General features: G+C 45.2%; 2 protein-coding genes across 11 annotated transcripts in view; one reads left to right on the top strand and one right to left on the bottom strand.

The window, feature by feature from the left end:
* Window positions 1-6,510, top strand: part of Ebf3 (EBF transcription factor 3) — a 119,437-nt gene extending 112,927 nt beyond the window's left edge. For 2 of the 9 annotated variants that reach the window (XM_036197990.1, XM_036197974.1), the window contains exons 14-17: window positions 940-1,128; window positions 1,642-1,731; window positions 2,642-2,754; window positions 3,774-6,461. In XM_036197990.1, the coding sequence (XP_036053883.1) occupies window positions 940-1,128; window positions 1,642-1,731; window positions 2,642-2,754; window positions 3,774-3,791 (410 nt within the window). In that variant the 3' untranslated portion in view covers window positions 3,792-6,461. Of the gene's footprint in view, window positions 1-939; window positions 1,129-1,533; window positions 1,732-2,641; window positions 2,755-3,773 lie in introns of all 9 variants that reach the window. The other 7 variants (XM_036197957.1, XM_036197938.1, XM_036197965.1 and 4 more) reach the window with 5 other exon arrangements.
* Window positions 6,511-65,502: 58,992 nt separating this feature from the next.
* Window positions 65,503-314,400, bottom strand: Mgmt (O-6-methylguanine-DNA methyltransferase). Of its 2 annotated transcripts, none has more exons than XM_036204159.1 (5): window positions 314,262-314,400; window positions 256,506-256,642; window positions 110,718-110,878; window positions 71,808-71,947; window positions 65,503-65,805 (listed from the first exon to the last, which is right to left on the bottom strand). In XM_036204159.1, exons 2-5 carry the CDS (start codon window positions 256,628-256,630, stop codon window positions 65,596-65,598), a joined length of 636 nt encoding a protein of 211 aa, XP_036060052.1. In that variant the 5' UTR covers window positions 256,631-256,642; window positions 314,262-314,400; the 3' UTR covers window positions 65,503-65,595. The 2 variants fall into 2 exon arrangements, with proteins under 2 accessions (XP_036060052.1, XP_036060044.1); XM_036204151.1 differs by lacking the exon at window positions 314,262-314,400 and adding an exon at window positions 299,838-299,860.
* Between the last annotated feature and the right edge of the window lie 193,100 nt (window positions 314,401-507,500).

Genomic DNA, 507,500 nt, shown 5'->3' with positions numbered 1-507,500 from the left:
TACAGGGAAGACCTTGCCGCACATCTTCCAGCTGTACTGGGCAGAGAACACTCAGAGGGCCCAGTCCTAGTGACAGTAGCTCCATCGACTGCCACCCAGCTCCCTGGTATTGCTAGAAGTGTCCCTTAGCTTATTTGTAAGTGACTCTGTGTTCTTTGACAAGAATGGGCAGAGCCATAGGGCAGCTATAACATAGGAAGCCAGGAGGAGCCTTCTTGGATATCTCATGGGTGGTATTTGGGTTCCCATCCTGGTCTGGATCCATGGATAAAAACATCCATCCCCCCCCCCCCCATGGTGTACCTTATCCTACAGCACAATGACCAGGGCTGTTGAGGTCACAATCTGGTGTCCTTTGAGCTGGTTCTTTGAGCTCAGTTTAGTTCACATTCTCTATAAAAAAAACCAACTCAGGCAACCAACTCAGAGCCACCCCACCTTGCTCCCAGTTACCCACACCCCACAGCAGGCAAGGAGCTATGGCGCCCACCCCACCCTTGCTCAGAGAGTCAGCACCTGTGAAAACAAAGACCCTAAAAACTGTCTTTCCAGGGACGTTATGGCCACAAACAAGCTCTCTTGGTCAGCCATGGCATTTGAAGGTCTGTTGAGGCTGAAAGTTCAGAAAGAGTTGGGGTAGCAGGTCAGGAATCCAAGCTGTTGGTAATCGCTTCTAAAGCAGCATGTAGAAACAGCTGAAGGTTAGATCAAAGCACACTTTGGCTGGCCGTTGAAACCAACAGAGATGGAACAGGTCTCACCAGTGGTAGGGTTGGCATGATAAGATTATCCAAGCTGGCTAGAGTCACCAGGGCGAGAGGAAGCATAAAGTCAATTTAAAATGTTGAATATATGATATAGATTCTCGGGGAAACCCCCCCCAAGTGTCTGTCACTGATAATAATGTTATTTTTGGCCGGGGGGGGGGGATTTTAACAGTCGGCTACAGTCGCAATACAAGCAGCGTGTCCCCGCGAGGCTACGTCCCCAGCAGTACTCCCCAGCAGTCCAATTACAACACAGTCAGCACTAGCATGAATGGATATGGAAGTGGCGCCATGGCCAATCTAGGGGTCCCTGGCTCGCCTGGATTTCTTAATGGCTCCTCCGCTAACTCTCCCTACGGCAGTAAGTGTCTGTTTTTGTCACACGTCATCACGCAGATTCATATTCACTACAAAGTCGAGTGTGTGTATTGCTTGGATGTTCTGTGATGTGAGCTACTGGATAAAAGGAAGGGTGGCCCCAGAGGCTGGGCGTCCAAACGACAACTGCAAATTGACCGAATACAGCCCTCCCCAACGACGCCATCTGATTGATAAAAATCTGAACCACACGGGGCTGCTCAATTGGAAGAGAAAGCCCTCCCCCCAACTTCCCCCCAAAACGTTTGCCTGTTATCCAGAGTGGCCGAGCCGTAGCATGTCATGTCTTGTTTTGTGGCCCCTCCCCATGCGAGGCGAGGCCCTCGGAGCTCTCGCTGTGGTGCTGCGCCACAGCCCGCGTGTGCTGACCATGTTTGCTTTGTTGCAGTAGTGCCGTCCAGCCCCACCATGGCAGCCTCTTCGGTCACCCTCCCTTCAAACTGTAGCAGCACACACGGCATTTTCTCATTCTCACCTGCCAATGTCATCTCCGCAGTGAAACAGAAGAGCGCTTTTGCGCCCGTGGTCCGGCCCCAAGCCTCGCCTCCTCCTTCCTGCACCAGCGCCAACGGGAATGGACTGCAAGGTGAGGGTGGTATGGGTGGGTGCTCAGGCCCCGTGGCCCCTTCCCCAACCCCTTGCATGCCTGTGGCATTGCATGTGTTTCAGTGGTCTGCATCATCCCTCCTGTCCCATAGCCATCTAAAGGCCTGGTCCTCAAGCCCCAACAGGTACCAGATTCTGCCTCTAGGTTTTTTTGTCCAGTAACTCTTCCATGCCCCAAGGGGTGGAGCCTCACTTGAGGGGAAAAGCAGAGCCCCATGCAGCCTAATACCCAGGTCTGGCCCTTCTCCATGCAGGGCATGACCCTGCCCTTAGTGCCAGGCTTGCAGCCTCCTTATTAAAGGGGCAGCAGAAACAGTCTCAGAATGGATGATGGCGGGTCACTATGCCATCTAGAGAGCCCCTCCCAGACTCTGCCTGCTCCCCTTGCCACGAGGCAGAATTTTATGGACAGCCTTACCATCAGGACAATGAGTCTACATGGCTTTGCTCTCTCTTGGAAAGGGTTGAGCATTCTGACCCAGGACAATTTGTGCACTGTTACTGGGTGGCAAGACTGTCTGTGGTTGGGAGTGAGTGTTCTCTCCCAGTTCAGAGTGGGAAGGGCTGGCCTAAGGGCGTGAGAACTGCCACTTGGACACAGTTGTCCACAGCTGGGGCCGTGTGGAACAGGCACCAAGCACCTTTCCCAGCACTGAGGGCAGCTCAGCTCATGCTGCATGTGGCCTACAATGAGTGTGGTGGTGAAGCCGTATGGGTGCCCCTAGGCCTTTGGGCTCACACCTGACTCCCTGTGAAGTAAGTGGCCGTCATCTGGCCTCTTTCAGACACCACCTTGGGTATGTGCTCCACCGGGTGAAAGTCAAACCCATTCTCCTTTAAACACATGAACCCATTCAACCAGTATTTACCGAGTGCCTACTATGTGCCAGGCTCTCTGCTGGGTGCCGAGGACGCAACCGTGGAGAAGACAAACTGGCCCTTTTGTGAAGTCGGTGGTATATTCCACTTTGATGAACTAATGCTCAAAAAAGGAACTGGAAAGGTATCAATGATTTGCACTCACTGTCTTCACACCTGTCAGTGCTGACGGCATGCCCAGGCCCCGGGCGTCGCCAGCCGGCCTCAGAGCTGTCCTTGGGCACCAGGCCAGTGCTACTTAGTAGGCAGGCAGTGAGGGCAGGTGTCTGTGGCCACGCCCGGGCATCGAGGCCGACTAGGTGATACCACATAAGCAGTGTGTGTACACAGGGGCCTGCCAAACCATAAAGTTGTAACGGTGAGTCGGAGATAAATTAATGTCGTTGAAATTAATGGACTGAGAAATTGAAGCTCACATCACTACATGAACAAATGTATTAATATGTTATACATAAATTAATGAGAACAGTCATTCTGACAAAAATTAAACAACACCAGAGTTAAAAGATTTTAAATTACATTCGGGCCAGGAGTTCACTACAGAGCTGGCTGCTCTTGGCTTTTCAGTGCCAAGCTTCTCTGATTGTGTGAAGAGAAAACAGCACTCTGAGGTGGTTGGTGCCTCCATCACCCCCTGGCCAAGGCATTCCAGAGCAGTTGGGCCCTGTTGGGGCTTTGGTCTGAGAGCCTGACTCACCCTTACGCTACAGAGCTGCTAGTAGGAGGTCAGAGCCTGGCCCAAAGGCAGAGGGGGAAACTGAGGCAAGTCTCCATTTCACTTAGGAAAAGCAAGGCCTGCAAGCCATGGCCAGGATGGTTCCCGTCTTTCCAAAGAGTGAGCTTCCCTTTGCTTTGAACACAGTGTGGAGACATGTGCAAAGCAGAGCGCGTTCCCTCTCGCAGAGAAGGCCTTTACTGAGGGCTGTAGCACCAGAAAGGGTTGCAGGAACCATGCCACCAATGTGCCCTCACCCCAAGAAGTAGGCTTCCCAACACACCCCTGCCATGAGCAAAGCTGGCTCTACAGAGAGCTGAGCGAGTCTGGCTTCCCTGGGGATCCCTGCGCAGGAGGAGCAAGCTGGGCCCACAGGTGGGCGCGTGCGGGGTGGTCTGCGTTAACTGCTGTCTCCTTCTCTTTTGCAGCTATGTCTGGGCTGGTAGTCCCACCCATGTGAGGGACTCTGTTTACCTTCACAGCACCCAGCATCCAAGGACGGACTTCAGGGGACACGTGTAGTGTGTTAGGACGTGCTGATGGAAAAAAACGCTATCTTCAAAACTAAAAATCAGCGACAGTTGAATGCTACAAGAGACATTTAAAGATTTTATTTAAACTGTTAAGAATCAACACGCGAACAAGCCTACTTCTTCATGAACAATTCCATTTTATTGACTGAACTTTTCTCATATTTTCACATTTCTCAGTCCTGAAGATTAAGGAAAACAAAGCGACGCCTATTTTGTATAAAGTTTCTGATCCCGTCTTGGCTGTCTAGTGCGTGCTATCTGTGTGGGGAGAAGCTTCGTGAATATGCACCATTTTGATGCCCATGCAACACTGAGGAGGAAAGCCTCGAAACATTTTTCTGTACTCATATTTAGATTCACAATGGTTGTGTATCTCTATAATGTGAAATATTTTTTTGTGGTGAAGAAAAGGGGGCCAAGGAGGTATGAGCCATTAACTGGAACAGAGGAGGATATGACTAGGTGAATTTGGGGTGGCAGGGAGGGAGGGAGGGTTTATCATTGCTTAACTTCATCTTAATGAAATGAAACTTTGTAACTTATTGTAGTTAGAAATTGTAACTTTGATATCGAATCTCTTGCCTTCAACAAGCACACTGACAGAGAAAAAAATATGCTACTGTCTGTTGGTTCCAATATTCTCCCACCTAGAGCTTCCTGTTAAAGCAAGTGCGATCAGCAACATTTTTTCAACTTCTGCGCACTGTAAACCTATTGCATTCTTAGGCTACTGTGAGGTCTATGTTTCTTGTACCTGAAATTGTCCTTTTGACTTCTAGACCCTTCTTCCCCGATGTGTTTTGTATGTGGTTATAAAATTGTAGACTTTTGTGATTTTGCCAAAGTTGTAGCTAAATATTTATACACTTGTCTTGAATTTTTTTCAGATCCACTTAAAATATTTAGAAAAACGAGTTTTATTCCTTATGTGTCTTATAAGGGATAAAATGCTCTTTCATGCGACACTTCCTTTCCCATGAACACTTGCAGTTGTTAAGGGACTTTATTTTGTAACATATCAATTATAAATATTGTATTTATCTTTGAGATTTTGTACATTGCTTTCCCCACCTTCTTTCTTCATGTCTATCTTGGTGTTTGATCCTGCCCTGTGTTGTTACACAGGGAAAGAACAGACACCAAGCACTGTCTCTTTGATCTGTTTTGTTAAAATGAATCAATGTCCTTACATTTCATTTGTACCTAAGCCATTTGCTATTGTTTAGACTTTCCATCCCTTTTTTTTATGTTGAGGAAAAGTCAAATTCATTGTTTATTTTTATATTATTTTTAAGTTATCTGAACAAATACTTTTGAAGAGAAAAGTTTGTTGTATAGTCAAAAGAAAACGGTGTCAGCGGCCGTGACCAATCCTAGTAGATTCTGCATGTGGAACGGCTGTGAAGGGACCACACCGTCCGGGGCTGTGTCCTTATTTTATTTTTTATTTTTTATTTGTTTTTTTGTAGAATGTAAAAAAAAAAAAAGTCATTTTAGCTGCCACCTAGGACTTTGCCACATAGCTGAACTGTGTTTACTGGAAAAATTCAGAGGCCTAAAGTTTAAAATAAAATTTACTTCCAATGTTTTAATTACTAATGTTTGCCACATTAACTTCTCTGATGCCTTAAAAGTGAACTTCTTTGAAGAACTTCTGTGCTACTTTCTCACAGGCTTATACCACAATTGTTAACATTTGGAGACTGATGATGAACACACACACACACACACACACACACACACACACACACACATACACACCACGCCAAAAGCACAAACTTTCAGTCTGCCAGTCACTCCTTCCTGGATCTGTCTGCTGCTTTCTGACCACCCAAGGCCACCCTGGAGTTAGAGAGGTATCAGGGAGACACTGCCGGTCTCTTTTAATGTTAAACCATACCTTTTGGTGGTCAGATCCAACAGCACTGTCTGTACTTTTTTTAACTGGAAAGACCTCCTTCAGACACTGTGCCTGTCAGTGCCAAACCCACCCTGAGAGCAAGCGTCGGGAATCTTCTCCCTCTTCCCTTCATCCTCATTGTCCTTGCAGACAGCACATGCATTGTACCCAGCACCGGAAGTCAGATTTGAAACAGAAAGGAGGGAATTTTCAAAACCAGACACACACATACACAACGAAACAATGGACAGCTTCGAAAGTGTTCATTCAAGGGACTCAATAAGACAAACAGAATGTCCCCCAGCGGTCAGTGGGTCGCACTCTGACTATGTGACTCCTGACAGGGCTTAGCTATATGGAACAGCCTGAGAAGTCACTTTGGAACTAAATTGCCTCGATTTATTTTGTGTAAGTAAGGGTTTGACCTAAAAAGAACTCATGTGCACATTAGCAAGTCCCCCCCCCCCCCATGCCCGCACCCGGTTTGTGTTTTAAATCGACCAGTCAACGCCCTCATCGCTTCATTGTGTCCAAAACCGAGAGCTTCACTAAATGGTAGATTTTGCTGTCAGAGACCCTACAATAAGATTGTTTTATCTGTACATTTTTTCAGATATTTAACTGTATAAAAATGTTCATTTTACACAATATTTAATTAAAGTATTTCTTGTCTGTGAATTTCACTTTGGGTAATTCTATCTGTTTTGACTCTTAAAATGACTGACAAATGAATTGGGGATTTCATTTCCACATCCCAGTCTCCAGAGCTGGGGCTCACCAAGATCCAAACGATCTCAAAGAACCCTCCAGAGTTCTCAGCCCTCAATCGGCACAGTTCCTGAGGTGGCTGTGATGAACGCTTGATGCCCTCACACTCAGGCCCAAACTGTTTCTGTCATAACTGCCTGGGTCACAACAGCACCAGGGTGCCCTGTAAATGATCCTGAGGTGGGGGGAAGCTTGGTCATCAGCTTTCTGAATTGGATGGCTGGACGATACCTGCTCAGGCTCCCCCAGCAGTCACTTGTCTCTACTGTCTGCATCCCTCTGTCCCCTTTGGCAAGAACCAGGTCAGGAGAGCTTATCAAGGATGTGGGCAGACTCTGTGCCCACGGAAGCCCTGCTGGTGGCTTGACAGAAAGGGTTCCAGCACTGCTCCGTGTCTCGGGCACAAAGGGGTTTGGCACTGGCCACTGGAGGCTACACATAGGTGGATGCCAGGCCGGGACCCCAGCGAGCTCAGCAATCGGCACCTGCTCTAGCTTACTCAGCGCCCGCCCGCAAGCACAGCTCCCCTGCTCCGTTTTATTCCACTCCGCCCTTTCCATTTTCTCCTCAATGAAAGGCAGGCTTTACATGTTTTCGTTTGCAGTTCTGTCACACATTCACATAAGTGTGATCTAAATTAGTACTCACAAATGTCATCTTAATTACTTGTTCTGCTGAGCAAAACAGGAAACAATTATTCAAAACATAAAGAAACTTGTGAACACCTCTCCCTCCTCTCAGTGATGAGCCTTTGCTGGCTGGCCTTAAAGAGACAGTCAAGAAATAGTTTCCCATGGCACACAGCCCACTTAGGCCTTCCCAAGTCTACAGGGCTGGGGAAGGTGTCCAAAGCCCAACCTCATCCCTCTGAGGTGAGACCAGAAACTCTGCTCAGGTCTTTGGAGCTAGTGTGCCAGATGCTGTTGACCTGGGCAGAGAGAAGTTTAAACGCTTGGGTTTCAAACCAGAAGCAAGAACCAATTCTCTCAAAAAAAAAAAAAAAAAAAAAAAAAAAAAAAAAAACAAATGCAAAGTATTGTCAGGCCTCCCTTTAAGGTCTTTCAAGCTTTTAAAGATTATTCAAAGCACTTGAAATGGGCTTCAATCTAATGCCTCATTTCATTGCATTAAACAGCCTAGTTAATAAAGAATCAATATATTCAAAGGGCAAGGTTATCTTTTGTCTATAAGGGGTGGTGTCGTGCTGAACCTTTTATAGTTCAAATGCTGAAAAAGACCTCGTGAAATCCATACTCATCAAGTGGGTCAACGAGAGCAGTAAAGAGGCCCCTGAAAGGGAAGAAAGGCTGCTCTGCTTTAAAACAACTCCGGGCCTTATCTCCCCTGCTCGGAGCACCCAAAGAAGTCCTCAGAAAATGTCAATTTCTCATCAAGACAAGAGGCCACGATGATCATTTTCTCAGAGAATACATACAATTAGGAGAATTCAGAGAGGCATGGCGTTGATTCCTAGCTTATTCTGGCCCCCAAGCTTGGAGTGCCCTCCCCGCAGATTAAAAAGGTCTGTTGATAACTAACTGAAGTGTCGATATGCCGAAGAGCGAGTTTTGAATGTGAGTCCTTGTGCTTTGAGGCAGCCTGGGCCGATCCCAGGCCCCGATAACGACACAGCCGCCAGCAGACACCACGGGCTGGCCCTTACAATTAATGCCATGAATAAATCACACAAAAGAGTTGGGATGCTTTATACTGGGTGAGACAATCCCCTGTTTTACCCTTCAAGGATTCTTTTTATGTTGGAATAAGGTTGCTTTTAATGAAATTTAAACTCATCAGAGGAAATCAAAAACCTCCAATCAGATTACAAATTGATTTTTGTGGTCATTTGTCATGTCCCAGCATAGAGCTGCAGGTTTCACAGGGAGACAGTAGCTGATGTGGGTTGGGAGTAGGGTGGACGAGCTCCCAGCTCCAGTGGCTCTACACCCTACCCCTGCCCTGGAGACAAATGGGAGGTGAGGAGAGGAGAGCCTTAGTGGAGCAGAAGGTGGCTGTGAGCCCTGTGTGGATTTATACATGGTTCCACTAATCCACACAAACCAAACCCCCAACCAGAACTGGGACCAGGCCATTCTGAATAACCCGGGGGTAGGAGAGGCCATCTTTGGCAGGACTCAGTGGCCCCTCAGTCCAGTTTGACTTCAAAGCTCCACGGACAGCCTCTATTTTCCAACAGCCAGTGGCTGGTTTATAGCTCAGGGCCTGGCAGAACTTCTTTCAGGTCACTCAGTCTTCTAAAGCATTCTGTGTCAGACTGTGCTCCACGTCTGGTATGTGAAGATCTAGGTTCAGTCCCCAGTACCTCAAAACAAAGAGCTACAGCAAGGCCAGGTGACTTGCCTGGGAGCCAAGGCTAGATTCCAAATGCAATCCCATTGGCCTCCAAACTCTGCCTTCCCCACTGCCTTAGGTTTCCAACATCCTTAAGAATGAAAGATGGAAAGAGTTTGAATGGGAAGGAGGAGAGAATCCACTTCTAATGATCACAACCAATCCATCCATCATGGAGGTCTCTATTCCATCCAGGCCATTAGATCAGACTGTAAGAGGAGACTAGCTGGTCTGTTCAGCACACACCAGAGGGCTCAAGACGGTTTACTGTGAGGCCCAATAGGTGCCACACACCCTTACTCCCTAGGCTTGGGCTGAAGGCTCTTCTTCCCTGGAGCTTTGGGAGCATCTGCTGTGTATGGGGACCAGGGGGAAGAAAGTTGGTCACATGATGCAGGTATTGAGGGGTGATGCTGTTTGGGTCCACTGAGACCACACTAGAGGGACTGGGCAGCAAAAGTTTAGCCGGGAAGCCACAACTGGAAAGGGGCCAGTATAAATCGGCTTCTGTTAGTGCTACGAAGTGATGGGATGCAAAAGGAAAATGGGCGTCACTGTGTTGGTGGCAGAGGTTCACCAGAGCTGAAGGTGAGAAAGCACAAGAAACAAAGGCTGTGGTGTCTTGCTGACCCATCAGACCACTCTCCTTCACAAGGCTGAACCGATGGTGGATCCTGAACCGCGAGTCCTTACTGTAGCTCATTCAGCTATCACCAGGCAAGACCCAGACAAAACTGACCTCAAATCCTGAGTCTCCTCCTGTGAATAAGAAATCCTTTCCTGCTACCTGGCCATTATTAGGGTGCTGGCAGAGCACCCAAATGGCTGAAAACAAGATGTCATAGTTAAGGTTTCTATTTCTGTGAAGAGACACCATAACTGTGGAAACTCTTACAGAGGAAAATCATTTAATTGGTGTGGCTTACATTTTCAGAGGTTTAGTCTGTTATCCTTATGGTGCGACATGGTGGCATGCAGGCAGACATGGTGTTGGAGAAGTAGCTGAGTGTCCTACTTCTTGGCTTGTAGGCAACAGAAAGTGGTCTGTGACACTGGGCTTAGCTTGAGCATATATGAGACCTCAAAGCCTGCCTCCATAGTGAGGCACTTTCTCCAACAAGGCCACACCAACTCCAAAAAAGCCACACCCCCTAATAGTACCATTCCCTTTGGGGGTCATTTTCTTTAAAACATTAGGTTCTGATACAGTCACAGAACAGTATAGGTTCTGTTAAGTCATGAAGATCATGTTTTAAAGTATGTTTCATAAAATGATAAATACCAATGAGATAAAATGAAGTTGTATAAGCATATAGTGTTTGACTATAATGTATTCCAATCTGTAAATTTCTAAAGAGATAGAAGAGAGCATACACATATTAAAATGATGAGCTATTTTTTTTCATTTATTAAACCAGAAAAAAAATGTTTCTCTTAAAAACGGGTGTTCAACGCTCATGGTGGAGAAATGGATGTTCTTCTAGAATTCTCATTAGAACTCTTACAAATGCTCTGAAAATTAACAGGATTTTACATAGAGACCTAAGTGCTCATAGCCTTTTGACTCAATAATTCCATTTCTAGGAATCAATTTCAAGGAAATAATGAGAGGTTAGATAAGACCCTAAGTGCATGAACTTTTCCTGATGCCATATTTATTTAAAAAATGGGAAAGCACCCAAATGGCTGGAAACAGGATCAGTAATTAGTTCTGATATTGTCATGTAATAGAGTAGCATAGGTTCTATTAAGCTATGAAGATTGTGTTTTGAAGGATATTTCATAAAATGATAAACACCAGTGACACAGCATTAAGTTATGTAAGTATGTTACCTTGATGATATATAACATGATTATATAATGTGATGCCAATCTGTCAATTTCTGAGAGAAGACCAGAAGAATACATCCATGAACACTGAAAAATACTTGTCAGGATTCCATCAAAATTCCCTCTTGCTATACATGAGAGGCAGAAAGTTTATATATTATAACCCCATTTTTATTTACTTTTGGCCCTAAAAGAAAATAGAAAAATACCTGAAAAGTAATACTATCTATATTTTCCAAATTTTCTACAAGATAGACAGGTTGTGTCTCCAAGAACATCTCTCTCCGTCTAACAAGTGAAAAGTGTTCCTCTTCTTAGGTAGCCAAGGTGGACAGAGGCCTTTAGGGGGGCAAAAGAAATAAAGATCCCATTCCCTCCAGATGGCCCCTCAGTTTGTGCACCCTGGTTGCAATGCTTTAGAAAAAGTGAGACACTCAACCCCACAGTAACTTTCAGAACCTTCCAGCAAGATAAGGAAATCCTTAGAGAGGGCTGCTATGAAGCATGTGGGACATTTTCTGAAAGTACTGCCTTTTGGTGATTGATTGCTTAATTAATTTTATTTATGTTAGATTTATTTAATTCTATTTTATGTCTATTATATTTTGTTTATTACCACATGTGTGCCTGGTGCCTCTAGAGGGCATTGAGTGCCCTGGGACTAGAGTTACAGATAGTTGTAAGCCACGGGGAGGTGGTGGGAAATTGACTCAGGCCTTCTGCAATAGCAGACAGTGCTCTTAACTGCCCAGCCATCTCTCCAGCTCCTGCTTTGGTTTTGAATACTGTTAGGGAGATCTAAATAAATTCAAAGTGTTCTGTAATCATGGGTGGGTCTGTAGCATTACAACCATGGCAATCCTCACGTTGACTTGCAGACTCAGTGTGATCTCTCTGCAATCACAGACGGTTTCTTTGAAGGAGTGGACAAGCAGATCCGAAGGGTCGTCATAACAATGTCCCACCAGAGAACAATTAAGACTGTCTTAGTCAAGAAGAAAAAGTGGAGTCTCTCCCCACCTCACCCCAATTTCAAAACATCCTACAAAACAAAATCAGTCAAGACAGTGAGCTGCTGGCAGAGGACGCACATCGCCCAGTGGGATTGAACTGGGAGAAGATGTATAAAGTCCCAATAAGCATGGGAAAGACACTCAGCATCACTGGTTATCAGTGAAATGCTAGTCAAAGTAGGAGGAATCAGTACTTACAGCCAGCAGGATCTGCTACAGCCCTGCAGTCAGGCAACAGCAGTACTGGAGAGGGGCTGGGGGTGGGAGCCGGAGCTCTCTGTTGCTGGCAGGGCTATGAACAGAAAAGCCACATTAGAAAATACTCCAGTGGTTTCTCGAACAGTAACGTGCAGAACTCCCATTTGACCCAGTATTTCTAGTTCCGGTTCAGACCCAAGAGAAGTGAAAAGGACATGCTCACTGAAGGCTTGCACACAACAACAGTGTACACAGCAGCCAACAGACAGATTTATTTATACAATTGGATAGGATTCAGTCATGAAAAGAATGACATGCTAAACGATGCCATAACACAGACGAACCATAAGGACATGTTAAATGAAAGAATCCAGTAACCATACTTGCCAATATCTCTATTGCTATGATATGTCCAGAAGAGACAAATCTACATGGACAGAAAGCATGCTGGGAGTTATTTTGCCTGAGAATGCAAGGGAACAGAGAAATTTAGCAAAAAGCCTCCTGAGTTTCTTTTTGAATTGATGGAGATATTTCAAAGTTGACTATGTGTTTCATAGAATTCAGTCATATTCCTGAAATGGGTGAGTTTCCCCATGTGAATTATTTCAATAAAGCTGTTATAAAAATAATAAAAAGTTCCTGACCCTATGGCACAGGTCTGTCATCCCAACTAATTGGAAGGACAGAGCAGGAGAATTAGAGTTAACTCAAGGCCAGCTGGGTAACTTAACGAGACCCTGTATCCAGCTAAACAAAATGATAAAAAGAGAACTGAGGATGTAGCTTAGTGGTAGAGCATTTGTCTAACACGAATGAGGCCTAGGTTCAATTCCCTGTATCGCAGTGGGGGAGGGGGAGATCTTGTCGAGACATAAAAACAGGACCATTATTTTCATGAAGATACTCTGTCTCAGAACACATGTAATGGGTCTCATTGTGATATACATATATATGTATGAATATATACATATATAGTGTGTGTGTATGTGTGTTGTCCTGCTGGGCTCCCCTGTGCCCTCCACCCTCTGTCCTTATTGCTGGCCTTCTCCTCCCCTCTGTTTATGTCACATATATTTCACCACTCTCTTGCTATTCACTTCTGTCACATGCTTTTCCCCTCTTTTCCACTTTCAGGTCGCACTCACAGAATGCATATATGTATATTAATTCAAATATAAATTCTGCATATAGAAGCAACAGGAGGTACTTTTCTACTTATTTTGTTTAACACGGTGCTGTGGATATCTCTCTGTATAAATAAAATTCTGATTGGCCAGTGGCCAGACAGGAAGTATAGGCAGGACAAGAGAGAAGAGAATTCTGGGAAGTAGAAGGCGGAGAGAGAGACACTGCCAGCTGCTGCCATGAGAAGCAACATGTAAAGACACTGGTAAGCCACAAGCCATGTGGCAAAGTATAGACTAATGGAAATGGGTTAGTTTAAGATAGAAGAAGTAGATAACAAGAAGCCTGCCACAGCCATACAGTTTGTAAACAATATAAGTTTCTGTGTGTGTACTTGGTTGGGTCTGAGCAACTATGGGCCTGGCAGGTGAGAGAGATTTGTCCTGACTGTGGGCCAGGCAGGAAAACTCCAACTACAAATGGCACCCAACGTATTGGCAAGACTTTCCACCTAAAACCTGAGAAAAAAGATTCTAAGATGGAGCTAAAAACAGCTTCCTAGTTGTCTCTCTCAAGTTAGCGGCAGCCTGCCGGTTTGAGCTACTATGGTGGGTTCTTGGCCGGTGCGTCTGACCTGCAGTGTGGCAGGAATAAGGAGTCTACAAGTGGCACTTTACTCTGCTGCATGGTGGATTTAGCCTTTGCTAGTTTAAAAAAAAAAAAAAAGGTTTCTGGGCGATGCACTGCTTTGATAGAACTGCTTCTCATAGTTGATGGTACACATGGCTCCAGACCCAGAGCTGGCGGTAAACTGTACCTCCGCCATGTTGGGAAGCTGAGGTGGGTGGAGCCGGCAGCCACAGCGGCGTTTCAGTCTTACAAAGATGGATATTACACAGAGATTCTGGTTTATGTTGTCTTTGGAATTTTTAACTACAGAAAAAGATTTGATCGTAAAAGCTGTTGAGTTAAACAAATATGTAAATTTTAAAGGTATCTTGACTTCAAAATTTGGATATAAGGATATGTTGCTTTGGAAAAGAGTCTCTGCTTTTGTTTCCACAGAAAGCCAGAGGCTGTGGATTTGTTCCAGATTAAGATACATCAGGTTTGATCAGTCAAGACCACCTGAAAGGTCTCTGATGACACCATGGCCCAGATAATCCAACATCCAGAATGGTTTCAAGGCAAATGGCTCAGAGGTTTACCCTCATGGACTACTCCATAATCCTAAAATTTTCTTTGTGTCCCCATAAGATACAGCGCCCCCCCCCTCCAGCAGGAAGTAGTAAGAAAAACTACGCCAAATTTCCCAAAACTACCAAGCTGGCTTTGGAGATGGAATTGGCTCACTCCTTCTCTAAACCCAAGCACATTGTTAAAAGAAAAGGTTAAGAGATTCTTGTGTCCCAAATCAGAAGAGCCCTCTGGTGTGGGACAGAGAAAAACCAATATTTTATTTAAAACAGGTTGATTATAAATACAATCTCTTTCTAAAGATAAAAAGGGGATATGATATAGATATGATAGGATGAAAGGGTAGATTAATGAACTTACTTCTAAAGAGCAACAACTCATTTAAAATGTTTTACATTGGTATAGATTTTAGTCTATTGATACAAACTTAAAGTTAATTTTGTTATACTGTGGCATATTTCTACTCGTGTTTAAGGTATTAAGTTTGTATAGCTCATTTTAAATTGTAATGGATAATTAAAAATAGATTAATAATTAGTCATCTATGATAATCATACTCGTAGCCATGTTACTTAAGTCTTCTACATATACATAGAGATATTTCAGATAGATAGGTGATCTTCAAATACTTCAAAGACCTATAGAACATGGCATTTAAAATATTTTTAAAATTTAGACTTTCTGGACAGTGAGACATGTCTGCCCCTGGCAGCACCGATTTACTTCAGAGAGGAGGATGGGCATTGAAGACACTTCATATGGAATTTATCTTCACCTTGGCAAAAATAGCCATTTGGGCAAGAAACTGTTCTTGCCTGGACTGCTTGATCGACTGGACATGGAGGACCCATAGAAAGGTGACCACTAAACTTTGCTTGACAAAATGGTCCTTCAGGTTCCTGCTTCGCAGAGGAAACTGCCAGACATTCTACAGGACACTGAGAGAAGTGACCGAGAGACTTTAGCCCTGTGGGCTGAAGATAAATGCCCCAACTTTACAAAGGAACATTAGGTGACTGTCCAGGCTGCCAGCTGTCTCTGTCTACCCTGCAAGACTCCCAAAAGTTGCTTGCATCCTTCTCCCGGTTCTCAGATAATATTATATCCTTCTGAGGTCTTTGATGTGGTTGAAGACTAGATAGTTATAATTTCCTCAGTTATGATACAAGATAAGTTAGACATAAAACTTTAGACTCACAAATATACGATAGATGGAATATCTTCTTTAATATTGTAACAGTAATTCTTGCTTGATAATTGTTTTGTTATATGTAATTGTACTATGTAAAAGTTAAAACCTTTCTTTAAAAAAAAGAAAAGGGGAAGTGCTGTGGATATCACTCTGTATAAATAAAATTCTGATTGGCCAGTGGCCAGGCAGGAAGTATAGGCAGGACAAGAGAGAAGAGAATTCTGGGAAGTGGAAGGCGGAGAGAGAGACACTGCCAGCTGCTGCCATGAGAAGCAACATGTAAAGACACTGGTAAGCCACAAACCATGTGGCAAAGTATAAACTAATAGAAATGGTTAATTTAAGATAGAAGAAGTAGATAACAAGAAGCCTGCCACAGCCATACAGTTTGTAAACAATATAAGTTTCTGTGTGTTTACTTGGTTGGGTCTGAACAACTATGGGCCTGGCAGGTGAGATTTGTCCTGACTGTGGGCCAGGCAGGAAAACTCCAACTACAACATGGAAGTCTCTGGTTCCATTCATTTTCCTGCAAATGTCTTAATTTCATTCTCCACAGCTGAATAAAATCCCACTGTGTTTATGAACCCCAGTGTCTGTAGGGATTTGTCTATGAGTGGACCTGGAGCCTGGTTCCAGAGCCTTGGTGACTCTGAATGGTGGAGTACACATGATGTGCGTGGATCTCCATGGGGTGTTGACTTAGTCCCTCAGGTACCCAGGAGTGGGACTGAGGGTCATGTGGCAGATCTAGTTTTCACTCTGTGAGCTCTGATTTCCACATGGACTGCAGCGGCTTGACTCCCACCAACAGTGCTCTCCTCTCTCTCTAGATCATCGCCAGCATTTCCTGTCGTCGTGTTCCTGGATGACAGACATCCTGACTGGAGTGATTGGAACCTCACTGCTATTTCGAGTCTCATGTTCTTGATGGCTAATGGTGTCAACCATTTTTTCTCAATGCTGACCAGCTATTTGTATTTCTCCCATTGACAACTGTCTGTTCTACACATCAACTCAGCTACTGATCAGAGGAGTTTAATTTTAGAGTTGCTTATGGGTTCTAGATAGGAATCCTTTTTCAGATGCGCAGTTTGCAGACTTCCTCCATGCTGTAGTCTGTCTTCACTGTGCTGTCTCCTTCACCTTGAGGAAGCTTGTGAGCTTCATGCAATCCCCTTTGGCAGCTCTTAGGATTGTTTCCTGAGCTCCTGGAGTTCTTCTTAGAAAATCTTTGCCTGTGTCTATGAAGCGTTTCCTCTAGAAGCTTCTGAGATTCACGTCTTACATTTAAAGTTTTTGATCCATTTGAGTTGATTTTGTGAGAGATGTGGATCTAGTTCCATTCTTTCAACATGTGGGTAGGTAGTTTCTCAGCACCATTTGTGGAAGAAATGTGGGTTTTTCTCTCCTTCAATATATGATTATCACCTTTGTCAAAGACTAGGTAGCCACAGCTGCTTGGGTTTATTTCTGGGTCTTCTATTCAGTTCCATTGGCCTATCTGTCTGTCTTTGTGCCAGCAGCATGCTGTTTTTATCACTATGGTTACCTCAGTCAATGTTCTATTGCTGTGAAGAGACACTGTGGCAGTAGCAGCTAATATAAAGGAAAGCATTTAATTGGCGCTGGCTTACAGTTTAGAGGTTTAGTCCATTATCAGCATGACTGGAGGCATGGTGGCATGGTGCTAGAGAAGTAGCTGAGAGTTCTACATCTGAATCCATGGGCAGCAGAAAGAAAGAGACTCTGGGCTTGGCTTGGACTTCTGAAACCCCAAGGCCCACCCCCAGGGACACACTTCCTCCAACAAGGCCACACCTCCTGATAGTGCTACTCCCTGGTGACCAAATATTCAAATTTATGAGCCTATGAGGGCCATCCTCATTCAAACCACCACAATGGTTCTGTAGTATAATTTGACATCAAGGGTTTTATTGTGCTTTTAACATTGGTACTTCTGCTTGGGTTTGTTTTGGCTACTCAAGGTGTTTTGTGTTTCATTACAAATTATATATTTTTGTCTTATTCTGTTAAGAATGTCACTGAAGGGCTGGAGAGATGACTCAGTGGTTAAGAACACTAGCTGTTCTTCCAGAAGATCTGGGTTTAATCTCTAGCTCCCATATGGTGGCTCACAATTATTTGTAACTCCAGTTCCAGGGAATCCAATGCCCTCTTCTGGTCTCTGAGGGCACCAGGCACATACATCGTGCACAGACAAACATACAGACTAAATACCCATACAATAGTAAATAAAAAATAAAATAGAATGTCATTAATTTTTGAAGATTTACTTTTATTATTTTAATTATGTAGAGTTTATAAGGGCATGTGCATGTATGTACAGGTGCCTGCATGGGCCAGACGCATAGGATACCTGCTGGAGCTGGAGTTACAGGAAGTTGTGACTCACTTTTTAATTGTGTTCTTTAAGTCTGCAATGGTGCCATGCGATCTGTCACTGACTCATGAGCAAATTTCTATGGGATCACTCCTCTGTTTGTGTGAAATATATCCATTCCTTCATTTAAAATTTTGTTGTTGGGCTGGGGAAATGGCTCTGTTGGTAAAGTGCTTGTCTTGCAAGTAAGAGGACCTGAGTTTGACTCCCCTAGAACCCACATGAGAAAGCTGGGTACAGTGCCTGTAATCTGAGCATGGGAGAGGCAGAGAAAGGATCCCTAAGGCTTGCTAGTTGATCAGTGAGGTCCAGGGGCAGTGAGACATCCTGTCTCAAAACAAACAAGCCATGGCAAGCAACCCAGGAAGATTGTGACAACTACCTGTCACTTCTGATCTCTGCATGCACACACACACACACACACACACACACACACACACACACACTACACATATGAACAAATACAGATACAGATACACACATGTGGATGTATATATATACATATATATATATATATATATACATATATAATTTTTAAGTCATAATCTTATTGTCACACAAGGCTAAGTCTACTTTTGTGAAGTCCTTGGAATAGCCAAATTCATAGAGATAGAAAGTAGAATGGGATTGCCAGGGATAAGTAGGGCAGTGGAGATCAGTGTTTAATGGGGACAGAGTTTGGGGCAGACACAGAAGGTAAAGGGTTTTGGGAATGGTTGTACATGAATGTACCAAATGCCATCAGACTATGCACTTTACAAGGGGTAAAATGTCAACTTTTGTCATTTGTCAGATGTTTTAGCACAATAGTATCTATCTCCATTTATCTATCTTCTATTTCTTTCTTTCTATCTATCTATCTATCTATCTATCATCTATCTTTATTATCTATCTATCTATCTATCATCTATCTATCTATCTATCATCTATCTTTATTATCTATCTATCATCTATCTATCATCTATCTATCTATCTATCTATCTTCCATCCATCTCTCATCTATCTGTTTGTCTGCCTGTCTATACTTAGTGCCTACTTGTTGCCAGGCCCTGACTTGGGTACTGGAAACAGGCCCTGGAGAAAACCACCAGCCACCGACTGCTCTTGTTTCAGTGGACAACCACTTTCTAGTGATGCTGTGCTCCAGGCTCTTTGCTCATTCTGTTGGTGAGAACCACACTGTGCTGTTTTAATTTGCACTTTCTAATTGTTAGTGAAAGCATATCTTCACACATTTGCTGCTGTTTGCATTCTTCCTGTGAACTGCCCATTGGTCTCCTTGGCGTGCGTCTGTTCCTGAACACTTTTCAGGAGCTCTGTACTCTGTGGCTACCATTCCTCACGAGTCTACATGTCTACCGTGCTCCCCTGGCTGTCCTCCCTCCAGTCTGGCAATCCCCTTCCCTTCTTCCCCATTTTATGGCTTTGCATTCTCAGGGTGGGATGAGCATCTCCATCCTGTGGTTTAAGAACAGAATTATCTTACGTTTCATTTTAGCACTTTGATAGTTTTCATAGTTTTAACCTTTACTTCTTTCATCTCTTGGGCATTCATTTTATGTTTGATATGAGGAGAGATTAAATTTTATTTTTTCCAGACAGGAAACAAATTATCCCCAGAATGTGCATTGAATAGCCAGTTCATCGCTTCCACTGATTTAAAATATCCCATTATCAGTTTCTAAACTCTCCTCTTCTGTTTTAATTCTCTTCTTCTGACCTTTTGGGGTATTCTTGCTCATCACTGTCTTATTGCTAATTTCTTTACATTTAAAAAAAATCCGTTTTTATTCCTAGAGAGGCAGAACTTTCTTGGAACCCTTTAAAAATTTCTCAGCTCCCCATATGCATTTATTCTTTTATTGAATTCTACGATTAACTTGACGCTGGACAGAGCCTATCTCTGGGAACCAGTGACTTGGGAGTATTGAATTTTCCAAACTTGGCAACACAGGGGGCCTCTTCATTGCTTCCCAGGAATTTGAGGGCAGTTGTCATGTGTGCTAATGGGATGAGTACTCAGAGCTGACTGAGCATGAGTGGAGTTAATAAAGTGAAAGGTAAGTGGTGGCAGGGCTGGGGGGTGGGGTATGTGTGCAGCAGGCACAGACTGCTGAGCCATGGTGTAATGGCCATGGGCTGGAGAGCAGGTTGATGTGCCCAAGCTCATATCCTGAATCACACCTTTCTGGCCACCTCACACTCTGGCCTTGACCCTCATGACGTAGGGAAGAATCACTGTTTTTCAACGGATCTATGAATTTTCAAAGAAATCATTGCCTTTTTTGTGCAGCTGACTTGGAACCTGGGTTTTGCAGATCCTAACCTTAATATTTACTGAACAGAAAGGGCACTGACTCACAGAGGAAGGGGTCATCTGGGTGACAAGGATCACCAGAGGCCACCTACCTCCCAGCTCATGTGAAAAGAAGGAGAGCTCACAGTGACAACAGAATGCACAAGAGACCGACAAAGTCCAGAGATGGCTTTTGAAAAAGGTGATGAGAATACATGAATCCCTAGGTGGGGGGCACAGGGGACAGGGGACAGGAAACTCTACTATGGCCTCTGGAGTTTTATCAGGATATTGAGAGGATAGAGGAAGGTGTCATACATAAGGCTAATTAATTAATTAATAATTTAGAGATAGAGCCCCACTATCTCTATCAAACTATGTGGTAGTTGGAATGTAATTGTCCTCCATAAGCTCATGGAGAGTGGCAATATTAGGAGGTGTGACTTTGTTGGAGCATGTGCATGTGTGACCTTTATGAAGAAAGCGTGTCACTGTGGGGGTGGGCTTTGGGGTCTCCTTTGCTCAAGCTACTCTCAATGTGGAACACAGTTCATTTCCTGTTGCCTATGGATCAAGATATAGAACTCTCAGCTCCTTCTCCAGCACCATGTCTGCCTGCACACCACCATATTCCACCATGATGATAACGGACTAAACTTCTGAAACTGCAAGCCACCCCATTAAATGTTTCTCTTTATAAGAGTTGCTGTGGTCATGGTGTCTCTTTACAGCAATAGAAACCCTAACTAAGACAATCTAGCCCAGGCTGGTCTGGTCACTATGTAGCCCAAGCTAGTTTTGAACTCATAATCTCTTTGCCTCTGCTCAATTAGTGCTTAAACTTGCTTACAAGTGTGAGCCACCAAGCCTTACTAAATATAAATTTTTATAAACAATCAATATTAAAAGGCAGTCAGGTTTATTTAAACATGAACACATCTGCATAACTCATTTGACATAACATGTTTCTCATGTGAAGGGGGAAAAGAATGGATTTGTAACAGCTTTAGGATGTTTTACATTCTGAAAGTGTTTGTACACCCATCCCTTAAAATCAAGTGCATCTGAAAATAAGGATTTCAGAACACAGTTTAGATTTCACATATTCTCTTGTCAAATTTTCCCTTACCAAAAAAAAAAAAAGAAAAAAAGAAAAAGAAAAAAAAAACCCCTAAAAACCAAAAACCAAAACCAAACCAGAACAAAACAAAAAAAACAACTTTGATGGAAGAAGAGAAAAAAGGGAAGGGAGATGACATGTAAATAATAAAAATATTCAACATACAAAGAGGGCTAATGAAAATAAGCAGTGGCCTCATCCATTTCACATTCTAAATGATGGTTTTTATAGAAAACATGTTCCTGTGGGCTGGGAATGTATTCAGTTATAGCATGCTTGCTTGCCTGATACACACAGACCTCTGGGCCAGAGCCCTGAGGCTACATAAACTAGGTGTGGTGGTGCATGTCTATACTCCCAGGATTTGAGAGGTAGAGGGAAGTTCAAGGTCATCTTCTGCTACTTACTAAGTTCAAGGCCAGCCTGGGATACATGAGACTCATCTCAAAAGACAAATAAAGCATTATCATGCTCTGGAATGTGTAGAGGCTACAGGTTGATACTGGGGGCATCTTGCTTAATCCCCCACCCCACACACACACCTTATTTTATAGGACAGGGTCTCTCACTGAACTGGGGGCTTGCTGATTTGGCTAGTCTTGCTGGGAGGCCCCAGGATCCTTCTGACTTTGAACCGTACCCCTTGCTGCTGGGATTATGAACACAAATTGCTGTAGTTGTTTTGTTTTTATGTGGCTGCTGGGGATCTGAACTCAGGTATTCATGCTTGTTTGGCTAGAACTTTACCCAGTCACTCATCATCTCATGCCCCTAAAACTGTTTTTAAACCGCAAGGCATCATGCCTATGTGGTGGCAGAGCAAAGCTAACATCTATATGGCTGTCCTTTGGGGAGTAGCTGGCAGCTGCTGGAATAGGCAGGGTTCAGGCTGAAAAGTATCATCACTGACAATCTGGGCCATGGGGCAGAGCCAAGTTCCCACAGCTTGGTTTGCAGAGGGCAGCTTAGTGCCCTTGCTTCATGCTGTGAGGTCACCTCTGGTTTTCTATGACTAGGAGTTATGGGACATTTTTTAGGTTACTAATGCTACAGGAAAAACAGGGCCTGGAAGAAACCTTAGCATCAAGCTGCCCTTGGCTGGCAACGTGATCCAACCTCTCTCAGTTTCTTTTGGCATGTGAGCATCAGGGACAAGGTGGGTGCTAAGTATGTATTGAAGAGCCAGCTTTAAGATGAACCATGGGAGTATGTACCCTGACTATAGGAAGAAGGGACAGAAATATGGTCAGGACAAACCTGTTTTCTCAGCTCCCTTGGCCCCTTTCTCTAAGGCCCTCCAGGTGACCAACTTCCAATCTGTCCTTTCTGAGGAGCTGGGCCAGGTGCACTATGGACTGCAAAAGTTGGGTACTCAGTTCTGAGACCCCAATCAGAGGCCAGCCCAGCTATTTGGAGCAGAGACTTATGGAATGGCAGTCCTGAGACTTCTTACCTTCCAGACTGGACAATACTCTGCCTGCAGAGGGCTACTCAGAGATCAGAAGGAAAGCCATGCACACTGTAAAGTACTGTTCTCAGCAGAGTTGCAGAGAGGTCTGGGTTGCCTTTCTGAAGTCATCACAGCTTTAGACTATCTTCTCCCAAGGTCTCATACATGCAGAAAAACTAAGAATGAGACAGAGAAGCAAAGACATTAACTGGCATGTTGGAATTGGTTTCAGAGTCTTCTTTCTAGTCCAGAAGTTCCACAGGTGGCTAACACACCTCCTTGACAAAAATAAGTTTCCAACCCCCCTGTAAACATGAGAAGACCGTTCAGAGTCTTAAAGAGCAGTGGTTTGTCACATCTAACTTGTCTTGTTTTGTGACTGGGTCTAAGGTAGCCTTGTTGGTCCTGAAGTCAGTTGAGGTTGATGATGAGCTTCAAGTCCAGATACACTGGAGTAGCTGGGGTCAGGTCTGTGAGTCTCTGCCTTTCCATGGTATGCAGCATTGGGAATCTAACGCAAGGCCTCTAGTATAATAGGCCAGTTATCAACCCACTGAACTCTATCTCCTAGTACAAGACAGCTTATTTCAAAACAAGGCACCCATCTGTACCATGCTAGCATGGACCAACTCTCCATGATTCTTTTACTTCTGTACATACTTAGTTGATCCCCAGAACAGCTCATTGGGCCCAGACAGGCCTCTGGTTTGATTGTAGCTTTGCACCAGGTTTTGAAGCTCACCATCAAACTGGCTGACCTATCAGGTACCTTGGTCCTCAGTTGTAAACTATACAAGGTGTTCCTCATGTGAGCAAGAGGCCCACAGAGTGCAGTCTGAGGTGGGTGTTCATCAAAATGTGGAATCACTTTCCCTGGCTTCCAAAGATAGAACAGATGATTGGCTTTCCCTGGAATTCAAATGATAGGGGCATCTCAAATGAGGCTCAGGTGATGTCCTTTTAAAGAACAAACTGAAGGAATCCACTGATGGATCTCCCACCCTCGCTGCTACTGGCAGGTAACCAAGGTTGATTGGTTAGGTAATAGATAAAGCTTGTAGCCACAGAGGACTCAAAAAAATTAATCGCATTTCACAAAATCATCCCACAAGCTGCCAAGGCAAGGCGATCCTTTATGGTTGGTTTTCTTCTGTATTTAGTCACGGAAGCGGCGGTGTGATGCTTGGATGGGGAGCCAGGGAAAGGAAGCGTGTTCTCTGTGTGGCATTTGCTGTTTTCCTCCACCAGAGCTAAGTGGTCTGTGTGCTGGGAGGGATAAGAAGGCATTCATTTTTAGCCCTAATGGATTTACACAAGACCATTGTCTTCAGTCTCCTAAAACCTACGCCTTAATTATCTCCGTGCCTGGGGGACTCAGTGGTGCAGCTGCAAACAGCACACCACATAACTTTGTTTTATGAAAATACTTTTCTTTCTAAGGATAGCATTGCTTTGACTTGTGAAGTGGGCAGTGCCAGGGTTTCCTGCTCCCCACCTGCCTTTGGAGGGGGCTGCATGGGAGGTTCAGTCCGGCCACCGTGAGTGAGTTTGACTTTGGGGTCTCCTGTCCAGCGGCACTGGGGATGCTGGGGAATCAGTGTCAGCAGAAGTCGATTGGCTCCCTGTGATGGAGAAGCTGATCCTAAATGGCTGCTCTTTCTCCAAGAACTTTCTAATCAGAATGGATCTCGCTGTCGGGGGTGGAGGCATCAGAAGTGAGCTACAGCCAAGGCGATTTCCTGGACATGCTGTCCAGGGGAGCTCGGGGCTCTCAGATTGCTTTTTTGGGGGGAGGTCTAACAAGAATCAATATTTAAGATTATGCAATGTCCATTCCAGCCTGCAGCAGCTGCCAACCTGAGGACGAGGGCTGGATAATTTACAATGCAAGGAATCCATTCTTTTTGAGAGGGGGAAGGGAGAAATCAAGATTTAAGCTTCTTATCCCAGGCTGAACTTTTCTCCTCCATTCTTAATGGCACTGGGCGTAAATAAACCATCCATTTTGCTTTGTAGAATGGGCTGGTATTTGCACAAACCTGGTGGAATCGACAGCTCAGGTTCAGAACCAAGACCACAGGTCTAGGCTGTAACCAATTTGTAAACAACACTAATTTACATTTCTCCACTGTCATTTAGCCTCCTCAGAACCCACCTTTCCATTCTCCTGCCCCCATGACCAGCAGAGAAAGGCTTTTTTATTGTCAGCTACTAATGGTTCTTCTGTCCCATATTTTTAATGTGAAGATTAAATATTTATAAATGCCTTGTCAATAGCATCCCATAACCAGGCCCTCTTGAAGCCACAAACCACGGACCCACGCTCACTCTCACGAAGTCAGGGGTCGCAGGTCAAGCGAGCAACGAGCAGCGGCCATGGAGCACATCTGCTGTCACCAAGTCTGGACAATTATTTATGGGGCAGGGCTCTTCCTTAAAAAGCCCACAGCGTGGCAGGGGAAGTTTCCTTTGTCTCAGTCAAGCTCCTCTGGCCAAGTAGTTACTGGAATCACAGACTCCCATCCATGTTGCAGGCAGCTAAGCCTGGACACCATCCACTTTGAAAAGAATCCAGGAAGCATGTAGAAGTGAAAGATATTGGAATGACACTATGTCCCAGGGAACAGGGTGGGGCACGTAGGCCCTATGCCCCATGCCACACACAGGAGTTGGTTGGAAACTGATAGCAGCATGTGTGAACCCTCTGTGCATTTGGACTTAGGTGAGCCTAGGAGTGAGTCGAAAGATAGCAGCCCAGGAAGGAGGGGAGGCCAAGTCCAGCAGGAAGCTGCTTGTGAACAAGGACAGGTACAGTGAATCCAAGGGGTTGAGTCAAAGTGATGACAGATCATGGGCATGGTCGCCCCCAAGAACCAGCTGCAGGTGTGCCCATTTGCTTTTCCATAGAGCTGTTCCCGGTACTTGAGGGTGAACATCTCTCTATGTGGTTAGAAATTCTGGGGCAGTGAGGAACTCTGGGCAGAACATTCAGAGCCTGGAGGGGAAACACAGAGGAGTCAGATATGACCCAGCAAGCCACACAATCTCTTGTGGGGACTCAAGTTTCTCCCTCTGCAAAGAGAGGGGCAGAAAGATTTTCTTATTTGCTTTATGTGGCAACTGATATGACATGAGAGCGCAGTGATCAGAGAGGTATAAACAAACTGGGTGGGATACAGGTCGGGACTAGGTCCGTGACAAAGAGGATCAATGTGGCCCGTGTGCTCCCAGCACTAATGACACGCGGAATCAGAAGAAAGGACACCTGCACCTACACTGTTAGCATGGTGAGGTCATTTTAGAAGCTTGTGCATTTGTCCAGCAACTGGCTTTGAAGAAAAACCCAGGGAGGGGAAAGTAGCTGGCTTACCTCTCTGCTTAGAATGTTCTTCCTCACTCAGACAACAAGCAGAGGGCAAAAGAAAGTGTATCTCCTTGCCTGCAGTTATACTGATTAGGAGATGTGGCTTGTGCACAGGCTCCAGGGCTACACTGGTGACCTCAGCCCACTTCAGCCCGGGAGAAGCCAGGGTTACAGAGCAGAAGATACCAGGTGTAGCCTGACACAGGAACCTAGCAATGGTTCCTGTGTCATAGCAGGTTATGTCTACTATGCTCTCCTCTGGGGTCATCACTGAGTTCTCATTGGGTAAATGATGTCTGTGTAGGAGTTTGGCTCATGAAAGCACTGGCCAGGTATAGAGAGCCTTACCTGCCTGTTTTCAGACATGGAGGGATTATGGAGAGCCTTGGAACTCCTGGGGTCACAAGCTGCCTCCCTTCCTCAAAGCATGATGAAAAACACCCACACAGAGAGTGGCATAAACCAGCCCCTTGAGTGAAGACCCTTAGCATGGTTCATACAGCCCTTGCATCCCATCAGACCACAGAGACCCCCACAAAGGAAGGCAATGAATAGGAGCCCCTGGAATAGGAGGCTGGAGGGAGAGACGACATTTTTCTGAGATAGGGATGGCAGACAGCTAAAATGCTCCTGGTGCTGGTGATTCATTGATAAAGTGATATTGATCGTTATTGAGACAGAACTGGTAGGCTCTCCACGAGGAAGCACAAAACCAGCACACAGCCTGGGAGCAAGTGTCCCGAGTGGGCTGGGCTCCGGGGAGGAGATGCCGCGGCATGGCCGAGATGATGATGAACATGTATTGATTTCTTTAGTGCCTCTCCTCAGCCCCTGAGCACTCCATGCACTTATTGGAAAGTGCCTGAAACCAAACTGAAGACAGGCCCAATGGGGAGCATCAATCCAACGCCGAGGGCATCGGAGGGCTTCCAGCCAACGGGGGGGAGCAGGTGCTCAGCTGCCCGGCTCCACACACTTAAGGAAGGCACTCTGCTTCACTCCGCTCGATAGCTGCGGCCGCCTCGCCAGTAAAACCAAAATTAAGAGGCCAGTGTGGACATATGGATGGCGCTAGGCTCAGCTTATGGGAAAGGAGGGCAATGAAGGAGGCGGTCTGCAGGCTGTGCGCACTAGTGTAAGCTTGTCTCCTCTTTCAGACCACACGTGGTCTGGTGTGGAAGCCCTGAGCCCAAGGTTGACTGGGGACTTGAGGCAGGCTTAGTGGCACCTACACAGGCTGAGCTCGGTATCCCCATGGCTGGGCTGCTCTGTGGTCCTGTTGTCCAATAGCCACAGGATGGGTTTTGAGGCACCTGAAGGCTGCCTGTGTGGCTTGAAGGAGGAACACCATGGGATGCCCAGGTGCACAGAATCCAGACCCACTTTCTAAAGCCTTTTTACCTGGCAATAAGTTCAAAGGTATAGGAAAGGTGTGAAGGTAAGAACATCACAGTATCAAGGGTGAGGGAGATAGTTCAGTGGATAAAGTGCTTGCCACACAAGCGTAAGGACCTAAAACGGAGTTCTAGAACCCTCAGGAAGGCTTGGTGTGAGGGTACACATCTGCAATTCAAGCACTGGGTGAGAGGAGACAAGTGGATCTTAGTGACTCCCTAGCCAGAAAACCTTGCACATACACACACACACACACACACACACACACACACACACACACCCCAACATCACAAACAAGCATAACATGTAAACAAACACACACACACATCACACAATGTACCATACACAAACATGCATGTACCACTCATATCCACACACAAACAAGCACACATGCACCACATACACACATACAAACAACATTACTAATGGCCCATATCCATCATATGAATTTGTGGTCTCTGGTCATATCATCACAGATACACTTTTCTAACCAATACATTTTTTCTGGACTGCTTGGGAAACCAAACATAGCTATGGTTCACATGTTCTCCAGAGTGTGTTTCTCAGGAGGAAGGACCTTCCTTACCCAAACCTGCCACAGGCCCCAGCTCCAGCAAGTGTGATGTGGGAACAGTGTCTCTACACCACTCCCATTCCAGTTCTGTCAATAGTCCAATGCATTCTTACATTCCCCATGCCCAGCAGGGAGATGCTCTTACAGCCAGAATGTAGTGTGTCCTCCCAGTAGGCTCAGGTATTCAGCCCTGGTCCAGCCTGCCTAGCTGGTGGGGCTGTTGACAGGAATTGGATCATGGGGCCCTGACCTAACAAATGGTTGGCTGATGTGGGTCCCTAATTTGACAGGATCATCGGTAGGTGGCAGCCATTAGAATGGGGGGGGGCTGGCTGAAGAAAGTAGATCACCAGTGGCTTGTCTATCTTGTCTTAGCCTCCCCATCTCGCTCCCCTTCCAGGCCACCATGGGAAAGCAGCTTCCCCTATCTCTCTTCATCACAAACCTACAGTGCCAGAGTCAAACGATCATGGACTGGAACCATGAGCCACCAGACACCTTCTTTCCTTCAGATCACATCCCTCAGGCGTTCCGTCACACCGAACAAGACACTGATTAATAAGGCTCACATGTCTCTTCAGTCTTCCTTTTTCTGGAACATTCTTCTAGACTTTGTCTTTTCTAACTCTGAGAACTCTGAAGAAAATTCCAGCTTACACATTGTGGCTGCCAGGCTAGAAGAGCCTAAGAGCCTTGACCTCCAGCTGCAGCCACACGGTGTTCATGGGATGGCCATGTCTTACTGACTGAGGGGTTGCTTAGACCCGTGGTTGCTTGTCTGCCTCCCATCAGGCTTAGAGGACAGTTGGAGGCCATCTCTCTCCTATAGGAAATGGTACTTAGCTGCTTGCTCAATGGCTCACAGATCCAGAATGTATACAACACCCCCAAGATAAGCAAGTGTTTGTGGGGCAATAGTTACCAAATCTTTGATTAATTCTCACCCAGTTGGCAACCTCAGGATTGTAGAGGGAGCCAATAATCAACTGAATAAAGACTGATATTAAAGTAATGTTTGGCTGGGGACATAGCTCAGTTGATAAGAGTTCTTGCCCAGCATGCATGATGCTCTAGGTTCGATCCCCAGTACAGCATGAACTGGGTATGGTACTGGATGGAGTTAAGATGATCAAAAGGTCATCTTCGGCTACATAACAAGCCCAAAGCCAGCCCAGGTTACAGGAGGTCCTGTCAAAACAAACAAACAAACAAATACCTAACAACAACAATAAAAACAAACAAGAAAAAAGAAAAGGGAAAGAGAGCCAGGGGGATAAAAACCCAGACCCACCATGTTTTTTATGTATAGTTCCCGGAACTAACTGCCTGATAGACTCACATTTGAGTACTGCTCAGAGCCTGAAGAGGTTCGGAGCAGGTGGACGAGGGAGCTGGGGCTGGAAAGAAAACAGGACGGAAGGAAGGAAGGAAGGAAGGAAGGAAGGAAGGAAGGAAGGAAGGAAGGAAGGAAGGAAGGAGGGGCCTTTGTGAGTCATGATCTGGAGTTAAGGTGGTAAAGGCCAGCTGGATGCTAAAACTCAGGTCCCATGCTAGTTAAAAGCCCATCTTCCAAGCAGGAAAATTCACCAGGGACTGTGGCAACTAAGGGGGATCCAGGCAAGGGCCAGGCAGCTCAGAGACAATACAGGTCTACAAGGGCCTGAGAAAGGCCACCTTCCCGGCCGATTCCATGAGCCCCATTCAGACTTCTGTGTGCCATACACAGCACCTCCAGGCCTCTGTGGTCAGAAAGACTTTCAACACCCTTGTTTACTCAGTGGTGTGAACCCCAAGGGAGCCACATATTGAATGAGAAGGACACTTACTGCTGCAAAATCCCACCCACCCTGTACAGGGGACTTGCTACACCCTCCCAAAGAACCTTCAGGAGACTGGGGTGGAGAGCTGAGGGGTTCCCTGTCCATAGCAGCTGACAGCTAGATGGGAGATCAGGTGAACCTAGCCCTCTGGTAAAATGGGCTGGGTGGGAAGCACCCAGCCAACCATGTACATAGCACTCCACCACTGTTGCTGAATTGTGTGTACAGTATAGCACTGACATTTAAAGGGCTGGGTGACCTGTGTGGTAACAAACAACTGAGTAGAAACTGGGGTCTGGAGGAAGGATGCTGGGGCATAAAAATCCCCCAAACCTGCAGGGATAGTTTCAGAGTCAGATGTCAGGTTCAGGCGGAAGAGGGGCTGAGGAGATCTGAAGTCAACATAGAAGGGCTGGGAGATGTCAGGAATAAACAAAGAAGGGATGTCATTATGAAGTGCTGGAAGAACCTCCAGTAAGCCAGCACAGCAGTGAACACAGAAAGTCCAGAGTGCACCCAAGGCTGCTGGAGAGATGGCTCAGTGAGTAAGAGCATTTGCTGCTGATGCAGAATTCAGTCCCCAGCACTCAACCACCTGTAATTCCAGCTGTAGGGATCTAACACCTCTGGCTTTAACAGGCACCTGCACACATGGGACATGCATTCACACAGATGCAAACATAAATAAAAATAAAAACAAATCTTTAAATAAAAAAGGAAGCAAAAGGACCCAAGGAATGTGTGGAGTGGGTGGAGATAGTTTTATTCTGTAAGAGCCAAATGGCTTCATGTGGCTGACAGCAATGGGAGCACAGCTAGAAGGCAACAGAGAGATGGTGTAGGAATAGAGACGAAGCGAACAAAATAAATAACTAGTCTTGGTGTGAGTCAAACTTTGAGGGAATGGGAGAGTTGGAGAGAGTTAGCTGATGATCTGCAGGCTTTTTTCAGTCTGTTTCAGTATTTCTAAAAGAAGATGCTGTCCCAATATGAAAATGGATTCAAAAGAATGACTAGGAGACCCCATACTAGCACCTTGGAAGGACAGAAGGGAGTGTTTTATCTACCCTCACACAAGAGGAAAAAGGCCTCTAGGGATGGGAGGGGCCTCATATCACAAAGGCCTGGCATACCCAAAGCAGAGAGTGGGCTGTCTGGCAAAGAAGTGTATTTTGTACTTTTAGGGCTACAGAAGAATCTGGTACGATCCATAAGAGACCCATGGAAAATGAAAGATAAAAGTTTTGGAGTTGGGGATTTAGCTCAGTGGTAGAGCGCTTGCCTAGCAAGCTCAACGCCCTGGTTTTGGTTCTCAGCTCCTGAAAAAAAAAAAAAAAAAAAAAAAAAAAAAGTTTTAGTAAGATAGTAATTAGTCTTGACTTAAAAAGTGCTGACAGCATTCAAAACCGAAAAGCACTTCGCAGGCAGGGTCACAGAAAGCCACCTGAAACACGAACAACTTCAGATGGGAGAGAAATGTCCCTCTAAGAGAACTGGACAGAATGGAGCCCTTAGTAGGCATCTCCCACCTCTAGGGTATGTGCTACTACAGCCCTTCCCAAACTCAGAATTCTAAGACTGGTGAGGTCCTTGTGTCTCTCTCGGCAGTCCTTTTTGATGGGCATGACTGTTGTGGTCATCCAGCCCTGTTTATGGGGTGACTTGTTTTGTTAATTCATAGACCCCTGGGTCAAGAAATGCCACAGGAGAGGAGCTGCATCTCTATGTCCAGAGGGACCTGCTGATGAGCATGGGATCCTGACCTGGAGCTTGACAGCCTAATTGGACATCTCCTAGGAGGAGAGAATTAATATAGTATATTAGTGACTTGTGGCCAGATTGTGGGATGTGACTGGTTGCTCTGTTGCTATAAGTTGTCCTTAAGGAAGGCATACCTTTTGCAAGGAAACTTTGCCAGGTCGTCTATGGGGTTCTCAGCTGGGTTAAGGCTGGTCTGGCTTTGTGACTCCGTCTTGGTCCAAATAATGTGGAAGAGGATGCTGTGTGTTTGAAGCCTGCCCCAACTGGCCTTGGGACTTTTGTCTTTTTAAACTTCTTGGCATGCCATCCTGAGGTCTTTATGTAAGAAAGTGTGTCCAACCTATAGGAGGTCAAGAGGCTACACAGTTGTTAACTCAGGTGCCTGGTTATCTCATCTTATCTACCTTTATAGGAGGTGTCCTAGTTAAGATTACTTTGCTATGATGGGACACCATGACTAAAAAGCAAGTTAGGGAGTGTGGTGGTGTGAATGAAAATTAAAACCCCCATAGGCTCATAAGGACTGGCACTATGAGGAGGTGTGGCTTTGTTGGAGTAGGTGTGGCCTTATTGGAGGAAGTGTGACAGACGTGGTGGGATTTGAGGTTTCAGAAGCTCAATCTAGGTCCAGTGGCTCACTCTTTCTTCCTGCTGCCTAAGGAGCCATGTCTCGAGCACCATGTCTGCCTGCACTCTATCATGCTTCCCATCATGATGATAATGGCCTAAACTTCTGAACTGTAAGCCAGCCCCCAATTAAATGTTTTCCTTTACAAGTTTAGGTGGTCATAGTGTCTCTTCACAGCAATAGAAAGCCTTGCTAAGACAGGGAGGAAAGGGCTTATCTGCCTTATACTTCCATATCACTTTTCATTATCAAAGAAGGTCAGGACAGAAACTCAAGCAAGGCAGGAACCTGGAGGCAGGAGTTGATCAGAGGCTATGAAAGGGTGCTGCTTATTGGTTTGCTCAGTCTGCTTTCTTATAGAACCCAGGACCACCAGCCCAGGGATGGCACCACCCACAATGGGCTGAGCCCTTCCACATCAATCACTAATTAAGCATATGCTCTATAGGCCTGTCTACAGACTGATCTTATGAAGGGTTTTGTTGTTGTTTTGTTTTGTTTTCCCAATTGAGGCTCCCTTCTTTCAGATAACTCTAGCTTGTGTCAAGTTGATATAAGACTAGCTGAGAGAGAGCTTCACACACAAGGGAGGTAACCTGGACAGTCTAGTCTGCCAACCTCCGAGAGAGAGAGAGAGAGAGAGAGAGAGAGAGAGAGAGAGAGAGAGAGAGAGAGAGTTCCCTAAGTGAAGCCAACTGGAACCAGCAAAGGAGATTTGCCGTTGCTCACAGGAAACCGAGGAGGCCTAAGCAAACCATTGTTGATATAAGCCATGTGTTCTGGGATGACCTGCCCTGCAATAATAGGAGCTGAAGAATTTAGTGTTTTATCCAGACAAAACCAGATGAACAGGAAACATGGGATACCGGCATCAGAGATGGAAAAGGAAAATGCTTATAGATCTAGTGACTTACTGGACACCACAAGCCTCATTGTGCCCAAATTCAGTAACGTTAGTGAACATCAATAAATCCTTGAAATACAAGACTCTGTAGCTGGTACAAAATAAATAGAAAACATAAACAACCCTGCATTAGTTTTAAAATTGCATCTGTAGGCAAAAGCCATCCCCAAAGACGGCTCTAGGCTCAGGGGACTTTGCGGTAAATTCCATCACATATCTAAGGAGTGAATGAAACCAATTTCACATGCTCTTTCAGACAAGACAGGAGGCAGTGACACTTCCTGATGCATTTGAAGAGTCCTGAATGAAGCCTAGCATAGAAATTTGAGAAGGAAAAGGGAAAGGAAGCTGTGCCAGTGCCCAAGTCCTTTACCACCCCAGCAAGCCAAACCAAGCGATGTGCAAGCACACTGCACCATGACCAAGTGAATCTACTCAGAGACTTGGGGCTCTCTCAGTGCCTACAGGTAGATTGGGGTTCAAATGATCAGAGTAGTGAGAACCCTGGACAACGACCTCCCAAACTGAAGACAAACATTCAATAAAATCCAACTGATTCATTTTGTAACCTCCTAGCAAGCAAGAAGTGGAAGAGCATTTTCAATGAGATAATGCAGCATCTACAGCATGAAAAAGTCATGACTGACCTAATGCAAGAGCCTGTAAGTCTTAAGGTGAGGAACATGGTAAGAATGCCCATTCTTCCCAGTCATAATCAGTGTCGACTGTAGATTAAAGCCAGTGAGATAAGTCAAGAAAAAAATGTAAAGCATAATGGTCTCTAGTCCAGCTGCTAATACTGTTTCACTGTGAAACCCCTTGAGCTGGACCCATACAGTTCACACTGCTCTCAGTAATGCAGTCCTCCAGGATCCTACTACAATGGCCCAGCTTAAGTTTTACTTAATGTTAAACCATTTTTTTTCAGGTCCAAACTTCTACATTTCTTCAAAAACAATATGGTCAAATTCTTCACACAAACAGTTCACTATCTGGTAGCAACTTTTGTATTAGTTATTTTTTCTGTTGCTTTGATGAAATACCATAACCAAAACAACTCATGAAAGAAAGAGTTTATTTTGGCTTACATTCCAGAGGGAGAAGAGTTCATTATGGCAGAGAAGACATGGCGACACACTGCAGGCATGGTGGGGTGATTTCCAGGAACAGTGAGAGAATGTCATGAAAAATGAGTGAAGAGTGAGAGAGGGGGAGACACCTGACATTGACTGCTGGCCTCCAGGCATGCACATACCCACATATACACATGCATATACAGAAACACACACACACACACACACACACACACACACACACACACACACACACACACAGAGTGGGCTTTTAACATGGCAGAGTTTCACAGTGCCCTTCTAAGAGAGAGAAGCCCCAGTGCAGAGAACCATTTGCTGTGGTTTTCTTTCTTTCTTTCTTTCTTTCTTTCTTTCTTTCTTTCTTTCTTTCTTTCTTTCTTTCTTTTCTTTCTTTCTTTCTTTCTTTGTTTCTTTTTTCTTTCATTCTTTCTTTCTCTCTCTCTCTCTTTATTTCATTCCTTCTCTCTTTCTTTCTTAAATTTATTTTCTTGAGTGTTTTTTAAAAAAAACTCTTTGTTGCTTCTTTGTGGATTTCTCATCATGCATTCTGATCCCACTCATCTCCCATCCTCTGCTTCTTCCCCTGCCCTTGCAATGTCTACTCCAAAACAAAATTTAAAAGTAAAACCAAAAAGCAAAACAAACAAACAAACCAAATAATAATAATAATAATAAAACCCCACCAATCTCAGCATGGAAGCTGTAGTGTGGGCCAGTGAGTCACATACATCTTTACTTGTAAGTTCATTGCAATGAGTCATTGGTCTGGTTCAAGGCTGCTGACTTCTGCTGCACCCTCAATACCAGGCCATCACTGGAGCTCCTTTTGGATATTCTATTGTTGCCTTGTGTTCTGGAGATCATGTAGCCTTGGATCTACAGGTCCAGCCCCTTCACATGCTCCAGCAGTTCATAGACGAGGTGGGTGTTGGGGTGGGCTACTTTGTAGTCCTTGTTCTGGGCCTGGGTGGTAGCTGGGCTGGTCAGCCTGCCAGCTTTCTCTCTATTTAGTTCATCTGGATGGTGGATGAAACAGCACTCTAAATGTTAAAACCTGCATGCTGTTTAAAATAATATTTTCTATAATATCAGGAGATTATTATTGCCATTGATGCAACACTATCAGGGCACCCTGGACCGCAGCAGCATCAGGGATTAATTGGAGGAAGTTGCACTGCATAGGGAAACAATCCAAGGACACCTCTGTACTTAGCAGTAAGAGCACAGCGATTCAGCCTGGCGCCAGGTTGTGCCACTACCATAAACCCCAAGAACCTTCCTTGAGGTTGCATAAAAAAAACATATGGTGCCCATTTTAAAGTCACAATGACACAGAGTAGGGAAGACACAAAACCATATATTAGAAGCCGGAAACCTGGAGCTCAGAAGCTGGCACTAGAGGTTCCAGTGTGGGCAGAGACTCCACTGTGCTGCTCTCTTGGGTGCTTCCTCCACCCTGCAGCACCCATTGCGATGGGCAACACACTCATTAGGTGACAGAGGAACATAATAACTGGCCAATGGACACTGCCAGACAGGAAGTGCACAACCTTGATGGTCGAGGACAGAAACCATCCTCAATCTCGTAAATCTAGAGTGGCCACGGGGCATGGTGTTGTAACAATGGTGGGATACACAGCCCGGTATTCCTTCATTTTTTCTTGCCTGGTAATTTATTTTTCAGGTAATTGAAAGACATACTTATAAGTTTATTCTCTCCCTTAGAATCACTACCTACCCCTCCCAAGACTTCTTAAAATGAGTCAGGAGTGTCCCCCCGCCCCGAGACCCTTCTGCTCCTTTCTTTCTGACTTTGCGGTTAGAGCACAGAGCCTCCAGCCATGCCACTAAACAAATGCTGGGAAGACATAGCCTCGGCCTCAGAGTGAGATGTCAAGTGACATTGTGGGCTAAGGAAGCAGTTCAATTATCCCCAGTCACTCCCAGATACCATCTCCACTCAGAGATTCCTCCAGAAGGCAATGGGCAGCTTGGCCATTCACCAGCTGAGGGACAGTCCCGAGGGACCAAAGCCCAAGACAGAGACACTCAGCTCAACCCATCAGATAAACCCAGTTTGGGGAAGCACCTTATTTCAAGTGTTGTACTTATTGAGACCTTATCCAGGTGTCCTATAGCTTATTTCTTTTGGAGTTGCTAAACTTAAAAATCTCTTCTTATGGAGATTTTCCAACATGTAAACAGAATGATGGGGCAAACACAGTATACCTACAAGTCAGCTTCAAAATGTCAGCATTTTGCCATCGTGTGTGTGTGTGTGTGTGTGTGTGTGTGTGTGTGTGTGTGTGTGAGAGAGAGAGAGAGAGAGAGAGAGAGAGAGAGAGAGAGAGAGAGGAGGAGAGAAGGGGGTGCATGTGAACACTCAGGTGCACATGCCTAGGTGTGCAAGAGGAGGTCAGATGACACTTTCTGAAGTTCATCAGGTGCCATTCATCTTGGCTTTTGTGACAAGAGTCTCACTGGTCTAGAGCTTGACAAGTAAGCTTAGGCTGGCTGACCAGCAAGCCATGGGATCTAGTCCTCCCTCCTGGTGCTGAAACTTTTTTTTCAAACATGGTTTCTGCAGGTTGAACTCAGGTCTCCAGGCTTGCAAAGCAAGGGCTTTATCAACCGTGCCACCTTTCCAGCCCAGTTTGCTCTCCAAGCTCTAGTCTGTGCCTCTTGCCCCACCACTGGTTACCACCTCCTTTGAGGTAGGATTCATATGCTTTGAAGTGCATCAATATTAACTGAACATGTTTGACAAATACTAGGTACAGTCCCTCAGCCTGTGTGCCTGCCAAGAACAGATCTCTCCATACCCCCAGGAAGATGCCTCGTGTTCCTTCCCAGTGTAGTGCTCCTGGGCACCTGGGCAACCATCCTTTGGCATTTGTCTTTCCTCATGTAAATAAGGTGAGTGGAAAGAACTTCCACTGCATTTGGCTGCCTGCACTCAGCCTTGCACCCGAGAGAGAGGCCCACGGCGCATCTGTAGCTAGCTCATTTCTCTTTGTGGCGGTGTAGCATGTTATTGTATGAATACACCACAGGCTGTGTGTCCAATTTCCTACTGGGTGCCAGGTGAGCTTTTCCCAGTCTTTGGTTGTTATGGATACAGCTGTTGACATCATCCAGCTTTGCCATCTCCCAGGGTTGTTGGACTCCCCCCATTCTCTATATTCATATAGAAAATTCAAACTAATTTTGTTTTCTACCAGTTTCTATAATAAGCCTGCTGGGATGGTGGTTGGAATTGCTTTGAAATTTCCCATCAATTTGTGGATAGCTGACATTTTGACAATATTGATTTTTGAAGCCATGAATATGGTATATCTCTCCGTTAATATGGGGTCTCATGCAACCTAGAATGGCCTCAGACTGGCCATGAGCTTCTGATCTCCCATGTCTTTACCTCCCAAGTGTTTGGATGCTGGGAGTTCCCCATCACACCTGGTTATATGAGTGCTGAGGATCAAATCCACAGCTTTGTGTCTACTGAGCAAGCAACCTACCACGTGAGATCCATCCCCAGCACCTAGGAAATGTTTGCTCCTTCTCAGTTTGGAGACTATATGTCCCTCATCACAACTCTTCCTAAGCACACTGCTTCTTCTGACTTTTTAAAAATGTCTATGCTCACTTCTTTCCACTTGTCTGCTAGTAGCATGTAAACATGCATTGATTGGGGCTGGGGAGACAGCTCAGTAGCTAAGAGAACTTGCTGCTGATACAGACACACCAGTTTTATTTCCAGCACCCACATGGTAGCTCACAACCATCTATCACTCTAATTCCAGAAAATCTGATAATCCTCTTCTGTCCTCTGCAGGCACTGTATACATATACATATACATATACATATACATATACATATACATATACATGTATACATATGATGCAGAGTCATACATGTAGGCAACCATACACATAAAAATAAAGACACATGAATATTTAAAAATCCATTGGGCTTTTTTGGGGGGAGGGCATACATTGGCTTTGATATGACCTTGCATAATTCATGCTGTCAGATCTACAGTTTTTTTCTTGCTGACTCACTGGCATTTTCTAGATGAACAATGGCTTCATCAGCACATAGGGACACGTTTGCTTTTTTCCTTTCCTATCTTTGACTGTTGCTTTGCTTCACTGCCCAGGCCAGCATGTTATGTTCCCCACTCAGAGAGAGAGAGAGAGAAGGCATACTGGCTGCCTTATCTGCTAACATTCCCATGCTTCAGCACTGGGGGCAGCCTTGGTGCTGGCAGGGAAGGACAGTCCCTCTTCTGTCCTTTTATCTGACAGAGAAAGTTCTTTCTTCTTGTTGTTGCTGAGGTTCATTAGGGCAACTGGCTACTGGATTTTACCAAGTGCCTTTGCTAAACTCTACTGAGACAATCATCCGGATTTTATCCTTTATTGTTTTAAATATATGGCACATTTTAATGATTTCGAAACACAAAACCAACCTTGCATTCCTGGGAAAAATCCACTTGGCAATGGGCTGTTTTGACTTTCTTTACTAGTATTTTGTTAGGTATTTTTGTGTCTATATTCATTGATGGATATCCTTTTTCTCCTCTTTTCTGTGGGTTTTGGGCATCAGGGTGGTGCTTCCAATCTGTTTTATTACATTGTAACTTTACACAATTTAAACTGGGATGAGGAGGAGTAAGAGAACAGCTTAGTGGCACAAAGTGGTGATAGGCTTGTGTCACTGGGAAGAGAGGGATCAGCAAGGTCAAAAGGGAAGTGGGGAGCAGAGGCTCAGAGCTGCCAAAGTGCTGCCAGAAGTTCTGGGGTGTGTATCACCCCAACTATGTTGCCTGACCTTTGGCCAAATTTCACTCAAAAATGTGCTTGCTATGTTTCAGGTAGTAATAGTTTTCCAATAACGAGAGTCAGTGGAAAAACAGATTAAATTAAGAAAACTGTCAAACTGAGGCATACCAAATGCTATATGTAAAGTGGATCTTAAAGGAAGGGAGAAACGGTCACCACACTTGAGTTGCCACCGCAGACAGTTGTCAGGGACCTGCTTGCATGTGAGGTACTTGCTACTGGCTATAGACTGGACAGTGACTGCATAGATGTGACACTTGCTGCTTAGAAGCTGGAGACCAGTGGAGTGTGGACTATCATTAGTGACCCCAAGACTAGACTGCCGACTGTTACAAGATCAGAGGGTAACACGGAGGGACCAGGGGTGATGGAGTCCAGACACAGAGCAGGGTTGGTGTAGGGATATGGTGGCACCTGCGTGAAATGGGGAGGGACCTTATGAGCTGGAGGAGGGCTAAGGGATCTTGCCCAACACCTCAACAAAGTCTACCTGCCCTTTTGACACCGAAGCAAGTGGGCCTTAGAGCTACTGAATACAGAGGTCATAACAACCTTCTCATCAGTTACCAAGGAAACCACACTTAAGTATAAACAGCAGAACAAAATGGATTAGGGTCTCAGTTGGTTAACTTCCTCACACCTGCTTAGGGCCATTCTGTGCCGACGACACTGGCAGATTTCACACACTCATTTAGTTTTTGGGAACAAATCCCACAAAGCCAATTTCGTCAAGGACTCTGGATCTGTAGTTTGAATTAAGGTTACTTAATCCTTAGGAACAGGCCATGCTTAAGATGGGAGGTAGGGACTATCCAAATGGGATGAAGGACTTTGCGGGCAGACAGATCTTGTCTAATGCTGAGTGTTCAGTTTCCAGAATTGGGATCCCATCTTTAGACTTGCAAGGTAACAGACTCTAGGAAACTTCCAGAACATGCAGCTTTCACTCTCCACCCTCATTCCTTTCTGCTTCCCTGCTCTATTCTCTGTGCTTGTAAGGGACTCTGTTCACGGTTAAGTCTTGAGAACATAGCTGAGAGCTGGACCCTGGATGCCTTTGAGCAATATACTGGCATCCAAGACAGTTACGCCGTGTTTTACAGATTTAAGGACCCTTTGAAAAGACCCACTTCAATCCCCAAGATGAGACCGACAACCCGCTAGACTAGCAATGCACAAGCCTGATTCAAGCTTTCTGTTCATACTCTCTACAGTCCTAGTGAGCTCAAAAACTCAGCCTCAGTCTCTCCGAGGTTAGGGTGGAAGTCACAGTCTCCCATCAGAGGCCCTGAGAAGTGTGGGGGTTCAGTAAGGAGATGTGTAGCAGGACTGAGGTGGTGTGGTCCACTAAGGGAGTGGTGTGCTGGGGGCTCAGAGGCAGTGTTTGTTATTTGGGGATTTTTTTTTTTCAGTTTTGAAACAGAAAAAAATAGATCAGAATTTTATTTTATTTTATTTTGTTTTATTTTTCAAGACAGGGTTTCTCTCTGTAGCTTTGGAGCCTGTCCTGAAACTCTCTCTATAGACCAGGCTGGCCTCAAACTCACAGAGATCCACCTCTCTCTGCCTCCCAAGTGCTGGGGTTAAAGGCATGTGCCATCACCACCCTGCTGGAATTTCATTTTAAAACACTGCTAACCAGCAGTTTCAATACCAGCTGGTTAAAGGGAAGGAAACTTTTCCCCTTGCAGACTGACTTAGAGTTGCCACTTACTCATGGAGGGAGGCAGCTCATGCCTTCAGAATGCAAGTCTGAGAGTTTGCAGATTTTAGTGTTCTTCCTAACTGTAGTTTCTGATGAATTTATCTTCAAGTGTTGGGTTTTCTTTCCTCGACCGTCACTTGACTTGTCACGAGGGCCGTTTCCTGGGCTCATCAGGCCATCAGCAGCATCGCAGTATGAAGTGCAGCATAAATATTTAGTACTGGAGGTTGGTGGCTTTGAGGTTTGCACCCTGCTCTAAATGTATCTGCTGATTTCCCATCTGCTAATATTTCCCAATCTGCTAAATACCTGCCACCAGCAAAAGAGGATGCCTTTGTCATTGAGACCCTGCTTGACCTCCACAGCCTCTCCACTTGAACTTGGAGCCAGCATCACTATGTTCCCGGCACACATGGTCCAGTCAGACTGACCTACTGACGACAGACAGGTAACCATGACAACTGAGAACTTGGTTGACCCACAGACTTGCCTTCCCCTAAAACCCATTCTTAGCATCCTGCCTCCCCAGAGTTAGAAATGCTGGGCACGACATTTGTCTTGGGGCCGAAGGACAACACTAAATAATAGCATCTTTTTGTCTGTTTCCCAAACATTCGCAAATGACATAGCCTAGGATGCTGTAGGACCTGAGAGCACACAGGTTTCTCTGCAGTTGGGAGACATGCTCAGCAGCAGCGAAAGAAGCCACCAGAAGGCTGGTCCCAGCTTAAACCGTGGTGTCCCTGCAAGGTGCCTGCTGAATACCCATCCTCTCAGCGACAGACTCTTGGGCACTGGGCTCGGGGTGGCCATTACAGATCTAAGGCCACCTTTTCTAGTGTCCCTAGGACGGTGTATGCACATCTACAGTGGGAACCGGAAGATACAGAAAGCAACATGTTGGTTGTTACTGGCCTTGAATGTGACTCTCTCCATGGATTCTCCCTCTAAAATTTGGAGTGGAAATGGAACCACATGTGGGAAAGGCATTTGTAGTTATCACACACCTACCATGATGAGCTGCTGACCGTTTACTTCGTCTCCAATGTGTGTGTGTGTGGTTCATAGGCATGTAGAAGGGTGTTCACATATGCAGGCGAACACAGGTGCTCCTATGTGTGGAGGCCCAGGCTCATGTAGAGTGTCTTCCTCAACTGTTCCCCACTTGATTTGCTGCGGCAAAGTCTCTCCGGAGCTCCCTGATTCAGCTTGCTATAGGGATTCTGCTGTACCCATCTCCTAACACAGGCTACCACACCCACCCGGATTCTGTGCAGAGTGGGAACTCAAACTCCAGGCCTCATGTTCACATGGCAAGGGTTTTACCAACCAGGCCATTTTCTCTAGCCCCTGAGTCTTCACTTTCAAGCTCAGAAGCGTTCTGGGCTCCAAGCAGCTTCCTTGTCAGGGCACATGCTCTGATGATGCCTGCCGCCTCCCGTGGGAATGGTGCTCTCCAAAGCCAGAGCACAGCTGGAACAGCCCATCAACAGACCCCAGGACAAAGACTGAAACGGCTCCAAAGAGCAAGTGTTACATGTCCCAGTAAGGATCCAGGCTGTCCCATGAGGCGCCAACCACATAGACACTTGATTGATAGTGGCAAATAATTATTCACAGTGTTGCCGCGAGCTCGCCTTCCTAGAAAGCCAGAGATGAATAAAATATACGAGAGTTCATCAAAATATACTGCAAGGACAACATATACAAACAGTACATTAAGCATTATGGAAGACAATAAAGAGAGCTGGAAAGGCAGATCTGAGTTAGCAGCTGGGCTCAGAGTCCACATGTATCCCAGCAAACAGGAAGCAGCCAGCAGACTTCTCCATGGCCCTGTGGTCCTGGGAATATTCCATTAGTTGGGAAAATGTGAATGGGTTCATTTGAACTACCCCCTCCTTTCTAAAGAACACGGTTCTGGTCCCCAGCTCAGCAATAGAGTGTGCCTGCCACCAGGCTGGGGCTCCTCTTCTTGCAGAGTGCAATGTCGACAGAAATGCTGGAGTGACATTTCTCTCTCTCAATTACTTGTAGGCTTCTCACCACCCATATAAAATACATATCGTGCTCCGGTGAGATCCATTGTACCAGGGTCAGCGGGAACTCACTGTCCTTTTGCTGCAGAACAAGACAATACTGACATCTGTTAGATTTGCTGTAAATAATCCAAGCAGTTCAGGTACAGAATGAGGGGCAGGGGAGGGAAGGAGAGACCAGGCTGGGAAGGAAGGGTGGAGGAAGGGTGACACACGGCGGAGGAGGGAGCCAGGGAGAAACCTGGTAGAATTTATCCACTATCCATCACCAGCCCAGCTCTGAGACTGCCTGGGGAAGACTTCACTGAGTGAAGAACACCGTTTAAGGGGATGCTACACATTTTGCAAATACACACAAGACTACAACGGCCTCGATGCCCGGTGGTACACATGGCCTTCATCCCTGGTACAGAGACCTGAGAAGAGCCAGGCCAGAGGGAGTCGGGTGGCATTTCCCATGCCCCTCTCTGATGGAGTCACACAGAATTCAGGAGCATGGTCAGGAATTCTAATTGGGGTGGCAGAAGTCTATGATTCCGATTAGGTGCAATGGAGTCATTTACTTGACAGCTCCAATCAATAAGTTAAAATGGGGTGGGGGTGGGCCGTCACCCCACACAAAGATTCCAGGAGCAGAGAGGCCAGTGGGCGGCTGAGGTGTTACCCGGCCGCTGGCCTTTTAAGTCAGTATGTGAGAAAATCAAAAGCATGTTTGACAACCAGTCAGGGGGAAGCTCTTCTCCAAAGGAGAGATTTTTCATGGAAAAGAAAATTTGGCGACAGACAAGGGACTGTGCCTGGGATGACAAATGAGAGCCAGACATTCTTCTGGAGGTTCTCAGAAGTCCCTCTGGCCGCTTCCTTCTTTATCTGTGTAGGAGAGAGTCTGCATGTGCTGGTGTGCATGTGTGCGTGCGTGCATGTGTGCGCGCGCGCGCGCGGCGTGTGTGTGTGTGTGTGTGTGTGTGTGTGTGTGTGCATGTGTGTGTGTGTGTGTGTGTGTGTGTGTGTGTGTACACACCAAAGGGGCAAACATGCCTATATGGGTGTGATTACGTATGCTTGTGCAGGAGAGAGGTATGTTGGGACACATGCACATGTATGGAGGAAAAAAGACAGCGTGTGTGTGTGTGTGTGTGTGTGTGTGTGTGTGTGTGTGTGTGTATGAACATTAGTGTGCATTCAGATGTTGGAAGGGCCAGCTGAGCATATCTGCACACATGTGTATGTGTTCCAACGCATTTCCCCCAGCTGACCGTTCGGAGCACTGTCTGAGGACAGACGTCAGGTGCTAGACCTACATGTGGCTTCAGCCTCACCAGGTGCCTAGTCACACATCATCTCCACTCAGGACATTCTGCTCCTAAAGACAAAGATCTCTCCAGCCTGTGCCTTTTTATCCCTTCTCTGTCATAGCCAGAAAAGTGAGCATGTGATTTCAATTTGAAATTAAAAGTCAGTTCTGAATAACAGAATCTCGCTCTCATTTCCTAATGCCCTGCTTTTTACTACTTAGCATTCAACTGTGAAAAGTCTTTTAAAACTCGGAACAGCAGTAAAACTTGAATGAATTTTTGACCCATTATTGCATAGCGGGTGCGCCTTCCAAGTTGGAGAGACTGCCAAGTTCTCGCCACCTAATATTTCCACTTTAATTGTGCCACTTGAGAAATTTACGTGCCTCAAAATATGGCATGAATCTTAGGCTTATTGCAGTATCATTAGCAGCGGCGTTTAAGCAACATCTGTGTGCTATAGAACTAATTGAGGCAGCCGAAGTGGCAGCTGTAAATCCACAGGAAGATGGCAGTTTGTACCCGGCACTGCTGAGCTAGCGCCTAACTGTCAGCCTGTTCCCGCAATCTGCTGTCGAGCACCGCAGTACAGGCACACAGTGTCCAAAAAAATACAGCGAGGAGGCTAATGACCCTATTAACCACTTTGCTGCACTCATTTGGCTGTTTTTCCAGTTTCCTTGTTGAATTTCATTATAAATTTCACCATTTCTGTAAAAAAAAAAAAAAAAAAAAGTCCAGCGTGATGTGCGTCTGACTTTCCGTGACTTACCTGAGAAATGCTCATCTGGCCAGAGCAACCATTGATGTGTGTGTGTGTGTGTGTGTGTATGTGTGTGTGTGTGATTTAATAATTCTGTACACTGCACCCATTCTCCTTCGCATGGCTTAACAATTTGATCACACACATTCCCATTCAAACAAAACCACCAAAAATTTAAACTACTTATAATGCTGATATTTAAAAGCCATGTTTTTTTTCCTTCCCATGAATACAACATGTTCAATAATCAATACAAGATGGCAGCTGTAGTTTATTATTGATTGGGAGTTGAAGAAGAGGTACAGAGTGGTCAGATTATCTAAGGGCCTGGGGCACCTCTCCATTGACTGGCTGGGTCATTCATGACAGCTGAGTGAGTCCAGTTACATCCTGGTTTGTTCTGTAAAGGCTTTGGCTCTTTCTCTCCCTTCAATAGTGAGAGAAATGGGATTGAGCTGAGCTGGTAGTGAGGATTGACCCCAGGCTCCTCTCTCTGATGGAGATGCGAGGGCCTTGGAGCCCTTGGGTCTATTTGGAGTAATTCCTGCGGAGAGCAACTGGAAAAAATATCTCCAACATCTGTGGAACTCAGCCCCACTTTGCTTTAAACTCTGCTCCTGATAGCTTTTGTCTTGACAGTGGATGGATGCTCCTCCCTTGGTGCCTGGTCTGTGCACAAGGATGGAATGGATATCTTTAGACGCACTTGAGAGTGTTGGAAATACACAAAAGAAGTCCTCCTTCAATATGTGATGACTGGTGTGTTTGCCAACAACCTGACTTCATTAGAAAATTGGCACGTCCACCCGGCTGCCATGTGACACGCTGTTAACTGTGGACATTTGTCGTCTTAATGCTCAAGTACTCAGGGACTCAACTGATAAGGGAGAAACTACTTGGAATCCACTGAACCCCACGCCTAGGGTGGCACACCACCTCATGGTATTGAAAATCAATAGCCACGTGACCACTTGAAGGTCAGAGGGCTCCAGAATTAACTTTCTGGCACTAAATTACAATCCCTTGTTTCTTGGTTTATTTTCTGACAATAACACATTTTAAGGGGATCTGGTTAAAAACCACTTTCGAAACACACAAGAAATAAACACAGAATTGCTGGTGAACAGTTGCCAGGGTCTCCCGCCAGCTCAGACATCACTAGGCTGAGAGGATGCTGAGAGTCCTTCAGTTTGCAGCTAAGCTTTATTTTCTTAACCATTTTTCTGTTGTGGTGTTTTCATCTATCTATCTATCTATCTATCTATCTATCTATCTCCTATCTATCATCTATCTATCTATCTATCTATCTATCTATCTATCTATCTATCTAACCTATCTATCTATCTACCTACCTATGTTGTTTGGGAACTGTTAGTGTCTCCTATATCAAAACAATGCTGTTTAATAACAATTTGGACACTGTCACCATCCTGGGATGTTGTAGCCTGAGCATGGAGCACAGACAAGGAGATCAGGCTTCTGGCATTAGTATTTCACTTCTGCAAGCAGACCTCCATGTCTTTCTTTGGATATAACTCAGAATAAAATCTTGTGAGCATTTCTTCACATGTACACTCAGTCAGAGATACCCGACTCACATCTACTAATGCTAGCATACTAAAAGAAATGGAACTGGGGACTGGAGAGAAGTCTCAGTGTGGAAAAGCATTTGCCACACAAGCCTGACGACCTGAGATCAATGCCCAGAATTCACCTAACAAAGTCAGTCATGGTGGTGCACCTCTGTAATCATAGCATTCCTATGGCAAGGGGAGAAACAGGAGAATCACCTGGCGGTTCAAAGGCCAGTTAGCCTGACATACACAGTGTGCCAGAAACAAGAGAGCCTCTGCCTTGACAAGGTAGAAGGCGAGAACAGTCTGCAGAAAGTTGTCCTGTGACTTCCATATAAATGTCATGGCCCATGTGTGCCCCCACACAGACACACACACTTAGCCACACTTACAATAATAATAACAATGATAAATTTAAAACACAACAAACACATGGAACTGGGAAATCAAAGCTACTTAACCCATGTGAAAACAACAGGGGTCATTAATAACATATTTGTAGTTTAAAAAAAAAAAAAAAAAGAAGCTATTTCCCAAAGAGGAGACGCCAAAGCCCTGTTTTCCATTCATGTGAGCGGCGATGCTTGGCTTCACAGGGAAGCCAGGTCTGCGTTGCTTACGCAGCTGGGCCGCCGTGATCTTGGAGGGTGCTGCTGAGGAAAGCCTGTCCTCACAGAGGCGTATCTGGGAGAGCAAGGACAATGCTGACAGCTTTTCAAAAATCATGGATACCCTTTGATCTGATGCCCAAACTGGACAACTGGGGCTTTACTTCAGGTCAGCTGCAGGATGATCTCAGCCATACCAGGAAAGTGCTCTGCACTATAGAGCTCCACGGCTCCATCCTGCACTCAAAAGGTCTTTACCCACATATGATTTTATATGTCATGACTGTTCATGGGACTTGCTGGCTCAAAGATCTTCCAAATGTGGACACCTTTCACTATGGAACAGACATTTAACACACACACACACACACACACACACACACACACACACACACACACACGTCTTAGTACACATGTCCCTATCAGGAAGCTGTAAGGTTCACAGAGAAGGACATACATTTTCCAAAAACAACCCTAATTTTTGTTCAAAAATGTAAACTTTTACCACTGGTAACAAATCCTCCTTGAAGGGACCAATTCCTTTCATATTTAAGCAAATGCCTACTGAGTACGAATCTTAATAACCATGCCCAGCTGTTCATCTAACATTGAGACTGTGTAAGACCTTGGCCATATGGAAGGGTGCCAAGACCATCCTCAGGCAGCAGTCACCCAACTTAGCCCATCCACCCACTGACTCTTTAGAAAAATTCTGCCTTTGGCCTCAGGCCCTCAGGTCCTTGAGTAAGTTTCACATACCTTTGCTCTGTGTACGACATTTGGGAGTCATGCAGGAGTCTTGTACAGACCTGGTCCTGGGACAGCAGCAGCCTGAGAGTCACAGAGCACAGAAGCAAAACACCAGAGGAGGTTTTGGGATGCTGCAGATACCTAGGGGCTTCTCGGTGCGACCCAGGAGGCTGGGGATCTGGTAGTTTCCTGAATTTGGAGGGCCACAATTTAAAAACAGAAACCAAAACCAAAACCAAAGGTGTGGTTATGCACGCCTGTAATTCTGTAAGTTGGGAGGCTGAGGCCAGGCTGTTAGAAGTTTGAGGCCAGCCTGGCCTGTGCAGCAGAGTTCCAGACCAGCTCTGGTTCTGTTGTAAGGCCCTGCTTCAAAACAAAAAGCAAGGCAAGCAGATAACAGTAGCAAGTCCAATTCTTTTTAGACCCGAATTTTACATTTGGCTTCTGTGACCCTTGTTCCCACAGGGCTGGGTCTGAGGGCTCTGCCACTGCAGTCCTTGGCCATGTTTCTCAAAGGGGAAGGTGTCTGCTAATAGTGGTGCTGCAGGTGAACTTGGGGGTTCTGCACCATTTCCCCTGGACTTAGAGGTAGTCCTGCTGACTGGCTGCAGTAGTTTACAGGGATGAAATAAGTTGGAAAGATCCTTATCCAACCATTATCCTGCTCTGTAAGGTACATCTTATCAGGGGCTAGAGAAATGGCTCAGTATTTAAGAGTAAGTCTTGGTTTTCTAGAGAGCCCAGGTTCAGTTCCTAGCCCCCGTATTAGGCAACTCACAGCTGCCTGTCATTCCAGTTCCTGGGGCTTTGACGCCCTCTTCTGGTTTCACAGGCACCTGCACACACATGGTGCACATACACAAGTAGGTATACACACACACACACACACACACACACACACACACACACATACACAATATAAATAAAAAAACTTTAAATGTACATATTGACATCGTAGTTTAGAGAGATTAATGGTTTCCTCTTACATTCTGAGGAAGTTGATACCCTGAAGAGCATCAGAGAAACACCATACCTACGTGTGACTCATGTGCCTTTGGATCTAAGGGTGAGCAAAGCCTGAGTGAGACTCAGCCTCTTTCCTAAAGAATTTACCACCCAAGGTGAAGATCTTAAGAAGAAATCACTGCTGGCCAGAACCAGTGCCAGCTGTCTCACGTCCTATACTCTCCAGGGAACAAGGTTCACACTAGCCCATTTCAGAGATGAGAACACTGAGGATAGATCACACTTACAGAGCTGTCAAACAGTGTGTAAAGCCCAGCCCAGAGTCAGCCACTCCTGCCATGGTTCCAGCAGCCTGAAGTCCAGTCCCCTATGCATGGAGCCTAGGTACTCCAACCTCCAGGTCCTGGGGACACAAGGAGTGGGCTTTTCCCCATTTCCTATCACCAGCCCAGTGGTTCAGCCACCCTTACCCCAAGATACAGCCAGGCTCGCAGCTCTGCTGTGACTCCATACCAGTGTCAGTACCGGGAGGACCAAGCAATTACATTCCACCTCTGAATTTCTCCTATTTTCAAAGTGTTCTACACTAATTAGTGCTGTTAGCTCTAAGGATTAGTAGCCTCTCTAACAAGACACACGACATTAAGTGACTTACCTAATTATGTAAAACACAGGGATAGGAGAAGAGAAGGCAGGCTTCCCTCGGGCAGGGCTCGGGCCTTCACTGCCCACTGCCGTTCCCACCCGGCTTCTGTTCTTCCGACTTTCTGGAGATGGAGACAGATGGCGTGGTGTGCCTAGCTCTGGATAGGGGTGAGTGTGTCCACCTCAGGGTCCTCCCCAGTTTATCCTCCCTGCAAGGGTCAAAGGTGTGGGGCCAATATTATGTGGCTCAAAGAACTGCCCAGAAACCGAGCATGCTCCAGAGCAGTGAGCTGGAGGAGGGTACAGGTGGTACAGGCTCAAAGGGTCCCCTCAGGTGTAAGTGTTGGTTGGTCCTATATCTTTTGTCCAAGGGGTGCAGGGCTGAAGACAGCCATGTGTCGTTCTCTGATTGGTCACCATCTGAGACAAAAAAACAAAAAAACAAAAAACAAAAAAACACATGTCCTGCACTCAAGGCTCAGTTCTGCCTGGCTCACCATTACCTGTTGGTTCCCTGGTGGCCTCTTGCAGGGCTTACACCAATTTTGTTCTCCTCTGCTCCCTCTAACATTTATTTATTTATTTGTGGAGGTGTGTGTGTGTGTGTGTGTGTGTGTGTGTGTGTGTGTGTGTGTAGGTGTGTGAGTGGAGGTCATAGGGCAACCTGTGGTGGGAGTGAGTTCTTTCATTTCACCAGAGTTCTGGGGATCAAGCTCAGGTTGCCAGGCTTGGTGGCACACACCTCTACTTGCTAGCTATCTCTCCAGCTCCCGCTCTTTCTAAAGGCATCGGCTCCTGTTCCTCATAGCTCAATCTGTCTTATTCTGCTCCCACAGGCACAGCTCAGGTCCCACCTCCTCCAGAAAGCCTCTCTTGATTTTCCAGTTGACCTCCACAACCCCACCCCACCGCCGGCAAGCCTGTGCCTACCTGGAAACTCAAGATGCTGAATTAATTTTTATTGCTCCTGGGGGGTGCCTTTAATCTGGGATGTGGCTTCTGTACACTGTGACCTCGTCCTCATGGGGTTGCTCCTATCATCTGACAAACATGTAGAGGGGGAAGGCCTGACAAAGTGGGGGGACTGCAATCCCCAATCGGGAGTCCTCCAGCACATTAGTCAGAGTGCTGGGGTTTTTATGATTCTAAACATTCCTGTTGCAGAAACTTAGTTTATACAGCTAAGAAGGATGAAGAAAGTAAAATTCACAGTATTCTTACGCCAAGATAATCCTTATAGCAGGGTTCTTCATATATGGATCTTTTTAAAAGAAATTTTAAGGTTTTACAAGAAATTGAATGATACATACATAGTACATATATACACATATTATCCTTAAATAAATATTTATATACATAAATCTTAAGGTATATCTATATATATCTATCTATATGTAGATATATATATCTTTTAAAATATACTACATATATACATCTTTAAAATTAATCATGGATTATGTTTTCAAAGTGAATATACTTATTTTCTTTCTTTTTGCATATGATGCACGTGTCTGTGTGTGTGTGTGTGAGAATAGGCACGCAAGTGTCGTGGAGCACATGTGGAACCCAGAGATCAGGTGTTGATAATTTTCCTGGACTTTGAGGCAGTGTTGTTGTTCACCACTGACTGACAGGCTAGTTGGCCTGGGATTTTCTCTAGGGATTATCTGTTTCCTCTTTCACCATAGAAGCTCTGGGACTGCAGACAGGTGTTACCCCATCAGGCTACATGTGAGTCCTGGGATTTGAACTCAGGCCCTCAAGCTTGCATGGCAAGTGCTTTATCCACTGAGCCATCTCCCCAGCTTATTTTCTTTCATATAAACACAGCCATAAGTGAGTCAAAAGACACTGGGAAATAATGTGATGTGCGCGCACGCGCGCACACACACACACACACACACACACACACACACACACTTCCAATGCAAAGCCAATTCTGACTTTCCTTACTAACATATCTTTGTATAAATTCTTTTCCATGCTTCTACGTTTGTGTGTAAAGTGTAATTAAACCTTTGTTTTGCAGAACAGCACTGGCTATGTGGTGGCCTTTATCCCACACACTTTTATCCCTCAACAGCTATGCCTGGCTGTGACCTACAGGCATGTGGATCCACTTTTCCTTAGTTGCACATCCATGTCAGGAGGAACGTGGCCAGGGCACATCCACAGCACACTTACTGTTTCCTGAGAGCTGCTGCCACATGTGATGGGACCACAGATAGTCTTGCAATGGCAGTGTCACAGGCTCATGCAAGTATCTCTGTATTAAGTTTGTGTATTGTGTGTCTGTGGTATATGTACGTGTGCAGTGTGTGCATGTGCAGAGGGGCTTGTGGCCCTTGTGTACTCGAGCGTCAGCCAAGGCAGGACATTGGGCTTTTTCCTGTAGCATTCTCTACCTTGCTCTGAGACAGGATCTCTCTCTCACTGAACTGGAAGCTTGCTGTTTGGGTGAGGCTGGCTGGCCAGTGAGCCCTCAGGATCTGCCTGTCTCTGCCTCCTAGTGCAGGGGTGACAGCCATGCATGACACGTATGCTGCTGGGGTCCAAACTCAAGTCTTCATTCTTACACAGCAGGTGCCCTTACTGCCTCACCTCTCCAGCCCCAGGAAGGGCCTTACAAATACTGTTACTACCTCCACTGATGCTGCAAATAAGAAAATTAGGCATGATTTATATTTAAACCCTCACTGTAACAAAATATCGCCTGCTGTTTAACCCAATATGATGACAGGAGTGTCTCTCTCCCAGGGTCACTCCAGGTATCCACTGTCCATCCAGCTCCCCTGCTCCTTCCAGAGGCTTCTGAGGACTGCATGGCACCTTTGCTGGTGACTGCCTTGTTCTTCACTGACATTTTAGATACTCAACCTCTCAAAAAACCTTAAATGGTTTAGTGTATGTGTGTGCATGTGCATGCATGCATGTCACCACACACACACACACACACACACACACACACACCATGGTATGCTTGTGGAGGTTAGAGGGAAACTCTCAGGAGTCTGTTTTCTCCTTAAACCCCGCATCATCCGAGGATGGGACACAGGTTGTCAGGCCTTTATGCAGGTACCTCTACCCACCAAGATGCTTCACTGGCCTTTTTCATTAAATGCAGAGCTCTTTGCATGTTAAAATTCACTCGGTTAGAAAGGTGGCCCACATTTCCTTCCTAGTACATTCCCTGCCCTCTGTTTCCATCCATGTCATGAGTCAACTGATTGAGACTTTGCCCTAGAGTTCTGGAGCTTCCTCTTACCTCCCCCAGATACCTCGTGTACACACAGGGCACAGGCATGTTTTCACCTGACATCACACCAGGTAAAGCATGTTCAGATGTCTATTATTTTCTGAATAGCTTGCCCAGCTGTCCTGACTCTTGGCAACCAGAAACTGAATGAACTGCTGTATCTGTCACACCCTGAGGTCCCCTATACTGCCAGACGCTTCTGGGACGACTCCTCCATTGGTTATTTCCCTCCTTTGGATCAGCCCCACATGGCTTCCTTTGTGGTGACTTTAGGATTGGCTTAGTATCATTAATATTAAATTTTTACCTAGTTGGTTTGAGCAAAGATGTGTTCCTTATGTAAACTGCAGGGCCAGGCCAGGAGTAGTGTAGCCTTTTAGAATCCCTCTGTTTGAAAAAGCGTGGCTCACTCTCAGAGTCTTGCTAAAACCTCCTGTGTGCCCTGGTATGGACACATACTTCACATGGTCACTGTGAGCTGTAATACCAGCTACAGGTGTGTTGGACCCAGTTGTGGCCTGACATCCCAGTCCTGGGTAATGCCACAGGTCCATGGGCCTCTGTTATTGACTGCTTTCAAGCCAGAGAAGGAGAAATGGATTCCTTTTTATCCTGTGGTCAGCATCCATCCAGCAGCTCCTCTCTAGGGCTCCTCTGGTCAGCAGGTTGCTGGGAAGGGAAAGGCAGGAGCATCTTGACATTTGTCCTTCTGGAAGGGCTGAATAGATCACTTAGTGTTCCACAGACAGAGGACATTTGAACCTGGGCTTGTCCAACTCACATCTTCCCCACTGTCCCTCAGAGGCAGCAGTAGCAAGAGTGTCCAGGGGCTGCTGCATCAAGTCTCACAAACATGTTTCAAACAGCAGAAGTAAGTACACTCTTCCATCTCTGGAGTTCAGATGTTGACAGGGCCATGCTCCCCAAGTGCTTTCTGGTCTCAGGAGCTCCTGTGCTCCACGTGGGGCTGGCTTGAGGTTGCACTGCTCTCTTCCTCCCTCTGTCCTCCTTCTCCTCTGTGTCTGTGTCTCCTCTCTGTGTGTCACAGCAACACTTGTCACTGGGTCTCGGGTCTACTAGGGCGATACAGGCTAGTTTTACTTGGTACTTGTGTTTACAAAGCAGAGCTTATACATGGGCTGCCTCTTTAAAGGCCCCTTTCAATCTATTATAGAGGCAAGGCAGGGAGATTCTGGAGCCCACTCAGGATGCCACATCTAGCAACATGGATAAGTTAGCTTCTGATGTGACCGCTCACCACCGGGCATTGTTCTCTTCTTTTTCCCCACAGCAGGCCAAAGGACCTCAACAAGTGAAATCTCTGAAGACATAACTCTTGTGTCCCTCTGACCACCAAGACTTAGAGGCCACAGTGGTCCCTGTGGTCTGGACGTTCAAAGCTTGCACAGTGGGTATAGCTGGAGTTCTGGGATTCCATCCTGGCGAGTAAGGTCAGAAAAACAGGACCCAGAGCCAGAATCGTGTAGACTTCGAGTCCTGATAACCTCAAGCCCAGCACAGACGCTTCCATCTTTGGCTGATGAAAATCTGCTCATCTACATCTGAGACCAATTTACTGGAAAGAACAGAATGCCTGTCACACTGCTTCCTTGCACAGAAGTGGAATGTTTGCATGGAAAAGTACAGACAGCTACGTACCTCTTGGTGTTGTAGTATTTGGATATGTCATTCTGCATCTTGAGGAAGCAGTACCTTTAGATAAATGAGTGTTCTCAGCTAGTCCCCGGCCTGGAAACATGAGAATGCAGCCTCCCTCCTGCAGTGAGCAGCCTTGCCCACATGACTTCCTTAATGACACGCTCAAGTTCAATGCCGAGGCGGCTGCCAGACATGTGTCTCATGCCTTTTGTTTTCAGTTACTGAGCTCCGTATGTTTGTATGCTCAGGAACTTGGCTATGCCTGGACTTTGGTTTTAGAATCCAAATCTGGAACCAGACAATCACACACACTCACACCCCCACAAACCTTGAACTCTGTGCACACAGCTCACATGCCTACTCTGGAGGGTGGCTGGGGCTGTGCCCCTCTGTGGGTCATCCTCCAGGGAAGAGCTACACTTCCTACCTGCCTGGTTATTCAGGTCCATTGGCACAGGTGGAATGCCAGCATTTGGTGTGAAGTCTCATGGGAAAGGACACTGGAGTTTTCCCTTCAGGAGAGAGGGTGTGCCTTAACGATGGCTGCAACACTTAGTTTCTCAATGTTATTGATAGATCCAACCTTGTTTTGTGCTAGATACAACTCGATTTCCTCATACAATGATGCAGTTTATTTCAAAAGGATGAGAAGCCTTTGAGCTGGTCACTTCATTATCTTTAAGTTGTAGAACACAGGCTGTTTGCACACCCCATCTCCCCTGCTGGCCACCATTGCCCTTGGGCCATGGGCACTGCACTGGCATCTGCCAGGAATGGGGTGTGTGTGTTCACTTCTAGACCACCTCCTGTAAGCCTAGGTCATGAAGCCCCCTGCTAGGATGGTGGTAGCTAGAAGAGGTTTGCATCCATTTTCTGAGAATAGCACAGAATTCCGAAGTGAAGTACCACCAAAGGCAGGTGTGTTACATCTTCCACAGGCAAAACTTCCCCTTTAAGAGTGCAGGGGCCGGGGAAGAGAAGCTACCCCTGAGCTGCCCAGCCTCATTGTCTCTCCATGTGTTCAGATACACTGAAATGAATGGATCTGCAGCTGTGTTGCAAGTCTAGGGGTTTCATCCACATCTATGAGGCTGCTGGTAACCTGCGACCTTGCCCTATTCACTAGTCAGGTAGATATCCTACTCTCCCTTAAGGTATCAGCACAAGGCAGGGATCCCCCTCCTAAATGCTCTCAGGCCAGCAACTCCCATGAGAAGGCATCTGTGAAACTCAGAGGCATCGGTTGGCCTGTGGCTTTGTGTGCTTCTCTGGCTTGGCTGGTGGCCTCCAGAGCTTTCAGGTGGGTGCTGGGGGACCAAGGCTCTTAGGGCAACACAGTACTCCAGTTGGCCACATTCAGTGTTAGACCTACCCTGTCCTTGTTGTTCACTGGAATATCTCTTCACTGCCCCTTCCAGAAATATGTGGAGAGACCATGAAATTGGGGAGCACTGTCTGAATTCCCTAGGGCACATTCTGGAATCCATAAGCCAGGCTCTCAACAGAAACCATGGCAATTTCAGGAGAAAGAAAAAACAAGGCAGACCCACAAGAGTTGGTGGTGGCTAGTCTCATCGACCCTGGGTAGCTTTGACAGTGGAAGAGCATTGATGTAGGGGTCAAAGTCTCTTGTCCAGGATGGCTTGCAGCGTGGATCTTAGCCAGCTGCCAGGAAGAGTCTGTTGCAACAAAGAAGAGACATGGTTAAATAACAGGGAAGCTATGCACACACATCACACATCCCAGGATAGAAACCCATTCAGAAACTTCGTCAAGAAGGCAGGTTTCCTTCAAGGAGCTTCTGTACCCCCCCCACCCCCCCCGTGGGTCTGTTGTCATGCACACACATGTCAGGTCAATTCAAGCACATATATTCTGAGAAGACCAGAGGCATCTTCCTGAGATACTCAAGTGAGTTTCATTCTGTTTCTGTGATGAAACACTGATCCAAAGCAACTTAGGGGAGGGAAGGGGGTAATTTAGCTTACAGGTCACGGTCCATCATTGACAAAAGTCAAGGCAGGAACTCAAACAGGAACTTGAAGCAGAAATCATGGAAGAGCTGCTTTCTGGCTCACTGACCCCCAGACCTATGCTCAGCTAGCTTCCTAATACAATTCAGTACCCTCTGCCTAGGGATGGTGCTGCCCATAGTGGGCTGGACCCTATTCCATCAATTAACAATCAAGACGATCCCCAAAAAGACAAATGCTCACAGGCCAGTCTAATCTGGGTAATTTCTCAGTTGAGACTCTTGTCTCAGGTGACTCCAGGTGGTGTCAAATTGACAGTAAAAGCTAACTAGGATAGGAACTCCCCAAGGAGAACTTGCTGTCCTAGGTAGATGATTTGTCTGCAGTCTGGACTTTGGCTTAAAGCGTCCTTTTCAACAATGTCTTGATACAACTGTAACCCCCTGAGAGAGCATGTCCTTAAAGCTCACATCTCAGAAGCTAGCTGTCCAGGCCTAGCCTGCCATCCACCTCCAGAGCGTTAGATGTTGCATTACTTACAGGCAATCTCTTCAAAGACACACTCATCTTCAGATGAAAATGAACAGACATCCTTTCTGCCAAGGAAGAGCTCATTTGTGGAGGAGCACAGAATGTTTTGTCTGCCTGTCTTCCTCCATCAGATCCCTCCTATCCAGATGCCATCAGCTGCTTAAAGCTGGAGCCCTCAATTGGGATGCTTTATGGTTCTTGTTACTCTAGGAAGAGAGCAGTGGTTGTGGGAAATGCATGGACATCACTCCTCCCTCTCACCAGCATTTTCTCTTCATGTGTTGGGTGACAGGGGGTCAGGGAGCAAGAAGGGTTACTGGGGATGCACCCGAATCCTCATGTGTCTGTGTAGTACTGGGCATGAATCCCAGGGCCTTCTGATGGTTTGGAAAGTGCTTGACCACTCTCTGATATCCCCAGTCTTCCTACTTGTTCATTTTGAAATAGTTAGGTTTTCCAGGCTGGCCATGAACTTACTTTGTAACTCAGGTAAGCCTTGAACTTGTGATTCCTCTGCTTCAGTCTCCAAGGACACAGAATTACCAGCTTTTATTACTGCAAATGGCTTCACCAATTTTCTTTCTCTTAAAAAAAAAAGTACTTGTTTATTGTACATGCACGATGTGTGTGAATGTGGGTGGTACCCATGTGCAGGTGAGGATAGCTTTTGGAAGTCAGATCTTTCCAATCTCAGACCATCAGGCTTGAGAAGCAGGTGTTTTACTCTCTGAGACCTTTTGCTGACCCTTATCCAGTGTTCTTTGCAAAAATGAAGATTCTCCCTTCTTTCCCTTCCCCTAAATCACACACACAGAATGACACACTATGTGCACAGTCATACTTATAGGCATGGTCGGTTAGGTATGAAGAAGGCAAAATTGCCCGTGTAGATGGCCATTAGCAACAGACAGAACCACTGGAATCCTCAAAGCCTTATTTGATGTACATGATCAGAAGTCCACTTGACACTATCCTGCACTATCTTTTCCCACTTACCACTATGTAGGATGGGCCTCTTCCTGTGAGAGTGGAAAGAGCCAGTTAGCCACACAGCATCCCTCCTATTATTCCAGGTAGACTCATACCTGCTATCACTGATTGATAACTAGGTTGATTCCATTTCCTTATCTGATAAAGAGAATTTCCATGGTGTCTGGCTGGGTTTTTTTTTTTTTTTTTTAATGACTGTATTTATGACTGCCTTTATCCCTTGTATCCTTGGTATCTCTGATCATTTGGGGATCTTTTGCTAGCTCTGGCAATACCTGAGGCATGCTCTGTCATGCCAGCCACACAGACAGGGACACCAAGGACCTTGGTGGGCTACTGGGGTTGAGAACCCTTCCCATCCTTATCACCTAACTATTCTTAGGGAGTCAGAAAGATGGCCCCATCCTCTTAGGAGGATGGGACGGACAGCTTGAGCTTTTGTCCAGAGCCATTACATCAAGGTAAGGTTGCAAGGAGAATGCTCAGCTTACACAGGGCATCATTAAGAGGTGTTGAAAACAACCAGGCTATATGTGGGGTAACCAGCTTCAACTCCAACCTCCTAGATCCCTTCCATGGTCTTCAGAACCATCAACAGCCAACAATGCCCATGGTTCCTCTTTACACCTGTTAGATCATCTAGATTTAATCCTAGACAAATTTTCAGTGCCTCTGTCTTCTCAAGCTGAAAAGCATCCAGGGTCCTGGTCCTTTGGGGGAAGCTCTGGGACATAGATAACAGGTTCTGCTGGGTTTTTGAGTTGGACATGGAGATGCTGGCCAGACCTGACATAATGGAGTTGGGAAGGTTTGGGATTGGCTGCACCTGCTGGGATGCATCTGGTTCTGTTGGTCACAATCCTGCCTAAGATCCAGTCACAAGGGTTGGAGTCCAAGAGCAGAGTTGGATTGAGTGCACTGACCTGTGTACAGAGCTAGCCTGAGGTCTATGTCCATGCCCAGGGCTGTCCTAAAGGCAGAGGGGCTGCCCCTCCCCCAGGTGCAAGGTGCACACAGGAGCCCCAGGAATACAAAGTTCCATGGCAACTGCTGTTGTGTGCCAGCTGCTGCTGCCCTTTTAGGTCAGACCTGAAGTGCAGCATTCCCACAGACCTGGTTCATCTGGTCCTTGCTGCCTTCCCAGGGTGGGGACCTTGAGGAAATACTGTATAGTTCTTTCCAAAAAGGGTTATTCAGGTGAAATGCAGACATGGTCCCCTGCAGACAAGGCCATAGGGTGTGATGGTCTGATGGGAGTCAGAGGTAGTGCTTCCAGCTGTGGCCATGTGGTCAGGCAGTCTAGAGCCAAGACAAGAATATGGGCTATCTGAGGGTGTTGAGAGTCTCTGTCCACTGTCAGCATGGAATTGCTTCCTGGCTCACACTTGGGCACAGATGGAGGACAGGACTAGCACAAATGGAAAGTCCAGGCATGTGGGACTACAACCTCACCACAGTTTCTGTGGACTTGGGGAAGGTATGTCTGTCCCTGGCTCCAGAGAAAAAGGAAGCCTGCTGGGGATCCATTGGAGTGGCATTGGTAAGATCTGTCTAACTATGGCACAGGCCCCCAAAGGACTGTCCCACCTTCTGGAGTGACATTCTATACATGCCATGTAGAGCCCGTAGGGCTGCTCTGGTCCAGGACCCCACAGGGCTGCTCTGGTCCAGGACCCCACAGCCAGGTAAGACAACTTTAAGATGAAGTCAGTGGTATTTACTCCCAGCCCATAGCCTTTCTCTAAGAATTGACTACAGAATGTTCCAGGGATGGTGTGAAAGGATGGATCTCTTCCATTCACTTCCACCCACTCCCATGATCTGAGGCTCCTTGAAGGAGCCTTGGTGTGTTGGGTGGAATCCACAGTCCAGCTACTTCCCAGGATCCTACCTGAGGGGAAGGACTCTAGTCAAAGCTCCATCCCTGCCATCCAAGGTCACCATATAAAAATCTGTGGCACAGAGTAGCTGCCTATAGCTAGAGTTTTCCTGCCTGGCCCACAGTCAGGACAAATCTCTCTTACCCACCAGTCCCACAGTCACTCAGACCCAACCAAGTAAGCATACAGAGACTTATATTGTTTACAAACTGTATGGCCATGGCAGGCTTCTTGTTATCTAGTTCTTTTATCTTAAATTAACCCATTTCTATTAATCTATATTTTGCCACGTGGCTCGTGGCTTACCAGTACATCTTTCTTGTCATGGCAGTGGCTGGCGGTGTCTCTCTACCCAGCCTTCCACTTCCCAGAATTCTCCTCCTCCTTGTCCCGCCTACCCTATCCTTCCTGCCTGGCTACTGACCAATCAGCACTTTATTTATTTTAACTAATCAGAGCAACACATTTGACATACAGCCCATCCCACAGCAGCTGCCTGTATTCCAGAAAGTCTTTTCCTTACCGGCCCAACACGGTGGAACAGGAAAGGTTACTTCAGTGAGAATCTTCATGTCCTGGCAACTGGGAAGGGGCCATCTTAGGGACAAACTGTTTAGACCAGGCAAGTGGGTGTTAAGTGAGGGGCAGGCTGCTCAGCCTCATGTACTAGCATGGGCTGACCTTGAACTACAGGACGGAGGGGCTTCAGAGCCACCTTTGCTGACAGGATTCCCAGGAGCCTTGCTAGCCTGGTGGGATGGTCTGGATGCAGAAATGTTCCTTGTCTCTTAGAAACTGGGTGTGAAGGCCTTGACAATGGTCCCATCCCCTATGGGGACCTTCACTCTGCCAGGCTAGTCCCCAGCTCCCTATAGGGGCCTAAGAATGGGAGATTCTAAGGCCAAGTTCCACGAGGAGGGCCTCCTGACAGACTCCACTGTGAGTCACTCCACATGCCTCCCATCTCCTCCACAGCCTCTGAAAATCTCACACATGCACCGTAACCATGACAATCAAACATGAAAGCAGTACTTCCACGGTGTCACACAGCACTGAGCATTTGGACACTGGCATCCTCTCCAGCTGGGTTCCTCCTCATTTAAGTCAACAAAGTGACCTGGAGGCACATATACCTCACTTGGGCTGCAGTTTCCTGTGTGCACAAGGAGATAGACACTATTCCTAACCTCGTCTGAGTCTCTTGGAGTGTCACACACATCCTGCAGGGCCAGCTTTGACACTCCACGGGACTGGCTGGGAGCTGCCGTCACTCAGCATCTCCTGGTGCATCATTCCTTTCCTGGGCCACTAACTTTGAGATCACAGCAATGAAAATGTGGAGGCTCTGTTCTGTGTCCTCAGTGAAAAGAGGTACCCTGTGGGGCCCACCACCACCCTAGTCCACAAGATGTGCCTCCCACACATGGCATGGGGCTTCACTAACCCAGAAGTTGGCAGCCTGAAAATGAGTGTATAATAGGAGAGTTCGCTTTCTTCTTTTAAAGGCTCCCACCAGCGCCAGCACCATACTGTACAGGATCGATCTTAATTACCGTCCATGTGGAATTTTTTTCTTGTGGCTCTCTTCAGTGAAAAAAACATTAATGAGAAACTTTAAAGGCTTGTTAACAGTGTCCTCTCATCAATCAGGGGCGCTGTCAGCCTGGGCCCTGCTGTCAATTTGCACCTCATGGCCCAGCATCTACTTCCTACTTTCTCATCCACTCTGGCCCCCAATCCCACCACAGACCCTTGTTGGAGAGGCCCCGTGTGATGGAGGCCAGGCACTCTCCATCTGTCAGCAGCTGGAGCCATGGGGTCCTGGGATGCAGAGGCCCCCGGATGCCTGCCCTTGGCCACCTGGAGCCATGTCAGAACCCACAGTTTGTCTGGGCTCTTGCCTTGGCTTTTTGGCAGTTCCTCTTTGTTACAGACAGACAGACAGACAATGGCACAGAAATGAAGTCTTTTACAGAATCTCATTTAATTTTATCGAACTGTTTAAGTGAAATTGCCAGGATCTTAATTCTTCAATTTTTTTCCTTTTATTTTTTTGGCTGCTGTTTTGGAACATCTCCCTATGCAGTCCTCCCTAGCCTGAAACTTGCTAGGTAGACCAGGCTAGCCTCCAATCCTCCTGCTTCTGCCTCACAAGGGTTTTTTTTTTCTTTAATTTATGCAAGACATAGGTTTTCCTATGCAGCCCAGACTGGCCTTCAAATCACCATCCTCCTGCCTCCGCCTCTCCAATAGCTGCAACTACATCCTGCGCGGCCTTCTGTGCTCTGCTAAGTTTAGATTCTTCACTGCAAACTTTAATTCAGTGTTCACGAAAAGGAAGGACAGACACAGATAGCCTGGGAGACGAAAGAAATTTAGCTTCCCACCCAAGGGCCCCCACCTGCCCTCTGTGATGTATTTGTGAGACACAAACAAACAGGACACACAGGGACCCAGATGTCTCCCAATGGGAAGAAGCTGCCCAGGGTTTAGCTTCTTAAATGGACTTCCAGGAAAATCTTCAGAGTAAAATAAAGTCCTTGGCTCCCACAATCAGCCAACGTGTCTGTCACTCCAGAGTCCTACCATACAGTGTCTGAACTCAAGGGAGCACTGGGGTCTCTGGAATGCTCTGGAGGGAAAGGAAGGATCCACACAGACTCAGCTGCCATCCCCTGATCACTCTGATAGCATGAAGATCCATAGGGACATTTTGTTCTTGGGGCCTAGATCCAGTGTCACAGAGGAGTATGCGCAGCGTTTTACCTAGTTGCCAAAGACCCTGAGAAGCTAGTCCAGAGATGGTCCACAACCCTCCACTGCCACTACCACCACCTGCTTTGGGGTTTTGTCCTGCATGTGCTCGTCTAGGAGGGCTGTCCTGCAATGTTGAGGTCTCAGTATGACTGTATCAATGTTAGGTACACTAGGCCCCTTATAAAAAGGAGACTTGGGGCACCAAGGCTATAGTAGGGAGTGGGACCTATGGAAGAGAGAGATATATTGGAAGTCATCAAGGAGTATGGATCTCCTGTCCCCTAAGATCATTCCAGAAATTCATCCAGTCACCTCTCAAGCAAGTCTATCTCCCCCAAAGTACCCACTGTCCTCACCTGTTGCTTTTATAACCTCTAAGAGTGACCCTTTTATCCTCTAATGCCTTATAGGAACTTGGCTTCCAGACCCAGGACTGCCCTTGCCCCAGGTTGGAATTTCCCTACTTTGGGCAGGAAATCAGCCAGTCTTACATGCTTGTTTCTCCATCACTTGATAGGGCCACAGGACACGGGTTAAGTGGGTGGTGTGTATGTCCTTCATAAGGAAGAAAAACACCTCTTCACTGGGGGAAAAACCCCCACTTCCAAGTTTCAGGTGGCATCTATTGATCCTGCGGTCCGTGAGGTCTGAGTCTTTGGCCACCACAGTTTATGGCGGGGGCAAGATGACAGGGTGGCTGGCAGGAGCCTCGGTAACAGCAGCTGAAATGCTGCACAGGCCTCCGTGTCAGCATTCAAAGCACAGGAGCGCAGGGCATGGAGGGAGATTCGATAGGTGACGGGGACCCGGGGCCAAGGCCAAAGAACACAGCGTTCTTGTTTCAACATTTCTTTTTATTTGGAAAATATTTTTGTAATTCTTTATGCCTTTCCTCTTCCTCTTATTTTCACAAGCTGCGGCTGCAACCCTGAGCCAGAGCGGCTCCAGGCGACCGTGCTGGCGTTTCATGTCAGCCTCTGCAGAGTTTATCCTTGGAGCAGTACACGGTCACTGCAGTGAGCCCTGCTGTTGTCAATGGCTACCTCGGGGCATCTATGAACCTGTTATGACAGCACCGAGGAAACCCTCGGAGAGGAGAGCAGACACAGCTTTCGTACAGCTCCAAGGGCAGGCCCAAACACGCCTGCTCATCATTCCAGGCTACCTGGAGCTGCCAGGTTGCCCTTGTGGCTTTGATGGGGTTGGTGTCCTGGCTGCATGCGGCTGTCCCATGCTGGGGGTTCGGCCCTGGATGTCTGTACAGCCCCAGGCTTCTCTTAGAGCCTGTATCTGTTTGGAAATGTAGAGATCACAAGGAAAGCTCACATTATATAGGCCACCCAGGCACAGGCGGCCTACGTACAAGGCACTGGCCTGGTGGCCCACACGGCAGTGTGGAGAACCTGCTCAGAAGCAGTTGAGTTCAACCCTGATGCCCACCTTCCAACTCCTCTTTAAGCAGAGAGGAGGCTAGGGTCTCCCTAGCACACTGCAGCCACAGTGCCCTCTGTTGGAACACACACATACAAGGCACAGGAGGCTGCAGGGCCCAGAGCGGCTCTTTGAGAAGAATTATGCTCGCTTCAGGAAGAAGACAAAGGCACCATGCAGTGACTTCCTGGGGCTGGAGAGACATCAGTGTGGCAGTACCCTGATGCAAGGTATCCCAGCCCCTCCCATGTGCCTTGCTGGCCATGGCAGACAAAGATGATCCTTTTAGGAAATAAGCAGAAAGGACCCTGGTGAAGCCAGGTGGGAGGACACCAGTGTGCACGCCCAGCCTTCTCCTGAAGATGCACTGGTTATGGGACTCACCACAAGAACAGGACCTACTTTGCTTTGTGATGATGAGTGATGAGCAAGCTCGGAAAGTGTGGCATTCATAATGCCTTTTCACAAAAATACCAGAGTTAGTGTGGCTGATGTGGGGGACATGATCAATTAGAAACCAGGGAGAAAGGCCTGAGGTTTGTCCTCATGGGTGCTAAGGTAGCATGTAGTACCGAGCTCACCAAACCAAGTACCTTGAGAGGCTGTGTTTTCATACTGGACGACATGAGTGGTTTCTGCCCTCGGAGAAGTTGCCATAACACCTAACTTTCTGCTGCATGGTTGGTGGTTCATTCCTCCAATTACAAGCCATTTTAAAGTTTCCTTTCACCTTTTAGGAGTAGTCAGTTTTAACATTGGAAGGATAATGTAACTGTAAAGCATCAGAAGGTGCCATATGGCAGATTTGGAGAGAGTCCCCAGTGCTGGGGGCAGCGTGAGCTAACCACTATGACTGTGTATGATCTTGAATGTACAAGATCAACACGGGGTACTGGGACGTTTCCAGGTTCCTGGTCCTTAAGGCTCCTAGGAGGGACCATGTTCCATCCACTACCCAGAGCATTCAAAGTCAAGGAAAGCAAAAACAGCTAGAATTTGGAGGTGAATTGAATGCCTAGACGGGCACCAGCCCAGCTAAATTCATGTCCCATGTGCTATTCAGCATTCCAAATCATTTCTGGAAGATGGCACCCCCCCCCCCCCACCCCCTGCATCTAATCATTGTAGACAACAGTGCCACAGTGGATGCAATATACTTTTCCTGGCAGGTATAGAAACAACACACACTCTTGACAAGGTATTTACTTCCTAGCCCATCCTTCCTCCAGCCAATGAGGGTGGAGCGTTAGGAACTGAATGGGGGCTGCCATCTCCACAGGATAAATGGCTTGAAGGATGAGTTGGGGGTCCTGCTAGGGTGGGGTCAGCTGTGCAGTGTGGATAGTCTGGGGTGGCTGGCTGTTGCCTGCAGGTGTCAGCTGCCTCTCCCTTCATGCCAAGGGGCCCAAAGGCTCACAAGGCCTTTCTCACTCTCACCCCCATTTTAATAGGCATTAAAAATAGAACAATAACCATGTCAGAGAAGGGAACTGACGACATACACAAAGGTGGGTCGTCTGAACTCATTCTGCTGTAAAATGCAGAAACAAGAAAGGGCAGCCACACAGAGTCCCCCAGGACACATCTAGCTCTTTTAATATAGTGGTACCGCCACACATCCGCTCCCGACACCGTGTTACATCTATGTGTCACTCAAACGGTTACTCAATTCCGGCCAGATGGCTTGGAGCTGGTGGAGCCACGGGATGGCTTGAGCCAGGTATCAGTCAGACCCAAGCCTTTGCAGAGTGGCTGTCGAGTTGGGATGCCCTCATGAGCCAGAAGCCACTCCTTCACAGTCTGCCCTCCTCCAGAGTAATTGCCAATGGTGCCGTCACTGCAAATCACCCTGTGGCAGGGGATGAGGATGGGGACCTGAAAAACAGGAATGTCACTATCAGTCTGGCTTTAGGTTGAGGGTTCTGTGCTACTGACAAAGTCCTATTGTGACTGTCCGGCACCACCAGGTAGATCGCCAGTTAGCAGGCAACTGGCATGGTAGTCATGCTGGTTCCTTCGGTACCCTTACTTTGCACCCTACAGAGGCCTTGAGGGTATCCTTGGGGGGATGGAGGAGGAACACCTGCTCTGAGGTATGTGTGGGGTATGGGAGTCTTCATATCAAGGTTTAGGAGTATTGGTAGAATTATTAAGGCAACTCCACATAGTTAAAGGGAGGTTTATTTTGTGGGGTAACTTACAAGTGAAGGGGTAGGTTACAGGGTCTGGGAAAGGTGAAGTGCAGTCCAGCGGTGTTCTCTGGAGAACTCTGCTCAGTTTACCTCCAGCATCCAGCATCCAGGATCCAGGAACCAAGAGAGCCAGCCCATTTGGATGGCGGGTCTTCAGGGTTCTCTCTGGGCTCTGCCTTATAGGCGTGACAGTTACCGAAACCTCAATGGGGGTAATACTTCCAGGTCAAAGCTGGAACAGCTACCCACTACATAGGAGGACGACACCAGATTGCATCTGAGGAGTGATTTATCATGAGCACCTACTCAAATTAAAACTGCATTTCTAAGTTCTACAAAACTGGCTCTGCCATCTATGTCTTCCCCTGGATACACTGCCATTGGCAGCACATCCAGTGGCAGGTATGATCAGTGAGTCACTGTATCCCACCAAGGCCTGTAGACTAGGAAGTCCTTATCAGAGTTGCTGCGGCCTCCCAACTCGGATGGTCTGAGGTACCCAGGCTACTCTCCAGTCCTTAATGGTGTGAGTAAAACTAAGCATTGATGGTCTTCTACACTAAAATGATAGGTTTGCTCTAAGGAGGCCCCTTCTTAGTGGAAACAAGGTTATAAGGAGGAGATGACTGTCGGGGGTGCCGAGGATAATGGTGTCCAGACATGTGTATGCTTTGGCTGTGGTGTGTTCTGTGTGTTCTGAGCCATTTGTCCAGTCACCTGTTATTGCAAAATGTCACACCAATCAAAGAATTGGGGAACGCTTCCAGTGAGTTATCAAACACAGGTGTTTCTTCCTATTGACTCTGACAAGCTAAAAAATAGGGGCCTGTAATCTCATGAGCCCACTACTAATAACTGGCTCATCATTTCCCATGCCTGGTACCATGCAAACCTGTAGACATCTTCACTGGGTTCCAAACGATCTGGATGCCAGGTGCTCATGGGGGCTTGGCTCTAGGGCAATGCTCATATCAAAGGGGCTCTGATTCTCAACTTTTGTTCTCAAGGCTATAACTTTGTCCTGGCTGCATTCTTTGATCTCTAGTCACTAGGACAGGGGAACGCCCATCTCAGCAGAGGGAGTATGTTTACTTCAGCAGTGGTCCACAGGGGACTGACAAATGTCTGCCTAGGTCACTAATGAGGTGGCTGGGCTATGTGGACTGAGGCTTCATGGTCCATCATCTGTGCAGGCTGGACAGCTATTGAGGCTCGTCCTCTGCTTTGTGAATACAGACACTTCTGGCCTCATCTGCCTCTATTTTGTAGAGGAGGAAGGGATGAGAACAGCCAGTGTGTCTGCAGAGAGGGAAGGGCTGAGAACAGCCAGTGTATCTGCAGAAGGTTTGCCTGTACTATGGATTCCATCTGAGGTCAATGTGTGGTCAGAGATGGCAGGGCTGGTGATGGGATCAATAGAAAGATGTCAAGGCTGTGCCATCTCACCCAATCTTGCTTTCTTTCCAATAAAGAAATATATTGGTGTCCCCATACTTTTATACCTCACTTTCAGAGCACAGGTAGAAAAAGATGGACATCACCTGTGAAATGCACAGTGGCTGGAGTCAAATGTGGACCCCCCCACCCCCACCCTGACCAACTTCTCTCCCTGGGCAACCATGTAAACAGTATGACTCCACTCAGCCTGCCTAGGATGGCTACACACCTGCCCTGTCAAGGGGCATGCCTTATGTGCCAGCTGCAGAGAATGCTGTGGATTCAATGGCTATTCTTGCATTGGAATCCTAACAAGTAGTTCCCAAGAGAGCTTTAACCAGAGGGATAAAGGAGGGTTCACACAGCCACCATGGCCCCAGCAGTCCACAGAGCTTACTATGACCAGGGCCTAGGGAACACATGTAGTGACACACTTACAGTGGTTGCTGTTGGGAGATGGCCACTGTTTCTGAACACAGCCTGAATTCTGGGCATCTGCTTCAGTTAGCTCTGGAGGTTCAGGGCTCTTTCTGGAAGGTTCTGAGCTGCCCTGACACAGGAAAATGTATACAGCAGTTGTGCAAGTCTGAGGTTATCTCAGGTACATGCACAGGCTTTGCTCTGGGTGTTCTGTTGGGGTGAGACCCAGCCATTCCTGCAGGGCTCCAGTGGGAGGACTACTGACATGCTGCTGGGTACCACCCATATTTCATCCCTCTTCTTCCTTCCTTTCCCTGTGGCCCATCAATCTCTATCCCTGGCACACCCTTTCCTTTTCTATCTACCATGGTAAGCGAATGGGATACAGTGGCCAGCTTCTGGCCAGCTGACAGTCTAGAGGAAGCTGCCCAGAATAGGCATCTGAAATACTGAGCTCTGTATCTCAGAACCTGTGTACTCCAGTGCTGTTTCCTTATTACATAGAGTCACCATATGGACAGCCCTGTGGTCACCACCATGCCCTCAGCCACATGCTTCACCTGCAGAGTTGTGTGTGCTTCTTGATGGGGTGTACACACATGGGTCATTCTCGCCCTCACCTCTGATATGGTGCTTTTCATGCCTAATGCGAGGCTTCCTTAAGGGCCCCAGAAGCCCTCTAACACCCCAGGTCAAGGGTGCCAAACTCATGTTAAGTTCACCTGGCTAATAAGAGGCAAAGCAGAGGTTCTAGCCAGCAGGAGTCTGGATCTACCTGTCATCCTGATGGCTCTGTGCACAGTGCCTTTCTTGAGGAGTGACTGACAGGGTGGTGGGACTCTGGACATGTGGACCACTGCCGTTTTACAACAAAGCTTAGGAAATGGGGGACACACTTTCCAACACCTCACAGACCTTATCCTGCATTGACTCCCATGGCTACCATGATGACATGTACAGATGTAGTCTATGAGTAGTTCTAAGGACTACTGGCATGACAATCAGGGAGGAGAGAGCTGACCATGCACACAGGAGCAGCATGGGGTGAGAAGTGGAATTCCAGGTGTATGTGGATGAGAGCATCTGACCTTGACCTTGAAAGGAGCCATGGAAGATGTTGAGAATGGAACATTACTGTGACTGATCTATATATATAAAAAAATCAAACATGATAGTGACAGAGTCAGAAGACTGTGAGATGATGCCAAGCCTTAGCTTTGGTGATGCAGGCATGCCACTCAATCTGGCCTTGCTGACATTTAGATGCATATTCCACTATTTTACTTGATATCAGATCTGTCCTCTCAGCTTCGACTAGTTTTCTTCCCTCTCAAGGGATTATGGGATTACAAAAGTGAGTGCCATGCACACCTCTCTCTGCTTCTTTCTATGGATCCACGCAGAGTTGAGGGGCTGTTGGCACAGAGTGCACTGTGGACTGGTGACTTACTCACACAGGTCACCTTTAGAAAAGGACCCTGCTTCATGTCAAGCCAGCAGTAGGTATTTACTGGGGCTCCAGTAAGATTTACTGGGGCTCCATGGCCATATCAGAAGGACCCGTATCATCGCTGTCCTCTTCTTGACGGCCCCTGCTGCATGCAATGTGACTACTATCGATACTCAAAGAGCCCATGGTATTACAGCTTCATTGAAATCTTCATGCTGTGAAATCTAATTTGTCCAATACCCGGATCCATCACTCACACAAGCCCTTTCTCAACTGCTATAAAACTTCCAAACCCATAGATCTGTCTCCAACAAAAATAACATGAAGGGGCCTTGCAATCGATAATGGAATCCCTCTGATTCTGGAACTGGCTGAGTATTTTTTCCAACTTTGCCTTTGTTCTTCTGGGCAGAGGCCACAAGGGAGAAAGCTTGTTTTCACTCGCAGCCTCATCAATACCTAAATCCTGGTGAACAAGTGACACCGAGAAGTTGTAATCAATAGCTCCCGGTGCGTTTTTTTCTTCTGGTCAAATGGTTCAGCTCCACCGACAACCCTGACACTCAGAACATGATGCTAAATCTTTATCAACAGCCATCTGGGTGAATGGCAGAACAGGACTCGGGGGTCATCGGTGCTCATGGCAATCTGCGAATAAACTAACTCCTCAGGAATGTGTTTGTTTAGAAAAAAGGTGGGAAACTCCCTGAGCTTGTATTGATCGCCTCTGAACTACATTTAGCAAATTGTGTCTGAGGATGTGGCAGAAGGGAGGTGTGTGTGTGTGTGTGTGTGTGTGTGTGTGTGTGTGTGTGTGTGTCTGTGAAGACTCTTCAGGGCCGGGCATCTCTTATTCACGGTAATGTGGCACCTTGCTGAGGCTGCCCAGTTTCTTGGCAAGGCCAGGGAGTCCCACTTGGGGAACTTGGAAAAAGTTGAGTCCCAGGATAGAGGAGGCTCCCACTCTGCAAAACCTATCTTCTATTCTTGAGGTGGATAACCCAACAATGGCCAGTTGTGAGACCAGATGGCATGAGGCCCAGGTTACTGCCAGCTACCAAAGGGATGATACAAAATGAAGTCTCCAGTGGCTGGACTGCCTTCTACATCCTTTCTGCTCCTCCTCTCCAATTCACAAATGGCACTGCTTAGCTGTTCTTCATGAGCTTATTCCAGATTGGCATCTTTGGGGTAAAGGGAACACACACAGCTGGCCCCACCTTGGGCCCTGTTGTCAGTGGTGCTGAGGGACATCTACCAACATGGCAGCAGGCAGAGCCTGTCACTGTCCAGGCCTCTTCTCCCTCAAGTCTCAGCATCCCCTTCTCATAACAGTTTCCAGTGGTGCTTAATGGGGACTCATCCAAAAAGTGAGTATGGCAGAGGCAGGAGGATCTCTGTGAGTTTGAGGCCAGCTTGATCTACATGGTGAGTTCCAGGACTGCCAAGGCTGCACAGAGAAACCCCTTCTCAAACAACCACTACCACCCATCAAAGGCGGCTCAGACCCTCAGATTCATCACTGTCCCTTCCAGACAGGGAACACTTCTGATCAGGTGGCATTTTTCTGTCATGTTGGAGACCTGCACACTTTATCAACATGCCAGCATATCTATACCGGCACAGGGGAAGCTGCTCGGGACATTCAGGGAGCCTGGCAGGAGTGTGGGTTTCCCCTGAAGATTGTGTGGGTAGCATGCCCACAGGCATACAGGGCCTTGGTCTGGCCCTTGGGTGTTCTGGGGGAGCCAAAAACACCTACTGCAATGTGGGACTATGTCTCTAAAAGCATGACCTTCTTGTGGGCTGGGAACCTGGTGCTCAATAAACTCTGACAGATTTGCAGGAAGGACATAAATAAATGTTGATGAGTTCTGGGGGAAGGACCATTCCTTGGGGAGCTGACACCTAAGGACAGTAGACATCTATGATGCAAGGTGTCATATCTTCTAGGCTCATCATACCCCAGAGACCCAGGGAGATGGGGTTGTACTAGTTCACCAAAACCTCAGGAGGCTGGTGACACGTGGGCAGGCCTCTTGTCTTCTGATGTACAGTTGTCTTTCCAGTGTATGGAAAGAGTGTTGCCACTCAATGGGCACCCAGGATGGGGACTATCCAGCGGGGAGTGAATGAATAAACACGCTGCCTTCTTGTCTGCTTGTCCCTCCCCAGGCTTCTTCCTCTCTGGTAGGGGCTGCTATGACAAAGGGCTCATATGGGTGGGACACAAGGGTCCCTCTCTCAGGAGCTGCCCCCCACCCAGCCACATAGTTGGCCTCTGAAATAAATTTTATTCAAACGACACTTGGCTCCCATAGTGGTTCGAGACCCAGCAAGGGCGGGTATCCAGCCTGCTGCCCATCTGCGGAACTTACTGGATTGCTTCTCATCGCTCCTCCTACTGCTCTAGCCGCTTTGGGGTTGCCTGCCAGGGCTGCTAATTGCTGGTAAGAAACCATTTCTCCGAATTTCACAACCTTCAGCAGCTTCCATAACACCTGTCTGGTGAATGAATCTGGAAGAAAGAAAACAGAATGACGTGATTTGGACAAACGGCTCCGGCAGCTCAGATATAAATAGCTGCCAGTCCCCCAGCAGAAAATGCAACGACACAAATAGAGGTGTTATACTCAATTAATACACAGGCTTCCACACGGCACCCTGTCACCGTGGCGCAGGCAAGGAGAACCGAGAGTGAATCAGGCACAAAGCAGGTGGGCCTCGGAAGGCTTCCCACATCTTTAATTTCCGTCCGCCTTCCTCACGTTCCGTGTGGAGCTGTGTGTGATGCTCTTTCCGTGAACAGGCAGGCAAGCATTTGCACACAGTTCAATTAGCAAGCACAGGAACCCCTGCTGGCCCACCTACATGGAAGCCCTTTGAACTGCTGGTTCATTTCCAACTTCAGGTGAGATGCAGGAAGAAGATGTCTCCAGGGAGGGGAGGGGACCCTTCTCTAGCTGTCCACACCCAGCAGTGAGCAGGACTAATCCCAGTGCCTTTTTGAATGCCAGATGCCTCCACCAATATGCCCAGGTTGGGGGGGGGGGGTGCCCCTGGTTGCAGTGCTGCGAAAATAAAGCATCTTTCCCTATGTTCTCTGACCAGCCACATCAAGCAGCATGCATTTTGAGTGCTGCAGCAGAAACGACTAGGGTGAGGCATGGCCAGCTCCTCTCCCTTGATGCCTCTGGGTTTTGGAATCACTCCCTGCAAGGGGCCTTGAGAAGGGTGGGCGCCCAGGCACAAGGTGGTGTCTGGTGTGAATCGATTCCTATTGTCTTCCAGAGGGGACACACAGGCTAGGGAGGGAGCATGGAGGCCAAGCCACATCCTCCATCCCTGGGGCTCCAACACTTGGGAGCAGGAGTTCCTGAGGGGAACAACAGAGAGGAGGGATCCATGGGCAGGAATGACATCAGGGAGTGTCCTCCTCAGTGCTGGCCACATTTGGTGCCAAGCTGGCAGAGTGTGCTTTGGTCCTTAAAGGAAACACACCCTTACATACACATTAAATAATAAAAATCACTTCTTAACGGAAAGGAATGATAATCACTTCACTGGAAAAAAAAAAAAAAACCTGTTTAGTCTTTATTATAACATTAAGCAAATTAAACATCAGCATAATCCAGGTGATACTAGAAAAGGGTCATCAAAGAAATTAACTTTGTTGTTCATTAATTTACATGGATTAGTAGAGGGCACAGACACAGCAAATGTGCTCTAGTTTTTTTATGATATAATTTCAAACTGTACAGCATTTGTGGCAGGAGGGTGACTTTGGGGTTAATCAGACTGATTTGTCCTTTTAATTGCTTTCTATTCAAAGAAAATTCATTAGATAATGTTCTCTTCAAAATTCATGAATCAATTTAACTGAAGAAACCGCATTAACGGCTCTGGGTTCATTAACACATGCAGTTTGAGTGGCTGGGTGCTGGGAGGGTTTCCTTAGGCAAACAAGCTCTGTTTACCATCTTGTCCTCTGAAAGGGGCTTGAAATCACCTTGCTAATCATACTTATTGTTACTGTTGTCTGAGAAAAGGAAAGGAAGAAGGCAGAGGAGGAGAAGGCAGGCAGGCGGAGGGTATTCAGAGAAAGGTCTCAAGGAGCTGCCCTTGGAGGGAGCAAAGGACACATCCAAAGCAGGAGCTGCCCTGCCTTCCTCGCGGGTACAGACCTAGTGGCCTGTGCCTGTGCTGTGGCCCAGGGACAGGACTGTGGCTCATGTTTTCCGGAACAGCCTAGCACTTTAATCAACCTGCTGGGATTAAACCAAGGGAGAGCCGAACTGGAGCTGGTATGGCTGTGACAAACAGTGGCACCTACAGGCTCTGACCAAGGACTGTCAGGTCACCGAGCATCTTTCTCCCTAAGCAGAAAAGTGTCTGGAGAGGCAAGTTTATGCATTCAGATACCAGGATAGTTTGTCAAACATGTTCAGTTTTTTAAATACTTGTTTTTATTTTATATGTATGTTTACCTGCATGTATGTACATGCACCACATGAGTGGCTGGCACCTATGGAAGCCAGAAAGGGCCACTGGATCCCCTGGAACTGAAGTTGCCAACTATTGTGAGTGCTGGGAATTGAACCTGGGTCCCCTGAAAAGCAGCAAGTACTATTAACCATTGAGCCACCTTGACAGCCCCAGGGTCAGTTTGTTCAGTCTATCATAGGAAACTTTGTTTTTATCATTTTTCCCAGACTGGCCTTGAACTTGGTATGTGGCCTTGAATTCCCAATCCTTGTGTTTCTATCTTCTAAGTACAAAATTACAGGCATGCCCATCACCATATCCCATTTTACGTACTGGGGATTGAACCCAGGACTTTGTGCATCCTAGCCAGTCATTCTACCAATGCAGTTGCATCCTCAAGCCTGGTAACCAGTTCTTAACTAGTTTACAACTCACATAGGGCAACACAGCCCAGTGGTTCTCAACCTTCCTAATGCTGTGACCCTTTAATACAGTTCCTTGTGTTGTGGTGACTCCCCAACCACAAAATTATTTTCATTGCTACTTCATAACTCAAGTTTTGCTACTGTTATGAATTATGATGCAAATATCTGATATGCAATCCCCGTGAAAGGGTCATTTGACCCCAAATGAGTCATGACCCACAGATTGAGAACCGCTACACTAGGCAGTATGGCTCAAAGAAAGCAGCGTTTTATAGTCAAGCACGTCATTTTTCAAATGTACCTGAAACCCCTACTTCACTCTGTAAGGAGCAAATGCATTAATTAGTGGAAGCCGCTCTCACAGACACAGGCCTTTAGCCAGACCTGGGCACACTCAAGATTTGCTCTGCACTTATGTGCAAGGAGGGGGCTGGCACTTTTGCATTAAGGACCATCTTTCAAATGTAGGGGAATCTGCACACATGAGTTCAATGTAAATGTGGAAACCACAACTTCAGTGGATGTGCCACATAAATCCTGGTGGCTGGCCATGTCATGTCCAGAGGGACTCACTGAAATCCATCCTTCCCCCATGTGGCTCTCCACAGGGAGTGAACCAGCAACCCCAGTGCTGTGGGGAGTGGGCTCTGCATGCGACAGTGTGGTGTTCTTCAAGCCTGCCCCTCTCTCTTGTCTCTTCTGAACGTTTCCTCCGTCCAGCATGCTCCTCTGCCCCAGGACTTTGTCCTGCTGATGCAGCTGGAGTCAAGGCTCTGCTGGAGACCGCCCTGGATTTCAGATTCCTTCTCTGAAGGACATGCCTCTGGACTTGGGATCATCAAAAGTGGGAAGGATGCTGCTTCTCCAAGTGGTGCTGCTGTGTGGTAGCCACGGGAGTTTTAGACTTAAGCTAAGGGAGTGGGAAGCCTGGCCTGAAAAGGAAAGGTCATCTCCTCTCCTGGACTCAGATGGTGAAACTCCACTACTTCTGACAAGGGAGACCCCACATTGGGGATGTGGTGGCAGAGGCAGCAGTTTGTCTCTGCCCACCTCACTTCTTGAATCCCTCTATTCTACCAATCATTGAAGGTGTTGCCTTGACATCTCAGGTCTCTATGATGTGCCACTTGAGTATGGAACGGTCACAGGACTGGCCTGCAAGATGTGCCCAGACCGTACCCCAGAGCATCTTCCTCTGGGGGACCTGGCTTATGTGTCCAAGAGCATGGGTGGGTGGGGTCTTCAACCATACAGCCCCGACTCTCATAGGAGATGCCATCTTTCAGCACTGAGCCTTGAGTTCATCCTATGCTATAAGGAGGGCAGAGACACAGGTGGCATAAACAGGGTCCTGCCCAGGGACTGTTCCCTTGGCAGCAACAGGTAGCTCAGTAGGGTCTTTACTGAACTGGCCTAGGCCACAGCCATTTGTACTCACAGTGGCCCAGCTTCAGAAGCAGCCAGAGTGAGTTTTTGAGGAAGGAAGCTGAGATACGGAGACAAAAGGAAGAAATGGGCTCAGGCTCCAGATCAGATGGTGGCGGCACACTGCACCTGGTCCCTCTTACCAAAAACCTTCCTGGAACCTGGCAGAATGGAGACTGTAGCTTAGGAGGGCTGTGATGTCATCAGAAGACAGCCAATGGAGGGAAACATCAGCAAGACAATGAGCAATTATAGTTTCTCTCAGGCGAGGCTTGCCATAGTTCCTGCCCTGGGGAGAAAGCAGCCCCTTAACTGCCGGAAGAGGAGGGGAATAACCAAGTCCCAGTCCTTCCACTGTCCCCCCAAATGCTGCCCTGGTGCTGGGGTGTGGCGGTCCCAGGAACTTGTGTCCCTTTCTGGTGGCAACAGGTGGGAGGGTAGGTAAAAGCTCTTGCTTTTTCCTTCTCTTTGTCTTTCTGCTGCTCAGCCTGGATCTGAGCTCAGGCACCAGGAGTATTCCGCAGAACTTGAAGGAAGGCCAGGCTCTGTTTCTAGTGCACTGAAAAGGGATCCCTGAGAACCGGGAAGCACCGGTGAGACTGTGGAGGAAAAGTTTTTTAAAATTTGATTTTATTTACTTATCTGGCATGTGCCATGGCTCAGAGTCTCTTCATATTCAGAATGATCAGGCTATAATCCAGAGTTACTAAGTACATGCTCGTGGTTAGAAACATATCTGATGCTTAGGGAAAGATAAGCCACATGAGGTTGATGTAGAATCTGGACTCACTTGACAAAATCTGAAAAGGACATGTTATAGAGATGCTGCAGGGAGGGGAAATGTTCTTGAAACAAATGGGAGACACAGGTCTCAGCAAAGAAATAGAGGCTCACAAGAATGACCAAGAAGAAAGTGTAGCTCCCAACAGTCAATAACCTAACTTACAAATTGCTCTTCATGGGACATGTATGACAGTAGCATATGTGAGGGAAAGGTAAAGGATCTGCAGACAAGCCAAGAGCATCCCTACCTAAGCACTGAGAAATTCTACCTAGAGCAAACAAAACTCCCCAAGAAGAACTGTGAAGACTCATGGGACACAGTTAAATGATCTAATATTCTTGTTGGATTACCAGTAGCAGCAGAGAAAGTGTGGAACTGAAAAGAATTTTAAAGAACAGCTTTCAAGGAGCAGAGTAAACTGTAAGTAGGACCTACTCTGGGAAGCTCAGTTCAAGTCTATCCCACCCAGGCTGCTGGACTCTAAAACCAGAGAACCGGAGGAGAAAGAACTCATTCTGCAATGGCAACAATTTGAATGGCCAGGGGTTCTAGCAGAGACACTAGGTGGGAGCAGCATTTTCACACTGCCAACTCAGAATTCTGAGTTTAAAATGTCCCCAGGAATGAAGCTAACACAGTAAGGTTTCAGGTACAAGAGGAGAGCTGAGATAACCTACTGCCAAGAGTCCTCATCTTCAGAGAAAGGAGGAGACACCAGAGGGAACCCAGGGCCATCACAAGGCCAGCGGCATGGCCAGATATGGTGAACAAGCCTTTGATGCCAGCTACTGAGAAGGCTGAAAGATCCTGGGCTATCCAGTAGGATCATGTCTCAGAAAAGAAAGAAAGGGCTGGATAAAGCACTTTCCTAGCAATTAGGTGACCCAGAGTTCCTTGCCCCACACCATCAATTAATCAGCAATGTGCAGGGTAGGAGAGATAGGGAGCACAGAGCTAGCAGACTACTGATTCTTAAGGAGGTTTTTGTTTGTTTGTTTGTTGTTTTTCGCAATGCATTTGACAGCTGCAAGTGCCAATGGCCACAGAGTGAGCTTTCGACATACCCAGGAGTAAGACACAAGATGTATTAGGACACCGGGGGAGAGGGACCCGCATCTGTGATGAGAGGGCAGTCCATCTGATCTGGAACCACACCCTGCTTCTCTTCATTCCTCAGATATGAGGGTCACTGTGGGGAGACTTCATGTTTCTACACCCCACTCAAGGTTGATTTTTTAACTTGACTGGAAATCAGGATTTCAATTTCTGCGGTAGTCAGGAGAACCATCTACAAGAAGGAGCAGTAGTAAGAGAGCAGATAAACAAAATGGAAACCTTTAGTGTTGATAAAACAGCCCCAGATGAGGGGGACAGAAAAGGGTACAAAAAGTAGGGAACACATGGCCCAAATGCAAGCCTATCAGTAACTGCATCCAGTAGAAATGATGTAAGCACACCAATAAGAAGGCTGGCATGGCTCGGAGATAGCTCAGGGGTTAAGAACACTTGCTGTCCCTTTCAGAGGACTAGAATTTGGTTCCCAGCACCCAGGTCAGATGACTCACAACAATCTGTAACTCTAGCTCCATGGGATATGGACCCTCTTCTGGCCACTGTGGGTACCTGCACATATGTGCACATGAACATAAATAAAAATAAATCTTAAGGGAATGACAGACACTCTTGGCATGAATAAAAACAGGAATACCCACTGTCTAACAGAAACTTACTTCAAATGAGAGCCACAGGAAGGATAAAAGAAAACAAATGGCAGGACAGTTAATATGGAATTAAGAAGCCTTAGAGGCAAAAAATATTTCCAGGGGGGAAGTTTAAAAAAGCAATGTGCCCACCCCAAGTGTCTATGAGCCTAATAGTAAAGTTCCAAGATGCATGAACCCTAAAACTGGCAAAATTGAGAGGAGAACTAGAGAAACTCACAATTACCTTTGAGTACTCAAACACTCTCTCAGTCAACCATAAAGCCAGATGTCAGAAAATCAGCAAGAACAAACATCTCAGAAACAGATCCATAATCTTAGTTACTTTTCTACTGTTTTGATAAAACACCATGAACAAAAACAACTTGGGGGTGGGGAGGAAGAGTTTATTTGGCTTACACTTCCCTATCACTGTCCATGATTGAAGGAAGTCAGGATAGGAACTCAAACAGGGCAGGAGCCTGGAACTAGGAGCTGATGTAGAGGCCATGGTGGAGTACTGCTTACTGGCTTGCTCAGTTTGCTTTCTTATAGAACCTAGGACCATCAACCCAGGGGTGGTGGCTTAACCCACAATGGGCTAGGTCCTCCCATAATAATCACTAATTAAGAAAATGCCCTACAGACTTGCCTACAGCCCTCCAACTTTATGCCTTTCTTTTTTATGACCCACTAAATCCAGTTAGTGTTGCCCATATGTGCATGAGTGTGATCTTATGGAGGCATTTCCTTGATTGAGGCTCTTCCCTCTCCAATGACTACAGCTTGTATGAAGTTAACATAAAACTAGCCAGCATACCCACCAACAGAACATTAGACATTTTTGAGGCTACTGTTGGTAGCACCAGAACACATATCCTTTCCAAGTGCCCATGAAACCACTGATCCAGAGAGAGGGTTTGCTATATCCTGCCTGCATCATATAACAAGCTGTAATACATGTAGAATAAATAAAACCAGACAAATTACCTCTCTGACCTTCACACCTTTAGAAATGAATCAAAAGGTAGCAGGAAAGTTTCTAAACATCCAGACAGTAAAAAACCCACTTCTACAACAGACAAAAACAGTGAGAAAAATGTAAAAATACATTCGATAGGATGAAAATGATATAAAAACCATTGATGTTCATAGGATGCAGGTAAAGCAATACCCAGAGGTCAACTCATAGTATTCAACACTCGTGTTAGAAGAGAAAGGTCGCATGTTAACATGAATGAAAACAACCAAAACAGCCTGCAAGGGGGATAATAAAGGTAGAAGCTGGACTCAATGGGATTGGAAAAAGGAAGATTGGGAAAATCCAAGAAAATGGTTGCTTGAAATAATTGATAAAACTGAGAAATGTCTACCAAGATGGATGGAGGCCAGGGAAAGAACAAGGTAGACCTCAGGGGATGACAAGGCAGTTTTGGAAATGACTTCAGATAAAGACATTCAGCTTCAGTGAATGGTGACAATTTAGTAAAACCCACAAACTACTGAAGTTTTGTATATGTCATTCTATTCCATTGTAGGATATTATCCATTGTTCATATCACATATAAAAATCAGTAAAAATCAATCTTCAATTTAGCTTAAATGTGTAGGCTTAGCCTTAAAGGTATTATAGTTTCTTTTAAAAAGTGCACTTCCCAAGAGATTGTTGTGTCCCTATTTATACTCTTAGATTAATTGAAATTTATTCCTTTGGAGTTTTCTTACATCTTAAGATAAATGTGTTTCAGAATGATTTTTAAAAGTTTTTTTTTTTTTTTTTTAAATATTTGAGTCCTTTCTCCTAAATAGAGTAAAACAAAATCAGTACCACCAACACCCAACCCCTACTGTGCAGAACACCCACCTCTGTGGTACCCATCTTGCTTTGCCTTGTTGGCCATATATGTGCCCATTACAACAGCCACTTTCTGGTTGGTGTTGTGTGACACATGATTCCTGAAGTCTACCCTCATTCTAGGTGCTGTGGTCAGAGCTGAGAATACAAAAGCACTCGGGGAAAGTCCTGCTCAGCACACAGCACATGTTAAACAATCACATACATAACCTGAGATGGGTAGACACACAGGACACAACTGCCATGGGAGAAGAATAAACCCAAGAGTGTATCCACCCAGTTGAGGGCCCTGAGGTACCTGAAAAAGTGATGAAGAGATAACAAGACCAAACTGGGCCTGTTGGTCTGTAATCCCAGTGACTCATGAAGGCCAGGGAAGGACGATCCAAAGTTGAAGACCTACCTGAACTACAGAGGGAGTACAGGCCGCCTGGGCACCCAGGTGAGACCCTGCCTTCAAGTCAAAGTGAAAGGAGAGGCGGGTCTTATGGTAGTTGAGCGCTTACCTAACTTGGGTTCAAGCCCCAGTACTGGGCTCCTGATGACCCCCAAAACAAAACAAAGTGAAATACACACACGCTGAAGTGGAACTACAAACCAGAATAACCCTACAATCAAGGAGAGGTAGTGTTTGTAATTTTAAACCTTCTGAAGATGAAATCCGTAGGACCAAATTGAGTTCAATTTGGATTCCTACCTTATGATGAAAGAAGAAACATCAGCACAGCTCCCCAAGAAAATAGAAGAGATTTTCCTAGGTACAAAATGAGAGCATCATGGCCTCAAGAGCAGAGCCAGAAAAAGACATCAACCAGAAATAGTATCGATCCCCGAGTCTTGGAGGTGGTGGGGTTAATACAGTTATCTGGTTTCAGACTGAACACTCAAGGCTCAGGGAACAGCTCAGAAAAGGAGGAAAGAATTTATTTATTTTTTCTTTTTTCTTTCTTCCTTCCTTCCTTCCTTCCTTCCTTCCTTCCTTCCTTCCTTCCTTCCTTTCTTTCTTTCTTTCTTTCTTTCTTTCTTTCTTTATTCCCAGAGCTGAGGACAGAACCCAGGGTCTTGCACTTGCTAGGCAAGCACTCTACCACTGAACTAAATCTCCAACCCCAGAAGAAAGAATATAAGAGCTGGAGGATGGGGGAGAGTGCTGTGGGGTGCTGCTTTTGGGACATGCCATGCCACTGTACTCATGAGCTCACAGCAGCCATAGCTACCTGCACATGATCAAATCAGACCAATCTCAGAACAAATGGGGTAGATGAGCTCCAAGCTCCACCCTACATCGAGGAGCTACTGTCAATGGGTAAGGCCTGGGGAGGGAGACTCATTCTCTTAAAGATGTGGCCACTGATAGAATACCCATGCTTTGGTGGATGGCCCCACACTCATGCACATACGGGCAGCACTAACTGGGTTTAGTGGGTCATAAAAAAGAAAGGCATAAAGTTAGAGGGGAGAGTACACTTGGAGTAATACAAGGGAAATATGATCATATTTCATTTTATATGTGTAGGAGTTTCTTAAAAATAAAGAGAAAAATTTAAAGTACTGGTTATTAACCGAACTATTTCTGTTAAGAACATGGATACAAAATGCTCAATAAAGTATTGGCAAGTCAAAATCTAGCATCCTACAGACAGAATAAGACATCAGAATTAAGCAGGGTTATCCCAGGAAAGCAAGGCTGATCCCTCTTCTGAAAATGAATCCATGCATGGAGCTGTGTAAATGGACCAATGTTGGGGTGAGTATAGGTGTATAGATCAAGGAAAGAGACCTTCACATGCAGCCACTGATGAAGGGGCAAAGGCTCAGTCTTCAACAATGGACTCTGGACCTCTGAGAGATGCTCACGTGGTCCACCTGTCCCTACATCATCTGTGGCTTTGGATCTGTCCTGTCTCATTGGGCGATAGCTCCATTTCCACATCTGTCTTTACATCTATCTATCTGGGCACAGACCAGACTTTTTAACCAAAAGGAACTCAAAATAACCATGGCTACACACCTAAATCTAGAAGGCACACTTGGAGAAAGTTCAGAAGATAACTGAGGAGGAGGCACAGGTGACTACAGGCTTTGAAGAGTTTCAAGTTCACGATCCAGGCAAGAAAAAGTGGGCTAAGCTGGACTTCATTAGCATGAAGACTGTCCACATTGGAAAAGCACACTAGGCTCAAAAAAACAAAAAAACAACAAAAAATAAATCTGCAGGCTGAGAGGAAATATCACAAGACTCACATCGGACAAAGGCTTTGTACATAAAACATGCAAAGAAGACTTAAAATTGAGCCATAAGGAGAAAACAACCCCAATATAAAAAGGGCAAGTCTGAACAGACACTTTAGCAAAGCACATGTATGAATGATGAATAAGAAGACAGAAAGATATTTATAGCTTGTCTTTAGAGCTGCCTGTTAAACAATGACATACGACTTCACTCTCATGAGGCTGGCTAAAATCACCCTCCCCACTGATCGTCCTCTGCTTGATGACGGAGCGGAGTAAGAGGCATGTTCCCACATGGTGGTAGAAACACAGACATGGTACAGTTGCTTTGGAAGACAGTTGGGAACTTCTTTTCTTTTTTCATTTCATTTTTTTCTTTTAATTTGTTTTTTGAGATAGGATCTTACTACACAGGTCACTGGCCTTAAACTGATCTGTCTGCCTCAGTCTCCAGGGTGCTGAGGTTACAGGTGTGCACCCCGTACCTGGCCAGTATGGTGATCTTTAAAATAGAGTTAAACAGAACATTACCATGTGAGCCAGCGACCGTACTACTAACTATTTGTCCCATTGGTTTGAAAACTAATGTCCTCATAAAAACTTGCCTGTAAACATTTATAGTGGCTTTGTTCATATTGCTACAAACTGTAAGCAATCAGATTACCCCTAAACACACACACAAAGTGGTAATACTTATGTACAGTGCAACGCTATTCAAGGAGATAATGGGCTGCAAAAAGACACAGAGGGGGCTTCAATGTGGAACTCAGAACAGATGAGGCCCGTGTGAAAGGATCTGTCAACCTACTGTGTGTGGTCCTAACCAAATGACAACACAGAGAAGCCCAAAATACAAAGAAACAAAATGAACAGTCGAGTCAGGGCACAGGGAGTGGAGGAGAGGGTGAATGGATGGGGCACCAAGGAACATCCAGGATGGGGACATTATTATATATGGTACTGTCATGATGGAAACTGATAATACACAAATGTTAGTCAGACCCTGTAGAGACTTCAAGCAATGGCCCCAAGCAATGTGTGTAAATTAATAAGGACACAGCAGTGAGGAGATTGGGGTCCCAAGTAAGGGCTGACTGTGAAAGGGGAGTCTAGTCACGTGAAAGCATGAAGTATCCTCACTGTACTGTGCAGGAGGGCCTTGGGACAGAGTACTGAGTTCCTCAAATGTAACTCGGGAAATGAGTGGAGACTGTAAGTCCCCACAGACCAAGATTTTCAAAACAAAGGTGGCACACCTGACTCATGGAATATAACTCTCAACACTCACAGATTTCAACTCTCTACAAATTGATCTAAAGATTTCCCACCATCCTAACAAAACCCCAAGAGGCTTTATTATAGATTCAGAGAAGTAACTTCTCAAACTTATACAGAAAGGCAAAGGGTCTGAAAAGGCCCAAATATTTCACAAAGACAATAAAAGTTGGAGAAGTTGTTCTGACAGACTTCAAGACATACTGCACTCTTTCAGTAATTGCAATATTGAATTTTGATTGTTGGCTCAAGTGCATTTAGAATCACTTAGGAGACACAACCCTGCATGTATCTGTGAAAGTCCTTCCAGAGAGTTTCAGCTGAGGAGGAAAGACCCACCCTGAGTGTGAGTGGCATTATCCCATGGGTTGGGGTCTCAGAGTGAACAAAAAGGAGAATGTAGCTGGAAGTTTTCCTGTGTCCTGCCTGGCCTATGGTCAGGACCAATCTTTCCCACTCGCGTCCCCCAAGTAAAAACACAGAGGCTTATATTAATTAAAACTGCTTGGCCATTAGCTCAGGCTTACTACTGACTAGCTTTTACACTTAAACCCAGCCCATTTCTGTTAATCTATATGTTGCCATGTGTTCTGTGGCTTTACCTGGGTGTCATTACATGCTGCTCCCTGGATGGCAGGCTGGTGTCTCCTGACTCAGCCTTCCTCTTTCCTTCTCTGCTTATCCTGCCTATACCTCCTGCCTGGCTACTGGCCAATCAGAATTTTATTAAACCAGTGTACAAAAGCACTATTCCACAGCAGGAGAAAGCCCAGCTGAGCACCAGCATTAATTTCTTTCTGCTTCCTGACTGCAGATGCAATGTGACCAGCTGTCACACTTCTGCTGCTACAGCTAGAGATGCACACACTTCCATACCAGCCCCATCACAACGAACTGCATCCTCAGCCTGTGGACCTGAATAAATCCTTCCTGTCTTAACGAGCTTTTGATACAACAATCAGAAAAAGATGTTCCTGTGCTAAACCTTTCTTAGGCCTTTGGAACGAGTTTGTAGGAGGAATATGGAAAAAAAATTGGAACTTTGGGTTGGAAAAGCCTGTAAATGCTGTAGGTAGAACTTAATGGGCCATTCAGACCTGGAGCTGGGGAGACTAGAAGGCTGAAGGACAGTGGAAGCCTGGCTCATGAAGGTTCAGAGGGAGCTCAGCTGAGAACTGGGCTAGGGAGCATCTGTGTTATGCTCCAGCAAGGAATCTAAGTGCATTCTGTTCATGTCCTAAAATTTGGAGTGAGGCTGAATTAAAAAGCAATTAAGTTGTTCGGTAAATGAAATTACAAGACAGTGTAATATCTAGGCTGTAGCATGGTTACTGCTTGCTGCTCTTAGATTTATAGTGAGGGAAAGAAGAAAACTGTAGTTTGCTCAAGAAAGAGGCTCAGTGAGGGTAAAGTCGTGGATAACGTTAAAGTTAAAGAGATCACTCCATGACAAAGAAACCCCACACACTGGGATGAGATGGTAACAAAGGTTCTAGGAGGGCAAGACTGTCCCACAGAGCACCAGCTTGTAACAATGCAGTGGCATGTAAAAGAAGAGGAACTTTCTCCAGCAATGATACCACAGGGGTCCTGTCTCAAAAAATAAAACAAAACAAACAACAAACAGCAACAACAACAGCCCCCCAACCCAAGGAAGTGCGTTCTCAATGCTTAGCTTCTAAGGCCACAAGACTATGGGTATCCTGATGGTCAGAATGAAAGCATTTTGCATGATGAGATTCCACAGGTCCATGGGAGTCAGGGGTGGAATGTTTATGTTTTAAAGCGGTGTGTTTCGGTCTAGCGTTGACTTGAGACAGACTTGAAACGACTGACTTCAGTGTCACCTTGTCTAGAGTTAGACTCACCTACCAGACACTTATGGTGATATTTTATGTGTAGTGAAATGTGATTTTATTTGTATGTTAATAAATAAAGTTGCCTGAGGGTCAGAGCTAATAGCAAGTCATAGCAGAAGCTGAGCAGTGGTGGCACACACCTTTAATCCTAGCATTCCAGAGGCAGAAATCCATCTGTTCAAGGATACAGCCAAGCATGGTGACTCATGCCTTTAATCCCAGAAATCGAGCCTTTAATCCCAGGGAGTGATGGTAGAAAGCAGAAAGGTATATAAGGCGTGAAGACCAGAAACTAGAAGCATTTGGCTGGTTAAGCTTTTAGGCTTTCGAGCAGCAGTTCAGCTGAGATTCATTTGGATAAGGACTCAGAGGCTTCCAGTCTGAGGAAACAGGATCAGCTGAGGAACTGGAGAGGTGAAGAACAAGCTGTGGCTTGTTCTGCATCTCTGATCTTCCAGCATCCACCCCATTACCTGGCTCCAGGTTTCAGGACTCTTTAAGATTCATGTTACAGACACTGTGAGGGCACTTCTGGAGACCTACACCTGAGGAGGGAGGAGCTGCCTCAACGTGGGCAGCAGCATCTACCAGGCTAAGATTCTGGACCGAATGAAAAAGGAACCAGAAGAAAGTCAGCTAACGACCAACATCCACCTCTCTACTGTTTCCTCACCAGGGACACAGTGAGGACCCAACACCTCACTTTGTCCTATTCCACAGCCGCAGCTGCAATTACAGCCATGCCTTACCTGCTCTGATGGGCTTCACCTGTGAGTCTGAACCAGGACCAACTTTTCCTCCCTTAAGTGTCTTCTGTCACCGCAACTAGGAAAGTCACTAATATCAAGTGCACAAAGGAACACATACCCTGATCGACAGAGTGGGACAGAGACTTCTAAAACAGACTCACACACAGAAAAATAGGTGGTGTGTGTGTGTGTGTGTGTGTGTATGTATAAGACCTGTGCATGTGTGGGTGTGTATAACATGTTTGTGTGTGTATGAGTATAGATGTACACGAGCCAAGGCATGTGTGCAGAGGTCAGAAAACAACATTGGGTGTCAGTTGTCACCTTTTACCTTGTTTGAGACACGGTCACTTTGTTGCTCACCACTGTGTACAATAGGCTGGCTGACCTTCCAGGGATTCTGCTTCCGCCTCTTCTCTCACCACAGAATCAACGGGATGGCAGATACCTAACCACTGTATCCATCTTTGATGTGGGTTCTGGAGATTGGAAGTCAGGTCTGTTTGTGTGACAAGCACTTTAGACACCAAGCCATCTCCTGACCACATTAAAAATATTGTTTGGGATGAAGATCTCCATTTCGATGGAGAAACAATGGCATTTTCAAGAAGCGGTGGGAAATTTGGTTATTCACTGACACAGAGTTCAAGTCTCTAAATCTCACACATTGTTAAAAATTAACTTAAAATACATCACAAATCTAAGTGCAAAACATCAAACCAGGACAGTTTAGAATAAAATACAAGATGAATCTTTGTGGCTCAAAGCAGCTTTGAGTCATGGTACCAAAAACACAATCCATTAGAAAACTGGACTTTATTTATGATTTTTTTTTTTTTAAAGGAAAAAAAATGTTCTGTGGAAGTTGGTGTCAAAAAGACTAGTTACAAACTGGGAGAAAATACTTGGAAGTGATATATCTAACAAAGGAGTCGTATCCAGAATATATGAAGAACGCTCTGAACCAACAGTAAGATAACAAATCACCCAATTAAAAGTAGGAAAACATTTAACATTTTTCAGAAAGATATACGCATTGGTCAAAAAACACACAAAAGATACTCAACCCAACTAGCCATTAGGGAATTGTAAGTGTAAAACACCAAGAGACACTGTGACATGTCTACTAGAATGGTCACAATATAACACAGATAGGAGCTGGAGAGATAGCTTAGTGGGTAAGAGCACTGACTGCTTTTCCAGAGGATCTGGGTTCGACTCCCAGTACCCACATGTGACTCACAGTGGTCTGTAATTCCAGTTTCAGGGGCTCTGATGCCTTCTGCTGACCTCTGTGGGTAGTCCGTGCACATAGTACACATACATATAGGCAAACACCCATGCACATAAAAGTAAATTCATTTTTAAAAGTCCAGATACTTTTGGCTGTGAAGATGGTCCAGTGAGTAAAGTATCTGCCTTGTAAGCATGAGGACCTGAAGATAGCTAGGTATTCTGGAACTCTTAGAACCTCAAGTGTTGGGGAGGTAGAAACAGGTAGACCCCTGGGCTACATAGCCAGATGGTTGGCTTCTCAGGACAGTAAGACACCCCTGTCTCAATAAAAAATGGTGACAGCACCTGAGAAATGACAACCAAGGTTGTCCTCTGGCCTGTGCTCCCCACCCTCTTGCTTCCCTTACACATACACATATACATACATGCACACATCTGTGCACAGATACACACACAAAACCAAATAGGTGAATTGAGATACATTCACAACATGGAGTACTACTCCACTAGATAGTTAAAATGTATGTTGCAGACATGTGCAAAGCATCAAGCTAAGTCAAAGGGGGTAAGCTCAAAAGGTTAAACACTGTCGGGCTCCGAGGTTGTGAGTTTGTAAAGACACAAAACCCTACAGAAGGAAAACGAGAGTGCTAGCCAAGAGCGAGGGAGTGCCAGTGCCAGTCCCCACTGAATGGGATTCAGTGGTGGCCACAAAACCTGGCATGCATTAAAATCCACACAACTGCCTACCTCAAACGCCAACATCGCCATGTTAATGGGAAAAAAAAAACCAAAACCAACCAACCAAACAAAACTTTAAGAAAAGATGAGGGGAAACCAATTTTCCACTCACTTTTCCTCCAATAAAGGGAGCTTTATCTCAAGTTCAAGATGTGAGGGAACAGTTCTTCCCACTCTAAATGGAATCTAGGTCACATCTTCTGCACAATCTTTTCCTCTGTAAGTCCCACCTTCATGACCTCCCACAGCACTATCCTGAGCTGTCTGTCAAATGCAGCTCACTGAGGGCAAGGTGTTGGTCTCACAGGAGTCATCTCAAATGTCAGCTCTGGGAAGCAAAACAGGAATGGACTGGATGGGTGAGAGGGTGGGTGGGAGGCAGAGGACACTCAGTGGATAGCACTGTCTTCTGAAAGAACAGCTCTGGCCTGGGCCTCATCACTGGCTTATCTTTCAGCATGGCCAGGAAGAAACAGATGAGCCTCTTGCACACACTAAAGGTTATACATGAGGATGCACACAGCTAAGGGGGTGACCCATCAGGACCCGCTGCTGCTTCAGACACCTATTGCTGCCACCCACCAAGATCATTCATCAACACCACAGAGACCCACTTCTTGGCCCAATGTCGTCTCCTGTTGCCTCCTGGCAAAGTGGGGTTTAAACAAAGGTACACAGTTATGTAAAGGCTACCTAGGTCTCTCCAAACCATAGTGTCTTATCGTAAGGAATGGTCCATGGCTACTTCAGGTCATTCCATCCACATTTCCATCTGCCTCCTCATCACACATCCTTCACCTTGGCACTGGGTGAGGACAGCAACTCCATCAGATCCTCTGGTCCCTTCCCTATCATGCTGTGGGGGGGGGGCGCCGGGGGAGTCCCTCTCTGGCCTTGGCCTATGCTCTGTGTCTACCACTGCTGGGACTAGAAGCCTGCAATCCTAAGTTTTCTGGGCTGGACACACCTGGTGAATGTTACTCTCAAGTTTGAAAAAAGTAGACTCTGTCTGACGTGTGCCAGCATCTTCTCTGGGACAGGAACTCAGCTTAGAACTTCATACTTGCTTTCTATAGCTGAACACATTGGACTGATGGGAAAATACAGTGTGAAATGATAATCCCCTTTGAGGACTGTGACCAAAATCAGGGCTGAGTTGGGGGAGACCTGTGGGCCAACACCGACCCTGCCCCGATGACAGTAGTTACAACATTTCACCTAGGGGACGAGGTTCTGAGCTGGCTGGATTTGGGGCAGAGGTCATCCAGTGCAGAGAGGACACAAAACAACATGAGTTACAGTGGTACACATCTCCACATGGCTCCAGCTGTAAACCGGCAAGACTGACTTCGGCTGTGACTTCAAAGAATAGTGTTTACAGGAGGGGGAGGGGATTTTGATATTTAAGAATAGCAGTTCTCTCTGAGGTGTGGGGAACTTGAGGGGGAAGTTGTGGGGTCCAAATTGTCTTCACAGCCGTCCTCTCCCAGTGTGTAGGGTCATTTGGATGCTCAACCTGCCAGCATCACAGGTAAGAGGCAGGAGCTAGTCTGAGAAACTGGTTGTTTCCTGCCATCCAGTCAGAACACAAAGATACTTTGAGGAGATCTGCAAAGGTGGAGAACAACACAGCCTTTCTTAGATGGATATCTACTGTGGAGGGAATGTAGCGTTATTTTAAAATACATTAAATGATTGTAAGTTTCTTCCAATATGCTAAATGTACATATATTTTAAAAAGCCCCCAGCACTCCTGAATACTCTTAAACAGGGCAGTGGGCTCTAGAAGAATCCATGGTTTCAAGGGTTAAGTTGGGCCCTTAAGTGCAGGCCAAGCTATGCAGGGCTTAGCACTCATGAAGAGAAATGCTCTCTGGCCTGTTCCGTCTGGTGCTGGTGCCCCAGACACAAGCTCTGAGCTCATCTCATAGACCATTACACCATTAGCCCTTGGAAATCAACCTCTGCCTCAAGGAGGAGCCAGGAAGCACCAGGGGGTCTCACCTGTAAGTTGCATTCCCAGGAGGTGAGGCAGGACAGCCTTGAAGCTCTGCTGGGTGTATGTGTACTTACCTTCCAGCCCCCTGAACATACTTAACAAAAGAATTATGCCTAAGACTTTAAGCACAAACTTCAGGAAGCCTACAGAGAAATGATTAAGCTGTGACTGTCCGGGTGTGAATGTGAATAATTATACGTTAACCCCCTCTACCACTCAAATAATTGTCATTCAGCTCAACAGCCGAAGGACTGACTTCGGAACAGGGGTTAATGGCGTCAGAACAATAGCAGAAATACGGAGAAATACACTGTGTAAAACAGTCTAAGAGGGCAGAGGACAAGGGGGAGATGGTATTAGAGAGGGCTGACTTGGGGTCGGTACCATATTACTGAGGTTAATCATAAAAAAGAAGATCAAACCAAATCTAAGGTTTCTTGCTGAAATGCCATTTGATGTCCTGACCCCACACAAACCTCTCTGGAGGTTCTTCGTGGGAGCACATGGCTTCTTTCCCTTCCTCAGAACCCCACAGGCTCTGCAGATGGACAATGCTTTCTTTGAACTCTGAACTGGCCACTCCAGAGGAGGAACTAACATGCCTTGAGCAGTCACTGGTCCACACACAGAAGCAATGTCCTTGTCACACCCTCACCAGAGCATCATTCCACAGAACATCTGATTCAGAACACATTACCAACATTTCCCACCTCCAAGATTCTCAGTGTACCCATAGACAATGACAGCAAGAAATGGCCACCATCAAATCAACCTTTGCTTTGGGGGGTTTCAGTGTGTTCCAAAGATGAGCACTGGGTAGCTAGTCAGACCCATGCTATTTGCCAGTAAATACCTAAAGGTTCCTGAACACACCAGTGATGCTGAGTGAGGCTGAGGCAGGAGGACCTTGAATTTGATGTCAATCTAGGCTAGACTAATAGCTTGTTTCAAAAACCAATAAGAAAAACACTAAAATAAAAATCATGATCCCCACCCCTACAAAACAAATCTGTATGCAGCTCCTCCCCTTCAGTCTCATGCATTCATCTGCAACCTCCAGAAGCTTCTCTGACCTTGACTCCTGCTTCCCTGGGGAGGAGAAATTGCACCTCAAGCCTCAGAAGAAGGTTCTCCCACACTGGGACAGTGTCTGACCTGCCCTCCTGGCCCCAAACCCAGACACCTCCCAGTCCATGTCACCCAACTTAATTTCCAGGACACTGACAACCCCAGAGAGGGAGGATGAGTGTCTGGAATGGCCCTGAGGTATGCTGAATAATTTTTCATTGATAATCATGCCGCCGTCGCCATGAGCTAACTTTTGAAGACCAACCCAATGGAAAGGAGCAGGGCCCTTAATTTCTTAATGAATTATTCTTCACCGTAGGATGGGGATTACGCCACGGAGCAGGCATCTCATTACTGACAGAGCTGTCAGAAGGACAGGCGAAAGGAAAACTGGCAGCTCTAATTTCTCTGCAGAGAAATGAGGGGCTCTTTGGGGATTAATCTCAGTACCAACATTGAGCCTCTGCCTCGGGGCAGCTGAGGAATTCAAAAGAAGTTGTGACTGAATTCTGAGCGATGGAAGTGAGCTCAAATGGGGCAGCAGACTTTGGTTTCTCACCTATTCAAATGAGGCAGAGGCTGTGCAGGTGAGGTGGGGGGAGCACACAGAGCAGGTAGCAAGCAGGGTGGCAAGGAGGGGGCTACACCTGTTCTGAAGAAAGCCCCCCACACAGAGGAGCCTGGCGTGCGTGCACACACCCCCCCTCACACGGTGACTGGGTTTGGGTCCCTTCACCTCCTTGCAGGGATGGGGTGTAAAGGCCATGTGTGTGTAGGAGGTGACACTCTGGTTCCTTAGCTTTTCCACTAGGCATCATATCCCTTCCCCAAGGTAGCCTTTATCAGGGAGGAGGAAGATTCAGAGGCTGGACTTCTTGCTGTGCCTGAGGACGGCATCTTCCATTCTGTGGGGTCCTGTGGTTGTTGGGAGTAACTCATTGCTACTGCTAGAGAAATGGCCCCTCCCCCGAAGAGGCAAGGGGGCTTTATGAATGTATTTCTCAAATCATGTATCAATAAACATTCACAAAGCAGCCCCTGGATATCGACATCTGGTATGTTTCTGCTCTTACAGAGCCGAGGAAGTGTCGGGCTTGGAGTTCCCATAGCTCAATGTGCCAAGACCAGGGAAGTAAGAGTACAGGGGTGTTGGGCGGGGTAAGACCAGGGATAGTGCTTTTGAGCAGGTGGTCTTGGAGTAGGGTTCTGTTGGAAGTGCTACTGGGAGAGTTAAGGAACCAGGGAGTCAGGTGAGGGGTGTAGGTGAGATCTGAGGGAGTGGAGGTTCTGGCATTTACTCTGGCTATCACCTAAACAGAGGCAATAAGAGACTAAGGTGGGAGGGGCTGACATTCTTATGCTCAGGTGAGGGAGCAGGTTGGATTCACCCATGGTGACCACTGGCACTAGGGAAGTGTGCTATGGGAGCCCAGAACTGCGGGGTCCATTGTTTTGTCCCATCTCCCCCGGCAGAACCACAACAAGATCAGCTACTGGCCCCACTCATCTTAAGGCCTTCCCAGGACCACCTCTGGATGCTCCACTTGAGCTAGCTTCCGCAGCAGGCTCCCTTTCAGCCTCTTCCATCCCATTCTTATGGGTCTCCCCATCTTCTCCATGGCACTCACCTCATAGTCTATCTCTGTCTTTTCTATCAGGTGACTGCGGGGACTCCAAACTATTACAGCATGGATCTACAGTGTGTCCCCAAATGCCCCTGTTTTGAAGTCTTAGTGCCCAGTCTATGGCACTACAGGCAGGTGATTGTAGCTTTAACATGTGGGGTCTTTAGCAGATAGAAGTTCAGTCATTGGAGAATTTCCCTGGAGATGATAATGAGGCACAACCACTTCTCTCTCCTCTCTCTGCTATCTGGACCCTCCCTCCATGTTCTCTGTTATTATAGGCCAACTGACCATGGAATAATAACTCTGCCTTTGAGCTAAATGCATCTTTCCTCCTCCATCATCTCCAGTATGTGTTCTAGTCAGGAAGCTGACTACACAGCAGCTCCGTGCCAGGCCTGGCCCAATCCCCTCCCTCCAATGTCAAAAGTTCAAGGTAGCCCACTAACCAAGCCCGAGCCTGGGAGCAGGTGAGTGAGGCAAATACACTTCTGTCCACACACTGGTTCTGTGCAGAGAAGTGGGTTTCAACATAAGACATGGGGGTGGGAGAATGACCCCCAAAACATAGTAAGCCAAGTGAATTCCTGGGAATGTCCAAGAAGTCCTATGTCCTTGGTCTTTGCAATGTAGGTTGGGGTGGTTACAGTATCTCCTTACCATTATGGGAAAAGCAAAGCTAGATGGATGAGTCAAATATAGGTGTGCGGGGCAGGCCAACTTGGACATCTGTACCAAGTAACATAAGGCCAGCTCCATGAACCCACAGGCAATAGAGAGAAGCAGGCAGACAGCCAAATGTGATCCTTTCAAAAGGTCCAAGGTTGTGCTGGAGCAAGAAGCATAGTATACACACACACACACACACACACACACACACACACACACACACACACACACACAACACAGGTAGGAGAGATAAATCGGGAAACACTGGGCAAATGGCCCTTTGAAAGCCAGGAATATGTGAACTCAACAATCAGATTAAGGGATCTCCATGTTCCACAAGGACAGGCGAGGAAAATACACAGCCACCAGTAAATGGCCTTACTCGCTTAACTCAACAGCTACTGCCACTGAACCAGCACCAGTACAGGGTGGGCACCTGAGGATGTGGACTCTCTGGGTCCTCCGACAGAAGCAGTCCCTGGAGGGAATGCCGGGGAGCAGTATTAGGTGAGATAGTGACATGGTCATATACCCCTTGCCCAGCCCCCCAGAAAACAGAACAGGCTACAGAGAGCAAAGGCCTGGCCTGGTTTCCTCTTCCTTACCTGAGATTAGCCCAGACTCCTGAGTAGATGTAGAAGGCCCACTGCTAATATTGACTGCCCCAGGTACAGATCCAATATATGCTCAGCATCTCCACTGTGCACCCCAGGCACTTCACACAGTTCCCCAGAACCCTAACCTTGACCTCACCAACTCCTTAAATTTCAGCCCACACACTGGCAGCACAGATGTCCTGTTGCAGAGCAGGAGGCCACACCACACTCAGACTCCTCTTGCCTTTTCTGCAAGTCCCCTGGGTACCACTTGTTTCTTGGCTAGTGTCCTGACACCTCTGGTACCTTCTGCTCCTTTTTCACAGTCCACAGTGCCCATAGCATATACCTGGTAATCAGTATATATCTGATAATCCTATGCCACTGACTCATAGGCTAGTACACCTGGGATGCGTTCTCCAAATGCTCTGCCCTCTAGTTCTCTCAATGGCTTGATGGTAACTGTCCCATGTGAGTCATCTCCAGAAGTCATTATACTTTCTTGGAACACTTGTATTCACTTGCCCTCTGCCTGGAACTCTTCCCTCCTGGATTTTAGTGTGGCCAGGGGAACCACACCCTCACTTTCTTCTGCTTTTAGTCTCCAGGCCATCTCTGTCAGGGCTCTGGCCCTAAAATCTAGCTGGCCGCTCTACTGGACACCTACTTGCTTTCTTGAGGGTCTTTTGTACTGTTGTTAGTGTGACCTGTTCATGTGTTGACTGCCAGCACGCTTGGCCAACTCTTCTATGTGCCTGTGACAGCAAGGTTGGTAGCAGAGGTTTTCAAGACATAGCTCTTCTAACAAGTGACTTTGACCAACATGGCCATGCCACATGGGCTTTGGTTAATGTCAACATCCTTTTCTGCCACCTATATCTTCAACAATGCAGCTGGAAGGGACAGTGGTGTGCCATGCTGAGAGCTGAAAACAGCTGCATCTTTACTTGGGTATTGAAAGGTCATGTTCATATTGGGTGTTAACTGCTTAGATGCAAGATTGTAAAACATCAGGAGCGGGGGTGGGGATCTAGCTCAATGGTAGAGCGCTTGCCTAGCAAGCGCAAGGCCTGGGGTTCGATCCTCAGCTAAAAACAACAACAACAACAACAACAACAACAACAACATCAGAAGTGAACTGCCATCTGCCATCCGAGGCTCCCCCATTGTGCTGTAAGCCTGTATTTAAGACCTCCCCACTCCTTCAATAAATGACATTCGACATTCAAAAAAAAAAAGAAGAGGGGTCAAGAACAGGGAAACCCAGAGACAGCTGACCGGTGCTAGTTGGAGCTCACTAGACTGAGAGCTCAGGAACCTACATGGGACCAAACTAGGCCCACTGAATGTGGGTGACAGCTATGTGACTCGATCTGTTTGTGGGGTCCCTGGCAGCAGGACCAGGACTTATCCCAGATGCATGAACTGGCTTTTTGTAGCCCATTCCCTGTGGTGGGATACCTTGCTCAGCCTTGATACAATGGAGAGGGGCTAGGCTTTCCTTCAACTTGGTATGCCAGACTTTGTTGACAACCTTTGGAGGCCTTACCCACTCTGAGGAGTGGATGGGGGTAGAGTGGGAGGGAGGTGAGGAGGCGGGAGAAAGGGAGGGAGGGGGGAACTGGGGTTGGGATATAAAATGTAAAAAAATTTTAATAAATAAACATATTTAATAAAAAAAGAAAGGTCATGTTCATCGTCTTTCCCCCATTTGATATCTAGAAAGAGAAGTCCATAGCATTCACTTCAAACACATAGAAGAACCGAGTCATCCAATGAGTATGTGTACACCTACCACACTCAACTGCACAATAGTACTTGTACTGTTATACCTCACTTTGGTCATGGTCTACCTATCTACCCATCTTGAAATTTACCACGTTTCAAAATCAACAGAAGACATCAGTTACTCTCTAGTTAGCTCATATGCCATTAATTAAGAGTTCAATGTCAATTTAGCTCTTTTTCTCCTTTGAGGTAGCATTTGTATACAAGGAAACACACATCTTCAGTGTATTCCTGATGAGTTTTGACAAATACATGAACCTGGGTAGTCCATGTTGTTAAGAGTTATGCTGGGACATCCCTCAGGCCTCCTTCATAGACAGTTGCTGTCTGCACACCCCAGAGGCAGTTACACATTTTTCTTCTGACCCTGATCAGCTTGTGCTAATTGGAAAACTTCATTCCAATGAGTAAAACCAGACATGCTTTCTATGCCTGGCTCCTGGGCAGCACACAACTAAGACACACTTGTGTGGACTGCAGCTGCAGTTCATACTTCCCTATCCCTGAGCCTACAAACAAGGATTCAATCTCTGAGTTTATCTCCATTAATCCAGATTCTCCCACAAATGGATACCAGGCTATCCACTTGTTGGTAATTACAAGTAATGCTACTGTGAACAGCTTTCATACATTTGCTAAGAGCAAGAACACGGGGTAATAAGGCATGAGAGCATACCTTTTCCTACAGATGTTCCCCCACTTAGACCCACCAACATGCATGGCAGGAGGGTTCCGCATCCTCACAGACATCTGGTATTGTGTGCTTTCATCTCAGCCATCTGGGCCTAGGCAGACATCTTTCATAATGGCTTTAATTTGGATTTCACCAAACACACTCAACAATTTCATGTGCCTCCAGGCCAATTTGGACATACTGCTTTGTGAAGACAATGTCCTCTGCTTATATCTTGATAGGGGATATCCCTGAATCTTCACACATCCCCCCTACAAAACTCTTCGATAGATGTTTTGTAAAAATTTATCTCCCTCTGTGTCCCGCTCATTCATCTTCTTAATAGTGTTTTACGTGCAACAATACTGACAATTTCTTTTATGACTTTATCTTCTGGAGATATATGAAACACCTGCCTAGCCAAATCATAGAACTATTCATGCTTTTTCTTACAGCCATATGATCTCAACTTTATGTTTAAATATATCCTAAAGTTTATATTAATTTTTGTATTTAGTGTGAGGCAGGAATTAAGCTAGGTACACTTTTGAAGAAGGTCATCCAGTTACTTAATCACTGTTGAGATGCCTGTTTTCCACCTTGAAGATAAAATAACTGAAAGAATTATATTTTAATTGTGTGTGTGCACGCGTGTACACACACACACACACACACACACACACACACACACACACACACACACACACACACACACACACACACACACACACGCTTTATGAGTGCTGTTTCTGTGGAGGCCAGAAGATGGTATCAGAGTTCCTGGACTGGGGTTAACAGGTGTTGGTTTTGAGCCTGACATGATGAGTTCTGGGAACCAAACTCGGATCCTCTGCCATGGCAGTATGTACTCTTAACTGCTGAGCCGTCTCTCTAGCCCTCATGGGTTGCTGTTCTGACTTTGGATTCCTATCACAGTGTCTTGAGCACCATAATTTAAAGGACGTTTAAAAATCAGGTAATCACTTTTCATCTGTCTGTCTGTCTATTCATTCTTTTATAATTTCATACACACATATGATATTCTTTGAAGTTCCAGGGGAAGAGGAATCATAATCCTCATTTTTCCAAGATTTCTTTAGATAGTCTAGGCTCTTTACAAGTACTATTAGTGTCAGCTGAGGATTTCAAAGCCTGGTGGAGCTGAGCAATAAGAACAGTGTATGGAGAACTGACCCCGTTGCAGCACTGGCAGTTTCGGGGATAAGGTACATCCATTTATCTTCTTAGTCTTGTTTATATAGTTCAGTGGAGAAGTGTTCCATATATTTAATTAATGCCAACTACTTTACACAGGACACTATTATAATTATTTTAAAGTTGTTATTAACACCCACCTTACAATATACAACTTATTCTTGTATATAGCACCTTGTTGAATTACCTTATTTAATATTTTCAAAATTCTTTGAAATAGTCGATGTAAGTATCATATTATGTAAAAATAAAGACAGCTACATTTAATTCTTTCTGATATATACTTCTTCTCTTTCAGTTTTACATAGTATTATTTCTTTTACATTTTTAGTGTATGTGTGCATGTTCATGCATGTGTAACTGTGTGAACACATATGTATATGTACACACAGAGAGGCCAGAGGTCAACTTTAGGTATCCTTCTCAGTCACTCTCCACCTTAGTTTCTGAGACAGAATCCCTCACTGAACTTGCGGTTCACTGATTGGACAGGTTGGCTAGCCAGAAAGCCCCAGGGGTCTTCTTGTCTCTACCTCTCCAGTTTTGGGATAAATTATGCACACTGTAGTACCTGGCTCTTTATAGCTGAGGGAGGGCAGACAGTCATGTCCTCATGCTTATGTGTCGAAGAATTTACCAACTGCTATCTTCTCAGCCTTTCTTTCTTTTAAAGTATCTATGTCTTACAGAAAATATTTAGTAGAGTCTGTTTTTTTTTTTAAGACAAGTCTGTTCATCTATGCCATTTTACTTGAATCTTAAGAACATTTACATTTAATGTAATTATTGACATGGTTGAATTAGAGTCTTCCAACTCATTATTTCCCCCATCTACTCTTTTCTTCCATTCCTTGGGGTTTTTTTGGGTTTGTTTTTAAAATAAGCATCTCATATCAAGCTATACATCTTGGTTTTCAGTGGCAGTCTAGTACTGTTAATATGCATCATGATTTATCACAGCCTATCCTTAAATAATGTCCCACTTGCTCACAAGAACATAAGAAACATATCACAATGCGGTTCCAGTCCCCAGTCTTATCTTCTGTGCTACTCTTGCTACGTATTTTACTTCTACATATATTATAAAACCCCAAATAGGGAGTAATACAAAATAAATTTTACTGTGAGTAGTTGATTATTTTAAAAATAAGAATGCTGAGAAAATATTCACTACCCTTGCCTATATATTTTCTGGGTCTAGTTATGTTCAGTGTTCTGGGAATGCTCAACATTCAGCTTCCCAGTTTCTCTGCTTCTGACTTCCAAACACACTCATGACAGTATTCTGCATTAGGCTCAAGGGGCCACCAGACTCCTGGAATTCCTTCTCTGCACAACTCCTTCTTCTCCAGCACTCTGTCCACAGATGGCAGTCAGCTGGGACACTAGACACATGACTATAATAGATGCAGCAGCCACAGCAGCAGTTTTAAAGGCAAAACCTGAGAAAAAGCCACATGTCCACTGACAGAGGACAGGGTAAAAATAATGGACATTTGTAACATGGGATTCTCCACAGTAGCTTAAGAGATGGATGGTCTTTGCAGGACTCCAAATAGCTGTTCTCATAAACACATTAATTGAAAGAAGCAACTCAGGAAGACACTGATATTCTACTCCTTTCAATGATAAGCAAGGTGTTGGAAATGGGTGGGGGAGACAGGGCTGGGGCAGACCTCCATAATGCTGGTGGGTGCATGCGGTTTGCCCTTTGGTGTTTACACTTCCATACCCATCTGAACACTCTTTGGTTTGAAGTAATGTTTCACGGTAAAATAACGGAAGCATCCATCTCCTACCCACATGCTCTAGAACTGCTCCAGCAAAGCTCCCGCCCCCGATACTCTGGTCTCCTGACAAATGACCCAGCAGGCGCCCATCACGTGATCTCTTTCCTCCTTGTTCAGAACAAGAGTGGGCGCACGGAAGAGACACTGATAACAAAGCTGGTGCCTACACCCTGCGGGCCATGGGGGCAGGAGACCTTCTGTGTGCTCATCCTCTGGGGACATTACCTAGTGTTCTAGGAGAGGGCTGTACCTTGTGCTGTTCACTGTCAGGTTTACAGCTCCTGCCATGAGTCAGACACGGGGCTGTGTGCTTAGATAGGCAGGAGACCATTCTGAGTGGACTCCAGGCACACTGGCAGTGGGCAGACTCCTGGGTCACAGAGCAACGGGCAGCTCTATGGCTGAGTGAGGTAATGCTCAGTTGAGAATTATGTGTCCCTCGTCACCGCTTCCCCCAACTCACTCTGTCTAGTCTACACTGAAGAATGCCTGCATACTGAGGAACCACCCATGGGGAGGACGTGACAGAGCCAAAGTCAGGAGTAGAGGAAGTATACAGGGAAGAGCTAACCCTCAGGTTGGATGAGTTGAGGCCTCTGGAGAGTCGAGGGAGAATGACCAGAAAGTGGAGAAAGATATGAGTGGATGCTGAGCTGGAGGACCCAGCCCCAGCCACAGCCATTTCACATCACCTTCTGAGGCCTGCCTAACGGGGCCAGTTCTGTCATCTAGAGGCCTCATCCTGGAGTCCAGCAGTCCCTTCCAACAACCACTTCAATTTTTTATTATATTTTAAAATTGTGTATGTATCTGTGCACATGTATGTAGGCATGCATGGCATGTGTGTGGAAGCCAGATGCCAACCTGAAGGAGGTGCTTCTCTCCTTCCACCATGCGGTCCCAGGCATCTAACTCAAGTCACCAAGAGTGGCAGCACAAACATGTGCCTGCTGAATCATCTCCCAGACACTTGAAGAGTCATTTACTATGACCTACGACTTTACAGTGTACGGGGAGATGAAATTCTGGGTGGCAGGCATTCTTTTTCCAGTCAAAGTCATAACTGTTGCCAGCATCATTTACAAGAGAGACTACAAACCCCAGGGCTCTCTGGACAGCTGCGGGGTTGTGGCAGCCACCTCCCCTATAGCCAACAACACACAGCAAACACAGAGGAGACTCAGGGAAGCTCCCTGGATGCACAGAATGGCCTCTCAGCAGAGAGACTGAGTCTTCTCTGAGCGCCAGACCATGTAGACCTTGGTGCTGAGCATCACTCTTCACCGCGTGGATACTGGAAAAGATACATCTAGGTCATTAGCAGGTGGTTCTTGTGCTGGGTCATGGCAGCTTTCTACAACACAACTATTGTCCCCACTCAGGATGTCAGTGACTTGGGAGGTGCTAGGGACTGAAGGAGGTACTGCTAAAATGAACCAACTCAAGCCCCTCCCCTAGGACCTCAGTGCACAGCCCATTTGGAGAGGGCCTTTTGTGAAGGGATGAAGTTCGGAGGGTTCTTACACTGGGCTCTAATCTGATCTGGCTGGTAACCTTAGGAAGTCAGAGAGATAATACTAGAGGTGAGAAAAGATCACAGAAAGATGGCTGCAAGATAGCTTGCCACTCAAAAGCTGGGGCCTTGGAAGAAACCAACCCCGCTGATATCTTGATCTTGGGCTTTCAGCCTCCAAACTCTGAGAAAATTGGTATATCAATCCACCCAGTCTGTAGCATTTTATTATGGCAGTCCAGAGGATGGAGAGGTTGCCTGGGGTCATCAAGAGGTCAAGGACAATGAAGGTACTGTCACCACACTCACACCATACAGCCACATCAATGGGTGCAACTCTCAAGGGCTTTGCTGACAAGGTCCTAGTCAGAGGTGCTGTGCTCAGATATCTTGGCAGGTACCTGCTAGCAGAGGTAAAATAAAGGTGGTGGTGGTAATGCTGTTCCCTGGCTTTTCCTCAAGGGCCAGGTTGCATCTATTTCAAGACAAGACAGGAAGTAACAGTGGAGGACTGCAGCTGCTCAGAGGTAGTGGCTCTGACAGATGTGTGAGCTTGTCTGCGGCAGACCAACAAATGCCTACTTACCCCACATAGGCCACCAACAACAGGCCAAAGAAAGGACTTCACTCTAGTCAAGTTTAGTGAACTAATGAGGTGATGTTGTGAACAGGAGCATGGACTACTTACGAGTGACTGCATTACTGAGGAAACCGTCTCTGTCAGCCATCACTAACTGTTTATGTGTCCTCTGGCCAGGGCGGGCTTTATGAACGCTTCCTTGCTAGCAACCATTAACTGCCTATAGATCCTTAAGGGAGGAGGAGTGGGGCTTGGGGAGCTCTTCCCTGCTGCATGATGGAACACAAATGGATCCGGTCTTGCACAGGTTTTCGATTGAATATTCAAAATGGCGATGGCCATGTCATGCCTTGAGGGCAACGTTCCCTTCACTGCTGCGCTGCACTTGGCAGTGCCTCTTTTTGCATTCACGAAGCTCTAGCTTCAACATCATGAAGCAGAACTCTAGTACAAGAGGGGAACTGCACAACCCTGAGAGTCCCTCCCTTGCCTCGTGAACCACCAATCAGTCAAAGTCAAAAGCTCCTGCCAACAGGGTGCTGCTAGAGCCGAACAGGAGGCTACTCTGGCCTTGTACTTTTGTGCTTTGTAGAAGCCGCAAGTGTTGGCCTTGAGGCTGATGCGTCATCCCAGAGGCCAACCTTAAGTCAAGTGTTACTGTGTGGGGTCATGTGTGGTCAGGTGGGTCAGCCAGCTAACACAGAGTCTGTGCCTGTGAGTCTCTCTCTCGATGCACGGGGTTTCCAGGGAAGCCTCCTGAGGAGCAGGGCAAGGCTATTCTGCTGCCTTTTCATGGTCAGCCCCAGGCTACAGCTGGGAGCAGCATCCATCTGCCTTGACCCTAGCAAGGCTGGCTTCTTAAAACAAATGGGACCATTAATAATATTTAAATGAGTCAGCTTTAACACAAACAAATGACACCCCCACATGATATGCTGAAAACAAAGATCTGTTTTCTAGAGAGAGAAACAGGTATCATGGCCTCTTGCTGTCCTCAGGTGGAGAGTTGGTCCCTGGCCAGGTGTTCAGCATGAGCCACCGTGGCTGGCCATGCAGGGATCTATGACGAAGGCTGTAGTGTACATCAAAAGGTGTTAATGGTTTCAATATTTATCTGCTGCAGGGAAACACTCTAAAAAGAAGACTGGAAAAATATTCTGCTAATGGCTGTGTCTTTGCCATTAAAATGAAAAGCTTAATGCATCTTATAATCAGAGGACAATTTGCAAATCATTAAGAGAAATGTAAAATTCCATTAAAATACAAATCAAGAGACTCTCCCCGGACTAATAATCTTTTTGATATTATTTTGCATTTCACCATTTCTGTTCCGATACCCGGGCCCACAAATGATCAGCTCTTGAGCACACTATTTACCACCGCCTACTTCTTTAACGAGAGACGGAGGGAAGAGGGATCTGCTATTCAGAGCAGGTACTAATGAAGAATTCCATATATTCTGAAATTTAATTAAAACCCCAAAGATTTCAAATTAGATGCAATTTGAAATGCCTGGGGCAGAAATACATGCACTTGCGTGGCGAGGGTATCACACTGAAAGCTGATACCGTAATTGGTCTTGATGTATTTTTGTGTTGCTGGGCTGAAGCACAGAACTCATAACCATATAAAAATTCTCTGTAGATTACCTGCTCATTGAAAATGCCATCACTCAGGTAGGCCTCTACTAAATTACCATGCTACTAAAATGCACAAAGTGATTCGGAGAGTACAGTGGCACAGCTGGTCGACGCCGCCAATGAGTTATGCATGCGTCAACGCTGCCTTTTTTCTTAGTAAAATATGCTCAGTTGAATATTAAAATATAATTGGCATTCAACCTAAGTAGCTTAAACCATTTTGTTATCTTCTTTTAAACCGATTTGGCTCCTCCACGGTTATTTTCAAGAATGCGACTCACAAAGCTAATGATAGCATCGTATTCGGCTAGATTTGTGCTGTTCTACATTTGTCGTAAATGGGTCTGGTTTCCACAGTCTGCCAGGGCTGGCCTTTAATATTCGCCGCTCTTGAACATCAAAGGCCCAATTCTTGGGGAAGGAAAGGGGGGATATGCCATTTATGTTCGTTCTTGCATATTTTATTCTGAGAAGAGGAAAGAGATGCGAATTTCTATGGAAAGTGTGTCTTGGCTGCAATAAGCCTGTCTGTCACCCTGGCTCAGTGGCTAGGTCTTCCCAAAGCCATTTACTTAAGGAAGGGCTCAAGAGGAATATCACACTGCTTGGACGGGTGGGAAGGGGCAGAGGAGCCCAGCCCAGGAAGGGGTGTTATTTACTTTTTTTATTTAATGGCAGACAAGGTGCACACGTGAAATCACACCCAAGTTTATGAATGAGTTCCCTTCATACAATACGAATTTGTGCCCTAATTAAAAGTAGTAGTCAAGAAAAGAAAAAGTAGTTGCCATAGTAACAGACGGGATATGTTCACACTGGCTGAGGGGCAGGGCTCACCTGTGACTTCCCAAGCACTGTCAATGCTTGCCTGAACACGCTGGTGGAAAGCAAACCTCCAGGTGATCTGAGCTAATAGCAGAAAGTATTGATGAACATTTGAAAATGCTCTTTCCTGGTTGTGTCCTTCAACTTTCTTCAGAAGTCACTTTCTATATGGCATAAAAACATGGCCCAGGGCAGGACACACCTGGTGAGCTCATAGGTTCCACAGTCCTGGGTGTCTCCTCAGCTTCACAAAGCCATCAGCTATTCTGGTGGCTACTTACCCTGGGAAAGGAGGGATATCTTCTTACTCTAAGGATCTGACTTTTCCTTCTGCCATAAGACATCAGGCCTTTAGATAAGAGACTCATAAATCTCATACTTTAAGGGGTCCATCTAAAACTCAGGAAAACATTTAAATTAAGGAATACTTTTTACACATCTGTCTCCTACCATTAATTTTTTGGCATTTCTCTTAACTGTATACCAATATTTAATATATTGATAATGTATAGTCCAATCTTATATTTAAAATATTGATATATGTAGTTCAACTCTGTGCATGCTTTATTAAAATATCATTTACCTATATAGTTAATACATCCCACTATGACTCCAAAAATTTTAAATGACTAAGATTATCTGTAATATATAAACACATAATATTCTAGGACCACAAAATATAAAGATGTGAACAGCACTGGGAGCAGCATTTGTTTATCTACTTCTAACAGTAGTAATAAAACTTAAAAAAAAACAAAAACAAAAACTTTTTAAGTGAAAAGTCCATCTTGCTTTAAAAAGTATTGATTTGATAGATAATTTGTATTTTCAGAGCTCATCTCAAATGTAAAACTTCTACAGATGTAGTGAGGTGATACCTATCTTCTCATGCAGAAAACCAAACACAGGTTGCCTCTGGAGAAGAGCCACACCTGAGATCCAACACCAGGATTCGGCAGACAGCTCCTCTCTGGGCTGACAATATCAAAGGGGATTTCTAGTTCATAGACACTTTCAGGGAATTTATTAAGGCAAATCTAGAGGTAAGCTGTAGTAAATGTTTTCCCACAAAAGCAGCACTCACAATATGATTGTGCTAGGGGTCCTCTGGATCATCAGTTTGAACTTGGCTCACTTCTGCAGGTTCTTCCAGGCCACCTGCTAGACTTGGTTGGGTTGTGTGGTGGAGCCCTGCAGCCTGGAGCAGAGACCTTTACAAGTTCAACTCTTCATTCACGGAGACCTTTGCGGATCTTGGGGATCAAAGCCTGGACTGCCTATGAGGCTCCAGACCCAGCTCTCTGGTGCTAGGTTTTCTAGTGCCTTAGCAACTGCTGACTGGTCATGGGCCCTTGTCCATAGACACTCCCCTGTCCCTCAATTTCTTGGGGGTATGGCAGATTGTGATTCTGTCCTGAGATGGCATTTCAGTGTATTCCAGCCCTCAGTGATCCTGGCACTGGGTCTACCTTACATGGTACTAATGGAAATCCAGGTTCTGAAGCAACCCTCCTTCTTTCTAACTGCTTCCAGGCACCCCCATGATAGTTCTGGTTGGCTGTGCTTACTCTCAACTCTGATCTCCTGGACACGATCTTAAGATGACCAGGAAATCTTCTAAAACACTGCAATGACTTGGAAGTCATTGGTAACATGCAGCACCTCAGCTAACTGATCTCAAGACAAAAACAAACACCAGCACTCTTGGTCTGCTATGTGCATGCTCCTAGGTTAGGCAGACTATGTACACACTGCCTTCACCTGTCAATAAACGGCTGCACATCACCCCATAGTGAGGCACTGTTACAGGTTCCAAAAAATATAAGAGACTATCAACTCAACACAGGGTGAAACATGTCACAGAAAGCACTCAAAAGACTTGGAAACTATTTCCTTTTTGAGGGGGAGGCACTACTGGGGACTGAACTCTTGGCTTTGCAAGACAAGCACTGTAGTATGGTCAAGCACTGTACCACTGAGCCATCTCTCTGCCCCAGAACTAGTTCAATAGTTTCTTTCAGAGAACTAACTCTCAGGGAGGGTATGTGTTTGTCTATGAGGGTTTTGATGTCTCCAGGGGAGGGGCAGCCAATGCCTACAAAACTTTGTAGACATGTAGGGAGCTGGAGAAGCCTGTAAGCTACAGGACCAACCCTACATGGACACAGCCAGAGCAGGTCAGGAGACCAAGAGGCTCTCCAGGATGCCTCCCCTGAAATACTGCCTTCCAGAGATCCACCTGGGAGCTCCAAATTGAGACTCCCCTCCCCTCCATCAGCACTGGAACACATGGGGCTGGATGTGACTTGGATACTCAAATGCTCAACTGTGCTGGGCAGTTAGTCAGTTAGCCAGGGAGGGAAGAAGGCTCATGGGGAGATTGCTACTGGAGAGGCAACAGTCCCAGGATCAGACCCCATCAAGAACCTCTAGAGCAGTGGTTCTCAACCTTCCTAATTTGCGACCCTTTAAATACAGTTCCTCATGTTGTGGTGACCCCACACCATAAAATTACTTTGTTGCTACTTCATAACTGTAATTTGCTACTGTTATGAGTCATAATGTAAATATCTGATATGCAGGACATCTGATACACAAACCCCTGTGGTGAAAGGGTCATTTGACCCCCCAGAGGGGTTGCCACCCACAGATTGAGAGCCGCTGCTCTAGAGCAAGTGATATAACTCCACATAACTCTGAAGGCAACAGCAGTAGTGTGAATGTGGCCTTCCATCCTACAGGGATGTGATCTGTGGGACAGGGGGTATGCCCTGTCAGCTTGGTGGTGCACAGATGTCCCTTTGCATTCCTTTTGGCTGCCTCCAGGGCTCACTCTGCACCCATGCTGACCTTTCCTATCTGCTGGTTCCTGTCCTACCATTCTGTCTTTCATCCTTCCACAGTTCAGGCTGCAGAGTAGAGAGACATGCTGTGCTCCATCTCATTTTAACTCTGCAAAGGAGGCGTGATTCTCCTGGGGGATCCTACCCTACTCCCCTGGGAGCACCCTTACTTGCTGAGGTCCAGGATATGGCATCACAGGCCCCAGACCACTGTTCCTTCCTATATCAATGCCCAGATAAACCAAATGTTACTAATCCTTGCAAAGTCTACAAGTAGCAGAAATTAGGTTGTAGTTTAAATCTACCAAATGCAGTTCATAGAGTTCAACTTAATGCAGGTTATATCCTTTCAGAGATAAGGTGTGAACTGTACACTTACCTCCTAGAGCAGTTTCAACCTGTGGGTCACAACCCTTTCACAGGGGTCGCCTAAGGCCACTGGAAACACAGATATCTACATTATAATTCATAACAGTAACAACATTACAGTTATGAAGTAGCAATGAAAATAATTTTATGGTTGGGGGTCACCACAACATGAGCATTAGGGAGGTTGAGAACCACTGTAATAGAGAAACCCTGGAAAAGAGATGTGGTCTTGCCCCTGAAGGGCTGCAGTTCCATGGGCCAAAAGATACATAGTGGGGGCCCAAGGATGAACTCAAATATCACAAACCCCTTTGGAAAAACTTGTGTGTATAACTGTACATGTGTGCTTATGAGTGCAGGTTGAATACATGCCATGGCATATGTGTGGAGATCAAAGACAACTTTGGGTACCACCAGTCCTTGCTTCCACCTTGTTTAATACAGGGCCTCCCTTACCCTTCCTTCACCACTGGATAGGCCAGACCAGCTGGCCCAGGAGCTTCTAGAGATTCTCCTGTCTCATTAGAGGTCACAGGAGCACTGGGATGACAGATGTGCACCATTTTGTCTGTCTTTTATGTGGGCACTTGGGATTTGATCCTGGTTACTCAGGCTTGGACAGAAAGCATGGAACCCATGGAGCCATCTCTCCAGCCCATAAGCCCCCTCTTCTAAAAACAGGTTGAAATGGACAGACCAGGACTAAATCTTGAAGAATAGGAAAACAACAAAACAAAACAAAACCAATCCACAACAAACACTGTCCCTTACCCTGCAAGAAAAGAAGATATGCAAAAGCATGTCAAACAAATCCAGAAATAAAAAGGCACAGAAAATGGAGTGGGTAAAGGAAACATTAATTCCATAGCAATTCCATTCTTCCTGCTATGTACAGATTGGTCTAGGGTCCCCAGGTTTCAGAGGACACTAGGATACCCCAAGATGCTCTCTGTGAGACTTTCTTTCTGCTATTTCCCTAACTTTACAAGATGAAATCTGGACAAAGGAGGGTCATTTATACATGTGGAGTGGACCCAATTAATTCCATGCAAGTCAGGGTACTCTAACCAACCCTACCCCCTCCTTCTCCAAACTGTAAAATCTGCACACCTGGTCCTTGCCCAGGAGCAAATGACTACACTAAATTAAAAAAACCTGGCCTGCACATACTGGGGCGTGGGAAACCCTGGCCCCCACAGCAGCCGCTAACTATCAGAGGCAGGCCTGGTCCAAGCGACCTCGGGAGCAGACAGCCTAGGGTCTTAGAATTTCTGATACACTAGGAGGAAAAAGTGTGTGGAAGAAGCCTAACTTTATCTAATACTGCCAGAGTGGATCTTGTCTATCTGGAAGCAAATTCACCTATATTATAGAGCTGGGGGTGGCCCATGGCTTCACCCTATTCTGATGGTTCTATCTATCTTCTTGGTTCCAAACACCTATAAGAACCTGCTGGCACAGGGCACTGCCTCTGTGTGGGCCCAGTGTGGGCTGATGAAGTACTGGGGACATGTCTGGGGACTCGGAGTCTGGTATGTCAGTCAGGAGCCCACTGACATGCACAGGAGCAGCAGAAAGGTTGGAAGGGTTCTTCTGGATCTGTTGCTGCAGTGGAGTACCTGGTTCCTCTAGTGCCACGCTTGATGGGCACCCTCCACTGACCACAAGATGAAACATACTATACCTTCTCTAGGTCATTTGCCTGATCTGATCTCTGGACTTTGGTGGCACCAGACCAGCAGACCCTACTGTCTAGCTTGCCAAAAGTGAGTCATTTCCTTACAATTTTGGCCTCTAGTTTTCTTTAAGCCATAAAACCAATCTCAGGCAAAGGTTAGGATTTTACAGGCCCATTCCTCATCTACTACCTCATGGGATTATAGAGATAGCTCTGCCTTTATAAGATAATTTTCTATCCTGAGATCCTGAACCATATGGATGCCCTTGGTAAGCTTAAGAAAAGGCTGGCTTGCTGGCTCTCTCTTTCTCTTGCTCCTGTTCAGGCAGTAACCCCAAAGGGACACAGTGGTTGGAAGTGTCTGACTCCACCCTCACTTCCTTGGACTCCACAGCAACACATGTCCCCTGTGCTTTGTTGGATGCGTTCAGCAGTCACACACAGTTACTTCAGCCACAGCTCTCAGTGTCACATGCAAAGTATGAGCAGGTACACTGACAGATTCTCTTCCCCAGTAAGTGAATGAGGAAGGTGTGGTCACTGGATACACAATATCCTGCAAATATCTACCCACCTCTCCCAGAAACCCCTTAACAAATCCTGGCACCTCTGCTGGGCACAACCTTCTGAAGACAGTTCTGGATAACACCGGGGTGAGCAAGGTGCCCATTCTTTCCAGCTGTCCTGTTAGTTTATCTGCATGAAGTAGATTCTCCTGTTTTGTCCCCTCACTTGTCTGACCTCGACAGCGAACCTAGTCAGGCATCAGCCTGAACTTAGAGGGCTCCTGGCCTTGTTTATTTGTTTGTTTGTTTCTCCAAATTCAACTCCATTTTCAAGTGTGAACTGAAAAGTAGGCACAATTCAAACACCTTTAAATACTTAGTAAACACCATTCTGAACCTTAAGACTGCTTTAAATTCACCATAGTTAAAAAAAGTCACAGATGCATGCATATATCTGAATGTGAATATATACGTATTAAATTATTTCTTATAAAAGTCAGTATGCAGACTAAATTTCTGCTTTAGGCCCAGAATGATCTTAGCTGTAGTAATTAATTTCTGTGCTCAACAGACCCAAACAAGCTTTAGAAGAAATGTGACATTGTCTTAGGTTACTGGGAGTCTTTAAGTGCCCTTTATCAACTATATTTAAGCAATGCATTTTAAACTAATCATTTAGAATGTCTACATGGTAAGTCGGAGAAATTAAAACTTATCTGGGAAGATGCAGTGGTAGAGTGGACTCTGAAGTCACTTCACAGAAGTGGCTAACTGTCCAGATACAAGGCTCATTTTCCATGCTGCTGGCAGGCAGAGAGTTGAAGTTAACAATAAGCTTATTGAAGAATCTACTGCCATTCAGATGTGTTCCTATTTAAACCTTTCAGCCAAGCCAGAGTCAAGAGTTGATCTGCATGCATCATTTTTACTGCTTTTGCCAAGAATTATGTGACCATGTGCCAAGACTAACACAACCATTCGGAGTAGGCGGGGTCGTGAGCTCTTAGCCTTCGGCCTTGGGCTTGGCCACATGCCGCCTGTGTTTAGACGATGTGAAAATTCCAAGCCTGTGCAGTCAGTAAACGAGCTGTGATGTCAGCCATAGTTAATAAGTCAGGCTCCCCAAAGGCAGCGCAGTTACCAACCTTGCTGGAACACAGGGTGATGGAGAGCAGGCAAGGGGAGCCCCTCCGTGGCTGCAGGTTCATGGAAATAGGTGTCCAGCCAGGCTGTGCACTGCATCAGGGGCTCTGGCATTCCTTCTGGCCCACTGGGCAACTCAGGACTAGCTGGGGTCTCTGTGGGGCTGCAAAAGGGATAAGAAGCTCAGTGACCACATGCGTGAAAAGCATACCTACTGGAGGGAAACCGTTGGCCACTCTCCAGTGTGTGTCTGCCAGATACACAGAGTCCTTCAGATAACAGAAAGGGCCACTGAGGGATGTTGGGTGGGAAGGCACTGCAGTCCCCATATTTGCTTTTCCATCTTCAGGCTTATGAAGCACAGGGAGGGTCCAGAATGTGGATTGCAAGCTTCTGCAGTCACAGTGCCTGGGGATGGGAACCAGCAAACTGACACACAGGATCATCTCATGCACCCATTTAGGGTTTGTAGGTCAGCATGATCAGGTAGCCATCACCCAAACTACTCTCCCTAAACACCAGGTACCATCCACATCCCACCTCTCACCTGAATCCCTACAACAGAGGGGGCAACCCTTCTCAGATGGCTTTGGGCTATACCTTTGGAAGCTCCTTAGAGTATACTGACCATGTTCCCTAACACCAGTGACAAGTGACATCACCTTCTGAGCTTAGTACTTCCAGGCTACCAGGGTGACTCCTTTCTGCCTGGGGTGACTAGTTGGAGGCGCTTAGCAATAAATCCTCCTGCTCATTCTTTGCAGTCCCTGTCCTTCGGCTTGATGCCCTGGTGTCAGAAACTGAAATGTTTCATTGCCGTTTTGGATGGGTTCTTGCAGGTCCCACGTGGGCCCTCTCCCGTTCCTTGATTTGGCCCTGCATGGAGCCTGCTGCTCATGCTCAGCTGGGGTCTGCCTGCTAGGCTGTACTCCACAGGCTAAGAACACATGCTGTGAGCAAAGGCCACTTCTATGCTCTGGGCTCTGAGCCTGGAACTTTATGAGCAGACTCAGTTTTTGTTTCAATTTTCTGGGATCCACACCCACAAGGCATAGACACTGGATCTTATTTCTCTGGTGATTTTTCTCCTTTGCTTCATTCCCAGGCTTTAGGCAGCAGCATGCTTCTGTATGACTTTCTGGGCCTGGGGGGGTGTAGTTTCTCTGGGCCTCCTGAGGCAGCCCAGTGTCAGAATTCTCATGGGAAAGTGGAAGGACCTGGATGGTGTAGAGGGGAAGACTCCTTGGATTGTTAATCTTACCAGTCCTCTTTGGTTCCTATGTCCTGTGAGGGTTGGCACAATCATTCAGTTCACAGGTCTGTGTCCACACATGGCCATCTTGGTGAGGAAGGGAGGCCTCCAGTCAGCTATGGAAATGGGGTCCCACAAAGGTGTGACAGGTGGGCTGCCCATGTGGATAACAAGATGGGTTCCACAGACAGGAATCACCAGAGCTACCAGAGGTGGGGTTGGGGACAACAGTTTTAGATAAAGACCAAGGCAAAAAGCAGCAGGACCAGACCTAAGAGGCAGGGTAGGAAGGTCTCAAGTCACAGGAAGATGAGCTGGTTCCCAGAGTAAGCAGTGTCTGAGGCTCCTATGGCAGGGTACCTCATAAGCATGACTCAGGGAACTTTTATTAAGAAAAGTTTTGGTTGAGGAAATGCAAGGTGCTGGTGTGCAGCTCCCTCCTTGTTTGTGTATTGCAGATCTGAACTCTTACAGGGCAGCTACAGGCTCTTGGCAGTGCCTTGCAATCAGGCCCATGCAGGGGCATAACTGCCTAGGACAGCTTCTTGGTGGGGGCTTTGTGTCACCAACTAAGTCCTTATATATTTTTTTAAACAGTGCACTTCTAGGATGGGATGCACAACAGGGTTTTTTTGTACCATTTTCAAAGAGGACAGGAAGTCATTCAGAAAAGGCCTTAGAAGCATATGAATGCTCCCGGCTCTCAGGAAGGAACCGGAGGATGGATGAGGAAAGAAGCTACAATGCATGATGATACTGGGGCAGAAGTGGATGGCTGAGGGGAGATGTCAGGCCTGGGAGGACTGGGGAGATGGTTCAGTGGGAAAGAGCTTGCTATACTCATATGGCACTCTCAGTGTCAACATGAAAAAGCTGGGGCCCACAGCAAGTGCTCAGACTCTCAGTGCTGAGGAGGGAAGCCAGCCTAGCCTGCTTGGTGAGTTCCAAGCCCGTAAGAGACCCCATCTAAAGAAGATGGACAGCACCTGAGGAATGACATCAGGGATTGTGCCCCGAATCCCCTACATATACACACTCAAGCCCTGAGCTGGCCAATCCTGTGGATTTCACAACTGGCCTTTCTGAAGCTGCTAAGCAAGGCCTCATCCAGTCCTGTGTCTGAAGAAACAGGTGTGGTGTCAGTGCAAGCCGCTGCTGCCCGTATACCCCAGGTTGGCCCCAGGGATGATAGCTCGTTCCACATGCAGACTACAGGCTTCTCTTGGGAGTCTCCTGGGGAGATGGAACTGTCTCATTGCCCTGACTGCTTTCCCTATTAGCAATGTCTGATCTTGGGAGGGAAAACTTCTGCCCGTGCCTGGCTTAGATATTACTCAATTTTAGAGACACACGCTCAGTCACTCTGTTTCTACTCTGTTGCTCGCTAACCAAGTGAATGGAGTCTCAAGGATGTCTGAAAGGAGAGATGGAGAAATATATAACGTACTTTGCCCTCCTGGTCCCTGGGGATGGTGGGAGAATGGAGGGAACAGGTGTGGTATCTGCTGGTGGCAGCAGGTCCCTCCAGAGCATGGCAGCCAACAAGCGGCCTGCTGTCTTCAGGCTTCACTCTACCTGCTCAGACTGGCGGTGAATAGAAATGACATCCATGTGCACACCCCTCAACCAAGGACACAGAAGGGACATGACTGCCGTTAGGTCCTACACCAAACTGCCACTTCACAGAACAGGAGTGGTGGGTGGGGTAGGTAAACAGATAAAGCAGGTAGTAAAGACGAGCTGACACCTCCACATCAAGGCCAGGTTAGTGTGGGTGCTGATGAGCACTGTACACAGGGGTCCCCAGGGGCATCCATGTTCACTGAGTGAGGGAACATTTTTAAGCATGAGTCCAGGGCTTCTGTATTTCCCAGTGACCGCCCAGAGGCCTCTGCCGCTCATGTTGGCCTTCCCTCCGCCTTGCAGAGGGCGAGCCGTGTTTCCTAGCATTTCCCACTCTTAAAAAGGATATGTGAAGAATTTTTATAGTAGTAAAATTCATCTTAAATTGATTTTTTATGCTTGTGCTAAAGATCTCACCTCTGATTCACTCTGAGGTTCTTTTTTTAACTCTTTCTCCATCGGCACTAGATAACTAGCCATGGGTGAAATGTAATTAAACAGCTTTGATTCCGAAGCAAGGATTTATGGGGCTACATTTAAAATGAATGGCTTTAAACACACACATAAAACCAGATTTTTAAAGCCATGACACAAATTTCCATTTCTACAATAAAACGAAATTTATTCTCTTGCCCTGCCCTCTCCCGCCAGCCTTCCCGGCTGTCCGTCCAGGGAAGAGCTATGGCATGACAGCAGCGCTAATGCCTGCTCTTATGATGGAGGAGTTTCTCCAGACCTCCTCACTGAAAAATCCTGAGACTCTAATAATTAGGGGCCCTGTGCCCCCCATCTTTTAAATGCCATATCCAAGTTTCCTCAGTACCAGCCCAGAAAAAGATGCAAACCCCTGAGAATCACTCAGTACAGCGCTTGGTATCCCTTGGGGACACTTGCTCCAACCCCAATGGTCGACGCAGATCCACCTCTTTAGGCCAGCATGTCACCTGCCTCCATGGAGAAACAGGGAGGTGAAGATTGTGACACAAACCCCACATTTGCTCTTTAACTTGGCATTAGAAGATGGCTGGGGACTGAGCAAAGAGATCCTGCTTCCTCAGGCTTTCATCATGGGAGGATGGAGTACGAGGCATTTTAACATACTGGGTTGGGGTCCAATAAGGCCTGTTCTGAGGATTTCTTCAGGAAACCAGCAATTATTGGTAGTTCCAGGTCAAGAGTGTGTTGCCTCCTGGGCTTCCAGAGCACAGGACAGTCCATGTGTAGTTGTGTTGCTGCTGGTGTCTGTGTGAGGGCCTCAGCTCACTTCCCTCCCTTCACTTTGAGAAAGGACCACACAAGGTGTGTGGCAGTTCTGATCATTTCTTCACAGGTCAAAGACAGTGGCTCCAAAGCCCAGTCCAGACTTCTGCCACATGGGCAGAGTTATTCTCTCTTGGGTGAAACTTCCATATCAAGACACAGACACCCTCAGGAACAGAACGGAAGACAGGCAAGACTAGTTTGGCCAAGACTAATGGAGATGGCCCCTGTGCAGCATGGGGTGTGCATCTTGTCCTCTTAATCCTGCCAAGTTAGTTAGCCACTTAATGGAGACCAGGGATGGCAAGGTTCTGTACAGCTGGGGGTGCAGCGCCATAGCCTTCCATAGGGGCCTTGCCTGGAGTCTTGTTCTTTACCCAACAGTGACATGTGTATGCCATGCTAAAAGGGAAACATAAAGGACGCCTGTCACCACCTCCTCCCATCTTTCCCAGAGTACAGATTCACCCAATAGTTTAAAACATGGCTCAGCCCATGGAGACCTGGGCATACAGAATTTGGGATGCTTCAGGAAGCCCCTTGAGGAGAGAATTACTAAAGGCTCATTTCTAAATGACTTCTAACTCCCTGAGACAGTAAAATGAATGTGTTTACCTTAAACATCAGTTGGTATAAGAAAATAAGCTACAACTTCTTTAGAGTCGTTCCCATTGTGGGAACCATGTACCGACAGTCACCCAAGGTGAGTGCTGCTATGGGAAAACCCGAATGTAGACTGACAAGACCATGTATTCACACCATCTCTCCTGTGATCTAGTATCTACCCCCCAGAGGGCGACTTTGCATCCTATGCTTTTGGAATGTTAACTATGACACTAGAGGGTCAAACAAGAGGAATTCTACAGACCAGATTTCTTCTAGACTCCGGCAAGGAGCCGATTTGGCTGTGTCCTTCAGCAAGGTGTAGAGGAAGCAGTGTGGCAACGTGTAGAGTTGCTGGCAGGGCTCTTCAAAGGAGGAGGAACCTAGAGCTGAGGCGATGTGCTGCATAATGGACAGCCTTAGGTGAGGAACATTGCCAAGGCCAAACACACCTTGTCTCCTCTGGCTTCCAGTGTGTGGTAGAGGGCAGGGGAGCCTCTGGGACTCTGGGATGGAACCCCCGACTTCACAGGCTCACTGAGGCACAACGGTAGCAGAGGTGACTTTCTAAACAGTGTGGAGACTCTTGCTCTGTCGTGCTGGCACGTGCACAATTATGTCTAATTTAGAAGATCTCTAGCCGAGTGGCTTATGTTTGACGGATGTGTCCTGCATCTAATTATGCCTTCTCACCATAACCCAGGCATTTTTCTTCCAGGGGTAGGATTGAAGACAAGAAACAAACTATGCTACCTGCTATCAATAAAGACTGCTTTTTAGAAAAAGGCAGACTGAATAAAGCCTTTAAACTTTTCATTCCAATTCAGGGAAGGTCTGATTCCATTCACGGCTTACCGGGGAGAGCGTCCACACAGGTGGCCCCTTCCTCGGGCACCTGTAGCCAACTGTGCAGATAGAGGGGACGTGAAGGTGAGGCACGCAGTGGCTCTCACTTACGCCTTTCAAACAACCCCATGTTTGGAGGGGGTTACCAAGGACTCTCCCTTCTCACGCCAGCTCATGAATGAACAATGAGTGGTGCTCCACGGCACTGCCTGGTGGTGGGAGCTGTCCAGGCAACATTCACATGCAGACTTGACAGTTCACCTTTTCCAGAGTGATTTTAAGAGATTCAGAGCAGAAGGAGGTCGACTGAAGGAGCTGATGTTAATGATAAGGAAGAGCAGCTTCAACAAGGAACCTGAGTCAAAGGTGAAGAACCATAAAGGCACACCAGCTCACTACTACACTGAGGTCATGCTGCTCACCAACAGCTCACTAACAGAGCTGTGGTAATGACCTCACTACACACATGAGCTTTTCTTAGTGACTCACAGGCTGGCTATGTCACAGACTATCCACCCACCCAAAGGACAGTATTTTCTACAATGGAAAATAAGGATAATAACAATCAAGTGTCACGATTACTTTTTGCCAACTTAACACATAGCTGGGAAGAGGGGAATCTCAACTGAGGAATTGCCTCTATCAGATTGGCTCGTAGGCAAGTCTGTAGGGCATTTTCTTGACTACTGATGTAGAAGGGCCCAGTCCACTATAGGAGGTGCCACCCCAGGGTAGGTGGTCCTGGGCTATATAAGGGAACAGGCTGAGCAAATCAGGGTAAGAAAGCCAGTCAGCAGCATTTGTCCATGGTCTCTGCTTTGGTTCCTGTCTCCAGGTTCCTGCTTGACTTCCTGCCCTGACTTCCCTCAGTGATAGTCTGTGATATAGAAGTGTAAGCCAAATAAGTCCTATCCTCCCCCAAGTTGATTTTGTCAGTGTTTACCGCAACAACAGAAAGTAAAATAGTATAAATAAGTATGAAACAGTGATCTATTTAAGCATGTATAAATGCTGGTTAGTATTTTAAAACAAGAATGTGCACCACTCATAACAAGAGAGCTTATGGATGAACTTTAAGAGCCTTGTTATAGTATCTGCTACGGTTTGACTCTGAAATGTCATCTAAAGGCCCATGCGCTAAGGCTTGATCACTAGCCTGTGGCACTATGGAAGGTAGCAGAATCTTTAGATGGGACCTAGTTGGAAGGAATTAAGTCACTGAGGTATGTGTCCTTGAAAGTGGTATCAGAGTCATGGTCCCTTCCCCTCTTTCTCTGTTTCCCAACTGAGTTCGGTGAACAGCCCTACCAACCATGCATTTCTAACATGAGGTTCTGTTTCATAGAGGTCTGAAACAATAGGGTCTATGTGACCACAGACTGAAAAACATGGCCCAAAAAACCATTCTTTTTTAAAGAAATTCTGAATCCCAGGTGCTTTATCATAGCATCAGGAAGCTGACTGACAAAGTGCCTATTTTCAAAGATGCATTCTCTTCCACTGGAGAGAATTATCATGCCAGATTAGGCAAGAGGGAACAAAAGTAGTCGTTCCTAGAAGGATAGGAACTAGACAGCCTGCAGGGAAGGCAGTGACACCCTACCTTCATGGTAGAGGGCTCTGATGTCCACTCAGCACTGTCTCATTAAGCTGTTCCTGTGTAGTTCATAGCCCTTTGGTCCCTGATATGAGTTCTATTTTTATAATACCATCACAAGCCATCAAATGGTATCTGTCCCAGGGTCAACATTATGAGGGGAACAGAAATTTAGCAACTTTCCATTTTGATGGCTTTAGATGGTCATAAGGATGTTGCTAAAGCTGGGTATCAATTTTCCACATGCACAGTAATCCTTCAAAATTTAGGCTCACTAAGACAAGTGAGGCAGAAGGATCCTGATTTCAAGGTCAACCTGAGTTATAAAGTGAAACTTTATCTCAAACAAACAACCCAAATTTGGAGCTCAAATAAATTCCAGATCCTAAATAAAACCACAAAAGAATTTACTATAGCATTTAAATACATCCACAAAAAAAATGGAGAAAAGTTTATGTAAATTTTAAACTCTTCCCCTAAGGATTACATATTTTTCTTAAAAGGATAATTGTGTGTTAAAAACACATCAGCAATTAAAACCATATTGTAAAGACAATTTAAATAGTATACATGGGCTATTAGAATATCTTAAAAAAGGCCATATATACTTTTACACCTTTAATGTAAGTCATTAAAAGAAAATTTCTATTTTATCAACACTTTAACATATCATTAAAAGTCTCCACTATTTGACAGATGAAGATAAAAACACCCCAAAACTACAGATGAATGATCAGGTCCCTAATGATTCCAAAACAATTATAGGATGCAGAGCAATCTAGTTAAATTTTATTCAAAAGCTGACTACACTTGTGTTTTCTTTTATTTTTCTATCAAGAAACCCATGAGGCTTAAGCACAATTCATTATGTATGAGACCCCACTTGCAGTGCTCGACTGTTGATTAATAGCAAAGTTTGCTGTATGTGCGCCTGCAACATTAGACGCATACAATATGCTAACTTATTCTTTCGCTGAAACTAATTATTTACAAAAATGACTACTTGAGACTACAATTTATTAAATGCATGCATCCAGTCTCAATTTGGCCCCCAAAGACAGCCTGGAATGAAGATCTTTTACTTGATGTGACAACTTCTGGAAACACTGTTATTAATATTGTAAATGTGGCAAATAAAGAGTTCAAATAGCCTTACGTCTATGTTGCCTTTGCTTCTTACCACTGAGTAGCAAACAGAGAGGCTACATTAGTTCTAGACACAGAAGGTACTTGCCTCTCTCCCAGTTTAATTTAGCATATTAAAATAAAATGCTTACACATCCGTAAAAATGCAAGAGTCACCCTCTGGCTCATCATATTGCTGGGACTTCCAAAAGGGCATTTCCCAGTGGATTTTTGGGCTTGGGTAACAACTACTTTTCCCAGCCATTGAAAATCAAACATCAGTGTGTGGACTGAATACAACCAGGGCTTACTACTACCTTCTCTTTGCAGGGATCTCAAATGAGGCATCTGGTCAACCACTTGTGTCTTCCCTGATGACTAGCTTCATGGTGGCACATATGGCTGCAACCAGAGCCACATGTTAGTAACAGCCTCTGTCTTCTGGTTTCTTGGTTGGACTAACCTGTACAAATGTGTGTTTTCATTTTCTGGTGCCTCCAAAGACCCTACCCTGGCCTTACTTTACCTGGCTCAAGGGTGCACACAGCCCCCCAGAGTTAAGGAATCACACTTCCTTTCTCTTCATATTGAATGAAATAAGGGCAATTAATATTTGCTCATGAGGCAGGATGCAAGTGCAAAAGATTGTTATGTGGTGTGAACTAACTGGCCAGTGCTTTTAAGGGTTTGCAAGAACACCTAGGGAGAAGATGCTGTGAGTTTCAAGCAAGGACTTGCTGGGGAACATACGATGTTAGGGAATGGGGAATGAAACCCCAGTCAGGGGACCTTTGCTTTCCACAGGGGCAAGTTTCAAGAGATAAGATTAGGCAGCAGGAATTGGGGAACCTCAAGACAAGCCTGTCCAGAGGGATAAAGGCTGGCTGGTTTAGTGTCATGTGATCCTATATTCTGGTTCTCCAGGTTATTAACAGGCAAGATGACTGACTTGGGGGGGTGGTCTTAGTGGCGAGGCTCTCCATGTCATATGATTGTCACACAGAGTAGCCTTAGAAAGGTAGGGTCCTTCAAAGATTAGGGCTCATTAAATCTAGGGAAGCAACCCAAGGCAAGCCCCCTTGTCCAGATTCATTGCTTATTATCAAGACTTAGCATGTGTCAGGCATGTGATTAAAAGCCATTTGGTGACTTGTCCACAAACACAATATTTCTTTCCACAAGAGGTCTTGCTGTGTAGAATTAAAAAAATCCTTCCTCAAAGGAAGAGACTCTTCAAGACTCAGAAAGCTCATGAAACTTACAAAGCTCAAGAAGATCCTTGAGGCTCCCTCCTGAGTTTATAGGCAGTCAACAATTACTGGGAGGGAGGAGACTCTTTAGTGGAGGTGCCTATAAGTTGGGCAGGGAGCTCCAGGGATGGAACTTTTTTGGTTGTCACCCATGTTGGAGCTGGGATTTTGGTGACACAGTTACCTAAGAGTCATCCAAGCTTTCTCCATGGAACTATAAATAAACTCACTGGTTACCAAGCTAGACTGAGTTGGAAATGTTTCTCTATCTTTGGTGGCCTATCTGAGGAGCACAGATGCTTGTTGACATCTACCTAGGAAAAGTCATACAACAAGCTTATTCCCAGCATGCCACAGACTAACCACATTCCCAAATCTTGACCCTCCAGAAGTGAGGCGCAGACTGATCAGGGCTATAACCTTGCTCTACGTGGTATGATGAGCCGGCAAGACAGAGACAGGGCTTTATAAAGAAGCCAAACCATGGCCTTTCCACCAAGACAGTTCTTGGAGAGCAGACCCAGCCTTGTTGCCCCATCTTGCATATTCTTGGCACACAATATCTGCCTGATGGACTAATGGATTATGCAGGTGCAAAGTTGTTAAGGAGACCCATCACACCACATGCACACCCAAAGCACCTGCTTTCAGATTCCATTTCTTCAGTGAATCACTTGCTGAGAACCATCTTGTAGTGAAAATAAGCAGAGATTTTTCTAGACAGCAGAAGTGACATCTTCCTGCCTTCCCAGACATGGTTGCTAGGTCTCCTAAAGCCCCGGGGATGGGCCTCACATCCAATTTCACTTATTTAGATGGACTGTACAGCTGGAGTTGGAAGTGGTGCCGGTTTGAAGTCCTAAGATGAAGGGGCTTTCCTTTGCGTCTGCTCATCCCCCACTGACTGCAAAATGAGGAAAGCAGAAAAACAAACCAGCCCAAAAAACAGCAGCTAAGAGCAAAGCCTCGAGCCACGTCCTCCCATAAGAGCAGAGAAAGTGTTGGATTTCATCGGGTCCAAAGGTCTCTGATGAAGGCCACATGGTCACACCCTCAGTTTTTCATCAGGAATCTTAGCCTTGCAAGAGGAACCCAGTGAGCTGTTACTGAGGGAGACAGGAGTGGCCCTACTGAGGAGAACCCTCCGACTACTCATGGCATTCACCAAACCTCGTCTACAAGGCATCAGCTTCTCTAGGCCAGAGGAGAATGTGAGGACCACGAAGAGGAGGCCCACTTCTGGTACACAGCAGCACATCATCCCCCTCCTGCTGGGATTGTGGGTGTGGGGGGGAAAGGGAGATCCCCAGAGGCAAAGCATCTGAAGTGGGTGTCAGGACCCACTCCAGCTCCAAAAGGAAGGAGGGTCAGGAAGCCAGGCCCCTCTCTAGCTTCTCTTCCAAGTTTCCTATGTGTCACCTTTGTGAGGGAACAGGCTTGCTTCTTCCCCAAAGTCCACACAACAAGGAAAAATGCACTTGATATTAACAGGGCTAATGCACATCACCCCAGTTCAGTTCATGGACCCCATCTCCATGGAGTTTACAGACTCTCTGCCACCATGCTAGTCAGACCAAAAAAAAAAAAAAAAAGTTCATTTTAATAGCAGAGTATCTGACTTAAATTTTAAAACAATAACTAAATATGCTGAAGATGAGGCCTCTTTTTATTTTCCAAAAGGAATGGATTAGATGAGGATTGACCTCTGAAGGGTTTAGCCCCATTAACTTGTGTACTGGGCTCATTAATAAATAATCCCGCCACTAAATTACCTGACTTGTAAATTGGTTTGTACAGTTCTAAATAAATAATAGATAGTTCCCCACTTCACAGAAAAGCCCAGCTTGCGACCTGGAACAGCACACTTTTCTAGGGGACAATGTTCTGTTGCTTACTTCTGAGAAGGCCCTGGTTTCTCCAGGGAACTCCTGCAGCTGGGACATGTTAACTGGACATGTTAGCTGGTCCCGTTAGCTGGTCAGTGGAGTACAAAATACTGTATTTAATATAAGACAAGTATATTGAGTGTGCATTAGTGGCCAAACAATCTTAAGCAACTATTAAATGGACAGTTAATGTAATTGTATTTTAAAACACTGAGGTCATATTTAATTTTGAATTGAAACTCTTAAAATGCACTTTCTGGCAAGAATATGGAGTAATAAAACAACATTAACCACAGGGAAAAAAAAAACCCTAAAACTCACATTATTAAAATAAATCTTTCTTCCAGAGCACTAATATTTGCAAGAAGTGGATTACAAGAAGCAGAAAACATTTGTGCCTTTTCAAGACGTATTGTCACTGGCAGGAGAAGCCAGGGTTTCAACCCAGGATGAGATCACCGTGCGAACAGGGCTCAGCTGCATGCCCACCCTCCCTTTCTTCTTGGCGCTGGCCATCCTCCCAGGGCCTGTCTTCCTTCCAGGGACTCGAGCTTAGTTCAGCTACACCCTTGGCCCTTCTAATCGAAACTCCGCCGAGGGAACAGCCCGGTTTATGTTCCAAAGCAGGAAGCAAGAGAGAAAAAGGCCTGGGAGACAGCTGCAGAGCACACTCTGTTGCAGAGTAGCTGGACCAGGCGCTTTAACAACTACCAGCTCCTGCCCCATGCTGCTTGCAAAGTCCTATTTTATATGCCGTCTCCTCCTTGTCAAAAGTGCCTGTGGCCCTTTGGGATGCTGTCACACCTCAGGCAGCATGGTCGGGTCTGTGGACCATGAGCCTGGGCTAGTTCCAGGGCCTCCCAGGAGAGGGGGTCACCGGGCTTTCTAGCCAAAACAACCAGACACTTATTTATAGCTGTTCTGACAGCAAGCTGAGGAAAGACCCCTTCATGTAAGCCCCAGAGCCTAGAGTAGCACTTCTGAGCTCTTGGACTGACATTGGGACTCTGCCCCTGGTACCAGGGATGAACAGACAAGGAGGGACCATTCTGCTGAGGACAGTCTCCAAAGGAACTATGTACAGATGTTCCTGCCTCCCCCACCTTGGTTCCCTGTGCCAGCATGTGTATCCTCTTACAGATGCCTGTTCTTGTGGTCAATCCAGCTTCCATCCTTCATTCCCCCATCCATCCCTCCCTCCTACCTCTCTCAGATAGGGTCTCATATATTCTGGGCAGGTCTTGAGAACTATGTAGATGGGTATACCCTTGAACATCTGAACCCCCTGCCTCAACCTCCTGAGTGCTGGATGTACTGGGATGCAAGCACTGCCACACCCAGTTTTATGTGGTGCTTGGGACTGGAACCCAAACCTTTGTGGATCTAGGCAAGCACTCTACAGAGCTACATTCCCAGCCTTAGAAAAAGGGAATTCGTATGTGAAAAGATCTTCCAACTACAAATCAATGGCACAGAAACACCACTTTATGTTTATATAGGTTGGATGTTCAAGAATTTAATTTGACTTAAACAGCAAACTACAAACCCCTTGTAAGAACCCCAGTGCCTGGATCCATGGAAATACAGACCCTACCCAGAGAGCACGATCACATTTCTATCTATTCCCATCATGGAGTTGCAGTTTGTTAATGCTGGCTTAGGGGTGTGGGTACAAGTGTAAGCATGTATGACAATCTTCTGGGAAACCCCTTCACAGATGTGGATCCTCTGGGGTGTACATAGTTTTTAGTTTTGTGCACAGACCTTAGGAAGCTCACTCCCTGTCCTACTAAGCTTTGTCACAGAGCGGTGTTCACCCTGGAGTATCTACTGGAAGCATCACTTCCTCAGTGGGGGATGTAGATGGGGAGTGGCCAGAGGAGCCAGACTCTGTAGCTCACTTCAAAGCCGCCTTTGCACGTGCAAGGGCCAAACCTGCCCCAGGTGTCTCCACCTGCACTGAAGTCACTGCATGGTTTCCTTCAGAAAATGCTGAGAGGTTGGCTCTCCTTCATTTCCCCCAGCCCTATGGCTAGCCTCCGAGCCCCAAACTCTTTTGGGCCAGAGGAGCAGCTGCCATGGGATTCCTATCACCTCTTAACTCTGGTTCCCATTTGTCTTTACACAGGATTCTCAAGGCTTCCCTGGCCAACAAGCCTCTATGGGCTAAACTTGGCCACCTACTGTCTTTGTAAGCAAAAGTTTTGTAAGCATGCAGCCATGCTTATTTGCCTCTAAATACAGCTCCAGAACTGAGTAGTTCCCAGGTTGGTCCTCTATGATCTGGTCCTGCACAGGAGGCTGCTGGGACCCTTGATACAAACTCATACAGAACCTCTTGTCTGCTTGGAAGCTGACACTTAGGCTATGCTTACCAAGCAGCTGCCATTCATATTCCTGAGCCCATTACCCTGTGTGGGTCCTCACACCTGTACTGCATCAGGTATGTCTTCTCCTTTAGGCCCTAACTCAACGTTTGTGCTAAGTCTGTCCAGATGCCTTGGCCTGTGCACTAAGATAACATTGAAAAGCCAAGTCACTTTGTGTGGTGGCTAGTTGAGCTATCCTTGTCCTAGGTCCTGTGCACCCTGCTCTTTCCCATCTAGTTCCACAATACGGGAGCTAGTACCTGAATTTTGGCTTTGCTGGTCAGGAAACCAATGCTCAGTGGGACCAGACCCTGTCCAAGGCACCAGCTATGAAAAGCTGAGTGGAAGCGAAAGCCAAAGCGTTGCTCTCAACACCTGACAATCTTCCATCCACACACAGAAACTCAGGGCACTGAAGCCACAGCAGTTCTGCATGCACAGTTCTCATAGGACCCTATCTTGCTCTACAGTATTCCTTCACCAGGCCACTTTCTCTGGACTTCCTCCTCCTAACTCCCCTGCATACCTCTGAAGCTGGCTTCTGGTATCTCACCTGGTTATCTGCAAGCCCCTCTGCTGTCTCCTTATTTGAGACTCACAGCCCAAGGACACTGTCCTTGCCAAGGAGGTGGATGGGCCCCACTTACTGCACCAAGGTCTTGCACCCAAGAGCACCACCACTCTCCTCTCTCCAAACATCCCATTTGCTCTGCAGCTCACTTCTGTCGGCTTTACCCTGACTATGGGCTAAGGCTCTAGGAGGACTCTCCAGCTTTGGGCATTACTTACCCTGAGAACCTGCACAGGAGAGACAGGTGCACCATCCTCAGATGCTGTGCTCCACTCTGAAGGCCACCTGTAGGCTGGCCACAACCTCCAACTCAGATGCAATATGAAATCCTACTGCTTCTGCAACACAGCACATCCCTAGACTCCCTACTGCTGCCAGTAATGATCCTAAAATCCTCCCGATACTCTTGCTGGATCTGTACTACACATTTCCCTCCTTCAGTGTTCACTATTTTCATCGTAACCATGCTTGGAAGCCACACGAACCTTACAACCCCCCTGTCCACACTTCAGTCATACCCAGAGCACCTCTACAAACCACATACACATTCGTGGTTCCAGTGGCGGGGGTGTGTGTGTGTGTCAATGTTTCCTGTCCTGCTTACTATCTCTGTAACTCCTCATGTGCACAGAGCAAGAGTCCATACTATCTGACACCAATGTCCTCTGTGTGGGCTTGGCTCTAACATACTTGAACCACAGTTTCTGCCAAGTATGAAGCAGCCTCTGGCCTGGTCCCCTGCAAGGTCTATACCCCGATCATTGCCAAGCACACAGCACATCCTACCTAGTGCCCCCAAGCTTTGCACCCTGATCTTTGCCAAGAACACAGTACCTACCCTCTGGATGCCACCCTTCCAGCTCCCTACTTTGACTTCTGCCAAGCCCACTGCACTCTCTGGCTGGTACCCTGCCAGACTTCACACCCTGACCTCTACCACACACACAGTAGCCCCTGGCTCACTTCCCCAGTCTTCTGCACAGAGACCACACCAAGGAACCTGCAAACATAGCTGAATCTCCCCTGGAATAGGTAGGCACTCCTTGAAGAACAGGCTCACACGCTCTCCCTGCCTTCCTGAGGATACTGCAAGTACAGCCTATCTTCAGCCAGCTCTGTGCTCCTTATAGCAAATGGCACCAGTGCCTCTTGTGATGTACTCAGAGCCTTTGGTGAATTGTCAATGAAATGAAAACTTCAAGGGGATGAGAGACGAGGGTGAAGAGAAGGAGTGGGTATAGTTAAAGGGAAGATTTGAGTGATTCTAAGCATTTGGATGCATTCTGTGGTCAGATTGTGCTCCTGGTGGAGTCTTCTTATTTTTACCTGACTTCCTGCATTCTCAGAGGGCTGCATCACTGAACTGAACTTCTAAACTCAGACTGACTGAGCACAGGCTGTAGCATGGCAAGGACATTTCTCATTTGTGATTAAGTGTTTACTACTCACCTCTCTGTTTAGTCTGAGTCACTTTCAAGCGACATAAGGGTCGTTTCAGTCCCACCCAGCGTCCAAGAGTCAACAGATATTCATGGACCCAAGACCTGACTGGATAAGTCATAAAGACTTAGTAATATCTCCCCATCCCATGCTATAGGGCCAAATTAATTTAAAATATTGCAAGGTTTCAGATGGCTCTTGGCCTGTCATCTCTCCTCTCCTGGGCATTGTTTTGTTGGTTTGGCACAGAAATCACCAGAAGGTCAAAGTATCAAGATCACACTTGCCAAGTCCTACTAACTGCCTGGAGTATGACTGTGAACTGAGCCAAAAACCTCCTCAACTCCTCCAACAGACGTGGCCCTCTGCCGACAAGCACAAAGTCTCCAAGAGAGCAGCAATATCAGCGAGAAGAGACAAAAATCTGTCGATGTGAGTGTGTATGTGTCTGTGTGTCATCCAAGGGACTTCGGCACAAGTAGGAGGATGGGTTTGATCCCAAGTAGCCCGTCAAAGCTAGGTACAGTACTTCACATCTGTAACTGGAGAGGCAGAGAAAGGAGGACTCCTGGGCCTTGATGGTCAGTCAGTCTAGGCAAATCAGTACATTCCAGGCCCTGTCTCAAAATAGGTAGAGAGTAACAAAAGTGATGTTGACCCATGGTCTCCCTATGCATGCACACACATGTGAATGGACAAACACACACACACACACACACACACACACACACACACACACACACACACACACACACACACACACACACACTCACAAAGAATAACTCACAGGCTTCCATCCCCCTGGTCTCCAGGCCCCGTTTCCCACTTTAAGATTAAGATTGGATGTCTTCCTGCTAATTATGTGTATGACTAAACAAACTTCAACTCTTTTTTTTTTTCCCCAAAAATCAAACCAGAAATGAGGGTGGAGTTGGATCTGGAGTTTTTTAAAATGTAGTTGCCCTGCTTGTTATTTTCATTAAATATTTTACTGGGAAAAAATGAAATTAAAAAAAAAATACAAATTAGAAACAAGTGACTTGACCATTAACAAAAGGTCAAACAGAAATAGTTCTTGAGATGATTAAAAACAAAGAGAGCCTGGGTGATAGCTTGCTCCATCAGTGAAGTGCTTGTAAAGACTTCTGTCCAATCTCTATTATCCACAGTAGGAAAAAAAGCTTGCATAATGACCCCATTTGTAATTCCAGTGATGAATGAGTGGAGACAGGTGGTTCCCTGGGTCTCACTGTCCAGCCAGCCTAGACTTACTTGGTGAACTCCAGGCCAATGAGGTACCCTGTTTTTAAAACCAAGGTGACTGTCATCTGAAGAGCAACACTTGAGGTTATCCTCTGGCCTCCACATGCACCCAGGTGCATGGGTATCCAGACACACATAGGCACCTGCACACACACACACACACACACACATGTGCTCACACTCATACATACAATGAATCAAAACACTCAAGGCCAAGGGGCTGAGCACCAGGGTGTCACTGAGGTGACAGCTCACCTCCTTATCTTACTGCTGAGGCCACTGAGGCCGGTGAGGCCAAGGTCAAGTGCCGTGGGATGTCTTTCTGTATACTGTGAATATGTGTTGCCCTGATTGGTTGATAAATAAAGCTGCAATGGCCTATGGCAGGGAAGGATAGGGTTAGGTGGTACATTCAAACTGAAGAGGAGACGAAGAAGGGTGGAGTTGGGGGAGAGGCCAGCTCACCCACCCAAAAAGCAATAATATGCCTAAAGACCAGTAATGCCACAGCTACGTGGCAACATAGGATAAATAGAAATGGGTTGAGTTAAGTTGTAAGAGCTAGTTAGCAAGAAGCCTGACCCATAGGTCATACAGTTTGTAATTAATATAAGTTTCTGTGTGTTTACTTGGCACCAAGTGGCTGTGGGATGCAGGTTGGAGAGATTCGTCCCAACCTCAGGGCTGGGCAGGACTGGAGAAACTTCAGACTAAAGTCAAGAGCTGCATCTTCACAGTTTCACAAAGTAATCTTCAGCCTTGTCGATACTGGCACATGCTGGCATGAACGTGGTAGGTAACTGGCCAGTGCTTACTCACCCTTTCTTTATTGTGCTCTTCAGACACATTGCTCTTGTCTCCTGAAATATTACTTGTTCATGAGGGCTCACTGATAACAGGCATAGAGAAAATACTCTGACAATGGAGTAGCAGTCCTAGCCTGAAAAAAACCCTCACCCAAATGATGGCATCAAGCTCTCCTTGCTTTCCATCTTCCTGATGGTCAGTCTTGACACTACCCTGATAAACCCTTGATTTGGCTGACGCAATTTGTCAACAAAGGCATAGTCTGATCTTTTTTCTTTGCTATTTAAGACTAGTTTCCATTCACAATCCAGGCTGTGTCTCCCAGTGTCTACTTCCATTTCCTCAGATGTTAAGCCGGAAGAGCTACCAATTTTCTTAGGAGAGATTTAAATACATTTCTGATGCCAGAGGAGTCATTCTCTTTATAATTGACATTAACATGTAGCATCAAGTAGATGGAGGATGGTTACTAAGCACATCTGCCACCATGCACTGTCTTACACTTAAGAATAATCAAGGGCAAGGAGGAAGTAAGGGTTTATGGGTCAGCCCTCCAAGCTGGGGAGGGTGAAATATGACTGCATAAATAAGAGCAGAAGTAGAATCATTTCTTATCCAACTGTGTGCAGGCAGGGACAGCCACACACACCAGCAGAGCTGTGCTCATTTCAACAGCCAGGCATGGGTTCTTGAGAGGCCACTCATGGCAGGTGTTAAGGTCTTATTGACATGTGATCTTTGAAAGAGTTCAAAGCACAGGTGGGAATTTGAAAGGTATTATTTTAAGAACTCACTTAGTGAATTCTTGGTATGTAGTATTTGGTGGTGGGCATAACAGGTCAATGGGAAGCAGGCTGAGCAGAAAGGGTCCTTAGGGAGGAGCCAGCATGTGCTGGAGCCTGTCCCCTCCAGGCACACATGTTGAAGAGGCAGAGGGAGGGGGTCCCATGGAGAAGATAAGTGAAGAGAGATTGAGGGGGACAAGTTACACTTTGGAGGTGTGCCAAAGACTGACTCTCTGTACAGCTGCGCTGGCTGGGCACAGGCAGGGCTGGGCGGAACCAGTCGGGACACTCATGCCAGAGGAGACTCAGCAGATTGCACAAGAGTTTGTAGCTAATTGTCAAGCTTGAACATCCTAACTCAGGTCATCATGGACTCCTGTTAAGACTGAGAGCTCCTCTTAGTCATCATTGTTCAAAATCTAGTACATTCTGAAAGTTAGCAAACTGAATCATTATGTATTATATATCACTGATATTATTATATATAACTAATTCCATTCATCAAAGACACTGGCTAGCTCTCACAGAATGTTCTGGAAACCTTGATATGATGGTCGTTCTTCTAGGCTTACTAGGATAGGTATGCTACAGCTTTTCTCATATATCATTCCACCAGCCATGCAATGCATTTTTATATCCAGTAATGTAGTTCCGTCATCAAGCACCTACCTGCGAGTGGGATTCCAAGATGACTTGTACTATGAGTTTTACTTTCTACAAATCCAGACAAACCCACTATGATCTCTTAGCATCTGCAGAGGAGTAAAATTTTAGGGCTGTCCACCTGGGGCACCAGAGAAGTTCTCTATAGAAAGCTTGATATCAAAGAAATATTTTTAATTCTGGGGGCTATTTTGCCCATGGAAACCCTGGACATGGTGGTGTCTAGTTTCAATCCCAAGATTCCCTTGAGACTTCCCTCCTTCCCTTGCACCTGTTTATCTGGGTCACCTCTTTGGATTCAGACACTCAGATGGTTAAGCTGGTTCCATGCCTTGGTGACTGTGAACAGTACAGTCAATGTGGCGGGCAAGCATCTATGCGGAGTACTGACTTAGAGTCCCTCGGGTGCATACCAAGGAGTGGGGTGGCAGGTCACATAGCAGTTCTAGCTTTAACCTTGTGATTTCCAGAGTGACTACGGTAGTTTGCATTCCACCAACAGTGTGTCAGGTTCCCCTGTTAGATCCTCACCAGCACTCCCTGTCATCTCTTTTCCTGACTTTGGTAAAATGGAATCCAAAGGTAGGATTTGATTTGTATTTCCTTGGTGACTAATGATGTCAAACATTACAAACAAACAAACAAAAAACAAAAACACTGATTTTTTTTTTTTTTTTTTTTTTTTTTTTTAGAATCATCTCTTTAGTTCATTGGTCCACCTCTTGCTTGGCAGTTTAGGTTTTGCAAGTGTGTTTAATTTTCACATCCTTCATATATTCTAGCTATTAAGCCCTGGTTGGAAGCACATCTTGCAAAGCTTCCGCCCATTCTGTAGGCTGCCTGTGCATTCTACTGACACGTTTCCTTTGCTGGGTAGATGCTTCTTAGCTTCATATAACCCTACTTGTCAATTTTGGGGGCTACTTTCTGAGCTATTGGGGATCTGATGGGAATGTTCTTGTCTGCACCTATACCAGAAAATGTCATATGGAGGTGGAAGGGGGAGGGGCAGGGAAAGGGCAGAGAGAAGCGAGGATGGAAAGGAGGATGAACTAAGTAAGTGGGAGCATGCTGTAAGGGAAACATGTTACTTTGTATGCTAACTACATGATGAGGAATAAATACTGAGCTCTGAAGACAGAAGAGACCCTCTTAAGGATGCCCAAACCAAGAGAGCAAAGTTCATCTGTAGCAGGAATCTTAACAGGTCTTATTAATAAGAACAAACCCGAGGCCAGTTATTGGGGTGAATGCTGGAAGATAAGAGACACAGAACAAGCCACAGCTTCCTCACCTCACCAGTTCCTCAGCTGGTCTTGTTTCCTCAGACTGGATGCCTCTGCATCCTTATCTAAATGACTCTTAGCTCAACTGTGTTGCTCCAATGCCTAAACGCTCAACCAGCCAAATGCTTCTAGTTTCTGGTCTTCACGCTTTATATAATCTTTCTCTTTCTGCCCCCACTTCCTGGGATTAAAGGTGTGTGTCACCATGCTGGCTGTATCCTTGAACACACAGAGATTCACCTGGCTCTGCCTCCCAAGTGCTGGGATTAAAGGCGTGTACCACCACCGCCCAACTTCTGCTATGGCTTACTCTTCCCATTTTCTAGCCACCATTTGTGGCTCTGTATCTAGTGGCTGTCTGTTCTCTGACCCCAGGTAAGTTTATTAGGGTGCACAATATTGTGGGGAACACAATACCGCCACATTCATCTTTCCCATGCAAGCCTCCCGCATACTCCCCCACAGCCCAAGACCCCCATGTGCTAGGGTGGCCTTGCTTCTTTACTGATCCCAGATGGAAGTGGAGCTGATGGGTATTTCAGAGGATTCATCATTGACTGGCTAGGGTAAATAGAGGCTCCCCAGAACCTTTACTTCCTCACCAAGCTTGATTTATGCACCAAGCTTGATTTATGCGCCAACCCAACAATAAAAATGTGGCAAGGGGTGGAAACCGTAAGAACACTTTTGCTTTCCACACTAGGTGAAGTGGTCTAGATAGCTGTCACTAACACCAAGGGGTTTATTAATAGGCAAAAATTAATTGTATGTAGGCTGAATTAATGAGATGGAAAAACATGCATATTTCAGCTAATACAGAGGGGACCGGCCTCTGCCTAGCACTGGTAATGAAGTGCCTGGGCCACGGGATATGGCACTGAGCAGCTACCGGCAAGCTGGGGTCCTTTTGTGATCACGGGGGCTGGAGGTACCGTTAAAAAAAATACACTGTGAAATGTAAACATCAGGCAACTGTTTTGAGCACAAAGTTGACCCCCGACGCATCTTCTGCAGACTGCCATCTACGGATTTATAAATAAATGATTAGATGTAAAACCTCAGGAGGATTTTCCTTTTCCACAGCAATTACAGGAGCAGGTTATTACCATTCAAGTGGGCTCCAGTGAAAGTTCTTGACTGGCAGGAATCACTCACCACTGTCCCTGCTGCCGTAAGTCACCATGACAGGAAATCCAATGCTCACATGTACCGTGAACACTCTAACAAGCCAAGTCAATATGCACCGAATGGACACATCCTTGAGTTAAAATATATTACTGTCAATAACCAGCTGAATTAAGAAAGCACAAGTTTCCAATGTGATCACTGTCAGGAGGACTCTCTGTGCTCAGTGTTAAGGGTGGCCTGGCACAGGCAAGTCTGACAGTCACTTAGGTGTTTACTTTTCACTGCTCTGGGCCAATTTTTTAAGTCATTTAAGCACCAATCATTTAAGCATATTTAAGTAACAAGACTAATCATACAGTAACCAAAGGAACGGTAGCAAGTTCAGAGCATATTTTTCTAGTCTAAGAGTTTATTTTGCTCCTGAACTGCAACAAGGAACCATCCCCTACCTTTGAAGTTTGTTTTCGTTACAAGAACCACCCCTGCCTACAGCAACTGTGAGGCACACACATGGGGACCTTTCCCAACGGATGCAGCACAAAGCCCAGACTGCTTCCCACTCTTCACTACGTCTTTCTAAATTAAAGTAAGATTTACATTATTTTATGGATATGACTGTTTTGTCTGCATATTTGTATGCTCACCATGTGTGTGTCTGGTGCACAAGGGAATCAGAAGAGGGTATCAGTTCCCCTAGAACTGGAGTTATGCATGACTGAGCTAGCATGTGGGTACTGGCAACTGATCCTGGATCCTCTTCAAGAGGAGCCAAGTGCTTTTAACTGCAGAGCCATTTGTCCATCACCCCACCCCTCCTTTTAAGAATGGATTTGGCATGCAGAAAGGAGGAATTTTCACAATCATTGCATTCAGAAGTTATTTAAGAGACCTAAGAAAATATGGTAAGAAAAAACAGATCCTCAGCTCTGCCATTCTGTTGCCCTAAATGAGAAGTTCTCCCAGCTTCACAGCATGCCGGCAAAACCAGGGAGCTGACATTGGAAAATCACAGGTAAATAAAGGACATAGTAAAATTTTTATTTGCTGAACAATTTTGCCCCCTTTTAACGAGATTTTCTTATACTCTAGGTTCATCTAGACGTAACCTGAGTGGGATACAGAACTGTTCAATTTAATAGCCACCTTCTCTCACTGGTTTTTCAAGGCTCCTGTCTATCTACCCCAGTCACCGTGAACCATCCGCCTCTTCTCCATCATCACACACCTGTTAGCTTGCATATTTGACAAAAAGGAAGTCACAACTGCTAGAACTGGTTCCCCTCTCTCAGGATAATGCAGGTGAAGGTGGTGGAGCATGTGCCAATGGTTCAATGCTTTCTATTGTGCCCTTAAAAGTATTATGTCAAAAAAAAAATTAAAAAGCATTATGTCTTTGTTTCTAGGCTAAAACAAGACCAAAGATGTAGGGTCATATGGAGTCAGGAAAGTTCATGTCATAAGAAAGAGCCACTTGCTCTCTGGGGTGGCTCTGTAGTGTCACAACGAGGTAACGGTTTGTATGTCCCTGTTAACCACCATGTTTAATCCTCTTTGTTATGGTGACTGTTCAAATGATTTTGCTTATTTTTTTTTATTGCAAAGTTTATTTTCTTACTGTTGAGTTCCAAGCATTTATTGGCTTGGAAACAAGTCTTTAGAACCTCAAGTTTAGATGGACATGGGTTTTTAAGGCATTTCTCTCAGTCTCCGGGGTCTATACTCACCCTCTGTGTAGGGTCTACTGCAGGGAAAAGAAGAGAGGGTTTTTTTGTTTTTGTTTTTGTTTTGTTTGTTTGTTTGTTTGCTTTAGTAATGGAGTTTAAAGATTCTTGCAGACTTTCATTCTGGCAATTCATTTCAGGATGGCTAACATTCCTCTGGGCTGAATGGTTACCTCTGCCATCTGGCAGCAGCCTTGTCTGATAACTTGGGATTTCTTCAGGATGCTCTGTCTCCATGGGGCTAGGGGCCTGACATACTTCTGTAGTCTTCCAGTGAAAACAGATTTCAGGAAGCATTCTCTTCTTGTCATAATGGCATTTAAAAGACAATTCTTATTACCAGTTCACAGGAGTATGTACAACACTATGGTCTTGTACATCTGTCAAGAAAATGTTAATATGTTGCTGTGGTGCATGAATATGGGGCACAGCAGGCCCCATACTGATAAACATTTGGTCTTCGTGATGATCACCTCCAGTGTGGAGACGGCGGGGAGTGCTCAAGTGAGGCTCTCACAACTGCATGTGGGGACCCTAGACATAAAGCAGGCAAAGCAGAGCCTAGGGTAGGAATTTGGTGCCAAGAACTGCCATCAGCATCCCAGTGACCCACACTTCCCTGCCAGTCACCTGGCATCAGTGGGGACCCCATAGATCATGGCCAGTGGAAGTATCAGTCAATAAACACAGGAAGAGCAGTGTGTGTGAGATCCCCATTGGATTGGTTCAGAGAGTTTGAAGGGGAAGAAGACAGGACATTTCAGACTCCAGGACAGAATGTCTGCAGTTCGAAGTGGGCCAAGTGCAGAGGCACTGTAGGAGAGATGCCTGCTTGGATTGCTGGAGTCCTGTGGCAAAAGGCCATAAAACACCTTAGGGAGTTGGGGATTCCCTACAAGATGGTAGGGGGTAAAAACTAAAAAATGAACAGAGGAAAGCTCAACAATTAATGCAGCTTCCAGGTCAGGTAAGAGGTCACACTGCCCTTCACAGGCAGATGTATTCATTTCTAGCAGTCACCACATCTGTGCACCCAGAAACAACCCCCAGCTTCACCTAGGGAGGATGCTTCTTGTTACATCCAAGCTGGAGGGCAGCATTCAGGTGTCTGTTGGGAAAAGCATAGGATAGTGTGAGGCCACCGAGTCACTGTTATAATTGACCACTAACTGTGCCTGAAGGGCCCAGAAAGATGCCTCATTGGCCTCCTCCCCATGCCTGTCACTGGTGTTGGGACAAAACCTTTCCACACAGCTACCCAAGACAGGCTCTTTAGCTCTGGCCGGCAGAGGAAACTATGGGAACAAGTCCCTTCTTAGGACCCTGATCTTGTTCCTGCTTGCTGTTGACAGGGTGTCTGCATGTGCAAGGGACAGGAAATACTGACACACTGCAGGAGCTGTCCCTCTGCTCATGCTGCAGCCTTGGCTGGGGGAAATCTAACACAACTGGCCCATTGCTGGTTCCCACATAACACTTGCAAGGTACCATGCTGACTAAGTCTGGCTGAAGTGCAGCAGGATTTAGCTGGTTTTTCTTGGTTCCTCTCAGCTTGCACACACAATCAACCAACCTTAACGGAGCTCTACTGAGTATGTACATGTCATATACTTAAAGATGCTCATCTGTGTACTGCAGCAGCATGGAACTGCTGTCACAGATCAATAGGACATAAGAGTGGGTGGCAGGGTCTGCAGCTCAATGTCATCTTCTCCCAAGACACACAGTAGCCCAAAGGTCCTGCGTTCCGGCCTTTTGAATCACACACATAAACTGTGGGGTCATAATGATATAATGGCCATTGTCATTTTGGGAAAAATAGATTTTTTTTGACATTTTTGTTCCTATGAAGTATGCAGGGGTACACTGTGATGACTGTGCTGCCTGGTATGAATGTCTCACTCTAATATGCGAGGCACTGGGTCTGAGTGAAAAAATGTCCACCACAGGCTCATTTTCTGAGCACTTGGTGTCCAGCAGGTGGTGCTGTGTGGGGAGGTTATGGAACCTTTAGGAGGTGGGGCCTTGCTGGAGGAAGTGCATCATTAGGGGGTGGGCTTTGAAGGTCATTAGTCCTCTTCCACTTCCTGCTCTCTTTCTGCTTCCTATGTGAAGGTAAAAAGGAAATACAAAGGAAAGGATGATGCTCTTATGTAATGGAGAAGAAAGTTTATTATAGGTATGTGGGAGCGCATAGCCAGAGTCAGGGACATCTGGGAGAGTCTAGAGTGGATGTGGCCCCGACTGAGCTGGGCCACGTGGGGAGAGGGAGAGAGGGAGGGAGAAGAGAGCAAGGGAGACCAGGTGCAGCAGCCAAGAGGGTACAAAAAGGGCAGGCAACCAAAATGTCTGGATTATATAGGGAAGAGCCTCTGGGAGGGGCTAGCAAGTTCTGGGTAGAGGGCAGGGTATGCCAGCCATACCCAGTAACAGGTAGGGACTGAGGGATGCAGGGGGAACCTGGCTGCCAAGTTCAACTTTGATGTTAAATAGGTAACTCAGCCTTGTCCTGGGTTTGAGACGTAACACTACGTATGTACGTATGAAAATGTGATAAGCCTGCTTCCTACTTCCACCACTTAAAATGCCTTTCTGCTGCCACGCCAATCTCTACCATCATGAATTCTATATGGGAACCATAAGCCAAAACAGACCTCTTTCTTCCTTAAGTTGCTTTTGGTCACAGCATTTTATCACAGCTACAGAAAAGTAGATAAATGAAGGTTTGATTCTTATGCCTAACCATTTCCTGTCAATACTATGGGAGAACGTTACATGGTTGTGCATCCTCAGGGCACCAGTACTGGAAAGGCTAACAAAATCTTTCATTCTGGGATGAAAGCAGTGTGGATGTATTTGCTAAGCACAATAGCCACCAGCAACAAAACATATCATAGTACATGCAAGCTCTCAAATCCCAGGATATTGTGTGGCTTCATTCGGGTGGACAGTACTTAGAAGGTTATGCCTTAGAAATGTTTTAGTCATCTTTATAATTAGATCAAATTCTACCAAAACCGCCCACAGTTTTCAAACTGTACCCACAAGGCCTTTAAAGTCACATACAATGTCTACAACATTTAGGTTGGAAAGGTGTCTGTTGTCATAGCAGCGTTTGAGATGCCATGATATGACACTCTGCCCTCTGACCCACTCCAAGCCCTGAAAGGTCTCCTGGGTAAAGGGTCTGCTCCAGGTTTTGGTTGATGTTGGCTTTTCTTTTTCTTTTTTTCTTTAATACTGGAGATTAACCCTGGGGCATTGTGCATACAAGAAAATGAGTCTATTGTCAACCTCAGGCTCCAGTTCGTTCGTGTTCTCTCTCTCTCTCTCTCCTCTCTCTCATCTTCCAGGCTGGTCTGGAATTTACAGACCCTACATCTTCCTGGGTACCTGGAATTATAGGTTTACACCAGCAGGCCTGGATCTGTCCTAGTTTAACCACATTAAAATTGTTGTGCTTTACAATTCCCAAAGCAAACTGGAGTTTTTTGAAGTTTGGGAAATAGATATACCAAAGGGTAAAATTTAACTAGTAAGTTTGCTACCCCTCCACCAAAAAAAATTGAATCACTTTTTTTTTTTTTTTAAGTTTTTCGAGACAGGGTTTCTCTGTGTAGTTTTGCACCTTTCCTGGAACCCGCTTTGTAGACCAGATTGACCTTAAACTCACAGAGATCTGCCTGCCTCTTCCTCTGCCTCCTGAGTGCTGGGATTAAAGGTGTGTGTCACCTCCACCTGGCAAGGGAATCACTTTTTTTAAAAGGAATAATTTAGAACTAACAACTAACATTTCCTTTGTACTAAGAAAGTTATATTTCATTTTAACAATTATCAAGTGTGGCTCTGGGTCCAATGCATTAAGCTTTATATGTATATACTACACAAAGCATGGCAGATCTATTGTTTTAGCCCACAGGTGGCATTAAAGCAATAGTCAGTGGATTCCCTCTAGGCCCTGAATAGTTGACTACATTGTTACAAATATTTTTGGTTTTAGGAGACAGACTTTGGTTTATCTCCTAGTGTTTCCATTGACAAGTGGATATCTTGGAAAGTTGCTTATTTGGTATGTGAAATGTCTTTTAACTAGAGGCAACATGTGACTTATCATGAGGCATGATCAGCTGAACAAGACAGGCCAAGGGTTGACTCCATGCTGGCTCCCATCAATCACATGGTGGGGCACGTGTTCCTGCTTACAGAAAGAGCTGATTAGGCAGCACTGCCTTCTAGAAGCATCCTCTGACGACAGTCCTCCCAGCCCGTCACATCTACAGGAATTAAAAGCCAGCAAAGGGAAGGCCGAAGCAGTGGCTTCATTTTGAACTTTGCAATAAGGCAGGTCTCTAAACAGAACCCAAAGTCCTTTTCTTCTTCTTGCTGTGTGGACCTGCTGTTATGTTCTTCCCTTGCACCTCCTTTGAGTTTCATACCCAGCTCCCCTGAAAGGAGTGTTTCAGGGCCATAATGAAGGGGGGCACTAGGCACCTTCAAGGTTAAGGCAGGCTTGGTACTCACACCTGTCAAGGTAACTAGCTGCTTTATGACCTCACAGTCTGATGCTGAAATTCCAATAATGACCCGCAGACACCAATAGATTCTAAATTTCACACGGGTGCTCTCAGGAGCACCAGGGTCCCATTCAGAGGAATGGAGAGGAGAGCTGGTCTCAAAGCCCTACAGCTGGCTACTCCCTGCAGTCCAGAAGTATAGTCAAATGGGGATCTGTGGGTTCCCAGCTTGAGGACCAGGCAGGTGGAGCACGTGATGATGCAGGCCAAATCTACTCAACCCAGAAGAGAAGGAGAGCACTGAGAAGCACCAGATATGGAGCTGGAGTGTGGAGCAACAGCCTAGCAAGCTTAGAGTCCATCCTCAACATGAGGAGAAAAACATGGCAAGCATCAGAAAACAAAGTGTGACTCCAAGGACAGGGCACAGAGAAAATGCCACTAAGCTGAAACAAAAGTGTGTCCACTGAGTTTGTTTAAACACATGTTTCCTGGAAGGCGACCCCACTTGCCTGTGGCATGAAGGTCTGCCTTCTACAGTATGCTCTTCTCCTGACAAGGGCTGCAGAATCAGCCATCTGTCTCCCCTTGGGTTGTCATCACTGACAAGGGTTTTCAGGCCCCAACTTAGCTACTTGGGAAATGGTGACCACTTCAGATTTACCCAAATGGGAACCTCTGATTTTTCCAATAAACCACTTCTCTGGGTTAGCTTTCTTGGTCACCTTGGCACAGCCTAGAGTCATCAGAGAGGAGAATCCTCGGTTGGGGACTTGCCTGTTTCTGATTGGTCTGTGGGCATGTCTGTGGAGGGCTGTCTTGATAACTGATTTAAAAAAGGTCCACTCTAGGTGAGTGATCCTAAGCTAGCCAAGGGGCTGGAGAGATGGATCAGCAGTTAAGAGCGCTTGCTGCTCTTCCAGAGGACCCAGGTTCTGTTCACAGCACCCACATCAAGTGTCTCACAACCACCTGTAACTCCAGTTCCAGGAGATCTGACACCTCCTGGCCTCTGAGGACATCTACACATAGGTGCATCACATAAACTCATGCAGGCATACACATACATACATATCATACATATACACATACATACATACACACAGAGAAAGAAAGGAAGGGAGGGAGGGAGGGAGGGAGGGAGGGAGGGAGGAAGGAAGGAAGGAAGGAAGAAAGAAAGAAAAAGAAAGAAAGAAAGAAAGAAAGAAAGAAAGAAAGAAAGAAAAAGAAAGAAACCTAAACATAAGCAATCCAGAAAGAGGACCAGTAAGCAGTCTTCTTCCATGGTTTCTGCTTCAAGTGCCTACCTGAGTTCTTGTCCTGACTGCTCTTGGTGATGGACTGACCTGGAAGTGTAAGACGCATCATACCCTTCTTCCCCTAAGTCACTTCTGGTTAGTGTGTTTTCCCCAGTGCTGCATCCTGCATGAAATGCATCCGCCCCACTTAAATACCGAAGGAGAGATCATTCCGCTTCCACAATCTTAATTTAGCGCATCTGTTTGCATATTTACCAAGAAACTCCCAATGAGATAGAAGATTTCATTTCCTCATGTGCTCTTTCCTTCAGAATGGTCTTTCACAATGATGTCTTTATTTAAAAGAATCAATTCATCAATTTAAAAGTGATTATAATTATCAAATGGTTCTTTTTAAATTTTATTAAACAGACGAACTCCAGCTGCAGCCTCAGCCTGATGTGCAGAGCCTGATGCCACCATATGCCTCTCACGTTATCATCTTGTGGATGTGAGCCCCTTCCACATGGACCTTCACACACAGCAGCGCTGAAGGAGAGAGGCCAGCTGCCCTTGCTTGTTCTTCCATGTGAGAGAACCCTCACCCCACCTCCACCTATCACCTCCCCCCCAGACCATCATTTCTCATTGAAGTTTGAGGATAGGTGCTTGTGGCAAGTGCCACTCACTCCAGACTCAGCCAGCTCCTCAGGAAGCCATGTTATATTTCTGGGGCTGGCATAGGACAGCTCATTACCAAGGAGGAAGGGCAAGAGGTGCGGGCAGCCTAAGAGAGAAAAGCCAGTGAGGACTAAAGCTTGACCACATGGCCCTCTCCCTGGTTCCTACCCTGGGGCCGGCACTAGGATGGCTTTCCAGCAGGTCAGAACACCCTGAGGAGTCAGTGGCAAACCGTCTGTAAGAGGCCAGACTGGTGAAGCCAGGGAGCAGACTCGTGCTACTGAATGGACCTGAAGAACTAAGCTGACAGCGAACAGCTGAGCAGTGGTAGGCATCCGGGGACCGCTCTAGACCATGTAGCTAAGAAGCTACTGGTCACTGTGCAACTTTGAAATTAGTCACTGTGGAACACATACTCAAAGGATTAGTAACCTTAGACTTGCCATGAAAAGCATTTGAGTGGTTACCAGACTGGGTGATTTTGGTCCCAAAGCAATACGCCTTTACGTCTTGATTCTTGAACTTGTTTAATCAAAAACATAACATACATGTTAGAGACATTTCTTTCCACAAACTTTCACTTAGATTACAATAGGAATCTTGTTCAGTAAAGAAAACTACTTAACTACATTCAATGCCGCACAAAGCCTGGTTGTATGTGCGAATACTGGCATTCAAAACATTCCCCCTGCCCAAACTTCTGCATCCCACTGATTCAGGCCAAGAGAACTTAAAAACCTGGTTTGTCATGGAGATGGCTTTAGGGTTGCATTGCCCACTGCCACCCCCTAACCCAGCAGGAAGCCCAGGACAGAGGGTGGATGGCAGCCTCAGTGCAGGTGCTCAACACCCATTGGGCTGCACTGCCTGAGTGTGAAAATCGTCACAGCACACCATGCCAACACTGCACTAAAGGACAGAGAACTGCAAAGTTTAGGATAAACACCAGATGGAGTTAGCTCTGAGCATGTACAATTTCTAAATACAATGTAGTTCACTGTACACTTCTATAATTTAACTTTCAGAAATACGAGTGTCTGACAACAAACTTCACAAAATTCTTGTTAATTACGAAAAACAATGGGCTATTTTGAGTCCCTCTGCGGGGCACTGGTTTGCTACTGCTCAACACCTTGAGTCACAAAGATGTTAGAGGTACAGGAGGATGGAAAGCTACCAGTGGCAGAGCTCTTGACTATTGGCAGTATTCAGTCATTCACAGTTAGCTACATCAAGGTACAATAAAATCCACTCTCCTCAGATGTACACCTTGGTGAGTACAGACCTGTGTACAATTCATTGGACTACCCCTAAAGTGATGAAGACATCGACCCCATGACTTCCAATGATTTTGCCCACTGCATATATGTTACTGTACATATGTGACTAACTGTTCATAATATATCCTCATATCCTCATTCACCTTTCTATGTCTGTAGGATCTGTACTGATTGCCCTTTCCAATAGCAGTTTGGGTGGTTTATGTATATTTGTTTCAACAGTCTAGTGGAGTTGTTAACAAGAATGAAAAATATATATGGGCAGGATGTTTTGCCAAAATGTTGCCATTCTAAACTACTTGGATTGACAAAGCTGAGGATGAGAAACACGTCTGTGTTAAAGACATAAAAATGACTAAAGCACACGCCATTTACAATAGGTAACCATTTAAGTCTGCCATGTACGTAATCACAAATCCAATGAAATGTACAGAAGAAAACTATGAATTCTAGAGAGAAGTCGGCACCTCAAAGGAGAAAGCCACACAACACGTTCAGAGATGTGATGACCTCAGTACTTCTCAAACCAATAACACTAGCCATCAAATCTTTTAAAGAAAAAAATTACCTCACAGCTGGAGAGATGGCTCAGAGATCAAGAGCACTTGCAGCTCTGGCAGAGGATCTGAGTTTGGTTTCCAGACCACATATTGGATGATCATAACCACCAGTAACTCTGGCTCCAAGGGATCTGTGATGCCCTCTTCTGGCCTCCACAGGTACTGCACTCACATACTGTGCCGCCCTCCCCTACCACCATACAAATATAAATAAATCTAAAAGAATTATTATAGCATGTGATAAACCGATTTTGAAATGTTTATGTTATTGGGAAACACCTGGCAGAGAGCAATGAAAGCATTTCCAGAAGAGTAACCTTTCTCTGCTTCATATGGAAATCTGTTGTAGAGTGATCTAAGACCCTGGGGTTTGGTAGAAGCAGAAAACAGGCAAATCAGATGGACTAAAACAACCCATAGACAGATCCATGACAGAGTGGTCACTGCATAGATGAAGAGAGAAAAAAAAAAAGAACATCTTAATAAACAAGCATGCCCATTTTTCTGTGGCCTGGACCCAGACACACTGTAGTTTTACCCCTGAGAGTGAAAAGTCTCATCTCTAACTCAGCAGACCACAGAAGTCTGCAGGCCACCCACCTCCAGAAGCTGAGGATGGTTTTACACTCCTAAAGTCTGGTGTTGAAAGTGGAAATGGACATGGAAGATCAGATTTGAGGTCCACAAAGCTGACAACATTTAGAGAGAGTTTGCCAACACATGTCCAAGGGAATGATTCGTATCTTCCTTGCTGTTAGGGGGAAACCTCGCCTCAACAACCAGAAATGCACTAATCACAAACAAAATCCAACCACCCCAACACTAACAACTCCTGTCCTGTGACACAAAGAAACAAAGGCAAGCCAGTGAGTATGAGAAATTTCCAACCCTCACCACCAGCAAAGGGCTCATGTCCTATGTAAATCTTCAAGTAAAGCTACTTCCTTAGGAACAAGGACAGATGATCTGTGCTAGAACGAATACAATACCACATGTTTAGTGTCTTAGTCACCCCAGAAGTGCAAACCAAAGCTCCGGTGACAAGAAGAGCACAAACCCACACAGGACTAAGTTAAAAAGCTTATGACACCCAAAGCTAGCACCACTGTGGAGCCATGAGGACCTTTAGGTACTGATGCTGGCAGGAGCTTTAGTGATGCCGTCAATGAAAGTGGTAGTGCTCCTGGGAGGTGGAGAAACCTAAGAGGAAGGACTGGTAGGAGGCAGTAGGCCCCTGGGGCATGCCTTTGGAGGGACATTTTGTCCCTGGCTCTCCTGTGTACTGTTTTACTCCCTGACTGTCAAAAAGTGAACAACTCTGCTCCTTCACAACCTCCGGGCCATGCTACGTTGCCCCAGCACAGCCAACACCATGCAACCGTGGGCTGAATCCTCTGCAAGGAGCCAATGTACACCTTTCTTGCCGAGTTGACTTTGCTCCGGGATTCTTGCTCCAGCAATGGAGAGCTGACTGTGCAGTCAGTTTCTGTGTGTATTCTATGGTGAAAGGTCTGTCTAGATGTTCCACCCATTTTAGAAGCTGACTTCTCTGGAGTTGGGGACAGAGCTTGGTTGGTAGAGTATGTGCCTTGCACATAGCTCTGGGTTCCATCCATAGCTTCATAAAAAGAAAAGCAAATAAATAAAATGTGTCCCCTCTCCTCCTTGCTCTAGACCCCATTTTTTTCTATCCCCACTGTTACACTTATCTTGGCTAATTGCATTTCCCTGCTCCAGTCCTGGTAAAAACCATTCATCCAAGTTATTCAAGATCCTTGCAGTTGGGGCAAATTTTAGAAATAAGCACCTATGCTCAGACACAGATACAAGAGGTCTGAGCGCGCGCGCGCGCACGCGCGCGCGCACACACACACACACACACACACACACACACACACACACTTTAGAAATGTCATTCTGACAGCACCAACTGCAACCCCAGGGCTTTCCCTGCCACCCCTTGCTCCACCAAGATCTCTTCCTGCACCAGTGCCCTAAGCATCAACACAGTTGTCATTTCTTAGCCTATACATATGCCTAAAGCAACCTCATAACATGGTGAAAAACAAACGTGACAAACACCTGCCTTTCCTCCCCTTTAATGATATGTAGCTCAGTATCTAAAAGTCACTTGGCTCATCGGGGAAGGGCACTCTATGTCAGGCCAGATGATCCAAGTTTGATCCCTGGAACTAACACGGTGGCAGGAGAAAAGGAACTCCCTCATGTTGACCTCTGACCTTCACAGGCATGCCATGGCATGCACATGAATGTGAGTATGCATGTAAGTACACACACACACACACACACACACATACACACACACACACACAATGTAAAACAAAAGTTTAAAGGATTTATTTTTCTGTACAGGCATATCAAAATGTATGTATGATTACATGCATGTCAGTGCCCATGAAAGTCAGAAGAGGGCACTGGATCTCCTGGAGCTGGAGTTACAGGAAGCTGTGGACTGCCTGTGTGGGTGCTGGAAACGTTACTCAGATTCTCTGCAAGAGAGACAAACATCCTTAACCACAGGCCATCTTTTCAGCCTCTCAAATGGAAGTCCAAGTCTCTTGTACTCCTTTTCTCCTTTCCACAGTCATGATTGTCACTTGGAATACACTTAACAGGCCAGGTACGGTGGCACACACCTGTAATCCTAGTATTTGGGAGGCGGAGGCAGGAAAATCACTGTGAGCTTCAGTTCAGCTTGGGTTACAATCAGTTTCAGGCCAGCCAGGATTTGAGAGTAAGACCCTATTTCAAATAATCCAACCAACCCTAATATCCAACTCCCCTTGCATTCCTGAGCACAAACACGACTCTGTTGATGTATGCCATATTATTAATGAGTTAGTACAATCTAATTACTTATATTTTACTGTAAGATTCTGCACTGGTATTCACAGTATTAACATGTAGACAAACATTTATTTTTAGTGTGTAGCATCTTTATCAGGCTTAAGTTGCAATGTTACACATTACACATAGTTCCCAAAACTATTAGTTTCTCTTGTTGTGTGTATTTAAACAATTCCTGCAGCATTAGAACTTTTTGTCCAACAGGTTTAATAAAATTCCCTTATGAAAACAACTGGGCCCAGACCATTTTGTAAGGTAGTTCCTTGAAAATGTTCTCTATTTTTCCCACGTAAATTGGTTTATTCAAGTTTGTTGTCTCTACTGGGGTTAATTTTAGTAAAACTGATTCTTTCCTAATTATGCACTTCAAATGTGTTTCAATATTTATTTGCAAATTAGTCTCTTGTGCTTTTCAAACCTTCTTCTGTATCCTATTTATTTCCTTGTTATTATTCTTGTTTTATATATTTGTGTTTTTTTTCTCTCTCCTGGAATAAAGTGGCTAATAATTTGCCTCTTTTTCAAGAAAACTGGATTTTGGTTTATTTATTTAATAAATGATTTTTCTGTCTTCAGCTGACCTCCTGCTCCTGTCACTATGGCCTCCTAGCCAGCTGACATCTCTTCCCCACCGTGATGGAAGATCAAGCCCCCTGAACCGTGAGCCAGAACAGGCCCTGTCTCCTTTTTGAATTGCTTTTTCTTGGGTGTTTGGGCCCAGCAGTGAGAAGAGTAACATACTACTCAAACGGTTCAGGTAATATCTGACTGCAAAGAGTGTAACTAGTGTGTGACTCGAGGATCAAAAAGAAAGGCTAAAAAGGAGTGCAAGGAAGGAGACCACAGTCAACACTGAACAGAGTGCAAGGAAGGAGACCAGCCAGTCAACTCTGAGACCAAGGAGCAGAGCCTGGTAAAAGCAAAGGCAAGGGGAAGCCATGTATGTTAGTTCTCAGAGACCTACAGTCCTGGAATGTGCTGTGGCTTCCTTAGGAAGTGAGCCCATCCCCCAAGGCCATGTCCGGAAGGCTTAGTTCCTGGTAGGTGGTGCTATTGAGGATCTGTTAACTTCAGGGATTGTGGTGATATTTTATCTGCATCCCTCAGTAAAGTTTATCTGAGGATCAGAGGAAAAAGTCAAACAACTATATTAAACATAGAAGTCAGGCAATGGTAGCTCACGCCTTTAATCCTATCACTTGGGAGGCAGGGATCTGTCTGGATCTCTGTGAGTTCAAGGCCAGACAGTGAACAGAGCCAGGCATGGCGGTACATACCTTAAATGCCAACACTAATTAACCATAAAGGTCTGGAGGTCTGTATAGACAGATAGGAACTGACAGAGCTGGGCAGAAAGAGGAAGTGATGTAGCTGGGCAGAGAGAGGAAGTGAAATGCAGAACAGAAAAGCATATAGGCATGGGTATACAGAAAGTAGGTCTCTTTGGCGGAGGATCTCTAAGTGGTAAGAACGTGGCTGGCTTCTTTCTGTTTTTCCAGTCTCTTAGCTTTTCACCCCAATATCTTGCTTTGGTTTTTTTTATTATTATTATTAATAATAAGACCGTTTAGCACTTTGTCCTACAGGGGATGGCTTGGTTTCCTAATGAATTCATACTGAATGGGCCATGATGGAGGAAGGAGGTCATGTGTCATGTTTCGGAAGGGTATATGTATCCTGGTCTCCGGCTCTCTGCTTCCTGACCACTATGAGGAGAGCAGTTTTTTCTATGACACTCTTCCTCTAGGATGCCTTTGCTGCCTTACCACATGTCCAAAACACTGGGGCCAGCAGCCAAGGACTGAGACCTCTGAAATCATAAATTTTTCCCCCTTCAGGTTTTCATTGCAGTTTCTTTGTCACAGGGAAGAACAGTTGACACAGAACAGAAAGCAAACAGAAATTTCACATCAAATGACTGTTCACTCTAGCAGTCACTCTTGGCTGTTGTGATAAAACATCATTGACCAAGGGAGACGTGTGGGTAGTTAAGTTTTGTCTTATGGTTCCAGAGCAAGAAACCATAATGATGGTAGAAACATGGCAGCAGGTGGCCAGAGCAGGAGGCTGATAGATTGTTTTCCACAAACACAAAGCAAAGAAAGTGAACTACAAGTGGGGTGAGGCCTCTCTCAAAGTGCCCCCCCCCCACTTCCTTCAAGGCTCTACCTCCTAAAGGTTCCATAACCTCCCTGAAATAGCAGCACCAACTCAGGGAACAACTGTTCAAATGCATAAACCTATGGCGGTAACTCTTCATTCAAACCACCACATTCACTGTTAGAAGTCAGGAAAGGAAAGCCTGCAGCTGTCCTTCACTGTACTGGCAATGACAAAGAACATGGTCTCAAATGCTGCCAGTAATGATGTCACAAGGGTCAGGAAGGTACAGCAAGGGCAGAAATCTAGTATCCCATCTTGATTGTGTCCAAATATCTCTCTCTGTCTCTCTGTCTCTGTCTCTCTCTGTCTCTCTCTCTCTCACACACACACACAAACACACACACACATCCCACTATTCAATTTAAAAGGATTTCTTTAAGTAGAACTTCAGTTCTGATTTTGTAAAACTTTGGCTTCAGGGGACATGGCCTTGCGGGATGGGCTCACTTCCTATGGCTCAGCAGTTTAGAGCACTGGCTGGAGGACTGGGGTTCAATCCCAAGCACCCACATGACAGTTCACAACTTTCTGCAACACCAGTTCCAGGGAATCTGGCACCCTCACATAGACATGCATGTACGTAAAACACCAAATACACATAAGATAAAGATAAGTAAATCTTAAAAAACAAAAATAAAAACAAACAAAACTTCTGCTGCATGGGCTCACCGATTGACACTACAACCATTTGACAATTTCCTTGAAGTTTACTACTATCTCACTAAAGCTTTCATGGCCGCCCCTAACGGGGTACTTTATGTTCAAACTGCTTGTCAAAATTTCATAGTTATTCACAGTTAAGTAAACAATGTTGATGGTCCTGGAGCTCACACATAGGATGTGCAACTCCCAGGCATTTCCTCAAGGACAGACGCTATCCTCAATGCTCTGGGGAGAGCATGACTCAGCTGACCACCCCGCCATGCTATACATGTGGGGCGAGACCTGTGCATTTGTAAGGAAGCAGGCAGAGATGACTTCCTGAAATGGGCAGGAGATCTTTACAGCTAAGGTGTCATGTCATTGTTGCAACAAGAAATCCAAAGCATAGTAATGAGACATGGGATATGGATGCCACAGACAGAACCTCAGGTCACAGCGGCATCACATATACAGATGAGGATCTGTGAGGCTGAAGAGCAGGAGTCCACAGGGGATGTTATGGTCATCCCCTCAGAGTGTGGGGAGGGAAAAGCAGTCAGCTGGAGGAGAGGGTCCCCACAGGCCTAAGGATGCTGGTCAGTAGAAGTGCAACAACAGTGCGTCAACTTCGAAAACAAATGATCACACACATATGGAACTATTCCCACTCAACCAAACTTACTTCCTTTAAAGGTAATTTCTTCCAGGGCATGTCAATTCCCTGTGGCCCTCCACAGAGTGGGGAGGTTCCCTTCCCTGATGGCAAGCCAGCTCCACTTCCCAAAGCTCTCCACTGGGCATTTGAATATGCAAAAACATACATCTGTTAGCAAGAAGAATGTGGAATTTCCAAGCAAGAGTTTAAGCACTGGGTTAAAAATCTTAATTAGAATCAAATAAACTTTTAATGGCATCAGCAAGACAGTAGCGCCTATCAATCATACTAGGGGTCACCTGTTGGCATTCAGCAAATGTTCTGGGGCTGAATGTATGCAACAGGTAAAGCAGATTTGTGTCTGTGATGGTGGTGAGGTGTGGTGATATTTTGTTGGTGCTCTAACAAATAAAGCTTGCCTGGAGATCAGAGTGTGTCGCTGGCTTCTAGTTAACCATAGACGCCAGACAGTGGTGACACACACCTTTAATTCCAGCATGTGGGATCTCATGTCTTTGATTCTAGTACTTGGGAGGCACATGCCTTTAATCCCAGCACTAGGGAGGTGGAGACAGAAAGTGATATGGCTGGGCAGAGAGAGGAATATAAAGCGGGAGGAGACAGGACCCCCCCCCCCCCACCCCCGCCCTTTTCAGGCAGAGGAGTTGGCGAGTTGGCGAGGTAAGAAGTCTCTCTAGTGTCTAGTGGCTGGCTCCTTTACTTCTCTGATCTTTCAGCATTTACCCTGATATCTGACTGGGGGGGGGGTTATTATTAAGACCAATCAGAATTCATGCTACAGTGGGCAGGGAAAGCTGATCGCCCTGCCTGGATGATGGAGCCATGCTTCTCTAGGGCAGAATCTCCCTCCCACACCTTCTGAGCTCAGTCACCTGCAGTTACTCTCTTGCAATGGGAGACCCAGGCGCCAGTCCTCCATTAAATTTTTAAAGTAGGGTTTCATAGAAGGGAGAAAACTCCATGATCAGACCTTCAAAAACGAAACAAAACACAGACCCAAAGCAGAAAGGAAACTGTAATAGGGCCAGAGAGATCACTTTTTGGTGTTGAAAGACCCCGAGAGATTTGATGATCTTTAGGACACAAGGAAGAAAAATCTTACCAATTTCAACACTACATTAAATATACTTTACAAGAATTCTCTGAGCCAAAGAAAACAGTGCAGAGAGATGCCAATTAGGGAAGGGTCATTACAGCTTTTCATTCCTGGGAGGTTCTGAATCCAGAGAGTGGGAACCTCCTCCATTCTCAGTCACCATGACAACCAGCACTTCAAGAAATCAGGCCAAACCGAAGGTCAGCAGGAAGACTTTGCATACAAGGTGTCCTCACAGGATGGGAGAGGTCAAGTCCTCTGTGAGCTTTTGGTCTCTCTGTCTCTCCTTCTTGCCTTATTGATTGGGGGACTTGGTTTTTATTAGCATATTTCATGTTGATCTTGCCTTTCTCCTGCTCACCCCTAAAAGATCATTTAGCACTGTTAGGGCAGGGTTGTTTCCATCTGTGGGGGCCCCATAGGTTCTCATTAGATATTTAAGTGAATTACACAAGCTGGTAGCTCCCTGGCATATTTTACAAAACGTTACCCCGGCTACACGTTCCTCAAATTCGAATGGGATCTAATTGATAAGTGTATTCATTACTTCTTCTATTGCTGTGATAAAACACCATGACCAGGGCAACTTATTGAAGGGTTTGTTTACACTGGAGGGTCAGTGTTCACTATAGCAGAGCAGAGGTAGCAAGCAGCAGGAAGCAAGCTTGGAGGCTGGAGCAGGGGTCTCACATCTGGAACTGCAAGCATGAAGCAGAAGGAGAACTAGAGATGGCATCTTTAAACACTCAAAGCCCATTTCTGGTGACAGACTTCCTCCAACAAGGCCACAACTCCTCCACAAACAGCTCCACCGACTGGGGACCAAATGCTCACAGGCCCAAGACTATGGGGGACCTTTCATTCAAACTACCATTGTACGTAAGAAAGTCCTGGTAGCTTGCAGCACTCAGAGCCAGCAGGACACACAAATTCTGGGGCTGGCAGCATGCCCCCCATGGCAGGTGGGCTGGCATACATGCAGGACAAGGTGTCTGTCCCTAGATAAGATTTGATTTGTAGTTCAAAGAAGCCTCTGTAGGTATGCAGACCTCAGAAAATGGCAGCAAGCCCCTCATCTAATTCACAAAGCTCATCCAATGACTTCCTCTGGCAGTGGGTGGTTCTGAAAATGACATCTCACCATGCCTGCTTTTTTAGGATGTAAGTTCTTTTTGGTGGCTGGGGAGCTATGTTCCAGAGTGTTTCCAGGGAATAGGAGGGCTAACTCTTGACTGTGATCTAAGAGTTATGAAAAGACACCCTCCTAGAGAATGACACCGGCCACTGTGCTTTGAACCCTTACTGTGGAGTCCTTTCCTGGCCTGCAGAAAGCAGGGCCAAAGGCTTTAGAGGAAGCTGGCAGCCTGGACAACTGTGCTTAGGGCCAACCTGTGCACTTCCACTGGGACAGACAGGGGCACATGATGGGCTCTGACAGTGGACCCTGCTGCCTGTGTGCTGGTGGTACAAGGAAACACGCAGCATCCCCCAGATCACATCTTGTGTGGGATTGTAGGGCCATGGAGCCCTCGAGGCCCTCACCCTGGCTGCCACTGTCCAACAAAGGCTGACTGTCATACTCAAGAGGCTCACACAGCTTCTGCCTACCTTGCCTCTCCAGGGGCCTCCCCACCCACATGGTTCCAGAGCCTTCTATGCAGCCAGGTGAACCCCATCTTTTCACCTCAGTTGGGACTCTGCTTCTCCACCTGAAGTTCAGGATGGCAGTCAGAAGGATAATCAAAGCGACTGATGTGAAGGAATTTATATCCGTTTATCACACTAGCAAGTGGTCACAGCCCCAAACAGAATCTATACTCTCCGGTTCCTCTCCAGAACCAGGAAGCTTCCAAAGTGTATGGAGTGACCAGTGGTCACCTGGCTGCCCCTCAGGGCTCCAGGTTCCTACTTGGTGTGTTCTGCTGGCTACACCCTGCCTCTTTCATCCCCTCCCCATCCACCTCCTTCCTTGAGATATAGATCGCCTCCTCTCAAAAGCAGGCACTGAATGATGGAAGGATGACCAAACTACTATTTCCCACCTGTCAGTCCAGCCACCAGAAACCAGGAAGTGCCTATTTGGCTTTTGGGAAAGAGCCAGGACAGAGGGACGTCACCCTTTCTGCAGAACAGGTGAGCATTCCAGCCCATGCCACAGCTAACATACCCAGTTATTGGCTTCTCCTCAGCTGTGTCCTCTCTACAGTTCCTGCTCCTAAATCGCCCTCAAAATTTTTCACACTGTGCATCTCAGCTCTTCATCTCAAGCACTCTAGAATATGGGCCTGAGTAATGCTGGAGAGACTTCCAAACACCATGACTGGCCACCATATTGCCTGGCATTTCTTACTACGTTTTCTTCTTTCCTTCTTCAGACAGGCCTCATGTTCCCTGTCCCATTTGTACCTCGGCCTCCTGAGGGCTGGGATTACAGGTGTGGGCCCCCACACTCAACACACAATGAACTTTTACAAGCAGTCTAGGGTTTGTGAGTTGTGTCAGAATTCAGGGCCATCACTAGGGTCAACTCAGCCATCTGTGTGTGTCACTGGCCTTGTTTCCTGTCCTTCTCAGGTGGGCCATGTACTCCAGCCTACTTCTTCAGGCCCTGGCCTCTCTGTGACTTGTAGAGGATATGCCTTGACAGTGACTGTCCATACACTCTAACTATGGGTCTTAGTTGGGATGGTTTTAGGGTGGGCGTCTGACTCAAACAAACCCTTTAACGATCCAGTCTTTTCAAATCAAGAAGGGCCTGGCCACACTCAGGAGACAAAACTAGAAAGCACCAACTTGTGAAGATGAAGGCCAAAGTTTCATGACATAGTTCTCAAGATATTTAGGGATTAGCTCCTCAGTACAGATTATTTTAACATTGACCCCTAAGAGATCAGATTGGGGGGATAGACAGAACAGTGCCTGCTACTTCTTCAGGTGAGGCAGCGATCTAGTCCGATGATGAGAAGCAGAATATCACTAGGCTGCGGCATAGCCAATGGCTGACGACAGGTGTGAGCCAGTGGTGCCTGGCAGCCGTACTAGCTCTTGGGAGGAGGGCTGACAAACCTACCCCCACTGCTGACAGCTCCTTCTGCCCAGTGCGGTGCTCCATGAAGATTCAGAAGTCATCAGGGCACGCAATATCCCTCAGATGCCCTACACTGAAGGGGGTTGCTCTTGGAAGCCAGTCCGCTAATATCCCATAGACTAAGATTTCCTGAGGACAGGCTCCTGTCTCTCTCCTTGGGACAGAGGCAACTGTAGTCATCCATGGACACAGGCAGGGTCTCTCAGAGGGGACATGTCCTGCTCTTGTTGCCTTCTGAAGATAAGGACCAGCTAGGCAGCCTCTGTTGTGCTGTGGGAACAAGCAAGATTCCCACAGCATCTTCTCTCAAGTCAGCAAGCACTTCCCAAGGATGGCAGAGTCCCGGGGACTGTGCTGACCTTGCCGTTAGCGCCCTGTCCTCTAGTTCCTAGAGCTCCTCCATCTCTCATGAGGCTCAGACCTTCCTAGGCCCGAGACCCTCAGCCAAGCTCAGGAGCAGGGACTTCCTATACCACCAGGCCCATAGTCTGGCTCCGGGAAAGAGATGTGGTTATCCTGTGTGTCTCTCCTGTGGTTATCTATCTTGACTTATGGCCCACACAGGAATGGCCACTGGCCATTTCTAGAAACCCGCAGCTTGCTTTCACACATGACTCTCACTGGCATGAAGAGGATGGCATTGGAGCTGTGTCACTGCCCACCTCCAGGGAACACCTTGCAGGTTTCTGGTGCCCTCACTCACAGAGGCTATCCGATTGATTCAGTCTGGGGTTGGTGTGGCTTAGACATTGGAGTCTATATCTTTTTTTTTTTTTAATTTTATTTTGATCACAGATCTCAAACTGTGGAATTCGCACACAGCAGGGTAATTTCTTTCATTTGATGGGTGAATTTTGTCTTTAATCAAGCTATGCTCTAAATGAGAAACATCTGGGGAAAATAATCAAAAGGCGCTGGGGATGAAAGTTCTTCTTGATTTAAATGGCCTATATGAATCCTATATGTGATGATTTCCCCCCCATATCAGTCCTGATGCCATGTGGCCCATGATATCGTTAAGCCTGCAGAAAATGTAGGCAGAAAGCTCTGTCAGGCTGAGCACAGGGATGGCCACCAATGGTCTGCAGATGGCTAATTTGTTTACCATAGTTAAAACCACTTATATTTTACTTTGCCATAGAACAATTTTATAAAAGCATTGGGGGGAAAATCCTAGGTTTTTGTAGAGCCAAATGACCTTTAAAAAAAAAATCCACTCACACTAGTTCTTTCTTTAACTTATTGGCCACCAGGGATCACCATGATGCTAATTAATGTGGAGAAGCAAAGAACCTGTGATGTAGGTTTCTGAGGCACAAGCACCCAGGTTCAGGGTAGGTGCTGGTGGCATGCCTGCCCTTTGGCAGGACCCTCTCAGGCTGAGATGCACATGGTCCCGGATCCAAGGGGCATATGTATAGCTGTGTTGAGCCCAGATTCAGGGAGAGGCTGAGGAATCTCTGCCAGCAAAGCCATCCAAGCAGTGCTGAGAGAAAAGAACATGGTGCCAGGTAGGGAGGAGCACCATGGAGTCATGCAGGAAGAGACAGGGTGCATATACTGGTTCAGGGATCCTTGAGTCCCAGCCATCTTCAGAATAGGCCTTGGTACTGTCCCCTTCACAATGGAGGACACACATTACTACAGGCCATAGTCAACTGCAATGTCAGAGGGGGTCCCAGGCCATGACACAGTAGAGGACATGGCCGGCAGGGTCACCTAGGAGGGCACAAGTTCTCCAGACACTTACACAAAACCACTTCTGCTCTCTTGCCAGGTACACAAAGGTTGACATTCCTTTCTAGGTGTTACCAAAGGGGTCCGTCCCTCCAAACACAGAACTTTGGGATCTGGATCTTTCTCAGGATGCTATGTCTGGAGGGCTAGGTTTTATAGAAGAAACCCAAACCCCAGGACGGCTGCAAGAAAGCTGGTTCTTGCACTGTACCGAATCCCCAAAGGCCAGTGGAAAACGCTGACTGCTCCACTTACAGCATTCCTCATCTAGTAACTCCAGCCCAGGGCTCCCTCCCTCTAAAGGGAGTGACGGGCTCAATAGTCAATGGTAGGGTTTCCTTTGTTTGCCGTACGCAGCCAGCCACATCATACCCACACTGTTTTAGGCAGCTAGCTGTAGAATCTTTGCTAGGTTCCATGAAGCACACCATGGGCCAACAGGAGGTTTTGCTCCTAGACTTGCCTGCTGGCCTGCTTCTGTTAGCCAGGTTAAGATATGGGAAAGCTGGCAATGTGTCCAAAGACACCAGAGCTACAGGGACATCTGATTTGCATTAAGGGTCGGTATGAACTCATTCAAGTCACACGAGCACTTTAAGGTTAAGATACACATCCAGGGATCAACTACCTTGGTGAGCCCAGTCTACTGACAGTCTTCAAATCCCTCTTGTAGAATTACCTGTTGGTTTCTGTAGTGATAAACAACCACAACTAAAAGCAAGCTGGGTAGGAAGGGATTTATTTTAGCTTACATGTTACAGTCTATCACCAAGGGAAACCAAGGCAGGGGCTTGAGGCAGAAACCACAGAGGAATGCTGCTTACTGACTTGCTTTCTCTGGCTTTCTCAGCCACCTTTCTTTTAAAGCCCAGGCTAGCCATCTCCCACCCCTATATCAATTAGCAATTAAAAAAACGCCCCCACAAAGATATCCACAGGCCAATCTGATCTGGGCAAACCTCAGTTGACTTTAGGTTTGTGTCAAGTTGACAGCAGAAGCTGAATACACCACCTCAGAAGATGCCACTCTGGACACCAGCCCACCACACGCCTATGCTTTTGGGTTTTTGTTTGTTTGTTTTTGTTTTTGTTTTTTTTTACAAATTAATAATTATCTAATATTATGGGAATTGTTTCTTCCCGCAACCTTCAATGTCTGCAATGTCAGTCTGCATGAGACACAGATTCCAGATGGCAAAGAGAAGGAGATTAAGGTGAAGGGGGAGAAAACAAACCAAGACAGGCCGAAGGTGGGAAGATAAATAGCTTAAATATCATAATTGCTATAATAACGTTGACAAAATTCCTAATAGAATAGCTGCTCCATTTAAAGATGAAGAGGACATGTCATTTAACATTTTTATTGGGTAACTTTCACTTTTTGCTATGTTGTATTGACACATCTATTATCACATACTCATATTTCTCACATGCAAATACAGCTTCTTAACACAACTTTAGCCTAATAACATTCCTTTATTTACACTGTCCAGATTTATGACCCTGGTGCTGTAATCATGGCTTCTGAGTCAGAGTCTTTCAGCCAGAGGAGATGCAACTCAGACTATACTTGCCAGTTGTGTCTCTGACGAGTGACCAATTACATTTCATAGGTCCCACAAAGAATTATCAATCGATATCCGCTGCTCCCACAACAGGCTCGACCTCCCATCACTGCAGACAATAGCTGCCTGACTTTCTTCCAACTTCTGTTTTATAAGCAACAGAGTTCCCGGTCCCCATCCCCGGCTTTAAAAACTTTCAGCATCATTTCCGTTTTATTTTATTTTATTTTTTTTAAAGTTTGCATCTCCTTGTTGCCAGGAAGAGAGACAGCAACCCAGAATGGACATCAATCACAAAAAGTGGCCCAGCTGAAGCCATCCACTCGACACAGTTAAGGGGGCAGGAAGCTTGTTCCCGGTCCCCTGAGATGACCTGGCTGCAAAAACTCAAACAGATAACAGCCGAGTTCAGTCACTTGAAGTAATCCTTTAGTGACAGAAGGACTGGAATGACAAAGCAGGGGGCTGTGATTTACACTTCTGGACATTAATAAAACTGGATCCCGAGTGTTCTATTGAAGGGCAGACACAGGAAGGGGTTTTGAGGAATCCTGCAGCCACCAAGAAAGGCAGAGGAGCGCTGGAAGCGAAACTGGAGAACATGACTACTTGACTCCAGCTTCCATTGTGTTCAGACATCCTCTGCCCAGACCACGATGCTTTTAGCCATCTTAGTGGGGCCTGCACTGTGCTGTCCACGCTTCTCTTCATTAATTCAAGAGGCCAAAAGTCTTGAAGAAGGACCTAGCTTCATGAACAGTGTCCAGAGACTCTCTTAAGTGGCATCTGAACCCAACATCGGGTTGGACCATTACTGAACTGTCGTTCTAGTCCAAAGGAATTTAAAAATAAAAGAGGTCAAATCTTTCAAAATATAGAAGGGCAGCTTTCCTCTTTGAATGAAGCAAAAAGAGGGGTGGGGTGCAGGGGAAGCAAGAGAAACTTAGCTGCAAAGTCAGAATCGTGTCTTTAAGACATCAAAGTGAGACCGAACTACTGAAGAGAAAATTCATTTAATTCTTCCTTGCATATTTGTTATTAAGCCTCTAACAGTCACTGCTTCTACAGACATACATCATACACATTTTATGAATCTGGTTCTGAGCGCAACTTAAGCAAGAAAGGAAATTACTTTCAACATAAAAATTTGAAATGCAAAGTCTGAAAATTGAATTATGGGTTCATTTAAAATGGTGTCTCGGAGGAATTAAGCTGTAAAAATTACCTGCAGTAATTTGGAAACATTTAGACGCTTTAAATGAATTGTTTTTTATGCATGGTTTTACACAGGCAAGATTGTGCTACCTTACACACTATATTCATTTGTGTGAGAATATTGAGGTCAAAATCTCTACAGACTGGAGTTCGCGGTGCAAGATGAAATATTTTCCCTTGACAGCAAAAGGTGGAAAGTGTAATAAATAAAATATTATGGAGATGTGTTTCTAATATTGTATTGTCACAATCAATTTCCCATTACCTATCTAGATTTTGATATATACTATATTATTTCTTCCAGAAATTCACTTTATGAAGCAACTGACTCCAGTTTACATATAAACTGCTCTGTGAGCTGAAGGCTTGAAGGAAATGAAAAGCCTATGGCTATATTTATGGAATGAAAAGGGCATTTAAATTACAATTAAGTTAGTATGTAAACAGCGCAGCGCATTTATGTTCCTTCACAGGCTCACAGGCTTTATGTAAAAGAACATTTTTGTCATTTTCAGTAAAACACTGCAGAGGGAAATTGAATCAAATGGGCTGCTAGCAAGCTGATGAAATGAACCGTTCTGTCAAATCAAAAACCATAAGACATGATTGTCATCTGTTGGTAAGGGTAGGAGAAAATCACCTGAAGACACTTGTGTTTCTGCCGCTGCTATTCAAATCGAACAGACACAGATTAGACTCTATAAAGGGAGATGAACTGTGTTCTCTTCTTGGATTTGCAAAGATTATTGTTTGAAATAGGCTATTATTTTCTATTAAGAAAAAAACAAGAAAACAAAAACCCACCCCTGGCTGATGTCTGCAGACTGCTGACAGGATTCCCGTTTTCAGATTTCAGCAGGAACTGGCCCCTGGTTACGTCCAGTCCAACATTTGGAATTCGACTTTGGCACACTAGCCAGCACCACAGGGGGACTGGAGCTGACCCCCTGGGCTCATTTCCTAGTGACACATGCTGTCACAGTGTGTCAAGCTCCTGGCAATGTCACCTGGGGAGCCTCATGGCACAGCTTTTAATTTTATACATTTAACGCATTTCTTGATCTCCTGTGGCAAGCTACGGACTTGAGTGAGGGTATGCACAGAGGGGGCTCCGATGGCTGGGGGACTTGCAGCCCTTAGCCCTTCCCTAGCTGCCTGTAGTATGAGCCAGTGACGGTGACCAAAGCTAATGAGAACAACCACCACTTCGCGACACCTCCACAGAGCAGGTGAAGTGCCTATTAGAGCCATCACTAGCAGAAAACCCCAGTAAATGAGACTTGGCGTGTTGGCGACTGGAGCTGTGGAGCCTGGCAGAGACACCAGCTTCCAGAGGGAGGCACGTAAATTGACACGTGCCCAGAAGGAATCGCCAGGAGGAAAATAAAAAGGAAACATTCATTTCCTCTTCTCAGGTCTAATCCTAGCCTCCTAGGTGCTTAGCCACAAGACAGGGCCGGAGGGGAAGGTGGCAGCCATGTCCACAGCTTACCCACACTCTGCTGAGCCGTCTTGCACTGATGACTGTCCAGCAGCTGTCTGGCATCACACACCTAAACAAAAGGAAAGCCAGGCTCTCACCTCCCAACTCCCCTGAGTCAGTGGGTAAGCTACAAGACACTTAGCTTTCTTTTCTGTTCTCCTTGCTCCCCAGAAAATAACACTCGTGGGCCATGGGCTTCTGGGATCAATATAAATCCTCGGTTTGCATTTCCAATGATGCTGTAGGACCAGCAAAGCTGCTACAAGAAAATCTGGATGCAAACTTCTGGGTAAGGTAAGCTCTGATGTTTCACATCTTCCAATGCTAACATCCCAAGATCTTTAGGGAAGGATAATTATAAGTGTATTCATTTCAAAGCTTTAGAAGGTACCCATTTGGGACACAAAAGTCCTTTATTTGGCTTTGGTTACTTAAAATTATTTAAGGCTGAGTACTACACAAGCTCTTCAAAACACAGAGGTTAGTATGCAGCTCTCAGTGGGGGTTCTGAATGCTTACTCTTCCTTCATGCCCTAGTTCTGAACTCTGCTACCGCCTGAGTTCCTGCAGCCACACACCCACATTTCTGTCAAGGCAGACACTGGGTTATCTCTAGAGAGCTTTGGCATGGGCCCTCACCTCTTCTGTTCTGCTGTGTGGATGGAAAAAAGCTCTTTTTGGGATGAGTTCTGTAGCAGGCTTTCTTTTGGGCCACCAACCAGGTCCCAAATAAAGACACAGAGACTTAGTATTAATTAAGAATGCTTGGCTTTTTAAAAAATGTTTGTCCCACTAACTCTCAAAACTTATTTTAACCTGTTTCTCTTCATCTACTTTTGCCCTGGGGCTTTTAACCTTTCTTTCATTCTGTATGTCTTACTTCCCTGCTTGTTCCTTGTCTGTCTGTCTGGCAGCTGCCTGGCCGGCTCTGGGTATCTCCATCTCTTTCTCCCTTGTTCTCTTTTCTCATCTCTTTTGTCTCTGTCTGTCTGTCTGTCTGTCTCTCTCTCACCTAGATTCCTCCTCCTACTTATTCTCTCTGCCCATCTGCCCTGCCTAATTCCTCTACTGGCTAGCTATTGGCTGTCCAGCTCTTTATTAGACCAATCTGGTGCCTTAGGCAGGCAAGGTGAAACAAAAGGAACGCATCTTTACATAATCGAACATGCAGCATGAACAAATGCAACACACCTTTACACAGTTCAAGTAATAGTCCACAACATAAACAAATGTAACGAACACATCTCCACATAGCTAAAGTGATAATATTCCACAACAGAGTTCAGCATACGCATGCTGAAAGCCTTGAAAACGTTCACCCCCACATTTCAGAGACTGAGCTGGTGCATATTCAATCCACACTATGAGTGAGTGCTGAGCAGGTGCTAAGGCTACAGAGGCAGGAAGCAAACAGCTCAGATCACAAGGCAAACACTGAGGTGCAAGTGAGCCCAGCATCACTCAGAGCCTTCAACACCAGAGCCGGCTCACTAGCTTCCAGGTGGACACAAGATTCCTGCTCTATGAGTCACAGTGCCTGTATCCCTCCTGGCCCAAAAGGAACTGCCCTGTCCCTTGGAAAGAGGCCTAGGAAGGTGGAGTCTCAGGGGCTGTCCACCTTTCTCAGTGAGTGTGCCCTGCCCTAGCTCAAACAGGCTCTCTGCCTTTGAACCCTTCCCCCTAGATCTGCCAGCCCCCAGGGAGTCACAGGCACATCAAGACCAGGACACACAAACCACTGCAACTCAGAGTTACATTTCTTTTCATGTTTTAAACATCTGACTTCTCCACACTGCTTACTCCGGCTTTTCTTCCTGACCCAAACTCTCTATTCTTGGGTCGGAGCCAACATTCCCAGCTTCCTCCACCAGCACAGAGCCTTACCCGTACAGTGGTGGGTGCTAAACCTTGTAGCCAGCAAAGCGCACCCCAAGGGCGAGCCAATGATGAAGGGGATGCAAAGTGCATCAGATGATAATATGGCAGGGGGCATGTTTCAGAAGGTTTTCATTTAGCTACAAATCTCCTTTTGTTGTCCCCAAGTCATCAGGAACAACTGAACCTAAGAGACCTCTGAATGTTCGGCCAGCTCAGCTTTCCATGGAAATCATAGGATATGCCGTAAGATACGTAGTGTTCTTGTATTCATCCCACATCCTTTGACCTTGGTCAGCTGAGACACATGTCACCATGGGACTCTGTCACTATGCAAATGTCACACAAACTTAGATGACAACAATGACATTACATGGTATGATCCTCGGGACAGGCTACGTACAGTACATGAAGTTCTGTTGGCAGAAGTGATGTCATGTAGCTTACAACTTTATTTTTAGGATCTCGGATCTCTGGTTCTTAGGATGCCTACAGGATAGTTAGAGAATCATGCAGGTAGTATTGGCTGTCATGGTGGCTGAGGGCTGTCATGGTGGCTGAGGGCTGCCCTGGGCATTAGTGAGCAGGACACAGCTCCTAGAAGGTACAACTCTTGTGCCATGGGCACTTTCAGATGAATCCCTGAGGCAAGGTACTTCCATTCATCAAGGCACCACCTAGGTAGGTAAGGTAAAGGATGCCCACACCCCACAGACACACACATTGAGTGTCAATTAACAAAATCACCTACAATCTTGCCAGCCTGAGATATTCACTCACAGTATTTTAGCAGATTTCTTTCAGTCTACTCTTTTTTGATATTTAGATGTGATCCTTATAGTAAGGATCATCTTGGTTACAAAGATTCCTGGGAATTCTGCTTTCAAGAAACTGAAGAATAGTGTCATTTGTAGAGAGTCCTAGATTTACTCAAGGACTTGTTTGTAGGCAAGCAGACTGTCAGTTTTTATTCTTCCCTGTGCCCTCCTGGGTGGTAGGTGACTGAACCATGTTGCAGCCCCTTAAGAGCTGCAGGCATTGGCCAGCTCTGGATTGCAGAGGACAACCTGGTGTCACTGCCCCCAGCTCTGTTCCTGTCTCATCTTCGATTCAAGGTCCTCTTCTTCAAAAGTGGCCCTGCCACGATGGAGAGCAGAGTGCCTGAGAGGAAATGAGCCTTCATTTGTCTTGCAAATTAAACTCTATTAACCCCACAGGCTGCTCCTTGAACATGCTTCTAATATTAGCGTGGCTGCATACATTATGCAGATGCCATGTTTGGAGCACTATGCTGGATACAAAATATTTTACAATCCTCAAACCTGAAGAATTACAATGGTTCAGTAGCAGGAAGTTTGGAGAGTTTGTTACTCTGAGGAAGCACAATTATGGAAGTTGCAATCGTCAGCTAAAGAGAACATCAAGGAAAACAACCATAATATATAGCTTCGTTTGTTGAATGTCGGCATGTACCAAAGTCTTGTAAGCTATGATCTCAGAGAAATCGTGTCATCTGATTTTAAGGCAGACTCCTGAAGGTGTCATACGATCATCTATTTTATCATGCACTTATCTGCTGTTCAGTGACAGATGGGTTGGAATTGTTTTGCACAGCTTATAAAAATGTAGCTTTCTCATTCAAATGTCAGAGTAACCCATCAACTTCTTTTTCTTTCACACACACACATACACACATGCACACACACTTGTAAATGTGGGTATGGGTATGACACATCCTAAGAACACGTGTGGGGTGTGTGTGTGTGTGTGTGTGTGTGTGTGTGTGTGTGTGTGTGTGAATTAGGTATGCCATACCATGGCATGAATGTGGAGTTTAGAGCATAATTGTGGGTGTTGGTCCTTGCCTTCCACTTCATTTGATACACAGTCTCTTTGTTGTTTTTCTGCTGAGTAGCCAGGCTAGATGGCCTGAGAGCTCCTGGGTCACCTTGTCTCTGCTCCCATCTCACTAAATGAGCGATGGGTTTACAGACGCTCCTTCGATGTGTTCAGCTTTTAGTTGGGCTCTGTAGATCTGAACTCAGGCCCTAACACTTGTGTGGCATGTGCCTTTATCCACTGAGTCACCTCCCAAACCCCAGACTGCCAATTTCTTCACACAATTCTCTGTGAATTTTCTTTTCTTTTAATAGGAATGCTCTATATCCATTTCACAATTTCAGGAGAATTGACAGCATAACCATACTGTCCCCTCCAGTCTAAGAATGGAATGATCTCTCCAATAACTTATACATCGTTTTATTTATATCATTTAAGGTTTTGTTTGTTTGTTTTCAGCATGAACATTCTGTAAATATCATTGGATATAAATTATTTCACATTTATTTTCTTTTTTTCTACCTCAGCTTGAATATCCCTTATCCAAAATGCCTGGAACCTGTAGTATTTAGATCTAGATTATTCTGTTTGAGGTTTGGAATATTTACTTACATTTTACTAGCTAGAATCTCTAATTTGAATATCCCAAACCTGAAATGACCTAAACTCATGAGTTTAAATACTGTGGGTGTCAATACTCAGATACATTGAAGCATTTAGGATTTCTAGATTAAGAATGTTCAACCAGGGCTGGAAAAATGGTTCAGCCATTAAAAGCACTGGCTGCTTTTGCAGAGGACCACGTTCCCAGCATCTACATGGTGGCTCACGACCATCTGTAAATCCAGTCCCAGAGGATCCCATCTTCTCAACTCTGTGGGTACCATGTGTGTATGGTGCACCTAGGTGCCAGCAACCTTGTATCATAATGAGGAACAGATTCCTTCTTCTGAGATCGCTCATTCATCCTCACTTTTCCTACTGAACTGTGAGCTAATTCCTTTTTAAACGTTCGACAGTCCCTACTCTCGGGCTCCTAAGAGCAATTCCCCTGTGCCATTCTTTGTTCCCCCTTTGATATACTTCTGGCTTCTAGGTACTGCCCCTGAGGACCTCTGTGTTTGTGTTCATGGGACAGACTGTTGTATATATTTAATGCCTTTTCCTGGTTACATATCAGGATCAAGCTGGCATCATGAGCAAAGACAGAAAATGCCTCTTTATGTGTGTCTTCTATAAGAGCTTTACCAAATTAGTCTGATTTCTTCTATAAAGCTCTCATGTATTTCCCCAACAAAGGCAATTAGGCTGAATTTTTCAGTATGGAAAGGTTGTTTTTATGAATCTATCATTATGGAACCAACCTTGCTCCCCCTTTAGGATATCAGGTAGCTTAGGCTGGCCTTGAATTAGGAAGCTGGTCCTCCTGTCTCCACTTCCAAGTGCTGGGATTACAGGTAAATGATGCATGCAGTGCCTGGTTTACTCAGTACAGGGACTGGATCTAGGGCTTCCTGACACAGAAAGGAATGCCTTCCTTTCTACCAACAGAGCCACAACCTTGGCCAACAAGTCTCGTCTACTGCTCAGCTAGTGCTCAGGGTCCCATTCTGAGAGCTTCTCTCTTCTTGCTGTGTGTTACAGCTCTAAGGGGAAAGGTATCCTGCTGCTCAGGAGCCTCGGAATACCACAAAGTCACACCATACAACAATCCTCACACAAGAGGGGGCTGCCTCTGCTCAGGCAAGCAGCAACAGAGAACAGAGCAGGAGGCAGGCTTTATATAGGTTTTTTAATTTATTGTCTTTTTTTTTTTTTTTTTTTTTTTTGAGCAGGGATGAATTTTCCAGGCAGGCTGGGGACTGGATGGGCCTTATGACCTAATTTTGGGGTGAGCTCAGGGATTGGTGGGATTTTGTAGCCTGATCTTAGGTTTTGTTTTTTTCTGTAGGGCAGGGCCTGACCTATCTCCTACCCTGAGGGCCTGGAAACTGACATTATGGATGATAGAGAAGTCTGTGGGGGTGGGGCCTAATGGCTTGTGCCTGAGGAGCATACACCAAGAAAATTTTGTGATTTTCAGATTTTGCTCACTTTTCTGTATAGTCCAATGTCATACTCAGTCATCATTAATAGTGTTAGTTTTGCCGATTCTCTTTTATTTGTCAATTTTGGTAGAAACACATATTTCAAAACAATTAGTTTTTTTTTAAACTTACATTTTTGTTATTTATCTGCTTCCTGTTTGACTGATCTCTATTATTCCTATCATGTTGGGTATGATTTGATTTTACTTTATCATTTTTTTAAAGATTTATTTTTATGTTTAGGTGTATGTGGATATACGCATGTATGGGACTCCAGAAGAGGGCAGTGGATTACACAGAGTTATTAGCTGTTAGTGTGGGTGCTGGGAACTGAACTCAGGTCCTTTGCAAGAGCAGCAATCACGCTTAACCACTGAGCCATCTCTCCAGCTACATTTATTTTTAAAGAAGCTTTTATCATTGTTTAAAACCTTTCTGTCTTTATCATGAAAACTTAATGCTACAAATTTCATTCAGAACACAGCTCTAGCTGTAGCTCAAGGTCTGATAGTTTGTAGTTTCACATTTATGGGATCCCAAATCTTTTCTAATTTCTTTCTGAGTTTGGACTAGATTGTTTAGAATTCTCAGCTACTCTGGTCCCTGCTTCCTGTTACTGATTCCTAACTGAATTCTACTATAGTTAGAAAACACTTGATATAAATACTTTAGAATCTCTTCAGATACTGCCCCATCTTGGAACTGATAATACTTATGCTTGAAATGAAAGAATGCAGACTCAGCTTTTGACACAGTATTATTCAAATGTCTGCTACAGCAGCATATTGGGTAACCCTGTTGAAACAGTCTGTTTCTTAGCTGTGTCATTTTTTAATCATCTGGAAGAATGATTAAAGGTATTCAATCCCACCTATCACTGTGGACTCACGGACGTCTCCTTTCTGCTGCGGTCGGTCTCTCACATTCGGAGACTCTCGTTAGGTACATACCATGTAAGATTCTGGTCTTTCTGCCATGCCTAAAGCCTCTCCGTCACTCTCTGCTCTTAGCCTGCTCCATCAGATACTGACATTGCCAAATCGGGGCATCTTCTGGTCACATGGCCTGTTCTTTAGTTCCTCATATAGAAGCACAGCGCTTTCTGCCTTAAGTCGGATCTCAGTTTGGCAGCCCGCACACATGGCATTATGTTTCCTAGTACTTACTCCTTAAGTAATTCCTGGCGAGGTTGGCCTGAAGAGAATCTTTTTAACTTGTATTTCACCTTCCTTTCCTTCCTAAGACCTTCTCCTTGTTCTCTTTCCAACCCCTTCCTCTCTCCTGTCCTCTCCTTTCCTGCCCCGTCCCCTCTCCTTCCCCTCCCCTCCCCCTCCCCTCCCTTCCCCTTCCCCTCTCCCCCTCCCCTCCCTTTCCCCTCCCCTCCCTTCCCCTCCCTTCCCCCCTCTCCCTCCCCTCTCCTCCCCTTCCCCCATCCCCTCTCCTCCCCTCCCCTCTCCTCCCCTCTCCTCCCCTCCCCTCCCTTCCCCCTCCTCTCCCCTCCCCTCCCCCCTCCCCTTCCTTCCCCTCCCTTCCCCCTCCTCTCCCCTCCCCTCCCCCCTCCCCTTCCTTCCCCTCCCCTCTCCCCTCCCCTCCCCCCTCCCCTTCCTTCCCCTCCCCTCTCCCCTCCCCTCCCCTTCCTTCCCCTCCCCTCTCCCCCTCTTCTCCCCTCCCCTCCCCCTTTCCTCTCCTCCCCTCCCCTCCCCTCCCCCCTCCCCTCCCCTCTCCTCCCCTCCCCTTTCCCCTCTCCTCCCCTCCCCTCCCCTCTCGTCCCCTCTCCTCTCCTCCCTCCTTTACTTCCTGGTTTTGTATTCAGACTATTCTCATAGTTTCATATAATCTCAGCTGCTGGGTAATGTTTTACCCTCTTTAAAATGTTTAAAGTCATCCCCTTAGAGAATTCCTGTCGGTAAATTCTTTACATGCCTGAAATAAACCTAAGGTTCCACATAATGCCAGATTCGACTGGCTAATTGTGTCCAGGGTAATTTTTATCTCCTTTAGTGAGTAGATCGGGCTCTCCCTGGACACTTGACCCCCATGCCAGGTGATGCTGACCTCGTAGAGGTCACAGTCCTGGTACTGGGGCCCATACTCATTTCTTTTACTTTTGGTGGAGTCACTGCGAGTCCGGATAACGCACTTCAGAAACAGGAGTAACGGCTGGGGTCCAGCTCAGTGTTAGAGCACTTTCCTAGTGTGTACAGGTTCAGTCTCCAGCAGCGGAAAACAAAATAAAACAAAACAAAGGGAGAAATCATCTTCCAAACTGAAATGGGTATTTGAAAGACTGCACTGTCCAACTGGTGTTTCAGTCTTAGGTCTATCTGGGCCTTCTGTTTACTGAAGTTATATTTTTCTATAAATCATGTGAATTTAGTCTGTTCTCCAAATTTTACCTCTTTGTTTTCCTGCTGCTGTGGCGGGAAAGGCAGGAGAACCATAACAGGACTGTCAGTTTATGCAGTCTCTCTGGCTTACAGATGGCCACTCCCTTGTGCACACTGGCCCTGGGGCCCTCCTTTTCTCTTTTAAGGACAGTGTCAGACAGACAGAAGACCCACTCTGACAACTTTACTGAATTAAATATCTTGTAAAAGGCAGAGTCACACTCTGAGATACTCAACACTAAGTGCCCAATTTATGAATCTTGGGTGATATAATTAACTTACACAAAACATAATTTAAATCCTACCCTATAGACAGACCTCTGGCCTCATTTCATCCCATTCCTGCCCTTCTAAAATACTAATGGCTACCTATAGCATGAATCTTAAAAGGTCTTATTAATAGAAACAAACCTGGAGCCAGGTATTGGGGTGAATGATGAAAGATCAGAGAAGCAGAACAAGCCACAGCTACCTCACCTTGCCAATTCCTCAGTTGGTCCTGTTTCCTCAGACTGGATGTCTCTCAGCTGAACTGTGCTGCTTAAAAGCCTAAAAGCTTAACCAGCTTTAGTTCCTGGTCCTCACGCCTTAAATACCTTTCTGTTTTCTGCCATCACATCCTGGGATTAAAGGTGTGAGTCACCATGCCTGGCTGTTTCCAGTGTGGCCTTGAACTCAGAGAAATCCAGACATCTCTGCCTTTGGAATGCTAAGATTAAAGGTGTGTGCTACCACTGCCTAACTTCTATGTTTAATATTATGGCTGTTCTGTTCTCTGATCCCCAGATAAGTTTATTGGGGTGCACAATATATCAACTACATTTCCCCCTTTTTTTTTTCTAAAATTAAAAAGCTTATAACTAATACAAGAAAAACTATATCCAATAAGTATATACAATATATACAGTCAAGAATTTCATTAACAATGTCCAGTCCATTAACATTTGACAGATTCAGACAAAAACTCCATTATATATATTAACAAACTGAGTCTTGCATGACCATTCAAGGCCCTCCATAAGAGGTGTGAATCCCACTCATGCATGCCTCATGGAGTTTTTCAGATAAGCCTGCCACAGCCTGCCACACCACAATTATTAGTGACACAGGTCGTCTGCCTACACAGGCCACTGAGAATGTAAAACCTGTGGGGATGATGCCACTTTCATATACGAGGTTGAAATGGACTCCTTCAGCACCTGAAATGAGTGTGCATGTCAACTGAAATCGGCTGAGACTGGAAGCATGCCTTCCAATGATCACTTAATGAGTTTAAAATCTAAACAATAACGTGCAAGTAATTAATTGCAGGATGTTTTCTCAATTGTACAGCTTCTGATTTACTCAACAGATTATCTTTCTAATTTGTCTTATTCACATAAGTTTCCTGTTTTCTCATAAAAGCAAATGTGAAACCGGCCTCATTAAAGGAAGATACTCTAATTTCAAAAGGGACTCCTACAAAGCAATCTTTAGAACTCACAGTGACTCAGGAGGGAAGTGCTCAAAGTTCATTTGTACGTATGTGCATATGTGAGCACATGAGTGTGTGTATGTGTGTATGCACACCCTCCCATCTATGTGCATATGCATGGAGGTCAGAGATGGATGTTGGGTGTCTACCTCAGTTGCTTTCCACCTCATTTTTTGAGATAGTGTCTCCCACTGAAATGACGCTTGCTGATTAGGCTAGTCTGGCCATTGAGCCCCAGGATCCTCTGGTCTTGATCTCCTCCCAGCGCTGGGGTTGTAAGTACATGCTACTGCCGTGTTTGAATATGGGTTCCTGGAGGGGTGAACTCAGGTCCTCATGATTGTAAGGTGTGGAGGCTTGAACGGGACGGGCTTCTATAGAATCATATCTTTGTAGGTTTGATTCCCAGTTGGTGGATTGTTTAGGAAGGAGGAGTTGAGTCGCTGGGGTGGGGTGGGGTGGGGTGGGGTGGGGTGTGTGTGGGTGTGTGGGGGAGGTGTTGGCTTGAAGGTTTCCAAAGTCCACACCCAATCTCTCTCACTCTGCCTGCTGCTCATGGATGAGATGGAAGCTCTCAGCTCCTGCACCAGTGGACACACCTGCCTGCCTGCTGCCATGTGTCCTGTCATAATGGCCACGGACTCACCCTCTGAAATTGTAAGCAGGCCCCCAATTAAATGCTTTCTTTTAGAAGTTGCTGTCTTCGTCAATGTATCTCTTCTATTGCTGTGAAGAGATACTGTGGCTACGGCAACTCTTATAAAAGAAGACATTTAATTGGGACTTGCTCGTATTTTCAAAGGTTTAGTACACTATCAACATGGCAGCAAGCAGGCAGACATGGTGCTGGGGAGGTAGCTAAGAGTTCTACATCTGGAACTGTAAGCAACAGGAAGAGAGATAGAGCACTGGGGCTGGTTGGGATTTTCAAACCCACAGCCCACCCCAAGTGACACACTTCCTCCAACAAGGACATATCTACTCCAACAAGGCCGCACTTCCTAATACCACACTCCCCGAGCATTCAATATATGAGCCTATGGGGCCATTCCTGTTCCAAACACCATAGAGGCCTGGGTCATGCTGTCTCCTCCCAGCACCAGAACGGTAACCAAGACTTTACCAAATGAGCCATCCCCCCAGGCCAGAATCTTTAAAGCTCAGCAATAACCCAAGAACGTCAACAATCACAACATCTGTTCAAAGCTCCCCATAATGCCCCAGCCAGGGAGCCAAGACAAAAAAAAAAAAAAAAAAAAGTGGAGAAAGGAACAAACACTAGCTCCCTGGCCTGCTGCAGGAGTGGAGGCTCAAGATGCCACACAGGTACCTATCATTTGCATCTGGGATGGAGCACACCATGTGAGCGGCCCTCAGTGATGGACCAGGAAAGTACAGTCAACACCTAGTGTCTGAGGCCCAGGCTCCACGCTGGAGACACCGACTGCAGCCTTTCTGAAGACAGTCCTGAGATGGCATGTATACCAAAGGGGTAGATCCAAGAGCCGCTCTAGACTCATATAAGGTGCCAAAGTGCCAGGCCAAAGTACAACAGTCACCCAGGGGTTCTGACCCAGAGACCTGTACTCACAATGCAAACTGTGGTACTGATAAACACCTTATATTATAGATGAATAAAAACACTGCAAAACATAACCTAGGGAGAAGGAAAAGAAAAAGAGGGGAGGAAACAGGTGATGGCAGCAGCCAAAAGACAATCAGGCTCTACCTTTTCTCTAGTGCATTGGCCAAGAAGAGAGAGCCTTGAGACTCAAAATATTCCAGGGTTGGGGTAATGAGACCACAAGTCTGCTCTGGATGCAGACTTTGAGCTACACACAGCAGGATTCCCTTGGGCCTTTTTTAAGAGAGTGGCTCATTCTTTTCTCTGAGAGACAGTAGCCTGGTCTCTGTGCTCCATCCCGCCTTGCGTGTGTAAGTTACCAATGCCAGGCACATTTGGTGGTAAAGCCATCACCAAGAGATACTAATGACTATGAGGGGCTTTTCTGCTACCAAAAGGTATAATTAACTTCCAGGAATTTCAGGATCAAGCAAGTGTCTCTTTATAACTTCATGCAATGGCTGTAAATCGTTGCATAAATTAAATTGGATCTTAATTTTATTTTTAAAAAGCACCCAAGTCTACTCCTGTTTCCAAAGACAAAGTATCAGCCATAGGATTCTACTCATCCTCGGAAAAAACAATATACTTTTACTTACATCGCCACCTAATTTCATGGTGAATAAAAGCATTTTGCTTTATTTACATGAAATCTTGTTGAGGAAGTATCTTGAGATATGAGCTGTAAAGTCGTTATTTTCAAAAGATGTGTTTAAGTGATATTTTACACTTACCTGACTTACTGTGCTGAACCTCTGTGTTTCTCCATTACACATTCCACTCCCTTGGCATCGAGGATGCAAGGACTCAAGCCTCACAAATAGGTTCACCTTGACTTGACCTTTAATATCATGTTACCCAGCCTTTCTCAGAACAATGACAAGAGAAGATGGAACACACCCTGCAGTGGGGCTGGGTACACTGATCTCTCTGCCAAGCCCCAAGATGAACACAACCTCTCCCCGAGGTCACCAGAAAATTGCCTGCTCTCTTGACAGAGCGGTTGACAGGGCGTGTCTTATTCCTAGAGCCAGGAGAGGGCCTGGTGCTCCCTGAACACAAGTAAGAGTTGCATCAAATAAGGAACTCATTTCCTGACCTTCTATTGCATGCTTCTATTCATACTGAAGTGGGTTCTATTTTGAAATACACTTTCTGCTTCTGGGTCTCAGTTTCTTCTTTTGGAACATAGATAACTATTCCCCACTGGGCAGAGTTACTGTTCTAAGCACCAAGAGAAAGTATTAGAAAGTACTTTATCCTACCCAGTGACCCAGGCAGTTTCTTATAGGATAGTGTAGCAACCAAATTTGGTATTATTAAGAGTAAAATTAAAGCCTCAGTATGATGGGGGCAAACCTATAATCCCAGTACTCAGGAAGCAGAGGCAGAAGGGTTGCTGTGAGTCTGAGGCTAGCCTGCACTCCATAGTGAGTTTGTGAGGAGCCAAAGCTGCAGTGTAAGGCTTTGTCTCAAGGAATCCCAAGGTCTTAGACAACAGCATAAAGATGATGGTACAACCCTAGCCACTAGTCAGGGGAAGCATCTGACTGTAAGCTACCATTTAGACAATGTGTAAAGAGTGAGAGCTTTCGGAACACTCAAGTCCTGAATGTCTTCATCCCCTCAAGGCTCAAGGGATCTATGTGGAAGGTGAGGCAGAAAAACTGTAAGAGCCAGAAGTGGCGAGTGGCAGCAAGAAAACCCTATCTTCCAGATAAAACAGGTCTGGTCACACACATGAAGTCACAGAGACTGTGACAGCACATGCAAGACCTGCAGGGATTTAAACCAGACAAAACCCAGCACAAGAAGGGGCCTAGACACACAGTCCCATCCCTAATCAAGGAGCTCTTTGCAAGTGATACTTGCTGGGAAAGGGAAAATCACTTTTCTTCACTCTCTCGTTACTGGGTAACTAGATCAACTATACTCTAGGGTGGGTCCCATGCCCAGGTGCAGCTGGCCAATACAAAATGCACTCCATGTTGTTGTTCTGTGGGTGTGTGTGTGGGGGGGACTTTTTGTTTCATTAGGTTTTCTTATGTTTGTCTTATAATTTGTTTGTTTCTTTGTATGTTTGTGTTTAGTTGAGAGAGAGGGAAAAAACACACAGGAAGTTGTGTGGGTAGGGAGAATCTGGGAGGAGTTGGGAGAGGAGAGAGAATATAATATATATATATATATATATATATATATATATATATATATATATATATAAACTTTAAAAAAGCAATTCATTTCTGCTGCATAAAAGGTCCAACCACATCACAATGTGTGCTTCAAGAATCCACTTACAGGATTAGAGTTTTGTGTACTGTGACAATAAATGAAAGACCAGGACTAATAAAGTATCAGTAAATTATGTTCATGCCAGGAAAGTAAATGATTTTCATTTTCTTTGTATTTTCATTTCCCACTGCAAACAGGAGTACCTTATATAATCTTACAATTTATAAAAGCTGATGCAAATGTGTTGGTTAGCATGGTCAGGCCAACCCGACACAACCTAGAATTACCTACCAACAACTTAATGAGGGATTGCCTGAGGCAGGTTGGCCTGAGGGTGTGTCCATGGGGGGTTTTCTTCAGTGTTAACTGATGTAGGAAGACCCAGCCTATTGTGGGCAGCACTATTCCCCAGGCAGAGGCTCTAGAACCATGAAAGCAGGACCACAGTTAGCTGAGATCAAGCAAGTAGCAAGAGTGTAGATGTTTCATAACTAGCTGCTTGATTCCTGTCTTGATTTCCCCTCAGTGAAATTATCAGTCAAATAAACTCTTTTTCCTCTAAAGTTGTTTTTGGTCTGGGTATTTTTTGTTTTTAACCACAGCAACAGAGATGAAACTAGAATAGGAAGTAAAGAGTCATTCATAACACATTTTAAACAGCCTCAAATGCTTAAAACCTACAGACTATGTAAGTCAGGCCTTCTCCTCACCTCCAGACTCATCTTTGTACACCACATTCTATACTGCAGCTCATGCAACAGCAAAACCCTCCTCCCATCCCTACTCAAGTAGAACCACGTCACTCTTAGGTCTTGTTGTCACAGGAGTTATAAATTCCCATGCAAAGTGAGATCTTAGTCATTCAAAGCTACAAACAAAATCAATGTTTCCCACTCACCCATGAGAGCCACAAACAAAAGTCAGAAAAATGTCTGGGAATGCTCCTCCATGTCACCTTGAACTCCTGTGATACCAAGGGGGTCTGGGAACCCAAAGCCCTTTTCTTTTACTAAGAACAAAACATGCAGACCTAGATTTGTGGACAACAAAGTACCTTTTCAAAAGCATTACAAAACCAAGCAGTGATGCATGAGGTGAGGGATTTTCTCTAAATGTACATGGTCAGAAGCCACCTGGCCACTTTCCCTAGAATGAGCCTGTTCGGACAACTAAATGACAAAGTGGCTTCCCTCCTCAAAACCCTTTGTGGCAATGGTTATTTAGTGGCCCTTGCTTGTGCACCATTTAAAACATTATTTTATTGATCACCACACCTTGGGCTAGTATATAGTTCTGCCAACAGAACTCTTTCTTGTTTCCTATCATTTCCACTGGCCTTACCCATCCAGGGGCTACCCTCCTCTCAGGCACTAACAATGTAAAGACGACTGGGTCTCGGGATGAACTTTAAACAAGGCAGTAAGTTCATCTTCAAGGGCCTGGAAGCTTTGTAGGAATGGGAATGGTTGGGTTCTTTCTGAAAGCAGAACAGAAAGCAAGCAAAGACTAGCAGACACTTTGTTGCCAAGGAAGGGTTAACATCTTCCTGCATGCCCAGCCATGATCTACACCAAAGAGCTCCTCACGGCATGAGATGGGAAGACATTTCACTTGATGTTCTCAAATCCAACTTTTAAATTGCCCTTCAGAGGAATCTCCAGGCAGACAAGCCGACCTTCTGCAGAGAGATCAAAGAGAGGTGCAATCATAGTGGCCGGGCCCTTTCATCTGGACGGACAACACCAGCACCAGGTACCTGTTGCTCCTGAGGGGGTAAGATGTTGAGAGAATCTCAGATTAACTAGGCAAGTTGGGTACCTGGTGCACGCTGAAAGTGGGTGTGGCCAGTAGACAGGACACACTTGCCAACACCTTGTCACCGCTCTCAGCAATCTTACGAGATGTCCTTTTCTTCTTCCAGGGTGTGTATGGGGGGTGAGGTGGGAGATGAGCCAGGGTCTCGCTCTGTGGCCCAGGCTGGCCTCAAACTCACACTCATTGTGCCACCACGCCTGGGTGTGACAGCCTTTTAAAGCCACTGTTCTAGTGTAGATGTAGGCACAAGTGGACATGGACAGTTTTGTGACATGCTACTTAACATCTCTGTGGAAAGAACCAATCATTTGAAGGCTCTGCTCTAACTAACCACACTTTCCCTTCTAAGCCTTCTGGATCACAAAACAGGATCAGGCAGAATTACCTCAGACAAGCCCAAGAAAACCACCTCCATCCGGCTCATCATACCTTCCTTTTCAAGCCTCAAAGTCAGGCAGGCCCCTACCTGAGAGCACCAGCACCTTGCCTCTGAGCCATGGGCACACAGCCCCTCAGACTGAGTTGAGATTAGCAGTGGGCTATGGTGGAAACACCAACTGACTTAACTGTCTCTACAGATGGAGAGAGAAGGTAACCACTCAACCATTGGTAACCACCCAGCACTGGCTGCATCCTCCTATGAAATTAGGACCCCACACTTTGCAAGAGAAGGACTTAAAGAAAAACAGTCTCGTGTGTAAGGTTTCACCCTGGACAGCTCACAACATACTGTCATGGAACAACACTTATGATGCTGCCCTGGTCTACACAGCCCATGTATGTGCATTTTAGTAGACAGGACACTAAGCTTTCTAGCAAAGAAACACACGTCTCTGTTCAGATCTACAGTGAGAAAGTTGTTTCCAGGATCTGAAACCAAGGAGTTTCCAGGGCAGATTTCATGGATGAGGAACTGGTCCATATTACTCTGAACTCTGAATAGGATCTTCAAAATAGAAACCCATTGATGGGGAGACCTAACGCTTGAAGGCCAGAAGGGTAAGGTGGAGTGTGGGCCAGCACTTCTGTCCTGCCTCTTACCCGGGGAACTGTGCTTAGGGAGCAAGAGGAACTTGAGGAGAGGCAGGCTCACTAGGTACCTACAGGAGAGCAGCTTGCAAAAATGTGCACCCTGGGGCGCCCAGAAAGGGTGTGTGTGTGTGTGCATGGACGGATCAGAGAGGAAATAGGTCCTGAGAAGTGTCTCTAGATTCTGATGATTTCCATGAATGCCTCTGCTCCTTCCTGAGAAAGCTGAGTCCACCTCCTAAAGATGACAAACTCCTGGTTCCATCATGTTTTTGTATCTTCTGAAAAACTAGAAAATTGGAAGAGAGGCAGGGCATCACCTTAAATCTGACCTTGCTCTTTTGTAGTGCTAGAACTTGAACCCAGGGCCTCGTGTGTGCTACACATGCACTCTGCCACTGGGCTGTGTCTGCAGCCACTAAATCTGATGTTGAACAGAATTTCTTACACTCTTTAAGAGCCCGGAGCATGCCCCTTTCAAACAATCTAGATTCCTAAGGGCCAGAGTCTGTGTTTTTCTCTGGAATTCACACTTCCAGGTGGACAGCAGCCTACCACCTTGGACTTGTCATGAATGCAAACAGCAAATAACATGAAAGACCACACATAAAACCTAGTTTTGTTCTGAAGTGTTTTTCTCAGCAGATGACTCTTAAAAAGGTAGCCTGCTGGGCCAATGTCATGGGCAGAGTGCCCCCAGGAATAGGACCAGTCTGACGGAAAGCTATGACAGCCACAGCCTGCCTGTGGACACCCCGGCTTAACTAAGTGCCCAGAGCACTAGGAACTAGATGCTAAAAACTGAGAGAACCCTGACCCCCTAGACTGTACCCATTGTTTTCTATTGTCTTTTAAAACACAAGGTAAATATATAAGACTTTTGAAAAAGAAGTTACATTTGACTTTTCACAGAAACAATCTTCATGAAGTTACAATTTCTGAAGAACAGATCTGTTTGGAAAGGAAAAACAAACCACCTTTCCAAAAGCATCTTATGGGTCAATGGTGTGGCTCAGTAAGTGAAGGTTTTTGCTGCCAAGCCTGATGACTGGAGCTCCATCCCTGGGACCCACATGGGTGGAAGAAGAGATCCAACTCCCATGTGTTGTTGTCTTCTGACTTCCACACACATGTCATACATATACACATACACAGCAATTAATCAATTGATTTTTTTTTCAAGGCACCTTACATAGAAAATACCCTAAATTATCCCAAACTGTTTTTTGTTTGTTTGTTTGTTTGTTTTTGTTTTTTTAAGGTGTCATTTTATCTGTATAGGTAACAGGATTCTTCATTGATAGGATGCCAATAAACTTGTTACCAGGTAGGGTTGAGATGAAAGTGAGTCTGAAGTGGACTCCTTGTCACATCAACTGCCCCCGCTAACTCTGAAGTTGACAGGAAGTCTGTGCAAATGCAGGAGACACAGGCAGCTAAATAACCACCTCAAAGCACCTGCTCAGAACAGAGCCCTTGGTCCACTGTCACGTTGGAGAATCTCTCTGTATTTTCTCCTGGCTGTGGGAATAAAATAAACCCTTAAATGACAGTCAAGCGTCTGTGAAATACGCACCCGTGATAACTCGGTGGAAACATAGCAGGTGTCTGTACCCCAGAAAACCATGCAGCGTTGCAGAAATGCTAACAGGTGGGCACGAAGGTGCTGCTTTTATGCAGCAGCGAGGAAGGAAGCTTTGTAAAGACCCTGGGTGCACAGGGTTCTCCTAAGACGCAGTGCCAGGTGTCAAGGGCTGAGTGGTGGATGAAGACATTAAATAAACAAACAAACAAACAAACAAATAATAAAAAAGTCCCATACCAGAACACAAAGGGTCTCCCAGATCATACAACAGAGGGGTGAGACACTGAATTCTTGGTGCTGGGGGAGAGGCAGGAATCAAGGGTAAGTTCTGTTTTATTTGGCACATTTCTGGGTATGTTGTGATTGCTTCCCGAGGTCCTGGTCTCTAAGAATCTTGCCTTGGTAAAATAAAACCTTTCACTGTCTTCACTTTATGGAGCCACACGCTGGACAGATCTACTTGACAGGAACAGTCACCAGAGTCTGTAAGCACAGCTTGGCACCCAACATGCCCCATCGAGGGTATCACTTGATTTCCCACTCTCAGGTGAACCTCTAATCATTCAAGCGAGATGAGGGTGGACCTCCGGCTGTACTTCCTGCCTCTACAGCAGGGTCAAGTTTGGGCAAGCCGCTGTAGAGCCCACAAAAGTTACTCTGACATCCACCACAGCTGAGGATATAAGGAGCTGCGATCATGGTCACCATCTTTCACAGAGCAGACAGCATTCCTGTATCTTCTGGGAGGAGGGGCTGAAGGAGCCTGATCCCATTCCTGGGACAGCACTCTTCTGCTTCCCAGGAGGGAAGGCACACCCTGCGATCTGCTACAGGAGTGAGGTGGTCAGTTCAAAGGGCAACTCTGATGCCCGTTTACTGGGCTAACAATTCTATTTTGAGAAGCAAGGTTTTTATTCATATTGTAAACAATGTATAACATTAAATGCAGTTCCACAGCCAGGCAGTGGTGGTGCATGCCTTTAATCCCAGTACCAGGCAGATCTCTGTGAATTCGAGGCCAGCCTGGTCCTCAGATCGAGATCCATGACAGGCACCAAAACTACACCGAGAAACTCTGTCTCGAAAAGAAAAGAAAACAAAACAAAAATGCAGTTCCTCATAAACGTCTTTGAAGTCCTGAACCAGGTATCCATGAAGCACAGACCGGGCTCCTGGGGCCAACAAGCCATAGGTAAGTTAAATCAGGTGGGACAAGCACCCCAGAGTACCCAGCCCAACACTGCTGTGCCCCAGAACTGAGAATCCCAGATAAAATGCTTTCCAGATCAGGAGAATGGACATGAAGGCCAGTGCTCTGCAGCCTTCAGGGATCATCAGATGCAACTGGTGGATCCAGGCAGTAGTTGGGCCAGTGCAGCCAGAACTAGGGTGTTTCCAGCTTGGCTTTTCACATAGGGCAAAGCAGGGTCAGGCAGAACGTAAGAGGGTATCCTAGAGGGGGCGCTATGGTGCTCTCTAAGAGTCCATATTCAACAGGAGGCAGGAAGGCACAGAAGGAGCCAAGGTACCCAAGGCAGAAGCCAGAGGGAGGATATCACACCTCTTCAAAAGCAACATGTATTCATCTCAACCTCTCATGTGCAACCAGAAGCCCAGGGAAGTCCTGCCATACTGTCTTCTTCAAGGATGCAACACATATGAGGATTGTGCCCATTTTTGCTAAGTGCAAATTTAAAAAAATGCCCTTATCATCCACAATGGGGTGGAGAAGTAATGCCGGGCAGGCATTAGAAACACAGAATATGCTGGTCCCAAGGCTGCCCACTAACAGCTCCTTGCCCTTCTAACTAAATTACCAGGAAAAGCTAGGGAGGTATTCTTTATGCTCAGAAGAGCCAAGAAGGGCGACTGTCCAGATAGGGCAGGGTGAGCAGGTTATCCGGCTCCTACCAATAATAGTTGCCATGCTTGCTCAGGGCATTCAGCACACTGTCTCCCTCTACCACAGGGTACCTGCCACATCCTGGTACCAGTATAAGTTTAAGGCATGCCTGGGAGCTGGGGGGAAAAGGGATTCTGGTTCTGGAAAAGAGAAGTCAGGACAGAAAGCTGGGCAGTGGTCTGAACTGAATGTGAACCTCACAAATCCAGAGGGATTTGGAGAAAGGATTAGGAATGACTTTTCCCAGGAAATCATCCTGCAGGTCCAGTACAAAACAGTTGCCCTGATTAATGCCAGAAGAAAGATAGAGAGAAAAACACATATGTTCACTTAGGTACACATGCACATGTGTGTGCTCCGTCACATGGAAGGATTTTCTGAAGAGCACTCCTGTGCGATTACCTTCTACTTGTTAACTACTAGAACTTGGGTGTTTTCTCAAGAGCAGAACTGTGCGCACATGTGGCATAATGACAGATTTTCTCTTTTTACTTGGGGAACATGGAAACAATCTCTCTCTCTCTCTCTCTCTCTCTCTCTCTCTCTCTCTCTCTCTCTCTGTGTGTGTGTGTGTGTGTGTGTGTGTGTGTGTGTGTGTGTAACGTATTTTGTGTGTGTTATGTGTTTGGTGCATGCATGCATACACACAAAGACCACAGCAGGACATCTGGAATCATCCTCTACATCTGCCTTATTTCTCTGAGACTAGGTCTCTCACTGAACTGGAAATTCACCATGTAGGCCGGGTTGCCTTGTCAGTGAGCTCCTGGGATCTGCTTGCTTCTATATTTTCCCCCCAACCCAGTGCTGGGGTTGTAGATACACATAGCCATGTTTGGCTTCTTTATGTGAATGCTGGGGATTTGAACTCAAGTTCTCATGCTCGCAGAGCAAGAGCTCGTTCCACTGAGGCAGCTGTGACAATGGTTTTTGAATGTTAAAATTCAGTGATGCACTTCTGGTATAAACCCACCTGAAAAGCACATGTTGTTCTTTAAGGTAGAGTTGACAGCCTGGAGCTTGCCCAGACCTTCATTTCTTCTGTGTCTTTGCCTGACTATGGCACAGCTGGTTTCAGAAACAAAGCTGCTAGGTAGAGTCATCTTATTGGCATTTCTTTACCTTAACCATCTGATAAAATTGAACGCACTGGCCTGGATTTTTCTTAGGAGATTTTTACCTCTCAGCATCTTTAAAGTGCGTCGGCAATTCTTGAAAAGGAATTCCCTCTCGTTTATCTAGATTATAGAATTTGTCAGTGAGGATGTTAAATATCCTTACTGTCTCTCAACAGTCCAGGAACCTATTGACGTCCTCTTCCTTTTCTATTATTTACTTGGTCCTCCAGCAGAGCATAAGGTGGGAAGCTCTGGGTTTTAGTACTGATTGTTTGCAGCAGCTGACCACACCAAAATCAGATTTAAGACTCACATTTTGGACTTCAAACCCGAGATAATCGTGTGACCAGAGCAGGGCTCCAAAAGCTCCCAGAGCAGCATCAGATCTCTGCTTAAACAGTAAGGCAGGGTGAAGATGTGCAGGTGACTGCCACCCCGACTCAACAGTCAGGGCAGCAGCTGACAATCGGTGTCCTGCCCTGACACTTCTCTCCCAGAGTAAAACTAAAGATTGACCGACCTAGGAAACTTTCCTCATCTTCTGCCGGAGGACCAAACAGGGAAATTAACTGAATCTACATCATAAACCACCATGCCTAATCAAAGGCTGTAAAACAAGCCACTCTCTTTCAGGGATAATGGATAAGTATAAGAACACATAAAAATAATCAACTTGACACTGTGGTTTCCCTTCTTCCTTAACAGATTACAAATTCCAGATAGACATCTTTCCTCCCGTGCACTGTGGTTTGTGAGATTCACAGGAAATCAATATTTTCTAATTCGACTTAGGTATGAGGGTCTGATTTTTTTAGTGTAATAGTTTTTGAAAATCAGACTGGACAGTAGATATTGGGAAAATGTGGGGACTGTAGCCAACAGCCAGAGGGCATTCATGGATAAGAGCTGGTCTGACCCCTCTCTCACCTGTACTCTTCCCTGATCCCCACCACCCCTTCGACCCACCGGGCCACTTCAGCCACTGGCTGGTCCCTTTTCCTCCAGCCACCCCGTCCCTGATCCACAGGACATCTATCTAAGTCCATTAAAACTTCTGGTGGCCCTTCTAATAGACTTAGAAGGTGGAGTGGGTAAATGAGAGTTTCCTCAATTTTATCCTAAATCATTCAGAAACAATTTGGAATAAAAGTAAACATTTTGGAGCCTGTAACACAGAGGTGAACTCATGACAGTGAGTTCTTTATGTGAATGCTGGGGATTTGAACTCAAGTTCTCATGCTCGCAGAGAAGCATGAAAGGACAGTGAAGGGCAAATGGAAACATGGAACATCGTTCTAAGTGTCCTCTCTCCGTGTGCAGTCATTGGAGGCAAAGGAGAACATCAGAAATGCTACACATCTCACTTCCCAATGTGGCAACAATCACTCCCAACTGGATTATCTGAACTGAATATAATCAAGAGCCCATGTCCCTCAGCTACACATCAAGTGCTCCAGAGGCACCTGTGCCCGGCCAATGCAGTTCATTACCACTGGGTCTCCTCATGGCGGTGATGTTCTAGGCCAAGGCCTCACCATAAAGGCAGAACTAAAGGCACAGAGGTGCTAAAGTGGATCAGCAAGATGTCACTCAGGTCAAGAGGGCACCAGGAAACTGGGGTGAAGGGAATGGAGACTGAAAGGGAGAAATGGAAGGCAACACACAAAACAGTAAACTACTGTCTCTACATGGGCACGTTAAGCAATAGCATTTCAAACGAAGGCAGGCACCAACATTCCAGGTAACTGTACCTCATTACAACACTTGAAAAATAAATAAAAGCAAAAGAATGGGACCAACAAGATGGCTCAGCAGGGAAAAGCACTTGTGGCCAAGGCATGATCTGAGTTCGACCCCTTAAATCCATGTGGCCGAAGGAGAGAACTGACTCCTACTGTCTTCTGAATACACACACACACACACACACACACACACACACACAAGTAAAACAACAGCAACAACAGAAAATGGACAATCCAAAGACTGTTGTGGAATATTATTTTAAGATGTGTTACACATCTTAAATATTTGTTTAATGATACAAAAATGTTTTGAATTCTTCTATGTTGCATTTGTTTAACTCTGTGCAGCTGTGTTACTTTGTCTGCCTAAAACATCTGACTGGTCTAATAAAGAGCTGAATGGACAATAGCAAGACAGGAGAGGGATAGGCCACAGGCAGAGAGAATAAAAAAGGAGATAAGAAGAAGGGAGAGCAAGAAAAAGAGGAGAGAGGATGCTAAGGCCTAGCCACCCAGCCAGCTTTGAAGTGAGAAGTAAAGATAGATATGGAGAAGAAAGGCGAAAGTCCAGAGGCAAAGGGTAGATGGGATAATTTAAATTAACAAAAACTGACTAGAAATAAGTCAAGCCAGGCACTCATAAGAAAGAATAAGTCTCTGTGTATTTATTTGGGAGCTAGGTGGCAGACCCCCAAAGAGTAAAAGAAAGAAACCAACTACAAAAGACAATCACAGGAAGTAACATGAGAAGAAGATAATGCAGGCTAAGTGAAGGCCTGGGTGGGAAGGACACTTCATACCCATGAGGAGCTGAGCTGTGATGAGAACACAGGGCTGGGGAGACGCTCGGCTGGTAAGAATGCTTGCAATGAAGCATGAGAACCTGAACAGAAACATCTGTACACACATAAGAAAACCCAGCCATGGCCATGATGCCAAGAACCCCAATGTAAGGGGCAGAGAAGAGCAGATCCTGGGAGGTCACTGGTCTGCCAGAGTAGTCCACATGGCAAGCATGAGGCTTAGTCAGAGACTCTACAAGAAACAAAATCTAAGGGGGAGCATGATAGAGGAAGGCATTAAGTGCATGCATTTGCACACATGTATGCACAATCAGACCTTGCCCATATGCCAACACATAAAAAGACACAGCAACCCTAATGATTATGATATGAATGACAAATCCTCAAAATATATAAGGCAAAGATTGATATAAAGCTAAAAGAGAAAGGCAAAGGGCTAGATATATACCAAAGTAGTTAGAGGAATTTCTGCTCTTTGCAGATGATCAGGTTCAGTCCCAACACTCATAAGGAGGCCCACAATAGTCTGTAACTCCAGTTACAAGGAATCAGACTCATTCTTCAAACCTCCTCAGGCACCAGCACACAAATGTAGTACACATCACACACACACACACACACACACACACACACACACACACACACAGAGAGAGAGAGAGAGAGAGAGAGAGAGATAGAGAGAGACAAAATACTCAAGACACATTTAATATACACATCTATTAAAAAACAGATTCTTAAACAGAAGAAGATAAACCCATCACTTACATAAGAGGGTGACTGACCAACACGGAAAGAGAAGGCAGGTCAGAGAAAACATGGAAAACCCAGGCAGCATATTCCAGCAACCTGACCCCAGGGGACTGTGGAAGGGAGCAGTCAGCGGGCACTCCACAAACATGTGTGGAGCACCTGCCAATGTGGACCACATTCCCAAGTCAGGCAATTCCACAGGTGAAGGCAGGAATCATGATGATGGAAAGTAGCATGCATAAAATACATCCAAGTGATGAATAACATCAAACGGTACTTGTGCAGTGTATCTCTGGCCACACTGAGAGGGTTCATTTATAGTTTTAAAGATTTATATCACTAGGTAAGTTCAAGACAATGACCAAAGCTTCAACAGTAGAAAGTTAGGATGAATAAATTAAAGAGGAAAAAAATGATAAATATGAATGAATAAAATAGAAAGCTGAAAAGAGCAGAAAACATCCACAGAAGCAAAGCCCTGTCACTGGAACTGATAGGATGGATGGCCAAACCTCAAACAGGAAGGATCTGGAAGGACATAGGGAGAGAAGCACTAAACCAGGAATAAAAAGGAAACAAATTTACCAAAACTCAGCTATGATGAAATAGACAATCTGAATGGTACTGTGTCAACCTTTAAGTTGAACAAATAACAAAACTGTTACAAAGAAAACAACAGATGCCATCAAATATTTAGGTCAAAAAAATAAAAGCAACAGTAGACAAGAGGTTTAAAAAGGCAGAGAGAGAGAGACAGAGAGAGACAGACAGACAGACAGACAGAGAGACAGAAAGACAAAGTATGCTCAAGGCATTCTTGAGGTATAAATCCTGAATAAAGACCATAAAAGACATCACAGGAAAACTGTACACCAATATTCCTCTGAACAAAAGTAATTTTAAAATATTATAGTGGGCACAGCATCATTACTTATGCATTGATTACTTCTCTGCATATGAAATCACAGAGAGGTATCCAAATGTGTTTGTTTTTAAACATTTACCACAGGCATGAAAGATTTGCTTAAACATTGGAAAATAGCAAATGTAGTTTCCCATGACAGATTGAAAGACAAAAACACATAAACATTTCAACAAAAGCCAAAAAGGGTGGAGATGTAGTTCATTTGATTGGCCGATTGCTTAGCATGCAACCGGCCCTGAGTCTGACCAATCCCCAAACTGGCGAGAAAGAGAAACTGGGGGGGGGGGGGGTGCGGAAGAGAGGGAGGAAGAGGAAGCAGAATGAAAGAGAAAAAGGGAAGCATACTGGCTAATTTTATGTCAACTTGACACAAGCTAGAGTCATTTTGGAAGAGGGAACCTCAACTAGGAAACAATGCTTACTAGACTGGCCTATAGATAAGCCTGTGGTGCACTTTCTTAATTAGTGACTGATGGAGAAGAGCACAGTCCACTGTTGATGGTTCCACACTTGAGCTGGTGGTCCTGGGTGCTGTAAGAAAGTAGGCTGAGCATGTCACATGGAGTAAGCCAGTAAGCAGCTCTCCTCCATGGCCTCAGCTTCAGCTCCTGCCTTGAGTTCTCATCCTGACTTCCCTTCATGATAGACTGTTACCTGGAACTATAAGATGTTAAAAATAAACCCTTTCCACCCCCAAGATGCTTTTATTCATGGTGTTCTATCAAGGCAACAGAAACCTTAACTTAAGCAGGGAGGAAGAGGAAGAAAAGAGAGAAAAGATGAAATATTTAAAAACATCTACAACCATCTATAAGAGCTCAGGTCACTAGAATACAGAGCAACTTCTTTAATCTGAGCAAGGGAATTTACAGAGCCTGTATTTATATTTAATGGCAAAATATTGGGTGTCTTGCCAACCACCACCACCACCACCACCACCACCACCACCACCACCACCAGACAAAGAGCAGAAGAGACTGTCAGCTTCTCCATCACTATTCATAGTGTGGAGATACTAGAAAATGAAATATGACAAGGAAAAGAAACACAGGGAAAAGGACTGAGGGCAGAGATGGCAGAGATGGCTCTGTCCTCTTTTCAGAAAGGTTGATCTCAAAAGATGAGACATCTAAGAACTCTTGAACTGCTGAACTAACATGCATGCACAGCAAACTTGCAGTGTACAAAATGTATTTACAAAAAGCTGTATTTCTACTCACTGGTAAAGAAATACTTAGAACTAACAAACATCATTTATAAAGAATCAAAAACACATTTATAAAGATATATAAATCTAAGAACATAGCTAAAGGATTTATTAACCCAGCCTGCGAAACATTGAGGCTAGGTGGCAAGGTCATCCATTGAGTCATCTTGCTGGCCCCCAATCATAAAATGACTCATGTCGAATGGCAAGGCAGGGTGCTGGAAGGACCAGGGTCTGAACTGTGGATGGGCTGAGCGAAGGGTCAGAAGAGCAGATATGGGTGGGGTGGGGTGTGCACAAGAGAAACTGGAGGATGTAGACCTCACTGCTAAGAGGCAGAAGAGAAAGCTGGGTGTCAGAAGACACACAGGGACTATCACACCGCAAACAAGGCTCCAGATAGCTGAGGTACAGAGACTCATCACTGTGTGATCAAATGAGGAGACTCCTCAAGATGTTGACTGCAGTCCTAGACATGTTCTAGGTTTCAAAATGCCTTGTGTAGAGGGAGAAGGTGACTGCATGGGATTTGTGAGATGATCTCTGAAGAGGATGCAGTACTAAATAGAGACACAGCGGTTGGGGACCATGGCTACTGGGGTGCACAATAGCCATGACCTAAGCAGGCCTGGCCCTCCCAGTTCCAGCACCCAGTTTCTGGGCCTCAGCATCCTATTCACTCCTGCCTCACAGGGAGCATCTCACCTTACCTTCCATAAAAGAACTCCATCCTGAGATAGCTCCTTGCAGCCAAGTTCCTCACACATGCCCAGAGCATGGAGTCCAACAGGCACTCAGGTGGCAAGTCACATGTCCCTTCCACACTCAACAGCAGGGTCCCTGTCTCTTTCTAGGCTGAAGGCCACCCTGCATGCTGTGTCTTCCACCAATAGGTGGTTATCCCTACAATTGGACCTCCTCCTCCTTCTTTTTTCTGTCCCTATTACTTTTCCAGTGGTCCCTCCCCTCAGACAAAGGATTCTACCTTCAAAGCCCAAGTCATGCTGCTGTTCTGGAACTGAAGCCCCAAAGCTATCTCTGGCCTTAGGACAGCATGCCCTGTGACATTCTCATGGCTGCCTACAAGTAAATACATACGGGCTGCTTATAGGGTGTTGGGGGTAGAGAATAGAGAACATCTTTCCAGTAAAAGTGTTCCCAGGAGGCTGAGTATGCTGATGTAAAGCCAAACAAAATTTCCTAAGGAAAAGAAGCAGATGCTAGGGAGTTACTGACATCGGAGACTTCTGCTAATCACCCCTCATGTGATGTCAGCCATTCACAGAAAGTTCAGGAATCTGGATAAAATCACCATCCCAGTCCCAACCAAGAACCGTGTGAAGGAAAAGGAGAAAACTGTACACCCCTCACACACAAGGCCCTGTGTGTCTGTGTGTGTGTGTATGTATGTGTCTGTGTGTGTGTGTGTGTGTGTGTGTATATGTGTGTGTGTGACAGACCTCATGGTGTGTGTGTGTGTGTGTGTGTGTGTGTGTGTGTGTGTGTGAGAGAGAGAGAGAGAGAGAGAGAGAGAGAGAGAGAGAGCTCCTACCAGCTGATACTTTCTCCTTTAACAATGAAATCAGACCAAACCTAATTTCTAGGAATTCAAAACAACTGGAAAATGACTTTCCCTTGAAATCACAGCTGTCCATGTAGGCTTTCCAGTCTAGAGTAGAAAATGTTGCTTGGGTCAAAAAACAAGAAATGTGACCATTTTCTTCTCCCTGATCTCAATCAGTACCACCCCCCTCTCCCCATCTTACCCCCCCCCACACACCCCTAAAAGCTCTCTCTCTCATACACACACATTCTAAAAGCTCACAAATTCCTTCTAAACTGAAAGCAATTAAAAAGAATCACAAGTGAGGTTTAAGAGAGAGATGGGGGAGAAAAAAAGCAGCAGCTGAAGGTGGGGCATACTCTTATGGGCATACTCTGCAGGAGAATATGCAGAGCATCCAAGGGGTGCTCCTAACCACATGGTTAAGCCATGGGAGCCTCCAGCATGGCCTGAAATGAACAACACCAGCCTGGTGTCAATTTAAATGCATCAAACACCAGAAAAATGCCCCCACCAAGGCTTCAAACTTGTATAGCACATTTCCACTCAACCCAACGAGATTGCCTGTCACAGCTGACATGGCTCGTCAAAAGTTATCCTTCACTGCTCATGGGCAACACGGAGGGTCAAAAGACCAAGTACAATGGTCTCGCCCATCCCCATTTTTTCTCCTCCCAAGCAGCAGATATTGAACTCTAAAATGACAAGACAGAGCAGGTTGAAAAGGCTGCCAAAGGCACGGAAGCTGTCCAAGGCTGCTGAGCTTTGAGGGAAAAACTAGCCACACGTACATGTCAGGGCTGGGATCAGACTCTTGACAACTGCACACAAAGAAGCCGAGGCCGGCATGGGGACACTGCAGGGACCGTGGTTCTGGCAGCACAGCCAACATGCATGCTTGGAAAATGCACATGATCACTATAGACACCAGGGCCACGTGTCTACACTGCACCTGCAAGCACAGGAGTGTGGTGAGGCTGGGCTCCTCACCTGGAAACTATTCCTCAAAAGGCAGCTCTGAGACAGCCTGACAAAAGAAGGGAATGCAGAGACCCGCTGAGACAGGAATGGACCTGGAGTATGCCCTGCCAGTGAAGTAAGACTGCACCACCCCACTTGGATGAAGTTCCCCGACAGGCAGAGGGGCAGAAGGCTGGAGAAGGCAGAGTCAGTATTTAACATAGACAGTCTTGGTTTGAGATGGAGCACACCCAAGTGATGACTCCATGACAAAATGAACTGAATGTGGCTAACGCTAGGGAACTTCCCACTTACCATGGCTAAGAATGAATTCTTTCAAAATAGCAACGTGTTCATTCACTGCGAATCAGCAGAGCAGGAGTGCTGATCCTGCCTACAGCTGTTTCCTCCTGCACGAAAGGCAGGTCTCTAGGAAGAGAGAACTATCAGGCAGCTCTGCACTAAAGAATCTCCCAATGCCTTTAATACTGCTCCTCATGTTGTGGTGACCTCCAACCATAACGTTATTTTCAGGGCTAATTCATAACTGTAATTTTGCTACTGTTATAAATCGTAGTGTAAATATCTGATATACAACTCCTGTGAAAGGGTTGTAACTCCTCCCAAATGGATCATAATCCACAGGTTGAGAACCACTGTTTTAAAAACTTGAGGATGGGCAACCTCCCAGGACAGGGCCCACCCATGACCAAGTCCACCCAATCCAAGGATAAACATGGGATACCAAAAACACCCAGCAGAGGGAAGGGCCCAGCACATCTCTCCGGAGCTTCTGCATTATTTTAGTCACCTGAGCAAATACCAGATACTTTCAAAGACTTCCTAACAGACCCCAGGAACCACAGCTTCCACATTTGACCTAATATTAATATTAAGGCTCTATTTCCATTTGTACCCTCTAGAACAGATCCTCAGACCTGGCTGGCCACATTCATCCCAATATTCTAAAACAGTGGGTAGTACGGTTAAGCAAAATGTAGTATTTTAGCCAGGCGGCAGTGGCGCATGCCTTTAATCCCAGCACAGGAGGCAGAGGCAGGCGGATCTCTGTGAGTTTGAGGCCAGCCTGGGCTACAGAGTGAGTTCCCAGACTCTGTCCCTCTCCAGCTGAGTTTGAAGCATGGCTGCCATGGGAACAGCAGGCCCAGCCCCCTCACATCCTTTTGGAATGCTTCTAAAGGTCCCTCCAGTAGCAAAGCTCTCTGTAGGGCAGGCAAAGGCTTTAACTGCAGCCCAGACACCACAGTCTAGTTATGCTGTGTGCTCCTGGTTAAAAAAAAAAAAAAACAACTTAACAGTCACTTGAATGTAGCCAGGGAATTTGCACTCCTTGGCTTCTGTGAGTCAGTGCATCAATTTATACTGTGAACCATGAAGTCTACATACTTCCTGCAGACCTACTCTGTGCCAGTACACTGTTGTGGGCCCTCAATGCAGCAGTAAGCCAGCCAGGCAGAGAGCCTTTCTTTATGGAGACTGGAGTCTAACGAACAGGAGCAAACGAATCAAGGTATTGTGTGCTATTCTGAGGCTTTACAAGCTGTTTCCTAAGGGCCACACCGTCCGCATAAGGCTTGAGGCTTGTGGGTCAGACTGTCTTGTCACAACTCTCCCATTCTGATGTTGGAACAAAGCACGGCCGCATGTGATCAAGTGTTCATGGCTGCGTTCCAACAGAACCATGTTCACAAAGCAGTGGCTAGACTTGAGAGCCGCTGACAGTCAGCCCGGCGGCCCCCTCCCCATCCCCTCCCGCCCCCCCTGCCTGCTCGGCAGTGAGAAGCAGAGTAGGGAAATGAAGGGGAATGCTGTCAGGGATGCTGGACCAGCCAGGAGGATGGCCCAGTCCGTGGAAAGCAAAGCATGGGGTGGGACATGCTTGAAAAGGAGACCAGCATGGTAGGAGTAGAGAGGCCATGGAAAAGGGAGGAGGAGGGGTCACAGAGAAGCGAAGGATAGCACAGGGGGCCAGCAGCCTTCTGTAAGGTCTCTAGCTTTGATGCAGCGTTGGTGACCAATTACGGACCATGAAGAGATATCACAATGAGATCACACTGTCTTAAATAACCAGCATGTCCTAATGTCAAATACGTTTAAATTTCCCATATCTTCAAATAATCCTACCTTACACATAGACTAGAGATTATTTTGCTAGATAAGAACCTACTATCAGAAAGCCCACTGGCTAGCTAGCTGTGCATCAAGAAAAATACTTCTGAAGCACATCCCAGTATCTGCCTGTGGCTTTCGATGCCTTTTCTCTGCTTTTCAAACCCCAATCTAAAGTCCCCCAGTACCCAAGCTGTTGTCCTGTCCAGGCTGTCATCAAGTTACCAATCTTCCTCTGGAAGCCTCAGGCAGACCCCACCTGCACCGCTGGCATGCTGTCCTCGGTGGGCAGTCCCCAGGCACAGAGGTGCACATTTTGCTCTCCTGATGCCCCTGCCTCACTCAGTATGTACTTCTTTCCCAAGCTCAGATCTGACCCTGGTGCTGAACAGAAACACTAGTCAAATGCTTTGACCCTTCTGCACCCTGGTGTTCGAGTTACTGTCATTGGCATAACATGACAGGTAAACGGCGCTGATGGTGGTGCTGGTGGTGCTGGTGGTGCTGGTTACCTCATGGAAAGGTCACGGCAGAACCCACTGTTAGTTTTTAGAGCTTTATTAGGAGGGAAAAGTGAGGAAGGGAAAGAGAAGAGAGCCAGGCCTGGTGGGAGAGGGAGAGATGGCAGGAGCAGAGCAGAGAGCAGGGAGAGAGCAGGGAGAGAGAGAGAGAGAGGGTGAGGGTCCGTGTCAGCTTTTTAAGACACAGATTGTGTGACCATGTGGCAGTACATAGTCGCCAGCGCCCCCTGATGACATAAGACACAAGACTCTGAGCTGTGCATTTACAGGATCCTAACATAAGGTTTGCTGAGAGCAGAGCAGTGTTGTTCTGGTTCTTCTGGGCTAGGTGTGGCAACACATACACCATCATCCAGTTAACCTGTACAGAAAATGGCCTGGCAACAAGAAACATGGTGTCCTGAGACCGTGTGTCTTACTTGCTCCTGAGACTCCCCTCTTGTTGGGGCTGTCACTGTGTTCCCAGTATAACCCTGCCCTGTCACCTGCTCAGTACCCTTCTATAACACCTACCCGAGAAGGCCTAGGCACTAAGTGTACAGAAGACACAGCTTCTTATAGCCACCAGCAGCCAAGTGTGGACCTCATAGGGACACTATGTTCATTCTGCATGCTTTATTTCACTTACATCAACTTCCGTGATTCACTGGACACAGATAGCATGTGAAGCCAAAGAAGTCTCACTTCATACCCAGTGTGGTGATATTGTGAACAAGTAAAATTTGCCTGAAGATCAGGGGACAGAACAAGCCACTAGACTAAACACTGAGGCCAGGCAGTGATGGCACACACCTTTAACTCCAGCACTTGGGATCACACATCTTTAATCCCAGCTCTAGGAAGGTTGATACAGGAAGTGATATGGCTGGGTAGAGAAAGGAATATAAGGCATGAGGAGACAGGAGCTTGGGCTCTATATAAGGCTGAGGAGTTGGTGAGGTAAGAGGCTGTGGTTGTGGTTTGCTCTGCTTCTCTGATCTTTCAGCTTTTACCCTGATACCTGGCTCCAGGTTTTTATTATAAGAGCAATTAGGATTCGTGCGACAACCCAGCATGGCTGAAGAGGGTGAGTGGCTGGATAGGACAGAGCCCAAGTGAATCTCATTCCTCCCAGCTTCAAAAAGTTCCCACATTCCCCATTTAAAAATGACCAAACCTGCTGAGACAAGTGCTTCACTGAAGAATGTATTTAAGGAATACCACAAAGAATGGGCAAGGAGGTGAAGGAACAGACTCTTAGGTAGAAACGCTAAATTGGAATGCATCAACTTACATGCGAAGAGATTAAGCCTTGTTTTTAGTACAAATAAAACATTTACAGCATAAGATAAAAAGGCATGCCTTGTGTACCAGCTTTCCAATGGGACGCACTCCATCCAAGCCATCCTTACAAGTTTGGAGCAGTGTTCTTTGCTTTACTGGAGACGTCTTATTATTTATACATTTACACTGGGTGAGAATGAAAAGGCTGTAGTACATCTCATAATGAGAAATCTGCCCCACCGATGCTAACTCGGGATTTCTCCCTGTCTACCTTCCATTACGACCCAACTCCATGTATGACTAACTTCAGCAGGCCCCTCTGTGTAGAGACTATTCCACACTCTGCTCCGGGCTAAACATTCTTCTGTGTATATACTAGTAAATTCAACAGCCTCTTTAACATCTGAGAACGAATTACTGACAAGTCATTTTTTCGTCCCGTATTGCGAGTCAACGTGGCAACCCTGTTTTTTTTCTATTATAAACATGTACTGTACCCTGGCTCCAAGTCGTTCTAGATGCTGATACAAGATTCATAATGGCTGTCAGAATCTGCAATTTTCCTTTTTGTTTTATGAGGTCAGGCAATATTACATGCACTCATATATTCCATTTTCCCAGCTGAAAACCTTCTCATTTGAGCCCGACAGGTTGAGGGAGCCATGATTTTGCAACCTCGTGTGTGAAACACGGCACAAGGGGGCAGGTGGCTAACCCCACATTCTCCTCTTGCTCTTGTCCACTGGCAACAGTAAATTAAACTGTCAAAAATGGAATTGTCCTGTCATCAACAAAGCTATAGCTTCACCAGTACTGCAACATCAGATATATTTCTAATTCTGCATTTCCCTGCACCTGTAATTTCATCAGAAATTCGCACTGGACCATGGTGAGAAGCTGTCCAAGGGACATTGGCATTGTGAATTCCTTTAGAGGTTCAACATGACATTTCAAAGGCAGAAATTAATGAACAATTCCAGCAATTTGTAATATATATAAAAAGGGTGTTCAGTGCAAGGTCTTGGCCTTCAGCAGGACCTTTTAAAAGGGTAGACGTGCTAACGTGGGTATAACATGCTGTGTGGCACATTGGGGAGGAAATTACATGCCCTGCTCTGGAAACAAAGCAAAGCACAGACACCCTGGTGGCAGCAGGTAACCCGCCAGCAAGTTACTTAATGGTCATAGTTTGGGCACTGGCCTGGAAGGCTGTGAAAGCTGCTCAGGGTCAGGAACAGAACATGAAAAGACCTTTTAAGATCACATTCATGTGCAGAATAACTGGCTCCTACGTAAAAATGCTATGGGACAGTTCACAGTGATCTTGGCTGTTATTCAAAGCTGTTCTTTTGTGCTGTGTGTAGGAATACATATGTGTGAACAAGCATATGGAGACATTAGGGGTCTCCCCCTGCTGTTCTCCACCTTATTTTTGAGTTGTGAGACACCTGATGTGGGTGCTGGGAACCAAATTTAAGTCCTTGGAAAGAGCAACAAGCACTCTCAACTGCTGAGCCATCTCTCCAGCTCCCCCACCTTAGTTTCTAAGACAAGGCCTCTCACCAACTTGGAGCACACTGATTCAGCTAGACTGAAGAGCTGGAGAGCTTCTGGGATCCTTGAGTCTCTGCCTCCTCAATGCTGGGATTAGAGGTCTGTATTACTGTGTCCCACTTTTTACATTGGTGCCAAGGTCCTGTGCTTGGCCAGAAAGCACTTTACACACACACACACACACACACACACACACACACACACACACACACACGCCTGCATGCATGTATGTGTGCTCTTGCACACACTATCCACAGGGGATCTTATCTCTCCCAGGTAATTCTTCTTCATTGGTCCTTAAAGAGCACAAGTACCCTCTTCCTCTTCAGGATTAAGTTGGGTTCAGGTTCCTGAACTTAAAATTACTCCTTTATTGTTTATTTATTTTTATTTTTTATTTTTTTAAAGTCAGACTCCTCTCTATGTGCTACAGCCCCTTCCCCAGAAGCAGCCTCATGGCCTTCTGAAACCCAATAATGGCCTGTACCCTCTGAGTGGTCCCACAAACTTACAAGTGAAAAGGGATACTTCTGACCCTCTCCAAACAAGACAAAGTCACAAGTACCACTGTTATTAATGAAACACTACATTCAAATACTGTTACATGTCACTCCTAACAAAACCCTGCTGCTTATCAATCATTCTGCTCAAGACAGAAAGTTAAATTGAGATGAGGAATCATTTCACAGCTTAATACAGTCAAAGCGACTCAATATTCCTTTATTAATTCTCATTTAATATCACTTTAAATTGCTGCCATTATTATCCCACCGTAGACGAAAGATTCTGTGTAATTAGTCTGTATTAAGCCCTTTTTATTTATAAGGAGCCAAATAAACAAACCCACTTTAATTACCTGGGCTCCACAATATTGATCTGAGCATCAAAATTTAATATGACTTTATTTCAAATTTCCATATGACTAGTATTTAAATTTGTTCCAGCAATAACAATTTTGCAGGCACAAATGACTTTTCATTCAAAGTATGTAAATTACTGCCAGCGCCGGGCGGCGCGGAGCACTTGGTGCCCACAGCATGTTTACGGAGACCTCAGGGGCCTCACTGCTGTGTGAGCTGCTCCCTGGTACGGCAAGAAAAGCCACCAATTACCAAAAGAGACAAAAGTCAACGAAGACAGGGAGTCTTCTCCCTCCCAAACCATGTTCTCTCCCACTTCAGTACATGGTGTTAACGACATACAAATTTTGAGGTCATTAAGTATAAACAGGAATGGAAAGGCAGACAGGAGGAAGGCGGGGTGTGCTCACGTCAGCATTTCAAGTACCCTCTTAATCCCACAGTGCAAGTTCCAGCATTATTGTCTCAATTTAACTTGCATTAGTACCTAGCACCTTGATTACACTGTTGGGTGGTAATCTTCGCCGGCACATGCCGTCATTACTTATGTCAGCCTCTTGAGTTGTTATGAATACTACGTTGTTTTACGAGAGAGAGGAAATTAGTGCCAGTCCCCTAGAGTTTTGGGTGCTTAACACACAAGCACTGCTCGGCCTTCGCAAATCCCACAACAAATCCTTGTTTAGTGCCACGCGGAGATAAGGACTTTGCAGCAACGCTGGAGCATAAATAACTCATGTCCCTCTTTATTTGTAAATGTCAGAAAGAAAAAAATCGCCGGTCTTTAATGTTGCTTTTCACACAAACACAGCAGAATGTGTGCGGCTAGTCCTGTGTGTGTGTGTGTGTGTGTGTGTGTGTGTGTGTGTGTGTGTGTGTATATGTGGTGCATGTATGCGTGTGTGTATACCCACCCACCCACTCACAGACATACACACCAGTTGAGTGAGACGTTTGGGGTGAGGCCTCAGAACCACCCTCCCACACAAAACAAAGAACTGTCCACAACACGTGTTCGAGGATTGCTGTAAAATGCTGTTTTGGATGTATTTTTAATAAAAATGAACTTATCAAATCCAGGGGAAACATGTGGCCGTAACGCCAGCCTTTCCCCGGGAGGACAATAAAAGTGGGGAAATGTGGCTGCACATGGAGTGCATTCTCCAGGTTTTTTAAATATGATCCACTGTGTTGTTGAAAAGAATTATTCTCTGGTATTGTAGGGAGTCCTCGCATTGTCTGTTTATTCTGTTTACACAGCAAATGAAACCCTACACTATGAATAGGTGAACTCTCTGGGGAGAAGACGGAATTCAGAAAGATGTACAGATGGGGACAGGGGCCCATGAAAACGGAATATAAATTAACGTGCCCTCCACAGCCACATCTGGAATGGAACAAGCCAAATAAATAATTTTGACATTAAAAGAAATTAAAAATCAAGCACCGCAAATAGTAGAATAAGTTTTTTTTTTAAAGAAATAATATCATTAAGTTTACAATATGTTTGAAATGGCATTTAAAATAATCAGTCAACACAGCCCCCACTTGGAACTGGATGTGTCTCGTCTTTCCTTCCTTCCAAAGACTAAACATAAGCTACTTAAAATATGGCTCACCCAGAAGTCGTCATCTTGCCTTTTACAGCTTTTCTTTTCTAGTTTAGAAACAAAACATGCTCTAGATTTGCATGTTGAACCTGCTCATGTTTAATTTAGCCAAACATCACAAGAGTCTTGGGAGCCAGAGAAGAATTAACCATAGGTCTGAGATATAGTGGAGAGGCTGGGCCCAAATTTAAGGGTAGCACACCCAAATGGTGATTAGGCCCTATCTTCTCTCTCCATCCCATTGCCATCTTTGTTTATACAGCGTGGGGCAGACTAAACAACAACAAAAAAAGGCAGTCTCTGCCAGCCTCACTGGAGACAGCTGAGGTACCCTCAGGAAAACACTAGAAGGCCTGGTGGTCACAGCCTAAGCACAGGGTGGATGACTTGGGGTACATTCAGGGCCTGCTAAGAAGAGTACCCCCTATTCCCAGCAGGTTCATTTGGGTCCCCAGAGCAGACAGAACCCTGGGGGGCCATCCCTTTCAGGAACCACACAGAGAAAGTAGATGCCCCAATATGTCTGCAAATGAAGCCAGTTTTGAAAAATGGCTTCTGACAGCCCTATAAAACTTGCATGAAGTGACCGAGTGGGCGCTCCAGAGCTCCCAGACTGACCACCAGCCACACATCTGAGAAAGCACACATTAGCCATTGCTGATCCTTCCTGTAAGTGGAATACTTGGCAGCCCAGGCAGATCAGCTGCCACCAAGCCTTCACTGTCCACTGCATATGCAAAGATTTTTTTTTTTTTTCAGAAGGTAAAATATTTTTCTGAGTGTAACAACAGGCATGACTTATTTCAGAATTAAGTGCTAGGCTCTCTGGTGCTTGGGGAAATGTAAACTACAATTTTTACTTCAAATCCACAATCCACTTCACTAGCTTGTGCTCTCCAAAGGCCCCAAGCAGCCCCTTAAGATGATGAGCATCGTAGAGAGCGCTTTGGTAAATCACGCAAGCAAGGAGCAGGGAGGAGACAAAGCCATTTCTCTCCCCATTTCATAAAATCAGTAAATTGATTTATAAACTGCTTTGGGTAGCAAATAAATACCAAGGTACAAATGCACAGCACCAACTTCTAAAACCCAGACCTCCTGCGCTTCCAGTCGGATGAGATGGAAGGCGCTGGGTACCCCACTCCACCTCCAGCCCTCCACAGCACACATTAACAAAGATAAGGGAGCATCGGAGCAAGGCACAGTTATCACAGGCAATCAGGTAGCAAGAGCAGAACCTTTCAAACTGCAGAATCATCTCAGTTTCAAATTACATAAAATAATTGGTGATTTCAATACAGCACTTAAATAAAGGAAAGTTTGCTGCCTTGCAGTGTTAGTGCTGGTATTTTTTTGTGCCCAACAAGCTACCCATACAAGAGGCGGTGTGCCTAATATTCTTGCCAACAAAGGCATTTGAAATTAGCAATTGCTTTTAGAAACTTTAATTACAATTTTAAAATGCTATTTCTGCTCTATAATAGATTCCAATTGTTTCAGTATTATCTGGCTTGCAAATAAAATCTACAGTAGATGACAATATTCCCAGGATTAATCACTCTTGAAATTCTAATATGCTCTTGAAATACCAAATAAAAAAGACAGCAATGTTGTTGATGTACTGAAAGCTTCTTGCTTTTTGCAGTTGGCTATTATTATGCATATCCAGGTAGAAAGTTAATTAACCCAAAGCTTAAGCTAATTATGATAGCAGAATGCTATCAACCCAACGCGTTCAGTCAGACAGCTGTCCGGAATTTCATTTGCTAATCATTTGTCTTTTGGCTGAGCATATGGAACATTTTCATGCTATCAGAGGAACAACAAACAGCTGAAAATCATTAACTAAAAACAATGTGCATAAAATCAGAAGCAGTTTTTTATAAAGCTTTGTGTCAGACAAAAAGCCAGATCCTTGCCCTATAAAAATTAATGATTATTTTGGTTCTTGTCACTTAAAAAATTTCAGCTGATAGCGCAATGAATATGTGACAAGAATTTGAGTTTGATCCATTTCCTGCTTATGTGAGCCTGCAAAAAAAAAAAAAAAAATCCTAAAGTTGTAATGGGCATTTTAAGAACTAGGTTTGGGGAAGAATATAACATATTATTGGTTCAATGCCCACTGACTTAAAAATCACCACAAAAGGACCTCTTTGTGTACTTCCTGCCAAACCTCGGTTTCCACACACTCGATCTAGAAGATGATTCTGAGTTACAAGGTAAAAATGTGTGAAATACACTTGTGCACATTCCCTGAGCAATGTGTGACATTTCTGAGACCATCCAGAAATCCGTGTAGACACCAGAAAGACACATAAATCATAGTAAAAAGTTCACCTCAGCTTTGAGTGAGAGGATGCCTGGCCACTCTTCTCTGGCTGCCTCCCAGCACACTATCCTTTCTTTGCATCCCCGCTGCGATGGCCTGGATGTTGGATGACAAGAGGAAATGCCAAAACCAACAGAGTGCATTGTCCTTGGCTCCATGTGGTCACCTCAGCATCAGCATCCTCCACCATTTTGATAGTGGTGCAGCAGACTGCAGGCTGAACTTTCCAAGTACACCTTCTCTGAATCCACTCAGAACAGACAAATGCACATATAACCTTCACCCAACCTGTCACTCCCCCGAAACCTAGTCTACTTGGTCAAGCCTATCATGGTCTCAGGGCTGTCAGTCTTATCACACTTGAAGATAGGAAGGGACATGTTCTTCTGATCCTACCGGGCAAGGGTGTTCTTGGCATTTTCCTCTGGTCGCTGTCATAATACTCTTTTTTTTTTTTTTCCTTCATTTTTTAAAAAAGCAATAAAGATGAAGATTCAAAATGTGCCTGAGTCACTAACCGAAACCCTGGGTCACTGGATAGAGAGGTAGAATAGTTTTAGAACAGAGAAGAAACTTTCTTCCTTCAGGGGAAGGCTAAGGTTTAACTTTTCGCATGAGGTGACATGTGCAACTGTCGCCAGTCAAAGGCTCAGCAGAGTCTGATTAATTGTCGGCCCGTGGGGACGTCTGCTGGTCACGGACCACTGAGCTGCAGGGAATTTCCATGTCTGTAATATACCACTGTGACAAAAATCGACTCGATTTTCCTGCGGTGACCGTGGAGCAGCAAGCGTGTGGATCTCTCGTTACTGTGAGGCTTGGGAGGACTTGGGGGCCAACTGGCTCTTCTTAAGCTACAACAGCTCCTCCGGCTCCTCCATGACATCTTCAAAGACTTCTGTTTATTGTGAACCCTACTAAAAGGAAATAGAAGGGAGCCCCCACCAGGAATCTAACACTAGGATCCACCACTGAGTGAGCCCCTCTAGACAAACCCAAAAGGAAAGGAAGATCCTGAGTGCCCAAGGTCCCCACATAAAGGGCAAGAGCCTGACAGGGGCTGGCGGTTCCTCCATCTTTTCCCATGACACCCACCTTCTAAGTGCAATTCTGAGCCATCCAAGCTAATGCCTGGTCCTACAAACACCCCAGCCTCCAAGTCATTAGGAAATCTTGATTAAACAGAGGCATTCAGAAACCCAAGCAAAAGTCCCAGGTGCACCAGCACCACCCACCATCCTGTCACTCAGACCACACCCACAGGTCTAGAATCTGTTTGCCAGTTACTCTTTGCAAACTGGAAAGGACCCCTGCCTGCTGCTCCACTGGGAAGACAGGGCCAAACCTATTACTTCAGTCATAAAGGTTTAATCATCCACAGTTCAAATGTTGATGCCTCTTCCCAACGCGTTGAATTTTTTACATCTAAGTTTTTGAGTTACAAAAATGCTTTCAGATGAAAAATGCTGCTGACTAGGAAAGCATGTGGGGGCTACTTAAATCTGGGTCTTGGAGCCTTTCCTTTCCCTTCCCAAAGGCTACATGCTCAACACTGATATTGATATTAATATTAATTTGTCATTAATACTAATGTTTCACTAACCAACTAGAGTATTTTGAAATACCCAATTTCTCTGGATAGCTAAACCTGCGGTTTGCTATGGAAAATGTTTTCTAATTACGGCTTCCCGGGAAGCCGTGAGACAATGCGGCTAGGGTCCCTATTAAGTCAGGAGTTGTATGGAAAATGGACCCCATCTGAGGTGGCCACCGAGGCAGGTCACAGCCAGTTCCTGCACTCAGGATGTTGTAAGGCAGCTGGTAGCCATGCAGGCCATTTCGAGGGCAGCCTGTCTGGGCAGCGAGGGGCAGTGCACATGCCTACTTAATCTGATTAATTTAATTTGGAAATGAATAGTCCAAAGAAAGGAATGAGGGTTGTTCTTGCTGGATCACAGAGCAAAAAGAGAAGTGGAAGGACTACCTACACAGCCCCTTCTTTGAAGAGCTGTCTCCACAATGGGCATATGCTACCCAGCTGAACTGCCCAGGGCGTACTTCTCCAGTGTGTTCACGGCTAGTGGCAATGCATCACTGTCGAGCACACTTCCTAGTACTCACATCTTGTGAGAAATGTGGGAAGCATGCTGGACTGGCTGCCTCCTGGACTGCTACCTCCAGCACCTTCTATCTGCCTTCCTTGATTCATCATCACAAGTGGCTGGAACCTAAACAACTGAGTAACTGTGCAGAACATTTCACCACAAACCCCAGCAAGGGGTTCGTTCTCCAGGACCAAAGCTCTACACAAGATGGGAGCCATGGGTGTGTGGGTAGAGAGGTGCAGGATCAGGGATGCTTCCACAGTGCTCCTGAGAGGAGGCCTCAGAAACACTGTTGAGTCACAGGCTATTCCACTTCAGTATGGACAGAGGCCGGAGGCTAGGATGCTTTGTCAGCCTGTAACACTGTCTAAGTGGACGGAAAATGGCTTCTCCCAGCCTTAAGAAGAGAAGAGACATCAGATCAGCAGCAGACCCTTGGAAGAATAGGCACCGAGAAAGAGCGAGGCAGGGTGACCGCACGGATGGGAGAACAGTCAATGTGGCGCCTTCTCCCAGGCATCTGTCCAGTTGCTCACGAGTCTGTGGCAAGGAAGGGAAGGTAAGATGAGAAGTGGAGCCACTTTCGTGAGAGGCACAATACAGACATGGCCTCTTCAAGGAGGACACAGACTCACTCTTGCATGAACCTTCGGCTGTAGCCCAGTGGCAGCACGCACGCAGCATGTAAGCGTGCAAACATCTGTGTGGGTTACTGCACGGTTATCTGTGGGGTGGGGAGGGCAATTGGGCCCACTGCTTTGGAAGAACAAATCAGACAGTGGTCAGAAATACTTTAATAGCCACACCTTGGGTAAGGATGTGACTAGGAGACAGGACTGTGTGGAGTGAACAGTTGACTCTAGGGAAAATGAGTGAGAAAAGTAAGAAAATAACTGTGTCACGCAGACAGCATGATCTCGTGCCTGAAGACGATGTCAGGACCTCGTATTCACATCTGCATAGGAAGGCTGTGAAGTGAATTAAGAAGCATGCCAGCTACGTAGAAAGAGAAAAGACAAGGGGTGGAGGGTGGAGGAGAGTAAAGCTCAGAAACAAGGGCCCCCATGGAAACAAGGGCAAGGAGACACTTGGAGTTATAATACACAAGACAAACACGCCAACCCCATTACAGCAGTGGTTCTCAACCTGTGGGTTGCCACCCCTCTGGGGGTCACATATAGGAAGGATATCCTGCATATCAGATATTTACATTATGGTTCATAACAGTAATAAAATTACAGTTCTGAAGTAGCAAACAAAAATAATTCTGTGGTTGGGGGTGAACCACAACTGTATTAAGGGTTATAGCATTAGGAAGGTTGAGAGTCACTGCATTAGAGGATGACCCTAAAATGACTATGAGGACAGTATGGAAATGGCCAGGTTACCCAGCGGGCCACTGACACAGCACCCCTCTGCTTTCCTGTGGGCCCTTCTAGGCTGTTCTCTTTGTTCACCCCAGACAGCAGTGTCTACCTTTAGCTACTAAGCCAGCAGCAGTAATGTGGGAGCACAACCCCATCAAACAAAAGCAGGCCTGACGTGATGCCAGGTTGCACCAGCCCTGTGGTGAGTTCTACTCTTGTCTACTGTGTGAGGTAGGCACCACTTGCCTGCCCACCCCCCCCCCCACTCCCCCCAGCCCCCGCAAATTGAAGCTATCTTGAAAAAAGAACAAGGAACCTGACCACAGTTTCACTGTGAGGAAGGGGACTGGCCAGGACTCAGTCTCAAACAGCGTAGACTAAGTCTATCAAAAACACACTGACTCCACGACTCATTAAAGAATCTTTAGCCAATTTCCAACCAGAGTGTCCTAGCCCTGTTCTCATGTGTGAACAGGGCCTTTGCCTTCCTTACAGGCTGTACCTACTGTATACGGGACATATGTTTGGTACTTAGCACCTATTTGCACACAAATATGCAGAGTGAACAAGTGCTGAGCCCTTGGCCAAGCTGAACTCTACTTGGCCTCTGACTAAACGATCCACTGAACAGCACACATCTACTTCATCCCCACTAGAGACGTTCATATACTACTCTTCAAATATGAAACCATCAGCCTCTTTTCAGTCTGCATTCATGAGCCTGCAAAGCAGTATGAGTAACCATTCTTGTGCACAGGACCAGGCAGGTAGGGGTTTCTAGCAGTTCTTCCTTTTCCTTTCCCACAATTCTCTAAGAACGTAAAAACCACCCACTGCACCCTGGCTAAACAGAGCTGGGTAGGTGGCTGGATGTAGCCCCAGGCTACTGTTTGCTCTCCTTATCTTAAAGGTAGAGAACAAGGCCATTAGTAATGAAGGTATCATGTCACCCTGGGTCTTAGATAACCCAAGACAAGGGTGGAGGGACAGGCACAGAGCCACTATGCACTTCACATGGGTGATTTCTTATTAAATGATGTTCCCAGAGATCATCCTAAGTTAAAAGTGACGGTGCTTCTGCCTTTTTTAAAGCTGACCTGAAAAGTAGCAATAAAAACAAACTAAACCTTAGCTTCTTCCACACACCAAAATGTGAGCGAACGGCGCCCAGCACATTTACTCAATTCTGACTCCGCTGTCTCGGGAAGTCCCCGAAGGTGTCTGGCTTTCCAGTGGCAGCTCTGCAATTTCACGCGAGGGTGAGATCCAGATGAACTCTCCACCAGAACGTGGCCACGACAATGGTGCAATTTGTAAGGCAGGTTCCTGAGCAGCTCTGGAGTACAGGCTTGTGGGATTCCCTGGGAACTGAATCCCAACACGGTATGCTGGACGGGCCTCTCCCTGATGGAGTTCAAGCACTATCAGTGATTCAACACCTCCCTGCACACTTATCTCAAGGGCCAAAGGAGAGAACAATTCAATAAACACTAAGGGAAAGCCATTGGAAAAGCATCCTGGGGCTCCCAATCACAGCCCTCCTCTCTTTCTCCAACTGAAGCACCTGCCTAGCAACATAGACCCTGTGGTAGCATCTCTGTACCTTGGTAAGTGACAGTTCCTTCATGGTTATTTCAGCACCACTATGAATCAGTCTGTGGGAGCTAAGAGTTGAGGAAGGAACCTCACAATTTCCACACCAAGCAGAGTCAGGTCCTGAAATATGTGGCAGCCTGTTCTCATATCACACCCAGAGCGAGGCATCTTTAGGGAAACTATTTTCATCTCGAGTCCTTTGCAGCAGGGTCCAGCCTGCTGCTTCTGTGGTGTCCTGGTTGAGGTGAGAACATTTTCTATGCCCAGGACTCTTCACCAGTAATGCATTTTTCTACATGCAGCAGAACTACTTCCAGAAGCTTCCAGAGCCTCTCCTCATTCTGCACAGAAGGCACTCTGATGGGACATTCAGGCTTGAGCAGAGATGGGAAACTTCCACATACAAGTCCTCTTTCCAAGCCCGTCTTGGTTACCTTAGACTTTTTCCCCACATGCACAAATTTCAAAAATCATGACACTGATGTAAAAATTAAAAACCTAAATATTTATCTAATGACGACAATAGCCAGATTTCTTGCCAGAATCTAACTCCCAGCACAGGTCCCAGAAGTGTCCCGGGGACTAGACCTCCATTGTACACATTTTTCTCAGTGTTCTGATCTTATGAAGCCCCACAAAGATGGCCCATTAAGCTCTGCTTGCAACACCCTAGGCTTTTCTAGGACAGAGTCCTAAATTCATTCTGCTTTGCCCTGCAAACCAGTTCTAAAAGCTTACTGGGAATGGCATGGCCAGGTTTCTCATCCCAACAGTCCCACTCCTGGTACCAGATTCCTGCACTACTTTTATCATTGATGGTACCCAGTGCATAATGAGCAGCACCTTACAGGACAAAAGGCTTATTTTAGCTCACAGTATAAGAAAGGATACAGTCCATCATGTTGGGAAAATTATAGCATGGCCGGAGTGTTGTAGATGTAACCGTCTTGTTAAAGAAGAAACACAGAGCCAGTTGCAGAGTTAAAAACCAAGAGGTCAGAGCAATAGCTGAGAGCCTTACCCTTCACTGCTTCTGCTGTCTTTCCTCTCCGCAAGAGAGCTACTTCTGTGTGTCCTGTCTTTTTTATAGACTTTCTGTTCTGTTTTCTCATTGGTTGTAAACCCAGCCACATGACCTCCTCATCACTGCCTGTCTGTACAGAACTCCAGGCCTTCTATGGTTGGTATTGAGATTAAAGGCGTGTGTCTGCCATGATGGCTGTGTCCTTGAACACACAGAGATCTACCCAGCTCTGCCTCCCAAGTGCTGAGATTTAAAACCACCACCCAGCTTCTGCTCTGGCTTGCTCTGACCCCAAGGCAACTTTATTAACATACAAATAAAATCACATTTTAATACAAATAAAGTATCACTATAGAGTGTGAGACAGCTGGTCACACTGTATGCAGGAGCAAGAAGGAGAAGAAATGGAACTGAGCTTTAAACCCTCCAGGCATGCTTCCATCAAGACTTGATCTCCTAAAGGTTCCACAACCTTCCTGAAAAGCACCACAAGATAGGGACCAATTTGAGCCTACAGAGGTCGGTTCATATTCAAAACACAACAGAGTTTTATTCATATCCACACCATAGCAATATCCTGGTGTGAAAAATTAAAAAAAAATGAAAATAACCAGGTGTTAATTTCTCAAGCGTCGGCCTCACTGTAGTGGTCTGGGAAAGTAAAAAAGGACGTGAGCTATCGAGTGCATCTAGAAGCCCTTCCAGCTCACAGCTGGATTCTTACTTATTAATCTGAAGCAGCTATGACTTCTGGTCCAGGTGGCTTTCTTGAAGCAATGGTATCTGTATTGGTTAGTTTTTCTCATCAACTTGACATAGCCTAGAGCTACTTGGAGAGAAGGCACCTCAATTGAAGACTTTACCTCCATCATACTGGCTTGTTGCCATGCCCATGAGGAATTATCTTGATTGATGACTGATGTGACAGGGCACAGCCCAACCCACCAAGAGATGTCCTCTTCCTTGGGCAGTTGGTCCTGGGATGTATATGGAAGCCAGTAAGACATGAGTAAGAGTGAGACAGACAGAAAGAGTGAGCAAGCCAATATGCTCCCTTCCTCTATGGTCTCTGCTCTTAGTGCCTGCCTTGATTTCCTGACCTCTTTTCCCTCAGTGATGGACTGTTTCCTGTAAGTGTAAGGTTAAATAAACCAGTTCTTCCTCAAGTTGCTTCATCATGGCAACATAAAAACAAACTAGAATGACATCCATCTCTCCATATCTCTCTCTCTCTCTCTCTCTCTCTCTCTCTCTCTCTCTCTCTCTCTCTCTCTCATCTTTGTATAATTTCCCCAGAAAAAGACTCCAAAGAATTAAATTCTAAAGATGGTCTTTGCATTGCTGGAGCCCAAGGCAAGTGAGGTTCCCTGATATCCCACCAACAACAGACTGACTGTTCCAATGTTCACAGGCAGGATGAAGGCTTTAAGTGAACTGATGTGACAACATCAGAGATTTACTGGCATGGAAACTTGAACCTGTGGAGTGATGGCTCTAAATTGTGTGGTGTGTGTGTGTGTGTGTGTGTGTGTGTGTGTGTGTGTGTAAAATTCTTTTGAGAACTTTAAGGAAGCCTTAGGCCCTGTCCTAAGAAGAATGCTGGGATGCACATACCTGAACACTTAGTCACCACTTCCTACCTGATCCTGGGTAATTCTGGGTCCTCTGAAGATCACAAAGACTACAGCTTGAGATGCTGGTTCAGTTTGTTGGTGGCACTGTCAAGTGGATACGCTGGAACTGGGCCACATATCACCTGTGGCAGGTACAAGTGCCAGCATGCACACAGCTGCATCACCTGCGTAAATTTCCTTTGGGAAATTCTCTAATCCTAGAACACTCTGGAATCCTAGTGCGAAAGAGAAATTTGTAGGGCTCACACAGTATGAAGATGGCCCACACTTAGGAGATGGAAGCCAGGTACATCAGACTCCCTGACTACAGTGACTAAGCATGACCATAACAGAGGCTTCCGGATGTTCCCTGTGTTTGCTAGCCTTTCTGCCTCAGTGGTCTGTAGTTAGAGTTTTCCTGCCTGGCCCAGTCAGGACAAATCTCTCTCACCCACCAGGCCCATAGACGCTCAGAACCAACCAAGTAAACACACAGAAACTTACATTGTTTACAAACTGTTTGGCTGTGGCAGGCTTCTTGTTATCTACTTCTTCTGTCTTAAATTAACCCATTTCTGTTAGTCTATACTTTGTCACATGGCTTGTGGCTTACCAGTGTCTTTACATGTTGCTTCTCATGGCGGCGGCTGGCGGTGTCTCTCTCCAGCCTTCTACTTCCCAAAATCCTCTTCTCTTTTGTCCCGCCTATACTTCCTGCTTGGCCACTGGCCAATCAGAACTTTATTTACACAGAGTGATATCCACAGCACTTCCCCTTTTCTTTTTTTTTTAAGGAAGGTTTTAACTTTTACATAGTACAATTACATATAACAAAACAATTATCAAGCAAGAATTACAGTTACAATATTAAAGAAGATATCCTATCTATCTTATATTTGTGAGTCTAAGGTTGTATATCTAACTTATCTTGTATCATAACTGAGGAAATTATAACCATCTAGTCTTCAACCACATCAAAGACCTCAGAAGGATATAATATTACCTGAGAACCGGGAGAAGGATGTAAACATTTTTCAGGAGTCTTGCAAGAGTAGACAGAGACAGCTGGCAGCCTGGACAGTCACCTAATGTTCCTTTGTAAAGTTGGGGCATCTGTCTTCAGCCCACAGGGCTAGAGTCTCTTGGTCACTTCTCTCAGTGTCCTGTAGAATGTCTGGCAGTTTCCTCTGTGAAGCAGGAACCTGAAGGACCATTTTATCAAGCAAAGTTCAGTGGTCACCTTTCTATGGGTCCTGCACGTACAGTGATCAAGCAGTCCAGGCAAGAACAGTTTCCTGCCAAAATGGCTATTTTTGATAAAGTGAAGGTAAGATATGAAGTGTCTTCAATGCCCATCCTCGTCTCTGAAGTAAATCGGTGTTGCCAGGAGCAGACATGTCTCACTGTCCAGAAAGTCTAAATTTTAAAAATATTTTAAATGCCATATTCTGAAGGTCTTGGACTCTCTCCAGCCTTCTACTTCCCAGAATCCTCTTCTCTCTTGTCCCGCCTATACTTCCTGCCTGGCCACTGGCCAATCAGAACTTTATTTACACAGAGCGATATCCACAGCAGTGGTCCTATATTAGAACTTGAAATGAGACACACTCCTGTGTGATGTTCAGCGTAAACAACACTTGGCCATAGGGTATTAGTCAAGGTCCAAGAATATCAGAATTCATATACATCAGCCTTGAGGATACCTTGGGGATGAGGAGGGAAACACACACTGCTTCTTCCCTTCTACCTCTTGTACCAAAGACCCGGGGGCCTTTTACAGTTTCCCAGGGTTAGATGCGACTGTGGAGGTAATACATGCTCCAACACCATGGTACGTTTTCCACCACATCACAACACCAGTCGATGCTGTGGTCCTGTTCAATGGAGCAGATGGGGAGAAGTGGTGATGGAGGATGACATCCTTCAGGGACAGACCCTGGCTTGGGAGCCTTTCTATCCCCAGCAAATGCTCCACAGGTTCTCAGGTCAACAATCTTATCACTCTTCTAAGGAGTGTTGTTATTGTATGAGAGGCTGGGGACAGAAACAGCTCTATACTTTCTCTGGCGCACTAGCAGGAAAGACAGACATGTCCTGAGGACATTTAAGTGGTACTGGTACTATCTTGGGCCCATGTTGAGCAGCTGTAAGAGAATGCCTGAGACTGGGCAGAGCATGGACAATAGAAGTTTATTTGGCTCACAGTTACGGAGGCTGGGTGCATCCATGAGCATGGTGCCCGCATCTGGAAAGGGCCTTCATCATCATCCCATGGAGAATGTGGAAAGGCAAGTGGATGTGAGAGCACTGTTCAAGAGCAGGAGAAGCCCACTCTCACAGTCACCAGCACACTCCTAGATAGTAGAATCGAGTCCCAAGGAACCACATGAAGACCTGCCTCCTATTGCTTCATCATGGAGAATTACGCTTACAATGCACGATCTTCAGGGGCCATGATAACCAGAGCAAAACCATGTCAGAGCATTAAGAATCAACTTTCTAAGGCAATGCCCTCTGTGCCTTTTAAAAGAGTAACTCCAGAGTTCAAAGAATCCAAGAAGAACAGTTGAGTGTCTCTAAGCATGTCTTAGCAATCCAATTTAAAAGAAATCCAGTAGACTTTCAAGAAACCCTTGCTTGGGTTCTTTGAGCCATCAGAACACAGACTGCCTCCTGGTTCAGAACTGAGAATGTCCACTCAGTGTTGATAGCTCACCTTTAGAAAGCAGAATGGAGCCAGTACTCCTGCAATTTTCTGAAGCTTGAGAGTGGTGGAATGTGATACACCAGGACTGGTTTTAAAAAAAAAATAGCCAAGGATTCAAAGCAGTTTAACAACCAGGGTCTAAAGAGAGCAGATGGCAGACATCCCCCTCAGATCTGTCAGCAGCCCTGGAGTCCACTTCTAAGGTCTTTGACAGACACCAGCCCATTGCTAAAGGTAGGAGGAGAAATGTTGAACAAAAGAAAGAGGTATGGAGGACATGTCCCAAACGGCCACTCAAAACTCACATTTTTCAGATGTCACTCACAGTCTCTGCAAGCATCTGACTGATTCCTCTCCATTGTAGCATTCCTAAAGGCACTGCCTTTAGTGCCTTGAGTTTTGAAGACCACAGTGAGACCAGAAGGGTCTATGGCACACCGTGGTCCATGCTCAGGGGCATCAGCTCCCTCCCCATCACCCATGGACTATTTGTACAAATGCCAATCAGTGCTGCAGACCATGTCTTAGTAATGCCATAAGAATAGGCAAGCTTATGGGTTCTCACACAGCTACAAGGAGTACCAGAGTCAAGGTCCTCTGATCAAGAAGGCTTCTGCAGAGACACATGTGCATGAGCACTGACATTTGTACAGACTCACAGATACTTCAGGGAAGGACCCTCAGAGACAAAGTTGTATCAGTCTTCCCATGCTTCCAAGCTGCCCAAAATTACCTTTGCATACTCTGCTTGTACAAGGTCTGTGGGGCAGCAAACCGTCCAACCTTGGGCACTGCCAGGAACAAACTGAGTAGAATATGAACGGGATGGCCCGTAAAGTACCACCAGAGCCTTACCCAGCCTTTCTTCTGCTGGGAGAACCACGTACCCCGACCCCAGAGGCTTTACTGGCTGCACAGCTGCCCAGCCCCTCTGGTATCCACAAAGGCTTGCTCACCTGAGACACTGACTAATTTGCTGTTCATTCAGGTTTTCAACCACTGTATTGTTTTCAGAAATTTTGGGGCAGTGGCCATTCTTGTGGGAGCAAGGGCCCTTTACGTTGGCAAGGGTAATTGAGCCCCTTTCTTCACTCGGCTGGGGGAGGAGCAGGTAGCACTTCCATTTGCTAACCTGCACATAGCACCGACATATTCCTCATAAGGGGGTCCCTTTTGGTAATAAAATCCGGATTGTGATTGCCAGCACAAGATTCACGGCGTTTTGAGTGCCTGTAAACTGGTGATTGTGAATCCCTTAAATGCTGTGTACCCTATCCTGCTGTATCCTAAATGCTGAGACCAGAATTTTTATAGAGAGTTCCCAGCCTCTCTCAGTTTTTCATTAGACTGTGAATGGTAAATGACACACTTTTCAAAGTTTACGTTCTCCTTCCTGGCTAGATCCACAAAAATAAGATTCATACTTTCTTGCCCCGGACAGCAATTCCATGGCTAAAAAAAACTATTCATTGAAAAATAGAGACTCTTATTTTGCTCTGATGGAGATTCACAAACGATACAGGCAAATTTGCTCACAATGTGTCCAGCCTCCTTCTTAGAATTTAAATAGTGCTGAGTGGGCCATCTAATGAATGAAAACTCCACACCGAAGAGCTCCAACCTTGAACAACACAGGCTTTAGGCTCTTTTCCAGGAAAGAGCCAGAGAAACTCATCTCAATTTACGAAACATGCTCAAAGTGTCTATAAAGTGAACTCTCTTTTCACTTTAAACATATTGTATATATCAAAGAGGTGCTGCCAAGCAAGAAATGGCTGGCAGGCAGGTGTGGGACCTCTGGGGGGAGGGAGTGTAACAGATGCACAATGCTAGCCTGACTGACCATTTTGGCCACCACCTGAGGATGACACCTGAATCATGGGATCATGGCATTTTAAAAGATGGCTAAGACTAACATCCAGGGATGGACCAAGGAGTCTCAGACTGAGCTAAATGGAAACTGGAACTCTAAAGAATGGATAATCCACCTGAGAGGCGCAAAAAAAAAAAAAAAAAAGATTCAGAGAAGCAGGGGTCGGGAGACAAGGGAGGTGACCCAGAGACTATGACAGGAGGTGACAGGGAGTCAGGCCTGGAGTGAGAGTGGAAGGGCCAGAGTGGCTGTTAAGGCATCAAATGCACAGCATCTTGCCCCTCAGATATGCTCCTTGCTAAGAACACCTAATTACACAGGGGATTCAGGGGCACCTAGATCTGTTCCATTAGGTCACTAGTAAAATTCTCAAGACATTTCACTCCTGCCATAAATGAAGGGAGGCTCCTGGTGAGCCTTCTATCCATCCAGGAGATGTCTTAGTTTCTCTTCCTGTCGTGAGGATAAGATACTCCGGCAAAAGCAACTTAAGGGAGAAAGGGCTCCCTTTAGATCACAGTCTGTCCCAGCAAGGATGTCGAAGAGGCAGGAGCTGTCACATCCCATCCACAGTCAAGAGGCTTTGAGTGAATGAGCACATGCTGCTGTTCAGCTTTTGCTGTGTGTGCACCTGCCCTCTCCATTTAAAAACTGTCCAGTACCCTAGCCAAGCATCACCCACAGTGGACGAGTCTTTCCACCTCAATTAATCCAATCAAGATAATCTCCCACAGGTCCAACCCCCTGGTGATCATCACACTAACCATCACAAGTGAGTCTACAGAAAGTTCAAAAATATAAACTCAACATCCCATCTTACACCATGCAAGCTGTAATGTGAGCAGGGACCAAGTGTCACCTGGGTTTACCGATGGAGCTCGAGAGGCACAGGTGGATGGCACTGGTGAGGTTTTAGGGCACGCCACTGTCTGGTAATGAAATAAACATGGCAGTGGCACTGTGCCCTGACCCTAGGCAGGAGGAGCCAAAAAACACAGCTGTAGACTCACCTGGCATCTGCACAGCTACATTGAGACTGCTGGGTTCCATTCTTCAAAGAGTTAACACCACTGACTCCCTCCACAGATACCACATCTGTAGCCAAATACACTGCCTAATGCTCCAAAGGATTTATCCATTAAGAATTGCAGAGGTGGTAATAGTGGTAACAATTTAGGCCTCTTCCAGCCTTCAGAAGACTCAGGCAAGACCATTAGATCTAGGGTGGGGCAGCACCCAGGTGCCTGGAAGAAAGACTAACTAGAGAAATAGACAGGCCAGTTTCCCTCCATGACAACCAGGCAAGCATAGGTACGCATCCCAGCAAGTCTCCCTGCTCACTGAACTCTGCCAATATGTAGGTATGTATGTGACACTCTTAATACAGTAACTTCCAAGGTGATGGCTCTTCTTGCCAAAACTGCCTGGGTAGAACTGCACAATGCTGAGTGCTTCCTGGATACCCTGTAGCACAGATGTGTTGCTGGGCATCTTTCCCAGAAGAAGTGAGGGTCAAAGGTGCTGATCCATGATCAAAGATGCTTCTCAGGATAGGCAGAACTGCAGCCCATCCGTGCTCCCAAGGATCACATACTTCATAGGCATCTTTATGAATCCAGCTACATTGATCCACATGGCTCCCAGCCTTGGGAATTATCATGAGTTAGTGTAGGATGAATAGGGTAGAGAAAGAGCCACCAAACTGCTTAAAGAGCCATGTAAATGCAGATGGTGGCTGTCCTAGGGCTTCTATTGCTGAGATGAAACACCACGACAAAAAGCAAGTTGGGGAGTTTACTTGGCTTACATTGTAGTCCATCACTGAAGGAAGTCAGGACAGGAACTCACACAGAACTTAGAGGCAGGAGCTGATGGAGAAGCCCTGGAGGGGTGCTGCTTACTGGCTTGCTCCTCATGGCTTTCTCATAGAACCCAGGACCACCAGCCTCGGGACTGCACCACCCACAATGGGCTGTCCCTCCCCCATCAGTCACTAATTAAGAAAATACCTACAGCTATATCTTACAAAGGTGTTTTCTCAACTGAGGTTCCCTCCTCTCAGATAACTCTAGCTTGTGTCAAGTTGACATAAAACTACCCAGGACAGTGACCTAAGACTCATTTATGAAACATCTTTAAATAATGTAAGACACGGTATACTATATCATTTATTATTGTGTGACAAACCACTACATCACAAATCACACTCAACGGCTTAAGGCATCACAATTTTACCATCTCATTACTCTGGGGTAAGTGTGATCTTTTGCTTCCAGGCTAAAGTTGGTGCCAGTCATGGATACAGTTCTTGGTGTTTAAGATTTAGTTTCTTTTCCTGGCTCTCTGCTTGCTGACGGATGTCTTTCCTTATAGCTATAGGACTGAGGCCCTAGTATTTTGCTAGCCATGTGACCAGTATGGGTGATGCTGCCTCACCAGAAGCAGAATAATGAATGTGTCCTAGACTAGACATTAGTCAAGTTCTAACTAGTGAATCTTCAAGCTGTATCCAAAGGGTCCACCTATTCCCATGTACCATAACTGGCCTTCTGTATTTGAGCTAAAGTTTATGAAAACGCAAATGTATCCAGCAGTCAGCTAAATAAAGTTCATGTGTAAAGCATCTGACTGACAATCACCAGCCAGGCTTAAAAGAAGAATCTAACAGCTCCACAGAGAGAAAGGCTGAATAACCCAGAGTCGGCACTCGTGATAAACAAAAGCAGCTATCACCCAGGGATCCTGCACCTCACACAGGTGAGGAGGGCAACACAGAGGCCAAAATGACACACATGGTGCCTTCAGAGGTACATGAGGGACCTTAGTGGATCAGTCTCACAGACTGCAAGCTATGAGAAACCAAACACAAAACAATTGGAACAAAGTATGAGGGAGGGTGGGGGCAATTCTTAGTGAGCACAAGTGCTAAAACTTCTTCCCTTGGGAAAGATGTAAACAACACTTAACTGTTCTTCCTAACGAGGTATGATGTCACCAACATTCACTCTGGGGAACCAATACATTTATTAGGCTAACTTACAGAGTGATGGGTGAGGATCATGCGTGGCTTTTAAACAGCCACACTGGAAGGTCTGCACTCAGCAGGGATGATGGCTCCACCAAAGTGGAGATAGAGCCCCCTGCCCCTAGTCCTTCCCCACCTATCTATTCTAGACCTTCCCCTAGACCACAAAGCAATGAGCAATTGGAACAGAATTATATACAACTGATTGGGAGGAGTGACTGGATACTCAGGAAAGGTCCCATGACCCTCCCCACTCCTTTCATCTATAAGGGAATGTCAACAATCAACATGCCCAGCTATGGCAATCTTTTGTGAGTGGGACGAGTTGAAGATGATGGCAGTGTGGCTTGGAGAATAGTCCCTTAATACAGCATGTGTGGTGCATGAATATTTTATTGAAAATTTATGAAGAATGGGTCAGAAATGAAATTTTAAAAAAATCCTAGCCATAGTTTTTTTTTTGTTTTGTTTTGTTTTTAATGGTGAAAACCATGAACCCACAAATTTCAGACATCAGTGAAACTAAAGCCCAATAAACATAAAGAAAACTGTACTCAAATATGAAAATCATTGGGTCACAGCAAGGAGATCTTAAAAACAAGGTGAGGGGTGTTAAATGCAGGAAGGAAAGGGAAGATGACAACAGATCTCTCTAGAGAAACAATGAAAGCCATAGGACAGTGGACCAGACACCGCTGAGAAATACACGAGAGAAGTAAAACTTCCTATACTCAGGAAGTCCATCTTTTCATCATTAGGATTAAAATGATTTAGCCAACACAGAAGACCAAAGAATGCATCCCCAGCAGACCTATACAAGAACGCGGAGCCTTCTGAGCACAAGAGCACGGACAGCCACAACAACGAGAGGAGGGAAAGATCCGAGACTCTTGCTCACTGCTGGTAGGAAAGGAAGGAGGTGAAACCTCTCAGAAACCAGTTTGCGATTGGTCAGAGGGCTAAACACCCACCAGTCACATGACTAGCACCTAGATGTCAACCCTACAGACAAAAGAATGCATGTTCTTACAATGACTTTTTCATAAATGTTTATAGCATCATTGTTTGTAACTACCAAAAATTGAAGGAAAGACCCTCTTCTATACAGCCGGAGAGCTAGCTGTGGCATGTCACACGGAACAGACTGCACATGCAGGAAGACAGTAGACAAGCAAAAAAGACTGTATCATGAATTCTACTTATGAAACTGTAGCATTTTACTCATATACAATGGATAATTTTACATGTATTTATGCCCATTAAAATTATAGAAAATAGAAACTAACATATATGAACAGCAGATAAAACAATTGCCTAGCAACAAGTAGGATGGCCTGGAAGGAGTGAAAGAAGAGACACAAGGAAAGGAAGAAGCCCTGGGGGTGATGGGGTGCTGTCTGGACTGTGTCTTCGCAATGCTGTTTGGGGGGGGCGGTGTATTCCCTCTTAAGGCTTCTGTAGCTATGGATCCCACTGATGCCCTGTTTGATGTTCCAGCATGGCCACTTCCTATTCTACACAATGAAGAATCACTTTGCATTTACTGGGAATGGTTAAAATTAAAAAAGACAACCACTAGAAACTGTGGTGAGGTTGTGAAGAATGGGAGCCTGGCTCCCTATAGACAGGAATGCAAAACAGCACAGCTGCTTTGGAATGCTGGATTCGGTGTGGAATTATCTCATGCCCCCATCATTCTCCTACACACATACCCAAGAGGAAGGAAAACACACACACACACACACACACACACACACACACACACACACACACACACGAATGTTCACAGCAGCTTCATTCACAACAGCCAGAAGGATAAAACACTTGCATGGCTATCAAATCACATAAGCAAGATGGCCTGGCCATATGAAAGAATGTTGCCATAAAAAGAAATGAACTACTGACATGCTATGACATGGCTGGAGCTTGAAAGTATCATGCTTAGCAAGGGGAGGTGGTGGTCACAAATACCCATATATTACATGACTCCATGTACACGAAATGTCCAGAACAGAACTCTACAGTGGCAGAAAGGGACCAGTGTCCAGATGGTTCTAAGAGTGAGGACAGGAGATAATAGCTCAGTCGGCCCCAGGGTCATTGTTTTGTAAAAAGCTAAAATAGTCTAGTATTACACCACAGCAAAAGATACAAACTATATTAAAACTTACCCTTAAATGGGAGAATTTTAGACTATGTGAAACACATCTCAATAAATCTGTAAAATTAAAAGGGGGACGTTCTATATCAGAAGTCAAAGAATGAAATAAGAGGCTCTATGATGATGTTTGAAACAAGAGTGTCCTCCATTCTTATGTGTTGGAAATTAAAACTCACCACCAGTGAATGAGGACCCCACTGAGAGCAGGCCAAGCAGCCACCATCTGCACATTACACCAAGCCAACAGGCCAAGGCCTTAAGATTTCAGAGCCATAGCAGAATTAACCAAAGGGCACAGTTCCTTAGGGATGCCCTACAGGAGGTCCCAGAACTATGCTTTCCAGGCCCAAGAAATGTCTCTGTGGTGGTGCCTACTTTGCCAGGTGATGGCCAGGGCCCCTTGGGTGTACTGGATGACCCTTTCTCTTTGAGGCCAGCCACATTGCCACTATAGACTTATCATCTTCCTCTTTATTGGTGGTTTCCTGGCTCCATGAATACATCATTTCTGAAGATACCCTGGAGGATGCCCTCTTGGTGTAATATCTTGGTGTAACCCAGCCCATCTCCTTGGGAGCCCATAACCTGCTCTAACTTACTCAAATGCATATTCTGGGGCCTATCTTCTTCAACCTAGTACCTCCACAAGCAGACAGACAATAGTGATCAACATACTGGGCTTGCAGGTCAAAGACACAGCCATGGTTACAGTTGCATTTCATTGAAGGCTGAAACTGTCCTCACCTTTAAAAGCAGGCAATTCTGAGGACGAGGGCAGTATGGACACATTGTACAGGACAAGCCTGCTACAGAGTCAGGGTCCTTTACCCTGGCTATGGGCATGGTGACAGTAGGGGATAATTCTAGAGGAGCTGGACAGATAGTTTGGCAGACAAGAGTGTGTACTGCTCCTGCAAGGAGCCCAAGTTTGGTTTGTTTTCGACACTCAGGTGTGCTAAGACGCCCTCTTCTGGCCACTGAAGTCACCTGCACACAGATGTACATATCCACACATAGACACACACACATACATACACATAATTAAAAATAAAATAAGTATTAAAAAATTAAGCTAGGCATGTTGGTGCACATCTTTGATCCCAGCACTCAGGAGGCAGACACAGGTGGGTCTCTGTGAGTTTGAGGCTAACCTGGACTATAGCCAGAGTTCCAGGCCAGCAGGGCTACACAGTAAGACCCTGTCTTAAATAAAATAAAATAAAATAAAGCTTTGGCAAAGGAAGAGTGGGGTCCAAATAGCTACCCTGGAAGACACAGGACCCAATCCCTATGAATCTACACTCTTCAACCTTCTCAGGAAGGCAAACCTGCTTCTCTACCTTTCTCCTTAAATCTAGAAGGCAACACATAATCTAAATCCCACACAGGCCCAAATTTAAGAAAAAGCAAATGACAATGGCGGAAAAGTACCTGCCTGACAAAAATGTCTGATAGGTAAATAATTAGCTGCATGTGCCCCTCTATCAATGTCCAGCGGAACCAAAAGACTTCCTTGGAACACATGGAATCAGGTTCTCAGATGGTAATGGGCCCTTCCTTCATCTTTATTTGTATGTTGGTTTTTAGAATAATTGTTTATTGTAAGCTGGTTAAATGTTTAGCAATTTGAGCTTTTGTCTGATGCCAATTTAACTCACTACTCCAAGTTAAATCAAGTACACCCAAGGCGGTTCACACCGCTGCTGAGACACAGCTTATTACGCTTTCTTTATTTGCAGAGGCCACGAAGACCTCTCATCTCCCTGTTGTTATGGAGAGAAGCGAGACAGCCTATCAGAAAGATGTAAGATTTTCCCCTCACGGTTGTTCATCTTTTGTGCTGGCAATCCGTCTTTTAGGAAAGATGGAATAAAGCCGATATTTAGGTATATCAGGTGATTCACCGCGAGCATCTCTCAAAACCATGATCAATATTCCCATGTTTTTAGCACTGTTTTCAGTCATAAATATCTTTCCTCTAAAAAAGAAATCACTCTCCAGGGCGACAGGGCCTGCAGTCAATATGCAGGCAGCAGATAGGCGGCCATCACTGTGGTCAAGCCTGGTGCTGGGAGGAACCAGGAGCCCAAGACTGCGGCAAAATCCACAAGCTCCAGAGGGGACAGGATGGGGCTACTGGGAACAGGAAGAAGTTTTCTGTACTGGAGCAAATGTCACCAGCACCAGGGTTCTCTTACCTCTTGTTTTTTCTCCTCTTAACTCCAGCAAACAAAAGAATCAGGGCAGACCACACGTATGAATTCATTCTCCTCCAAATGGCAGACCCTAAGCACAGACTAGACTGCAGGTCTATGGACATGGAGAAAGCAGATACGAAGAGCTCACAGTTACCGCTTTTAAAGCCAATGGCAGCAAATTCTATACATGAAGAACTGAAACACAATGTTTAAACGCCTGTCAGGCCCTATCCTAAACACAGTCTGGAAATGTCCAGCGTGGTGTGACTGGACTTGACACTAAGAGGTCACTTGGAACAATCACTGGCAACAGTGGAGTTCATCAGCACATTCAAGCCAGTTCACACTAGCCACATGAGTTCTGTGGCAAGAGGGGAGGGCACCGTTAGGCAAGAGACCAGGAAGGGACCTGGGCTTTGGAGATTCCATGGCCCAGTGAGATGTGTGAAGGCAGTTACTCCGAATAAAACCTATTATAATGTAAAACACTAACTCCCAACCCTCCTGCTCAGAAAGGAATGGATCCAGATGAGAAATGAGGACTCCCCTCAACATGGTAGGGTCCACCTGACCCCAAGGTAGCTCTACCAAGAGAAGTGTGTGGAGGCTGGGGGTGGGGAGAGGATGCCACATCGCTGGCCTGATAGCTGCATGAGTGGATAGGTAGAGTGCCTTCCAGTGGGGACCAGCTAAGGAGTATGAGCCCTCAGCAGTAAAAACTGACTCCCTGGTCTTCACATTTTCTATGTATCAAAAATGGACAGAAAAGATTGGTGATAAATTGATAAGTTACACTTTACCAGGAGTCCCTCCTAGAAATGGCCTGACTTCCTGGAGGATCTGGGTCACCCTCAGAGCACCCACACTGTTATCCCTCAGATGAGGCATTATTACAGAGACTAGCTGGACAGGGAATCATTCCCTTCCTCCACAGAGCAGGACACTTGCAGACTGAACTCAGAGCTTTGGAAGACAAGAAGGGAATTTGGAGGACAGTCTTGGGACTCTGGGAAGCACCTGGACACAGGCAAACAGCCAACACAGCAGTCCTGAGCACTTATATCCAAGTTCAGATCACTGAGACAGCATCAGACTTAGAAACCACTGGAGTAAAGAGCCCCCCCACCCCTCACACCACTGCTAAACTACAGAGGTAAGAAGCAAACCAACTCACTGTAACACCATGGCACAGTTAGAGCTGTCTACACAGGGTTTGCGGTGTGCCTTCTACGCATGTCTTCAGTTTTAAACCCATGAGGCACCAGCACCATCACCAAAAACCCCATGAATGCAGCTGTTGCCCTTTTTAAAATCACATGTATGCTCATGCTTGTGTGTATGTATATGCATGTCAATATGTGTATGCATGTGTATGAGGAAGCCAGGGGGATAACCTTGGGTATCATCCTTAGGAACACTACTCACTTATTTTGAGACAGGGTCTCTTATTGGCCTGGAGTTCACCAATTAGACTAGACTGGCTAGCCAATGAGCCACAGGGATCTCCTTGTCTGTCTCCCCAGCACTGGCATTACAAGCATATACCACCATACCTAGCATTTTTATGTGGGTTCTGGGGATCAAACTCAGGTCCTCAAGTTTGTGAGGCAGGCACTTTACTAACTGAGCTAACTCTGAGCCAGTTTCTTTTATCATTTATTTTTTTACAGGGTCTTCCTTACTATATAGCCCTGGCTGGCCTAGAACACACTACATAGACCAGGTTGGCCCTGAACTCAGAGATCTGCCTGCACCTGCCTCCATAGTGCTGGGTTTAAAGGTGGGTACTATGGTGGTTTGAATAAGAACGGCCCCCAAAGGCTCATATATCTAAATGCTTAGTCATCAGAGACTGGCACTGTTTGAGAAGGATTAGGAGGTGTGGTCTTGTTGGAGGAAGTGTGTCACTCAGGGGTGGGCTCTGAAGTTTCAAAGCCCATGCCAGGCCTAGGCTCTCTCTCGGCCTATGGATCAGGATATGAAACTCTGAGCTACTGCTCCAGTGCCATCCATGCCTGTGTGCTCTCTACCATGATGATAATGGCCTGACCCTCTGGAGCTGTAAGCCCCCAGTTAAACGCTCTCTTTTGTAAGGGTGGCCTTGGCCATGGCGTCTCTTCACAGCAATAGGACAGTGACTGAGACAGGAGCCATCACACCCGGCCCTGTTTCCCTTCCTAATTTTATAAAACGGAGCCATGAGTGCCGCCTGGTGTCACCTATGTGCACAGCACTGTGACAACCCCAAACCTGGCTTGACTCCTGCATCCTGTCTGACCTTATCTCAGTGGTAGCATCAGAATAAGGATGCCCTCATCAGGACCACTACCACCATTCCTGGGAATGTCACTGTGCTGGCAGAGGGATCCACGGCTCTCCCTGAACAGTCTCTGGAACAAGGCCTAAGGGGCAGTGCTTCCCAGAAGGCTTAGATACTAAAAACACACAAACGGATGTGACTGAAGGAGGAGGTGCACTGGAATTTGGCTTGCGCTACCTGTCATAGAGGTTAATATTTGAAACACTGACAACATGATGGCAGCCTCTGTCACTCAGAGAACATGGGATGGAACCAGAGCCCCCACGCGGTGGCTCTGCTCCTACTTGGCATTACAAAAATGAAGAAGCCACAAGTAAGCACAAAGCCCAAGGAAAACACCCAGCTAGCAGAGGCCATCTACAGGCGGCAGGCTGACAGTCTCAGCTGATACTGTGCTGATCTTAAAGATGCTGGCCCAGAGGTCAGCTGCAGAACATCTGGCCACTTTCCCTAACCCCAAGTCTCTACACCCACAGTCGACACACTCAGAGGCTCTAGTGCAGGCAGAACAGAATGGATATAGGATCATGTGACTAAGAAGGCAGAGGTCCTGGGCGGAGGCCACACTTAAGAGGGAAGTCTACAGTTTTGAAATTCCACTGTGGGTACATAAGGAGGATCAGGCAGAATGGCCATTTATTTTTTTCCTTCCATTTTGGTCAATGCTCCTCTTGATTTAATTCAATGTAGAAAACTGGAAAGATTTTTAACTCCCCCTCTTCTCTTTAGAGCAGGAAGCCCACTGTCAGCATCCCTCAACCAATGGACAAAGTACACTGGCTTGTTAGCCTTGGCCCCCATTCATAAGCTCCTGGCACAAGGATGGCAGGACATAAACACTCCTACAGGAGACAAGGTTGTGAGTTGGCCTGGCTAGCCCAGTTAGGAACAGGAAAAATAAGAGGCCAGATACATGCCTAAGCTGCAGGGTTGCTAGTGCTGGGTTAGAACCCTCAGCCAGCGGCTCTGCACCCACCAGGGATCGGAATCCCACAGCGGCTCCTTCCCCTGTCAACTGTCTGTTGGGAGTGGGTTTGACGAAAGAACTCAGAGCCAAGAGGAAAGGGTAGCTTGGAAACAGGCAGCGGGACTGTGACAGGTCATGGTTTCTACGGCCAGACGACTTGGAAGAAGCGGCTACAGTATCCATATCTACAAGGAAGTTGTAAAGAAGCGGTTCTCAGCCTTCCTAATGCTGCGACCCTTCAATACAGTGCCTCAGGTTGTGATGAACCCCAACCATAAAATTATTTTCGTTGCTCCTTATAATTGTAATTTTGCTACTGTTATGCATCACAAAGTAAATAACTGTGTTTTCCAATGGTCTTCGGTGACCCCTGTGAAAGGATCGTTCAACCCTCAAAGGAGTTGTGACCCACAGGTTGAGAACTGCTATTCCAGGGTGAGGCTGATTGAAGCCCTAGGCTGAGACCCTACGGGAGGAGGGCCCATGTGACGTTCTCAGGTTCACATGGACAAAGACCAAGGTTGGGCCTATAGGATGTACAGGGAGGCGGGGCCATGTTTGAAGCAGTATCTGTCTGCAGAGAATCCTTGCGTGTCATACTTACCTCACAAAGTGTTGTGACTACATTTATAGAGGCTTGCCAGGCTTGCCAGTGCATGGCTGTATTCCCACTCTTGGGAGGATGAGGCAGGAGAATTGCCATGAGTTCAAGGCTAGCTTGTACTATACAGTGTATGCCAGGTCAGCAAGGGCTACACAGAAAGGCCCTGCCTCAATCAATCAATCAATCATCAATCAATCAATATCAATCAGTCAATTAATCAAAGATTAAATTTAATCAAAAAATATGATTAAGTCATATAGGCACCAAAATACTACCTAGTATCCTGTGCAAAAGCTTTATAATTTTTCCCAGAAAATGGTTCAATATGGGGTGTATGTGAAGGACTAAAGGCTGGCTTTATAATTAAAAAATGAATAAACGGTCAGCAAAGAGTAGAACAGGCTACTTGCCTCAGGCAACACCCAAGCCACAGGCCCAAATAAAGAAATGTGTATTTAACTCTAACTCCTTTAAAATGATCTTTCAAAGTAGAATTTTTTTTTCCCCCTGAAAAAGTCAAGAAGCCACAGGTGGAGCTCAAACTGCTTAAAAGGATTCACCATGTGACATTTCTCCAGAGATGAGAGTCACCAGTGAGTATGAAATCTTCTGCAGCAGCCAGGACCACAGAGACAGGCCAGGACCCGTTGAGGGCCGCCTGCAGGTACAGCACCCTCCATGGCATCTTCGGGGCTGCCTGCAGGTACAGACCCCTCCATGACATCTTCGGGGCTGCCTGTAGGTACAGCCCCCTCCATGGCATCTTTGGGGCTGCCTGCAGGTACAGCACCCTCTATGGCATCTACAGCACCATCCATGAAAGACACGCACTCTCTAAGACAGGCAGCACCTTCTATGAAGGCCAGCCTCACAAGGCCAGTCCCCGAACTTGAGGGATCATTTGATTTTGAGTCTAGGACATTTCTTTCCTCTACCTGTCACTGCAAACCAAAGTGTCATACCTAGTTAGGGTTTTCCATCACCTTCAGAATGACTTTCTGACGTACAAACCCAATGGTTGAAGCTAAAACACATTTAAGTATCAGAAGAGAAATGGTGACAATCTAATACCTTAGAAGGATCAGTACATCAAACTGAATGACACAGATGTTCTCGCTCTTTCCTGGAAAGATTCACATTAGCTATCACAGGAGAAAAACCCTGGTCCAGGGTTCTAAATGACAGAAAAAGGCAGCAGGCAGCATTTGCTTCTTATCTTTGTAGATGTGGGCTATCAGAAAGTTGAACAATTTCCAAAGTATTGACATTTGATTTAGCATCTGGATAGAAATAAAGATGGGTTATAACCAAATACCTGGCTTCAAATAAACCAAAAGGCAAGAACTAAAACCAAAGAAGCAGAAGAAGCTAAGTATGGTGATTGATATCATCATCTACAAGGTCTCATGGCTAAGAGTCCACCATGTGAGTGTGTTGTGGTAGTTACAAATCCCAGGAAAAGATGCAGACCCAAGTGTAGCAATCAGCAAGTGTGCCACTGTTTAAAACTTAATACTTACAAATGTATTGTGCTTATGTCAAAATTAGGACAAGCTGGGAGATGGCTGAATTAGAGCTTTCCACACAATCTGTACAACTTTTAAATAAACCTAAAACTATATTTTAATAAAGATAGTTTTTATCTTTCAATAAACCTAAAACCAATTCAAATGTTTCAAAATATCTGGCTACATAAACCAAGAGTGAGAAAAAGATTCCACAGAAAAATTCAAAATAGAAATAACAATCTTTCTTTAATATGTAAAAAAGCTCTTATTAATCAATAATAAGACAAAATAACCCAATTTGAAAATAGCTAAGGGTTTTGCCAAAGAAATCCCAGCGAATAATAAACAAGGTAATATGTCTGACTTTAATTAAAATACCAGAAAATGAAAGTAATGAGAAGACAAGTTACAACCATTTAAATTTAAAATTCTGCTTCTCAGGATTTATTCTATACACATTGCCAAGTATAGAGATGTCTACAGAAGGATGTGTGTAATTAACTTCGCTCAAAATAGCTCCAAACAACAATCAAAATAGCACCAGTAAAAATAGCAACAACAACAACAACTCCCCCCACCCCCCAAACAAACAAGAAAACATCCAAGAAGACTACATGTTAATGGGGACTTGTCAGGATCAATGTTGTAGTTTTTGCACACACAAGCACAGGACAACATTTCCAGGCAGGCACAGCAAATGCAGCTCTTTGAGTCATGTTAAAACAACTGTCAGAGGACAGGTTCTAAACTGTCATAATTAACTTCGACTTACATTTTAACACATTTTCTTATGTGAACAAGATTTAATATAAATATCTCCATGAACTAAAAAGAGCTCCAACTTGATCTGTACCAATTCATTTCCACTCATTAGCACCCACAGTGAGATCTGCACACTTCTCTCCTAGACTCCATTCAACATGTGAGAAACTGGCCACATGCAGCAAGCATGCTAGTGAGTCCTGCCCTGTGAATGGTGGCTAGTTACCTGACCAGAATGGCTAGTGATTCCGTGGAAGGTGACTTTGCAAGGACTTTCCAATAGTGTCAATTAGACTGGGATTTCTAGCAATCAATGAACAAAATTAACTTGGCTGAAATACACCTTGTCTGGAAAACCCTGTTAGTTCGAAATTTGAAGGAAAAGTGTTGGGGCACACAGATTAAGACACAGAATAACAGGGTTTTCAGGGCAAGTTTTGCTGAAATTAAATGTCCACCTTATAATCAACTACAGAGCACATAATTTGGCTGCAGATCCCCATGAAAAATTTAACTGGAAATTAAATCAATGCCCTTTATTTAAAACTCCTATATCTGCACCATTTTTTTTAAAAGCAATCTTTGGATTGTAAGCATGGTTTGGATGTGTTTATCAATCCCAGATGTACCAACTGTAGGAAGATTATAGCTTAATTAAAACCCTGGCAGGGTCAGTAATGTTCATATGCAAGACATTTCTATGGAGTGTCACTTGGGTACAATCAATTAGAATGCACCACAAATTGTTAAATGCAAAAACCCAAACCAAGAGGCCTGTTGTCGCACAGAGGGTTCTCGCATGCATTAAGAGGTTAATTTATATTTTGTTCTGATGCATGCATATAAAAGTGATATTTATATCAGGTATTCATAGCTTCCTTAGATGATTGATATCAATTTCTCTTCATAATATGACCAGCAAATAAAACACACGGTGGTTCTAATATAAAGAAATAACATGTGACAGGGCTCCCTAAAACATTTCTATTTTGGACCTCACAAGCTAAATTGCTTTTGCTGGCCCCTTCCACCTCTCAGCATGGTTGACAGACAAATTGATCGAAACATTGGAAAATAATATGCTTGCGAAATTTCTCTGGGTGAGTTTCCAGTCTTTTGAATTTTTCATACAAGAACAAAATGAAAGATTGCCTCCTTGATTTTCCCTCCATTATGCGGCCCATCTTATACTACAGGAACATACAATACTTCAAACAGCAGCCAGACGTTGTAAACAAAACGTGTAACATTTTTCATAAAACACCCCAGCCCTGGGAAGTTAAGAGAGTGGGGAGCAGGCTTCTCTGCCCTGCAGATTATGTGCTTCAATTACAATGAATTCATACATTTGAAGTTGCCTTAGGGCCTCTCATTAGACTTAGGGGTGTTTATTACAGGAAGTACTGTGTGCATCGTTTAAGAGGAAAGGAGGCTGGGTGATGTGATTAGAAATGTTGACAGTGGAGGTGTGTAAAGAATCTGTCATTCACTCCCACTCTCCAACTTCCGTGTTCAGATCCGTCATCTTTCATGACTTCTCTGCAGCCCCCTTTGAACTTACAGACGGGGGCGGGTAGAAACTTTCTGCTGCACACCGTGGCTGCTAATGGCTGGCCCTGACTTCTAGTTGCTACGCTGAGCTATACTGAGACCAACCACCGCACTAGCAGAAAATACTTTGAAAGATTAAAATTCTCCCCTCCTCCCCAATCCTAATGGTGCTCGGCCACACAGAACCAAGAACTCGGAGAAATCACAGAAGCCCTCTTGAGTTACCCACATGCAGTGTGCCCACCTAAAACTCCTGTCTCCCCTGGGCTCCTTCCTCAGCTACCCTGGCCCTCAGGCTCTTACAGGATTTTCAAATTAATGTCTATAGTACCACAGGATAGGCAGATTCCTCGTACATTTAAATCTACACCTCCTGAAAAGTCTTAATAACTAAATTTTTTTCCTCGATACTTTGCAGGTCAAGAATCGATGAATAGTCGATTTTTTTCAGTCAAAATTAAACAAATCATAAAAAATGGCATAACTTTCAGCTGCAGATTAGATTTTGTGGGAAATATCTGCCAGATATGAAAAACAGAAGTCATTAGGTTATACTATAATAATTTTCATGGCAGTATTTCTATTCTGTTTCATCAGCTTTACCAGTCCTGGGGAGTTCACTCCAGTATTTCATAGTCATGTATTGAACACAAGACTTTTTGGCCCCCTGGCAGATCCCGATAGGATGTACCCTGTGGTTACTGACTGATGTGGGTAGATGGACTCTCCAGTCACCTCAAACCTGAGCCCCTCATTGAAGTACCACCAAACTGTACCTGTGGGCCCCAACAGCAGCAGGCAGATAGTCTGTAAATCACCACACCACCAAAAACAACAGAAATCCATGTTTCTTTGGGTTCTTTCAAACAAGTCTAATTTGTGGTAGGAGAGACATCTCAGTGGATGGAGTGCTTGCCGTCAAGCATGAGGAGCTGAGTTCAGATCCCTAGAACCCATGGACAGGCTGGGCAGGCTCGGCAGCACCTTGTAACCCAACACTTGGTTGGCAAAGATGGAATCTACAGGGCAAGCTGGCTAGCTAGACTAGCTGGAACTGGTAAGCTCTGGGTTTAGGAAGAGACTCTGCCTCAAGAAATATAGTGAAGGGCAATTGAGGAAAATACTCAGTGTCAACTTTGGGCCTCCAACAGGCACCCAATACACACATGGGCACCCAATATGCACACTGGCATGCATACACAAAGCCTAACCTAATCATCCTGAGAAACATAACACCCTTCAGTGCCACTCACTGGGTGGCATCATTGAGTCTTGGACTAGCTGGGCTGTAATTATGAATGAGTGACAAAGGGATCAATGGGGTTCTTCAAATGAGGCACTTGTGTGCCTCCCCCCACCCCCGCAGCGGAAAGGCACTTGGTGGCGCTGGGGGGGGGGGAGGTGTGGCTGTAGGGTTAAAAGTAAGTTGGTGAAGAGAACAGAGGTGTCAGCACAAGCTGAAGAGGCAGTGCATAGCTACAGAGTAGACGGCATCCAGAGGCAAAATTACCAGGGAAGCAAACCTTTGTGGGAATGCTTTGTTGCCTTTGAAGGCAAACACCACAACCTTCAACCCCTTCAGTGGTAACAGTCCCGTCAGGAATGAGACACCTATGTCTCTTAGGACCAGATGACCAAGGGTACTAGCCTGTCTGTGGAGGCAATGTCCCACCAGGACCTCTCAGACACAGTCCAAAACTATGTCTCCATCTTCAGTTTCTCCTAACTCCATCCCTCTGCTGTTGTATGAAGTGAAGGTCTGTTTCATTCATGTGTCTATGACCCAGTGATGTCATGGGAACTGGATCGGACACAGTGCTTCTCTCATGGTTGGAAGGGTGGCAATAGAGCCCACTGTGGCTCTTCTGGTCGGGTAAAAAGCAAAGGAAGATGGGGATTATCATAGGGCAGCAATGGCAGGGCCCGACCCAGGGCACTGGGAAGAGGGGGCACGATGCACACAGTTTGAAAAATCAGTGACTAGGGAAAGTCAAGTTTCTTTAAGAAAGACGGTGAATCCTGGGGGCTGGTGTGTTTGGGGTGCACCAGCAGCCAACCACAAGCTAATCTCAAAGAAAATGATGACAACCAGCTTCACTGTCAATACCTCAGCATCAGGGGAGGCTTGAGGCATGTACGCGTCAGCTGATCTCACACACACACCCAGGTTTGATCATGTAGGGGATGTGCAAGGGCCAACTTCAGCAGAGGAGGAAGCCACAACTCCAAGCTACACAACAGATAGAACTTGGCAGAAATTGCCAGTGGATGACAGAGTGGACCCTCACCTCTCCCAGCTCAATGTCAGGTCCATCTCTTGCCTCTTGAGGTCAAATGCTAGATGACACCACCAAAGCCTTCAAGTAATGGGACATAAAAGCTAAATGTGAAAAGTGCCCTGTGAGGCACTACTCATATTTTATGATGGAAGGAAGAAGCAGACCATTTTGAAAGCCAAGGTCCCAGGGTAGGTACTTATTCTGGTCCACAGCATGGGGAGGGTTGGAGGAAATGCTACAGGCTTAAGAGAGTTGGCAAACTGACACTGTAGCCAAGAGGTTGAAAGGAGAACCCATGTATACTGATGCAGGAAGCCAGACCCTTCCAGGCTTGGGTCTGGAAGCTATAGGATGGGCAGTCCTCTCTGTACTACCTCCCAGAACATTCAGAATCATGAAAAACTTTAAAAGAGACATGCTTTCCTCTTTTTTTTTCCCCAGTCTACAAACTGGTCACTGTGTTGGTTGCTATTTGTTGGCCATGTCTCTGAGGGCATTTCTCTTTGGATTAACTGAGTTAGGAAGATCCACTCTAACTGCGGGTAATGCCATCCAGCACACTTGGGCCCTAAGCTAAACAGAAAGGAGAACATGAGCACCAGCACTCAATTCTCTGCTTCCTAGCTGTGGATGGAGTGTGAGTGGCAGCCTCCAGAGCCTGCCACCATGCCTTCCCCACCATGATGGATGCACCCTCAAACTGTGAGCCAAAGAAAGCCCTCCCTCCCTTCCTTCAGCTGCTTCTGTTGTGCATTTTACTTCAATGATGAGAAAAGTAGCTAATACCAACCACCGATTTCTAGACAGTTCCCCACATATCCCCCAAATCTTAGTTTATTTCTTGGAATATCTTATCATCAACTTTTGGACCAAGATCAATTTTTTTTTTTTCTACTTGGAAAAAGAGCACCATGAAGGCTAGTCAGTTCCCTCTGGAAATATCTGATTCTTGCCACTCAAATCCCAGGACATTTGTCCCTGCACAGGTCTCCCTGAATGAGGCCTCCTAACAAGGAAGAGTGCCAAGAAAAGAGAGGCCCCATGACACCACCATAGTCCTGAGGAATACACCTGCTCCCATCACAGGGACATGTAGATAGCATTTTATACTTCAGGACTAACATCATAATCATAGTTCATTTTTAAAAAAATGTACCATGCCAGGAGAGGATACACAAAGCCCAGAGTCCCAGTGCCAAGTGCCACCCTTTGGGAGATGACCACAGGGCTTCACAATCTAATGTCACAGCTTTAGGTGGTGTCTCTCTTATGAACAGCCAGCGCTGCTCTGCCGGCTCCCTGCTTCCATGATTCAGAACGACTGGTTTGCATTTAAAGCATAAGCACATTTCTCTCAATTGTTTATTTCATTTTAATGTGCCTTAAAGTCCAGTATTGTCTAATGTCTTATATAAAAACCACAGTGTGGAACAGTAGCGTGCTTAAGTTAGGGGTGACAAATCCAAGAACAGCTCTACAATTTGGCTTCCATATCTCTGAATTGGTATTTCAATGACAGATGTTTGTTGCGGCAAAAACCTCTGTCAGAACAAAATTAGGTGATCTATCATTTTAAGATATGGTCTTCATATACGGTTTACTCGAAGATATCACTTGCCTCAAGCCAATTTTGACCAAGAACATTTTGTGATATGGAAGTGATTTGTATATCATCATTTTTGTGATAAATGTGCCTCTTGAACACAAAATAACCCACCATTCCACAGTATTACAGGGAAAACTCCTAGACCAGTAAATCTGTACCGGCTTTATTGCCACTAAGATACTGAGTCTGGACTCCGCCAGGCTTTTTCCTTGAATAAGGTTGCCACTCGCTGCCTCATGACTGCAGACAGGGTTTTTAATCCCCAAGAAGTACCCCATTCCTACTGCTGAGTCTTCCTGGGGAGACAGTGTTGTTGTTTTTTGGTGTTGTTTTGGTGGGGTGGGGTGGGGGGAGCTTCTGAAGTCACAAGTACCCAGTACTTGTTGGTTACTCTCTGACAGATACATGTTTCAGCCAGCAAGGCCTCTGGCTAGCCAGAGATATCTGAAATCTTGAGTGTGTGATGGAGATATGGTAGGGGGTAACTAGAAACAGTCACTTCCTTTGGAGAAAGACAACATGTCACAACCTGGAGGTGGCTAGCCATGTCTATGGGCAGGCTGAAGAGCAGCAGACCCAACGGGTCCTAGGGAACTGTTATGAAGAGACATACTGGATTCTGGTACTAAAGAAGGGCAGAGCAAGAGAAAGGGGCCCTGTTCCAGAGTCTCACAACTGCCATACACACCCCCACACCCACAATGCTACCCATACCAACTTTAAGGATGTGTATAACACAAGCTCATCCTCTCAATGAAGCAAGCATGCATCAGCCCCTCTCAACACCAAGCCTTTCCACAAGCAGACCTGGACAAAGCCAACACCCCTCATCTCCTTGGAGAGCCCAAGGGGCCTTGGAAATCCAGTTAAAGAACAAAGGAGTTCACTGGAGGGACAGAACATGCTATGACTGTGGCCGCAGCACTTTCCCTGCTGTGAAGCCCACCACACTGTTCCTGGCTCTAATTAGTCACTCGTTAGACAGGGCCTGAGGAACTGTGCTGAGTGTCTACATGCTAAACAGACTGCGGAAGACCCAGAGATAATATGCCGGACCACATGGGCATTTCCTGCCTTGTGCCTTCAACACTCACTGCTGGGTACAGACTATAAAAGAGGCACAGTACGGTCATCTCATCCTTTCACAGTGCCAACCTGAGCCTGACGCAGTAAATGGTAGAGCACATTATCTGCATGCAAGTATGTGGTGCCTCCTGGATTCACATCGCCATGTGAAGAACTGGGATTTGCAGTAAAGAAAGGACCACAGCTGGTCAGCTGCTCTGACCACTGCCCAAAGAGTCACAGATGGTTGCAGGTGAGCATGGGTAAAACACTCAACAAGAACTGACAGGTTGGTACCCAAGGCTCCTCTCAACATTTGCCATGGGTGTTGCCTTCCTGGTGAGAGAGATTCTTGTCCTCATGGAGGTTGGCAAAGGCCCACAAAACAGTTGCAGGTTTTCAAAGCGCTATCTGTGAAGCCCAGGGAGGCATAGGCCCACCAACTAGCAATGTCAATTCTGCCATCTTGTAGTGACCAGGCAAAGTCTCTGAGCTAGTCTGGATTCAAAAGAGAGACAAATCAACTCCATCTCTTGATGAGCTGCACAAAGAGCTAGCAGATGGCCCCAAACTGCCATCCTGAGAAAAGCCTATGCACAAGGCTGACCCTGGCTGGTGTCTGGGCACATGGACTTGGACAGAGCTCTGTCCATTCACTGACAAAGCTTGGCTCTCTGCAACTGAGCTGTTTGTATGAGCCATGTGGTTTATATAGACAGCTGCTTCTCTCAGAGGTGTCAAAACCACAGTTCTATGCCAGGCGGAGTGTCTCAATGCAACCAATCAATAAAAAACCTGGGTGGTGTGTTGGTAAGGAGTGTTCTGGTAGGCAACCTTTTCTACACATTTCTATAATGTGCTATTAGAGAGACCTGGTACCTAATGGAGACAATTCTAGAAGTTTCTGCTACTGTCTCAAATTTCTTCCTGTGTGCCTTATTCCTTTGCTAGTTTGGTTTTGTGTCCTTTTTTGTAAAAAAGAAAAAAATCACGGCCACAGGGGGAACCATATATAAATCCCATGAATCATTGACTGAGAGGTGGGTCTTGAAATATTCAAAAAAAAAATGTGATAATAATCACATGTCAAAAGTGATTTCTTTGTACCTAACTGGACAGGCTCTATAGCTATCTATGCCACACCTATCTGCCTGAGATAATGACAGGGCAGCTCCACACCGGGTCTGTCCAGAGAGACAGAGAAGAGGGAACAGAGAAGGAAGTGATAGGAAGCAGCCAACAGGAAGGAGGAGCCATGTGCATGGGCATGTAAGGCCAAGAGGAGAAAAAGGGTCTATGCTGCGAAGCAAGGCAGCTCCCACCAGCCCACTAAGGCCTTGTGAGAAAGTCAACTGGGTTGTAGCTTAGTCACCTTTTCACTGTGGTGACCAAACACTTAACACAGACTACTCATAGGGAGGGAAACTTATTTTAGCTCACAGTTTCAGACTCTGCAGTCCATGGCCGGCTGACTCCATAGCTTCTGGGCCCACAGTGAGGCACAGTATGGCGGCAGGGAGCATGTGGTGGAGGGCTGCTCACATCATGGTGGAAAGAGGGCACCATGACAGGACAAGGTACGGTCTATCTTTCTAGAGCACTATATGACTGACTTCCTTGAACTAGCCCCACCTTCCACAGCTCTATCACCTCCCAGGAGTTATTTGTGAAGTGGATGTTGAGCCTTCCAGATCCAGTCACTTCCCCAAAAGCTACACTTCTGCAAACTGCTTACAAAGGGGACTGACCATAACTTCAGCACATGAGGCTTTCAAGCAGGGGATGGGGGCCACTGATATTCAAACCATCGAAGAACAGGAGGAGTTAAAGAGATGAGACTTGACCCTGAAGGGTGTCTGTGATGTAAGTTGGGGCAAAAGTGTGCCCACTTGTCAGGAGCCAAAGCACAAGCTAGGGTCACTGTAACCCTGCCACACCTAGCCTGAGATCCAGCAGAAAGGCACCAGACACTGGGAGTGACATCCTAACACTGCACCACAAAATGAGCCACTTCAAGTGACACTCAGTCAAGTTTAAGGAAGGACCTCATATTTGACCCCAAATTCCGGGGATGCAATGCCAAGAGCTCCTTTCCACACGCCATTTTCAGTTCTCTTGTGGTGGTGGGAGAATGTACACAGGCTGAGTTAGAATTTATACACCATGTCACGTGTGGCACCTGGCATAGGTGCAAGCCTGCACACTGTATAATTAGCAATGTGTCTACCTCATCCAAAGGAACAAGAAATTATGGATGGGCCCAACCACTTCTAAATTTCAATATATTATATTCATTTTCGATATTTTTTTCTCCCAGGCACGAGACACGAACAGAAGCCTACAGTCGAATATTCATCACTCAGCAAGATATATTACAACCCTCGTCAAAGAGGCTGAGGGGTCCACACACCAGCATCACATTTTTCTAACACCCAATGCATATTATTCAAAATGATGTTTTCATAGCCTTGTAGATCAGTTCAGAGGGTAGACTGTGTCTTTCACTGTTTTTTTTTTTTTTTTTTTACTGTCTTTTACCTGTCAGTAGCTCAAGATATCCATAATTCTCCAGCTTCCACGTGAGGCAGTCACATGATGGGTCTCCATCGTTCTGTTGCTGACTCCTGTTCTCTGCTGGTCCTGGTTTTGGACAGGGCCCATGGACATCTACACTTGATGCCGAGGTTTCCACTGCACCTGCTTCACATTCCTTGGACCCGCCAAGCTCCCAGGCTGTCCAGAGCTCATCTCTGGGAAGCAGCAGAGTTACAGGTTGTCTTGCACTGGGCTTTCTTTCTTTATGGAAGCACTTTGTGGAGGGAAAGATGAAGCGACCCTTAGGATGAGTGAAGGCCTGTTCAAAGATCTGTCCTCTACCATCACCATGTGGGTGAGACCTGAGGGCAATGGCAGGTGGGGATGGCGAAGGCCCAGACACTGTGATACAGGAGGACTAGTTCAGCTGTGGGTCTGGAACAGAACAATGTGTGGCTACTGCAGTAGGGCCCTAGCTCAGGAGGAAGTAGCTCTCCACAACACTGGGAGACAGAGTCCATTAGATGGCATGTCCTCATCTACATCTACCCTTATTTCTCTCAGCCCTCAGCCCTCCTGCTCACAGCCTGGCTTACTGCTTCTGCCTGAAATAGTTTCCAATGCAGAAAGCAGTAGCCACGGCAGGAGTGGACAAAGGATTCAGATTCTGCCTTCTCTGGACATACTCCAGGCAGATACAGAGTGGGAAAGTTCTCAGGGACTGGGGACTGGGGACTTGGGCCATTAGAGTAGTCTACTTCTAACAGTATAAGGACACTTCGTCCTGTCTAAGACTGGATCACAGCCCCTACAAAAACAAGAAGGAATGTGGGACACAGATTCAATCATGGTCTGGGTATTTTAATGTTACGTATACTTAATTGTACTGCAGTACTCCAAGTTACCAATCCATGAATGACAAATTGCCTTCCCTGGCACCATGTGACACCCAACCTTACTTCTGAGCAAGTTAAGTGAGGCCTGAAAGGAAAGATGGATTTGGAAGGATCATACAACATCAAGGATAGTGATCATTTCCTAAAACTAACGTTCATGGCAAATATAAATGTTCTATAAAATGTACAGTTACATTAGTAAAGAAGATCTTCTAAATATATGAACAAAATAAAATCCTACAGGAAATAGTGGTGGTGCTGAGACCACAATACAGTTGGAAAGCCACATTCTCCAGAGCATCCATGCAGGCTGTGTGTGTGTGAATGCAGAGGAGGAAGGCAGCTCGGGCAAGCGCCCTGAACACCACCACCCTGGCTTCCTCTGGCCACATGTCACAAGCAGCTGCAGAAGAGATCCCGGGGGGAGTTGCCCTCCATCAAACCCATCTCAACCTAAGGGCCCCATGCTCTCATCCATCCCGCCTCTCTAAACACTCAAGATGTCTGTTAATCATTTTCACTTGTACAAGTTCTAGAAAGTGGCAGTGACAGTATGGGCCTAACTCAGCCTCCGTGGTCCCCAAGCTAGTGTGGTCACTTAGCCAGAATTGCTGCTGCGATGAAGCATGTTTACAGAATAGACCCAGTTGTATCTGAACTGGGACAAACAAATTCCTCAGGGGGAAAAAGAATTTCAGAAAAAGTAACATTCAGTCTGGCTAACATACACGATGCTTTCAGGATTCAGCATTTTACTTATGACAGAAATGCCTGTTGAGTTTAATGCAGGTATTCCAGAAGTTCTCTAGGCCACATAACCTGTGACAAGCCTCACCAAGCTTCACCCACATGAAGGTATGCACAACAGTCGGGACTGTGGCATCCCGGCATAGTCAGTGGGTCAGCGACTGTCAGAAGCTGGGATAAAGCCAAAGTCAGGTGGGATACAGGAGCAAGCAGGCCTACAACGGCAACCCCAAAGAATCCCACTGCGCAGTTGTGTTTTTAAATGCTATGTCCAAGAGACTCACAGGTGCTTAAAGCCTAAGCTGCGGTTTCAGAGGAAAGTGGTGCCACAGCATTCTGGAGGATTTTGGTCATGAATGGTATATAATTTTTTATAGCAAGTCTTGCTCCAGTCATAAAGTACTTTATTCATCCACACCACTGCCTGTCGGGATGCAGCCCACTTCTGCCACAGCCCCATGGTCCTCTGCAGTCCAGGGCCTGTTATCTGCCAGCTAAGTGGCTCCTAAAAGATGCAGTCTCTTCCTGCATTCTGTTGGAGGGTCCGTATTACACAGCTCATTACAAGTGTTCCTAACTCTTAGACAATGACTCCGTGGAGCCCGCAACGTGGCTAATGAAGTATAAGGCTGTAATAACAAGTCATTTACAAGTCCTGGCACGGTATTTCTAATGGAGGAAGTTTTTAATCATAAGCAAATGTAATCATTTATGTTAAGCAACCCATAGACCTGGCCAATGTAGCACAAACAGCCATTAAGCAAAAATTATGACGGTAAGGAAGAGAATGGTAACATTGCAGACGAAGCAGTTTGTGCTGTCTGTGGACTCCAAGGAACTCTTGTCTGATCAGAACCCATCCCAGGCATAATTCTAGGCTTGAGGGTGGACTCCATGTCTTCAAAGACAATTATAACCTTGGCCATGGGGTGACAGGGAAGATACTACTTAACTTTCAATTTGATAAACCTGTCAGAATGGCAAATCTGTAATGCCCAAAGAGCTGAGACACAGGTAAGGCAGTGTCTGGGCTGACAGAGACAGGCATGCAGGGGTTCATGCTCCTCCCCTAGGTCTCAGATGGCTACACTGGCACCACAGGGGGACTTGCCAGCCATTGGCCATGCATTCTTTTACCAATCTGCACCCTGTCCACCTTTGGTACTGTCTTCACTGACAGAGGCAATACAAGGGTCTCCTATCAGGCAGGGCACAAGTTAGGTACAGTCTTCTCCTCCATACTAATCTGTCACACAGTAAGGACATCATCTGCCATCAGATGCACTCGATGGAGAATGACTGGATGACCCTCAGAAGTCAAAAATTCCAAAGTGCCAACTGGAGGCAGGTGTGTATAGAACAGTCCCAGCAAACCAATGCCAGCTCCCACCACTACCTTCATAGAACCTGCTAGATAGGACTAGGTGAGAAGAGGAATGTGATCTTTGCAGAAACTGGTTTTAGAGGAAAAACATCTGTAAAGATCTGTTCCCAAGAACTGATACTGGGAGTTCTCCATCCACCTCGGATGCAGATGCTTTCCAGCAGCAGCAACAAAGACAAAGGAAGCCCAGGAATAGCTTCAACTCCAGCAGCACCAGGCTTTAATGGCTGAATGAAAATAATCTGTCAACAGGCCACAATAAAAGATGTTCGGCTGATGAATGTGTCAGCGCTTAACTGCTTAATAATTTATATATTTGTGTTGAACTTTAACACTGAATTGACAGGACACATAAAATACGCAGGTAATTTAACTCGAAACCTCTGACTAGGCTCTATGTACATAGTAGGTACTCTGAGGCTCTCATGAAAATAAAAAGAACCGTGGGGGATCAATAAGCAGGCTGTTTTGCAAAACAGGGTCACACAGGACAGTCAGTGAAGCCATTACTGGAGCACTACAGAGGCTAAAGGAATCCCATCAATATTTGCATATAGGGATGCCCACTGAGAGACCCACCACCACCAGGAGTATCTCTGCACCTGACAGCCGCTGCACCCTGAATGCTGCCACAGTAACTTACCTGTAGAACTAACCTGTGAAGCACACACATCCTAAGATTTCCTACCTCAGAAGCATCCTTCAGACTCATAAAACAAACGATCCCCTGGACTGTCTCAATGTGCATCTAATCAAATCTCATTTTTTACATGAAAGCCTGCACACACAGCCTGAAACCTTACCTTACAAGGTTCATGGATACTGGTCAAGAACACCCCACGCTCTCCCATCGAGATGATTAATGCAGGCACCTTTTTCACAGAATGTCAGATTCTGCCTTTTTAACAACTGACCTTTCACAGGATACTACTGAACCCATAATTCCACTTTTGTTCAGTTTCTTATTAGTGGAGTTAAAATTAATACTTATGGGAATGACGGCCGAGGTGACGTACAGTAAATCTTGAACAGATCAACCTTCCTTGCAGACTGTCCAGTGATCAAGCCTGCATTAGTGTACAGAAGAGCATACCTGTGAGTGAAAAGGCTGTTCTTCCCAAAGACAAATTAGGGCTGGGTGCAGACCACTTTGGAGAACAAAGATGTACAAGCTGAGAAAGACCTTAAAAGTTTGTAGGGTTTTTTTTTTTTCCTTCTTTTTGAGAACTTAATAAAATTCCTAATTCCAATCATAAATTTGAAAAAATTTACCCTTTCCTCATCTTTCTAGAACAGTCCTGATGACTAGAATGATATATGACACAACACACTCTGTGGCCCGCATTCATCTCCGAGGAGTGACAATTTAATAACCCATCAAGGCAACATGAGATGCCAAAACCACTTACCTTACAGTGGGATCACACAGCAAGGAAAAGAGATCAGCTGCTAAGACTCAAGAAATCGCCCTAAAAATACCAGGAAAAAGCAGTTGGGCAGGCAGAGAGCTGGGGCAGAGTGCTCTAATTATCACTGGGAATCGCAAATTACTTAAGGACTCAATTTTTTTTTCTCACCATACCAGCCCTTTTCATGTGCAGACATACCTAATTTCTATGAATCCCTCAAGGGCCCAAACTAGTTTTAGCTTCCAAGATCTTGTGGGATCAAGGGGTAAGGTAAGAAGGCTACTGTGCATTCAATTACCCATCCTTATTAAATATTTCAAAGAAGCCATCCTGAATAAATACTGGATACACAGTACACAGGCCAATCTATGGTCTGAGTTGACAAAACACATCCTGTTATTTTAATCACACAGATTATCCATGAAGTCTTTCCCCTAAGAAGATACAGGATTTAGGTGACAGGATAATAAAGAATAAACAAAGATGGCAACACACAGTCCATCCTAAGATGCCCAGTGTTCCTAGTGTGCCTCATCCTAGTAATATCTAATCATAATATCTAACAGTGATAAATGTAAGGATTCTCAGAGCTCTGGGGTAGCATCTGACTATCATGCAAATACCTTCAAAGACCCAGCACAGCTCACCTGAATCTCATATTCCAAATTGGACTGGTTGCCATTATCATGACTCCAGTGAGATGCAACTCGGTACCCTACAGCAATGGGAAGGAAGGCCTAGCATCAAGCTGCAAACCAACCCAGAGCACCCGAGATGGAAATGGAAAACGAAAAATTAGAGAAAGTTGAAAGAAAAGGAAAAACGCAGAACTGATCCGACACACTTTGAGCAAAGCTCTAAGCTGACTACACTTTCACAAAACAATAGAAAGTAGGAGCCTGAGAGCAGACGCCGAAGAGCGAGCGGCACCCGTGCCTCTCTTGGGCATGGCGCAGGGTAGCAATAACAAAAGTCACAGAAGATTGTCACAGTCGCCACCAAAGAGCTGAAATGGGATTTCCAATCTCCGGATGGAAGCATTGAGGAGAGAGAAAACGGGAAATTAGCTGACTCTGGTGAAACGGCACCTCAGCGCCAGGTGATGGGCCGCACATCAGGAAGGTGAGCAAGCAGGCGCCCTAGAGGCTGGGGCCATAGCGCATATCTAGTAATCGACACAGACGACCTGAAGAAAGGCCATAAAACATTGATATTCCTCACTTCTGTGGGGAGAGCGACAACTCAGGAAGAAAACACACACACAAATCTCCCCATTTGCATTCCATAATGTTCCCTGTGAGCTTCGGGCTCAGGGTCTATCAGATTCACTCAAATAGGCAGTATTTCAATAAGGATTTCCCAGAAAAGCCCACCTTCAACTTCATCACAGCCTATTAACCAAGGTGTTATCATTTATATTTGGCCATTTATCAAAAATGGATAAGCTTTCAATTTTAAACGGACTCTGAAGCCCAATTCCTGGAAATGCCCCTCCCACACCCATGCATCCTCCAGGCCTGTGCTAGCTCCTGATGCTCCTGCTTGCTGGAATATGCCTGGATGCTTGCCAGAAGGAGAGAGGTGAATGTCAAGACAGAGCCTCCGTCTCACCTAATGTGAGTTCATATTCTTGCACTGATATTTTAGAATATTCATCTTTGTAAATATGTAAGTCCATTCTGTTCCACAAGGCTGAGACAAACTCAGGGTCCCCCTTTCCTATTCTAATAATTCACTACTGAAAATGTCTAGAAAGGGAATTCTCAAACTCTATGTCCCATCAAAGCAATGGGGAGAAGTTATGATACTTTTCCACTTCATCTTAAAAGAAAAAGAAAAACAAAACAAAACAAAACAAGCCAAAACCCAAAAACCTTTGCAATGATCTTCAAACCTGGTAGACGCTAGCTGCCATCATCATGACGGGAGTGAAATGCCACCAGGTGCTCCACAGCCAGGGGAAGCCAGAACTATGTGAACATTCAGAGACTTCTGCATAATCATAATCACAACACCAATTAGCCAATTAACAACCACTAACTTCATGAGTTACAGCTGCATCTAGTAGGCAAGGTTGTAGGAGAGCACTGGCAGCAAACTAATTTCTAGTGTGTGAGAAACACACACACACACACACACCTTTAAGTACCATGTTCAAGACACCAAAGATTTCAAAGTGCAACCTCAAGTCCCTGGCTGAGACTGACATGGAGATGCCAGATGGGCCACGCCCCTAAGGAAAGATGGGAAGACACCCAAGGAAAAAGCCCACCAATTTTCTCAAGCAGACCTTGTGACAAAACACCCCTGGGGCCAGCCATGATCCAGGACATTCATCCTCCTTGGCATTCCACATTTGTTCCCAGGGGCAGGCTTCCAGAAGGGAAAGAAAGCAATATATTTGTATATATTGGGTATTTGGAAAATGAAGAGGTATGGGGTGTCTTTCTACCTCAGGGACCACAGGGTGGAAAAAAAAAAAAAAACCATCTGGATGGAGGCAGTAGAGACTACCAAACACCATGCTTTAGGAAACACCAGGAAGTCACAGTCACACCCACATTCAGCAGACTGTAACCGTCCTGACCTCTCTCCATGGCAGTGCAGCCTCTAGACCTCTCTGCAGCCAGTCCATTGCACTTGGGAAAGCCATTCCCCTGGACCACAGAGGCATCAGAACAGTCCATGAGGAAGAGGAAGGGTCTTGCCAACATTAGCTCCTACTCTCAAAGAAGTTTGTATGCTTGGAAGACAGATGTTTCTTAAACTTCATTATCTTACTTAAAACTCCATTTTAATTATGTTCAAATAACCCATGTCCTGAAGCCCCAAAGGACCTACCCTGTTCAGACAACAGAGCTGGCCAGGATGACTGAACACCTTCATCCCCAGCACATCTCCATGGCAGCTAGGAAAAAAAATCCTAAACCCCACAGTCACAGTTACTATGTGCTTCAACCATGGGCTAGGGCCACCTTAGCAAGGATAGGGGCTCTGCTAAAGTACGTGTCTGTGTCCACCCTCATCTCCTTTTACAGTGACACCCCATGGACCCTACACCAACTTAACACATTATGAAATCCAGGGGGTTAGGACTTCAAGGCAAGTGCTCACACTGGGACCAGAGTGGATGCTAGGACAGTGTAACTCCACTTTGCCTCAAGTGATAGGTGGAGGTAGAGGGTAAACCAGTCCAAAGAGTCCTTTCACATCATCATGGTCAGGGCCAGAGTCACATGGGCTCTGAACTAAGCAAAACAGAGCCCCAAGGAAGCCACCATTTTCACAGGTGACTGTCATTCTCTAGGCAACAGGCACCAAGGCTGGGGGCAGGGGGGTGTGGTTACCATGCTGAGAAGTCCCAACTACCACAGGCTCCCTTCATCCCAGGTGTATGTGGCCTGATCTGTCTAGAGACTCTCCACTGGGATGCCGACCTTGGCAGCTCCTGCTGAACTCACTGGTTCCACATGCACAATTGTGCCATTTCTCAGGAAGAACACTTTCCATCAGCTCCCAACCCTGCCATGAATGAATCTTGGCTCTCTGGAGCACTGCTGGGCTAGGCTACACAGCCAAAAGGATGCAGATCCCAGTGGTCTCCTTCACCAACTCCTGCCCCATCACAAGCAAAGGCAAGCTGATGGTAAAAACAATCCATCTCTCTCCATTCAGCATAACCTAATATCACTAAAATTAATAAATTTAACTCCCGATACTATGCCACTCTCCAAAGAAAGAGTCTTTGACCCAAAATATCAGATGCTATTAAACTGAGGGATGATCTTAAATCTGTTTGCATGTGTCTACTGAACCCCATCAAAGAAATTAAACGACATGGGGCGGGAGAGCTGCCGCGCTTGGTTAGGAAGAGGCATCGTGGAGGATCCAGGCTCTGTGTCATTAACTTTCCCATTCCCCTCATTAACAAGTAAAATGTTTTTACTGCTTGAAAAGTTTTAATAAATAGAAAAAAGCAGGGTAGCTGACATAGTTTTGAATGTAATATACAAGGGCTTTTAATATTTTTACATACATTAATAGAAAAGCCAGAAACAAGGCTAAAAGGTTACGTATGTGTGTAAAAAACATGAAATATCTACAGGATGGACCTCGGTGCCTTCAACTTCTATTCTCCAGATTCCGGTGTCTACAGAGTGGTCTTTAGGAGATGTCCAAAGAAAGGGCCTTACAACCCCTCACTCACCATGTCCTGATGTCCAGATGTCCTCGGAATGCAGGGTCTATGCAGTCCAGCATCATGCTGGCCATCCTGAGCATGCCGCACACTCAAATAAATGGTTCAACTGACATGGGTACAGACAGTGAGATAACTTGGCTAGTTCCTCATGGCTGAGTCCACAGGTTCAAACTTTCACAGAGAACCACCCACAACAAAAGGCAGTGTGGAGGGCCATGGGCGCTATATATAACGGCAGCCCCGTCACATCACAGCAGACTGGAAACTCCCCAAGCCTGCTCTCTCCACAGCTGCTCTCCTATGTTCAGACAAGCGCCACTGACTCCTGAGTTAGTACAGTCCATAGCTCTTAGAGTCAAAAACAGACTATGCAGGTCCATAGCTGAGGGCCCAGGACTACTCCTCAGGCTGGGGATGTCGCTCAGTTGATAGAGTGCTTGCTTCATAGGATGTCTGTGGCTCTGTGTTTGAATCCCAGATGTGCTTACACCACACAGAGTGGTGCACATCTGCACCTTAGCACTCGGGGGAGGTGGAGGCAGGAAGAAAAGTCCTCAGCTACAGAGCTCAAGGGCAGCCTGCCTCAAAAACAAAACAAATTAGAATCCCCAGTATGTGTCTGGCACTCCTAATGACTATTTGATTTAAAAAAAAGAAAAATTAAAGGGAAAAAAAAAAAAGAAAAGAAAAAGTCTCATTTCAATTCCATGGTAAGTAGTGGACAGCTGTAGATGGAGGGGAAGGACCAGGATGGAGTAGAAAGATGGGTCTGCTCTGATTGGCAGGAGCCCAGCCTCAGCATCTGGAGGTGCTGGGTGCTTCCTTCTCAAGTTCTTTCCATTCATGGGCCTGAGGCTGTGACATCACACCAGAGACTCCACTGTGACCTCTGCTGTACTTGAGTGTGCATGGGGAAGCCTCCTCAAAGGTCTGGGACAAGGCCCTTCCCCACGGGACAGCGCTGCTCTCGGCCCAGCCATTGCCACAGAGCCTGGCTCCAGCTGCTGAAGGCCAGCACACTCAGCATCACTGCTTGGGCAAAAGGTGTCACATCTCAAAATATTATTTCCAATAAAAGTTTTGTTTACCTAGGGAAGATTTAAACACACCAAAAAACTTTGAAGGAAACAAGTGGCCTAGTTCTTTTTAATAAAATCCATGCTTGGATACACAATAACTCTTCCTAGCAGAGCCAACAAACTGGATGAAGTATGGACCAGAAACTCCGTATTTTTGCAGATGAATTTAGAAAGGAGAAGCCAGCATTTGGGGGAGGTTACCTTTGGGGTATGTGATAATTCAGAAGGATAAACAACTTCTTTTTCTCTAGCATAAGTGTGCACTTTTAGTAGAGGGAATGAACAGGCAGTACAGAGACTTCTAGAATCCAGTATTATACATATATACACACCATCATGCATACAGTACATGCAGTGGTTTTCTAGCTGAGAAACGAATAATCAGCACACCTCAAATCTCTAGCTTCCTGTTGTAATGGGCTGTCTTAAAAGCTTCTCTCCTCATGATGACACCCTTCGAATGTCTTTATATTCTGTTTTTAGCTTGTTTAAATACCCAGGCAAGGCACTGTGGCTAGAATGATCACATTCTACTTGGAAAACTCCCCACTGGGAGTTCCTGTATCAATGTGCACACAATGAGGAGGACACTGTGGCACCATGTCTGCTTCCAGAGAAGGAAGGAGTGTGTCCCCTCCTGACGGTGTGACCTCCGCCCTGTCACTGTCCAGCCCACTGACCAATGTAGGTCATCCTGAAGGAGGTGGCTGTGGGAAGACAAGGTCACCCTACTCCAAGGTCTGAGGCTGAAAATATGCCCGGGTCCCTAAGTGAAGGGAGCTGCCAAGTGACAGCATTTCCTACAGCCTTGACCTGTGCTGCACACAAAAGGGAGGAAAACCTGTGGGGTTGGGGAAGTACAAGGCAAGCAACATAGAGATGACAGTGAATCCACCAGCAGCCATCTGTCTATGCAAGAAAACTGGAACCCCTCGGGATCACAGGGAGTATGCTTATAACCCTAGCCCTCGAGAGGCTGAGGCAAGAGGAACCAGAGATCCAAGACACCCTGGGCTGCATAGAAAGACATCATCTTCAAAATGGACGGAGGGAGGGAGGGAGAGGGAGGGAGGGAGGGAGGGAGAGAGGGAGGAAGGGAGGAAGGAAGGAAGGAAGGAAGGAAGGAAGGAAGGAAGGAAGGAAGGAAGGGACGGACTATGACTTTACACTCAAAACAAGTCAGCACCCTTGAAGATTAAGATCGCCTTAGGGAGAACCAGTGCCTGTCCACAGCTGCTCTGAACCTGCTGGTGAACTCTGGCAGTGTAATATGGAAGCCACGATCCTTCCTCCCAACACCTCTGTGTGTACACACAGGTTGGTAGGGAGAAGACAGGGTCTCAGGACTGTTTAGGGAGAGGTGGATGAGGTTCCTGGAGACACTCAGCCAGACCAGAAGAGCTGGTAAGAGACAAGGCAGTTAGCAGCTGGGGGCCACAGAGAAGACCGAGAAAAATGTAGAATGGAAGTGGGTGCTTCTCTCAGTAGCCTTGGGGCCGCGACTCTGACTTTACTTCCATTTGGGGTAGTTGGCCAAGGCAGGAGGAAACCAAAGTTCTTCAGAGAAGGAAGGCAAGGCTTCTTAGTCAGCTCTTCCTAGAACACTGCCTTCCTGATTCCCCTGCCCAGTGTCTGCCTACTGGACACTGGTGTGTATAGAACTCCGTTCCTGCTGGGACACTCTACAGCTCTCCACAGGTGAGACACACCAGGTCTGGTTTGGATGGGACCAAAATGATTCTCAGAGATACCTTAGCCAAAGCCAGTGCTGCAGCAATAACTAGGCATGGCATGCTAGGTTTCTGGGAGGCCAGTGCCAGGGAAATCTTTTTCACAACTTAAGAAAACCTGAGTTACCTTCCAGACACCACGAAGAGGGTGTAGATGTTCCAAAGCTATCTCACAGAGACACCCATCTGCTGCCTCCATTGGCCTCCAGATACCCCCTCTCCCTGTTCTCTGCCCCTGAGTGTTTTCTTTCATTCCTGTCTGGGGCTTCTACCAGTCCCATGTTAAAATGACTCTCCATTTGAGGAGTTTTTCTGTAAGACTCTATGTCCTAGGAACGTCAGAAGCTACACCCATACATTCTCACCAACATGACTGACTAAACACAAGCTGAACAAGAACCGCAACAACAGGCCATGCTAACATGGACGGGGAAAGCCCACGAGGCCCCAACCCTACACAAAGAACTACAGACAACAGAGGAATTCTCTGGTTGGGAACAAGTCTTCTCCAGGGAAGAGCACACCAACTGATTAACCAATACCAAATGGTCAGCCCTGAGAACATACATACAAGCAAGACTACACAAACCGAGCAGTTTATATCTAGGAACATGTATGTACATACATACACATATATACATGTTACAACAATTAATGAAAAAAGAGGCCAGGAATTAGGAAGAGAGTCGGGGAGCAGGTGAGGGGCTTGGAAAGAGAAGAGGGAAGGGGAAAATGTTGAAATTATATTCTAATTTCAATAACAAAAGGGAAAAAAGGACCCCTCCACATGACGTCGGCTTCTCTGGGGTCCCCTGCTTGCTTCTGCCTCAGTCTTTAGGGAAAGTACCACTCCACAGCTGCCTAGCCAGAGCCCACCTCTGAATACCTTCCCTCTGCCATGCCACCCTCATCCCGTCCATCAGAGGTTGTGGTACTACGTCTCAACTTAGTGGGCAGTACCCATTTCTACTGCCAGAGTCTTGGGCTTAGGCCCACATGGTCCCCACTTGGACAAGCTCAACAATCTGCTCTCACAACACCCATAGTGCAGTCCCCTGCACCTATCCCCTGAGCAGGGCTGGGCTCCCTGCAGGCCAGTGCTGTGTGCTTCTTGCTGTGGCATCCCCAGAACTCCACTGGGGCCTGTCATACAGCTTGTGACACATGTGATCCCATGTTCTGAGAACCAGGGGCAAGTCGGGAAGTCCTGAGGGAATCCTAAATTTATTCAATGTTTTTATGTCAAAAAGATCTACTTTTATGACTTGATAGGTGCCTGGATATAATAATTCTAGACAAACCCACCATAAGACAATGCTTCAATTTAATTCAAAATTTTAAACCCATTTAACCTTCAGCTCAATTAAAATTCTGAGCTAATGGCGTGTAGGAGCTATCCTGCACATCAGAAACACGCAGCCCATCTAATTACCGTTATGGTCTTAAAGGAAATAATTTAGCAAACAAAGTATGCTTTGAGTGTAGCGTGTCAACAATATTAACATCCTCCAAACCAAACTGAAGCTCACTCGCTAGTTACAGACCACTGAAACAGCAGAAAACGCTGAAGACACATTAAAAGAGGAAGAGAGGATTCTTGAGCTGGAGTTCAGTCTGATCTAAGAAAGGGATGGGTGTCTTAGACAGCACACAGCTGTGTTCACAAGAAGAGTCAGGAGGGCCCCCTTGGCTGGTGTCCATAGAGCACAGACATGCTGGCCATGTCCCCTGCTCCCCTAGCTTGAGGCATTACCACCTGACAAGCTTCAGGCATGCTGTGGCTTACAATGACATACAGGGAAGGTGAGTGAGCCTGTTTCTTCCCTTCTGGGCCTGAATTCCCCACCCCTCCACTGAAGAACATTTTCCTTTCCAAGTCACTGGCACTCAGGTGGCCAGAACAGCGCTTGGCTCAGGACTACCCCAGGGGCCAACATCTGGGAGGAGGGCTCAGGCAGAACCTTACTTGGGGACAAATCTGTGAGTGGTGGTGTGACAAGAGATTCGGGTAAGTAGGAGGTATAGCTTCCTTAGAACTCCTCCAAGTCTGCCACCTGCCTCTCCCCACACTCCCACTTCCTCTCATTGAGAGTGACTACAGGATTCAAGGCTGCAGCAGACAACAGATGGGCTCTGCTGGATAGGGCAGACCCCAAGCAGCAGTCTGTGCTACTGAGTCCTAGCTCCTGGGTAGATGGGGACCCTCCTTCCTTCACCCTAAAAACTGTAGAAGAAGAAAATGGCCCCTGGTGTTACAGTTACCATGTTAAGGTGTGCTTAGAGACTTGTTTGAACTCATTTACAGTACAATTCAAACATGCCTGTGTGATGGTTAATCTTCCTCATCAACTTGACTGGGTTTAGAATCACCTAGGAGACACACCATTGGGTGTATCCTTGGGGATGTTTCCAAAGAGGTTAAACGTAGGAGGAAAGAACTACTCTGAGCTGAGGGTCAAGAATAAATAGACAAAAGAGAAAAGGGATGAAGCCATCTGACTGCCAATATTCCCTGCACTCTGCCTCTCAGTTTACCCAGACGTGAGCAAGCAGCCTCTCATAGCTGCTGCCACAGTTGACAGGCACTCCTGCCATCAAATCCTGCCCACCACGATAGACTGTGCCCTCAGATAATAAGCTAAAATCACCCCTTTTTCCCTTATATGGCCTCCTGTCAGCTTTCTAGTCACACAATGGTAAGAAAAGTACAGCACACACCTGCTAGCCAATTTCTCAAAGCCACAGCTCATGAGAAGTAGGAGACAGAACAGGATGAGGCAAAAAGGAGATCAAATGCAGCAGTGGGGTGAGCAATGAGGTGAGGGCAGAAAACTACAGGGTATCGGCATGTGATCATCAACTAGAAAGGGCTGCACCCTTCAGCCAGCACTGCTGTAGAATATTATTTCAAGATTTGTTTATGGTGTGGAACATTTGTTTCATGATACAAAGATGCGTTGCATTCCTTTATGTTGCGTTTGTTTAACTCTGTGAAGCTGTGCTACTGTGCCTGTCTAAAATACCTGATTGGTTTAATAAAGACCTGAACAGCCAATAACAATGCAGGAGAAAGGAAAGGTGGGGACTAGCGGGCAGGGAGAATAAACAGAAGGAGAAAAAGAGGGATGAGAAGGAGCAAGAGAAAAAGGAGGAGGACACCAATGGCCAGCCACACAGCTAGACATGGAGTAAGAAGTAAAGAAAAGGTATACAGAAATAGAGAAAGATAAAAGCCCAGAGGCAAAAGGCAGATGGGATAATTTAAGTTAAGAAAAGCTAGCTAGAAATAAGCCAAGCTAAGGCCAGGCATTCATAAGAAAGAATAAGACTGTATGTGATTTATTTGGGAGCTGAGTGGTGGGCCTCCCAAAAAGTAAAGAGTAAAATCAACCAACTACATAGCACAATCACACTATCAGCTCTACATCTGTCTACACCATAGGCAGCAAGGGCCAGGGGCCAACTCCAAAGTGCCCCAGCTAATCAGCGCAGGGCACTGACACAGCTAATTCCACCAGGAATGGCTACAATATGGACACAAACTCTGATAGGATTCCAGGTTTGAGCTACAACCCTCCAAAATCTGCACACGGCCCTGGAGCCTTCTCCTGGGGTGAAAGTTACTGCTGAATGGAATCCTGGGAGTTCCAGTTCTTGGTCAGGAAATAATATCTGGTAACCTGTGGGTTTACTCAAGTGCTACTGCCACAACCTGTGACATACATACGAGTACTCCACAGCTGGTGGCATGGACCTTTCCTCCACTGATGGCACATGGCAGAGTCTAATTCCTAACCATGTCTAGACTATACCGAGCCTATGCAGGGCTCACTGTGGTAGGTGATGGGGACAGGTGTCTCTTCCTGCCAACCTTCCCCTTCACACAGGCACAAACACCACTGTTAAAAGACACTTCTCAAAGATGCTTACTTAAGGATTCTTATCTCAACATGCCTTAGAGGCCGAACATTTACCCACCCCTGCTTGAAGCTTACCAATTTATCTCTGTTACCCTAAACTGCGTACATTGCTCCAAAAGTTGGAAACTCAAAAACTGTCCTGGGCTGGCAGACAGTTCATATGTTAGATACACACATTTTCTTAGCTGTCACTCAGCCATCCTTTTTTCTCTTCAAGATGAGCCCACAGAATGAAGTAACTGGCTTGCTTCTGACTCACCAACACAGGCACGCACATCTGCCAGCCTTGCATATTTGCCAGCCCTGCCTTCCAAAAGCAACCAAGTCCAGAGAGCAAAGCTTTAAGGCTCTGTCTTGTTGCCAGCCTGCGTCCAGAGCATAAAGACTTTTGTGCCCTAGGAAAACCTGTCTCTACCTTCTATCTGGCATCAGGCAAGCGCTGAGTAGGAAGGGAGCAAAGTCCAGAGGCAAGCTGAGGAGGTATCAACACCATTTTCTAGATCAGAGGCAGCACAACTTCACAAGTGGTACACTCTGCACTTCTGTGACCACACAGCTCTATCTGGGAACTATGGGTCAACAACAAAGGGCCTGGCATCCACAGGACTGGCACCTGCTGTCTCGTGTGCACCACTCACAAGGCACATGGCAAGCTGGCCTGTGAGGCTGGGCCTGAGGGACTAGGTAGACACTAGATGATCTCCCCACAGAATTCATCTGGCTCAGACTTCCCCTAACAGTTTCCTAACTAGAGCTGGCCAGGAAAACACCACATCAGATCTGTAAACATCACAAAGGAATCCCTGCCAGGAAAGTTGGTTAAGTTATGCAAAGTAGAAAATGGACTCTAAGCAGTTTGCATATTCAAGATACAAAAGATTTTATATGAGTTTGGTTAGTCTACATACGGTTTCTGGTATTACATTCCTATACTTGTATTACAAGGTTTACATTGAGAGAAAAAAATGAAGGGGGGTGGTGTGTGCAAATCTTTGACATGTTCAAGATGAGCCACACTTGGTTTCCCCAGTGCCTGAGAGCCAAAGCCTACCTGTTGTTGTCTGTGTACTCAAAGTACAGTCATTGTTTCAAGTAATCAACCAATGTGAACAACATTATGGAATGCTAAGCATGGCTCAAGATCATATGAGGAAAATAAATAGGTCACATAACCCTCTTGATATATCCTAGGCACTGCAGGGCACACTGAGGAGGTCAGGGCTCCACAGCCACAGAAAGATAGCAAGGAGGGCATCAGTCAGGCTCTTGCAAAGACCAAGCTATGCTGCAGGGGACAATGACTGACAGCTGGGAGATATGGGCAAGGAGGTCATCAAATAAAGTTGCTACAAAAAGCCACTTCTAAACCAATGTGCTTCATCCAAATAACAAAAGAAAAAATGGAGGTGGTAGGTACGACCCAGAACAAACCAAAAATCACATCACAGTGTGGCGCCTTGAACAAATTACAAGGCCTGGTTGTGTGGGGAGGTTAGGCTTATACAGAAACAAGTGGAATCCTTTTGCAGACAGGCATCAGTAGTCAGCCTGTGAGTCTCATGGGAGGCTGACAGCAAGGGCCCTGCTCAAGACCCTTTCAGCTGCTGGTCAGCAGGAAAGGAAGCCACGGAAGTACCCTGGGGGTAAGTGAGGGCTGCACACAGCTGTCATTGTAAAGCAAACTCCAAGGATGAAACAGCACACCAGCTGACATTCAAGGAAGACCCAAGACTATCCGAGACCTTGCTTTTTTCACAAAATGGAGGTGTACTTCCATGCTTAGGAATGTTGTCAGAAGCACCCCAATTCTAAAATCCCAGAGATGTCAGTATACTTAAGTGAAATTGATGCAGGCCAGCATGTCAAGATTGACTTAGCATTCTAAACTCAACTCACCCCACCACATGTATAGACCATGAAAGAGAAAATGGCACGGCTATGTAAGTACCCAGAGAAAAACCACTGGTGGACTCTCACGGGTTGCAGTCTGAGAAACAACGCCAGTATGAAGGCTGGCAGAGAAAGAAACATTGAGGCACCCTGTTACTGGGGACAAGAGAATGCAGTCTACTGGGATGGTGAGGTACTTAATGCATGTCTTACTGGTGAATTGCTGATAGCAGAAACACAAGGCATGAGTATCACACAGGGAGAAGCATACTGTCTCTATGCAGAGAGTGAATCCACACAGAAATCCTAAAGAACCCCAAATAACACTCAGAGCAAGCATAGTTGTCAACCCCCATTCCCCGGAGGGAGCTGGCTCCAGGACCCCAGGCACATCAACACCAGAGATGCTTGAATCCTTCACAGAAAATGGCAGGATCAGAGCAGAGCCTATTCACATCCACCCACATGCTACACATTCAGATACTACTTATATTACCTAATAAATGCAACATGAACAGCTGTTTAAATGTTCTGCATAAAGAATAATGACAGAAAAGTAATTTGTGCGGGTTCATAACATTGAAGTTTTCCAAGAACTTCTGATGCACAGTCAACTGAATGTATGGACACAGAACTCAGAGAGAGGGATGGCCAACCGGAAGTCCCCACCCCATATTCATAAGGATGTATCTCCAAACCCAGGCTATCTGGAATGGTGGGTAGAATCAACAAAATAAGACTGCTCCTGTGTACCTATACTAATTTACACACCTAACATAGTAAAAGATAGAGGGTACAAAATCAGATGATCACATCAACCAACTGTGCTGTGGGTCATGTCACCGTGGCCTCTCTGCTCTTGTGATGATGGAGGGAGAGAATTCTTAAAGGAAGCACTTCACAGATTGTCTTGGACACATCTGGATCTCCAGATTCTTGTGTCATTATAAAGTAAAAAGGCTGCCTGAGCACAGCATGGTAATAATAGCAGGTTAATCTAATAACTGATACAGTCACTAAGTGACTAGAAGGTGAGCAGCATATAAAGAGTGGATACACTGGGCAGAAGGGGACACATCCCAAGCTGATGGGTCAACATGTCATCATACTAGACAGAATGGCATGGACTTATAAGTCATGATGCTTTCTTTCTGGAACTTTCCAGTAAACATTTCTGGACTCTGGATTCTAGCTGACCATGGGTAACAAACAGTAAAAATAAAATCATAGTAAAGGGTTGGGGAGGCTCCTGTGCACGAATTCACAAGTTTGTACAACATAAGATACACACCCACACACACACACACACACACACACACACACACACACAATCAATGGCTACAACCAGCAGCAAATAATTTAAAAGTTAACAAAAGTTTTAAGCTGATTTAGAATATCTATCAAGAACAAAGTACCTAAAAATCAATTCTATCAAAGACATGTGAGGTCTCCATGCTGGAAACTACAAAACCCTGCTGAGAAAAATGAAAGAGAACCCAAATAGATGCAGAGATAAATCACACCACAAATCGACAGAGTCAATACCAAGAAGCTGTCAGGCAGCCAGAATGGAAACGGACACCTCTCAATCAGTTGCCAACAAAAAGCTGTGCAAAAACAGATACTTCAAAATGGCAAGGTAATGTGCAAAGTGAAGAGACTTGTGGCTAGCTGGTTGTGGCTAGCTGGGAGGTGAATGGAGGCCTTGGAGGGGGGACAGGATAGGATAAAAAATGTGCTCTGTGTGTGTGTGTGTGTATATATATATATACTTTTCAATAAATAAAATTATAATTTTAAAGAATAAAATAAATATCTAGAAGCCCACTAGAAACGGAGTTGAGTTGGTGGAGTGTGTGTCAAGCAAGCACAACACCCCAGATTGGACACCCAGCTCCTCATAAACCAAGTGGGGTGGCGGCACTCTGCTCTAGTCACAGAATTTAGAGGTGGATAAAGGACGATCAGAAGTTCAAGGTCAGCCCTGAGTCCCATGTCAATCAGGGCTACATGAGATCCTTTCTCAACAACAAGACAGAAGTGGGGGCCACCCAAAGGCCAAAGACAGCAGCTAGAGACATGGCCTGACTGTCTCAGGGGGGCCACAAACTCAGTCACTAAGTCAGCATGGGGCTGACCGAGAACAACGGAACTGGGACAGCCCTAGAAAGGCAATGCCCGAGGTACACAGAAGGGGAAGCTGTGCTTTCCCCCAACAAAGGATGGAATGAGACAACTATATGAAAGTAAGCAAGTGCTTGAGAAAGTCAACTAACTGTACATTCATCATGGTCGCTTAAACAAAACAGATATTCGAGTGCAAGAAGGATGATGCTTCTGAGAGACAGCACAGCAGAAGATTCTGGTGAAATTAACAGCACATGCTTCAGGTTTTGATGGTGGGTACACTGTGTTTTGTGGGGTGTTTGGGGGGGCTTTTACTTTTGTTGTTTTGTTGTTTTCTGAGGCAGGGCCTTACTATGTAGATCTGGCTGTCCTTGAACTCAACCGACCCAGCTTCCTCTGCCTCCTGAGTGTTGGAGTTAAAGGTCTGTACCACTACAACCAGCTACATATTTATTAAAGACAAAAAAAAAAAACAAAAACAAAAACAAAAAAAAAACTAAATGTAAAGGGAAAAACTAATCATCTGACTTTCTCAAAATAACAAACTTCTCATCTAAAGAAATTTAGAAAATCAAAATATAGGCAACTTAGGGAAGTATCTTATTAAGGGCTTCTATGGCTGTGAAGAGATACCATGACCATGGCAACTCTTATAAAGGAAAACATTTAATTGGGTGACAGTTCAGTCCATTATCATCATGGTGCAACATGGCGGCATGTAGGCAGACACGGTGCTAGAGAGGTAGCTGAGAGGTCTACAATTTAAGCAACATGAACAGGAAGTGAACTAAGTGTCACACTGAGCTTGAGCATAGGAGACCTCCAAGCCCACCTCCACAGTCACACACTTACTACAACAAAGCCACACCTACTTCAACAAGGCCACACCTCCTAATAGTGCACTCCCTATCAACTTATGAGGCCAGTTACATCCCAACTCCCACAGGGAGGAAATCAGAGTTTACACCAGGCATTCCTGTAACATCAGCACTCCGAAGGCAGATGCAGAAGGGTGGCTCTGAGTTCAAAACCAGTCTGGGCTAGAGACCAAGACACAGTCTCAAAGGAAAAAGCAAAGGAATAGTTCCCATGCTTGGTGAAGGGCTTGTACTCAAACCCAGAAAGCAGTAACACAAAGAACAAAGAAAGAAAAGGAGGAAAAGAAAATCTGAGTTAAAATACGTCAAAGGTGGTAAAGTACAAATTTTAAAAATTCAAACCACAGTGAGATGATACTTCAACCCACCTGAAGAGCCAAAACTTTAAAATCACAGAATCAACTGGCGGGCAAACTCTTACAGACTTTAATGTGTATATGCCGTGGAATCCAGCAACTCCTTACCTGGGCATTTACTCAAGAAAAATGAAGACAAGGGTCTTTGCAAGGCTTGAGCATGAATCCATAATGAACTTTCCAGAGTGTTCTAGATACTGTTTGTGATGATCTCTATATGCCTGTATGCTTTTGTCAAAACTTACTGAAATCTTTTAACTTCAGCTTTTTATAAACTGGCAAAGTAGAAATGGCTGAGAGGTTTGAAATGTCTCATCAGATTAACTATACACATGTACCAGTCACTGGTTTGGTTGTTTACCACAATACCAGATAAAAACGGCTTTGGGAATAATAGGTTTGTTTTGAACCATCAAGGCAGAAAAAGTATGGCACAAGGGTCTGAGGCAGCTGGTCATGTTGCATCCTCAGTCAGGAAGCAGGGATAGACAAACACTGGTGCTCAGCTCACTTTCTCCTTCTTATTGGGTCCAGGACCCCAGCCCATAGAATCATGCCACCTACATTCAGGATGGACCTTCTTAAGTAACCCAGTCTAGACAATCCCTCACAGGGCCAGATTGGTTTCCATGGAGACTCTAAATCCCACCAAATTGACAATCAGGGTTAACTACTACATCGTCAAAATCCAACTTCCCATTGCTACACACAGGATCCCTAGCATCAGGGTTATCCCACAGATAACGTCTCTAATTCCTGAACCAACAGAGAAGAGGAGGCACCAGCCACTCCTCTGGAAGGGAGGCACAATCTTTCCACTTCTCCCCTTGGGTGGTGGACAGGTCTGCAGCCTCAGTACAGGGCCTCAGTGGGGAACCAAGAGAATGATTAGGAGGAGATGGAACACCAGAACCCCAACATGGGCTGCTTGGCCTCCACTATCAACACACACACAAGTTCCTCTCCCTGAGGGAAGCCAGCTGCAGCTCCACTACGGGGTAGTTGTTTTCACAGTCAAATCCAATCCTAACTTCATTCAGCCTCTTTGTTAAGCTCACACAATCCATAAGACATACTTAAACAAATACACCATTTTCAAGATTAAAAAAATTAATTATGTATATTTGTGGGGGGAGGGCGAGGGGGCTATCTATATGAGTGCAAATGCCCTTCGAAGTCAGAGGCACTGGATCCCCTGGAGCTGGAATTACAGGCAGCTGTAAGCCACCTGACACAGGGGACCGGAACTTGAGTCCTGTGCAAGAGCAGTACAGGATCTTAACCATGGAGCCAGATCTCCAGCCCCTAAATATGTCTCATAATGCCTGCTTTTTATATTTTCTTCCCCAAATTTACAGTAAGGAGTGCTTTACTGTTTCTCCAAAAGCAAAAGAAGCCAACACATAATTTCTATGATTTATTGAGCTACTGAACATGCTAAGAGACAAAGTGCCATTTTCCCTACAAATTATTTGGTGTCTGCGATTTTCTGAGCCAGATGGTTCTCACAGAAACTGAGAGGAGCCTGTTCCCGCAGTTCAAAGGTTTGCTTATTTTTCAGTCTTGAAGTCTTAAAGACGATATTGATTGCAGCACACAGCTCTACAGGAGGAGCTGGCTGGGGAGGGCCATGCTGGAATTTATTACCAAACAATGCTCATTATGGCCGTCTCTGACAGGGGTCCATTAAAATCAATTTTTATGTTTCTTATGTATTTTCTTTATCTAATGTTCTTGGCATTGTGTTTATTAGCCAGTTAAGACAAACACCCAGCACAGGAGTTTGTGCTTTTTCTTCTCCTTTTTTTTTCTTTTTCTTTTTTCCCTACTTCTCTTGGAAATAACAAGAATTGCCATTTTAATGCTACCAGTCACAGCCAGCAAGCCGAAGAAGTTAGGAAGTTCGGTGCTACATTTTAGAATTCAGACATGTGCGGGAGTGCTTCCAATTTGTTTCTCTTTTGTTTTTACAATTAGAAAACTATGGCAAGGACCATGCAAAGAGGAATACATGACCTTCGAGGACCTTGTGATCTGAAGTTACCCAGTAGAAAGACTCTTTTCACAACTTAGCAGTGATCACTCCTGGCCTGGTGCCACCTCCAGGAAGCAGCAGAGTGGCCCGACAGGGCACAAATGTAGACCAGCAGTGGAAGACGCACCTGAGAGGTCTTGCCAGGCTTGATTTAAAACCTCTGAGGTAAGTCACACGATGGAGAAAGCTGTCCACTCCTGTATCTCGTGTGTTCAACAATCAAAGTGCTCAATGTGGGTGGGGAAGGTGGTTCAGTCAGTAATGCTTGTTTTATGGTCATGAAGACCTCAAGAATCCCTGTGAAAAGTGGCACTCACCTGTAATCCCTGTGCTGGGAAAGTAAAGACAGGCAAATCCCCAGAGCTCCAGGCCATTGAGAGACTGTCTCAAAAAACAAGGTGTAAAGCACCCAAGGCTACCCTCTAGCTTCCATATGCACACAAAGACACGTGTACCCATAGGGACACGGGGACACACACACACACACACACACACACACACACACACACACACACACACACACAATGCTCAATACTCAGAGATTTCAACCCCTCTGCAAAAGAACTCATGAAACAAATGTCTGGAAGCTCCCATCAAAGGCTCGTCTCCAGGGCTTATGAGCTATTCCAGATGACTGGGTAATGTATGAGTTGCCAAAGACACCACAACTCAAAGACTGTTTTCAGAGATGCTAATGTCTGTGGTTGGTGGCACCAGGCTCTGCATTCCCCCATGCTCCTATTGGCTCCTGCCTTCAGCACACACCACTCATGCAGTGCCCACACTTACTGCTCACACTTACTCAGGGCGTGGGGTCTTTTCGCGGAGGAATCGTATCCCATGCAGGCCTTGCTCACAGCCAGACAGCTCGATCTTCCCCAAAGGGCTGTCCAACATTGTGTATTTCATTTTGCAGGTCTCAGCCATTCTGCCAAGCTCCTAGAGAGAAGCAATTTTTAAGTCAAGTAAGAAAGTGTGTTTGGAAGTGGTTGGTCATTTATAAAGCACAATGGAAGCATTGGTTACTTAACACAGAGGATATATTCCAAAGTGTCCCCTCCTGTTGGGATTTAATCATAAGCTACTTTTACAATACAGCCTCTTTCCACAACAGCCTGGGTCACCCAACCAGTGTCCACTTCTTTTGTCCTCTAAAATTACAATGCCTCTATTTTTCCCTGCTGTCCGTAACTAAAGCAGACTTGGAGGAGGCTGAACTAGTATATATTTTTTACCTACCTGAAACTCTGCAGGCTTTGAATAAGAGGACTGCCAGAAAAACTGTTCCATATTTTGAATAAGGAACATTTAAAAGTGAAGCATGGGGCTGGGGTATAGCATGAGGGGGCAGAGCACTTGTCTTGCCTGTGCCGAGTCTAGTTTCATCTTTCTGACAGATTTTTTTTTTAAAGACACGGGAACATGTATGAAATGCATTATGGAAAATGATGGGATGGGGTTTGGCCCAGGGGGGACACAGGCACCTGTGTCAGCCGGTGGATGGGCAATGAATGACCGATGCTGTGGAGAGCTGGTACACCTGACTTCAATGGAAACTGCAGATGCCAAAGAGCTAAGAGCCAAGATGTAAGAGGGTATGTCTGTGCTCCCCTTCAAGTTCCTCTTCCTTCCAAATTCCTTGTCTGACTCTCAGAAGGAGAGGACTCTCATCCCCTTCCTATCCACCAATGATTCCCAGAAACCCTCCTGTCCCCACCCCCACACACTTCTGACAAACCTGCTGCCCTGGCCCCAGGCTGAGAGTGAGACAGCTTGCTGCCTCTGCCTTCTCTGGCCTAGAACTACCTCCAACCACCATGCCCAGTCATCACCCTCCCCAAAGGATCTCCTTTGTGTGATTATTATAGAATGTATTATGACCCATCCATCTCCTAGAATGCCCTCCCAGGTCACACCCTCATGCACCTGGGCTTCCCAACCCCTGGATCCCCGGTATTTCTAGCTCCTTAGTCCCATTTCATCTGGTCACCTCTTGCAGCAAGTGACACAGCCCTCACCTGGGATCATATAGAACACGCAGAACAAGTCCAGCACTCACATCCGGCTGACACCCCCTGTCCTGTGTGCACGCGTGCATGCGTGCATGTGTGTGTGCATGTGTGCATGCGTGCGTGAGCCCGTGCACTTGACAGGCATTGTCAGAACATGGTCACACCCTCCTTTGTTTACCTATAGTCTACACCGCTTTTCTTCTGCTGACAAGTTGTGACATAAACAGGGTGACCTCCAAAGCTCACCACACTTGTCTTCTGACCCCAAGAGAAGAGGTATGCTGACCTCTCCAAGGCCCACATACCACACTGCAGGTTATCCCCACATGCAGTACCCCTTTGCATCCCCTCCTGCCTGTCCATCACTAGGTCTCTGTGGTGCAACATGCTGCCTGGGGTCTTCTGTGCCATCCATGTGCTTCTAGTACTTTCCATTGCTTCCCTTTTCTCTCCCCTTCAGCCTGGCATGAGCCAGCGCTTCCAAAATAATGCAAGGTATTCCCAAATAAGACTCAGGCTTTAGCATCATGCCCCAAAGCTTCCCTTCGCAGCACCCCACTTTCTAAATACAAGGACAAGAATTTGAAAGGGCTCTCCTCCAGGGCCTCAGGGTATGTATGAGCCTCCTGGGAGATCTCAGCCTCAGGCCACTTGTCACAGTTTTCAGAGGCCAGATCTTTAACTGCAGGGTAAATTCCAAACTCTCAGGGCACTGACTCCAAGCTCAAGTTGATGGCTTAGGAAACAAGCTATCCTGGACACAAGAACTCAGGCTTGCCTCCTTGAAGGCTTCTAGCTGGACACATGGGAATACACCTGGTATACTCAATATCACAGTCAAATCTAAATATACAGGGTCCAAATTTCTGAATGTAAGACTGGAGATACCTAGAGTTATACACTCTTTAGAATTAGGCCCAAGGAGCCATGGTGGCTCCCATAGCCCATTTTTTTATGCGTGTTTATGCCTGAGTATGTGCACGTGAGTACAGTGCCCGTGGAAGCCAAAAAAAGAGCGACAGATCCCCTCAACCTGGAGCAATGGGTGCTTGTGAGCCACCAATGTTGATGTCAGAATCGGAACTTGAGTCCTCTGGAAAAGCAGCAAGTGCTTCCCACCACTGAGGCATTTCCTCAGCCCCCCAAGAGCCCGCTTCTTTGAGTGTTTGCTGACAGCAGTGGCAAATGACAGGAAATGTGTGCATACTCCACCCCGCAGTTCTCCGAGGATGGCACTCCAAGGCACAGCAGCTTGGTTGGTCACCTACATGGGAGATCCCTGTGGCCAGTCCAGGACCCAGCTAGACTTATCAGAGCTCTCCACTTGGCTGCAGAACCCAGAGTGTGGCTCCTGTACCCGCGTTCCTGCATCATCACTGTGGCATCCACCAAAAGCCACAAGAGGGGCTGACATTAATTGGTGGCAGAAAAAAGATCGATTTTCCATGGCTGTTTGGAGACCTCTGAAAAATGAAGTGAATTTCTTTTCATCTCCCTTTAACATGAAGGGCGTTTAAATAACAATGTTCTGAATTAAGCAGCTGGCGCCAGAGGCCAGTTCCCACCAAGGTACTGAAAGCCAGAGACCTTACAGCTCTCAGATCCCTTCCTTCTCTGTTGACTTCACCAGGCCTTCCAGAACTGTCTTCGCGGCTGACCTGCACCCTTCCCACTAAAGGTGCCCATGTGATTCTCAGGGCAGGCCCCAGGCCTGCCAAGCAGCCAGCGGTATAGGAAGCAGGCGCCCTGCTAGAGCGAGAGGAAAAACAGGTACAGGATCAGACCTCAGGGCCTGCCAAAGTCAGTGGGGAACACAGGGGCCCTGGGAGCCCCGCCCCCCAGCCAGCCATGTGCTAGGAAGAAAGCACCAGGAGCAGCATTGGTCCCCAGCTCCCACATCCACCTCAGCAACAGGTATGGGGAAACCCCAGAAGAGAGCGAACCATGCACTCAAGTCACCCAATCCTAAAACCGGCTCTAGGAGGCTGGGAGAGAATGGGATTGGCTGACCAACTGCAAAAAGTCTGGAAGGAACACCACAAGGGGACAGAAGTAAGGTCAGGGCTGATGCCCACCAGACCAGGAGCCTCCCAGGCCGAGTTGTGAATTGTCCCATTGAACAGAAGACAATTCCTCTGTGGCTCTGCTGCTCTGACTGACAGTGAGGCCTGGAGAGACTTACTCTCCAACAGAACAGGCTGAAGTGTCATCCAGACATCCAGCCACCAACTACAGCCTGACCTTCAGGCCACTGAAGGAAAGCGATGAGTCTTCAGGTCTGTGACCAAGCTTCTGTTCAGCCAGTCACACATGCATAACCGGAGCTGAGTTCTGCCCTGGGATGACAACACTGGCCATTTGTCTCAGTGAGGGTCACTATTGCTGTGATAAAACACCATGGCCAAAGCGACTTGGGGAGGAAAGGGTTTATTTTGCTCACAGTTCCATATAACAGTTCACCATCCAAAGCAGTGAGGGTAGGAACTCATGCAGAATAGGAACCTGGAGGCAGGAGATGATGCAGAGGCCATGGAGGGGTGCTGCTTATAGCCTTGCTCAGCCTGCTTTCTTATAGAACCCAGGACCACCAGCCCAGGGATGGTACCACCCACAGTGGGCTCGGGTCTCCCCCATTAATCACTAATTAAGAAAATGCCCTACAGGCCTGCCTACAGCCCAATCTTATGGAGAAATTTTCTTAGTTGAGGCTCCCTCGCTCCTCTCTGATGTGTTGGGTCGACATAAAACTAGCCAGTACACCATCCTACTTTCGTTTCTCTAACAAAAAACAATTTTGGGGGGAATGGGGTTTATGTGGATTACAATACAGGTTAAAGCCCATCATGTCATAGAAATCAAGGCAAGAACTAAGGCAGTTACTCATTAAATCAAGAGCAGAAAGAGGAGGAAAGCATGTATGCCTGCTGTTCAGCTCACTTCCTCATTCTCATAAAGTCCAGGGCCCCAAACTAGGGGATGGTGCCACCTGCAGTGGGTTAGGTCTTCCCACATCCATTAACAATCAATACAATCCTCCACAGACATACCTCCAGGCCAATCTTATCTAGACAATCCCTCATTGTGACTTTCTTCCCAGGTGACTGTAGGTTGTGGAAAGTTGACAAAATGAACCATCACATCAGTTTTCAGAGGAAGAGATGGGCTATATTCCTAGTTATCCCCTGGCTGTATCCTGCTCCAGTCTCAAGCTTGTTCAGGGTTTGGGACTATAAGGTATATCACAACAACCCCTTTTGGTAACTGACATTCTGCAAGGGAAGAACATGCCAACATTCAGAGCCTTGGAAGATGGGGATTGGGACAGACTAAACTCGATATTCCAGAAGCAGCCCAGGCCTAAGTTTGCTAAAAAAAAAAAAAAAAAAAAACAACATCACCTAAACAATAGGCTGCCTGCACAGCACAGCACAGACACTAAAGTGCTTGCACAACACAGGACAGCTAAGAGATTTGTTCCCTGATCTGCAAACCAAGGTCTCTAGATTCAAACTGGTACCGTTTGTATTTAGAAATCACACTTAGAAGTCCCGTTTACCATCCCAAATGTCACACAGATACCTCCGTGAAAGTGAATATGAGCAAATCAGTGAAGAGCCTGCTGCTTCCTCTCACAGAGGAATCCAGAAAGATTAGGCAGCAGAGAGAAAACCAACTTCTCCCTCCTCCTCCCCACTTCTCTCTCCTCCCTCCCTCCTCCCTCCCCTCCCACCTCTCTCTCTCTCTAGTAGATAAAGCTAAATGCAGCAAGTGTGTATGTGAACAGAGTTAGTAGACTGTTCCAGAATTCCCCCAGAACTTCAAGCACTTTTGAGAACCCTTTTCAGATGCCAACTGCTACTATTTACCCACTGGAGCTGCTCATATAAACCACCTCTACTTTTTACTGGAAACTGGTATGGGCGAGCAGAACCCAGCCCAGCAGGGTGTCCTGCTGGGAGCACTCCAGTACCCAGTGCCTGGTTCCTTCTGTGGCTGACCAAGAGGCTCTGCACCTGCTCACATTCCTGCAGGACCAGGAGCTTCCGCGCTGAGTGGTCCCATGAACTCAGTGTTACAGTGGGGCTGCAGAGTCATAATCACAAGCTAAGTGCCCTCTACTCTCTACCTAATTACTCACGTAGAAGAGGCATTTCTATACTAAAATACAAAGAAAGTGAAAAATTCAATTTTTCTTTTTAAGACAGGGTCTCTCTGTAGCCATGACTGTCCTGGAACTCACCATGTATACCAGGCTGCCCTTGAACTTAGAGATCCACCTGCCTCAGCCTCCCAAGGCATGTGCCATACACATAGCTGAAAAAAAAAATCACATTATTTAGTGGTAAAATAGGACTTACTGTGGGCAACCTCAGACCCAAATCCTGTATGCTTTAAGTCAACTCTCTCTGCTCAGACCACCACTTTCAAAAAAAAAAAAAAAAAAAAAAAAAAAAAAAAAAGAAAACAATGGGGAAAATTCTGTTCTCAAGCCCTTTGTAATTCACTGAAATCAGAAGCTGAAATCCACAGTGAAACAGTCACTATCATTAAACAAAAGATGTGCTACTCTGCCAGATGACTGCTCAAACAACGTATGCAAAGGAGAAGATAGATTATAAAGACCAATGAAATCCAGACCTCCACAAGAAACTCAGAATGCAGAGGAGAACACTATCTATAGGCTGCTGAATGACAGGCTGACGACAGCACCCTCCTTCCCCAGGCTCCCCAGCCAGTGCGACAGGGGCCTCAGGCCAGGGCAGTGAGGCACATCCAACCAGGGGCCATCCACAGCAACCCCAGCTGTCCTGTAGGGAGAGCAGCCTAGCCTACATCAGCCAGGTGCCCCTCTTTCCAGAAAGGCTGTGGGACCAAGTTCCTCTAAAGACACTGGACCTCAAGGAAGACCAGAACCCTGAAATCTCTGGTTTGATGCTGGGAGCTGTACAGGCTTCCCTACAGCAGTCATGGAAGGATGACTGACGCCAACCATCTTTTTTGGCTTTTAAAAAACTCCTGCTGATCCGTCTTTTCTACACTCCACACTCACAGGAATGCTAGGTGCAGCAGAGTGCCGCACCTGTACTTTGTTTCTCACCTAGCAGGTCCCGAGAGACACCTGGGCATGGGGAGATGGACATCTCCACTACCTCCAAAATACTGGTGGGTCTCTGAAGGGTGCCCAAGTCTAAACAGCCTGTGCATGGTAAGGAGTCCTGCCACGGACACTCCACCCTAACCCCAGCACCCCAGGGCTCAGACACTCCTGGTCCCAAGATGCCATCTGGAGTCCTTCTCAGCAAGGCCTGCTCAGCTCTCCCTCTCATGATTGTCTCCAGCCAGCAAGACTGTTTTAAAACTGTTTTAAAATGTCGCTTTTCCTGGGGTAAAAGGAAATCATCAGGAGGAAGATCTCCGCACCCTGACAACTCAGGATAGAATCAGATTCCACAGGAGAGGGCATCCAAACCCTGGGAGACCTGAGAAGCCTCATCTCCTCAGAAACCTGGCCGGGACACACCTGGATATCTGCAAAAGAACTCAGGAACAGCTGGCGCAAAGCCCAAGACACCCAAATCCCAAAGCATTCCTGCATCTTGTTTTAACACACTGAATTTCCGGTCTGATCAAGAATGACTCATTTATAGTTTGCTGTGGGGGAAAAAAATGAGAAAATACCTAGGTTTCTTTCATTTTAAATTGGCCCTCCTGGAGCTTGCTGTGCTAGCTAGCCCCCAAGATCACATGAAGCCTCTTGTGGGAAGGACAGGAAGCTCCCTGGCTGCTTGGTCTGCTGGGATGGTGTGCACCCAGGGTCACCTCTATGTGGCCACACATCTTATGCTGCCAACAGCACATTCCTCGTGGGCTGGAAAACTCCTAGCACCTCAGATCCCACTAACGACAGAGCTCCGTGTGACAGGCTGTCAGGAGGAAAAAGGGTGGCAGGCTGGTGCTCAACATGAAATGTCATCAGCTCTTATAGTTGCCATGACTTGGGAAACTTCAGCTTCAATGTGTCATAGCACAAAGTTCCCATCCTGTGGAGCTTTGCCAGCCAGCAAGTTAATGACTGCTTCGGAAATGCGAGGTAGGGGTGGCGGGGGGGGGGGGGGGGGGGGGGGCAGAGTGAGGTCTGAAGGAGATATGACCTTTCCCAATTAGGAGGGTGCCAAAGCTGGGGAGTCTTATACCACACAGGGAGAGAAGAAGTCTCTGCCTCATCACTGGGAAATTCTGATTGAGCTGTGGCATAGGGAACACATTCTCTACCCTCTGGTTGATGACAAGGCTGGTTAAAATCAACCATGTCCAGGAGAGAGACCTTGTGGGTGCAGTCACATATGACATGCCTACCGGCTTCCACCAGGGCAGATGGGGTTCTACGAAGAACACAGGGCTCCAAGTCATATGACTCACCATAGAGTCAGCTAGAACTGGGGACCCACTAGAATGCACATCCCCGGTGACATGGGCTCCTGGGAACAGCGACACTGGTTAGTCTGTGCTTCCACAGCAGATATCCACCACAGACTTCAATGGTCAATCCCCAGCAATATGCCAAGGTAGCCGATGCCTACTGTGGATAGGAGCATAGCTTTGGGGAGCATTGCAGACACTTTTAACTGTCTGACATAGGGGATGCTAGAAGTCACATGGCAACCTTCCTCTTCCTCTCTCTTCTGTAGCTTCTGCAAGATGCCCACTCCCTAGCATTCCTAGGGTGTGTTCTGCAAAACTGGTAAGTACTTGAAGGCCGTGCAAGGCTGACCAAACTCTGATCTGCTGTCAGGAGGCACACCTCAAGGGACTTGCCCTCTCCCACTGTCTTTAGGTGACTGACTCTTGTACCACTTGACCACGCCTTCCCTAGAGCTCTAGGCAAGGACCTCTCCCACAACCCAGGAATATCCAGGGTACATGGTCCTGTGGGTACAAAACCCAAGGACCTCATTTCAGCACCCAGTGCCTGCCTGTGTCTGTGCAGCCCAAGCTGCACTAGCCAGCTCCTCTCTCTCCCAACCCATCAAAGCCAACTACCACTCAGGTCCTAGAGCCCAATGGTACACTTCTCTTATCTACAGAACCCAGTTCTCACATATGGCTGCCTGTAAGGCCTCTCCCATCTGTGCCTCTCTCCCACTGCTGATGTGTGAATTCCAGGCCAACCCTCAATGAAGTCACTAAACTTTCTCAAGTTTCCTCCATTCCTGGTAGAAAGATCTGTTAACCTGATGCAGAGCCACTGGTTGCCACCCGCACCCCTAGTACATGAGCCAGGAGAATTAGTAGAATTAAGTCCTCTTTGCCCTTAATCACTAAGTTCTCAGTGGTTCTGTAGCAGAGGATTCTGGGACTAGAACCTGGAATAATTTATGACTTGGGATCCTAAATGGAAGTGCCTGATTTCTAGACATCTTCAACAATTATGACCACACTAGGCCTTGACAGACCCAGCTCACTCTTTGAGGGACAGCTACCACCCTGCCCTAAGGCCACCTTGCTTCGGAAATGCACTCACTGCCAAGTGATTAACCCAAGGCTCCAGTCACACAGCAAGGGATTTTATGTTCTAAATTAGTTACATTATACCCAGAGCCTATCAATGGCTTGATAACTTGAACATATAATTCCATACCTTTTGCTCTTTAAACAATAATTCAGTCTAATCCTGCTGCTGAAGCCAAGATTTCCACACTGAAAGTGCACTTTCTGTTTGATTAAACACTAATAAATGCAAGAATAAAACCCCAGTCTTTTATCTTACAGTAAATTCTTCAAAGACCATACATTCTAACAATTCATTTCTTCTCTGGAGAAAGAGACAGGTCCTTCCTCTCTCAGATAGTTTCACAGTCTCAAGTCTTAATTACAACCGTTAAATATAATTTATCACAGTTCAGGGTTTACAGAAAAATGACATCATAGCATAGGTTCCTGAGTTCCTGAAGTGACCTGTCAGTCAATAGGCCTCTGGTGGGATACTCTAGACAATCCTTGGTGGATAGAAAGAATCATCATGATTCTTCTCACTGCTGAGACACTTGTGTACAGAGTGTCAACACTCACCAAAGTGTATGATACAACCATGCAAACAGATCTATATACACAGAGAAGCATAAAAAAACATTAGCATTTTCCCATATGTGTTTTATATTTTAAAATTTACAATTATTTTCAGGTTTCATATATAAAACAGAATGTATTTGGGGAAAGTGCTGTCAGAGAAAGGAGGTATGCTGTGGGAGGTTCTCTTTGCTGTGAATGTATTGCTGTGATGATAAATAAAATGCTGATTGGCCAGTAACCAGGCAGGAAATATAGGCAGGACAAGCAGAGAATAGAATTCTGGGAACAGGAAGGCTGGGGAAGAGATGCCAGCCTGCAGTCCAGGGAACGATATGTAAAGGCAACAAGTAAAGCCATGGAACATGTGGCAACATATAGATTAACAGAAATGGGCTGAGTTTAAATGTAAGAGCTAGTCAATGGTAGGTCTGAGCTAATGACCAAGCAGTTTACTTAATATAAGTTCCTGAGTGATTATTTTATAAGTGGTTGCAAGGTCTGTGGTGCTAGGCAGGACTGGAGAACTACAAAGATACATGTCACAGGACAAAAAAAAAAAAAAAGGTTGAGTTTCCATCATCATAGAGTATAGAGCCAGAATGTGGACACTGGATGCATGACCATTTGTACCTTACATGTTCCTAAAACAGACAGGGCACTCAGTGTGGCCTGCCACAAACCCACCCACACCCATCAAGAGGGTCCTCCTATTGGGATCCCCTCAGTTAAGATCACAAAGAAGTTAGATATTTCCTAAAACAACAAGAAGTAAGTGTTCTGGAACCACACATCAGCTACAACAATCTCTGAACGGGGTCCTATTCTCTCCACACGTGACAAAGATATAATCTGTCCTATCTGGAGCCTAGAAAAAAAGGAAAATATCATTCAAACAGACCTGAGCTATGTAGAAAATCCATTTACCTAGAGAAACAGTGGACATCTGGACACAGACAGAAACAGCACTACCCAGGCCTCAGAAGATTTTGAGCACAGAGTGGTCTCTCAGGTGACCTTCAGCATACATAGTACATTTACTCTTGTGACAAGGACACTGTGTTGACCAAAGAGGCAAGAATGACAAGGCAACCAGAAGCTTCCTCATGGGCTAACCAATCATTGGAAAGTGGTATATTACATATGGACTCATCAAAGGTCAGTTTGAGCCATGAGAAGTAGGTAAACTGAGGTAGAGCAGCTTCAAGAGCAGCCAAATGGACACATGTAAGCACTCACTGTAAGGTGCCATATTAGGGAGAAGCAACAAGACAGAGTGGACAGCACAGAGAAGACACAGACAAACACATTCACAACTTGCTCTGGAGAGACTGACTAAGGCCAGGCAACTGACTCTTCAGGATGTTCGGCACACACAGGATTGTAATGACATATCATACATACACACACACACACACACACACACACACACACACACACACACACACACCATTTCTGGACAAAAGCTAGAGCAGACATCTTACCAATAGAGTTATGTCAACAGGTGCAGAAAAGTCATGCTAAATCTGAAGTCTGTCTCTTGGTATCTAACAGCCTTGAATGGCAGAATATAGTCCAGACACCGCCCAGCTGAGCTCCTAGACAAGTCACCCCTATCCTCACCAGCTAACACTGCCTGTGAGCTCACAGCTTGGAGGGCTCCTCCCTTCTGTAGCCACACAATGGTGTTCCCTTCCTGATGCTCACACCTGAAGCACGTATATCCTCAGATATGAGCACTTATTTAACAGACACTTCTCTTCTCCAAAATACCATCGGCCAGTCCCCACTTGGGGAAGCCCTTCTGTATTTCTTTTTCTTTTTTTTTTCCAAGACAGGGTTTCTCTGTGTAGCTTTGCACCTTTCCTGGAACTCACTTGGTAGCCCAGGCTGGCCTCGAACTCACAAAGATCCGCCTGGCTCTGCCTCCTGAGTGCTGGGATTAAAGGCGTGCACCACCACCGCCCAGCACCTTTCTGTATTTCTAATGCCAACATTCAACAACTGGTGTTCAATTTGGGTGTTTTCAACTCTCAAAGGTTTCTGTGCATCTGTGGTGGCTTGTTTCATTTTTGCTGAGTGCCTACAGTGTTAGGGACTCCCTCAGACGAACAGTAAGCTGCGTGAGTTTCCGAAAGAAAGATGATAACCAACCACCCAGAAGGCCCCATCTCACTGTATTTCAAATGATGAAATGTTACTTATGGAAGGGTGCTGCTATAGACTGGAGATTTAAATTAAAATTGACCTAATGGAAGTTAAATGTTGTATTAGTTTAAAGGTCTACAATCTCAACCATGCCCAGAATCTGTGGCCTGCTGTTGCTACAAGGATGTGCATATTCTACCTAGGGGATGGGCACTATCACACAGGCACTGCTTTTCCCCTTAGTGAACCAGCTTCATGACTCACCTAGCAAGGTATGAGCCAGGACCCAGGTCCAAGAGATCCGGACACTTGACCTAGAGGAAGAAGCACTGCTTTGCAGCCAGCTCCCTCTTCCTTATGACAGCACAAATGGAATCCACAACATGGTACCTCACCTATTCTGAGCTATAAGAGTATCACAACCATGGATGCTTCTCCTGACAGGAGCCTTGGCACCCAGGGAAGGAACAGCTTTGGACCACACACCTGCCCTGCACATGTGTTCCCAAAGAAGACCTCAGAGACAGTTCTGTCAGTGGGTCTGCTACTGGATGACAGACAGCATAGCTTCCTGAATCCCTTCTGCTCCTCTGTTCTGTACTGTCCCTTCTGTCCCCCAGCTGCTATAGGAAGCCAAGGGACATAGACGAGTCAATGCTAGTCCTTCTGTAGGCTTTGGTAGACTGCTAGGCACAAGTCAGAGCACATAGCTGACCAGCTCCAGGAGACGGTATGCATCTAGCCATCTCTGGACGGGAAAGGCTGTCGGTGTCCTTAAGAACATCCCAGGGAATGATGCTCATAATCTACAGAAATCCTTCTCCCAGTTCTAGAAGGAGTCAGTCAAGGTACCCACAAACTTGGGGTCCAGTGAGAGCCCATCTTCCCATTCTTGCTCTCTTCTCAGTGTACCCTCACATGTGAGAAGGAGATCTCCTCTCTAGGAACTCTTACATCTGTGCACTAACCCTACTCCTGACAGCAGCAGTTGTGACCAAAGGCCCCACCTCAGTTCTGTTACCTTAGAGGTTCACCTTCCACATATGAACCCTGGGGAATTCCAACATTCGCACTGCAGTGTGCTATCAGCTTAGAGGAGGAGGGATTTTTAGTGCTTTAAATGAAAAAGTTAATTTTAATATAGAAAAATCACTATTTGAAGTTATTTGATTGGAGATATTTGCTATTTATGTGGGAAAGGCATATGTAAAATCCACATCCATACGCAGAATCTATGTAGGAATAAAAACAGACCAACCTGTAACTGATTTATCAGCAAATGACATAATGACTAAAGTGTTATGCAAATATTTTTCCTTGGAAATAAGGATTATTACAGAATTATCTGTAAGCTACACCCCATCTTGGTTCAGATAATTGGATAATATAATTATCTCTCCCTCACACTAACCTATCCTCACCAACATGAGGGAAAGCCCAACAGTATATTTCAAAAAATAACAAAAAATGTACAACTCAGAAGCAGTATTGCAACACGTAACAGTATTTTCATCTCCATTACAGTAGAAATCAATTCTTCAGCCAAGGCTGAGCAATGGAAAACCTCCCAGACTTGCAGTGTTAGTGTCAAAGACAACTTGATGCGAAGAATCTGGACTTCGGCGATAAAGAGGCTTTGCATCTGATTGCTCCTTCAAACTACTACACTGGATTTCTCCACAAGGACAGGAATGTTCAGGGAGACCTGGAACACCAGCTGCAGCAGGACACAAAGGCACAGAATGAGTTTGCACCAAGAGGGCAGAACATGCTCTCCAACTTACTTTGGGAGAGGGCAACAGACGTCCACGTGATATTCACCAGGCCATTACTTTCGCTCATTTGGGGATATCTTTACAAAGTGGAGCTGTTTCCACTCCCACTGTCTTCCCACAATGAACCCATGGCCAGGATACCTTAGAGAAATAGCTAATGAGGGTTCTGCTCTCAGTGCCCTGTAGGGACCCCTGATCTCACAGGATCCGGTGCCTCCAGGAGACACCTGCCCTCCCAGACCTCCAATGTCCCCCAGAGGACCATTGCCCTCATAGACCCCCAGTGCCCTACAGGGAATCCCTTCCCCCACAGACCTCCACTGTACTCTGTTGGAGGAGGGAACTATAACCCCACAGAGCATCTACAGTGATGAAGTTGAGGTTCAGCCATCTACGTCGTCCAAGAGACTTCCATACCTTGACTGGTGCTGAGTATCAAGTCCACTAGATAGACACATCTTCCATTGCAAAATAGGAAATACAAGTTTGTATTGTGACAAAATGAAGATATGCACATGCATCCATCATGTTAACCATTTTGTAGATACACTAATTCACAAATATTAAACAAACTCAACACATATGGTCATCACCTCTGTTCATGTCCCAAACTTGTTCATCACTTCCAGGATATGCCAGATCTCATTGACAACAGGCAGCCCCTGGCCCTGGCCCTAGGAACCACCATCCTGACTCTCCCTTTGCATGCTCTGGGGGCCTCATGTAAGAGCACTCTTATAGTAAGTACCTGCCCTTTAGTGTCTGGCTTTTTCACTGAGCAGGGTATCTTCTAGTCTTACCCATGTTGTCATGTCTGGCTCTAATCTTTAAGGCTGAAGACCATCCCATCACATAAATATGGCATACTTGTGTTAGCCATCATCAAGGGGCAAATGCTTTTGCCTCTGACTGATGTGGGTCAAACTGTTTGAAACGGACATTTGTGAAGACAGTTTTTTCAATTGTCAGTCATACTCACAAAATCCCAATGTCCCACCCATTCTCACCCACCAAAAACCTAGAGCTTTCCCTAAGAACTGACCCCTTGCCTGTGTTTTTCATCAGCCACAGAGTTTCTCCAAGGGCACTTGCAGGCCCTCCCTGTAAGGGCTTTGCCATGACACAATCCTGCCATGCTGCAAAACATCGGCTCAGTGGATGGACTTCCTCCAGCCACCCATAGACCCAAAGCTGCACACCTCCTCCTCCTGCTGGCATAGACAAAGGAAGAAGGACCAGAATGGGATATCTTTCCACATTGTGCACACTCCCCCATACCAGGTCCATTGCTCTCTCCTGGCTTTGTTGCAAAGAGAGTGGGAGAGAGAAGTCAGGGAAGAGAAATATGGTACTTTGACATCACTCTGTAGGATTTCAGATGAAGACTGGGTCCACCCTAACCAGCTTGGAACTAAGAGCTAGCTACCATGATGGCACACTGCTTTCTCCTTTGATTAAATGAAAACTTCAACAGAAGCAATACAGGAGGGCAAGATAACATTAATGTGCCAGGCAAACAAAAAGAGAGAGGGCCAGTGGAGCACGGGGGAGCACGAGCCACGCTGCGCTGTGCACACCAGTGCAGGCAGATGCAATTTTGAGCATGGTCTCCGGGGGCAGACACTGCCGTCAGTGTCATGTGAGCAGCAGCGGCACACGATAGGAACGCAATAAAAATTAAACCATCGAGAGAGGGAACTTTATCCCATAGCTTAAAGCAATATCTATTCCAGACACTTTTGCGTAGCAGTAATAAACATCTCATACAGGAAAGTGAAAATTTCAACCCAACAGGAAAAAAAAAAAAAAAAAAACCAACAAAACAAGACATAAGCCTTGGAAAGCCAAATGCCAGACAAGGACTCCTGGCTTGGCAGTGACCTTGCACAACTGCCAAGGGCCTAACCCCTCAGACCTGCTCTTTGCAAATAATGGCCCAAATGGTCTCGTTTTACTGATTATTTCCTTCAAGGAAGTAAGAAGTATCCAAATCTAGCTTCATGACAGAAGCCCACTGAGAAGCTGGCACCTCTCATCCTGACACACAAGGCTTTCCCCTCAGAGAGCCCCAAACCTGATCCTTTCCTCCTCCTAAGCAGTGTTTTGCCTAACTTCTTTTTCTAGTGTCCTGTTCCTCCTCCCGCTGCCAGCCCCTATTCACTCCCCACTCGGAAGCCTACACTTCCCACATGTTCTAGGAGACTTTCTGTTGCTGTGATAAACGCCCTGGCCAAATACCACGTAGAGTGTGCAAAGCTTCTCCGGCTTACACTTCCAGGTCAAAGTCCGCCACTGAGGAAAGTCAGGGCACGAACTGAAATGGACACGGCACAGGAAGGGTGCTTCCAGGCTTTTTCTCTGGCTTGCTCAGCTAGCTTTCTCACGAAGCCCAGGTCCACCTGCATAGGGACAGCACCCGCCACGGCAGGCTGAGGCCTTCCATATCCATCACCAATCAAGACAACTCTTCAAGTGTAGCTCCCTGCTCAGGTGATTCTGAGTGAGGAGAAATTGTTATTTGAAGACAACCACCATGAGGCTGGCGGCGGATGCTCTGTGACTTCTGAAGGCTGAAGACATGTGGCAGCTAGAGTCATTCGGAAGAGCTTTCTGTATTAGTTATTTTTCTTGTTGCTGTGACAGAATACTTGGCATAGGTGATTTAAGAAGGGTGGTGGGTTTACTTGGGCTCACAGTTTGAAGACGGGACAGTCAATCATGATGGGGAAGTATGATGGCAGGAACGTGAACACATCAGGTCTCCACAGTCAGGATGGTCACCTCTCTTTCTTCAGTCTGGGTCTCTAGCCCGTAAGGAAGATGCCACCGACAGGGAGGGCTAAGTCCTCCCATCTCACTCGATCCAATCTGGAAACTCTCTTCCACGCATACCCCGCAGTGTGTCTCAGAGATGACTCCAGATGCTAACAACTTGACCATCAATGCTAACCTCACACCTTCTTCATTGCCGATCTAGGACCCAACCCCTGTGACATTTTGCTATAAGAATGCTATTGCCACCTATGGCTCTGGGGCAGACAGGATCAGAAGGAAAACTAGACAGCCCACCTAAGAGAAGGCAGTTTTAGTGAGAAAAGCTGAAGGTTGACTCCTGGAATACATACAGCCCACACAACTTCCAGAAGGCATTCCAACCCTGCAAAGGACTTAATATCCCACCCTGAATCTAGTGACCTAGTAAATGTTTCATCTCAATTCAAACCCTAAAACACGGTAAGAATATAAAGAAGAGCTTTAGACCTGTTTCCTGGTTCCTCAAGTTTAACAGATAAAATGTATTGAAAGCAGATCCATATTTATTTGGGGGACTGAAAGGTTTCTCCATCTCGTAGGGAACTAATACAATCAAAACACTAGCAAACACAGCCGTGCGTAAAGAAATACAGTGTGAGGCTGGACAATAAAAAGTTGCACAGAAACCATTTGTCATTTTGGCCCACTCACCAGAGGCTCTGCAAGCCTGCTTCCAACAGCTCAGGTCATAAATCCCCATCCTGGACCCACTCACAGGACTTTCCCCCCTGGTGGCAGAGCTAAGACTTTCTAGTTACTGGGAAAAAAAAAAAAAAAAAAAAACTAGAAAGTTTCATGCGTGTGCCTGCATCCTCAGCTCAACAGGATCCCCCACTTCAGACAACCAAATGAATTTCCTCCATCAGGCTCTTTCCCCCACCCCCCCCCCCACCCCAACCCCCAGGATCCTAGCCTCAGGGTCAGTAATTGACTTCCAGATAGCCCGGGATAACTATATTCCGTGCAGCCCAGAACCTGACTAGAAATTCTATGACCCAGCCATAAAACAAGACCCAATGTTTCCAGTCACCTTCTTCCATAGGCATGATCCTGACTTAGACACTGATAGAGAGGGAAAGTTTAAATCAACGCTAAAAGGACATAAAACAAAAACCAAGTATCATACCCTCTGCCTGCAAGAAATTAAACCACGTAGTAATGGATGAGAACAAATATTGCCTATCTGACAACCCATAGTCATAGCTCTACACTAACCAGGACCCATCTCACCATGTCCTCACTGGTCTTCCCCACCTGTCCTCACTGGCTCTTCCCTCCATGTCCTCACTGGCTCTTCCCCATCCCACTCCCATACCCTTACTGGCTCCTCCCCCATGCCCTCATTGGCTCCTCCCCCCATGTCCTCCTGGCTCTTCCCCACCCTACTCCCATACCCTCACTGGCTCCTCCCCCATACCCTCATTGGCTCCTCACTGGCTCCTCCCCCCATGTCCTCACTGGCTCTTTTCTCCATGTCCTCACTGACTCTTCCCCACCCTACCCCCATACCCTCACTGGTTCCTCCCCCCATGTCCTCACTAACCCCCATGTCCTCACTGGCTCTTTCCATCTTTTCCTCTGTCTTGCCTAATCTTCCCAGGCTCTGTCTTGCCTAATCTTCACAGGAATGCTTTCACCTAGTTGTCCACTGTAAACCACAGAATACTACAATACTTAGAATCCATATTTTAGGGTTGGGGATTTAGCTCAGTGGTAGAGCACTCACCTAGCAAGCGCAAGGCCCTGGGTTTGATCCTCAGCTCAAAAAAAAAGTCTTTAGAATCCATATTTTAGAGAAAATATAGATGCTTAGAGATCCCAAACAGCAGAGCCACAGACACACAGCCACTGAATAGCAGAGAGTTGAATGGAATCCTATTAAGGACCTAGTGGGAAGATGTCCATGATCATATGCTGAAATGACTTGGTACCTAGCATCTTAACTACTCCCATATTGCTCAATAAAGGCCCAAAGAAATATGTTTCATGAAGATCACCCAGAAAAAAAAAACCAAACTAGATATCCACATCCAAAGACCAAGACATTTCAAGGAAGGGGAGTTTCAGAGATGATCTGAGTTTAAGAGAGGGTATAGAAAAGTAAAAGAACAAACTATAAAAGCACAAAGCAAACCAGGGACCACACAGTTCTACAAGGGTAGGACTCTGGGGAACAAAGCAAGAGGAACTGGTAGGGCTAGCTAGGACCTGGTAGCAAGTCTCAGGCAGTCAGAAGGGCCAATCAGGAGGATAAAGGGCCATATGGATGCTCAATGATCAGCAGGAGCTCCGAGACCCAAGAGATGATTATTTCACTTGCCCTAAGTGGCTGAAAAGGGAATGAAAGGCAGAATTTTCAGAAAACCCATAGAATTGTAAAACTCTTTGGCTGGGAAGCAAGGGGCATAGAAGAAGAAGGACTCAAAGATGGTACAAGAAGACTCCTATCCCAGAGGGCAAGGTGCAATTGACAAGGCGAAGCAGGCAAGGAGACAGAGGTAAGAATAGGGTAGGGAGACAGCGGGGCTTTGAACACTTACAGAACGAATGGTCTCAATCGTGGCTTGTTAACATCTGGGATGAGATCATTTTCTGTCCAGGCTGAGGGGTGAGGGAAGTTGTCTTATGCATAGTTGGGTGTTTACTGGCATCCTGGCCTCTACCCACTGAATGTCAAAAGCAATCCTTCAAACTACATATCTAAAAACATCCCCAGTGAGACCGAATCCACCCCAGCTGGGAACCATTAGTCTCATGAAGAGACTCTGCAAACTGGGACATCAGGAAGAATAAGGAGGGAAGATTTTACTAAGGCTTCTTCTGGGTGTTTCATGAAGCCCGGTGGGGTTGGGTGTGCAGAGACACACTGAAGGAAAAAGCTAGTCTGGGACCACATACAGTCACTGCAAGCTTTCTGGTGTGCTTACAAAAATGAATGGTTATCCAGCTACAATGTCCAGTATCATGAAGGAACCAGAAACACATGGAAATAAGACACCATGAGTAGGAACAAGCAAGCCCAAAGAGCCAGACCCACGGACTTGAGCGGTTGGCTCTACCAGCTATGGACAAAGGGGAACACTGAACAAGTTTGAAAGAAACAGGGCTGGGGGGTGAGCTCACTGGTAGAGTGCCAGCTTAGCATGCAGGGTGTCCAGATCAGGCACCGTTAGATTGACATCCAAGGCTCCCTGCGGGCAGGTGCAATGGCAGGTACCTCATCAAGGAAGCACCTTAGAAAGCATGATTCTGATCAGATGACAGTGTGGCTGGTATGGTGGCTCCAGAGTCCTCAATAGGGGGTATCAGTAATCTAGAGGACTCCAAAGACTGTGTGAGCTACTGACATGTAAATGTCAGGAATCAGAATATTTGGCATATGGGAGACAGTACCTATCTACAATGTCATCCTGAATTCCTTGTTCTTTCTAATGCCAGTAACACATTCTACTCTCAAGCCAATCAGAATCCAAAGCATAACTCCACTTATCACAACACAGAGAGACACATTCACAAGGTTTTCCAAGAAAAAAGCCATGTGGGTTAGCTACAGTTCTGGTACTACGATAAAACACTGTAACTAGGGTAACATAAGAAAAAGGGTATTCTGGCTTCTGGTTCCAGGGGACTAAGGGTTCATCATGGTGGGGAGACACAGCAGCAAGTGGCAGGCATGACAACTGGAACAGGAAGCTGATCATTTACATGTCACATGTTCAGGTACATTTGGAAAGCAGAGTGCAAACTGGAGGTGGCTCGAGACTTTTAATCTCAAAGCCTGACCCTAGTGATATACTTCCTGCGCCCCTTAAAGCCCCCTAAACGATGCAACCAACTGGGGACCAAGCATTCAAATCTCCAAGCTCACGGGGAATATTCTCATTCCAACCACACCAGGCTTTACCTCAATGAAACGATGAACTTCATTTGCTTTGGAAATTGACATAAAGTGGTCTAACCACCATTCTGACAAAACTTTGTACCAATACAATGATGTATGCCCATTAAGAAGCCGCCTACAAGGGGAGCTGCCAGGTACATGTGGCCAATGCCCCTGTGACATCCTGCACAGCACTGCCCAAGCATTCCTACTCTAAACATGTACCACTCTACCACTGCTCTTTCCTTCCTTTGGGTTTCTCACTGAGCAGTACATGTAGTTAGTATCCATGAGTTTCATTTTCAGGGGTGTAAAGGGACAGTCATAGAATGCACACTATAAAAATGGGTAATGCAACTTGGAATGAATGAACTATTAAATAAAAAAGGGGACTCAAAGCTGGGGGGTTTAGGGACATGAGGGCAAATCTGAGAAGAGTTAAGGAGAGGAACTGGGGACATAAGTGATCAGAATACACTGTATTAAGTTAACAGAGTTAATAAAAATATTCTTCAGGCTGGACATGGTGTCACATACCTTAATCCCAGCATTTGGAAGGCAGAGGTAGGTGAATCTCTATGAGTTTGAGACCATCCCAGTCTACATAGCAAGTTCCAAGCCAGCCAGCCCAACATAGTGAGACCTTGTCTCAAAAGCAAAAATAAAATATTTTAAATAACAATAAAAAATTAAAAAGGGATAATGGGCTACACCACTGAAAGCCATCTGTCTACAATAAGCAATTCCCTAGCTCACATCCCAAGAAAGAGAAACAAAACATTTCTTTAAAACTTTACAAACTATAATAGTTAACCTTTGATGTCTAAATAACTTAGTTACAAAAAAAAAAAAGAAGAAGAAGGAAAAATAAAGGTCCATGACATTCAGACCAGGAGTGCTAACCAAAGAGAATAAAACTCCCAAGCCCCAGGATCTGTCAGAATTCCACAACGCTTCCACTCATGTATTAGGAGGGCTGAAGCCAGAGCTTCTAAATGAAAGGCAGTGCCATCAGCCACAACACAATAAAAGGTATTAAAATCTTCAAAACCCTCAAAATGTATCATTGCTGCCAATTATAAGAATCACTTCAACTTAATTTCAAAAACACCCCCCCCCCACAGAAAGCCCCTTTTTATATTTCAAAGAATATTACATTAAGGTACTAACTCACCTTCCAGCCATAATATCACTCTCTCTTATTGCTACACTGCATTTCATAGACACTTCTCATCCACAAGGCACACTAATTCAGGTTAATTTTATTGTATTTTGGTGCTATCTCGCATTTGTGTGCAATTACCTTTATCATTTTATTGCCCGGACAGAAAGCAATCAGAACAATTATTTGAAAATGGAGGTTTATAAATTCTAAATCACAGCTGCTGGCATCTTTGATAAAGCAGCAGCTTCATCTCAGGAAGTGGCAGGGATATCAGATAAATCACACATCAGTCAAGTGCAGCTGACCCCCTAGTGCATTGCAGAATATCACAAGTGCTTCCAGAGAGACTTTCCTGCCTCATCCATCATTCTTCATAATACTAAAATAGCTACACACCTGAAAAACAGAAGCCAGAGGATAATAAAATAAAGAAGAAAAAACAAGTAGTGTGGGCGAAACCATTAACTGCTTTCCCTTCTAGACTGTGAAACAGGGATTGCAAGCTGGACTCTGCACATAGACATGATTCCACAGTAACGCTAAATATCTGTATTCATAGTCTTCAACTCTGTTCTAAACACAAATGGAATGTGGAAGAGAGTCATAAAAAGCAAAAGAGAGTCTCTGAACTGCGTGCATTTTCTACCCTGTGTGGAGTGGGTTCTTCAACTCGGCTGTGGCTCTCACATCCACTGGACAACACACCAGACCTCTGCATCCTGACATCTGGGTCTCTAGTTACTGTTTTCCCCTAAAGTTATTGCTAGAAAAAATAATGAAAACTCCATTTGGGAGACAAGAGTAAAGGGAAATCTTAGGATTCATAGTGCTCCCCTGTATGGTCCATCACAAGTTCAAGGCCAGTCTGGGGTACATGGTAAGTTCCAGGGCAGACAGGGCTACGCAGCAGAACTGTCTCAAAACATGCAAACAAAATAAAATAAAAGGAGAAATGGTTGAATCCCTATGTGTGTTTCCCCCAAGGTTAAGTATGCAACAGGAGGTGTGGTAGTTTAGGGAGGTGGGATGGCCCCTCTTGGTCACCCATCTTCCCCTGGGACCTCAACAGCAGATTTCCTTCAGGAAGGAGGCACAACAGACAAGGCTGCTGGCACACACTAGCCACAACTTGAATTAATTCACTTTTATAAGGCAAGATGAAATAACTCTGCAACCAACTGTTTCCTTTTTTGTCTCTTCTGTACCATAGGCAGGCAACCTCTGGGTCATCTGGGGTTGAGGACATGTCATCTACCCATGCTGGCTCTGAGTTCAGGCTTTCTGTGCACTATCTTATTGCATCCTTCAAAACTTACCTGATCCAGATCAGAGCCTCTGCAGGAAAAAAGCAGAGTGGCCAAGGGACTTATCCAGGTTCAAGCACAGAATGGCAGTGAGTGCCCAAGGTCAAATCAACACATTCAAGAGCCTGGACTTTGGCCACGACTCTACTCCAGGCTGAGTAGAAGAGACTGGGGTCCTTTACAGTAACAAATGCCAATTCAAAGCCACTGGGGTTCTGGATTAACTTCCAGAGCAGGGCCTTCATATACTGTCTTTGAATCACTAACTGAACTCCATCTCATCACATGGACTAAAAGGTAAGCAAGAGTTTAGAATCAGATCACAGTCAAAGTGGGGCAGAGAGATGCCCAACTGGTATTGCTGCTACTGGTCTTCCAAGCAAGTAGGCCTAAGCAGAAAAGTGAATACTTCCTTCTAGGTCTACCATGACAATGGTGCTGGGAAGTTCCAAGTTACTCTCCAGTTGAACCATTGTGGGATGAGAAAGAGGCTAAGCATCTGAATCTTCAGAACTGGAGTGAGTATGGACTTCACATCAGCACACCATCACTTGTCAACCTGAGTGTCAAGGCAAAGAGTCCTGACTACCCGGAAGTTAAACAGAAACACGAGAAACGAAGGGTGGAGAGAGAAAGAGCCAGTGAGTGTTCATGAACAAATAAAGTCAAGGGGCAGATAAAGAGGAACAACTACTGTGGAAACTAAGCAGAACCCACTGACCCAATGAAGTAGTTATAGATTTATGACGCTGCCAAGTTCTAGGAGGATACCCCCACAAGGCACTCAAAACCTCAGCAAACAGACCTGCCAGTTCCCAAAGGGGGAAAATATATGTTCCCACTTTGAAAGGGATTAGTTACAGCCATTTTTTTTTCGGAGACACTGGCTAACCTCTGGTCTAGAGAAGGCAAAGATGCTGTATTCTACTGGAGGCAACATGTACCTGAGACAATTCGGGGACAAGGGTTGAGAAGGGGCAGCAACACTGGGCCATGAGTGCATGAAACACTCCCTAAACCTCATGGATGCTTCAAGTGCAGGCATGATAAAGCACCCAGCCAGCCTCTACTGAGAGAAGAACAAGAAAGACTCTGTTGGCAAAGGATCCAGCCTTAAGAGTTAACATGGAGTCTCTTTCTGTACCATCACAGTTCAGCCACCAGGAAGTAACTGACCCAAAGTCATTGAGTAAAAGTAAGTGTTTTTTGTTTAATCTCTAAAACTATGTTTAACCCAGATACTCTACAAGCCTACTGGGTCTCAAGTGATGTGAAAACTGTCAATGAATCTGGAACTGAGCTAATCAGAGCCATCAAACTTTTGGGTAACACACAGTCTGACACATCCTACAGCTAACACTTTGAGCATTAATGAGTTGGTCCCTACAACAACGCACCCAGGGAAGAGACAGGATCCAGCAGAGGGGACACCAACACAGAGCAGTTGAGTAAATTGCCTAAGATCATGTTTCTAAGGTTGGAAAAGCCAGAACTCCAACATGGGGTGGTCGGGTCTCCTCACCACCTGGCCCTAGTCACCCGACAACACCCTTAGACAGCTCCCATGGCCAGAATGGCTTACCAGACTTTCTACCGCTCTGAGTAGGAAGGCAGGCAACTCCAAGGTAGGAAAATGAAAGTTATTTTGAGCAAACATGTCACTGGCAATCCCCCCATATCTTGCAGAGTCTCGCAACCCCAACCCTGAGACAAGAGAGAGGCAAAATGTTTGCGGCAAAGAATAACAAAGTTCAGACCCCTAGACCCCATATAATAAAACAAGATGCAGTGGTGCGCATGTTAACCCCAGAGCTCCTATGATAAGACGGGAGGCAGAAACCGGAGAACTGCCTGGATGTTTACCAGCCAGCTAGACCAATACCATAGAGTAGCCATGGAAAAGAGAGAGATCCTGCCTGGAGCGAGATGGGAGAAAAGAGGTGACACCAAAAATCATCCTCTGACCTCCAGACATGCACCATGGCAGGAGTGACCCCATACACACACACACACACACACACACACACACACACACACACACACACACACTTCAAATCATGTTCACAAAATTCTTTAAATGCTAAAACCTGAATCCTTATCCTTTCTCCAGCCCCAAGGGTTGTAATATTGGCCCATTCTTAAAAGGTTTGTGCCAAAAAAGAGGGCAAGAAAAATGAAGCTATGCTTCAGAAAGAATGAATTAGGGAATACCTAACCTATTAATATACAATAAGTGAATTTTCAGGACAATTAACTCCAAATTATTTTTCAACTGTTTCCAGAAGCGAGATCCAGCCATTTCACAAGTGTTCCCACTGACGTGCAATATCCATCCGTCGGATGATGAGTGGTAGAAACTGGGTGTCAGCCCTCTGCCACCAGCAAACTCAGCCCAGTTAAACCTTCTGGGAGCTCGGGTCTGCAGGGTAAGCATCACCCGATACACACTGACCCGACCACACACTTTAAAATGTCTCACCATGAAGGCCATGTGGCATGGACCCCACACACAGAGTTTCTGGCAACTGAAGAACAGCCAGGTCTTTGAAGGGGTTTAGTTCAGCTGATGCATTTTCAATATTTCTACTCAGGACAAAGGAAATGAACAATCTGTGACTCCTGAGGAGGTGAAAAGCACAAATTCTACAGGCTCAGGGATTCAAGGAAAAGAAAAACTTAAAAAAAAAAAAAAAAAAAAAGCCCCAACTTAGAGAATGCAATGGAAAGTAATGATTAATTTTTCAAGTAAAATAAGAAAGGACTTTTGTGTGGCTGTGTGGATATGGGAAAGGGAAGTTCATCAGCAGGTACATCCACTTAGAAACACACCATCTATTCAACAACAGAAGGATTCTGTTGTCTGGTCAGTCTGGTCCAAACATCAACAGAAGCATCTTCAAGACTGAAGTCTTTCCACCCAATGAGCCCAGGAAGTGATCAACTTCCAAAGCATTTTGATCTTCCAGTCTATCTGCAGCTAGTGACCAGAATACAATGATTTATTCATCATTTAAAAGAAGCTGCTTCTATCTATGTAGGCATACTGAAGAGCATCAGGGCCAGGTTTCTCGCTTGGAGAAGGAACAGACAGGAAGGGTATTAGAACTGGAGGTACTGAGATGAAATGTTATCAGGAGTGCAGAGGGCAGACACAGAAACAAAGACTGACCTGTGTACATGCACAGGCCCTTCAGTATGCCTAACCCTGTCCACTGAGGAGGGCTACTAGGGACATGAGCACATCGGCCGTGGCCAGCACATCTCCACCCAGGTCTTCATTTCCAAATGTCATTCTCCATGAAAAGGAACCAAGGACAGGAGTGGAGGAAGTGAGATAAACCTAGAGTGTGTAGTGATACCCGAAAGAAGAAAATTCTAGAAAAAGGATGGGTAGGTCCCATAGACACAGGGTCCAATCTCAAGAATCTCTCCAGGGAAAAAGTGGGCATCATTTGAGTAACAATGCTAGGACTGATGGCATTGGACCAGCTGCCATAAAGAAATGCCCATGACTCAAACTAGGTAAATAATTTGTTAAATAAGTAGAAAAGAGAGTGTGGCTCTTCTTAAGAACATCTTCAACAAGTACATGAAGAAGGAGAGGAAGAAATATAAGCAATTCTGATAGCAGTAACTGCTACAAGAAGGCGCCATCATGGCCACGATTAGTGGGTGAGCTCCTAGCAGGGATCTAGGACCGTCTCAAAATGTTCCTCGCGAGCGCAAGCGAGACACTAATTAAACACCAAGGGAAAATAGCAACTTAATAACTGACGGGGCGGGGGAGTAGTTAGAGGGCTGCAGAACGACTCTGTGGGTAAAGTGCTTGCAGCATGAGCACAAAGACCCGAGTCTGGATAACCAACACCCCTGTAAAAGCCAGGTGTGGGGGCATGCGACCCAAAGGCCAGTGCCAGGGAAGAGAGACAGGTCATGCTGGTGAATCGGTCTAGGTAAAACAACAAATAAAGTCCAGGTTCAGTGAGAGACTCCACCACAGGAGATAAGGTAGAAAGGGAGAGGAACAGAGGAAGACCCCAGATATAAACTGCTGACCTCATGCACAGGAGCAGGCAGATGGATCAGCAAGCACATATACACACATATGCATATACAATGCGCACACACACACACACACACACACACACATTCTGGTTTGGAGTTTTTGTTGTTTTGTTTTGTTTTATTTTTGAGACAGGGTCTCATTCTGTATCCCTGGCTGGTCTGGAACTCACTGAGTAAACCAAACCGGCTTGGGACTCATAGAAACCAACCTCTCTCCCTACCACCACCTGATCTAACACACATTTTATTTTGTTAAGCAAAGAAGCATGCTAGGTTTCTCTTACTCAAGGTACCAAGGTGACCAGTAGATGGACACATGGACCCTGTGAGGAGAATTTTGAGGGCACTGTACCCAAGATGCACGACTCATCTAGTCAGGGCACACTGGTTAATCTCAGTGACAGTTGAGGCAAAAAAGCAACCCACTAGAGCTCTTCAACAAGGTCCAAGTTGTGGGAAAAGCAGAACCTGCACAAGCCAGGCATCTCAGCTCATTCAGTGGTCTAAGGCATGGATCTCAGATGCAGATGGTTCTTCACTAACAAGAATTCACTCTCAGTGCTAGAGGTCCAAGTCCAAGATCACACTTGGAGAGTGGATGTCTGTCAAAAACTTATATCCTGGCTTGTGGCTGGCACACAGTCCCAGAGTCCTCACAGAGTACAGGGAATAACCAGTTCTCTTGAGTCCATTATTAGCACTGTTCCCTCCATGGCACTCCATCTGTTTCTAATCATAGCATCCTTCTAATGGCCCCACCTTCTGATGCTGTGACACTGGGTAAGTATTTTAATACAGAAGGTTTTCTTTATTTTTTTTGGGGGGGGGGGACAAACCATCACAGGGAAAGAAACAGAAGAGGAGCTCCCCTGGTGGCAACTTCTCGGGTCACCTAAGCTGCTGACACTGAGCAAGACAGGCTGGAGATCTAAAGTAGAGACTTTCTATACCACATGTGCAACCTTCTAGAAAGCTCCAAATTATCTTGAGACACAAGGAAAAAAAGGAAAGGAAAGAAGGAAAGGAAAGGAAAGGAAAGGAAAGGAAAGGAAAGGAAAAAGGAAAGGAAAAAGGAAGGGAAAGGAAAGGAGAAAAAAGAAGAAAGAAAAAGTAAATGAAAACAGATAAAGAGAAAAAATTCACTGTCATCCATACATGCAGCATCCATTCTGACCCCAAAGACCTGGCTCTGTAGGAGCCAAAAGGAGGACAGGAGGCAGACAAAGAAAATGCAGGGCTCCTCTGCTCCACTCACTGTCTGATGCAGGACGGAGATGGGGATCAACTGTCGGGGGACTGTTAACACCCTGGGATTCAGGGCCCCCACCATGCATATTGCTTCTGAAACAGCTCATGTAGAGTTGGGGGTGTGAGCTGTGGCTGGGAAAGAAAAAGGTTAAACAGATCATAAATTAAGATTAGTGTCAGCTGGCCAGCAGCTTTAGATCTCATTATAAATTACATCAAGAAACTCGGCTCCCCATTACCTTCAGAAACCAATCCCATTATCTGCTCCATAGCACCCACCCCAAAAGGCTTCTCATGCAAAAAAAAAAAAAAGAATACAGCAAGACCCCTTTTATAGTTTAACAATTAAGGGGAAAAGGTGAAGCTTACATGTATTTAAAACAAACAAACAAACCCTCAACATTGCCTATACCTTCTCTCTGGATTTTCCCCAAAACCCCCAGGCCAGGTCTGGCTTGTCACTCCAGTTTCATCAAATACTGTCCATCTACACAAGCGGAGGGGCCAGAACTTGAGGATATTCTGTCCCAGCTGTGCCCACCCTGAGCAGGTTCTGGGTCGGCCGGGGCATGTAGAGCAGATGGGAATCCTGGGCAGACGGCAGCTAGTATTTTATTTAGACATTTTTATAAGGAAGCCAGAGGTTGCAAGCACCGTGAGGATAGCTATACAAATTCTGATTTTACTAAAATGTTATGTCCCTTGAGTCGAGGTATTAATCTTGTTATGAAAGTAATCCTCTTCTTGCTGGCCATTCATTAAACTTTCATAAATTTTAAAATGTACTTATTTTTATTGGATCCTATGGAAAAGGCAAATAGAAAGAACAGGGCATGGAGGCAGGAGGCCAGTCAGCTTTGGAGGAGCAGCCTGCAAGATGGGCTTATAACCAAAGTTCCCAGTGTTGGGATTTCCTTAAATGCTCCTGCATAGTTTCCAGGGTGTAATAGTGTTTAATCTCCAAAACAGACTCTACTCTGTTTTCTTTGTTTCAGAGTGGATATAAATGAAAAAGAAGGCTCCAGAGAGCAAACATGGAAGCCGCCCACTGCTGTGTTCTCTGCGGACAACTGTGTGCACGGGAGGGCTTCACTGCCCGCTCCCAGCCCACGCGGGACCAAAGCCTAAGGCCGTATCAATCTCGTCATCTGAGAGTCATCATCCTCAGCCCACCGGACACTGTGCAGGACACAGAGCTCAGGCCAATGGGTGCTCCGGGAACGGCCTGCTGCTGACCTGATACGGGGCTCTATCTGCAGGAACTTACATGGCATGAAGCACTGATGTCATTTCAGATGTGTAAAGGAAGAAGGTGGTGGGAAGATATAAGCCCACCACAGGCCACATTCCAGAACCATTTGACAGGGAAAGCAGGCCTGTGTCACTTCCTCAAACTGCCCTGTGACACCGTGTGAGGCCAATTATAGAAGTGGGTACAGAACTTTGGAGTGGGGCCGGTCAAGAGAGATGAGAGTTCCGCTTCTCTACAAGCAGAATATGAAAGTTTGGGAGCCCATCTATCAAGCCCGTACGTCAAGGCCAGCAGACGAAACATGCAGGCTGTCTCTTACCACTTAAGCCTGTAAAAGCTTCCGCTCCATGGGAGGGGAGAAGCACTGAGCTTTAGTAAGCACTCTATTTAACAAATAAAACCAAACACCTCATTACCAAGTGACTATTTATAGTTTCTAAAATAACTTAACCTAGTTTTACAAAGCAGATATTTTAAAGTCTCAGAGAAAAGTCTCTGTCAATGGCAGCATCGGGTAGCACACTGATTCTGCCTAGACTCACGAGGATCCCGGGATCTGGACTCACAAGAATCTTCCTCCTACCACATAGAAACCAGTCTCCTTTACAAACAATAACTTACAAAGAAAAGCATAATCATAACATTAAATTATTTTTGACCAAAAAAAAAAAAAAAATCAAAACCCAGTTCAAGGGACACCACAAACCAAACAGCCAAGTATGGATTGGGTCAGTGACATCTTCATTATTTCACGCGTTGGTAACACGAACTGTCATTAACAGGCTTTTTTTATTCTTCTCCCCTTCAGCCTGTATTGTGGCACTAGTGTCCTGTTGGGGAAAAATTCACCTCCCGGTGGGCTGTCCTGGGGTACATACAGTTCCTAGTGAGGTAGCCTAGCCAAGGGGAACGCAGGAATCCTGTGACTACATGGAAAGCCTCCTGGTGCTCAGGGCAGTCCTGACTAAAACAAATAATAACTACAAGTCAGCACAGGACCTCAGTTTCTGTGAACATGAATAGAATGGAGATCATGAAATACCATAAATCTAATACAGCCCAAATACAGGGGGTTGGGGGGTGGATTACACTACCCAACACAGATGCTATTACCCACATGTGGCTTCTCAAATTTAAATTCATGACAATGTAATAAAACTGGAAATCTGACTTCCAGCTTGCACAAGTCACACAGCAAGACCCAAAGGTCACAGCGATACCTGACTACTGTATGCACAGCACAGTCCATTGCTATTATGATCTCTAGAAAGCCCTAACCAACCATGTCATTATACCTAGGAAGGAAATTGAGATCTAGGTCATGAGCCCAGAACCCACTTCCTACCATGGAAAAAGTGGCTGGTCACCAGGCACGTGGTGCAACTCAGCCCTTGGTAAGTGCAAACTCCACACAGCTAGAGCCCCATGTGACCTTCCCTGAGTCAGAACCTCACACCTACACCCCATTCACCACACCTGACTAACACAGGTCTCCAGTTAAGACATGATGGAAAAAAAGTAAAAGACTGCAACATTCCTGGAGTTCTGAATGGCATGGCTGGTGTTGAACAAGATGTAGACCATGGTTAGGAATTTCCAGTCATGCAGGCTGGAGAGAATGCTCTTTCAACAGATGCAAGTTCTGTTCCCAGCACTGACTTCAGGTGGCTCCCAATGGTAGCTCCCACTTCAGAGGATCCAACACCTTCTTCTGGCCTTTGCAGACACTGCATGCATTCATGCATACACATACACACACACACACACGCACACAGATGCACACTTAAAAAACAAGACACCTTGAGTTTGGTCTCCAAAACCCCCATGGTGGAAGAAGCAAAACAACCCCCTTAAGTTCTCCCCTGACACCCACACTTTGTGCTACTGCATATGGAGCACCTTCTGCCCACCTATAAATAATAAATAAATAGATGAACATACAATATTACAAAAATAAATTCTCAACTTGAGATGTCAGAGATCTTCCTCATCTACTGTTATAAAAGCATCCTGTATTATATCCTGACAATGTTCCCTTCAAAGCCCAGGTTCTGTCAATGTCAGCAGGAGAGTGCTTTGAAGGGGACAAAGTCAGGGAGTCTCGTGAATGCTATCAGGATCCTTATGAAAGAGGCTTTGTGCGTCCATCCTTCTGTGGCTTACCCTTCCATGTTCTGCCACGTGAGGACACAGCTCTCCCCTCTCCAGAGGATGCAACCTACACCAGACAACTGAGTGTCAGTGCCAGAGCCAAGACTCCCCTCCAGTGTGGGAGATAAACTGCTATTTATTCTTCATGGATTGCATGCTCTTCAGTATTCCATTACAGCAGCACAAGACGGACCGCACACCATACCGGACGCCACTGGGCTCAAGTGTTAATCATCATTTTTAATTTTGTGTGTGTCTGTGTGTGTGTGTGTCTGTGCGTATGTGTGTTGGTATCCACAGAAGACAGAAGAGGACATTGCATCCCCTGGAGCTGGAGCTACAGGTAGTTATGAACCATTGGCTGTGGATGCTGGGAACTGAATTCCAGTCCTCTACAAGAACAGCAAGCACTTTTGACTGCTGAGTCATCTCTCCAGCCCTGTCACAAGTTAATTCTTTGTGAAGCTGCCACCCAGACACCTAACAATATGTCTTAGTTTCAGTTCTTCTGCTGTGAAGAGACACCATGACCAAGGCAACTCCTATCAAAGAAAACATTTAATTGGAGGTTTGTTCACAGTTTCAGAGAGTTAGTCCATTTTCATCATGACAGGAAACAGGCATGACACTAGAGCAGTAGCTGTACATCCTGATCCCCAGGCATCAAGCAGAGAGAGAAAGACAGACAGACAGACAGACAGACAGAGACACACAGAGAGAGACAGAGACACAGAGAGAATATTGGGCCTGGAATAGGCTTTAGGAACCTCTAAATTCCTACCCCCAATGACACACCTCCTCCAACCAAGCCACACCTAATCCTTCCAAACAGTCCACCAACTGGAACCAAGCATTCAAACAGATGAGCCTGTCAGGCCATTCTTATTCAAACCACCACACAGAGGGAGAGTGTCAAGTCGTTGCCACCTAAAACACACAGTTAGTTATGTGACACAGGTGACCTCAACATGTTGGGTTGAGGTGTTATGCTGTTTTGGATGAGTAAGGTACCCCCATAGCCTTCACCATCAGTACACTCTGTCCCCAGTTGGTGGCACTATTTGGGAGGCTTAAAAGGTGTCCCCTTGCTGGAGGTGTCACTGGGGGAGACTGAGAGTTTCAAGACCAGTGCCACTTCAAGTTCACTCTCTGCTTCCTGCTTGTGGTTTCATATACGAGTTCCCAGCTTGCTCCTCGAGCTGCCATGCGGGCCTGCCGCCAGATGGCTCACAGTGGTGGTAATGAACTCTTCTATATCTGGAACCATAAACAAAAATCAACCCTTTCTATGTAAATTGCCTTGGACATGCTATTTCATCACACCAAAAGAGAAACTAATATAGAATTTGGTACTGGAGAGTGAGCTAGTACCGTGAAGAACCTAACTGTGCTGACTTTAGGAAGAATGTGTAAAAGACTTTAGAACCTGAGACCAGAAAAGAGGTGGGACTCTCTAAGAAGAGTTTAATGGGGCATCCCAGCAGGAGGTTGGAAGACCTTGGAGCTGACAGCAACAATGAGGTGGACTGTGAAGGCTCAGCTCAAAGTGCTTCTTTGGCCTAGAGACCAGTCTCATGATAGTTTAGCAAAGAATATGGCTATTTTCTTCCCCTTTCCTTAGGACCTGCCTGAAGCTAAATCTGGCCAAAAAGATTTCAAGACAGCCTAATATTGACTCTGTCACTTGGCCACTAGTTGTCTTATGTTGCTGTGAAGAAACACCATGACCACAGAAATTCTTACAAAGGATAACATGAAATTAGGGTGACTTACATTTTCAGAGGCTTATTTAGTCCATTATCATCATAGTTGGACACGGCAGCATACAGGCAGACATGGTGCTGGGGAGTTCTACATCTTGGTGTAGGAGGAGCTGAGTTCTACATAGTGATCCATAGGCAACAGGAAGTGACTTGTGTACCACACTGAGTGTAGCTTAAGCAAAGGAACCCAACCCCACAATGACACACTTCTTCCAACAAGACCCTACTTACTCCAACAAAGTCAGACCTCCTAATAGTGCCACTCCCTTTGGGGGCCATTTTCTTTCAAACCACTACATTCTACCACCTAGGCCCCAAAGGCTTACACCCTATCATAATGCAAAAATGCATTCAGTCAAATTTCAAAAGTCCCCATTGTCTATAACAGTCTCAAACTTATTTAAAAGTCTAAAGTTCAAAGGCTCTTCAGAGAGTCATGCAACCTCTTAACTGTAACACCCTATAAAATCAAAATCAAAAAACAGATCACATACTCCAACATATAATGGCACAGGACTATTCCAAAAGATAGGAAAGGGAAGTGGTGTCACACACCTTTAATTCCAGCACTTGGGAGGCAGAGCCAGGCAGATCTCTGTGAGTTTGAGGCCAGCTTGGGCTACCAAGTGAGTTCCAGGAAAGGTGCAAAGCTACACTGAGAAACCCTGTCTCGGAAAACAACAACAACAAAAACAAAAAAATAGGAAAGGGAACATAGTAAGGAAATATTGGACCAAAGCAAGAACAAAAACCAGCTGGGCAAACTCCAAACTCTGCATCTCCATGTCTGATGTCAAAACACTTATCAGATCTTCCAACTCCTTTCAGCTTTGTTGACTGAAACACACTTCTTTCTCTTGGGCTGGTTCCACTCCCTGTGAGCAGCTCTCCTCAGCAGGTATCCCACGGCTCCAGCATCTCCAACATCTTGGGGTCTCCAAAGCAATCCAGGCTTCACCTTCACAGCTTCACACAATGGACTCTCTAGGGTTCCATGCAGAGACACCCCTGACACATGCCTGGTCTCCCTGGCTTTCCTTAGTCATGGAGGAAGATTGTATAACCACTATCTTCTGTCCTTGACTCTAAAGCCAGAACCACATGGGTGAAGCTGCCAAGTTCTGCTACATGCTGGGCCTGGGACATGGTCCCCTAGTTCAATTACATCTTCACCAGCTTTCTGTTTTCAATGCCTAAGCTTGGCTATCCTGAAATTGGATCTATATACCGGCTTGCTGCAAACTCAGATATCCACCAGCCTCTGACTTCTGAGTGCTGGGATTTAAGACAAACACCACCACATCTGGCTCTAAGTGTTTCTTTAGTTCCTTTTCACGAGTTGAAAACTTAGCTAGGTGGCATCTTCTTGCCCTGAGGTCACCACTCCCTTTATTCCATTTCTTAATCTGTTCATCTCCTTGAACACAGGACTTAGCTTTATTCCATTTCCTGGTCTCTTTCTTCTCCTTAAATTATATATTTTGTATTTTTCCTTTCCTGGCTTGCTCCTTTTCATTATAAACCTTCATTAGAGTTAACAATAATAACCACAAGACAGAGTCAATACTAAGCTGCTTTAAGATTTCCTCTGCCAACAGAATTAATCCAAACCTCTTCATTTTAGCCTCAGGCAGACTTTTCAGAAAAGAGCAAAAAGCAGCCACATTCATCACCAAAAATATCATAAGAACAGTCTCTAGGCCACATACTAACATTCTTCTCCTCTGAAACCTCTTCAGCTGCCAGGCACTCCCAGTTCAAATCACACTCAGAACCACTGCCTTCCATGCTTCTACTAGTGTGGGCCATTAAGCAGCACTTAAAGCGTCCAACTGCTTTTCTAATTCACAGTCCCAAAGTCTACATTCCTCTAAACAAAAGCATAATCAGGCTTATCACAGCAACACCCCAGTCCATGGCACCAACTTTTGTCTTAGTTAGGGTTTCTATTGCCATGAAGAGACATCATGACCACAGCAATCCTTATAAAGGGAAACATTAAATTGAGGTGGCTTACAGTGTCAGAGGTTTAGTCCATTATCATCATGGACATGGCAGCAAGCAGGCACAAATGGTGCTAGAGAAGGAGCTGAGAGGTCTACATCTGGATCCACAGGCAACAGGAAGTGAACTGTGTACCACACTGAGTATAGCTTAAGCAAAGGAGACCTCAAAGCCCACCCCCATAGTGACACACTTCCTCCAACAAGCCCATGCCTACTCCGACAAAGCTATACCTAACAGTGCCACTCTCTTTGGGGGCATTTTCTTTCAAACCACCATACTAGTAATCACTCTTATGCAGTTCTACAATGAAAAAGAGCAAGTGAGGGCAGAAAGAAATACAGAATGTACAGTTTAGAAAAAAAAAAAAGGACACTGACAAGCCTAAAGCTACAGGCAAGGTATGTGTTGGAAGAGAGGCTGCAATTGTTAGTAGATGAGCACCATTAGGAGAGACCTGATTTTTACTAGAACAAAGGGAAGGGTGTCCTCAGGGTAAGATCCTATCCATTAAATTCCCAGCTTGTGAAAGGAAAAGGCCTAAGAATCTTTCTGCTCCTACAAAGAAAGCAACAGCAAACAAAAGCTACTGCAAATGTCCCAAGCTGCCAGCTGAACTTGGCAGTGCTGTCCATGTGGTTCTGCCTTTAGAATCGTGAAGGATGCACGAGGAAAGGGGGTCATGGAATCTTCCTCCACAGTTTCAGAGAGCATCTGAGGCCAGATGTGTGGCAGGGGAATCTGTGCCTGAAGGCCCTGAGGGGGCAAGAGATTTGATAGGCCATTGCATGAAGCTGTACAAATGAAGCCTGGGTTGCAACAGAGGCCCCAAGATATTGGAGCTGCTAGAACTGTGACTGATGGGACCCCAGATCCCAGGTGACGGCATCCACCTGCACATATATCTGTGGACACAGGCCTGAACCTACTAGGAATTGATTTTAATATTACTTTTCACAATCTTCCAGATTTGGTACATATTTAACTTATGGTAGCTTTAGGCAAAAGTGTATCAACCCATTTCTTTTAGAGAAAACTGGATTAAGGAGTTCTAATATACTAGATATTGAACACATGACAATTTAAAATTTATGCTGACCTCTCTAGCAAGTAGAAACAATTTAGGGAGGAAGAAGGAGATGGAGCAAAACTGAGGGACTAGGAGCACAGTGTGGCCTTGACAACTGATGGCTGTAGTTACATCATCCATGCACAGACTGTGGGCCTCCCCTCATTGCATCAGAGAGGCAGCCCAGGTCCCCTGGCCAGTGAAAGGACATGGTTGAGTGCTGCTGCCACAGTGGCTTCAGGCACCCAAATGCCCTTTGGGGACGTGAAGAAAGCATCCCTGAACAAAGTCCTCAGGAGTCAAGCTGATGAGACTCAATCCAGATGAGTCTGGTCAAGTCTCAGACCAACAGGTACGAGGCTGTCATGTGTGAGAGGTACAATAATATAACAGATAGGTTGGAGCCCACGCTGGAATGTAGGGTTTCAGAGAGTTAAAGGAACCAACATAAAACAGGAAATAACTGTTTATGAAGTATGTAAATAAACAAAAGTTAATGATGGGAAAAAGAAAGAGCGGAGAACAACAGGAAATCAAAACTGCTCACAGTAAAGAATCGGATTTCCACTCCATACCACAGTTTCAAATTAATTCCAAATGGTGAATGGACTTGAATATGAAGAGGAAAATTGATATTTCTACAAGAGAATATAGAGCAGCATTTTTATGGGGGAAAGGGATGGGCATTTCGAAATAAAAAAAAAAAAAAAACAACTTGCACATTCTGTGTCTTAAGTCCAAAGCCAATTATATGTAACTATATTAAAACTAGGAAATCTTGCCCACTAGAAGTCACCATCAAGAAAATGATGAAATAACTATGAACTATTGGAATCCAGAATATCTAAAACACTCCTACAAATAAATAAGAAAAAGACAAGTAATTAGAATACAGACAAAGGAGGTGTGAATAGGGACGGGAACATAACTGCCTCAGGAGAGTGCCTACCTTCATTCGTAGGGTAAATCAGAGTGCATACCGAGCATTCATGGAGCTGCAGATACTATCCCTAGCGCCCACTAAATCCAGGTGTGGTAGCCTATATATGCAATCCCAGCACTTGGAATGGGAAGGCAGGAGGAGAAGAAGGTCAGGTTCATCCTTGGCTCCATGGCCAACCTGGGTGTGAACAGGCATTTCACAGAGACAGAGTGGTGAGTGGCAATATGGAAAGATATTCAGCCTCGATGATGGGAGAAAGGCAAGCAAGTCACACTGAGGTACCACTTTCCACACAGATCCCACTGAGATCTTACTTGCCACACAGTAGGCCAGCAACTACCCAGCGGGGGTAGGGTCTCGTCTGCTTTAGCTGTTTTCACAAAGCTATAAACTGTCTTGTATCACAGAGCCCACTGACAGGCCAACAATTCTGCCTAAGCAACACAAAAGAGAAACTGCTCAACTTGTGTGCTGGAGACACATTCCAGGGTCATCAGAACTGTGGAGCCCAGAAAACCCTGACATGGGTCCAAACGCCTGCTAACAGGGAAACATCAAACCACATGACAGTCCCAGAGGGCGGTGTCACGGTGGGCAGTGCACAGAACACTGGCCCAATGCAGCTCTGGATGGAGTTCAGAAAGCGAGAGAGAAAAGTGAGTCTCTGGTTCTCACAAGCAGCACAGCGCCCTCTTCATCGCTGAGACACAAAAGTGCATATAGGAAAACTATATAAACATGAGTTTCAGGGCAGTGACATCATCAGGGTGGGACCAGGCAGGACAGGAAGTCCTGCCACTCTCTCTCACTCTCTACACACACACACACACACACACACACACACACACACACACAAACACGCATTCACACACACACACACACACAAACACGCATTCACACAGACATACACACACAAACACACACACACACATACACACATGCATACACACACATCACACACATACATACACACACCACACATACACATACATACACATATGCATACACATACATACAGACACACATATATAACACACACACACATAAATACACACACACACACACATATATATATACACACACACATAAAATCACTATATAAAGTTTATAATATAAACTTTACATGTAATCCAAAACCTTATCGAGACCACTTTCCCCCTTTTACTTCCATAGCAACCAGATATATGATGTCATAAGCATTTATGTCTAATGACAGTCATGCTCAGAAGGCTGATCACCCAGGTGTGGTAACACAAACCTGGAATCCCAGCTGTGGGGGATGAGGGCAGGAAGATCATAAGTTCAAAGCCTGCCTGAGCTACACAGTGACATGGTAAGAAGCTGAGAGAAGAGAAGGGGAAGGAGAGGAAGGAAGCAGAAGAGCTTCACCACAAGGAAGCATTCTACAGCTCACAAGGCAATACTACTTATATTCTTTAAAAAAAAAATTTATCTGTTTACAAACGTATGTATTTGTGTGTGTGCATGGGCATGTGCATAGCAGGGGTACATCTGTGCCATGGAGTGACTGCAGAGGTCACAGTAATAGAAATTTCCAAGTAAATACATTTCATACTTTCAAAAGATAACTACTAGTTGGGCATGTTGTCCCAGCACTCCAGGGGCAGAGGCAGGAGGATCTCTATGAGTTTGAGGCCAGCCTGGTCTACAGAGTGAGTTTTAGGAAAGCCAGAGCTACATAGTGAGACTCTATTTCCAAAAAAGGGGGGCGGGGACTGAAAACTCCACATACATGAAAGACATAACAAAGGAACAGTCAAGTAATTTCTGTCAATGCATTCAACAACTTCCATGAAAGGGTCAAATGTCTTGCAAAACACAAAATGCCAAAAAATTCTCACGAAGAATAATTGGCATGAGCAGGTGTACATTAGGGAGAAAAAGAAGGTCCAAGGTTTGCAGTAAATCCTTAGAGAAGTCTCCACACTTAAACAACTTCCTGGGTAAATTCTAGAAAACACTTAAAGGTAAAACAATGCCAACAGTATGCACAACGACACAAAAGTGCCAGGCACCTCATCTGGGCCCTAATCACAAAGCAGACAGACATGGAGAAAGTTACAGTGCCATGGCCTTTTGTGGGCTGACACACAGAGCAGAAAGAATGCAACTCTTCAGACCCAGGTGGAGTTCAGCCAGAAATCCAAAACCGCCACAGTGTGGTGTGTAGCGATCACATCACCATCAGTGCATAAAGGAGCAGAGCAACTTCCAACTGACAGAGATGCCAAGCCAGGCAGGTTCCCTTTACTGTGGCAAACTCCTGAGACACCAGCTAACCAGGAGGAAAGGCTTGGCTCTCCTCACAGTTGCTTTACTTAACTCATAGGGAGGCTGTGTGGTAGTGAGTGGGTACACCAGTAAAGCGGGACCATTCACTTTATCACTAAGACTTGAAAGAGGAGGGCCAGAGTCCCAGAAGCCCCTTCAGGGCACAATCGCAATGTCTGACCAAGGCTCCTTCCCCTGGGCTCCATCTCGTCAAAGTTGTGCAATCTACTAATAGAGACTTTCTAGGGACTTGAACTTCCATCTATGGACTTCTAGGGGAGTTCATTTCAAACTGCAGCCAAGCACCTACAGACACCTAATGCTAAAGTCACAGTTCATGGTAACAGATGGAAGTTGGGAAGGCACAGGAGTTTGTCACCAGATTGCCACCCTCCAAAAGTCTGCCACTTGGCCAGCTCTGCTAGGATGGCCCCATGTATCTGAAAGTATAAACTGTTACTCCCTTTTCCATCCTCTCCAGTGAGCAAGGGCAGCTTCAGGAGGCCTGAACCAAAGCTCCACATCTAGGCAGACTGAACGCAGAAGCGGACCTGAGCACCCTGCTGCCTTCCAGGCACTCAGATATTCAGAAGGTCTGAAAACAAAGGCAGATCCGTAACACTCCTGGTGCTAATTGCTTTTTATGGAAAATAAAACTGCCTTCCACTGAAAAATGCTCTTTATGCAAAAATCGAACGGGTTATGGTTGTTCACATGAATTAATAAATACTTTTCAATTTCTCAATGTTATCTCTAAAACAGCAATAGAGTCAGCCATCTGTACCTTCGGGACTTAGCCCACAGAAACTGGAATTTGGGGGAGAATATTACATGTACCAAACGTATATAATTTTTAACTTATTACATTTCTTTCTTTATTTTGATAGTTATGTTGCAATGGATGTTTTTAAAAATTTAGAGGGAAAAAGTGGGGAAGAGAGAGGGACCAAAGCATACAGTGTACATACATATATGGAAGTATGAGAAAACAAAATTTACTAATAAAGACAGAGAAATTTCTAAATGATTTAATCTGTTGGAGAATGTGCTGGGCTCTGTGAGAACACTGTGCTTCTTTATAAAAAGGATCCCTGGATGCTGGGGTTCCAAGGAGAACCTGGAACAATCGTGTCAAGGAAACTGAGCAGCCACTGTGTACTGCTCGCAAAAGCTCTGGGGAGCCCTAACAAATTTTAAGAGCACATACAAGTTCTGAGACCAAATTGAGGGTCCCCTGTCATCTCCAGTACTCTGTAACCTAGGACTTTTTAGAGACTTAATACCCTGACTGAGCTCTGAGGGATATCTTCCACTGGAGAGGGACATGAGGGAGGGTGGGGGTGAGAGATCACCCGCTGTCTCAGGAAGATACTCATCATCCCACTTCTTAAAATGCTTTCCAAAACCTCCACCACCATGTGCACAAATTTTCCCACAAAAATTTGATTAAATCTCTCTGGGAGACATCTTCATACGGCACCACTAGAGAACACCAGCATGCCCAGCTGAAGCTGGGGGTAAAAAGAGCCCTGTGGCAGGGCGCATCAGTAGAGGAACACAGTTCCATATGAAAATGCTTAAAATACATTAGATTTTTGGTCAAGATGAAAGACAAAAGGGAGAAAAAAAAGCAATCTATTCTAATTGGGTTCCCATGGTAACTGTACAATTGGGTTTTTCAATATAACATCCCAAAGGCCCAATGCACACTTGTAAAATATACTTCCAACAGCCGGGATTGTTTTTACATTGCAGCACTCCCAGGAAGATCAATTACTATACATCCCCGCCCTAACTATTAGTGGCGGGAGACTTCAGCAGTACTTGCCATATTAACATAAGTCACATACTGAACACTACCTATCAAGATGATTATGTGGAAGCAATCACACACTTCAGGATCACCAAACACACTCTGAGTAATAAGCCAATAGGAGTGCTGTCCTAGAATCGTGATTATGAAATGCCAGAAATGAAGTCCAAGTATATACCAGGCTGCTATACCATCCCCCTTATTGATTCCCAGAATAAGCAGAATCAGTCATTAATAATTACATTAGAAGGTGACCCTTGGGGTTAATCATATTCTTGCTGGCTCCATGGAAGTAAACAGCAAACAGATGCTAATATAAATAAATAAATAAATAAATAAATAAATAAATAAATAAATAAATAAATAAATAAATGGAAGATAACCAAGAAGAATTCAGATCCATATCTTAATATTTACAACACATTCCCAACCCCAATGTAGGGCCCTAAGGACATGGTGTCCATCTATACTACGGGTTAGAGAGCTGGGAGTACTCAGAATGAAAAAGCTTATCATCTGCATTTCCTGTATAACAGTCCTAAAAGTCTGTAGAGGTTTAGAACCCACACACAGTGGGAGGGACAGGCAGGTTTAATGGCCTCCAACTTCTATGGGTCCCCTGTAATAGGTTGTATAGATGCAGAAGGGGGCCAGCAGGATGTCTGTCAGCAGGAAACACATACTGAGGTCCCCACCTCATTGAAGACCTACCGATGTTCTCAGGGACAGCCCAGCCTGAAGGTGGCCACTGTGCCGCCCCTGAGAACCCCAGATAATGTTCAAAATGTAATAACCATTTGTTGTGATACTCTGGGACCTATGGAGTCAACACTGGTCACTCTGCATAGCCTTCTCTTATGGAGGATCCCTCAGCCATCAATTTATCTTTGCTGTAACCTCTGCTTCCCAGGGAGTCCTGAGAGACCCAACAAGACTAGCCCTTTCTCTGCAACCCTGCCGGCCTCCTTTGTCATGCTTACTGCACCCATTTCTGCAGTCACTGGGGCTCCTGGTGACCAGCGCCGGCTTCTGTTTTCTCTTCCTCTGGTACTCATTTACATCCACAGGAAGCCGGGAGCTCAACTAAGAACAAGGATTGTGGGTATTATCTGGTAAGAATTAGACAAGCCAAATGTGATTATGCACATCTTTAATCCCAGGACTTAGTAGACAAAGGCAGGTAGATCTCTGTGATTATGAGGCCAGCAGGTCTACCTAGAGAGTTCCGGGATAGCCAGGACAGCCATAGTAAGACTGCCTCAAAGAAAAGGAGAGGAGAGGGGAAAGGATAGAAAGGATAGGGATTGGAGGAGTGGAGGAGGGGGCTGGGGAGAGCTTACACTGGAGATGGCTCAGCAGTTAAGAGTGGCTAGTTGTTCTTCTAGAGGAACCGAGTCAAGTTCCCAGCATGAGTGCTGGGCAGTACACACATGCCTGTAACTCCACCTCCAGGGAATCTGAACCCCTCTTCTGTGGACACTAGGGAACACACACACACACACACACACACACACACACACACACACACTTTGTTATCTTTTTTTGCTCTTTTGGAGGACCCACCGCCCAGCTTCCAAGTAAATCACTCATGGAGGCTTGTTCTTAATTATAAATTAAGCCTTAGCTTAACTATAAACAAGCCTTAGCTTGGCTTGTTTCTTGCCAGCTTTCTTTAACTTAAATTATCCTGTCTACCTCTTGCCTCTGTGTTTTTCCAGCTCTCTTATTTCTGCAAATCTTACTCTTACTCTGTGGCTTGCTGTGTAGCTGGGTGGCTTGCCCCTAGAGTCCTCCTCCTTCTCTGGCTCCTAGATCTCTCTTCTCCTAGATTTCTCCTTCTATTTATACTCTCTGCCTGCCAACCCTGCCTATCCTTTCTCCTGCCTTGTTATTAGCTGTCCAGTTCTTTATTAGACCATCACATGTTTTAGATAAGCACAGTAACACAGCTTCACAGAGTTAAACACATGTAGCATAAACAAAAGTAATACACCTTAAAATAATATTCTACAACACACACACACACACACACACACACACACACACACACACACACACACAAAGAGTAGACACTGGGGGGGGGGGGTTGCTACAGGATTAACTTACCTAATAAACCACTTGGCCAGTTTGTAGAGAAAGAGTGGAAGCCTTGTTTCTCTGAGCTTCATGTAAGGAATGGGGCATGTGCAAGAAAAGCCAGCAACGTAGGAGGTGGGTGTCTATGTAACTGCACTATAGAGGGTCACAGGCCTCCTGGTTCAGGCTTCTGGGGCTTTTCCCTCAGCTTACTAGCCCACTCCTCTTCTTAATAAACTCTGTTTCCCTGACCTCAGGACAACCCTCCCTCTTTCTCCGAACCCCCCACTTACCCCATGTCTCTCCATGGCTGACACGCAGGCTTCCGGCCCCTAACTCAAGCAGGCACAGCTTTCCCTCTCCTCTTCTCCAGCCCCTCCTCACAACAGCTGCCAAGACTGGCCTGTCCTGTTGTTTCTCTTACATAATCTAATAGTCCTTGAACTTCCTTCCAAATCTGTTTATAAATTCTTTTATTAATGAGACTGAGAGCCCACAAGAAAGAACCCTAAATTTCCCAGTAACAGAGCTATCTTCATTCCCAAACCTGAACTTTATGCACAAACACCATGTTGGGTCAGCTCTGGTTGTCAGAACACAATGTCACACAGGGTGGCTTAAATGACAGGCATTTATGTAACTTTGTACAGACCAGACAAAAGCTCCAAAGCTTGGCTACCTAGGCTCCTACAGAGGACTCTTTCTTGGCATTATCTGGGCTCCTGCACAGAGCTCTTTCCTGGCGTACTGATAGGGGATCTACTGCCTACCTTACAGGGCATGGAGTCTGAGGGACTGGGATCCTGGGCATGGAGTCTGTCAGTCCTGTGACCTCACTTTACCTTAACAATCTTTTGAAGGCCTCTTCTCAAACACAGTCTCATCGCACAAGACTGCAACCTCTGACCCTGAGATGCAGTGCTGAAAAGCACAGAACCTGTGTCCAGCAAAACACAGCCTTTGTCAAGTCAACCACAGCCCAGGCCTCAGAAAGCTCCTGATCCAGCATCCTAACACCTCAGGATGAACGCAGTACCACAAAAGTGAAAGCCAGATGCAATGGAAGGTCAGGAAGGAACCCAGGACTGAAGTGGCTTCTAGCTTGAGACTGGGGAGGTTTGAGGGCAGGGCCAACAGCAGAGTATATCTGGGTTTGGGTTTGAGGGCAAAGGCAGTCACCAATGTACAGAGAGAAAGGGAGACCCCAGACCACCCACACATGCAACTCTGGAGCAAGGGTGAACAAGCACAGTCTGAATAAAGTGCCCACTGGGCATGTGTAGGGCCAGGTAGGTCCAAATGAGCCAGGCCCAAATGCACTTTGCCTTGGATCTGAGCGGGAGGGTCAGCTAGAGTCTATCTGAAGCAACAGAGAAGAGTGATAGGAAGCAAAAAGAGGTCAACAATCAAGTCTCTATGCCAGGGGCCTTGCTAAATAACATACTGTACTGGGCAGCCACACGCCATGCCTATATGGCATTTATGAAGTCTGGAATTTCCAGAAACTTCTAGGTGATTGCAAGGATAGAAGACACCAGATGGGAATGGAAACAAGAGAGGGTGAGGCTAGAGCACAAAACAATGTTCTCACTGCCCACTCCCTGTTCCACCCCATATAACACCCAGGCTCACACAGCTCCACACAGTCCCCTGACTCACCCAGTCCTACATCCACAGAATCCTGGATTCACAGGCCTTTAAGATGCACACAACCCCCAAGGCCCATTGAGCACTGGGGCTCACAGGACTCCAAGGCCCACAGCACACCAGTCTGCAAGGGCCCACAGCTTACATATATCTTAGCAACACTTACTTCCTCAGGCAGACTCGTTCTGAGCCAGGCAGAGGTGATCTGAGGGTGCTGACACCCATAGGCTCCCAGATGTGACCCTTCCTAAGTCACCCGAGACAGCTTGAGACAAAGACAGCACCTTAGGTTGCAAATCACTGTGGTGGCTAGTGTTAACAGAATCTGGGATCACACGGGTCCTCCACACATTAAAATGGAAAAATAAAGAAACAAACACATGAGTGATGGAGCTGCAGAGACGGCTCTGTTGATGAAGTGCTTGCTGTGCAAGCAGGAGGACCAAGTTTGAGTCCCAGAACCCAAGTCAAAGGTAGGCTTGGCATGTAGGTGTAATCCAAGGACTGGGGAAGTGGAGACGCACAGATCTCTGGGGCTAATAGCTGGCCAGCCCAGCCTATCCAGTAGGGCTCTAGGCCAGTCAAAGATCCTGTCTCAAAAAACACAAGGTAATGATGCCTGAGGAGCAATGAATGTGATTGACCTCTGGCCTCCATATATACACGTGTACACATGTACGTACACACACACACACACACACACACACACACACACACACACACAGATCAGTATACCCTAGCCACACTTAACCCCTGTAGGCAGCCTCATGCCGAGCCAGGTAGAGGTCTTTAAGCCCTATGCTTTTGAAGACAGAAAGAAAACAAACTACTGATCCAGACCCAAGGCCAAGGGCACTCCAGCTAGTGGCAGAGTCACAGCAATCATGTCTAGGAGAGCTATGGAGTGAAAGGTGCAGAATGCACCGCCACCCCAGTGTGTCTGGAATGTATCTAGTTAGGACCAAAAGCCCCACTTACCTATGTCTGGTCTCAGCCAGCAGGGAGGGTAATCTTGAACTTTAAGATTTACCCATGTTTACCCCTGCTCATCTTTCTAAGAAAACTTTCTGGCTATCCCTCAGAAGTAGTATTCTGGAAGCAGCCTCCCCTAGTCTCCTGACTCTGACCCAAGGGGACTCGGTTCCCACCCGTGACTACCAGTCAGTTCTCAGAGCCATGCCTCAGCCCAGAGACGGATGGGCTGGAGGAGGGGAGGTGCAGGGAGCCTGTTAATCAGCAGACAGGCCACAGGACACCCTGCATCCATCTGACTCGACAGCTTAATCTGATGCTAACACAATGGTGACAGAAACAAATTTTTTTCTGCACAATAAAGAATAGTACACCTGGGTCTTTCTTGGGATAGCTGGCTAAATTCAGTAACTTTTGGAAATATATCATTTCTTTTCTTTGCCCATTATTCTAGAAACTTCCCCTTGAGTGCTAAGAGCCTTACTAACAAGAACAGCGGCATGCCCGGAACAGAGCTCCTACCACCACTGTGCTAAGGACGTGACATGCTTTCTCATCTGATTCCCTGTCATCTGACACAGGCACAGGAGTCATGGCTGGTATTATCTTAACTAGATGACAACCTAGAAACACTGAGACTCTCAATCTCTGTTTCTGAGACCTTCCATGAGCTCTGCATTCACCATATAAAGGGACCAGGCCTGCAAAACCTGTCTGCTCCAGCTCCTCTGCACCACTCTGAGCCCACCACATATCCATTTGACACACCTACCCTACAACCACCCAAGACCCCACCAGCTACAGTTTATGCCCCAGGGACCTTTCCCCAGATCTCCCTGTGGCTACCCACCTCTCCTGCTTAAATCTCTACTCCGAAGCCTTTTGTTCAGAAGGGCTGTTTCAAACGGTAACGGTTTAGATGTGAAGTGACCTCCCCCCCACCCCCAATACTCTAGTGTTGAAGGCTTGGTCCTCAGCTGGTGGTTCTTTTCTTTTTCGAGACAGGGTTTCTCTGTGTAGCTTGGGCCTTTCCTGGAGCTCACTTGGTAGCCCAGGCTGGCCTCGAACTCACAGAGATCCACCTGCCTCTGCCTCCCGAGTGCTGGGATTAAAGGCGTGCGCCAAAACCGCCTGGCCCAGCTGGTGGTTCTAGTCACTGGGACATAACTGGACCCTATGGGCTCTGACCTAATCAATAGAATCATCTCTATGGGTTTATAATATGATTAGTACTCGAAGGAAGAGCCTTATTGGAAGTAGGTCACTGGGGCCATGTGCTGGAAAGACACTGTGACCTTGACTCTGTCCTGTCTCTCTTCTTCTCCTTCTCTCATTTCTGTCTCTGCCTCCTGATGGCCACGATTCTCTACTGGCCCCAGAAACAATGGAGTCACTCACCATGGTCTGAGGTCTCTGAAAATGAGAGCCACAGCAAACTATCCCCTTAAGTTGTGTGACGAAAATCGAACGTACACAAATCCATTCCATTCTCTTCTGTCCTCCAGATGCCCTCACCAGCACCCAGAACACACATACATCTCACCTACCTGAAGCACAAATCCAATGAATATTATCGATAAAAACCAGGAGTCAGGTGTCGGGGTAAAAACCTGAGAAATCAGAGAAGCAGGGGAGCAGCCACAGTTGCTTCTTCCCTCTTCCGCTCCTCAGTTCAAAAAAGCTGAGATCCTCTCTCCTTATCACTTCCTGCTGCCTCTCTGTACAGACTTCCAGACCTCTATGGTTAACTAGTGGCTAGCTCGGCTCTCTGACTCCAAGCAAGCTTTCTTTGTCAGAACACAAACAAAATATCACACGACATCTACCCAGTCACATCCACTCAGATTTTCAAGAGCACAGCCCTCGAAGACAAGGTTGGCATAAACCTGCTTAGTCTTCTTCCAAAAATTCATGGACTAGAACAATTCCACTGTGCAGCATGGGAGGTCAGGGTACAGTGGGAGGGCTCTGGACTGTGGGGGACAGTGGAGCCAGTAATGCCTTTCTCTCAGGAATAGATGAGTTATCACAGGACTCAGCCTCCCGCCTGCCATTCTGTGCTTCAACATGAGCAGAAGCAATACAAGGCCCTTACCAGATGGGACCCTGATCTCCAACATCCCAAATCCAACATTGTGTGAGCCCCAAAGCTCTTTCTTTATACACAGAACCACCCAGTCTCGGGTATTCTGTTACAGCACCAGAAAACAGGCCTCTGACCCGACTGGCCCTCAATGAGTATCTTCTTACACTAGGAACCACCAGAGGAGCCCCACAGCCATCCACCACCCAGTGAGAACTTTCCATGGTCTTTATGTAAGCAAGCCAAGCACACACGTTCTATTTTTAATTTGCATTTTGATGTGACTGTACACCTAAAACTTGACAGTGTGATTTTAAGGATGCCATGGCTACCTACAGGAAGTACAGGTTGCCCCCCACAGAGCTCAGGCTGGGGGTGGAGGTGCCTGTTAATGAGCCGCCTTCCTCCCCGCTGACATCTCTGCCTGAATGAGCAGTTAAAATAAGGCAATCTCCCCGCCTCAGAGCCCAAATGCCAGGCAAGGCAGACAGCATGCTTCTTTAAAATCCACATTAAATAAAAACACACACCAAACACTTCCTCCTTCCAGAGTAAGAAGAATGACCCTGGGCTAGATGGTTCTTGCCTACAATCCCACCCCTTAGAAGGTGGAGGCAGGAGGATCAGGAATTCAAGGTGAGTTCCAGGCTAACCTGGGCTACATGAGATCCTGTCTCAAAAATCAAAACAAAAGAACAACAACAAAAAAGAAAGAAAGAAAGAAAGAAAGAAAGAAAGAAAGAAAGAAAGAAAGAAAGAAAACGAAGAAAAATTACCCTGCGTGTAGTTGTCTTTCCTATCTAGTCTCTCCTCTCACACACATGTACCTCCAGTCAGCTAACAAGGCTGTTCCCATGACCTTCACAAGCACCACCTCCTCAATGCCAGACCCCACGTGACCTCCACAGGCACCTCCCCTTCACTACCAGACCCCACATAATCTGTATTGGCACCTCCCCCTCATGGCCAGATCCTAGTGCTGAACTTCTTTTTCTTACCAACTGGATGACAAGCAGGCAAGTGAACTTCCAGGGATCCCGAGCAATGGCCTGTTATCCCCACAGCCCTCAGCTTGGAACAGCCCCTCCCTGCATAGCCTCGCCTACTGTACTAGCTAGCCATCCTTATTAGCTAACCCTATACTCTTCTCAAACTGGACTCCCTGCTGACAGGTCCCCAAATGCACCCCAGAGTCATGTTCCAAGGCTCTACCTGGAATATCCAATGCTTGTCCTCCACATCACACACACAGGAAATCTCACAAGCTGCTCCAGACATGCTATGAGGAGGATTGTGCAAGGGTGCCTGTCCAGAAAAGATGCATGGACAGTCCACCGATAGGTCTTGGATGTTCCCCTCCCCCACAGCCCCAGAGCATTTGCCCTCAACTCACCAAGGAGTATGAGGCAGAGACTGACTACAAAGAGCAAAGCACCTTCCAGCAGGGTCTTATCATGACATCTGCATTGCACTCAGCCCCAGCTAACATTCTGCACATTCCTTGTGGGGTCCTGAGAACCATCATGTAGGAACAGACTCATATAAATGCTTTTCTTCACTGCCCAGGGCAATGCTGGCCAGAAAGCCTTCACTGAATATAAAAGCATGTGCTTGTAGATGCCCTGTTCTGCCCCACAAAGGCCTTCTCAGCCTAACCATTGCAAAGAAAGCATGACTGGAGGATGAAAAGCCTGCTCTTGGTTAGCAAACAGATCTGAGCTATACAGCTCTACTCTGTGCCCTCATGTACCTCTGAAACTCTGCTTCCTCACATGTGAAAAGAAAAAAGAAAGTCACTCCTTGCTCATCCTTCTTCAACTGATCCTGAGGACTTGATGAAATGATCTAGGATAGAGCATGGCCAACCTTCAGCTGGAAAGCCATGCAATAGCTTTGAACACAGCTCAATATAACATCATGTCACAATGTCAAAAGGTTGGGTAAAGCAACATAGACAGTATGCCTTTCACACTCCATGATGACATGAACCACATATGAGTGAAGAACCACTCAAAGAAGACACAGTTCCTTCCCCCCAACTTCCCCAAAAAAATTTCTGCAGAGCTCTGATACATTTGATACATCTGATATATTTACTTTTCTGTTATGACCAAATGCCTGACAAGATTCAAGTTAAAAGGGGCAAAGTTTACCCAGGTTTACAGTTCTAGGGAATACAGTGTTTTGTGGTGGGGAAGGCTTGGTGGTAGGGGCAGGAGGTGGCTACATCCACAGCCAAGAGGCAGAGTCAAGAAGGCTAGCGCTCAATTGACTTTCTCCTTTTTACTCAGTGGGGGCTGCAGCCCATGGGATGATGTCACCCACATTTAAGGTAGGTCTTCCCATCTCAACCCAATCTAAAAATTCCATGCCCAGAGGTTTGTTTCCACAGTGATTCTAAATTCCACAAAGTTGACAAACCAAGATTAAGTATTACATACCAAATGTGGTGGCACACACAGTTAATCCCAGTATTCAGGAGGCAGAGACAGGAGGATCTCTATGAGCTGAAAGCTAACCTGATCTATATTAGGAATTCTAGGCCACCCAGCATTGACTTAAAAAAAATTAACTATCACAAAGAGGTTTTGAGACAAGATATCATGTAGCCCAGGCTCCCCTTGAAGCCACTATGTAGCCAAGGATGGAGCTGAACTCCTGTTCTTCTTGCCTCCATCTCCTAAGCACTGGGGTTTCAGGTACACATAACAAGCCCTGCTTCAGATCACTGAATTTTGACAAAAATTTACCCAGCGGACCTGGGTTACCCCTTGGTATTATGGTACGAGCAGTCACATGAGGGAAAAGGCTGGACAAGCTAGTGTCACCCCTGACTCCCGAGCAGGGCCATCATGTGGGATCACGTGTCTGGATTTGGAGGATATCCTTTCAACTTAACAGACTAGAGATATGAAGCCTAGGGCTACCTGGCACTGGCAGTACATGGGAAGCAAAGGAGCCTGCTCTTGGCACCAATTATGAGTATATTCCCTCCTGGCACAGCTGAAGTTGGCCTCCTGAGCAAATGGATCAGGAGGCCAAGCTCTTTGAAAACTCTTCAATAACAAGAAACAGAACAGGCAGCCGAGCAAATCATCATCACAAATGAAACCTTAGAAACCTGGCACTTCCAAATGGGGGAGCCACACCCAACACCCAGGCAAGCTGGTCTCTCAGACACAACAGAGAGAGGCTTCTGGTCCTACTCCACCAAGCACAGCCTTGTGACTGTCAACTGATGTTATCCCAAAGCAATTCTGATCGCTACTCCCGGCTCCCCGGGGCCTGGCCTCTAGAATCCCTCAAGACACCACCTTTATCGTACCCCACAGCTGCCAACAGACCAAGCCTCAGAAGAAGTCACCTTCCTCAAAGTCATGTATGGTGATATTTTATTTGTACTGAAATGTGATTTTATTTGTATATTAATAAAGTTGCCTTGGGGTCAGAGCAAGCCATAGCAGAAGCTGGGTGGTGGTGGTGCACGCCTTTAATCCCAGCACTTGGGAGGCAGAGCTAGGCAGGATCTCTGTGTGTTCAAGGATACAGATAGCATGGCAACACACGCCTTTAATTTCAATACCAACCATAGAAAACCTAGAGGTTTGTACAGACAGGCAGTGATGAGGAGGTCATGTGGCTGGGTTTACAACCAAAGAGAAGGCAGAACAGAAAGTCTATATAAAAGACAGGACACAGGAAGTAGGTATCTTGCGGAGAGGAAAGACAGAGCAGCAGTGAAGGGTAAGGTTTTCAGCTCTCAGCTATTGCTCTGACCTTTTGGCTTTTAACTCTGCAATTGGCTCTGTGTTTCTTATTTAACAAGATGGTTACATCTACAGTCATGGCTGCCATCTTGTCTCCAGGGATGTTGCAGGTGACCACTGTGCTATTAACCTAGATGGGGACTTGGGGAGGTGAGTCTGTGATACAGGCTCTAGTTGGAGTCAAGGAAAAAAAGATGCTCTCTGAAGGAACCAAGCAAGCGTGCTGACTGGGCTACAGAGAAACTGGGATGTAGACTGGACTGAAGGGCAGTGTGCATGCTGACTGACCTGGAAGAAAATAAGGCTGTTAACTAAGGCTGTGGTTCCAAGAGAAGGCTTCCATCCATACTGTGCTTATTTATAAAGCAAACACTCATTTATTACTGCATGTGCTTCCTACCCAGGTAGACAGAATAAGTCAATCACATCCAGCAAAGAGGAAGGCACCTGGGGTGGGGTGCTTACTAGTTGCCCATTTCACCCAGCTAGGAGTTGACTCCGTCAACATCCCACCATGGCTCTCTCCACACACAGCTCTAGCGCTTGCTATATAAAATCCCTTTCACCCCAAAAAACCACATTTGGGTTTATATTTAAAAGCTGGCCCTCACCTGAGAGAAAATGCTTCTACTCAAGAGAAGAAAAGCAATACAACCTATTCTGAAAGGCACTGAGAAAGGAGGCCAGTCATGCCTGCCCATGCTTCACACTTGACATAAAGATAATGCCCGAGTTCTGGGAACATCTGCATTTGCTGTCAGAACCACAAAAGTCATAATGTAATGATAACATGTTGGATTTGCAAACTGAAGAGTCACATGTCTCTGAAGAGTTGAAAACATACACAGATCCATAAAGCCTGGGCAACTTATGCCAAGCACAGGCAGATCCAGCTGGAAGAAGGCTTTGGAGCTGGTCTGAGCTGGAACATCTCTCTCCTGTCTTACTCTAAAGATGAACTCAAGGGCTCAAACAGACAGCAACCAGAGGCCCCTCAGAGCCCCCAAGGTGGAAGATTCCTAGGCTTCAATCCTATATTCCTGCCTTGGGGCCCTACAAACCAACTTGGGCACCAGAGCTCTCAGAAATTCTGATGCCAGCAAAGATCAGACTACCTTTGGGGCAACCTGTGGATACCCACTCATGGAGAGCGACCGGTTGCCACATCGGGTCTTACTGGAGCCCATGTGGGGCAGACCTGACCAATCATACTAACAGCAGACCAACCTAAAGGTGGCATTTCTGGCTTCTCACTTTTTCTCTGGGTTGCAATTCAACTAAGTTTACAAATGAGAAATAGCTGTCTGTTCTTCGTCCCATAGCTACATCTAACCAGCATCTCCATGTCTAAAGTCTCAGGTCCTACTTTGTCCTGAGAGCCGTTCTCTCTCCTCACCCACCAATGCACTGAAATCCCATGGTGGGATCACCCAATCTGTCAATAGGCTAAGAGTGCTCTGAACTACTATCCATATGACTCAATATGTCAGTAAAAACTGCCACCAGCGCTGTGCTTGCAGAAAAATGTCCATAAATGCATTATTGCAACTGGCAGATCGATGTCTATAATAAAAACAAATAGATTTAACAAGTGCCTGCTTTTATGAGCCATGCCATTGGTGGACCATGCATTTAGTGTACCCTCTGACTTCTGGGAGTGGGCCCCAGAGCTGGGCTGGATACAGGGCTGACTTCACAAGTGTTATGGGTAGGAAATTATTCTAACAAGAAAATTTTAGTAGCAGAGTGGACACACCAGGCATTGGCCACTCTTTCATTGTTCCTTTTGTGGTTATCCATGACAACAAATAAAAGCTTTAAGACATTCCTATAGAATCTTTTAATCGGTCTTACTCATATGGTGCAGGCCAAAGTAAGTTTACTCCAGCTGGGAGTGCAGAAAATAAGTTTTAACCAGCAACAAGAGTGTCCCGAGTATGTCTATGGCCTCTGGGGATGGCCTGTCTACTGGCTCCTTCTCTGGGGCAGACTCTGGAGCAAGGTACAGGAGGCAGGCCTAACCCAGGGATGCCTGGTATCTTGGTAGACCCAGCCTGTGACCCTTCTACACAGAAACCACATCTGCCAAGGCACAATTCCTTCAAGGTCACAGAAGGTCACCAAAGGATTTAGTCCCCTTCTTAAGGCAAATCATTGAACAGCTACAGGAAGGGATAAGTCACTCATTACACTCCACACATTCATTATGTGGCTTTCCCCAAACCACACAGCCCTCCTCAATGAGCCCTTTATTACTGCTAATTTTTAAGTCAAAAAGCTTGACTATTGCCACAAGCCAACAGTTAAATAACAAGGACACACACCACAACATATTCAGGCCGCGATGCTGCATCTCCAACTTTTATCTATCTAGGCCTTGTACAGGCCTCCACAGCAAACAGAACAAGAAAATCCATCCTGTCAACCATGGCAAGGCCAGTCTCCAGCAAAGAACTGCTCCCTCCTAGACAAACCCTGTCGCTTTCATTTCAGACCCCAGAACTGGTGTGGGCCAGTTTGTTTATCAGTGTGTGTGGACAGGCTGAAAGAGGCCACACTCCGCTCAGTGGAATGGTCTATAGGTCTCTGATTTGAATCTTCAGGCTTTATTTAAATAACAGTCTGCAGTCAGACACCAATGCCTTCAGTAAGAACTTGGGCAAAGCCATCTGCTCACCCAAACAGGGCCAGGCATAGCTGTGGTGGCAACCGAGCCAGGGTCATCCAGAGTCTGAGATATTCTTGGTGACAGAGACCCAACCAGAAGCCAAAGATCTGGGGGAAAGTAGATGGGAGGGGGGGGGCTTTACACCAGGGTGGGGCATTGGAAAAGTCACCACGACATGAGAAGAGACAGGACTGTCTCCCAGCTTCATGGTGCACTCAACTTTTTGTGCTTTCCCACAAAACAAAGCATTAAGGACACATTAGGCACCTTGCATGCTTTGGATTTTCATCTTCCCCAGGGCTAATGGTCTGTGATCCTTCTGGCTAAGAGAAGCCACAGAAACAAGCAGCCCCATCTAACCTGTGCCCAATGGGCCACATGTGGCTGAGGACAGCTATGAATGTGGCCCAACCAAAAAAAAAAAAAAATACAAACTTATCAAAACTTTATGAAAATTTTTTTGTGATTATCTTTTTGTAATTCAATTGCATGATTTTCAAGTGTGAACTTTACAGACACCAATGCCATGCATGTCAAAAGTCTAGCTGGGAGGTGGTGATGCACACCTTTAATCCCAGCACTTGGGAGGCAGAGGCAGGTGGATCTCTGTGAGTTCGTAGGCCAGCCTGGGCTACCAAGTGAGTTTCAGGAAAGGTGCAAAGCTACACAGAGAAACCCTGTCTCAAAACAAACAAACAAACAAAAAGTCTGGATGGCATGTGAGTCTGTGTCGTGGTGCACTGTGCTGTTGGGTGGGGCTATTCGGGGTCAGATAAGTGATGCCCTTTTTTGTATAGTATTTTCAGCTTACTCAGGGGAGGGGCAGCCATATCCCAAGTAGAGGAGCAAGTGACTAGTCCTGTGAGAGGGAGAAAAATGAACTGAGACACCAGTGACACTCCCGTTGCTTCCTATCAAAACCAGATTGAACATCTAAGAAAGGTATTGACAAGGTGTTGGTCTTGACGGTCTGACCACTGGATCCTAAAAGTTGGTGCTCTGTAAATGAAGAACAATCACAGCAACTTAAGTGGGTTGTTTGGTTGGTTGACTGGTCGTGTTTTTAAAGACAGAGTTTCACCCTGGCTCAAAGTAGCCTGAAACAACTATGTGGTCCAAACTGGCCTTTAATTCCTAGCAATAATCTTCCTGACTCAGTCTCTCAATACTGGGATGAGAAGCTTCTCAAGTACTAAGATTCGAAGCTTGAGCCACCAAACTCAGCTGGCATCTATTAACAATCACTGTGAAGGGTACAGTATTAAGGAAGGAAGGGAGCAGTTCAGGTGTCTCTCCTGCCTGTGTCCCTGCATGAGGCCAGAGGGGACCCTAACTGACTGGACTAGTTAGTATACTTGTTAACTCAACACAAGCTCAGGTCATCTAGGAAGAGGGAACTTCAACACAGAAAACGCTTCAATCAGACTGGCCTGTGGGCGTATCTCTGTTAACTGATGACTGGGGTGGAACTGCCCAGACAACCTGGGCGGCCTTGCAGGTGGTCCCTGAGCGAGAGACCCAGGCCTCAGCAGAACTGCAGCCATAGCAAGACTTGAGCAGGATGCCCACCCCCACCCTCCACCCCCTGTGCCCCCACTGCCCCGACTTTAGCCCTAGTTATAGAGGGAACCATGAATGCCTCCCCCAACAGGGAAAGGCCAATGAGAAACAGACAAACAACTTCCACTAAGACTAAAATGTTGCAACTCCCTGGACCCAAAACAGCCAATCAGCTCAATCCATATACCCCTAGGGCTTGAGCCAATCTCAAGTCTGTAACTCTGCAGTTTTAGAATCCCTCCAAACCCCACTTGTCTAGCCACTATAAAAGCCTTCACCCCATGCTGCTTGAGGTCTCTCTCCTGCTCTGCTCCTGAGCCAGGTAGACAGAGGCCTGAGTTAATTGGCAATAAAGACTCTTCGTTTTTGCATCAGGTTTGGTCTCTTGGTGGTCTTTTGGGGGTCCAGGCTTTGGGCACAACAGGGGTATATAAAAAAAGCAAGCTGAGCAAATCATGAAAAGCAAGCCAGTGAACAACATCCCTCTGTGGTCTTTGCTTCAGTTCCTGCCTCCAGATTCCTGCCCTGCCTTCCCTTCATGGTGGACTGGCATCAGGACCTATAAACCAAATAAGCCCTTCTCTCATCAAGCTGCTTTAATCATAGTGTTTTAGCACAGCAAGAGAAAACTAAGACAATGGCAAGCCTGTGAAGGCAGGCCCAGTGAGGGGAGGGAGTAGAGACAGGCCAAGCAAGATGAGGCCTACTCATCTAGAACAGAACCCAGAGATTGGTGCCTTTCACTCTCCACAGAAAGGTTGTAGTCCAAGACATAGCTGCCTAACTAGTACATCCGGGGCTCTGCTTCTTAAACTTTCCATAACAACAGAGACCTCTTCAGAGCCATGCCACATATTAGTGAAACCCATACTCTTATGGATTTTTTCCCTCAGTGTTAAAGAATACTCCCAAAAAGAAGTACCTTTAGCATAGCAGAGTTCTTGCAGCCTGGTTCCCACAGATCTCAGAAGGTGAGGCACCATTTCACTGCCAAGTTCTAGGTGGAGACCCAGAGAGAGCCCCAGAAGGGATGAAATCTCAGGTAGGCCAGTAGTGCTGGACCATTCTGCCCAGCCATTCTCAGGCTCTGGCAGATACTCAGATAATATGTCCAAGCTTACAGGACACTGACCACAAGCCAGGCTTCCTACACCCCCACAGCTACCTAGGACTCTGCATCACAAGTATTGCAGACATCAAGAGATATATGAAGTTATTAATAAAGTCATCTGGGACTGCCTGTCAGGGAAGAGAGATGAAGAGCAGGTCTAACATGGACTGTGCAGGTTGTATTATACGCTTTCACAAGCTGCTTCCTGTGTCTGAGGACACACGGACTCACACACACACACACACACACACACACACACACTCAAACCTTGCTTCTCAGAACAATCAGTTTCAAGATAAGGAACCCAGGAGTAAAACTGCTGAGACCTCACAAGACAAAGACCTAGACCCACTGGGTGAGACATGCATGACCTGGAGTCACTGTACTGTCACTGACTCGGGAAGTGCCTGGCTAACTCCATCTGCTTACTTCAAGTGTTTAAGGATGACCTTTTGACCAGATGGATGTGCCTAACACCAGCCATGATGTTGCAGGACCCTGAGACTTGGTTATTTTCTCCTATTCTCAAGAAGGAATGAACTATGAGAAACATGGGCCTGCTCCAAGTGGATCTGAGCAGGCACTTTTTGAAGCTTCCTGAAAGAGAGGTGAAGTGGATGGATCCTCATGCCCTGGTCAGCAGTGAAGGGAAAGAGGACCAGCAGAGGCTTGAAGTGTTGGGTATCTATCTGGAGGTATGGCAGGAGAAAGACAGTTACCAAGCAGATTAGCCTACTGCACCCCAAGTCCAGGGAAAGTGAGGCAAACTCATCAAAGCCTGTACAGGAGGGGCAGAGGTCCTGGAGAAAGGAAAGGGCCCATAAGACAACTCAGAGCAGCGGCGGTCACCCTGGGCTCCAGACTTCCGCTCTCTCTAGGGAGGGCCCCACACTGTGCCCCGAAACTCACCAGCTTACAAACTGTGCAGCCACTCAACAACTTGCAACGGTGCAGAGGGGCCTGCACGCCTGAACGCCAGGCTCAAGCACAGAGAAGCAGGTTTCCCCCAGCATGCAGGAGCTGGGGGCGGGGCCTGGCACTTGGGGAGGAGCCTGGAGCGCGCGGGGAGGAGTCACGTTACAGACAGCGCTGAGTTGTGGGCGTGTAGTCGGAGAGAGTAAAGTCAGCCTCGCACGCGGGGGGCGTGGTCGGGAGCTGCCGGAAGCCGGGCAGGGGAGCACAGGGGCGGGCTCTCTGCAGCCAGAGCATGCCCAGTTTGTGACGCCGGGCGGCCGCTCCGTGCATCTTCTCTAGAGCATCCAGGCCTGAAACCGGTTCCTAGTCCACCCTAAAATTTGTGCCACATCAGCCTTCTGGTTACCGGAGCCGGACTGCACCTTCTCACCTCGGCCTCACCACCCCATGCCGCAGTTTAGCTACTGCGATACAGTCACAAGTTGTCTACCCGAGGAGCGGTGGAAGCAGTAGGAATATCCTCCAACCCCTCCGGTCAGTGCCCAACTGGAGCTGCACCTGTAGATTGGGCCAGGGCTGTCTTTCAGGTCTTCTTGGCACTTGCAACAGGAATGGCTCAATCGCTGTTCAGCTAGTGCGGGTATCCAGCTCTGATGTGAGGTGACAGAAGTTGAATTTTGCCCACTAGGAAAACTTTGCTGGAATTCTCCCTCTGTCCTCCAGAATGTGGCCTAATTTGGAAATACGCCGAGGTAGCACATGAAGATGAGGTCACAAGTTAGGAGGACCCTAATCTGATAGACCTGCTGTCCTTAAGAGCAGAAAAAGGGGTTCCAGATACACCTGTGGCTACCAGATGCTGGACAGGAGGTGAGGACTACCAGCCTCCTGGACTATAAACAAATTTCCATTGTTTCAGGCCACCCAATTTGTGGTATTTAATTGGAGCCCCATGGTCTCTGACTTGATGGACAACATCCTTAGGGAATGGCATCACCCTGAAGCTTCAGAGAGTCATACATGTTAGTGATTTCAGGGTCCCATCCCGGATGCACATTTACTAAGAACCATACATGCTATGGTTCTTGTGGGGTTTTGATGATACCTTCCCCTTCCCATTGTATAGCTCCCCTGCTTGATTTTGGCCCAAATACTAGTACCTGGAGGAGCCAACATATTAACACCTTTAGGAAATGTTGCTCAGAGAAACTCATCAAGGTTTGTTATGTGATGAGTGCCAGTGACTCACAGAGGCCATCATTAACCCTTTGAAGCCATCCCTCCTCACCTCCAATGTCACCTCCTCTGGACATGCTAAGAATAACTGCTGACAGAAGATAGAACTAGACTCCTAGGCGAATGAGATGATCAAATCAATCCTCGAGGTCCTTCTGTGGTGCCTACTCTCATCAACTTGATTGGATTTGTAATTACCTAGGAGACACACATCAGGGCGAGTCTGGAAGGGATTTCCAGTAGGTGAACTGAGGACACTCCCTGGATATGGGTAGTGTTATCTCTCCAAGAGCTGAGAGGTCCCAGACTGGATGAAAAGGGAGCAAAGGCAAGCACCTATGGAGCATCAGCATTCAACTCTCTGTGCCCCGATCACCTGCTTCTGCTGCATGCCTTCCCCTCCAGGATGGACAGACAGCATTTCTCAGAAATGAGAGAGCTCCTCCCCAGCCCTTGGCTTGCTTTCATTCAGGTATTTGGTTAGAGTGATGAACAGAGCACACTTCCTCAGCACTGTGCTCACACAGACACAGACATTTATGCCCAGGGAAAAGAGACATGAAACAGTTTATCCTGGGTCCTGCTCTTCCCTATTGGTTCCCTAAGACACTTTAGGAAACTCTGACTTCTTGGGTCCTTAAGTTCATCATCTGTACAGTAATTAAATAAGAATCTATGCTGTGCACATGTAGACCATACTTGCATATTGTATGTGCTCATGTGATATCAACAGACTATTGAGTAAGGATACTATTTGCCAGATCCCATATAGCCTGACACTATTCTGGGCAATTAGAACTGGGATCCTAACAGAACTGAAACTGAGAAACACCAAGGATAAATCAAAGTTCCTGTTGAGATCCCAACAAGTACACTCTGAAGCAGATACAATTAATATAAGAATCTTAACTTGTCAAACTATCTGGATTGCAGTACTGGAGAGGTAGCTCAGAGGTTAAGAACACCAGCTGCTCTTCCAGAGGATCTGGGTTCAATTCCCAGCACCCACATGAGAGCTCACAGCTGTCTGTAACTCCAGTCCCAGGGGATCCAATACCTTCTTCTGGCTTCTTCAGGCACTAGGCACATATAGGATACAGACCTATATGTAGAGAAAATACCTATACCCATAAATAAATAAGCACATAAAATTTGGATTACAATTTAGTAGGAATTCCTGAGTGTGGCCAGTTAGACTTTTCATTGCTGTGACAAGTGTCTGAGAAAGACAAAGGGAAGAACTACTGTTTCTGGCTCACCCTTTCAGTCCACTGTAGGCTGGCCTTGTTTCCACACTGTGATGTGTAGCACGAATCTTAAAAGGTCTTATTAATAAAACCAAACCTGGAGCCAGGTATTGGGGTCAATGCTGGGAGATCAGAGAAGCAGAACAAGCCACAGCCACCTTACCTTGCCAATTCCTCAGCTGATCCTGTTTTCTTAGGTTGGAAGCCTCTGAGTCCTCATCCAGAATGAATCTCAGCTGAATGGCTGCTAAAAGCCTAAAAACTTAACCAGGCTATAGTTCCTCGTCCTCACGCCTTAAACATCTTTCTGCCTCCTGCCATTATTTCCTGTGATTAAAGGCATGAGTGACCATGCTTGGCTGTATTCTTGGACACATAGAGATACAGGCAGATCTCTGCCTCTGGAACACTAGGATTAAAGGCTTGTGCTACCACCCCCTATCCTCATGTTTAATATTGTGGTTGTTCTGTCTCTGACCACATATAAGTTTATTAGAGTGCACAATATTTTGGGGAACACAATACCACCACAGTGATGAGGCAAGAGGATGTGACAAGGTCAGAGCCAACAGCTCACTTCAGGTGGAACAGGAAGGGAAAAGAAGAAAAAGGCAGAGGATCAGAGACATTTTTCCAAGGTACATTCCCAGTGAACCTACTTCTCACATCCAGAACTTCCCTCTGACAAGTTTTTACCACCTCTCAATAATACCACCTTTATCAAATCCTGAACCCAATGTGAAAGTGATGGCTCAGTGGATAAAGATGCTTGCCTTCAAACCTCCAGACCTGAGTCCAGGTCCCAGGACCCACACAGAGGAGGGAGAAAACCAACCCTGGAGAGATCATTTTCTGATTCCATACATATGGCGTGTACTGTCACCCAGAGCAGGACATAGACCATGCATGTAACTCTTTCAGCAGAACTCAGTGCTCCTAGCTGGGAAGGAGTTAAGGACTATTTGGGATCAGGAACCAAGAGGCTAGTGAAAGGAGTCATGGTCCTCTGACCAAGGACTGGGCCTGTGGAAGTAAAGGATTCTATCTAGTATGACTTCCTGGTTTCTTCCATGGACCAAACTGAAACCCAATCTCCATGTCCTGGCTGCAGCAAGTACTTCTCCTTTATGAAATCATTTCCAAAAACCCAAACTATTCTCAACCAAGAGCCCTCGGCTTCTCTCCTTCATCCTTTCACCCCAGGTGTCCTCACCAACTGCCCTTATCACTAAAGGAACATTGATTGCTATGGATGGGGTGGTAGCCTGGTTATAGGAACAGTGAGGAAGACAAGGTAGTTCAAGAAATCTGAGAGCAGGTTTCCTGCCCTGCCTCTCACAGGACTACCTCTGACCTCTCCATAGGAGAAGTCTATCTAGTAGCCTGGATGAATGAGAATCCTTTGGGGTTTCCTATTTTAGGATTAACCGATATTCTCTTGTTCTCCTCTGGGCCCGTATCACCATGAGATTGTTTGTTTGTTTGGTTGTTGTTTGTTTGTTTTACAGAAGAGTTGAGAAAGCCCTAAGAAGTTGTGTTCCAGTCTAGCCTGAGTTCTTCAAGGGACTCCCTGGGTTTTCTCTAACATCAGCCAGCTTTCCTGTGGGCACTGGGAACCATGTCAATTTGCATAGCTCCTCTAAGCATCTAAATGGATACCTTTCAGGTTAAGCAAATGAACTTGACACGGTGGGTGATTGCTTCTAATGATTTGTAACCCACGAAATTTGTTTAATAAGCCTCTCTTCCCAAGCTATTCTGTGACATTAGAGACCATTTACAACAAAGCTGTCTTCAGTAGTCAAACTTAATCCTTACTACCCTGCCTTTGGGAAATGAGGGGATTTTATAACGATCACATAAAACCTTATGTGATTTGAAAGCCCCGAACTCTGGACAAACGTGCAGTGGTCGTGTAACAAGAAACACGTTAAGAGCTCCCCACTTTACGTGTTTTACATACGGGCTGCTTTTACAAAAGCATCTCCAGTGGTGAGCTCTCGATTAATCCAATCGATTTTCTCTGTCTTGGTGTTCTTGGAGTCAGAGCCTCTGGCCCGAGTGAAGCCTGGAGCCCAGAGATATTAGACTGGGAAGAAGCCTGAAGTGGAGAGAGGACCATTAGGCCCAGAGTGGGTACCATCTGACTGTGGCTACACCCTTGTCACACACTGGTTCCTGTTGGTTCTTGGCACAGCTGCAGGCTTCAGGGTATCATTGTAGCAGGGAGTACAGAGACAGAGGGGCAGCACGGGGTGAGAGGATGGGCTCCTTAGCCCTTTCTGCCCTCCAAAGAAGCAGCTTCTATTGCCATCTGGAAGTCCTTGAGTCTTGGGTTGGGAAGGCCAAGGAGAGTGCTTTGCCTTTGTATAAAGGAGGTGGTCCAAAGACTCCTTTAAGACTCTGCTCTTTCAGTGGCCTAGTTGGTGCAAATCTGAGGGACTCTTAAAGAGACATGTTACAGTTCCACAGAGCTCGTGGTTGAGTGGTACATGAAGACAGATGTACGTGGGATTCAAATGGAGTAGTGGGCATCTCCTTGGAGGCATGAGTGTGTGCACGGGGGATTCTTACTGTGGCCGGGCTCCTTCTCCAAGCTCTTCTCTCCAGCCACTGTGTGATCAGCTCTATACAGTGGGTGTGTTCCCCAACATATGAATAGCCGGCTACCTTCTCGGCTTGGAAGACTGATGGAAGGAGAGGTCCCCAAGTAAGTAGATGTACACACACTAAGATAGGATTCTTGTGAAATGTGGAATTTGGATATAGTTGCCTAGTAACTGTTGGACAGAAAGTCATCCCAAACCTCATATTGCTCTTCTTCTAAAACATGCTAACTGTGGAGCAAAGAGCATCCAGGGATGTGTACCTGTTATGTAAACACCCAAAATGAAAGACAACCCTTCGGAAAGATGTCTGTTGGGTAAACCTATTTACAGAACGACTTCTGCCCATGGAAATATTTGGGGAGACGTTTTCTTATCCTGTGTTGGGCTATATGAGTGTCAAAAACCCAGAACTGGGAATTTTGTTAGATTATATAGCCCTTTTGAAACTGGCTCCTACACTCATTACAAAGTGTTTTTGATCCATTTTCGGGAAGGGCTGTGTTTGTAACACATTCTTGGCAGTTTGGGCTGAATCTTTTAAGTGGTGTGAAATGCTAGGGGTGTGCACCTGGGTGCCAAGAGGAAGTGGGTCTCCCCCTGACCCCCACCCTCTGCCTTCTGGGGACAGGCCGCACCTGTTATTTTGTGACTTGGAAATTAAAATAGGAGGCATGGGGATTTGGATGCTGGGATTGTGACTTTCCATCATCCATTTCTGACTGGGGATGAGAAATGAGAACAAGACAGGACCAATTGCTGTGCCAAGGGCCCTGCTACAGCCATCAAACTAGGGACGGAGGAGGTGGTTGTATTCCCTTCAAGGAGAACGTCTTCAGGCTAGCCCTTGTGCATTGGGCTGTTAATAACATGAGATATGGGTATGGGGGTGGAGGAGGGACTATAGCAGAATTGGTGAGCATGGTTCAGAGTTCTTCCTCTGTCTGTGAGCAGGAGACAGTAAAATAAGCGCCATTCCATCTAAAGTCAGGAATGGAAGGTTGAGGTCCAAAGAAGCTCCCTTTATCTATCTGAATGACAGTCCCTAGAAACAGAGACTTTATTGTCTAAGAGTTATGTGGTTTGAGTGTACCCACAGCTGGAGAGGGGCAGCTTGAATTTATCTATAAGGAGTGCTTTCTAAATGCAAGGAAATGCACTGATATAAAACAGGCCAACCTGGGAACTTTGATAGACAATGGGCAGAGACAGCTCCTGGTGGGAGGTGCAGAACCCAGATCAGGGCAGCTCTGGTCCTCACCCTATGCTTTGACAGCCTTCCCTTTTCCTCTACACCTCCAAACTGGCTCTCTCCACCTGCATCCCAGGGTTCCATCCTTTCTGGTCTATGCTCCTAGCTCTGGTTAACTCACCATGGATGCTCACAGCAAACATTACAGACGTAGGAGCACAAGGCAATCCCAGCCATTAAGTGGCCAGGAGCAAAGGTCTGATAAGAGAGACAGCAAGAGTGATTTGGGAAGGTTCTGCAGGAGTAGGCTGGCCCCTCTGAGTTATGTGCTCCCACTGTGTGTATTTCCTGAGTGCTGTGTGCTGAGCACCTCAGACGCATGTGCCATCTTTTCAGTCTTGGCAGCAGTAGATACACCAGTGAGTCAGGCAGAAGCAGGTGGTTGGGTATGGGGGGCACTTGCTTCCTGCAGCCTCCCCTAGGCATCAGAATCCTTCAGAATGTAGACAGGTATAACTACCATGGGGCTTTCTGTGATCTGTTCACAGGGGACCTACTATAGGCTGGACAATACTCCCTGCCTGCTCTAACCACAAAGGCCAATCAAACCATTGACAAATATATGCTTTGCCTTTTTGTCTTATAAATTAATCTCAATAAACATTTATTATGATCAATCCATGTGAGTCTATTAAATGGATAACAGAATTTATTAACATACAAATTGAGGAAATACACTCATGAATACAGAACAAAGTAGACAGCTGAAGTCATCCTCTGATCTGACCGGAAGGGAATCCACCTCACAGGCAGGAGCAGGGAGAAGGGACATGTGACCATTCTCCCTTCACTTATAAGAGGTCATGTACAACAGCAGGAAGCACTGCCTCCTTCAACTCCTATAGCCCAAGGTCTGGATGAAGCAAATACTACTACTATTACTACACATATTTATTGGACTTTCATTAATTTACTAAGGAATTTGGAATATGGGACTCGTAGAAATTATGAATAGTTGGAAATTATCAATGACTTATTGAGCAGCAATCCCTCGCTCATGCTTTGTGTTCAAGGTCTTCTGGAATCCTCGCAACAACTCAGTGAGGTGGACAGAATTATCAAAGTGCAATGAGTGAGAAAACAGAGTAGTCCAGTGCCTGGCCAAAACCACACAGTTGGCATCCAGTTCACTACCTGTGGGTGTGTAGGAGCTACAGATGAGTGAGAACTGACATTTTTCTGAGCCTCACAGGGGACGTGTGTGACTCCCCCACAAATACTACTATATTTGTACATGGTAAAATACTGTGTCAGCTAGCAGTAACCCATGGAGAGTTTTTGCTTAGATGTGTGCACCATTACTATAGAGATTCCCTACTACTGGGCACAAAGCAATCATCCTGCAACTCTGGAGCTTCTATCTCTATGTCTGTCTATCTATATATCTATCATCTATCCATCATCTATCTGTCTGTCTACATCCATTTACAATTTGTCCATAGATGCATTCATTCATCTACCATCTATCTGTACCTACATCTATCATGTATCCATCTGCCATCTATCATCTATTATCCATCCACCTACCATCTATTCACCCATCTATCTATTCACCTATTCAGTTATCATTCATTTCCATCTATCAATCATTCATTCATCTACTCACTCATCCTTCCTTTTTTCCATCCATGTATCTACTCAAATACCCAGTTATCATCCATTTATATCCATCTATCTATCTATCTATCTATCTATCTATCTATCTATCTATCTATCTACCATCCATCCATCCATCCATCCATCCATCCATCCATCCATCCATCATCTGTTTATTTCTATCTATTCATTTTGTTGATGAGGTGGTCCCAGGACCTCATACATGGTAAGCACTCTCTTTACTCTGGAGAAACACCTAAATCCATGTCTATGAGTCTCTTTTTAGCGAGGGGAGTACCTTAGGGAGAGAGTTGACTGAGTGCAGGAGTTCCACTGTGCATTTGGGGCTCTGATTCTTGTCATATGTAACTCAAAGTTTCAGATAATTCAAAGATTTCCTGATTACAGACATGGTGTGTCTTTATATGATTATCTTTTGAAAACTCACAAATTTGAGAGTTGAGTGTGTTAACACCCATTTTACAGGTAAGCAAAGTGAGGACAAAGGCTCCAAGATTACCCAGCTTGCAGATAACAGAACCATTACTCACAGTTGTTGATCTCCAAGCATCAATAGCACTGAGAATATTCTCATTTCCTAAAAATACAAATTCAGAAATAGGCAAGGAAGGGAGAGAGGAAGGAAGGGAGAGAAGGAGGAAGGAAGAAGGGGGCAGAAGAGGGGAAAGCAGGAAGGGGGCTGAGAAAGAAAGAAAGGAGAGAGACTATGTTAGCATTTTTGAATTGAAGAATTTAAAATCTTTTGGTGGCAAGCTACGATGGTGTATTGCTAAGGCTTAGGAATTTTACCCTGCTATTTGTTCTTCAAATAAAAGAATCAGAGTTGCTGACTTAGTTTAAACCAACTCCAAAGACTGCAGAGTTGACTGCTGATTAAAAACGTGTCTTTCTTGCTCAGAGAAGGAAATAGCAGGTCTGGTTTCCCGGAAAGTGTTGCATCTTGCAAATTTGATTTTCATTTGCAACAGATGAGAATGTCAATGACTGAGAAAATATTACTTGATTATTAACAAGCTAGAAATAGTAACAGAGTACTTGCTTTGGCATCTACCCACACATGTGAGATAAAAATAGATTAGAAGAAGTCTAAATATGAATTTAAAGGTGACTGTGGAATCATTATTCTTGCTGTTTTTCTGGCCTCCCCCTGCCAGAAATCCTGCGGACTAATTCCACAGTTTGATAGGTGCCTAGATGAATAGATTCTCTAGATTCTAGTAATGAAAAGGGCAACTTAGCTTAGTATGCTCTCCCATTTATGCATGGAACCTAATGTCCTGAGAAACAAACAATGGAGCCATCATTCTCTTTTGGATACATGCAATTATTTTGAATGGTCAAATCTGTATTAACTTGTTTCTTTCAGATCCTCATTATTTCATTTCCTCTCAGTTCTGCTATCTAGATTTTTTTTTTTTTTTTTTACAACTTAGCTTTCTTGATCATTTGTGGCTTCATACATATTCTAGAACTGAACACTTCTAGTGACAGAGTACTCGGGAGAACTGATAACAGGCTGTTGCAGAAGGAAGGAGTCGGCCCATACTAACCTTGTTATCCACAAAAAGATTTTCAGATTCCCATGCACTTAACAATGAAGCTATCGGAATTCATTCCACTCAAGGCTACATTTGGCATCAGTGGAAATGGGTGCTGTGATAGCTGCATACAGTACAGGCTCAAACTTCCAAATAGATAATGTCAGAACATTTCTGAAATAGGATGCTAACATCAAGATATACTGCACCAATCAACACACACCAGGAAGGGCAGAAATGGGATGAAGGATTGGGGAGGAGGCTAGAGATAGTCTGTTTCCATTTCCTAGATCCACAGTGAGGTAACTTGACTGCTTGAATGGCTGTATGAATTCCTTGTGCTACACTCTGAGTTCAAATCTAGGAAACCAGCATGCTGATGTTTACGAAAGTGCTCACAGAAGGGTCTGTTTTAGAACCTACAAGGCGCCTGACTCTGACAGTTCAGGAGAATGGCGGGGGGGGGGGGGGGGGTGGGGAATGGTGTCCTTAGGTTGATGACACTACCATTCTGGGTGTTGTTTCTCTCCTCGGAGTTTCTGCCAGCCTGGAAGACTCATCTGAAACCTCTGCCTTTTCAAAAGGATGCCTTCACTCTGAATCAGCAAGCAAAGGTCACATTACAAGTGTGTTCTGGGGATGACAACATTTTGATTAGTTACGCAAGAGTCCCCTGGCTTTCCCCAGGATGTCATATTCTAACATTTTCCATTATTTTAAGAAAACCATGTAAGTCAACACTGTTCTGCAATAAGAACTTGAATTTTGTGGCTTATTTTCTTTGCCGTTATGTGTCAGCACCGTGGGCATCGTTGTAGGGAATAAATGACTCTTCCCCAATAAACCAAATGCCTAAAGAAGCCCCTGGAGGAGGCAGGGATGTCCATAAAAGTTGAAATGGATTTTATAATATGGCATTCAATTTAGTGCAATCAGTAGAATTCAAAAATAGTCCAATCTTCCAAAAGAAAATACCTTTGCTACTAATCAGGGAGGTGAGGCCAAGTTCTTACTAGAAGCAGATGCACATGGCTTCGTCAATGCCCGACAGTATTTATCAAATTATCTCCTCGCTTCCATTTAAGTCATTAGTTACCTGGAACATTGAGAAGCTTTTTTCTTTCCTCTTGCTCTCTCTTTAAGTTTGAAAAATTAGCCCCTTAAAGACAACTCCCAGAAAGCATTTATCAAAAGGCCAATTCTCTTTCTGTAGCTTATTGAGAAAAGGCACATGTGTGCGCCCTTTTCTAGTTCTTCCTCCAAGAGTGTCTGTAACAGAAGATATTTCATAAGTGAGGCCAGCAAGCCGACATCATTAATTGTTCTGCAGTGCTGGTGTCTCTGCGAGAAATAAAGCACCAGTGTTCAGCTCTAGGAGGTAGGGTGAAGGACTGAAAGGAAGCTTGATGGATCACATCATAATGGACAGATGCGACAGTTGGTCTTGTGTGAGAGGTAGAAATGCCCAGAGAGCGAACACACATGCTCTGGGTTCCATGAAAAATCAGCCTAAAGACAAGCCCAGGTGAAGAGCAGTGATGGGACCCTCAACCCACACAAGCATTAGACTCAGAATTTCCACACATGCCAAGGTTTCTAAATGATTTCCCTAGAAATCCAGACACTCAAACAAATGCTGTAAAGGATATATTTGCCAACATAAAACTTAAAAGCTTAATGATGTAAACTGAAGGATTGGGAGTTTATTTTAAATTGTGTGTGTGTGTGTGTGTGCGCGCGCTCGCGCGCGTGCACACATGTTTTATTTTATACTTGAACTTTTAATAACATAGACATAAAAATAATGGGCCCATACCCACTGCAGCTCCATGGTTGCTTCCCATATTCACTGCATTTACATTTGGTTGCCTTCTCAAGCCAAATGGAGCCTTAAACAATTTAAAAAAAAAAGATCAGAATGTCCAATTCCAAAGATTTTTTTCCATGATAAGATGTGTGTGTGTGTGTGTGTGTGTGTGTGTGTGTGTGTGTGCACAGTCCTCCCCGTGTGTGTGTGTGTGTGTGTGTGTGTGTGCACAGTCCTCCCCGTGTGTGTGTGTGTGTGTGTGTGTGTGTGTGTGTGTGTGTGTGTGTATGTGTATGTGTGTATGTGTGTGTGTATGTGTGTGTGTATGTGTGTGTGTGTGTGTGTGTGTGTGTGTGTGTGTGTGTGTGTGTGTGTGTGTGTGTGTGTGTGTGTGTGTGTGTGTGTGTGTGTGTGTGTGTGTGTGTGTGTATGTGTGTGTATGTGTGTGTATGTGTGTATGTGTGTGTATGTGTGTGTGTGTATGTGTGTATGTGTGTGTGTGTATGTGTGTGTGTGTGTGTGTGTGTGTGTGTGTGTGTGTTGATGAGTGACCAAGTGCCATTGTTTGTAGAAGCATCTCTTCCTCCCTCCCCACTCATGGTCCATCCCAGAGTCTTTGTTCAGTGCCTGGAAGGAGTGGTTTGTAGCTTCCCTTCAGCCAGATTCATCCAACAGCCTTCAATTTTCACTTGTTACTGAGCCAAAATCAACCCTCCAGGAAGTTCCTTAGCTTGTTTTGGGGTTGCAGGAAGGCAGTGTAGTATCATGGGGTGGTTTTCAGAGCCAAATCTGATACCCTCGTTGGCCAGAGTTTCCTAAGTCCCAATGTGTTGTCTGTAAAATGGAAATAGTAAGACACTATTCACCATTGAATGTTGGAGATGGGATGTGATCATGGAAATGGACCCCCTACACACACACACACACACACACACACACACACACACACACACACATTTTCTTGGGCCTCCAACTTTCAGCTTCCTTTTGGAAAGAACTTTGAGGTGCCAGGCATAGAATCATCAGTGCTTGTGTGGCCCTCACAGCCATTCAGAATGCTTTCCCACTCAGGCATTGACCTCTTCAGAAGAGCTTCAGTGCCATCCATCTCTCTTTTGCCTGCAGGCCTGCTATCTGACTGCCCTAGTCCCTGACCTGTCTTCCTCCAAAGCACCAGGTCTCTGTGAAACATCTCTAGCATTCTACTTGTTCTGTCCAGCTTCCAGCTTCCAAGGCATGCCACAGGGGGTTCCTGGTACTAGAATGCACCTCCACGGAGGGTAACATTGGACTTATTGATATTTTTTCTTATTATGTAGCCTTTGATGGCCTCTTACTTGCTATGTAGACCAAGCTGGCCTTGAACTCACAGAGCTGTGTTTCCCTCTGCTTCCTCAGTGCTAGGATTGAAAGTGTACACCACCATGCATTGGGCTTAATGATACAGGATCTCTACCCCGGCTCTGCTATGTAGCAGGTGGTAAGAACCAGTATGAGTTTATTTGTCAATTGATTGTTTAAAAGAAAATAAACAGCACTTGGGGCTTAGGAGATGGTTAAGTGCTCACTACACAAGCATGGAGACCTGAATTCAGGTCATTGAACAGCCTCTGATACACACACACACACACACACACACAAACACACACACACACACACAATGCTGAATAAGATGTCACAACAACCAAGGAGCTGTGACACAATGCAGAAATGTCACTGTAACAGAGCCCAGGAGGAACTCCTGGTGAGGACTGTCTGAAAATGCTTCTTCCTAAAGGGATAGGGATTCAAGCTGGAATGGAAAAGGGGAAAAGCTGAGAGTTGGGGAGCAGAAACCAATCTAAAAGGAAAGTGAAAATGTTAGGAGGGTGTCTTAGTCAGGGTGTCCATTACTGTGACAAAACACGGGCCAGAAGCAAGCTGGGGAGGAGAGGATTTATTTGGTTTACACTCCCACATCACTGTTCATCACTGAAGGAAGTCAGGAACTCAGACATGGCAGGAACCCGGAGGAGCTGACACAGAGGCCATGGAGGGGTGCTGCTTACTGGCTTGCTTCCCAAGTCTGCTTTCTTATAGAACCCGGGACCACCTGCCCAGGGATGGAACCATCCACAATGAATTGGGCCCTCCCTCATTGATCGCTAACTAAGAAAATGCCTTAGAACCAGATCTTATGAAGGCATTTTCTCAATTAAGATTCCCTCTTTTCAAACAACTCCAGTTGGTGTTCAAGTTGACATAACACTAGCTAGCCCAGAGGGGATGATTGTAGGGATGGGAGGCTATGGACATGCCTGAACTTCATGCGGAGGTTAGAGGTGAGCCAGCAAAGGTTCTTGAGGAAGGGAAGGTTGTGGACAGTAAGTCCAGGGATTGTTATTTACCTGTGTATTCAACCTAAATAAGACAGGAAACACAGACAATGGCCAGTTCATTTATGCTAGGAAGGAAGGCCTTTAGAGTAAGGCTGCAAAGAATGAGTATTGTATATGTGGGCTATCCATGCATGTGTGTGTCTGTATGTGTGTTTTTGGTGTGTTTGTATATGGTATATGTATGTGTGCATATGTGTGGTGTGTTAGTATACGTGGATATATCTATATCTATCTATATCTATCTATCTATCTATCTATCTATATCTATATCTATCTATCTATCTATCTATATCTATATCTATATCTATATCTATCTATCTATCTATATATATATATATATATATATATATCTGTGACTTTAGACCATACCCTCTGCAAGTTAGAGAATGTACTCCCCTTTCTACTCAGCATTCTCCCTCCTTTGCTCTGTGTTCCCTTAAAGTGCCCCTCAGTGTCTCCCCTTCCCTTTAGGAAATGCATATAAATTCCTACCCCTGTCTGCTCCACAGCTCAGAATTTGACTGTACTGGGGAGAGCCTCTTTAAAGTGATGGCTCCTCTGATGCTTCCTGACTCAGCAGAACAGATGTGCTTATAGGAAGTGGACATTTGGACAGAGGTATGTTCAAAGCAAGAGTCTGTGAGACACAAAAAAGGCACTCTCTGCAGGCTCGGGGAGAGGCCCCTTGGAAGCCTATATAATAATACACTTACATTAGCGCTGTGGCAGAACAGTACGTTGTCAATGTGGCTTTGATTTACTTACTGTTGGAAAGAAGACTCCACCTGCAAGCAGTCATTGTAGCACACACAGGAGGAGTCCCATGGGAAATGGCTTCTACCATCACTTCACTGCCCACACTCTCGGGCCACCCATGGAGAAGAGTCTCTCAGGAGGATGTCTTGGAGATGCTGACAGTATCAGGGAAGCAACCACCTTGCACACCTGGGTTTTCTGTCTGGGCTCCATTCGATTCTTCTGAACCGGGCAAGCGTGTTAATAAGAGAGCCTTGGGCTCTCTATAATGCAGCATTAGCAATTGCTACCTTTTAAAGAAACCCACAGACAGTCTTTCCCCAGCATCAAATCAGTTCTGTTCTCAATCACCAAGTTTTCACATGGATTTTGTAAATGTGCAAACACTCAAAGCAAATCTGCTTTTGTAAGCGTCAGGCAAAGAACAAGAAAAATCAAAAATAGAGAAGGAAACACAGGCTGCCAGAGTTGGCCTTTACAGCAGTCCCAACTCAGATTAACCTGCTCCATCACCACAGACTCCAGGTCACTCTCACCTTTCTTGGAGTTTGTAAGCCAAGCGACTCATACTATCCCTGCACAATTTCACAGTTGAAAGTCAAATAGCAGTGATTTTGCTTTGCCAGCCTGACACCACCTTGACCATATGGAAGAAGTCCCTGGGCAGTGGAGGTGCTCTGCAGAGGACTGAGAGCAATGTGGGTGCAGGTGACTGTGCAGCTGATGTGTGCTACGACACGGTCAGAGAGGGCATCCAGGCACTCTTTCTCAATCAAAATTCCATACATTATGGTAACTAGAGAATTAAACACTACCACACAACCCCCACAGAATGTTCTCTGTATTAGTTTGTGTTCCCCAGAGACACAAAGCCAATGCATGTCCTACTCTGTCATAAATTTTATATATATATATATATATATATATATATATATATATATATATATATGTATGTATATGTACACATATATATGTATGTATATATATGTGTACATATATATAGCCCACTCATACCACTCATATGATGTACATGCATACGCGTCATTTATTAACAACAGTAAGATGTAAAGTAAGCAGTTGGCTCTTTCAATCCTAGAGGGTGGGAAGTCTCAGGATCTGCACAGGGCTGTTGGAGACCCAGGGAACTGACAGTGTAGCACTAGTCTCAGGCCAAGTTGAGCACAGGAGACCAACATCCCACTAGGGTTACAGGCCTGTAGTCACAGCTATGTAGAAGATTGAGGCAGGGGGATGGACAGTATGAGGCCACAGTGGGCAACATAGTGAATGACTTCAGCCCGAGCCACAGAGTGTCACCCCATTATAAAATAAACTTCATGTTCCTCAGTCTTGATGTATTTTCTCCCATGGGTGGAGAGCAGCCTAGATCAGGGAAGGTCATCTGGGGGCCTCTGTCTACCTTTCCAGTGTTAATCTGCTCAGAAACACCCTCACATACACAGCTAGAATCTTGTTTAAGCAAATAATAGAGCTATCTGTGTCCAGATCAGGTTGGTTCAGGAAATAAGGCCAAGTGCTGGTGTTCAGCAAGAGTATGTGGAGTCTCTCAGCTCACTTCTCCACCACCCAGTACTCATACCATGCCATGGGAGCCAGTGTTGGACCCCAACTCTGAGACTGTTTCTTAAGGCCCACCCCATAAGCCCAGACACACAGCACACTTATCTACGGAAGCTTCTTCAAGAGAACTAGCAGTTGTAAATGTCCCAGCATTAGCATGGTCCCCACAGAACAGCCTGCAGACACTGAGACCCTCGCCAGGCTTCTGAACATTGCAGAATCATAGCCACTCATGGCTAGCCAACACATGTTCTCTTCCTTTCTGATGTCTCCCTGCTCCAGGGGGAGTCCATTCATCAGCTCATAGTAACACGGATGGCTGTTCAAGACTAGCAAGAAGACGCTTCCAATTCACCATCTGCCTTCCTTGTTCAAATTCTACCTCCTACACCCATTCACCTGCTACCTTCTTCATTCATTATGCTCCACCTCCCTCATTTATTCACAGGCTACCTCATTTCTTCATTTATTTCTTCTGCTCATCTATCATATCTCCATTCATTCACAGGTCACTCATTATCTGTTTATGTTACACATCCCTCATTTATTCACATGCTCCCTCTTTCATTCACAGACTTTTTCATTTATTCACACTCTACCTCCTTCATTAATTCACAGGGCACATTATTCATTTATTATACTCCACCTCCTTCCTTCCTTCCTAGGTCACCTCATTCATTCATTTCACTCATGATCTGCCTCCTCCATTCATACATGGGCCACTTTCTTCAGTTGTTTATGCTGCACTTCCTTCCTTCATTCTTTACCTCTTTCATTCATATACCACCTTCTTCACTCATTCACAGACCACTTCCTTTGCTCATTCACACCTCACCTCCACCATTCATTCATCTCCTACCTACTTCATTCATGCATAGACTGTCCCCTTGATTTACACTCATGTTCGACGTCCTGCATCTATTCATACTCAACCTCCTTTGTTCATTCACAGACTATTTTCTCTATTCATTCCTTCTCCACCTCCATTTATCACAGATGACCTTCTTCACTCACTTCCTTCACGCTCCACATTCTTCATTCATTCCCAGACCACCCTCTTCATTCTTTTCATAGTCTCCCTTCCTCATTTATTCACGTTCTACTTTCATTTATTTCTTCACCACATTCTTTGTTTGCTTGATGCCTTTTTTATTCTGAGGGAAATCACCTTCCATTGTATTGTCCAGAAAGAGTTTACAAAACTAGACATTAGGGGTTACTTACTAAAATGAAGTTAGGGTTGCTTATTCATCGGTGTTGAAGTGATAGACATGAATGATGGATGGCTTGCTGGCTAAGGAGGAAATAATAAATACAGTGGACAGTAACCAAGGTCCAGGATGGAAGGAATGCTGGTTAGTTTTTATCAACTTGACACGAACTAGAGACACTTCCTCAGTTGAGGAATTGCCTCCATCAATGTGGGGCACTTTCTTGATTGATGATTGATGTGGGAGGGCCCGGGCAACCATAGGTGGTGACATCTCTGGTCCTGACTTGGATAAGAAAGCAGTCTGAACAAGCTATGAGGAGCAAGTCAGTAAGCAGCATTACTTTGTGGCTTCTTCTTCTGCTCTAGCCCTGCCTTAACTTCATGATAGACTGTAATTAGAACACATAAACTAAATAAATCCTTCCCTTGTCGAGTTGCTTTTGGTATTGGTGTTTATCATTGCAATAGGAAAGAAACTGGGACAGGGAGTGACCCAGGGGAAGACAGTGGCCAGAAGACAGTGTCTTAGAGAAGAAGGATGGAACACCATAGGGTAACTCCCCTGGGACACTGGCTGGACACACATTGGCTGGTTCCTCCATCCATATCCATCTCTGTTAATTGTCTTCTATTCTGTGCCTTCCAACTCTCATCTGTAAATCTATTTTTAGACTTTCAAATTATAGTAAAATATAAATGACACACAGCTGATGGTTTTGACTTCTTTCAGGATACAGGTTGACATCAAGAACACTTCCTCTACATAGGCAGTACACATCTCAAACTCAGCATTTATAAGCCCTGATTTCTGACCTTTCCACTGTAACATTAAAAGACTGCACCTACTGTTGCAGAATATTTGTTTAATTATGCAAAGATGTATTGTATTTGTTTATGTTTCAGAATATTTGTTTAACAATGTAAAGATGTATTATATTTGTTTATGCTGCATTTGTTTAGTTATGTAAGGATGTGTTGCTGTTTTTCCTTGCCTGCCTAAGGCACCTGATTGGTCTAATAAGAAAGCTGAATGGCCAATAGCGAGGGAGGAAATATAGGCAGCAATTCTGGGCAGAGAGAGTAAGTAGGAGGAGGAATTTAGCCTTGGGGAGAAAGAAAGAAACACCAGGGGCCACCCAGATGGACACAGAGGCAGCAGGAAAGTAGGACATACAGAATGAAAGAAAGGTAAAAAGCCTAGAGACAACAAAATGTAGAAAAAATAGAAACAGATTAAATTAAGTTAAAAGAGCTACTGTGACATGCCTAAGCTAAGCCTGAGCTTTGATAATTAATAATAAGATGCCATGTCTTTATTTGAGAGCTGGTTGGTTGGCTAAAACAATTGCAAATACAACCCACAGCCTCCCCTTTCAAGGGATACTCTGTCCATCTTCCAGAGTGGGCTGTCCTATAACTTCAGCCATCGTTCTCCCTAGAGACCTGTTCATACTGATCTCCTCACACTGTACATACAACTCAGTCTAGATGTTTCCACATCTCTGTGATTGGCACTGATGGGACAGGACCCCAGATCACACATCCATACCACTAGTCCTACACCATCATCCCACAGATGTATAGAGTGGAGTTTATAGGAGCTCAGTGTCCCTTGTCACCAGGTCAAGGGATGGGTGTCATAAATTTCATTCCTTCTTCTTCTAACAGCCAGGGCAGAACTCCAGTGTGGTGAGCTGGCTCCACCCCTCTTGATCCCTCATTATCTCCCACTCTCCTCTTCTTCCCCAGGGTCCTCTGCTCTGCACATCTAGCCTCAACTAACCTGGTCGCTTTCCTTTCCTCTCCTAACCTACCAGGCCCATGCCTACCTTAGGGCTTATCTGCAAATGCATCAGAACTGACACCTTTCCTTGAACCCCCATTCATTTTTGTCCACAGCCCATTTCACCTTCTAAAGTGTGCACACTTAGCTCGCCAAGAATTCCCACTGATTTACACCAGGGCAAAGACTTGTAACTGCTTTCTCTGCTGGGGTTACCTTAGCCAAATGTAACCTTTGATAGGGTTGCTCTAGCTTATTCAGGATGCATTGAGGTAGAAAAAGGTGTTCTTTATCAGGAAGGGACATGAGAGCCATGGAGTGGGCCGCTATGAGGTTTGGATCTTTTAGGACACAGGTTCTAATCAAATGTGACAGGCGTACTTGTATCCAGAGTTTGAAGTCCACCTGTCAGCCAGCCCTGCAGGGCTGGACTAAGGAGTGAAGAGAGTGGCATGCAAGGCTGGCCCAGATTCCCAGGGATTTGAAGCCGAGGGCTTTCTAGGCTGCTGGCAAAGAGCCCTTCAGACACTTGCTCTGTCTGTGAATACAGCTGTTCCCATTCTGCTTCGTGGAGGCTCCTGGGCTCCAAGTGGGAACAAAGATGCAGCCTGCCCAGCACCAGCCAGGCCTGGGTTTTGAATAGTAGGATGCCAAGGAAGCCACTTTAGGACTCCAGATGACTTAGAGAAGGGAGTGATTAGAAGTGGGGAAATGCTTGGCCTAGGAATCCCTAATCTTGCTAGGGTTGGTCTAGGCTCAAGCCCAGGGAGTCCAGATAGCCAAGTCCTCTAAACTCCTTCTCTGCCTTCCCATCACTGGTAGATTTAAGAAAAGAAGGAGGGAAATTCAGGCTATCTAGCTGAATTTGAATTTCAGGGAAATAAAAACTTCTGTATAGAGATGCTTCAAATATTGTAAGAATTATTTGCCAAAATTCAAAATTCCTACACACAACATCTGAAAATCTATTTCCCAACTACTGTAAGGGGGTAGGGCTGATCTATAACCTTCATCCTAAATGCTCCCCTTTCCTCCATCTCAGAGCACAGATCTTGAGGTCCAGGTTAGATAAAGCCCTTGCCTCTCTTTTGTTGACCACCCTCTTGTCCCATCACTACACTCTCTGGTCATGTGGGCTAGAATTCAGGGTCACCTTGGAAACAGTATCCAGGTATTTTTCCCCCAGGGCAAGGAAGCATGGACCCTGTGGACAAAACTAGTTGCCCTTTTTGGGGAGAAAATATGACTAGGGTCCCTCTCTGTCTCTCTGTGTGTCTCTATCTATCTCTCTGATCCACAGCAGCAAAACAAGGCAGATATCAATAATTTCACCCACAATCAGCCCCATTACAGTAAGTTTTAAAGGGCAGGACTAGCCCCAAACCTTCCCAAGTGAAGTCTACACTGAGCTCAGCTCAGCCTTAGCTGACTCTAAACATGGGGTGTGGCCAACCAGTTTCCTGGTTAACCTTACCATAGGTCTAGTAGGAGGAAGGATTTGTTGCTTCTTCTCACAGAAAGGAGGAGGTCGGGGCTTGCTCTGCCAGGAACATCTCCAGGTCAGATTGCTTGTGTTTAGTGCACCAATGGGAACAAGTGGCTTCTTTCTGATTGTTTCTTGAGAGAGGGAGAAAAAAAAATGCATTCTGCTAATCAGAAATAAGCTCATGTCGCACAGCAAGAATGCTTTGTCTCTCTCCCCTGGGGGAGCTGCTGCATTTTGGTTGGGGCAACCTTGACTGCTCATGCTTCCTCTCAAGGTGTGGCCTACTTAGCCGAATGAGCCAAGCACAACTATAATTAGAATTATATGCAAAATGAAAAGACTGTTTAAGGAACATCTCTGAGTCCTCATAGTCCTAAGCATCTGTTGCCATGGAAGCCGGTGAGCAGCTCTGCAGTTCTGGAGTGCTAAGTGCTGGTGGCCCACTTGCTGCTAAAGGGCCCCTTTAAATAAAGTTGCCTTTTTTTCTCTTTGGTTTCTGAATAAACATCAACCTGGGTTTTTAGTGCAAAATCCTGATTTCAAGGTTATTGATACCATACTAAATTAATACAGTCTGTGGACGGCACACACTGCCCGGCAAAGCCGGGAATGCTCCTGTCTCCTGAAGGCTTGACATTTGTCTTTCATCATGTTCTGAAAGGTCACGAGCTACAGATGGATCAGGGTACCTGCCTGAGTTTACATTTACATGCAGTTTATTTTATTCCCATGCGCTTCTTAGGAGCCCCATCACCGGAATAAAACTGTAGCGCTTCCGTATTCTCCAGGCTGGTGAAACTAGAGAGCTGTCAAGCTGCTCTCTCTCCATAATTTGAATTAAAATGAGAAGTAGATGCTGATTTGATATTTCAAAAACGAGAGCCTTGAGTTTCATGTTGGCTAAGGCTGGCCATCTTAGAGATCACACCACCAATTTCTTGATGGGATGATGTGGTGGTAGGGGGGAGGAGGGTGATAAGAGAATCTAATCCTATTATGCATTTTATATTTAAACCCTGGACTCTCACTGCCCCTGCTAGCTCAAACACAATTCACCAATAACAGATTCAGAATCGATGGGAAACAGGAATGTGCTCATCTTCATCTGTGAATGTGTTGTTTGTGTGTGTGTGTGTGTGTGTGTGTGTGTGTGTGTGTGTGTGTGTGTGTGTTGAAGAAAACCACTTATGCCTCTGAGTTACTCCCATATCCCTCTTTTTTTTTTCTTTTGGTGTGATAGATACTAAATACTGTCTTATATATATATTTTTAACCAAAATACCTGTGGAGCTGACAGAGCATGATGCATTCATTTTCCTTGATTTTGTAGTGAGGGAAAAGGCTAGCATGAATAATTCAAAATAATGCTGAGGCTGTTAGGATTTCGTATGGGAGAGGTCATCACAGTTGGGAGGAATGAGCTGGGAAACCATTACTATTCCGCGATCTTTGAATCTCAAGGTGACATCGTTATTATTTCTCTATATCTATAATGCGGTGCCTCAATAGCTTATTGCTGTGTTTCCCATGTAGGGGAGAAAGATCAATTACATACAGACCTCAAAATGTGAACCATAAGCAGAGTGCCTAATAAAACTGTCATTAACAGTCCTCACCATCTTAGATGCGTGCTTCTGGGTCAAGTGGCTTTAAAAAAAAAGAGAGCTGGCTCATTGAAAGTTGGAATGGAGAGGATTTGTTTAGAAGGAAGCCATTTCTTAGCCAAATAACAGGAATTCTCTAATCATGTGTGTTAATTTCAGTATGTAATACAGAAAGCAGCCTTATGATCAGCTTGGCTGCAATAACCCTTATACAGAGGTTCCAGCATGTACCCGTGAAACACAAGCTTATTATAGGTCTAATATTAGCTGCAAACACTCTTGAGTAGGCATAGAGCAGTCCCATGCAATCATGTCTAATTATTCCTCTTCTATCCAGACTCAGAAAGATATCACAAAAAAAAAGCGCTAAAGTGGTGTTTACAGCACTTTCCTTGCTATTTGTTACCACCGCATAATTAGCAATACATTTTGCTTTCTCTAGAATGGAATTAAAAAACACCCCTACATTCAAAAATATTAAAATGGCATAGAGTTATTACTACTGCAGGATCCCTCTTTTTTCCTAGCCCCAGAGGGTCCTTACATGTTTAAAACCTTTTTGATTTCATAGACTTTTGCAAGCCTTCCCACCAACTTAGTTTTTAATTAAAATGCTCCTGTTAGTGTTGGGGACATCACATTTGGTTTAAAAGCTTAACAGTTTCCAGCATTTGTGATATTTTTTGTAAGGTGGATAGGAAGGCACTACAAATCTTTTAAGTTATGCAAACTACTTTGACTTGACACCCACGTGGGTGTCACTTACCCAGTGGGTCCCACTCATCCCATGCTCTGCTCAGTGCTGGGACAGTCTGGCTTCTAGAGGTGAGAGCTGAGGAAAGGTACTATTTTGCTTCTAGATGATGCGACAATGGTTCATTATCATCTGTCATCTACTGGCTAATGACTTTCTTATTTGTCTCCTGAAATTTTATTGTAAAATGTATGATTTGGTATATATTGTGAAATGGTGTATTAGCTGATACGTGCACTACGCCTGTAACAGATAGGGTTGGCTGGCTTCCTAAAAAGCATCTTTCTTCTCCCTCCTTTGTGTTCTTTTTCTTGCCTTTCTCTCTCTGTCCCTCTCTCTCCTTCTCCCCACACCCCATCCCGCTCTCTGTTCTCGCTGTAGTGACCCAGCCTGTCTAGAGCTCTTAGGCTCAGGCTGTCTTCCTTCCTTCCTTTTTTCTTTTTTAAAAATTCTTCTTCACATATTACATCTCGGCTGCAGTTTCCCCTCCCTCCCCTCCCTCCAGTCCATCTCCCCTTCTCCCCTCTTCCTCAGATCCACCCCTCTTTTGCCTCCCCTCAGAAAACAGCAGGCTTCCCAGAGACATTAACTGAACATGGCATAGCACACAACAATAAGACCAGGCATATATCATCACATCAAGATGGGATGAAGCAACCCAGTAGGAGGAATAGGGTCCCACAAATAGGCAAAAGAGTCAGAGACAGCCCCACCCCCACGCTCTCCCACTGTTAGAAATCCCACAAGAACAGCAAGCCACTCAGCTATAACATATACGCAGAGGACGTAGGCCTGACACCTAAAGGCTCCCTGAAATCTGCGAGCCCCCATCTTCCCCTCTTAACCCCTTGGAGTGGCTGGGTTCTGTGGATGCACACTGCTGCACTTGGCGCTTCGTATTCTCAGAACATCCACACAGGATTGCCATGAGGGAGACTGAGTCTTGTCATCTCAGTGCACTGAGCAGGAAGAAGGAAAGACCCAAGGTCCTACGGATGCCACATGGTCATTTCCTTTTTGTGTAGAATCATCCTCCTTACAAAGCCACTGTGTGCCTCTCCTCAGATCTTGACTCACAGGGCAAAAAACCCCAACCAACCAAGCAAGCAAGCAAACAAGCAAGCAACCAAGCAATCAAGCAACCAAGCAAACAAACAAAACCAAACAGGTGGCACTGCAGAAAGGTCCCTAGAAGAAAGTATGGTTAGAACTACCCAGCTCTGTGCTTAAAGTGGCGCTCAGCTGCTGAAGATAGGCAGGCATTGAGACCGAGTGAGGCAAGTCCTCCACAAACTCTCACAGTGTGTCCGGATGGCTCAAATGTGCACTGCTTAGAGGAAAGAAACACAGAATCCTTTTTTCAAAAACTTCATACGACATCAATGGTGTGTTAATCATGAGCCAAGATGTAAATCACGGGTTATAAGCATATCACTCACCTCATGCAAACACTCGTCTTTACAGACTGTGGTCCTGGGCACCCAGATGACCAGAAAATACCACACCTCTGAAGATGATCCCCTCAGAGAAGGTGGATATCTTCCAGTGAGCCCCACAAACCTATATTAGGTTTCTATGATTGTCATAGAAGATTACCACAAACCATGCAGCTTAAACCACAGAAAATGTGTATTTTTATTCACAGTTCTGAAGGCCAGTGTATGCAGTCGGGGTGTGACAGGGCAGCAGAGAGACGCTGTTCTCAGCTCTCAGTTCTTCATGGTGGAGCGCCGCCACTCCATAACCCATGCTGGTCCTCACAGGCTGTCCTTCCCGCTCTCCACATGCCATGCTCATTTCAAGTCTCTGGGTCCAGATAATCCTTCCCAGAGACAACCTAAGATACCAGCCTCAGGGCCCCCCAATTCTCTCTTCCCATTTGATCTCATCTTACAGTACAGAGAACCTATTTTCAAACAAAGCCAGAAAGTTACCATGAGTTAGGGCTTGAGCATATCTTTTGGGGAACACAGGTCAACCTACCATAGTCTCTCTTTGTCAGGCAAATGTATGGTTCCTGGACAGTGGAGTGCTCACAGGCCCTGGGAAAGCTACCTCATCAGGCTTTTGAAAGTCCATGTCTGTGTCCAATTGTCCAGCATCCTAGAGAGAGTTTCTAGAATGCCTGGCAGACTCTGCCCTTCCCCCATCCTTTTCCAGGAGTGGCCATGAACCCTAGTCCCACTCTGGAAGTTTGGAGCACAGCCAAGGGGAGGGATTGCTGCAGGCCTGGGAGGTACAGACAGTCAGCCAGGAGCTCAGGTCCTGTTCCCACCCTGGGGGCTGCCTTTGAAGTTGGCAGCAACTCTCAGAGCACAGGGACAGAGCAGTGGAGGGAGGCCCTGGCACACTCTGCTCTTCCACTCTGTTCAAAGAGAATAGTCTGAGCAAATAGCTTAGCAAATAATGAATGAATGGCAGACTCTGGGCCAGCCCAACAGGAGCCCTGCTTACAAGGGTCAGTCTTTCTACAGACTGAACCCCCTGCCTGAGGCATGCTGAGCCAAGCCTGAAACAGAGAGGGGAGGTGGCCCTTTCTTTCTTTTTTGTTCTTTATTTTTTAACATTTAATTTCAACCTTGCTGCCCTGAGGATGCTCAGTGGAGGCACAGGTGGTGTGCCAATGGTCAATGCCAGCCATTGTCTTATTTACTCACCTGTGCCTGCAAGAAACTGGAGGGAACAGTGCGGGAGGAGCCAGGCTTTTCATGGATAGGGAAAGCATTAACACTCTGAAGGCTTCTGTCTCCAAGCTTTCAGAGCCTGTATCCCCCTTTGGTCCATAATCACAGCTAATGGGCTGGCCACAGAGGCATCAGGGGCATAAAATGGTCTAACACTACATTGACTATAAATAGCAAAGCCATAAGTGACATTACTTTGCAGATAAGAAACAATCACATCATTAAGCAAAGGTGTTTAGTGTATCAGTCACCCTAACTTTGATTGATTGCAAGGCATTTGTCTGTCACCGGCACAATGGAAGCTGTAATGCAACTCAAGGGTTTAAAGAGAAAATTAAGATGAATATTGCTGCTAGCTCTTCAGTTTGCACAGATGCAAAAAGGGTGGGCTTCCCTTGCTGCCTGCAGGGTTGGCCTTGGCCCGGCTTCCAAGCCCAGCGGCTAACAGACTGCCCTGGGGAAGCAGAGAAGGTAGCCCTGGGGGATAGACACAGCCCGCCCAGGGCAGGAGGCCGTGACAATGCTCCCTCCCCCCAACCAGTCCTTTAGAAAGGGAGCCATACATTCCAAGATTCCAAGCTGCAAGACTTCCTCTTTGATTCCATCCCTGGCATCAGGAAGACTTGTAGAAGAGGTGACTGGTGTTATGTTGACCATTGCTAGGGATTCAAATGCAAGCAATGCTAACCACAACTCTGGTAGCCAGTTCAACTTTAATCCCTCTAAGTCAGGCACCGAGCCTAGTTCAGGAAGTACCATGTGGGTTAAGTCACAGTCTCTGTTCTCTAGGATTGGTGACCCAACCGGAGTAGGAAGGAGGGAGGGGGGACTTATGGTACCAAGTTGCTAGGAGAGGCTGCTGGATGAATGAATGAGGTGGCGGGAGGGCTGAGTGAGGCTTCAGACACATTGGAACTGTCATAGGAAGCCTGGCATCCTTCCATTTGCTTGGAGCAGTCAGGAAAGACACAGCAAGGGAGAAGGAGAGTCCCAAAGGACCTTCAGAGGGAGAGATTTTGGATCAGAAGAGTCACAGACAGAGGTTTTCCAAAAAACACTGTTTCTGCTACTCGTGTACAGATGAACTACATTGGATGCAGGCGGCCAGGACACAAAGCTTCAGTGAGGAAAGCCCATGGGGCTGTGGGAAAGAAATGACTGGGAAGAACTAGGTGAATGTACAGAAGGTTTTGGCTGTGTGGCTGAGGCTGCACCTATTTTGATGCGCGGAACTGTCACTGAAGGCTTCTGACTGGATGAAGTGGGTAGTCTGAATTGGAGGACAGTGACAAGTGTCACAGGGGCAGGGAGGGGCTGGCTGGCCAGGTTGGGCATGGGGGAGGAAGCCTCACCCTTTGCGTCAGCTGGTGGTTGACACACTGGGAAGGTGACTGGCTGTTTGGCACCTGGTTCGCAGAGGTGGGAAGTGCTTCAGGTACTAAGAGGAAACATAGCAAGATCCAAGCTGTGGACTTGGACATTTGTGTCTAAGAGGCATATTTGCAAGGATGGGAATGGAGCCAGTGCCTTCTGTCTGTTATGATTTTTTGTTTGTTTGTTTTGACAAAGGATCTCTTGTAGCCCGGACTACTTTGAATTTACTATACAATCTAAGATGACCTTGAATTTCTGATCTTCCTGTCTCTACTTTCCAAGTGCTAAAATTGTAGGTAAATATCACTATGCCCCCTTAAAAAACAAAGCAAACAGATAAGCAACAACAACAACAACAAAAAGTGGTCCTGGGGATTGGAACTCAGGGCCTTGTGTATGCTAGACAGACACTATACCAAATAAACTACATACCATTGTTGCTGTATCCAATGAAATTGTTTTAAAGGAGACAGCAGCAGACTCTGTTCACACTTGTAGTTATTACACATCTCCTTGGAAGTGAATAAAACCCTATCCAGTTGTAGAAATATTTCACTTACTTGAACACAACTGATCAATCTTGAATAATCATTAAACCAGTCAACACAATCTTTAGAATTCATTATATGAATCAATAATCATCTAATCAATCAATCAATCAATCAATCCAGAATAATGTCTACTCAGAGATAGAGGATTCAGGACCCCATGAAGGGTAAAAGAGCATATTAAGTCACCAGCCCACTGCCACTAGCACTTTCCTGTCTGGCTCCTTGATATTGCCATTGGATTCCCAGAGGCAGACTGGTCCTGTTCCTGCTGTGTCAGCACTAAGACACTTCAGATTGTAAAGTGGGGATGCCAGCACTATCTCAGGAAAGGATGGACACCTGACATTGTCCATGGTGTTTCCCGTAGGTTTGGGTTAGTTCTTTCTGTACCTCCAGTTTCTTGACCTCTTGCATCCTCTATGGTTCTTTTGTGTCTATGTGGTACTGGGAATGGAACCCAGTGCATTGTGCATGTGCCAGACAAGCATTCTACCACTGATCCACAGTCTTTTATGTTGGCCAATATTTCAAAAATTACTTTTCCTGTACAATTTATGCTAATATTTCAGCCCTGCCCAGTGTTTGGACCAGTACTGCTAAGCCATTGGATTGGCCCAGGCCAGAGAGATCCCTCTACAAACCTTCCCAGTGTTTACAAGATGTGTGGTGCATACACTGATCTAACGTGATCTGAAAGCCAAAGCTGGCTCTGCCTCGCACAGGAAGTGTCCCAATCCTTGGCTGGGAACACTTTAGTGGCTGGAGAGCAGAGAAAAGATGGGATCTGTGGAGGCAGGTCACTACCATGCTGCCACAGCTGAGTTCTCAGCTCTGGCTTCAGGATCTACAGCTGCCAAGCCCCAGAAAAAGGTGTTCCTTACTCACATGGAGCACTGTGACCAGGGTGGTGTACCAAGGCTGGATTTCTATTACAGCTTGAATGTGAAATGTCTGCCATGGCCTCATGGGCTTGAATACTTGGTCTCCAGCTTGCTGCACTGATTTGGGAGTTGCAGCACATCTCGAAAGTGGATTTTGGCTGGTAGAAATGGGTCTCTGGGGCCAGACCTTGACCATTTGATCCACCTCTTGATCCAGCCTGAGCTCTTTGAGGCTTCCCTGTCTCAGTTTGACAGCTTTAGTCACACATCATCACCCATACAAAGGGAGCCACTCCCACGGCCATGCCTGTTCCATAGAGATGGGCTGTATGTTCTGAAAGTAGGGTCCAAAATAAATCTCTCTTCCTTAAAGCGTGTGTGTGTGTGCGCGTGTGTGTGCGTGTGCGTGTGCGTGTGTGTGTGTGTGTGTGTGTGTGTGTGTGTGTGTGTGTGTGTGAGATGTACCTTTTCACCTGTCCTAACTCAGCTGTCATTGATGCTTACTGGAGTCTAACTCAAGAATATTCCTGGTTTTGATGACCTGAACATTCATGTTCATAGGAAGATTAGACTGCAGGTCTAAAGAAGGGCTTGTCAGCTACGTAGTCTTCAGGCTATCAACTTCTGACAAGTGGGAAGAGAGTCTTAGTCTTCTGATTATCCATGGTTCTTTGTTGTAAACCTGGTGAGAATCTCCCCCCTGTGCCTGGCTGAGTGCCATGCCCATGACCTCTTGGGGTTGCCTCAACTTCAGGGGATCCAGAGGGGCAGCTGAAGGGTCTCTGGGGCCTCTCCTTTCCCTCCTCTGTGCTGCCATAAGCTGGCATCATGAGCCTCAGAGTGTGGGTTTCCTTGCTAACAAATTCCCATTGATTCCTGACCCCCACCCCCGCAAAAAATATATTGGCTTTTGTGACTAAATGAGTGTCACCTTCCCTTGGTGAGTGTCTTAGTTTCTTTTCTAATGCTGTGAAGAGGCACCATGACCCAGGCAACTTATAAAAGAAAGCATTTAATTTGGGACTCACAGTTCCAGAGAGTTTAGAGCTTGTGATCATCATGGCAGGGAGCATGTCAGCAGGCAGTCAGGCATGGTGCTGGAACAGTAGCTGAGAGCCTACATCTGATCCACAAGTAGGAGGCAGTGAGAGAGCTAACTGGGACTGTGGTCAAAAGCCCAACCCCAGTGACACATCTCTGCCAACAAGCCATACCCGCTAATCCTTCCCAAACTGTTCTGCCAACTGCAGATGAAACATTCAAATATATGAGCCCATGGGGACCATTCTTCTTCAGACCATCATAGTCATGGAAAAGTGTGAGGTAGCTGGTCACATTGTGTTCAAGGACAGGAAGCAGAGAGGGAGATGAACGCTGGGACTCAGCTTGCTTTCTTCTTTTTAATCAGTCCAGGACCGAAGCTCATAGGATGGTGCCATCCACAGAAAAAGTGGATCTTCCCAGCTTAGTTACCCCAATTAGGCACTTCCTCAGAGAGATACATATTTATTAGTTGATTCTGGATCAAGTTGACAATCAGCATTAAGCATACAGTCTCCAACAGTGAGTGCCCTGGCAGATTAGGGAGCAAGTTGTCAGCTGAAGACTGAAAAGGGAACCAGGAAGAATGTTGAAAAGGTGGCTTTCAGGTAACAAAGAAGTGTACAGTGCTATGTTCCAGACCCTCCAGTTCTTCCTCTGGAACTTTCCAGAAGAACTGTGGTGTGAATGCAGCATGAGTCCTCTGTTTTATAGAGAAGTGGGTGATGTGAAATGCCAGGTGATAGGCTTCATCTTTCCAGCAATTCCAGTGAATGTTAGCCTTCCGTCATTCTTCTCCCTGATTCCACAAGCCGCACTTCACATCTGGGGGAACTTATATTTATGTGTAATCTCACTGCTTACACTCCACTGAACAATAAAAGAACAATAAACTTAATAAAAAGCCCAAGTGATTGGAAACTGCTCTGGGAACAGCAGTCCAGTATGAAAGCTATAAATTCACTCGTGTGCTCATGACAATGTCAGCTAATTTTTATGAAAAGCCCATCACACAACATGGCACCCAACACTGCGGTGGCTTGAGTGTCAAGCTTCCAACTTCCCCTGGTAACAAAACGGAAAATGTATCATAAGATGATGTCGCAAGCCACAGATTCATCTTGAAATGCTCGTTCCAGCCGGGGATGTCTCCTTGCTGACCTTGTCTCACACCTGAACTTCAAATTAATCATTTCTTTTTCTATACTATTGCACAATGCCCGCTGGTACCAAGGCGGGGTGGGGAGAGGGCTCTAGAAAATAACAGCCAGAAATATCATCCCACGTGACAGACTTGATTGGCCTGCATTAGTGAACCTAAGGTAGACATAATTAGCCCATGGAACAACAGCAGTCATCGGGAGGCTAGAAGCTTCATCTGAAGCCATTATCTCCGACAGTACACTTTTAAATAAACCATCAGGGGCCCATTTCTTACTGTACAGACCCAGCGGGAGTACACAGTTGCTTGATTGTCCCAAGAGAGTATAGTGGATAAGAAATTGGGCTGCCTTTCCGTGTTTCAAAATAGACATTTGCCTAATCGTTTATGATAGCCCCTAACCTATTCTTCAGACCTCAGAGGATTTCTTACAGTCTTGGAAATCAAGTTGGTTGAAAAAAAAAACAACCTTGGCCAGATGATTGAAAGGAAAAAATAGCCATCCTGGAGAATAATGTTGTGTGTAAATGAGGAAAAGTAGCAGCTTGGCAATCTATTCCCTGACCACAAGAGTTTGTAAACTTTATGACCATGAGCTGAGGACCAGAGCCTATCTGTTCTGACTTCCTATGATTATAATCATTGATACATAACAATTTAACATTTATGGTCACCTGGAGAGGAAGGGCAGGGCAAGGCAAAGAGGAGGGAGTTCAGGACTAACCCAAAGAGAATTGCTCCATATACAGTTCCCCTGAGCAGCCAATGCTGTTTATGGCACAACTGAACTCAAGCTGTGGGTATCTCTGGAACGTACGTTACTGAGTGAGGAGACAGTGGCTCAGGTCTTCAAAGCAATTTTGAAACCCCTACTGGGCAACAGCTCAATCTGAAGGCCCTGCAAATTGGAGGGGATGGGAGAGAGGGAGAAGGGGGAGAACTTGGGACTGGAGATGCTGTTACCCAATACTCCTTGATGTTTTTTTGTGAACGTTTGGCTGAGTGCATGGTCTGTAGATACATGTGCAGCTGGGGACCTCCATGTGAATATCATAGACCTGGTGCCTTCATCTGCATCAGACAGCTCTCCTCCTGTGGGAGCAGAGCTGTATCTGGACCTGTCTCCCAGAGCCTGTGCCCTGCCAATGACTAGCAATTCTGACACTCACAGGCATCAGAAGAGGGCTCTAGCAGGGTAGCATGGGAGCCTCCTGGTGCTTCTAGAATATTATAATAACATTCAAGGGGGCCAGCCTGTGAATTTCTCAGCCTTTGCATCTACCAGGGCTGTGTCCAGTTTGGGGACACCTAGAAGCGTCTCCTAGACCCATTAAGGCTTTGTGGAAAGTATTTCTACTCCTTCCCTGTCCTTCCCCAGTACTGAAGTCCACTCATTTCAAGACCCACCCATAACATTGCACCCATAACCCAGCAACCTGGGTTCCTTCCAGGTAAAGAAAACCTGTCTGCTGACTTTATATGACTCTAGTTGCCTCAGCTCCTCGAGTCCTCCCTGCCCCTACACAAAATGTGGGCTAAGTGAGCACCTCTGCCCACTGTTGTTGGTACCAGCCTAGAGACAAAGCTGTCCTCACACACGTTTCTTCTCACCATGAGAAGAAAGGCTGCTTATCATTGTGCAACCGTCTACTGTTTTCCAACTTCTTCTGACAAAATAGCATGTAACTTGCCGAATCAGGAATGTGTGGCATACAATCAGATGATTAAGAAGCAAGCACTCGGTGTTAATCTTTTTTAAAGTGTATGAACAACACACGAATAAATATGAAGCTACCCAAATAGAGGTTGAAAGTTAATAGTAAATGAATCAGGTCCTAGTGTTTAGCAGTATAGCTAAACACTCTCCCCACTTTGAGAGTGTTTAATACTTAAGGGTTGGTGCCCTTCCTGTGATTAATTACTGGGATGTGCACAGACTTGAGCCTCATTATTGCAGTTTAGACTACAAGCATGGCTTCCCTGCAACATCACCAGCCTCAGGACTTCTCATTCCTGGTGGAAACATAGCTTAGCTTCTCTCCACTTGACCAAGTAAATCTGATCGAGGGAGGAAGCCACTTCCGGAATGTTTCCTGTGATTTTACCAGCCCACGGCCACATGATCATTGTGGATTAGACACATATTATATATAGCTTTGTTCATCTCCCAAGCTGCAGATTTTCATAAGTCTTCATTTTAACCTAGTAAAACCTGCTTTGGCCTTTTGTTTACAAAATAGGCATTTGGCAGTAATTGTTTTAAAAATGAACATATAGAGAGATGGGTTCATGATTTATACCCTGTCCCTGTGTAATTAAGAGACAGCTTTTGATTTCAATGAAGTGACAATCACATAATGGATTTTGGAAGCAAGATAAATATGAAGAGGAAGTGACATTTATGAAGTACACAGGGAGAGGAACGGCGAGATTTATTTTGCAAGTGATAACACACTACGGGTGACAATCTTCACTTTTACGGTTACAATTTGCCAAATGATCTCAAATCTTGTTAATTAAAAAAAAGGAGGGGTAGGGGAGGGTGAGATGGCAGGCAGCCTAGGAGAGGTCTTTTGTGCCTTGAAGTAGAAAGGTACCTGTTATTTTCTTCAGGCTGACCCACACCTAGAGAAAAGCAATTGCTCAGAAATATTCAAATGCTCAGTTTTTCACAGTTATTGATTGCTCTTGTGTCTACTGCTAGCTACTAAAAGTTGATTTATCATAGACTATCAACATATTTGAGCTTTTCTTTTTTTTTTCCTTAACTTTCTTCTTAGTGCTTGGTTTTCTCAGACACTGAAAAAAAAATCAAACTAGTATGAAGTAATGAGATTTCTCCCTGCTCCCCTCTCCCCCAAAGAGTTCAGTTAAGGGAGCCACAACACTTCTTACCCACTGCCTAGCTCAAAAAGTTTTTCTTTAAATTAAGCATTTTTATCTTGCCCAGAGTAAGCACAAGGGTGAGGAGGAACAGAGACATCTATTTTGGCTCCAATCCAGCCCAAACTGGCCACGAGACAAGTTTCCTATAATTTGAAGATCTGCAGTAAAAAAATGAACCTATTGTATTTTGCCAGGCTTTATTTAGCTGTTTGCAATAAAAAAGTTTCTATATTACTTTAAAGAAAACCATTCTTATAACATTCAGCTCCATAAAACAGTGAAATTTGTCATGGCAAATTCATGCATGTATGAAATTCTCTATGTGATTTCTTCTGGAGTAGGGATTGCTTGTCTGCCAGGGTCTAACTGCCTACCTTCATATGTATATGTATGTATATATATATATAATATATAATATATCTTTTATACAGACACGCATTTGAGTGCTCATGAACGTGCACACAGGCACCCAAACTCACTGAGACAAAATGACATGAGTGATAATTGTGACATGGCTCTGTTAGATGGTCATCACCTATCTTGTTTTAAACATAGTTAAAGAGAACAATTCCCGACAAGGTGTAGTGGTTCATGCCTGTAATCATAGTCCTGGGGAGGATGAGGTGGGAGGATGAGGCAGGAGGATGGCTACAAACGAGCACAAGGCCAGCTTAGTTTATATAGTGAGTTTCAAGCTAGCTTGGGCTGCAGATTGAGGCCCTGCCTGTCATAAAACAAAACAAATGACAACCAACCAACCAACCAACCAACCAACCAACCAACTAAAACTTAACAGCAAAACAACTGGACACACATACATACACGTTCTAGATCTAGATCCAGAGTAGAGAGGGGCTGGGCAACCAATCTCTGAGTGGAGTAGACATAACGAAACTAAACATGGCACCAAGTTAATAGGGGAAGGGTGATTCTTCTGACAAGTCAATGCTACATCAAGTTTATCTGTTGATTAACAGTTATACATTGTAGAACTTGGATTCAAACAGTTGACTTAGTGGTGGTGGCAAAGGCGGCTGGCTCTCTTTCAGTGTCTACAGCCTTAGAGCTTCCAGCTCATAGGACAGGGAAGTTCCTTGGATGTCACAGTCAGGGGAGAAATTATCGCCTCCTCTCCCTGTTAGCTTCCATGTGGGCACAGCCAGGAGGCACCTTCAGTGGGTGGAAGAAGGCCACTCTGGATAGATCAATGACAGTTATTGCTGATTAGTTAGCCCTTACTATGTGCTCACAATGGCCTATGAAATAGGTACTACCATTCTCTCCGGGTTCCAAGTAGAGAAACTGAGGCACATAGCTATGAGACACCTGGTAAATGCTAGAACTGAATGCAACTTTATCCAGGTAGCTTAGAGTCAAGGACCGCATTCTGAGCTGCCACTGGATATTGTCTCTGGAGAGGAAAGGACACTTGAGAAGAGGCCTTGATCTCTACACCATCAAACTACCACATTAACCCTGCATTTCCTAGCCAGGCCTTTTGTTTTGACTCTTTACTATGACAGGTAAATCTATGTCCTAACAAACAAAAAAGCAAAGGACAGTGTTTGTGACTTGTGCTTTAGGAAGTTAGGCAAATCTATTGCAAATGTCTACTTGAAACAATGCTATAAACAAGCCTCCAAGTTCCAAGCCTGTGCTCCAGGCCTAGGGGTAATGTCCCCCAAGTAGGCATAGGTGGTGTGTCTCAGTCCAACCCCTAAAATCCAGGGTCCCCTTCAGAAGGAAATAGGGCCTGCTTGAGAGGAAATTGCATGCCAAGTAGTTTTTAAACAGTTATTATTTGTTCTTAACTAAAAGTAACGTATTTATTCTTTGCTTATCGCTTCTTTAGATGTGGTGGGACAGTGACAAGGTAAATTTCCATTACTGTGACTTTGTGGATGTTGTTTGGAGGTGTTTACTTTCACTGGATTTATTTAATTATGAACTTTCTGATTTACCTGGAGTTATGGATTGTTTTGTTTAAAAATCTGCTGAATTTTGTATTTGCTTCATACCCTACATCTTTGCATGAGGAATAGAGTTCATACATCAGGCCATGATTTTGTCCCAAGTTTTAATGGTAAGCCCCTTCCCAGACCCCAGTTCTTCCATATTGGTTTCTCAGGAATAAGCCAAGTGAAGATAACACACAAAATAAGTTGTTTATGATCCCACATGACTACCAGTCTTGATTTCTTCCACCACAGTTGAATAACAAGCCTTAGATGTCCCTAGTAAGGTCTTCCTACTTCAGTAGTATAAAAGTCAAAGCTGTACCTGATCTCAGAAAGCTGAAGACGTTTTCCATTGCCCAGAAGCTTCTCTTGTTGAGAAACCCACTTTCTTCTGTTTCTTTGTTTGTTTTTTAATATGTCTTATTTCCTCCTTACCTTTGCAGGACATGTTTATAATTTCCCCTTTATTTCTGGTTTTCTAAATTGTTGTGAAACTGCAACTTGGACAGGAATATGTGTATTTGTTTGGTGGACAGAAACTAAGTGATTACTAATTTTTAGCTCCAAGGACTGTTTTTAAAAGACACTACAGCTCACTCTCTCACACTCATTTGTTCTACTATTTCTTGGTCACACCCCTCTTATCCAAACGCTAGACCTTGGTTCACACTCTGAAGTGCCATCTGTTCCTTTTCCATTTTTCATCTGACATTTTTCCTGTTCTACTTTTCTGATTTCTTCAGTTTTTATCTTCTAAATCTGTGGTGACATTAAAAAAACAAATAAACAAACAAACAAACAAACAAAAAACAAAAAAAAACCCTCTTGAAACACAATTTCAATTTTGTAAGGTCTTTATTATTTTCTAAATATCCCTTTTAAAAAAATAATCTTGCACTGTTTCTTGTGGGCCCATGTCTCTCATCTCTGAGAGTAGTCACATATTATTAGCATTAATTGGGTATTGGACACTGGATTCTGCTCCCTTTGTTTCCTGAGAGTTCTTTTTTCTCTTCCTGTTTGTTTATTTTGACTTGAATCTTTCAAATTAGCCCCTTCCTTCAAATATGCAAAACTTCTGGTTGGCTGGTGTGAGTCACTGCCAAGCTTATTGGAAAAAGGGTGTGTGAGAAGGGCTTGTTGATGGTGACTTTGTTACCTGGCAACAAGTCACACTGATGCTACTGCTCTCAAGGTTGTCCAAGTATCTGGAGGATATCCTCTTTTGGGTGTGCCTGATCTTTAGAGAAAACTGTCCATATAGAGGCTGGACATCCCTGGAGCATAGAAAAAGGCCAAGGAGGCATCTAGACACTTATCATGCAGACTCAAATGTCCACTTTCACATCCACTAGGATGCAATCTCTCTGGAGAGTATTTTCTTCTGTAGTAGTGGAGGAGGGGCAATGGGTGGGCTGCTTGGTGGGAAAGGGGCACCTGTGGTCTAAGGAAGCTGAAAAGCTCTTCTATCACCTCTATTGTCCCAACTGTTTCCTGTACTAATGTTTCAGTGGTAACTTGTGCCTCAGAATCTAAGCTTTTCTAGAGTCCTGCAGCATCAGGGAACAATTTTTAGGACAGCCAGTTCCAGCTCTGGAGCCCATCCTCCATGTTGAAAGTCACCCATCTGCTTTCTGTCACCCACCACTTGACAGCTTTTCTCATTGGCTGTCATTTCCTATCCTGTTTTCTTTGTCCTTATTAGTTCATGACTTTGTAATTCCATCACTCTCATTTTAGTGGCATTTCAGGAAAGGACAAGGATAAATAAGTGTGTTTGTTTGCCCACAAGCAGAACAGAAGTCTTGTTTTACTTCTTCATTTTGGTTTAAAACTATTATTTTTAGTGATGAAAAACAATGAAGACAAGAAAAATCAGTTACACATTTTTATAAGTGGAGAGAGGATAGATATATTGAGGTTCAACTCCCATTTTATCTCTCCTCCTTTTCTCTAGATGAAAGAAATGCTTTTCTAGTGATCAAGAAAGAGACCCTCATTCTCAGAATAGCTGATCAGAGAGAGATGAGTATCTTTGTTTATCAGTTTCCTATAATATGGTAACATTCACACCTGTTCCAATTTGGCTTGATCTTCTGTTACTTTATCCAGATGACCCTTGACCATCAAGACTGAATCTTGAAAGAGCAGGTTTGTTTACTGGCACCACTAACCTATTCTGTGTGACTTCACACATCCGGTTTGGGACTGGTAATGTGACTTGGGCCAAAAACACTCGTGGCTTTAAATGGGGCTTTATTTGGAAGTCTTGGAGAAGCTTAAGATGCCCGCGTGTTTCCCTGAAGCATTTGTGACTGTTTCTTTGGTTCAGCCAGGGACAAAGGGCAGGTCCTTGCCCTCCTCATAGGGTGTGGAGGGAAAAGACAGGCTCTTCCTGGGGTGGGTGATCCTCGATAGCCTGTTCTAGTAGCTTCCTTGGAAACAGCCCGACAAAACACACTTTGACTCAGCTAATCAAAAACTTTTCTTGGTGAGTCTGTGTTTGCAGATATATTGTCACAGTACCACTCAGTTCCAGGATCATTTTATCCTGCAAGAAAGTTCTACATTGTTCCACAAAGTTAAGACCCAGTGGGTGTGTATAAGTATCTCTTGGTGAGCCTAGGTGTTAAATGTTTCAGAAACGGAGTCTTCATTTGGGTGATCAGGTGGCCGGTACCTCTATCCCTCTGTACACACAGCTCAGTCACTGGCAGACCAAGGGCGGGGATGTGGGTGGAGGGGCAGAAGTCATCTTTGCTCTGCCTGGGAACGCGGGTCCCACCTGTGTCTCCACAGCTAAGGGGCTCCCAGGGCACAAAGCACGCAGCTATGCAGATGCAAAGGAGGGAAGCTCCATTCTTCAAGTTCTTCATAGTTGCAAAGGGTTATAAATAACTTCGTTATCGCCCCTGGCTGGTGGAAAGGCTGGAAGAATGGACTTCCCTCAAAACATCCATACACAACAAAGCAATGCAAGACATGAGCAGCTTCCTTTTATCAGAGGAATGTCAGAAAACAGGAAGTCTGATATGTGAGTGGAAGCTAGGCAGCCTGTGTTACTTGGGTCTCTGGCATCCCAAATGTCCTTCATTAGTCTATCCTTTAATATTGACTTATAATCATGATAACTAGGTTCTCCCATCCCAGGTTTCCTAGGCTCACTTGCCTCATCCCTGAGGACTCCGTGCTCTGACATCTCTTCTCCTTTATGCTAGCCTCACCCCTTTCATCTGGATGACTTACTTCTTCTTCCCAGAGTTCTTCCAGCCCAAGGCAGTTGTGAAAAGCAGATTTTACTAAACAGGAGAAAATTGAGGTGAAGTCTCCGTATTTTCCAAGGCCATCATGCTGTGAACTTGCCCTCACAGGGAATATATCACTCCCATGCCTCCTATGGACACCACCTGCCACCCTGGGCTTGACCTCCTATACTTGATATAGCATCTTCATGCATTTTCTCTGCTGTCTCACAATGCCCTGTCCTCTAGGGGCCTCTAGGCCCCTCTGTGGACCCCTTTAATTAAGAAATGAGTCTGTCATACCCTGGTGGATGGGAGCTGGGCCACTGTGTTTCCTGTGAAAGACACAGGGCTTCTCACCACACTGAGTATGTGAAGAAGGCTTCTGAAGTCACCTAGAGTAGTATCTACTGTGCCTAGGCTCTCTGGTGATGGCTTTTTCTTTTGTAGACCACGCTATAATCCTATGCTATGTGTGATCAGCATGCTTCAAAGCATATTCTCAAACTTGCAAGTTCATGAAGATGCTGATCTGAGAGGATGCTATGGCTGCCATGGAAGAACCAGGGACACACAGCTTTAACCAAAGACTCATGTTTACCTATATTTTGTTGTTGTTGTTGTTATTGTTGTGTGAGAGAGGGGCTGGGGGAGAGCGAGTGAGCTCTGTGTAACTCAGGCTAGCTCTTAATTTGAAATGTTCCCGTCTTGGCCTCTTGAACCTAGTTTTGCAGGCATGTACCAACACACCTAGGTGTGTTCATCATGTGAGTTTGTGTGTGCAGGTGTATTGTGTTATGTTTGAGGGCTAGAGAATATCTTCATTATTGCTTCTGAAGTGTCATCTAGCTGGATTTTTTTTTTTTTTTAAAGACAAAGTCTTTCACTGGCCTGAAATGCACCACATAGGTTAGGCTGGTTGGCCATGGAGCCCCTGGGATGTACTTATTTGCAACTCCCCAGTCCTGAGATTATAAGCACATGCTACAATGCCCAGCACCTCCTCCCCCATTTTCCCCTTCTTGCTTAGGTTCTGGAAAACTCCGATCCTCATGCAAGGCATTTGCTTTCTTTAATGACTGAGCCATCTTCCCAACCTGCGTGCCTATCTTTTTAAGGGAAGAGTATAATATGGCTTCCATCAACTGGCAACCATTAGAAAGGGTTAGAAAAGTCACATTTCCTCAACCAGCTGCTGGATGGAGAAGACAGAGCCTTCCAAGAGCCAAGGGCTTGAGAAACAACTTGATGACGCCCACTTTTGAGGGGCCATTCCCCTTCCCAGCTGCTTCCCTAGGCTGACCATGCCTGGATAGGGACAGGCCTTCTGCAATCCAGCTTGTACAAGGACACACCCTTCCTGCAGAGCTGAGCCCTGCTTAGGAATGATTTCATTTCCTCCTTGCAACAACTCCCCTGGATAGGCCCCCATGATCCTAGCACCCACGTTTACAGATGAGAGCACAGGTGGGTGAGGTCACTTAGTGAAGGCCACACACAGAGTAAATGACAGGCTTGGGATTTGAAGAAGGCTCCAGATCTGTGCTGTGTCACTTTCAAAGCCCTACTCCACTTGGGAGAATGTCTTGTTTGCAACCCCTAATAACGAATTCATGATGGACCACAAGGGTTTACAATATTCCACTGAGTGTCTATTTGTATTCAGACTGGCTATGTTTATAGTTTGGTTTTTAGATATGTCCATTCTTGGAAGGGCAAATATGAAAGAGAATGCTTGTCTCAGGCAAGTAGCAACAAGGGCAATTGAACCTGTCCCAGGGCAGACAGGAGGTGCCATTACTCTTTTAAAACACCTTGGCTCTCTTTCTGTCTTGTGCTTATCTCAATTTACAAATAGTATTTTCTCGCCAGCTTAGTCCCCCACTCTGTTTTGTAACAGACTGCAGGTTCCACAAAGACAGGGAGCCTGTCCACTCGGTTCCTTGCTGCATCTCCAGCTTCTAGCTGTGGCTACTTGCCAATGGCACTATACAATTCTGGTTGAGCAAGGCCACGAGTTAGTGTAAGAGACACGCTGATTACAATTCTTATATTTTTCTTTATCATTGGGCAAGTTGGCTAGAAGTAAAAGACGACCTCCAGTGTCCTAGAAGTTAGGCCAGAATGTGGCTATGCTTCAGGAGAAGCTGACTGGGACCTACAAGGACCATCTAGTTTAAGATGTTTCCAGTCTTATTTCTTGAAAGTGTATGTTGTGAGTTTATGGCCACAATAGCCATGTCACATCCAGAAGACAGCATTTCCCAAACTCCTCCCCATCAGCCTGCTCTCACACTCTTTCCTCCTCCTCTTCCAAGATGTTTCCAGAACGTTGGTGTGTGTGTGTGTGTGTGTGTGTGTGTGTGTGTGTGTGTGTGTGTGTGTGAGAGAGAGAGAGAGAGAGAGAGAGAGAGAGAGAGAGAGAGAGAGAGATTGATAAAGATGTCCCACATAGAACTGAACACTCATAGTCCGTTATTCTCACCCCCTTGACTGGTTATAATACTATGAACTGGGGGAGAGTTAGAGAAGGAAATGCAGGGTTGAATATATTTCACTGACTACATGTGTGAAATTGTCAAAGAATAAAAAAAATAACAAAAAAGATAGTAGAAAGGCACCTACAATCATTGAATTTGAGAATTTAAAAAAGTTGATTCCCATTTTTCAGGTTATCAACGAAACTCTTTCACCAATTTTTAGCATTTATTGATGAGCTTTCTCTTAGATCTAGTTGCAAATGTGATGTTGTTTTATTCTAATGAAAGCAAAACGAACTCAAACTACCAGCGAGGTGTTGGGCTACTCTCCCCACCCACCCAGAATTCATGAGTGGATTGCAATGCACAAACCAGCTTGATAAAGCAGGGGAGAAACATTCTTTGATGAGGTATGAAGTAATAAAAAAAATTGTTCAGCATCAGGAGATGAATGTGTTTGTGTCAGTTCTCACAGGTTCCAATGTCAAAGCACAGAGTCTGTGGCCCCATGATACCTAGGCAAGTGAAGGAAAATCAACTGAAGTCTAAGGAAATGACCTGTTTCATAATATGGAAAGTCCTGACTCTGTTTAGCTATATCCAGGGGACTCCTTCCCCACCTCTTCTCTGTCTTGGTAAAGTACAAAGAACAAACGTCTGTGGAGTTTTCAGCCACAAATGAGGCATCTATACCACCCTTCTCCAAGGCTCAGGGAGAATTATAGGAGAGGGATAGAGAGACTGTAAGAGCCAGAGGTCAGTGGGGACCAAAGGGGAACAGTCTTCAGGACATGAGGGGCTGCTGGCTGCACACATAAACTCACAGCCACTACAGTCGCCTCTACATGATCAAGCCAGCCAACCCTCCAGCATGGAGTAGGGCGGGGTTCTCTAGCTCTAACCCCTACTGAAGAGTCATGGACAGTGATGGGAGAGTCAGTTTTCTTTAAGGGTATAGTTCTTGGTAGGTCAACCTTGTTCTAGTGGAGGGCTCCAGATTCTTAAGTACATGGGTAACAGAAACTTGACTCAGTGGGTTATTTAAAAAAAAAAAAAAAAAAAAAAAAACACAAGAAAGGAGGATACAAACTTTGAAGGGGGTGGGAGCATGGGTGATAGGCTTGAGAGAAGTTGGAGGAGGTGAAAATGATCAAAATATGTTGTATGCATAGATAAAGTTTCTAGATAAGTGATAAAATATTAAGTGTATTAAAATAATCAATGCTGATTTTTTAGTGGTTTTATTAATGCCGATTTCTTAAGTGGAGCTAGGGAAATGTCTCAGTCAGTAAAATGCCTGATGTGCAAGCATGAGGACCTGATTTCAGACCCCTTAGTATACGCATAAAAAGTCAGGCATGGGAGCTCATAGGTGTAATCCCAGTACCTGGGAGGCGCAGAGGAGCAGGTCCCTGGAGCTTGCTGATCAGACAGCCTAGCCAAATTGATAATCCCCAAGTCCAGTGAGAGATTCTGCCTCAAAAAATATGGTGGAAACCAATGTAGAAAGACACCCAAAACCAACCTCAGGCCTCCACACATGCACACATATGTGAACATGCACCTGCACATGTGTGTGCACAGAGACATGAACGTATACACCACACACAGAGAGAATGAACATATAACACACACAAAACAAACAAACAAAAAATGAGAAAATGTACTGATGTATGAAGTCCTTCATGGTAGCAATTCAGGAAGGAATTGGCCTAGATAATTCTTGCTTTTTGGTGAGTGGAATGCATGGCCCAAGACTGCTTCTCAGAGACCACTGGACTGTCCAGTGGCCTTGTTATCACAACTCTGTTTTTCCTATGGACAAGGACAGAAATACCATATGTCATAGAAGCTGCCTGTCTAGATGCCATATGTGCCCCAGATATCTTAGTGCAGATTGGGTTCCCCTGTCTCTCCTCCATTGAGTGGTGTGTGTGTGGAAGGTAGTGACATAGTAAGCACTAACATTAGCAAATGGCTAATGCCTGGAGATATCCCTAGAACCAAAGGCTCCTAAGTCCTGGGTAAAGAGACAGACACTCAAACTCCCACTGCAACCAAAAAACAAACAACAATCAACAAAAAACCTTTATTGATAGCTGTGGTATTTGGCAAAACTGCACAGTCTTGAAAACTATGAAATGTGCACGGAAGAAGAAAACTAAATGCAACCAATGAGAAGCATCTGAGGGAAGTACCCAATTCCTGGATCAAAGGCAAGCTCTTCCCTGCCAGCTCAGCCTTATTAAGCAAGTGTCCTTGTCCAGAATGGTGTGTGTGTGTGTGTGTGTGTGTGTGTGTGTGTGTGTGTGTGTAGAAGCATGTGTGTTTTTTGTTTTTTAATCCAAGTTAGTTGGTAATATGCACTTGTAATCCCAGAACTGGTGAGGCAAAGACAGGCTGATCCTGGATTGTACCTGAGGAACAACACCAGAGGTTGACCTCTAACCTCCACATGTGTGTTTACATGCACACTTACATAAATATGTACCCCTACATGAACACACACACACACACACACACACACACACACACACACACACACACATTAAAAATTCATTTCAATGTGGAAAACTCGCTGTGAATCAAATATCAGCATTTTGCTTGTGAAGATGCTGTCACTGGTATCTTGCCTTGGGGTCTAGTGGGAATGGATGGATCAAGATTGCTGACTAATATGCATTGGTTATTATGTGTTAGCAACCTTGTTTTTTGGCATCCCCTAGACATTCTGAGTCCAGAGAAAATTCTTTCTTCTCCCCATCTTTCCTTGGAAACTTCTAGGCAAGTCCTGGTGGATCAGTCTTTCAGGGTTTGTCTGGGGTCATTCTTAGACTTTGGTTGTTACTGGATCAGTGAGTTCTATGTGTGGGTAGGGATTTTGCTTTTCAAAGTGTCCTCTTCTGAAAGATCTTCCCTGAACAAAGCTTTCATGATGTCATCACCAGGGAAAGCAAGATGTGGAGGTTGCAGTTGACATGGCTGGACACAAGGTACATAACCTTTGTGTGTCTGTAGCATGAATTCTAATTGGTCTTAATAATATAAACTTGTTGTCAGATATCAAGGATGAAAGCTGAAAGATCAGAGAAGCAAAGCAGCCAGCCACTAGAGAGACTTCTTACCTCTACAACTCCTCAGACCGAAATAGGGGTGAGCTCCTGTCTTCTCCAGCCTTATATTCTTCTCTCCACCCAGCCATTTCACTTCCTGTCTCCACCTTCCTAGAGCTGGGATTAAAGACATGTGCCTTCCAAGTACTGGGATCAAAGGCATGAGATCCCAAGTGCTAGGTTGAATGGTGTGTGCCACCACTGCCTGGCCTCTGTAGTTAACTAGCTCTTTGGGCAAGCTTTATTTGTTAAAGCACAAGCAGGATATCACCACATGTGTCAATCTGCCTGGTGGGTTCTTTCCATATGGAAACAGTGATGGGAAGTGGGTCTGGGCTTTGAGTATGCATTTGAGCATCCCTGATAGAAAGATACTATGCTTGTGCTTTGGGTCTGTGATCATGGCACCGAGTAGTTAGAAGTATCACTTACAAAGGGAGAGGATGCCGAGGAGTGACATCATGGGGAACCAAGCTCAACCCACATAGTAAGCAGGCTTTAAAAATGAGGGTTTACCACATGAGAAATGGGCACTTAGCAGAGGGGTACCTGGCATCCTCCCAGTCTGTCTGGATCATGAGGAATGGAGATGTCTTTTACTTCCCTGCCTGAAAGGATATCTAGAGTGCTCATGCCCAGCTCCATGACCCACCCCAGTGGTGAATTTGCTGTTTCTGAATATAAAACTAGTCCTTTCTGGTCATTGTGTTGTTTAATTTATAGTCTGTCTTTGGGGGGCTCTTGACCAATAGATTTAGTCCCATCATAGATTTCCTCCTTTTACTTGTTCTTGGTTGCATGGGGGCGGCTAATGATGGCACTGCTTGCTCTGAATGAACCTGGGCTACTGGGCAAATTGGTTTTAAAGGCCTTGTAGCCACAGATTAATACCAGCTTCCCAGATACACTCTCATTCTGGTTTCTGCTTCTGCTTGTGCATTAGGGGTTAGGGATGGGCAGCATGAGGGTGGTAGTCATGCTGGGATGGGTAATTTCTCCTGTGACCTCCACCTAGCCCCAGAGGCTGGACAGTTAGGATTCCTGGCATCGAGGGACTGAAGTTTGTGGGCTCACAGACTCTGGCCTCCTTGCTTCTCCTGGCATATTCAGGACAGACTGATGAAAACCTACAATCTAACTAACATCCATGGGGTCTGTGTGCTCAGGGAATGCTTGAGAGCATCACCTTGCAAGGGCCAGGTACAAGGAGGTTTAGTGACTCCTCAGGGGCCACAGAGAAGGGGGTCACAACGCCTGACAACCAAAGGCAACAGGATAGAGCGGGGTCTTGTGATTCAATTAAATCATTTTTATTTTCATGCAAATGAAGACAAGTTCTTTGGGCATATCCTCATCAGCTTTGTTATGCATTTAATAACCGTCTCAGCTCTTGGGCTGCAAACTGGATGTGTTAACTTGAATTGCTGGGGGTGGTCCTGGACCCTTTTGCATCCAAGAGCTTCTGCTGACTGGAGCCAGGCAATTCCCACTGACTCAGTAATTCATAGGCAAGGTATTCTCACACCTCCCCTTCATTTTCCTCTCTGTATTCCACAGAGCAGGCTTATCTCCTCCTATCAATTACAGTGGTATTAATTTATTTCCCTCTATCTCTCTCCCTGTGCTTGGTGGGGGTATGCTCACTTAAAATATATTTTTTCCCCCTCACTGGAGGCTTTTGTGAAACACAGCTAATATTTGGCACTTGGGATTTGAATCTCTGCATCTCACAAAGTTTGGATGTATTGATGAACAAAAACAAGAGTTCAGAGAAACTGGGAAATTAGCAGCTGGCAGAGAGCATGCAAACAGGAAATGGTCTGATTCTGTGCACGGGAGCAAAATTAGGAAAAGAATTTTAAATTGTCTGGTGTTTGGGGGATGCTATTGTTTTCAAAGAATAATTCCATCTATTTTAACATTTTCAAGTGTGATTCTGCGGGTAATGTTCTTCCTTTGATTGTAAGTGATGTTAATTGAAAGGTGTGGCTTAGCCTCTGTTTTGGCATTTAGACTTACATCTTTTGTTTGAAAATTCAGAGCTCTGGTTTTTCCGGCCAGCCTCCCTCCGTGGCTCTGTTTTGGAGACGTGATGACAGCCTTACAGTGTGTTTCCTTGTGTGTATGGTAACAGATGTTTACGTGAATAACAGACTTTTTTATGAAGGCATACACTTTATAGCCAAATACTAATTAAAAATAATTGCATGTAAGCATTTTTGTTTATTCCCTGTTGTGCGTCTTTAATCATTTGAAATCACCTGCAGTTGAAAATTGAGGCAAAGATTTGATACTGCAATTATAAGAGGCCATCTGACTATATATTACACTGAAATAGACACATATTTGAGAAGGAAAAAAATCTTAGATGAACTGTGTGCCGTGCCATTCTGAAGTCTTGTGTATAGTGGGTCAAAATACTAATATATTACTTTGTCAAACTAATAGGATCTTAAGCCATCATTCGGGCACAAAAACAACGGCTTCGTGAATAATATCCTATACCTGACACATTCTGTGCGTTAACAAGCTCATTACAAGTGGGTTTTAATTAGAGGCGTAACAGATGGTTCTCAATAAATATGGGCAGTGGCAACTGACTCCCTAGCTTTTTTCCCCACTGCCCCCCTTCAAAGATAAAAAAAAAATTGTAGGTAATTGAGAGACTTAGAACCTCAGTTTGGGTTTAATAGTATGTGTTCAGTTAAAACAATGTGCCGAGTGCCAGAAAGATGACTCAGATGGTTGGCTCTGGGAAGAGAGGTCTGGGTGGGAGATGCCTTTTCTGCTTCTGGTGAGTGTCCAGGCACTTAGCAGGGACAAGCTGAGGTGACCACAACCCCTTCTCCAGGCTTTGTTTTTTGAGCCTCGCCTGTCAGCGCGTTATGAAGAATTAACAAGACGTTTCATAGTGGTCTTGAGCTGCAGCTCTGAGCGCTCTCACCACGGTGACATTTAACAGACACATTTGAGCAGAAAATAAAGGGAAGGAAAGGCTCTAAAAGCCACCTCGCCTCTTTGCACAGGCATTTTACTGCTATGTGGGGACTTGAGAAGGAGGAGGATGAAGACACACTGGGCAGAAGTTCCACTCTGAGAGTTTCTATTTTAAACGAAGCAGACAGGGCATTTGCGACCCGAGTTGGGTAGGAATTTGGTGAGTCTCCCACAGGAAGAAGGTTGGGAAGTGGAATTCACATTTGAGATAAAAAAATATATCTTTAGTATAAAGAAAATGTTATCTAAAAGGAAAACACAATAAAATGGAAGTTTAGAAATGAATGTGTAAGAATTCAGAGAAGCCTTTACTCCACTAAGTTTTCATTTAAATATGATAAATAAAAAGAAGGAAATGAATGCTGGTGGTTCTAAGATTTCCCACATCTGTCTGCATAGATAGTTCTTGGAATGGTGGCATTGATTCCCTGGGAACAGGCCTTTGCCACATCAGAACTACAAAAGGTTTCCTAAGGAGCGGGGGAAAAAAAGAACTGTAGGTTTGGGTAGAAAGTCTCCAAATCTTCAGCATTAGAAATGTAGATGCATGGACAAATGCCTCCCTCAAAGGGCATTGTCCCTGGCCCCATCCTGCCATCCCCCTGCCTCCTGTTCCGAGTGGCATGTCTCCAAGCACATACAGCAGAATCGTGTTTCATGGGATGCTATTGCCTGGAAATAAGGCCACTTCAGGTATAAAATATTCCACCCATATTCCCTGGGGCCAGGAACTGACATGCAGCAAGTCTTCAGACGGAAGCCGCTAGGCCAGCAGACGTGTGGAGGTAGTCACTCAGCTGCAGCCTGAAATAGCACCAGTGAGTGTGTGAGGGGTTTAATTTCATTAAGAATTTTTTTTGACAGCATGACACCCCAGAGTCTTGTTCCAGTTGTTTCTTATCACTTAAGGAGGGGTGGGGACTAAGGAGGTGGGAGATGAATCCCTAGGCTGGACTCGTAAATTTCCTTTTTAAAGGTAAGGAGCATTGCTCTGGATTGCTTGGAAAAAATGTGGAGGCACAGTGGGAATGTCAGCAGCTGGGCAGGGATGGCTGCTGTCCTAACTCCAAAGATGGGCACAAGACCCTGGTGCTATGTGTGTCACTGGAACGGCCTGTTGACATAGATATGGAGAGAGACAAGCTGTGTCATTGTGTGTGAGTGTGGAATGAAAATAATCAAGCCTTCATTCAACAGATGGATCCAGTACTTGCCTGTCAATAAGCCACCGGCCACTTTAGCTGTGGCAGGACCAGCTGGGCGAGGACATAGGCGACAGTGTAGTGTTTCATCTGCAGAGCCCATTTTGCCTCCCAGTCGTGCTCAGGCTTGTTGACAAAGCTGCATGGCTAGCGCTTGACAGTTAACGACCAGTCCTTATAGCCGAGACAGACTGCCAGGCCTCTGGTGACCAAGAGGCAAAGAAGCTGCCGAAGTTATTTCTCACTCCTGAGATCCCTGATTCGCAATGCCCGGAGGACCTGCAGTTGTCAAGGCCCCTAGGGCTCAGGGCTGTCACCCTTCATGCTTAACTAGTTCCTAGGGACTGGAGTGAAGATTAATAGATGCCATGGCCTTCATTGTCATCAGGGCAGAGATGAAACTCAGCCACACATTTGACAAGGCGGCTGGCCTGGTGACTAAAGAGCGCTGGAGTGGAATTCAGGGGCCCGGACCTTTGCAGGCGTCTCCACTGACTGGTAACCTTGGAAAATCATTTATTTCTGCCCAGTGCAAGCCTGCCTCCTGCAAAGCTCTACTGTCAAAAGAAGCTGCTTGAGCTGAGGAGGTGTCCAGTGGCCCTTTGCCGACCGGTTCAAGCCCAGTGTTGGCCAGGAAGGGCTTCTAAATTGAGTCTGAGGTTTTGTATGATTTTGGTTTCCAACCAACCACACACACACAGTGTCAGTATTAGCAGTGTGTCCAGTGACCTCGTTTCCAACACGATCATGGGCCTTGCAACTCCAAGCCAGCTCTCTAGAGCACAGTTCCATTCTCTAGACCCGTAGTTCCCATGCCTAGGTGAGGTGTCCCTGAGCTTGAGCGAAAAGACGGAAACAGAGACTTGGAAGAGGGTGGACGCTTCTGTGTATGTATATTATTTTTTATTTTTTATGTGCACCTTTGTTTTTTCAACTTGATCTTTTTTTTTAAATAAGCTTTCTCTTTTGTCCCATCATATAGCTTCATACATGTGGTCTGTTTTATCTCCCCAGCCAGCCAATTCAAAAGGAAGTGCCAACAAATCTTTGCTTTTAAAAAAGACCATTATATTTGAGGAGGACTGAGAGTGATAGAGAGGACGGAATCCAGTCCCTGCCTGGGACAGCCTGTTTTCAGCATATAACTTGCATCCTTTATCCTAGACCAAGGTTATGTGATGTCACTGCCCATATGTGGTAAGATGTACTTTGTTTGGGTCAGAGTTTAGTAGTGCATGTGCACACAGACAATGAATTGACAGTGGACCCCAGACCCAGAAACAAATGGAGAGCCTCTATGTAAAGTTTCATCCATCCATCCATCCATCCATCCATCCATCCATCCATCCATCCATGCATGCACACGAGAAAGGAAAGCCTGTCTACATGAACCTGCAGGAGTGAGGCAGTCCCTGGGGCTGCTGAAGCACCCCACCCCCATTGCTCAGCCCCCAGCAAGGATTGCCTTTTGTCTCCAGCTAGCTTATCCAAGACAGTTGCTGCCTCACTTCAATTAAGTTTGAATTAATTCTTGCCGGTTTCCTTTACAAAACATCCAGGTTTTAATTGTTTCACCTAATTACCGGACGGTGACCCAGATCTGAGACCTGCACAGGTGATGGGAAACTAGGGGCTTCCTCAGATCACATTTGAGTGTTTGTCTCAGGAGCATCAGGATATTCCTCCTCCTTGCTCCCACTGATCTGTGGGTCTGACCTTCCAGGCCTGCGAATAAAATGAAGTCTCCCTATCAGACAAACACACACTGTCTCAATGAACATGTCTCATGCGTAGGATCAAAAATAGCTTTAATTGTGCTCCGAAGCCAGGCTGGGATAGTGTTTGAGTCAACAAAGAAAATCTGCACTTAGATTCACAACTTCTGTATCTCTTCGAATTGTAGAGGAAGCTTAAAGAATAGATACCCACACACTGTGTAGATGCTAATTATAGTATTCATTTCTAGCTACATATTTGCATGCAAATATCAGCCTGTATAAATTTGGCATTGAAAGCACCCCAAGGCTCTAGCCTGGCAGATGGGTATTGGATCACAATGAAACTTAACAGTACCTGGGGGCCTTGGGGCCAAGCAGAGGCTCGGAGCAACAGGAGAGCATCCGTCTTTCCTCTTCCAAGATGACAGTGTGGGCTTTATACATTGTTCTGGCTAGGAAATATTTAAGAGGTGGTTTGGAAAAACACTTTGGGCAGATAGCCAATCTCCCTTAATGTTCTGCAGACGGCCTGTAGACCTTGGAAAGTAGGACATCTTTAAATCACTTTATTTTGCTTTATTTTAAGTGGAGGAGCATCGACATAAGCTGGGGATCTTGAAGCCCACTCTGTGGCTTCGTGGGGCCTCTAGTGGGAGGCAGGAGGCAGGTGCTAGAGGAGGGCTGTATAAACCCAAGGATCAATTTCCCATCTTTTTGTCCATGAGGAGGATGGCAAAGCTTTCTTGTCCTTATCCTTCCTTACTTTGCGAAAGAAAAGCGCTCTTCCAGAGAATAAGGTGAATCTTGTGCTTTTGAGAGACCACGGCTGGGTAGAGCCCTGGCTGGGGCCAGGGCCATAAGCAAGCATGACAGCAGCACCCCTTTGCAGAGAGTGTGGATTTGGGGAGCAGCCCAGGGCGATTGTTTTCTTGTTCAGCTGCACACAAGTGCAGGGATGCAATTAAAATCAGGTGACAAGAGATTCCAAAGGAAAACAGCAGCAAAGGAAGAAGGCATTTGAAAAAAGAGAGCCCCACCCCCATGCTGAAGGCATTCACAGTCAGAGTAGTGGCAGGCTTCTTGGACTAGAGCCTCTGAGAAAGAGAGTTGGATTATCTGCAGCCATAATTCAGACACGCACACGTTTGGAAAGATTTCAATATCTGCCCCCATGTAAATGGGCTTAAAGGGTCCCTGAACCATGAGCACAGCCTGGCTGGGCTTAGAAACCCTTATCCTTTAAGGCAGAAAAATGAATTTAGGAAAACGAAACTCACTTCTTACAGACATCCAAGGATGTGCGTTGCTAAGCTGCTTTTATGTTGTATTCTCTGGTTGAAAACTTCCTTGCCTTGAACTGGGAAAAGTAAACATGTCTGGTTTTTCCCAAAGTCTTAGGTAAATGAATAAAACTGGGCAAAATATCAAGTGGATATATTTTAATTTGTCACAGTTTCCAAAGAAGTTTAGGGGGTAGAGTGCTGAGTTCTCACTGAGCCCAGGGTGCCATGGCTGATCCGAGATCCTTCTTCCCTCTCCAAGGGCAGCTTGACCTTTCTGCAGGTGGGTCTTCCCACATTCCCACTAGTCTTCAAACCTCATCTACTCTTGAGTAGAACACCCAAAAATATTTAGGGACAGTTCTCTGATTAGGAGAACATCACGCAGATCCCAAAGCTGGTTGAGTGAACTTCCCTCATTCCAAGCCATGCTTGAATTCACCCTGAGTATCATTCCAGTGAGAGTTGGGGTCCTTCTCAATCCTCTCCGCTTGGCATTGTCCTATTGGAGCTGGGAGTAAGTGCTCTTATCTTCCTCTCCCTACTGGTGAAGAAACTGAGGCCTTAGAAAGTTTAAGAGGGATCAAAGCCAAGGTAGCCCAGCAAGCAAGTGTGAGGGTTGTGGGTGAGGCTGTGTGAGAGATGCTGCCTTTTGAAAAGGGGAACAGTACTTCTGAGATCTGGGATGTCTGTGCCCTAATCCAGCTTACATGGTGCCTGACTCTGCTTCCACTATCAATTCAGGATCGTTCCTGTTTCCCAAGCCCGTGGTTGATGAACAGCATTAGGCTGGAAGGAGTCTGGGAGGACCCAGGGAGGCAGCAGGGTGACAAGAGAAGTGACAGTTGACAGCCTGACGAGAGGGCTGGAGACAAATCTCCAAGGCGAGCAGGGGACTGTGTTCCAGGTAGTCCCAAAATAGATCAGGCCCGCATCGTTAAGCAGCTGGAGTTTCTCCCAGATCTTCTTTTGGACAGGCCAAACGCCACTGCCGAGCTAAAACCACCCTTTGTCTTTAAGGCATGCACAGCACGCATATGGCAAATTAATTTCTTCGTCATCAGCACAGGAAATAGCTGGATGGGGCCTGCCAAGTGTGCCAGAAGGAAGTCTCCACCTCGGCTGCTTCCAAGGCCACAGCAATCAGTGTCACCAGCCTGTCCTCGTGCTCAGGGATCTTCCTACAGTTGTCCCCCCAAATTTCATTTTTTAATGCCACGTGCCTTTCCTGTACTTGGCTGGTCTCTGTGTGTCACCTTTACCTTAGTCTCCCATGGAATTTACTTTTACCTCTCTTTTAAACTGAAGATAAATACAACATTTTCTTCATGCCCAAGTTGTCAAAAGATATTCTTGGGACCCGGAACACTGAGTCTGACACAGGATTGACAATGCATTCCTGAGGGTTTTCAGATAGCCCAACTTATTTTCTACTATAGCCCAGACACTATTTTTCTGTTTGTGTATTTTTTCGTAGGTGTGTTGCGATTAAAATGGGCATTGGGTTTTAGATCTGGTGTTGTTGTTAGCTTTTACTTCCTGCATTTCTTTTGCACTTTAGACTCCATGCTAAGGCAAGGTTATTGAGTCAGTTAGTGGTCATGATGTGCCTTCCTGACACCCAGAGGCCAGTCTCTGCAACAGAAGCTTCTCCTGTCTTGAGTCCTAGCAACTCATGTGGCTAGGGCTTAAAGAGTAAAGTCACTTAGACTCTTGGCCAGCCTTGTCACTAGAGGCTCTGAGCCCTGGACACCAACCTGACCAGGACTTGAGGCCCAGGACCTGCTCCCAACAAGATTCCTGGCTCCTCTCCTGTGGTAACCTTGACCTATTCTTTGTGAAACTGAAATATTTGTCTTGGGTGAACACATGTCAGTACACTGTCTCTTTGATGCTGATTCTAGTTTGGAAGGCTACACATATGTATTAAAAGCCCAGGTTAGGAATGACTGAAGCCCCATTAAGCCTTCACTTTTCAGTAACTTCCTGGTGCTGTTTGTTTTTTCCTTGTAAATCCATTTCCTCCTTCGCTTTTTGAGAGGCCCCAGTTTTCATTGGGGTACCCATGGCATAGGGAAGGGGCTGCCAAGCCTGGCTTGGGAGACCCAACCTCAGCAATCACTTTCCATATATAACCACATGTCAGAGAAATTCTCCAAAGAATTGCTGAAATTTCTGGATGGTTGGCAGTGTGCTGTGAAGATGAGAAGTATGGATCCCATGCAGCCATTTTGTTGTAACCACAAAAAGAGCAGAGATAGTGTGGATATGAGTGTCACCCATGCTCAGGATGGCATGTCACCCTGTACATTAGTATCACTGTAGTGAATGGTCTATGACCCTAGATCACTTAAAAAAAAAATCACCCTAGAGATGAAGATGATTTGAAATCTCTTTTAGGTTTGCTATGTTTGCATCGAGCAATTCTGAAATGGTGTCATAACTTAGTAACTTATCACTTCAACTTGGCATTGTTTCAAGCAATTCCATGTTGGTGTGTAAGCACGTGTTCAGTTTCTTTTTGAGACCCACTTCTGGATAGATACTGGGTTTTTCCCAGTTGTAGACAATTGTAAATAGAGTTGTGATGTACTTCAGCTCACCCACAGCATTTCTCTGCACACCCTTGGCTATGAAGTATCTCATAGGACTGTACAGTTTTGTTTCATCTGAGCTCTGGCTGACAATGGTTCTCCTTTGAACCTGGGCCAGTTGTCCTAGGACAGAGAGCCGTGTGATGGCTGCTTCTCACATTCATGACAGCATTTGGTATCGTCAGATGCACATTTTTGTCAGTGTGGACGGTGTATTGTTTCTCATTTTGGTTTAATTTTCCTTTCCTGTGGTATTAATGCAAATGAGTAACTTAGACCATGTTTAATTGACTTTTTGGCTTTCTTCATTTGTAAAGAACCCACTTAAGCACTTTACACATCTGTCTATTGACTTGTTTGTCTTTTTCTTATTGATTTGTAGGCCTTCTTTACATAGGTCGGCTCCTAATCGCTCTGTGTGTTAAATCCACCATCATTTGTCTTGTCTTCTGGATTTCTAAGTCTTTCTCAACCCCACAATGTAAAAATAACTGGTTATTATTATTATCCTCTAAAACATTGCAATAATTTAAATATTATGAGTTAAATTTAATGAAAATTTTGGAGACTATATATGTGTTCTTATTTAAATTAACAGCCAATTCCCCCCAATGGCATTATCCAGGACTGTATGCTTTCCATTGATTTGAAATACTGTTTTGAAGCATTACCTAGGTAAGCACTTGCAGGCATGTTCTTATGAGCTCTTGGGCATTAGCATGCTAATTCTCTGGGATGATACCGTTACATCCCACTGTGATTTGGGTATACTCTAAGCCCTTTATTGGTATACTTTCCACCTTTATTGGGCAGTGGGGGAGGGTTCTTTTACTGGCCCAAAACTTGCCGCTTTGTGTAGGCTTAGTGGTCAGCCAATTCCATGAATCTTCCTGTCTCTGTCTTCCAAGTGCTGGGATCATAAGTACACTTCACTGTGCTTGAGTTTCTATGGAGTCTTGGGATCAAAGTCATAGTCTCATTCTCCCAACAAATACCTTACCAACAAAGGTGTCTTCCTAGCCCTGTCCTCTAGTTTGTAAAGAATAGTGACAAGTAAAGTATTTTAGTATAGGCAAACTTTCCCAAAGATTCTTAATTTGGCATTTTTCTGAACCTGCAGTTGCAAAACAGTCAATTTCTCTCTCTTTCTCTCTCTCTCTCTCTCTCTCTCTCTCTCTCTCTCTCTCTCTCTCTCTGTGTGTGTGTGTGTGAGTGTGTGCATGTGTGTGTGAAGTTAGTTTCTAGTTACTAAATGTCTGAGAAATCTTAGTGTAGGCCTTGGGTGAGGAGGGGGATGTGACCATCCTAAACTTTGCCACCAAAATACGGTTGCTGCAACACCATCCATCACTCCTCGGAGAGAGCAGTTGCTGGCTGGCTGTGAGGGTGTCAGCATTCTGGTGAGAGTTTTGCATGCATCCACTTTCCCAGGAACTTGTGTGATACATTCCCGTCTCCCAATCTAAGAAGCCCTGCAGAATCAAGACATTTGTACTAGTTGGGAGGCAGGAGGAGACCAGGTCTTCCTGGACTGGTCTTCGTGCTCTGACTCTGTCTGCTTCTCTTCCCTGACCTGCTGGCATCTTTTACTGAAGTGATTCTTGATTGTCATTCCTGCATCTTGGTTGAGTCTCTACTCTGATAGTAGAGGGGTAGCCTCAGGAGGTCTGTGGGTAACTTTGGTCTTCCAACAATGCTGAAGAGACTGGGTGTAAACTCACAAATGCATATTAGAAACTGACCTGTCTCTGTCACACTTAACTTTGCTGGATCTCTTTGGAAACAGCTGCAGACAGTGGTGTTTTAGGGCTTACTATGATTTCTTAACTGACCCTCTTTCCTCTACTGCAAAGCTCTAGGTATAGCTTCTGTGGTGTCCAACTGCAAGGTGTCCATTGGGTGGAACAGGAACAAGTGTAAACTGCAGCTGAACATCCTTTTGATGTGACTGTGGCCTTCTAGACACTATCTGGGCTATCATCTTGGTGAAACAGAGAATAAAGGAGCTGATCTCCCTAGTTCACACAGAATCTCCTGGCTAGTATCTACCCTTCAGTTTTGAAGAAAGACCCAAGAGGCTCTTCCATTGCACAGTGGTGTCTTTCCTCCCATTTTTTTTTCAGGCTGTTGGGGGTGCAACTGTGCAGGAGGAGCTGATGTCCTTAACACATTGGGGCAGATTCTCCCGATGCCTGGAGGACTTCTGCTTCCTGCTTCTATGAGATTTCTAAAGTGAGACACCTCTCTTCCCAATTTTCCCTACCCAGGACGGCCATAGGACCAAGTCATGGCCAATGAAACACAGTAGATATTTGAGAGGTTTCTGGAAGCTTCTGCTTTTCAGACAAGTAGAAGGGTCTGAGGCAAACTTAACTTTTCTTCATCTTTCTAACAGGGGACAGGAGAGGACCCTCCCAGCCAGGGAGATGCCAGCCTCTGCTCTGCAGCCCAGGCTCTGTTGGAGTTACCTTGTTCAATTTGGTGGTACCCCAAGGGCACTTGTCTTCATCCTGCCTCTAAGTGGCCACAGTGAGTGGAAACCTCCAAAGCCCCAAGATCTTCCCAGGTGTTCTTAGGCAGAAGGCATTGGCTTCTCTCCAATGGTCCCACTGCCTTCCCCATCCTAGCTAGTCTTTTTGGTCAACTTGACATAAGCTATCTAGGAAGGAGGAACCTTAATTGAGAAGATGACACTACCAGAGGGCTGTGGGAAAGTCTATGGGGGCATTTTCTTGATTGATAATTGGTTATTGATTTGGGAGAGCCCAGGTTACTGTGGGTGGTGCCATTCCTGGGTTGGTGGTCCTGGGTGGTATCAAAGAGCAGGCTGAGAAAACCAGGGGCAGCAAGTTAGTGATCAGTGCCGTCATGGCCTCTGCTTCCTCAGTTCCTGCTTCCAAGTTCCTTCCTTAAATCTCTACCTTGACTTCCTTCCGCAATGGAATAAGACCTAAAATTTGTAAGATAAAATAAACTCTTTCCTTGCCAAGATGCTTTTGGTCATGGTGCTTGCCACAACCATAGAGACCCTCACTTAGAAACCTCCTCCTGCCTGGGATCTGCGATGAGGAGAGCCCACAGAATCTGTCTCCTGCGTGTGCTTTGTGGATACTTGTTCAATGGACCAAGACCATGGAGTGCCCTCATCTTGATTTGTCCATCTCACCCATTATGTACTCCACACCCACCCTGCCGCCTGTCCTGAATGTATAACCGTCAACTTCTGACCCAGGAACTCCATCCTAATGCAGAGAATCCCCACATCTGCCTCTCTGGAGAGGAACATTTAGTCTTGCCCTGGGCCTCCATCCACATGATTGGCACAGTTACCCCCTCCAGTCATGGTCCTTAACCAACAGAGAAATGCCTGAGGGCTCCTTTGGCTCTGGGGATACCCTGAAGGCCAGCAAGGCAAGGATGCCAGAACTCAGCTCCAAATCCTTAGTCTGCTAATGTAACATTGTGTCTCTCTGTCCTGCAGAGCCTCTGAGGTCTGAAATGGCTCCAGCTGTGTCCCACAGAGGATGAGCAAGTGGGCTGACACAATGGGATAGGAGGCTGGAGGCAAACCTGATTCAGGGTGCCCTCCAGATCCAAGAACTGACTGCACACCGACCCGTCTATGGTAGAGAAGACTAAGAAGTGTGTGTTGAGCATAGAGAGTCTTTTCTATCCTTGTTCTCTAAGCCATACAGTGTCACCACTCCTTACAGAGTCGACTCATCATATCAGCATTGTAAGTCACTTAGCATTGGTGGTGGTGATGGTGGTGGTGGTGGTGTGTGTACAGGCTAGAGCTCGGTCTTAGGCACTGTCTACTGTTTTCTTTTTCTTTTTGAGACAAGGTCTCTCACTGCCTTAGAACCTGCCAATTCTGCCAGACCGGCTGGCCAGTGAGGCTGAAGGTCCCTCTTGAGATTCACCTTCTAACACTGGGATTATAAGCATGCACCAACACACCTGGCTTTTTTCATATGTTCTGGGGGTGGAAGTCAAATACTTATGTCTGCATGGCTAGCACTTTGTGGACTGAGCTTTATCCCCAGACCCTACTTTTTTTCTATAAGACGCTTGGACTTTCCCCCGTTTTGATTTCCTCAAAGGTCTGGCGCCAGTGCCTCAGTGATTCTAAGGGACCTCTGCATTAGTCAGCTCCTTAGAAGAGGGCTATGGGGCAATGGAAAGACAATCAGATAAAGGCAGTGGTCACCATAGCATGGAAGCCCTGTTCCCTTGGTGCATTCTTCCCCACTTTCCTCCTGTTCCCTGTCCCTGGCTTGCAGAGTATGACCCCTTTCTCCTCTCCTCCCTCCCCCCAGCCTCTGAAGGCTGAGTTCTGGGGTCTCTGCCTCCATCCTGCTTTTATGGCGGTGGCTCCAGAGCCCCCTCCTTCCTCTGGAGGAATCGACCTTTCTGCTGTCACCCTCCTTGTGGCCCGAAGACACGGTTTTCCTAATAGAGCGTTTCATAGCAGCAAAGTGGTTGTCGATAAACCCTTCAGGTCGAGCAGAGCCTGCGAGTCAAAGGCAATCCACGCTCCTCATTGAGCGCTGAATGGCTTGTTTCAAACTCTGGTGCCAGGCTGGCTCGGAGGAGATCACTATTACTGTTATTAAGTCTTCCTCAGCTTCCTATTGGACACCTTATTAGCAGTTTGTGTAAGCACCTGCTTGTGGATCTACCTTCATTACCGCCCTGTTGGCTCTAATCTTATAAACCTGTATGACGTGAACGAATTATCGGGTGTGAACCCTGCTGGGGCTCTGACCCTTAGAAGCCGGCAGGCCCTGGCCTGATGTGCTGTGTAACAATCACATTATAATCTTGTGATATTACTCAAAAACGACTTCAGATAAATGAATGATAAAGCAGGGGGACACTGTCTTCATCACAGAGCTGATATGATAGCTAATCAGTGTCCAAGCATATGTCATTACATAAATTATGGACCCAAGCTGAATGAGAATTCCCCCAGAGGCATCAGCTGATGTCAGGCCATGGGCTGAGTCCTGAATTCTGAAAACACCAGTCCTTTTCACTTTTCTAATTTCTTGAAATTACTCACAGACATCTTTCAGGGCCTGGGGAATATGCTTTCATCTGCTCACTCACTGTCTTCATGGAAAACAACCAACTCTTTCTCTTTCAAAGACATTTCCACCCTTGTCTTCTCTGTCCACTTACCGAGTAGGTGTTTCCTTGTGCCTCCCATTGGTATGTGGAGAGTCATAGAGATGAGGAAATGGAAGGTCAGTGCAGAGGGGGACAAAGGTGTTAAAATGCCGAGTTTAGGACTATCCGAACCCAGAGCCAGGAGCCAGGTCAGTGGTTCCAGTGGTGGCTTTACTGGTCACAGTCTTACATTGAGTGTATAGGCATGGAAGAGTTCCCCAGAAGACGAGCTGGCTGATGGCTGATGGGTGGATGGGTGACCAGCTGGCTCGATAAACGAATGACTTCATTGTGGGAACGAGGCTTCCAGTCATGGGACTATCACCTGAGATGTTCACACCGCGTCAGCTGAGTTTAGAGTTAGGAGCAGGTCTCGCTTTGAACCATGCTCACACTCGGCAGTTCGTGCCCTGGCACAAATTGGGGCGTCTCTTTCACTCTTGGTCCTTTCATATGCAGAAGGAACGGACTACACTCGCGAGCCTGGCTAGTGAAGAGCTCCCAAGCTAGCGGGCACTTTGGCAGTCACTCTGACCATCCTTAGCATTTGACACACATCGCAAAACTGAGAGCTAGTGTTTCTAGGACCGCTGCCATTGGTTATGGGGCGATTGGACCGTTTGGGGGCTCAATGGCTTGTCTAGAAGACTTCAGTAAGAATTGGGTGAGGGCGAGTTGTGTTCTTTTTAAGCTCCTGATACAAGATACTTTTAGTATCTTGCTAAGATTCAGGCACAGTGGGTGGTTTCTTTCTTTCGCATTCTAAGAGGGTGGCCTAGAAAATGGTATAGTTCATCTTCAGAGGCCAAGTAACCCTGGCACTAAAAAGTTGGCCTAGTATGTGTCTCTGAGAGATGCAGACTAAAAACCCATGGCATCATGCTCCAGGCAGCCCATCAATGTCACCCCTGGTTGGTGTTTCCTCACCTTCCTGACTCTCTGTGGAGTTGGGGGACAGATGATCTTTGAGGTGTCTCTCAGCTCCATAAACTTTAAATATTGAAACATAGGTTTTATGTGAATGATCTCTTGATGCTGTGCACGTCTTCCCAAATTAAACACGTGTTTCAAAGGACTCTCAAAAATCCAACTAGCCATTTGCCGGGAGCCAGGAGGCTGTGGGATGATGGAAAGAACTAAGCAGTGGGGAGCCTGGAAGATTGGAAAGGGACAGAATGCTGGAGTCACAGGGCAGAGCCCAGTGAGGAGGCAAATAAAATGGGGGCCATAAAAAGGGTTTGATTGAATTTGAGAAATCAAAGCAGGTGGGAGAAGAGACTCAACCACATTAGGTTCAAGGGAAAGGGGAATGAAGGGAATTTGTCACATCCAAAGACAGTACTGACGTGAGAAGGAGCCCTAACATTGTATGTAACGCTTTCCCTGCCTCACTGCTGAGGCAGATCCCTCTCACACAGGTGCTGGAGAGACCTGCCTGATACTTGCTCACCAAGGGGTACAGATGAAACGTACGTGACACATTTTAAGGTGATTTTAGAGTTAGTCTTTCATGGCTTTTTATCATACTAAAAACAAGTTTAGAGCATTCATTGGTAAACAATATGTGTGTCGATTTCCCTCTTTGACTACAGCTGGAGAAGGCTAATGAATAATGGAAGCCAGGAGGAGCTGGCTGGGTCCATCATCACTTCATCCGGGTCACTGCTGTTCCAAGTCTAGTGTTCAGATTGATGCCACCTGGTTGGCTTTTATTCTAGAAGTACTAGTAGTGAATATGTAAGTCTCTATGAGTGGTCTGAAATACACCCCAAGCCAAATGAGTTTACCAAGTGTGTTTTGGGGATGACTTGCTAAAATACTCAAATAATGGATTTTGGAACTCTGGAGATTTATTAATACCCAAGAAGTAAGATTATAAAAACCATAAAGGATTGCTATTGAGAAAGACGATCATTTTAAATGCAGTCAGAGGAGGAAATTAGATCCTGCAGTTACTGCACCATCGATGAGAGTTTAATGAGGTCTAACCATTTACCAAAGCACTGGGCAACCTTCAAACAGTAAAGTGCCAAAGATTCTCATGCCCAGGCTTACGTGGTCTAAGAGATCTTACGTGTTTAATTATGCTGACAAGAGGAATCTGTGAAGAAGTCAAGCCACATTCAGGTTGAGAGCCAGGGTGACAAATTAGCATTTGTATTTTATAAACATGCTGTATCCTTGTGCCGCGGTTTGTACAAATCCAATATGCTAGCCCACATGGTGCGGTGTGTGGGAGCAGAACTGCACTGTTCAGATGCTGCTGTGGGGTCCGGCTGTGGCTCTTGCCTTGGCCACAGTGCCTGACTCTGCAGGGACTTCCCTGAGCAGCCCCCCACCGCAGGAACAGTTGGTTTCTGTTTATTTTCAGGCTGTGGCTAAGCACAGATAATTATATTCCCCAAAGATATTTTTTCTCCGATTTTGATAAAGTCAAAACAGAAATTAAACTGGAATTCTGTAGCTGATGGCATTTATAGTAGTTTTTGCTAACATAAATGTTATGATATTTTTAAAATGAAGAAAATTGGCCTTTCTCCCAGAAAGGCAATGCTGGGAGGAATTGGCAGATCTGTTGAAGTACATATATATATACAATAAAAACAAGTGAGAACGGCAGGCTCTCTTCTCCTTCTGCTCCCTCTTCCCAACACACACACACACACACACACACACACACACACACACACACACACACGCATGCATCCACATACACTCGTTCATATAACACATGTACCACATAAACTATGCAGTACACTACAGATCACATACCACACATCTACATACATATACACATACCACACACTACATCACACACATGACACATTTTACTGTGGATGCTCAACCCTGGAAAAGATCTCTCTCTCTCTCTCTCTCTCTCTCTCTCTCTCTGACTCTGAAGTTCATTTAACAGTTGATGATTTATTTTCTAAATGCACTAAGCTGTATGCAGCATGCCTATGAGTGTGTATGCACATGTGTGTGTACTTGAGGACACGGTTATGCTTGTTGCTGGTGTCTTTTTAGCAACCTCTAGACTGATTTTTTTCTGGGTCTTGATGCTGTGTGTTCACACAGCCCTAACGCTCCTGAGAATTTAGACTGAGGAGACAAGCAACTTGAGTCATTCTGATGTGCTTGAAACTCACTGAGAATAGAGCTGACGTGTTCTCACCACACACACGTGTAACTGTGTGTGCTGATGGATAAGCTAATTAGTTTGATGATGGCAATCATCTCCTGATGTACACTTACATCACCATGTGTACTGGAGGCACAGGTGATGTTTACTTGTGGATTGCGCTCTGAAAAGCTAGAAAAGGAAGAAAGTGTAGTTTTAGCAACTGTTTAGAAAAATGTTTAAGCTAAATTGTCTGTTTGCACTTATGAGGAGCAAGCAGATCATATACTTTGATTCATCAATCCTGGAGCTATCCTGGGGGCACTTGCCAGGCTCCCTGGCCGAGCTGGGAGGAAACCAGCATACATCTGCTTTCTGAGGACTTATTGCCTGACATTGGCACCCATTGAGAAGCTAGATTTCAGTGGGCACTGGAGAAGGGGTGCTAGGATCATGTGGAAGCTTCCTGAAGGAAGTGGCCTTTGGCTCAGAACTGAAAGGAGGTGACATGCCCAGCTTGGGAGCCAGACGGCAGCTGGGGGTGGGGAGGGGAGACCCACACCCAGCAGAAAGGCCAGAGAGAGCAAGTGCAGGGAAGGCAGAGGGTCACCACAGCGGGTGAATAAGGCCTGTGGGACAATTCATAGTCTGCAAACACCTGGGCAAAGACTGAAGCAGCCAAGACATGCAGAGTATCTGACATCTAGGAGTTCCTAATTGCAGAGTTGATAGATGCTCTTGAGCTCTCCTTCTAGAGACCTCAGAGCCCAGTGTCCTATCACGACAGCAGCGTTTCCACCACATTCTTCCACTGCTGGGTGGAGGAGCCGAGCTTGTCACATGACAGGTTTCTTCCTCTCCTCCTCCCCCCAACCCCACTCTGTCTCTTTCACCCTCCCCTCCCCTCATGATACACCTAGGCACGAGTCCTGGTGTTGGGCATGGTGTATTCGTTCCTTTCTAGAGTATGCTTTAGGAGGAAGAACTAGACCAAAGGATGTGGGTGTGAGTCATGTCAAGGCTCTATACAGCAAAGGTCCTTCTCTGTGGGCCACATGTTGGATGGCAGCATGACAGGGGGTGAGAAGCAGGAAGGCCAAGGTGGGGGACTAGAGTCATCTATCCAGAACAGGGTTCAAACCCTGACCCTTCCTAGCTGTGCAGCCTTGGGCAAATTCATTTTGAGAGGCCTGCCCCCCCCACGTAATATATATATATATATCAAGTTTTCTATCTCATAAAATAATTCTCAACTGTTAAAAGGAACAGAGTAAGTACAATATCAGATATATGCATGTAAATAACAGGATGTAATATAATAGTAGCCTGACTTTATTATTTAAGCCAGAAAATAAAGAATAAGCATGTTGAACAGTAAAAACATATGCATGCTCTTTCACACAGAACAAAATAAGCTTACCAATAGAAAATGAAAAGTGAAAAAACATCTCACAATTATTTCAACAATAGCAATACCTTAACACGCCTTAGTCAGTGAAGAATGGTGTAGTCATGGGAGCATTTCCTATTTGTGCCCCCTCTGGATGATAATGAAGTATGTATGCTCCTATGGAGATGGACCACAATTTCAATAATATATTGTAAATGCACAGTAAAATACGACTAGAACTTTGGTTCCCAGCCCTGGGTGGGTTACCCTGCCCCATGGAACCCACGGGAAACTCTGGTAGCAAATGAAATTCAGGAGGGGAATGCCCAGCTCCCATTGAAGAATTGTCGCTGTCTCTAACCTGTTTTCTTCCTGTGACTTGCATTATGCTGATTGCCATAAACAGGCATTACGAGTGCGTACAACGTGGGGAATAGAGTCTGGGGAAAACCGTGTTTGAATATTTGTTTCTGCGTTTACATGCTCCACTGATGAATGAAATGGTAAATATTTAAAGCCCGAAACTCTTTTCATTTCCTCTTCAAAGACCCACTCTACGCCTCTCTGGTCGACGGGCATTGCCTGAGTCATTAATCACTCTTTGTTTGGGCCAGGCTTTATTGTTTGGAATTGTCCAACTCCTGCTCTGGGTGGGAGAACACCACTGCGCAGGGTCCTTTGTTTCTTGCCTTGGTCCTGTGGACATACCTGGAGGCCCCAGGATTGCAGCAACAGAGGCTCCTGGTGACTGTTTTGCGCCATTTAGCAGTCACCTGTGCTTTCCAAAACACAAAAGGCCAAATGTAAACAGATCACCGGCAATTAGGCAGTTTGACCAGACACCTCATTGTGACTTCTGAGAGATAGCCAGACCAATAGCCACCTCTTAGGAGCCCCTCCCAGTTAATTTTAAAACAGATATCGGAATGGAACAAGGGCTGTTTTATTGGTGACCGATTATTTCTGAAGATTTATTTATGTACTGAACAGGGGAGAGGAATCGATCTGATTGTGCTATGTGGAGAAATAAAAGAATTATCAGAAACACTTGATTTTTTTTTTTTTTTTTGCAATTTAATTCACAACTTATGATGATAGAGTTAACTGTGGGTCCTCAGAGGCCCTAAGATACAACCCATCATTAGAAGGCAGTTAGAAGCACATTGGAAAGCCTTGATAATGTATGGTTTGGTGGCTATGCTAATGTGATTTAGGAATAAAAATATAATAACTTTCACCCCAAAATCACATAACGTAAACTATCTTCTGTCAGGGAGTGATTTGTGGGATGCATTCTGCACATGTATATAGGTTTGCACAGTTCTTTATAAGATGTGTGCATTTTTATTTTGTTTACCAGCATCCAGGTACTAAAAAGGGTTTTATTTGAGACATACACTCCAGGTTTACAATATTATATTGAAGTGTATACATCTTCTGGTAACAGCAGTAGCAACAACAACAAATGCTTCTCTAGTATATCCACAATAGTGACAAATCTGCCAGGAAATGACTAGTTGATACGCCTTTTTATTACCGAAGCTGCCTTGTTTTCTCTACTCAGAATAAAGAAAATCACAGGATCCTTACAATAATAGCTGGCAGCAGGTAGTTACCGGGAAACGCATGTCCCCGACGCTTCACTTTGTAGCATCCATCCAATGGCAGATTAGAGGCAGGAGTCTGCAGGTCGGTGACAAACACAGGGTAATAGCATTCAGCTTGCCTAACTGTAAAAGTGAATTCACGGGCGCTCTTTGTTTGATTGCCGACCTGACATGTCAGATGAGAAGGGCCCCTTGGATAACCTGCCAAAACAACAGCACAAATAAACGCCAGACACCATGGCTGCTTGATGTCAAATTACAAACATCGGGCCCATCATGGATTCAAATGGAGCGGCTCTGTAAAAGCCCAGTGGCACCCGTGAGGAGGTGCTAGTGGGAAGAGAGTGCCTCTGGGTACCGGGCTGCTCTGTTTTCCTTGGGTGAGATGGGAGCCCAGGCTCTGCAAACACGATGGCAATATTTAGCATTCATTGGTTTTCTTATAAAATTTGTCTGATCGTCTGACATGACGGGTTCGGATGCTGAGAGGCTCCTTCTCAAATTGCCTCCTGTAACAAGCACTGCTTGCTTCCAGCGAGCGGCGGTTCTGGGCAGGAAATCTGTCCGAGGCATGCTTCCTGCCGTGTCTTTTTCTTCATGGATTCCCTTTGCGTTGAGACAGGGCCCCAGCTTACAAGACAGGAACTGTGGGAAAGGGGTGATATTTATCTCCTGTGTTGTTTTTAGGTTCAAAGGCAGACTTATGGTGGTACTCATTACACCTCCTACTTGTGATAAAAATCTCTACAACCAGTGACAAGCTTCCCTGGTTGGAGTTCATTTTGTCTCACAGGCTGTGCAGACTGCACCCCCTTCCCACCTCACCATTCCCTAAAAAAAAAAAAAAAAAAACCTACTCAAACACATTATTTCTTTAAATACTAAAAAATAGTCTTCTATAATGCTTTTTGAAATTTTGTGCCAACCTGTATGTGGTTTTGAGCACCCACTTCAGAATGGGGCAGCTAATTAAATTTATTTTTATTTTTTTATTGTTTTGCACAGATGTGCAGGTATGAAAGCCTAGGTCAAAATGGGTTGAGCAGACTCGTCCTTGAACCAGCACATCTGAGCACCTGTGGTGGCATCCTGCAGGCAGGAGGCTGGGCCACTTCACTGTGTTGCCAGGTAATGAGCCCTTGTTTTGCACTGTCCACATGCCCCTGCCCTACCAACTACAGTGTGCTCTGAATGACCTACGTACCAAATGCGAGTGATGCCTTCAACTAAGCAGCCTGAATGACATTTAGCATGAAGCTCAGCTGACAAGGAACATACTCAGAGAAAGAGTATCTGTAGCTGTTTTGCCCTTTGGGCTGTGGTGTTGAAAAGATACTGTACATTTGAAATCTGTCTTCTCCATTCTTAGTCTCTGATTGAAACCCCCGTCCCCACCACCACCACAAAGTTTTAAATGGCTGGAGGTAACTGTGTGCATTTGAGTTCTTTAAATGTGTAGCAAGAGGCTGTCGATTTCTGGGTCAGCAATCATCCCAGGCTACGTGCTTGGGTTAGTGATTTTTTTTTTCCCAAAAGAACACAGGTGAGGGGTACATGTTGAACATCCATGAAAATTTCACAATTTTCTTAATACAAGTACTGGAATGCAAGGGTGTTTCTGTATGAATGGAGGAGTCTCTCAGCATCCCAGTGACATCCTCATTCAGTGAACACGCAGCCCATCAGTCAGAGAACTATGTTTAAGTTAGGTCTTTGCATGGAGGTTATGAAAGCTAATTTTTCCATTGCCAATATTGGTGATTAAATCACCTTGCTTTGCATCATCTGAGCCAATCACAGGATGATGTATTCACCTTCCCTGTGCACAGGAAATAGATGGCAACAATTAAGTTTATTTTAACTGTAGTTATTAGAAACATAGTAAATGGTAAACATAGCAGGGGAATGCTCAACTGTTCGGAGCAGCCCAGGAACTGGCAGAGCAGGTGCTGGTGTCCTGTTTTTAAATTACATTTCAGCAAGTGAACATAACAAATCCTCCTGTGTTACACATTTCGCTGGTAGCGACTTACACTGGCATTATTCTGTTCGACCTCATTCCTGCTAATCACCCTCCTACTTTTAATAGCTGCCACAGTGGGTGAAACAGCTTACTGCAGTATTTCTTGCTGAAAGAATGCCTGTCAGGCTATTGATGACAAATTAAAATTAATAAAGAAGAGCGGTGTTGAATTTGAGGGAATGGAGGAACCATGGCATCCACGTGACGCCCATGGCCTCTGGGGCACTCTGTGGAGAATAATGTTTTTGGTGTGCGTGTATTGTCTTGAAAGGAACGTTAAAACTGCCAAATCTCTGCCTGGAAGACTTCCTGAAATAAGAGCTGTATTCTTTTAGCCCTCATCACATGTAATTTATCCCTCAGAGAGGCGTTTCCCATTCTGCACACCTTAGCTCTTGCTGTAATAATAACATGTTTCCAAGGTTCTACAATTTTATTTACCTCGGTGAGAACCTTTGCAAGAACAATCACATACACATCAGAGTCCAGGAAACACAGTGGATAAGTTCAAGCTGAGCATGGCGGTGGCGTCTGCGATCCGTCTGCCTCTGCTCCAAGAGGGCACTGCCGCCTCCTTAAAGAACCAGCGCCGCTGTTTGTTGTAAGAACATTTTGTGTTTTGGGGTCATTCTTCTTTCTTTCAGAAAACGTCTGAAATCGCAGTGTGTTGATCTGTTCCGTGCCGCCAAAAGGAGGAGACACAATATTTCAGGGACTGGATATACAGTAAATAAATATGTTCCCATTGCTTACATATGTCTCATGTCTACTTATAAATAGCATGTTCATTAAAAAAAAAAAAAAAAAAGGATCTTGCTGGGAGATCGGGAGCTAGTGGAAGGTGCTCGCCATCTGGAAGGCTGCTTGTAGATACTAGGAACTGCAGACACTGACGGCAAGGATCCTCACTGCAGCTGCCAAGACAGTTGCTAGTGTCCCTGAGTCAGGAGACAGGTTTTTCATTAATACTTATTTTTAAATTAATGTGTGTGTGTGTGTGTGTGTGTGTGTGTGTGTGTGTGTGTGTGCTACAGACAACTCTCAGGAGTTAGTTCTTATAGGACCTGGGGCTGTAACTAGGTTATCAGGCTTGGTGGCAAGTGCCCTTACCCCCTGAGCCTTCTCACTGGCCTGGAGGACAGAATTTTGACTATATACAAGAGGTTTCAGGAGAGGATTGAGCTGTCTTTCTCCTAAAGGAGTAGGAGTCTAGGCAGGAACAAGGTGCATATAGTGAGTGGGTGCTGATGTTATACTGCTTTGGAAAAATGAAGTGAAAGTAAAACTAAGGTTTCCAGAGTCCTGGATATGTAGAAGAGCCCCACAGTCATCACCATACCATCTGTGAACAGAAAGAAGACATTATCTGTCCCCAGGGGGTCAGGAACCAAGGCCCAGATCCTCTTGCCCAGGCCCATCTAACCTCTTGCACGGCCCAGATTTCTCTATGCATCTGCCTTTAAAGTTGCAAGCTCTGGGTATATATACAGGCGTGGGGTGTGAGTGACCCTAGCTCACAGCATGAGTTTCAGAGAGCCCCCAGTGAGCTGACCTTTATTTCCCCTCAAAGAGTCTTCTTTGTACTCCTGACTCCCTGCTTTCTACCCTAGTCTCTTGGCCTTTCCACAGATGCTGAAGCCTGTGGAGCCCAGCTGTGCAGATCTGTCTGTAGTCCATAGCTCTCCACTGGCTGTAGGTTGGTACTGAGGATACCCTGGTTCACGTTCAGTGGGCAACGTGCACTTTGGAACATGCACAGTCATGGACCAGAGTTACTTTAAGAGGAGGTAATAATACAGGATCTGGCCATTCTGGAAATGACCTGAGTGCGCACATGGACTTGACATCTCTGCTTTCCTTTGTCATTTGGAACAGGAAGGATTGGGTCTACTGCTGGCCTCAATATGGCTCTAGGCACTTTGGATTTAGGATACATGGACAGAAAGAGAAAAAATATGGAGTTCTGATACTCAGCTACCATAGTCTCATATAAGAGTTTGAAAGCTTTGTCTCATTTCTGTGGAAGTTTGTGCAGGGGACTAATTAGAAACTCGATATTGCAAATTATAATCCAAGGCAAGCTAAGAATCATTTGCTTTTCTTCCCCCCTCAAATATATAATGATGATGCAATGTGCTTTAAGCACCCAGGCTGTGCACCCCCTCTGCTGGGTACTGGGCCATCCACTGAACAGGTGTGCGGATGATGCCACCCATTCATCTCATTCCTGAAGTGTGAACTGTTTTAATGCAGGATTAAGAGGGCTGATGCCTTGAATAATTGAGAGGAAGGCCTTTTGAGTCACAGAGCTGACATACACTAGTCAAATTGCTCTGCCTCTGAGTTGTAAAATAAAAATAGAGAAAATGAGAAATTAATTCAATTAAACATTTTCCCACCCACATTTTACCTTTTCTTACTGCTCTGGGGAATAATTTATGAAATGTATATCGCCAGAAGAGTTATTTTTTTGCCATTATTTTTAACTTAATGAGTATATCTTACATATTCCAGGGAAAGAACAAAGGTTAAATTTTACATTAACGGCACATTGCTACATGGCATGCAAATACCTCTATGCAAATATAAAGTCCCTGGAAGATAAATGTGTTATATTTTTAACCAGTTAACTATGACGGTGAAGTATCGTGTAGGGTACTCAGTGGCTTCATTTTTATATCTTTCTTGTAAATAATGCATAAAGTATGCAGATGGTGTCAAAATATGATTAAGCTATTAGCTTTATAGTTTCCATAGTTAAGAATGTGTTCAACGTGGAGCGCCTAATAACTCATTTCTAAAGTCGGTGACCATTATGAAATATCTCTTGTTCGAGTGAACGTTATCATGTGACATAATGATTTTGCTTAAAACCAAGTTAAATGAGGAGTAAAATTAAACAATATTGCATGAATTGTGTTTGACTAATTTTGTGTCACATTATATTAGCCAAGCTTTCAGAATTCATGTTAATGACAAATAGTGTAGGCCCCCAACATACTTTACATGTCTGCACAACCACCCTTGAGTCATTAGCTCTTTAGAGGTTCACTTTGTTGGCAGTTTTTGTAGCCACTGGCTTTTCCTGATTATTTTCTTGCCAGTAAAAATGGACACAATTTGGAAATAGATTTTACACATAGAGTTGGGGGACTCAATTTCAATAACAAGGACGTTTTTATTTAGTTTTTAATTTTTTTCTATAAAAGCAAAAAAAAAATCATTCAAAGACTTGAGAATGTCAGCGAGCTGTCTCTAAATCAGACACCATAATGCTTTTGAGAGAGAGAGAGAGAGAGAGAGAGAGAGAGAGAGAGAGAGAGAGAGAGAGAGAGAATGGTCTCAAAAGGACTTTCTTGTCACGTGATTTTAGGCTTAACTAAAGCCTGGTCAGAGGACAAAATGCTCATCCACTTTGCAAGCCTGTGACCTCCTCCAAGGATAACAACATCCTTAAGCAGTTATTGCCAGGTTGACCTCTCAGCTTTGTGATGTCGGAGGTGGCCTGGCGCTGATACTGGTAAATTTGCTGTGATTTGACCTGCAGGCTTCCTGATCCTACCTGCCAAGCTAAGGGATAGGATGGCGGGAATGATGTCAGCTGGGCTCAGCTCTGCCCTTACAAGAGCAGGACTGATTCCAGGAGCAGTGGAGGGGAGCTTGCTTGCATAATGTTTACATGCACCGCCTGGAAGGAGAACTTGACCTTTATACAGAGTGGTGGTGACCTCCATGTAGTCATAACTATGATCTTTGCTGTTCATATAAAGGGATTTAAAGTGTGGGGAAACACCATGTATGGAGTAATAAAACTGATCAAGTATGAAACAAACATCATGTAGGTGTCGAGGCCGTTTCTCCAAACATTTGCAAACACACAGGCCTTTACAACAATCAGGCTGGAGGGATGGAAGGCAGGCTATTTGTAGGGAATGTGGGCTGCAGAATCAGGCACCAGCTGTGTGCTCTGTGAGTGCTCATGTGCCTCGTCTCTATCGATGAGGTGCGTATCAGTCATAGTAGCAGGAAGGGGCACTGACATTCCCTGGGCCTTGGGTGTTTTCTCAAACCATTAGAAAGCTCTGGAACAGAAGAGTTCTATGGTGGCTTGGTGGATTTTACTTGCAGCTGGTCTAAAACACCAAGTTCAGACTTAGTTTTCTTGCTGACCTAGGTGCAATGTCTCTGGAGTAACAATTGGATACTGGTGTTAGGAAGCAGGTGGAAGGTGAGCTATACTCTGCCTAGGCAGTGGAGGTGTCCCCTTGGGCATAGGTATGTCCTGTGACCTGCAGCATCTCCGACTCCATGTGGGCTGAGGACAGCACTGTGTAGTGACTGAGGAAGTATTGTGGAGTTGAAGGAGAAAGCCCATATCCTCTTAGAATCACTGTGACAACCATGTCTCCTGCTCAGGATTCAGTGTCCTGTGTACATAGGAAGAAGACTCGACCACTTACTGAAGGCTCAAAGATAACAGTGCATGGAGTTGTTTATGATGACTGACCTCACACACTGACTACATTTAGGATTACCCTGAAACATATCTCTAAGTGTGTCTAAGTGTGTTTCGAGAGAGTTTTCGCTGAGGAGGGAAGACTCTGGTGTGGGCATCATCATCCCATGAGCTGGGATTCAGGACCAACTAAAAAGGATTCAGGACCAACTAAAAAGGAGAAAGGGAGTGGGGGGGGGGCACACTCATCTGCTTCTGTTTCCTGATTGGATGAAGTGTAGCCAGCCACCTCAAGATCCTGCCACACGCCATAATGGACTGTCTCTTCAAACTGTGAGACACAATGATGTCTTCCTTCTCTACGGTGTTGCCTTCTTGGGGACTGTCACAACCATGGGAATTATACTGCTACACTGTTGTGTGGAGGAGTATCTAGGGAGGAACTGTCTGTGGTTTCTGTTTACCCCTTCATGTGTACCTCAGTTTTACATAATTTCTTTAAGGAGCCTTCAATTTTAACTTTGTTTTGATTTAACAGAGTTTATTTCTAAAAATTGAGACCAACAATAGAAAATATGCCATTAGATAAGCCCTCATATGGACAGTAACCTCTGTTAACATGAGAAAAAATAAAGTATAAAGTCATATGCATGATTATATAATAGTATGTATATGTTTATATACATATATAAGTGAATGATTAGGACAAATAAGAAACTTTGGCATGGAAGAGTTCTTCCATTTGTTGCTCCTAAATGTGATGGATTCCTTAAAGAACATTTGTGAAAAGTTGAAGGTTATACATCGCCTAGTGTGTACATTTATGATTTATACAAAAGGAACTTTGATAGAAACCAGTATGTTTTTAATGTAATGTACCTTGGGATAACTTCTCCTCTTGGCATGAATGTATGCATACCTCTTTCTTTTAGAAGTCTGCCTTTGTTATTATCTTCTTAGCCAGCCCTGAATTGTTGGCAAGTCCTTACCCCATGTTGGGCTGGGGTTTTACTCAGTGGTACAACATTTGCCCAGGCATGTGCCATGCTGTGGGTTTGACCCCAGAGCTACAGCAAACAAATGGTATGAATTGTTTTTAAAGCCTGTGGAGATCATGAGTTCAGATTTTTCTGGCATGTGTGTCTAGAGAGATCATAATTGCTCTAGTTGTGACTTGATTTATCCCATGTCCTCTGTCCCCTACTTCACTCTGCCCCCTGTGGGTGGGTCTATCCATGCCACAGACCCTTAGGACTTATGAATGAAGTACAGCCTTTCACTGCAGCCCAGAGTCAGGGTACCCATTAGTGTAGGTAACACAGACAAAGTAAATCTTCCTTCTTTAGGTTGCTTCTTATCAGGTATTTTGTTACATCCACAAGAAAAGTAGCTTGTACATTGTTACATATAGACCCATCTAGAAGGAATTGGCGAGAGGCATATATTGGTGAGATGACCTTGGGCAAAGCACTTAACTTTTCAGGTAGTAAATGTCTCCCCTAGAAAGGAAATAACTTTAGAACAAGCCATGTGTGCCCACCAGAAGGTCTAGAGAAGTCTGGCAAGTCCTCCATCCTGAGATTTCTAATCCTGGTCCACTGAGAAGCCACGTGTGTTTTGTGCCCAAAGAACACTTGCAATTATGGCCACTGAATGTCACCACAACACAGAGCCCTGGGAACCTAATCTGGGGCCCATCTCAGGTGACTAAATTTCTCAGGGTCCCCATTTTTAACCCCCTCTCCAGCCCCCAAAGCTAGATTTACTTGACATAGGCGCTTTCCAGTCCTCTTTTACTCAAGAGATCACTTTTAATTTTAAAAAGTCACATCTTCATTGTGAGGCTGTGGGCTATTCGAAGTCAAGGGTGAGATGCCTCTGACTCAGAACCCACTCTTTGGGGAGATTGCCGAGAACAGCTCAACATGTCTCTTCAAACATCCCATACACCCATGAGGACCACATCTGCATTCCTAAGTGCTTTTGCTTTCCTGGGTGGGGCCTTTAAGCTTGCCTGCCTTTTTCTCCATTCTGTTATGCATACTGCTCTCACGAAGTTCACAGCTATGAGACTGTTCCACTGTATGGGAATCTAGAGGAAGGATGGCTTTCTGCCAACACTGCCGATGCCAAAACCAATCCATCCGAGCCCACCTGATTGTGTTTATTTTCTTGTGAAGGTTCCTGGCACCTGATGTGGGATTTCAGTAGGAGAGGGTAAACCCTCAGTATTGTGGTGGATGGTACAGAACAGCCTCCAACATAGCATCTACTCAGAGCATAGGTCTCTGAACATGTATCAACACTAGATTTGATCAATCTTCAACTCCCTGCCCACATGATGTACACACAGGGATGTGGCTTGTGGCTCTGCTAACCTCTTTCTGATATGTGGGCCCTAGGGTGATGGCTTATCTTGTTTACACTTAGATCTGAGGTCCCTTTGGCCTCATGATATCAGCTCTCATGCCACTGTTCTGCTTTCCTCATGATTCTGACTTCACTTTAAGGGCTTCCCTTCATCCCTGCACTTGGGTACCTTTGCATCACACTCTTGTGCCATCAGGAACCTTTCATCCACTCACCTGGTCTTGCCTTGTGTTATTGGCACTTGGTAAAGGTTGTAGTTTGCTTTTCTGTTGCTGAGATGAACATCATAACCCAAAGCAAATGTAGGGGAGAAAAGGTTATTTCATCCAGGGAAGTCATGACCGGGGCTCAAGGCAGGAACCTGGAGCCAGGAACTGAAGCAGAGACCATGGAGGAATGCTGCTTACTGGCTTGCTCCCCTGGCTTGCTCAGCCTGCTTTCTTATACATCTTAGGCCTGCCTGCCAACAATTGGTATAGGGGGATGGGCTTTCCTACACCAATCAGCAATTAAGAAAATGCCCCATAACCATGCCCACAGGCCAGTCTGCTGGAGACTGTTCTTCCAATGATATTTCCACTTCCCTGGTATGTCTAGGCTTGTGTCAAATTGACAAGAACTAACTATGAAAACATATATTTGTTAAAGGATTGCACAAACAGATGCAAAAATACCAGAACACAGATGAGCAAAACTTGCCGCTTTTGACTTTCCTGACATCTTGGTTCTACATGCCTTATGACATAACCAAAAAGATTTACTAGTTTCCTTTCCTCTTGGATAACCAAACTGACTTTGTGGAACACAGCAGCCCTCACTTGAGAATTTCTATGTATTGACATTTATAAACAACCCACACAAACAAAAACTATGATTTAATGGATTGACTTTTGGTCTATGAAAAGACAAAATTGTCTATTGTGTGCTAATAAAGTTAATTTCAAAGGGAAAATGTGCTGTTTACTAAGATTATACATATGGGACTAGAAAGATGGCTCAGAGATTAGGAGCCTCTGCTGCTCTTGCAAAGGACTAGAGTTTAGTTTTCAGAACCTACATGGCAGCTGACAAAGGTCTGTAACTATAGTTCCACGAATCCAATGCCCTCTTCTGGCTGCCAGGGACATTGCACACACATGGTACACATACATACATGCTAGCAAACATTCACACAAACAAGCAAATAGTTAAAAAAAAAAAAATAAGAAAAGAGAACCTGCAGATGCTCCACATAGCTTCCTGTCCTATGCAGAAGGGAGCGCTCAAGGGAGCTGCCTCCAGGCAGTCTGGGAGCCTCTTATCTGCTCTTCAGCAGGATCCCCTGGATTTGAGATAAACTCAAAGGATTTGAATAACACTTTAACTTTAGGAAGCTGGATAAATGTGTAAGAAAAGGCAGTAACTGCAATACCTCTTGACTCAGCAATTCAGACTAAAAACCAGTCAGACTAATGCTTGCATTAAAGAATGTGCTGTAAAAAGTCACGCTCAGGAGCAGAGGGTCTGGAGCTACAGAGATAGCTCAGTGTATAAACCACTTGCCACATAAATGTGAGGACCTGGGTTTGGATTCCCCAGAACCCATGGGAAGACAGATGTGGATCACATCTGTAATGCCACCACCTCTACAGTGACATGGGAGGCAGAGACAGGAGAAATTCAGGGACAGCTAGCCTGAATTATAAGCAACAAACGTCAAAGAGACCCTATCCCAAACAAGGTGGATGGTAAAACCAAGACAGACACCTGAGGTCGTCCTCTGGCCTCCACAAGTGTGCCTTGGCATATGTTCACCCACTCCCACATCCCTCCAAAATATGAAAAAAAATCAAATGACTGGTTTATTAAATTATGATATAGGCCCCATGAAATTTATGCACTCAATAAAAACATGTGCAATGAATATATGTGTATATAATATACGTTATTACCGTATACTTATAATATATAGACTTGTGCATATATTAACATAAAACATACACATGTAGTATAAAAAACAAGTTATCAAATATTGTGCCACATATGATTCATATTAGATCTCAATATGCATATTGTTACACAAAAATGTCAATTATAGTTACCTGTTACCATCTTTTTTCTTATCTAGATTTTTATAGCCTTTCTATTAGGACAATCTGTTGACTGTAAAATAATAAAATTGGAATGCTAAGTGTTCACCTGGTCCATTATCAATAAACGACTGCATGCATTGGCGCTGGAGTAAGGTCAAGGGCGTCTGCTCTCCAGGGTGGATCAAGTGGAAAGCGCTGAACACATCTGTCTCTCCTCAGCCTTTCACTTTCTGGCCAGTGTGGTGTCTTATCTTCTTCCTTTGCTTTACAGTGAATGTCTCAACAGAACACCTCTGCAGCCTCCATGCAAACGGCTCCACCCTGACCTGAACCCTGATCCCCTGTGGGTCCACCAAAATCCCACTCCTTGTCCTCATTGCCCCAAATCTCTATTGCCTCACCTACTCTGTCCTCTTGGCCTCAGTGGGTAAAGGTGGAAACATGACGAGGGAGGTGGGAAGGGCCCACAGGGAAAATAGGCTGGAGCTGGGCTCTGTCCTGTGTCCCAGGAGCTGGGGCACATCATGTTGGGCCCAGAAACAACTGACACTAACAGAGTCTCAGGATGCACTTTCACCCCTCTGCAGACTCACAAAGAACAATGTCCTTTTGGGGTTGCCACTGTCTCATTTGGCACTGTGTCCAAAGACTCATCCCTCAGAGCCACCGCGGGGCAATGCCAGGAACAGAGACCTGCTTTGGTGCTGCTCTGGCAACACCTGCTTGCAACAGACCTCCACATGAAACTACCACACCTGCTTGCAACAGACCTCCACATGAAACTACCACACCTGGTTACAACAGACCTCCACATGAAGCTACCACACCTGGTTACAACAGACCTCCGCATGAAGCTACCACACCTGGTTACAACAGACCTCCCCATGAAGCTACCACACCTGCTTGCAACAGACCTCCCCATGAAACTACCACACCTGGTTACAACAGACCTCCACTTGAAGCTACCACACCTGGTTACAACAGACCTCCGCATGAAGCTACCACACCTGGTTACAACAGACCTCCACATGAAACTACCACACCTGGTTACAACAGACCTCCACATGAAACTACCACACCTGGTTACAACAGACCTCCACTTGAAGCTACCACACCTGGTTACAACAGACCTCCGCATGAAGCTACCACACCTGGTTACAACAGACCTCCCTATGAAGCTACCACACCTGGTTACAACAGACCTCCCCATGAAGCTACCACACCTGTTTACAACAGACCTCCACATGAAACTACCACACCTGGTTACAACAGACCTCCACATGAAGCTACCACACCTGGTTACAACAGACCTCCCCATGAAACTACCACACCTGGTTACAACAGACCTCCGCATGAAGCTACCGCGACTGTCATAATGACAGATGCTTTACAACTGAAGCTTCACATTTCAATGCTGTAGCCAGTGTCCTGAGGAGTGGCTCATGTAGCCCTGGCTGGCTTTGAACCCTCTGTAGATCTGGGGATGTACTGAAACTCCTGATTCTCCTGCCTCCACCTCCCTGATGCTGGAATTATAGGTGAACACTACCGTACCAGCCTGAATTTCAGTTTAAAAAAACTTCCCTTCTCTCCCTCCCTCCCTCCCTCCCTCCCTTCTCCCCTTCCTCCTTCTTTCCTTCCTTCCTCCCTCCCTCCATCCATTTCTTCCTCCCTTCCTCTTTCCCTCTCTCTCCCTCCCTCCCTCTCTCCCTCCCTCCCTTCTTCCTTCTCCCCTTCCTCCTTCCTTCCTTCCTTCCTTCCTTCCTTCCTTCCTTCCTTCCCTCTCCCTTCTTTTTCTCCCACCCTTCTTCCTTGTATGTATATATGTGGGTGGGTACATGCAGGCTATGGTATACGAGTCAAGATCAGAGGATGGTTTGGAACAGTCCATTCTTTCTTTCCACCATGTGGGTCCCAGAGACTGAACTCAGATCACTGGACTTGGTAGCAAATGTTTTTATCCACTAAGCCATCTTTCTGGCTCCTGCATTTCAATCTTGCAATTTGAATATTACAGAAAAGCACCAAGAGGTCCAAGTCCCCCAGGAGCCAGTGGGTAGCAACCCTGGTACCCATGGCATTGCATAACCACAAAGTCTTCCCTGACCTAGACTTGCCCCCCTACATACTCTTCATAATACCTGCCATTGCAAGAGATGGGTTGCTTTTATAGTCTGCTCACACCGTGAGGTAGAGATAGTAGAAACTTGGCCTTATTTTGCTTTGTTATTGTTTTGCAGTTAGAATCAGGAAAGGCACATGGTACAGAGGCTTGGAAAGTGTTTCCATATCCCTTTTGGGGGTCCACGAGATTGAGTCTTTTTTCTTCACATCAGGTCAAAGCTATTTTTAAAACAACTAAGACTTCATTAGTCTCTTCCTTCTCTCTCTGCTATGAGTCTGTGGTGGAATTTCCTATAGTCCACACAGTGTGATGCCACAAGAATTGAATGTGGAAGCAAATATAAGGGCCTGTGTGTCTCTCTATGATATTCCCCATATTAATATGTCAATTTGTGATTACTTATTTTGAAAGGAACTAATGTGGAAACAATCTTTAAATTATCAGTAAATACGAGTGGATATAACCATCTGGACAAAAAGCTCTCTGTAGTTCTGGAAGCTTTTGAAGACTATGAAGTGATCTCATGAAGCTGGAAAGTTGGAGAGCCACTGGTCTGGGTGGTGCTGAACATGCCTGTTAAATAGAGAAGTCTGTAGCTCACTTGAAATTATTGCTATTCCAGGAACTTCCACCTTCATATTTATATTGTAAATACTTTTTTTATATTTTGTCTTTTGCTTTTTCTCCCCATTGAACATGTGAACAGTCTGCTAGATATCAAGAAGGGCTGCATTTGGGAAATACTTATGGGAGAGGTTTCTGGCAAGGAGATGGAACAAAAGCAGTCAGAAAGACTGGAAGGACCAAGGAGAGTGTGCTGTGAAATGGCCTTTCCAAATGCCGTGAATACGTACGTGTTGCTACCATCGGTTAATAAAGAAGCTGCTATGGCCTATGGCAAGGCAGAATAGAGCCAGGTGGGGAATCCGAGCAGAGAGACAAGGAGAAGAAGGTGGAGTCAGAGGAGAGGCTGAGCGCTACTGGGGGATCAAGATGTAATAGAACACAGGTAATGCCACAAAGCCACGTGGCAAAACATAGATTAGTAGAAATCGGTTGAATTGAGTTGTAAGAACTAGTTAATGATAAGCCTGAGCCATAGGCAAAGAAGTTTGTGTGTGTGTTTACTTGGGACTGAGAGATTGTGAGACACAGGAAAACTTCCTGCTACACATGGCGCTCAACATGGGCCAAGAATTTCCACATAAAACCCGAGAAATCTTAAACAAAGGGTTCTAGAACACATAATTGGAATAAAAAACAGCTTCCTACTTGTGTCTCTCATGTGGGCCGTGGTACAGAGATGCTGTGGCATGTGGGCTTGAGGGACAGCATGGTGTATGTTTACTAGGCCCTGAGAGCTGCAGGACACAGGAAAACCTTGAGGCTGCAAGAGTGTGGACTGGAGCAGTGGGGAAGACATGTAGTGCCGAAGAGGGCACACAGGCAGACACACTCAGATATCATTCGGAGGGAGGGCCATGGCATGTCCCTAGACTCCATACACACTGTAGGATGTCACTTGGAGGGAGGGCCATGGCATGTCCCTAGACTCCATACACACTGTAGGATGTCACTTGGAGGGAGGGCCATGGCATGTCCCTAGACTCCATACACACTGTAGGATGTCACTCAGAGGGAGGGCCATGGCATGTCCCTAGACTCCATACACACTGTAGGATGTCACTCGGAGGGAGGGCCATGGCATGTCCCTAGACTCCATACACACTATAGGATGTCACTTGGAGGGAGGGCCATGGCATGTCCCTAGACTCCATAGCAGGTGACTACTGATGTTTAGGGAGACTTGAAGCTGACCAGCTAGTGTAGGCAGCACTTACCTCCCCACCCCATGCCCACCCCTCCCAGCTGTGATGGTTACTCTAGATTATCAACTGCATGGGACCTAAAATCACGTAGGGGACATACCTTTGGGTTTGTCTGTGAGGTTATTTCCAGAGAAGTTTAACTGAGGAGGAACAGCTTATCCTGAACATGAATGACTCCATCCCAGGGAGTCCTAGCCTGAATAAAAAGAGTGGGGAAAAAAGGAGACAACCAGTTGAGTACCAGAATTCATCTCTTCGCTTCCTCAATATAAATGCCATATGACCAGCCACCTCATGTTCCCACCACAATGGATTTATATTCCCTCAAACTACACATCAAAACAATGCTTCTTCCTTAACCTGCATTGGTCAGGTGTTTTGTCATGGCTATTTAAAAAGACCCCCACACCAGCTGTGCCTCCTTCTTTGCTGCCAAATCACTGGTCAGTAGGCATCCCAAGGCTAATGGTTCAAGCCCTAAGATCTCTGGAGACTTTGCCAGTGTTAGCCACAACCACACTGGAGTCTGGCCACAGCTGGCTCTGTCAGGATACAAGGAGCAGGGCTGCTTTCCAGGAATAGAGTGAGAGCCTTTGAACTGGGATCAGGGCTGATGGGCACAGCATTCCACTAAAACAGAAACATTCTGTGTTTACACTGTCTGAAAGGGCAGCAGCAGACCCAGAGCAGCTTCTGAACACTGGAATGGATTCTAGTAAAAGTCAGAACCTAAATTTTACAGTGGATTGTCAGCTCATTATCATTAAACATCAAGCTTGTGGGACCAGTGACCTTCCTGTGTTGGATGCCATGGTAGTATGAGTGTAGAAACTGTTTCAGTAAAATAAGAATATGTAAATTTGATATTGGCTTCAAGAAATTACTCTTGTGTGCATGTTTGTACACATGCTCCTGCATGTGTCTACCCAGAAATCACCACAGAGTGTTTTCTTCAGTTGCTCTCCCACTTATGTTTTGAGACAGGGTCTCTCTCTGGACCTGGAGCCCCTGGATCTGGCCAGCCAGCTCAGCCATAGCAACGTCTCTTTTACCAGTCCTCCTTCAGTGTGCAGGATGCATTCACAAGCCTGACTCTCAGATACATTGTCACACCAAAGCAATTGGATCTTTCTGTTTCTCCAGCCGGCTATTGAGACAAACACACTCCAGTGGTGAGAGGCTTACAAGGAAAGACTGGGGTACATTAAGTGGGGTTTTACTCTTCTTCCTCTGTGAGCCTGACCCCAATCTCAGGAATCTGAGGACCTGCCTGGGAGCTGCTCTCAATAAACCTGTTGTTACATTTTAATTTGGCTTGATCTGGCTTATTACATTGGCAGAGAAATTCATTATCTGGGGTTAAAAAACTGTTACCAGGGCCTTGGGTGGTAGACAGGCAGGCTCTCCTCCCTCAGACACAGACCAGCGGGCAGCGCTGATTAGCTGTTCTTGGATACAGCTCATCAGGGTCCTCAGAAGTTATGTCACAGGCTCCTGGGAAGCTTATACCACCCTCTTTCCAAGTCACTCCTGGAATCCTGGGGTATCAGCCAGTTCCATACCAATTTCCAAGTGTGGATCATGGAACAACAACAACAACAACAAAATCACTTCTAAAATATCTTTGCCATTAGCCACAGGCTTGTGGTCATACTTCCAAGTGAAATGGCTGGGAGTCTGCCTTTTATCTCTGGGTGGGAGAACGGTACCTACAGTTGGCTGGGCCTGAGAAAGGTATGAATCCTTTCCTGTGCCCACAACACCACAGTAAATTCCTGTTCCCACCTTGCAGAACCCAAGTGCTCATGTCACCATAGATGGTGAAATAGCGTCCTTCTTTACCATGGCTTCAGGACTCAAGGGAGGCCTACACTGACCAGCACAGACACAAGACTCTTTATGATCTCTAAGTCCACCTTTTAACAGGATTCATACATCACTGGAGAAGATGTCTACTTAGTGTTGGGTGTGGTGTAGGGTAGGTGAGGTGTCCAAGGCTTATGTCCCAAGCCCTCATTACTTTACCTTGGTCCCGTCCTTTCGCCTGATGCTGCCCTGGAGCCTAGTGGGTATTTGTGTAATAGATAATTAGACTACTATAATGTCATATTAGTATAATTTATATAACATGAGGAATCTGTACCACATTGCTTTTACAAAACCTGAAAATTTTGAATTTCCAAATACATCTAGACAAAGAGGTTCTAGGGATGGTTTGTGGATTTGGGTGAGCTCTACCCTCTTTGATCTGGAACTTCATGCCCATCATTCTTGAGCATAAGGCACAGCGCCCAGCACCTAGCACCCAGCACCCAGCAAATGCATGCTAGTGTTGGGCCCATTTGGTCTGACTGATGTCACACGTCTGATCAGGGTCTAGTGGATGGAATAGGATCACCTGCTGGAGGAAGCTCTCAGCCTGAGGCCACTGTGGGGCTTTCAAGGGGAGTGGCTGAGACAGCTTGACCAGAGGAGCATGATGGCCCCACTCTTTAGGAAGTATTCATAGCAAGTTCATTAATAATCAACATCATGGCTCAAGAGATTCAACCTAGTTGGCACCTATATAAACGTGTGTGTGTGTGTGTGTGTGTGTGTGTGTGTGTGTGTAAGCAGTGTTCATAGAGACAAGAAGAAGGCATCAGATTCCCTGGAACTGGAGTTACAGACACTTGTGAACAGCCATTGTGGAGGGTTACCACCAGATTCAGGACAGAATCAAACAAGATGGATAAGCTCAGCTCCAATTCAGTGAGAATTTTTTAAGTGTAAGTACGCCCTAGATATTGACATATTAAAATAAAATCCTGGGATATTCTTATGATCAAATGATCCATATTTTAGTTGAGATTCGGATAGGACACGCCCCTCTCTCTCTCTCTCTCTCAGTCTCTTTTTGTGGATCAGGATGCCACTCTGAGCTTCCTCTTTTTTTTTTTTTTTTTTTTTTTGTAGAGGATTCCCTATTATACTCATGTAGAGAGGACTCAGGTGTGTTAGGTACACGCCATGCTGGCCCAAGGCCTGTGTGGCCAAGGAGGTGCACAAACGTCATCACGATGGCAAATTCTAGGGCTGGAAACACCTGCAGAACAGGTGGCAGACTTGCCCCAGATCCAAAGTTTCTGTGAGCTCTGCACAGGTCGAGAGACTGGGCCCATTACTCACGGACGGCAGGGGTGCAGCTGTTGGAGTTGTTGCTGTCCCCTCTGCCCAGAGCACCTGTGCATAGGGCTGAGTCTGCACCAAGGCCATGCCAAGCCTGTAGAGGTTGTCTCTGCTCCATTGATTTACCTCGGTGTTGTTTCCTTTGCCCTTGTTCTAGGGAAATCCATACAACCAGTATCATGAGTCCGAGACCTGAGTTTGGCTTGCCTTTCTGTGGCAGAATGTAATTGCAATGTTAAGTCAAAACTAAACCATTGGCAGAGGGTGTCGCCTGTCAACCTGTTTTAAGGCTGTCCTCAGAGCCAATTTAAATGTCTTTGCAAGTTACATGTGATGAGTCTAGGTTGATTTTGCAGATGGTGGTGGCTCCTTTCAGAAGCACCAATGTTAAATTGATGCCATGTGACATGGAACAAAACCTGAGGATGTCTTCACGGGAGTTACAGAGACTCAACCCACCATGGGGACCCAAATCCACCCAAAGCACCAGCGAGCAGACGGCCACTGTGTTTGTATGAGTCTCTCAGGCTCTATAGACAGGGCTGCTCTTCCATTCTGTGAAAGAATGTATTCTACTATCTCTGCCCCAGGCATGAATCTAAGACAAATGAGTGAAAGTCTTGTTCTGTCTCTTTCAGTGATGTTCAGGTCCATCGAAAGCCACCTCTGAGACAACCCCAATGCAGCGTCTCCTCCTGACCTATGCATTTGTTACCTGTGGGCTCAGGCTGGCTAAACAGTGGAGAAAAAGAGTGCCATTCTTTGCTACCTTAGACATGTAGGTTGTTGTCCTTGTCCTGGACTACCCAGCCCAGGATGGTAAATGTGGCTCCCAGGAATAAATTACTGTGCATCCTGCACATCCAAATCCGTGAAGGGGACAGAGATGCCTCTGACGTGTGGTTTTAAAGCATTGAGGCTCTTTGCACGTGTCCAGGACCTGGCGGCAGTGTTCCCCCGTTGGGATGTGGTGACATTATGATTGAATGGCCACGCTGGTGTGAATAGGAAGTAAAATGCCTTTGGAGGAGATGCTCACCATCTGAAGTGTCTCAGGGCACGGTTTCTCTGAAAAAAAAAAAAAAAAAAAAAAAAAAAAGCAGGCTAGGCTTGGAAAAGTGAGAAGTGTGGAGGCCCAAGGTCCCTCCTCTGACTGTCCAGGCCCAGCAGGCAGCCATTGTCCCTGCTGGCTATATGATGCCTACATGCAGTCCATTTTGTTAGCAACCAAACACACATCTTTGAACCAGGGACCACTATGGGGGTGTATAACCTAGACTTGATTCTCAGTCCATATCCAGCTAAGCTCTTGCTCTGCTCCCAGTCAGTGCCAGCCATTTCTGAGGGAGGGTTCTGCTCACCTGTCCTCACAGCAGCTCTGCTACGTAGCTATTGGCTTCTTTTGGTATTATCTTTAGAACAATATTTTTGTGACCAAAAAGTAAACTAGAAAGGACAGCGTTCTCGTGTATGTTTTCTTGCCTTTACTGGGTTCTTCCTGCATTGAGCATCCAGACTCGGTGGGTGGGTGGGGTTTGTGTGTTCATCACAATCCCAGCACTATTGTTAAGAGACAAATATTAACTAGTGTGGTTGACAAGAGACCTCAGTCTTCATGCACTGATTACAAGTCTGGACAGCTGTGTATCTTCTTATAGCCATGTTTACATGTCAGACACAGTGATTTCACTGCCTTGAGAATGTGGAGGCACAGTTCAGCCATTCCTCCTGCCTCTGGAGCCTCTGAAGGTTTTCTATCTCTCTTACTTTGCCTTCTCTAGGGTGACGTGGTTAGACCTGAAAAGAACCTGTTTAGTCTGGATTGTGCCACATGCATTCAAGGCTTCCTACTATCTTGGGTCTCACTACTGCTTATTTCTTTTTATTGCTGATTCTCTCACTGTGGGGATGGACCCTGGTTGATTGGAAGTAGGCTTTTTAATTTTTATTTTACAGGTGAGATAGAAGGATTGTCTCAGTCCTGGAGAAAATAGAAATGGAATTTGAACCTAACTCCCAGGTCTTGACCCCAAATCACCATTATGTCTCACTGTGTCATGTTCTGGGAAAATCCAAATCATCATTTACTGTTTATTTTTAGTATCAGTGGTGAGTGGCATTCAATGGCCATCATGTGTCTTGGTTTTTGAGATGGGTATCCCAAGCTGGCCTCAAAATTGCTATGTGGCTGTGGATGACTTTGAACTTCTGATCTTTCTGCCTCCATCTCCTAGGATTACAGACAGGTACAATCATCCTGTGAGGATTTATGCAGTGTGAGGGATGGAACTCAAGGCTTCACAAGGGCTACTCAAGTACTCTACTGACTAAGCGGCATCCCAGCCCTTATATGATTTTTTTACATCACATTTCCATGTCAGATCAGAAATCTGTATGTAAGGACTGGTCATTTCTGCAGAGTGAAGGTCTGGAACCCTTGTGCATGCCAAGGTGAAAGTGTGGAGACATGGTGCATGACCAAAGGATCTCAGTTTAAGGGTAAGACCTTCTGGTTCACCACCCAACCCCTAGGACTGGTACTGTCTGTGAATACCTGGACAGCAGTGACACAATAGTAGGGACAAACCACCCATCCAAGGACAGATCTTTGGCTCCCCTGTGAAGTGTCTAAGCAAAGACTGTTTCCACTTGCTTAAACCCGAGAGGAGAGAAGTCATGGGACTCTGCTTGGGAATCCCCCCTTTCCCTTCTCAGAAGAGCTTCAGGAATCTTCCTGCAGGGTATTCTCTGCCTTCATCCTGCCTGAGGCTAATGTGTCTACCCTTTCAAGTGTCCACATTAGTGTCCTGGATTTCATAACCCGGAAGAGAAATAAGCACTCTCTTCCACAGGTCCTATTGCCTCTGCTGGCCTGGGCTAAGCTTCCACGATGCTCACACTGGTAGCTGTTTGTGAGTGTCTCATGGTGTGCATTTCTCTTGCTTTGCTCAGCCACCCAGATTTAGCTATTTAAGTTTCCCTCATAAATCAGCCTCTCTGAGCATCTTAATCACTGCCTTCCATTTGTCTGTAGCTCCCTGCCCTCCAAGAAATAAATTACCCGCAATTACTTAAAGTTAGTAATTGAATTTATTTTAGTGGTAGAGAGAAAATTTATCCATTTTGCTAGTAATTTGTAGTCATTTTTAGTAATTGATAGTAATTTTCTAGTAAATACTAATTAAATGTTTCACTAAGTAAAAGAAGTATAGAGTAATGTATTCACTAAGCATTAGTTTTTCCAATTTATCTTTATACCAGCAAGTGATTTAGGTCGAGTTGGTATTATCTACTGAAAATTTTCTCATGTGTTAAGCTTTTAAAAAAACACAGCTGACATGGATAAATACAGGGTACCAATTCAGTGATTAGCTTCTATGGTATAGATTTGGAAACGAGGCAGAACAAGGCCATGGAGCTCACCTAGACCCAGAGGTCTATGAGCGGAAAGATGGGGGCGGAGGTGCATCAGACTTTAGTCTTTGGCTCCATCCAGCCTCTGAGGGGATGGGGTTCGATCCAGAGGCCTGAGCCCAGAGCCTGGAGTTCTTGTACCTTGCTGGATGTCACGGTGGGCACAGTCTAGTATCTGTGTTCCTGCCTATGCTGGGGGTCATTATAGGTGGAATTGTCTGGCTGACATTTTGGGCCACACTGAAGACCAGCTTATGTTTCAGGTAAAACTGGCACACTGACCACAGCATAAAGGCCTGTTACATCTAACATACCTATGAAATCCTGCTGCTTGGCAGCGCTTAGGTTTTAGCCAGTAAGTTACTATAATTTTCTTCCTTTTAAACCAAGCTGAACTTCAGTGAGCCCATGGATGTAGGGAATGTGAGCTGCTTGGGAACTTACACAACTACCCTGTCTTCTTGTGTCTGTTTTTCTGGATGGGGCTCAAAGTATGTTTGTTGGGTTAAAGAGGAGAAGTGGTAGTTTTTCCTAGGACATGCTCCCACTTAGGAGTTAATATCCCTCAAGAATTAATTAGTAAATTACATGGGGTTGATATAATCAACAAACACTGAGGGGCGGATTCATACAGCACTGTGAATCTCACTCTCTGTTCCTGACCTGGAAAACCAGCGGCATTATAACTGACCCTTTTCTCTATGAACTAGTGTCTGGCTATTTTCAAAAGCAGGAAAACATGATTAAAATACCTTTTCACGTCTTTTTTTAAATGCAATACATTGTCATGAGGAATGCTTTGAAATCTAAATGAACAGAAAACATATTGAAAACAACTACTGTTTCCAAATGTGATTAAAATATTGGTATATTTTGCTTGATTTCTTCTTCCCTACAAGTTTAAGTTTTAATTGCACACAATAAAAATATAAAACTTCAGCTTGCTTCATTTTCTATTTGATGATATGACAGTTGAGAACATTGTATAATATAATCTATAATGAGAATGTAGTTTTAAAGATTGCATAATATACTGTCAAATGTAATTATTATTATTTGTTTTGCCATTCTACTGGTGGTTATTATTTTACATTTAGGTTATTATTTTGCATTTGTTTTACTATTATAAGAAACAGTTCTTTGAAGGTCTTTATAAAGCTATTTATGTATTTGGATCATTTTCTTTGGTTAAATTCTCAGGACAAAATTTTGAGGTCAAAGGACATGAATATTTTAAGCCTCATATTACATAATGCCAACCTGTATTGTAAGTACTGATCAGGTTTATCCAAACCCCAGAAGTATCTGGGATATCTCATTTTACTGCTCCCTCTCTGCTTTGAATACTATCATCACAGATTTCTGCTAGTTGAATGGGTAGAGAATTGGGCCACATTTAATACTCATTTAAAAAATTAATCTTATAACTTAATATTGTCCTCATATTAAAACTTGTGATTTTTTTTTCACCATGGGATTACTTGTTTCTGCCTGTTTTCCATTAATCTATAGAATTGTCTAGCTTTTTTAAAGTATCTATTTATAAAACAATGTTATTAACCCTCAACCATGTCTCCGCATGTCATTTCTTCTCTGCATTGATTTCTAAGTCGGCTTTCTTAACTCAACAGTGATTCTTAAATGATTTGGGGGACAATGTGGTCCTTTAAATCTCTTCCTTTCCATAAAATACTAAGTTTAGAAGAACATGAGCCAACAAGGCAGAAACCTCTGCATAAAGACTCTGGGTGTATGAATACCCTTTTGAACCGGGTTTCAGAGTGCTTTCTTTCCCAGCCAAGGAATCTTTATATGAATTAAACATGAAGCTTCCTCCTCTCACCATGTAAACACGTGCTGATATACCTCTTGTCCCCATCACAAACCTGAGGGGAGCTCTCTCTCTGATCTCACATAAAACAGGTGACTCTTCAATTAAACATAAACTTTCAATTATAGCAAAGTCCTCTGGGGGGTGGATATCAGCCCCTCTCCCCACCCACTGCTGGGCAGAGCCTGGCTGGAGCCACTCAGTGTCCAGCTGCTGTTGGCAAGGACAGGTTCCCTGGACTCTTGAGGGTATAGGCTCAGTAGCTGCCTGTGAGCCGTGGCCTGGGTAGATGGGCCCACAGCCAGCCAGGATGCCCACTGTGCAGGGCAGAGCTAGAACCTTTGAAAGCCTGGGAAAAATTCATTCCTCCCAACCCTGGAGCCCCAAGTCAGGCCAGCTCAGCATGAGGCGCTGAGGTTACTTGAAAATATCACCTTCTAGGAAAAGATCCAAAAATATAAAAAACATGGAGGCACGTCTCTATTCAGGCACAGCCAGGCTTCTTACCACTCAGCAGCAGCAGAGATGTGAAAAGATACATGTTCTTCTGTATAAGAATTTTGAAAAGTGTATAAACTTAAAAAGTTTTAATAGCCAGGGCTAGGATGTAGCTCATTTGGTGGAGTGCCTGTCTAGCATATGCTAAGCCCTGGATTCAATTCCCAGCATTGCATAAACCTGCTTTGGTGGTACATGCCTATAACCCCAACACTGGGGAGACAGAGGGGGAAGGATCAGAAATTCAAGGTCATCCTTGGCTACATAGGGAACTCAAAGCCAATCTTGGATATACCAGAGTCTCATAATAAAACAATAAGAACTTCCAACAGCTAAATAAAGCTAAATCTGCCTAGAAACCTGTCTACACACCATAACCCATTCCAGGGTCCTTCTCTGAGGGGAATGCTGGTATCATTCCCGTGTGTCCTTCTACATACTATGCTGTTCCTTCATGTGAAGATTTAACTACTTGCATGGGCAGATATGTGCACAGGAGGGTATGTGTGCAAGCAAGCATATCTATGCTGTGCATGAATGTGTGTTTGGGGTGGGTGCATGTGTTATATATGTGTTCATGTGCATACATGCTACAACTTGCTCTCTATAATAGCAAGCATGGAGACCTTTTTCCTTCAGCACTCCCAGCTCCACCTGGACCTGCTGTGGTTCCCACAGTAATGAGGTGACCAGGTTAGAAGGGGATTGAACATATTTTGGTAAAAACAGATGCCACAAGGTCCTGTACTTTCTCAGACACTAGACTCCATAGTCAAGTGTTCTCTCTTCCCTTGTGCAATTTATTTTCTCCTCTGTTTTGTGTGAGTCTAAGGTGGAAACAGGAGTTCAATGAAAGATTCAGCACATTTAGAGATTTCACATCAGGAAGACTTTTGTATGCTGTCGAATAAATTTTGCTAGCTGTTCTACACTTTGTCTTATTGTGGGCTCTTGGGCTGGATGGCTTTGTGTAAGTGTAGGCTAATAAGTGCTATGAGTATGTTTGAGGCAGGCCAAACTCAGTTGTGATGTTTTGAAGATAGATAAATTAAATGCGTGTCTGACCGGTGACATAAGCAAACTTGTGCTGAGTTGAAAGCATTTATACATTAAGAATACATGAGCCGGGCATTGGTGGCACACGCCTTTAATCCCAGCACTCGGGAGGCAGAGGCAGGTGGATCTTTGTGAGTTCGAGGCCAGCCTGGTCTCCAAAGCGAGTTCCAGGAAAGGTGCAAAGCTACACAGAGAAACCCTGTCTCAAAAAACAAAAAAACAAACAAAAAAGAATACATGTATACATTTATGAGCTATTATCTAAAATCTAAGAAGAAGGCAATCACAGTGTGCCTTTTGGCTAACAGTAATGTGTACTATTGTTGAAAGTGTCTAAACGTGACTTTTAGTATTGGAATCAGAAAGAAGAACACAGGCCAGAGGCTGGATGAAAGAAAGACCAAGGTGAAGACTGAACTTCCTGTTGGCCATCAGTGGATATTGTACTAGCCAGTTTCCTTCCCTGACTCAGTTTCTTCATCCTGGTGATGGAAAAGTCTCATGTCACTGTGAGAATCTGTTATGCAAATCATGTCAAAATGTAATGACAGCAGTCCCTGAGAGGAAGTCATCAAGTTTAAATGTCTGAAGTGAGGAGAAGATGAACTTGACCAGTGACCCCAAGGTTCCCCCACTCTTGATGCAGGAAACCCTTCAAAGCACTTTGAGTTATCTTAACCTGCTTATCTGACTATGTAGAAAGTTCCAGAAGACACACCTGTTCGTAGCCAGTGTTCTCAGGAAGTCACCTTCATTTTTAGGTGAGGAGTTGGGCTAGATAAGTCCTGAGAGTCCTTCAGCTGGCTCTGACAGCTCTGGATGATACAAAAGAGATTTCACAGGGAAAACACAGTGAAAGCTTCCCTGGTCATACCAGGTATCCTGTGGCAGCTGTGGGTGTGTTACTAAGACAATGGGGTTCCCTGTGGGTGTTCTCAGTCTCCTTAATGAAAGAATTCAGAAATGGATCAAAAGAAGCTCAAAGACAATTTTATTAGAGTTTAAGAGAAAAGCATAAAACAGCTTAGATGAAAATCCTGGCATCCATCAGGAGAATAGATGGAGAGAAAGCCATGTCTTTCAAGTCAGGCATGGGATGGAAGGAAAGACAGCATATTCAGAAGGGAAGAGCACTCCCAAGAGTAGAAGCAAACTGGTGAGCTTTGGAAGGAACTCATAATACACCCAGTCAGCTTCACCTGCTGTTTGTATTCCCTGGCTTTGGTTTGCTTTCACTCTTTTGGAGGAATCCTAGGGAAAGAAAGGGTTGTCAGTGTTCTGCTCAAAATCACATGTACTTCTTTTTCCACATGTGACTCTTTATTCATGTAATATATGTAATTTGCATGTATGCCTGCATGACCGAAGAGGGCATTATAAAGAAGAGGGGACCAGGGTTGTGAGCCTCCATGTGGTTGCTGGGAATTGAAGTCAGGACCTCTTAACTGCTGAGCTGTCTCTGCAGCCCTCAAATACTAATCTTGATCAAGAATTTTTAGTTCCCATTCTCATATCACAGGCAGGCTTCACCTTGCAGCCCTGGATGGGTCAAGCACCTTGGGACCCCCTACCTTTGGTGCAGATTCTGGGAAGGAGCCAAAGAGCCCACAACCTTTCTCTTGGGGAGTTCTGCAGACATGCCATCTTCAAGTGGGTGCCTTCTATATACCACAGCTCTCAGTTGCCCTGTCAAAGGTTGCTGGTCTACTGGCCCATCAGTCAGGGAGACTTAGAAGGGTAGGGCTGAGAGTGGGGTGGGGGGTGCTTGCTGGAATGTGCAGGACCTGCTGTTCTCATTGGAGGCATTCTATGTCAGTACTCTTAGTGTTTTGTGATCATATAGAATTTTAAAGAAGTATGGGTGTGTGTGTGTGTGTGTGTGTGTGTGTGTGTGTGTGTGTGTGTAGTAATGCTCACATTTCTTCAAAATATTCTGCCGATTTAAAGGAAAGTCTCTTACTTACTTTTTTACTTTTGTGAAGAGACACCGTGACCATGGCAACTTATGAAAGAAAGCATTTAATTTGGGGCTCACAGTTCCAGAGTGTAGTAAATACCCACCCCAGTGTCATGGCTCCTCCAAACAGGTCACACCTCCTAATCCTTCCCAAACAGGTCTATCAACTGCAGACCAAGCATTCAGACACATGAGCCCATTGGGGCCATTCTCCATTCAAACCACCCCAGATATCAAATCAGAAATCCAGGAGAGCTGGCCGAATTTCTAAAGAAAAGGATGCTGAAAACACATGAACGTGACGTATTTCCCAAGTTTAACAGACAAATGTACAGCCTGACCTCCTGTGAAGATAATTAAAAAAAAAATGACATCATATCAGGAAGTCTAGAACAAAAGCCTGAACAATACTGCAGCATTTAAAACTCAGCAATGCCCATATACCACAGCCCAATGCCTGTTGAAAAAGATCTGCTTCTATACAGAGCTCCATTTTAATTAAGAAAGACTAATATCAAAGCAGGTTTTGTTTTTTTTTTTTTTTTTTGCATTTGAAATTCGTGTTTAAACTTCTCATAGATTAAGTGAGCTTAAACAGTTGCAAGGCCCGACTTTAACAGCATTATAAAGCACATTAGAGATTGAGAGGATAAGGTACAGCCCTGTTAGGTTATCACCTAACTGCTATTTGCAGTTGTAAGGAGTACTAATGGTGCAGGGACAAGATTTATCGTCACAAAGACATTCTGCTTAACATTAGCCTTGTCGTTCCATTAATAATGACTGCTTATGAGCCATCTCCTTGGCATCTTTGTTGTCCTGAAAACTTAAAACTCACAGCACAATTCTTTACGACGTGTTACATTGCCCCCTCTGGGTACTCCTGACCATTATCCCATTTGGTTATATTCAAAACTGCTGCCTCCAGAGAGAGCATTAGGGCGACCTTTCACCTTCCAATATTCCTGGTTCAAATGGCGTAATAACATGTAGTGAATATTTACAAGCACACTTATACTATAATAGAGTACTGCTGTGAACATTAGCACATATTTTCTGCTCAATCAGGCTTTGATGTAGAGCTTGCCTGTGCACCCCAGAGAACAGGCAGTCCCCAGTAAGCTGTGCTAGGGAAACACCCTTTGAAAGGAAGCCGTTTACATAACATAACCGACTACAGCAGATCAGCAAGCCCCAGCCCCAGCTGAGACGCCAAGTTCTGGGGGATGGCCTGTGTCCTCCCAGCCTCCCTTTGGACCACTCTTGCCTGGAATTCTGAATGGGGCTGCTCAGGATTCTCCAGAAAAAGGGAATTCAAGGCCATATTGTCCTGGCACCAGGTGGTCTGGTGACCTTCGCCTGGGCTTTTACATTTTTTTTTTAATTAATTGTTTTCAGAACTGGGGGCTGAACCCAGGGCCCTGTGTGTCTTAGGCAAATGCCCTACCACTGAACTGCACCCCAGCCTAATTAAAATTTTTATATTAAAAAACAAATGAGAATCCCCTGATCACAGGATAAATTATAAGGTCTCTCCCTCCCTCCTTCTCACATCAATCCAGCTTCTTTCCTTAGCTACATCTCTCCCAGCCTCACTTCTCACCTCCTTTTCCAGTTCTCCTTGAACTTCTTTTTGATTAAAACAACAACAACAACAACAAACTTACTTTGTGTGCCTATATGTGGGAAGTTAGTGGACAACTTGGGGGCGGGGGGGGGGTATAGTTCTCTCCTACCATGTGGTTCCCGGTCATTGAACTCAGGCTTCAGGCTCCCTGGCAGAGATTTTACCAACTGAGCCACCTTGAGAGGGCCCTGCCTTCCTTCAGTGGTCTGCTTCCTGTTAGCCACACCCCTTTTGCAGATAAGCTTATAAATGTCCCAAGGGATTTCCTGGTTCCACCCCTGCACACCTGTTTCCAATCTATCCCATCTAGTTCTGGCTGACTCTTTCCAAGGAGTCTTTACCCCTGTTTGTCTCCTCGAAGCCCTGGCTGACCCACTCTAGATGCTTTTCCTACTCAGGTGGCTTGTCCAGGCTTCAGGGTTCTCTGCAATTAGAAGACTAGACATTTGGTAGAGGGGCCTGATTCCAGGACAGGGAGCTTTGCTTGCCCAGTTGGTGCTGGTATGGGCTGCCCTCATGCTGGAAAAATGTGTTAATTAGGTTGTTGAACACAGCAGTGTGTGTACAGGTCTGTCTGTCTGTCATCCATCTGTCTGCTTATAATCTACCCTCCCTTTGTTGCAGAGCTAGCACAAATAAATATGGGATTTTTGGGGTGATGTCTGCCTCTCAGGTTCAAGAAGTTAGGGGCTCCCAGTAAGGTTCCTATAATTCAAAGAAGGCTTGTTGGGAGGTCAGCTCCCCACAGTAATTGCATGGCTCTTGGGTCCTGTTCAACATGTGCTCTTCGAGATTTAAGTTGAAATTTTCAGGTGCTGCAAGGGACCCACCACTCCTGTCCTTAGACATGGGCAAACCTATGCGCAGTCTGAGGGGAACATGAAGATGCGGTCTTCTGCTCCTTTGGTATTTGTAGGGTATGTAGCCTGGTTCCAATGATAGCACATTCCTGACAGCACAGGAATGTGCTGTCAGTGGAACCAGGAAGAAATCCTTCTTGACTGGTGTACAGCGTCTCATGAGGTACACATGCAGGTTTGATGAATACCCTTGACTGGTCTAGTCCATCCCAGTTGGGTTATGAGCCACCAGTATGAATGACAGAGTAATGGGACAGCGGATGACCTCCTCTCCAGGGAATGGTTATTTATTGTGGGAGAATGTTATAATACAAGTCGTTAAACAGATTTAAATTCACCACAGGTTAAGCCATGCATTACCTGAAACAGCTACATACAATGCAAGCCTGATGTAGTCCAGTTAGTTTTAGCATCATGTGTCCCCTGGCTTTGCTGCAGGGTCAGCTGGAGTATGTGAACCATCTCTGCTCAGTGGGGATTAAGAACACCTTTTGGCAGTTTCTATATTTTATGAAAATATTTTGTCCTCATCTGGTAGAGGACAGTGCCTCTGTTGAACCTCCCCACCTACTGTTTATTTTAGTCTTCCCAGAGAGAGAGTTTTCCCTACCATTTAGTCAATGCTTTTTTTATGAGCCGCATGCTACCATAAGCACTTGGAATGAAAAATGTAATGTGGCTTTTTAGCAACTCAGAGAAGGAAACATCCTCTTCTGGCCCAGTTTCTGAAGAACAAGGTACTCAGACCCATGAAGACATGGCTCCTGGTTCCACAGCTAGTGAGCAACCCACAGAGCTGTGCTTCCAATAAAGAGGAGCATGCTTGGTCTTTGATACTGTAAACACAGTCCTTAGGACTTTCTGTAGTTTTATGTGTGGATGTTCATAGGTGTGTGTGTGTGTGTGTGTGTGTGTGTGTGTGTGTGTGTGTGTGTACAAGTGTACACATGTGTGTGTGGGTCAGAGGTTCATCTTAGGTATCTTGACTTGGGAGTTTCTACTGTGACTTTTGAAACAGGGTCTCTCACTTAAACCTGGGGCCTACTGATTTGGCTTGACCAGTTGATTCATAGCGCCTAGAGATTCTCCTGTGTCTGCCTCCCCAGAACTGGGATTGCAAGCACATGCCACCAAACCTGCCTTTTTGGTATTGGTGCTGAAGATTGAACTCAGCTTCTTGAGTTTATGTGGCAAGTCCTTTACTGACTATTACCCCTTAGCTCTTCATATAACCAAGGCCCTGAGAGGGTACTCATGCTCCCATAAATGTCTCTACACCAATGCACATTCTGTTGGCACTAGGTGGACTCAGTGGGTTAAAAGAAAAAAAAAAAAAGCACAGTAATTTGTGAGAGATTAGTGCTGCTGGGGGTGAGTAATCTGAGGTGGAGTGATGGGGATGGGCAGCAGAGTTGATAACTGACCCTTTAAAACCATAAGTGGTAAAGAAAATTTCAAAACAAAAAGTATCTTGAGGTCTGAATGAGACAATTATGGAAGTCTTCTTTTCAGTCCATTTAAATGTAAATACATAGTAAGTCCACATGCTTCTTGACTTGGTATTAAGCACTTTATCATCAAGAATCATTTATTGATCTACTATTTAGGGATCCTGTGTGAAAAGGATCTTCATGAGGATGGGGAGAGGCAACAGGAGGTCAGAGTGTTAGGTCAACGGGGGGATCTGGTGGAGGTTTTCATGGGGTAAGGTTAGTGCACATCTTCCAGAGGCTTCAGAAACAGTGTCTGGCTGCCCCTCTGAGCAAGACAGAAGGCCTTTCTTGTGAACTCACCTTTTCTGTTAATCAGTGCCAACACTGGAGGTAACACAGAGATCAAGCTAGGTGAGAAGTGAGTGGATCTTGAGACCTTTCAGTACTTGAAAGAGAAAGATTGGAGAGCCATTTAGTGTCAGCAGGAACCCAAGAGCTGGGGATCATTGCTGACTTCAGAGAGGCAGAAGCCAGAGGCAGAAGCAGGCTGTGTGCAGAGGGAGGAGCGTGCAGGTGACTTTGTGAGGATTCCATGGAAGGGTGAACTGCATATGGAGGGCCACAGTGGTGGTTTGGTTGGGATTTTATTTTTGCACACTTATGAAGGGAGACTGGTAGAGAGATTACAGACATGGAGGAGAAGTCATGATGTCTTTGTTTACTTCACTGAGACTGAGGAGTTGAAACAACAGTGCAAGGGAAGAAGGAGATAATCATTTAATTTAAAAATATTTCATTTTTAGCTTTGGCGAGCGCGCGCCCTCCCCCTCCACACACACACACAGAGAAGGTTGTTGAGCCCTTTCTTCTCAAAATCCCTAGTCCTAGTCTTCTCACCCCTTCTTGGGGAAAAAGGATTTCTTATGCTTCATGGGTTCTGAGGTTTCAACTCAGCCTTGGTTACAGGCTCATTGTTCTGGGCCTCCGGCTGAGGGAGAGCACCATGGTTCAAGGCCATAACGGAGCAGCTGCTCACCTCATGGCAGTCGGAAAGCAGAGAAAAAACAGCCAGGAAGAACCCAAGGCCAAGGCATATCTTTCGAATGCAAAGCCCTAGCAACCTGCTTCTTATAACACTCTCCCCATTAAACTCCTAATGGCCCACTCTGACGAACTTATCAGTGCCATAGCCCACTAAGGAAGCTAGTACCCTCGGGAAACCTCCAGAAACTTCTCAGTAGCACCATCAGCTGGGAAGCAAACCTTTACCACACAAGCCTTTGGGGAAGGGTGTGGTATTCAAACCACAACTGGGTCCAATGGGTTTTAGAGCAGAGGTCTTGAACACTGTGATGGACAATGCAAACTAGGAATCTTCCGTCTTAATGTGAGAGTTGGCTCACAATGATCATATTTAATATTCGTGAAGGAGCCTTTCTTCAGTCGTACCCATGTGTCAATGGGAAAAGGCATTCTATCTTTGTGAGCTGTGGCAGGCATGCCTCATTGGCTGCACCCTTCTCTTTCCTGACCTGGGTTTGCAAAAAGTCAATGTAGCCTCCCTACATGCCAAGTCTTGACAGACTACAGCAGTATTCCATCTTCTGCAGGACTGGGGATACCCTTCTGGATACTAGCTTACTCTGCTATGGTTTTGTCTTCCAGTGGGCAACTTTGTCCTGGAAAGGGCCCTAAGATGTGCGTGTTTCCCTCCACCTCCTCCTTTTCCTCCTCCTCCTCCTCCTCCTCCTCCTTCTCCTCCTCCTCCTCCTCCTCCATCTCATCTTCTTCCTCCTTGAAAGCTCTGTGGTCCTGGCAGCACTCAGCTCTTCCCTGCATCTGGGATAATTACATGCCTGTGAGCTTGGCTGTGCTCCCATAGAACCTAGTTAATGACCCTGAATAGGAATTTCATGTCATTTTCACATCCCACAAAACACCCTTAAAAAAAACTTTACCCCCCATTTAGAAAAGTAAAATGCACTCTGAGTTCTTGGGTCATACAGAAATGGGCAGTAGGTTGGAGTCACCATGTGGAAAGTAGATTGCTGTCTCTCCTCCCAACAGAGTCTGTGATATGTGGCTACTTCAGGACAGTGTAAAGTCATTCTGGTCCTGGGTCTAACACCTGTACAAACTTTAGTATTTTCATTCTGTCGCACAGGTAGAGTTCCTTTAAAATGAAAGGTAAATTGTTTTTCTAGTCTTCTGTTCCTAGTTCCTGGGGGAGGATGCTATACATCCTGTACAGTGGGAAGACATGGTTAAACTCAGAGAATCATAGCGTCTTCTCCAATGTTAACGGGGTGGGGGCATTTGCATGATGGCACAAGTTTTTGAGTGGAACTCCTGCTCACCTAGGCTACCTTGGTGGAAAATGGAGGAGATGAGAGTGATTCTCGGGTCCTCAGCTAGCAGGTGGTGGTGAGTGTGGACTCTCTATAGAGGTACATCAAGCAGTGCACTAGAGCCCCGTGGGTCTGAATGCGTGGGAACGCTGCCAGGGGGTGTTAGGAAAACTAACAGTTTTGCATGGCAGTGGACATAGACTAGCTAGGATTTGAGAAGAGTACTTGGCAGGGCCATTTGTGAGAATGGTATGAGAGAGGTTCTCTAAAGAGTGCCTCCTAAAAAGACCTGATTGGCATCTGGACTCACGTTTTCTCTAAAGGGCTGTTGGGACCAGCGGCCTCTATGATGTGAGCTGAACCTATCTGTATTTCAGGACACTCAGGAGCTCAGCTGTGGGGTCCCACAGAGTGCAGGCAGCTAGGTGGGTAAGTCCTCCCCACCCCCTTGCTCAAGGCCTCCCCTGAGAAGTTTCTGGACACAGATCATTATTGATATATTGGAAGTGTCTTCAACCATATGAGGTGGGGGCAGGGGACCAGGACGCCAAATGGCTGATGTGTCCACGAGAGTCATCTCCATGATTGATGCCCAGGCCTGCTGCCAAGGCAAAGCTCGGCCCTGCCCATTCATCTCCCCTAAATATGGATGCATATCGACGTATCCGTTAAATGACACTGGCTGCAGAGCACCGAGTTGGATTAGAGAAGACCCTAAATTTCTTCTCTTAAAATATGCAGAGAAGAGGAGTTCAAAATACCAACTGCTGATGAGGTCTGAGGGTCTAGAAGGAATTGACAAACATCTTGGAATTCAGAATGAATACTTTAAACTTTAGGCCCCTTCAGCAATCAATATGTACACAAAACTCTCATTAATGTTCACAGGGGTTTAAACACGCACATCAACAACAGCCATTTATTTCCAAAGCTTCAACACCCGCTCCAGTGCAGGCCCATTCTGGGGGAGGCAGACAGGCATGAGGACTCGGGCTCTTTGCTATGGAATCCCAGCCCATCAGAGCTGAAGTGGTTTAACTGCAGGCTTCCTCATAGAACCCTGCTTTCTCCTCAGGTTAGCCGCACTTGGATCCACCTACTGCCACAGATGCCAGCGGTGGAAAGCTGGCCCCAGAGTTCTGCAATGCCCTCCACTCACTGGATCCCAGACAGGGCTCAGAAGGCTGTGCAGCCCCTCCCCACATCTTTCCGAGCCTGCAATTCTACACTTTACAAGTAAAGGATGGGAGTGGTGACTCGCCCCCTGCCATCCCCAGACCACCGACACGCAGCCCATAATTTATCATAAAAGGTTACCACTTTCCTTCCCCACTCTGTTATTAATCAGAGCACTTTGGCAGCCTGGACTCTGTGACCTATACATATGCCTTCTGTTTGAACTTCTTTGTAAACACTGGCTTCTGGGTTTAGAGAGAAGCGTGTATGGTACCCCCATCCCACCCCCCACCTTGACTGTCTAGGTTGTGGCACAAAGCAAAGCAGCGGTCTTCACATAGAAATCCAGGTCCATCCTCAGGTTCTATCTATTTTTATAAGGAGCCCATGTAGCCACATCACGGGTTCCAGTGTAGCTACTTCTAAAAATTGCAGACTACTTCAGATGCTCCAAGAAAGAGAAAATACTGGTCAAGTCTCCCACATTTGCTCTCTGATCAAATTCTTTCCCTGAGATGAAGGCAATCCATGCACTCCTCTGAAACACAGCCCCCCCCCCCCCAATCCCAGAGATAGCTCTAAGAATCACTCTGAGGTCACCATTCTTAGGCATATTTCATAGTTTACATCATACATGTGTTTCAACAATGTTATCTGATAGTGGCTTACTGGTTTAAAGTCATGCTCTCATGCATGGGATAAGAGGATGGCTAAAGGAGCAGTTTTGTAGGCACAAGGACCTGCCTTGGAACTTCCAGAACACAAGGAAAAAACAGGCATAGTGGCTTATGTCTGTAATCCCAGTGCTAGGGAGGCAGAGACCAGTGGATCTGTGGAGATGGCCAGCCAGCCTAGCTACAAAGACCCTCCCTGTCTCAAAAAATAAGATGGACAGCTCTTAAGAACAACCTCCAAGGTTAACCTCTGACCTCCACGCATACATGTGCGTGTGCATGCACATGCACACAAACAAAAAAGTCTATACATATTGTCTACAGCTTAGTTGTTTTAGGCAACTGTGACTCCTGATAATTGATTATATCGCATCATATGATGGATACAATCTATCCCGTCTCCTACTGATGGGTATCTAGCTTGAGTTCCATTTCCTCCTAATAGCATCATAATGCAGACTTGGGCATGAATGAACTTGCTTCTTGCTGACTTCTATGCACAGGAGCAAGAGTTCCTACAGGAGCCTGTGTAGGCTGAGCTGTGTGGCCTTGTGTCCCCAGGTTCGCAAGGCCATTCTGAATTATGTGTTGTAGGACATGTATGCATTTCATAGCACCTGTAAAGATTCCTGCTACTTTTTCCTCTCTAGTATTTAGACATCAGTTGTAACTCCTCAGTTTGAAAATGTCGCCAGTCTGAGTTTCTGCTCTTACTTCTCAGGATAGAGACAGCTGCACTTGGGTTATGTACACTGCCTGCTTATATTACCTGCTAGTTTTTTTTTTTTTTTTTTTCTGTTAAGGTGTCTGCAGAAGAGTTTTTTTAAAAAATGACCTATGTATATAAGAATATAATAATCTATTTCTAATAAGTATTGCATATATTTTATCCCAACCTATGGTTTTTCCTTCTACTTCTGTGTTTTACTGTTTTTGGAGGAGCACCTATTTTTTAATCAATATTTTTAATCAATTAATTAATTAACTGGGTTGATGGAGATAGAACACAGGACTTCACATGGACAAAGCGTGTACTCTGCTTCTGAGCTACAACCCTCATCCAATGTTATCAAAATTATTAATTTTTGTTTAAATATCTTTTTTCTGTCATAAGACATGTTAAACATGTCTATTGAATATTTTCTTAAACTCTAAAAATTATTTCCTGTTTAGGTCTGAAATCTATCAGTGTGGCTTTTGGAAGTATATAGTAGTATCTAATTTGTATTTTCTTACTGGTAATCAATGGGCACAACTTCATTCTCTGAAAAGTCTATTTCATGATGTTCATTGTGGTATTTTATTGCTAAATTTATCCACCCGGAGCAGAACACACATACATACAGATAAGGATTCTAGGAGGCAGTTACATAAGATCACAAACACAGTCCTACTAAGTAGAACATGCCCGGTTCCTCATCCCTCCCTGAACCCACTTCCTTCTCTCTTTCCTCCCAAATGTTTCAGCCTGTCTCCTGGTCTTCACCCGTGTTCCTCCTGCCCCCCACTCTTTGTATGTGTGTTCCTACGTAGACTTTAGTTTTGCCTTTCTTTCTTTCCACTTCATATAAATGAGAACAGACCATGTATGAGTTTTGACCCTTTCTGTTTGATTGGCGAAGGGCTCTCTTATCTCACAGGGCTTCCCAACAGCCTTGATGCTGGAGAGGGCCAGCACTCATGGTTTATTTCAAGGCTCTCTTGACTATTCGTGACCCTCCATTCTTTCCTTTGAATTTAAAGATAAGCTTGTAAAGTGTCAGGAAAAGCCCTGTTGGTATTGTGATTATAATTACGTTGACTCTGAATTCAATTGGCAGGTTTGACAGACCAGATGTGAAGTTTCTAATTCTTGTCTGTGATTATTTTCTCCCTCATTTAGGGCTTGTTTTTGTTGTTCTTTGAAGACATTTCACAGCCACTTAATGGATTGCCTGCAAATATTTTTTAGATTTATTTCCAGGTAACTTGACATTTGTTTTTATTATAAAGAAGAACTTGATATTTATGTGGAATGTGGATGTCTGGCAATGGACATGACTTTATGTGTTGATTTGGACATTAATTTTCTAATGCTGCTGTCACACATGTCACAGGCTTAGTGACTCAAGTCCATGGGAATGTATCATCTTGCAGTTTTGTAGGTCAGGAGTTTGACAGGCGACTTATGAGGCATAAGCACAGGTTTAGGCGGAGCTGTGCTCCCTTTGAGGAGCCCCATGAAGAAGCCCTTTCCATGTCTTTTCTGCTTCTGGAGCCATTTCATCCACTGGTTCTTAGACTCTTCATCCAGCCTCAAAGCCAGCAACACCATGTCTCCCCTTCCTTCTCCCATGGGTGTGCTGCACTTTGAAGTATTGATGGGATTAGACTGGGTCGACCTTGGATGACCTTGGGGAATCTCCACATCTCCAAGTCCTTTATGTTGATCTTACCTACAAAGTCCCTTTGCCATAGAAGTGAGCAGACATAGCAGGCCTAGGAATTAGGATGTAGGTATCTTTTGAGTACCTCACTATGCCTGCTACAGTTATCAAAGCTGAACTCTTTTGAATACTTCTCTGTAAGACTTTCTTAAATTTACAAATGGACTATCATCTTTTCCTTTGATATTTCTCAAACATTATTTTCTTTTCTTATTGCATTGGCTACACGCCCCCCCCCTCCCCGAACAATTATAATATTTTACAGTTTTTTTTGTTGAATTGATTTTATTTTAGTTACTATTACTGTTGCTGTATGTGTGTGTGTGTGTGCACATACAAATACACACATGTCACAGAACATATATGTGTGTGGTGGGTCAGAGGACAACTTGCTGTCCTTCCACTGTGGGTACCAGGGATTGAACTCGGGTTGCCAGGCTTGTGTACCCACCACTTTCAATGGCCAACCTATCTTGCAAGCTCTTTTTCTTGGCCTTACTCAGAATTCTTAAAGTCGTATATGTGTTGCAGCTTTTTAATAAAGGGTTGTGTTACTGTTTCTAGTTTATAAGTTATAAATATTGTGATTATGGATTTAGAAAGTCATCTTTTTGATGCTGAGAGCTTGAAATTAATATTACATTTTGAGGCTACATATTATTAAATTCTCTTGAAGACTTTTACCATTTGATAGTGTCAGTATGAGTGCTAATACTTTTGTATTAACTAGCATTTTTGTTATAATAAAGTAGATATCATACCTTTTCTTTCAAGTAATATATGCAAGTTACAACTTGTTCTTTATTAACAAGTTTGGGGATGGTTTTGACTTTGAAATTTGTTAATTTAAATTTATCTTGATTTTTTAAAAATATCCCATCTTCAGCCAGATAACATGCTCTTATAATGTATAAGATTTAATTCATTAGTATTAACTTATTAATTAACATACCTGTTCTTATGTGCACCATGTGATTTTTTTTTGTTAGTACTGTTTTTCCTGGTTTATTTCCTCTTTCTCCCTAGCCCCGCTACCATATTTATTTGCATTCTTTATCTTTTTTATTGTTTCCAAAGTCAACAAAATATTTATATATTTTATATTTATTTCCTCTTCTTTGGAAATTTTAGGCTACAGCTCTACTCTTCTGGTGATTATCCTTAAAGTTTTAAGATATTGTAGGTGAAGATTTTTAGCGAGATCTGTAATTGCTTAGTATTTATATTTCTCGCCCATCCCCTCCTTCTCCCTGTGCTTTTTCAGGCAGGTTTTGACTATAAGGCTCTGATTGTCTTTGAACTCACAGAGGTCCGACAGCTTCTGTTTCCTGAGTGCTGGGATTAAAGGTGTGGCTAACACACCTAGCCAATATATTTCTTTCTCCTGACCACAGTAGAGACCTTGGCAGATGGGGAATATGCCCTTACCTTATGTATTGGTATTTAGAATTTGTTTTACAACTTTTATAAATTAAATACGAAAGTTGTCATTTTTAAATTATTGGCTGGATTTACTGTTATAGCTTATTAGTTTCCATGCTGACCTTTGCTTTCTACCTCCTATATATATATATATATATATATATATATATATATATATATAAAGTGCCGCTTTTGCACTTTTTTGCTTCCTGAAATACTGTAGTTTTAAAACATTTTAAATCAAGTTATTTTAAGTATGTGTGTATGTGTATGTCTGTGTGTGTATGTTTGTGTGTGTGTGTTTGTGTGTGTGTGTGTGTGTGTGTGTGTGTGTGTTCACTTGCACATGCACACAAACGTGTGAGTGCAGATGCTTTTAGAAGTCAGAAAGTGGTGTCTGACTCTCCGGAGCGCATCCTCTGTAAGGAAAAGGAGCAGTCTTAACCACTGAGCCATCCAGTTCCCTTAGTTTTGAATTTTTAATTTTCTTCCTTTGGCTCTTGACTGACTGTTGTGCTGTTCGGTTCCAGTTATGTACAGTCTTGTTCCAGGCACTCCACGGAGAGCTCCTGTTGTCTGTGACAGATGAGTTGACACAGTAGCTCTCCTTGCTTTACAGGCACCCCCCTCTATCTGCTGTTGTGGTTGCTTGTTTTGGGTGTTTTGTTTTTTTTCTATGCTGTCTAGACCTAAATAGTTTTATTTGCTCTGATGGGTTCCTATTGAATCTGTCTTTCTTCAGTTCTGTGAAATTCTTAGGTATTACTGATTTAAAATCACCTAATGCAGTTTTATGTCCAATTCCCAGCGTCAGGGGCTCAGCTCCGATGTCTTGGCTCCTCTCAGTCTACTCTCCAAGCCTTGTATCAGGTTCCATACATTCCGACCGTGTCCCACTCTTTGCACCTGGAGCGATTCCCAACTCTTCTCTGAAATCCCTTCTTTACCCTGGGCTGTGTTGCTGGTGGTACTCATCCCTCTGTACATACTGAAACATTTTTAGTGACAATGCATCCCAGCAGCTTGGCTCGCTTTCATAAGCTTCTTCTCTTATTTCATAGGCTTTCTTTATCTTTTTGACATTGTAAACAACACCTTTTAATTGTTTGTATAGAATTCATACAGCCTTTTATCTTGTCATTATTTCTTTCTTAAAATTATTTATTTTATGTATATGGGTCTTTTGCCCCTATGTATGTCTGTATACCACATGTGTGTGCCTGGTGCCATGGAGGTGACAAGAGGGTGTTAGGTCTCTTGGGATTGGAGTTTTGGAAGGTTGTGAGTCACTGTGAGGATGCTGGGACTTGAATTTTGGTTCAATGCTCTTAACTATGGAGCCATCTCTCCAGCCCTCAACAGACTTGTGTGAAAGCCCCTGGTAAGTTCCTCTACAGCTGTCACGCTGTTTTCTCTGTCTTTCTTTGTGGGTGCTTGTTTTACGTGTTTAAGAATTTGGGTTATCAGGCTCTTTTGAGGGGAAATTTTTTTTCCTCTCTGTCTGTCTGTCTCTGAGTGTGTGTGTGTTGGGGGGTGCGGTATATGCATGTGTATATGTGTGCTCATGTATGGGTGCAGATATATTACTGCATGCATGTGGAGGTCTGTTTTCATTGTCCACCTTGTTGGAGTTGGGGGTCTCTCATGGTCCCCTGATAATGTACTTCAGACTCATTGGCCTTCGAGATTTGAAAGCTGCTTCTGTCTGCACCTTCTATCTTGCCAAAGGCATGCTGTGATTTCAGATGTGCACCACCCTATCCAGCTTTGCACAGGTTCTGTAAATTTGAACTCTGGTCCTCACACCTGAGGGGCAAGTACGTCATCCACTGAGCCATCTCCCCACTCTGGGAGGACTGGTTTTTGTGGCTTGCATTCACAGTCTCCTTGTCCCCTTCTCTTCCTTCCCCTCCCCTCCCCTCTGTAGTGTTTTGACTGTTGCCTGATCCCAGCCCACATCTCTATGCAGAAGTAGATCTTTTACTCTTCTTACTTGTGCTGGGCCTGTTCCTGATGTAGCCAGGAAGTTCAGAGGCATCCAGAAAGAAGTGTACTGTGTGGTCTTGCTCTCCCCTCAGCCTCCTCTTTGGAGTGACAACAGTCTCACCACACCCTCTTTCAACAGTGGAGGTCTTGGGGCTCTGGTCTGCTTTTAAGGAAGCTCTGGAAGGCCTTAATTGCTTTTAGTCTCTGCCTGGCCTCAGGAATATAACTCTGGAGGTCTCCACTTGCTTCTAGGCTTGGAATAGGCCATCCTGCAGCCTCTGCACCTCCTCTGTGTTCCTGTGTGGTGCTTACTGGCACCTCAGCCTGGCTGTGCCTTAAATGTCTTTGTCTTTCGCTCCCTATGGAAGTGGCGCTGGCTCCCTCAGCACGGTTCATTTCCTTAGTTCTCCTTCTGTTGTCATCTTTCTGGAGAAGTTTGATACTCAAGTTGTCATTTCTATAGGGGGAAAATGACATAATTTTACCTCTGCCATTGTTACACTCCTGATGACTGCCTACACCTGTCTGTATTTAACTGCGTCTGATTTTTAGAAGAAGCATGTGTGAATATGTTGCATGAACCCTACATCATCCTCATTTAGATATCAATCATTGTTAAATATTCACAGGTAACCCCACTCAGGAAGAAGTCTCAGGAGACCACTGAAAACATACTTCCTATATCTCTAGTTTTTCTAGAGAGTAGGGGGCCTTGGTATGGGGCTAGAGTGGTTTTATAATGAGTGAAAAAAAAAAAAAAACAGCAGCTGAGTATGGTGGCACATGCTTCTAAATCTATCATTCAGGAGGTTGAGGTAGGAGGATTGCCAAAAATCCCAAGGCAGCCTGGGCTATAATGCAAGACTCTGTCTTAAAACAATAACACAAAAAGCAGAAAGGTCTTAGGTTGACTTCATGGAGTCAGCTTGCTGTCTTCCAGAGACTTTGCCTGCCAGTCAGCTTTTGGTCTCGGAACTGGAGAGAACTGAGGCTTTTCAAAGGCTGCAACTGTGTCTTGAGTAGGTAGGAAGGTGCCATGTCAGGCACAGCTTATTGTCTCCTTCCCAATGGAGCTGCCCTGGCAGTGCCCACCTCCTGCAAGGTTTTTCCTACTGTAGGTCTGAGTGAAGCATCCTGTTACTGCTATGACAAGCCACCACAAGCCGAGGCTCAAGAGAAATTGTCCCCCTCTGCCCCAGTTCTAGAAGCCAGAGAGCTTGATCCCAAGGAGAGCGGCAGACTCCACAAGAGGGCTCTTTCCTTCTCTTCCAGCCACTGTGGCTCTAGCGCTTACAGCTGGGTGGTGTCAATCCTGCTTCTGCCTCCAAATTCACAAGGCCACACAGCTCTCTGTCTCTATAAAGGATGTTTGTGACCGTGCTGAGGGCCCAGTTAGAGGACCCAGGGTAATACATTTCAAGTTCCCGAGCTTCACCACAACTCTAGCACCTACTTTGCTATACTAGGCAATGGTCCCGGGCCCCAGTCATTGTCATCTTTTGGGGCACCATTTTCAGAGGCATCCAGAAAGGAGTGTGCTGTGCCCCAAAACATTTCCTATACAATACAAAGTGCTATATTCAGATATTATTTTCTGAGAGTGCTGAGTGTTTTGACTTTGGCCAGTTTTCTCAAATCCTCTCTTCCCCACTCCTTGCAGGCCTGGATCTCAGAGTCCCACAGGTACATGGCATCAGCCTCATAGCCACAGGTGGAAAGACAAGGGTAGGGTGACCTAGTGACTTGCCACATACACCCTGCAGCTGAGTTGTTTCTAAGCCAGGGCTTGGGTTGCCAGTTTAGATGGAGGGTGGAATGGTACACACGGAGGTAGAGGAGGGGCAATGCAAAGCCAGACCAGAAGCTGGAGGTCTGGGCTTCCTGATGCAACTCCAGGAGGGGCTGACTTGGAGTCCTGCTTAGGCATTGCCATTTGTGAGTGCAGAGCCTTGTTATGGACTTTTGTTATGTCTGCCAGCTCTGTTTGTTGCTGTGACAGAATACCCAACATGAAGAACTTACAGGAGTCACGTTGTCTCAGGGTTTCAGAGGCTTCTGTCAATGCTACCATCTTTCCCAACCTGTGCCCACAGCCGCTCTCAAATAATCATTCAGAAACTTAATTATAAATGCTCAGCCAATAGCTCAGGCTTGTCACTAGCTAACTCTTACATTTTTAAATTAACCCATATTTCTTATCTACCCTCTGCCACATGGCTCATGACTTGTTACTTCATTTTCTACACATTCTACTTCCTCTGAGTCTGCTGACATCTCCTCTGACTCCACCATTCTTCACCCCAGCATCCTTAGTTTCATTGTCCCACTTACACTTCTTGCCTGGCTACTGGCCAGTGAGCCTTTTATTAAACCAATTGATGTGACAAATCTTTACAGTGTACAAAAGGGTTGTTTCACAGCACACTCAGTAAGGCAAAATATAATGAGGTGAGGGCAAGTCCTGCTTACCTTCCAGCAGCCAGGGAGCAGAGAGACTGATGGACAGGAAGAGGTCTAGCTAAGCTGTATCTTTCAAAGGAGCACTACCTGTTCCATGTCCCCCACCCAGATACCACTTCCTCATAGCTCCTTCAGCCATAAATCCATCAATGGACTGGTCCATTGAAAAAGTCAGAACCCTCACAATCCAGTTAACACTGTAAAGCCACACAGTGGAGACCAAGCTGTTACCACACTGGCCTTCAAGGGACATTTTTAGATTCAAACAATAATCCAGTCTTAAGGTATCTTTGCAGGAAGAGGCTGGGACCTCTTGGGGGAACATTTAGCTCTTCAAGAGGTTCCAGCTTTTCGGCTCTGCACATTCCAGGCAGGATGTCTGTTGTCTCCTGTGATCCATCCATGCCAGTGTTGCAATCCTACTGGCTTTGAGTCTTCAAGTAGGACAGGTTTGTGCTTAAACCCTGTTCCCCTTTCTTAGAATGTGGGGTTTTTAAGGTTTCTTCTGTTCTATTGCCCCGGCATATAGCAACTGAGTGAAAGCTGGGACTAGGGCAGATTAATTTGGGGATGACTGATTGCAAGGCACATTGCAGGGGTGTTTGGATGCATCCTTGGAGCAGATGTATGGCTACTCCTTATTTTCTAGTTGAGATACTGCAGGCTGTTGAAGATGAATACTAAGACAGGTGGTTTATGGTGCTGCTAGAATGTTCTTTGTATTTGAAGGTTCTACTATGCTTATCTACCTGGGTGGGTGCTAACTGGAAACACTGAGTCTTCTCTTGGTCAGGAAGAGGTTCAGAAGTGAGAGTAGCAGGACCCCCTGCAGCCCCTCTGAGATGTGAGCCATAGGCTCCTGCACCCTTGGACTTCCACCTGGAGATACAGCCTGTTCTCTGAGCTTCAGTGACTAGGGCAAGCCTGTTTGGGGAGCTTTCAGTGGCAGAAAGCTGCACGGGACCAAGGTCGGAGGGCACTCCTTGCGTGGCGGCCTCTTTTCTTCTTCCTGTAGCATGGACCTCTGAGGACAAGGCCCCTACCTGTGAACAGCAAGTGTGTGTGTGTGTGTGTGTGTGTGTGTGTGTGTGTGTGTGTGTGTGTGTTAAACTTCTCAGAGCCCTGTATTCAGAAGCCAGGCAGCAGCAGTTTCTCCTCTGAGGATGGTGTGGGTTATAAATTGTGTAACCCTAGAGAAAGGTTCGTTTGATCGCCATGTTTTACACTTTTCTCTGCTGAACGCTGTTGACTTAATTAACCTACTTGCAGATGGAGAGGTGGAAAGAAACCTTCCCTGCTGCATCTCCATCTCCTTTTCAGTCATCATATGCTTAAATTGCAAATCCCCATGAACTGTAACCCAGAGTCTTTTGGCTCTTGATTCTACATTTCCCTGTAGATCGTCACTCTTCCGATGTGTCAAACTTGGAGTGTGAGTCTGCTCAGAGAGAATATAGCTATATTAAACCACACACAAACTGTTCAAATGCTCTTAAGGCTGTGGCTGAGTATTCCTAAGAACAGCCAGGCTAAGCTTGTGTTTAAATCCAGGGATACCATTCCTGGTTTTTGAGAACCCGTGTGTATCCACTCAGGGGCCCCTTCTCAAGCACTGTAAGGTCACTTTCCTAGTCCTGTGTGCTTCTCCTGTCTCCTAGAAGACATCTACCCATAACTTTAGAAAGGACTCTCTTAAAAGTTAGAAATAATTTGAGTATAGAAAGTCACTGGATTATGATCAAAACCAGGAATGGTTGATTTGTATATGATTGTTTTCCCTGAAGACAGCTCGAAAGACATCTGCAGATTCTTCCCTACCCCCCAAATTGGTTCTTTTGAGCTCAGAAACTTGTATCATAAGCACTTTTTTTCTTTATGACTGAAAATTGGGGCTTGTGAAGGGAACACGACAAGCCTGTAATTGGCGTGCGTGGTATGCAAGTCTGCTTGCTTACGAGATTCATGTTTGCAATTTTGTTTTAGGAAAACATCTGAAGCATCCGAGAAGCCACAGGAGGGCCCTGGCTGTGGGACTCCTTCCAGAACCACCTGGCTTCAGCTTTGCCCATAAAAGTGGAGCCACATGGAGATCCAGTCTAGTTCTTGGGAACATGGACGTTCTCACCCAACTGGAGACGAGTCCCTAAGTGCAAACACTTGGCAGCTGATGCTCCGTGAAGAGAGCCACCATTGGGTGATGTTTGTTGTTACTACTTTTTGGTCTTTATTCTGAGTCCCAGTTATGCCTGTGGCATGCTTGCCTCTCTTTTTTTCTTTGTGTGTGTGCTAGATGTCTGTGGGGCTCAGCCACAGCCTGGAACAGCTCAGGGATCAAAGAAGACAGCAGTGTGATTAACCATGTCTTATCTCTGTGTGCACGGATAGCATCAGGAATATGTTTTTCTTCCTCCATCTAAACTATCCTCACAATAGCCCCTTACCCCCACAGTAAACCTGTTCTGTTACCTGAGAGACAGGTGCAAAGCTTTTATCTGTGTTGTAGGTAAATTAATTATCTCTTGGCTTTGAATCATGTGGTGTGTGTGTGTGTGTGTGTGTGTGTGTGTGTGTGTGTGTGGTGTGTGTGTATGTGCATATGTGGAGGCCAGAAGCTGATGTTCAGTGGCTTCCTCTGTTGCTCTCCACCTTGCTATCTATCTATCTATCTATCTATCTATCTATCTATCTAACTATCTATCTATATCTATCTATCTATTTAGAGATACCATCTCTCTCACTGAACTTGGAGCCCACAAATGCTGTCTGGCCAACAAGTCCCAGGGATCCTCCTGTTTCTGCCTCCCCAGTGAGTGCTGGGATGACAAATTGCAGTGACTCATCTAACTTTTTGCATGGGTACCGGGGGCTCAAACTTGGATCCTCCTCATGACTGCAGATGGCATGACAAGCGCTTTACCCACTGAGCCCACTCCCCGGCCCCCACCGACTTTAAACCTTAAGTGGAACATTGAAACCAATACCAAAGTCATAAAATGGAAACAAAAGCTTTGTGTCCATGGTGTGTGCTTCTGTGTTCCCTGTCCTCTTTGTCCATCTGTTTCTGCCTCCCTTTATCTCTCTGAAGAGCCAGGCACTCCATACATGTTTGCAAACTGCTCCCCCCTTTGTTTGGTCACTGTTCTTTGTAACCTCATTTTCCTAGCAGCTGTACAGTGAGTGTGCACTTGTCAGTTTTGTATGGCTATTTCTCTTCCAGGCTTCTCCAAAGGGTGCCTAGGCTGTGTTCTCCATCATGTCCATGTTGATCATCCACGTGGGCTTATAAGATGTATGTATGTATGTATGTATGTATGTATGTATGTATGTATGTATGATGTCCTTACAGACAGGGAGCTACCTCAAAGTGACGCAAGGCAGGGACCCTTTCTATGCCTGGGCAGCAAGGGGAGATTTGTCACGAGAGTGAGGAGCTGGACCCCGGGACATATTCCCCATATTATCTCATTTAATCCTGACTGTACTCCCAGGCATGGTAGGTGTGGTTTGCTTCTTGTGGTTGGTTACACTAGGGTTATCTTACTTACCAAAGGAATACAACTAGGAACTAGCTGTCCTAGGACTGGACCCGGTCTCACAGTCATCCATTTAAGCATTCTCTCTTTTAAAGACCATGTGTGTGTGTTGCTGTGCTTATGTGAGTATGTGTTTTGTGCACCTGTGTGTTTGTGTGTGTGTGGAGGCCAGAGGTCAATGTCAGATGTGTTTCTCTATCACTTGTCACTTTGTTATTTGAGACAGGGTTCCTAACTGAACCCAGAGTGCACAGATTGTCTAGACTGATTGGCCAGTGAACTCTGGGGATCTGCCTGTCCCCTAGCACTAGGGTTAGAAGAAGATGCCACCCCATCCCTGGGACCTCACTGCTGGCTGCCGTAGATCTAGCAGCCCTCTAGTGCATGTCCCTGTCTCCTGCCTGAACCACTCCATCCATCTACATGCACAGTGTCGGTGGGGAAGATGGCTGTCCCCACTCAGCTTGCAACCTGGTGGTCAGAGCCTCAGGCCAGATCCTCTTGTGGTCATTCTAGCACCGGGGTACCCATGGCACCTGTGCTTGCCTCAGTCAGTCTATCTGGAGCAGTAGAGTCACAGGGTGACTTAGGAAGCAAAGCCAAGAGCAGATAACCACATGGACATGGGTGATGTTTGCACAGTAAGCACCTCATACTGGCCTCTGTCTCTCTTCTCCATGCAAATTCAATGTCCCCAGATGCCAGAGGCTGAAAGACACCCTGTTCCATCCATTCTCATTCATTTTACAGGATTTTATTGACATGCCCCTTGGTACCTACTTTTTGCTTGGTTAGGGATGTGGAGGTCTGTGACATAATACCTGGTGTGAATATAACAGGGCCACATGTTAGCACAGTGTGTACTCTGCAGAGTGTGGCTACTGCATTCACAGGACTTCCGGTAGCGTGGATGGAACCCATCACACTGGCCAGAGGGTGGTGTCCTGAGCAGGTGGTCTCTGGGTTGGAACAAAAAGATTAAGTAGAAGGCTATGGTTACACACGTGCCTTTGGCAGCTCTGAAGACCTGGTGAAAGATGTTGTTCAAGAAACACCTCAGATCTGAGATCTTACAACACTTGGAAACAGCCCTGAACAAGCAATCGACCAATCTCAGTGAACAGGAGTGTATACTATCCAGGGCTCACTTCAGGCTCCATGAGGAGGACGGAGGTGACAGGTCTCTGCTGTGACACCTGGACCAGGAAGCTACCTGTGCATTGAGACCCTGCTTCAGCAACCCTAGGGAGCCTAGTAGACTGTTGCAGTGACATGTTACTTCCCAGAATGTGGAAGAGCCAGTTCCTGTGTCAGAGAGCACAGAATGGAGACCTTTTTTTTTTTGTGGACACAATGAACTTGCAATTTCCTAGTCTGTCTCCCTTTTCCAGATCCATCGTCATCAAGCACACTCCGTGTTAAACACCACTACATTTCTATGTTTTTACTTTTGTACCATCATTTCAAAGAATCAAACAATTGTTAGTCACTAGTGTTGTGAACTCAGTATTAAAAGGCTTGAATTTTTCACATTCAGAGGAAAGTTTCAACCTTTAATTTGCACCAGACTTCAATTACTCCATTTTCTCTTTCAGGACTTGAAGGTGTGTGAAACATTCTTTCTGTCCTGTGACCTCCGCCAACAGTCCTTTAAGGGACTAGCTTTAGTTAGTGGTTTGTAGATTCCCACTTCCTTAAAGCTTGCACATGGGTGGCTTCTTGTTCTAGAGATGTCTGTTTATTATCAGTTTGATGAAGCTACTTATTCACTCTTCAGAATCCCTTTATGACTCCTAATTAAAGTCTTTGTCTGAACACAAAATAATTACTACATGCAAGGAAGCTACGGGAAGAAGCATTGTGGAGACAATCGCTTGTTTGTGCGCGGAGCAGTATTTAATCATTAGAGCAACACAGGGTTTGCACTTTTGGAAAGGAAACATGAAGCAAGCCTCATGTTTATTTAACACTTTGACTGGCTCTTCTTGGGGGTATGAAATGAGTCGTACAGACTGTCACAACACTAAATCAGAGCTTCTGAAAATTACAGGGTGTTAAACAGTAGTGTCATTTTAAAACTAAATAGTTTAGTGCGGCTCTGGCATATAAAACCAACCTCTTGCAACATCACGGGCTGCTCACACTGAAGACAAGGGACAAAATAAAACCAAGACAGAAACTCAGAGCTGCTGGAGGGATATTTATTATGCTCGAGTTTCAGCTTGAGACCTGAAACTGCTAGGAGCCATGGGACTGGTCAGGGATGCCAGACTTGGGGTCCTCGCCTGCACCCCACAGAGCATTCAGCTTCTTCTGTCCTACAAAGACTTTTCTGAATGGGCTGAGAAGTGGCCAGTCCCTAAACAGGTGCAAGTCTGTGACAGTGAAGAGTCCCCGTTAATGGGTGTCTCAGTGAGATGAGGAGAGTGAAAATGCTTGGCTGCTTTGTGCGGGAATCTGAAATGAGAAGACTGGCTTGCTTGGGGAAGGGATCAGTCCGAAGACAGGGCATTTTCACCTCTGGTCATTGCTCCAGGCAGGACCTCAGCACAAGCATTCAGTTCTCAAGACTGGGGGTTGCAGGCAACCAAGGCGTGAAATGAGGAGACAGTCTGGGCCTGGTGGCTGCTGAATATGGACTGCTGACTGCTTCAAGGTGAAGTCCTTGAGAGAAGTCAGACAGGGGAGGAAGTTAAGGGTGATGGTGGAGGGTCTGTCCTGTGAGTAACTCTGCCAGGGACTTCTGACTCACTCAGTTTCTGGGCTAAGGAGACTAGAGCTGAAGAATGGGGAGTGAAGAGATGAGGGGGGCCTGAAGAGTCTGGCCCCTACACCTCCCTTTGCTCCTTCTACAACATTGTCTCTCCCACCCGTGTTCTCCCTGCTGGATTCCTGGCCTCCGGTGGTGCATTCTGGCTCAGAGTGTACTCCCCTTTGGATTTTACAGGGCTCCTATTGTTGGGTCACAGCTGGGGGCAGAACATCCCCTACTTCTCCCCTCATCCTCCCACATCACAGATTTATTTTAGAAAATATGGAACACATGGTAGAGCAGAAGCTGTAAAATAAAAGTTATTTGGACCAGGAAGATGGCTTAGTGGGAAAAAGGGCTTACTGTGCAAGCCTGAGGACCTGTGTTCAGATCCCGCCCAACTACGGAAAAAGCTGGGTGTCGCCATTGCAGCTTGTAACCCCAATGCTGAAGGGAGGGGCAGGGATAAGAGGATGACTGGGTTTGCTAGTCACCAGCTTCGCTGGAAAAACTAAGTTCTACCTTCAGTGAGATCCTGTTCCAAGTGAACAAGGAGGAAAGCCATAGAGGACATCCGGTGCATTCTTCTTGTCTCCACATGAACACCTGCACACCCGTGTGCATGTACACACACACACACACACACACACACACACACACACACACACACACGACCGTCTATAGTCTCCTTATATATAGCCCTCAAAATCTCCATGTGCCTTCCTTCTAAGTGCTCTCCCATCTTCCTGGTCTTTGTAGTCTTTAGTTCTCACTGCTCTTCAGCTTTCCAGTGAGTCCCCACAACGTTTCACCAAGGGAGCAAGTGATCACTGTTCAGCTGCTTCCCTACTGTTGGAGGCTTAGGGTATTTCCAGGGCTGTGCACCCTGTGGTTTGGAGCCTTTTGGAACACATCAAATGGACACCTTTCTTGCTGATTTCTCCCCGGGAAGGCTGCCCTTGTCTCCTGCTGTCCTCTCTGCATTCAAAGGCTCTTGCCCAACTCTTTTCAACCCACTATGACCCACCCTTCTTATCCCCACCCAGCCTTCCATCATAGTGGGTGTTTCTTCTCATTCACAGGACACTGGGCTGGCCATATAGAGAGGGAAGGACTTCAGCCAGACTCCCTGGCCCTAGAGTGAGAAAGAAGGTGAGATCACATCTATATTCAAAGTGGATGTCTTACCAGACATGGGTGCTGTTGAAGAGCAGGTTGTGGGAGTGTAGTTGAGACTCAGCTAGAGGGGTTTAGTACCGAGGGGTAGTTTAGCATCCACATTTCTTGAACTATGGGTTGTGGATCTCTATTGGCTGTATCTCATGTTGAACACGGAGGCACGCAGGGTCCATTCTGAAGTTTCTGAGGCCACCTGGAAGGAGTGGCTAGGGATGCAGAGAGATGATATCCTGCAAGTGGGGTGGGACCACCATCACTGGCCAAGTCAAGGGTGGTTTCTACCAAATCTCTTCAGAGAGACTCCTAGGGGCTCCATCTCACCAAGGAACTATTCTTTTCTAAGGTCCATAGTTTTTCAAATACAATAGGAACCGAAAGCGCCGGATTCTGAAGTCCAGGAACCCCCAATGGGGCCTCTTTTGGCATTTATCAAACCGCCAAAGCACAGGCCACTGGACGTCTAATTATTAATCTTTGGGAAACTTGACCCTTCAATTAACTGAGTAATGATTGCATTGAGGACCATCAAAAACCCTGCATTCTTAATGAGCACTTAAGGTCAATATTCCTTTGCTCCACTTTACTGTCTGTGATATTTATCACTTGTAATATGACTTCCTGGTTAATTATACAGAATCAAGCAGCCTCCACTCTTGATTGATGTGAAAGTTCATAGAGACTTCGTTAAGAACACATTTATTATGTGCGATGTATTGTAAGAAGCCTCTTTTTTTCTTCCTCGAGCTTTGTCCTATGTACATATGTTTTCAATATTTGGAAAATTTTTCTGTGGGGAGGAACTTCCTAATACACAAAATTGAGAAAATTTAATAAATCATGTTAGCCACCTGCACAACGTGTGTTTTTTATTGTGATCTGATCTTCGTGTGAAAGTTGGGGTCATAACTTATGCGAGATGATGAGCGCATTTGAAGCTGAAGGAACCGCTGTGAAATCATATCCCCTCATTGCACAGGGGACAGCAAGGGGTCCTAGGAGGAGTATGCTCTCGTTGTCGCAAGACATGGTCTGTAATTAGCCGTGTGACCTTGGGCGACTTGCTCTGCATCTTCTCGTCTCATAAATTAATCTGTATTCATTGATTAATACCTCCCAAGCCTCTCATACAGAGTCAGTTCCAGGATCAAAGTTTCCAGTGCTGGTGTGAGGGCTGTGCAGTGTGAAATATGCCTACCAGTTTGCCTGTGCTCGTCTGTGGTGGAGGCCCTTCTGATCCCTCTCACAGCTGAGGCTTTATCACTTGTCATTTCCAGACAGATGTTTCCAGCTGAGAAAGCCAATTGGGTAATGAACTTTCTGTGATGTAAACAAGCCAGAGAAAGCTGGTGTGGTGGTGCTTGTTTGTAAATCCAGTATTGGGGATGCTGAAGCAGGAGGATTGCTGCACAGTGGCTTTGGGTGTCTGAAAAGTTCCAGGATAGACCAAGACTACAGAGTGAGATTCTGACTCATAAAGACCAAACCAAATGATCAATCAACTAATAGGCAAAGAAAGGGCGCAGGAAGGCAGGATGTAACATGATACAGGAAGATCATGTCCCCCTAAGTGAATGTGGTGGAGTACTTCTCTCATTACTGCAGGGTGTGACTGTATTTGGAAGTAGAGTTGACCAAGAAGTCATTAAGGTAAAACAAAGTCATGTAAGTGGTCTCAAGTCCAGTCTGAATGGTGTTTTCTGAAGCATAGGCAACTCAGAAAGACGTATGGGTGGCCACCTATAATCTAAGGAAAGCCCGAGAAGCAGTCAACCCTGGTGACCCCCATGCCTTGGATGTCTAGAGCCCGAGGAAGTAGATTCCTGCTGCTTCAGTGGTCCTGTTTCTGGTATTTGTGATGATGGTCCTCCTGAGGAGCACAGGGAATGTTAGAAAGAACTGTTAAGGCTGCTGTGCCAGCCACTGTGTGGAGCTTAGATGTGCCAGGCTTCCCTGGCATGGTAGGATGACTCAGTAGGAAGCAGAGCCAAGCCAGGTCTCTTTGGGTAGTGGGTGCAGCAGATACTCCCAGGGTCTGCTGAGCATCTATTGCATATAAGGAGGAGTGATGGGAGGTAACCATTCCCTGCAAAAAGCTGCATTCTGAGACACACTTGGAGGAGATGAGGACTACTGAGGGGTGGCATGCTGTGCCATGGACAGTGGCCTGGTCAGGGCTGGCCACAGGGTCAGAGCCAAGCCTCAGTGTTAAAAATGCACACTGTTAAAAGGGCTAACATTTCACTGGAGTTATGCTGGCCTTGGGCACTGAATCCCTTATGAGCATTAAGGACAAGAGTGTGTACCAGCGTCCACAAGGCTGCCATGTCCAGACACCCCAGCCAACTGATTTGGTCTGAACCCTGACAGACAACAACTGGATATCCACATGCTGATTGTTGGAGCAGTGCTGACAGTGCAATCATATTAGCCATGCTCAGTGAGTGCTTTCCAGGGAGAGGACCCCATCTCCAGGTTCCCCTCTGCTGCTCATGCCTTGGACTACAAGATGTGGTACTCGAGTGGGACCCATCTTTGGAAAAATCCTTGGCCTTGTGAATGCAGATGCCAAGAGCAGGCTGAGGTAATACCAAAAACACTATTTCCGAGATTCTTGGGGGAAAAAGGAACATTCTAGAACATTGTGCCCACTCATCTTCTTTACAGTGGGAAGGGTAGGGCACACCACAATTACATAGGAAGGATGAGGGGCATGCTGCTTTGGGATCATGGTGCTCAACGTTCCTTGCCAGGGAACATGACCTCAAGTTCTGTGGTACACGGGCAGATGAATAATTTCCGGAGTTACCTTTAGCTTAAAAAAAAAAATGCTGTTATTTAAAATATTCTTGACAAATTGTCTGGCAGCAGTAGATGAAGTTAATATTTCTTTTGATCAATAAACTAAAGATTGAGGTTATGGGCTAAATACTGCCTACGTTTCCAAGGGCTTTTGCTGGCTTTGGTGTGTTCCATCGCAATCATCCTGCCTTGACAAATTTTAGTCAGGGCTGTTAAAATTGTTGTCTGTAATGTACAATGGGTTTGTGGGTCTCTCTGTGTGAGACCTACTGCATATTAACACTCTCACGATAGAGCTGGCTATTGGAGCGCACCAGGAGAGGGGAAAGGTCATAAACTATTTCTTTAGTTTGTGTTTGTCAGTCAATAGGTGCATTAGAAGTTTTTCTTTAGTGTTTGTAAATATTTGTGTATATTTTTGACCCAGACAGCTTCTATTAAAGCAGGCAGTCCTTCTTCTTGCTCCAGGTAAATCACAAACCTTAGCCAATTTGTAGTAAGAAAAAATTAGTAGAAAGGGTTTCCAGAAAACATTTATTTGTATGTACATTAATGGACACTTTCATTTTTTTTCCTAGAGGCCAGAATCCACTTTGAAATTCATGTTTGATAAATTCCCTGGCTTTCTGAGTAATTTAACTGTGTATAGGGCTCTTGATCCTGTGAGTGTATCATTGACCCTTTGGGACTTGCACACCATTTCTGCATATCCAAGTTCAAATATATGCTTAAGATTGGTTTAAATTTTAAGTTGTTGATCTTACTTCTGATAGATTTGTTAGCTTAGCCTCCATTTCATTTCTCAAACCTACCCTAATCCTCAAATACTCTCTTCTTAAACACATCTTTGCTAAATTCATTGATTGTGTTAGTAAAATGTATATTGAACAATTGCACACACCATCATGGTGTTGTCAGGATTGTCTCTCAAAGACCAGAAGAAGTTTGATAACCTGCTGTTAATTATCACTCGCTTTCTGACTCATTCTTAACGCTAATATTTTTGAGTCTATATAACGATTTCTTTAAAATCTTCCATCACCTTTAATATATTTTTGCTAACTTTCAACCTATTGGCTGTATAGTATACAATGTAAGCCTGTTCTATTTAAAGCAATTTTTATTATATTTATTCTTAGAATTCTTGGAGTTTTTTTGATTTGATAAGTATTAATTTTTAACTAATTTTTAATGATGGTAAAATTGGTGAATTTTGTCCCCAGGCTTCTTTAATGGAAATCTGTATGTAGCATTGATAGAAGTTGATGCTACAGACAATTTAAAGGTTTCTTGTGTTCATAAACCATTGCCTCACAGACATGTTAGGATACCTAACACACATTAGCATACATGTACATTCTAAAATTGAAACTGGCTCATGTGGTTAGTGGCCCATGTACCTAGAAGGTAGAGAAAATTCTTGAAGAGTGTCATGCTTCAACATAGGCCTCATAAAAGGTATTTGTTTCTTCCCAGCTGAACTACTCTCCTATTTTTTTTCCAACTTTCAATTTATTTTTATTTTTGTGTGCATAGGTGTGTGTGTTTGTGTGTTCATCACATGCATGTAGGTCTTACAGGAGGCCTGAGGAGGCCGTCATATCCCTTGAAACTAGAATTACAGGCAGTTTTGAGCCATCTGATTATGGATGCTGGGAATCAAACCCAGGTGTTCTATAAGAGCAGCAAGCCTTCTTAACCACTAAGCCATTCCTCCAACCCCATGATAATCTTCTTCTGAAAGTAGCTCTTCCAACCCAGGACATTTTCATGTATGCATGTTCCCGTGCCAGTGTGTAGTTTCGTGTGTTTGCATGTGTGCATGCAGGTGTGAATAAAGGTGTTCCCATAGGTCAAATTCCAGTGTCTTTCTCAATAGCTCTCTGCATCATCATCATCATCATCATCATCATCATCATCATCATCATCATCTTGAGATGTCTTTCACTAAACCAGGAGCTCAGAGATTTTGGCCAGGCTAGCTGAACAGCAAGCCCTAGAGGTTTTCCTGTGTTCACCTTCCCAGCTCTGGGATTCCAGGTGTAAGATACTGTACCTAGTTTTTTGTTGTTGTTTCTTGAGGATCAAAACCAGACCCTCAGATTTGTATGGCAAGTACTTTGCTGACCAAATCATCCCTCCAGCTCCAGAGCTGTAAATTTGGACCCATACCACAGGATGCCACTGTGTGTCTTCCCTTTTCTGGTCCTGTCCTGTGCTACTCAGCATGGTTGAAGCATGAGTAGTATCACCAGCTCCTGCCCTGCTTTTCCTCAGCCCACTGCTTATCTTAAGTCATCTTGGAATTCTGATTCCTTTTTTCCTCCTTTTCCCTCCTCTTTTCCATGAGGAAATTAGTTTAAAAAAATAACATAAAACCCATCTGTGTGGCCTGTTGAGCAAGACTTAGGAAGCTCCGCTTCTCAGTTTTCAGGCCCAACTGGACCTGTAGGGCCAGCATTCAAATTCCCCGTCTCTGGGGCAACATTTTAATAGAGTTTTTTTGCTGGTGTTAAAGCTTAACTCTGGTGTTATATTCATACTCTACCATGGAGGTTTAACCACCCAATTTTATTAGCAGCAAAATAAAAGTATCAGGGAAAATGAAACCTTGGTGTTTGTGTCTTGGGAGGGAGCTGTCTGCCCCCTTTTCCCAATGGCAATTTATATCTTCTTGAATCATGGTGCGTGTAAACTTGGAGAGCAGTAAAAGAAAAAAAAGAAAAAAAAAAAAGGGCCATTTGAGAACATTCTGACTTAAATGAATTATATGTTGGGAAGGAATACCCAGTCCATATTATCTTTGCCTTTTATAGAAATAAAGCCTTGATGGCAGGAGAGTTCCTTGCAGCCATGCACCCCCAGACAAAGACTACTTCATTAGCTCAATTAATAGAGCTGGAAGATGGCAAAGGGCTAACCAGTCTACCTCAGTTGAAAATTATTTGTCGTCTGGTCTTTTGGCCTTCAGAAGGGACTTGGGTCCTGTGATCTCTGGGTTGTCCTGAGCTTCCTTTGGCTCCCACAATCTGCTTGTTCTGTAGTCTGTGTCCAGGAAGCTTAGGGAAGAGGCTGTGTATCCTCTGAACTGTTTACCATTTCATGCTGCTGGACCCAGAAGGTGAAGAGGAAATTGCAGCCCATGCTCTTAAGAGAGGAGCAGAGCATAATTAGCTCCACTCATGAAGACTGTTCATAGCATAATTTGTCCTTTTCAACACAGAGGTCTGGCCTGCAACCAAGGCCCTTGCCCTGGGTCTGTCATTCACTTTCCTAAGTCACTTCACACTCAGTGGCAGTTCCTTCAGCAGTGATCTGGGATAATGATGGCCATGCCCTAGTTCTGAAGGGAGGAGCCCTAGAGATAATAGGAGCAAAAAGTCCTGAAAGAAAGATGAAAGACAGACAGTGCCTGCCCTCAGGATATGCCATGCTATCAGGTTTTCTCTGGGTTGGAAGACCAAGACGGGGAGGTAAGGTCCACCTTCTACAGGTGGTCCAGGTAGCTCAGCAGATTACAAGTTAGTCTTGCCTTTCAGACAAACAACCCTTGCCTTTAACACAAACATTTGCCACCCATTGCATAGGCTATACTAAGATTGACCAGCTGCCTGTCATCAGCTGTCAAGCTGACACAAACCTAGAGTCATTGGAGAAGAGGAAACCTCAACCGGAGAACTGACTAGATCAGAAGGTCCTGTGGGGCATTGTCTTAATTGGTAATTGATGCAGGAGGGCCCAGCCCACTGTGGGTGATGCCGTCCCTAGGCAGTTGGGTCTGGTCTATATGAGAAAGGTAGCTGAATGTAAGCTAGGGAGCAAATCAGTCAGCATTCCTCTGTGACTTCTGCTTTTAAGTTCCTGCCATGAGTTCTTGTCCTGTCTTCCCTGGATGATGGACTGTAACCTGTAAGCCAAATAAACCCTTTCCTCCCCACATTGTTTCTGGTCAGTGTTTTATCACAGCAGCAGAAACAAACGAGGACAGTGCTTATCTGAGATGTAGATTGAACTGGGTGTCCTTTATTCTTAGGACAGATTTGGCAGCCCTGGTTTTCTTGCCTTGGCTCCAGCAGGGCACCTCGTCTTTCCTTTTCTAGTGGGGCTGTGGCACAGTGTGGAGGCATTTGGAATCAAAGTCAGATGATGCTCTACTCTGGATACAGATTCCTTCTAACACACAGCTTTCTACTTGTGTGCACAGGCAAGCTGCAGAACCCACTGGGCCTCAGTGCCGTAGCTCAGAAATGGACTCTGGTTCTCACTTTAGCAGGTTGTTGTGAGGACACATGGAACTGAACTTTGAAATGCTTGGGGCTGGCAAAATTTCTGTGTGGTTTGCTCTGGGAAGCACAGCTATACATTTGAACCCTGTCTTATGAAGGGTAGTCCAATGCAGTAGTGTGCTAAGTTTGATCTGGGATCTTTCCCAGCCAAATATATTAAAATGTCCCATTTTCCTCCAGTTTAAGTTCTCGATGTCTCTCAGTGGCTTTACACTCATTATCAGTGTTTTTTTTGTGTGTGTGTGTGTGTGTGTGTGTGTGTGTGTGTGTGAGAGAGAGAGAGAGAGAGAGAGAGACAGAGAGAGAGAGAGAGACAGAGAGAGAGAGACAGAGAGAGAGAGAGAGACAGAGACAGAGAGACAGAGAGACAGAGAGAGAGACAGAGAGATTTATAGAAGCCGGGTTTCTGGTTCCAGGGCTAGAGTGGTCATTGAGGTGAGTGGTCTCTTGGGCCTGCACAGAGGAGGAGCTCAGGCCATGTGGACCAACTATCTAGAAAAGTCCACTTAAGCTTTGTCTGTGGTAGCCCCAGAATCGAAGAAACAGTGCAGGTAGGTGTTTGTGAACAATGGTGTCAGGGATCCCAAGGTTAGTGCGAGAAAACTCTGAGCACCAGTAGCAGCTGGGGTCAGTGATGGGGTCAGCAGCAAGGCAGGGGCTAGGGTCAGCTGGTCTCTCAGAGCACTCTGATTTCTTCCTGCCTTCTTCTTGGAGCTAAATATGACTCTTAGGATCTTGTCTTTCCTCCCAGGAGTTTGTTTTTGCAACAACTGTGGGCAAGTCCCCTTCACTTCCTGGGAACGCTAAGCCCAATCTGTCTTCTCCCGATGCAGCATCCTCCCTGTTGAGCTGGGAGCCCTCTGCATCCATACCACCAGGCCCATCTGGACCAGCTCCTTGTTGACTTTCTCATTGGCTCTTCCTCTCAGCTGCACTTGGCCTTCTGATGCTCCAGCTTCCTTCTGCTCTGATGAGCCATTTGTAAGGCCTCCCCTGGGTCCTCTGAAGCCCTGCTGCTGTTCTCCAGCCGGCTCCATTTCCCTTCCTGCTCTCTCTTTGTGCTTTGTTGTTCCAGCAGGCTTTGGTGGGTAGCTTGCAAGTTCTCTCTTTTTCTTTCCTTTTCTTTCTTGCCCACTTTTGTATTATACTCACTGAAGATTGAGTTTTACCATCCCCTGCCCCCAGCGACTTACGGGTAGGAACTTTGTACCAAATGATGGACATGAATACGTTAGTACCTCACTATAGAGAAGCCAAATTAGCCACCAGAAGCAGGTGTGTAGTATATTTTATAATTCTGCGAATTCTGTGGCACCAACCCTTGTTATACCTATTTATATGTGGTTTGATACCAGGAGGAGGAAGTGTGAGTAGGCGCTTGAGGGCTCTCCTCTGTCCTGCCGTGATGTATTGGTTGATTCTTTTATAATATCAAATAAGAGCCTTGTAGATCTGAGGGTGTCTCCTTTGAGAGGGACAATTCCCCAGTGTGTGCGCACGTGTGTGTGTGTGTATGTGTGTGTGTGTGTGTGTGTGTGTTGGAATGGGGCTCAGATTTTCAGGGGTTAAGAAAGACATAAAGACAGACAGACAGACAAAATAAAACAACAATAATAGTAGGATTTTAATTAAAATGCTGAAGACAAGGTGTAAAAACAGCCCAAAGAACTCTTCCCACCCAGACAAGTATCATTCAACACCTCCCAGTCACAGGCAATCAATTCTCTAACCCCCTCTCACAGAAGGAAAAAAAAATGCTAATTTTACACTGTTGAGAGCAAATGATTATTAGCAAGAAATATTTTTGACAGGGACTCGTTTGTTCTTGTTTTAAAAACATAAAAACACACTCATTGTCCACCCTCTTTCTCCTGTTTAACACCCCCCCCCCCCCATTGCTTAGAAATTTGTTCTTGGACAGTTTAGCAGTCTACCTTACATCTTTATAACACAGCTCTCTGCTTCTTTCTGTCTGAAAGCACTGTTGCAAATACACGTCGGTGTTACAGGTTAGGCGTAGTGGAGATTTCCTTGGCCTCTTGAGCTCCTACTTTCAAAACAAGGACTTTGTTGGGTACTTCCGCTGGAAAGCAATTTTACATATGCACCTGGAGCTCACAGACACCCTGAGTTCATCATCCCACTCAGCAATCAGAGAGTGGGGCAGCATAAGAGCAGATCGCCCATCTCTAGCACACCACAGAAAGCCCACCCTTGTAGCTAGTGGAAGCACACGCATTTCTTCTCCCTGGTGATAACTTACAAATGCCTTGTGTGAAATCTGACTACAAACCACCACTGACATCAAGAAGAGATCTCCCGATAACCTGAACATGGCAGGTCAGCCCTGCTCTGGAGGTGACTGGCTTTGCCTCATTAGAAAGTTAGATGTGTGTCATTTTATCCCTTTGTGATAAGGAGCTTCGGCAAATAGACACTTTGTATGTTCCCTAATCTATTAATCAAGTTTGCAGATTAAACTAATCGGCCATTTCTTTGTTTTTTAATTGTCATGACAGCTTCCCCGCCTCCTGCTCCCCCATATATCCTCTTCTTTCAGGTTAGAAAAAGCCCTAGCTCCTGCTCAGCTCCCTGGTCATCATGCCCCCCCTCTCCCCCAATCCATTTTGGAAGAAAGGGTACCACTTGCCACAAGATGGAGCTCTGTAGATGACTTTTTTTTTTTTTTTTTTTTTTTTTTTGAGTTTTTCTGAAAAGGAATAGAAATCTCTTGGACAGCGTAGAGGGCATATTACTTTGCAAGCCTTTTGTTTGTATGCTGTCTGTCAGGACTCCCACAAATGCATGTAAAGCAGGGCCTGTGGAGGAAATGGGCTAAGGATGCAAGGACTTCCTGGCTCTGTAGCATCTCCACCTGGGAGCTTTCGCTGCCTCTGTGAGGTTTCCGTGGCTGGAGGCTGGCTTCTCTTAAAGACTGATGTGTCCTTGTTCTGGATGGATAGTTGTGAGCAAGAATAACATTTGTTAGAGTTGTGTCTAGCCAGAAATTGTGCAGCAGGCCATGGGGTCAGAGAAGGAGAAGTAAGTTCTGTTCCACTGAGCATGTTCACACTTCCTGGGCATGGTGAGCTGGATGCCAGACACCACCTCTAATGACTTTTGGATCCCCTTTCCACAGTATCCTGAGCTGAGGAGGAATGGTCAGCCAGTCAGGCCTGGTGTAGGTACAAGTTGCTCAGTGATTTTCTGGGTCCGAGAGTGCTGCCTTCAGCTGGGATGAAAGCTTCTTCACGCCCACCAGTGATGGCAATAAGTTCGTCCCCACGTGGAGGAGGCAGCAGGTGCCAAGGGCTGTCCTTGTGGTACCCAGGTTCTATCTCTCATCCCCCTTAGGAGGGCAGCAGAGGGAAGCACTCTGTGGCGGGCGTGGCTCTTCCTTGGAGGCGTGTTCTTAGCTACAGGGTTTATGAGCCGTACATTCGCTTGATTTGGCTTTTGGTTATTTTTATTTTCTCCTCTTGTCAGCTTGACACCTCGAGGGCAGAGGATGCCACGCCCGTGGAAGAGGCAGTAAACGGTGCTCCCAGGGCTGCCTCTTCAAGGCCTTGGAGGCCATCCTCCTCCTCCCCTGCTCCCCTCTCTCCCCAGCCCTTCCTCTGTGTCTTCCTTATTGCCCACTCAGCAAGGATCATGCAACCAGAACACTCCACTCTAAGTAAATAAATCCCAAAATAAATATGGATGTGAGCCTCATTAACATTACCTGTCAAATCCCCAAGCACAGAACCCCCAAATGCCCCCCTGGGCCTCTCAGTAATTTCTGGAAAGCACTTTTTTTTTTTTTAAAAAAAAAAAGATGATTGGGGGTGTATTTGTGGAAATCATTAGTGGGGTGGGGGAAGATATGGTTATAAGTCAATAATTCTTTCTGACATGACCTTAGCTCTGTTGTGTGACGACTCTCCTTATTGGAGGGAAAGACATATGGCCTGAGGTTTACAGCAGATGTCAGGAACCCTGGGAGGTGGCGCGGGGAATATCTTGGTTATATTTTTTCTTTTTAACTGACATGGATGTATGGGACATTTTGTCATCCTAATGACCGTTTCCTTTGGTTCTTCTGGTCATGGCGTGGCGGGATGGAGTGACCTACTTTACAAAGGGTAGTAAATATCATTGAAGGCAAAAAATTTATGTTTGAAAAGGTCCAATGAACAGACATCAGCTTACGTTCTTAGAATACAGCACTGGATTTATACCACATGTCCCATGCAGGGTGTGTGTCTCAGAGCTCAAGAGTCACACGGGTAGGTGTCTGTGTAATTCTCTACTACAGAAATTCCTGTGCCTCAGACCTTGTTTGTTCTGGAGATGGAGAGCTGGAATCAGCGGCTGGCTCTGTAGAGCTTTGTGGCTTTGCCTTTAGGAATTCTCAAACAGGTCCCATCATGGCTTAGCAAAGATATAGCCATTGGGATCCAAGAACCAATTGAACTGCAGAGGTGATAGAGCAGCATGGGCTAAAGGGCTTCATATTTATTTGAAGGGGTGAGACCAGGCCCAGTGAGCAAATGGTATTTGTAAGGGAGATGACTGTTGTGCTGTGAGCCAGTGGGTGATGGGGAGTCCTCATTAGAACACAGTGGCAAGGCATTGCTGAGGGTTGAGACTCTGGAGGAAGGAAAGGTGGAGCATCAGAAAGTACCACACAACTTGAATGACATTAGACAATGATTATAAACCAGGCCATCAGCAGCATGGTGCTCTGGGTGGTGGTGCCCTGTGTTTGATAATGAGTGGCTGTGTCTGCCCCTGGCTCTGGTCTGCAAGTAGAAAAGACTCAATTAATAACTCTATCTTCCCTCTTCTCCACTCTCCTCTCTCCTCTTTCTTATCCTCTTCCTCCATCCACAGTCCCTGCTCCTCTTTCTCTTAGCCCCTCCTGCTCCCTCCCTTTCTTCTCCAGCACCATTACAGGACCAGCCACCTTCCCCTTCTGCTTTCTTGCCTTGTCAGAGCAACTGTGGCCAAAGAACATTTGTCTGCCGACTGAGGGCTAGCAATGCTGACTTGCGAGCAGACTTGAAACCAGCCATATCAAACACCTTGATCTCAGTACTGCCTTCCCTCCACCTTGAACTCGATCCTCTGGCTCTGGAGTCGCAGCTTCCTTTCCATGGCTGACTTGCCTCCCATCTACAGCCCTCCTCCACAGAGTTTGGATTCTTGGTCTTTCCCTCCACCCCGCTCCTATCCGTTTCTTCTTCCATTGTCTCCATTCCTTCCTCTCCTTCACCTTAACAATACCACAGAGAATGGAAGAATGGACACAGACTCTTGCTTGGAACCCTGGAGATGACAGCAGGATGTATGGCCCCTCCTCAGGTCTTTGGAGCCTCACTGGGAACTTCCTGCCTTGCATGGCTGTCCTCAGTGTTACCAGTAGCTCTTTGTCACAGTTGGCTGTGCCAAGCTAGACACTACTTTCTTAATCTACAGTCAAGAGAAACAAAACAGAAAAATTTCAAGGAAGTTGTCCACGATTTGATGGGTTTTCACAGTCACTCTTGGACTTTGAGTATGACAGCAGTACCCTAAAACACAGAAAGAGTCCACTGGTGTCTCAGCTTAGGCCTCCAACTTTTGGAATCTAGGGTAAGTGGCCATTAGATTAAGTTGGAGCTTTCTGCTTTAAGGAGTAATTTCACACAAAGAACAATGGTCAGGCATAGCCCAAAGTAGGAAATGGCACTGAAAAGTCAATTTTCTAAAAAGATAGTTTTTGTTCATTTGTTTTTCTTTTAATGGTGGTTGTCTGGTATGGAACTTAGGACTCATATGTGCTAGGAAAGTATAAGAGAGACCTCTAGGCTTCTAGAATGTTTCTATTTTACTTGTTTGCAACTCAATTCCACTTCCCCCCTTTTGTGTGTATATATATAGTGTGTGTGTGTGTGTGTGTGTGTGTGTGTGTGTGTGTGTGTTTGCATGTATGTGGGCACACATACATATGGTGGTCAGATGTGTCTTGCTTGATGGCTCTCCACATTGTATGCTGAGGCAGTCTTTTGGTTGAATCCAAATATCACTGATGTAGCTGAAAGGTTTTCTGTGTCCTGCCAGGTCCACCACCACTCAGACCTAACTAAACACACAGAGGCTTATATTAATTAAAACTGCTTGGTCATTAGCTCAGGCCTACCACTGACTAGCTCTTACACTTAAATTCAGCTCATTTCTGTTAATCTATATGTTGCCACATGTTCCATGGCTTTACCTGTGTGTCATTACATGCTGCTCCCTGGATGGTGGCGGGATGGGCTCTTCTCTGACTCAGCCTTCCTCTTCCCAGAATTCTTGTCTCTTAATCCTGTGTATGCTTCCTGCCTGGCTACTGGCCAATCAGCCTTTTTTATTTTATTTTGGTTTTTCTAAACAGGGTTTCTCTATGTAGCTTTGTGCCTTTTTCCTGGAACTCACTTGGTAGCCCAGGCTGGCCTTGAACTCACAGAGATCTGCCTGGCTCTGCCTCCAGGGTGCTGGGATTACAGGCATGTGCCACCACCGCCCAGCTCTAATCAGCTTTTTATTTATCAACCAATCAGAGCAAAACATTCACAGTATGTAGAACATCCCACAGCACACTGATTCTACTGGCTTTTTTTCCCAGAGGATCCCTTGTCTTCGACTTTCAATAGTGGTCAAGTGCTGGGATTCTAGGCAGGCTACCACACTGGTGCAGAGGGTCTGAACATGGATCTTCATCCTGGTATGGCAAGCACTTTATCCATTCAGTCACCTCCCCAGCCTTCAATTCATATTTTTTTTAAATTATTTTTTCATTTAATGGAATTTTTTTTTGATAAAATCTTTAGGAAGTAGATTCAAGTTGAAAAATCAGTTTACATAGTTCTGGGAGAGTTTCCCAGGCTCCAGGGTGATGCAATCATTTGCCATCCTATGTTCTGGCAGTGCAGAACAGATTACATGATCGACTTCCTTCACTGCTCAGTTATGTTATTTTACTGTTCCCCCCACAAGGCAAATTTATAGTATTGTGCTCCCAATTAGCCAACGGCCCTCAAGGAGTCTGGTGGTACACACTCTAAGCTACATCCTTCTTCAACAATGTGGATTTCCTTCTGTCAGGCTAAGAAGATGGAACGGTGACAGAGGCATGCTGGTGATGACAGCCCTCAACAGGTCTGTCTCCTGAGTCAAGCAGTGTTAAGAGCTACACAAGGTTTCAAGAGTGTAGTAAAGCATGTCACAGGGAATCAATATATAAATGTGGTGTTGGCTAGGAAGAGCTTACTTGTTCATCAGAAGGTAAAAGCTATTGTAGATGCAATTTCTAGTCTTTAAATGAAACCAGCTGTGTGTCTAATGTTCTAATCCACATCCTGACATGCCCAGTTCATACTTCTGATGTCACCTGAGGTAGGATCTGCCGGCAGCTGATCGGCACCTTGAACTGCCATGTACACGGTAAAGTCAAGCTCTGAACATTTTTGCTTCCTGGGGCATCTTCTTCATGTACTACTTGTGGTGGCTTCTAAGCCATCCACTTTCAATTTCTTCTTCCTCCTCTATTTCCTCCTCCTCTTCCTCTTCTTTTTAATCTGCTTTTTTTTTGAGTGAAAGTCTTCCTACAGAGCCTAGGCTGGCTATAATAATCCTCCTGCCTCAGCATCTTGGGTACCTCGGATATATGTGTGTGTTACTATAACTGGTCTGTTCCTGCGTTTTTCTTTCTAACAAGACCATGTTTAGTCTAGATTAATCTTTGGTTAATGACCATGTGGTTTCCAAAACTGGACTATATTTGCTGCCTTGAACATAGGCGAAGATTGGTGTAAGCCAGGGTGTCTCATCCAGGATGATGATCAGAACTCCATCCTGTATCATAACATACACAGAGGTAGGTACCCACATGTGACATGTGTGTTCATGTTCATATTTACAGATGCTGCTGAGCTGATGCCACTCCTTTCAGCTCACACACACAGCACTGAGCAATCACCATTGTTCCACTCTCCTGGCTAATTTAGGCAGAAGCATATGACACAGTTCTGGTCAATAAGAAGCCTAGGGCTTCCGTGAAAAGCATGAATGAATGATAAAATGCCAATAGTTGTCCCTTCCTGACCCTGTGACCTATTTGACTGTATGAGACCCCTAAGTCCAAGGCAGGCAAGCAGAAGGGCTGTGTTGCCAGCCTGGCCCCTTCCTCATATCACGGAAGCAGCACTCTAGGAGATAGTTCTGGAGTTTGGTTGTGAGGTAAAGGTCCCCACTGTTAGGCAGTTCCCTTGGAGCAAACTGGAGCCTGCAGTCAGGGACCTCTTTGGAGGTTGCTTCTCAGTGGGTGGGGATCCAGTGGCCTGCGCTGGGGCCTGTGGGAATGGTTGTGTTTCATTTAAAAGAACAAGATGAACTGTCATGAATCAAATGCCCATTCCTGGCTGCAGAGGCCTATAGACCTGATTTAGGGGGACCTGATTCAGCAACTGGAATTTGTGAGTTGACCTTTGTGGCTTTGGTTATTTGTATGTGACCAAGAAAGTCTTTGCAATTTTGTCAAGATTCCCATGCAGATGCTGTATGACATGAACACTCTTCTTCGCATGTCTTTGTGGACTCATTAATTCTTGAAAATGATGTAGAATCTTATTTCACACACACACACACACACACACACACATATGTACACACATAAAAATGTACACACCTGCAAGTAAGTATGTATGTGCATATCAACACATGTGCATGTACAGACCCATGCACACACGTGCTCACATATATGAACACACATACACAGATATACATCTGAGGCTGAAAATGAAGAAAAAGAAAGCAAAGTGGGGGTGGGGTGGAAGCCAGGAACCAGGTCCCCAGACAAGATGGGAACGAAATGCTAGGTGGTCATGATGACCACACTTTGTCTAGGCAGACAACTTGCTGTCTAGTGAGAGTGCCATGGAGAGAAAGGGGGAGGGGAGTGATTCCTAAGATCATATCAAGATACTTTGGGGAGGAGGGTGCTCCAGCTCCCTATGGCTTCAGCAACATTAATCCTCCAGAGCTCATGGTGGAATGTGTTTGACATGTGGTGAGTGTGGGAGGTAGAGTCATCATTACAAAGCATTGATGACTTTTTCATGGTGACTGTGTCTGTTCTGCTGGTAGTGAGTTCTCACTCTGTAGGGATGGTGTCAGTGACCTCAAAGATGGACTGTTAGAAACTAAAGTCACTCCTCAGTTTTGTCTCTTCTTGCACACAAGCTCACTTACCCTTCTGCTTTCTGCCATGTTATGACCACACGGAACCATTACCAGACACAGCTGCTCAATACCAGATTTCTACTGAAAATAATCTCTGTCTTTCAGAAGTTACTTGGGGTATTTGTTCCAGGCCCAGAAGATGAAGATAGTATTTTAATCACTTGGGACAACTTCCACATTATAAATCTAGAATTTATCAATTGCTTATTAGCAGAGATGAGTGGTGCTTTGATACCATGGTCAAGTTAATTAAACTCAATTAGAAATTGGTGGTTTGAGTTTGAATAGAAAGATTGGCAGCTACTCCTGATGAAAGCTAATCTATTCCTAGAAGAGAATGATTGGCTCCACAGAGCACCAACTCCCTCCCACCACACCCGTGGGACCATAGGAGTGCTTATATCTTCTTAGGCTCCAACCCAGAGATGTTGTGTGAGGATACCTCATTCTACCTCCCCCCTCCAAGGGGCAGCTCTTGGGCTGTGGGCAGCTGCAGGAGTCTCTCTCATTAGAGCTCAGGCACCAACAATTTGAGGTTTGTTGAAAATGATTTTTCTCTGATGTCTGCATTTTGAAGTCCCTGTGAAGACCCGAGGAACCCCCTTGAGGTGCTACTTAAGCTGTGAAATCATTTGCTTTGGGGAATCTTATTTCATTTATTCATCTTTCAAAACTGAATTGCTGGAATCCAGAGGTGGTAACAGTTGAGCATAAAGTGTTTTGTAAAGAGTTTTGTCTGAAACTTAGAAACCTGAATTAAAACAAAACAAAACAAAAGAAACAAAACCATATCTAAAAAAGAAAGTGTAGAGGAGCCAGCCACATATTAGAAGCTTAAGTCAAACTCATGGTACTGTTAGAAATTGTCTTCCCTTTAGCTCAGCAAGGCTTGATCCCTATGAAGATGTCTTTTCTCTAGGGTAAAACTGTAAAGTGTCTTTAGGACAGGAAAGGCTTAGGAATTCTTTTGGGACATTCCCTTGGGTTCTAGAATATTCTATAAGTTTGATGTTTGTTAAAAACAGTGACTGTGGGGCTTGATGTTTACAGCACATATTCTTGGTCATTTCTGGATGCTGAGAGTGCTTAAACTGCACCCCAGTTCTAGCCCTAGACAAGTTTCAGCCCCCCTCACCACAACCTTGCTCTTAGCTAGCTTGAGTTTATTGTGGAAGACAGCAACTTACCAGAACTAAACTTCCCAAATTAAAGCTGGTGAAGCAAATGCTACTGAGTGATGTGGAGAATGAACTGTAATTTGTAGCTCCGTTATTTGCAAGCATTGCTGCTGCTGTACTTGAAGTGTGGAGGCCGTACAGTCAGCTTCCACATTGGCTTGCTAAGAATGGAGGCTTTTAGTATCCCGTGGAAGTGCTTTGAGGAGCTCTTGTGACGTATTTGAAAGCTTTCACAGTCAATGGGTAGTCAATGTGCAAAATAAGAAAAGATGAAGTCTGAGGGCTGGAAGCAGATGAGCATGGTTCGGGAAGAGATTTAAACCATATGAGTGCAGCCCCATAGACAGAGATTATAATTTTTCATTCAAAATGTAGGCAGACGGCGGGCAAGATGCAATCAGTTTTCAGCTCTGCTACAAGGTCTAAGCATATTAGAAAGTCTCTGTGATGGTAATCACGAAGTGAACTTGAAACCACCCCTAATTAAACTGTCTACATCCCCCAGCATCTTCCCATAATGATGTCAAACCATGTAGCAATTAGCCTCACCTCTATGGATATAAACACTGTTTGTAAATCATATAAACTTAACCTGGCTTGCTTATTGAAAAGCTCCTAAAAAGGAATTAATTAGCTGTGTATGTTTTGGAATGGGAATTTATGGGATCATTTTGGAATCTTTCACTGAAGTCAAATTAATTTTGTTCCCTGAGACTCATCAAATTGCATCTCTTTTAGAGAGGATGGCCAAGGAAGATGGAGCCTGATTTTCTTCATCTTCATTTTACTTCTGCAAAGAGTACTGAAGTATGAGATTCTATGGAGTTAACCCTGTTGAAGATGTGTTTCTTGGGGAAGGTAGGCACCAGCTGAAGTCTGCATCCTTTCTGGTGTGTTTCAGGTTCACCAGAATACAAAGTTTGGCCACAGCAAAAACCTCTCCCTAGTGATTTGCTTTCTCAAAAAGACATCAGTCCCAAGCTGTGTGTGTAGCCACAACCTGGGATGGGTCACCCAATTCCAGACAAAGAAACCAAACAACCAAAACAAACACTCCACTGCTTTATCTCAATGATTTCCCCCTCTGTTTACAGGGAGCACAAAAGAAAGGCAAGCCAAGTTCACAATCCAGCCTGCAAACAAACCTTTGTTGTGGTTTTCTCCCTGGAACCTGGGCTCTTGGTGGCCGGTGGCTTACCTGAACATCAGCCACATAGCACATTTATGGTTATTGTGTTTTACAGGTTGATAGATTTTTATATTCTGTCCAAGTCAGGATCTTACACCACCTGGTTTATTATTTAGTAATTTACAGTGCAGCCAGGCATGCTTGGCTTAATGTAGGATAAACTTATAAATCTATTGTTCCTCCCGTTGCCAGGGTTGTGTGAAATGAACTACAGAGAGGCGTCCATACATTGCAGCTCTGCCTTTTTTTTTCCTTTGATAGGGAAACAGGCAATAGATAACTCAGTGACAGTGGCATCCCCGGGGACAGCAGAATGTGAGAGCAACACTACGTCAGCTTAGTCGGTCATTATTGCATGAGCCGTGAACCATTAATGGACTGCTACGCCCAGCTCAATCTGTGTCAGATTATGGCTCTTGGCAGTAGAAGTGTTATCTAATAGCCAACTTTGCTTCCTCACCACTATCTTATTAGTTTCTCTGATAGAAATGTGCATAGGTATGTATTAATAGGGGCGTTCATTGGGAAAAGGTGAGATCTTGGCTGCCCCTGCCTCCATTTCTAGGAACAGCTTGTGTTGATGCTGCCTGGGCTGATCTGATAGGAGAGGCATTCTTTCCCAGGTGCTTCTGGGCCTCACAGACACAGAGCCAAGTGTGGTAAATACAACAGCAATGCTGGAATTCGAGTGTCCAGTGGCTTCTATGCAAGGAAGAACTAGTATGGGTGAGAGAAAAGAGAAAACAAGGAAGAATCAATCCTTTACTTTCCACCCTAACTCTTCCAACAGGAAGAGCAACTCGTCTTGAGGTCCTGAGAGTAGAGCTCGCCTTCTTGACAATACCAAAAACAACGAAAGTGTAGTGGACTGTATAATTTCTGTTGCTTGTAACATAGGAAAGCATTTGCTTATATGTGGCTTCAGATCTTTAAAAAAATAATTTTGGGGTAGAAGACTATATGGAATTCTTAGCTTTTTTTACTTCTCCTGGTAAGACTTTTATTTTGCATGTTTGTGGTCTCTTCAAGGACTAAAGCTTCCTCAGCTTCCTCCTTTCTAAAGTGTGAGCCTATTTGCCCCAGTGAACCCTCCCAAGTGGAATTACTCAACTGAATTCCAACATTCCCCGGGAAGGATGTCTGTGCAGGTGGATTCCGACTGTGACCATAGCTGCCCATCCCTGCATGTGGCTGAGCCAACCATTGTTGAAAATTCTCTGTGATGTCAAGAAGCCGAAAGGATTCGAACAATGCTAACCAGATAGGCAGAATGCTGAGGAGCAGGGCTGATGGCGCAGAGGGAGACAGGATGAGCAGTGAGGAGGCAGCCGGTCTGGCCTCAGGCCCAGGCCAGCTGCTGCAGCCGCCCCTTAACACTCAGCTGGAGTGTGCCAAGGAGGGGGAGCCCAGGCACCACATCTGGCTTGTCACCCCATCTGGCTTGCCACAGTCATCACTTCCCAGCAGCAGCAGCAGCAGCAGCAGCAGCAGCAGCAGCAGCAGCAGCAAAGGCTACTGAAAGAACGCCTGATTTGAGCCTGCTGAGAACCCTGAGTGCATCGAACGTGCCTGAGAGAGCTGTCAGCGAGGGCCTCCATGCTAATTGCGTGATGCAGTGCCGCCATTTGATAAAGCTCTTATATAATGAAGTTAAGTAGTGAGTTGCTACCCAGATCCCCCTAATCCAGATGCAATTCCTCTTTCCTGAGCATGCATGTGCACACATGTGCATGTTTACACGTGAGGATGCACGGCCCCTGCCAAGGCACACAGGCCTGTAATGCAGCTCAGTTTCTCTGGCTCTTCATAGCCTTTTGACACGACCATGGTTTGAGTTTAGCAAAGTGAACCACACAGAGTATCATGAAAATGTCACGGGCCTTTCAAGCCCCCAACTCCTTTTTCTTCCTGGATTTTATTTTGGTACCACCTAAACAAAAACATGGGCCACAATGCCTGAGGGTGGCAACTCCTCCTTGGGTTTCTTACACAGAAGGCTCTCCAATCATCATGGCTTATCATACAAGCTTAACTCCATCTGAAGTCTTTTACTGAAGGCATGGCGAGCATGAACAGGCATCAGCATGAAATCCCACCTGCAATCCCAATGTCTGGGAGACCGAGGCTGGAGGATTTCTATGAGTTTGCACTCAGCCTGTGCCACAGAGTGAGACCCTGTGTCAAAAGGCAAAACAAAAATCAGAAAACGAAACACACGTTAAAAACAATTACAAGTACAAGTACGCATATCATTTGGAATTACCTCATCAGAAACTATAATCTGTTTTATTACCAGATGAAATAAAACTTAAAGGTAAAATGTTGTTCCTAGGAAAGAAAGCTAATTTAAATTGGGGTTCTTAAAAAGTTTCTCAGATGAGATAAGACAGAAACAATACCTACATACTTCAATGACTAAAATTTAAAAACTGGCAGTTCTGTGTGTTGGCAAAGACAAGGAACAACTGGAAAGATTATTCATTATCAGTGAAAATGGAAAAAGGCATAACCACACACTACAAAACACTGTGGCAATGATTTACCAGGTTACGTACATAACCCAGTAATGCTATTCTTCATTATTAACCCTCCAGATGAAATTATACAGCTATGCAAACAACCTACATACAGCATTCACTGAATAATTATTTATAATTGTCCTCCAATCACATTAAAAGAATCCTAAAATAACCAACAATACTAGAAACTATCAAGAGGTAAATGGATAAACAAATTCCTGGCATTTGCACACCAGGAATATTACTTGGCTCTATAAAGAAAAATATTGCTCAAATGATACAGAGGACAGACCTCAAAAAATCTTACAATAAGTCACAGAAGCCAGACACCACAGAAAGAATGTACATTTTATGTGAAATCATTTACCTGCAATCCTAGGAAAGTAAAGTCCACCAGACAGTAGGTAAGAAGCTGCCAAGAACAGGGTGGGAGAGAGTGTAAAAAGGCATGGGAGAACTTTGGGGGACTACGGTAATGTAGAGATAGTTGTATGGCTATATAAAGCTGTCCAAACACACCCAATGCCACAGTGCAGACAGGATCATGCCATTGTAGACAAGTTATCCTCCAGCGGAGCTGGAAGCAGAAATGGAGCAAGTCAAATGCACCCTTAAAGCTTGATACAAAAGACCATGTGCCCTGGGGGGACCAGTAGAGTGCCAACAGCACAGCTAAGGCACCAAATAAAGTTGAATGACAGAGCAAGGGCAAGAGGAAATGTTTATAATTATTACTTGTTGATATTCTTTGTTTTCAAAGTACTCTTGTGGTAGTTCATGCCTATAATCCTAACAGGTAGGAGGCTGATGCAACATCCTCTAACAAGGCCACACCTACTCCAAGAAGGCCACACCTCCTAATAGTGACACTCCCTATGGGCCTATGGGGGGCCACTTTTTTTTTCTCAAACTACCATACTTTTTAAAAGTGGACTGGCTTAGTCACATGGTAGGTATCAGTTAAACCTCTTTTTAAAAATTAATTAATTAATTAATTTTATATCCCAACTGTAGCTTCCTCCTCTCCTCCCAATCCCCCTCCCTTGACTCCACCATCCACTCTTCCTCTGTTTCTGTTCAGAAAAGGGCAGGACTCCCATGGATCTCAACAGAGCTTGACATATCAGGTTGTAGTAAGACTAAGCATCTTGCCTTGTAATAAGGGCTGGGCAAGGTGACCCAGTAGGAAGAAAAGGGCCCCAAAGCAGGCACCAGAGTCAGAGACAGTCCCTGCTCCTACTGCTAGGAGTCTCATAAGAAGAACAAACTACTCAACTGCCACACATACATAGAGGGCCTAGGTCAGTCCTATGCAAGCTCCCTGGTTGTCAGTTCAATCTCTGTGAGCCACTATGAGCCCAGGTTAGTTGATTATGTAGGTTTTCTTGTGATATCCTTGACCCTTCTGGCTCCTACAATCTTTCCTCCCTCTCTTCAGCAGGATTCCTTGAGTTTGGCCTAATGTTTGACAGTGGGTTTCTGCATCTCTTTCTACTCATTGCTGGATGAAGCCTCTCTAATGACTGTTGGGTTAGGCACCAATCTATGAGTTTAGCAGAATGTTATTAGGCATCATTACATTGACATTTTTTACCCAGTCTTGTTTGCTTCTATTCTAGGTCTCTGGGCCATCCCAGCCTCTGGGTCCTGGCACTCCAGGCAGTGTCGGGGGTGGGCTCACTCTCATGGCATGGATCTCAAGCTGGACCTGTCACTGGTTGGTCACTCTCACAATATCTGTGCTGCCCTTACCCAGCACATCCCATGGACAGATCAGGCTGTAGGTCAAAGGTCATGTGGCTGGGTTGGTGTCCCAGTCCTTCTGCTGGAAGTCTTGCCTCATCACAGAAGATGACTAGTTCAGGCTACATACCCAAGATTGCTAGGCGTTTTAGTTATCCTGTACATTTATACAATAAAGCATCACTCATCTGTTTAAAAACAATGACATCATGAAATTTGAAGGCAAATGGCTGAAACTAGAAAAAAAAATCATACTGAGTGAGGTAACCCAGACCCAGAGGGCCTAGGTCAGCCCTATGCAAGCTCCCTGGTTGTCAGTGCAATCTCTGTGAGATCCTATGAGTCCAGGTTAGTCGGCTTCTACAATTCTTCCTCTCTTCAGCAGGATGAAAGACAAACATGGCATGTTGTAGTCAGACTTTCCTTTGGACTGCCAGCTCACAAACAACAACATGGAGAGTTATTATTAATTATGAAAGGTCGGCCTTAGCTTAGGCTTGTTCTCAGTTACCTCACCTCTGTACTGTATGTCCAACTTCTTCTGTGTCTCACTGGTGTCTCCCTGCCTTGCTTCTTCCCAGAGTTCTCTCTCTGCTGGAAGTTCAGCCTGTACTCTCCTACCTAGTTATTGGCTGTTCAGGTTTTTATTAAACCAATCAGAAGGCTCCTTAGGCAGAGACACATCTTTACAGTGTAAATAAATGTTCTAGGCTAGGTAACAAGGATGGCCTAAGGGGTACACTCTGATCTCCCTGGGAAGGAAAAATAGAAGAGATTTTGTGGGTGAACTGGGGGTAGGTGGGGATGGGAATATGAAGGATCAAGTGGGGTAGGATGGGGGGGGAATAAGAATAGTGAAAGCCCAATGTGAAGGGAGGACATTTCAAGGTCAGGTAGAAACCTGGTACAAGGGAAACTCCCAGGAATCTACAAGGATTATCCCAGCAAAACCCCCTTTTTTAAAAGATTATTTTATTTTTCAGTGTGTGTGTGTGTGTGTGTGTGTGTGTTCCTAGAGAGGCCAGAAGATGAAATCAGGTATCCTCAATGTTTCCTTGCCTTATGGATTGATGCAAGGTCTTACAGTTAAGCCCAGATTTCACTGATTTAGCTGATCTCTCTAGATAGCTTGCTTTTGGGATCCCACCCCCTCCTCCTCCAGTATGTGTGGAGGTGGCTGCAAGGCAGACTGTCATGTATGTGGGTGCTGGAGATCTGAAATCCAGCCCTCACACTTGTGTGGCCAGTAAGTTAAACGACTAAGCCCTGGCCTGGAGTTTTGTGGCTTAACTTGCATTTAAAAAATAAATTGCCATGTGGACCACCTTGTCATGTGCATATTTCTTGTGTATCTTTGGTGAAGCATAACTTCAAATCTTTTCCTTAGTTTTAGAACTTAACTTTTTTTTTTCCTGATTGCATTTTGTTGTTGTTGTTGTTATTGAGACAGGGTCTCTCTATACAGTCTAGAGTGGCCTTGAGCTTGGGATCTTTCTTTTCCAGTCTCCTGAATTTAAATGTTCACATTAGGTCTTTTTTTTTTTTTTTTTTTCCCAGTTTGAGCCAATTTCTTTGTGTGGTCAAAGATTGGAAGAGAATACTTCCCATGAGTGCAGTGGGGACTCCTAAGAATGTCTTGACTCCACAAGCCATCTTGTACTTGTATGCTAAGCTGATCTTCCATGCATGAGTAGGTGTGTCCCAGACTCTTTCATGAATCTGCTTGTTCACTCCTCAGCTCATTCCACATGACCAGGAAGGTTGCAGTTTTGACTACGTCTTTAATTAATTCCTAGTCCTCTGGCTTTGCCGAGTGTCCAGTTGCTCTAGTCACTGGGTCCTTTTCATGTCCATACATTTTTTTTTGCATTTTCTTTTCATTACAGTAGGCCATGATGTATTTGCTTAGGTCTGTGTTGACTCTGTAGATTCAACTTGGAGACAATGGGCCCCGGGAGAACATGGTATCTTCTGAGTCATGGATGCATTCTGTCTCTGTTTATTTAGGTTTTTTTTTTTAGTTTCTCTCAGCAATGATTTTTGGTTGTCAAAGTTCAGATCCTGCACATCTTTTTCTGATTCACCCCTAACTATTTCATATCCCTCAATGCTACTGTAAATGGCACTAATGTTTTCATTTTAAAACCTGAATTTTAATAGATGGTAGATAGAAGTATAATTGATTATCTGTGCATGCAAGTATGTGTATGTGCAAGTATGTATGTGTGCATGTTCATGTGTATGGGTGTGCTTGCCTCTGCATGCATGTGTGGATGCCAGTGGTCTGCTTTGTGTATCTTCTTCTATTGGTTGCTATCTTACTTTCTGAGATGGGCTGTACCACTGAACCTGGAGCTTGCCCTTTTGATTAGCCTGGCTGACTAACTACTGAGATCATAGACTGCCTGCTCTGTCCCCAGAGCTGTCATTATAGGTGGATACTGCCACGTCCGGCTTTGTTGTTTTTGTTTTTTGTTTTGTTTTTTGAGACAGAGTTTCTCTGTGTACTTTTGATGCCTGTCCTGGATCTCGCTCTGTAGACCAGGCTGGCCTCGTACTCACAGAGGTCCACCTGGCTCTGCCTTCCCAGTGCTGGGATTAAAAGCATGCGCCACCACCGCCCTGCTCCATGTCTGGCTTTTATGTGGTGCTAGGGACCCAAACACAGGCACTATGCTTGCACAACAAGTGCTGTAACCCACTCAGCCATCTCATTAGTCTCTTCGATTTTTTAAGAACTCTGAATGCTTTAACCTTGTTAAGTTCATGTATTCATTTCAGGAGCTTTGGGTGGAGCCGGCAGATGGTCCTCCAGTCACTGACTAAAGACAGACTTTCTTCTTCCTGTCTGTCTGGATGCTTTTTAGCTATTTGCCTTCATCTTACTGGCCTGGATGGAATCTCTGGTACATGCTGGGATGGAAGCAGCTTCGGGAAACACAACCTTGGCTCAGTACTGATGACAGGGCAGAGGATGGTGCTAGCTGTAGGGTTCCACGGATGTTGTTTTTCAGGCTTAGGCTCTCTTCTCACTTACATTAAGTGTTTTTATTATTAAAGATGCTGAATTTTGCAAAAACGATTCCTGTGGTTTGACCAGTATTGTGTTTTTCCCTTTGAGCTTGTTTGTATGGTTAAGTGATTTTTAGATGTTGAACCAACCTTGAATTCTAGAGATAAATCACATTTTGTTATTCTGTACTGCCCCTCTTTTTAAATTAAAAGTTGGCACACATATATCATATATAGTTATAAGTTTCATTATTTTTTTTTTCATTCAAACAGATGATGTAGTTTGGTCCTATTCAGCTCCTTCTATCCTTTCCCCTTCCTCTTCCTGTTTGAAGCTGTCTTCACAGATGGATTTCTGCTTTCACGGCACATATTTTATTTGTTTTATCTATGTAAAATCACAAATGAGAGAAAATATGTGACGTTTGTGTTTCAAGGGCTAGCATGATTTATCTGATACCATGATCTCTGATTGTATCTATTTTACTGAAAACATCATCAGCTCATTCCTGATTTATGAAATTTTACAAAAATCAAGTGTATAAGCTACTATATGTAGAATGAATCCTTTCCTATAAAAATATCTGTATATGGCAGTGGAGTTAGGAGAGAAGCTGGAAGGATGCCCCTTCCATCAGGTAAAAATAATACCTTATTTCTGTGTGGTATATAGGGGTGGGAAGGGAGGAAAGGTGGCCAGCCTGGAAAGGCAGAATGAAGGATACAGTGACATGACCCTGAGCCTCAGAGACTATTTCTGCTTTGTAACATCCATACTTACTGAGACTTTGGGGGACTACAACTCATCAGCTCAAGAGGCCCACTCCAGGTCCAACGGTAAATGAAGGTGCACCGTGAAATTTATAGGATGTTTTCATTGCTTAAGAAGAAGAGCAGAATGGACTACTGAGAGTTTTGAAAAGCAGGAGATAATCTTAATGGAAAAGCATGTGTTCTGGTTTGTTGAGGTTGAACTGCCTCTCCTCCATGATAGGCTGTAGCCCCAAACTGTGAGTCAAAGCAAAGGCTTCCTTCATAACTTGCTTCTTGTCAGGTCATCACTGAGAAAAGTAACTAGTACTAGTAGATGCATACCAACCTTATTTTTGTACTAAATGTGTAGTCTTAAATACCAAGACTTTCATAAGAATCTAGTTATGTAGATTGAATCCCTCCATAGGAGTGGGAAAGCCCTTCACTGTATCAAATGTTCTAACCCTACTTGCCACAAACCAAATGGTCCTAAGACAATAGAATTAAGATATCTGAAAATCAAATATGTACAGAACACCTAAAATGCCCCATATTAAGGCAAACATGAACATTTTAGAGGCAGAGTTTTTTCATGGTTCCAACAAGAAAATGAGTATAAAATTCACGAATCAGCTATAGGCATGAGGAGAGGTCAGGCTTCACCATGTTCTGTCTGAGCCACCTTTACCAGCTAGAAAAAATAGTCCATCATGGACAAGGGGTGGAAAGACTGTAAGACATGGAGGATAGGGAAGAGAATGGTGAGACTCTCCTATATATAACATGGCCATTGCAATCATGAATACACTGCAATTTTGGCTACCTGCACAAGACTGAATCCTACAATGTCTCATCATGTATTGGGCTCAGTTGCCTGGAAAGAGGAAGCCATTTTCATCGATGATATTTTGTGTTTGCTCTAAAAATAAAGCTTGCCTGGAGATCAGAGGGCTGAGCTTGCTACTAGAGGCCAGGCAGTGGTAGCACACACCTTTAATCCCATTACTTGGGATCTCATGTCTTTGATCCCAGTACTTGGGAGGCACACACCTTTAATCTGAGCACTTGGGAGGAGGAAACAGGAAGTGATATGGCTGGGTGGAGAGAGGAAGTGATAAGGCGAGGTAGGGACAGGAGCTCAGCCTCCTTTGGGTCTGAGGATTTGGTAGAGGTTAAGAAGTGGCTGTGGCTTGCTCCTTTGTCTCTCTGATCTTTCAGCATTTATGTCTGACTCCTGGTTTTTAATTGTTAAGACCCATTAGAATTCGGGCTACAATTTTCATCAGTGATGTAACCACTTTTAAGTTACCCATACTCCAGAGACTAGTCCACATTCATACATGTGGCCCTAACTAAACTCAGTGAAGAAGGGGTTAAGTGAGAGGAGAGAGGGACAAGACAGGGAAATAAGGATGAAAGCACAATACATAGATGGAATTGTGAAAAAACATTCAAACATAAAAGCCAGTAGCTCTTCTGAGAATGCATGAGACAAGAGTGTCTGTGCTCAGGGATGCATAGAAACAGAGCTCCTTAAGAGAAGAAAGGAAAGAAAACATGTTCCATATTGCAAATAGGAAAGAGGAAAATGATGCCAACAGTGGATGAGAACTCAGTGACGTCATGGTACACAATGAGTTCTCCTCCCGCTAAACAAGTGCAGACATGCAAGACCTGTCCTTTTACCTTTTTGGTTAACACATGTTTCAGTCCTCCCTGCTTGGACACTATTTGGAAGTGAGGTTAGCATGGTGTGCTGATCCTGGCCCTTCATCTGTCCTTATAAATAAAGCTTTGTTGGAAAACAGTCATACTCATTTGTTTATATAGTATGTGAGGCTCCTTGTGTGCTACAACAGTAGATCTGTATAGTTTTAGTGAAATTTACATGGACTGAAGATCTTCAAATAGTATTTAGACAGGCCCCAATGGAGTTTACCTGTCTGGGGTCTCATAGTAGCCAGTGTCCACGTCTTTCAGATATCAGGCCCACTCAAATCATCTGGATATTTAGAACTAGTTACAGAGGAACAAAGGCTTTTGGTCTACCCCTCCCTCAATGGAATTGGTTGCTTGTTACTTACAAAGTTAGATGGCAGATGAAGTGGAGTGACTAGGGAAGTTAGGGGAAGCCTAAGAGATGCACAACAAAAAGTTAAAATGAAGGATGTTCATGGATTTTCTTGCAGTTGGAAAAAGTCTCGTCTCTTTGAGTGGCCCATGGGAAGTAGAGCTATTATCTAGGCAGAGGTGGTCCACCTCTAAGCTGAAAGAGCCTGCCAGGATAACCAAAGGAAGAACTGGCTGAGGGTGAAAATGTCTGAACACATAGAGGACAGACTGTTGTCCTCGTGTGCACAAAGCATGGGCTCTGTCTCTAGTGTGCCCCTGGCTATGTTTTCAGAGACTGTGTTCAGGTCTGGGACTGATCAGGGCTTGGCCAAATGTCAGGGAGTATGCAGGAGTGATTGTGTGCTTCATCAGCTCATGTTTAAATGAGATCCATCATGCAAGAGCCAAGATTCAAGTTCAACACAATATGAGCAGCAAGGTCACCAGGAGTGAGCAGGCTTAGCTATTTAGGAGGGGAAAGCGGGTTGTCAGATGACTTTTCAAGACACAGATCTGTAGTTTCATGGCACACATATTCAAGATGAACTCAGGGCACAGTCTTCAAAGTCAAAAGCTGAGTCGGCAAGCTCATTACTACCCTTCTCCATATCACAGGTGACTGAGCCCACAATGTCTGTGTTCTGTCCTATGCACATGGGGATTTGTTCTAGAGGAGGAAACCCAGGCACCCAAAGGACTTAATGGGTTCCATCAAAAGAAGAGGAGTATCTAGAGTGACACATGGGATCCTCCCACACCGGTGCATAAATGCTGCTCCAGTTTCTTGCTACCAGTTGAGGCTACTGAACATCTCAAGCAGCATCAAGTAGACACTGGTTATTCTCATGGTATAACAGGAACCAGGAGAGGCTTTATAATGGGATGGTTATGGGAAGAGATGTCCTAATTCAAGAACATTCATTGGGACTGAAGACGCTATATGCCAGCAGGAGGGTAAGAATGCTTGCCCACATCTCAGCAGATCACAAAGCAGATAGAGCATAGGAAGTAGGCCAGTCTATAAACCTTCGGGCCTGCCTCCACAACGACTCACATTAGAAGACAACAATTTGCTTAAAATGATAATCAGTTAGAATCACTCACTGCACAGAACTTTCTAACATAGCTCCCACAGTGCATGTCCCAAGTGTGCAGCTGTCTGTTGGCTTTCTGCCCATGCCCCAGGCCTAACTTATCCTTCTTCTCATTCTCTGATGTCTGCATTTGTCTGGGAATAAGTAGTCTCTTTGCTTGCCTCTTGATGGACAGCCAGTCTGGGGTGGAGCTTATACTCCATGAATGTGAATGCTCTGAGCACTGTAGGTCCAAAGAGTGGCTCCTTCAGGCAGATCACTGCTGATGAGTTGGTTTTTAGTGAGGAGGTAGAGGATGGGCTGTCTTGCTGATCAGCTCTGCAATCTTCCATTAGTCATTGCTTGTTTAGGAAAGGCACAGCAATGAGGCTCCCAATACAGCTTCCTCTTCTTCCAGCCAGCCACTCTCTTTGGAGCAAGCCCTTGGGAAAAGAGTGTCTCCATCATTTGCTGTTGTTTTGAGACAGGGCCTTCCTCTGTAGCACAGACTGCCCTGGTACTGGCTGTGTAGCCCATGTTAGTCATGAATTAGTGACAATCACCTGCTTAGTACATCATATGCTGGGATTAGAGGTGTACACCAACATTCCTGTCTTTTAATTATCTGGGAAGACAGCAAGGAACTGAGGAAAGAAAACCGGATGAGCCTGGCACGAAGCAGCTATGGCTACATGGATGGGGTTCTTTTGGCTAGCACAAGTAGATGCCTTATATTTAATCACTGTGGAGAAGGTCATCAAGGCCATTGGCCTCCTCAGTATCTTCATAAAGACACAAAACATCCTGGTAGACTAGATCCATCTAGACTATGATGAGGTAAAAGTTAAAAAGTGGAAATGTGGTGATATTTTATTTGTACTGAAATGTGATTTTATTTGTATATTAATAAAGTTGCCTTGGGGTCAGAGCAAGCCATAGCAAAAGCTGGGGAGTGGTGGTGCACGCCTTTAATCCCAGCACTTGGGAGGCAGAGCTAGGCAGGATCTCTGTGTGTTCAAGGATACAGCCAGCATGGAGACACATGCCTTTAATCTCAATACCAAACATAGAAGACCTGGAGGTCTGTACAGACAGGCAGTGACGAGGAGGTCATGTGGTTTGGTTTACAACCAATGAGAAGGCAGAACAGAAAGTCTACAAAAAAGAGAAAAACATAGGAAGTAGCTCTGTTGAGGAGAGGAAAGACAGCAACAGCCGTGAAGGATAAGGTTTCCAGCTCTCAGCTGTTGCTCTGATCTCTTGGCTTTTAACTCTGCAATTGGCTCTGTGTTTCTTATTTAACAAGATGGTTACATCTACAGGCTATGTCCCTTTAAATAAAAAAAAAAAAAATTCTTCATTCTCCTCCTCCTTCTTCTCTAACTCCCCCTCCTTCTCCGCCTATTTAATATTGTCATTGTGTGTGTGTGTGTGTGTGTGTGTGTGTGTGTGTGTCTGTCTGTCTGTCTGTCTGTCTGTGTCTGTGTCTGTGTCTGTGTGGATGTGTGGATGTGTGTGTGTGTGGGTGTCTATGAAGGCTAGAAGAGGAGCTTGGATCACCTGGAGCTAGAGTTACAGACAGTTGAGAGCCGTGATGTGAGTGCTGAGAATTGAGCTTAAGTCTTTGCAAGAACAGCAAACTCTCTTACCCACTGAGCCATCCCTCCATCTTCTGTTCTATCAGCTTTATGATTACGAATTATTGAGATAAGGTTTGGGGCATGTACCTCTAGTATAGGCATACTTATTTCATTGAACGACAATATTGACTGTGATCTCACTAATACTCTAGCTTTAAAACAAATGGAAAATGTCAATTGAAATATGAGCTAAGAGAATCATAGTGCTTTTGTGCTCAACTCTGGACACTAGTGGCTCACAGACCTCCATGATCATGTTTAGAATAACACAATGGGCTGGGGCCATATGTTACAGGGAGACTTCTGATCCCCAGGACTTGTTGCAGCCTGCCTGGAAGCTGCACACAACAGTAGGATGAAATCATAACTAGTCTTCCATGAATGGGCATACCAAGGCTTAGCCTGGCAATTGCAGAGGACTTCAGGACACTCCAGTTTACATTGGTTCATTGTATTCAGTGACCACTAAACAGGACCTGACCTTGTGTGACTTGACCCAGCTTATTCACATATTGAATTCCAATAAACCTGAACCCCTGCCTCTACCAAAGAGACTCCACATAGTCAGAGTGCCTGCTGTCTCAGGTCAGGACATGACCAGTTTGGCTTTTAGCTCACACATTCATATACTATGCGCGCGCACACACACACACACACACACACACACACACACACACACACACATATATATATATATAACTCTGTATACCCCATAAAAATTCAGAGCTGCCACCCATGAATTTCCACAGCACACCCTCTACATTGCTCTGTGAGTTAGGGTCTATGGGTCCTGCCATAAAGGCCTCTCTTCTGAGCACAACCATCATGCCTTCTTTCATCTACTTTGTAACCCCTGGCTTTGGAGGTGGTGGTAGATCTGTTCACACACATGCCACTGTATCAGCTCCTTAACTCCTGTTCTAGACAGTCAATGTCAATGAGACTGAGGTCACAGACCTTCATTCTTTTAGGATAATCTCACTACTATCCCCTTGGCTTGCATCACTCCCTGAACTTTTCATGTCATTATAACAGCCTCTTGCCTCTCACCCACAGCCCTGCAGTTATGAAGATGGCCTAGTGGTCCACAGAGCACAGATGAGTCTTCTTGGTCAGAACTGACTATACCTTCTGAGCAGCTCAATACATATTTGCCAGCTAGACATCAGGGTGAGCCAGGGCCTCCCAGGTCTCCTTGGTGTTCACTCTTGCCTTTTCTCATGGTCTCCTAGCTCTCCTTTGTGCTCATCAACTTGGGTGCCTGCATTCCCAGGGAGTTTCTAATGATGACGGCTTTTGAAAGGATGTGGTTCCATACAGCACATGTATGTGCCTTGAGCCCAAAAGATCAGTGCTATCAAGAACTCTTAGTCTACTCAAGAGGAAGAGGAGGCACTGAGAACATTTTCCCTTCCTTCTGTCATTAGTATCCCTTAAGTTGTTTAAAGAAATGAGGTACAGTCACCCTTTGGAATAAGGTTATAGCAACACCATCATTAAAAACCGAACAACAGCTGGCTCCACTAAGATTCTGCACACATTAAAACAAACTTTGAAGTCAATCATCTGGGTTTCTGTTTTCATAAATTACAGCAGTAACATGAAAATTCCCCTATTTGGCTATCAGGAACATAAGTCCTTTTGTGCTTTCTGTTCCCAAACCATGAACCTGGAGATATATTTTCAAATACATGGCAAATGTGCTTAGTTCTCTTTCAAAGCCGTGCCAATAATACATCTGCTGTATTTAGCTAATACACTCGGGGGGTCCTCCATTGCCTAATCTTGACTGGAAAAAAAATGAAAAGGAAAAAGTAGTGAAATGACTCCCCTACCTTTCCTTTTTAAAAATAGACTACATTAACTGCTTCACAAAAAGTTGTTTGTTTCCTGGGGAAGGCCTGCCAGTGAGTGTTGGGGGACTGTGGATGTGTTTCACCTATAGGTTACATGAGCTTTTGTTATTTGTTTACATACAAAATAAACCGCAAAGCTTTTGCTAATGGACAATGGTGCAGAGTTTTGGTGGGAATATTTCAAAAGCTATGTGTATTTTCCCTTGATTATTTCCCCAGATCCTCAGGGATGCAATCCAGTAGTGGGACATTCCCTTAGGAAAACACATCTCATTTATAAACTTCTTTTCCCCTATGCAATGAAAATAGTTTGGGCTTAGTACACTGTTCTGGTCAAATGATGGAGCCAAGTTCTGTGGCAACGAAGAGGCCCACACTCAGACAAAGCAAGGCTGGGCGCCAAAGAGCCCGAGGGTAAGGGGAGGAGGAGGATTCCCACAGACTTTTAACCTGATCCCCCTTATACCAATATTTAAATCGTGGAGTGTATCAGATTGAGCATAGAATGTATAAAGATACATAAAGTTGCAATGAGCAGGGCCTAATAGCTTTTTTAGACTCCAGAGAGATAAAAAAGACACAAATATAGATAAATGATCAAAAAGGAATAATTGTGCTAACAGCCCTTTCCTGTGCAGTATTTAACATATATTCTTTTTGCTGCACTGCGCGTGGTTCTAGAATGTAAAAAGTGATTGCATTTCCCATTTTTCTTCCCTCTTCAATATACAAGCACCTCTACAAACCTACTTGTAGAATATTATGTAGGTTTCTCTGCTTCATTTAGCTCCTTTTCTCTCAGGAAAACACATTATGACTTAGTACAAGCCTTGATCGATTTCTTAAGAGGCCTTATCTGATTGCTTTTATATTCTATTGATTTTTCTGAATTAAGTTTTATGGCCCTCAATTATTTTCTTGTATGATTGTTCACATCTACGTATGGTGTACCATATAATTATACACTGGCATGATTATGTTCTGGTTGGTAATCCTGTTTTAATATACGGCACTTTCCCTTTTTATGGAGATTATCTTCCATATGCAGACCGATCTGTCGAATTCCGTGCAGTGCAGATAAACCCAAGTCACAGAAGCACTCGCTCACTGTAGAGGCCACGATCGCGCATTCGTGACATCTTGACAGGAGCGTTTATTACACAGTGTTGTGATCATCAGGTTCATTAGGAAAGCGTTTAACAATCATAGGAGATGATTTTTATAAACCCGCTGTTCTGCTGACTGGGGGATACCACCATCACAGCACAATTAAGTTTCAAATGGGTTTTGAACGCTGATGGCTAATATAATTCAGCCGTAGCAGTAGACTGTTGCATTATACCGTCATTTATCATTTGAGGGGAGATTCTGACAGTGCTCAAACGTCGAGGCCTCGATTAAACTGTCTCCTTTCACATGGTCTTTGGGAAACGAGCAGAGTCTCCTCCAGGTGATGTCTGCGGAAGAAGTTAAGACAAAAACAATCGGGTGAAGAGAAGTTTAATCAATTTATTAAAGGAGTAGAGCACTAGAAGATACTTTTCTTATATAGTACATGTCTATCAAAGCTGTCATAAGTGACACAGCAAATGTCGGAATGCTTTATGGCAAGTAGATCGCAGCTATTGTTCTAGGCGTTTGGAACTCTTTATGAATATAAATGTATGGGGGAAAGCATCAGAGGGTCTGTTTGCACTCCTAAAATAATTTATATTCCGCATGCTGCATGGCTGACTGATTTCCTCCTAACGTTACAAAGTGGTTGTGTTATTTCATATTGCTGAAATTTGTATTATTATTTTTTACATAAGAGAAATCTTTGGATCTGCATTTATTAAGGAGAAAGAGATGCCCAGGCTTAAGCCGCTATGACATAAATGCTGTAATATGTTCATTTTCATCCACTACAAATTCAATACATTCATATTCAGAACCCTTTATCTAATAGTGCTTATTAGATTGTTTTGGCTACAGCTGCAAAGCAATATATCACTAGAAAATAATAGGTATGTCTTTTTCAGAAGGTGATGTGATTTGCCTGAGCCAGACTAGCATGAAAATCTGTGCCATTTATTAATAAAAGACTGTGTTAGATGAACTAACCTGCTTGGCAGTCCTGAGAACAAAAGAGCTAATTTCTCTTTTGTTTGTTAGACCACTTTGGTGCTATCCTGGTTTGCAAAGGCCGGAGAGTGCTGAGGCTCGAAACTGCTTCCGGCTTAATGATTTGTTTTACAGTGCCTAATAAATTTTCAAACCTACATCAACATATCACTGACAAAGAACCTGAGAATGCAAACACTGATGATTTTGACTTTAAGATGTGATCAAATTTTTATTATTGAGTCAATAATCTGATCCTTTAAAAAATTTTTTTTTTAACAAGCAAAGCTGGAGAGGCCATCTGTGTCAAGTTCAAGGCTTCTCCAAGTCTGTGAGCTTGCTGCTTGCTTCCAAATTCTTGAAGGTGAATGGTTGCATGAATTCCTCCATCATTGTTCAAATACCCAGAAAGCCTCCTGCATAATGACACTCTACTGTTTTGTATTGTAATTTTCCAGAGGGGCAAACAGAGAGCTTATTTATTTCATAGTAGATAGAGTAAGTTTTACAAAACATTTTTTTTCCCTTGACCTTCTTGATCTTTCTACCAAAAGACATCTGTCCCCAAAGTTCCAGAGCTGTGACTTCTCAGGGTACACAGATGTGTAACATCTGTGGTGCCACATCCTGGGTAACCGGTTGCTGAGAGGGCCTCATGGTGGGTAAGCCCCAGACCCAGAGTGGTACTGGGCTGTTTACCTCCATCAGTCATTATGACCTTGCTGTTCTTGGTAGGCTTGGAGAAAATCCCTACTGGCAGAAACACTTTTACTCTGGATTTTCTCAGCTGCCTGTGGTTGTGTTTGGAGATCGCTGTGCCAGAGAGCCAAATGAATGCCCTAGCTTCACAGGGCCACACCATCTGCTAGTCAAGAAGCCTTTGCACACATGAGAGGAAGGCCTGCTGATGCTTAGGGGGAAGGCTGCCCTGAGAATGTTTTTCCACATGTCTTAGAAACAAAAATGAAAGTCTTAGAAGGCAATTCTTTTGTGGATTAGGCTTGGAAACCAAATCTGATGCCTCCTCTATGTGACCCCAGCTTTTATGGCTGTGAGTTCGAATGGCTTACTAAAAGCCAACGAAAACAAGTGAAGGCCTCCAATAAAAGCTGTGTCCAATGTCGTTAATATTAAATACACTTAGGCACATACTGATAATGAAATACTAAGTAAGGGATACAGTTGCTTAAATATATATCCTTTCTGTGAATGACAGCTGTGTAATTTCTTTAAAAAAAATTGAATGGAACCCTTTGCCAAATCTCCAAGGAGAGTGTAGAGTGTTGGATTTGCCTCTCCATGAGGAGATATGGAGATGGCGGAGCCATGTGGGAGTTCTACCCTGGCTAAAGGTGGCACACGTGGATGGCAAGTACATCAGCTCCTGCTCCTGTGTATTTTCTGTTGATAAAAGGTTAGTCTCTTTACTTCTTGGGAGCACAACTGAACCAGAGATGTGATCAAATGAAGATTTCACCTTCCTGAATCTGAATCACAGCTGGAGTTGTTTAGTCCAGAGGGGGCCGTGATGAGAAGGAGGCCTGTATTGTCTTACCTGGCTGTGGAGCAGGATACAGACTAGGTCCATGAGACTAGAGTACAGACAGACCCATCTGCTGAATGAGCCTCCTTACAATCTGGTTTACAAAGAAAGCTACTCCTTAAACCCTAGAGAGTTCCAGGAGAACCCTAATCCTAGAGTCATATACCTTTCTACTTTCTACCATCACTCGCTTTTTGGGATTAAAGGCATGAGTCACCATGCTTGGCTGTATCCTTGAACAGATGGATTTCTGCCTCTGGAATGCTAGGACTAAAGGCGTGTGCTGCCACTGCCTATCCTCTATGTTTAACATTGTGGCTGTTCTGTCTTTGGCCCCACGTAAGTTTATTAGGGTGCACAATATTCCGGGGAACACAGTACCACCACAAGAGTGTTCATATGCTTTGATGGTACACACTGCCTGATGTCTTAGCTCAGCAGGGAGTGTGTTGGAAATGGGCATTCTGACTGCAGGTCAGAATGATGACTAGATGACTTGGTGACAAGGAGAAGCAACTCTTAGGTTGGGTGGGAGAAGGTTGTCCAAGAAGCCTAATGCCTTTTTCTGCAGTTCCCAGACTCTGCCCATGATCAGTTGCCCCACTCCCGGGTTGGCCTGGGAGTGAACTGAGGAGCCTCACATGACCCATGGCTTGTGGGAGTATTTTGTGTCCTTCTGCCTATGGAGGATGACCATGAATAACAGCAATAGGCTGTGTGTTTTGGGGGACCCTTGGACAACCCTGGCTAACAACTCAAAAGGGGCTTCTAATGTTTATATTGTTTTTTTTTTTTTTTTTTTTTTTTTTTGTGTGTGTGTGTGTGTGTGTGTCTTTGGCTCTTGAGGGGCATGCTATCAGCCCAGATAAGAAAAGTTCTTTGAAACTATATATGTGTATTTATACATCGAATTGTGTGCATTGCAGATTTTTTAAAGGCAAATAGTTAATAGTATGTTTCCTTGTGGCATTTTCTGACATGCTTATTGTTGTTTTATTACCTACCTCTGTCTCCTGTATTTATATCACTCCCCTTCCCTAAGGAGCACCCATATTGCATTGTCCAAGTTGAAAGTCTCTAGACTAGTAAGATTTTCTTAAAATAATGCTTTGCAATTTTCATTATGGAGATATTGCAGATTTTCTCTTAGATTTATTCCTTACTTTTTGTAATAATAATCCTTAACCAAAATTGCATTTTTAAAAAATCCCAGTACTTGGTAGGCAGAGGCAGGTGGATCTCTGAGTTCAAGGCCAGCCTGGTCTACAGAGTGAGTTATAGGAAAGCCAGGGCTACACAGAGAAACCCTGTCTCAAAAAACAACAACAAAAAACCCCCCAAAAACCAAAATTACATTTATTTATTTATTCTCTCTCTCTCTCTCTCTCTCTCTCTCTCTCTCTCTCTCTCTCTCTGTGTGTGTGTGTGTGTGTGTGTGTGTGTGTGTATGTGTGTGTGTGTGTGTGTGTGTGCGCGAGCGTGTTTGATGCTGTCAGAAGAAAACTTATGGGAGTTGATTTTCTCCTTCTACAATGTGAGTCTCAGGTCATTAGTGTTGGTGGCAAGAACATTTAGCCACTGAGACATCTCATGACCCTCCTTAACAATTTTTTTCATCTATGCTGTTCTTAAAATTTTGGTTTTATTATTATTTACTAACTGTATCAAACAAAGTTTGACTGTTGTTTGTTGAAATAGACAATATTCAGCTCCAAAATAGCCATTTCATAGCACCTAATCTGCTGGATTGGCTTTCCTCAGTCTGTTACTATTCCAGTCATTTGTGGTGCCTTTGGGTTAAATTAAAAATTACATTGCATGAAATACTGAATTTTATTTTTCTCCCTAGTTCTTACATTTAATTTTTCTTTCTGACTTCCTCTGACTAGGATTTCTCATACACTGTCTACAATATTTGGCAAAACATGACTCATGGGTATCTATTTTTGCTTTTGCATTTCAATGCAGTACTGTCATGCTCTATCTCTTGCTAAGGTAGATTCCAAATGGCCAGAGGTGAGCTTTCCAGGCTGGAACCAATATCCTTCTACATAGCCCTTCGTTTTTCTTGCCTCCCGTGAGAATCTCCTTGATTGCTGGCGTCACAGAACGCTTCTTGTTCCTTTTGGATCTTCACAGCCCGAACACCAGAACCCATGACTTCTCCACAATCACAGCTTCCACAGTGGCTGCTCTGGTTTGCATTTTCTAGCAACAGATTAAGAAAATTCCAGATGTTTTATGTTTTCAATTCTTGGCTTCACCAGTGAAAGAATATCCATACATATAATCCTATGAAGTTTTGATTGGTACATCAAATCTCTAGGTCAAATTGTTGAGAACTTGTCTCTGAACAGTATCAAGTCTCTCTGTCCCTGAACATAGTACATCTTTCTATTGACCTAGGTCTGCTTTTCTGTATTAGGTCAGTACTTTGAAATTTTCAATACGTAGCTTTTCAGAGATTGTATTAGATTTATACCTAACTATTTTCTTTTGCTGGTGCTGTTGTGAATGGTATTTAAAAATTTAAAATCCAACTGTTCTCTTATAATTAGAAATATAATTAATTTTGACTGAGTGTTTGATGACATTTCTGAACACAGCTGTTATTTCTAAGGGCTATTTTGTTACTCATTTTTTACTTCATCAATAGACAACTGTGGCATGTCTAAATAGAGGGATGGCTTTTATTTTTCTCATCTCATTCGATCTGTATGCCTTGTATTTCTTTTTCTTGTCTTACTGCACTGTCTTCCCGTGTGAAGCTCTCTAGGAGCACTGAAAGCCGATACCCATCTGCCCCTTGACTCCAATCTTACTGAAAGTGTACAGTTTTCACTCCATTATTGATAGGGATTTTTAAAGTTGGATATGTTGTTCATTTGTTTAAGGTATTTAATTTCTCTTCCTACCTTGCTAAGAATGTTAGCCAGAAATGCATGTTGGTTTTTCTTCCCAAGTATTTTTTCTGTATAAATTGACTGGACCCCATGACAAGTCAATTCTGCTGAAATCTTGGTCTTGATCAAACTTCAACCCAAAGTTGACTCTTATCCTGGGTCTCAGGAGTGTGGCTTTATTGATTTTTTTCCTCTGTAACTGGGCTTGGTGTGTGATCCAGCCAGTGGATTTTTCTCTATTCCCTTCCTCACTGCCCAGTTTGTACCATAACATGGGGACATCTTTTCTTCTTTTCACAACACATACGTGAGCACATATACAGACACTCCCACACACATACCCTACACACAGCGGCAAGCCCATTCATGTACACCAAATCTTTTCTTCCTTGAGGGAAGTGAAGAGGGTGATCCTGGAGCACTTCCTCACACCTCTGGGCCTCTGCTATCCCCTGAGCCAGGATTGCACATGGCTATCCTTTAGAGCCTGCAGCGATGTCTTCTGGGAAGAGGAAGGTCCTATGGGAAGGCATGCGCTCCAGCACCCAAAATGAGCAGCCATGGAATAGTTTCACATTGCTTCCCTGGCTCACATGGACCTTCTGCAATTGCTCACCTGGTTTGGCTAATTCTTCCTGGAGATCTGGTTGTTTCTTCCTGGGTGGGTGCAAGTGATCTCTTCTCAGCTGCTGTCCCATCTTGCCCAGGGTTGGGCCTAGTTCTTCTGTGCCCTTGCTCTCAGATATGTTAAACAATGCTTGTCCTTTTTTATTTCTTCTCTTTCAAATGGATGATAACCCAGCTCCTTGCAGCATACTCCATCCCAAGGTAGAAGCCACAAGAATCTTACATTTCCTCTTTCTTTTTTAATTATGAAAGTGTATAGAGTTGTGTTGGATACTTTTCTGATGTCTATTGAAATAGCCATGCTATTCTCTCTACTTTATTTCTGTGTTGAGTTACTTATGCATATCTATGCACACACAGTGAATTATATATATGCACATGCACAGGATGTGAATATGTGGTTTTTATCTACTTGAATATTTGAAATAATAGCAACTGTGTGTGAAAACCGGAGGTAGAGTTTGAAGGGCTTGCTTTGTTAAGGTCATTGGAGGCAAGTGGCAGACATGTCCCCCTTTAGACCCTGATACTTCAGTAGATTCCTATAACAAGTGCTTCCTTCTACCCATCCATCTGAACTGGGAGTTCAACATGGGCATGCCTTTTCATCTGAGCCTCACACCCAGCCTAGGTTTGGCCATGAACTTCAATAACATCTTTCGCAGTCAGAGGATGTGTGGAGTCATGTGCTACGTCTTCTTGGGTGTCTCTCCATCTCCTCTCATCTTGAGTCCCCTGGTCTTTCCATGCTGTGATCATTTTGGCACCCATGAAGATGACAAGTTATGTATTTTGCAATGCGCCTGATTCTGGGACTGCCAAGTATTTACAATTAGACAGAGATTCTGCCTCCTGAGGCTGTTGCCTGGTTCTCATCATGTCCTTCCAGTTGCCTTGGGACTCCAATATGCTGTGATCTTGAAGGTGTTTGTGTTGATACCCAATAGAAGCAGTGCCTTCCAGGTTTCTCCATGGTGCCCACACTCATCCTTCCTTTGTAATTAATACACATTTGTGGGAGTCTCTCTGAAAGGCTGAGTATCTTGTTCCTCATCAAGTTTTAAACTAACTACTTAATTACATTCTCAAAGGCTCCTGGTTTGTTCTTCCTCTCAACGGGACATAATTCTGTTATCAGTATTCACTCCACTGCCCAAATTGTCCCCAATCTTCCCAGAGGGATCTACTTCAGGAGGCTTGGGTGTCCATGGCATGGTCCACTCTCCTTGGAGACTTTCCTGCCATCAAGAAGAGCTGAATTGGTCTCATCTAGGGATTTCTGCCACTTATCCTCTACAAACTCTTGTTTTTTCTTTGTTTCTTTTTAAAGGCCCCTCTTCTTTTTTAATGAAAAGTCATATTTAGAATCTGAGGTCTGGAGTGGGGTATGCTTATTATTATTGGGGTGTTGCCATTGAGTATTGTTGCCCTTAAGCCCCCTCAGGCGCAGCTGGTTAATACACACACACATTGGAACACACACACACACACACACACACACACACACAAACACACAGAGGAACCTTTATGCATGCATACATGCATCTCTATATGTATATACATATGCAAATACAAATGAGCAGTGTGAGTATGGATTATTTTAATCTATGCATCTATGTATGCCTATAACCTATTGATATCTAACATCTGTCCATCTATTCTATCTAATATCGAACCATCACTCATCTATCTACCATCTGTCTTATCTGTCTGTCTGTCTGTCATCTACCCATCTCTTTATGTATCCGTCTCATCCATCACCTACTCTATGAGAACTCACTGGTTCCTGCTGATACTTCCCATTGTCTCAGTCTCCTTTCTTTTCCACACTGACCACTCTCCTGTCTAAGGTGGCTTCTGCTTTGTTGCCCATGTATCTCCATTTACTCTGTTCACACATCAGAGCTGTCATTTCTGCTTCCTGCTCTTCCTTGGGTGGGTGCTTCCTTTACATTATCTGTGCCCTCCTCCTCTGCCATCCCTACAGGCCCCTTTAGCACCACAGATGCTTTCTTTGCTCCATCCAATACCTGTGAGAATGGATTACTCAAGAGGAGACGGAAGTGGGAGGGAAAACACACACATTGATGTTTGAGCATTAACTCCACAGGCCTGCAATAAACTGCACAGACTGGGCTGTTTGTGCTGGAATGTTGTCTCCACACTGTGTTCATGATTCTGTGAACAATGGGCTCTTTCCCAAAATACCTTCCTTCTTGTTTTGGCATCAAAATTAAAGTCGTTTTATAACATGAGGTGGGTGGTTTCTTTTCTTCCAGGCTCTGGAAAAGTTTCTATAAGATGTGTGTCATTTTCTTAAAAATTATTTAGAAGAACTCATGAATGAAAACACTTGGGTATGAAGAATTTTGGTAGAGGGTTTAAACTTCAAATTAAATTTCACTAATTTTCCTCTAGTTCTTCTATCACATTTTCTAAGTTGTGATTTTAAAGGCATTTTAATGCTTCACCATTCTCAAGATAACCTTCTAGAAAGTATTCAGAATACTCCTACCTCACCATTTCATGTCCTTGGTGGTTGGATACTTTTAGTTTCTCTGATTCTTTCCCACTTTTCGCTTTCTACATCACTTTTCTTTTCTTTTCTTTTTTGTTTTTATTTTTTCAATTGCCCACTGACATTTTAACAGGGGTATGAGTGGGCTTTGTTTTCTTCTGATGTTGGTTTATTTCACATTTGAAACAATTTTTCCTGACCCCTTTACTGTGGTTTGGTTCCCTCCTGTTTGTAACTCTTAAGATGAATGTTTCAGTCTGTCCTAGACTTCATTTCTCTTTGTAAGCATCCGAAACTATGGCTTACCCTCTGCAAGGGGCTTTCGTTACGACCCATTGCTTTTGTTGTATTGCATTTTTTCTTTTTGGCTATTGCCTTCAATACAAAGTATTTTCTGATTTCCATTTTAGTTTCTTCCTTGTTCTATGACTCTTTTGGAGGTATATTGCTGAATTTTCAAACTTTTTGGAGCATTTTCTAGTTAAAGCTATTTCTAGATTATTTCTTTCATTTACTTTCAATCTTTCTAGTGTTGCTCCTTCTTACTTTAGGCTCAAGAACACCCCTCTCTTTAACATTTATCCTCCCCTCCAGAATGCCAGTTGCTGTTATCTGCCCTGCATTCTTTGAGCCTTGCTTTGTCTCTCTAATTATTTTGACATCCTTTATCCTTCCCCTCACATCTGTGTGGGGTCTCAAATGTACCCTCCCTGTCATTTCTGTAATTGAGCACAGTGGGTAAAAGCCCTCACCATGCAAGCCTGAGGACATTCTGAGTTCAGCTCCTGGAACCCATGCAAAAAGTCAGATGTGACGCTGCAGTGTACATCTATAACCTCAGTGCTTACACCAACAGAGGGGAGTTGAAGACAGGAGAACCACAAGGAAGCTCATAGGTTGTCTAGGCTGAAGTATGTGGTGAAGAGAGACCCTGCCTCAAAAAAAAAAAAAAAAAAAGAGCAAAAGGTGAGAACTGACCCTCCAAAGTTCTCCTCTAACCTCTGCATGCACACCATGGCACAGGTATACACATGCACCTGCAACACCCCCACCCTACCACCACCACACACAATAAAAACATGCCAATGAGCTGCTCTGTACCCAGGTTGGGGCTAAATGCTACCCTGCAGCAGAACCATTGCTCAGTAGCTTTGCTGTGGCGGATAGTGTCTGGGACATAGCTTGGAGAGTATGTCCTCTGCTCTTCCTTCCCACAGCCTGGCACTGTCCTTCACCTGTTTCAGGAGTGTGGCCCTCCATCTATGAAAGAAGAAAGGCAACTGAGTGCCCTGCCAGCTCCAGCTGTGGCCATTGGAGCCATGGAGTTCAGAAAGTGGTCTGGCAGGCAGATGGGGACTTTCTCTGTTCTTTCATCTGACTGTAAAACTGACAAGCGGCCACTGTAGGTATTTAAGGTGCATAGACTCTTGTTTAATATACTTATGGCTATTTTGATCATCCCTTCAACACAGCTAAGGAGCATATCTGTTTCCCCAAGGGAGTCTGCTCTCAGTAAGTGTCAAGCACACTACATACTGCTGCTCACTCTATCTCCTCATGTCACTGTGGTCTCACCTGGAAATTTGAGCCCATTGACTGACCTTGCTCCATCATTTCTGCCTTTTGATCCCTGTGGCTCCACATCTGCATCTGGGACTGACATTTAGATTCCATATACTCATGGGTGTCCTTGTTTGACTTCTGTTTCTTGATTAACATCATGGCCAAAAGCAACCTGGGGAAGAAAGGGTTTATTTGGCCTACAGGTTATATGAAAACCAGAGTAGGAACTCAAGGCAGGAACCTGGAGGAACCCTGCTTTCTAGATTACTCCCAGGCTCACATTTAGCTATCAGCTTGGGCCTACCTGCCAAGGGATGGCATCACTCTTAGTGGGCTGGGCCCTCCCACATTAACTAGCAATCAATAAAATGTTCCACAGGCATGCCTATGGGCCAGTCTGAAAGAAGCAGGTCCTTAGCTGAGATTCCTTCTTCCCAGATGTGTCAAGTGTATAACTGAGATTGACCATCACATTGGGATCAGATCCTGTTTATTGCTCTTAAGTATTGCACTCCAGGCTCATCCATGCTTTTGTGACACCATTCCCTCACGTTTCAAGGTTGGATCATGATTTACATCTATGTAGATATAGACTACATTCTCTTTTTCTCTTCGCTGTTTGTCAGACATTTAGGTTGTTCCTACATCTTGGCTGTTGGGGACACTATAGTCATATGGGGGTGCAGGCATCTCCTTTATGTAGTCTCCAAAGCCATCTTTCCTTTGTTTTCAAAATCCCTAGCAGCCCTGAATCTGGTTGATGAGGCCACAGACTCATGAAAAGTTGTCTGTCCCATGCCAAGTCTCCTGTAGACAAAAAAAGAAGTGGCTGTGTAGATAGGAGGCCTATATGTGTTGTAGTCTATAATTCCTACAGAGTGTTTTTCCCTCAGGGTGGTGTTCCTGGTCATGCTGTTGTGGTTGATATATTGTGCACCCCAATAAACTTATCTGGGGGTCAGAGAACAGAACAACCACAATATTAGACATGGATGTTAGGCAGTGGTAGCACACACCTTTAATCCTAGCATTCCAGAGGCAGAGATCCATCTGGATCTCTGTGAGTTCAAAGCCACACTGGAAATAGCCAGGCATGGTGACACACACCTTTAATCTCAGGAAGTGATGGCAGGAGGCAGAAAGGTATATAAGGTATGAGGGCCAGGAACTAGTCAGGTTAAGCTTTTAGGCTTTTAGCAGCAGTTCAGCTGGGATCCATTCAGATGGGACATAGGGGCTTCCAGTCTGAGGAAACAGGATCAGCTGAGGAACTGGCGAGGTGAGGAAGCTGTGGCTTGTTCTGCTTCTCTGATCTTCCAGCATTCACCCCAATAACTGGCACCAGGTTTGTTTTTATTAATAAGAACTTTTAAGATTTGTGCTACAGGCTGTAGTCCCCAGAGCAGAGCACCATTCACCTTCTCATGCCATGCCGTTAGCAGGGGGGTCCACTATGACATAAAATAGCTTAATAATGGCCAAGGAGTGCTGGTCCTTGTGGATGCTTTTGGTCTTTACTCCCTTTAATTTTATTGCTGCCACACAGGATGTGTTATAATCTTTCAGCTTTTACTTTATTTTATTTATTTATTTGTTTGTTTATTTAGTGTGTGTGTGTGTGTGTGTGTGTGTGTGTGTGTGTGTGTGTACAGCATGTTGGTAGGTACCAAGGAAGGCAGCTAGAGGGCATTGGTTTCCATGGAACTAGAGTGATAGGCAGTTATTATAAGCTGTGCATTGTGGGTGCTGGGAACCCGACTCTGGTGCTCTGGTCCTGTTACAGGAGCAGCAAATGCTCTTGACCCTGAGTCACCTCTCAGCCCTACCAGGTATGTTTTGTCTTCACATTTAGAAGTATAACAGACAACTTGGACCAGTCAGATATTCTACCATGAAATAATTTGAAGATACATTTAAACGTCATCATTAGGAGCTGGGGCTAGTTATTAATTAACCTCTGTCAAACAAATCTCTTTGTTTTCTATTCTAATCTTGACTAGACCATACCAATAAAATATCTGGTCGTCTTAGAAAGCTGGGTAGCCAGGGATGGTGGCACATATTCATAACCCAAGCACTAAGGAGGCTGAGGCAGGAGGATTTCCTCAAGGAGGTAATATTTTCTAGGCAACCGTGATTGAAAAACAAAACAAAAAAAATTCAAAACAACAAAAAGTAGTTTAAATTGCACAAGCTTAACTCCTTTAACAATTATGTTTGTTTACATATATTTATGATCACTGTAGATGTTTATATAAAAAGCAACTGCATTAGCTACTGATTGCTAAGATAAAACCTACCCCGCACTGCTTCCTCTGTTTAGGGATCAGGTTCACTTGCCTGTCATGAGCAGCTTTAGACTTTCTGGACTCTAAGTAGTTAAAGCCTATGACCTGGGAGCTGAGCTGGTGTGGCCTCTCTGCCTGTCTTGTTAGAATATGGTGGCTCAGCCCTCCTGTTGGATGTCACGGTTTCCACCCACGTCAAAGACCTCCCTCCCTAACCATCAGCAGCTCACATGCCACCTCTTTCATGAAGCCGCCCCTGTGGTCCAGATGGAATCAATCTCTGGGCTCTGTACTTCTCTATTGTATGAGCTTTCTTTTCCTGCTTTGTTATGGCCCCTGCCATCTGTCTCCCTATATGGGAGGTAAGATTCTTGGAAATGGGACAATGTGCCCTTGTTCTGCCCGTGTGCCCCTGGCCGGAGGGCCTGGATACTGGCTCACTAAGAGAATAGTGGAAGGGCCTCTGGGTGTCCATGGTCTCCCCCTCACTGTAGTGTCAGTTCTGTGTGTCATTTCTGAGCTACCTACACCAGCCTAATGGACCCTTTGACCTGTATGTGGCTGGGTCAGCAAGTTTTTGAGTATGATGGACACCATACTTAATCTCATTTACTTTTTATTTATCCTGCTTGGGAGACTTTTCCTTTTCTGTTTCCCATTCATGTGAGATGTGTGGGTACACCTGGGTGGGTTGTATGTATAGATGTGTGTGTATGTGTGTGTGTGTGTGTGTGTGTGTGTGTGTGTGTGTGTGCGTGTGTGTACGCACAAAAGCACACATGTGGAGGCCTCAGGTGTCATTTTTTCAGAGGTTATTCATCTTGTTTCCTGAGTCAGAATCTGTAGCTAGAGTTTTCCTGGTCCTGCCTGACCCACGGTCAGGACAAATCTCTCTCACCTGCCAGTCCCACAACCACTCAGACCTAACCAAGTAAACACACAGAGACTTACATTACTTATAAACTGTATGGCTGTGGCAGGCTTCCTGCTAACTATTCTTATATCTTAAATCAACCCATTTATATTAATCTATAAGTTGCCATGTGGCTTGTGGCTTACTGGTATCTTAACATGTTGCTTCTCATCATGGTGGCTGGCAGCATCTCTCTACCTCAGCTTCCCACTTCCCAGAATTCTCCTCTCTCCTTGTCCCACCTATACTTCCTGCTTGGCCAATCAGTGTTTTATTTATACAGAGCGATATCCACAGCAAGAGTCTCTTACTGATGCCTGGAGCTCATGAATTCAGCTATGCTGACTGGTCAGTGTGCCCCAGGGAAGCATCTGCTCCACCTCCCCAGTCCTGGGCTCTCCATGTGGATGCTGGGGATCACACTTGGGTCTTCACGCTTCCAAGTCAAGCCCTTTACTGGCTTAAGCATCTTTGCAGCCCCATTTCAATGACCAAGTCTTTATAGCTGGCAGATATTCTGACCGCTGTGCAGAAAGCCTCTCAGTCACATGGACAAGCATGTCTTGTACACAGTATTGAACTTCTCACCTGCAGTGATGCACAGAGACATATTAACATCTCTGGTGTGACCCTCAGGGTCATGAGTAGTCCCCAGGAATGGGTGATGATCCCTGTGGATGTGGTGCCTTGAAATTGTGGCTCAATACATTCGAAAACTATAAAACTCCCAGTCTGTTCTCCCTTGAGCCATGATCTGTGATTTCACTTAAGGGCTTGTCTTGCATGGTGTTTCTGGTACATCACTCTGGTCACACAGACCTCTCATTAAGCAGAGATGGCCGTCAGCCCTTCTCAGAGGACCATCTCCTTGCCTGTCTCTCTTTTTCCTCTCATGTGGTGTCTTTGATCACGGCACATGGCACCTGTCCTGGAGTGTGTGGACATTTTGATAGTTCAGACCACAGCGTGTGTTACTGGACGAGGGCCGTGTAGACCCCAGGGGCCCGGCTGCCTGCACTGTACCTGTCCTGTGGCTGATGAGCCTTCACCAGTGAGTGGAGATTGGGAAATTGCAGTAATGACTCCTTTGGTTTATGCTATTTCGGCTCCAGTCCTCCTTGCTTTGGTTGTGCCGTCCAGGGCTTTAGAACCCTGTGAAATGAGCAGAATTATCCAAATTTCCATTTGACATTTTCCTTTACAATTGTTTTGACATCTCCATTTATAAATTTCTTTTCTTGTTAAAGCTAGATTGGAAGGGTGAGTTTCTAGACAATTCTTGCCTGGCTCACAGCCCCAGGGCCTATGCTCAGCTTGTTTAATTGGAGGATGTCTTGTCCGGTCACTGTCCATCAGTGATGAGGATTCAGGTGCTCAAAATCCTGGAGCCCATTCTCCCAGGCAGGCACTACCACACATCTTCTTGCTGCCAGTTTCTGGGGCAGACTCCACTTACTTCAAAACTCATCTTCCTCTGTGGAGGTGATGAGCATTCAGAGGTAGAATGCTCAAGTGCACCCATGGGTGGCCCTATGAAATGCCACAGAGAACACTAGACATGCCCTTCTGCTCCTGTGAAGACACCTGACTCTGTGTATCCAGCAGTCAGCTGCTGTGTTTCCTGATTTAATCTTCTCTCTTTCTTATGCATGTGTGTGTTTTCATCTGTGTGTAATGTGTGTGAGTAGGTGTCCATGTGTGTGTATGTGTGCATGTGTGTGTGGTGTCTGTATACGTGCATTTGTGTGCATATGGAGGCCTCGGGTTGACACCAGATGTCTGCCTTGACTGCTCTTAACTTACTGAGTTGGGGGTCTCTCACTGAGTCTGTTGTTTGCAGATTCCAGCTGGCCAGGCTAGCCAGCTTGTTCCAGGGATCCCGTCTCTACCTCTTAGGTGCTGGGATTGCAGGGGGCCACCTCTCCTACCTTACTTTCCATGAGTGCCAGGGATCTGAACTCCTGTCTTCATGCTTAAATGGTAAGAGCCTCATCCACCCAGCTGTCTCATCTCCTATAGCTCCCTCCTTCCTTCCCTCCACTCCATTTTTGTTTTGTTTTGTGAGGAGGGGGGTGGGTCCCTTGTGACCCAGGCTAGCCAAGGATCCAAAACTGACCTTGAACTTCTGGTTCTCCTGACTTTACTTCTAAAATGAAGGGACCCTGGTGTGTACCACCACAGTTGACTGATTTAAATAGTGCTGGGACTCAAACCCAGAACTTCACACACGCTAGGTGAGCAAGCTGCTGACTGAGCTCTGGGAAGTAATTCTACTTGCTTCTTGCTGAATCAGCTAGGTCACTTCTTCATACACAGCTCAGAGTCCATGTCACATCCTTCCAAATGTGTCCTTTCTCATGGGATGATTTTGCTTCCCCACAAGCTGCTTAATCTATACTCTCATTAAGAGAATAGCTGCTGCAGGAGAGGAGGAGGCTGGGCTCCCAATAACACAATTGTCTTTCCTGCTGGAATTTCAACCATAAAATTGGTTCCTATTGCGATTAGTATATTTAGGAAAAGCATAGGAAGAGACAGCCTTTTTCTGTCCCGGTTAGTGTGCTGTTGCTTCCCCGTTACCATGGCAAGCACCTTTAAGACTATCTCCTCATGATTCTTTAAGATACCAATTATTCAAAAAAAACAAAAACAAAACAAAACAAAACAAAAAACAAAACAAAACCCTGCTGTGTGCCTCTACATCTCCAAGAGTCTTTCTATTGCCTTCTGTCCATCCCTTTTCAGGTGATCTTTATGATAAATTCCTTTTCCCAGTTAATAATGGGAGTGTTTCACTTTGCCCATGGTTTTTGTACATCATCTCAATTTTCACAGGCATCATGTGTGGCAGGCATGGTGATTTCTCCTCTCATGCTTTAGGAGAGAGACATTGCCTGTAACAATTGACTTTGTCACTTTGTCCAGAGCCATGTGCTAAGAGCTTAGACTCTGTGCCCATCTACCCTGATTACTAAGTCGTGTGACACCAAGACTTGTTCAGTAGACTCACTGATCTGGACTCTTAGTGGTAAGGCACGAACAGCAGCCCTCTGAAAGTTACCCTTGATGGTGGGCTTGACAGGTCTCAGAAGTATTCTGCTGGGGGCTTTATCAACTTACGTGGAAAGTTTCCAATCCTCTTTCCATCTGTAGTGCCATTGCTGGACGCATACGCCAACTCAGTTTATTCCTCATAGTTATCATAATTTACAGAAAGCTCCAAACACACACAAGGAAACAGAATAATGCAATAGACCTTGACGCCCCAGGGCTCAGCTTTGACCTTGAGAAACATCCCAGTTGCCTCTCACATCCATACCTCTTCCTACTCTTTGTCACCAGCATTAACAAGAGTTCTTCATAGACCAAGGTTTATACATTCTTATTTTCTTATGATGATGGTAGAATCAGGGTCTCGACCATGCTGGGCAAGTGCTCTCTACACTGGAGGTGCACCCCAGGCCCTGAGGTTTACACGTGCAGATGACGACATTCTGACAGCTGGCTTCAGCTTTCTGCTTATAGTCCTGCTTCATACAGACCACCTCAGCACACACTCTTCCCAGCCTGTACCAATTCCACCAGAACACACCCAAGCCACCACTCTTATGACTTCTTTTTAAAAGTCTTAGGATTTGCTAGAAGGGCGATCCATATAGTGTGTTTTTTGGAACTTAGCTTCCTTTGCTAGCATGTTCTCCAAAATGGTTGTTCTTTCTTACATTTTGTTCAGACATACCCTTAGGCTACTTTTAGTTTGCAGGCCTGTTCAGGGTTTTCAGTGCTATCCTACTTGATTATTCTGTTGTGTCTTTGAGGACTAATGAGGTTGAGGGAGTTGGTCAGCCTCCTACCACTCCATGTGAGACTTACATGTTCTGTTATCCTGCTCTTATTTTAATTTACTTGAGTTGTTTGATTTTCTGTTATCATATGGTAGGAATCATTATATTTTGGATATAATTTTTGTTAGGTAAATATTTTCCAAATAGTCATGATTTGCTAAAACAACAATGTTTTGGGGTGACTCACTTTTCAATTTAGGTAAGCTCAACTCTGTGTTTGCTCTTTATAGCATTGACTCTCTCTGCTTGGTCTAATAAACCTTTGCCTGCCCCTAGGCGGTGATAATGATCTCCTAAAATTTCTTTAAAGCCTTGTAGACCTCACTACTCTATGTGAGCCTGTGGTCCTCCTGACATGATTTCTCAGAGTATGTGGCTGTAAGGAGTCAAGATGACTTTCTTTCCATGTAGACAGTCATAGCTCCAGTACCATTTGTTGAAATTTAATATCACCTTGAATGGTTTGATGCTTTACTGAAAAGTCACACTTGACTTTAAATCTATCTATCTATCTATCTATCTATCTATCTATCTATCTGTCTGTCTGTCTATCTATCTATCTATCTATCTATCTATCTATCTATCTATCTATCTATCTATCATCTATCATCTTCTGTTTATTGCTCCCTTAATCTGCCCCTGACTCCCATGACCTTCCACACTACCTTGATTCCCATCACCTTGGAAAAGTCAGGAAGTCAGTCAGATGTTCAAGCCATCAGTCAACTTTCCCTTTTCAGCTTTCTTTCTTTTATTTGTGTGTGTCTGTGTGTGAGAGATAGGTATGCATGTGAGGCCACACATCCCATGTGCACATGTGGATGCCAGAGACAACTCTGTGCAGTCCATTCTCTCCTTGCTTCTTTACATGGGTTCTGGGGGTTTAACTCAGGTTCACCTGGCTTTCATGGCAAGTGCATCTCTCTGCTGAGCCATCTCTCTGGCCCTTGTTAACTCTTAGGACTATGGACACACATAGAACTGCACTGAATCAGTAAGTCATTTGCAGAGATGCGTCAGCAACCTCAGCCTCCTAATGCAGCAACACTGTTTTGATAGCTGCATCTTCTTAAATTTTCTCATAGGAAATTTCTGTTTTAATGACAGTCACTCTTCAGATTTTGTTGAACTTGCTCCTAAATGTCATGTTTTTGAAGTTACATCTTTAAGAATTGGTGAAAAAAAGATGCTAAGGAGGAATTGTGTACATAGGACAAGCTGTGCAGTTGGCACTTGCAAATCATTACATCTGTATACTTGGAAACCCATGGTACCATTACCATAAAGGTCAAGCACATCACTCTAGAAAGTTCTGCTGTGCCCCTTGTGATCTTTCCTATTTAAGTGCCTATCCCTTCCCATCTCCAGTGAACAACAGTCACTCCTATCCCTCAAGAGTGACATTGATGGGACCAGGAGAGTATATCCCATCCTGCACAACACCTCTCACAATGCCCATTGTGCTGAAATTCAACCACAGGGTTATGTGTTGTAGTACTTGTTCCTTTAAATTGCTGAGTCACACTCTATGGCATGGATACTCCATGGCATAATTTCCATTTGATAAATATCTGGGTTGTTTCCAGCATGAGGTTATCACATACAATCACCCTGCTCTCTGTGATGTGCAGATGCCTTTGGGTGAGGACACTGCTGTTTCTTTCAGGTGACTATCTAGATGCAGCATGGCTAAGGCTGACCATAGGTGTGTGTTTACTATCTTAAGAAACTTCAGAGCTATTTTCTGATGGCTGTGCATTTTATATTTCTATAAGCTATGTGGGAAGGTCAGGTTGTTGCACATGTTTGCCTGTGGATATGCTCTGTTGTTTAGCTATTCCAGTGGGTGTGTGGTGGTAAATCACTTCAGTTTTCATTTACATTTCCCGAATGTCAAATGATGCTGAGCATCTCCTAATGCTTGTAACAGTGTAACTGCCACCCATAAATCTTTGGTGATGTCTATTAAAACCTTGTGTTTGTTTGTATCTATATATCTGTATCATCCATCTATCTATCTATCTATCTATCTATCTATCTATCTATCTATCTATCTATCTATCTTTCACTATATAGCTCTGACAGGCCTAGAACTATTTATGTAGACCAGGCTGGCCTTGAACTCACAGAGATCCATGTGCCTTTGGCTACCAAGGGTGGGATTATAAGTGTGCTCCACCACACTTGGCTCTTTAAAATCTTTTGCCCGATTTGTAATGTTTGCTATCCATATCTAGAATAAAACTGATTTTCATGTATCAACTTTATGTCCTGAAACTACACAAAATTATTTACTCTAGTGTCTTCTGTCCTAATTGGTAGATATTATAGAGTCTCTTGAAAGAACAACTATGTCACCTCAATCTAATGCAGCTCTTTGTTTGTTTTGTTTTTGGAGACAGGGTCTCTCTGTGTAACATCTCTGACTGTCTTGGAACTCACTTGGTAGCCCAGGCTGGCCTCAAACTCACAGAGATCCACCTGCCTCTGCCTCCTGAATGCTGAGACAAAAGGTGTGCACCACCACTGCTCAGAGTCAAATATATATATTCTCTTGTTTTTACATCCTGACCACAGCTTCCTCTCCCTCCTCTCCTCCCAGTACCTCCCACCTCCCCTACTCATCCACTCCTTCTCTTTCATTTCTCTTCAGAAAAGGGCAGGACTCCCATGGTTATCAACCAGCCATGGTATATCAAGTTGCAGTGAGACTAGGCACCTCCTCTCCTACTAAGGCTGGACAAGGCAACTCATTAGGAGGAAAGGGTCCCAAAGAAGGCACCAGAGTCAGAGACAGTCCCTGCTCCCACTGTTAAGAGTCCCACAAGAAGACCAAGCTACACAAGTTTCACATATACACACAATACTTAAGTCAGTCCCATGCAGGCTCCCTGGTTGTCGGTTCAGACTCTGTGAGCCCCTATGAGCCCAGGTTAGGTTCAGACTCAGTGAGTACCTATGAGCCCAGGTTAGTTGTTTCTGTGGGTTTTCTTGTGATGTCCTTGACCCCTCTGGCTCCTACAATCCTCCTTCCTATTCTTCTGCATGTTTCCCAAGTTTCACCTAATGTTTGGCTGTGGGTCTCAGCATCTGTTTCCATCAGTTGCTGAGTGAAGCCTCTCTGATAGCCACTGGGCTAACTCTTTCATATGCATCTTTTAAAAAATGTCTTTCTTTCCTTTTAATTTTTAATAGATTTTTAAAAATTTTATACTTGAGCACTGCCTCTACCTAACTCCCACCCCTCTCTCTTCCACCTCCAACTCTTGTTGGGTTAATTATCTCTTCTTTATTAGTTACAGGTATATACGCATGCATATGTATGAACAAATGTATATATAACCTACTGAGTCCATTTAACTTGTTCTCTTGTGCATGTATCTAGCACTAACCACTTGAGATTGGACAACCTGGGTATGAGTTTATCCCTGGAAGAGACTGCATCTCCCTCTCTCAGTAACTATTGACTTCCTTTGGCTCTTCATCTAGTAGTGGGACTACTTGGACTTTCCCCCGTTTGCCTTGGCACATCAGCTAGTGCTGTCATTATGCTGGTCTTATTCAGGCAAATATATTGTTGAGAATTCATAGGTGCAGTTTTCCTTCTGTGCCTAGGGCACACAATCTATCAGGTGGCATCCTGGGGCTCTGGCTCTTAGAATCTTTCCACCCACTCCTACATGATTTTCCCTGAGCCTTGGGTTTAGGGTTGCATTGAAGATGAATCAGCGAGGGTAACTTATTATCTGCATTTTGACAGTTGTAGGTTTATTTATTTATTTTTTGTAATGGTCTCCATCTGTTGCAAAGAAAAGCTTCTTTGATGAGGGTGTAAGCTACACTTATCTGTAGGTGTGATGACAAGTATTTAGAAAACAGGAATTATATTGGAAAGTTGCAGTAGAAGATTCTAATATTTTTTTCTTGCTTGATTTCCCTGGTTAGAAACTCCTGTACACTGGGCAGAGTTGCCCTGTAGAAACACTCTTAAGCCATCCATTACCAAGACGGACTCACTTGATCTTCCATCAGGAAGGATGGTGACAGGTGGAGGGGGGACTTGGTCCTTAGGGGAGGACGGTCCTTTCTTTCATGTGTTTTCTGAGAGTGTATTTTCAATATTAGCGTTATTTAAATCAACAATTGATGTTGGATTTTTGTTGTTGTTTTACAACCTTGAGATGAGCTCAATTTTTCTTTTTTAGTCTGGGAATACAGTAAATTACATTTGACTGATTTCCAAATGTTAAGCTATCCTTCCTTTCTGGGCTAAGCCCCACTAGGCCATGATGTATTATTCATTCAAGTAATTTTATATTCAACTTGCTAAAATGTTGTTAAGAGCTCTTGCATATTTATTAACGAGTGATTTTGGTTTATCATTTACTTTTTAATGTCTTTGGCTATCTTTTTACTGGTACAAATTCAATTTTCTTGGTTGAAATAGGATCTTCAGAATTGCCCTTCTGTCTACTGTCGGGTTTGGTATTGACAAAATTGTTTTGAAATGTTATTTTCTTATTTCCTTTCATGCTTGTAGGATTTTTGTGCTACAATAGGTGAGTTTTTCACTGTTCCCCATTAGATTTTGGATTACCTCATCAATTTTATTAGCCTCTGTAAAAAGTGATCTTTAAACCAATTCTCTTTATAATTTTCGGCTTCCAATTTTATTGGATTTTATTCTTAGTTTAAAATTTTTCTTTTACCTTACTTTAATTTTTGGGCTACTTAACTTTTTTTCTAGCTTTTCTACCTAGAAAGTTAGATTTCTGATTTTGGATTTTTTTATTTTTTAAAAGCTCTCCTTATGCTCAGCATTTAAATGCTACATTCTCCTCCATGCTTGCTTTGGCTATTAACCACACATTCAGTATCCTGTATTTTCATCATTGTGTATGTAGTGTGAAACATTTTCTAATCTCTCTTGGCTTTTCCTATACCTGCCGGCTAAGAGAGATGTTTTCCATTTCCAAGTAGTTGAGGTGCTTATTGTTTTGTGTTTCAAACACAGTCTCACTGTAGCCTAAGTACATGTGAGTCAGATGTCAGTCTTTCTCCATTAATCAATTCTTTGTAGATTAGCGTACATTCTCACTGCCATTGAAAGAGTCTGTTGCTGGCTGTGTTTCAGTACATGAGTGAGATCTTCTAACTTCTTATTTATCTTCATTTTTGTCAGGGGTTCAATAGGTCCCTGGGGTGGTTTGGATAAGAGTGCCCCCCCCATAGGCTCATGGATTTGAATGCTTGGTCATCAGGGATTAGGAGGTGGGCCTTGTTGGCATAGGTGTGGCCTCATTGGAGGAAGTGTGTCACTCCTGCCTGCCACTGTGCTTCCTGTCGTGATGATAATGGACTAAACCTCTGCAATTGTAAGCCAGCCCCAATGAAATATTTTCCTTTATAAGGGTTACCATGGTCATGGTGTTTGTTCACAGAAATAGAACAATGACTAAGACAGTCTCAATAGGAGTTATTGATACCTCCAACTATGACTGTCGATTTGCCTGTTATCTTTCTCTTTTTACTGTCATGTTTTCCGTGCTGTATTTTGACATGCTGTCAAGAGCACACACATCTGTGATAGCTGCACATTATTGATGCTGTGCCTTTTTGTCATTATGAAATTTCCCCTTTAATGGGGATGTGACTTTTCTTCTCAACTCTCTTCTGCCAGACACTAAAAAGGAACATGTGCAGGGGGTCGGGGAGGCTAAGAGAACACACCTCTCTTGCAGAGACCTGAGTTCAGTTACCAGCACCCACACTGAGTGGCTCACAACAGCCTGAAACTCTAGTTCCAGGAGAACTGATGCCTTCTTTTGGCCTCCAAGGGAATCTCACTTATATGCACACACATGCACACACACATGTACACACATATACACACACACAAGCACACTTAAAAATGAAATAAGTATTTTTTGAAAGCAACATTGTAAAGGATATTATACCTCCTATGGTCAGTTTTTGTTTTCATGTTATATCCCCCTCTACCCCATTCAGTGTATGTGTTGCACTTCTATTTTAAGCTGTTTGCCTCTTTCTATGTATGTTTAGTGCAATTATTAGCTATGGAGTAATTGGGTCTCAGTGTTTCTTTAACTTCAGTCTTTATAGAATTAATTTTTAGTTGGAGTTTTAGCCAATTTACCTTTAATATAAGTTTTATGTAGTTAGTTATAACTCCTATATTTTGCTATTTTCCTCTGTTAATTCTATATGTTTGGAGGAAAAGCTAGACAAAACCAAGTATTGCTTTTTGGAGGTTGGAAGACAGTTTATATGCCTGATGATGGTGGTTAGAAGATGGCTCCCAGGTTGGGTGGTTGGACAATGGCAGAGTGTGAGTTTCTCCATGCAGCATGTGCTAAGGCCAGGGGAAGGAGAATAGGAAGGAAAAGTATCAGATGCTTGCTACGTGAAGAGAATCTTGGAACTGATTGTGACAGTCAAGAAAGCTAGTCATCTGAAAGTCAGTGTAGGCTACAAGTCTGTTGTCCCTCCTTTAGTTCTTCATCAAACATTAGTTCAACTGACATGGGCACCCTCTGTGGCAGAAGCAGGCGTGGCTCCATCCCATTAAGTCAGGAGACAGGAGACTGCTGTCATTGACAGCAATCATGGTGACGTGTGCTCCGCCTCAGCCAGTAAGTAAAGCAGGTGCTGTGAAATAACAGAAAAGGTCAATGCCCTGGGAAGAGGCCACAAAGGCACTTGAGCATGAATGGGTAGAAGCAATGGATTGCCACCAGTGTGTGCTCAGCTCATTGGTGATGGGACGGAGTGTTCAGGTTCAGAGGATAAGTCCGTAGAGTACACTGAAGCCACCAGTACATAGTGCAGTGAGGGGCTTTGGCCAGATGCAGAGACCATGGTGGGGAATAGAGAAAGAAGGGAGGAATCCTTAGCCCTGCGTGGCACAGCGCTGGGATTTCCACAACTTGACCAAAAGTCCTGTACCAGTGATGAGTGTGCTACAAAACCAGTTAATGTTTTTCCCTGTGGTGCTTCCCCTTGACAGAGTTTCTCTGACATATGTTAAGTATAACTGATGAAATTGGGCTAAAATGGATGATCCTAACTATCCACACAACGAGTCATTGCCAAATTTTCTTATAGTCAATTTTATTTCTGTTTAAGGGGAAAATAGGTAATTAGAGAACACCAGACGTTGCGTCCAGGTTTCAGAGTGGCTCCCATCCAACCCTGGGGAGGGCTGCAGCAAAAGCCAGATGTTTAATAAAAATGTAAGTGGACAACTACAAACGAGGGTTGCTGCAGGTACACACTGCAAGAACCTTTCCAGGGGTACCACAGTTACACACTGCAAGCATCCTTCTCAGGGGTGGGGTACCACAGTTACATACTGCAAGAACCTTTCCAGGGGTACCACAGTTACACACTGCAAGCATCCTTCTCAAGGGTGGGGTACCACAGTTACACACTGCAAGCATCCTTCTCAGGGGTGGGGTACCACAGTTACACACTGCAGTCATCCTTCTCAGCGGTGGGGTACCACAGTTACACACTGCAAGAACCTTTCCAGGGGTACCACAGTTACACACTGCAAGAACCTTTCCAGGGGTACCACAGTTACACACTGCAAGCATCCTTCTCAGGGGTGGGGTACCACAGTTACACACTGCAGGCATCCTTCTCAGGGGTGGGGTACCACAGTTACACACTGCAGGCATCCTTCTCAGTGGTGCGGTACCACAGTTACACACTGCAGGCATCCTTCTCAGCGGTGGGGTACCACAGTTACACACTGCAGGCATCCTTCTCAGCGGTGGGGTACCACAGTTACACACTGCAGGCATCCTTCTCAGGGGTGGGGTACCACAGTTACACACTGCAGGCATCCTTCTCAGGGGTGGGGTACCACAGTTACACACTGCAGGCATCCTTCTCAGGGGTGGGGTACCACAGTTACACACTGCAGGCATCCTTCACGGAGGGGTATCATAGTTGCACACTGCATGCATCCTTCATGAGGGGTATCACAGTTACACACTGCAGGCATCCTTCACAGAGGGGTACCACAGTTGCACACTGCATGTATCCTTCAGAAGGAGTACCTCAGTTACACACTGCAGGCATCCTTCACAGAGGGGTACCACAGTTGCACACTGCATGTATCCTTCAGAAGGAGTACCTCAGTTACACACTGCAGGCATCCTTCATGGAGGGGTACCACAGTTGCACACTGCATTCATCCTTTATGAGGGGTATCACAGTTACACACTGAAGGCATCCTTCAGGTGGGTACCTCAGTTACACACTGCAAACATCCTTCTGGATTATGGGGGTGGGTGGATACCACAGTTACATGCTGCAGGCATCCTTCACAAGAAGTACCACAGTAATATACTGTAGACCTCCTTCAAGGTAGCTAGGGAAAAATGCCATCAGTGCTACAAAGTTGTCTTATAATCCCCCTGACCTTCCAGAAACACTGGCAGAGCCTAAAAATACGTTTGTAAATCTCCACCTACAGTGTTAGCCAATCCAGGAAGAGTAATGGGATGTCATCTGGATGTAAACCATACCTGGTACCTTGCTCTTGTCAGAGAAAGAGGTGAAGAGGAGTCCCATAAGGAATACCCCCTCTGCACAAGGATCATGCATCACACAGAGGGCTGTGATGCTGCCTAGAAAGGGTGAGGTGAAGTGTGGGTAACAGTGCCGCTGAGGGTCCAGAAGGATAATGAAGGTTTCTACTTATCACATTTAAACATTCTTTTCACAAAGTTAAGTACTTTTTAATAAACAGAAAACTGGTCTAGTTGTGGAGCAACAGTCTCACAGCAAGAGCGGCTACACCTTTTGGTCTCACAAGTACTTGCTGAGCGCCTCTCCTGGTTGGGGGTGTATCTCAGAGACTTTGATGGTGCTCATCATTATTAACAAGGAGAACCCCATCAGCCTGGTGTGGTGGTGGCTCAGGCTGGAGGACCCAGACTTTTTTTTTTGGAGGGGGTTGTTTTGAGACAGGGTTTCTCTGTGTAGCTTTGAGCCTTTCCTGGAACTCACTTGGTAGCCCAGGCTGGCCTCGAACTCACAGAGATCTGCCTGCCTCTGCCTCCTGAGTGCTGGGATTAAAGGAGTGCCCCACCACTGCCTGGCGGACCCAGGTTTTAAGTCACCCTTGGTTACATAGTGAGTTGGAGGCTAGTCTGGGCTGCAGAAGACCCTGTCTCAAAATCACAAGAAGAAAGCAAAAAGCCAACACACAAAAAACCACAAACAAACAAATAAACAAAAGTAATCAAGTATCAAAAAGAAGAAACAAGTCCCAGATTTGGGTAAAAGACAACACTGTGTCCTCCCCATGGTGGGCTGAACTTTGTTTGGGGCTTTGGGTCATATCAGAGTGAAGCTAACATGCCTTGGCTGCAGGCTTCCTCTCCAGTCAGTATCCTGTAGAGGTGTCCATGTTTACCGCTATCTATAGCCTTCAGCTTTTTCCTTTAAGAGTTAAAAAGTGTGTGCAGGGTGGGGGGGGGGGGGGGGGGGAAGGGGGGGGGGGGGGGGGTGAAGCGGGTGGCGGGGTACATTCTTGGGAAACTGCAGACAAATTCTTGAGTTGGAAATCACATTGCTAAATTCTTTAATACAAAAAAAATAATGCTTTAAATTGTACTTTGGAAAAGATGTCCGTTTTTTTGGCTCAACAAACAAACCCGAATTGTTTTTAGCTTTCTGCTCTGGCAACTCACAAAGTTTTGCCTAAATCCCTTGGAGATTTGCTGGAAAAGATTTATTTACGTTCATGCTGAAGAGCAAGCCAAGCCCCCGCCGCTCTGCACATTTCAACACTCCTCTAAATTAAAAAGCTGGAGAGGCTGAGGTGGGGGGGGGGGGGCGGGAGGCTGGTTTGGGATTCTGCACCGAAAATGTGCTTGTTTCCAGAGGGAAAACATGGGGCTGAGGTGACCCTGGGAAGGCTCAGTGGAAGGAAGCAGCCAGAGCAGGAGAAGCACTTTGCTTACCATGAAGTCTTGCCTCTACTGAACATGTGTTCCACACACATACACGTCTAGCATTCTGGTTCTGTGAGTTAAGTAGAAAGATTACAAACCACCTACCTCACGCACAAGCACACAGAAAAACCCAGAGCATTGCAGTGCTAACAAAGTGAAGTGGTTGATAGACCGAGGCTGTTCCAAATATTTTATAGCTCAGCTGCAGTCAGAAAGGTGGACAAAGACCATCTGTGAAGAAGCAGGGGGAGACACTGAGAAAGGCGAGTCGGAGGAGTTTGAGACCAGCCATAGTATTGTCACCAACTCCCTGCATCCTCCCCTCAAACTACACACACACACACACACACACATACCACACAAAGCAAACAAACATAAAACCCCACATTTAATACTTAAATGATGTTTCTTCTAGATAACCCTTTAAAAAGGAAAAGAAAAAAGAAAAAGGCTTGGGGTCAGTTAGATGGTTCAGTGAGTAAAGGTGCTTGCCTCTAAACCTGGCAACCTGAATTTGATCCCTGGGACCTCTATGGTGGAAGGAGGAACCGACTCCTGAAAATTGCCCTCTAACCTCCATACATGCACAATGGCATTTGTGTGTGTGTGTGTGTGTGTGTGTGTGTGTGTGTGTGTGTGTGTGTGTGAATAAGCCAACCAATCAATCAATCTGATAATAAAAACCTTGATATGAATATGTCCTGGTGTATACATCTTTCCACACTGCTCGCTCACTGGGAGTCTGTCCATACTGTGGTACAGATCAGCGCTGAGCAGCTAAACTGCATTTGGATGTAGGAAGTGTTGTATTCACAGTTTTCTCAAGTGAAGACAGAAACAAACAAACAAACAAAACCCTCCCAAGTTTTGTTTAGTGTCACTGTACTGCAATGACAGGTCCCTGGGAAGGCAGACCTCTTTAATATCCACACATGCGTGTGGTACAGTCAGAAGCCCCAGGCCCTCCCCAGAGCCCCGCTCTGATGGCCCAACTTCTTTGACGGATGGTCTCTGTGGTAGCCAATTTCCCCTGTGCTTATGTGAGATCACTGTTTCCCTAACCACCGCCCTTTATGTTTTTATTCACACGTGATCATGAATATCTCAGAGTGAAATGGGGGGAGGAAAAATCATTTCTACAGGAAGAGGAAAAACACCTGCTCGTCTTTATTTCCCCTTTCCTGGGATGGGCAAGTGTGGCCTTGGGGTACAGATGTAGAGTGGGGCCAGAAGCTGGAGGGAGAGCCTAGGATGGTTTTCTACAGTCTTTTTTTCAAGGACCATATTAGATTTAAAACTTTCTTACTCCATGGGATAAAAATGGCAATGTATCGGGAGGCAGAGGCAGGTGGATCTCTGTGAGTTCGAGGCCAGCCTGGTCTACAAAGCTAGTCCAGGACAGCCTCCAAAACTACAGAGAAACCCTGTCTTGAAAACAAACAAACAAACAAAAAATGGCAATGTAGTTCTATGAGGAGCTTTGGTCCATGATGCATTTATTCTAAGTGGCAAAGTGGTCCACAGTTGGAGAACAAGAGACAATTGCTCTCAGGAATCATAGAGGCCTCTGTGAATCTGCTTTAAGCTTGATGGCTGTGGGACACAGAAAACAGTTAGACTTCACAGAGTACCCTTTGCCTAAGTGGAGGAGATACAGGTGACATAGCCAATGGCGCAAGGTGAAAAATAACCTTCTCAAACTGCAGCCCAGAGCTCCTAAATTCGGCCCTGTAATCAAGCACACACCATTTAAGAGATGGTCAAGATTCTCTTGCAGCAGCCAATGTGCCTTGTGTGGTGGCTCGTGCCTATAATCTCAGCACTGGGGAGGCTGAGGAAGGAGGACTTCCGGGAGTTCAAGGACAGCCTGGCCTTACATAGTGAGTTTCATGCTGGCTTGGTTGTAGATTAAGACTCTTTCCTAACACTCTGTCCCCCAAGGCGTCTATGAGCATGGTGACTCATGCTTGTGATCCTAGAGCTTACAACAGGAAGTTATGGTAGGGTTCATAAGTTCAAGACCAGCCTGGGAAACATAGTGAGATCCTGCCAAAATCTAACATCTAACTAACTAGCTAACTGGCTAATTAACTAACTAACTAGGCATCTGTTAGCTTGAATGGATAGCTGAGTGCTGACTGTTGATGCTATGGGTTGGTTCAGGTTCTTGTTCCAACCATCAGGCTTCCTTGTGAAGTAAGGTTCAGGTGGGTTACAGGTCTAGTAGAAGGAAAGAGCATCCACTAGGAACCTCTCATTTAACTAGACCATCTCACCCTAAACTTTTGGTGGTATGAACTGTAAGCCTTCTTCTAATTTATGACCTAAGCCAGAGTCTCATGAAAGTGGAAAGTACAGGCAGAAACAAGATTGCTTGGGGAGAGCGGGGTGGGGGGTGGGACTGACCTATCCAGGAGGAAGGCAAGCAGAGAGAGGCTCATGTGGGGGCAGAAGCAATGGAGGAGGGGTGGGGCCTGGAAGGAGCAGGAGCTGTGGTGATGAGAACCAGAAGCCCTGGAGGCAGATCCAGGGTTCTGTTCCCAAGCCAGCTGACAGGGTAAGGAGACAGAAAACCATTCCCCATAGACCCTGTTATATCTTTGGAACTTGTTCTTGTCCAAAAACAACAAATGCCTTCTCTGTGAATTAAATACCACCAAGAGGTTCCGGATTTGTGACTTCCTTATACCATGTTTTGAATTGCCTTACAACAATTTTTCCAACAGCACATCCTGGCTATCCCTAGTAAGAGACATGCTAACAAGGGGGCCAAGTGTCCTGGGGAGTGATGGAGCCCTTTACCACTAGCTAACCTGACTCTGCTGAAGACTCCATTTCTACCAAATGATATGGCACATATATCTGTGTATGAATCTTGCATGGAAGCCACTCACAGAGGTGCAGAGAGAAGCCCTCAGTGATGGCTTTGATGACACTTGATGGAGGAGGTTTTCTGAGGCAAAGCTGTGGAAAAGGGACCTAGCAGTTCATGTTCTTTACAAAACCCAACAACATAGAAGGCTGGGGACCAACTAGAAAGGATGGGAATTGGCTGGGTAGAAGAGAATTTGTGTAGTGGCCATGGTGGGAGTTCAAACAGAGGGTTCTCCACAGTGGGGATCTGTGTGTTCTGTCCAGGAGGAAGATGTCCTGTGGATCCCGAGGAGAGATATCTGAGTGATCACCCTCAATAGACAGTGGTCTGCCTAGAGACTCAGACCCCAGGCAGGACAAGCTGTGGACTTCTAGGCACTTGCCACATTGTACAATGAGGAACTGGCACACTGGGCCGAATACTATCTGTTTGGGACCATCTTCACAGAAGGCCTAGAGCATCCCCAGGATCTGAGGCTCCCCTTTCCATCATTTCAGTAACCCGCAGTCTACAGTAGTCTGAAACAGCTCAGTGGAATATTCCAGAAGCGAAGAGTTCATAAATTTAAGAAAAGTTTATTATAGCTTATTGTTATGGTTGCTCCTTTTATTATTAATTGCTGCTGTTTGTCTCTTATTGTGACTATTTTATAAATTCAACTCAGCATACTGGCGTATGTGGAGAAGAGAGCCAAAGGGAACCGTCTGGCTTCTGGGTTCAATATAGTGGCCCTGGACACAAAGCGGAATTTGAAGGAACTCAGCAACAGTGGGATATTTGGCCCTGTGCATTTTGGGCAGAACTGGGAAGGATAACTGCTTGCCAGGATGGAATCCAAGGCCTCTCGCATGATAGGCAAGCACTCTACCATTAAGCTGCATCCCAAGGCCAATTTTAATTTCCAACTTAACTGAATCTGCTATGCCTTAAAGATGTGTCCTGGGATAGGGTTCCGTTGGCTAAATTGATTTGATAGGAAGCCAAAGGAGGACACTAAATACCTGGCTCATCCCATCAGATAAAAGGAGACACGTTAACGAGTAAGAAAATTACAATAGGTTACCTTGAGCTGCTGAGTCCAACTCCACACATGAAACAACATTCAAAATTAATTTCTACAGTTCTCCATCTAGCCAAAGAGATAGATACATGGGACACTCATGGCCACTGTTCTGGAAGCCTTGTTCCTTTACAGAGGAAACAGCCAGAATATAGCTGTCAACCAGGAAAGTTCTTTCTCATTATTTTGAATTTTGCCCAGTTTTGGGATGGGACTCAGGCCCAATGTGTGCTCCATTGTAGACCCGATCAGCTGCACCTTCTCCATGGTTTTTCCTATGCCAGGTCCCTATGCTGAGTCAGAACCCTCTCCACTGGAGCTGTCACTTCTGTATGGATGGTTTCAGTGGCATGGCCCTCACTGAATTTCCTCAGGCTGCTATCCTGACTCAGGAGCCCAACTGTCTGTCCTCTCACACATCTGACCAATGTCATCCTCTTGCTGCCCATCCCAGGCAGTCTGCACAATCCTTGGGACCCACTGCCATTTATCCCCTGGGCACTCTGGTTGGTATCTTTGGAGTCCTCTCCAAATGGTCCTCTGGACTCCTGCAGTGTGGCACACAGGCCCTGGCACTTGCTACCTGTCACAGGGCTCAGGTAGCCATCTCCTTCTTCTCTCCTGATATGGTCCCTGGCTACAGTGTCCATCAACTTAGCTTGACCTCAATAGAAGATGTCCTTTACCCAGAGTCCCCTTTTCCTCCATCTCACAGGTCATCACCAGAGGAAACAGCCAGAATGTAGCTTTCAACCAAGAAAGTTCTTTCTCATGACTTTAACTTTTGACCAGCTTTGACTCTGGCCCAATGTGTGCACATCTTTAATTAATTAGTTGCTTTGTGTGTGCATGTGTTCCTGTGCAATATGAGTGCAGATTTGATGCAAACATGCATTTGTGGAAGTCAGAAGTTGACATCAGATGTCTAACTCAGCTGCTCTTCACCTTATTTTATGAGACAAGGGCTCTTCATGAACCCGAAGTTCCCTGACTCAGTGAGTTTGACTGGCTTGCATGCGACAGGGATCCCTTTTGTCTCCCCAGTGGGAATAGAGGTGCCCACTCTTCCATGGGTGGTGGGTACTGGAAATCTGAGCTCAAGGCATCATAAGTGTGGGCAAAAGACTTCCCCAGTTGCGCTCTCTCCCTGGCCATCTGCAATGTTCCCACTCCTTTAGTTCAACACATGTGACCCACACAGCTGAGGCCTCTCCTCTCGGAATTCCATGACCACTTCTTGACTCCCTAATACAAGCTCATCTTCCCTTTCTGCTTTCTTGGAACTGGCATGTCCTAGGAGACCTTGGACACAGTCCATGAAGACTCTCTAGTCCCTCCTAGCCAGGCTAGCTTTCCCTCCAGAGCAGTCTTCCAGAACCTCCTCTAGCATTCCTCTTGTTGTTCCTACTGCATGGCACATTTCATAACTTTTTCACTTCAGAGGAGTTTTGTGTTTCCTCCTGGATTTTCGATATGTGGAAGCCAGGTATATGCTTTAACTCCCAACAGTAGTGTCTGTTACAGAGCTGAGGGAAGCCTTGCTTCAGCTTGTTGAAGGCCAGCAGCTACACTTGCCATGGAGAAAACAAAACAAACAAAACTTACTGACCATTCCCTTGGAAATAGAAGCTTATTAAGTCAAGGGATGTGAGGAAGTGTGAATGCTGAGACATATGGACGCTGAGGTGTTGTTGCAAGAACTGGAAAAGATCCACACGGCGGTTTGGATTTGTTGGAAACAAATCGTCTTTAAGAGACTCTAAGATGTAAAGGCTTAAGTTGATTTTTTTTCTCTTGGTGTACATATTCCTCAATTCTTCCAGGAAGGGAACATCCCTTGAATGAGATTACACATGTGCAAGTGTTTTTGGAGACTTGAAGCTTCAGAAACAGATGGAGTTATTGCTGTTACTGATAACAGCTCCCATCATTAAGCAGTAACCTGAGAAAGCAGAGTAGAGTGAGTGGTGACATCATGCTATTAAAAGACTAAGCCCATCTCTGCTGGAGAAGGAGAGTGCTTCTCTGCTCCTCTTCTCCCCTCCCCTCTCCTGTCTCCCCCCACTCAATCCTTCTCCTTCCCTCTCCCCACATCTCTGTCTTTCTCTTCCTCTCCCCCTCCACCCCCCGACAACCAATTTTCTAGGAAAATGATTCTTGCCAAAATCAGGGTTTGAGCAAGTACAGGATTTGTGTTAGTTACCTAAAGAGCTGGCTGGATGATCAGTGCTCGATCTCCACTGTCCGGCAGGCTACAGCCGGCCCTCTCTGGACTGCCGTTCCTTGGGAAGTTAGCTTGAAACTGACAAAATAAACTGTGGAGGACCACTCCTTTACTCAATGTTTTTAAAAGTTTAAGTTAGTTGTTTGCTTAATAATACTACGCGTTGAAGGGGCAGTTCATTATCGTGCTAGGCACTCTGGAAAAGCAGCCTCGTTAGGGAGCAAAAGCCATTGAAATGTAAACACGTGAATAATTTACACTTGCAACTGGTGTTAAATAAAAATGTTTTAATCTAGACAGAGATCTGGCAATAAATATTCATTTCTCATTTCCAGCGAGTAAACGTGACCTCTTTTGAAAAGCTTTTTCATTTGATTTTTTTTTTCCTGGATGATAATGACAAATTTGACATGGGCACATTTGGGAATAAAAATCTCCCTCTGGTCAACACAAGCATGAAAAGTTATTATGAAAAGCAAAATCTGCAATAATTGCAAACGCTGTAATTAGTCGCCATTTTGGGATTCTTACGTCCTATTACCCACAAGGCTTACCTTCTTGTTTCCATATTCTTAGGGGAGGCAAAGGCAAGAGGAGGTGAGGAATTGCCTCTCCTAGTGTGGGCAGATGGATGTTTGCCAAGCCTAAAACACTGCTAAAGAGACAGAGGTGGTACCTTCCGTGAGCAGCCAGGATCTGTGTGAGCCTAAGGCAGAGAGAGAGCCAGAGTGTGATGTTAGACTCCAAAAGCCAGAGGTACCCGCCTCAGCTGAGCTGGGCGCTGCTGGGTTCCTCTGGCTGTGGACTCCCAACTGCATGGCTCTCCAATAGGTGTTGTTTCCCCACCACACTGACACCCAAGTCTCCTTTCAGTGGAGTAAGGCCTTTGGTTCTGCTCACACTTTTAAATAACTGGCTCTCTTTTTTCCCTCCCTCTCTCTCCTTCCCTCCTTCCATCTCTCCCATTCTTCTCTCATTCCATCCCTCCATTCTTTTCTTATTTATTTATTTATTTATTTATTTATTTATTTATTTATTTATTTATTTGAGACAGTGTCTTGTTTTATAATCCTGCCTGACCTGTCACTCATTGTTATATCCCAGACTGGCCTTGAACTCACTGGAATCTTCCTGCCCCAGCTTCCCAAATGCTGGGATGACAATCATTTACTACTACATCTGGTATAAAAAGTAGTTTTCTTAAAGTGTAGCTTACTCTTCAGAAATGGAGTATCCAGTTGTTTGTTGGTGCATTTGCAGAGCTCTGTGGTCATTACCATGGCCTAGTTACAGAACTAGAACCTCTCTGTCTCCTAAGACAGAAGTCCAGAGAGACACAGCTACCCCGTTCCCACCATCTCTGTGCACGTGTGTACCTCTGACCGTCCTAACACCTTGGTGATTGTGTGCACTCAGGGTAGACATGTCAGTGAAGAACTAGGTCTCTCAGGGTGTCAGCATTCCTATATTCACTGCAGCGCCATTCGTGGTGGTGAAGAACTGCAAGCAAGCCAAATGTCCATCACTGGGTGATTGGATGAAGAAAATGGGGCACATATATTCAATGGGATATTATTCACCCATTAAAACAATGAAATCCTGTCACTTGTGACCACAGATATCCAACTGGAGATCATTATGTTAAGTGATTTGAGCTAGGCACAGAAAGATAAGCATCACATGGTCTCCCTCATGTGAAATTGAAAACAGTTGAGCTCCTAGAACCTGAGTGTAGGAGGGTAATTCCTAGAGGCTGGGAGAGTGGGGGTGGAGGATGGGAGCAGTGTGATTGGTGGGTGCTGAGTTCCAGTGAGATAGGACAAGGATGGCTGGGGTGTTATTTCAAAGGAAGGGGACTGTGAACAGCAATACTCTGCTGCACACTCCACAAAGCAAGAAGAAAATATTTTGAACAGGTTTTGTTGTTGTTTGTTTTTGTTTGTTTGTTTGTTTTGGTGCCTGTCCTGGATCTCATTATGTAGACCAGGCTGGCCTCGAACTCAGAGAGATCTGCCTGGCTCTGCCTCCCAAGTGCTGGGATTAAAGGCGTGCACCACCACCACCAACCAGCTTTATTTTGAACATTTTTACTACAGAGAAATGATCACTGAGGAGATATAAAAATTGTACTGTATGTAGCAGAGCACATTTATTTGTTCAATAATAAATGTGTAGAGAGTTAGTTCAGCAAGGGTACACTGCATAGGACCCAAGTTCATTTTTTAGCACCCATATCAGGCAGCTCACAACTGCCTGTACCTTCCAGCTCAAGGGGATCTAAAACCCTCTTCTGGCTTCCATATGCACCTGGAGCCACACACATGTACACACACACATGCTGTGGGATGTTCTGTATGTTAAATGTGTTGCTCTGATTGGTTAATAAATAAAATACTGATTGGCCAGTAGCCAGGCAGGAAGTATAGGCAGGACAAGGAGTGTAGTATGAATCTTAAAGAGTCTTATTAATAAAACTCAAACCCGAGGCCAGTTATTGGGGTGAATGCTGGAAGATCAGAGAAGCAGAACAAGCCACAGCTATCTCACCTTGCTAGTTCCTCAGGTGATCCTGTTTCCTCAGGCTGGAAGTTTCTGAGTCCTCCTCCACATGAATCTCAGCTGAACTGTGTTGCTCCAAAGCTTAACTAACTACATGCTTTTCCTGCTGGGTATGGGCAAAGTTATCTTTATTCTGAAAAGAAAAATTTTGGGTTAATTGACAAATTCTAGGAAAGGTAACTATATTCTTTGTTATCCATAATGCCAAAGTTCAGGGTTTATCTCAAGTCCTTATTTAAGTAGACTTTGAAATTGGATCATCTCAGCTAGCCATCTCAGAATTGCTCTAAGCACTTTGTAATCCAAAGCTGATCTGTAGATGATGTTTGTCAGCTTAGTGATATTATTTTCCACGTGGAATTGTTGTTGTGGGGCCCCATCTTCTTCCTGGAGATTTCAGTTGAAGCTAGGCCTGGCAGTGATTTCCTGCAGAAAACTGAAAAGAGACTCGAATACAAAGACATGTATAGGCAGCTAATTGAAGCCTTTTCTCTAGAATTAATTAGTACTCTATATGACCATTATTATCTTAACAAAGTTTAATATATATATATATATATATATATCTTGTAAATTTTGATATAAAATTCATACTTTAAGGAAAGTTTAAAGAATCAGAATAGAATCAAAGAATTGAGATTAGTAATAGAATAGTCCCTTAATTAATTTGGTTTTTCTCCTGTCCCATGTCAGAAGATGGCTCTTTCTTCTGGTATGATACAGGGAGTTTTCATTCTGGACTTACCAAAATAGAATAAATAATGGAATTATTTTCTCTGAATTTGTCAAATACAAATGGACTAGACATTGTTTAGGTATTTATTGTTTGTATATATGGTATATATAGTTATTGTACTTTTGTATATAGTTTTTCTTATATTAGTTATAACTTTTTCCTTTTTTTATTAAAATAGAAAAGGGGAAATATAGTGATATTTTATTTGTATTGAAATGTGATTTTATTTGTATGTCAATATAGTTGCCTTGAGGTCAGAGCAAGCCAGAGCAGAAGCTGAGCAGTAGTGGGGCACGCCTTTAATCCCAGCACTTGGGAGGCAGAGCTAGGCGGATCTCTGTGTGTTCAAGGACACAGCTACCATGGCAGACACACGCCTTTAATCTCAATACCAATCATAGAAGACTTGGAGGTGTGTACAAACAGGCAGTGACGAGGAGGTCATGTGGCTGGGTTTACAACCAATGAGAAAACAGAACAGAAAGTCTATAAATAGACAGGACACACAGAAGTAGGTCTCTTGCGGAGAGGAAGAACAGCAGAAGCAGTGAAGGGTAAGGTTTTCCGCTCTTGCTCTGACCTCGTGGTTTTTAACTCTGCAATCGGTTCTGTGTTTCTTATTTAACAAGCCGGTTATATCTACAACCTTCCTTTAAAAAAAAAAGAAAAAGAAAGGGGAAGTGCTGTGGATATCACTCTGTATAAATAAAATGCTGTTTGGCCAGTGGCCACGCAGGAAGTATAGGCGGGACAAGAGAGAAGAGAATTCTGGGAAGTGGAAGGCTTGGGGAGAGAACACCGCCGGACTGCGCTATACATTTGCCAGACCCTGCTACCTACCCCTTCATTTGTAAGTTACCCCACAAAATAAACCTCCCTTTTAACTATGTGGAGTGGCCTTAATAATTTCACCAATAAAGGAGAGAAGAGAATTCTGGTAAGTGGAAGGCTGAGGCAGAGAGATGTTGCCAGCCACACCATGACCAGCAAGATGTAAAGTACTGGTAATCCACAAGCTATGTGGCAACTTATAGACTGATAGAAATGGGTTAATTTAAGATATGAGCAGTTAGCAAGAAGCCTGCCATGGCCATACAGTTTGTAAACAATATAAGTCTCTGTGTGTTTACTTGGTTGGGTCTGAGCAGCTGCAGGACTAGTGGGTGAGAGAGATTTGTCCTGACTATGGGCCAGGCAGGACTGGGGAAAACTCCAGCTACATCTCTCTCTCTCTCTCTCTCTCTCTCTCTCTCTCTCTCTCTCTTCCAGCTACATCTCTCTCTCTCTCTCTCTCCACACACACACATTGGACACACACATACACACTGTACACACACACACTGTGCACACACACACACTCATACACACTTAAAAAGAATATTTAAATTCTTAAAGTTTTGAAGCTTGAAAGACGTAAAATAAGAGTGAATTTGAGAATTTAAAATTTGATTATGAAATTTGGAGGCTTAAAGATGTCAGAGAAGAACTGAGTATTGAGCTCCCATCTAGTGTAAAAGCCTCATTTTACAGCTGAGACATTTGAGCAGCTAGGCACCTGTTGATTAAGGGGGCTCACTGGGAATGGGACTCCAGGCCTGGGAGGGAGGTTTCTTAGATTGAAGGAGAGGCTGGTCCAATAGAGGCCTTTAGATTTACATCTGGATTTTTGATGGACACAAAAGTGGCAGCCTGACAATGGTCTGCTGAAAAAATGTCATTTTAGGAGCTGATCACATGCTTCCTTCCCAGGAGCTTTCTCCCCCTTTAGGGGCTGGGGCTTGGTGACCTTGGGGTGTGGTTTGACTGTCTTGTTTCTTTGAGTCATAGAAATTTTGTGAGCAAAATTACAGAAACTAGTTTCCAGATAACTTTCTTTCTCTGATTTGAAACATTGGTTCACTCTCCAAAAGCAGAGTATAAATTGACAAGATGTTTCTGCCTATCTCCAAAGGAGCATTTACAAGATCCCACTTAAGCAGCAATGTGTTGTTATCAAGAGGCACACCACTTTCAAAGACATTTCAGACAGGTGGATTCAATCAACACACAGTGATCCTGATTCGATTATGCTAACTAAATCAATTGTGACTTACCTGAAGGTGATGCACACAGACCATAAGATAAAAAAGATCTTTCAATTGAAAAGTCAGTCATTAAAATTGTCTTCTCTAAATTTCCCCATTGATATTTCATGTTAATAAGTAAACACAATTAATCTTCACTGTTATGCTAAAAACTATTTTATTTCTCATCTTCCCAAGCCATGGAAGTATAAATAAAACTATGTTGATTTTAAATATTTATCTGAAAATCAATAGCAGTCTTATGTATCAGCCCTAGTCAATCAGTAAAAATGAAATCCTACTCATGAAGCTATGTAGACTATGAAAAAAAAAAAGGTTAACTAGAAAAGTAGGGAACCAAGAGAATATGCTGCAAATTTTTTGCCAAGAAAGTAACAAAAACAAGGTTTGAGAGAAAAAAGACACACTTGTTCTGAATGGACAGGTCCAATACAGATACGGCATTGCATTTTCTTAGGCAAATTGCGACATTTTCAAAACATATTTTAGAGCATGGTCTATTTGATTGGCAGTTGAGTGTCTATGTAAGAGGAATTTGAAAGGTACTTGTTAATAAAACTCAAACCCGAGGCCAGTTATTGGGGTGAATGCTGGAAGATCAGAGAAGCAGAACAAGCCACAGCTATCTCACCTTGCTAGTTCCTCAGGTGATCTTGTTTCCTCAAGCTGGAAGCTTCTGAGTCCTCCTCCACATGAATCTCAGCTGAACTGTGTTGCTCCAAAGCTTAACTAACTACATGCTTTTTCCTCTTTAGTTCCTGGTCCTCACACCTTATATACCTTTCTCTTTCTGCCCCCACTCCCTGGGATTAAAGGCGTGGGTCACCATGCTTAGCTATTTCTAAAGTGGCCTTGAACTCAGAGATCTGGCTAGCTCTGCCTCCCAAGTGCTGGGATTAAAGGTGTGTACCACCACCGCCTGGCTTCTGTTATGGCTTACTTTTCCCATTTTCTAGCCACCATTTCTGGCTCTGTTCTAGTGGCTATCTGTTCTCTGACCCCAGATATGTTTATTTCGGGGAACGCACAATATTTCAGGGAACACAATACCCACCACATGTCTATTTGATTTTGGTGACTGAGTGAGTCACAGTCTCCAAGTCATTGCCCCAAGATGCTACCTGCAACCCAAATAAACACAGTAAGGTGGTAAAGCTGAGAAAGCCACAGGCAATCACAGGGTGGTAGTGGAGTTCCTTTGGAGCTCCAACACAGCACTTAGCAAAGGTCACACTACATGGTTTGGTGTGCAATGTAGAAGACTGGTGGTCTGCATAGTGACTTTGGGACCCCTAAAACAACTACCTCCTTCCAATGATGAGATCCAGCCAAGCTAGCTAACTTGAAAGTGTACCACACTCAGCACTGCTATAGACTGAAAATAACCGCATTAGAGGTTTGTGACTGTGTAGCCTGTGGGAACCTCAGAGGGACCCATAGTCTAGTCCAGAGTGATGGAGCCCTTGTGTAGAGGGGAGTCTGAGAAGCAAAGCAAGGTTGAGCTAGGCAAGTACAGAGAGAAAGCAGCCACCTTGAAATGAAGAGGACCCCAAGGGACCTGTTCAGCAAACCTCCTCAGTTTGATAGGATCCAGAATTGCCTAGGAAACAAACTTCTGGGTATGTCTGTGAGGGAGTTTGTCTATTGGGTTAATTGAGGTGAAAAGACCCACCCTAAATGTGAGTGGCACCATTCCATGGGCACAGGTTACTGGACTGAATTAAAAGGAGAAAGTGTAACAGGTCCCCAGATCTTAGCACAACTGATGCCATGTTGGAGGCACCATTCTGACCTTAGAACCCAGCAGATAGGCCCCAACACCTGCCAAAGTCAGAACAAAGACCCAATCTATCAAGGACCTGGTCCATAATTCCAGGACTCAGTAAGGTCCCTAAATGTGCTAACCTTGCTTTTTGGCTTCTGTAGTTGTGCTTCTTGTTAACTGTTCTTGATAACTGAAATGTGTCAACCAGGATATGGGTTTTGTGCATAAAAGACAAAGACTGTGAGGATCAGGGCTGCATGATTTGAGCAAATTTCCCATGCAGCTACCAGCCACCAATACAGACTTTATATTAGGCTTTGTTCATGTGTGTTCTGTGGTGGAATAACCTTACAACACAAGCAAGCTCAACACAGCATTTCTCTCTCTGCTTCCTGGCTGTCACTGAAATGTGACCAGCTGCTTCAAGCTCCTGTCACCGTCCCTTCCTCACCATGATGGACTGTATCCTTAGCCTGCAAGCCCAAATAAATCTTTCTATCTTTAAGTTGTATTATCAGGCATTTTGTCATATTAACTATCTGAGTTAAGGTTTCTGTTGCCAAGAGCAGACGCCATGACCACAGCAACTCTTATAAAGGAAAACCTTTAACTGGGGCTGGCTTACAGTTCAGAGATTTAGTCTATTATCATCATGATAGGACATGGCAGCATGCTCCATCTTGATCCAAAGGCAACAGGAAGTGAACTGGGATGCTGGGTGTGGCTTTAGTATATATGAGACCTCAAAGCCCACCCTTACAGTGACACACTTCCTCCAATAAGGCCATATCTATTGCAACAAAACCACACCTCCTAAGAGTGCCATTCCCTATGAGCTTATGGGAGCCAGTTACATTCAAACTACCACAGTAAGTAATACAAAAGCCAAACTGAATAACACCAGGGAAACACATACCATAAAAGCCATATGGAAAGTTGACATCTGGAGCAGAAACCACTCCATGCCAGACTTGCCTTGATTTGAAAGAGGATACTGGATGGACATCAAGGTTTCCATAGTGGTGATAGGAGAAACCAAGGCAAAATGCTGGCTCAATGATCTGCTAGGTGCCTGCTTGAACTGGATTTGGCACAGTCTGTTCCTAATAGACTAGTCAAGCCATTAATCTATGGACAACCTAAAAAGGACATGACTGAACTCTTTTACAAGAGCCACGAAAATACACCCAATAATACCGTGACACGTAGAAAAGATAGGACCACGGGCACATGTCTGAATGCACTATTCAGAGTTAGCTAAACTTAATTAAGATAACGACTGGCACTTTGAAAGAACGGAATTATTAGATCTGAGAACGAAGCAGAAGAACAAAGCAGGGAGAGGATGATAAAGGAAGATCTCAAGCAGGATTTAGAAGGAAGAAAGAAAACTTTCAGAAATAAAGACTTAATTGCAGGAAATGTGGAAATGGGTATAGCTATAAAAGACTCTGAGAGGGAGCAGAGGAAGAAAATGGGGTGGAGAGTGAAGAAAACCTGATGGAAATCAAAGAAGAAATCAAAAGGAAATGATAAATAAAGGAGCTGGACAAAGGAGATCCAAAATACACTTAACGGGAGCCTTCGAAGACAGAAGCGAGAAGAACAAAACAAAATGTGAATTAAGATTTAATAAAATGTCCCGAGATAAAGGAAGACTTTGCACATTGGAAAGGTCATTCTGCAGATGAACAAATTGACCCAGAGTGGAAAACCCCTAGATGCAGCCTATTAAAAGCATTGGACTTCAAAGATAAGGAAAACATCCTTTGAGAGTCTAGGCAAAATGTCCCAGTAACTTATAAAGGAAAGAAAATGAGGCTGACATCCATCTTCTGGGAAAGTATTTTATGCCAAAAAAAAAAAAAAAAAAAAAAAAAAATCACCATTTTAAAGATTCTCAAGAAAAGAAAAACTTAGCTGAAGGGTTTCCTAAACAACCTAGTTTTCCTTCCAAAGTAAAGGCTGTGTATAAATCCAGAGCAAGACTCCTGGGAATTCACCTAGCGTATGATGGGAGGTTGACCTTAAACCACAAAATGACCAAGAAGGCAACAACACAAGGTGTTGGAGAAGCCATTGAACACACATAAGTGTAGAACAAAGAATAAAGGGTGAGGATCCACAGGCTGGCAGAATACATGGTGCTCTGACAAAGTAGAAATGATACACAAAAAAGCCAGGAAACAGAGAAGAGTGGGGAGAAACCGGGAGTCTCTCAAGACTAAGATAATACCAATGAGTCA

The sequence above is a fragment of the Onychomys torridus genome, chromosome 1 (assembly GCF_903995425.1).
Source record: "Onychomys torridus chromosome 1, mOncTor1.1, whole genome shotgun sequence".
In the NCBI taxonomy this organism is placed as follows: domain Eukaryota; kingdom Metazoa; phylum Chordata; class Mammalia; order Rodentia; family Cricetidae; genus Onychomys; species Onychomys torridus.
The sequence above is the reverse complement of the archived record's forward strand: the minus strand, read 5'-3'. Positions and strand labels throughout refer to the sequence as shown.

What these genes read in the sequence shown, in the direction of transcription:
- Mgmt (XM_036204151.1), bottom strand. An exon ending in TCACCCTGTGTTCCAGCAAG is followed by an intron (nt 71,948 to 110,717) that starts GTTGGTAACTGC and finishes TCTTTCTTCCAG; the next exon opens with ATTCATTCACCAGACAGGTG. An exon ending in GAGCGATGAGAAGCAATCCA is followed by an intron (nt 65,806 to 71,807) that starts GTAAGTTCCGCA and finishes CCTGTTTTTCAG; the next exon opens with GTCCCCATCCTCATCCCCTG.